This window comes from Canis lupus, chromosome 9, assembly GCF_003254725.2.
Source record: "Canis lupus dingo isolate Sandy chromosome 9, ASM325472v2, whole genome shotgun sequence".
In the NCBI taxonomy this organism is placed as follows: Eukaryota; Metazoa; Chordata; class Mammalia; order Carnivora; family Canidae; genus Canis; species Canis lupus.
Window position 1 is genome coordinate 41279183 of NC_064251.1, and position 490801 is coordinate 41769983.

The 490801-nt window shown below is 41.9% G+C and overlaps 6 protein-coding genes and 1 long non-coding RNA gene across 18 annotated transcripts; 1 reads left to right on the forward strand and 6 right to left on the reverse strand.

The window, feature by feature from the left end:
* Positions 1-11033: 11033 nt before the first annotated feature.
* SPACA3 (sperm acrosome associated 3) lies at positions 11034-18716 on the reverse strand. Of its 5 annotated transcripts, none has more exons than XM_025440542.2 (5): positions 18563-18716; positions 14980-15267; positions 14015-14173; positions 13505-13583; positions 11034-11209 (listed from the first exon to the last, which is right to left on the reverse strand). In XM_025440542.2, exons 2-5 carry the CDS (start codon positions 15164-15166, stop codon positions 11143-11145), a joined length of 492 nt encoding a protein of 163 aa, XP_025296327.1. In that variant the 5' UTR covers positions 15167-15267; positions 18563-18716; the 3' UTR covers positions 11034-11142. The 5 variants fall into 5 exon arrangements, with proteins under 5 accessions (XP_025296327.1, XP_025296326.1, XP_025296330.1 ...); XM_025440541.2 differs by having other exon boundaries at positions 18543-18699; XM_025440545.2 differs by lacking the exon at positions 18563-18716 and adding an exon at positions 18318-18492.
* Positions 18717-47330: 28614 nt separating this feature from the next.
* TMEM98 (transmembrane protein 98) lies at positions 47331-61136 on the reverse strand. Of its 2 annotated transcripts, XM_035720984.2 has the most exons (8): positions 60980-61090; positions 58662-58843; positions 57696-57762; positions 57017-57148; positions 55989-56022; positions 53798-53913; positions 50966-51025; positions 47331-49782 (listed from the first exon to the last, which is right to left on the reverse strand). In XM_035720984.2, exons 2-8 carry the CDS (start codon positions 58669-58671, stop codon positions 49575-49577), a joined length of 627 nt encoding a protein of 208 aa, XP_035576877.2. In that variant the 5' UTR covers positions 58672-58843; positions 60980-61090; the 3' UTR covers positions 47331-49574. The 2 variants fall into 2 exon arrangements, with proteins under 2 accessions (XP_035576877.2, XP_025295505.1); XM_025439720.3 differs by lacking the exon at positions 57696-57762 and having other exon boundaries at positions 60980-61136.
* Positions 61137-72231: 11095 nt separating this feature from the next.
* LOC112655152 (histone H2B) lies at positions 72232-88407 on the reverse strand. Of its 2 annotated transcripts, XR_003133560.3 has the most exons (3): positions 88268-88407; positions 85834-86015; positions 72499-72636 (listed from the first exon to the last, which is right to left on the reverse strand). XR_003133560.3 is itself a non-coding variant. In XM_049114796.1 (2 exons), the coding sequence occupies exons 1-2, from the start codon at positions 75038-75040 to the stop codon at positions 72436-72438; spliced, it is 360 nt and encodes a 119-aa protein (XP_048970753.1). In that variant the 5' UTR covers positions 75041-75055; the 3' UTR covers positions 72232-72435. The 2 variants fall into 2 exon arrangements, 1 of the variants encoding a protein (XP_048970753.1); XM_049114796.1 differs by lacking the exons at positions 85834-86015; positions 88268-88407 and adding an exon at positions 74882-75055 and having other exon boundaries at positions 72232-72636.
* On the forward strand, positions 88249-414849 carry MYO1D (myosin ID). Of its 4 annotated transcripts, none has more exons than XM_035720987.2 (22): positions 88249-88383; positions 176768-176976; positions 179140-179233; positions 181367-181532; positions 182787-182840; positions 184269-184364; positions 188208-188324; positions 189829-190032; positions 193098-193243; positions 193322-193436; positions 197842-198012; positions 202152-202222; positions 205931-206005; positions 211161-211293; positions 223628-223794; positions 234075-234282; positions 271110-271333; positions 276532-276676; positions 277212-277316; positions 286122-286235; positions 331870-332024; positions 412505-414849. In XM_035720987.2, the coding sequence occupies exons 1-22, from the start codon at positions 88289-88291 to the stop codon at positions 412659-412661; spliced, it is 3021 nt and encodes a 1006-aa protein (XP_035576880.1). In that variant the 5' UTR covers positions 88249-88288; the 3' UTR covers positions 412662-414849. The 4 variants fall into 4 exon arrangements, with proteins under 4 accessions (XP_035576880.1, XP_048970749.1, XP_048970750.1 ...); XM_049114792.1 differs by lacking the exon at positions 412505-414849 and adding an exon at positions 378285-378312; XM_049114793.1 differs by lacking the exons at positions 331870-332024; positions 412505-414849 and adding an exon at positions 288089-288265.
* LOC118355753 (uncharacterized) lies at positions 249093-261878 on the reverse strand. The gene is made up of 3 exons (XR_004818821.2): positions 261703-261878; positions 255847-255956; positions 249093-250175 (listed from the first exon to the last, which is right to left on the reverse strand). It is a non-coding gene; the product is annotated as an uncharacterized LOC118355753 (long non-coding RNA).
* Positions 402466-419965, reverse strand: CDK5R1 (cyclin dependent kinase 5 regulatory subunit 1). Of its 3 annotated transcripts, none has more exons than XM_025440097.3 (3): positions 417180-419965; positions 410409-410468; positions 402466-405443 (listed from the first exon to the last, which is right to left on the reverse strand). In XM_025440097.3, the coding sequence occupies exon 1, from the start codon at positions 419865-419867 to the stop codon at positions 418944-418946; it is 924 nt and encodes a 307-aa protein (XP_025295882.1). In that variant the 5' UTR covers positions 419868-419965; the 3' UTR covers positions 402466-405443; positions 410409-410468; positions 417180-418943. The 3 variants fall into 3 exon arrangements, with proteins under 3 accessions (XP_025295882.1, XP_048970752.1, XP_025295881.1); XM_025440096.3 differs by lacking the exon at positions 402466-405443 and adding an exon at positions 408116-408566; XM_049114795.1 differs by lacking the exon at positions 410409-410468.
* A 4556-nt stretch (positions 419966-424521) lies between these two features.
* On the reverse strand, positions 424522-455911 carry PSMD11 (proteasome 26S subunit, non-ATPase 11). Its single transcript, XM_025439954.3, has 14 exons — positions 455751-455911; positions 453385-453486; positions 446518-446642; positions 441153-441224; positions 440690-440747; positions 437294-437488; positions 432436-432580; positions 431574-431634; positions 429681-429743; positions 427341-427466; positions 426918-426953; positions 426612-426663; positions 426199-426341; positions 424522-426081 (listed from the first exon to the last, which is right to left on the reverse strand). The coding sequence occupies exons 1-13, from the start codon at positions 455839-455841 to the stop codon at positions 426199-426201; spliced, it is 1269 nt and encodes a 422-aa protein (XP_025295739.1). The 5' UTR covers positions 455842-455911; the 3' UTR covers positions 424522-426081.
* Positions 455912-490801: the final 34890 nt, after the last annotated feature.

Consider the following 490801-nt stretch of genomic DNA (forward strand, 5'->3'; position numbering starts at 1 on the left):
GAGGTGCCCCATGGGGAGAGGGCAGGCCCTTTTGAGCCCCTCTGTGGCAAAGGAGAGCTTCCCATCTGGGCAAAATCCTTGTGCTCGGGATCATACTCATTCCAGGGCACAGGTTCCTGTAGCCTAAGCTTTACTTTCCCGCCTTCCCCCACCACTCACTACCCCAGGTCTCCCCCAGAACCTCATGTGGTTTGTACCTTCCTCTTCATGCACAGATGTACAGAAGGCACTGACTGGACCAGGAGCTTGGGGCTGTGGCCCTGGCTCTGCCTCCCAATCTCTATCCTGATCTCAATCCCCCTCTGTCGTCTCCCCTTCTTTCCCCTGCCTGATCCACTCCTACACAAGGAAAAGGTTTTCCCCAGGGACCTGCTGAAAAGAACCTGGCCCCAGGAGTTAGGAAGGCTCTCCAGCACCTTCTTGCAGCAGCCGTGTGATGATGGACACCTGCACCTCTCTGGATTCAGGTCCCTCAATTTGAGGATGAAAATAATATTGTACCCGTGTCTTCACAGATGATTTCAGAGGCCTCTTCAGACTTGAGGCACATGACAGCACTACTCCCCTTGTGCGGAGGGGGATGAATCAAAGCAGCCATGCCCGGACACATACAGTGGCCAGGAGGCGGCTGGGACACAGCATCCTTGAGATGCCTCTTCCCAGTACCTTCTCAGCTGGGCTCGTCTGGTGCTGTTGGCCAAGGTGAGCTTTAATCCTTAGGAACTGAGCGCAATGCTGCTGGAAGGCACCCTGTTTTCATTTTCTACCACCACTATAACATAATTACAACAAACATAGTGGCTTAACACACAAATTTATTGTCTTCGACCTCTGGAGGTCAGAAGGCTGACAGGATCTCACCAGGCTAAAATCTAAGTGTCAGCAGGCCTGGGTTCCTTCCAGAGGCTCTAGAAGAGAAACTGTTTCCTCACCTTTTCCAGCTCCTAGAGGCCACCCACATTCTGTGGCTGGTGGCCTCTTCTCCCATTGCCAACTCTGCAATGGTGGATAGAGTCCTTACCTCACACAACCGTGACCTCCTGGGTCACACCTCCCTCTATCCCATAGATGTGACCCATCTCTCTTCTCTTGACCCCTTCTTCCACTTTAGAGGGACTCTTATGATTAGACCAGGCTCTCCTGATAACCCATGATAATGTCCCCATTTTAAGGTCATTAACTTCATCACAAACTTCAAAGTCTCTTTGGCCACAGGGAATAACATATTCACAGGTGCCAAGAATTAGGACGTGGCCATCTTTGGGGGCCACTGTTCTACCTACCAAAGGCCATTTGGAGCATATAGCCTACTGCCCTCATTATTCAAATGAGCAGACCCAATAGAGGAGGAGGGACTTACCTAACATCACACAGTGAATTCATGGCCATGCCAAAGGCACTCCCAAGCTTCCAGGCTCACAATTCCATTTGAAAATTCCATCTAGACCCACCAACATGACGCAAAGCAAGAAACATTGAAAGTGGACATTCCCAGGGCATGGAAGTCCCTCTCCTTAGACAGACACATGCCCTACTGCATCAGGCTGGAAAATGTCCTTCTGGTGCCTAGACTGTCAGATGCAGAGGAACAGTGAGCATTCTCAGACTGCTCCCATCAGGGACAGAAACAAATGAAATGTCTGTTCAGTGAGTTGGGAATCTACTAGATACTTCTGCCTTGTTCAGTTTAACAGTTTCGTAAATGTTTTTAAAATCTATAGCTAAAGTTGCAATTTGAACTTCTTCATTGGATTTCTGCCTTCCTTTCAAAAGAAAGAAAGAAAGAAAGAAAGAAAGAAAGAAAGAAAGAAAGAAAGAAAGAAAGAAAGAAAGAAAGAAACTTCAGATCAATTTGTGATGGAGCACAGAATATTCTAATGGGTTTGGATTGCCCCAAGCCTCACATATGTACCCTGCCCCTTCCAATTTGGGGATTTTAGTTTTGTTCATTTTGGAGCAAATCTACATACTTAACCTGTTAAAGGGAAAAAGATAGGAAATTCAAGAGAGCAAATTAACAGCTCCGTGTACCAATCAGCTACTGATTGGTATTAGCCAGTTGTTAACTAAAGACACAGTTTTACACCTGAATTCTTGAGAGTGGTGGTATATTCTCTTCTTATTTCCAACAAGTAGCCGTGTGTGTAATCATTTCCTCAGTGAAGACCTGGAGACATTTGGTAGACAGAAGAGACTCAGGAACGTGTCACATTTTCGAGAGAGACCCAAATGATGACCAGAGGGCCAGGAGTTTAGAGCAGTCACAAGCCCAAACCACACATCGAATTATCAGTAATCTCAAAGAACCAAATCAATCATTCGATCCATCAAATAACAGCACATAACCTCAGAAACAGAATCAGTGGGGTTTGCTGCAGTTAGGGGCAGTGGGAGGAAAAAGCATTTCTGTGAGTAGCCATGCCAAGGACTGAGCTAGCTGCTTGCACACTGTTGCTTTGTTGTTTTTGGCAGAGAGAAGCGGAGTTATTTTATTTTCCTCTTTCCAGCTTGAAGCTATTTTTGTAAGAGTCTTTATCATGAACACGCCTAGTGAGAAAGGTTCACAGAGGGTCTCTGGAGAAAGGATCTTGGTGAGCGGGGAAGGAGGAACTCAAAGGCAGACACCACCCAGGGGTGTGATCTTGGTGGGTACCATGTTTTCTCAGGGGGAGCTCAGCTCAGCCTGCCTGACCCTAGAGGCCCAAGGACCTGGGACCTCTTCCTCCACAAACTCCAAGATTTTAATTTAATTTTGAAAATTAATCTCAGAGCAAAGGCGAGGGCCTTCAGAAAGCACCAGTGAATGAGCTCCCCCATTATAGAATAGAGAAGGACGCTCTGGGGGCCAAGGATGCTGCTGGCCCTGATCCATCACACCCAGAGCAACCCTATGCTGCTTGATTAGCTTCCTGGCTTAGCTGGGAAGCGGAAACACAGAAAGAACACAGGATCACTATTTATTTCAACTCCCATTGATTGGCTGTCCATTATATGCTGGGAACTTGCCCCTAAGGAATTTATCATCTGAGCAGGGAATCCCGACAAGTAAACACACGACTATAAAGATGACCCCAGGTTCAGAAAACAAGAGAGCAGCACATGCCAAGCCTGCAGGTCAGGGAGTGCTAGAGAAGGGACACTGCCATGTAGGTCCAGGGAACCCAAGCAAAGAAGGGGAAGGGGAAAACATCCAAAATACCACTTAGAGATTAGCAGGTGCAAAGGATGAGAGATGTGTCATGGCTGAAGCCCTTCAGCTCCTTCCCTTGCCCTCCAAGTGTCTATAAAGATACTTTCCAGCCGAGGGTTGATTTATTTAGCAAATGGCTTTCTCCTCATTCATCTGAGACTCCTGGCACACGGAATCATTTTGTACTTGTATATTCCAAGGGCTAATAGGTTGGGTGCATTTGGGACCAGAAGTTCCCTGGGGACCAAGAAACAGATCAGTGGAAACCAATCCAGCCTGAGGATGGGTGAGAGGAGGAAAGTCTCTTACTGATTCCATTTAACATTTGTGGAAATCTATGCTCACTGATTTTGCAAGAGCAAAGCAACAGTGGCAAAGGCTTTAAAGAGAGAGTTAAAGGATTGGATCTCCAACCCGTTTCTGCTAAAAACTGACCATAGAACATTGGACAAGTTACCTCACTTCTCTGGACCTCAGTTTCCCCCTCTATATAAGAAGAGGGGGTGGAAAACGAAGAGACATCCTTTGGTGTGCCCCAACTTTAATGGTCTATGAGTATAAGCCAAGAATGGGAATCAGGCATCCAACCTAGTATTTAATGATGCCAGGTTTGGGGGGTGAAATTATGAGGATTAAATAAGCTAAGGCAAATACTTTCTCTCTTCTTTTCTTTTTTCTTTCTGTAACACATTGATTCTTAATCTTGTCTGAATTCAAAATAAGGTGAAAGCTAGGAACTCTCTCTCCCCAGGAAAAAAAATGCACATGGTCATGAAAATATATATGCAATTTTGCATTTTATTTCAGGAGGGTTATGGACTTCCCCTCCCCCAGAGCCCATCTGTGATCCTCTAGGGCTGCTCTGAGGTAGAAAAAGACTCCCTGGTCCAGAAGGTGCTGACCCTTCTCCCACAAAAGAGCCACAGCCCCACAAAGAGCAACCAACATTTCTTCTCCTAAATTGACATAATGGCTGTCATTTTTCAATTTGCAGGAGGGAAAAGGGAAAGATAGATAGGATTTGATCAATTTCAAGTCTTTCCTCCTGTAATTTTTTTTAAACCTTTGGCACCTGCTGCAGCTTGTATGCAAATGAGCTCCCACAGATGGCAAAATGAATGAGCGAGCAGAAAATGAATATGAACAGAGAACCTTGAGATGTGATTTCATAAAATTATTTTATGTGTGCAGTGATTTTGAGGGCTGAGGAGACCTACAGACATAGAAAGCAACCCGCAGCATCGCTTGGCAAACATCCCCGTGGCCTGGTTCTTGGAACGTAACCATTGACCCCACTATGAACATGCATGAAATGCATGCCTCATGTTCTCGGCTGCTGTTGAGCCCCAGATACACAGCACTGTTGACATCTCACTCATTCCTGAGCAGGAAGGTAATGATGCTTTTTCTTTAAAAGACAAAACAACAACAACAACAACAACAACAACAACAACAAAACAGCTTTTGATAATGACAGCAAGTGATGCTTTGGGATGGGGAATTAGGATCTCCTGTCTCCTTGAAGCTGCCCTCCATGCCTCTGCCTCTGAAGGAAGTGGCTGACATGACTGACTTATCACCATCATGGGCCCTTTGTCTTTTTCTTTTAAGATTTTATTTATTTATTCATGAGAGACACAGAGAGAGAGAGAGAGAGAGGCAGAGACACAGGCAGAGGGAGAAGCAGGCTCCATGCAGGGAGCCTGACGTGGGACTCAATCCCGGGACTCCGGGATCATGCCCTGGGCCGAAGGCAGGCACTAAACCGCTGAACCACCCAGGGATCCCCACCATCATGGGCCATTTGTCTTTAGTGGAATCCAGATTTGTGGTTACCTTTCAAAAGGAATTATAAAATGGGCCCAAGACAAAGTGACCAGTGGGCACCAGAGCATACCCAATGTAACCAGCCTTAGAGGCAAGAGGTCAAAGAACAGTTCGAAGAAGATATCCCAGCACCAGGCAAGGTCTCTGTCCAGAATACTTCACTCCATGGGCCAGGCACTGTGAGTTCATATACTAAGAAGACACAGTCCCAAGGTCTCAGAGTCTAGTTGGGTAGAGGTGGGCAACAGATGTACATGCAAGAACCTGAATAGTAATCAAGCTATGCTGAAGGTGCATGAGGCACAGTACACTAGGTCCATCTGCCAGGCTGAGGTGGAGTGGGTTTTGGCCAAAGCCTTGAGAGATGGGTGGGAATTGTCTGGCAGGCAAATACCTAAGCAAAATCTTAGAGGCACAGGAGAATTAGGAGGGTCTGGGGAAGGACAGATCCCAGCTGAATGGGACTGGGCTGTCTCTCTGCTGCCCTCTCTCCACTGTGCCTTCCCATCCCTGGGGTCCAGCCCCCTAGAGTCCATGGGCTCGTTGAGCTATGAAGACTGGGGCATGCCAAGAACAAAGAAGACTTTAGAATCCAATGGCTCCATCTGAATCCCAGCTCCACCAGCTGCACTATGTTGGTCAAACTCTAAAACTTCTCTGGACTCAGTTTCCTCCTAAAAATGATGGTGACCTACTTCCCAAGCACGCTGTGAGGTTAGTGAGATTAACTACGGAAAGTGCCAATGCTTGACACATGAATAGAGATGATGAAACCCATCCTACTAGCCAACTGCATGGACAGTGACTGCCACTGAAGCATCAAGAAGGATCCCTGGCCCGTAGTAGGATAGAAGTTTGTGCTCAGTTTGTAATGTTGGCCACAGGCAGGAAGTGGTGACACATATGCTACCCCAGAGAAGGTGTCCAGTAAATGCTGGACCCCATCTGACCAGGCCAACCTCCCACTCTGGAAGCTTCAGGCCAGTGCCATATCCAGTTGAAAGGGTGAGTCTTATAGGCAGAGCACAGGGACCCAGCCCAAGAAGAGTGCTCAGCAGAGCGTTCCTCACCTACCAAGAGTCTCTGCCTGCTTCACCTGTACCTACAGGTAGAGAAGGGGCAGTACCTAGGTAGCTAATCATCCCCAGTTAGCACAAAAGATCTAGAAAAGCCCACTTCCCATTGGTCTCCTGGAGTCAAACTAGCCAAGAATGAGGTGGCTTGGACTAAAAGAGTGACAATAATGCACTTCATTCTCCCTGTATTCTGTAGAAATCTTTGCCACCTGTCCAAACGGTCCCCCTTCTCCTTCTGCTCCTTCTTCCCCTCTCCTCTTCCTCCTTCTTAGCAAACTGTATTGAGGATGTGGCGCAGGCAACCCAAGTACACCCAGTCACCAGGACAGGTAGGACATACTCCAGGCCCCACGCTGTGCCAGGCCCCTGTACTGGGTGACTCACTGCCCTATATCATGTGATCAGTGCAATATTGCAAGGTGGCTTTTATCTGCTCCCCTCATCCCTGAGGACCACTGAGGCTCAGAGAAGTGGAGTGACTTTCCCAAGTTCAGGCAGCCAGAATAAGAGGGGAAAAAAAAAAAAAAAAAACTTTGTGCCAGCTTTTCCCAAATCGTGCTGAACTTCCTCTGTAAGACATGGTTAAGGGGGAATTAAGTGGGATTTGGATGAAAAACAGCCAGGTTGGTCCTACTGAGAGGTAGAAAGTCTCCCCAAGAGGGCTCAGGAGGGTCAATAGGTGCATCTGGAGGGAGTCTAGGGCCTGACACATAGCTGGTACTTAAGACCATTGCATAAAACTGCTGACCTATTGAAGAGGTATCAGGGCTTATTACTGATTCTGCAAACATGAGCTGACTGCTCACCATTCATTCTTTCATGCACCAGTCATGCATTCATTCATTCACTGAGAACCCACTATGTTCCAGTCACTATTCCAAATGCTGGAAATAGAAGGAACAGACACATTTCCTGCTCTCATGGTGCTTACTATCTAGCATAAGGAGACTGAAAAGGGGATTCGTGTAAATTCACATGTGCATGAAATAATCTCAGACAGTAATACACACTATGGTGCTAAGATAGTGACAAGAGGGGAGAAGAGCTTCCCCTCAGCTTTGGCAGTCAGAGAAGTTAATCTGAGGATGTGAAATTGAGACAAGAGCTGGCTGAAGACAAAGGAATAGCCACTCAAGGATCTAAGGAAATGGTATTTCAGGAAGACAAAGGGCAGGTGTGAAAGCCCTGCTGTGAAAACAAGCATGTTGATTGTCTGGAGTAAATGAATGGGGAAGAATGGCAGGGGATGGTGAAAGGTAGGAAGCAGCATACTACACTTGGGGATACCAGAGGCACAAACCAACCAGAATGAAAGTTTTTGAACAGTTGAGAAATGAATTGGTAGATGTCAGCTGAGCCTGGCTTGTGAAAGATCTTGGGTACAAGCCAAGGACCTTGCACTTTAACCTAAAGATGAGAAAAATCATTGTGGCTTGAATGTAAGGAAGTAACAAGGTGGAAAGCTCATCGGGAGGGAGGAACTAGGATGGCAAGGGACACCCTCATGAGGCCATTGCAATTGCCCTAGGAAAGAAGTGACTGGGGCTTGAGTTAAAGCAGTGGTATCTGGGACAGACAGGAGGGATAGATATTAAAAAGGTAAAAGAGGCAGGGGTGGCTCAGTCAGTTAAACAGCTTTCCTTGGCTCAGGTCACAATCCAGGGTCTTAAGCATAGAGCCCCACATTGGGCTCCCTGTTTCTTCTCCCTCTGCTCCTCCCCACTCCTGCTCATGTTCTCTCTGTCTCTCAAATAAATGAATAAAATACTTTTTTAAAAAAAGTAATAGAGGCAGGACATAATGAACAATGGAATGTGGAGTGAGAACGTGACATGGAAGCAAGGAGATGCCAGGAGCTAACCCAGTTACTCAGTCTGAGAACATCACTTAGAAACTGGGACTTCCAAGTGGACCTGTAGACCATTTAACCTCATGCACAGGTGAGGGCTGTCTCCTGGATTCTCCTCTTCCATCTCCATCTGCTCTTGGTCTACCCCCTAGCCCAGGGCTCCAGCATCCCTTGTCAAGGCCTGAGCCCTACCCAGCCCCATTTTGACAGGCCCTGAAGTCATCATGCCTGCCTAGAGCCTCCAAATCCTTTTAACTACTCTTGCTTTGATTCCAAGGGTTTCACCATCTACTTCTGAGTAAACGGGACCCACTGGAGCAATCAGCTGATTGCAGGTAATGGTAACCTAAAGTGAAGTGGAAACAGGTTATGAGTCACCCAGAGATAATGAGCCAGGGGTCTCTGGCTAGGTGAGGGAGAGAGTGGACTGCAGGTGACCCAGGACAACTACCTCTCAGCAAAGTACACCTAAGAGCACATAGAATCATATGGACCTAGGTGCAAATTTATGTTTTATAAGCCTCTGTTTCCTTATCTGTAGAATGGGGAGAATAAGGGATTTCCATCATAGTAATGTTCTAGGGTCTGGATTAGATGATGCATGGCACGTGGTAGGCACACAGTGTTGTTTTAATATTAAAAAGAGAATATGTCCCTGTGACTTCATGAAAATGAATCAATTCTTCGTTGATCCCCAGACCCCCAACTCTCAGCAACAACTTGCTTCTTCACCACTGTCCACTTGTATGAGCAGCTCTCAAGTTTTAGCATCACCTCGACTTGGAGGCAAGAGCTCCACTGGGAGGCAGAACCAAAAGCCAGGGTGGGACACAAGGCAGGGTCAGCTCTGCTCTGGCGATGTGAGTGGCCCAACACCAGACCAGCAGTGGAAAGAAACTGGCCTACCTCACCAGCTGTGGACACTTAGCCACACCTCTGCTGTTTGCTGACCAGTGGATCTGGAGATGGCAGGTCAGTGGGAAGGGGTGGTAGACATTAGAGTAATCTCTCCTCCCTGGGAAGTACTAACCATGCCTCAATCTGAGAACTGCAGGGTTCTCTGAGTCCTTTCCAGAAAAATCTACAATCTCAACTCAGGGCTCAGCCTCTCAGACATCACCTCAGTTGCTTCTCTTGCTACCACATCCACAGTGATCCTGAGATTGCCCACCATCCTCCTTCAGATATAGTCCATCCCAAGGGACCTGAGACATGCGCTAGAAGTTAATGGAAGACAGGGCTGCCTCCTTCTGAGCTTCCCACATACTGAGGGAGGCAGAGAAGTGCGGTGTGCTGCCTGAAAGCCACCCACACCCTCCCCCCAATCCTCCAGCTCCCAGCAATGGTCAGCAGTAGCCAGGAAACTTCCTTTCCCAGGCTGGGTTGGCCACGAGCACTTGAATTTCCTGACTCTAGAGGGCACTGGAGAGCAGGGTGCAAGTCTCCTGAAGCCCAGGTGGTGTCTCCACTGCAGATGCACCACCCCATGGCTCCTGCCAGGATGCTAGTGGTCTCCAGGGGAAGAGCCAAGGCCCTGTGGCCACCATCTGTGACCAGAGCCACAGAAAACAAATGTCCCAAGGACCTTCCCAAATAAGCCAGGTGTACACATCAGACCCAGGTAAGGTTGCCAGATAAAATACAGTACACATTTTTTTTTTTTTTGGCAAGAGACAGAGAGAGCACATGCATGCACAAGTTGTGGCAGGGAGAGCGGGTCAGAGAGAGAGGGAGAGAGAGAGAATCCCAAGCAGGATTGGAGCTCAGTGCAAAGCTCAATGTGGGGCTTGATCTCACAACCCTGAGCCAAAATCAACAGTCCAAGACTTGGGGCGCCGGGGTGGCTCAGTTGGTTGAGCGCCTAACTCTTGATTTTGGCTCAGATCATTAACTCAGGGTCATGCTAGCCAGCTTCCATCTCTCAGAATATTTCCCCCCACATCACCTGCACATTTTTCTTTTTTTTTTAAGATTTTATTTATTTATTCATGAGAAACACAGAGAGAGAGAGAGAGGCAGAGACACAGGCAGAGGGAGAAGCAGGCTCCACACAGGGAGCCCGATGTGGGACTCGATCCTGGGTCTCCAGGATCACATCCTGGACTGTAGGCGGCGCTAACTGTTCAGCCACCTGGGGATCCCCCACCTGCACATTTTTCATTCCTGTCTTATGCTGCCCCCAAAATTCTCCCAACTAGAGATTGAGTTAGGTTGATACAAATTCTCTCATGTTGGTATCTATTTGTCGATCCTTTCTCGTGCCTAGTTGAGATGAGTTAGAAGGAGGGACTAAGAATTTCATTTCTGAGAAATAATTTTGTAGGATATAACTGTTGAGGGCTAAGAGGATGGAGAAGTGAACTTGGTGGGGTTGAGGGAGGAATGGACAGGATACAGCGTGAGCTCAGTTCATTCTTGGGAGGCAGGGAGAGTGCCTGGGAAAAACTTGCTCAATTAAAAATATTATCTGTGGGGGTGCCTGGTGCTCAGTCCAGTAAGCAATAAACTCTTGGTTTTGGCTCAGGTCATGATCTCAGTGTTGTGGGATCAAGTTCCATATCAGGCTCTGTGCTCATCATGGAGTCTGCTTGAGATTCTCTCTCTTCCTCTCCCTCTGCCCCTCCTTGCCCTGCATATGCATGCTTTCTCTCTCTAAAATAAACAAATCTTAAAAAAAAAAAGTCAGTTGCTTAACCGACTGAGCCACTCAGGTGCCTCAAACAATACATCGTTTTTTAATATAAGTGTGTCCCATGCGGTATTGGGGACACACGTATAGTAAAACTTATTTGTTGTGTATCTAAAATTCAAATTTAACTCAGGCATCCTGTTTTGGTTATCATTGTTTGTTGTTTGTTTGTTTGGCCAAATCCAGCAAACCTAGATCCAGGTAAAAGTCTAAGAAACTCTACCAAGTGTGGACAAGGGAGGTACTGACCCTCCCCACTCCCGCCCCACCCCAGGTCTCCAGGAATGGTGGTAAGGCTTCCATGGTAGGCTTTTTGGAGCCCATCTGGAGCCCAGCCCAGGTGGACAGGTGAAGAAACTTTGACACGCCACCTGGAAACACAGGGATAGGTGAGAATCACACTTATGTTAGACTATACTTTATTGGTCGGCTTGTCTTCCCAAGCCTGGATCAGAAACCAAACCACATCTCCCAGCCTGCTGTGCGTGGCCTGGTCCATCCACAGAGGATCCTACAAGTCACAGCCATCCACCCAGTCAGTGAGGTCCTTGCCCTGGCAGTGACGCCTCCAGGCCTCCCTGAGGATGGAAGATGGGGAAGAGGAGAAACCAAATCAGCTGCAACCTTCAGTTCCTGCTCAGAGAAGAACAGGAAGGAGGCATGGGCTCTAAACCAGAAGTGAGGTGAGGAAAGCAGCTAGTAAGGGAAAGAGGGACTAGTAAACTCCATTAACTAGCAAAGAACCCCCTAGACGAAGTAAAAAAGGAAGACAATGGCCCTTCAAATGTCATCTGTCTAGACTCCTTATTTTACCAATGGAGATACAGGGTAATTTGTTGCAGTTTACCCGGAAGTCAGTAGCAAGGGCCTGGACTCCTGGGGTCCAGAGCCCCCGTCCATGCTCTTTCCTACACCATGCTTCTTCTGCTGACAGTCATGCCACCTTACCAGTGTACAGCCCTTTACAGTCTACATAGCACTGTCACATCCATCCCTCATTCATCTGCACTCCACCCCACCCCCGGAAGCCCTATAACTAGATTAGGAAGATACTGAGTTCCCTATATTCCCAATGAATCGCTGAGACTCAGATGCAAAATTACTTGCCCAAGATCCACAGCTAATAAATGACAGAACTGCAGCCACACCCACTTCTCCTTGGCTACCAATCCAGGTCTTTCAATTGTTGGTAACTATAGCTTATAGGCTCTTTCAGGACCATTACCTTGCTCCATCAACACACTAGCATCTTGAGGAAGATAAGCAAGATCCTGGGGTCCTGGGGTCCAAGTTCTCAGGGGTTCCAAACTTTGGTAATTCCATGATGTCAATGTCAAAGGGACCAATGACCAAGAGTGCCCCTAGAGGACCTCCACAGATCCATCAATGAGGTGTGGTCAGCTGGCTTGTTTGCCTCTCCCATTAGACTATGAGACCCTTGAGGGCAAGGAATCGGACCTCAGCCTATCTGAAGGCCACACAGCACAGAGCCTGGCACAGACCAGTTCCCAGTGTGTGCAGGTGGGGGGAATAAAGAGTACCCTTTCTACTTTCTGGGACCACTGCCTGTTATTAGCCTCAACCACTTCTCAGGAGTTACACCTGCCACAAATTTATACCCAGTGTACAAAAGAGAGCTGTTCTTTGATGCAACCCAACAGGACCTGTTTCCTCCAGCCTAGGGTGGCACCCCCAAGGCCTCAAGCCCTTAGACTCCTGCCAAGCCTGTACTCACTCATCCTGATCTTATAGCTACGCATTACATCCTGCTGAGCCTGCCTCACTCCAGATTCAGTTCCTAGGGCATCAACTGTTCTCAAACCAACACACCTCCAAAGCTGTGGCCATGCTCAAAGCACATCTTGGACTTTCTCTAGATTGACAGTCATTTCTGCCTCCTCCTCTCCCTCACTGCCACATAGCACCTATCCCCAGGCCTCCTGCACAGTCCCTCCTAGCCAACCCCTCTCCTATCCATCAGCCATGCAATTGTCCTAGTGCAGACCCTGGGTCTCTCACCTAGACTCCTGCAAAGGCTTCCCTATCATGCCCCTGCCTCTTGTCTCCTGCTCTTCCCTCTGCTCCTGGGCTGATATTCACTGCCTCTCAAACTCCTTTACCTGCCTTGTGATGATCACATCTGTCTGTGGTTCCAGGAGCCACCGGAGTATCTCACCCTTCCCACATCCTGGCCCTGCTGGTCTCCCATCCAGAAATATGAGGAAAGAGAGGTTAGAGACTAAGCAGTGAGATGCCCCTTCAGGGGACGCTATAGGGCCACTGGCTCAGATACCCCTCTGGTAACCAAAGATCTAGTCCAGTGGCCCATGGGATGCTCATCCAACTCCCATGCCTGTGAGCATGGCTGCTCCAAAGGCCATCTTGTAGGAAAGAGGCAGGAAAAGAGAAGGCTGACAGGGTGAGGCTCTAGAGCACCTCTCCCCATGCTTCAAGCCAGGAATCACTTCTGTTGTACATCTTGGGCTTTTCTACAAAAGTTAGTTTAGAGGAAGATGCCACAGTTAAACAAGCAGGCAAACAAGGTTGACTAGACCCAGGTCTAGCAGACCTGTAAGTGGGCATCCTAACATAGGCCTATCGCAGAAAAGCCAGGTGCAGCATAATGAGCTCCAGTCAATTGCTTACCCTCCCTGACACTTGGTGTGTTGCCTATAAATACCTCAGTGACAGTAACCCCTATGGCCTAAAGTTGTGGGAAGGTCAGACTGGGAAGCCATGGAATGGTGGCTGGGACAAAATGAGAACTCAGGAAAGATTAGTTCCCTGTTGTTTTCCACCAGTCCTGGCCACATTGGCTGGGGTCAGGTGGGGGGTGAGGGGTGCGCGATGGGGCTCTAGCCCAGGTCACTTACCAGCTGGCCAGACCTTGGGGCTGTTGAGTGATCTTCATGGCACAGATAACAGTATCCTTAAGGTTAGGATTCAACAAGTCTGGGGTGGGAGGAGAGAAACATGATGAAAGAACAGGGGACAGAGCTGGACATCCGGAGTCTATCTATTTCTCCCTGCCTCTCTCTCTCTCTCTCTCTCTCTCTCTCTCACACACACACACACACACACACACACACACACAAGTACGCACGTGCACATACACCCTGCTCCATCCTAAACTCAACCCGGTCTCTCAATCCCTCTGGAAACACAGATATCATCAGTCTATCACCCTCCTCCCCACACTCCTAAACAGCCTTCCATCCAGGACCCCAAGTCAGACGGATGGAGGACCCACACTCACCATTTGTCCCATCCCACTCTCCTTGGTAAGCCCAGAAGGTGGTGGGGGATCCCCACCCAGAGATAATAGCAAGGGTAGAAGCAAAGATTGGTCCAGGGGGGCTGCCTGGGGCTCAGGCCCAGCCTACCAGAGCAGTACATCTGGCACACATTGGGGACCTCTGTGTTGAGATTTTTGCACCACTTCCGGCTGTTGATCTGGAAAATGCCGTTGTTAGTACTTCCATCAGCCTCGTGGTCCACAGCAGCTGTGTTGAAGCCACTTGTGAAATATGCAAGACAGACCCCTGCGGAGGGTGGAGACACAGGCCCGAGGGTCAGGTGACCAAGGGTGGTGCAGACGAGGGGGCCCCACACGAGCTCCTCGGAGTCTCACTCCTGCTTCAAGGCGGTCAGGGCAGCCACCCTCCTGCCTGCTCCCCAAGTGACTCCAGCATGGCTCAGAGGTGCAAGGGACTCACTCGGGGTCACCACAGCTACTAAGCAGCAAGAGTCAAGCTTGTCCCTTGGGCTTCCTGACTCCTAGACCAGCCTTCCCACTGTCTCACAGCTCAGCGCGCAGTGAGGCCCAGGAAATCTTTGTGGGACAAATGAACAAGAGCTAGATCTTTAGAGGCAAAATGAGAGACACAGAGGTGAGAGCTGGCAAGGGGGCTACAATTAGCCAAAAATGAGTCTAGATGTGGCTGGACCTCGCAGCTTCCCGAAACTACCAGCAACTTGAAGAGTCTATTACTGGCTGATTCAGTTTACCCGAAACCTCAATGGGAATGCCTTACCCTCTTGGCTGCCATATGATTAGAGAACTAAGTGATTCTGTCTCTTTGGCCACTGGAGTATCTCACCCTTCCCTATCTCACTGTTGACTTTAGCAGCAGGGGCAGGGGAGGGACATGCTGATTGGTCTGCCTAGGACCTGCCTCTTAGGTATTTAACTTGCCCTGAACATCGTCTACCCACAGGATCCACACCCCTGATGTCCAAAGGAGGGCTGAGGCTCAGAAAACTTCCAAGACCACACCCTCTGAGTGAGAGCTGGGGAGAGGGGAGCGTGGAGAGGGGCGGCAGTGACTGCGGGGGGAGCAGTTCTCACAGTCAGCCAGGGTGTATCCCCGGTATCCCTCCATGCCGAAATCCTGGAGCACTTTGGCCAGCTCGCAGCGACTGTAGACCCTGGCTTGGCTGGAGGTGAGCAGGCAGCCGAGCAGAGAGGCAAAGGCCAGCAACATGCTGCCCGATGGGCACAGATGCCCTCTGGGAGCCCAGCTCCTGGCTTCCATGCAGGCGGCGGAGGCACAGCCCCCGCCACGCTGGCTCACAGCTGGGTTTTGAGATGGCAGGCAGCTCAACAGCCCTGGTCCACCACTCACAGAAGGTTACCCTTGGGAGAAAGAGAAAAGCAGGGCCTGAGTGTACCCTGGGGAAAGGCAAGAAGGCTCCAACATGGGAAACCAGCCCCCTCGCAGCCCTGATGAAGCATCAGCCAGGAGAGGGTTCCCTGAGGCCGACTCCCCTAAATCGCGCTTTACACCTGCCCCTGCAGCTGAGAGGAGGAGGAAGGGAAATGGGGAAGAAAACAAACAGACTTGGAGCTCCATACTACATGCCAGGCCCTATCGAATCCTGAGGCCCTATGTTTCACAACTAGGAAGGAACAAAGTTTGGAATAAGACCAAAGTTTACGTGACTCCAAAGCCCCACGAGATAGATGGCCATGAGCAGATGTTCCCGGAGGGCAAGGGCCCAGTGGTGTCATTAGAGTGTAATACAGTCCCTACCCTGGTTGTCGAGGGGGTGCTCTCCTAGCTCAGAGACCCCTGCTCCCAGCCTGAGCTGAAACAAAGTCTCCCACTACAACACTGCCACCCCGCAGCCCTCTGGAGTGTGCACACGGCCCCAGGGTGGTACTGCCCACCACCCCTTCTAAGACATCACCTGGCAAAGGCCCCTCTCCCTGGAAGCTCACGTCTGCTCCTTTGGTTCGCGTCTCGGCACTGGCTCCCTAGGCTAGTCCTCGGGATCATGAAGGCATTTGCACCTGGTTATGACCTTCACCTCCACTCTGCCTCAGCCACCCACTCCCATGGCCTTGCCATCCATGCATCTCACCACCACCTCCCCCATCACCTTCCATTCCCATCTTTCCCTGACCATCACCTCCGACACATCTTCCCAATGTGTCCCATGGGCCTACTCCGCCACACTCACTGTCTACCTTCACAGAAACAAAATAGCCACACAACCTCACAATCGGGTGTTCCCAGGAACACAAGGCCTCCAGCCCCACTGGACCCTCAAGCCACGGAGAATGACAAGGTGGGCTGAGGGTGTAGCTTTCAATGAGCCTTCGATTTGAAGTCCACCTCCACGCTACACAACATCTCTGGCTTCAGACACCTTCCGAGCCTCATCTTCTTCAGTTCTACAATGAGGAAATGAATAATACCTGCCTCGGAGGATTGTTGAAAGAACGAATGAGAAGAGAAAGGCCCGGAGAGAACCTGGTTCTTTGTACTAAAAAAATAGGTTCGTTGTTATTTCTATCATGAAATACTTCTAGCACCGGAACTAATGCTCATCTTTGGCCAGCTTTCTCTCTCCCATTTCCTTCAAAGAGTATTCGAGATGCTCATTACTGCCCTCGAGACTTCCCCGCTGCCCTGTCCACCCCCAAGCTCCCAGAAGCTCACCGAGGCATCAGTAGCCTCATCCCTCTCATCTTCACCCCTCTCGTGGGAGGATGCGGCGCCTCTATGTTTGTCCAGGCCCATGGTGCCTGCGAGCTCCAGATTTCACCCTCTCCCACCTCTCAGTCACGCTCCATGGGCCATCGCTCCTCTCTCAGGGTCCTCAGCACCTCCTCCTACCACTTCTCCTTCCTCTGAGGCGTGGCTGCTCACAGGCCTCATCATTATCTATACTGACTGGTCTCTCTCATCTGATGGAAACTTCTACAGGAAAAATTACTGTTTTTTCCCCTCCCCATTTGTTTTCAACCCAGTGGAATTTAGCTTCACCACCACCACATCCCACACCTGACACTGTTCTGCACTGTCCAGTGGGCCTTGCCAGGTCTTGTCCCAAGGGGGCACTCAGCAGCCTTTTGTACAGTTGACCAATCCACCTGTTGAATCTCTTGCCTCTCTTGGCTTCCATGATGGCCCCTCTCCTGGGTTCTCTGCTCCTTTTTGGGCTATTTCTTCTGACTGCCTATGCCTCAAACACTGGTATGTTTTCTAGACATTTCTACCCTGAGCCCTCCTCTCTTACTTCCAGATAGTTTCCGGGTGGCCCTGAAGTTAACTGCCACCCACGGAATACAGACATTGAATTTTGTCTTCCCCCGAGTAGCAGACCTAATCTGAAGCTGCCTCCTGGATGTCTCCACTTGGACACCTCACGTCACCTCAGCTTGAGCATGTCCAAACCAGAACTAATGTTCTCACTCAAATCTGCTTCCTTGTGCCTTTTATTTCTGGATTTAAAACATTCTTGATTTTAAACTCATAACCGCTTTGGTTTAAATACATTTGTCCGAACTAGAAATACAGATGGCTTTCTTCACTCCTTCTATCCCTACACCCCTCACCTATCTCCAGCCAGCAGATCCCCGAGTGCTATTGACTCTGCCCGCCCTCCAATAGCACCATCTTTCTCCCAGTTCAGAGCACCATCCTAGCATGCTGATGGGGCTTCGCATCCAGGCCTAACTCTTTTGTCCAAACCATTCTAGACACATTTACCACCATGAGTTTTTTAAACAAAAATCCTGGCCACCAACACCCTATGATGATTCCCTTCATCACTGTCCCTAGGTATGGTCCATGAGGGCCCTCATAGACCCATATGGATCCTCAGTCGTGAGGACCTCTCCCTCACTCACAGTCACTCACAATAATGCCATGTTGTCTGCTCATGAGGATCCCGCCGTCTGGAGCACTAACCCTCTCCTTCTTTACATGGCTAACTCTACTCGTACTTCAAAGGTCACCCAGAGTGAGTTCCCCAGCTCCCCAACATGCCCAAGTACCCTGTGCTTCTGCCATCCCTCTGTCACACTGGACTGTGTTATACGGCAGTCATTTCCACCATGAAGTGAACTTCCAAGGAACAATAGCCATCCTGTGTATACGCATATCCTAAGAGCCAAGTGGAGTTGCTGATATGGAGTGCCTGCTCAGTGGGTTCTGTGTACACTGAAGCATCCTGAGATCCTGACCCCAAGAGCACGAACCTTTTCCATCAAGATGGGGGATGGGGAGGTGATGGGAGGAAACTTACTGGCAGACCCTGCACTGGGCCTTTTCTGGATAGTTTTCTAACTTAATCTCATCTAATCCTCTCAACAACTCAATGGGTGTAGGAGTAATATCCCCCATTTACAGATGAAGAAACCTATTTTTTACTTTATGTAGCAAAACGACTTAAAACCTCCAGGTTCATCCAGAGCGTTTCACGGCAGGTCGAGGGGTACAAGGTGTGAGATCTGATGATTCAGAGACCAGACACCCACCAGCAGGGTCTCCCTTTTCTGTCTCTCAGTTCACTGCTCTCCCAGCCCAGGAATCCTGCCCCCATTTCTGACCATCCCCGTTCTTTTTCCACACCCCTCTCTGCCCTGGTCAACAGCTGCAGGAAGAGGGGAAGGGGGCTCACTGATCAAGTGTTGTCCCCACCAGAGCTGACACAGCAGTGACAGTGGCGGCGGCAGCAGGGACCCGACACCCTGCTTCAGCTCAAGACACCCCCATGATACTGCTAGGGTCCCAGGCACCCAGCTTTAAGAGAATGATGGAAGAGAGCAGCCTTCTGGAACTCCCCAGGTCTGTGAGCTCATCTTCTAGAACCATCTTCACCCATTGAGCTTCAACTGGTCCTCTGAGCTCCTCAATTTTAGGGCTAGGGACATATTAGAAGTATCTAGGCCCAATCCTCCTTGGCCACCACACACACACACACACACACACACACACACACGCACACTACGCTGAAGGATGACTCTTCTGCTCCCAACAGATCCTTTAGATAGTTGCCCAGCAATGATGATGGCAGGTGCCCACAGCCTCTCCAGGCAGCCTACCTCACCATCAAACTCCTCTGACTGGCAAAAAAGTTCTTCCTTAGTGCCAAGCCACAAAAGGCCTGCTTTCTGCATCTGCACAATGACAGTTCAGTGTGGACAAGCCTGGGACAAAGGTGATGCTGTTGACTCTAAAGCTTAAGGGACAAAGAAGTTAACTGGAAGGACACATGATGCCCATGTCTATGCCCCACGGGGACCCCTGCTTGGAGGTCATAAGGCACAGCAGTTAGAGCATGGGCTGTGGAATCAGGTGGATTTAGGAAAGGACAAAGGCACTGATGACTACCAGCTGGGGGACCCGGAAAAGTGACTTAACCTCAATTCTCAAGTGGCAATAACAATGCCCGGAAGGATTCAGGGTTTGGTACTCAAGGTGCTTAATACATAGAAGCATTTACTGCTAAGAACAGAGAGAATTAGGGATACCTGGGTGACTCAGGGGTTGAGCGCCTGCCTTCAGCCCAGGGAGTGATCTTGGAGTCCCAGGATCAAGTCCCACATTGGGCTCCCTACATGGAGCCCACTTCTCCCTTTGCCTGTGTTTCTGCCTCTCTCTCTGTTTCTCTCTCTCTCTCTCTCTCTCTCTCTGTCTCTCTCTCTCTGTCTTTCATAAATAAATAAATAAAATCTTAAAAAAAAAAAAAAGAACAGAGAGAATTAGAGGCTCCTGGGTGGCTCAGTTGGTTCAGCTTCTGCCTTTTGCTCAGGTCATGATCCTGGGCTGCTGAGATCAAGCCCTACATCAGGCTCCCTGCTTCTCCTTCTCTTCCCTGCTTTTACTCTCTCTCACTATCTCTGTTCGCTATCTCTATCTCTCTCAGATAAATAAACCAAATCTTTAAAAAAGAAAAAAAAAAAGAACAGAGAGGATAGCCAGAAACGTGTTAAGTGGCACCTGCTCACCCTCTCTGCCTGGGCCTTGCTCCAGACCAACCAGTTTAGAATCAAGTGTTGGCCCAGATCATCTTGGGATTTTTTTTTTTTAATTGTGGTATGAACACTTAACATGAGATCTACTGGCAACAAATCTATAAGTGCATAGCAGAGCAATGTTGACTATAGGTACCATGTTGTACAGAAGAGCTCTAGAGCTTATTCATCTTGCTTCAATGAGAACTTTATGCCTGGGCAGCCCGGGTGGCTCAGCAGTTTAGTGCCACCTTCAGCTCCGGGCATGATCCTGGAGACCCAGGATCGAGTCCCACGTCAGGCTCCCTGCATGGAGCCTGCTTCTCCCTCTGCCTATGTCTCTGCCTCTGTGTGTGTGTGTGTGTGTGTCTCTCATGAATAAATAAATAAAATCTTAAAAAAAAAAACTTTATACCTACTGATTAATAGCTCACCATTTTCCCCTCCCCAGCCCCTGGCAGCCACCATTCCACTCTCCATTTCTACGAACTTGACTATTGTAGATACCTCATGTAAGAAGAATCACAGAGTCTATCTTTCTGTGACTGGTTCACTTCACTCAGCATAATGGCCTCCAGGCTCATCTATGTTGTCACATATTACAGAATTTCCTTCTTTCCTAAGGCAGAAGAGTATACTACTGTGTGTATGTACCACATCTTCTTTAAACATTCATCTGTCCATGAACTTTTTTTTTTTAATTTTATTTAAATTCAATTTGCCGGGCAGCCCCGGTGGCGCAGCGGTTTAGCGCCGCCTGCAGCCCAGGGTGTGATCCTGGAGACCCTGGATGGAGTCCCACATCAGACTCTTTGTATGATGCCTGCTTCTCCCTCTGCCTGTGTCTCTGCCTCTCTCTCTGTGTGTCTATCATGAGTGAATAAATAAAATCTTTAAAATAAATAAATAAATAAATAAATAAATAAATTCAATTTGCCAACTTATAGTATAACACCCAGCGCTCATCTCATCACGTGCCCTCCTTAATGCCGGCCACCCAGTTACCCCATCCCCCCACCCGCCTCCCCTCTGCAACCCTTTGTTTCACAGAGTTAGGAGTCTCTCATGGTTTGTCTTCCTCTCTAATTTTTCACCGCCCAGTTTGTCCACGAAATTTTAGGTTGTTCTCACATCTCAGCTATTGTGAATAACGCTGCAGGGAACATGGGAGTGTTAATATCTCTTTGCGATCCTGACTGCAATTATTTCAGATAAATACCCAGAAGTGAGATTTCTGAATCATCTCTTAGCTTTATTTTTAGTGTCTTCCAAAGTGGCTTCACCGTCTTGCATTCCTGTCAACAGTGCTCAACGATTCTCTCCATCCTCGCCAACACTTGTTGTCTTTTGTTTTCTTGATAATACCATCCTGACGGACATGAGGTGATACCTCCTTGTAGTTTTGATTTGCATTTCTTTGATGATTAGTGACAGTCAGAATTTAAGGGATTTTTCCCCACATACCTGCTGACCATTTATACGTCCTCTTTGGAGAAATGTCTTTTTGGTATGGGTATTTCTTAAGAGCTCCCAGATGACTCCAACACGCAGCCAGGCTTGAGCCTTCAGAGCTCTGGACTTGAGTTGGTCCACCCGAATTCAATGTCTTGCGCCGCCCCTGACCAGCTATTTACCCTGCCCTGCCTGCTGCAACCACAGCACTTAATCTTCCCCAAGCCTCGTTGTGCTCCTCTGTAAAATGGAAACAATCCTCCTTTGCTTTCCCAACACATGAAGATGCCTGCTACTTAGTTCAGTACATTTTAGCTATTGTTTTTATTGTCTGGCCCCTGGTGGTGATTCTATGTGGTTGAGTTTTGGAGTTTTTATGGCATCGGCCTGCTTTTACTATTTTATCACTCTTTTTATTGAGTAATCTTTCAGCTTATTTTGTTTTATTGTATGTTTTGTTATTTCCCACTTGACTTTCACTTTTAAATGGTGAATAAGAAACAGCAGCTCAAAAGAAACAGTTATGAGGGCAGATAAGGCGCCAGTTGGGGATCGGTGGGTCTTTATTTCTCAGCTGAGCTCTGCTCGAGTCTTTCCTGTTCTCCCAAAGGCAGCTCAGATTGTTGACCACATCCTAGCAGAGACCCTCCACTGACTCCCTGTAGGTTCAAGTTCTCCAGCAGCAGCTTTTACATTCCTGCTTCTCAGCCCCTGTGCAAGTTTGAGAAAATACTGATTCCCCACCCCAGGCTAATCACATCAAAATCTCTAGGGGTGGGGCTCAGGTATCAGTATCTCTTTCAATGTTTCCGGGTGATCCCAAAGTGCTACTTGGGCTGAGAACCACCATCCTAACCAATCTTTTTATAGATCCCTCGATGTGTGACAATGCTATGTGTCCGTGTCTTACAGTTATGCTGTATGTTATTCCCTCCGTCAAACACACCCTTTCTGTACAACTCCCTGGCTGGCTCCTAGCCCTCCTGAAAGCATCACTGAATCTAGGCTTCCTCTCCTGGCCCCACTGGGCTGATTTAGGAGTTCCCCACATCCTTGCACAGCATCTAATGCTAATATGTCATCTCAGCCTCCATCAAGTGACACCAGTACATTCTTTCTCCATCGCTCCCAGCAGACTGGGAGCTGCCTGATGAGTCCCTCAAGTTTATGCTTCCATTGTCGAGAACAAGATTTTTTAAATGCTGTGTAAAAAAATGAAGAAATGAGTGAAAAGCACCCAGCCAGTTGATTCAGAAGAACTGTAGCCCAGGGCACTCCATCAGGAGAGTGCTGAAGCTGATTCCAAAGAGCGTGCCAGGAATGGCTTGGACCATAGAAAAGCAAGTCCTCCTCTGGCTGCAGGTAGGGAGAGCCTGGAACCCCCAGAGAAAGATCTGCTCACCTGGTCCACTCCAAACTTACTGCATCGAAAACAGAATTCACCTCTTGTCTGTAAGTTATGTCTCTGTTATTTGCACCATTTTTTAAAAAGATTTTATTTATTTATTCATGAAAGACACACAGAGAGAAGGGCAGACACATAGGCAGAGGGAAAAGCAGGGAGCCCAATGCGGGACTCGATCCTGGGACTCCAGGGTCATGCCCTGGGCCAAAGGCAGATGTTCAACCGCTGAGCCACCCAGGCGTCCCTATTCCCACCATTAATCACAGTACAGAGCTATATAATTGCAAGACACAGTTATCAGGAGGTCTGAGGAATGTAAAGTCACTAAGACTACACTAATCTCATAGCAGCATATTCTTTTGGTTTTGTGTCTCCTTTATTATCCTGTCTTCCTTCTTGTAATGGTTAATTTTATGTGTCTACCTGATTGGGCCCCAGGGTGCCCAGATATTTGGTCAAACATTATTTGTGTTTCTGTGAGGGTGTTTCTGGATGAGATTAACATTTTTTTCATTGAAATATATTTGACATATAATATTGTTTAAATTCAAGGTGTACAACATGTTAATTTTGTACATTTATATATTGTAATAAGTTTGCCATTGTGGTGATAATTAGCACCTCTACCGTAATAGATAACTATTTATTGCTAGTGGCTGGAATAATTGAGTTCTAGTCTCCTAGCAAGTTTGAGTATTATAATATAATATTGGTGTCTGTATTCGCTAGACTGTGCATTCGATGAAATTAGCATTTAAATCAGATAGACCAAGTAAAGCAAATTGTCCTCCCTAATGTGGGCGGACCTCATCTAATCAGTGGAAGGCCTGAGTAGAGCAAAAGGGCTGAGGTTCCCTGAATAAGAGGGAATTCCCCTGCCTGTGTTCAAACACAGGCATCAGCTTTTTTCCTGCCTGTGGAATCAAACAGAAACATCTACACTTCCTGTGCCTCAAGCCTGCTGGCCTTTGGGTAGAAGTCCATCATGGGTTCTCTTGGGTCTTTACCTTATCACCAACTCACCCCATGGATCTTGGGACTTGCCTTCCTCCACAATTGCATGAGCCTTATCATAAATTTTCTAAGATGTGTGTGCGTGTGTGTGTGTGTGTGTGTGTGGTCACTGTTGCAACCAAACTTTTTTATAGATATATAGATACAGATATACACATCCTAACTAGTTCCGCTCTTCTGGACAACCCTGACTGATCCCCTCCTCGTGTGAAGTTGGTAGAAAACCATTAAACCGTTGTCAGGTTCCTCAATCCACGTCATTCCCTCCCTTGCCATGGTGCTACTACTGGCTGACATCTTCCCCACCCCTTCCATGCTGTGTGGCTTCTATGGCACAGGGCAGCTGGCTGAGAGCAAAACTGACTGGTTTTGTGACCCTGGCAGGGTACTGTAGCTTTGCTACAGTGTCCTCACCTATAAAGTGAAAAGGGCTGCCACCCAGGAGGTCATTGAGGGGATTAAGGATACAACACGCAAAGCATCTTACACAGAACCTGGCACAAGCAGACTCCACAAAAAGGTAGCTCTTAATTACTATTTTGGGGAGAGGAAAGGCAAGCAACCATTCTTTTGAGAAGCACACTTGAATTGTCAAAAATGGCTCCGAATAAAAGGACCGAAGGATCTTTCTTGCAAAGTAAAAGCTCGAGCTTGTTTGAACTGATCAGAGGCCTTTTCCTCATCCAAGTTTGTGCTATGTTCACCCTCACTGAAGTCACAAGATCTCTGGATAAGCAGGGAATTACTCTATGAGCATTCATCTTCTTGGACTTATATCCCAGGGATTTGCTCCCAGGGAAACCAAGATAGTGCAAAGAAATAGGGAAAACATTCATCTTCAAAAATGTGCCTGTTCATTCCTGTCACATCCTCCCTCCCATCCTGCTGTGCTTCAGAGGTCAAAAATGTGTCTCCATCTCCATTCCCACCACTCGGCCTATCTGATCTGGGACTGCAGTGACTTCCTAACTGGTCTCCCTATGTGCATAAACCTCATGACTCTGGGCAGCACCCAGATGGTCCCCAGCAGTCTGACCTCTCCCCAGGCCTCCGGCTTCAGCTCCCTGTATGTCCCCCCACCCCCATCGCCCACAACACCACCTAGGCACTTCCATGGTCCCAAACCATCAATTCTTCCCCAAACTTGTCTACCTAAAAATCTCTCCCCATCAGGCACCAGATAGCTCCATTTCTTCCTTCAAAGTCAGCCCAGCATTGCAACTTTTTCAGGAAGCGTGAATGCCACACACAGTGCCTCCTGAACTCCCCAGTCTGTATCCTTGCCCCAGCACCTTTTTCTCTCTATCATAGAACTACCACATTACACTATAATTTACCACATACACGACTGGAGCCTTGCCTGGGAGCTCTTCCCGAACAAGGAGTAGGTTATATTTATCTCTGTATTTCCTTAACTCTTAATGGGTGAGGCACACCAAAGGCACTAATTGGCAGTTAGGCAAGTGCATTTAAAAACACACTGGTTAAAAAAAAACAAAAAACAAAAAAACACACTGGTTGGTGGGGCTCCTGGGTGGCTCAGTGGTTAAGCATCTGCCTTCAGCTCAGGTCGTGATCCCGGGGTCCTCTGATCAAGTCCCGCATTGGGCGCCCCTCAGGGAGCCTGCTTCTCCCTCTGCCTATGTCTCTGCCTCTCTCTGTGTCTCTCATGAATGAATAAATAAATAAATTAATAATAATAATAATAAGTAATATATAATAATAAATAATATATAAATAATAAATAATTACATCTTTAAAATACACACACACACACACACACACACACACTGGCTGGGAAGGAAGAGAGATGAATGTCTTTATAAAGAGACCACACAAGGGAGATTCTATGATGGGACCAGTTCTGTCTCTTGATCTGAGTGGTGGGTATGCAAATACACACATTGTAAAGGACATATGACTATGCACACACATTGTAGCAACGTCAATGTCCGGGTTATAAGATCTATCTATCAGGGTGGGGGGCTACTCAATGAAGGCTACCAGGGATCTCTCTACTATTTTTGCAACTTTCTCTTTTGTTCATCTGTGGAGGCTGAACGAGGTCACATGGGATAAAACCCCTGGGGAAAATCTAGAACTTCAGTTACACTATCTGACCAGACTGAAAGATGCTCTAATGAGAGGAAGACACCCACACGCCTGGCCCAGGACTTCAAGAAGCCATGGGACCTAAAAATTTGCGTCCGTGTCCTTAGCAACTTGGGATCTTTCACAAGCTGGAGATGTTGAAAAGCCAGGCTTCCAGTAAACCAACATCTTTTTTTTTCTTAATATTTTATTTATTCATGAGAGACAAAGAGAAAGAGAGGCAGAGACATAGAGGGAGAAGCAGGTTCCCTGCAGGGATCCTGATGTAGGACTCGATCCCAGGACCCCAGGATCACACCCTGAGCCAAAGACAGAGACACTCAACTGCTGAGCCACCCAGGAGTCCCTTCAAAAGCTTAAAGCTTCTACAAACCCAAGGTCTCTCCAATCCTCAGTACCCTAGTAACCAGAGTAGGCTAACAACCTGATGAATTTCAGAGCCTAGAGCCCTAGGAGCCTGGGGCCCCAAATAACCGATGACTCTAATAACTTTGGGGCCTTTGAGAACCTTGAAGCCTTTCATAAACTGCAAAATTGAATAACCTGGGGCTTTTAACAACCCAAGACCTATAATAAACTGAGACTCTTAGCAACCCAGGTCTCCTAGCAACCTGAGGACTCTAATTATCAGAGACTCCTAGCAACCAGGGATATTGCACAACCTGGAGCCCCAGCACACATGTAACCCTGCACCAGACTGCCTCCCATTCTGCAGGGACAGCACACCGAATCTTGGGAGGTAATAGGACCTAAGAAACAGAGGTAGACTTGGGAACCCATGTGTTCTGTGTTCTGATTTTACCACTCATCAACTATACAGCCTATGGCTTAACCTCCCTATCAGTTTTCCTACATAGAAGATGAGGATGATTATATCTTGCTCATGAAACTATTGTGAGAATCAGGTAGGAAGGCTTAGCATCTTATCTTAACAGCTATACATATGCATGTTGCCACTTCTGATGGCACCCTCTCCCCTCCCATCCCAGGACTCATCATATTCCATTGGTTCTGCTTCCAAAACATCTTTCCCATCTATTCCAGCTCTGTCACCACCACCAAAGTCATAGGACCTCCCGTTGTCTTTGCTGCCAATAGTTATCTCTCCAATACACAAGGGCTATCATGTCACTTTTGCCTGCAGGCTTCCACTGGCGCCCTTGCTCTTGGAGTCCAGTTCAAACTCTTTGGCGTGGTACCTAAAGTCTTCATGATCTGGCTCTCTCTTCCCAGCTTCATCTTCAATCACCCTTCCAGCACCACTTCCCTTATTCACTCTTAAAACAACCCTGAGAGGTGGGGATTGGTCATTTCTGCTTCACAGATACAGAAAATGGGAATGAAAGAAGCTTACCCAAGCACATACAGCCTTGAAGCAGTGACCTGAAAGCCAGGTCTGACTCCAAAACCCACATTTTTTTTTTCAAAACCCACATTCTTTAACTGCAAAGCCATCATCGCCTACTGGAAGCTTCCAAAAGTGTAATTTTCTGGTTACTCTCCTAATAAACCAACTTTGGTCTTGTCCCAAAGCCCCCTTCCTCCCTTTTCTGCAGGGGCAACTGGATGACTTTCAGCTTTAGTGGAATGCAAGGATTTACACCAGGGGGCGCTATCCTTGCACACGAAAGCTGTAAAAGGACATTACACACTCACTCTTGAGACCACACCCAGTGATGCCTAACCTGTGCCCTGTCTCATTTGGCCATATGGCTCGTGGTGTAATTTTAAGATAAATGGTTAGAAACCTGCCTCCGTGTTGCTGCTTCTCAAAAAGGCCCAGTTGTTAACATGCTCATGGCCTTAAAAAAAAATCATTTTTATTAACATTCTTCTTGTCAATGAAACAGGTTAATTTGAGTTTTAAGAATATACATATTCCTCCATACAACTCAATATAGCTACTCACATTTTTAATTAAAATTAATTCAACCTATAAACACCTTTATTGCCATGTTCAAGTCTCAAGACTGGGGTGGGAGGAGGTTGATAAGGGCAGCAAGGAGAATGCTCCTTATTGGAGCAGAGTGACATTCTCATTTTATCAATGTGAAGACAGCACTCTCCGAAGGGAAAGCTAATTGCTCCAGAGCCCACAGCAAGTAAGAGTTGGGTCAGAGACCAGATCTAACTTTCCATAACATAACTTCACAGTAATATACTCCTTTGTAAATGATGAAGAATACACAAGAGGAGTCTCTTGACATTATTGCTCATGAACCCAGAGCACAAACTGAAGTACAGTTAGCCTGAGTATCGTATGGGAGTGGGGGTGGGGGGCTTTTTGTGATGTGTGGAAGAGATACCATGTTTGGTTCAATGGGTGTGTTCAACCACCTGAACATCTACATCTTCATCTGGCAGATGGTGATAATAATGTGCACCTCTCAGAAGATCTGGCTTTCATGCTGTGTTCCCTCTGGCACCCGCCCTGCATCTCTCTGAGAGCTATTCTCTCTGGGCTGAGGTCAGAGACCCCAGCAGAGCTCTTCCAAGGTGCTAAAAGGTTGGGTTGGGAGGAAAGATTTTGTCCCCTTAGCTCCCAAAACAATTTCTCTCCCAAATTGCAAGGGAAGAGCTGAAGCTGAAGTTCTTGCTATTCAGTGGGTGGCCCTCAAATGGGGGTGGTTTTGTCCCCCAGGAGACACTTAGTAATGGCTGAAGACATTTTTGATAATCACAACTGTGGAGAAGAATGCTACTGACATTTACTGAGAAGTCAGGGATGCTGCTCAACATCTTACAATGCACAAGGCAGCCCCCTAAAACAAAGAATTATTCAGCCCAAAATGTCAATAGTGCTGAGGTCAAAATACCCTTATGTACAGCATAGAGTAGTCTCGGTCTGGTTCTCCCTGAGCTCTCATCTTCTGTGTGATTCTGGACAAGCCATCTCATTCCCTAGGCTGCACTTTCCTGATCTGTGAAATAAGATACTTTGGTTTGGTTTGATGATCCACATGACCCCTCATAACATTATCATCCTCCAGCTATGCTTCCTAATCACCCACCTGGTGACCGGGCCTCTAGTATTTTGAGTCTCCATAAGCAAAAAGGAGAGCATCCTCATCTCCATTTCTTCAACTATATTATAGGGATAATTATTCCAACGTCACCATTCCTACATTGGTGTGGGGAGAAAAGGGGAATAACCTTACATATAGTTGGTGCCTAACAAACATTTGTGTTTAAAAAAATAAATATCATGATGGATCAGCAGGGGGAAAAGTTCAAGGGAACTGTGATTTACTAAAACTGTCCTCATTCAGCAGCCTCCAGGCTAGAGGGACCTTTGGGACAAGAAAATAATATTTTTTTGAAACTTTCCAAGAGACAACTATGGATCTTGGTTTTGTAGGCAGCCTCATGAGATGGAAAGATCTTGGGCTTTGGAGGAACACAGGTCTGAATTTAGGGCTCTGACCCATCCTAAGAGAAACATTTCTGTCAGAAAGGAAAAAAGTTTTCAATGGAAGAATCATTTCAACTGCTCCATCTATATGGAGTGGAGGTTACAAAGCTTTGATGTCAAATCTGACCTGAATTTAAGCCCCTCCTGTGCCAGTCGCAACTGAGTGACCTAATTGCCAGTAAGGATGATAATAATGCAAATTATTAGGAGCCTTGTAAATTTCACATGAGAGAAAGCATCCAGTAAGTGCTTAATAAACGTTACTTCTTGTTATTACATGCTAAGCAGTCATGGATCCCAGTCAATGTATTCCCTGTCTGGGTTCACTTACATTCTCATTTAAGATTTTAATGAGAAATCACAAACATTGTCAAATCCTCTATGGCTCCATGAGAAAGATCTTTGGTGGCCTGTGCTATGCTCTCACACACACACACACACACACACACACACTCATACCCACTTACATCAGAAAATCTAACATTGGACATTTAATCAGGGTGAAGAACTGAAGGATGGAACATATATCCTTGTGATTTTTATACCCCATACTCCACTATTTCTCCCTCCCTCTGCCACATGCCCAAGAACCTTCAAGTCAGAGAGGTTAAGATGACTACTCTTGACTATTTAAAGTGGGGTTGGGGGATCCCTGGGTGGCTCAGCGGTTTGGCGCCTGCCTTTGCCCCAGGGCATGATCCTAGAGTCCTGGGGATTGAGTCCCACGTCGGGCTCCCTGCATGGAGCCTGCTTCTCCCTCTGCCTGTGTCTCTGTCTCTGTGTGTGTGTGTCTCTTATGAATAAATAAATAAAATCTTTAAAAAAAATAAAAATAATAAATAAATAAAGTGGGGTTGGGGGGAGGTGACTGAGTGGCCTAGTTGGGTAAGCAGTTAAGCATCTTCCTTCAGGTCGGGTCATGGTCCTAGGATGGAGCCTCATATTAGGCTCCCTTCTCAGCAGGGAGGCTGCTTCTTCCTCTCCTTCAGCTGTTCCCCCTGCTTGTGCTCTCTCTCTCTGTCAAATAAATAAAATCTTTTTTAAAAGATGAATAAATAAAGTGGGGAAGGCATCCAATGAGCACTGAGTAATGTACAGAATTGTTGAATCATTATATTGTACATTTGAAATGAATTACACTTGTATAAAAGAAGAAGGGAGGCATTGTCCTACCCCTGAGCCTTAGGAAAGAAAGCAATCCTGTAAAACAGACTCTGTCCCATGGTTAAGTCAAAACCATCTTCTACTGATTAAGGGTCAACAAGGATGTAGATAACTTAAGCTGCACAGGGACTTAATGTTGTGAAATGCCAAGTCCTGTGGCTAAACATCAAAAACCCAACATCCAGGGGTGCCTGGATGGTGACATTTATTGAACATCTGACCCTTGGTTTCAACTCAGATCATGATCTCAGGGTTGTGGGATCGAGCACCATGTCAGGCTCTGCACTCAAGGTGGAGTCTGCTTGGGATTCTCTCTCTTCCTCTGCTCCTCTTACTCGTGCTCTTGCTCTCTCTCTAAAATAAATAGGTAAAATCTTTTTTTTAATATCCAAAATACAAGGAGACACAACACCCAAGGAATGATCAGAGCCTGCACCACTCCACTGGATCTAAAATCCAGTTCACCAGCATCTTGGGAAGGCTCCCATGTGGAGGGCAGCAACTGAGCTCAGACCCCACACTGCTTAAAACAGAGCCCTGCAAAAAAGCAGAGTCCATGGGGCTGAAGGGCACATCTGTGAACTCCCAGGTACATATATCTATTACTGGGAATGTAGAGAGAGTCAGGCTTGGCCAAAGAGCCAGACAGATGGGAAGACAGGACAGAGGCAATAGACAGAAAGGGACAGTGGACACCCCAAGAAAGAGACTCAGGCAGAAGCTATCCTGTTCTGGTTCCTTAAACATTCTTTTTTTTTTTTTTTAAGTAATCTCTATACCCCACATGGGGCTTGAATTCACAACCCCAAGATCAAGAGTCATGCTCTACCAACTGAGCCACACAGGTACCCATGGTTCCTAAAACATTCTAAATAAGAAGTGCGGGCAGCCCAGGTGGCTCAGCGGTTTAGCACCACCTTCAGCCCAGGGCCTGATCCTGGGGACCCGGGATCGAGTCCTACGTCAGGCTCCCTGCATGGAGCCTGCTTCTCCCTCTGCCTGTGTCTCTGCCTCTGTGTGTGTGTGTGTGTGTGTCATGAATAAATAAAATCTTTAAAAAAAAATAAGAATGGAAGCTTGCCCCTCTCCTGATCAATCCTTTTTCCAGAGAAGGTAGCTTTAGTTATCACTCTCCTTCCTCATCAAAGGAAGCTGGTTTTTACAGAAGTAATGGTGTTATTCCAAAAGTTTTTATCGAATTATATCATCAGAAGAATTCAGCACCTGGCCTTAAGAGCACTCATTGACTTCTGGTCTAGGGCATGGGGTTGAGAACAAGCCAGGTCAGGGCTAAGGGCAGGGCTGGGTATGGGGAGAATTTCAGCTCCAGAGCTGACCTCTGAAGAAGGCAGCCCTAAGGGCTCAGTGCACTAAGGTCAAACAGTGAAGCAAGCTCAAGGGTAACAGTCGCAGATGTCAGGAGAGCTGCTCGGACTGGGGCAGTGGATCTAAGCAGCCAGCCAAAGGTAGGAGTACAAAAGTGGCCCTGAAAATCTGTCTATCTGAGCAAGACCTCACCAGCAAGCGGGTTGGGCAGACGACAAGTATCTGGCCCTATTTTCTTATTTCTCATTATCTTCTCACTGCCTCAAGTGCTGGTACATAACAGATGCTAGTTAAATGCATGCACAATAAATGAGTGTAAGACAAAGCCCCTGTAGGCGCTAGGTCCACTCACCCACCCCCTTCTTGCCTCCACCTGCCTGTAGGAATAAGAGTGGGTGCCACTGCCCTTTAAGTAACTTTCCATGGTAGTTTTTACTAAATCACTCATTCTAATTAGGTATCAAGCACAAAAATACACTGACAAGTTGCAATGGACAAGGATATTGTAGGAGAAATCTAATGGGAACATCCAATGAGAAGGTGGATCTGGTAGTTGAGCTCTGGGCCCAGTGTCTGGGAGAGGTAAAAGTGTCTGCTGCCAGAACAAGGACTGACAACAGGGACCTTTGGGGCTTGTCCTCACTGCTGCATGCCTGTGCCTCAGTTCTAGAAACAGCTGCTGTCCAGGGGGCACAGCTGAAACTGTGAGAAAATCTTAAGCAGGCTCCATGCCCAGTGTAGAGCCTGATGTGGGGCTCGTCTCACAACCCTGAGATCATGACCTGAGCCAAAATCAAGAGTTGGATGCTGAACCGACTGAGCCACCCAGGCACCCCTTGGGTGTGCTCCTTCTTAAGCATGGCTTCAGATCTCTAGCTCTTGTAGGAAGAAGTGCTCCATGAAATCTCCTAGGAGAGGAGCGGTTGTCAAATGATAGTCCATGAAGCCTGGAACACTCTACAGAGATGTCCCAGGAGGCTCTGCAGGGGAATAGGGGGCAGGGTTCTGCACATACCCACTTTTATAGGAACGGCTTCACTCCTGTCTACATAATATATTAAAATTCCACATAAGGATTTGTTTGAAGAAAAGTTCTGAAGCTAAAAAAGATTGACTTCTGTGGTAAATTAATTATTGGTCTCAGATCTTCGCTCCCCTGTGGAAACATTGTACATCCACACTCTTACCATGGCTTCATGATGGACAGAGTATACACCCTCAGCCCTTGACTCTGGGCTTACCTACACTTGGACCAATGGGTTGCTTACATGACACTAGCAAAGACTTGAAATGTGCTTGTGCCATTGGATCTACTCTCTAGAAATCCTTCCTTTTTCAATGAGAAAAATTTGCCCCAGTTAGCCACAAGCCCAAAGGAGTCATGTGGAATAGACCTGGACCCAATCTACAGCTTGGAGCCAGGTTGAGCTGAGCCCACTGTAGGTCAGCCAAACCCTAGCCAACATGCAGGCTTATAAGTCCAAAATAAATACTTCTTAGGAGCCTTTAATGTCTCAGAGTTGTTTGTAATACAGCAAATAACACACCACACAATGCCTTTTAAGAGCCCTTTCAGTGCCTCCATTTAAAGAAAGAGTCTGGTTACTTAAAGGAGGAGGAAAAGGAAAAAGGGGGAAAAAAAACACTTGACAGAAAGCTGCCCATTTCTACCACCTTGAAGAGCAGTTTCACAACATCTAGTAGAGCTGAAGGTGCAAATACATACCTTACCATTCAACTATTCCACCTCTAGCTGATTACATACCATAGAACAAGAGTCAGAAATTTTTTCCATAAAGGGCCAGCGAGTAAATATTTTAGGCTTTTTAGACTATGCAGCCTCTACCACAAATACTCCACTCTGCCATTTTTGCATGAAAGCAGTCTTAGACAATTTTTTAATGAATGCCTGTGGCTGTGTTCCAATAAAACTTTTTACAAATGCTGGAATTTGAATTTCATATAATTTTCATGTATCACAAAATAATCTTATTTTTTTAGCCATTAAAAATGTAAAAAACATCCATCCACGGTTGAATGAGTGAACAAAATATAAATACACCGGAATATTAGCCCTAAGTGGAAGCAAATTCTGACACAGGCTACAACATGGGTGAACCTTGAAAATATTATGCTAGGTAAAATAAGCCAAATACAAAACGACAAATACCGTATGATTCCCCTCACATGAGGTGCCCAGTGTAGTTGAGTTCACAGGCAGAAAGTAGATTGGTGGTGGGGGGAAAAGGAATAATTGTGTGAAGGGCACAGCTTCAGTTTGAGAAGGGGGAAATGTTCTGGAATTGGATAGCGGTGATTGTTACACAACAATGTAAATGTACCAAATGCCACTGAACTATACACCTGAAAATGGTAAAAATGGCAAATCCATGCTATGTATATTATACTACGGGTTTTTTCAATTAAAATTAAAAACCATCCTTAACGCATGGCCCCCTACAAAAACAGGTGGCAGCCAGATATGACCTATGGGGCATAATTGCCTAAGAGAACTTGCCTTAAAGAAACTCTCATGTATCCCAGGAGATAAATACAGGAGCACTGTCTGGGTTAGGAAAAAGAAAAAAAGGAAATATCCTAAATATTTATCAATAGGAAAATGGAGAAATACACTATAGTATAATTATTCAATGGAGAATCCAATGATAAGTGGAGTATGCTACTACCATTTATACATAAAATTTAAGACCCTACTGAATAATGCTATATTGTATTAATGGATACATAAATATGTAGTAACAGTGTAAAGACATACATAGGAATGATAAACAGTGGGTTCATGGTAATAGTTACCTCTAAGGAAGAGAGAGAAGAATGGAAGGGAGTGTGGGATATACAGGGAGCTTCAATTATATCAGTAATGTTTTACTTCTTTAAATGAGATCTGATACAAATATGACATAATGTTAAGATTTGATAAAGTTTAATGGTGGGTAAATAGATGATATTCATTATGCTCCTTTCTATTCTTGTCTAATCTTTGAAATATTTCACGATGAAAAAATTAATTCAGAAAAAACAAAGGAAGGAACAAATTAAAAGGAGAAAAAAAGGAAACCATTAATTTCAAAGCGTGCCAGTAGCTGCAAGAGGTAATCGGTCCACCTCACCTATCTTTCTGGGATTTCTCAGACTTCCTCAGCTCACCAGTCTAGAACTCAGCGGGGCAAACCTGCTGCCCGTGCCCATGTTCAGAACCTAAGGCTGGCTCTACCCCTCTGGTGTGTCACCCACTGATGGAGCCCAGACCACCCATACCTGAGAACCATGTTCCAGGCACAACCCATTTTCTGGAGGCAAGCCTGCCCACACCCATAAGGCACAAAAAGTCATTTTAGGGTCTCAGGACATTGTCTTGTGAAAACCCATATCTGCAGAGATGGAGAAAGATAAGCCAGCCTCCTCCTGGGGACTCACTGTCAATTCAACAAATATTTATTGACCTTAGTTCTTACCCATATTTAATGCTGTCAATTAGGATTAGGTTGGACTCTAAGTAACAGGAAACTCAACTACCAGTGACTTAAACAAGACAGAAGTTGATTGGTCTCATGTGAAATAAATCCAGAGGCAGATAACTCTGGGTAGTGTGAAGGCTCTCGCATTCCGAGGATGGGATTTCTCCTATTCCCAGGTGACAGCTTGAGCTCCAGATACCAGATCTGCCATCCAAGCAGCAAGATGGAAGAAAGGGAGAAGGACCAAATTCTTCCCTTTTAAAGGAGTCTTCCAGAAAGCATCCCATGATTTTTCCACTGCCATCTCATTAGCCAGAACATAGTCAAGTAGCCACACTTACTCCAAGGAAAGCTAGGAAATGTAGCCTTTTTTTTTTAAGATTTTATTTATTTATTCATGATAGACACCGAGAGAGAGAGAGGCAGAGACATAGGCAGAGGGATAAGCAGGCTCCATGTGGGGAGCCCGACATGGGACTCAATCCCGGGTCTCCAGGATCACACCCTGGGCCAAAGGCGACATTAAACTGCTGAGCCACCCAGGGATCCCGAAATGTAGCCTTTTTTTTTTTTTTGAGAAGCCATGAACCCAGTTCAAATCCAGGATCAAATATGCTCTCCACTGAGACAGTCTAGAGGAGGAATAGTCACTGAGCTTGAGGGTGGGAATCAGAGAGGAACCTGGCTCTTGATCCTGAGCCACAATAGACCTGCCCATCAGTCAAAAATGACCTAGCCAGTCTAGATGCTCCTCCTCCTGAGCAGGGGCAAAAATTGTTCTGGAGAAAGACACTGCACATTCTCTAACATGCCTCCAGCATGGAAAACGAAAGCTTGAGTGAAATTTCCAGAGAGGGTGAGGAGAGATGTCTCCTACTCAGCCACACAGGTCACCTCTTTGCAGTTTCAGCTGGAGCGGTAGCAAACCCCCACCCGTGAACATGCACACACGTGTATGTATACACACACACACACACACCACCACCACCACCACCACCTGATCTGGAATGCTGGAGTCTAGCCTCATGGGTGGACTGCTCAACCAAGGAAGACACAGATGCTTGACTAAAAGCATGTCCAAACCAGAAACCCAGTAGAAAGACATTGCATGCCTTGTATGCAGTATACAAGGCAAGTGTTGCTGAATCTTGTTCCCAGAGTCCCTGTGGCTGACACCCTAAAAATAAATAGGAAGTTGGTGACTCATCTGCCATTCTGAAATATTAACCCAACAGACCGGTAAGCCAGGGTCCTAGGCTCACACGGAGAGGGATTTTATCATAACTTCCTGAGGGTAGGAGTCAGCACTCACTCCTGCACTGGCATCCTGCCCCATTGTCATGTCCAAGGTAGAGCACTGAGGCAAGCAATACTCTGGGAATTCCTTAGTCTGCATCCTCTTCTCATTTCTTTCCTTACCAGCCACATGAGCTTGAGGACCTAGTGCCTTTTTAGTATGCTAGTATCCTCCTGGCTAAGTCTCGTTTTCCTTGTTTTAAAACAGGAATAGTGGTTGCTACTCATAGGGATCTCCCAGGCATGTTGTAAGGAGCCTATGGACTCCAGCGAGGTGGATGTGGGATGTGTTCCCCTTGGGAGAGGGCATGAGAGGTACACAAAGTCCCACCAGGTCAGGAGGGAATCACTAGTCCACCAATGGATCTGGGTTACCTGGAAAGACTGTATGAAACAGTCTTTCACAGAAAATCAGAACAAAGTTGTAAGGAGCCAAATAGGAAATCCCATTTGCAGGGGCACCTGGGTGGCTCAGTGGCTGATCGTCTGCCTTTGGCTCAGGTCATGATCCTGGGGTTCCACAGGAATTGCAGTTTTGAGTTCCACATCAGGCTCCCTGCAGGAAGCCTGCTTCTCCCTCTGCCTAAGCCTCTGCCTCTCTCTGTGTGTCTCTCATGAATGAATAAATAAAATCTTAAAAAAAAAAAAAAAAAAGGAAATCCCATTTGCAGAAGTAAATACAGCTGACCATCAACCAACATGGGGCTTTGGGGAGCCAATCCCCCACACAATCACAAATCCACATGTAACTTTCTGTTTCCCAAAAAGTTGACTACTAATAGCCTATCATTGACCAGAAGCCTTACCAATAATGTAAACTGCCAGTTTAGAATACACAGATGTATTCTATACTGTATTCTTACAGTAAACTAACCTAGAGAGAAGAAAATGTATTAAGAAAATCATAAGGTAGTACTGGAAGTCCTAGCCTCAGCAATCAGACAACAAAAAGACATTAAAGGCATTCAAATTGGCAAAGAAGAAGTCAAACTCTCTCTCTTCGCCGATGACATGATACTCTACATAGAAAACCCAAAAGTCTCCACCCCAAGATTGCTAGAACTCATACAGCAATTCGGTAGCGTGGCAGGATACAAAATCAATGCCCAGAAGTCAGTGGCATTTCTATACACTAACAATGAGACAGAAGAAAGAGAAATTAAGGAGTCAATCCCATTTACAATTGCACCCAAAAGCATAAGATACCTAGGAATAAACCTCACCAAAGATGTAAAGGATCTATACCCTCAAAACTATAGAACACTTCTGAAAGAAATTGAGGAAGACACAAAGAGATGGAAAAATATTCCATGCTCATGGATTGGCAGAATTAATATTGTGAAAATGTCAATGTTACCCAGGGCAATATACACGTTTAATGCAATCCCTATCAAAATACCATGGACTTTCTTCAGAGAGTTAGAACAAATTATTTTAAGATTTGTGTGGAATCAGAAAAGACCCCGAATAGCCAGGGGAATTTTAAAAAAGAAAACCATATCTGGGGGCATCACAATGCCAGATTTCAGGTTGTACTACAAAGCTGTGGTCATCAAGACAGTGTGGTACTGGCACAAAAACAGACACATAGATCAGTGGAACAGAATAGAGAATCCAGAAGTGGACTCTGAACTTTATGGGCAACTAATATTCGATAAAGGAGGAAAGACTATCCATTGGAAGAAAGACAGTCTCTTCAATAAATGGTGCTGGGAAAATTGGACATCCACATGCAGAAGAATGAAACTAGACCACTCCCTTTCACCATACACAAAGATAAACTCAAAATGGATGAAAGATCTAAATGTGAGACAAGATTCCATCAAAATCCTAGAGAAGAACACAGGCAACACCCTTTTTGAACTCGGCCATAGTAACTTCTTGCAAGATACATCCACAAAGGCAAAAGAAACAAAAGCAAAAATGAACTATTGGGACTTCATCAAGATAAGAAGCTTTTGCACAGCAAAGGATACAGTCAACAAAACTCAAAGACAACCTACAGAATGGGAGAAGATATTTACAAATGACATATCAGATAAAGGGCTAGTTTCCAAGATCTATAAAGAACTTATTAAACTCAACACCAAAGAAACAAACAATCCAATCATGAAATGGGCAAAAGACATGAACAGAAATCTCACAGAGGAAGACATAGACATGGCCAACATGCATATGAGAAAATGCTCTGCATCACTTGCCATCAGGGAAATACAAATCAAAACTACAATGAGATACCACCTCACACCAGTGAGAATGGGGAAAATTAACAAGGCAGGAAACAACAAATGTTGGAGAGGATGCGGAGAAAAGGGAACCCTCCTACACTGTTGGTGGGAATGTGAACTGGTGCAGCCACTCTGGAAAACTGTGTGGAGGTTCCTCAAACAGTTAAAAATATACCTGCCCTACGACCCAGCAATTGCACTGTTGGGGATTTACCCCAAAGATACAAATGCAATGAAACGCCGGGACACCTGCACCCCGATGTTTCTAGCAGCAATGGCCACGATAGCCAAACTGTGGAAGGAGCCTCGGTGTCCAACGAAAGATGAATGGATAAAGAAGATGTGGTTTATGTATACAATGGAATATTACTCAGCTATTAGAAATGACAAATACCCACCATTTGCTTCAACGTGGATGGAACTGGAGGGTATTATGCTGAGTGAAGTAAGTCAGTCGGAGAAGGACAAACATTATATGTTCTCATTCATTTGGGGAATATAAATAATAGTGAAAGGGAAAACAAGGGAAGGGAGAAGAAGTGTGTGGGAAATATCAGAAAGGGAGACAGAACGTAAAGACTGCTAACTCTGGGAAACGAACTAGGGGTGGTGGAAGGGGAGGAGGGCGGGTGGTGGGAGTGAATGGGTGACGGGCACTGGGTGTTATTCTGTATGTTAGTAAATTGAACACCAATAAAAAAAAAAAAAAAAAAAAAAAAAAAAAAAAAAAAAAAAAAAAAAAGAAAATCATAAGGAAGAGAAGATACAGTGCTGTACTATAAAAAATCTGCACATAGGTAGGCCTGTGCTGTTCAGACTGTATTGTTCAAAGGTCAACCATAATGAAAAGCAGAGAGAGAAATGGTAAAGGTGATGGAGTAAAACAGAAATCACTAAAAGAAAAAAAATCAAAGAAGCAAAATGAGAAGTCTGTGTTAACAGAATCTTGGTAATTAGGAGAGAAAGTCAGGGTAGCAGGTGGGGGGATAGGGCCATGTGCAGACATTCTGCAGAAACACAAGATCAGAGGGCTGCTCTAGAGCTGAATGAGGCGAGACAGATACTGGTGGTGTCCGGTGAGAAAGTATGAACATCGGAGCAGTGTTAAGTGTGGTTTCAGGAGCAAGGCAAGCCTCAGAGAGAATGGGAGGCGGGCTGTGGGGGAAGAATATGGTTTCCCAGCTAGCACCCTAATTCCAGAACTGGCCAAGCTAAAATAGCAAGAAAGTGCCCCCAGGGACGTAAGGTCTGGCTATTGTTCTCGAAACTGCCTCAAGACAGAGCAAACCTCAGCCTGCTGACCCAGGAAAAGGAGAGGGCTAGCCAAGGAAACAGCTGTATGTTTAGGAAGGACGGTAGGCAGCTGTGGCCAGCTGGAGCCCACTGCTGTGGCCAATTCCCACCCTAAGTAGCAGCATGGCCTCAGTGCTGAGGCTGGGGTGGAGGTGGTCACGGGGGTCACGAGGTGGGGGTCACCAGCAGATGGCCATTTGGCCATCACAGGAGAAATTGAAACAGGGCCAAAGAGGATGCTGTGGGGGAGCTATCATGTTGAGATCCAGAAAAGGCTCTGGAACAGACAATGGGCCAGAGGAAATATTGGTGGGAGCTTTGGAGGCAAAGAGAGTACAAGACAGCCACAGAAGTGAAAAGAAAGAACCTGGGGGAAGAAAGTGCAAATAGGGCCGAGGTTTAGACACCAGCCTTGGTAAACCTCATGGAGGTGCACCAAATGCGTACCACCCTAGGACAGGAATGGGCCAGTAGAGAAAACATAGGTCATTTGAGTACCTGCTGCCAAAGAAGAAATGCTGAGCATCCTCAATGTGCATGTGGTATTTCAAAGTGTACGGAGCTACAATTTTTTTGAGCACCTACTGGGTGTGAGGCAGTGAGCTCAGCACATTACATACATCTGTTCCCTTAATTTCCTCTTTCTCTGTCTCAATAAGAGCACTAAGATTTAAGTATAGTTAAGCAATTTGCCTAAGGCCACACAGCTAATAAGTTACAGAGTTGAGATCTGGATCCAGTTTGGCTTGACTCCAAAGCTCATGCTCATAATTGCTTTTCTTTCTATTTCTTAAGAAAAGATAATACTCTTTTAACACTTCCATTTCTCCTATCCTACAGGAAACCTGGAAGGGAGGGCTCTGCAAAGCTTCTCTAGAATGGGATGGGGCCCTGAGTCATCTGCTCTGGGTAATCATCCCTGCTTTCTCACTTCCCAGGCTGAATGAGGGGCTTCTTTTCCTTTCTCCTCTAACCCTTGTGTTTACTTCTGCCTTTGCATTGTATTAAAATCATTTGTTCATACATCTGTCTTTCCCATTAGGCCAGTGAGTGGCTGCAAGTTAGAATCTCCTTTAAAAATAACAATGCTGGGGTCCCACTCAAGACCAATTAAATCAGGATCTCTTTGGCTGGAGCTTTCAAAATCATATTTTTAAAAAAAAAAGAACATGCCTCATAGAATGATTCAAATGTGCCATCAGGTTGGAAAACTATTGTGGACTGTGAGTACTTCAAGGTCAAGGACCAAGTCATGGGAATCTGAATCCCCAGAACCCAACAGAGTCTGGTTAATAGTACGTGCTCAAGAATCCAGAAAGGAAAATCGGGGAAGTATTATGCATTAGGAGAAAAAAGGAATAAGGTGAGAGTGAGAAGCAGCAGACAATCTTTAAGACGCCAGGGGCAAAGGAGGAATCTGGATGGGACTGCATGATGGCAAGGTTGTCTTGCATAACAAATCTCTCGTTAAAGCTAATAGGAAGCTTCTATGCAGAATAAACAGCACCTGCTTCAGAGAGAAATGAGGTGAAGAGGAGTCATAACAGGAGTTTTCTGCCTGTGCAGCAACAATGGGCTCTGGGAGCCGGAGCCCTTGCTCTCCGCGAGGCAAGCGGAGGGCAAGCGCCCAAAAGGAAGAGAACAGAATCGTGATTTGGGGAATCACTGAAACATGTGAAAGATTATGACAAGGAAGATAAAACTCATGATTTAAAAATAAAATGGGAACACAAGAGAAAGCAAGCTTAAGAAAGAGAGTGGAGTGAATTTGTAAATCATCCATATGCATGTTTGCTCAAAACGCTATTGTTTTAGCAGTGGGGAAAGAATTAGAGGTAAATAAAATATGCAAATGCGTTTCATAATGAAAAATCCTATGATGAACAACTGAGATAATCATTATGAAGGCTCCCTGAAAAAATACGTGTTGTAGAAATGCGAGGTGGCATGATTCACATTCCAAGGAAGATGTGGCTGTGTGTGCTAAGAAAGTTGGCTCTCCAAGTTTTGGGCATTGGTTCACTAAGCAAAGGCCCCAGGTCCTCTAGTTCAGTTTCAGAGAGCATTAGAGACTTAGGCTTTCCAGATTTCGGTCTTGGAAAAGAACAGTGCTTGCCTGGTGTGTACACTAGGTCCCGTGGGGCCATCTCAAGTTGGAAAAATTAGGTTTAAGGCTCTAGCTATAATTCATAGAGCCATAAAGGAAGCAGAGTAGTTAGAAGGAGAGGAGGGAGATGCGCATCTAGCATCCACTAGGTTGCCTCCATGTGCCAGGCATTGGGCATATGGCATTTCATTTAACCATCAAAATAACTCTATGAGAGCCTGAGACTGGCCCAAGATCCTATGCGATGTTGGAGTTGCTCATGGCCCTCTTCTATTTTCACTCCATACTCTTTGCCTAGCATTGTATCCAGAACCATAATCTGAATAATGACAAATGAAAACACTCCAGTCTTCTCTGAGATTCAGTCATACCTAACGCCACTCAGAAATCTCAAACGGCCCTTGACCTCTTCAAGAGCAAAGCAGATGGCTTCAGCCTCCCCCTCCCTTCCCCACCACCCCATCAACCTCTTCTCCAAACTTGATCTTTTTCCGGTGTCTCCTGTACTGGTGATCCCTAGCCCCATGGAGGTGTGCAAACTTGAAACCCAGAAATCTCTCGTGACACCCTATCATCCCATATCCCTGTCCCATACCCCAGGTCCTAGTTATTTTACTTCCTAAACATCTCTTCACTGTGTCCCCTCCCCTAAATTTCCATCTCCCCGCCCTTCCCTGCCTAGACCAAATCGCCATCTTCTCTTGTCTTGTGTAATGTAATCACATTGGGTCTCTCTCCCCTTGCTACTCTGACTCCCTCCAATCAGCTCTCCACATAGAAGCCAAAAGGACTTCTTCAAAGTACAAATCTAATTGTTTCTCTGCTCCTATCCTATTCCAACCCCACCAGCTTTGAATAAACAATTGGATTAATTCACATTGCTCTTTATTTTTTTTAACATTTTATTTATTTATTCATGAGAGACAGAGAGAGAGACAGAGACAAAGGCAGAGGGAGAAGCAGGCTCCACGCAGGGAGCCCAACATGGGACTCGATCCCAGGACTCCAGGATCACGCCCTGGGCTGAAGCAGCACTAAACCGCTGAGCCCCCTGGGCTGCCCCACATTGCTCTTTAGATAAAGACCAAGATCCTTTGCATGGCCTACAAGGTCTGGCATGATTTGATCCCCTGCCTCATTGTCCCCTTTTCCTCCCTGTGTACCCTCCAGTCACACTGGCTTTGTCTCACCTCTTGTCCTTCTTCCAAAGGACCTTGAGTCTCTACTTCTCCACATCTGAACTCCTGCTTCTCCTTCAGATAGTAGATCCCTTTTTTTGGAAACTTTCCTTGACATCTTGATAGATCAGTATCCCTAATCATCTCTCATAAGATTCTATTTCTTGTCTTAAAATACTTTAAAAACTAAAAATTCTACATTTATTTAAGCAATCATTTGTTTGATATCTGTCTTTCCCCACTAGTCTATAATTCCATGAGGGCAGCAGTTGTGTGGTTTATCTCCAGCCTGTGTCCCCAGCACTTAGACAACAGTCAGACATAACAGGTGTCAGATGGAATTTGCAGAAGGAAGAGAGGCAAGCAGGTGGGAAAAGGTGATGGTTAGGGAGTGGCAATCGAGGGTCTGACTCCCTCTAGATCCCAGGATCTTTCCTGGCAACAAGGAAGAGAGGAAAGAAAAGGATGAGAGATTATAATATCTTTCCCCTATCTGGTCCAGATGAAGAGAGGCTGTTCTCTCAGAGACTGCAGATCAGTGCCTGCACTGACAATTCTATTGTCAATGGAATTTTGAAATTGGTCTTCCGGTGGTCATTTACCATTGGACTGTCAGGCTCTGCCTGCTTAAATGAAACTCTATGCTGTGACTGGATCCATGTGGAACCAAGAATTATTTGGGCTACACCTTTAATGGCTCTCCATTGTTCCCAGGATAAAGTCCTAACGTCTTAGCAAGATTTATGGGCCATTCTTGGATTTTTCTGATTCTCTTTCCAACCCTCTCTCCCATCACTGCTTCTTCTCATCTTAGATTCTAACCAAACATACCTTGTTCCTTCATATCCTGCCTTGAGACCTGTAGTTTACTTTCTGTGCTATTCCCCCCGACCTGTCTGCCTGACCATGTCCTGCTAGTGCTTTAAGACTCTGCCTGCCTCTCCTTATCTCCATCTCTTTGATCTCTTACTATTCCCACCTTTAACCTTGGGCTGGGCTTGTGATGGATAAAGGAAGGATCGATTTCACCTACTCTGTTTTTTCATTTTGTTTTGTTTTGTTTTTACCTCTACATCTGACCTGTGAATATTCTTATTAATCATCCACCCATGGCACTCTGCTGCTTCAAACATTTCAATGATATTTATTTGATCTCTGGATGAGAGAGGATTTTCTAAGCACAAAAGCAATGGAAGAAATCACTAAGGGAAAGAAAATCAATCCATTTGACTACATGAAATTTAAAACTCCTGGATGTCAGAAGCCATTCTAAACAAAACTAAAAGGCAAATGACAAGGCTGGGGAAAATAGATGCAATAAATATGACAAAGGGTTGTTATCCTCGATATATAAAGAGCTCATATAGGTCGATAAAAATATTAAAATCCCAGGAGAAAAGTGGGCAAACAACATGAATAAGTAAGTAGCTAATAAACACATGAAAAATGTTTAACTTCACCAGTAGTCAGGGAAATGCAAATTAACACAAGGCTGAGCCATGTTCGCCTATCAAATTAGGATAAAGTTAAAAGGCTGGTGAGAGTGCAGAGATCATCTGGTAGTTTTCTAAGAAAAAGTTAGAGCCTTTCAACTTTCAATAAATCCTTACCTCCCAGCGAAAGAATCCAGGATCTAGTCCTCACCTTGCTTTCCTGGTTTATCTCCCAACATCCCCCCACCACCCATCTGACGCTGGCAATAGTAATCTGAGCACAGTATGGAAGCCCTATACTGTGGGGCCTTCTCTGCCTCCACCTTTTCCCACCCACCCAATCTTCTCCCTGCTAACTACTACTTCTTGACAATTCTGACACATTTGCCACCTTTGGGAAACTTGTGAGATGGGTTAGGTTCCTCTGCACTGTGCTCTCGTTACACACATCCCCTCACATGGCACTTACTGCATTATATTGAAAATGACTCTTCATGGGTTTCTTTCCACCTTAGATTATATGCTCCTCAAGAGAGACATTATATTTTCATTCATTGCTATATCATGGAGATGCTCAACAGATGACTCTTGAACTAATCCATCATGTAATAAATTAATTATTCCATTTTGCCCCATAAATTTTTGCCACTAATCTGGTAAATGCACGCTTTACTTAAAACGGATCAAATTAAGTCATGTTGGATGGAAAGAATACCTCACCTGTGCCCCAGCCTTCATTTTAGTATCCATGTACTATCATCCCGTGGGTTGTAACCGATTAGTGAGCCATGAAATTAATTTATGGGTCACAACCATCATTTTTTAAGTGGAAAATATTAAAACTAGAAGAAAATGGGATGACACTGGTATCTGCTACTTCCTTCCCACTGCGGATTTCCCCACCTGCCACCCCCAGGCAGGCAGAGGTGGTTGGTTGAGAATCCAAGGAGGGGAGCTGAGGTTCCTGCTCTGATTCTTACTAACTCCAGGAAGTTAACTGATCTCTCTAGGCTGTGGTTTCCTAATCTGTGAAACAGGAATGATAAAAACACAGATGAGATGAAACAGCAAGGACCTAGTTATGCCACAAATTCTTAAAACTCTGTCCATTAGCTTTTCTAACATAGAGAGTGTTGAAATTGATCAGAAGCCTACCTGACCCAATCCCTCCAGCACTTTCTGTTCTGATGCCTCGCCCCTCTTCCTCCTTCCTAACCAGTTGACCATCTGGCTTTCTACCATGATTGAGTCATGAGCCCCTCAGACTCCTGGGGAAAACATGTATTCAGTGGCATCAGGCAAATTTATGGGCCCTGGAGACTAACATCACAGGGTATAAAGTAAATGACTTTCTAAATTGCAAATCTGACCTAGTCACCTCCTTGTTCAAAGCCTTCCTATGGTCCCTATTACCATCAGATACAGCTCTGGCTCCTCAGTATGACCTACAGGGTCCTCCATGATCTGACACCGTCCATTTCACACTCCAGCCTCCGCAATCACCTGCATTTCTCACATCAGCCATGCTCTCCCGGCCCTTCTCTGTGTTGTCCCGTCCACCCAGAACACCTCTCTGTCTCTTAGTCTTGACGGGGCAAGTGTTCCTCCCAGGTCTCTTCCCTTCCCTCCCACCTCCAATTTTAAGCTCTGCACTCTCCATCACCACACTGCACAGCCGAGGTTCAGTCAGCTGCTCATTTGTCTCTCTTGCTTCCTCAGGACAGGGATGGTGCCTTCTGTTCACAGCCCCAGCATCTAGGACATTTGCCCCCAGAGTGAACAGGACATGCTTGTGGGAGGGAAGGGATGAGAAGGGAGATGGAGGAGGGTAGAGAGGGGAAAGGAAGAAATAGATGGAAATTCTTCATTTGACACCTTCCCAAGATGTTCCAAGTCATAGAGCATCTCAGGGGCTTGGAGATGTAAGTCATTTTCTAAAGATCAGGCTTATGTGGGCACACAGATTCATCTCTGGAAAGAAGAAACTATGGAATGGGGCAGGTCAAGGTAAGCACCCCAGTAAGCTGGATGCCAGAACACGTGCTCCGACTGGAAGATTTCACAAGCTGGAGGAGGCTCCCTGGGCCATGTTCTGGAGAATGTGAGCTTGAGTAATCAACCCTGGGAACACCGATAAGAGGCCAAGAGTTTTGACTGTCTTCATGTGAACATACTTGGGGTAGGGCAGGGAGAGGGCTGGGCCGCTCTCCCTACTGCAGTGATTCCAGAATTTTGGCCACTCAGTTCCAGAGCTTATGAACAGAAACCACTGCTCAGACAGAGCCATGGTAACTGAGGTACTTGCCACCATTTGGGTCACCTGCCTCAGGATGGGGTCGAGGGGGGACCTGGGGGAAAGAAGCATTAATATTGGCTAATTAGTACAAGGCCCATAACTGGACATTTCACATATACCACTTCATTTGATTGACATACCCATCCAATGAGGTAGTAAGTAAGCCTTGATTTTATAAATAAGAGAGCTATGGACTAGAGGTTAAGTAACTTGTCCAAGCTTATACAGTAAATGAGTGAGCCCAAATTTGAACCTAATTCTGTTTGATTTCAAAGATTTTATTCTTTTCATACTCAATTTCTATCTCTGAGTAATTCCTTCTTCATTCAGAATTTGAGTCAAGGTAGGAGGGGGAGCATGTCATGGAAGATCTGCCACCATAAACAAAAACACCAATGATCTAGGGACCTGGATGTGTGCATCCTCTGGGAACCATGCCTGGCTGGATCCCCTGTGCTCACCAACCAGGCCCTCTTGAGGGAGAAGGTAACTTCAGCCAACTCTCAAAGGGCCAAGAGGAGTAGGGTTGCCTCCTCCTCCAGACGGTGCTTTCCCCTCAGCCAACACCTACCTTATCCAGAGACTTATTTGTCCTCTGCTGGAGACAAAAGAAAACCTACCCAGCAGCAGAATAAGAGATCCCACAGTCTAGCAGACACTTCCCTGCAGCAACCCAGGGCTTCAGGAAGGCACTGGGACTGACCAGGGCTCCCAGAAGGGAAGTGACCTTGGATGTGGCTCCAGGGATGCTGGCAAACTTCACCCCAACATGCCAACTTGCAGCTGCCTCTCAGGCTTAGAGCTCTGATCCAGGTTAAAATGAAGAGGCATTTACAACTGTGACAACCATTGCAACCCTAATAGAAAGTTGTTTCCAATCTGGCTAGGAATGCAGGTTTTGAAAGAAAGAGAAAACAAAACAAAACAAAACAAAAAAACAGGAGGACTGTGGATGTCTCCCTGCAGAGGCCACAAATGGAAAAGTCCAAGCAGCTTTGTGGACATTTCCCATTCACAGCCTACCAGTAGGATGAGAAAGTTAGCTACACTTAGCAGAGGGTCAGAGCTGATGGGAATGGACAACCCAATAAGGCACCCCGGTAATCAGGAATCCATCCATCAGTCCAATGGGAGCTAACTCCAGCTTTCCGCTCCTGACTCCACTTCTCAGGTGGGAATGATATACAACGTGCTGGTCAGAAGCATCCTGCTTTCCAGGAGAGAATGGACTGTGCCCAATGGCACATTTCAGTGACAAATGAGGCCCCAGTCTTGGACTTGAGAATATAGGTTCCTGGGTCTCTAGAATAAGACTGATACATCCGCTGCTGAGTCAGGACGGAGAAAATGAAATGGGACCGGACACAGCATCTGAACATGCTAAACAGCACAGCATATGAACCACAGCAGCCCCCAAGCCAGAGCCCTCACCTGAATGAAAGGTTGGCTCTGAGGTCCTGGGAGGAAGCAAAGTACTTCAGTCTCTCCTATACACCTATGATGGCAATCACATAATTTGGATATACGTCCTGATTATGCCATTGTGATTCTGGGTCCCACAAAGATCTCCAGTCATATAAATGGCCCTCATCTTTCAAAACTTGCAAAACAAACAGATATCAAGAGAAAGAGGAACACATCCTTCATGGATATCATTGCTCATGTGGAAACGACTTTATGGTGATACTTCTGCCTAAACTCTGAAGGGTCTTTAAATATCTCTTTTTGGGTCACACACACAAGGTATCCACAGGATTCTGAGGCTCTCTTCTTCCATCCTTGGCCCTCAAAGACGTCCCAGCACACCACATACGTTGGAACTGGACTCAAGGAGCATTCAACTAGACAGAAATCTAAGTGTATGTTTACTGTCCTCCTAGTGGTAAGGAGACAGAATTGCAGGCCCAGCGACAGAAGACAGAAGAATCCACCCTGCGGTCTGGCAAAGCCAAACCTGGGGAGAAGGTTTCAAAGGGGAAGAGGGCCTCAGATGCCTCGGGGACCAGGCAGACACCACAAATCAATGAAAAGGGACTAGGTGAAAGGGTACAAGCCCTGTCAAGAGACAACACCTACTGAGTTCCAGCTGATTGTCTTCTGAAAATGCATATCAGAGTGGCCTTATCTTCTGATTGTCTATAAGAAGCCAGAATCTCTGATTTTCATGCAAGACCTTGTGAGTTTCAGACGGTGGCTCACTTTTCTTGAAAACGCTAGGTGAGCTCAATCAAGCAGCCGCTCCACGGGTTTCCAGAGCTCTGCTGCACAGAGAGTGAGCACCAGCTCGTGTAACTGCAGTGTTAGACTGCCACTCACCAGCCATCGCTGGCAACTGCAGCAGAGGCATCAGCTCTGCCCAAACAGCAGGACTCCTGAGCCACAGAGCATAACTAATGGTGGGGCGGTGGGGGGACGGAGTGGGAGGGGTGGATGAAGGAGGGCTGGGGGCTGGGGGGAAGCAGAGTCTCCACTCGGAGCCACTCCGGGGACCACAGCAGGCACTAAATGGCCGACTGCTCCTGCAGGAAACCTTCAGGGCCCGGGAGGCCTTTATCTGTCTCAGAAGCCAGGGCTGCTTCTCGAAGGACTTCCAAGTGCTCCTCGGCAGCTGACAGCGACTGGTCGATCCAGTCCAGGCCCCCGGCCAGGTGGCAGGCATTCCGAGTCACCAGCGCGAGATGGCTGACCGACAACAACAGAGCAGTTGTCCTAGAAAAAGTAACAGGATCAGTTTCCCCGGGAAATGAGCGATTTTGCGCCAAAGCCCACGGAGACAGGCTCTAATCTTGAGTTCTCTAAACTGGAGGCCCTTCCCTAGGAGGCTGGGGAGTAATTTAAGGATGATCCCATGCTCAAATCAATCTGGGAATGGCTGGTGTAATCAGGGATAAGTGAAGCCTTCTCTGAGCCTTTAATGTGCATGACAAAGCTCTGAGGAAAGAACACAGCAGTGTGGTGGCTCACTGACATATTTAAGACTGTCGAGCCTATTTTCTGCAGCCCACCTATTAACGTCTCCCAGATGAGCATTTTGCAGGACAATTCAGATCTAGTCAATTGGATGAGCACATCCCCAACTGCTGTCCACTTATAGACCGGAAGCCTAGATATGCCCTGCCTGGGGCATCCCTTGTGGATTTTGAATCAATGAGGCCCTGGGCTGGTTTATACCGCTCTAAAAACAAAATGTAATTGAAAACCAAATTAAGGAGGAGTGGAGTTTTTTCCCAGTATGGGGAGATTCACTGTAGAGTATCATTTATATAGTGAGTGTGCATGATGCATTTGGGAACGTATTACACCAGTACTAGCCTGTGGACACAGCTGGACAGTAATAGGAGCAGGACTGTCTGACTGGAAGCACCGAAGCACTGGGAGCCCCTGTCTATCTGGCAATCATCACACAACAGCTCTATGAAATGGTCATGTAAGTCCAAGAGACAAAAGAATCTGGTTTTTTTTAATGGGTTTGCATGTGGTGGAGGAATCTAATTTCAAAAGCCTAAGTGTGCTCGGTGTACTAGGGGAGGATCACGCAAGGGGGTCTTGGGTATGTCCTGTGGAAGGTGAGCACAGCTTGAGCTGACTGGTCCCTTCCCTTCCCCTTGCCCTGCTTACCACCTGCCCCACCCACCTACTGGGCAGCACTCACAGCTAGGGTGTGTCTGCTTCCGGGATCCAAAGAGCAGGGTAGCCCGTGGGGGAAAGGGAAGGAAGGAAAGTGCATATAGGCCAGATGTTTAGTTATAAAAATTCAAAATCTTTGGTGCCCAAAGGCCAGGCAGCCCTGGGAGCCCAGCAAAACAGCCCTCTCCACGACAAATGTGGACCTCACAGATGTGATAAAACAATGAGCTTCCAGTCTAAGCCAAAAGGCCCCCACCCTGCTCACCGGGCATCCAGGAGCTTGGGATCCAACGGAGGGTACATCGATCTCACCACATCATCCACTCTGTGGGGAGGCAAAAGGTTTTCAGTACCTTGCTTTCCTTCTGTCCTCTTCTCCTTCTTCCCTTCCTATCTTTCCTTGTCCCAATTCTTCTCTCCTGATATTCAAGCCCCAACCTTTGGCGATTCTTTCTCTAACTGCTTTTACATCCTCAGACAGACTGAAACAGAAAGACTTCTGGTTCAGCTTAAAGAATATTTTGTTTTCTGGTTTTAATTCTCCATAGTTTAAAAAGTATAAGTTCACACAATCTGGAATGGTGTTCAAGATACACTACTAAATTAAATAGGCAAGCTGCCGAACACTATATAAAGTTCGAGCGATCCGTTTGCATGAAAATAAATAAGCATGCAGGAGCAGGATAGCATGCAGAAACACTCACCATTCACTAGTGTCATCTCCAGGGATTGGGATGAGGGGGAATTAGGGGTTCCTTCACTTTCCAGATAATCTATTTCTGCAATGTTTTGACTTTTATAAGTATTACTGTTGTGTTTAAAAAATAGTGCAACATACTTATATAGAATGCTTAAAAAAAAAAAAGCCCTGCAAATTTAATTTGGGTTCAAACTGCTCCATTGGATTTCCTCTTTTACATTAGGGTACAATTTGTGTTTATTTTTTTTTAAACTGAGTTCAAGATTTTAGTTATTTATTCATGAGAGACAGAGAGAGAGAGAGCAGCAGAGAGACAGGCAGAGGGAGAAGCAGGCTCCATGCAGGGAGCTTGACGTGGGACTCGATCCCGGGTCTCCAGGATCACGCCCTGGGCGGAAGGCGACGCTAAACTGCTGAGCCACCCAGGCTGCCCTAAAACCAAGTTCAGAAAGGAACTACTGTTCATTCTGATTTGCATGGTTCAAGATTTTCATCCAAATCCTTGCTCCTGGACCACTTGATAGTCAGGAAGAAAGAATAATGATGTATTGTTTGATTTGAAAAAGCACTTGAAAATAGATGCTCTCCAATGTTCTTGTCTCAGGGCTGAGGGGCTGATGAGGACATGCTGAGGAACATGGGCTGCTATTTTTGCTGGTCCCTTTCTCTGTAGTGCCCTGAAGCTGAAGCCACTCATCTCAAAACTAATATTCTATCAACACACTATGTGGAATAAATAGAGCAAGAAAAACAATGGTGACAAAAAAACAGCCAGAAGGAGAAAAAAGTGTAAAGGCAAAAAGATAAAGCAAGGACACTGACTGAATTATGGCAGGAAACATTCAGGAAGTAGTCCAAGGGGCTTGGTAGGACGGGCCAGAGGGCACCAGGTTAGGTGTGCCCTCTGAGCAGTGCTAAACCCTCCCTCTCAGAGCAGGGCTAATCCTCATCACGGAGGACTTCGTTCCTCCCCAGAAATCTCAACCTCTTTCCTCCTCCTACCCCTCCTTACAACCAGTTATGAACTTCACCAACCCCAAGGTGGCTCTTAGCAGGGCCTGGAAGTATGATGAAGGCCCAGCAGATACAAGCGGTGCAGAGTCTCTACCAACAATGGGTGGCTAGAGGAATGCCTGGTGCTTGTCTGGAGCCTGGGCAGGAGGATCCTCCAGCCAGGCTGATACAAGTCCTGTAGCTACACCCACCCGAGACAGCTCCAGAGAAAGCCAAGAACTGTTCTGGGCTGAGTTCCCTGCCTCCCTCACCCAGCCCGGATTATCTCCCTCCCACTTTCTCAACTCACTGAACTCCCTGGACAGAGTTCAAGTGCACCAACTCTTTCATATTCCTTCAGAGGGCTGGTTCCTCGTGATCTACCTGAGGCCATGCAACCAAGAGATCGAGAGCCCCTGGAACTCACAGGGATGCCAACACTCCCACCAGGGACGTGGAGGCATGGTCCTGACAGTAAGGCTGCCTGGCTAATTAAGAAGTCCATCCTGGAGGAGGGCAACTCTCGACTCAGGCACATCCACATACCGGTCACCAGATGGCAGCACAAACTCAGTACCACCCTTCTCCCTAAGAAAAGGGCTTTATATTTTTCCACAAAGTCAAGCCCAAAATGAGGGGGTGTAGTTGTTGACTGCAATCCTGCTGGTTGCCTCCTACATGGGATTTTGCAGACAGCCTGGAATTTGGGAGATCTGAATGAAGTATGGCTTTGCCTCCCTCCCCCACCCAGTCCTGGAGGACACTGGCTGGGCTATGGCTGGATAAGTGGGTGACAGGGAAGTGGCAAGGAGTATAAATAGGGCTGGGCAGGGCATAGCCAGCAGGCCACTGCAAATAGGGGTGTGGACACCAGTGGGAAATGTGCTTACTGGCCCATAGCCTGGGAAGGAGGGAAGGAAGGTGGCCCTAGATGGTATGGGGCTGAGAGGAAGCAGCCACAGTAGGATCTGCAGAATGGATTAGAAGATTCAGCACTAGTCTCATGCTAGAATTCCCCAAAAAGCAGACCAGAGGGGGCCTGTGGGAGGTGGGGGGGGGGGGGAACTGTGTGAGACCACCTTGGCTTGGTCTCTTAGTATCTAAACCCTCCCAGATGCTCTATAAATACAGGGACGCCTGGGTGGCTCAGCAGTTGAGCATCTGCCTTCGGCTCAGGGAGTGATCTCAGGTCTGGGGATCGAGTCCCGCATCGGGCTCCCTGCATGGAGCCTGTTTCTCCCTCTGCCTATGTCTCTGTCTCTCTCTGTGTCTCTCATGAATAAATAAATTAAAGCTTAAAAAAAATGTCTGGGATACAAGTAATTAAAGTTGGCTATGTAGTTTCTGCCCCCTCAGCTTCCTGTCCCTTCTGGAGTGTGGGGACCCCAAGGCCCACCAGCTCACCTCGGGCTGATCCGCTTGGCCACCACGATGATGTCACCGACACTGGCTGAAGTCTTCATCTTGGCCCCGGAGCCCATTGTCATGGCAACAAGTTTTTCTGTCAGAGTGTGACATATCTAACACCGCAGGGAGGAGAGAGGTGATAAGGGGTGCCCTGGTTCCCCAAGAGCACCTGCCACACCCACAAACAAACATGACTCCTGCCTGGGGTTCCATCCCACACCCAGGAGCCCCTAACCTAGTGAGCGAGCTGAAGTGAAAAGCACACAGAGATGAGGGGTGGAAGAGGCAAAAGCCAAGAATGTGGCTGGGTGAGGGGAGGAGGTGGGAACCTCAGATCAGGATCAGGGTTTCGGCTTAGAGAAGTCTAAGTTGAAATAATCTGTCTAAGAAAAATCATGTGCTCTAACTTCACCTTCTCGTTTGGGAGAAAAACCTACTTTTTCTTTCTATCCTTTCACCTCACAGTTTAGTCTTCCAGAAGGCAAAATCTCTCCAGTGGGGCACCCTCAGAAACAGCTGGACAAGGGGCAACTGTTCCCTTGAAGCATAACCTCCAGAACTGGCACTTAGTTCAACAATTTTCTAGAGTAATTTGGTAAGTTTGTCAACAGGATGATGGTGAAAGGGTCTTCGAAAAAAGCAGGAAAAAGGCAAGACTACAACACAAGGCCTTTGTTATCCTCCATCAACAGAGCTGATCACCCCAAAAGTTTGGTTTCTCCCCTTCCACACACCCCACCCCCCAATGTTAGAACCTGGATGTGCTTCCATCCCTGGCAAATAAGTTCTATGCCCTGCTTTAACTTGGTGCTGGAAAGGAGGCCAGAAAGAAGGCCAAGAGAGAGCTGAAGCCACAGGGACTCAAGGGCAGTGGCCAAGCAATAGGGACGTCAGATCCCAGGGTCTCTCCTTTGATGGCAGACCCTCAGGATGGGCTATTGGTTCCAATCCAGTAGGACTCCTTCCTGCTGACTTATCCTTCCCCTCATGTAATTTACCCTCTCCCTCCAATAGGCAAGGGCAGGGCCAAAACCCAGCGCTGGAACACATCCTTGTTGGGAGTTGGAAGTGGAATATGGCATTATTGCTCTGGTCATTAGACCTATCTATCTGAAACCATACCTACACCAAAAGAGCTTCTTGAAATTAAGTAATCCCGGACTCTATGGCAACAATTTCCTACTAGGCAACTCCTTTGCCTCCCAAGAGAGGCAGCTAAAGGAGAGGTGGGATGAAAGACTTCTTAGCTTTTATTTTTATTTGTGTGTTTGTTTAGTTAAGTAGGTCCCACACTCAGCCTGGAGCCCAATGTGGGGCTTGAACTCACAAACTTGAGATCAAGACCTGAGCTGAGATCAAGAGTCAGACCCTCAACTGACTGAGCTACCCAGGCACCCCGAGAGACTTTTTAATATGTTGTATTGAATGACATTGAAGAAAAGATAAAACTGTCTTTCTGGACAAAAAGATAAATTTGTAGTTTCCTAGGTTACTGAGATGAAGAACTCAATAATATCTGCAATTGACCAATATTTCACTACTATTATTATTCTATCAGGCAAGAATTGAAAAACAAATGATAAAATTATAAAAATTACCCCAAACCACAAAATCTAGCAAAAATGCAAATCGGATGCAATTTTTCCACCCAATCATGGAGGCGGCAGGATTTAGAAGAAGAAAAACAGTCTGCCTTCAAGTGTTCACAGTTTGGATTTTTCAACACCGATTGTCTCATTCGGCTAATTACTGTCCCAGCCAGAGAGGACCAGTAAAGGACTTTCTAGCAACAGGAGAAATCCAGACACGGAACTTGACTCATTGAACAAAGGGCCAAGCTCTATTAATGAAAGAAAGGGCCCAAGGAAAAGGTGCGGAGCCCCGCTCCCCCTCAGCAGCCACAGAGACCTCCCCAGTCTGTGACCACCTATGTGGTCACCATATTAGGAGGACCAGGTAAAAATAAAACCTTTGAGAGGGTCATGAGAGCACCAAAGTATAACAGGCCATGCAGGAGGGAGTAGAAACAGCAGAAATTTCAAGTGTCAGGCACGTTTTTAAAAAGGCCTCTCGCATGGGTTCAGTGCCCTTCCTAGAAAGATCGCTTTCAACAGTCTGTGTACAAGGGTGCTTTGATGACACACACCCCCACCCCCGCATTATGTCATAGGAAATCAAAAAGTATTACCTTCAAGATGGCAATGCAGTGGGACATGAGACCTCTGGGGAGACAGGAAGAATTTGTCAGTGCTTCCCTGCCAAGGTCCAGCTCGCTCCTGTTGCCAGCTCTGCCCCTGATCTAGCGCTGACCCACCTGGACACCACCGAGAGCAGGAATGCCTCCAGATTAAACTGGACAAGTCCACGAGCTATGTCAGGAGGCACCTTCTTTCCTTTACTTTCCCCCCTCCCACATCCAGCTGACTCTTCCAGGTGGTACTCACCTGTCAAGACATGCTTTCTTAGAACTCTGAGCTTCTGACACTGTTCCCTCCAGCTCATGTGTCCTTCCCCCTTACTCTCAGCCTGGTGAATACCTCATCTTCCAAGACTCAGGTGTAAAGGCACCCACTCTGTGGTAGACTTCATGAAAGCCACTCCCACCTCCCCATCCCGGGCAGCTCTAGAGATTGCCAACTCTGTGTGTCCACGGCACCGTGCAGAGACATGCTATGGCTTCGGAGATACTGTATTTAGTAGAATTCTGTCCCTCTCACTGGTTTAATATCTGCAGTAACTGGCCCAGGGTCCTACACATAATGCCCCCCCCCACATCTGCCCATGAACAATAAGAACATGGACCCATGTAGAGGCTCCTGCTGGATGGAGCCCAACATGTAGAGGGTCCTGCTGGGTGGAGAGATCCCTGAAGGACCCTGAAGACAAAGGCTTCATCTCTGGAGACTGAGTGTCAAATTTACAGGCACCCTAAGGATAATCCAAGCACATCAGGGTGACTTTGTAACAACCTTTGCCATACATCTATGGGCTTTGGTATTTAGGTCTACTAAATGGGGGAGGAGGGAGACAAACACTGTCATATCATAATCTGATCCCCTGCCTCCCATACTGCAGGCAGGGAAAAAAAGATCAGTTGGCACAGTGCTCCTAGACGCCCAGTAGTGCCGTGGCAAAGGAAGCCAGAGAAGAGCACCCAGAAGCCCCATTTGCCATCCTAGGGAGACTGCAGGAAGCAAACAGTCCCAAAGGCCTTACGAGGCATCTTCAATCCAGTCTTCATTCTCTAGAATGGCTTCGATGTGGGGATTGGTGATGACCACATCGTCCAGTTCTAACTCGGATGGCTCCGACTGGGTCTCCATGGCACCAATGAGGTCCACAATGGGCCTGGAAGGAAAAGCCCAGGAGAGTGGTTTCATGATGGGTGACTGTTGCTGAACCTCTCCTCACTGAGGCCCCACATATCCCCCAACAGAGTGTAGGAAGTTAGTAAGTTAAAGCATTGACCTCTTGTCCTGGATCCAAACCTAACCCTAGGTACGGCAGGTGCAGGCTGGACACACGGCTAGAGGTGAGTCAAGGAGGCAGGTAGCAGTGCTTAAGAAGAAAAGTGAAGCAGAACGAGATGATCTGCTAAGAGAAATAGCAGAGGCATAACCATAAATATAGATATGTATTAGACAGGGCTATTCCTTCTGCACAAAATAGCATCCTTTTCAAACTTCTTTTCCCTTTGGGGTGACTAGGTGGCTCAGCCGGTTAAGCATCTGACTCTTGATCTCAGCTCAACTCTTGATCTCAGGGTGGTGAGTTCAAGTCCCACATTGGGCCCCATGCCCACCATGGAGCCTACTTAAAACAACAACAAATAACTTATTTTCCCTTCAAGCCTACCTTATACAGAGAAGCTGAAGTTCCTATTATCCAAACCTACCTCGTCTGGAGAGTCACTCTCAGGAAGGGCCCTCGTCTGCCCACATCAACTCCATTCCCTCCTCCTTCTAGTGGAGAAGTGGGAGAAGCAACAACACCTACTTTACAATGGGGTTCTTTACAATATAAGATGCCATAACCTGCTATTTAATAGCATAGCTTTTCTGGGTCATATAAACAGCCATTTACAAATTATTCACCACTTGACAGAGACGCTGATAGGATTCAGATAGAGGGATAAGAGGAACTAAGGGTTAACTTGCCATGTCCCTTACAAGTCTATCAAGTAAAACATCCTTAAATGGAAAATAGGATCTTGTTCATAAAATCTGTTGTGCATAAAATGCATCATGAAGAAATCTGTGCAAAGAAAGAGAGAGTGCCATGCTGGGATTTCACAAAATTGAGTATCTGCTGCTTCCATGTGTGTGGTTGGAGTACAGGCCTAGGATTTCCATTCCTAGGAGTTTGGCTGGAAAGAGGTTGGGCTTATTCAAATGCCAGGTGAAGTGGCTAGTTCCGGTTAGATGGCCACACCTTTGTGCTAGGTGAACAGTTCAGGCCACTTTACCCTTAGTGCAGTCTCAGAGTCAGAGAAGGCTCAGGACATTGCTCAAGCTCCAAGATCTCTCTCTCTGAAAGCATCATTTTATTTTTTTTTTTTAAGATTTTATTTATTTACTCATGAGAGACACAGAGAGAGGCAGAGATGTAGGCAGAGGGAGAAGTAGGCTCCCTGTGGGGAGCCCCATGTGGCTCTTGATCCCAGGACCCCAGGATCACATCCTGAGCTGAAGGCAGATGCTCAACCACTGAGCCACCCAGGCACCCCGAAAGTACCATTTTAGACACAAAAAGCTGAGTGAGAGTTGCCCAGTACAGAACTTCTTGGGCTCCTCTCTTTTTCTGTTGCTGGAGCCCCCGGCAGAGCCCACTTCCCCTCCTGGCCCTCCTTGGACCCACTCACTTGGAATCATAGCGCTGCAACAGGTCTCGAGGCCGGCAGTAGCGCTGCCTGCAAACCACCACCAAGGCTGCAAACGAGGCCAGGAAGATGGTGGCCAGCACACCTATGGCGACAATCACCACAGTCTCCATGCTTCAGGGTGGCTCTCTCCGTTCCCCTCACATCCTCAGCATGGGCTAAATCTTAGAAGACAAAAGGACAGAGCAGACCTTGGTAAAGAGAGTGGGGCAGTAGGGGGGGGGTCTTACCTGCTGTGTGTGTGTGGGGGGGGGGGAGCACAGAGAGCCAGGTTCCCCCAAGTCACCTGCAGAGACCTGAAGGCCTGAACAGAATCAAGATGCATTTTATGTCCTGCCCCAAATTTGCCTTTTGTAAGTTAAGAGTTTGCCACCTGCCGAACCCGATGGCTTTTTAAATCTAGACAAAAGGAAGCAGTTTAACTAGCCCTATTGTTTCACACCTCCACCAAGTGCATGAAAGAATATTCTCCTAAGAAGGGCAGGATTGTGTTTACTCGAATCTACTCTGTGCCAGGCACTTTGTATGTTAACTCTTCTCACAATCCTGTGATAGGTATTAGTACCCCCCATTTTACAGTCGAGAAAACTGAGGTTCACAGAGGTTAAGTAATTTGTTGGGGTTTCTGTGGTCAGAAAGCAGAACCCATCTACCGAAACCGAGATGGGCATTCACCTCCCTTTGTCTTCCTACAGAGGGAAGAAGGTTCTAAAAATTCTGCAAAGGGATTTGATGGTCAGTTTCAGTTTTGGAAACTCATAACTGATGTTAAAGTGTCCTTTGGCTATTGACTGTTTTCGATGAGGATGTTCTTTCACACCTATTTTAGACTCAAGCAGAAGAACAAGGGCACCTCCGAGAAGTACGTGTTCATTGCAGTCTCCTACTTGTGTGCCTTTGAGCAAGTCTCTTCCCCAGTCTGGGCTTTAATTTCTCCACCTGCGGAAGAGGGGCTTTGATCTAGTTCCTATGACCCCAGGATGATGCAGGACTTATTTTATACTACATGTCTCCTAGGGTCCACATGTTCCTGGTTATCATTCGATAAGCATTTTTTTATAAGATTTTATTTATTTATTCATGAGAGACACAGAGAAAGAGAGGCAGAGGCACAGGCAGAGGGAGAAGCAGGCTCCACGCAGGGAGCCCGGTGTGGGACTCCATCCCGGGACCCCAGGATCATGCCCCTGGCCTAAGGCAGGCGCCAAACCGCTGTGCCACCCGGGTGTCCCATTCGATAAGTATTTATTGTTCATCTGCTAGACACCAAGCACTAGGCAGGATTCCGAAGACTGGAGATAAGTAAGGCACGGACTCCAAATCTTGAGGAGGGAGGAAGAGGTGGACAAGTGGACAAATGTTTGCCGTTTGTGGCCCTCTCCCCCAGCTCCACTCCGTGTCTATGCCGCACGACAGGGTACACAGACAAGAGGTAATTGCGCTTGCATGGCATTTTCTAGGGAAAGCCCTCCTTACAGGCAGGTGATATTTGAGCTGGTTTTGAAGGATGAGTAGGAGCCTGCCAGGTGGACTAGATGCACACTCGGCTGGCTCAAAGGGCCAAGGAGCCTTTCTCAAAGGTCTCACGGAGGAGCTCCTCTACCCCCTGGAGCTCACTTCCTCGGGAGGGCAGAAGGCTGGGTAGGTCTGTGTCTTTCATTTCCGTATCTACGGTGGGGGGGGGGGGGGGAGACGCACCGCGGGAGGCAGGAGCTAATTCTCGGGGTCTGCCTCAGTTTCTCCCGATGTGTGTCTCTCGGCACTGTGCCTCCTAAAGGGCTACTCCTCCAGCCCTTTGTCTCCATCTTCCGCCCCGACACCCTCCCCCTCGGCGGCGGCTCCCTTCCCCTCCCCCGCGCCGCGGCCTCCGAGACCACCCGCTCTGTTCCGGCTGTGCCCGGGGCACCCGCTTTCCCCGAGCTTCCTCTCTCCCTCCCTGACTTGCCGCGGGCGTGTCTGCGTGTTTCCCTCCTCCGTGCATTCATTCTCCTCCGAGGGGCTCGGGGCGAGGTTCAGTCTCTGCCTTTGCAGAGCGCGGGGAGGTCTGGGTTTCCGCGGGAGGGGTGCGTGGGGCTCCCCGCCGCCCCCCGCGCCCCCCGCGCCCCACGTCCGCCGGGATGAAGCAGCCCCAAGTCCCTCCCTCCTCGCCCGCTGCCCGCGCCCCCCCCCGGGTCGGAGGCGCGACCCCCACCGAGGGCCGACGGGCTCCCCCGCCCCGGCTGCGGCCCCGACGTCCCCCGGCCCCGCGCGCCCGCACCCCCCAGCTCCCGCGGCGCCAGGGCTCGGCGAGGCCCACCCACCTCAGGCGGCGGCCGCAGGACGCACCCGGGGCGCTCCGGCCGCCGGCGCCCCCGATGGCAGAGTCCGGGCGCGGGACGGGCGGGCGGCCCCGCAGCGGGGCATGCCGGGAAGAGGCTGGGCCGGCCCGAGGAGTCCAGATAAAGCCCCGGGGGAGGGGGATCCGCCGCGCAGCCAAATCCCCCGCTGCCAGGCGCCGCCGTCCCCGCCGGGCCCGGGGCGGGCGGGGGGCGGGGGGCTGGGGCCGCGGGAGGCCCGGCTGCAGGGAGGCCCTCACCCCGCCAGCCAGGAGGCGCTCCCCCCCAGCCCCCAGCCCCCCGGCCCCTCCCGGCCCCCCCAGCCAACCCCAGGCCTCGGGGAGGGAGGCCGCGGGGTCCCGGCCACCCCCAGCCCTGGCGCCGGCCGGCCGGGGGCGCTGCGGATCCCGCCGTGGTTTCAACCCCACTTCTGCCTCTCACGAGCTGAGGACGACTCCTTTCATGTCTCTGTGCCTCGGCTTCCTCATCGGTACCGTGGGGCCACCACTCGCAGGCATGCTGAGAGCTGATGCAAGGGTCAAGGACGCGGTGCGCGCAACGCATTGAGGAGTGCGGGGCCCGCGGTACCTGCGGAGCCGGGGCGCGGGAGCTCTCAGGACGGCCTCGTCGCGCAGGCCCACCCCAAGCCCTGGCTGTGCCAGAGACAAGCATGAAACACAGGCCCCCGGCTGGCTGTCCTGCCCCTGCGGTTTGCACTCTACTCGAGGGACCAAAGGGAACTCACGTTACCCTTCCACAGCCCTCACTTAGCAAACAGCCATCCTTTGGCCATCTGTCAGGCATAAAGATGCCCACACCCAGGGTTATGGGCTTCCTTGGAAGGATGGAGGTCCCCACAGGCTCTGGAAGGAAACAGGCTGGGGCTCTGAGGACAGACTCTTTTTTCCAGAGTCCACTGAGCCTGGTCTAGAAGGAGGCATGAGCTGGATGGTCATTCCCCCTTGGCCTTCAAGCTAAGGCCTGGGGCTTAGGGCAGAGATCCAGTCAACCAATCTAAGGTCAGTACTGGTGACCAAAGGATGCACATTATGTCCTGGGCAACCTAGTGCAGGCTCTGCAAACTGGTCACCCCTAGGCCACATGCAGCCCACAGAGGAGGGTGCTTTTTTTCTGATTTACAGTTTAAAAAAAAAAAAAAATCAAACTAGTTGCCCACATTTTTAAAAATCAAGAATTTCACTTATACCTACCTATTTCTCCAGGAAATTCATAAGATCTCTCAAAATGCAGCCCACATTATTTGGGAGTATTAGTAAGTGAGACGTGGCTGCTGTCCCCAGGCATGGTCTCTTGGCCCATCACCTTCCCCACTACATACATTGCCTGTGTATGCATTCACAGCTCCCTGTTTGGTAAGAGCCTTGCTGCATGAGCAGCTGTGGTTTCCCACAACTGACACACAGGGACAGGGAAAACTGAGGGATGATTTTGCTACCCTCTAGAGTGCTTTCGTGGAGAAGCTATGACAGGGAGCAAGGATTCCTGTCCCTTCAAGGGTCCTTCTAGCTGGACTAAGAATCAAATTGACATAAGACATTAATAGGAGAAAATCAAATTTAATAGAATACATATAGGGAATCCACATGGTCATGGAAATTCCAAAGACAGGCAAAATGAGATATATGTCATTCTGAACTAAGGAGAAGGGGATAGGGGCCCAGGATTTCAGAGGAAAGGAATATTATCCACAGAATGCTAAGAAGAAGAGATGTTTGGTAATTAGATGTTTGCCCGGCCACGCAGATGGATCATTCAAATAAAATTTATCTTTGTGTGGCACCTGGGTGGTACAGTCAGTTAGGTGTCTGACTTTGGTTTTGGCTCAGGTTGTGATGTCAGGGTTGTGGGATCAAGCCCCATGTCAAGTTCCATGCTCAGCATGGCATCTTCTTGACATTCTGTTTCTCCCTTTCCCTCTGCTCTGCCTCCCGCTTGTGCTACCTCTCTCTCTAAAATAAATATATCTTTTAAAAAATTATCTTTACTAACAATCCTTATACTGGAAAGACCCTCCAAGTTAGATTCTTCTGTGTGGTTAAGGGAGGGACAAATTTCTCTTGAGCCCACAGGGTCTCAATTTGCCTTCACCTCAAAATAATCCACATGCCAAAGTGGCACATGTGGGGAAGGGGCCTGTCCCAAATTCCTTCTGCTCAGTCTGTTTAAGCAAAATGGGCTTATAGCAAAGCAGGAACCAACAGAATGGGTGATTGGGGAAAAGTGTTTCCATTTCTTGGAAATACTCTGAGAAGAATGGAGTGCTTTTTTGTCTTGGGTGGTTTAGACATTTGGTAGCCTTGATGTAAGATAAGAAGATAAACCACATGATAAAGAAGCTGTGGTATGTGTGTGTGTGTGTGTGTGTGTATAAATATTCAGGTGATATATATCACATATATATATGAATATTACTCAGCCACTAAAAGGGATGAAATCTTGACATTTGTCACAACACAGGAGGCATAATGCTAAGTGAAATAAGTCAGAGAAAGACAAATATATGATTTCACGCAGAGATGGAATTTAAGAAACAACAAAAATGAACAAAGAAAAAAAGACACAAACTGTAAAACAGACTCTTAAATAGGGAGAATAAACTGAGGAATGTGGGGTAACCCGACCAGGTGGAGCTGGGGATCCAGGCAGAACAGAGACAGAAGTTTATTGAATACACCACAAGAGACCCCAAGCAGGACTGCGGTGGAGGCTGCAGTTAAGGGGGAAGGTGAGGAAGTATGGGAACCAAGGATATTTTCCTTTTTTTGGTACCTCTGTGTGGGTATAAATAGCCCATTGGTCAGTTAGGGCTTATGGCTATTTTTTTTAATGTATTCATTTCTTTGAGGGGGTGGGGCAGAGGGAGAGACTCTTCAAGCTGACTCCCTGCTGAGCAGGAGCACAACTCAGGTCTCCATCACATGACCCTGAGATCATGACCTGAAGCCAAAATTGAGTAGGACACTTAACCAACTGAGCCACCCAGGCGCCCTGGGCCTATGGCTATTTTGAAGTGGATCTTCATTTTTTTTTTCTTGAGATTTTCTTTACTTATCTAACACAGAGAGAGAGAGTGAACACAGGCAGGGGGAGCAGCCAAGTCAGAGGGAGAAGCAGGGTGTCCACTGAGCAGGAAGCCTGAACCCGGGCTCCATCCCAGGACTCCCGGATCAAGACCTGAGCCAAAGGCAGATGCTTAACTGACTGAGACACGCAGGTGCCTGGAGGTGGGTCTCCTAATGGGCCTGTCTGTATTCACCCCAGTGGTCACTGTGGGCCCTTCTACCTCACTCAGGTTTCCATTGCTCACGTTGGTTATCTAAAAGTAGCCTCTGAAGCATCTGTAATATAACACTGTATGTTTATTCTACTGGAATTTAAAAAAGAAGAAGAAGAAAAGAAGCTAAACTACATGATCTCTTGTGGTCTCTTTCAGATGTCAGGGAGAAAGAAATTTTCCTCTGTTCAGAATCCTTCTAGCTGGACTAAGAATTAAATTTACACAAGACAAATTAACAGGACAAAATCGAATGTGGTTTCCCGTATCTGGGGAATCCACACAAACATGAAATTCCAAAGACAGGTGGCATGGGGGGTACAGGTGTCATTCTCCTGTGCATGTCTTATGTAAGAAGGGTCGGGTCTGGGTGTACAAAGCGGGGAAGGCCATCAGCTGGAAAGTGGGAGAAGATGCTTACAACACAGAGTTTGCCCTGTTATGCAGACCAGTTTCTTAGGTAAAAAGAAATATTTGTTAATAGCTCTCTTCCTGGTACAGGCACTCCTTTCCAATGTAAATTTAGACAGTTGAGGGGGAGGTAAAGAACTTTTCCTGAATCCATTCAGTTTTGATTACCTTTTTAAATATTTTATTCATTTATTCCTGTGAGACACACAGAGAGAGGCAAAGACACAGGCAGAGGGAGAAGCAGGCTCCCTGTGGGGAGCCCAATATGGACTCAACCCCAGGACCCAAGATCATGCCCTGAGCCAAAGGCAGATACTCAAACACTGAGCCACCCAGGTGCCTCTTTAACTCAAAATAATCTTCATGCCAAAGCAGCCCATCTTGGGGTGGCCTGTTCTGTGTCCCAACACAGATCTAGGATTTTATGACTCTGTAGGAGAGATAGAAAAGAAAACTTTAACCTTGGGGAGTTTATAACACAAGTGGAAAAGACCAAAGGGAAGCAGAATTTGTCATCCCCAGAATATGCCTCTTTGGCATAAAAATTAATTTAGGCTGATTATTTTTCTTTATCTATTTATTCAGAGAGAGAGAGGGGACAGAGACACAGGCAGAGGGAGAAGCAGGCTCCATGCAGGAAGCCGGACGTGGAACTCAATCCCAGGTCTCCAGGATCACACCCCCAGCTGCAGGAGGCACTAAACCGCTGCGCCACCAGAGCTGCCCTAGGCTGATATTTTTAAGAAATAGTAGACACAGGAGAAGTTCTGAAAACCAACTAGAAATTGCCCTTTTGTAAAAGAAACATACATTTATAAGGGAAATCTCCATTAGTTTGGGGGTTTTTTTTGGTTGTTTTGTTTGTTGGCTGGGGACAATATACTTGATGGCACATGGCAAGGTCAGGCTCCCCAAACTTCTCCCCATCTTCAGGGGTTCTAGGATGGAAACTATGTAGAGGTCAGGAGATTCTCAGTATGTTGGGGAATGAGTTGGGTTACGGACTCCCCAGCAGCTGAGGGCCTCCCTCTTCCTTGAGCTCTCCCTGGGGCTGATGGTCCAGGGGGCTCTTACTCCTTAGAGGCCATGTAGACCATAAGGTCCACCAATTTCTTGCTGTAGCCAAACTCACCATCATCCTGGGAAATGAGCTTGATACAGTGGTCACTGAGGGCAGTGCCAGCCCCAGCATTGAGGGTGGAAGAGTAGATATCACTGTTAAAGTCACAGGAAACAACCTGGTCCTCACCAAACCTCAGAATACCCTTGAAGGGGCCCTCTGATGCCAGCTTCACCATCCTCTTGATGTCATTGTATTTGGCAGCTTTTTCTAGACAGTTGATCAGATCTATGGACTAACACACTGTGGGTGAGGACATAGAAGTCCATGCCAGTGAGCTTTCCCATTCAGCTCAGGGATGACTTTGCCTACAGCCCTGGAGACACCAGTAGAAGGAGGAATGATATTCTGAGAAAAAAAAGGAATGATATTCTGGGCAGCCCCTTGGCCATCATGCCACAGCTTCCCCAGAGGAGCCATCCATGGTCTTCTGGGTGGCAGTGATGGCACAGACTGTGTTCACAAGTCCCTCCATGGTGTCAAGGTTGTAATGGATGACCTTGGCCACAGTAGTCAACCAGTTGTTGCAGGAGGCATTGCTGACAATCTTGAGGGAGTTGTCATACTTCTCATGGTTCTTGCCCATCAGAAACATGGGGCATCAGCAGACGGGCAGAAATGATGACCCTCTTGCTCCTTCAAGTGAGCCCCAGCATCCTTGTGGTGGTAAAGATCCCAGTGGATTCCAAACATACTCAGTACCAGCATCACCCCATTTGATGTTGGAGGGATCTGGCTCCTGGTAGATGGACTTTTTGTTGATAAGTATATCCTATCAGCCCTGCTGATCAGGGGGCCTGATGCCCAGGACCCTGAGACTATAAGCTGAGCCAAAGTCCAATGCTTAACTGACTAAGCCACCCAGGTACTCCTCATTTCTTTTGTCTTTAGCTGGAGCTGGTATTTAAGGTGGTGGCTTGGCCCATTTCAGGGAGTTACTCAGTTTTCCCGGGTATATCCTATATGTACAGGAGGTATACTTTTTATTTAATTTCTGTTTGTTTTTCTCTTGTCAATTTTTTTTTATTATATGGGGGTCTTAAGCAAGAATCTAGAAGGGTAGAGGAAAAGTTATTTTTCCTCCCTTACAAAACCAAAACAAACAAATGATGTAAATGCCCCAATTAACCACCCACTACCCAGTTGCAGGGAGGACAGGATCGTACTAAGGCTGTGCCAAAGGCTTTACTAGCCACCTCTCTCCCACCATTCTAGCAACTACTACCATTCCAATGCCCCTTAAAGTCTCCCTGGACCTATCTGAGATAAACACTCAGTATTCTTACTTGCAAGCAATAGAAACTAATTATCCCATGTGGAAAGGGGACTTGTTGAAATGACAGGAGGTGCCCACAGAATCAGCAGGAAACAAAAGACCCAGATTAGGAAATGGGCAGGTACCCCAGGGGTTCCAGGTGCTGGTTGCAATTGCCCTAAAATGATTGTGACTCTCCCTTCAACTTTACTTTCCCTTCCAGATTCAGAGTTCTGGGTAGGACCTCACCCTGTCTGTCTCCAGTGTGGGAGGTGAGGCATAGGCAATACCCTTCCTTCCACTACACCCGCATGCAAGAGGGTTTCCCCAACGAAAGAGGGATGGTTTCTGTACTGCTCCTCAAATTTCAAGCACCCTACATATGGCCTCTCCCTATTCAGTCTGAAGGCCAAGCCGTAGCAAGGATTTCCAAATTGAAGACTAAACCCAATATTAGAAGAAGCCAGCAGGTTGGAAATGGTGCTGAGGGCAAGAAGGAGGAAAAAGGCTTGCTTCCTCTGGGTAGGTCGGTGCTAGCTTGTGCTCTGCCCAGATAAGGAGTGAACATTTGTTGAGCACCTACTATGTACAGACACTGATTAGGCATGTTACAAGCCTATTTCCTTTGATCTTTTCTCCAACCCCGAAAATTCAGTATGATTATATTTGTAGGAGAAAATAGACTCAGAGGGGTAAAGCAACCTACCTGAGCTCTTGCAACTTATAAGTGGTAGGGCAGGGAGTGGACTCAAGCCTCCCTGGCATGAAAGCCCAAACCACTCAGACCAAGAAACTGTTAACTCTTCCAGTGACCTGGGTATCAGAACAGGGCAGGTTGTCATAGGCCTGGCTATGGCTACAACAGATAGAGCCACTTTGTCCCAATATCATATCTATTCTGTTGGGGAAGGAAAATTTTCTCTCCCCTTCAAGGTCCCTCTGACTGGACTAAATAAATCAGTTGACATGAGATAGAACAACAAGAAAAAAAAAATCAAATTTCATTTCATATTTAAGGGGAATCCACACAGACATGTAAATTCTAAAGACAATCAAGCAAAATGAGGTATATATACCTTTCTGATCTGAAGAGAAGAGAATAGGAGTCTGGGACTTTAAAAGGAAGGAATGAAGGCAGCCCGGTGGCTCAGCTGTTTAGCGCTGCCTTCAGCCCAGGACGTGATCCTGGGGACCCAGGATCGGGATGGAATCCCATGTAGGGTTCCCTGCATGGAGCGTGCTTCTCCCTCTACCTGTGTCTCTGTCTCTCTCTTTCTCTCTCATGAATAAATAAAAATCTTTAAATAAATAAAATAAAAGGAAGGAATGAAATTCACAGGAAGATGAAAAAGAGCAGATGTTCAGTAAGCAAATGTGTGGGCCACTGAAATAGTAGGGCATGGAGAACTTTGATCAAACAGGTCTTCCCGGGTTCCTCCCTGTCTACCATTCCCAGTTCATACCATAATGTAGTTAACTATGTTGATAGCTCTCTTCCTATTGGGTCCTCTATCTAAATTCATTTTAGGCAGTTGAGGAGAAGTATCTGAATCTGCTGGGCCCAGAAGTCAAGCCTAGTACCTATGATGGGTGACAATATGGGGAGGAGGCCAGCTTTTTCTCTAGACTAAGCCAGATCCCAGTGCTTGGGGCAGGAGTCTAGGAAGAGCCAGACACATCAGGACTCTCTCAGATCCCTGAGCACAGTCAACTCTCAGAGGGTAGTAGAGAGAGGGGGATCCTCACTCACCTCTGAGTCAGCCAGATTGACAATTCCCCAGGATAACCATGGGCAAGAAGAGGCTTGTGTCACTAAGCCAGCATTTGTTCAAACCCTAGTTGGGTTTGGGGGGATGCCCGAACCTGCCCTAGGATGCTTGTCCTGAATCCCCAGGACAGCAGGAACCTAGCAGAGAAGCCCAGGTCTGAGCAAACAGCCACTAGATTGCCTTCAGTGCCCAGACAATCCACTTCTAGTTACACACCTGAACAGCAGCCTCTCCATCCCCGTAGAGAGCCTGGGGCTGGTGGTACAGAATCCCATAAGAAACAACAATGGAGAGAATGGTGGGGAGGACATGGGTGTCTCCCAAGTGGAGCAGATCAACCCCCAGCCTCATAGAAGGCTGCTTTATGATCTGCTGACAACCTAAATCCGAGCAGGTGGACTTTAAGGAGGGGTCACTGAGTGTCACCGCTGCTTCCTAGGCATGTGCCCTCATCTGTGAACTAATTCTGGGACATGCTGGAGAGAGAAAAATCCTTCTTTGAAACTCAGTTTACAGGCCTGACCTCTTCTGTATCTTCCATGAACCCTATAATGTCCTTCCTGGCTGGCCTGGATGGCACCACTCACCATGGAGTTGCTCTCTGGCTCCTCTCTCCCTCCTAGCTTGGAGCAGATACCAGTGGCCAGAGAAGGTCACACAGCAAGACTGGCCTTGCTGTTGGTTGGTAATTGCCCACTAAACAGGCACTCATTGCTGATGAGCCATCTGCCTACAGAGATCCAAGTCTCACTCTCCTACCCCCTTAGACAATGACCTCATATTGTCAACCCTCTCACATTCCTCTTCTACTCTCACTGGCTTCCTTTTAAAAGAAAAAGGTACTTACCTTCCTCAAACTTTCACCATGAAATCTCTACACCTATGTTTGCACACATCCTCTCTTCTACTTCTGCTCTGAATCCAACGCCCCCACCTCCTACCTCCTTAAGATCTTGGATCTTTTGCTTTTTTTCTACCTTCTTCTGACGTATTATCTCAGTCTATTCTGCAGAATTCCCATAAGCAAACAAATGAGCACATCTTAAGTATCTGCATACCAAGTGACACTGGCTACCAGCCCATGTCTCTGTTCTCTTTCAGCACTAAATTCCTCCTCTTGTCTCAACACCATCTGAAAAGCTGTCTCTACCAACTACCGCCACTCCCTCTTCTACCTGCTTAAAACTGCCTGATGCCTGCCTTGCTCCAGAGAATTGACTTCTCAAGGTCACTATGACCTCCATGTCACCAAATGCAGTAGACGTCCATGTCTCCTTGTAACACTCTCCCCAAGATGGTGCACAGGAGACCAGACCACTCTCTCTCCTCTTGGCTTCCATAGCACCACCCTCTTCTGATTTCTCAGATTTCTCTTTCTTGGTAGGTCCATTCTCCACCATCTGATTTAAAATATTAGAATTTCTTTAACCTTGGTTCTGAAAAGTCTTTTTTCCTTCCCCCCCCCACCATTTTTTCTTCCTCCCCATTTTCTTAGGTGATCCTACCCATTCCTGCTGATGATATCCACATTTGTATCTTTGGGCCAGTCCTTTCTTTTTAAATATTTTCTTTATTTATTCATGAGAAACACAGAGAGAGGCAGAGACATAGGCAGAGGGAGAAGCAGGCTTCCCACAGAGAGCCTGATGTGAGACTCGATCCCAGGACCCTGGGATCATGCCCTGAGCCGAAAGTAGACTCTCAAACACTGAGCCACCCAGGCATCCCTGCGCCAGTACTTTCTATTTGGCATCTCTATTTGCAGGGTTCACTAGTATTGAAAACATGCACAGAATGGAATTCTCAATTGTCCCCTCTCCGAAAACACCTGTCCTTCTTACTCCAGCCTTCTCCATTTCTGCAGCTGGCATCACTGTCCACCACGCTGCTCAAGCTCCAAACTGAGGAAGCATTTTTTCCTCACTGCTCACATTCATCCTGCTAATTAACCATATCAATTCTATCTTAGATTGATAATGTGTGGGAAATATCAGAAAGGGAGACAGAACGTAAAGACTGCTAACTCTGGGAAACGAACTAGGGGTGGTAGAAGGGGAGGAGGGCGGGGGGTGGGAGTGAATGGGTGACAGGCACTGGGGGTTATTCTGTATGTTAGTAAATTGAACACCAATAAAAAATAAATTAAAAAAAAAGAAAAAAAAATAGATCTCTTCACTTCTCCCGATCTTGACTACCACCCACACTCCTACAGGCCGCTGTCATCTCTCTACTAAATGCATTCAAAACATTTCTAACTAATTTTCCCATTGGCACACTCTTCAATATATTTTTGACATAGCAGCAGTGATGGAAATGGTCTGTAATTTAATATGGACATGTGTATATATACACAAAACTTTGAGGGGTGTTCAGATTTATACACTCTACTGTAGAGCTAAACCTCAACTAAAACCTCAACTAGAGTAGAGTCTACTCTACTGTAGGCTAAACCTCAACTAAAAAAAATGAAAAAAAGTGAACAAGATGTCAGTTCCCCAGTTAAAATCCTTCAGTGGCCTCACACTCTCCTTGGAATAAAATAAAATCCTGCAAGACTTGGCCTCAGCCTTTTTCTCCAACCTCCTCTCCTAGTATACTTCTCCCTTGCTTGCTAGAACCCAGCTGCCTGGGCTTTCATTTAGTTTTTTCTAACAAGCTAAAGCTTTCCTGACCGCCTCAGGACCTTTGCTCAGGCTGTTCCTCCAGCCCAGAATCCTTCTCCATGCTTAGCACCTTTCCTCTTCACATCACCTACCCAGGCTTACCAGACCACCATGTCTAAAATATATCAGCCCATTTATTCTTTCTCTTCCTACATTATTGTATTTTAAAATGCTACTATAATGGTCTTGTTTTTCCACACTTGGGATCAGCTTCTACATTTGACAGACACTCATTACACACACGTTATTATGCTAAGTGCTACATGGGTAACCAACACCATGAGTCCTCTACACAAAGAAGAAATCCCTTCTCTCTCTCTCTTTTTTTTTTTTTTTTTAAGATTTACTTTTTTGAGAACAAGAGAGCACAAGCAGGAGAAGCAGCAAAGGGAAAAGGAGAAGCAGACTCTCCCCTTGAGCAGAGAGCCTGATGTGGGACTCGATTCCAGAACCCCAGGATCAGGACCTGAGCCAAAGCCAGACACTTAACCAACAGAACCACCCAGGCACTCCTTTTTTGTTCTTTCAAATTTAAGTAGAGGTGCTTTAAAAAAAAAAAAAATCATCAGTTCATTCCAAAGCAGCATTCTCCACCCTGGGGCTGAAGATGGAAAAGATGGGGAGTACACAGTGTAATGGGTTGAATTGTGTCCTCCAAAAAGACAATAGGTAAGTTCAAATGGGAGAAGCATGCCGCAGAAAAATTTAAAGCCATAAACAAGCATAACATGACATAAGAGAAAATGCCTTTATATTTCCCCACACACAAATTAGGTCAGAGGCCAAAAACACAGGACCCAGAGACCAGGTATGTAGTACCAAGACTCCTGTTGCAACAGGTATTTATCAGATACCTTGTCTTCCAACTCAGTCCTCTGACCTATCTGATTATTTTTGACAAGTGCAATCCTTTCAACAACAGCACCATTCAGAACACTTCGTTTACACAAAAGCTCTTCAGAAAGGATCTCTGCTTAATAGCTCCAAGGATCTCTCTGCTGGTAACAGCTCTTCTGTGGTTGTAGAAGGATAGTCGAACCGCCTCCAGGCTAACCTGTTCCAGCAGCCAATCCTCCAGGGAGCCCAGTGCATCCAAGATCCAGGAGCATCCACTGAAGTCTGGGTGAGTCTGGGAGAGAAATGGCACAAGGGTAAGTAAGACAGAGAAATGAACACTTTTCAAAGTAAGCAATTTATGGTCTAACTCAGCCCCCACGGCTTCCATGGATTCATGCGCACGTGGAGCCATACAAACCACCTGGAGGTACAATGGTAGGAATGTGATGAAAGAAATTAGGCCATTGGACCTATCAATTGTCTGAGGAAGATTGGGGAGGGGAATTTGTAGCTGGAGAGAAAGATCACCCTTATCTGTAGAATACAGACACTCTAGCCATAAGTTTTGTGCCTTGATTTTTCCCCCAATAGAAGCAGAGCTAACATCCAACACCTTTGGAAGATGGAAAAAAAGTAATTTTAGAGTAGACATGCCACTGTATATTTCATATTAGTAAGCATTTTAACACTTCTTAATTTGCCTCCTTACATCCTTGCACCACATGATCTCTAGCCATGCTGGGAAAACTTGGTCTTCCTCGGATGTGTCCCTATCTTTTCTGGTCTCCACGCCACTGTTGATCTGTCATCCCTACCTACCATGGCCTCATCCAACCTCACCTTTCAAATCCTATCCACCCTTTAAGGCCCTTCCCCTGCTGCCCCTCTGGCTTATCTGTGTCCACATGACCTCTCACTGACGACCAGAACTCTTTGTGTCTCAGAACCTGTATCACATGCTGTCTTATGTCATTAACAACTTCATCTAAAGTTAGGGAGCTAGGGGGATCCCTCAGCGGTTTGGCGCCTGCCTTTGGCCCAGGGTGTGATCCTGGAGTCCCGGGATCGAGTCCCACGTCGGACTCCCAGCATGGAGCCTGCTTCTCCCTCTCTATGTCTATCATGAATAAATAAATAAAATCTTAAAAAAAAAATAAAGTTAGGCTGGAATAGTCAGAAGAACATTCCCCTGAAAATCACCTACCCAAGTCTCTAATCCTAGTTCTGTGTGGGTATGAGAGGTCATGTAAGCAAGTAATATTCTCACACTGGACCTCAATTTCTTTTTTGTAAAAGGAAAAGGCTTGAAGCAGGATTTGAAGAGTTCCTCCTGGTTCTAAAAATGTATGAGTATTTCCTCAGTGCTCCCATCCCACAGGACTATAAGCCCCTTTACAAAAGAGACCACATTGTTTTCATCTCAGCTTCCCTAGCAGATTTGTCTTGCACTGAGACACTCAATAATGTTTACCCAGCCAGCATCTTGTTTTATCCTCACAGCACCATAAGGGGCTGACCCAAAGCACAGCCCTGACCCTTGAGAGGCTTGCAAAAGCAGAGTGGCCTGCCAGACCCATGCAGTAAAGAAGAGGCCAATTACAGACTAAAGATTAGAGTACTAAGCATAGTCTAAGAACTCCCACAGAAAGTCCTTCCAGAAAACGCAAGCTCTCCAGTAGTGGTTCTCAACTGGGGACAAGGATTCTGGGCATTTTTGGTTAGGAGGGAGGATGCTACTGGCATCCAGTGGGTAGAGTCCAGGGATGCTTCCCAGTATTCCATAATGCTCAAGACAGCCCCCCAACAAAGAATTAAGCAGCCCCAAAATGTCAATAGGGCTGGGGTTGAGAAACCCTGCTCTATATCACATACCTTCTTTCCTTCTCCTTTCTTTAATCCCATTTCCCCCTTCTTCTCACAGGATAAGCAACAGATTCCAAATGATATCACTGGAATACAGGGAGTTTTGGTACAGTCACCTGTGAACACTCAGCCTTGCTTCATTGTCCTGAAGAAAATCTTATTCTCTTCCCCATAGCGTCTTTTGAAGGGGAAGACTTCTGATTTTTGTCTGCAATTGTATGCTATGGGGCAATACTGGGTGGGCAGGAAGAAAAAATGAAAACCTACTCATCTTAGGTACATTCTAAGTACAGAGCACCATTTAGTGAAAACTCAATACATGTAACTCTTCAAGGAATAAGAACAGACTAGGTGGTGAATCCTCTCTCTATAAGAGGGTATTAGGAATCAAATTATAGATTGCCTGTCAACAGATACAAGAGGGACACTAAGAGCTCAGGTGTTCAGAGTTGCTGCCAACAGAATCCAAGCCAAGTGGGAAAAGACAGCAACCATCAGCAGATCCAGTTTATAGAAGCTGCTTGCACACAACTTTTCGGGAACTCGATGTGTGAAGAAGCACTCCTGTATGAGAAAAAGCTGAAGTAAAACAACAACAACAACAACACCCAGGCCTCTAACATGATAATCTGTCTTGGCCATTCTAAGTTTCTACAAAGAGAGCACCAACTCACTTGCTTTAGGATTTTCCCCATGTAGCTAAAATAGACCTCTTTCTTCTTCCTCTTCTTCCTAAGGGCTGAGTTGGCCCACTCATACTTCTCTCTGGCTGGGATATAAAGTATAGTCCTCTTCTCCGGGAATCTCAGGCCATGTAAGCAAATGTAGTACATGTGGAAGGCTTAATGCTTACACTTCCAGACTGTAGCACTAGCTATAGGCAAGTGAATGCTCTAAAGAGGTTTTATAGGGAGAGCTGGAAGGCACTCTTTCCTAATAAAATCAGTGACTAGTGATTGCACCTGCAGGAGATGAATACTCTCAGAATACTTAAGAAATGTCAGGTGTAGCGTACAAAGCAGGCTTATGATACATTCCAGAAAGGGGTTTGAGGTGAGAAACAAAATATTAAGCTTTCCTCTGCTCCATCCCATGCGAAAGAGAGGATGACCACTTTGATGTAATGGCCATTAATTCATCAGGCAACACTGACCCCTAAAGTGATTCCTTTTATGTGTGTAGTAACTCTAGGGGTTCTTATTATAGTGGTTCCTGGCCACAAACATTTCAATTCAAAAGGACTGAGAGTAGAATCCTGGAAGCTGTATTTTTTTTGCTAAAGCATCCCAGGTGAATCTAAGGACCAGCCAGATTTAGGATTCACTGGTCTATAAAACCTTCCTGAAGCAACTGCACAAGATCAGGGGTCGGAGTGGGAGGAGCAGCTCTGTGCTGATCTGGTGTATTTGCATTTACATTAGGAGGTTGGCCTCGTCATGCAATAGCAATTAGAACTCAGGTAGGGATCCCTGGGTGGTGCAGCAGTTCGGCGCCTGCCTTTGGCTCAGGGCGCGATCCTGGAGACCCAGGATCGAATCCCACATCAGGCTCCCGGTGCATGGAGCCTGCTTCTCCCTCTGCCTGTGTCTCTGCCTCTCTCTCTCTCTCTCTCTCTGTGTGACTATCATAAATTAAAAAAAACAAAAACAAAAAACACCTCAGGTAACAGAGCATGAATAGGGAAGCCAGGAAGTCATCATACCTTCAAGACTGAAGGTTGAGAAACTGTAGATAGAGAGGCCGTGAACTCCCTGCAATTAGTATTATCAGCTCAGCTACAAGGAAGTGACCAGCCCGACATAAGCCAAGAGATAAGAGGACACCAGAGAGCCAGGGTGTCAAAAGAAGAAGAGAACCAGCAGAGAACAGACACTCCTCCCTCTCAGTGATGAGACCCACTGAACCCCTGGCGTGGAGGACTGGTGGATTCTTTTTTTTTTTTTTTTTTAAGATTTTATTTATTTATTCATGAGAAAGAGAGAGAGAGAGAGAGAGAGAGAGAGAGAGGCACAGACACAGGCAGAGGGAGAAGCAGGCTCCATGCAGGCAGCCCGATGCAGGACTCAATCCCGGGACTCCAGGATCATGCCCTGTGCCGAAGGCAAGTGCTAAACTGCGGAGCCACCCGGGGATCCTCTGGCGGATTCTAATAGTACTGTCAGCTCCCAGTTATCGAGCCCTATGTCCCTGCCCCATATGAAGTGCTAGACGTATTTTATTGCCTGTAATGCTCATGGCAACCTTATGAGATAGGATATTAGTATTACTCTCACTTTACAGAAGAGTAGACTGAGGTTCAAGGTCTTCAAGTGACTTGCCCAGGGTCACATACAGTACACAAGTGGCAGAACCAGCCTCTGAACCTCTGCTTCTAACCCCATGCTCTACCACCTTCCACACCCAAATACCAGAGCCCTCCCATCCTTGTAATTACACACGTGTGCTCTGCACTATCCGTATTTATTCCCTGATGGAGCATCCGTTTTGCAGGCTCAATTCCCCTGAATTAATTCTTTGGTAACAACAACAGAACTACGCTGAATATTTCTGTGAAAGGAAAAAGTGGTTCCCTATCACCTGGCTGTCAGAGTACATCCCACCACCACCTCAACTCCCTCTCTCTTATTACCAGCTTCATCTCTCACTACCTCTCTAGTTAAAAATGCAACATATGCACAGAGTATATATTATATAATGAAATGAACTGGGAGTTTTGCTTTTTATCTTTTTTTAAAAAGATTTTATTTTATTTATTTTTCTTTTTTAAGATTTTATTTATTTATTTATGACAGACACGGAGAGAGAGAGGCAGAGACACAGGAAGAGGGAGAAGCAGGCTCCATGAAGGGAGCCCGATGCGGGACTCGATCCCCGGTCTCCAGGATCACACTCCTGGCTGAAGGTGGCGCTAAACCGCTGGGCCACCGGAGTTTTGTTTTTTAAAATGTTATTTATTTATTTGAGAGAGAATGAGAGAGCACACGCAGCAGGGAGGAGCAAAAGGAGAAGCAGGCTCCGCGCTGTGCAGGGAGCCTGACTCAGTGCTCGGTCCTAGGACCTAGGATCATGACCTGAGCTGAAAGCAGATGCTCAACTGACTGAGCCACCCAGGTGCCCCTGAACTGGAAGTTTTAACACAACCAAGTAAATACAAACTGGCAGAAATCATTGCCACTGTGGAATGGCACTCTTCAGTGGACAGAGGCAATGGGGAACCAACCAAATGAGCACTGTAACATTCAGAAGATGCTGAAGGGCACTGGCAGAGGTAATGTTGCCATAAGAGTGTAGCGCAGAAGGCCTGGTCAGATGGCGCTCATTCATTCAAAAAATACTCAGCAAATTTTGATCCCCTACTAAGTGCAAGGCCCATGGCTATGCATAGAAATGGTGATACATTATTGAGAGAGGAATCACAAAACTGACATAGGAGAAAGTCGTAGGGTGATCAGAAGGCTGATCAGCATCTATTAGAAATCTCAGTCATCTAAAAAGGACATCAATAAATCGTCTTCTATTAAGTTCCCTATCCTGAAGATAAAAGAAGCAGTTACCCTAAAATAGCAATGCTAACTTGTATTTATTGAGGGCTCAGTACTTGCCTTGAATTACATGAAGCACTATACAGGCATCTCATTTCATGGTTTTAATACTCAGAGATGGATGTTATCATCTCTTTAAAAGAGATGAGGAGGTGTGCCTGGGTGACTCAGTGGGATAAGCAGCTGCCTTCAGCTCAGGTCATGATCTCAGGGTCCTGGAATGAAGCCCTGCCCTGGGCTCCCTGCTCCACGGGGAGTCTGCTTCTCCCTGTGCTCTCCTCCCCGTCTCCACCCCCAATTATGTTTGCACACACACTCTGTTTCTCAAATAAACAAAATCTTTTTTTTTTTTAAAGATTCATTCATTTATTCATGAGAGACAGCGAGGCAGAGACACAGGCAGAGGGAGGAAAAGCAGATTCCATGCAAGGAACCCGATGCGGGACTCGATTCCAGGATCACGCCCTGAACCAAAGGCAGACGCTCAACCACTGAGCCACCCAGGCGTCCCTCAAATAAACAAAATCTTAAAGAGAGAGAGAGAGAGAGAGAGATGAGGAAACCGGGGCTTATAAAAATAAACCAATTTGTTCAAGGTCACACAGGTAGTAAGTTGCAAAGCTAGGAACTGAAACCCAATGTGTCTGACACCAAAATTCCCATCAATATTTCTCCAAGCTCAGCCTCCTACCCACCTGCAGCAGAGTCTCCTGAGATGCTTATTAAAATGAAGATCCCTAAACCCATACCATGTCTCAGTACAGGTATCTAAAGCTTGAGTGCCACTGTACCCCCATTGCCTCCTAAGTCTGGGGAAAATGCTACTCTGATCGGAATCCTACCCCATACAGAAGAGCTAATTAGAGACTTAGAAAGGGTGGGGACACTAGGAGAAAGTGACTGTGATGTGGCTAAGCACAAACACAGGCCTTAGACATTGAGAAGGCAGACTTTACAGAGATTAGCAATAACAGTGTTAGAATTCTATGGCTTGAAACTCTAAAAGGGAGGTGGACTCGAGAAAAATAGAAAAGGCTCTTCCTTAAATGGCCATGACCTTGGCTCACTGATTATAATTCACTTCAACCTGGTCCTGTCTTGGTGGAATATCAGCTCCAAATGACAAACCAAGCTCATTAATAGGGAAAACGAGTAACAAGAGCAGAAGATGGGATAGTTGGGATTCAAGGCATGGAGTGAGTCTGGGGAATGACTTAAGGAGTAAGACTGTGCTAAAGGGTATTGGAGGGATGCCTGGGTGGCTCAGCGATTTAGCATTGCCTTCAACCCAGGGTGTGATCCTGGAGACCCGGGATCAAGTCCCATGTCGGGCTCCTTGCATGGAGCCTGTTTCTCCCTCTGCCTGTGTCTCTGCCTCTCTCTCTCTGTGTCTCTTATGGATAAATAAAATCTTTAAAAACAACAACAACAACAACAGGTACTGGAGCTTGCTTTCATGCAGAGAAGTCTACATGGCATGGGGGAGGCCTCACAAGTGGAATGGTCCAGGTAGGTCCAGGCATTGCAGCATATTGTAGAGGAGATTCAGACATTGGGTGGGATATTAGGTTAATGGACCTCTGAGGTCTCCTGGGTTTTGTGGATTCTATTTTTCCCCTGTATCATTTCTTTAGGAGTCAGGTTGTCAGAATTTGCTTGGAAGTACTGCTCATATTATTTCCACCTCTGGAGAGTCTGAAAAATTAATCCAGTTGAATGGAAAAAGTCAGAAGGTCACACTCTGCATTTTAACATCATTTTATTTTGTGATATGACTTCAAGGAGATAAATACTGCTGCAGCTTACCAGTTGAGAAACTCTGGGTAAATGGCAGGAGGAGAGGGGATCTGGGGGCGCAGATGAGAAGTTTTCACCTTGGGAATGCTGTCACACTCTTCCTGGAGTGTCAGCTCTGTAGATACTAATTTAATATTACTGGCGGATGATATTTGTACTGACTACTTGCTACTTTGTCAGGTGGAGGGAAGAAAGGAATCCAGATTTTTCCCAGCCCCAGCAAAATCTTATTTAATCTCTATGCCAAGCTTTTAGAGGAGAAAAAAGTACAGTGAGAAGAAGGACTTCATTGCCCCACTTAAAAATAGGGGTAGGGAGACTGGGGTTACCCAGAGAGGACCCAGGGTGCCGCCTTCCCTTGCTTCTCTATCTCTCCCTTTTGCCCCCCTGCCCTGCATATTGTCTCACAAATGGACGTCCACATTGGATAGTGAAGACTACCCACTATTCAAACCAGAAGCTTAAAGTTCTGGTCTTAGCTCTATCAATGCTTCACTCTTACCCAAACACAGCTGCTCTTTCTGGCTCTCAGTTTCCCCAGGGGATATGTATTTGATTATATAACCATTAAGATTTTTTAGAATCTTGCTATTCAAAGTATGGTCTGCAGGGGTGCTTAGCTGGCTCAGTCAGTAGAGAATGTAAGTCTTGATCTTGGGTTTGTGAGTTCAAGCTCCATGTTAGGCATAGAGATTGCTTAAATGAAAAAAAAAAAAAAAAAAAAAAAAAAGCATGGTCTGCAAACCAACTACAGCAGCACTTAGGGATCTTGTCAAAATGCAGATTTTGATTCAGTAGGTCGGAGATGGGACCTGAGACTCTACATTTCTAACAAAATCCCAAGTGATTCTTATATACTTTATTAAAGTTCAATACATCCTGCCTTAAGACACCATCTATCCAGGAATCGATTGTGGATGTACCTTGTTGCTCTCCCTCTCATGGGTTTCTTTTCTTTTCTTTTTTTAAATGATAGTCACAGAGAGAGAGAGAGAGAGAGAGGCAGAGAGAGAAGCAGGCTCCATGCACCGGGAGCCCGACGTGGGATTCGATCCCGGGTCTCCAGGATCGCACCCTGGGCCAAAGGCAGGCGCTAAACCGCTGCGCCACCCAGGGATCCCCCTCTCGTGGGTTTCTATCGCATCCCCAAGTTTTCTAGCTCTAGGACTACTTACAATGGCCAGAATAACTTGAGTCTTAGTGATTTTCTGGATTGGGGCTTAGAGAAATGTCACCTGCTCCTTGAAATATAGTACTACACCTACACACACCCATTTACTATTAAATAAACTCTAATTAATTCACCTACTTGATTCAAGAAATACCTAAGGGGCATCAGGCCCAGCTTGAGGGCTGGAGGTAAAAGGATGACTAGGGCATGGCCTCCATCTGGGAGACTTTAGGGAGATGCCTGGACAGCCAACTCCAATTCAGTGTGATAAGCACTTCTGTAATTAGTAAAGAGGATACATTCCAGTGAAATGTTTATAGTCAGAAACTAAGTTGTCACAGGCAGGAAAAGTTCTGGAGGCTGTCCCAGGCTATGTCCTCCTTTCCCATTGACAATATCTTTCCTGTGGCCATAGATATGTGACTCTACTGCCCACACTGGGGAATGTGCTGTTGGGACAGTCCCTGTCTGATGACTCACAGGATACTGACAACAGTGGTTTTCTTAAATTCTTCCCCCATTCCCTGATGATTAGAACCTGTGCTGTGATCCTTCCCTTAGCTCAGGGCTTCTTAACTTGGGATCCACAGAGACAGGTGATTTGGGGCAGAGGGGCAGAGAGGTCCATGTATATACTGTTTTGTGTATGTGCTTAGTACATTTGTCTTGGGAGAAGAAGTCCACATGTTTTCATCAAATTGCCCCACTTAAAAATAGGGGTAGGGAGACTGGGGTTACCCAGAGAGGATCCAGGGTGCCACCTTCCCTTGCTTCTCTATCTCTCCCTTCTGCCCCCCTGCCCCAAATGAAATCAAATGAGTGGGAACCAATGTCCTGTTACTGTCCACCTGCTGCCCCAAGACCCAGGCAAACTGCCCCCTTTCCTTCTACTCTTTCTTCCCCATCTCCTCCCTCTCTTCAGCTGATATATCCCAATTTCCTCTGTGCTTAAGCTGACTATGTTAAAAGGAGCTACCAGTCTCCTGCAGTTTCAGCCATCCCAAAGAGCTAAGGAAAGATCCTTGTCCCCAATTCAATACTGGTAAGCACAGCTGGGCTACAGGAATAGCAGGAGAAGAACTCCCTAGAACCCAGAACTGGGTCTTTGGCAACTGGCTAGCTGATCTTTTGTCTTTAATAGCTAGCTCGAGATGAGAAGATGAACTTTTAAAGTCATTTTCTGGGCTTTCGGGGCAGTGTATGGCAATGAACTCGGCTATGAAGTTTTCCTTTCCTTTATCCTGTGAGATGGCTACAGAGCACAAGGCAGGAGTGCGGGGAGTGGGAAAGGGAGGTTCATAGTTGGGCAAGTCATCAGTGACACTAGGGAGGCAACTGTTGGGTCTGCTTTTACTTTAAAACACTTAGGCTTCAGAAACCACAGAGAGCATATAATATATACTGCCTTTGATGTACCATTCACAGTTCAAATCCAGTCTTTGGCATGAAAGATGAGGATGCATGTTTTGGATAAGATCTAAGGCAAGAGATTTCCACATAATTTCTATATGGATTTGAGTGCATTATGAAGTTATTTTGCAACATAAATTTGCCTTTCTACTTCTACTCCAGAATAATTTGGGCTTATTAAATAAATGTACAAAATATCTTTTGAATAGACTATGTTTTTCCTGGCCTTCTTGCTTCTGTCTTGCAGGACTCACAGCTGAAGTGGGCTGTCTTCCTGGTTGCTGGGCACCTGATAAAGGGAGGATAGGGAGAGTAGGGCAGCCCAGAAGCGTTCTGGGAGAGAATGGGAGCAAATATTTGCTTTGGAAAATTTAGAGTTGATTTTCACAGATAACCCGGAGCAGATTCTCTGAAGCAGCTGTCAACTGTAGAGGGGTTTTTGCGACAACAGCTTTTGTTTATGTGAACATATAGTGCTCAGGCTTGGTCCCAGGAGAGAAGTGAACACAGCCCTGAGACCTGCTCCCAGGGGTAGAAGATGGGAATAAGATAAGCACCGCACAAAGACTGATTTTAATGTAGGGGGTGTGGATTTACGACCTCACATTGCACAACTTGTAAAGCCACAGTCCATTCCATATTCATCTATCAAGCAAGCATTTGTTAAGACCTTTACACATGAGGCACTGTGCTACTAGGTGCCAGAGTTACACCCAAGAACAGAACAGACACAGCCTCCAGCCCCCATGGCCCGATCTCTCATGAGAGATGGATAATAGGCTCAAGTGCATTCAATATTGCAATGGGAAGGACACTTCCAGGGTGCTGTGGGGGCACAGAGGAGGGACAGCCAACCCTGACTTAGGAAATCATGGAAGCCTTTTTGAAGGAAGTGATGTCGATCGAAGCAGAGCTAACAGATGAGCAGAAGTTAGCTAGGCCACAGGGGTGAGGGGTGGGACAACAGGGAAGGGAATTTCAGGCAGAGAATGGATTGTACCAGGGACCCCTGGGTGGCTCAGCGGTTAAGCGCATCTGCCTTTGGCTCAGGGCATGATCTTGGGGTACCTGGATCGAGGCCCATATCAGGCTCCCTGCAAGGAGACTGCTTCTCCCTCTATGTCTCTGCCTCTCTCTCTCTGTGTGTCTCTCATGAATAAATAAATAAAATCTTTTTAAAAAATGGATTGTACCCTCCCTGGGGCATATTTCACAACTAACATAAACATTAGTTAAATTTTAAAATATATTTAATAGATAAACTATTTAAATTATTTTCGCTGAGGTGGCTCAGCGGTTTAGCGCCACCTTCGGCCCAGGGCGTGATCTTGGAGACCCAGAATCGAGTCCCACGTCGGGTTCCCTGCATGGAGCCTGCTTCTCCCTCTGCCTGTGTCTCTGCCTCTCTCTCTATGTCTCTCATGAATAAATACATAAAATCTTTAAAAAAAATAAAATAAATTATTTTTTGTTTTTAGAATTGTCTGTTCAGTGTTTATAATCTCCTAACATACTCTGTACCAATTTTCAAAGTGTGTGCTGGTTTTTCAGTTGTAGAACATCAGCAAATTTCTGACGTGATTTTCATTTCTAAGTATTATTTGATTTTTTAAAAATAACCATTTTTTAAGAAGATTTTATTTATTTGTTCATGAGACACAGAGAGAGAGAGAGAGAGGCAGAGATATAGGAAGAGAGAGAAGCAGGCTCCATGCAGGGAGCCCGACGTGGGACTCCATCCCAGGACTCCAGGATCAGGCCCTGGGCTGAAGGTGGCGCTAAACCGCTGAGCCACCCGAGGTGCCCCAAAATAAACATTTTTATGTGAGGACAATTTTAGACTGTTATTTGATTTTTAACTTTATATTTGAAATCATTTTGAGCTTTACAGAAAAGTTACAAGAACAGTGCAAAAAAGCTCCCACATATTCTTTATATTCACTAATCATTAACGTTTTGCCTTGTTTGCTTTGTCCATTTTTACCTCTCTAAATATATATATATATATATATATATACCCACACATACTATTATTATTATTATTCTTTGCCAAACAGTTTGAGATATCATACTCTTTACTCCTAAATACTTTAGAACCTATCTCCTGAGAATAAAGACATCCTCTTACAGAACCACAGTACAATGATTGAATTCAGGAAAACTAATAGCAATGCTATGCTACTATTTAATTTATAGTCTATATTCAAATTACACCAATTGTCCCAGTACTGTCCTTTAAATTTTATTTTATTTAAATTCAATTAATTTCACCAACAGTGTAAGAGGGTTCCCTTTTCTCCGCATCCTCTCCAACATTTGTGGTTTCCTGCCTTGTTAATTTGCCCCATTCTCACTGGTGCAGCCACTCTGGAAAACTGTGTAGAGGTTCCTCAAAGAGTTAAAAATAGACCTGCCCTATGACCCAGCAATTGCACTGCTGGGGATTTACCCCAAAGATACAGATGCAATGAAACGCCGGGACACCTGCACCCCGATGTTTATAGCAGCAATGTCCACAATAGCCAAACTGTGGAAGGAGCCTTGGTGTCCATCGAAAGATGAATGGATAAAGAAGATGTGGTCTATGTATACAATGGAATATTACTCAGCCATTAGAAACGACAAATACCCACCATTTGCTTCGACGTGGATGGAACTGGAGGGTATTATGCTGAGTGAAATGAGTCAATCGGAGAAGGACAATCATTATATGTTCTCATTCATTTGGGGAATATAAATAATAGTGAAAGGGAATATAAGGGAAGGGAGAAGAAATGTGTGGGAAATATCAGAAAGGGAGACAGAACATAAAGACTCTTAACTCTGGGAAATGAACTAGGGGTGGTGGAAGGGGAGGAGGGCGGGGGGTGGGGGTGAATGGATGACGGGCACTGAGGGGGGCACTTGACGGATGAGCACTGGGTGTTATTCTGTATGTTGGCAAATTGAACACCAATAAAAAATAAATTTATTATTAAAAAAATAAATTCAATTAATTAACATATATCGTATAATTAGTTTTATAGGTAGAGTTCAGTGATTCACCAGTTGCATATATCACCGAATGCTCATCACATCACATGCCTTCCTTATTGCCCATCACCCAGTTACCCAATCCTCCATCCCCCTCCCCTTCAGCACCCCTCAGTTTGTTTCCTATAGTTTAGAGTCTTTTACACATTTTTGGTTAAAGATCCAGTCCAGGTCACATACTGCCTTTAGTTGTGGTGTCTCATTAGGGCCTTTTAACCTGGACCAGCCCCTCAGTCTTCTTTGTTTTGCAAGCCATTGATATTTTCCAAAAGTACAAATAAGTTTTTTTGTAGATTGTTCCTTAATGTGAGTTTATGTGAGGTTTCTTCATGATTAGATTCAGTGGGTGCATTTTTAGCAGGGAAGTGATGTTATGTCTTTCTAAGGAGATTATATCACTCATCACATCATTCATGATGTCAGGATGTCTCATTATTGGTGATTTTTAACTTTTATTTTGGTTTTAGTATATCTTAAACTGTAACACAAACATATACATCCAAATGTGTTTATACCTAAATGTTATCAAAGGAGATTAATAGTGAGCTAACCCTCTCTATATTACCTTGTTTGAATGTAGATTGTAGTGTTTTGTTTCTCCTGTCATCTCTGCATATATCGGGATTTCTTGTAAATGTGTCATTTATTAATAACATTGTAGTTATGCACTGACCTTTTAAAAGGCTGGGTGATGGGGTGCCTGGGTGGCTCAGGCTGCTGGGCATCTGACTTTGGCTCAGGTCATGATCCCAGGGTTCTGGGATTGAGCCCTGCATTGGGCTCCCTCCTCTGTGGGGAGCCTGCTTCTCCCTCTCCCTCTGCCTGCCACTCCTCCTGCTTATGCTCGCTCTCTCTCTGTCAAATAAATAAATAAAATCATAAATAAATAAATAGCTGGGTGTAAAATTCTACAAGTAACAAATTACTACTTAGCCATGTATTAGAATTTTCTTGATACTGTACCACCAAAACAGTGTCAAAATTAAATTGGAACCTTGAAGCGGATTTAAAGTGATGATGGCCCCCAACAGATAGATAATGATTCTTCAAAAGAGCCTCATTGGTCTCATGCCTGATTCTATATTAATTTGGGCTTATTAATTTATAAAATGCTCTTTGCATATGTAGTGTATATGTGCTATATGTTGTGCTCCTATACAAGATACTGATAAGACACACAGTTTCTTTGCTTTGGCCTTTTGAAAACCACAGCTACATCCCACTGTAGATCCTACCCACTGTAGCATTACTTTTGCTCTAACAACCCTGGGCTCAGAGAATATACATGCATGCATTTCCAGTGGGTCATTGAGTGGAGACCCTGGTTTCTCTGAGTTGCACAAAATGTAAGATTTCTTTCTTTTATTTTTGAAATTCAGTTCTACTTACTTTAAAACATACTAATACACGCAATTTAGTAATGTACCATATTATGCAATTACTGACGGACCCACATAATGACCCAAGCAAAAGACTGTCCTACCTTGGAAAGTGTCAACCCTACAGGTCTTATTCCACAAATGAGAACACCGAGATCCAGAGAGGTGCCTTCTGAAGAAGGAGAGCTTCTAATGATAGGCCACGACCCAGCTCTGCCTGTGCCAGGGGCTGGGGTGGCTTTCTTATGGCAGAGATGCTCCCTTGGGAGGCAATCAAGCTGCCTTCCCCCTCTCTCTGGGCTAATGTGAGTTGTTGGCAGCTGAAGCAAGCCTCCAGCAGGGTCCTTCCTTCTGGTTTACTCATCTCAAATTCAGCCATGGAGTTGGAACCCAGCCAGGTCTTTGGGAGCCTCTAGATTTCCTAGAAGATGATCTTAATGGAAACACAAGGCTGAAGAGGAGCAGCTGCCTTAGAAAGTCATTTATTAATATATTTTCATCGGGAAAATTGTAGTCTAAGTTCCAAAAGAATTTTCCGAGCTCAACCAATGTATCTATAAATTGGAGACCACTTAGAACTCATTCTGCTCCACTGACCCAGGGCAGATTTCATATCCACACATGCAAGGCAATATGATAGCTACTTAGTGCCAACGCATATAGGAAGAAATTTAGGACATGGCCCCATGCTCAAGAAGCCTCCAATAATCCTAGGGAGATGAAATATATGTATATTACAAACATCAATAATATAAGGTAATGTTTGGTGGCATGCCCAACGGAAGAAGAGAAAGGTGGACCACGCAATACTGAAGAAGGAAAGCACTGTGCCCTGCGGCTTCTAAATCGAGTGACCTAGAGGGAACTGCAGCGTCCCCACTTCCTAGCGGTGTGCAAGGTGCTCGATCGAGTTCTGCAAGGCGCTTAGAAAAGCTCTCGGCATTTTAAGTGTCCCCCCAACGTCGGCTATCGTCAGTATCTCTCAGCCCGTGAGCGAACCATCATTTCAAGGATGGAGAGGACATGAGCAGAGGGGTAGGAGCGGGCTTCGCGGCGAGGCGATGGAATCCTAGGGACTGACGCAAAAAGCCGGGGAGCGGCTGCTACTGTAACCCGCGGGCGGCCCTCAAGCCCCGCAGAGCGGGCGGTTCCGGAGACCGGGTCCACCCCCGGCCCGACGCCCGTCCTACGCCCGCCCTCCGCAGCACCGCCCCCCTGAGATCCCAGCGCCCGGACCCAGGGGGCGCTGCCGCCCCGCCGCCCTGGCCCGGCCCGGCGCACGCCCCCGCCGCCCGCCCCGCGCGTGCGCGCCGCCCAGGTGAGGAGGCGGCTGCCCGCGCGGGGGCGTGGCCGGGGGCGGGGCGGGACAGGGGGCGGGGCCAGGGAGGGCGGGGCCGGGGCGGGGCGGGGCGGGGCCGGGGCGGGGCGGGGCCGGGGCCAGACCCAGGCCAGGGGCGGGACCAGCCGCCGCCGTCTCCGTCTCGGTGTCCTGTGCCTGGGGGCTCCGGGCAGCCGCCGCGGGAGAAGCGGGAGCTGCGGGTCGGCCGCGCCGGCCCAGAGCGCGCCGAGAAGCAGCGGGGCGGCCTCCGTCCGGCCCAGAGCCTCCCTCGGGAAGGCGCCCCCTCCCCCGCCGCCCCGCGGCCCCGCCCCGGCCCCGCCCGACTCGCCCCGCGCCCCCCGCCGGCCGCCGCGGCCCGAGCGCGCCCACCTGAGCCCGCCCGCGCCCACCTGAGCCCGTGCGCCGGCGCCATGGCGGAGCAGGAGAGCCTGGAGTTCGGCAAGGCGGACTTCGTCCTGATGGACACCGTCTCCATGCCCGAGTTCATGGCCAACCTTCGGCTCAGGTGAGGGTGGAGCGTCCGTGCGCTCGGGCGGGAGCCCGCGCCTTCCCGAGAGGGGGCGCCTCTGCGGTGCCGGGGGCGGGGGCGGGGGCGGGGGCGGGGCTGGGGGTGCCCGGGGCGCGCCGCGCTCGGGGGATGCGGTGCAGCCGGGCGGGGGCGTCCGGGGGCCCCGGCGAGCCCGGGGGTCGCGCCGTGCCGAGGGGGGACGCCCCGGGGAGCCCCGCCTGGGAGGGGGAGGGGCGCGCGAGCCCGGGCGGTGCGCCCTCGGGAGACGCGGGTCCTCGGTGCTGTCCGGGCGCGGGCGGGGGGCGGGGGGCGGGGGCGGCCAGCTCGCTGCCCCAGGTAAGTGATGTGGGCGGGCCGGGTGACCTCATGGAAACAAAAGTAAAGCAAAATGCAAACTTCAGGGAGAGTTGTGGCGGCCAAGAGGGCCTTGGGAAGTTGGGAAGACGGGGGATTGTTTCGGAGGGAGACTCGGGTCGCATCCCGGATTCACACTTGGTTTTCTATTTATCCTTCCTTTTTTTTTTTTTTTTTTCCGCCTTGGCTTGCTTCCATCCTGTCATTCAGGATGCAGTGGAGTAGTGATCCCTGAGCTGTCTATTCCGGGACGCTGGCTATTTTTTAGTTACTCTCTAAACGTAATTAGACACGTTTCCAGACATCGAAGAGACTGCTCTGCTTGCCAGTGCCAAGATAAACTGTCTGAATTTGACAAGGCATTCATGGTTTCAAGTTTTTTTCAGGGAGTTATGGATGGAGCCCTTGTGTTACCGACATCCTTGAGAATGTAGTCACAACTCAACGCCCCAAAATGGGCTTCTAAGACGAATTTATTTTAGAAACTCTTCTACATGGGATTATTTCACTCCTGATAGAGTAATATGTAAACAAAACTTTAAAGTAGCTTTGATTTTTTTTTTTTTTATTAAACATTACAGTAAATGGAGTTTCAAAATAACCGAGATTGGGGGTGGGGAGTGTTTCCTGGAAGTTCTAGCCCCGTTTCTTGTAAGGTTTATAGCTAAATATTACTCCATAAGCTCATAAAATGAAAACCATGAGTGCTTAACTAACTCCGCTTCTCAGTATTAATTACCCCTGCTCATTTTAATTTAAGAATTTAAAGAAGTTTTTTAATCTTTGGAATCACAAACCCTATGGTGTCATCTTCCGCTTTTCTCCGGGCTCCACTGTGTCCCAGAGTATGGAGCAGGGGCACAGATTTGAGTTCTACACCTGCCTACTACAAGCTGACCTACTACAAGCTGAGCCAGCCTGTGTGTCTTTGTTTCCTAATTTGTAAAATAGTGAACTTAAGTGCTGAAATATCTTGAAGATCAAGTTCTCTCCTTTTACATATTACTGGTTTCAAAGTCTCTAAGTGTGAGGTTTGAATCTTAAGAAACATTATTATAGTGAACCTAATTTAACCTTGCAATTTAGTTCTACACTGAGCAAGGTACTTTGGAGGTGAGAAGGTCCGAAGAACTATAAGATGTATCCTTATCTCTCAAAGAGGTGACAGTGTCAATAAAGACAGGGAGAAACGTGGAAATTCCTACTGGTTTAAATAATACGTCGAGAAAACAATAGAAGAGTTAGGCTTTATAGAGCTTACATGATTCTTTGCCAAGAAACTGTACAAACTAATTGTTCTGGAGTTCAGAAGAGGGAGAGGTGCTTTAGGCTGGCTCAAAAACACAACACAGAGGAGGAGAGAAGTTCAGATGAGTTGCAAAGGATGGGTAGGATTTGTCTAGGTGGAGAACATTCCAAGTGGATGCAGTGGCGTGAGCAGAGGAGTGGAGGCATGAAAGCTGGTTCTGTTTGGGTGGTAGTGAATATACTAAGTTGTCTGGAGGGGAAGGAGTTGGTGTTGGGGAGTTGTGGGAGGAATCACCAGCTCATTAGCACGACCCTTGGCTAATGCCCAGGTTGCTAGGGCTGCCTTCACACTCAATCACCAAGTCAGTCAAGATCCTGGCTGTTCAGACACGTGCACGTATCTGTATATGTCTCATCTCTGTGTATACTTGACGACTCTGAGAATTGGCTGCGATTCTCAAGGTACAGGTTCAGTGATTGTTTGTGGTTTACTTATAAGTTGGGAGTAATTGGTTTCCGGTAGCCATAAACACAGTCTCAGCAGTACCCTTGACCTCTTCTTCAGTTGTAAATCCTGATTACCCAGGTAGAATGCAGTTCTTTCTCTGATAGTTTGGATTTCATATCGCTCTGATATCCCTCCAGACTATTTTAGTGTTTAGCTGTATGAGCTTCTGGGCTTATGCTGTTGGGACCCTTGAAACATTTGTTTCACTTTGCAAAAGATGACTTGAACACTGCAGGTCCAAGTGCTCTTATGTGATGTTGAAGTGTTTTCATCTCCCAGAACATGGGTGGTTGGGCCATACCCGGTGTGATTGTTGGTTATATATTGAGTGTTTCATCTTTCGTTGAATGTGTGTGGATGAGCCCGATCATCCGTGCCTTCCCCAGGCTGTGGCTCTTTCTTTCACTCCTGTCAGGAAGGTCCTGTTCTCTGCTCTCCCTCGCTCTTCTGCATCATTTGTGGTTGGTGACATAGTTAGGCACTCAAGATAGCACCCATTTCAGGGGTCTGTGTCCTCCAGACTCGATTATAAGTTTCCAGATAGCATCACCAGCATGATGCTGGGTACATAATACATTTCTTTGTGACAACATTTTTTTTTTTTTTTTTGCAGTGAGAAGAAAGACAGAGGAAAACAGTTACTTTAAAGCTTTTATGACACTGTTCATTTAGAATTATCTTTTTATTTTGCTACTATGCTGGCCTTCTTTTCCCATCTTGAAGCTAAAACTTGATATTTAGACATTTGCTACAATCAGTGTAACTTTCCACATGCTGTTATTATTTTCAAAAATTGATGTAAGTATGTGTCTGTACATGTGAGTTTGGGTAGGGCAAGATTTAAGGAATGATGTGGACTGGTGTGAGTTAGTATATCTGCGTAGAAGTTTCAATTTATATTTCTTACCCTTATATGAAAAGCTGCTAATATTTTGAAGGCTACTTTCTTTCTCTCCTAGGAGCTCCTTGCTAGGGGAGATCCATTCCGTTTATTTCTTTTTCCTTTTTTGTGGAGGTGCTGGTGGTTTTGGTGGTGGTGGTCAGCTCCTCATGGCATTTTTCAAGAATCTGTGCCCAGGAGTGAGATTCCTGCACAGTCACCTCCTGCCTTCATGGTCAGGCCTGGTTCCTGCCAGCAAACCCTAATGACCACTTGCAGCACTGGCCACAGTATCCTCACCATATTCTGCTTTCTTTGCAGCCACTTCCTTTTGGGACCTGGAACGCTTTGGTTGGTTCCTTTTCTCTTTGCTGGGTCATTCCTGTACTTGAGTTCTTCCAGGATTAGCAGCAGCTTTGCACCCTCTCCCTTCAGAGTGAACTGCATAGAACAACTGGTTCTCATTGTGCTTCTCATTCCCACTTAGCCAAGTGTGTAAAAGGGAGAAAGCAGACTGCTGTTCAGGGTGGGCTTAGGCTGAGGACAGCATCCCAGAGAGCTGTACTTCTCATTTTATAAGACAATGAAATACACTGTAGGCTTCCAGGGGTCAATTTCCTAACTTTGTTGGCAATGGTTCCTGTTTTGAGAATATAACATCTGCTCAGCCTGGTATCTTGGCTCCTTGGAAATTTAATTTTTCCTCCATTCTCTCTTTACTGGTTTTTCTCTTCCATGAAAGCAGTCATTTGAAACACTGCTTGCCAAAGTTACAGGCAACTTCTTTTAACCTAACAGCGTGTCTTTTACACCTTTGCCTAGGTCAGGGGTTCTCAGCTGCAGCACTATTGATGCTTGGGCTTAGATCTTATTTTGAGGGGGCTGTCCTGTGAATTGTAGGATGTTTAGGACTTCACTAAGCAGTCAGATGTTTCCCCTACCCTGGGCTCTACACACCAGATGCCAGTAGCACTACTTCCCTCACATTTATGACAACTGAAAATGCTTCTGGATATTGCCAAACGTCCCCTCGGGGAGGGGGGGCAGCATTGTCCCAGTAGAGAACCACTAACCTAGGTTGTTTTCACTCTCCCATTTCACTTGAAATGTCTTCCTCCTTCTTGTATCCCTGCTCATGTCCTCTGCCCGTCATCCTTACTCATCCTTTGAGACCAGTTCTGAGCAACCTTTCCCAGTCCTCCGAGTCAGGGTTCATTCTGCTCTCAGCTGTGCTCCCAGCACACATGGACCCTTGGACCTAACCATTAGAAAGAATGGTATCAGGTTACGTAGTTGTTACCTGCATGCCTGCCTTCCCACCAAATAGTGAGCTCCTCAGTCACAGCATGACCCAGAGGTGAATCTGGGTTTTGTGGGCCAGAAAACTCATGACAGTTGGAGAGGGGGGACGATGTTTAAGGTAAAGAGTATAAATTGTGAATGCCAAAATAGAAATAGGGCTTTGGAAGGGGACGGTGCAAGTGGGTAGCAGTGAAGCAAACCCATCGCTGGTCCCATTGTGTTTCCTGTCATGCTGGGCACCTGTGTGTTCAATATATTTTTACATGAGTTCATTAAGCTGTCCAATGTTGATTGATTTTTCTTCAACCAGTGGAATTCTTAACTTAAGCATAAGACTGTAGGCTCTCAAAATATTGTAGTTATTTTAATACAGCTTAACTATGTGGGGACAGGAGGAGTGAGTTGTAGAATTACATACCCATGTAGGTAGGTATACACCCACATAAACACATACACACATATCCTCACCACACAGCCTCTGTACTCTTTCTCTGTGGCTGCTTGGTCATTTGGAAAATTTGGTGAGACAAAGGGGTCCCTCTTTCTTGCTTGGGGCAAAACCTTTGGTACTCTGGGTGGTCTTAAAGCAAGTGTAAATCTGCAGTTGGTTCTGAGTTCTAGTTAGAAGTAGTGTAGTTAGAATTATAGGAGAGGTGAATGGCACGCTAAATCTTTTTGGCTTCCATGTGAAATTCTTTGGCAGCCACTTTTAGAGGCCTTCGGAAAAGGACAGTTTGCTCTTTGCCTGTTTTGCACATTGGCTTCATATTGGGACAGAAATGAGAATCTGGGTTTTGGAGCTGCCATTTGGAGTGAATCACCCTGCCGTCTTGTTTCCTTTCCTACTCTGTGACAGATTTCCAAGACTATTTTTATTCAGGGTCATTTGTCGACCCTGGAGACTCTGCTGAATTTAGCTCCCAAGTAGAGCCAGATGTGGGTGGAATTAAGCCCTCAAAAAGCTGCTACTGGTGTGATTTGTTGCAGTTTCTGAAGGGCTCTATCTACTTCTTCATGAAAGAGATAAGCTTTGACTTTTTGCTTGACGTGGAGACTAAAGATGGTGAATCTGAAGTAGATAGTAGAAATGTGTGTGATTAATGGTCCACATGCAAGTTGTCTCCACTGGGAATTATCCAAGTGTTAGTTGATAACACATAAGTCTGAGTCAGCTCAGCAAAAAGGACCCTATCTCAAGGACTGACCCCATTTTATGATAGTTCTCTGTCATCCATTGTTGGGTTGGTGTTGAGACTGGATCGATCATTGCCCAGCCACCACTGGGTCCATCTGGTGGGGAACTTTTCTGTCAACCATAGCTCTAGCCCCATTGGGTAGGTCACCTGTTGATGAACCTGACATGGCTTATAAGAATGTCAGCTGTGTTCATACCTAAGTTCAAGGGTCCCACCAATTAAAAAAATACATTCTAAGCCTCTCTTTGTTGAATTCCTTGGTCAAGATGAGAGTTTTATTTCCTGTGGGAAGCAGGCTCCTTTTGGTTCAACTGCTATATAGTTTCTGATTAGATCTCTTAATAGAACAGTGTTACAAAAACTTCAGTTTTTGACATTAGTGGGAAGAAGAACTGGGAAGGCATTGCTTGTTCAGGACACAGGGCACAGTGGAAAGAAACACATGAGACCCAACCGACCAAGTTCAAATCCTAGCTTCACTTTAACTCTTTAGCATTATGATTTAGGGTTAAATTAACACTCCTAAGTTTCAGTTTTTTTATGTGTAAGATGATTGCTTTTTAGGGTTATTAGGATGAAATCACACGATATGTTGAAAGTGTCTGATCAGTGCTGGGTGCACAGTTCCCTCTGTACTAATGTTGTCTTCCTGAATCCTTCCCACATGGCCTCACCTCTTTGTCCTGACCTCATAACCCATCCAGAGCTAGCTATTTTCACCTCTTCCATCCTAAGACAAATTCATTTGCTTTGGTTTTATTTGGGGAGCAAAGATGAAACATTCTAGATGGGATTTTGGTTACCTAGTGGAGAGGGCAAGAGCATTGAAGATAAACAATCTGGACCTTAATCCTGTCTCTGTCCACTTTCTACCAACCATGTGGCCTTGGACAAGCTACTTAGCCTCCCTGAGCGACCATTGCTTCATCTGTAAAGCTGATGTTATTGTAAAGTTTGTATTATAGCACTTGTAAAGCACTCAACATGGTACCCAACTCCAGTGTTGTGACTCCAGTCTTTTTGAAGACTGAAGCAGAGTAGATTCTCTCTGTAAGTAGTTCTCTGTCTCTCTCCTCTTGATCCCCTCTCGACCCTAGCCTGTGGACCAAGTGCCCTTACCATTCCCAGTTTCCTCCAGAACTGTCACTCTAAATGTACCCATAATTCTGCTCCCTCCAGGTGTACCACCATTTAATTTCCAAAAGTTGTTTTAGACTCTTTAGAAAAGGAAACTAGCTCTTCATATTACTCATAAATATTCAAAAATATTTTATTCTTCATGTTTACCATTCTCTGCTTTCACAAAGGTTGGCGACATTGGTGCCTGAAATCCCAGGTACTATAGATGGGTGATGAACTTTAAGTACAGTCTTTAAAAAAAAAAAAAAAGAAAGAAATCTAGGGGCTCCTGGGTGACTCAGTTAAGCATTTGCCTTCGGCTCAGGTCGTGATCTCATCAGGCTCCCTGCTCAGTGGGGAGCCTGCTTCTCCCTCTGCGTCTTCCTCTGTGATCTCTCTGGCTGTCACTCTCTCTCAAATAAATAAATACAATCTTAAAAAATAAATAAAAGCATAAAAAAATAAAATCTGTAACTCATTTCCTTAATTATAGACTCTGTGTGTATGTATATATTTTAAGTTTTTTATTGTAATTTCAGCCAGCTTAACATACAGTATGATATTAGTTTCAGGTGTACAATATGGTGATTCAACACTTCCATACAACTCCTGGTGTTCATCACAACCTGTGCCCTCCTTAATCCCCATCACCTATTTCCCCCATCGCCTCCTCCCCTCCCTTCTGGTCACCATTAGTTCTCTGTAATTAAGAGTCCATTTCTTTATTTGTCTCTCTCTTATTTTTTCCCCTTGGTTTTGTTTCTTAAATTCCACATATGAGTGAAATCATATGGTATTTGTCCTTCTCTGACTTATTTCACATAGCATTATAGACCTTATATATTTTTGATCTAACCCCCTAGCTTTAAAGCTAGCAGCTACTTTAATTCTTGCTGTGTGCTTATCACTGTAGTGGGTACTTTGGTGGGGTTTACTTTTTAAAAGTCACTCTGGGGGAGAGCTGATGCAACAGTAAAAGATACCTTAATAATTGGGTCAACATAAAGTAGGATATAATTGAGCCAAAAATGGAGAGTGCAAACAATCAGTTGTTTTAAGAGCTTCCTAGAGAGAAAGAAGCAACAGACTATATTTTTTAAAAAGAGAATACTGGTGACAGTATAATTAAGAGCTCATGTGTATGCACCAGAGTTCCGAGGGAATTGAGAAAGTGAGAAAATGGGATTGGGAGTAGGGAGGACCTGCTCTGTGGAAGGGGTAGAACTCAGGGGTAGAACTCAAGCTGGCCCTTGTTGGAAGTAGAGGAATGGCCTCTTACTTGGAAACAACCTTTGCCTGGGCCTTGATGCCTGATGGCCTACACTGTGCCAGCCACCTTTTCTTCTCTTTTGCCACTGACTCTTGGCATGAGTGGGCAGGCCCTGCTACTAGCCAGCTTCCATCGCTCAGAATATTTACCCCCGCATCACCTGCACATTTTGCATTCCTGTCTTATGCTGCCCCCAAATTCTCCCAACTGGAGATTGAGTTAGGTTGATATGAATTCTCTCACATTGGTGTCAATTTGCTTGATCCTTTCTCATGCCTAGTTGAGATGAGTTAGGAGGAACTGAAAATTTCATTTCTGAGAAATAATTTTGCAGCACATAACTGTTCAGGGCTATGGCAGACCTGAGATGGAGAAATGAATTTGGTGGGGTGGGGGAGGGAGGGATGGACAGGATACAGTGTGAGCTCAGTTCATTCTTGGGAGGCAGGCTCTGGGGCAGGGAGAGTGCCTGGGAAAAATTTTGCTCAATTAAAAAATTTATCTGTGGCTCATCTTTGGGCCTAGGGGAGGAAATGGATTTTTTTTCCCTTTATCTTATGTCTAATTACAGAACTTCCAAGACTCAGCACCGAGACTGCATGGTCAATACTATGGTCATTCCACTGTGGGTTAGAGACGTACATGAGCCAGCCTGTAAACCTAATCATGGCCATTTTGGTGAAATAGAATGGTTTACTTATGTAGAAAGTAGACCATTTTAAAGTAAAGGGCTCTGATAAGTGACTTCAGAGAAGTGATTTGAGAAGCATCATCTGGTTCCTCCTTTACCCACCTTCCAGTCTCCTCATTGTCTAGCCTCACCCCTGAAAATATCCCAGTTGCTATTCCTGGCACAGCTGTCCTTGTGGGACTGATCATTGTTATATCTGAACAAGACCTTCTTCATTTCCCCTATATTTCTGCTCCTTGGTGCAAGGTATAGAAGTGAGATTTCACCTTAATAAGGTTAACTCTAGTAAAGCTATTTTGCTTTAATAAAATGGTTATTTACTGCTTGCTGAACATAGCTTTATACAAAAAAGACACAGGCCAATTCATAATTTAAAAACAACAAAACCAAACTTCTGGAATAGATGGAAAAATATATCAAGGAACAAACACAAATTTGCCATCACTCCTCTCCTCAATATGTCTCCCACAGCAGTATTACTAAGACCTGATATTTGCAGGGGGTGGGGAATTCCACTTACATACACAAGGGTCATATAAGCGCTAGAAGCAAATGAATTAGTCAAAAAATGGCTTCATCTAAAACAATGAAGCAAACACCAAGAGAAACTCAAACAGTTTTTTTTCCCTCTGACGACAAAGTCAGCTTTGAGTAACTTGTACAATAGAAGATCATCCGTAGCGGGGTCAGGGTGATCACAAATGACTCTATCTCAAACCGCTGCTTTGTGTTCAATATAAAGTCAAGAAAAATTTTACAGTCAATTAAAAAAAAGGCAAACTATTAAATAAATACCTTACATTTATTTTGGATAACCCTAAAATTGGTCATATTTTAGTTTGGGCTTTTATGGACATCTAGGTCACTTTACATTTATTATAAGAATAGTCCTTGATAATGAGGTTGAGTTAGCCTGGTTCTGCCATCCTAGTCTATGTTCCTTACGATTAAGAAACCCGTACCAACGCCTCCCCCCCCCCAAAAAAAAACCCCACCCTCAAAATAACAGATTTGTAGAGTAAATATCATTAAGTACAATTACAAGGAGGTTCTCACTGCATTCAAACTGTCATATTTGTGCTCTGCTTCTAGTCTCCAAGTCCTGAGGGCAAGGACCTTATTATCTTAAGGAAGATAAAGTCTTGTCTCTGAAGGCTTATTGCCAGACATTAAGGATGAAGTGTTTTCCCCTCTAAAAATGAATGAATAAATGAATGCATAATATTTCTACATCTTTGATTCCTGCCTGAACTATGTATTTATTGTATTTTATATAATTACATAATCTGATTTTGTCTATTGTGACTCTAGTCTCTGGAAAGATGGGAAAATGAAACTGTCATTACTCTTGGAGAAAAAAACTAAAATATATATATATATAAGGTTTTGTGAAGTGGTAGACATCCTCTTTTCTTTTAGAAGACTTCTAGCACTCAGATATGAGTACTATATATGTATGATATCATCTTACATGATACGAGCATCATGTAAAAGGAAAACATACTTCATTGGTACTTCGATTTTGAGCTGTATTTTGTTGTTTACCTTAGCAAATTGACTACATTTTTATCAGCATTGGGATGCCTTTTTATAGCTTTGTATCTTTTTTGAATATCTCTAAGGGACATACTTTTATACAGTGGATCCAGTGACTAAGCTTATTTAGATAGGTGCTATTTTTTTTTTTTTTATCTGTGTTTTACAGTGTTCCTGACCATGGAGGTGCCTGAGAAGCAGTCTTCCATTCCAGGTGGGGATGGATTAGGACTTCAGGCCACCTGCTCACTTCTGCTTTCAACACAGTAGCTCTACTTCTTACATATTGGGATTCTAAGGAATTTTTGTTTGGGAGGAAATGGTATCATCATGTTGAAAACACAGTTTGAAGACCACTTTTCTAGGTGATTGTTTCCAGTTGACTTTAATCCTTACAAACATACCTAATTAGAAATAGTTCCAACCTGGAGCACCTGGGTGACTCAATCAGTTAAGTGTCCAACTCTTGATCTCAGCTCAGGTCTTGATCTCAGAGTCATGAGTTCAAGGCCCGAATTGGGTTCCACACTGGGCGAGTGAGTGAGTGAGTGAGTGAGTAAGTAAGTAAGTAAGTAAGTAAGTAAATAAATAAATAAATAAATAAATAAATAAATTCAACCAAAATGTTTTAAATGTGGCAGTGCAGTTTAAAATAATGAGTAAAGGGGATAATTCAGTTATCCAAATTTAAACATGGTGGTATTACTGTACAACCTCTACTTCAGTCTATTTCAGTTCTCTTGGTCACTATAGTCTTAAAATGGGACTGATACCTATTACAAGGTCATTTCATCAAATGAGATAACAGGTGGGTGGTTGTTCTTAACACATTGAGGGTGTTCAAATGTCAGTGCTTTCTCATTTTTGTCTCCTTATGTGGAATATTAAGAACATAATTTAATTTTTTTCTTCAGTGACTTAGATCATTGTGATTACAGTTATGAACAATTGTCATCATGCCCTTGGGATTTACTGAGATACATGTAATGTTTTGTCGCCACACCAAATTGATGTAAACAATTCAACTTTTTAGCATATATGAGTTAAGTTTCTATCATTTCTTTCAATGAATTCTCTCCCTATGAATTCTCTTTTCCCTTTTAATTTATATCTAATCCTCTCCAGGATGCACTTGTAGAATGGCATCTAGAGAAGGAGTTAATGTGTTCTGATGAAGACTAAGGTTTGCACTGGGTGTATCAATTGCAGGGCATGTGTTTGAAGGCCTTTGTTTTTTATCTGCTCTTCTCTGCTCAGATGTGGTTTTTTTTTTCATGTCTTTGATGTGTTTGGCTGGAAAGGCAGGTAGACCCAGGCTGAGTTCTGAGTAGATAAGGTACTACTCTGAAATGTATTGTTGCTGTTGCTATTTGAATTATTTGTGTGGTTGAACAAACCAAAATATGATGAGTGGATTTTTTTTCCATACCATGTGGTCTTCATGATTGCTTATTGATTTGTGAGAGGCAGCTGCTTTTGGCAGAATTTGTTACTCTGCATCCCTGCTTCTTAGGTTCCTATTTTACTGAAACCTTTACAGAGAAGGAACCTCTCTTTTAACTTCTTGATTTATTCTAGGCTGATGGTTCCCAAATTTAGCTTGTATGAGAATTACCCAGCTTTTAAAATATCCACTTTCTGGAGATTTTGATGTATTAAGCCTCATTAATGCACAGCTGATTCTCTTCCCTAGCCAGCCTAGGAACTGCTCTCCGAGGCAACTGGTTTTTTTTCACTCTACAGCTGTGTTCTATTGGAACTAAATGGGCCGTGACCGTAATGTGAGCTGACTGGTATAGTAACAAATATATCCAAACAATCAATGGTCTTAGATCTGTTATGATTATTAAATTAATTAATTTATTTGATAGTCCTTCTTTATTCTTCATCCTGAAAACACGTTCTGCTCTTTCAACCCTATAGTTATGGTTGTCCATTGTTAGCATACTATATATTATTTTTTCTTTCTGTCACCAGATTTTCCATACAAAAAAGTATAATCATGGCATCATTGTTAAAACCTTGATATATTTCCTTATAATATATATGTATTTTAAAGATTTTATTTATTTTTTTAAAGAATTTATTTATTTATTTATTTACTTATTTATTTATTTATTTATGAGAGACACGGGGCGGGGGAGGGCAGAGACATAGGCAGAGGGTGAAGCAGGCTCCATGCAGGGAGCCCGATGTGGGACTTGATCCTGGAACTCCAGGATCATTCCCTGGGCTGTAGGGAGGCGCTCAACCGCTAAGCCACCCATGCATCCCAAGATTTTATTTATCTATTCACAAGAGACATAGAGGGAGGCAGAGACATAGGCAGAGGGAGAAGCAGGCTCCCCATGGGCAGCCCGATGTCCTTATAATATTTTGAACATAATATAAATTTATATATTTTAAATTTTAGATTCTTCATGCTTAGGCAAGACGTAACTTTGTAAAGTTTTCTCATATAACATAGTATCTTAAGCATTTTCCCATGTTATTAAACTGTCCTTGAAAGTATAATAGCAACCATGGCTTTGTCATTCTTTTCTGGGGGTGCAGGGGAGACCCCAACCGTCATGTTTCTTCTCCCACAGAGCTGATAAACCAGCAGGGAAGACATAAAAAATTGGTAAGCAACAAAAGAATAATAGTAATAAGTGCTGTGAGGAGCAAGAGCAAGGTTCCCTCATCAGGGAAATGGCAGTGGCATCTGTGTAGGGTGTGTGGCGCCACAGACAAGGTGTTTTATGAGGAAATAGGCTTTAACGGAGATCAGAAAGATGAAGACCCTCTTGGCGGGGGGGGGGGGGGGGGGGAGGGCAGGTGTGGAGTGGTGGAATGAGATAGGGCAGTACAAGCCAGGCAGGATGAATCAGGACAGAGGGAGATATTGACAGACCAGATGGTTACTTGGTATATTTCAAACACTGAAGGGCATCCAATGTGGCTGAAGTCTCCAGACAGAGGGGGGACAGGCAATGATAAAGTATTGTCCAGGAGCACACTTTGCAAAAGGTCTTGGAAGTGAAGGATTTAGACTTTGGGTACATTTGGAAACTACTGAAGGGCTTTACACATCTTGCAATCACTTCAGGGTGATAGCATATTTTTAAGTATCTGGGCTGCTTCAGTTTAGCAGCCAGAATTCCCTGGGCCTGGTGGCCGTTCTGAATGTTTTTTGTCAAGTTGAGGAATAGAGTGCAGAGTTGGCAATTGCTTTCTATACTCTTCTTACAGCAATTGTAAACACAAATACAGTCCTGTTTTGATCTATAGTCTGACAAAGCTGTTTCTTGGAGTGGGCATCCCAAGAGCAGAGCTTTTTTTTTTTTTTTAAGATTTTATTTCTTTATTTGAGAAAGAGTCCTCATGAGTGAGCACGGGTGGCAGGGGAGGCGCAGCAGAAGGAGAGGGGGTAGATTCCTTACTCTTGGGCAGCCTAACACCGGGGTCAATCACAGGACCCTGAGATCATGACCTAAGACCAGGCAGATGCTTAACAGACTGAGCCACCCAGGTGCTCCAAGAGCAGAGCTTTTGAAATAATCTTGATAATGACTACTAGGCTAAAACTGATTTTCAGGGACTTTTTCTTCCTGCTTCAAGCAGAAGAAGAATTCTGAGCCATGAAGTCTCAGAGTCATGCAATTTTAATGCCAGAAGGGAAACCTTGAGGTTATCTCATTGATGTAAAGATACATGGAGTTAGGAACACAGAAAGTATGTGATTTATCCATGACTCTTCCTTAGTCAAGTGTTTGCTTCCACTGGAGCAAAAATCTACTGTATCCTACCTCTGTATTCTTTTCCTTTCTTCTTAACTCTATTGTTTTGGAATCAAGTAGCAGTTCTTTAACTTCCTTTATGATTGCTCACTTAAAACATACTTGCTTGAAATGATCTGAGCAGGTTGAAACAATGGAAAAGCTAACAATGTAAATAGTAAGTCTATAGTGCTACTGAAGGGCAACAATATAAATACAAAATGACATTGAAAGAGAGCCAAAGATTAGGGGTATATTTTGCTATGCATCTACATTGACCTGGAAGTATAGACTTAGCATTTTCTGGCTCAGTCCTGCCTCTTCAGGAGGGGTGAGGAGCTCCCACACCACCCTGTAGAATGCTGTTGGCCCTAACTAAAAGAAAACCTGAACAAACCTGCTTAAACAAAAAGGAAACTTACTATCTCACACAACCAGAAATGATAAGAGAGGCTCTGGCTCCACTGGTCTGATTATCTCAGCCCTGCCTTTCTTTTTGTGCTGGTTTTGTCCAAAGGCTGGCAGCTGATAGTTGCAGCAGTTCTAAGCATCCCACCCAGATGTAGTAACTTCTGGAAGGAGAGAGAACCATCTGCTTGTCTTGTGCTTCTCTCTTAGGAAGCCTCTAGAAGAATTCCTCACATTTCCTTGTTCAGCGTTTGCTCACATGCAAATTTTTAAACCCATCACTGGTTCAGTGGAATGTGGTTATCATGATTGATTTCAAATATCAAGAGCTGAGGATAGAGTTCACTTTTCCCAAAGCCCATGACTATGTGGAAGGGAGTAAGATACCTGAGCAAAACTGGATTCTTTATTCTTTCCCAGGGTGGAATGAATTTTAGGGACAGAGTAGGATATTGGAGAGGTGACCAAGAATGCCTACTATATATACTTTCACAAACTGTGTGGACAGAATGGTATTCATTCAGCAAAGAATGTTCAGTGTGATGGGGGCACTTGAAACTATCATGGGAGAACAACTGAAGGAACCATACCTAAGACTTGATAACTCTAGTGGGTTTGCCAGTAGCACCGAGCAGTTCTCCGGTGTGCAGTGGACACCAGCAGCATGTCTTACACATTTAATGTTCACAATTCTGGTATTATCTGTCCGCATGGGAATAGTGTCAGATCCCATAGGTGACAGGCGCAATCCCACAAGACTGCCTCCTATTTCAGACACCAATCCCAAGTCCACGGTGTCACCTGCATTTCTGACGCATCAACTATAAATAAGAGGTTCCTGTGACCCCTTCCTAAGGGTTCAGGGGATTTGCTCAAGTGGCTCATGGAACTCAGAGAAACATTTGCTTATGATTGCCAGTTCAGAATAAAGAGTATGATAAGGTATTCAGATGAACAGCTAGATGAAGAGATACATAGGCTAGAGTCTGGAAGCATCCCAAGCATAGGAGCTTCTGTCCATCCACACTATGGAATATCACAGATGACACAAAGAAAATGAATGTAAATGTATTGGCCAGAAAGTATGCCATGATATATTATATATTTAATGAATAAGTCATGTAGCCCCCACCCCTTTTTAAATAAAGAGGTGAGTGGCATTCCTTCTTACATTAAAACAAAAAGAAGCAAGATGGGCAGGGGGCTTCTTGCTATAGCAGAAAGCAAGGAAGCTTGATGGAAAATGTAAGAAAGATACAGAAACCAGTGTGAAGGAACTCCCCTTGTCTACATCTGGGTCGGTTTGAGCACCAAACTGAAATAGGAAACCAGGAGTCCATGCTTACATAAACCAATGTTAATAACTTGAATTTTGATGAGGAATAAGATATTTACATAGTATCTCTCTACAAAATCATCATTAATTAACATCAAAGAAAAAAAAAGAATGTTGTGTGTTGAAGCCTGGCAGACACTGCCTTAATCACTTGAGCAAAAGGAACAGCATCAGTAGTGGGACAAATCAGATCACATACCACATGAATAGATGCAAGTAAGAACACAGCATCATTTTTGTGACATGCCTGCTGAGGATGCATGACCTGAGTCTGAGCAGAGCACACATCTGGCAGATTCAAATGGAAGGAAGGGCAGTCTACAAAGAAACGAATCTCCAAAAATATCAAGTTAATGAAAATCAAGGGAAGACTGAGGAAATATTTTAGAATGAAGGAGAGTAAAGATGTAACTAAAGGCAAGGGAAAAAAGAAAAAAAAAATAAAGGCAAGCGTGAGTCTGAACTGGATTCTTCTCTTTAATGGACATTATTGAGACGTCCAGTAGAATTTGAATGGGGTTTGAGAATTTGTTGTTAGTAAATATGTCATACTTGGATTTCCTGATTTTGATGATTTTGTTGTGGCTGTGTAGGAGAATATCATCATTTGCAGGAAATCATATAAATGGATGGTAGGTATCAAGTCAGCAAATCACTATCAAGTAGTTCAGGAAGACAGAAGGTACTTGATTTTTTCTTTCTTTCTTTTTCTTTCTTTTTTTTTTGTAAATTTGAGATTGCTTTAGAAAAAAAGAAAGTAACTTCTACCTAGACATCAAATGGGTTCCCAAAGAATGTAGTGAATCTCTGGGTATGTGGATTTATTAAAACAGAAGTTGGAAGTTCACTCACCAAGGTTGTTGTTAAGGGGTTTCATGCACCTGGAAGATTGGTTTACATGGCCTCTGAAGCACTAAAGGGTAGGATTCTGGGTGTCTCTATCCATATTTTAAAATAATAGTTGAATTTATTAAATATGTTTATGCCTTCAGTTAATATAAGTCCAAGGAAATTGAAGTCTCATACCAATTAACAGATATTATTTAAAACTGTGTGCTAGGGCAGCCCTGGTGGTGCAGCGGTTTAGCGCTGCCTGCAGCCTGGGGTGTGATCCTGGAGACCCAGGATCGAGTCCCACATCAGGCTCCCTGCATGGAGCCTGCTTCTCCCTCTGCCTGTGTCTCTGCCTATCTCTTCGCTCTCTCTGAATGAATGAATGAATAAATAAATCTTAAAAACAACAACAACAACAACAACTGTGTGCTAGGGACCATACAGTAAGAACTGTATATAACTTCCTACAAGAAGATCATGGTATAATTGGGTAAAAGGGGCATTGGCATGAAAGAGTATATGACCCCCATAGTGTAGTATAGAATAGATGCCAGGTCATAGGTACCAGCATGGTGCAGTTCAGACCAGGAGGGTGTTTCTGTGAGCTTTGGGGACTAAGGAAGGCCTCTCTGAAGGTGTGCGATGTGGCTGAATGTTGGAGCTTGAGTAAGACTGGGGTGTGTGTGACATAAGGGCAACAGGGAAGAGCCTTTCTTACAGAGATCCTCTGTGAATGGGCATGATGTGTTCAGGGACAGGGAGAAGACGAGTTTGACAGGTTTGGAGGGTTCATATAGGAAAGCTCTTTCAATTTAGTATAGTTAGGGAGAGAGAACTAGCTTCCACAAAAGGGAAAATGAGGAAACTGATGATTGGCCAGCTATGAGACATATGGTAATGTATTAGATGGTTTCTATTTTTTTTTAGATGGTTTCCAATTAATTAAATTCTTTCATTTATCTCTTTTGATCTATTCAGTTCTTTTTTTTTTTTTTAAGATTTATTTATTTATTCAGAGAGAGAGAGAGAGAGAGAGCAGAGACACAGGCAGAGGGAGGAGCAGGCTCCATGCAGGGAGCCTGACTCGGGACTGGATCCCGGGTTTCCAAGATCACACCCTGGGCCGCAGGCGGCGCTAAACCGCTGCACCACAGGGGCTGCCCAGATCTATTCAATTCTACAAGATAGGTGTTATGCTCATCATATGGATTTGAACCATGTATTCAGAGAGAGAAAATGACTTTCTTAAAGTCACATTGCTAATTTAAGAGGCACTTTGAATTTGAAACTTGGGCAGGGGCATGACTTCAAAGCCTATACCCTTTCTCCTACCCCTGTTGCTGCGTGCATAGGGAAAGGAGTAGGGGCAATGATAGAGACGAGGGCACTGACTAGGTGTGTTGATATTGAAAACAGTATTGGAAATGGAAAATGCCTCTCACATTGAAATCATGGTGCCCATAAGACCCATGTGTGAAATGTAGATGATCAAAGAGAGAGCATAAAGAGTGAGTAAAAGGCCAAGGACTGAACCCCAAGGAAATCTGTATCTAAGGGAAAGTCTAAGAGGAACCTGAGGCAGAGCATCCAGGGAGGTAGGAAGAAGATAACAGAGTGTGATACCACAGAAGTCAAGAGAAGAAGCATATGGGCAGTAGAGGTGAGCATTCCAAAGGTCAAAGAAGAAGAGTCCAGTAGAGATAGCACTGCAGAGTGCCTTGGAGACTTAATGAGCATGTTTTCACTTGAGCTGTAGGGATAGAAAACAACTGTAGTGGGTTGAACAGTGAATGACAAGGGGGTAAAAAAGTAGAATTGGTGAGCAGTGAAACAGCTTTCAAGAAGTTTGCTCTAAGGGAAGGAGAGAAAGCCACAGCTACAAGAGGTTGTAGATGGATTCCTTCCTTCTTTCCTTCCTTCCTTCTTTCCTTTCTTTCTTAGATTTATTTATTTGAGGGAGGGTAAGTGAATGCAAGTGGGGAAAGGGAGAGAGAATCGCAAGCAGACTCCCTGCTGAGTGTAGAGGCCAGTGCAGGGCTTGACCTTATGACCCCGAGATAATGATCTGAGCCCCTCAAAATCAAGAGTCAGATGATGCTTAAGCAACTGTGCCACTCAGGCCACCCTTCTTTAAGTAGGCTCCATACCCAACATGAGGCTTGAACTCACAAGCCAGAGATCAAGAGTCACATGCGCCACCAACTGAGCCAGCCAGGCACCCCTGCTTTTCTGTTATTTTTAAGCCTGTAGGGTTGAGTATGAATAAATGCTGGTGGGAAGTAAGCAAGAGAGAGAGATATTTGAGGGAAGAGAGAATCTGATGCAAAGGGTGAGATCTTTGAGGGAATGTGAAGCAAAGCACTGGAATTGGGAGAAGCAGAGGTGATCAGGATGGGGAGAGGAAGGGAGGCACCCATTCTTGTTGTATAAGTTGTCTCTTACTCTCCTCCACTCCCCCCCATGCATCAGAAGTCTCTGTGTGCCCATGCATGGTGGCCTCACCGACCAAAACATAGCTGCATGGTCCACGCCATTTCCAAAGCAACATCTGCATGTGCATTTGGAGTGATGGCAACTCATATTCTGTCTAAAGCTGCTCAATTTAGTGCTGTCTGTATAACACTATTTGTTCTGAAATGTCTTCCTTAAAAATAGAGAATGAGTAAATAAGTAAGAATGAGTGAAGGAGAATGAATATGCCCTGAAGCAGTGAAAGCTAGTCCTGCAGCCTACCATAGCATGGGGCAATGAGTGTGAGCCTTGGCTTCATCCAGAGTCTGCCACACTTCTCAGAGCTGATTACGTTTTGCCACATATGTAGTTTACTCTGACACGGCCTCCTTTTTTTTTTTTTTTTGCTTATTTAGCTTTGGTTTTAGAGAATTGTTTTGATCTGTAATAGTTAACAGATTTTTTTTTTTGAATGGTTTAAAACAGGCAGAAAAAAAAGTTCTAGACCTGCAGCATAGAAATAAGAGGAAGGTGGTGTGTTTGATGCTAAAATGCTGTAAGGAGTAAGAGCCCAACTTGGGGAAGATCACAAATTTTCATCATTGTTGGGATGGAAAAATAAATTGTGGTATTCATGATAGAATAACTAGAGAACTACAAAAATGAACTGCAGCTACATGCTGGTAGTAGTCTTCTTGACCCAGGAATGTAACACAGGTATGTTTACCTTGATAATGGATTCATCAAGTTATGCACTTAAATTTGTGCACTTTCATGTGTTCACATTAGACTTCAATGAAATATGTTTAAAAATGATTGAGGAAATAGTATAAAAATCAACAAGCAATTAAGAGTTGATGAAAGTCCTTAGAAATGTGCTTTAAAAAATGATTGAGGAAACAGTATAAAAATCAGCAAGCAATTAAGAGTTGTTAGAAGTCCTTTGACCTTACAAAGGCCATCATAAACCTCTTTGCAGCCAATGAGGATCAACCAATAATTCTATTAATGTCAGCCAAAGGTATGTCATGACTCCAGAGGATTTGCAGAGCATGGAGGAGCAGTTTCTAAGTATGGAATATATATATTGTATGTGAAGTGACATTCACATGTGTACGTATACACATTTATATATATTACACATTGGTGTCCCATAGAGACCATAGTATAGATACTCAGTAGAGCCAGTGGATTCAGCCAGTGCACTCCCCAGTATTCCAACTCCCTACCTCCAGTTCCTCTGTTTTGTAGCTGTAGTTACAGCCTTTATTGGCCTATTCAGCCTTTACACTATATTTATTACTTCTCTTCAGCTTACTTTCTCATTTCACCTTGAATCTCAGATGCCTTGGAAAATTGCATATTTATGGGATGTTTTAAATCCCAGCTTCTGCTTAACTGGATTAGTTGGTTTGTCCACAGGAAGTGCAAACTAATTCTAACATTAATTTGTCAAATAAAATTAAGTCTGTCACCACTATAAACACTCCATATAATGTATCTTGAAGCAAGAATTATTTTTTATTATTTTTAGTTTGCAGTTGGCTTCATCAATGATTACCTACTTTAGGCCAGAAAAAACTGCACTTGATTTTCTTAGATGTGCAAGCTTCTTCACACTCAGGTTTATTTCAGGTGGAATTTTGTTTTTTTAGAGGAGGATGACTCACTTATGAGGAATTTTGAATAGTTAAGCAAGGGAGAGATCTGTTTTTCAGAGTTTCATAAATTTTCAATTGTCTCCACTCTGCCAGGATCCAATTTTGTGTCTTTATAACCCCTTATGCGTTAGATCTTCATGATAATTCTGATTAATAAAGTTCCGAGGGGTTACTTAGTGCATATGTTTGAAAGGAACAGAAAAGAAAGTTTCCATGAAGTAAAAGGGAGATTTTATTTTTCTTTAGTTTGGCCTGATTCCAGTATAATTCCAGTTGTTGACATTGCTAGTAAAGAGAGTTCTTGACTCTTTTTTTCTATTTTTAGGCAATTAAGCTAATTTGTGCATATATTTGAAAGCAGTATCTGTCAAAGGTGACTTTTGAACATGGGCCTCAGAATGAGAAAAAAAGTTGGAGAATTCTTAAGTTAAAGACTTGCATACTTTAAGTAACTGAAGATAGCTGTGTAAACTTACCACAACTTCATAATGTTGAACTTATTGTTTCAATAGTTTATTGGTTAAATTTACTATCTTGATATATTAATTGATAGAGCATCAGTTCAGTTGTGTAGAAAAAAAATTTTTTTTTAAAGTAAGCACCATGCTAAGTGGAGCTTGAACTCACAACCCTGAGATCAAGACCTGGGCTGAGATCAAGTGTTGGACACTTAACCAACTGAGTGAGCTACTCAAGTGCCCAGAAAAAAGGAATTCTTGATTTGTTTATACAACTTGAATTTTGTGTGTGTGTGTGTGAGCCAGATTGTTTATTCACTTAAGCATTTAATACGTTTAATTATTTGCCAACTATATGCTGTGTTTTACAGACGCGAAGATGAATAGGATCCCATCTATGCCCATATTTAATCCAGATCTAGAGGGAAAGACAGACACAAATGCTCACAGCAGCATGATCCATGCTGTCATAGAGATAAGGATGATGTGCTCTAGGAACTCTGAAGGAGACCCATGAAACTATTTCTGGGTAGGGAGAGGTTAGGGTAAAGAAAGTTTTCTAGAGGATACATTTGTACTAGAGGATGAGTAGAAAGTTGACAAGTGAGCATGGAGAGAGTAAGTTCAGGAAATCCCATGCTTGCAGGATTTTTAAATTTTATTATGTGGTGATAGGGAACCCTTGAAGGATTTTAAGTGGGGAAATCAGATACACATTTTAGAAAAATTACTATTAGTACTATGAAGTGGTTATATATCACATGACCGAGGCTGGAGGTAGGAAGATCAGTCAGGAAATTACTGAAAGGTGAGACTAATGAGAAAGAAAGAAGAGAGGAGGAGGCATGGTTTCCATATGTCCTGAGAAGGTGGACCTGAGTGGTCTTGGTTTACTCATTTGGTGATCAGTGGAGCAAGAGTGTAGTCTGATTCACTGAGGTAGGAATTTGGAGATGGTGATAAGAGATTTGGAATGTAGGATAGAGAGTAAGGCAGCAGCTGGAGGCTGGGGTTCTTGTGAGTCATCGTACTGGATTGTCTAGAAGCCACATCAAATCACAGTTCTGAACCTTACAAGAGTAACAGGTACTAGGGGCATAGGTGTCAGTGTGTCCTGAATATGATGATATTTGGTGTTTTTGGAGTACATGAGATTACCCATTGGAGAATGTGTGGAGTGGGAAGAGAAGACAAACACCACCTTTCAGAAAAAGAATTTGGTCCCTCTTAATGAATGTTACTCATGCATGGGTTTTGTTTTGTTTTGTTTTCCTTCTTAATATGTAAATGATCTCTGTGGAAAACTTAGAAAGTACAAAAGTACGTAAGGACAGTGACATTTCACCAATAATTCAGTTTCCATTTCCCAAGAAAATCATTGTGAACATTTGGATTATTTCCTTATAAATATTTTCCTATGCATGTATTTTCCACACAATTTAGATACCACTGTATAGACAATTTTGCATCATAGTTTTTCCATTTAACATTAGTTTAAGCATAGTACTATCTTATTAAAATCACAAATACCATTCCATTTAATGTTTCTGTGCAAGGATTATTTCTTCTCTTATCATTTGTGATTATAGTGTTTTCTTAGCATGGCTTCCTACAGGTAGAATAACTTGGTTGAAAGGTATGAACAAAAGTAAAGCTTTATGTTTTATTAAGTGTTTTTCAAGATGGTTGTATTAATATATACTCCCACTGACAGTTCTAACATTTAAGGGTTTTTTTTTTTTTAAGATTTTATTTATTTAGTCATGAGAGACACAGAAAGAGAGAGAGGCAAAGACACAGGCAGAGGGAGAAGCAGGCTCCATGCAGGGAGCCCGATGTGGGACTCGATCCCGGGACTCCAGGATCATGCCCTGGGCCAAAGGCGGGCGCTGAACCGCTGAGCCACCCAGGGATCCCCACATTTAAGGGTTTTAGTGGAGGAAGAGTCTGTAAAAGAAGTAGATGGAACAGAAAGTAATGGTGTATGAGAGAGACTTGCAAAGGAAAGGATTTCTAGAAGGAAGCATTGGCAGTAGTAAATGCTGTAATGAAGTTGCATAAACAAAGGATGGACAGATCCATCAAGTTTGGTGCCTGGAGGTGATGGCATAATGGTAGGGGGTCAGCCAGCTTGCAGGGAGCAGAGAAATGGATGAAGAGCAGGAAGGAGAACGGCTGCAGAACTGATGGAAGGCATGTTGCTTGTTTTAAAAGGCATTATATTTCAGCATATTTGTGGGGATTGGAGATGCTTGAGGAAATGAGAGAGGATGGGGTCCCAGGCTCCAGGGCCACCTCTTTTTCAGGGACAGAAGGAAGGATTGTCAGGATGTAGGTAGGCTGCTAGGCTGCAGTTGGAGGAGCTTCTGCCAAATTGATTCAGTTTTCTGTGGAGCAGAGGGTAAGATGCTGGCTGAGAGTAAAGGGAACGCAGAAACTTCCAGCTTGAGGTGAGGGTGAGTGGTTTTACCTTCTGAGGCGAGTGCTGGTCTGGGGAGCCATTGAAGGACAACCACAAGGATCACCAGCAGTGTCAGAGGTTCTCCTGAGGTTGAAAACCACAGATCAGTAGCTTCCCACCCATGGATCTGAGTGGTTTCTCTGGTGGTGCTCAGCAGGTGCAGCGGAGAAGCAAAGCCATCAGCTGGCCATCTGAAAAAAATTTTCCTTACGAGTATATTTAAACAGCTTTAAAGTAAGTACAAGGAGGTTTATTCTCTCATAAATGAGAAAAAAGAAACCCGTTGATTCCCACGGAAACCTGATGATCAAGCTTTGTCCAGGCCTTGATACAACTTCTGTTCCCTGTGAATTCATTGCTGCTTGTTGTTAAGTTTTACAAAAGTTGGCTAAAATAAAAAGGTTGGTACAAGAAAAGTTGGTATATTCCTTCTTGTACAGTATATCATAAACAACCGAGCACATAAGGTTGAATTAGGGGAAAGCAAAAAATAATAATTTAAAACGGCAGCATTACTATGTTATTCTTGTACAAAACTGCTGCATGTTACTGGAGGGGCAATAATTATCTCATCAGTGGAAATTTTAGAGAAGCAACGAGAGAGGAGAAAATAGAGCACTTACAAAAGTCAGTCAGTTTTCATACTGCCGAGACATTTTACATAAAGAACACTTCTTCTGAAATTAATATCCAATACAGTTTTGTTTGAAAGTAAAATGGATGTGTTGTGTCTATAGTGTTGCGTAAAAATGGGAAAAGAACAACATGATAGTTCAAGGTCAAGGCCAATTGTGTGATATGTGAGAGGTTGGACAATTGTTTAAACACCAGTGGATAATTTTTTAAATAATTTTTATTTTTATGAGAAAAGTTCACATAGTTCAGTTGTCTCCTAAAGTATTATGAAAGAAATAATTTCTTTATCCAACTTACTATTATTTCTTCTTTTACATGGTTTTGAGTGACATCAGCTTTTGATGGATGTAAACAACCATTCTTGGGAACAGTAGCCATTAAATTGGTTTGAAAGCTGCTTGACAATGATGAAAAAAATGTTATTTCCCAAAGGACTGAAGTAAGGCTGATGATTTTTATGCCAATGGAAGGCCAGTTTTTAACCACAAGAATTTCCCTGTAACCTTTCCTGATTGAAAACATATTACTTGCTATTCAAAAACACAGGCAAATTAGTGAGGAGAGTTTCTAAAATAAGCTCAAGGGTTAGACATATAATTTGTGGATGACATGTCATGATGGTGAAGTGTATTTCCTTCGGCGTTTTGTTTTAAGCTGTAGAGAGTATATGAAACTCCACAGTTTGGGCTTCAAACATGTTTTTACAACTGTAAGATGAGCACACTTGATTTTTGAAGGACTGTATCTTCTAAGTGTATATGTTTTACTGCATAATGCTTATTTCTAACCTATTTATTTTATAATACATGGTTTATCTAACTTTGCATTGGTACATAGGAATGTAGGATTAGCATTGTCTTTGAAACAGTCATGTAGGAGTGTCTTTATTATAGGCCTATTCTCTTAAAGCATACATTTTAAGGAACAAATATGAGATTTGGGGCTGATATGCTGTAGGAGCCCAGCTACATACCACGACAGTAAAGGTGTAAGAGGCCAGGTTATGTAGTAACTGCACCCATATTTCAAGCTGGAAGTAGTCACTGGTCAACACCACACTCAGCAGGAGCATGTTCTACTGTAAGGAGGGAATCAATTCTAGATGCAGCCTGACCATCAGAGAGCTAATGGCAGAATATGGTGACTCTTCAAACTATAAAGGCCTCTGCAACATCCAGAACATTCTGTTTCCTTGATCACTCTGAGACTCAGCTACCACAGAACTACTTGTTTTCTTAAGGAAATGTAAAGAGAAAGATGCATTAAGTTTCTTGGTAACTTTTTAACTTTGACATAATTAAAAATTTCTGGGAAGTTAAAATTTGCCATATACTTTTCACCCAAGTTCACCAATTGCTTGACATCCAGCAGTATTTGAGAGTGAATTGCAGATATCATGACCCTTTATTTATTTTCATCATGCCCCTTTACCCCTAATACTTCAGTGTGTACTTGTGTGTGTCTAAGGACAAGGAGAGTTTCTTATCTAATCATAGTGCAGCTATCAGAAGCCAGAAATCTTACATTGGATTGGATAATAGTCTTGTATCGAAGTCCATATTTAGATTCTTGCCAATTGCCTCCAATAATGTCTTTTATAGCAATGTTTTTTCCTGGTCCAAGATTCATATTTTATCTCTTTAATCTCATTTAATCTTAGTTAACCATTTTAAGTGAAATGGAGGGGGACACATTTTTTCGTTCTGTACTTTTGTTGCATGCATATCCATTTCAGCATCTTGTCTGAAACAGACAGAAGATTTTTTTTCTAAGATTTATTTGAGAGAGAGAACACAAGCGGGGTTGGGGAGCTGAGGGAGAGAGAGAAGCAGCCTTCCTTGCTCAATAGGGAGCCCAATGGGGAGGCTCAGTTACCAGGACCCTGAGCTCATGACCTAGGCTGAAGGCAGACTTTTAACTGACTGAGCCACTCAGGAGCCCATAACAGAAGATTTTTTAAAAGATTTATTTTAGAGAGATAGTGAGCACGTGAGCAGGAAGGAGGGCAGAGGGAGAGAATCCTCAAATGGACTTCCCACTGAGCACAGAGCCCGACACAGGGCTTGATCTCACAACCCTTAGATCATGAGCTGAGCTGTATCCAAGAGTTGATGCTTAACCAACTGAGTCACCTAGGCGCCCCATACTGACATATTTTGTATAGCAGGTATCACAATAGGAAATATCTGTACTTGATGGCTCATTGGCTAGTACCTTTTCAGTAGATGAATTACTTCTGCACAAGCAACCATTGGTTCTTTGAAGTCCTGCTATATGGGTACTGTTGTGTGCTGACTACAGTATTAAGCTTTCTTTTGTTCAAGGCTGTCACTTTAAAAAAATTTTGTTAGTAATCTCTGCATACAACAGTGGAGCTCAAACTCACAACCTCAAGATTAAGAGTTGCATGCTCTTTTGACTGAGCCAGCCAGGCACCTCACAAGCCTGTCTTTTTAACATGTATTAGCTACTATTTCATCCCATTGAGTGTTTTGTTTAAGTTCCTGATGATATGGTTCCAAAGGATGTCCTAAACCTTATCTTCAGCTGAGGAAAGATGAGAAATGGCCATTATCTTTCTGCCTAAGGCCAGCAATTCAGTTTCTTTTGACTTGGTTATAATTATTTGGAATATGTGAACAAAGCAGCATATGCTTATGATTTCAAAATCACTCATAACCTCCACCGTGTTTGTTCCATTGAAAATTGCATGACAGTTTTCTGCACTGATGTTTCATTCTATAGAAGTTTGGCAGAGTTGACATTCTGCTTCCAATTTATTCCCACAAGAGATGACAAATTTCCAAATTGAGATTTTTCTTAAAAGACTCATGGCCTAAATGGAATCACGTAACTAAGATTTTTAAAAATTTATTTATTTGAGAGAAAGAATGAATGGGGGAAGGGGCCGAGGTAGAGGCAAACTCCTGCTGAGCAGGACAGTAGGAGATATAAAATATCTCCTGATATTGATGCGGGACTCAATCCTGGGGCTCCAAGATTATGACCTGAGCCAAAGGCAGATGCTTAACTGACTGAGCCACCCAGGCACCCCCTATAGCACGGTTTTTATTTATTTATTTTTAAATTTATTTTTAAACTTATTTTTAAAGATTTATTTATTTATTCATGAGAGACACACACTGCGAGAGGCAAAGACATAGGCAGAGGGAAAAGCAGGCTCCTTGCAGGGAGCCCGATGCGGGACTCGATCCCAGATCTTGGGAAGATGACCTGAGCTGAAGGTAGGCACCCAACTGCTGAGCCACCCAGGCGTCCCAACAGCACAGTTTTTAAACAGTTATTTTATTTAATGTTATAAACATAGCATGTTACGGTTCTGCAAAAGTGAGAATTATGCTCTCATCTATTCTTTTGTATTGTCTTGATTATTTTCATTTTTATGAATGTTTGGCTGCAAAAGGATATATTATTCCTCACAAAGTTTATTTTGGAATGTGTTTTGTATTTATATTGTCAGTCTGTTTCCCTTTTTATTTAATGATATGAAAATTTTTGATGTTTTTTTGTACATAAAATTAGCAGTTTTCATAAATATCACTACTGTCATTTACTTTTTTTTTAAGCTGCAAGGGATGACCCAGTGCAAGTGCTTTTTTTTTTTTTTTAAAAGATTTTATTTTTTTATTGAGAGAGAGAGAGAGAGAGGCAGAGACACAGGCAGAGGGAGAAGCAGGCTCCATGCAGGGACGTGGGACTCGATTCAGGGTCTCCAGGATCATGCCCTGGGCTGCAGGCAGCACTAAACCGCTGCGCCACCGGGGCTGCCCTGTCATTTACTTTTACATTCTTATATTCTTTTACAAGAATATATTGTAATATAATTTCAACCCATAAAGCACAAAATTAGATTCTTCACCCCAAGAAAGATCTAGATACTTACCTACAATTGACGTATATTAGTAAGTCTCCGTGACATGCCTTGTCCACATTGCAGACTCTGTTATGCTGATCAGATAGAACTGTAATAGTAATGTGTATGATCACATGACATACATGCACTTTTGGGGTATTACCCAAGATGATGTTACAGTGGTATTCTGCTGTTTGACCTTTCAGAGGTCAAGACCAAAACCACATGAGGATATCACCCTATCAGCTAACTTGTCATTTCATCAAGCCCAAATTGCATTGCTTTCCAGTTCCTGAACTCTGAGGTACCAAGTCTGTGTGGAGCAGGAGTAGATAACGAAACAAAGTCTGAGTTCTGTTACAAAGGAAGAAGAGGGTGAATGGCTGCTAGGAACGCAACTCCCAGAATCATTACACCACACTTCAGGCTTTTCTTGTACCCCTTTCCTGCTACTCACTATTATCTGTAACTATACTAGTTCAGTTACCCTAATTTGGCACAGGTTTCATTCCTATAATTTTTCAGGGATTCATGTTTTATAGAATAAGATGATCAAATAATATTTTCCTTTCTTTCATGAGGGCAAAGCAAGGGTGTAGAAAGCCACCACTTGAGTGGAAAATGTACTTGGAGTGGTAATACCATCATTTCTGTGGTGATGGAAATATTTTATATCTCCTACTGTCCAGTTCAGCAGCCACTAACCACATGTGGTGGTTGAGCTCTTGAAATGTGACTGGTGAATCTGAGGAACTGAATTTTATATTTTATATCATTTTATCTGACTTAAATTTAAATAGTCACACATGATCAGTGGGTTACCATTTTGGATTGTTCAAGCTAGCACTATCATTCACCAATCTGAGACCCTCTCTGAACTCAGGCTACTTATCTTACAAGTGAGGATTATCTTTTACATAGACATGAGAACCAAATAACATTGTGGATATAAAAGCTCTTTAAAAATAATAAATTGAAAATATAAGATAACTTTATCAAAATTATGGTACTTCTGTCTTTTTTTTATAGCAGAGCTGGAAGCAACCACTTTTTATTGCTTATCTCAGTCCTATTCTCTCTGCTGATCCCACTGATTGCTACTTTTAGTGGAAATAAAACCTTCAGTCTGTTGCATAAATAGAGGAAGCAAAATTAAAATAATAGAATAAATTAGGGAGAGGAAATAATTCATTATTGTTGAACTATGGTTGAAACTCACTAGCTCTTAAAAAGGTTTGAAAGTGAAAATTGAAGACAGATTTTTTAAAAAGAAATTATATGCATAAAAATTATGTATGGTCCTTATTTTAAAATAAGGTGAAGATGGAAAGTTACAAAGACAAAAATAAAAATCTCTCAAAATCTCACCACCCAGAATAACTATTGTCAATGTCTTAATATATCTTTTTCTTATATATGTGTAACTTTAAAAAACACACGAATATGGAAACATGCTGCTTTAGCCTAGATTTTTCACTTAAAAATATATGATTGATATTTTTACATGCCAATAGATATACATCTACTTTAAAATATGTATAGGTTTCTAATGACAAACATAATACATAGTTCTTCAAAATTAAAAATTCAAGCATTGTATAAATAGAATGTACAAAGAGAATGAACATCCCTCATGACATTATTGTTTGGTGTATGGTTCTTCTGTCTTTATATACCTGTACATATGCTATAGGTATATATACATAATTATGTATATATGTAACATACATATATTATGTATATATACATAGGTATATATACATAATAATGTTACTTTAAATTTGTTTCTATAAAAACTAAGTCACACCGTATATACTTAAGCTTGGTTTTTTCACTTAGTATGTTGTTTTTTTTAAAAATTTTTTTTTAAGATTTTACTTATTCATAGAGACACACACACATACAGATAGAGAGAGAGAGGCAGAGACACAGGCAGAGGGAGAAGCAGGCTCCATGCAGGACTCCATGCAGAACCGATGTGGGACTCGACCCCGGGTCTCCAGGATCACATCTCGGGCTGCAGGCGGCGCTAAACCACTGTGCCACCAGGGCTGCCCCTCACTTAGTAGTATGTTTTATACATTTATTTAATACATTAGATTTTGTATAATATATTGAATCAATTTAGTGGTGAGATGATTTCAGCTTTTTGCTGATGAGGAGCTATCACTGCACTAACAAATATTTTTAGGTATATATTTGTGCTTTTTTTATTGATATAGATTTCTAGAAGTAAAATAAGTGGTCAAAGTGTATATACCTTTAAAACTTTTATATTTATTGCTAGATTGCTATATAGAAAAGTAATTTAATTCAGTAGAGCTTGAGAATGTCTTCGGAATGAGTATTGCCATATTCATTTGGGGGAAAAAAGTCTTATCATTACTAATGGATTTTCTTTCTTTCTTTTTTTTTTTTTAAGATTTTATTTATTCATGAGAGAGAGGGGGGTGGGGGCAGAGACACAGGCAGAGGGAGAAGCAGGCTCCATGCAGGGAGCCCGATGTGGGACTCAAACCTGGGTCTCCAGGATCATGCCCTGGGCTGAAGGCAGGCACTAAACTGCTGAGCCACCTGGGCTGCCCAAATGGATTTTCTTCATGTTAATGTTAGCTTGAAATTCAGCTAGATGTGTTTTTGCAGACATATCGTTAGGGAACTGCTGAACCCACATTCTGCCTGTAGTACCTTGATGAAACCCACTGCCTGCCCTTCTGTTCTGATTGCTGGATCTGTAAACTACTTCTTCCTTCTTTCCTTCCATCTCTTCTATTTCCCTAAAAGGTAGGGAAATAGAAAACTTGGTGACTGTGGATTTCCTTGGCATAGAAAACATGACTTACTTAGTGACTAAGAAACATAAGGCTAGTAGTCAGTACTAAGCATTCCATTTGATTCATTCAACATTCCGTTACTGATTTGGCAGGTTATTGTGCAGCTTTGAATACATTTTATATAAACACACTTCTCCATTTTCTCTTTAGTCACCAGAGCTTGTTCTTTATAGAAATTCAGTGCGGTGTATGAGCTTTAACAATAAGATTGAGTGTACTTCTTTGACTGGCTGCATACTTTAAATCATGGGTATTTCATAGGCTTCAACTACACACACACACAAAATTTTGGCTTAAAAATTGAATTTAAGAATAATGCTTGCCATTAAAGAGAATTAGGAATAAAACAAACAACAGTATTAACTGTGTGGAATTAAAAAAAAAACCTATGTATTAGAAGAAATAGTGATTCAGGTTAGGTAGAATTTTGGAGAGTTTTCTGGAAGAAATTGGATACTTAACCTGGGTTTTAAAGTTGGTGGAATTTTACAGTCTAGGTACGTAGAATCCAAATGAGAGTGAGGAGAAGGCATGGAACACACGCCATGGGTGGAAGGTTGAGTGCCAGCAACATCTTGGAAAGAGTATACAGCTTTCTTTGGAGCAAATCACCTGACCTGAATAAGAATGCAGGTAGTTCATGGAGCAGGGGAGGGGAAGGGGAAAGTGCCCCCCTTAAGTACGTAAAGTATGTAAAGATTTTGAAGAATAACTGACTATTTCTGACCAACAAAAATATCAGAGAAATCATCAATCCAGTGTGAATCTGAGTCTTAAAGGGCCCAGGTGATCTTGTCCACCGGGGCAGTGCTGGGCCTAACTATCTCAGAAAACTTATAGCCAGCTAAACTTCCTGTGCTTCACATGCCCTGTACATTTGATTATCTCTCCAAATGTCACCTCTCTGTCCAGTACAGTGTCTCCCTTCTCCTCCTGACTGAGGATTATCTACCATGCTCCACCGTAACCAGCATCATCATGCTGTGTTGCAGGGGCCTTCACTGTGCGAAAGCCCAGCCCTGGACTTATTTAAGTTGCTCTTTTTTTATTTGCCCCCTTTATAGACCCAGTCCTGGGGCCGCTGAGCCTTGCTGGAGAAAATTACACTACTGTACGTATAGGTGTCCGTAAATTTATAGCTGCTAACCTCACTCGTCTCAAAGCTGCTAGGCTATAATTCCTCCTGTGCTATATCCTAGGCTTCTCCAATTTCACATAGCATCTATTTCATATTTACACTACCCGCATCTCTATCCTGCCGCCTGTCACCTGCATCACCTTCCTGCTGCTCAGAGAAATACTTCTTTGGATCAGAATGCTCATTCCTTCTGGCACATCTACACTGTGTGTCTTCATCCATTCTCTCTTCCCTCCTTCCTGTCCTCTGTGAGGCCAGTCCTCCTCCCTGCCATGGGTTTGGTCTCTTCTCACCTTCACAGGGACACGGACCTCTCAATTATGGTTTTGCTCTTTTGCATATTAGTTCTTACCCTCTCTTCTGGGTCTTTTCCTTCAGCATTCAGATCTTGTGGCCACCTGGTGTTTTATCTGAGTAGCACCCCTCCCTCCAATCTAGGCAAGTGTAGTTCTGAAGTACAGTGTAAATACAGGATAGTCCTTCTTTTGGCCATTGTTGATTGGCCCAGGAGTGCACACCTGACTCAAGCTGGACCACAGTTCCTCACCAGGATTTTGTATTTGAAGTGAAATCCTGTTTCTCTCTCTTTGGGTGGGTGAAATTCAGAATGTGTATACTTTGGAGCTGTTAGGAGTGAAGTTCTGCATGAGGATTGGGGAGTAGAAAAAAAATGATAGAGAAGATTATGAATGAATTTGAATAAATTATAGTAGAGATGCAAAAACAGCATTTCTGGAGTTCTTTACAAGCAGTTATTCCTAGCCCTTTTCATGTCATGACCCACATAGAAAATGGTAATATCAATACTGCCCACTGAGGTAAATGAATAAGGCTGTGCTTATGGCTGGTAGGCACACCTGTAATCTGAGCACAGGTTAGGAAGCTGTATTCTACAGTGTTGTGGGAGAGCACACCTGTAACCCATACCCAGGTGGGGTCACCCTGTTCCAGTATCTGGTTCCAGTTCTTTGCCTGGGTCCCAGTCTGTGGGTCCTGTGAGATAACCCACATCACCTTCCTGTAGATGTCATTTCCTCCACACTGCCTTCCTGAACTCCCAGATGCTCTTCCTGTGTGCTCCAGTAACACCCTGGGCCCTGTACTCTAATTATCTCATTATTTGTATACCCTCTTGTACTGTGAGTTCCAAGAGGGTAGGAAGCACATCTGCCTTTTCATCATTATAACCTCAGTGCCTTGGAGTGTAGTAAACATCTCCTGAATGAAGGAATTATGCTCTACGCAGATAAAAAAGATTAAGAAGATTGTAATTGGAACACAGTCTTAAGTAAATGTTCTCTCTTTCTAAAGGAGACAAGTTTGAATGGGAGCCCTGGAAAGGAAAGTGCATGAGAACTATGTATTTTTGGCATTATCTATCTAGCATTTTTGTCAGACCTTGAAACCTTTCAGTTTCTCATATTTTGACTTGAATTACATATCTCAGTATTCATATTGGAAAATAAGACAGACCATTTTCAGAATAACAAATCTCTTGTGAAAAAAATGCCTTAAAAATCCTGAGACTAAATATATGGGCGTAACAACGTGGGCAATCTCTCTATGTTGTCCACTGGCAGAATTATGTGGCCATTCTTGTTTATCAGTACTGAAGAGTACAAGGAGGGTCCATGTCCTTCTTACAGAGTGAATGTTCTTATCCTGGAGTACTCCTTCATTTTCCTTCTTTCTCTGGAGGTAACCCTTTACTCCTAATTTCTTTTCTGTCACAGAATTTCCAGGTTTGCTGCTTCACTGTGCTTTGGTGTGAGAGAACCAGACTATAAGTGATTGGTAACTGTGTGTGACCTCATGTAGTTTGTCCAGTTTTTTAGAGCATTAGTCTCTTCTCAGGTCTTCTTCACTCCTCTGGTTCTTAGGCCCCATTACTATGGTTTATAGTAATTTTGGTAAGACTCCAGTATCCTTTGAATTCTGGCTGAAATTTTTTCCTTATTCATTTCATGGCTTTTGGAAAAATAAAGTTCTTCACTGGGACCCAGGCATATCTCTGTTTAATGATGGATTTAAAAACTGTCAATCTGGCTCTCTCCAGCATCTTGGTCTGCCTTCTTGGCTTAGACCTTAGTCCTTCTTGCTTTTGCTTGTCTTTGGTTTTTAACATTTCCTGTACTTTTGGTTAAAATATGACTCTTCTGTCCTGCCTTTTCCCTTCTATTTTTGTTTTACTAACAACCATACATTATCTTTGCAAAATTATATGATGAAAGGAACTATAGCTCAGCAGCAATTATTTTAAAAATCTTAGGGAAAATGATATATGAAGTCATAATCCTTCATAGGCTAATTTAAATATTTAATGTAATTTCAAATAAAGTCACAATTGGATTAGAGTGGAGTCAGATGTATAAGAGGGAACTTGGCTAAATAATTTCAAAATTAACCTGGAAAAAATTAATATGTGATAGTGGCATAGAAAAATTTGAAAGAGAAGAGTATGGTGTCAGGGCATAATTTACCACTGGTACTCTAAGTAGGCTCCTTGGCTGTCCTCTTGACTTCCAGTAAATTACTATTTTTTAAAGATTTTACATATGTATGTATGTATGTATTTGAGAGAGTGAGAGCGAGAGAGCACAAGCAGGCAGAGTGGCAGAGGGAGAAACCGGCTTCCCTGCTGAGCAGGGAGCCCAATGCAGGGCTCGATCCCAGGACCCCAGGATCATGACCTGAACCAAAGGCAGACGCTTAATTGACTGAGTCACTCAGATGCCTCTAGTAAATTTTTAAAAATATTTTATTTATTTATTCATAAGAGACAGAGAGAGAGAGAGAGAGAGGGAGGCAGAGGGAGAAACAGGCTCCATGCAGGGAGCCTAACATGAGACTCGATCCTGAGTCTCCAGGATCAGGCCCTGGGCTGAAGGTGGCACTGAACCGCTGAGCCACCTGGGCTGCCCTGCCTCTAGTAATTTTTCATCCTTTTATAGCCAGGTAGTCTTCCTAAAATGCATGTCTCCGTGACTGAACACTTCAATGGCTTGCCTTGACCTCAGGATAAAGTACAAACTCGCTAAAGGTCTTGCATGATCTCACCATGGATACTTCTCCAGCCTCAGCTCTGGCACACTCCTCTTCTCCCTCCATGCTCCAGTTGCAATGAAAAGCTCTCAGGCTTTCTAGTGCTCCCTCCTCTTTTTCACTTCCAGAGCTTTTCCACATGTCCTCTGCTTAGCCATAAGACATCACTCCTCCATGAACTATTTTCTTATACCCCATGTCCAGGTTAGGGGCCCCTTAGCTTGCCCCTTAGCATCTCCTATCATACATATCACACTGTATTGTCACTGCCTATGCACTTGTCTTCACCCTCCCACAAGCCTGTAGGTGCTATAAGGACAGAGACCAGGTGTGTCAGATTCACCATTTCAACCCTAGGATTTAACACAATGCAGGTGCTCAGTGAATGTTGGCCGAATGAAATAATTATAAGGATGTATACATTCCCCAATACAATGGTGTGATAAGAATAAGCAGACAGATTGGTAGAACTGAAAAGACAGTTCAGGAGACTTACATATATAAGAATTTAGTAAGTGATAAAGTGCGCATCATACATCCAAAGAGGAAAGGAATGTTTATTTGATAAGTGGTAGCACCACAGCTGGTTATGGTTAGAAAAAGATTAGATTTTGAGATAAGTCCCATACAATACCCCCAGAAAAGTTGCTAAGGAATTGAAGAGTTAAAATTTTTCAAAAACTGGAAGAAAATGGATGTGCCTCTCTCTCTCTCTATGTCTATCATAAATAAATAAATAAATAATACATAAAAAAATAAACATATGAGGAAATCAAGTTCTAAAAAAAAAAAATAAATAAATAAATAAATAAATAAATAAAATAAAATTTGGTCATCAAAGTTTTTAATTACAGCAAGAATTAGAAGTAGTCTAAACTTCCAGCAGAAGAATAACTAAATGGTGACTTATCTAATTGATAAAATAATACATAGCTATTAAAAATGAGTATGAGCCACAGCTAGGAAAAAAGATATACACACCTGTCCTGCATCTCAGGACTTGTACTCCTACCTATACACTGAGGGGGAAATGAGTTCACATGTCCATCAGAAGACATAAACAAGGTTATTCCATGCAGCTGTAATCAAAGTAGCCCCAAATTGGAAACAATCCAAATGTTCATAAACAGGAGACTGCAGTGGGGCGCCTGGGTGGCTCAGTTGGTTAAGCATCTGCCTTCAGCTCAGGTCATGACCTTGGCATTCTGGGACTCAGCTGGGAGTCTGCTTGGGGGCAGTCTGGGAGCCCTGCATTGGGGTCTCAGCTGGGAGTCTGCTTCTCCCTCTCCCTCTGCCCCACCCCCTACTTGTGTGCGCTCACTTTCTTGCTCTCTCTCTCTCTCAAATAAGTAAAATCTTAAAAAAAAAATAAACAGGAGAATGCATTAATAAATTGTGGTATATTCCTATATGGAATGTTGTGTAGCAATAACAAAAACCCAAATGACACACAAAACAACATGAAATGAATCTTATTGACATGATGGTGAATAAAAGAAGAGAGATCAAAGGAGCACATATGAAATTATTCTATTTATGCAATGCAAGAACAGGAAACTTAATTGATAGTGACAGACATCAGAATAGTGGTTGCCCCTGGGTGGGAGAACTGACTATGAACTGGCACAAGGGAACCCTCTGGTGTGATGAAAATTTTCTATTTGTTAATAATCTGAATGGGGTTACAGAGCTCTATATGTCCAAATTCAACAAACTTTACAGTGTATATGAATTATCCCTTTACATTTCTTATTAATAAAAAATAATTGGGAAAAAAATGACATGTGGCCTTGGACAAGTTACTTCATTTTCCTAAGCTTCAATTCTCTCATCTGTAAGTTATAATACTTCCTTGCAAGTTTGTTAGAATAGCACACGGACAGTACATAATAATGGCAGTTTATTTTCAACTAAAAGTATTTATAAATGCTTATGATATGTGAAGTATCTATCAATTGAATAATATGGTTGGAGGAATATAAAATAAAACTCTTATGTATTAAATCAATGCAGAAAATCTATTAGTGGATTATATGTCTCTAGTTGATGGGATTTGGTTTTTCTTCCTATTTTTATTTTATAAAAAGTTTTACTAAGCATGGTGTTTAGAATGAAACTAATTCGTTTTTAAACATCAAAAAAATTTCAGTCAAAGGATGGCTGGCTGGTCCAGTTGGTAGAGCATGTGAGTCTTGATCTCAGGGTCATAAATTTGAACCCCATGTTGGAGTAGAGTTTACAGTACATACAAACATACATACATATATAAAATTTCAGTCCATAGTAATCTCCATATGAACCAACAGTTATTTTCTATATTGATTTTTTTAGGTTCGATTAATTAAAGAGGAGTAAGTACAATAAGGGGGTGATCCTTATTGGGTTTTTGTGTGCCACCATATAAATAACCTATAAGATATTCAGAAAAAACACAGCAAGGGTAGTAGAGACTCTGGGTTGTGGTATATGAAAGAAGGCAGAGGGGCATATTGGTGGTTCAGTTGGTTAAGCATCTGCCTTTGTTGGCTTAAGTCATGATCTCAGGATCCTGGGATGGAGCCCTGCATTGGGCTCCCTGCTGGGCAGGGAATCTGCTGCTCCCTCTCCCTCTGCTGCTGCCCCTACTCATGCGCGCACACTCTCTCTCTCTCTCTCAAATAAATAAATAAATCCTTTTTTAAAAAGGCAGAAAGAGGGCAGCCCGGGTGGCTCAGCGGTTTAGCGACCCCTTCAGCCCAGGCATGATCCTGGAGACCTGGGATCAAGTCCCGCGTCAGGCTCCCTGCATGGAGCCTGCTCCTCCCTCTGCCCGTGTCTGTGCCTCTCTCTCTCTCTCTCTCTCTCTGTCTCTCAAGAATAAATAAAATCTTTAAAAAATAAAAATAAAAAAAATTAAAAAGGCAGAAAGAACTGGTCATAGTTCTGTCAGAGGAGAAATACTGAGAGGGATCTGATGGATGTTTTCAAATTAGAAAGGCATTCATGTGACAAAGAGTTTGTTGTGTTCTCTGTGGTCTCAAGCAGAACCTGTATCAGCAGGTAGAAGCCATTCGAGGAAACTGATTTCTGGGCTATATAGAACCCTTTGTGACAATGCTGTTCATTCATTTATTCAAGACCTTGTTGGAGTTCTTTTCTCTTGTAGATGCTCTGCTCAGCATAGAGTTTGGAGAATAAGTAAGACACAGTCCTTTCAGTGAGTGCATACAGTGATGAAGGAACCTGTGCAAACAATAACATGATGTTTTTGATGTTGTGGTAGAAGTATGAACAGAATGTTATGAGAGCACAGAGGAGGCATTAAGCTCTTCAGAGAATTGGAGGAGGTAACATTTCAGTCGAGTATTAAATACTGGATTAATCAGTGTTTACCAAGCAGCCATGCAGGGAGTGGTATCTGGGGCAAAAAACCAGAGCTGTGTTGGATGAACCTCTCAAGATATGTTTGGAACAAATTGTTTAGGACTTTGTCCTTTTGTAGGCAATAGGAAGCTATTAAAGACATTTAGCAAAGGGAATAGTGTTTGTTTGGAGGGCAGTAACTCCAGCTACCCACAGTGCTTAAGACCAGCTGGAATGGGGGGAAGCTGGTGGCAAGATGGTAGTTGAGAGAGTGTCTTGTTCTCAGGGGGCAGATGATGACAGCCAAGGAGTTGAGTATTAGTGGAGGAGCTGAGTGCTAGTTGACCGCATAATATGCATTCCTGAGGGAGACCAAGAGGTCTCGATCACAGATTGTTTCATTGGTTCAGAAGGTCAGTGAGGCAGGAACAGACAGTGAGTGAGGGGGAGGGAGGGAGTAGGTATGGGTTAGAGCTCAGGGTGAATTGGAGCCAGGAATGCTGATGGAAAGATGTGGCATGTTTCTGAGTTGGGCAGCCTTGGAGGGTTTGAGCAGAATGACATGATTGGACTTATGTGATAACAGAAGCACTTAGAGAATGAACTGAAGGGGAAAGTAGGGGCAGAGGCAGGGAAACCCCACAGGACGCTATAGAATTTGAGTAGAGAGATCACGGGGACTTGAACCATTATGGTGGCAGTGGAGGCAGGGGTAGGCAGGTTCTGGATATTGTCTGAAGGTATATATGGCTGAGAGATCAGCTGCCGGCTGGAGAGAGTGGGCTTGGGGACAACAACAGCAGGAGCTCAGTTTGAGCACGTTACATTTGAAATACTCAACAGACATCCAAGTGGAGATACTAAGGAAGCAGTTGGTTATACTATTCTGAGGTTCAGGGGAGAAGTCCAGGGTGAAGATCTAAATTTGAACACCCAAGAAGGGGGAGTGCCTTATACGATACTGCTTTAGAATCATGTAAAAGTGCCTTGGGAAGCTTGAAGATCATGTTTTGTAGGCACAGAAATGTTATATAGATCAGAGGAATTAGGCTGCTAACTTGTACCCAAGTTATAAGTTGTTTGCATTAAGTCACATGTATAGCCCCTATTATTTACATTTGCTTTTTAGCTTTACTTTAAAAATAAAACATGCCTTTCTCAAGTCAATAAAATTAATGAAATTGACATTTTTTCTTTTTTAAAGATTTTATTTATTTATTCATGAGAAAGAGAGAGAGAGTAAGAGAGAGGCAGAGACACAGGCAGAGGGAGAAGCAGGCTCCATCCAGGGAGCCTGACATGGGACCCGACCCTGGGTCTCTAGGATCATGCCCTGGGCTGAAGGTGGCGCTAAACCGCTGAGCCACCCAGGCTGCCCCGAAATTGACATTTTTATTTTATTTTATTTTTAAAATATTTATTTATTCATGAGAGACACAGAGAGAGAGAGGCAGAGACATAGGCAGAGGGAGAAGCAGGCTCCATGCAGAGAGCCTGATGCCGGACTTTATCCTGGGACTCCAGGATCACGCCCTGAGCCGAAGGCAGATGCTCAATGGCTGAGCCACCCAGGTGTTTTGAAATTGACATTTTTAAATGCCATTGCCTTGACTCTAAACTTCCTTTCTTAGCTTGTTTCTCCCTTCTCATTGGTGTTTGTTCACAGATTTCAAGTTTAACAACTGTACTATATAATTAGGAAACAGTGCAGAGTTTACCAGACTGAATCCCTAACTTATGAATAATAGCTGTCAGAAGATTGGGAGCTATAAATCATGTTTAAGCATTTTTAGAGCTAAACACTTCATAATACGTAAGTGCTGATACTGTTTACTCGAGCATTCTGAGAAGATCCTGAATAGTACTTACTTCAGTGAGAAATTAATGGAAAATAGCCATCTTGCTTGATACAGTGGTATGAAATAGAGATTTATTTATTGGTTAATGAAATCTTTTCCCTTTCTTTTAACCTTTAGGCTTCCATACATGATTAAGTAGCATTAAAGAGTATGTATTGTGGAAAGCATTTGACATGTATGGAGTTGACCAGCCAGCCAGTTGCCTCAGGCACCACCTGAAAAAGCCTTAGTCAGTGTAAAGGTAGAACTACATTCTTTCTTGTTTCCTGAGAACCTTCTCTGTTTCAGGTGTTTCCTTTAATCTAATAGATGTTAGACTTAGAGAAACTGAAAATAGCATGGAAGGTGGTGGGACACAGTACAGTGTAAGTACGCCTATAGGGGAAAATAGACTCAAGCAGCATGGGGAGGCAGCCCCCACATGTTCTAGTCCACCCCTCATCACTGATGTACTGACAGGAGCTGACACTCACGTAACACTATGCGTCCAGGACAGTTTTAGCATTTTATACATATTAACTCTGAACAACAGCCCTAAATTATCTCCATTTTGTGCTTGGGGAAACAGACGGAGAGGTGTAACTTACTCAAGTTAACACAGCTAAATGGTAGAGCCAGAATTTGACCTGTTTTGAGTACTTCCTTCCTGCCAGGTGCTGTACTAAATGCCTTATGTACATTCATCTGATGAATCCTTTTACTGCACGTGAAATATTGTAGCCCCCATTTTATACCTGAGGCTGCAGAAGCTTAGAGAGGTAGTTACCTGAAATCACACAGCTAGTAAGTGGCTGAGCCAAGACGGGCTCAAGTGTGATAGAGTCCGTGCCACCACATTGCTTCACCTAGGAAAAGTCAAGAGATGGTGTCAGACACTTTGCACTTCTGTGTAATGACTACGGCATGACTGGTTACCTGATCAGGCAATTCAAATTCCAGAAAAAGAAAGCAGCAGGACAACATGAACTTATCTAAATGTTTGTTTAAGAGTAATATGTAGGGGCGTCTCGGTGGCTCCATCAGTTAAGCATCTGACTCTTGATTTCAACTCAGATCATGATCTCAGGGTTGTGGGGTCAAGCCCTGAGTTGGGCTCCGTGCCCAGCGTGGAGCCTGCTTAGGATTCTCTCTCCCCCTAAAAAAAAAAAAAGAAAAGAAAAGAAAAGAAAGTAATATGTAAATATAATATTACCAATATAAATTATATTAAGTCTAAAAAAAGTAATCAAGTTCTCTGGGGAACAAAATGAGTTCATTGCAATACAGTATTTTTACTGCGCACAATTCCAGTTATTTGTGTTACACCAATAATTAATTACATTGGTTTTTTTTTTTACTGTGTTGATTTAGATTTGAGCATATGTTTCTTTGTAATTTATCCTAAGCCTTCCTGTTAAAAACAAATTAGTGGAAGCCTGATGATCACATTCCTCTTTAACAGATATTTTAATGGGATTACTAAGTATTTCATTATCTGAAAGCACTTAATGCTCTATCAGCATGGGTTCTCCTAAGCAATGTTCACAAAATTAGTTAGAACAAAAATGAAATAAATTCCATCTGTGAGGATTTATCTTGCTGCCATTTTTGGAGGGTACTTTTCATAGGTTTTCTGCATTAAAATTCAGTATGATCTAACACAGCAAAAATATCAAAGACTTTCTTTTTCCTCTCAGTGAATACAATGTGCTTTGAAAAAAATGTTGCTCTCTTTCTCAGCAGAATTTTGAAAAGCATTTTCTGATTAGATTAGTACTTTATCAAAATTGCTCAGAATTGTGCTGCATTCCATTTTAAAAAAAAAAATTCATGACACTATTTCTTCTACCTATTGATCACAGGTCAGTGATAAAAGAAAAAAAAAAAAAGCTCATCCTTCCCTGTGTTTTGCACTCATGTCAGTATCTTTTAAACTCTTTTCTTTTGGTAGAAAATTTAGAAAATGAGTTTTAGGGGAAAAAAACTGTAAGTCTTCTATTTAGTGATAACTCTTCTTAATATTGTGCATTTATTTGCCCAGACTTTTTTCCCCTATCTATATAACTATAGGTAAATAAATGCCTATGTGATTTTAAAAATAAAAATGGATTCATGGCATATTTAAATAAGTACAAAACTATATCTTTCATGTATTGTTGTTTAAAAACATTTTCATGTCAATAGATAACATCTTTGCAGCACTATTTTTTTTAAGTAGGCTCTAAGCCCAGTGTGGAGCCCAACATGAGGCTTGATCTCAGAACCCTGAGATCAAGACCTGAACTGAGGTCAAGTGTCAGACACTCAAAGGACTGATCCAACCAGGTGCCCCTCTGCTGCACTGTTTTTTTTTTGTTGTTGTTGTTGTTTTGTTTTTTGTTTTTTTCCAGCTCCATGCTCTGCTGTATTTCAGAGCCATGAGTCTGCCTGCCCCACTGTAATCTAGTGTCAGCAGCCCCTGGGAGTGCTGTGCTGTTACGCATTATTTTGCATTATATTCAGTGATAATTATGTTGTGGTAAGTGGCATTTTCACTGGATGGAGGAGTTTGCATTAATGATGAATATCTTGATTTAAATGTTATGACTCTGTTCACCCCATTTATTCAGAACACAGTTGAGGAGGAAAAGGTAAACCTAATTTCATGAAAGCTGAAATAAATATTGTAATCAGGTCACCTTATTTGTAGGAGACCATCTCAGCCTTTAGCTGGGACTCTTTTTCCCTCTAACTTTAATTAGGACTCTAGGGCTAAAGCTTCAGTTACTTGGAAAAACTGATGACATCTCAATTAAAATGACTAAGCCTCTCTGGTCAAATTATTCTTAGAAGAAATGTTTATTTGATTAATGGTAAAGGGGATAGAGAGAGAAAAGATCCTGTAGTAGACACTTTTTGTTCCCACTTCACAAGAAACACACAAGGCAGGTATTCTTTTGTATCAGTGTGTCTGTTTTTCTGCTTATTTCCTCATTTGCTTAAAAAACAACAGGAGGGGTCCCTGGGTGGCTCAGCGGTTTGGTGCCTGCCTTTGGCCTGGGGTGTGGTCCTGGAGACCCGGGATCGAGTCCCACATCGGGCTCCCGGCATGGAGCCTGCTTCTCCCTCTGCCTGTGTCTCTGCCCCTCTCTCTCTGTGTGTCTTTCATGAATAAATAAAATATTAAAACAACAACAACAACAACAACAACAGGAGATTCCAGTTGCTGCCCTTTGCAAGGGATAAAACTGGGCTACTGCTTTAGGAGTGACTGGAAGCCTGGGTTTCTAGGATTCATGCAACGGTACAGGTACAAGGCAGAGCGTAAAAGATAATTTTTGATTTGGGCACATGACTTCATCCATGTATTTGAAAATGGGCATGTCTGGTGTTCCAATAAATATCTGCCCCCCCCCCCCCCGCAAAAAAAGAGCAGCAGGAGGAGGGTGAAAGTGTCCTGAGAAGCCCTTGCTCAAAAATGCCCTTAATATATCTAGTTTCCTATTCCAGTGCCTTCTCAGCTCCTCCCTGTTAGCAGACTCTTTTTTGCTACTATTTCAAGATCTCATCTTAAAAGTAAATGTTTTGTAGTTTATTTTGGCATCCACTCTGGCATATTTTCTTTCTATCATTTCCATTTTTGTCTGTAACTTGTTTTCTCCTGCTTGGGTGGAACTGAGGCGGTGTAGCTCCTGGTGTCCCCAGCCTTGGCATCGGACCTGAGGTTTACATCCCGATTCTGTCATTTACTAGTGGCGTGGCTTCACACACGTGGACTCGACTCATGTGTGCCTCAGTTTCCACGGCAGTCAAGTGCACAATCCACAGAACGAGTAATATAAAATATAGCCCCAGAGGCTCATTTGTGGAGTTCAAAGGAGGAAAATGCATAGAAAGTGGCAAAACTTAACTCTAAAACCTCTTTCACTTCTCTAAATAATATGAAGTAATTGATTTTGCTCAGTGGCTTACGGTACATTACACTCTGGCTCTCCCTCCCCCTGGTCCCCACTCTCATCCCACACTTGAACACAGAATTAAAGAGAACATTGAAACAGGGCATACCACTGCCAAGAACCTTCTCATTCTCTGGTTGACTTGTACACACACACACACACACACACACACACACACACACCTGTTTCCTGGCTTCTTCTAATAACACAGAAGAAGAAAAACAGAGTCTCATCTGCTTACACAAAACAATTACCTCTTACCCAAAGCCTTTCTGGAAAATAATTCCTGCCATTCATATCCCTGGCTTCCACGTCAGCTCATCCGCTGGGGCCTTAACTTGAAGTGTTTTTCAATGTGCTTGTAACCTCTTCCATGCTCAGTGTTTCTGTTCTCTGCCCGGTATTTAGCGGTTAGTGATCGTGTGCTTTCGCCAGCGGTGTGGTTCTGACTTGCTTGCTTTTTTGACGCTTCCCAATGCTGTCCATTTTCTTTAGTGAAAATGCAGTTAATATGTGAGGATAGGCATCATATTTTACCTGCAAGTCAGATTTCTGAAAATATTTTGAAAATGTTTGTCTGCTTAAGTAAGGTGTTTTTTTGTTTGTTTTTTTGAAGCTTGCATTGTCCTCATTGCTTTGGCATAAAAGATATAATTCCTCGTGTACGTAGTCACTGAGCATCTGTTTTGTGGGCTGTAGGTTCTAGAGAGTTTGTCTTTAGACTTTTTTCTACTTTTTTTGGGTATATGTTGGTTGAAACAGACTGAAGGTTGTACAGAGAGGTAAGTAAAATCTTGTGCTTTTAAAACATACTGTAAGGCTTTCTACTAAATTTTTATTGTGGTAAAATAAACATAATGTGAAATTTACCATTTTAACTCTATGAATGTACATTTCAATAGCATTTAGCACAGCCATCACCACTGTCCATCTGTGGAAGTTTTTCACCATCCCAAGCTGAAACTTCATACCTGTTAAACACTAACTCCCCACCTCTGCCCACCCCACCCTCAGCCCCAGTATCCACTGTTCTACTGGCTGTATCTATGAATATGACAACCCTGGGTACTCCCTGTAAGTGGAAGCATGCAATATGTGTCCTTTTGTGACTGGCTTAGTTCACTCACTGTAATGTTCTCAAGGTTCATCCATGTTGTAGCAGGTGCCAGAATTTCCTTCCTTTTAAGGCTGAATAATATTCCATTGTATGTACAGCTCACCCTTGCATGAGAGAGTTTGAATCACATGGATCCACTTACATGATTTTTTTGGTAAATAACCCTACAGCACTGTAAATGTATTTTCTGTCCCGTATGATTTTCTATTTTTCTTTTTTTTTTATTTAAGATTTTATTTATTCATGAGAGACACAGGGAGAGAGGTGGAGACCTAGAGGGAGAAGCAGCCTCCATACAGAGAGCCTGATACAGAACTCAATCCCAGGACCCCAGGATCACACCCTGAGCTGAAGGCAGATGCTCAACCACTGAGCCACTCAGGCGTCTCCCCATATGATTTTCTTAATAACATCTTCTCTCTAGCTTGCTTTACTGCTAGAATACAGTATACAATACATATAACATATGAAATATGTATTAATTGACCATTATAGTTTTGGTAAGGGCTCCTGTCAACAATAGACTATTAGTAGTTTTTGAGGAGTCCAAAATTATGCATTAATTTTCAACTAACTGTGTGTGTGGGACAGGGGTTGGCACCCATTACCCCCACATTGTCCAAGGATCAACTGTATATACCGTATTTTTTTCTTCATTAATCCATTGATGGACATTTGGGTTGGTTCTCTGTTCAGTTCCTCTGCCCATTTTAAAATTGAATTAACTGAGGTTTTTTGCCATTGAGTTGTAAGATTTTTAAATATATTTTGGATATTAACCCTTTATGAAATATATGATTTGCAGGTATATTTCCCATAGGTAGCCTTTTCATTTTGCTGATTGCTTCCTTTGATGTAGTTCCACTTGTTTTTTTATTTTTGTTTTCTTTGCTTTTGGTGCTAAATCCAAAAAAAATTATTGTTGCAGCTGACATCAGGGGGCTTACCATCTGTGTTTTCTTCTAGGAGTTTTGGTTTCACATCTTACAACTAAGTCTTTAATCTGTTTTGAGTTGGTTTTTGTGTAGGGTGTAAGAGAGGGATCCATTTTCATCCTTTTTTGCATGTGGTTCTCCAGTTTTCCCAACAGCATTTATTGAAGAGATCATCCCTCCCCACTGTATGTCTCTTGGCTCCTTTGTTATAAATTAATTGACCGTATATGCATGGGTTCATTTCTGGACTCTGTATTCTGTTCCATGGATCTATTTTTATGTCAGTACCATACCATTTTGATTACTGTAACTTTGTAATATAGTAATAGTCTAGTAAGGAAGCACCAGTTAACTTCCATCATGCTCAGGCAATTAAAAACATCAAAAGCATTTCAAAACTCTGTGAATGTGAGCATGTTACCTTACTTAAAATTTATCCGGAAATAAGAAACAACCTGTGTTATAAAGTAATGTAGTATGGACATTTTTTGTTTTAATAGTACTTAATTTGGGTGTGAAAATGTTCCACACAAAGCTGAATAAGCTTAACAAATATTTCTGATATCACAGTTTTCAAAATAAGCCACAGCTGAGATAAGGATATGCCATTTTCTGGATAAAACCTTCTATTCAAATTAGGTTTTTTACATCTTAATTACTTTTAATTTGGTTTACTTTTTTTAATCCTTATTTTTTTTGTTACTAAGGAAAACATGCTAGTAACATTCACTCTGAATGAAGTAAAATGGGAAATTTCCTCCGTCTCCTCTCTTCCACCAATCCTACTCCCCAAAGTAAGCACTGGAAGTTTGGTGTATTGTTTTCCAGAGCATGCAAGTATTTGGACAGCCCATTAGTTATATATATATATGAGGAAGGAGAGAGATCGTGTGTGTTTATGTGTGTGTGTGTATGTGTGTGTGTGTGCATGTGTATACACATATGTGGTTTCAAGTAAAAAATAAAGGGAACCAAACCATAATAATGGTCTATAGTATGGTTTCTTTTCCACTTAATGTAATATGTCCTTAACCTTTTCTTCTGTCAGTATATTGAATTCTGAGTCATTTTTTTTTAAGATTTTTTATTTATTTTGGAGAGGGAGGGGGGAGATGGGGGGGAAAGGAAAGAGAGTTTTAAGCAGACTATGCAGAGCTATGGAGCCCAGTGCACAGCTTGATTTTGCAACCTTGAGATTACAACCTAGGCTGAAACCAAGAGTCGGATGCTCAACTGACTGCATCACACAGGTGCCTCCCTCATCCATTCTAGAAGCTTCATCCTATGTCACTGTTTGGGTATAATCATCCTTCCGTTTATTCACAGATATTACTGTTGTTTTGGCATTGCAAACACAGTGCAGTGAATACTCTTGTATATGTATTTTTGCACACTTGAGCTAGTATTTCTGTAGGATAGACACCTACAAATATGATTGCTGATCCATTTGCATATATATATATGTATATATATATACACTCATCATTTTACTGGCCCTTTGATACATTTTACTAAATTACTCTCTCAAATACTTGTACCTAATAACCAAAAATTTATCCCTTTAATACTAGATTTTGTGATTGTAAACAGCTTTTGCTGATCTAATGGGTGAAAAATGATCTGTTATTGTTTTATTGTACATTCCTGGATTGTTAGTGAGATTGAATGTCTTTTCTTTGATGTATTAGCCATTTATATGCTCCAAAGTACCTTTTTTTATTAGAGTGTTTGTCATATTCTTATTGATTTTAGTAACTTTATATGTATTATTCCTCTGTACTGTATAAGTGGGAAATATTGTTCATTTTGTTCTTTAACTTTATAGTAGCTTTTGCCAAAAAAAAAGTTTTAAATTTTTTTTTAAGATTTTATTTATTTATTCATGAGAGACAGAGAGAGAGAAGCAGAAACACAGGTAGAGAGAGAAGCAGGCTCCATGCAGGGAGCCCTATGTGGGACTCGATCCGGGTCTCCAGGATCACGCCCTGGGCCGAAGGTGGTGCTAAACTGCTGAGCCACCCGGCAATCCCCTTTAAATTCTTAAATAGTCAAATCTGTCAACTTTTTACAGCCTCTGAGTTTCGTATTGTGATTATAAAGACCCCTCCAAATCCAATATTATGAAAGTATTCATCTACTCTGTGTTTATTATGTTAAATTGTGAATATATTTGCAGTTTATTTTGGGGTAAGATATGAGGGTATAGATCTGTTTGTTTCAGCAGAGAGATTCACTTGCCTCAGAGCAGTTTATTGAATATCTGTCCTTTACTCGTTATTTAGAAATACCACCTTTATCACGTGACTTTTGTGTAAATGGATTCCGTTTCACTGAACTACCTGCCTTGCAGGGAGGCAGTTCTGTGTAGCTAGTTAGACCAGAGAACACCAGCTCTGGAGGAAGAGGCTCGGGGTCAGACTTGGCCATCAAGTCTGGCTTGTGACCTCAGACAGTGATGCAGTCTTCCTCTATCCCAATTTTGTCATCTGTAAACTGGGGGTGGTGTCCTGGCTACTTTGGAGGGTTGTGAGGTTTAAATGACATAATACTGTAAAGCAGGAGCTGGTATGTGCCAAGCAGTGGAAGAACAGTAAACTGTTAGTATTAACGGGACTACCATAACCATGATAGCTGACCCTTCATACTGTGCTTTGCTGTGTGAAAGAACAAAACTCTATTGTTCTTTACTTTTCTAAAGTTGAACTTTGAAACCAGCTTTTCAAGTTTCAAAATGAAAGTTCCTTAAGATTTCACATGTTATTGCATTAAGTTTATGAGGTCAGTTTTGGGAGAATTGGTATCAACTTTCAGAGTTGCTTTGTTCCAAATGAATGTCCTATATTTGGCATATATTTTGATTTTACTTTCTGATCATTCTGAGTCTTGCTTTGATTTTGCATGACAGTTTCCTGATATGACAGATACATTTGGTTTTAGTTCTGATTTTGAATATATTTTGGGGGGGTTTTGCTTTCCTAAATGATTTTTACCCTATATTCAGTGGTTGTGTTGCTTTATGTATATTTTCCTTCTGATTAATTTGGACATTTATAGTTTGTTTTAGGGTTTTTTTTTTTTTTCTTCTAGTAGTTATGTTTAGAACTACAATTTGACATTCCCCTCTCCCTTTCATCACCCAATTTTTTTACTAGCTACATTACTATTATAGTTCTTCCAAATGAGTTTCAGTTAGTATTATGTTTGGTTTTTATGGACTAGAACCCCATCACCAATGGCTTACCCAAATAGGGGGTGAGCAGTTGGGCTGGTTTCATGGCTGCACAGCATTACCAGTAACCCTGGCCCTGCTCTCCCACCTAGCTATCCTTGGCTTCTGACTTTTGTGCTCGTGATTATCTTTTGGTTATGTGATGGTTTGGACAGGAAAACTCTTCTGTATTGGAGAAGCAAAACTTCCTAGAAACCCTGCGCCTAGGTCTTATTGACCAGAGCTCTGTCACATCATCACCCTGGCTGTCACTTCTAGATGGGAAAGTGAATATTTTTAATTGGGTGTGTTGCCTCCCTGAACCAAATTGGGGTTCTGTTAGTAAAGAAGAAAGGTAAAAGGATATCAGGTAAGCAGTCAATTCTATTGGACACAAGTTTGCTTTTATACTTTTAAATGATAACGCGTATTCATCATGGCAAAGACTGAGTTATACAAACTATCTCCTGCCCCCTATTCTGGAAGATGAAGTCACACTGTTTAAGTGACCTTCTACTTTTCTCCCTCCTCTGTCTTTTGAATTTTGCTAATTATGTTATTCTTTCTAGTATATGTTGTTCTTTTGTAACATCTTAATTCTCTTCATTTAATGAATCGAGCATCTGCTTCCGGTCCTTTTGCTACAGTTCCCTCCTTCAGCCCTGGGTTGGTGTTATTCATCCTCAGTTTCTTCAGAATGGACTCGTGTGAACCATTTCCATTCTTGCACGTTCCAATCACTGCCTGATGCCTTGGTACTAAAGCGACCATTTGGGTGCTAAATTCTCCAGTCACACTTTTCTTTGTACAATCATTGCTGTGCTGTTCTCTGAAGTGGAATATTACAAAAAAGTCTGAAGCCAGCCTGATTTTTCCTTTGTAGGTGGCTATGGTCTGATTTTTTTTCCTTTTCTTTTTCTTAATGGTCATAGAATTAGGGATTTTTTTTTGGCAGCGGGGGAGGGGAGGAGTTGTTGTGTCTTTGTGGCACAGTAACCTCACTGTGTCCTGATGTTCATTCATCTCTGTTAGTTTCCTGTAGAACCTATGCACCCCTTCCAAAGGACCACTTAAGGTAACCTGTTGAGGTTTTTTTTGTTTTTTGTTTTTTAATTATGTCTTAGGATACCTTTTCATCCCTCTGTTCTTTCCTTCAGAAATCCCAATCAGGGTATGTTGGTTGTCCATTGTCTCTATATCTGTAATTTTCTCGGATTCTTTTGTTTTCCATTTTATTTTCTCACTTTTTCAGGGTCATCTTCCTGTCGTGTTTTCAACAGGGTCTTTGCTCCTTTTTGTGGCTCCCCAGGGTTACTCTATTTTTTTTAACATGATGACTTAATTTTACTCTTCTTTTCTGAGCTCTGCTAGTTCACTTTGTTTTTAAACCTTTACTTGTATTATTTCTTTTCTTTTTCGAGCTGTTTTATCTTTGTTTTCGGCTCCTAGCTCATAAAGGCTCAAAAAATTACTTGTAACAAATTATCACATTTCAGTGGTCTAAAGGAAGACACATTCATTATCTTATAGTTCTGGAGGTCAAAGGTCTGACATGGGTCTTACAGGGCTGAAAAATCATGTTGTTGGCATGCCGGGGTCCCTTTCTGGAGAATCCCTTTTTCTTATCCTTCCTGGCTTCTAGAGGCTGCCTGCATGGCTCAACCTTCAAAGCTAGCAGTGGTGGGTCAAGTCCTTCCCACAGCACAGAGCCCTGACCTCCCAGAGCCCCATCTCCTTCCAGCTTGGGTCCTTCTCTCTATTTGTAAGAACTTTGTGATTGCATTGGCCCCACCTGGGTAATCTGGGCCACTCTGCCTCGGATAGTTAGATTAGGAACCTGATTTCTGTCAGCAACCTTATTTCCTCTTTGCCATATAAGCTGACATATCCACAGGGATGAGGATGTGGAAACATTTGGGTATAGGAGTGAGGCATAATTCTGCCTACCACAGAGATTGCTTTAAAATTAATAGTTTGGGCCATGATTTTTTTTTTTCCTGTTCAGGCAAAATTATCTTGGAACATATTCTTTTTTTATTTCCTGCTTCTTCTCTCCTCTCTCTCTCTCTCTCAGTAGTAATTTTTAGAAATAAATTTGTTTGTTCGTAAGTAAGTAGTTTTTCCATGACAGGCTGCTAGTGGGCTAGGGATTGGAAGGAATAAACCAAGGTAGCTGGTAGTTTGTGTTTAGGTCTGTTCATGGATATTCAGTCCTAAGACAGGACTTGCTCTTCCTAGATCCTTGGGGAAGCCCCATGTCAATCAGGAGTGTATTCATTTGTGTGGATGCGGATGCGTGATTGAGTTTTACTGCTCTTCAGGCTCCTGGCCACCCCTTATTTCTCTTACCATAGTATTACTTTTACCCTACTTGTGTAATTCTTAAGGATAAGTTTTAATCAGTTTGTTAATCTTGAAATATTCCTATAAAATAGACAATAAAAATAATGGTTATAGTAGACATATTAAGTCTGTCTACCACCATCTATACCCTTTTAAAGAGAAAAGGCTTTGCCTGTTGTGTTTTGAACCACCTGATCCCTCTGCATGATCTTTACCATCATCTGCCACAGCTGTGGAAGGACTTGATCCAAAGATGGCCAACCTGTGGCCTTTCCAGCAACCTGTAGCCTGATTCAGAAAGTTTAACTCAACCCATTTTAAGCACTATGTACATTATCTAGGTTCAAATTCAGCCTCAGCCAGTTACTAGTTGTATAATCATAAGCAGATTCCTCAAGGTTCACTATGCCCCACTTTTATTTCTGTAAAATATTAGATTTTATATAATGCTGTTTTAAGAATTAAAAATAGTTAATCCACATAACATCCTTATAACTATCTGACTTACGCTCAGAGCTCCATAAATGATAGCCATTTTTATTACTTTATTAGAAATTTGGAATTAGAAACAAAAAACAAAAAAACAAAAAAAAAAAAAAAGAAATTTGGAATTAGGAAACCCAATGAGTAGGAGAGGTACCAGTAGCAACTAAAGCTGGAATCTCATGAGACAGAACAGTAGTTTATCCTTTATGGGGTCCTTGCCCTCTTGAGGACTCTGATGAAAGTATGGACAGTTCCCTGAAGAGAAGCGTACATACATATGTAACGTTTGCAAGATCAAGGTTGAAAGCACTTCATGCAGAGAATGAGGGGTGGGGGCTGTGGCAAGTCAAAACTGTATGCGAATCAGATTTAGGAAAGCACAGAAACTCATCAAAGCTGAGGGAGTTGTTTAGTAAACACAGAGAATGGACTGAGTGAGGAGAGAAGCAGAAGCTGTGAGACAGCCCTTTCAGTTCTGGGTCTAACAATTCCTACCCGGATTCCTCCGAGACCCCTGCTTGTCTCCTCACTTCCCTGGACACCTTCCTGGACATAACCAAGGTGGCATGGGTCTCATGTCTTGCAACCAAATTAGCCATATAAAACTAATGATAAAGCTGACTGGTACATGAGGAATTATTGCTGTGTCATTTCAGAATACTTTTAGCCAACATAATGAAGTTTTCCTGTGGGTGTGATTGTTATCAAGCCCAGTGCTCTCAGAATAAAGTGAATAACCAGCTGTAGTGGCTTTCCAACTGCTGACTTCCCTTTTTGTAGGTTGAATCCTTTCCAGGCATATCCTACTTCTTCATATTCCACTGTAAAGACAAAGCAAGGAAGAGGTAACATCAACTTCTCTAGTAGAATTCTTTTTAATTTTGGCTTATCTTTTAAGGTTTTTGAGCTGAAAATGAGGCAGAACTTTACAAGATTTTGTAGAGGGAAAGGATTTTAAAGATTTTCACATCCCCCTCCTTTCTGAAATGAGGGAGAGTCAACCCAGTATCATGTTACATCCTTGTTTTCATTGGGGCGCCTGGGTGGCTCAGTGGTTGAGCATCTGCCTTTGACTCAGGTCGTGATCCTGGGGTCCTGGGATCAAGTCCCACATCAGGCTCCCTGCATGGAGCCTGTTTCTCCTCCCCTCTTCCTGTATCTCTGCCTCCCTCTCTCTGTGTGTCTCTCATGAATAAATAAATAAAATCTTAAAAAAAAAAAAGTATTCGAGACAACCTCATGTGGTCTGATGCCCTTCCTTTTATAAATAGAAACAGGCTTAGAGAGATGAACTCCTTGCCCAAGGTCAAAGAGATCTTTGGGCAAGTGGTTGAGCTAGGATTTGGAACCTCTATCTTTCTGACTACAAAGTACAGTTATAATGCCTCCATAGTATCTAAACCTCAGGCTAGAGATGAGGCTTTTACATTTCTTTCCTTCAACATGGTCTTTCAACATCCCTTCTAGAAAAGAAGACTGGAAACATACATTCCCCACTTTTTATTCCATGAGCCAGAAGGATCTTACATGCATTCATCTAACCTTCAAAGCAGTGTAGTGTCAGCCAACTTCTCAGCTGGAACTTCTGTTGGTTATTTAGCAAGTCTTTCCATACAGAGGCCTTCCCATGGAACCACAGCTTGGTGGTGCTGGGTAGGATGGGCAGAGACTGCTGAGGCAGCAGTCATCCAGTTTGAGCATTAGCATAAATAATATTTGCTTACAGAGTATTTGCAGGATGGAGTGCTTAAGAACACTGACTCTAGAAATAGACTGCTTGGGTGTATCTGAGCTCTTCTGCTTAATACTTGAGTGACCTTAGGCAAGAACCTACTACCTCTTGTCTCAGTTTCCTTATCTGTAATATAGAGGTATGTAGTACATTGGATTGTTAGGATTAAATGTGAGCATGTATATAACCCACTTAGCACAGTGCCTGGCTTGATAATGCTCAGTGAATGTTGGCTATTATTACAATACCACTTGCAAATGATGAAGAGAAACAGTAAGAAGAGGTAACATCAGTTTCTTACTAGAATTCTCTTTTATTTCAGGTCATCTTTTTAAGTTTTGGAACTGAAAACGAGTTGTAACTTTATAGGCTTTTATAGCTGGGAAGGATTACTATCCTTGAAAATGGTAACTCCAGTGTTTAGCTGACGACCAGTTTTTAAACTGCAATCATTTTGAGTGAATATAAAATAATCGTTTTCAAAATGCAGAAAATGTATATACATTTTATGACTGTAATGAAGAGAGGTAGAAATACATTTTTGTTCCAAATTGTTTTGTTGTTAAACCACTAAATAATATGGCTGTTTTCCTGTTCCTCAGCAGAATAAAGAAGCTTCAGTCCCTATATCTTCTAGGACTATAAAAAGCTTATAGCTTTTTTATGCCTTCTTACAGAATTACAGTGAAGTAACTAGCAGATGAATACTATTTTTATTTTATTTATAACAATATACCAGTATTTAACTTTAAACAGTAACTCAGAATTCTTTTCTGGCTCACTACCCAGATGAATAATTTTCAAATATATTTGTTCTCATAGACTATACGATTTGTTCTAGGGCCATATTGATTTTTCAAGTTTCCCAGACATTTCCATGCACAACGGAAGTGTTAGTGTACTACCAAATAATGTATACATTGTATAGTGTACAATTTGTTATTGTACAATGCATATATTGTACAAACTTACAAAATGCAATATGTATAGTTTATTATCAGGGTGATTATTTGGGGGCACAGCTATGCATAAACTTGACAGACTGGCATTTGTGAGTACAAAAAATGCCACATGATGAATATAAAAATTAGTGAAAGGGAATAAAGGGGAAGGAGAGAAAATGAGTGAAAATATCAGTGAGGGTGACAAAACATGGGGGCACTTGGCGGGATGAGCACTGTGTGTTATGCTATATGTTGGCAAATTGAACTCCAATAAAAAAAAATAAAAAAAATACATGCATTTAGAATTATAATAGATTGCCCTAGAAAGGAATTTATTTATTTATTTTTTGAAAGTATTTTATTTATTTATTCATGAAAGACACAGGTAGAGAGAGAGACAGAGATACAAGCAGGCTCCGTGCAGAGAGCCAGACGTGGGACTCAATCCCGGGTCTCCAGGATCACACCCTGGGCTGAAGGCGGCACTAAATCGCTGAGCCACCCAGGCTTCCCCTAGAAAAGAATTTAAAGGTTACATTTAGACTACTTTTAATTTTTTTTAATTAAAAAAAAATTTAAGATTTTGTTTATTAGAAGGTTGGGAGAGGAACACATGGGAGGAGAGCAGAGGGAGAGGGAGAAGCAGATTCCCCTCTGAGCACGGAGCCCAATGCAGGGCTCAATCCCAGGACCCTGAGATCATGACCCTGAACCAAAGGCAGATGCCTAACCAACTGAGCCACCTAGGTACCCCACATTTAGACTACTTTTTAAATGTAATATGTAAAGCAATGAACTAATGGTTCACTAATTGCAAATAAATAGTGTGTGCATTTTCAAAGAAAAAATGTATTCAAATGTTTTTTCCTTCTCCTAGTATTTGAAGATACTGTTAAAGAATTGCAGTCTATTGCAAACCTGATTGGTTAGGATCACAATGTATTATTTAAAATTCACTTTTAGTAGTGTTACAGTAACCAAATGGGGAGAAACCAAAAGAATTATTAAAACTCTTTCAAAGCTCAAGACCAGAAATAATAATTAATACTGGACTAAGTTTCCAGTGCTTCTCTTGGTCTGGAACATTCTTTTTTTTTTTTTTTTTTTTTTTGAGATTTTATTTATTTTATTTGAGAGAGTGTGTGCAAGAGAGAAACAGAGCAAGAGAGAGTGAGAGAACGGGAGGGACAGAGGGAGAGAGAGACTCTCAAGCAGACTCTACTGAGTGTGGAACCCAACATGGGGTTCAACCTAACAATTCGAGATTATACCCTGAGCCAAAATCAAGAGTCAGATGCTCAACTGACTGAGCCACCCAGGTGCCCTGGTCTGGAACATTCTTAACCCTTTGTCTTCATCTGTCTAACCCTTACTTATCCTTTAGGGCTCTGCTCTTGTCTCAGTGAAGCCTCTCTTAAACCAGGTCTCATGTTAAATACTGTTAGCATTTTGCATTCCTCTTACATATCTCTAGTTTATCTGGATTGTAATAATATGGTTATTGGTAATTAAAAGAAAAAAAAAAACTGTTCCCCACTGAACTGTATGTTCTATCAGGGTAGAAACCAAGAACAGGTGTTATATCCTTCGTGTCAAACATCATGCTGAATACATAGACATCCTCAATAATTAGTTATTGACTGATGGATGAGTGGATTCCTTGTTTAGAATGCTAAGAGATATTGAAAGGAATAAACTGGCTACTTCACAGAGGCTTTCAGGTCATGTTACCTGCTACGAGGTCACCATGGGTGAAGACTTTGGGTTTGCAAGCCCAGAAATTTAATTTTTAACATTTTAATTATCAGATATATTGGTACTAGCAAATAAACTTACAAGAAGCTAATTTATATGTCAGAATACAACTTTTAAATTTACAATAGGAAATGTACCTAGGATTTAGAACTTGTATGGATGTGGTACAGATCGTAATCACTGAATAACCTTTTTCTTCTGTACATTTCCTTGCCTAGCCTGCCATTAGGCTGGGATTGCATGACCCATACTCTGAACAAACGTGATACATGTCATTGGGGGCCAAGGTAATTAAGAGCCGATGGGTTTTCTTCCTTTTTCTCTCCTTTGCCATGGTAAGATTGTAGGCCATGTGTTCCAGTTGGCAAATCTGCAAGAGGGTGGACTGCCTGACCAGGATGGGTTTACATAAGCAAGAAGTAAACTTTTATTGTGGTAGCCACTGGGATTTCAGGGGCTAATTATTTCCCCTAACATAACCTAGTACTATTCTGATTAATCAATCAGCAACTTTCTCTTGGTTTATACATTTCCATTCAGAGAAATGAATTAGGAATATGGAAGTTGTCTCTTGGGAAAAACCTGCATGTTTGGATCTTATTTGTTTCCTTGAGCTTGGACTAGTTAAAAGAATAACTACTCTTTACATAAAAATTATGAGAATAAGAGTTAACAAATGAAAATTTAAAACACCTAAGTTAGTAATATCCGTTTACTGGAATCTTATAGTACTTTAGAAATAGTATTTATGATTTTTAGTGAATCACAAGTTTGGAATGATTTCTTCCATCAAAACATTTTTGGTATCTTGTTTGTAAATATGGAAAATCCAGGTTGAAATGAGCAACTTCCATAAATCAAGATTTTAGAAACCTTCTATTTTTTTCCACATTCCTTCAGTTTGCATATTCTGCAGTTCTTTTACCAGGAGTTTGTGCAATAAAATGAATCTTTTGTAGGGTATTTTCTTTCTCTTTTTTTAAAGATTTATTTATTTATTTATTTATTTATTTATTTATTTATTTATTTATTTATTTTAGAAAGAGAGTGAGTTAGGTTGGGGAGGAGCAAAGGGAGAGGGAGAGAGACAATCTCCAGCAGACTTTCTGTTGAGCAGGAGTCCATGCAAGGCTTGGTCCTACAACCCTGAGATCACAACCTAAACTGAAATCAAGAGTCTGATATTTGACTGACTGAACCGCCCAGGCTCCCCTAGGGTAATTCTTTTCATAAGGTACTTTTTCAACAGAACTTTATTTGAGTACTTGAATTCTTATTTTCTTTGAGCTAGGCTTTTCACAGATGAATAAGTCTTGTATCTTGTTTCCAGAATTTTCCCCTCTATAACAGAGACTGCCAGCTATTCACCAAAATGTGTTTCCTCTCTTTTTTGGTCACATCTTCTCTTGCAGTTATGTGTGTCATGTGACTGAGCACTCACCAGTGGAATTTCTGAGGGCTAGCCACTTCCAGGGCTAGTAGCTCATAGAAGCCCTCCCACATGTGATTTTTAATTTTCTGCCCCCTTTTGCAGTCTGGTGATTAGTGCCCAAGGCAACCTGGAAGTAATGTGTTGAAAATAGAAGGGTTTCTGTCATAGGGATCACTAAATGTCTGCTTAGAGCAAAGGCCCACTCCCTCCTCCCAGAAACATTTGTATTGGACTAATGTGTGAATAACAAACTTCTTGGGTTAAGTCACTGAAAGTTTGGAGTTTGTTATTGCAAGTAGCATTACCATAAGACAACATTTAATAGCTAATATAGCAATTCCACAGTAAATATTTAAGTTGTCAAGAATGATTAACATGTCTTAATTTGTAATGTGTTCCCCACAGAAGAAACAGCAGTTTAATTTAAAATAGTCTACTGAGTCTTTGTCTTATTATCATTATTCCAGATTGCTTGGCTCTTCTGAACGAACCAACTAACCGCTACTTTGGTTATGTCGGCCCTCTGTTTATCGTCCTTCCTCCCACACTATTTTATAAGGTCACATTCTGTGTTTACACATCCAGAGAGCATTTACTCTTATTTATAAGTGCAGTAGGAAAAAGAGAAGGGATAAATTTAAAATGTCAACACGAAAGCAGTTTTTATGTGACTGACCAGGATTCTGGCAGGTTAGTTTTCTAAAACATGTTTGCTGAGAAATTTACTGATTTACCAACATGTAAAAGCTACTCTGGGTTCAACCTTCTACCCAATGCCAGAGCCAGAAATCTAGTTGTTCTTAACTCATGCCTCTCCTCACCATTCCCACCTCCAAGGGGTCAGTTCAGTCTCCAAAATATATTTTGAATCTGACTCCCACCAGGTTCTCATGTAGGTCTCTATTAAGGGTCCTTTGGACACAACTCTGTCCTCCTGGTGTCCCCAACTCCAGTCTTAACACTTTTATGATGCAGCCAGAATTGCCTTTCCAAAATGCAGAAGTCTCAGCAGCTCATTCCTGTACTTTGAAGTGCTTCAGTGACTCTCCCTTGCTGTGGGGATAAAGCCTAAAGCATCTTGAGGTGACTTGCAAGGGCCTGCATCGTCAACCATTAATTCTCCTGTCTTGTCTCGTGTTGTCTTTCTTTTACCTGCACCAGACTTTCCTGTGCTCTGTGATCCAACCTCACTGAACTTCTCCTTAAACATACCTTACCCTTTTTTCTTTTTAAGCCTCTCAGGCTTTGTTCTTGCTGTGACCTCTGTGTCGAACACTATTCTTTACCCGATTCCTCCTTCATTACCTGGATAATTCCTACCCATCCTTGAGTTCTCAGCTTAAATTTTACTTCTTCTTGGATTGCCTCTTCAGAACCTTGAGGTCTGGGTTAACTGCACGCCATTTGTGCTCTGATAATCACTCTGCATTTCCTCAGTCACATAGCTCCTGTGCTGTGTTTTCCTGTTTACTTGTCCATATCTCCTGCTGGACTGTCTGGTGAATCTCAGACTGTGATCTTTTTGGTCACCATCATTCTAAGCCCTTAACACATTTTGTTTGCATGGCCTGGTGAACATTTGCTGGACACACAAATAGTAGGATGTGCGAGAACCCAGTCTTTTTCAGATTTGTCTGTGGAGTAATATTTGAGGATGTACTATGGAAGACTAAGTCAGTGCCAGGATGGCTTTCCAAATTTTGGGAAATGTTGGGAAATACTGAAGACCATCTGCAGGAGAACTGATTGAGTTCTGGATATATCTTAAAAGTTGAACATAGGACTTGCTGATCAGTGTGAATGACTCCACACTTATAAATCATATTGGTGTGGTGAAATTGTTCATGGACAGCGAATGTCACAGTACAGCCAAGGTTATAGTGATGATTAACTGGCACACACATATAGTTCCTGTCTAGTAGCTTAGTGCTTGGCTTTTTTTAAAAAATATTTTATTTATTTATGAGAGAGAGAGATACAAAGCAGAGGGAGAGGCAGGCTCCATGCAGGGAACCCGACATGGGACTCAATCTTGGGTCTCCAGGATCACACCCTGGGCCAAAGGCAATGCTAAACCGCTGAGTGACCCAGGCTGCCCCAGTGCTTGGCATTTTATTAGTACTCAGTAAGTATTCTTTTTCTTATTCTGTGAGTGACACAGTATCTTGTTTAGATGAGAAAGCAAATGCATTGTGACATTCTGTATCTCTGCAGGGCTGCAGTGCAGGTGGAGATGGTGGCCATCCCCTGCCTGCGTTTCCAGGGTCCTGCACAGAACTTCCACAGGCTGCCTCAGGACCAGGCCTTGCCCCTGACCAGGTCCTCTGCTGGCTCTCTAGCTTCCTCACATTCAGACTTTATTACTGTTAGGTCTCATTCTTTCCCTCAGAGTGAAGCTGGTCCTTTATTTTTTGCCTTTAGAAATGTGTGTTTTGTCTCCACTTGTGTGGATACTGCAATTTATGACCAGGTTATGATTCAAATGTATGCAATATGGTGCACAGAATTAAGAGCATTTACTCTGTGGTCAGACCGCTGGGTCTGGATCGTGGCATTACTGCCCCTGACCTTTGGAAACTTTGGCAAGTTCCTAAACTCCAGTCCTCATTTCTGCCATATAGAAAATGTGATTTGTGAGATGCAAAAGGATACTTCTTCTAATACAGTGGAATGGGGCCTGCCACCTAAGAAGCACTGAATAATTTTTAGCCATCATTAGTTGTAATGGGACCTGGGGTTGCCAGGTCCTCTGAAGTAGCTCTCCGTATCACTTCTGGGCTGAAGCTGCCTCTCTCTAACCCTTACATCTTGCCTTCCCTCAGGTGTCCCACAGGAACTCAAAATCAACATTCAAAATGAAGTTTATCAGCTTTTCCCTATAGCAGGGTGCTTTGACTACAAGTAGAAAACCCAAATAAAAGTGACCTAAGCAGCAGGAGAAGTTATTTGTCTCTTGTAACAAGAAGACTAGAGGTAGGATGGATCCAGGGTTACATATGTTGTTGCTCAGCCATGTCCTTGAGGACTCGGATCCTTCCCATTCCTTCAGCATTTTGACTTGTCTTCTTAGGCTGGCTCCCCTCACTTTAAGATAAAGATTCAGGCACTGTGTGCATGTGACAGCGCTCTAAGAGGACTCCCCCCTCATCTTCACTCAGATCAAGGGAATTTACCTAGTCTGATCGCTCACAGGGGACTGAGATTCCCAGTGTCAGTTTAGACTAACCAAGAGCCATCCTCCTGGAGCTAGAGATGGGATTTCATTCTTTGAGCAAATGAATGGGAGTGAGCTGGAGAGGAGTGAACTCCTAAGAGATGAATTAGGGCAGAGAATGGAATGTCCCATGTCTGCTGCAGAGTTTAAAATATTTTGTAATTGGAAGGGAAAAGATCTAAAAATAAATTGGGGGTCATGTTGAAATGGGGGTCATGTTGAAGTGAGTAAAACTAGGTATTGGGTGTGGTAGAAAATCAACTCAGACCAAGGAGGGTGCTGGAGCATGGAGGATGGATGTGAGGGCCATAGCCTTGCTGGCTAGACATAGGGACAGGGAAGAAGGGCCTCATCTGGTTTCCAGTTACTTCTTGGCTAATCAGGTAGCCATTCATGGAGATGATAGAGACTAGAGGCCACAAAGTTTGATGGACAGGGGTTTCATTGAGTTATTGTTTTTTATTATTTATTTTTAAGCAGGCTCCACAGCCAGCATGGAGACTAACACAGGGTTTGAACTCACAACCCTGAGATCAAGAGTCAGATGCTTAACTAACTGAGCCAACCAGGTGCCCCTGATTGAGTTGAGGGTTTTTTTTGTTTTTTTATTTTTTAACTTTAAAAAACTTTAAAATAGTTTGACAGAAAAATTATTTATTTGACAAATTATTTATTTGACAGAGAAAGAGACGAGAGAGAGAGTACAAGCAGGGGAAGCATCAGGCAAAGGGAGAGGGAGAAGCAATCTCCTCACTGAGCAGGGAGCCCGACACGGGGCTCAATCCTAGGACCCCAGGATCATGACCTGAGCTGAAGGCAAGACGCTTAACTGACCAAGCCACCGAGGTGCCCCCCTGATCGAGTTGTTTTAAACATACTGAATCTGAGATGCCTGTGGACATTGTCGGGGAGATAGCCCATAGGCAGTTGGAAGAAATGTCTGAAACAGAAATGTAGATTTCAAAATGCTGCTCTTCAGCCCCCAAAAGTTCTGCCCCTTCCCCTCTCATCCATTTTCATGCAATCTCCCAGACTCCCTCCAGTGGCCTTCACCTTCACATGTCCATCTCGTTCAGGAGCTGTCTCTCTCTCTTCTTAAGGGATCCTTCTGTCTTGGTGAAGCCATTGCTTCCATCACTGTCTGTGACCCAAGGCTTCAGTGGAATGCTGAGGGTCAAGTAACCATCACTCATTAAAGTTAATTTTGTGGCAACTGGCTGACTCAGTCAGAAGAGCATGCAACTCTTTATGTTGGGGTTGCGAGCTCAAGCCCCACAGTCGGGTGTAGAGATTGCTTAAATAAATAAATAAATAAACTTTTTAAAAAATTAATTTTGAATTTACAAAACAAAGTAATTTAGTGGATCTGCTTTTTAAAAGGCTATAAAAATAATTAAGTTACAATAAACAAAAACACCTCCCAAGCCAAATATTTCCATATCCCCAAGCCCAGAAAATTGTGATGAGTGGATAGAGTTCTTTAAAGTTATATTAAAAGTACAGATTTAATCTTATAGTTCCCCAAAATTATAAACTTGAAGACTAGTAATCAGAAATATTCATTTTCAGTGTGCTCTGTAGACCTCAATTACCCGGGCAAATCCCTTCTCCCATTCTGACCCAGGATGCCCGACCGCCAACGGACCTTTACTAGACCCGAGAACTCGGAACTCCAGGGCTACTCCTGGCAATCCTTTAGATGCTTCCTTCTGCTTTCCCTGCCAACAGCTCCCCAGCCCTTCCTCCTCGGCCTCAAGTCGGCTGTCTGGGCCCTCCTCTGTCCGCTTCCTCGCCCTTCAGACACCGTGTCACGTTGGTCCCTACTGATCATGACGTTTATCATTCTGCCACTTCCCTGAAATGTTTTGCACGCACCTTCAGCCACATCTGTCTCCTGGTCTTACGTCTCCACTCACCTGCACACCACTGGCCTTGTTTTGTCCTGCCTGTCCTGCATCACCCTCAGCCTCTCCTTAGTCCATTCCCATTGCCATTAGGTCCAGAGGAAGCGTTAACTAGTTTCAGTCTGCCTTCGGGGCATCTTGACCACTGTGAATTTGTTTTGCAAATACTACTTAGATTACTAGTTTACCTGGCAATTATAGCTGGACCTCTTCTGCTAAGATAATATGAAAAGTCAGAGCGCCTGACTGGCTCAGTATGAAGAGCATGTGACTCTTGATCTCGCAGTTGACTTTGAGCTCCATGTTGGGTATATAGATTACTTTAAGTAAAAAAAAAATTAGAAAAGATAACAGGAAAGTTCTACCCAAATATTAGTGTAGTTGTTATTACTGCTGAGCACAGAAACACAGCATGAATGCCTCTTATTTTTTAAAAAACAGCCCTAGAAGGGGTACCTGGATGGCTCAGACAGTTGAACATCTAACTCTTGGTTTCAGCTCAGGTCATGATCTCAGAGTTATGAGATTGAGCTCTGCATCAGGCTCTGTCTGCACTCAGTGTGGAGCCTGTTTGGGATTCTCTCTCCCTTTCCCTTCCCCACTCCCACTCATGAGCACTCACACTCACTCTCAAATAAATAATTTTTAAAAATAAAAAATAACAGGCCTAGAAGAGAATGGGAAAGCAAGCACTCTCATTGAAGGACAATTTAGAAACATCTTTCAGAATCCACCCTAAATATACATATGTATATGTGTGTATGCATATACATGCACACATTTGCATATATACATAAGAGGTATAAAATTTACATATAATTTCTCAGGATACATAGGAAATTGATAGCATTGGTTATAGTTAGAGGAAGATGCTGGAGGTTGTGGGATAGGGTGTGAAGGAAATTTCCATTGCATTCCTTTGTATGCCTTTTGAATTGTGATGATTGATGGATTACTAATTTTAAAAATCTTTTTTCAACGTACTATTCTATGCCAGGCAATTTTACTTCAGGGAATTTCCTCTACAGAAATATCTGTATATGTGTTAGCAAACTTGTGTGTAAAATGATGTTCATGACAATGTGTTTATAGGAACAAGTAACAACAAAACTAGAAGCAACCTACAAGTTCACCAGTGGAAGTGACCTGTCAGTTATGATACATGTGTACTGTTGTTTAGAAAAACAAGGATTGCAGATATGCTAACATGGAAAGATTGCTGAATTAGGGTAAAAATGGATTATGCTTCAGTCCCAAACAGCCCCCAGGTTCCAGCAGCTAATGTAACCAGGGTTTATGTCTCACTCACATAAAATCTGTGGATCCAAGAGACTTTCCAGGCAACCAGTGAACACCCAGGCTGCTTTGATCTTGTGGCTCTGCCATCTTACACAGAGCTTCTTCGGTCCCCATGGTAGTGCTTTGGCTCAGGAGTGTGGATATCCCACAGCTATGGGCCAGAACTAATAAAGTGGCCCTGCCTAACCACAGGAAAGGGTTGAAATCTGGAAGAAGAGATGGAATGTTTGGGGTTACAACTGTGTCTTTGCCATATACAGACACAGCACAGGCACATAAGGTTTTCTGGAAGATGTAGAAGAAGTGACTGAAATCTTTGGAGAATGGGACGAAGACTTACCCTGTTTGAATGTTTTTACTATTATTTTTTATATTTTCAACTAACAATAAAATGTTCAACCTACCTTTAACACTATGGTTTATGGTAGAATTCATGTACATTAACTGTTGTGGGTTTTATTTTTTCAATCTGGTTTAGATGGACTCTGAAGTCTTTTGTGAAAAAGAATTCAGTTTGGAGGAATCTGAATTGTACAATTGTTAATTTATCTTAAGTGAAATTGTTTTATAGTTCTACAGTGCGAGTGGGTATATAACACGTATAGACTAGAGAGCATTGCAAAATCCACCTATGTTTGTCCTTCCTTGTGTTATTTTATTAGGCCTTGCATGTGGCTAGTGTTGTAAAATGGGAAATGCCATTCACCATTTACTCTGCACCGCTCCTTTCCTGAAGATGCTGGAGCTAAGGGCAGGCAAAGAAATAGGTAATTCATTCATAGTGAGCAAGGAACTGACGAGCATTACCTTGGAAAGCCAGACACCCACTGAGCTATAGAATGCCGTAAGATGACCTAATACTCTTAAGAGAAATATTTAAAAAGTGTATTAGTCTTTTTAGGCATTCAAAATGGGAAGGTTCACTTTTACAGGTTAATGCACTCTTTCTACAAAGCCAGACAGTCCCATTTGCAAACGGGGTATAAAATACACATTTCAACTCTAATTGAAAAAGTAAACAGCATATAACACCTAAGGCGTGGTAGTTTAAGGTTACTCTTTTTTTTTTTTTTAAGATTTTATTCATGACACACACACACACACACACACACACACACACACACACAGGCAGAGACATAGGCAGAGGGAGAAGCAGGCTCCATGCAGGGAGCCCTTCATGAGACTCAATCCTGGGACTCTAGGATCACACCCTGAGCTGAAGGCAGATGCTTGCTTAACCACTGAGCCACCCAGGTGTTCCGAAGGCTACTTTTTTAATCATGCTCTCCCATCTCATCAAATGCTCAGAGGACAACTTAATCCCTGAAGTTGCATATAGTCTGAAAAGAGCGATGTGGTTTGAGCTCTTGTGTCTCAGCAAGAGTCTTCGAAACCCCAACAGAGAGCATGCAGCCTCCTGAATAGCTAGCTCTTCCAGGACCAGGTACTAGGCCAGTGCTTCTTTGGACCAGCCCAACTCCAACCTTGGTGTCCTGATGGGCTGCCTTAACCAGGGTTAGACTCTGCCTTGTATGTATGTCAGCTTTTAAGTCCATACTTTTTCTTTCAAAGAATTCTTTTGGTTTTGAGATTATCTCTTTATGTTTTATGTGTAAATGTTATCTCACTTTGATGGTTTTATTGTTTTATCAGTCATCTCTGCCAATAATACACCTCATCATCAGTTTTGGCTCCAAACCCAGACTCAATATGTGAGAAATTCATACCTTGGAGCCCATAGTTTGAGCTCTTTTGGTCTTCATTTTTCTAGACCTGTCTTCACCATCGTATTCAGGTGACTATGACTGCTACATTCGGAAAAGATGTGTCTTTTCCAAGCAAACAAAAAGGCTGTGAAGGTTGTTTTGCCAAGGATTAGGGATTAGATTAAATTGGATTAAAAAGAAGTAATACAAATTTTATTTTCCTAATGTAATTAATAGTGCTAAGCTATAAATTTAAAACAGGCCTTATTAAAAATTTAAATGATTATAAACATAAGTAATGAAAATAAATGCTTACATTTTCTGAGGTTTTTTTTATGTGCTTCTCCATTAGAGTTGATAAACTCTCCTGAAGGATGCGTCATCCTGATAGCCAGCTTGTGTCACACACGACCTCACCATGAGAATTTAACAGCATCCTGAATGGTCTATGCTTGGTTGAACAAGATGAGTTCACTGATCTCACTCTTGGCTGTCACCGTAATGTCAAATTGCTATGAAAGTTTCTAAATGTTCTCTATTTCTATACTTCCCACAGACTAAGCCACAAGCAATGTGCAGATTGGAGCACTTGGAATAACAGTGCTTAGTTTTTTATAAAGAAATATAGGGATGCTTGAAATATTAAATAGCAATAAAAAATTAAATAGTCTAAAGGGTAAGAGTGGAGATGGCCCCAGTGCAGCATCCAGTTAATTGATAAATTGTAGAGATAGCAATTGTCTTCAACTTCCAGTGGAGGGAGAGAGATCCTTCAGCCTAGAGATGCCATGGAGAGCCTTACAGAGATGGTGGGACTTGAAATTCTTCCTAAAATATGTTAAGATGTTTAAAAATAAAAATTGGATCAATTTTATTTTATGAGTAATTGTAGTATCTTGATTAGTTGATGAATTGTTCTATAAGCCAAAAATAAATTCAAACAGTCAGATTAATAACATATAAATACTGATTTTACCAGATAAATCTTAAGGTTAGCCTTTAAATGCCAAAGGTAATTCCTTGCTGGTGTTCTTTTTTAAAAATTAAATTGAAGAAATTAAAAACACGAATCTTTGTTCTTTCAAATTGTAACAAATTTCTTTGCAACTACTGTGTTTGAACCAGCTTCTTTGTAAGTAGCAATACTTAGCAAGATTCCTTTAAAGAGCTCTGCTCTGCAGATGTTGTTTTGTAACATGGATTTAATCCTTGCCAGCTAGCTCAGTCTTCCTTTATTTATCCTGCGTGCAGTTGGTATTGCATCACTTCCTTTGCTAGGGAATTGACTATAGGATCCTAAGGCAGGGTCATTTTGTTTTCATTGTTTTGTACAATGTCTATTACTTATTTATAATATCAGAACTTTCTGTTAGTCATCACCAGAAATTATTATTACACCTGTCAACTTGTCATGCAGTGAGCTGTATACAAGTGACAGATGAATATGTTTATGTATTTTTCCCTCTAAATCAGCTTTATTATCTTTAAATGTTAGTCCCATTTAAAAATAGGATAATGGGCAGCCTGCGTGGCTCAGAGGTTTAGCACTGCCTTCAGTCCAGGGCCTGATCCTGGAGACCTAGGATCAAGTCCCACGTCGGGCTCCCTATAGGGAGCCTGCTTCTCCCTCTGCCTGTGTCTCTGCCTCTCTCTCTCTGTGTGTTTCTTGTGAATAAATAAAATATTTAAAAAAAATAAAAATAGGATAATATCCTTAAAAATCCACTCTCTCGAGCTTCTCTTGAAAAATGAGAAGTTCTGGCACAACTCGATTCATATTTCAAAATAGGGACCATCTACGAGAGTCATAGCTGCTGCCTTTATACAGGGCACTTGCTGGTCCAGCCCCTTTGAGGTCCTGTGGAGTCCATTTCTGCTTCATTTAACCTGTCCTGCCAGCCTGGCTCCCGTAGACAGCTTCGTTTGATTACAGGACTAGTGTATACTAGTGTATAAGAGCCAAAACCATGGCCAAAACAAAACCTTCAGCTTTACCAGCACCATCAGCTACCTTTCCTAACTGGAATTATATATCATTTGAAGAACAAGATGATATACAGTTGACCCTTGAACAACATGGGTGGAGGGTTGGGGGGGTGGGACACTGAGTCCCATGTAATTAAAAATCCAGGGATAAGTTTGACTTCCCCAAAACTTAACTACTAATAGTCTACTGTTGATCAGAAACCTTACTGATAATATAGACAGCCAACGTGTATCTTGCATGTTATATGTATTTTTTTTATAGCAAAGTAAGCTAGAGAAAAAATGTTATTAAGAAAATCATAAGAAAGAGAAACTACATATACAGTGCTGAACTGTAAAAAAATCTGTAAATGGAGCTGCATTCTTCAAGCCTGTGTTCAAGGATCAACAGTATAATTCTGTGGCTGTAATAATCTGGCCTATCTTATAAAAGTAGGTTATTATAATCTGTATAAATAAAGTATTATATGTGTATATATTCATGTATATAAATACATATTTGAGAATAAGACAAATATGAAAACATGTTAACAATCTGAGAGGAGGGGATCCCTGGGTGGCGCAGTGGTTTGGCGCCTGCCTTTGGCGCAGGGCGCGATCCTCGAGACCCGGGATCGAATCCCACGTTGGGCTCCCGGCATGGAGCCTGCTTCTCCCTCTGCCTGTGTCGCTGCCTCTCTCTCTCTCTCTCTGTCTCTGTGTGTGTGTGTGTGTGTGTGTGTGACTATCATAAATAAATAAAAATTTAAAAAAAAACAATCTGAGAGGAGTACTTAGAAGTTTTTTAATGCTCTTACACCTTTTAAGTTTGCAGTTATTTCAATATGAAAATTATTTTTAAAAGTCAGAGCTAACTCTCGACCACAGATTGTCAACAGTGAGAAAGATGTTTCTTCCCTAAGTGATTAATCTTTTAGTCAGAATTTGAGGAAAGGAAATATTTAAGGCCAACCTAATTGATACCATGTCTTACAAGTTATTTTCCAGCAAAAAAAAAAAAAAAAAATTTCTTTCCTCTTTCTTCTTTCCTCTTGATATTAAGAACAAAACTCAGAAAAAAAATTTTTGTATGCATTAAGAGCCAAAACAGTTTGTTTCTGCAGCCAATTTTAGTACTCTGACATACCCATCCAAAGCATTGCCTCTCTATTTCTAAAGAAGGATGTTGTTAGCAAAGTGTATATGTATTTGCTGATGTGCAGGCACCCACGTATTAGACATTTTAAACAAGCGATAGATCTGAGCTGTTTGTTCATTTGTGGTGATGGCTTTGTGCCAATTTAGCCCCATGCTATGGTCTAATTGATCATCTGTGTCTCCTAGAAGGCGAGTCAGGATAAAAGCTGTAGTCCACAGAGCCACAACAGGACAAAGATAGTCAATCACAAAATTCATTCTCCTTATTATCCCAAATAAAGTGAAACTATTTGTCTTAGATTTGGCCGCTGGAAGTCCCTTTCAGCTGGCTGTGGTGTCTTTTTGATATATCCCTGTCAGTCTTTAAGAACTTTAAGATTCCAGGCTCATCTTGTGTTTTTTCTGTCCCAGTGATGAAATCAGCCATTTCTAAAAAATAAATAAATAAATAAATAAATAAATAAATAAATAAATAAATCATTGGTTTAATTAGTCTTGGTGTGGCATTTAGTAATCAAGATTGGTTTGTAATAGTTGTAGTTGTCACTACTAGTGTGTCATTGCTTTTAGATTTTCTCAGGAAACAGTTTGGTGGCGGGGTGGGGCGGCAAACACAAATGTATATATGTCTTTCTGTTTCTTTGTGTTAAATACCATGAGTTCATTCTGGTATCTCCCATTTCTATCTGATACCATGGGATTTATTTTAGCCTTCTCCTTTGAAATTTGTGATTTACTTCTACAGTAGTGAGAAACCTTGCCCCCTTCATCCTCAACATTTTACTTACGTTCTCAATCCTTTTGAATGTCCATAATTTCCCCACCACGGGGTCACCTCCTCTACCCTGCTGGACAGCCCGGCTGCACCAATGGAATCCTTACCCTGGCCTCATTGTGTGCACTGACCAAGCCAGCTGAATCCTCAGCCCTGGTTCTGCCAAATACACTGGCCACGCTGGCCAAACCCTTGACTTTTTAAACTTAGACGGATTATAAGCAAAAACTTGAGACAAAGTATTTCCTGAAATTATAAAATCAGAATATTATTATTTTTTTCTTTATTCAGTCACATACTTTAATTTCAATCCTTATTCACAGAGGACATGGAACTTATTTAAGTAAAGCTTTGGAAATAATGTTATTGATAAGTAGGCTTAGCTTTTCTTTTACTTTTTGAGATATAATGTTAACAGACATTTAGGGAAACTGTTTACTGAGTAAGGTTGAGCTGGAGGACAGCTGCTTTCTAGGGGCAGCTAAAGCTTTTCTCACCAGCCTGGGAAGTTCTGAATTCAATCCTGGTTGCGGTGACACTTATTAAAAATAAATATGATAGTATTTGTCTTAAATTGGCAACCAGTCTATTTACATAAATTCCTTTCTCAGTTTGATCTAGCAATAAAAATGATTTAATTTCTGCTTTAGGAACTAAGAAAAATAGGGGAAATTATTTGTTTTTTCCATTTCCTGATGTATTTGATCTGTTTTTAGTTTTTGACTCTTTTCTTTGCCACCACATTCTTCTTCTCTTAGTTCACTTCCTCATGTCTGGTATTCCTGAGTATAGACAGCACTCCGTTATTTTCACGAGTGCAGAAGGACTGACTGGATAAAGCAGTCCTCCTTAGAATGTGTTGATTTTTTATAATTGAATATGGGTCCATTTAATACTTTGAGATTTTTATAATTCACCTCTTCATGATTCTAGGTCCCTCCTCCCTTAGTAAAAATTCCCCTGGATGCCACAGCAGTGTACTAGGAACAAGTAAAAATAAATTTGAAAGAAATCTGGCTCACAGTCTCTTATGAGACTTGAGTACAATATGAGAATAAAGCTGTAAAGCTATAAAATTCAGTATCTCCAATATCACATGGCATTGGAAACTCTTTGCACAGTGGTAACAGTTGATATCTTTTGCCTTTTATATCTTCTTTAAATCCTTCCACATTCAGCTCCCTGTCCTTACCATAACAACTCTATTCCAGAACCAACAGCCCTCATTGAGGGGCCCCAGAGAGCAGCTTTTGCTATTTCACTTGGGAATGCCCTCTGATCCTTTTGATCTTCCTTTAGGGTCTATTGGCATCAGAGCAGTGACAGTATTACCAGATTAGCACTGTGAAAATTCAGTATGCCCCCAGAAGCTCCCACATTGAAATAGTAAGTGTGCTGATTTAATTTCCTCCTACCCTTGAAGCTGCTGTCCATTGTCCTAAAGTAAGACCACCTAAATGACAAATTCTAGGATGCCGATGGGGAAAAGAAGTTCACACCCCCCACCTACATTAGACAAAAGGAAAGTTGTTTAGAAAAAACAAAACCCAAAACACCTCCCAACCTTGAACCAAAAGCAAGTGCCAAATGTAAATGTAAGGATAATGCAGATTTAAAAGCTTTACTTGAGGAAATGTGACAAAGCCAAGGAGAGCCAGCTGACAAAGTTTCTGGCCATTCATTTATTCAGTAAATATTTTTGCTGGTTTTAAAATCTTCTCAGTTCTGTGGTGGTTATTAGTTCACCCAACAGAAACAATAGCCAAACACATAACTTAGGAGCATCTGGGAAGCTTTCCAGTTGTTCTTACACAATCCATTCTGTAGTAGAAATAGATTTCCCTCCCAGGCCATTGAAAGTTGTGCTTATAATTGAGATTTCTTGGAGCAGAGGTGATATTTAGGTAATTGGTTTGAATGTGTGGTAATTTCCTTCTCACCTGTAACTGGGCATGTGATGTCAACAAAAGAAGGTTTGGAAATTTTTCTATTAATATTTAATAAACTTATAATTGGCAACATAAGTGAAAAACATCTGATGCAGTTCTTAGCACAATAAATATTAGTCTAGTGTGACTTTGTTTTCTGAGCTTAAAACAGGTGTTGTCATAGTAGCCGAAAGTCATTTGACTCCTTAACCATTTATTTCTTTTCAGTGTTTTCTGCCATAACTACTGCCCAGCTTGGCCCCCAAAACTCCCTGGCTGGTTGCCCCAAGTCTCAGTAACACCTAGGAAAACCTTGCCTTAACTGTATCAGAACCTTCACATGTTATGAAAATTGACATAAGGAATTACAGTTTTTTTAAAAAGTGATCTAGTCAACTGATTAGGTTTTTTTGTCATTTACTAAATCAGGTAGAAGGATAAGCTAAACCTATTAGGTTTCCTGTCACCCAGAGAGCCAAATATTTAATATTTAAGTACTCTGTAGGGTAAAGAGGCTTCCTGTCTGAGGTCAGGGTGGGCTAAAAATCCTGAAGGCATCTTGTTTAGTTACAGTCCTCAGACACCTGTGAAATCATTTACTTATCTTTAAAAGAGTATTCAGTACTGTAGTATAAGTGGTTTATAGTATTTAAAATGCATAATTATTATCACCTCATGTAATTGCACATTTCTACCAAAGGGTTGTCTGACTCACGCCTAGGTCTTATTTGTTTTCCTGGGCAATGATGATTTATAAACAAGCTAACCCCTTGGTTACAGCAGAATGCAGTTAACCACTTCCCTAGGCATGCCAGGGAGCCAAATTGCTAATATAATAGGAAATCATTTTTTAAAATTATACTTATTTATTTTGAGAGAGAGAAATTAAGCACACTAGTAGAGGCAGAGGGAGAAAGAATCTCAAGTGGATTCCACACTGAGCATGGAGCCCAGTGTGAGACCTGATTCCACAACCATGAGATCATGACCTGAGCTGAAATCAAGAGTCAGGTGCCTAACTAAGTCACCCAGGGACCTCTATTTCCTACTAAGGAAATAATTTTTAAGTGAAACGGATGAAAAGGAATATGTATATATGTTGGACCTTATGTTGGAGAAATTGTATTTATCACTTGTTGGTTGGAAGAGAAAATACAGTGTCATGTTATTAATAGGAAAAGTTTCATTCTTATGTTTTGGTCTAGATCTTCAGGTTGGTCATCATTAGACACTCACCATTTCATAGCTAAATAATGCTATTGTGATTTTATCCACATGCTAACGTTGTAAAATACATAACATCTTCATTGTTTGTGTGTTTTACTAATTTTAAATGCATGTGAGTATTTAAACATCCATCTGTTAGTCTGATGCTCCATATTTTCTGAGGATTCTTAGAGTCACTGAGTGATTTTACTGTGGCCCAGTTCACCAATCTCTGTATTTCCTCTATTAGGACTTTAGGTAAATCAATCAGTCAGTTAAATAATTAAAGACTATTTAAAAGTTATGAGGTAGCAAATGAAGACCAGGACACACAATTTGTCTTTCCTGGTATAGGTTTGGTAAGCTTATACAGCTTTTATGATCTTGGGAAAAGAACAGCTTTCCTTGCAAAGTCAAAACAAAGCTATTTCAGGATGCATTCTCAACAGTGTGAAGTTACAGGTACCCTAACCTAACTGTGACTCTGCCCAGTGTCGGCATGTCTTGACATCACTCCTGTCAAAGTGACTGGTTGACTGAGTGCCCTGCGAGTGACCAACATCCTTCTCACCACACTGACAGACTTGGAAGTTGAAACTTTTTCACAAACCCCCAGAAGACAAACCAACAAAAACTGAAAGCAGTCCATTTCCAGATGTCAGCCCAGCTGCTGCATTTGTGGGCATGATTTGCTGTGCCATATTTGACAGATTGTTTTTTATATCCTTGTAACTTGTTTTCATTGAGATATACCATAAAATGCTCTGTTTCCTTTTGCTGGGTAAATGAACAGTGGTATTCAGTAAAAAGTATCTTTTATGGTCAAGAATTTAGACAGTGTGCTGAGAAGGATCCATTGTATTATTATTAGTAGTAGTATATTAACCACATTGTCTGGGACCTCAGTAGATAGCCTTTAGGTGGGAAGGTGTTATGTTTGTTTCTACTATTTTCTTACACCAGGAAGGTAGAGAGTCACTGAATAACTTGACATGATCAAATTCAGGTCATAAAAAAATTAAAGTGAAACCCAGATATCTCTTGTTTCTTCCTGGGCAGCAGAGCATGTGGCTTCTCCACAGCACTTGTCCTTGGTGACAGGTAGGGCTTTCTGGTCACCCTTTCTGTGCTCTTGTTACTTTGTGTCTGCCATCCTGTGCACTGTTCCCTTTCTGTCCGAAGAACTAGCTTTAATTAGCTTCTGAGAGAAAGAAGAGTGAGCAACATCTTCAAGTGGCTCTCCCTCAGGAATCTCAGACCTAGTACAGCCTGTGTGGCTCACAATTGCCTCCTGAAATTGTGCTCTTCTTCTGCTGTTCGGCTCTGTATAATAAGCAGCATGGTGGTCAGCTAGACTGTTCACATGAACAGCCTTGACCCCTCCCTCCTTACCCCTTGTCACTTCCAATAAGTCACCATATCTAATCAGTCCTGCTTCTGCTCTGAAAGCCTATCCACTGCTCTATCTCCCTACTGCCCACCCCAACCAGAGCCCTAGTGTCCCTTCCCAGGACACAGGCAGTAGCCTCCTCATTGTTCCTTCTCTACTGCCAAGCACTCAGTCCTCTCCAGCCTGCAGTCACAGGGGTCTGCAAAAAAAAAAAAAAAAAAAATGTGATCAGTGCTTAAAAATCTGCCCTTCAGATAATGTGCAGACCCCCATGACACTGCAAGGTCAGGCATGCCACCTCTCCTCTCACAGCCCTCAGTACTCTTGCTGTACTTGGTGTGGTACCGACCCGTGTCCTGCTCTGGATCCCTCCAGCCCTGTTCCTCTACCCGTGCAGTGCATGTTCTGCTGCCCCTTCCTGGAGCCGGTGTAGTGTCTGTCCTTCTCATTACCCTGAATTAGGGAGAGACGGGCCTGCCTATTCATTCCTCCACTGCGGCTCCTAGAGCAGTGCTTGCAACATGGGCGGTAATAACGACTACATGAATGAGCAAGTGAACACACAGAAAATTAAAGACAGCAATAAGAACTTTTATTATTCCCCCCCCGCCACTCCCGGCTTAATATGAACTTTTAAAGTTAACATTTCTCTGCAAGGCATGTCTTATTATAGAATAGAAATGTGTTTTGAAAAAAGCAAGCATTCTGTAAAAATGCATGTATAAAAAACAGGACTGTTGTTTTGTTTTTGTTTTTGTTTTTTTTCATTGCAAGAAAAGAAAAAGGAAAGAAAGAAAGAAAAAGGTAAAATAATGTAAAATAATTCAGCCAAGCATCTCCTGACCAAACTTTCTGGTTAACTACCTTTTGTGCTGCTCAAGTGAAGAGGTGGTTCTGGTAAGGAACTCAGGGTGTCAGTCGTTAAACCAATGCCAGTGGCCCTCACTAGTTTCCTGTGTCCTGTTGCAAGCCTAAACATTTTTATGGAAGGTTTTCTGACTTCAGAGGGTCCCTGTGAACTACTAGGAGAACCCTTTCTGGACATGATACCAAGCCGGATCATGATTCATTACACTAACAAAAGGGTAAACATTAACACAGCACCGATGCAGTGCACCGGACAAGAGGACCCGGGTAGAGGAAAGATGTTTCCTGCCATTCAGATGGCTTGCAGTGTTGCTCATAAGAAAATAGGACTTCACATCCTTGTAATCTCACCACATATGAGTAGTGTGCGGAGTGTACATGTGTATAGTGTGCCGAGTGTTCCAGCAAGCAGAGAGTCTCATTTCTTGCAACAGTCCTGGGGATGGGGGGTGTTGGTATCAGCCTGTGGCTATGCTGGTGGGCTGTGGTGGTCTCCTCAGATGTTCTCTTTCAAGGCTTCAGTATGTTAATAAAAAGACAAAATACCAGGTGCTCTGAAGGCAGTATAAGTCAAGAAGTGCCTACAAGTACTTGTATGGAGATTGTATAATCACATAAATAATTCAGATATCAGGAAATTTAATTTTTAGATGTTTTCTTTGAACCCTCCTGCTTCTAAAACTCAGTTAGGTATCCTTTTCCTGAGCTTCCATAGCATCCTTTCTTTGTATTGCCTTAAATCTTTTCTGAAACAATGTGATAGAGTGTGTGTGTATGGGGGGGGGGGGGCGTGCCCATGTGCATGCATGTACACACATATGCGAGCAAGAGAGAATGGGAGCAAGAGGGAAGTGATCATTTTTTAAAAAGATTTATTTACTTATTTATTTATTAGAGACACAGAGAGAGAGCAAGAGAGAGAGAGACAGGCAGAGGGAGAAGCAGGCTCCATGCAGGGAGCCTGATGCGGAACTCGATCCCAGATCTCCAGGATCACGCCCTGGGCCGAAGGCAGCGCTAAACCGCTGAGCCACCGGGGCTGCCCTGGGAAATGATAATTATAAAAAATATATATGCCATTTTTAAATCCTCTGTCATTGCTTACTACTACATGGCCTAGTCTGTTTCTGTCTTTGGTACAATAATACCATGCCTTATTCTTCTTTGTAACTCAGGCTCTTGGCACAGTGCCTGGCACATGGCACTTACTAGTTGCTCAGCTGTCTATGAATGCAGACAATCAGCAACTAGCAGAACCAGGATTCAAACCTGGAGCTCCAGGGCTGTGTGACTCTGACACTCATAATCTTTCCAACAAATAGTTCCTGCCCACTTCAGGAATGTGCAGTCTTACAAAGGGGATTAAATGAATTGATTCCATCACATGGAGACCATGATTTTGCCAGAGGAAGCAGCAACAAGATGTCTTCACCCTTGGGAGAAATTCTCATCTAAGCACTGGGGAAAGTGAACTGAATGTGTTCAAAGTCAGCAATAAGCTCATGAGCATTGCATAAGTTTGGTACATAATAAAGGAAGAGGTCAAAGTTTTGTGTACTTTGAAAATAAAACTGCATTATAAGCTGTCCTTTTGAAATGGGCCCGCATTGTTGGCTTAAAAACCCACACCCAGAAGACAAGCTGTAGGTAGAAGTACACATTGCTGCAGCAGCCTCTTTGGAAAATAATTTGGCAAAAATTCACAAATTTAAATTGCATACATCCTTTGACCTGGCAAGTTCAGTTCTAGAACTGTTACAAAAATTAATTACAAATTACAAAGAAATTAATTACAAATATGTACATATATGCACAAAGAAATAGATGCCATTATATTTACAGTTGCATTGTTCATAGTAGAAAAGATTAGTAACAACCTAAAAGTCCAATAGGAACTAAATGAATATGTTATTGTATATACATACACCCATGAAATGAAATACTATGCAGGCATTAAAAATGAGGCTTTTTTCTATTTACTTACATGAAACTATTGACAAGATACATATTTTAATTAGAGGAAAAAATGTCATTTATGTAAAAAAAATATGCATATGTGTGTGTCTCCATAACCTATTTCTAGAAGAATTCACAGAAAATCAGTAGCAGTGGCTGCCTCTGGCAGGGGAGGCTGTGGGAAAGATGAGAAGCACTTTCCACCATCCAATTATTTATATCTTTTGAATCTTTTACTAAGAGTCTCTATTGCCTATTCAAAATTAATAAATAAAAATCTGGGGTGCCTGGGTGGCTTAGTAGGTGAAACGTCCAACTCTTGATTTTGGTTCAGGTCATGATCACTGGGTTCTGGGGTCAAGCTCCCGCCCCAGGCTCCCCATTCAGTGGGGAGTCTGCTGGAGATTCTCTCTTTCCCTTTCCCTCTGTCCCTCCCCACACTCACATGCTCTTGCACACACACTCCCTCCTCCCCTCAAATAAATAAATAAATATTTTAAAAAAATCTAAACCTACTAGAGACTTGGAATTTTTTATTAGCAACTTTACATTTTGATATAATTTCACATTTATAGAAAAATGCAAGAACTACAAGAACCTTCCTAGAAGGAGGCCTCACATTTAATTGTTATGTCTCTTTAATTTCTTATAGTATGGAATAATATTCAGCCTTTCTGTTTTGTCTATAAAATTTTCCAGTTATTTTGGAGAATGTCCTTCAATTTAGGTATATCTTATGTTTCCTCTTGATTAGATTCAGATTATATGTTTTTGGCAGATACTACAAGAAGTGATTGAGGTGTCCTCACTGTATCATATTAGGAGGCACTGAATTTGTCTGTGTTCTAAGCCCTGTGGCTACAGGAAATAAGGCTGTCCTATAGGGCATACATAGAGGCTTTTAGGTCGTTTTATAGCACTTGAACTAGGAATTTGAATCCCTGAGCCATTCTTTTAATTCATCACTTTGTCCAATGACATTAGGAGTTACCAGCCAACCTCATGTATTTGTTAGTTTTCCAGAAATCTTCACAAATATATGTAAAATCACCCAGCTCCTTACTTCTTATAAGTTGATTAAGAGTATCCAATGGAGTTATTTTGTGTATCTTTATTGCCAGATCATACCATGGACTATCAGTACTCTCTTTGCTACTGGAGATAGAGTCATTCGTGGCTTTTAATCAGAACAGGGGTACCTGGGTGGCGCAGTTGGTTACGTGTTGTCCGACTCTTGGTTTTAGCTTGGGTCATGATCTCAAGGTCCTGGGATTGAGCCCTGCATCAGGCTCTGTGCTCAGCCTGGAGTCTCTTTGAGATTCTTTCTCTCCCTCTGCCCTTCCTGCTCATGCTCACTCTTTATCTCTCTCTCTCTCTAAAATAAATTAATTAATTTAAAAAATCCAATCAGAGAGCCATTTCCAGAAACTTCAGAACTAAGAAAATTCATTCTTAAAATCCTGTCCCTCTACAACCACTCTTGGTACAAAATCTGTATTAGTACTAGTCTGGCTGCTCCAGAGATAAAGAACCAATAGGATATGTATGTATGTTTATATAAACACACACATAAAAAGAGATTTTTGGCCTACACAGTTATGGAGGCTGAGAAGTCCAAACTGCAGTTGGCAAGCTGGAGCCCCAGGAGAGCCAGTGGTGTAAGTTGTAGTCCGAGCCTGGGTATGAGGGCAGGAGAAGACCCCTGTCCCAGCTCAGAGACAGTTAGGCTGAGAGACAAAGCTTTGTTTCTTACTTACCCTTTTATTCTAATCAGGCCTTCTGGATTGGATGAAGCCCACCCACATTGGGGAGGGCACCGAGCTCTGCTCAGTTTACTGATTAATGTTACTCTCATCCAGAAACCTACACATCCACAATAATGTTAGACCAGATAGATGTCTGGGCACCTCATTGCCCAGTCAAGTTGATACATAAAATTAACCATCATATGCACATGTCAGTTTGTGTCCATAGTGGTGGTAATTTAGAGCACCTAGCTTAGGTGGTCACAGCATTTCTTTCCTGTAAAAGTTGTTGTCTGTCCCTTTGTAATTATTAAGTAATTTGTGGGGAGATACTTTGTGACTATGTAAATATCCTGTTCCTCATCACACTTTCAACTACTGGTTTTAGCATGCACTGATCATTTCCTGACTTGTATCATTCCTTCTGTATTTCTTCATTGTCAGTCTAAGGAAGAGCTTTTCCTTCTCCACTTCACTTCTGTTTTATATCAGTATGGGCTCATAGATTCTTATTTTGTTTGGGGGATTATAATGTCACTGACATTACTTATTTCAGTGCTCGTATAGTTCAGATTTGGTCAGTGGGAGCCAATTCACTTTGGTTCCTGTTTCTTTTGACACGAACCTGTCATCCTTCAAGTACTTCCCTACTTTCTGGCTCAACAAGATTTTCCAGACTCATCTTCTACTTCCTCTGTCCCAGCTCCAAAATCAGCTTTTCTCCAAAGGGCCCTTGGATCCTTTTAGTTAAGAATACAGCCAACTTCTGGGTGTCATTGCTTCTAAACTCCCTCAAAAGGCAGAGCTAGGAAATGTGTGTGCACATACATCTCTCTCTCCCATCCCCACCCTCCACACCCTACCACTTATCCTGAGTTCAAACTGATACCTACCATTCCAAGTCCACCTCCTAATACTTTGTAACTTCCTTCCCTAACAGTGAAAAACCTGTCTCACAAGGTGAGTCAGAGTAGATTCTATTTTAATTATATTTTCCTGGAATATAAGTTACTATTTGTATCTAGATTATGTGAAAGGAAAGGTTCAGCCCATGTGAAAGGAAAGGTTCTTTTCTTAGGTCATGGGGATATGGCCCATTAAAAACTAAGTGATATCTTGGCATATGTAATCTCCCCACCTCCCATTTTTGACTCATAAGAAAAAAAAAAGTGAAACTAAGTCCATAAATCTTTTTAAAGATTTTATTTATTTATTCATGACACACACACACACACACACACACACACAGAGGGAGAAGCAGGCTCCATGTAGGGAGCCCGACGTGGGACTCGATCCCGGGTCTCCAGGATCAGGCCCTGGGCTGAAGGCGGCGCTAAACCGCTAAGCCACCCAGGCTGCCCATAAATTTTAAATAAATGGTAGCGATGGTAGGTGATTTAAAGTTATTCACACTTGATGGCCTGAATTTTCTCCATAAATAGGATGCAAACCCTTTGCTGAGAGAATGAAGGTAGGCTAAGGGGACTCATTCCTTCATTTCTTTTATTTTTTGATTCATCAAATATTTAACCATCCCATACAGATTCCAGACACTGTAGTGCATCCTGAAAATAAAGCAGTGAACAAGGTAAATATGGTCTGTATTCCTCTGGAGACAGACAGTAAACAAACAAGAAACTACTTGTGGTAACTATCATAGAGGAAACAAGCGTGGGATAATGGTGGACAGGGTCAGTTTAGGTGGGGAAAGATCTTGTTTTCTTCTTGGCCAGAGCACAGTCATCAGGAGTAGTTGGTGTGAGTTAAGCCAATATCTTGATGTCAGATTGGCTTAACATTGAGGCTTCCCACTGAAAAGATTTTGAGTATGTGAATGAGCAATTACATTTATATTTTATGGAGAATGTGTTGAAAGGGAGTGACACCAATGAAGATGATACCTGTGACTTCATATTCTTGCTAAACACTGTTCACTATCAAAATTCTTGCTCTGTAAGTGGAGAATTGTGCCATATTGTTGGTTTGATTTGCATTTCTTTAAACATAAGTGAAATCGAGACATTTTCTTAGAATTTATTTTGGCATAACTAGTTGTATTCATTTCCTGGAGTCGCTATAGCAAAATACCACAAACCGAGTGACACTTCTTATCTCACAGTTTTGAAGGCTAGAAGTTCCAAATCAAGGTGTCAGCAGGGCCATGCTCTGTTTGAAACCAGGAGGGGGAGACATCCTTCCTTGCCTCTTCCCAGCTTCTGGAGGTGATCTTGGCTAGTAGTTGCATCTGTCTGCCTGTGTCATCCACATGGTATCCTCCCTATTTGTTGCCGTCTTCACATGACATCTTCCTCTTCTCATTAATCCAGTCATGTTGGATTAGGGCCCACTCTAATGGCCTCATCTTGATTACAGCTGCAAAAGCCCTGTTTCTAAATTAGGTCACTTTCACGGGTACCAGGGATTAGGACTTCAACATATCTTTTTTGAGGGGGCACAGTTCAAACCATCACACTAATGATCCACAGGTTTTGTTTTTCCCAGTGCCTGGTGTGTTTTCTAACACTATTGACATACAGTATTGGTGTATTGGTTTGCTGTCTTGAACTGTCACCATTATCATACCAAAGTCTTCAGGAGCACCTGTTGTGCGATCTCCATTATCTCTCACTTCTATACTTTTCTTCTTTCTACTTCAGCTTTGGTTTTCCCCCTTCGTTTTGCTCACTTTTCTCTAGCTTCTTGTGCCTGTGTTGAGCAGTATCCATTTTCATTCTGATGTTTGTTAGTGTACCCTTCATTCAATGGGGTTTTCTCCTCTGCCATTGTTTCCTGGAGCTCTTCCGGTTTCTCATCTCCTTTTCCAAAAAATAATTTCTCTATTTTTGAATCATGTTTTCTTTGACCTCTTGGTTCAGAGGGCTATATTTTCTTTACATTCTTAACTTTTGTGCAGAAATATTTTTCCATAATTTTTCTCCTTCATGACATACTTCTTTTTTTGTGAGTATTCTTTTTTTTTTTTTAATTTTTATTTATTTATGATAGTCACACAGAGAGAGAGAGAGAGAGAGGCAGAGACATAGGCAGAGGGAGAAGCAGGCTCCATGCACCGGGAGCCCGACGTGGGACTTGATCCCGGGTCTCCAGGATCACACCCTGGGCCAAAGGCAGGCGCCAAACCGCTGCGCCACCCAGGGATCCCTATTGTGGGTATTCTTAATCTGCCTTTTGTCTGTCAATTTCTTTGCCTGCTTTTTTCTTGTAACATCTTATCATGGGCCCCATTCTGGGTCACTTTTGGTTACTCCCATCTTTGAGTAAACATCGTTCATTCTGGGTTAGTTGTTAAAAGTGAGTGTGCAGAATGACCAGTAGATAACCAAGTTTGGGATCTGTTATTTCCAAACCCTTTCTTACCAACACTGTGTCTGAAATGGTAAGAAGTTTGCCTGAGTAGCAAGCAAATCCCATAAGTATGCTGTGAGACTTCTAGGAGGTAAGTTAGCACCACTTCTTTTCATCTATCAAGATCAGCTGCTGCAGAGCAATTGGACCTGCTTTTTCTCTTTTTTGCCTCACCACATTGAGAGTCTGCTTTCTGCAAAAATGTAATTTCTACTCATTTCGTTATTCAGTCTCATCTTGCCACTATTTATTAGTACCAAATTGGACTCATTTTGTTCCACAGCCACTGACACCCTCAAATTCTGCCATTCTTTTTTTTAAGATGTTAAAAAATTTATTTGAGAGAGAGAAAGAGAACAAGTGGGGAGCAGCAGGCAGAGGGAGAGGGAGAAGCAGCCTCCTCATTTGAGCAGGGAGCTTGATATGGGGCTTGATCCCAGGACCTCGAGATCATGACCTGAGCTGAACACAGACACTTAAACTGACTGAGCCACCCAGGTACCCCAAGACCCTGACATTTTTATCAAGAGATTGTTGATTTGGCCACTGGTGAACTGCAGCCTACTCCTGGAAAATTCTGCTCCAGTGCCTGGCGTTTGCAGAAGTACTCTTCTTTCTTAGTGTCCTCCCTCAACCATGTTGACTTCTTGTGGCATGTCACAACCGTTCTCCAAAGATAGTGTTTCAGGGTTGTGGCTGGGTTTTTGTTTCCTAGTAGGTAAAGTTTTCTGGCTTTGTTTCATTTTATTGTTCTTGTTGATTTTCAGAGGATGCAATAGGGCCAAGATAACCATACTTTGTCCTCCTTAAATGGGAGTCCCTTACATGGTATTTGAAGTTGATCCTAAACCCAACCCTAGAGAACCTGAGTATTTAGAGATCATGAGAAAAGGAGGGGCCAGCAAAGGAGACTGAGGAGGAAAACAAAGAAGGTGGCCCCACAGAAGCCATGAGAAGAGTTTGTTGGGGAAGTTGGAGTCAATGTCAGAGGCTGCTGGGATACCAGGTAAGGTGAAGATGGAAAGTCAGACGAGGGAGTTAGCAGTCTCATCAGGAGCTAGCTTTGGGCAGTAGGCTGGAGTTGCTTGAAAAGATAATGGAAGGTTAGAGAGATGCCATGTGCTGGTGAACATGTCTCCTGGGCAATACAAATATTGCAGCAACTCAGGATTTCATGTACATTAAAGAGGGAAGGAAAACAGGCCAAATCAATGTGATTAAGCGGCTCTGAAAGCATGCAACCTCATGAAATAAATATTTACTCATAAATGAAGATCTATAGAATACTTAGCAGATTGTTCACAGAGAATTTCCTGCCTGGTTATAATTGATTTCATGTTAAGAAGTCAATCAAGGATGACACTGATTCTGTTAGTGGGTGAACGACCTTAGAAGCCTTGAGAGTACATCTGAAATCTCATCATCTGAAGTAGATTCCCTTTTCTCCTCTGCCCAGCTCAAAGTTAAATATATTTTTGCCCTTCATATTCAGTAAGTGTTCAGATTCTGTCCAGTTTCCTTTTGAAGGAACTCTAATTTCTCTTCTTCTCATTCCTGCTGCCATCCTCACTGAGGGCCAGCCGATCTTATTGACCTCTTTAACTAGAAAAGTCTTCCCTGGCTCCTTGTGTCCAAGTTACATCAAATGTAAACCTTCCAAGCCTGCCTTTCAAAGCCTTTCACAGCAATCGAATCTGACTTCTTCCTATTTTCCAGCTGTTACTTGACCTTCCCTAACACACACTTTTTGCTCTAGGAAGGCCAGCCTTCCTCCTGTTTTTCTAGTCTCACCACATGTTTCTGCCTTCACGTCTAAGTTCTTGTCAAGTTTGTGTTACTCTGCAATTAGCACTTTATTATCTCTAGTATCACTTTATGTGAGCACCCCCCCGCACCTCCACTCCAGGGTCATACTTCTCTGTAGGGTTGTGCCCTTGACGGATGCAAAGGAGCCGCATCCATCTTGACTTTCTGTTGTAGTTTTATATAAATTTATTTAATATATAAATTTATATATTATCTTTTATATAAAGCACGGGCAAATTGATAGAACTGTGTTTTTTTAAAAATGTTTCAGGATTCCTATCCAAAACACTGTTGTCCTCCAAAGACATTACCTTCACATCTTCTCCATTGCTACTCATTAATGTAAAAACTGTTTAGGGGGTGCCTGGCTGGCTCAGTCGAAAAAGCATACAACACTTGATCTTGGGATTGTGAGTTCAAGCCCCATACTGGGTGTGTAGAGATTACTAAAAATTAATAAACTTAAAAAAAATCTTTAGAACCTTTTTGTTTTATTCAGAAGCCAGTGAAAATACCTGACCCATTCAATAAATATCTTTAAACTTCTTAAAGAAATTAAGGTTTTGTTTTTGTTTCCTTTTTTTTAAAAGAGAGAATGTGAGCGATGGGCAAGGGAAAAACAGAGGAAGAGAGAGAATCATAAGTGGGCTCCACACCCAGCATGAGCCTTGACCTCAGGACTTGATCTCACAACCCTGAGGTCATGACCTGAGGTGAAACCAAGAGTTGGATGCTCAACTGACTGAGCCACCCAGCCACCCCAAGAAATTGACTTTTAAAAATCAATCCCTTTTAAGCTACTTTAAGTATTTTGGAAGTTCTAAAGAAAAAAAATCTGAACAGAGACAAAATATCAGTGTTGGAGATGGCATATCAAGAATGGCTTCCTGGAAGAGCTGATGCTTATTATTAGGCTTTTGAAAAGCATGAGAATCTGCTGAGCAGATGGGGAAAGAGAGACTGGGTGGGGAGAGAGTATTCTAGGCAGAACAAACTCTATGGGCAAACCATGAACTGTACCAAACTTTGGGTATTCTAAGTAGCTCATTAATGTAACAGCAGGAGTGACTGAGACTGAGAGAGAGGATAGGGAGGGGTTGATGGGTCCATGTGTAGTTAGGAGAGTCAAGTGAACGGAGATGTGGAGGCCAGAGCACAAAAGGCCTCATGTGCTTTGCTCTAGACTTTGCATATATTACTGTTTAGATTCCTCATTGAAAGAGATGTGTTGTGTTCATCTTTGTCAGCACAGTACATGCCTCTATTAATCTTACCTATCATATGGTTACTATTTATTTGCACTGTTTCCCTGCTCTTTATTTAGTTTTTAATTCCCAGAGTCAGGCCCAGTGTCTGGCACATAGTAGATATTGAATAAGTATTTGAAGAATGCATTATAAAAGTTTGTCATAAAAGCTTTACATACAGAAGGCACAGAAATGCCTTCCTTGGTCTCTTGTAAGACCTCTTGTAAGAGGTGGCATCACCCTATTTGTCGTTGAGGATGATTACAGTAGTTCCCTGTGGAGGCATACCAAGCAGGTGACTATATTACCTTAGTGTTAACTTACCCTGAGCCTGTCCAAAGCAAACTGGAATCTTGGGTTGTTGTTAAAGTGTATACTAGCACCATCTAGCGGTGATTTTAAGCCTTAACCAAATTGAAAGTTTGGTCAGTGATCACCAAATTTAGTTTCAAGTAAGTTTCTAACATTTTGTAAATTACTGAAGCATTGCATCTAATACTATATTTTGTTGACCCTCTACCATTATCTTCACATTAATAGTTATGCATTCGTTGGTTTTATCACATATTTTAATTGTGTTTTATAAACATGATGCCTAGAAGTTTTGATAAGCAAAATATTCTATACAAAATAAAATGGGATTTCATAAGTAGGCAGACCTGGAGTCTTAGAGCAGCATTCTAACCTCAGAGGCTATTTTGCTATGTCTTAGTTCATAGAGTTCCTGTCTCATGAGGTGATTTCTTTTTCCTAATGTCCTTCTTTCTTTCTTTCTTTGTTTTTCCTGTTTGGACTGTGTTTCTAAAACTAAAGAATCACGTCCCTTTAATTCTTATCCTTGAAGACAGCTATTGAGCATGTCCTGCAAATATGCAGTTTATGCCAGAAAGGCTTGGGTAGTGAACCTTCACTTTTTATTATTTTTGTGGGTGTCTGGACATGAGTTATGTGGACATTTTGCTTGTGATTTGTCGTTCATTGATTAACGGCTGAGGCAGGGAATCAGATTATGATCATTGGATTTATTCCTCTTGTGTAGGGATTGCTGTGATTTAAGTAGCAATGTTGTTATAAAATAAAAGCATTCATTAAAAATATTTTTTACACAGAGCATAAAATTAATCCGCCCCCTTTTAAGTACTTAATGCCAAAGGGAGAGAGGAGGTATAATTATCTCCATTTTACAGATGAAGAATCTAAAACACATGGAGGTGAAGTAGCTTTCACAAGGTCTCACAGCTATCATATTTGCAATATGAGCATTTTGACCCAGATGTGGAGGTCTCTAGAGTCCATGATTTTAACCACCATATTAACTTTGTGTCCAACAATTAGGAATGATTCATTAGAAAACCACTGTAGAAAATGCACAGAAAACCTTAAAGTGATTGTTAATAGTTTTTATTTAAATGAACACTACTTAATAAAAATTTTGGCTTTAATTTATTATTGACATTATGGGCATCCATTTATTTCCAGCCCTATTACAGCCAACAGCCTTCATTCTGTTGTGAAGGTTTTACGTTCTTGCCTTGTACTCCCAAAGAATGAGTTCTTTCGCTGCTGCACTGGTTTTATGTAAGGGTGCTTAGAGGCACGGTCCCTGTCTGTGGATGAGCATTTTGCTCGTCTCAGCACTCCCTTCATTCTTGGATGTGAACTCTCTGTCTACTTGTGCCTCTAGGCAGGTGGAATGTGTTGGCAACACTCATGTAGAAACATCCATTTGGGTGTTAGCCTGATCCAGGGATGCTTATATGTGTGACTTAATGTATAAATAGTCTATATGGGTTTTCTAAGTTTTACATTTAAATTTTTTCTTTGTAAATATAGACACATAATTTTGTGCAGTTGCAGTCATATCATATATGCTTGGTTTTTTTTTTTTAATTCTTTTTTTCTTTGTTCCTGTGGCTTCCTTCCATCCACCCACATGGTCTTCCTCCTCATCACCCTGCTGCATGCATAAAAGGGTACATAAAACATAACAAGAAGCCTTCCATATTTTTCCGTGCTTGTCTAATCATTTATCAGATATATCTATGCACAGTTATACATACAGATCATGTATGGGGCAGCATTCTAGTGTTTTATAGTAAAAAGGTGCAATCATATTTTAAGTACTTTTAAAAATACACATACCTCTAAACCAGCTATCACACAGAAATAAAAGCACTGATCTGTAAGACTATGTGCCAGCAGTATTTTCTACAGTATTATTCATAATAGCAGGAAGGAAGGGGGATGATTGAATAAAGAATGATCATCTACACCATGAAGTTTTAAAATAATGAATTTGATGTGTAACAGAAATATCTCCTCTACCATTCTCTCTATAACAAATTTTAGTGTTGTTACTCCTTTACTGACATTTTAGTGTGGTTTCAAGAAGAAGAAAAAAAGAAATGTATTTAGACAGTCTTCCTTAAAATTATAGATCTGGCTAAGTAGATCTTTAACTTTGTTTTAACTTTGATTTCTTTCCTTACCAGGGCTCTTAGTGTAGAGCCCCTTCTTATCCTTTTGTATTTGGAGATAGGGAATATGCAGCCTCCCTCAAAATAAGTTCTTCTTTCCTGGCTTTTAACTCCCTGGTCATTTCTACCAGCAGCATCTGAAGGGGTACAGCCTTAAGCATTGTCTCTATAATTAAATTCATAATTAATGAAATGTCAGTTCAGAAACTGTTCCTGAGACACTTGGATCTTCTTGGAAATGAGACTCTTTGGAAAGACAGCATTTCTATATAACCACAGCTACTCTTCTGTTTCTTTCACTTTTATACAGATTTGAAAAAGGGCGCATCTACACATTCATTGGAGAAGTCGTTGTTTCTGTGAATCCTTATAAGGCATTGAACATCTATGGGAGAGACACAATTGAGCAATATAAAGGACGCGAGCTGTATGAGAGACCTCCTCACCTTTTTGCAATTGCTGATGCTGCTTACAAAGCTATGAAGAGGCGCTCAAAAGATACTTGTATTGTGATATCAGGTATTCAGAATGGATCCCCTGTACTTTCCAGGTCAAATGCATTTAACTAGTTATTAGGTACTCAAGATCCAAACTGTTGAATATATATTTTTTGAAGTGAGAAACATAAGCAATTTCATAGAAGAAAAAAATTGCAATAAAGACCAAATAATTTCTTGTATATATATATATTTTATTTATTTATTCATGAGAAACAGAGAGAGAGAAGCAGAAACACAGGCAGAAGGAGAAGCCGTCTCCATGCAGGGAGCCCGACACAGAACTCAATCCTGGGTCCGGGGTCAGGCCCTGGGCTGAAGGCAGTGCTAAACCGCTGAGCCACCCGGGGCTGCCCCCAACCAAATCATTTCTGATCAATGTGTCATCTCAGTTCATTGACAAATCCATGTTACTTGTGAATGGACTTCTGGTCATGAAAGATTCTTCCCATCTCAATACATAAAAGTACTGGATAAAATGTAACAGATTATTTTAAATAATTGCAGAATGAAACCAAGAAAATGAAATCCTGAGATATGAAGAATGAAAAATGAACTCAAAGTCAGATAGGTGAATGGGAGTTAGTGTCATGGGACATATAGGCACAGGGACGAAATGGGTTGTCAGAGCTGGAGGCTCGAGCTTCAAAGCCTAAAGAGCAGGGGGAGACAGGTGATATAGACCCTATGTGCCGAAGAGCTGGAATTGACCTCTCTAAGGAAAGCGGAGCTCTTCCAGGAATCTCATGTAGTGAATTGAGGATGGGGAAAATATCTGCCTGCTGACCCAGGATGGCTCTCCCAAACTGTGGGAGTTTATGTGGTGCTAATAATATCTCACTGTCAAAAAAAAAAAAAAGAAAAAAAAAAATCTCACCGTCTACATTAGGGGCTTTATATTTGTAAAACTGCTTTTATGATCTCTATTCCACTTTGGTTATCAAAACAATTCTGAGTGGTAAGACAGTTGTATTTCTCCTTTATAGATGATAATATTAACAATCAGAGGAGTTAAATAACTTCGTATTGGAGAATTATATCCTAGGACTACATTATATTAAATTATGAAAGCGATATTACCTAATTATAAAAGGGAGGGGGTAAACAATCCTTTAAGGATATAAAGTAAGAGCAAAAAAATCCCTTCCTTTGAATACCTTGTTACCCCCAAAACTCCAGCAGTAACAGCTGTGAATTTAGTGTTTATCCTTTTTATAAATTTTTTCTGGGTATAATACATATACATGCATATTAAATTATATTATAAACATGTAACTATATTACAGAATTATATTATAACTGCTATTATGTAACTTGTTTTCCCATTTAACAATATCAAGTGGACATCTCTTCATTAGCATACCTATAGAAATGGAGGATTCTCTGACAAATGTGTGGTATTCCATTAAATATTTGAATCATTTATCAGCTTGGTCTTCTACTGCCAGGCATATTATTTTCAGAGTTCCGCTGTAACACACAGTATAGTTTGTAGAAATACTCCTTAAGTTCTGTGAAAATTATGATTATTATTTGATCACATTAGTATTTTTAGTATTTCTATAGCATAAATTTCTACAAGTGGAGTTTAGGGTCAGAAAGCATACACATTTAAAAATTTGAGTAGCTCATTCTAAACTGACCTCTTCTCTCCATCTTATACCAGTTGTCATGCTTTTTCTGTGACAGCATGTCTGGAGCTTGCTGTTTTGTTTTGTTTTCACTAAAATTATTCTGACTTTAATTTTCTGAAGGAATTATTTCATCCTCCTTAAGATTAAAAGAAATTCTGCTATAGAACATAAAGGTATATGAATTTAGTAGTGGCCACTGTTTGAGTCACTAGCTGGTTTCTTTTCTGCCATGCTTAAAAGTCACTGCCAAGTACAAAGACTTTGGTCTAAGGAATTCATTTACCCCATTTTATCCCTTGATTTTTTTTTTTTTACTAAATCTTAACTTGTAATCTGTTTATTTTACTTCTATAATAGTTTTATTTTTTCCTCAACATTTTCAGATCTGTTAGAATCTATACTGTACCAAAACAGGAGGAAATAACTCAAAAAAACAATGAAATATAAAGAATTTTAAGTAAATAACATCAGAATTTGTAATTATTCTATTAAAAATTAGCTTACTATTAGTTTAAGTTACAGTGTTAAGCCTTGAACAATTTTTCCCATAGGGGAGAGTGGAGCTGGTAAAACTGAAGCCAGTAAGTACATCATGCAGTACATTGCAGCCATCACCAACCCCAGTCAGAGAGCAGAGGTGGAAAGGTAAGGGCAGTATAACCATGGGGAGACTTTATGATCAGAGCTTTGTTTTCTATACTTGACTGGGCCTTAACTCGGATATGTATTAAGCATTTGTTGATGATTAAATATTGCCTGTGTACTTTTATCTGTATCACCACATCTATTTCCCTGTTTGTTTTTTTGTAGGTAAGTTATACTGTTGTAAGCTTTACCTAAGTAGGAAACAAAGTCATGCTGAAACATGAAAGTTTTCCTGTTCCACCTTGTAACTGCTGCTTTCAGTGTTGCACATGCTTAGCTAAGATATTACAGTTGACTCGAGTAGATGTCATTGTTCAAGTTCTCACAGCATCCTTGCTCTTTGTCTGTCACACCTTTGTCTTTTTTGCGCTGTCTTCTGAGGAGTCCTGGAGGGAAAGGGGGCTCTGGGCAGAGCCCCCATGCCTTACCTGCATTGCACTGTTATAACCAGAACCCCGGATGTTAAAAGCTCTAAGAATGATTCATTTTCCTTTTTAAGTTTCACACCATGCCATGTTGCTGCTCAGTGTAAGATAAGGAAGAGGGCTACTGGGCACTGTCTGCAGGATCCAGCTTTTAGCACAGAGTGGCACATAGTATTTTCTTAATTTGTAAGGAATGAATGGATGAATTGTTCTGGGTTTTTTTTGTTTTTGTTTTTGTTTTTGTTTTTTTTGTTTTTTTTAAAGAAAGTGATAAAGTAACATGACTTAACGTTCTTACATGGTGTGTACTTTTTGAGGGAAAAAAGGTTTCCAGAGTTGCTAGTGTAAAGCTCAATATTTGTTTCCTGAAGAATCACCCTCCACACACACAGCCTTCAGTTTATGAATAGAAAAAGTATGCTGGATTTGTATGAAAGAAGACTGTGTAGGCTAGGCTTACCCTAACTCAGCTTTCCTTATTTCTGCATAATTGGGCTGGTGGTCAAAGAGACATTTTTCTTGACTGTGACACATCCCCACTTCTGATTCTGACTTTGCAATCTCACATGACAAGGAAAAGAATATGAGTAAGTTACTAGTTTCCATAGAAGCACAGGAGAATAACCAGCTGAGAACTAACTACATTTTATTTCTAAACCCAGTTGGGTATAGTAGAGTAAGTGCTGTGTACATTGACTAGTGTTTCACAAGCATATCTTACTATATATAGTCTTAAAGATAGTTGCCTTTGTTTACCATAATCATGTAATCCCCTCTCCCCACATTTTAAAAGTATACTTTCATGTGGGAGGAGATAAGGTGGTGGGGTCACTTATAGTAGTAGTGGATCTGCTACACTAGCTTATTTCAGTGGCCAAAGTTACTTCTGCAGATATGCCCATACAAGAGAAGTTTTGTCAGGGAAATAAAAACAAAGACTTAAAGACAGCATGAAGTTAAAAAGTATCCATTGGGAGAGACTGCTCTATAGAAAGTTAGTAGCATTCATTAGATAAGGAATGAATTAAATAACTGGTAGAGAGGAGACTTCCTACAGCTTCAAACAAAATGAGCAATTTCTAAACCAATAAAGACCGTCTTTGTGATGTATAACTGAGTTCAATAAATTTCAGTATTTTAGGCTTTGTAAACAAGTACTTTTAAAAATTGTATTATTCTCTGTCAGCTTTTCTTTCTCTTCAGAACATATCTTTTTAAGATTTTTCTTTATGTAAATAAAACATGTTCACTTAAAAACTAAAGATTACAGCATTTTGTCCAAGGTCAGGTTACCCAGCATCCCATTCTACAGACTTCTATCCTGTCAACCTAAATCCCTATAGTGAAATGTACTAGCTCTTCCACATTTTTAAGCATTTACTAACATATGTGCCCGCACACATACACTCACATGTACACATGCACAGACATACAAAGATCATGCAACACATATTATTTTGCAGCTTAATTTCTTATTCACTAATATATTCTGGACCTCTTTCTCTGTCAATACATCCTATACCAGGAAGTTTTTATCCAACCTTATTAGTGGACGTTTAGGGTTTTTTTGTTTGTTTTAATATTGCAACCAATGCTGCAGTCAGCATCTTTGTGTAAATATTTGGATTTGCTTTAACAAAATCTAGTTTTCCTAAAAGTCCCAGCCTCTAGAGCTTTTTATAATGACTTTCACTTCTCTGTGTTAAAGAGTGAAGAATATGTTGCTCAAGTCCAACTGTGTCTTGGAAGCTTTTGGAAATGCCAAAACTAACCGTAATGACAACTCGAGCAGATTTGGAAAATACATGGATATCAACTTTGATTTCAAGGGGGATCCTATTGGTGGACATATCAATAACTACTTATTGGAGAAGGTAAAACGTGCTTAATTTCTGAGGGTAGTGTTTTCAAGTGCTGAATTTTTTTTTAAACCTAGTCATGTTTATAGAATTTTTTAAATTACTTCAAAGTAGTTTTTATTTTTGTTTTCCCTCCCTTCCTGCTCCTCAATTAGTTTTCTAAGACAAGATATTCTACTTTTGTGTTCTTACACAAGCTCTTACAGTATCAGGTTGGAAAAAGTTTGGGCTTTGTAGATAAGGATTTAGGTGTGTACGTACATGGCAGGGGTGGGAATGGTATGTGAACATGTGCCAACCTCTGAGTAAGGTTTAACCAAAAATCAATCTAGGACTAATCCGTTCTCCTCTTTTGACACACTACCATTTCCCATGTTTTGCTGTTGTCCTTAATGCATCACAGTAGAGCTAGCACATCCATCCATTCCCTGAAATGACACTCTTTTCACAGAATCTTGCCTGTACAGCTCCTTTTAATTGAGATATAATGGACATTTAACATTGTGTACATTTAAGGCATACAACATACTGATTTAATATTTCCATGTATATTTAACTAACTTGAATCTCATTTTCTTCTAGTTTCTGTTCATGCCATCCTTTATGGCAGTGAAGCATAGCATAATGTATTTTTGTTTGTTAAATTGAAGTCAGTCTGTTAAGGAAATAAGTATTTTTACCAGTGTCAGTTACAAAAGGACTGGAAATGCCAGGTATTATCAGTCTTTTTCCAAAATGTTTTATGGCTTCACTTTATGTGCAGAGTCAGTCAAAAGGATCCCTTTGAATGAACATACATTGTGAAGCCTCTCACAGCAGGCTTTTGGGAGCCATCTAAGGCAGGCACCTCCATAGACTGATCTTGCTTAACTGATTTTAGTACAGGATATAAGGCATGGCTCTTTGAAATGCCAGCAGGCCCTGGGGAAGGGAATGTTGAGAATATTCCTCCCTAAACATTCCTTCCTGTTCTCCCACTTCCAATCCTCTTCCCCCTAAAAATTCCATCTTTAGTCTCCAGGTTTAAAAAAAAAAATAGCTTCATTTCGGAAAGTTTAGGGAATTCCATTTTAAGCAGCAAAAAGAAATTTAAAATTGTGCAGAAACCCCACAGAAAAATCCCAGTTTTAGGTGGATAATCCATGCAATCTTTAGGACATTTAAATGCACTGTTGATACACAATTTCCTGATAACTTGGCTTCCACTTTGTTTTCAGGCTGCATTCTCAGATTAATGATTTAATGTGTTTTTTGTTTTTTGTTTTTTAGTCTCGAGTGATTGTGCAACAACCAGGAGAAAGAAGCTTTCATTCTTTTTATCAGGTTAGTATCTGTTGCTGTGCAGGTAATCAATCATTTGCCCAGCAGGAATTAATATTTTATGTTAGGACTCTCCCCTGTCCTGTGCCTCCCTTACCTCCATTGGCCCAGGACACTTTACACATGGGTAAAAAAGTAGCCCATGTGCTACTTCAGAGACTTGATAAGCATGATTATTATAAAGAGCTAGCAGGTGGTTAATCCACCAGATGACTGACTACCTTAGTTGAGCATTACCTACGTTTCTTTGCAATGTAGAGAACAGTTTAATATCTATGAAACTTTTGAAATGGTAAATCTGAATATGTTAAATTAATTGTGTTTTATTTTGAATTGAAGCTGTTCAATTTGAGAGACTGGAGATAGGAATACAGCTTCAGTTTATTTTGCATGTGGAGGCTTAAAGCAATTATGAATTCAAGGGAGAATTTGTCTTCTTTATCCCATCAAAGCTATGATTGCTGAGAAAGAAACTTGATGCCTATTTTGAAAATGCTTTTAGGGTGAAGGCAAAATCTTCAAGTAGCCCTTCTGTTAACAAGTCTTTATGATCAGAGAACAAGTATGATATATAATTATAATTTTTAAAGCCCAAAGTAGCATAAACTAGTGCTAAGAAATAAAGTGGGTGATCAAATCAAACAGTCTGTTTGGAATTTTTAAAAAGTATAACTGTAAATCAGTAAGATTGATTTCCATGTGGAAACCGTCTCTGCAGGTGATAGAGCAGTGATAGCATAAGCTGAACACAGTTCAACTGAATTCATTTTTTTCCTGGGTAGTGGTTTAATAAACAGTGCTCATTTGTAAATATACATATTCTGGTATATTTAGTTTAAAAGATAACTTTTGAAAATCTGATAATTACATCTTTTAAGTAAAACAAAGCATACAGTTTAATGTAGAGAATTTAAATGTAGTACCTTCCAAAGGTATGTTCTATATACAAGGGCTACTCACATTGTATTTGTTGACAATTCACCATGTTTTCATTAAGCTATTTTTCTACCAAATATAGAAGAGTTCTTTTCATTTCCAGAACCCATAAGTTCTCCCCAGTGCTTTTCCCACTTGGATGAAAGTGTTAAAATTTGTCTTTGTTCAGCCCTGCAGTCATGGTTATCCAGTGGTGCTCCTTTCCTGAGATACAGAGATTGACAGGGAAAGGCAATTTGTTTCCAGTGTGATTCAGCATATGACCATCTGCTATTACCTCTTACTTCCTTGGCAATACTGCCTTTTTCTGAACTCTGAAACAAAACTCTATCTTGTCTGGATAATGAGGTCACTAAGCAAGTGACCACCCACAATGCAGAGGCTTCTGTTTAACAAATGACCATAGTAAAAGCAAGATTACCATTGTAAGAATATTTGACGTATTTGGCTAAGTGTGTATTTTGCCAATTTATTTCTAATTAAGTATTTTTTCAGCTACTTCAAGGAGGTTCAGAGCAGATGCTACGCTCTCTACATCTCCAGAAATCCTTGTCATCCTACAACTATATCCACATAGGCGCTCAGTTAAAGGTAAGGGCTTCCTCTCCAAGATATAGAATCAGACAGAAAAATCAGAGGGGACATTAAGGTCCAGCCTGCTGCCTTTAAGCAAATGAGTGACTTTTCCTCTATTCCAGCTTTTAAATTCTCAATTTAGAATTTAGAATTCTAAATTCTCCACTACAGAGACTCCACTACATTATTGGTCAACAACTTTATTTAATAACCATTTCTGTATTCATCACAATCTGACGGGAAAGAAGTTTCTCTCTTGTGACCTTGTGTTTTCTTCAAATTTTTAATTCTGTTCCTTTTAACACTATAAAAATATTGATGTGACTAGGAAATCCACCTCAAAAGAAGATACCATATGATTTGGCCATAGGCAAGTTGGGAAAACAGAAGGATCTTTAAAAGCACCCTGATTGGAAATGAGTATCAAAGATCTCCATTCACTGTTTTTTCAAGTATTGATTTTGACATATCCTAGAAATAGTTTTGTGACCCCTGGAGAATTTCTATTCAATTTCTATTCAGAACATTTTCCATTTTTTTCCCTTCACATGCATGTGGGCGTTTTGCACTCATATATGTAGATGCTTTCCTGCTCTTTTATTTCTAATTAGTTTTCTGCTAGTCACTTTACAGCTAATCCTAATAATATAGTAGTCTGTTCATGGTAGGCTATAAAATGGTAATTACAATATTATCCTACTTTATCAGGGGAAAGGTATATAAATACATAAAATAAGATATGGAGGGAAATAGACCAAGATTTTAATTACTGATTCTGGATGGATGAGATTACAGGTACTTGTGTTCTTGTACTTTTACATATTTTTAAATTTCTTCTGTAATAAAAAAAAATGCATTGCTTTTGTAGTCGGGGAAAAAAAGGAATTTGCAAAAGGAAAGAAAGGAAAAGATCTCAGATGTGTGAGGAATTTTCTTTTTTTTATTTCTATTATTTGTCTGAAGTGAATTATACCTGCATTACTAATTAACTGTATTTTTATTGTTGTGCATGGAAATAAGTGATATTTAGGCTTTTCAATTAATTTTCCATTGTTTGACATTCAAATTGCATGGTTTCTTTGTTTCATTTTGTTTTGTTTTGCTTTTACAATCATCTCAGAGCAGGATGTTTGGGTGAAAATTAATTTGAAAACAAGACAATAGAGAGCAACATTCAAGCTTTCTGGGAGTAGGCCAGTGGCACCCAGAGATGTGTAGAAGGGATTGTAAAACCAGCAGTTGAAAAGCTAGGACGAGAAATGTTCCTCTTTAATCAAATTGTCTTACTGCCCAAATTACTTTTGGTCCAATCATATGCCCCCACAGAAAGCAAGTATTAAATTAATATTTAGCCTTTGCTCAAAGCTAAATGTAGCTTGAGTTCTCTTTCATCCAGTTCCTATTTCTTTCTCCTTGCCTCCTTTTTTTTCCTAACAAAAATGAAGACATAATCTGTGATCATAGTCAAAACCTAAAATAAAGATGTACCAGAAGGAAACAAAAATATACTAAAGCTTACCATCCAGAGATAATTATTGATAATGGCATACATATATGTATATATGAATATGTATATATATATCGTTTTTTCTTAAGATTTTATTTTTAAGTAATCTCTATACCCAGTGTGGGGCTCAAACTCACGAACCTGAGATCAAGAGCCCTGTGCTTCTCCAGTTGAGCCAGCCAGGTGCCCCTATATATATTTATGTTTATAAGTGGAATCGTGCAATAAACTCTGATTAAATAAATTTGCTTTAAGTAAATGAGAATATAATTATTAATATCTTCCCATTAACAAATATGTTAATAGGATAGATTTTAATAACCATAAAGTATTAACTCTGTATCACAATTTTACTTAACTACCGTAAAAATATAGGAACAAGGTACAATTAGTATACTTTGGGTTGAAGGGAAGATAGAACTAAACTCTGGGACAGCTCCAAAGTTGGTAAATTTAAATTTAATGCTGTCACAATGTTGGTAGAGACCCAAATGTTGTCTGTTTCTCCAACTTAAGATGCTCCCATCCTCACTGGATTTCACTTGTGTGCTTGGGCTGATTTTCCTCATGGTCCCAAAGTGGCAGTAGCAGTTCCAGGAGTCATAGGCAGAGGGAATGTTCTTGGCTTATGTCCCTTTTCAGCTAGGGAAACCTCATGTCTTCTTGACCAGAATAGCATCCCGTGCCCATGGCTGATCAGTCACTTGGTGAGAGGAATAAGATCACCATGATAAGTCTATACCCATGAAGCTTTATGTCCCAAGACTGTGGGAGGCCAGTCCTGAAGGAGCTGGAGAGGGGTGAACAAATCAAGGTTCTAGCAGCCAACAGTACCCCACAGGAGGACGGTTAGACTTTGTCTAGTTTCTATGCAATTTCGGCACAGTTATAGCTTATTATAATAGTTCTATCCGATACTTGTCTAGTGCTTTTCATGCACTGGGAACTAGGGAAGTGCTTTACATAATTCTCATTCAATTCTCACAACAACCCTGTATTATTAATATGCCCATTTTATCCATGAGGAAACCGAGACTCCATGCGGTGTTAAGTATTTTGTCCAAGGTCAAAGAACCAGGTCGGTGGAGGATCTGGCCTTACCATGTCCTGGATACTGGAGGCATGTACTCATCTGGCACAGAGAACCCCTTCCCACGCCCCTCCTCAAAAGATAAATATCAGGCCAGATCCTCTGTGCGCCTCCCCCCCCCACCACCGAGGGAAAATTCACAGAAGTAAAGATCAGTCAGGCCCTCTGGAACTGCTGCTTTGGGAAAACTTTTTTGAGATAGGCCATTACCATTGCTTCACTGTGAATTTCTCTTGACACGTTTATATTTCCAACCTGATGACTATAGCTCCTCAAGGCTGGCAATTTATCTTTGAACCCCTGTCTTATTCCAGTTGGGCTGCTACAACAATAATACCGTAAATCGAGTGGCTTATATACAGTAAATGTTTATTTTCCACTGTTCTAGAGGCTGGGGAATCAGAGATTAAGGCATTTACAGATTTGGTAGGGACCTGCTTCCTGGTTTATAGATGGAGCCTTCTCTGTGTCCTTACAAGGCAGAAGGGATGAGGAATCTCTAGGGTCTCTTACAAGGGCACTAATCCCATTTATTGAGGCCTACACCCTAATGACCTGATAACCTCCCAAAGGCCCTGCCTCCTAATGCCATCACTTTGGGAGGAGGTGGGTTATCAGGATTTCAACATATGAATTTTGCGGGGGATACAAACTTTCAATCTATAGCAACCCTCTCAAACCAGTTAGAAGATCTGGTACACTGAATATTTGTGAATAAGTGGTTGTGGTCCCAAAATATCTAATAGCTTGCTGAAAGATTGAGGCAACCTACTTTGCTTTGGGCGGCCTGCTTTCCTCACCTGTGAAGTAAAAAGCCTGACTATCCAAGAGAGGGAGTATTATTCCCAGACTCTATTAGACTATTTGTGGAACAAAAAAGCCACAAGCAACATAGGCGTGTGTTGTGGAGTCTTCCATGATTGGTATTTCCATTTGTGATTCCACATCCCATGTTTTCTTCATTCATCACAGAGTGGTAGTTAGTGTTTGTGAGGCAGCTCAGGACTTGCTCCCTCACAGAAGGTTCCAGAAAAGTATGTCATGCCTATTTTGTGTGATGGTGGCTCTCACCCACAAGTGGACATTTTGTGTGCTGAGTGATGTTTCTATCCCTGAAATAGTTTTGATTTTCTCTGGGTACTCAGTGATTTACTACCAAAGCATCAAGACCCTGACTAAACTTGAATGTAGTCTCATAATTTTAAGGTTTTAATGCTCACATGAAATGTTCGTGACTTAAGTTTTCCATTTTCATTCCCAGTCTTCTATCAATGATGCTGCAGAATTCAAAGTAGTAGCTGATGCCATGAAAGTAATTGGCTTCAAACCTGAGGAGACTCAAACAGTGTATAAGATTCTGGCAGCTATTCTTCACTTGGTGAGTAGGGACACCTTTCAGAATATATTGCTTCCCTGTGGTGACAGGATGCTCTTTCAGAAGATTTTGCGTTTTCCCTGTAGATTTAAAAACTAATTTATATAAGGAAAATTTCTCTTACATTTTGAAGCAATTACTATACCTGTGGTTCTCTCCGTCATTTTAGAATGTTATGAGAGATTTTCGAAGCCACTATAGGTTTTGAAACTTACCTTTGGTTAATTGTCTTACTGGTGTGTCAGATTTTGAACTGTTTAAACCTGAGGGTAAAAGAATTCAGTAATGATATGACTACCAATAGTATAAGCTAAAATCTTTTGAACTGAATAAATTTCCAATAGCACTTGAAACATAGAATCATAAATTATCAGAACTAGAATTTTGATCATTTCATTTTTCAGGTTGGGAAATGATCCCTAAAGGGGTGGCACGATTGGCTTGAAGGCAGAACCAGTTCATGGTGGCCAACACAGTCGACCAAGGTTGGCGAATCATGGTCCAATCATGTTCTGCTATACCACAGCAAACTCAGACAAGTGAAGGGCCATGTGTCAGATTTCTGTTATTCCTTTTTCTATAATTATAGATGTTGAAAATATAATGAACATGTAACCTTAGAAAAAGTGAATGACAACATGAATTTAAATCTGGAATAAAAATAACCTTTCACTTTAATGTGGCAAGATTTAACTCTTAATGAAAATAAAGTACAACAATATCCTTCAGAATCCAAACAGGAATTTTATTTTTAAGTTGACATCATGACTGTAGAACTTACCTGGACCAGTAAACATGTAAGAAGATCAAATAAAATGTACTAAAGAAGAGTAGTAGGGCAGGGGGAAAAGAGAAGAGGATAGTGATGAACAAGTATATCATCAGATTCATCAACGGAGTGGTTGATGTGCTGGACAGTTGGTAGATGGTTAATAAGTATTTATTGCTTATTGAATAAGTAAAATATAGATAGACTCGGAAGCTTGGGGAAATTTAATAGATAATAAAGGTGACATTTCAAATCAGGAGGAAAAACTCAACCGTTCAGTAAATGGTGTTAGAGCGACTAACTAACCATCTGAAACAGTTAGATTCTTTGCACCACTTAGTAATATAAATCCTAAGTGAGTTAAAAGCTTTAATGTAAAGGGAAAAGCTGTGTATTAGAAGAAAATATTAAATATTTGCAAAATCTTTGGAGTGGGAATGGTCTAAGTATGACACCAAAGTAAGAAAAACCCTAAGCAAAAGATTCATAGATTTGACTACATAAAAATGTAAAACTTCTATTCATCAGAATACTGAAAATTAAGTGCAAGATGGGTGTCTGGAGAAGAGGAAAGATGGATAAAGTGCTAGGTTCTTACATATACGTAATGTATTTAGAAAAATCAGTGCTATAAACAAGGTCACTTTGAATTTTATCTGTAATTGGCAAATATATCCATGATGTAATGTTTCAGAATCTTGCTGGAAATGGCATCTTCTTTTTTTCACTTTGGTATAGGGAAATTTAAAATTCATGGTGGATGGTGACACGCCTCTCATTGAAAATGGCAAGGTTGTATCTATCATAGCAGAATTGCTCTCCACCAAAACAGACATGGTTGAGAAAGCCCTTCTCTACCGAACAGTGGCCACAGGTCGCGACATCATTGACAAGCAGCACACGGAGCAAGAAGCCAGCTATGGCAGGGATGCCTTTGCTAAGGTGAGATTTTTAACTGATGTCTCGGCCTGGTGATGCAGTTATAGTGCACTTCTGTGAGGATGTACCCAGATGTTCCAAGAAAGTGGGTTCAGGCTTTTAGAGACCATAATGATGCTTTTGGACCAGTGCAGTCTCAATAAAATGCCCTGACTGTGAACATCACTCTCAGGAAATGTTCTGAGGTAACTGAATCCTACTGACTGGGAGGCTCGTGATGCCTGCCCAGGCCCTCTCATTGCCCTCTGTGTTGCTTTGCTCACCGGTGTTTGATGAAGATCGCCTCAGGTCACCTGATGGAGTTCTCATCCCTTGGGTTTCACGTCTATGTGGTGGTGGTGCCATGATTTATTAACCATCCTCCTCTTAAATCATTCACTTTGTTTCCTTTTTCTGCCACGACAAATAATGCTGCCATATCTGTGTGCATGTGTCCCTATACACTAGCGCTTTTGTTCCCAGTGGACAGACTCCCAGGAATGAGCTTACACACTGATTTTAAACTTTACATTTACTGACTTTATGGATGTACACTAATACTTTACTTTCATTTTCATTGCTAGTATATTTGAGCATCTTTCTGGATTTTTGTAAGGTATTTAAATCCATTCTCAGAATCTCCTGGTGTGTCCTTTTTACATCTTCTTCAGGGCTACTATTGTTTTTTGCCCATTTTGAAGAGCCCGTAACTTTAACCCTTTGTCTATATTATCTGCATAGCAAATGTTTTATGTTACCAAGCTCACATTTCCTTGTTTTTCTTTTTTCCTGGTTGATTAGATTGCCACATATTCCATTCTTAACTCTTATGAGTTGCAGGCTTGGTTTCTAGTCTCGAGAGGAATTTGGGTTTACTTGGTTTCTAGTCTCGAGAGGAATTTGGGTTTATCCAAGTGCAACAGAGTGTGGAGGACTCTAAGCAGAGGCAATGACAAGCAAGCCTGCATTTGTAAAGAAATCGCTCTGGCTTCAGTATGGAGAATCTTCTGTGGGTGGGGATGGAAGCAGGGAGACCATTACAGGGATGTGTCAGTATACAGGAGAGAGATGATGGCAGGTAGCACAGATATGGGGAAAAGAGGATGATTTGAGATGGGCTGTATTCAGGATGTAAAATCCACATCCCTGTTTGGAGAACGATAAAATCAAGGCTCACTCCTAGCATGGTCTGGCTCCAGCCTACATCTCCTGCCTCATTCCACATCATGCCTCAGCCTCCTTCCTTAATTCCAGCACATTAGTGTTCTCTTGGGCCTTGCAGTGTGTCTTTATCCCTTTCTCCTTCCAGCCACAGGACCTCTGCACATGAGGTCCTATCACCTTTGCTTAGATCCTTTGCTTAGATCCTTTCTCTCCCCCGCTTGCCTCGGCAACTCTTACTCATCCTTCAGACCTCAGCCCACAAAGGCCAGTCTTCACTGGCCTCTGTGAACCCAGAACAGGTTAAATTATCCTCAGATGCTACACACCTCACCTTCAAAGAAAGAGAGAGAGAAGGTATGGGTGCGGGTGTGTGTGTGGGTGTGGTTTTCCTTCATCTTACTCCCTGTGCTCCTTGGAGACTGAGACAGTGTTTATGTTTCCTTTAGTACTGTATCTCCAATAACCCATATAGAGTAAGTACTCAGCTAATATTTGTTGAATGAATAAATTTCTACAGTTCTAGTGTCATGTTCATGGTTAGAAGTAGGGTAGGAACAGTCTTTAGAGGTGGGAAGACCAAGAGTCCTGAGAGCACACATGGTTGAGATAGCTGCCAGGCCCCTGGGATTGTCGTTAGGTCAGCTGTTAAGCACATGAGTCTGGCATTCAGAGGAGAGGTCTGTGTGGGAGCAATAGGTTCAAGAGTTGCGACAGTTTAACATTGAATGAGATGACTCGAGGTGTTAAAGAGTGAAGAGAGGAGGACCAGAGGAACTCCACCTTTTAGAGGTCAGGTAGAGGAGATCAGAGATCACTCAGAAGGAGCAGCCAGTGAAATAGGAGGAAAATTAAGGAGATGTGCTGTCACAAATCCCAGAGAGGAGAATGTTCAAGAAGAGAGTGGGAGAGCAGCCCAGGTGGCTCAGTGGTTTAGCGCCGCCTTCGGCCCAGGGCCTGATCCTGGAATCCCGGGATCGAGTCCCACGTCGGGCTCCCTGCATGGAGCCTGCTTCTCCCTCTGCCTTTGTCTCTGCCTCTCTCTCTCTCTCTCTCTCATGAATAAATAAATAAAATCTTAAAAAAAAAAAAAAAGAGAGAGAGTGGGAAACTAGGTGGAGTGACACCAAGTGTCTGAATAAGGTATCCACACAGAGGCCCAAGGAAGTGTCTACACTGAGGTGCTTGGGGTCTTTGATGAGCCATTTCAGTGGAGCAGTGGGAGGTAAGCCAAGATTGACTGGATGGAAGAGTAAAAAGGAGGCAAAGAACAGAGGCAGTGAGTGTGGATAAGTGCAGGTGGAGAGGGAGGTGGCTGGAGGGAGCTGCTAACCATGCACATGCTAAAGACGCACTATGGAGAACACTTGTATCAGGACATGAGTACATGTGAGCACGTGGTGCCTTTGTCCACATGTATCTTGCTGTAAGCATCCTTGGACATTGGATATGCATTTGATTCTCTAGGAACTTCAAACTGCAATCTTTGGCTCAGATCTTTATGTAGCACTATAAATCAATATTTGTATTTTTAGACTCCATAGAGCTTTCCTGGAAGATAGATATTAACTCATTGGTTCCCTACTTTTTAATATTTGATGAAATTCATAATAAAGTAAGCAACTTCTGTGAAGGAGTAGGCAAATTATTGATATAGCTGGGCACAGAGACATACACATATCTAGGGTATCCCTAGTATCCCAACCAATAATAAGCTTTAAAAAATCCAAACCATTTACATTAGTATTACCTACATCATGTAGTTTTCTTTAACAGATGATCTGCATTTCTAATTTTTCTGCTTAGAGTGGCAATCACTATGTTAAATGGTAAGGAGAAAGTGGATAAGAATTTAAAACTTATCACAGATCTAAACAGAAGACACAGTCTCAAATGGGGAAGAATGAACAATGTTGTTCTCCTCACAGGCAATATATGAACGCCTTTTTTGTTGGATTGTTACTCGCATCAATGATATTATCGAGGTCAAGAACTATGATACCACCATCCATGGGAAAAACACTGTTATCGGTGTCTTGGATATCTATGGCTTTGAAATCTTTGACAATAACAGGTAAACTGGATAAGAGGCTTAAAACTCTATTGTTGATTTTTTTGTTTCTTTGAACATAATTGATTCCTTTTCTTGCAGCTTTGAACAGTTCTGCATCAACTACTGCAATGAGAAACTGCAGCAGCTGTTCATTCAGCTGGTTCTGAAGCAAGAACAAGAGGAGTACCAGCGGGAGGGCATCCCCTGGAAGCACGTGAGTGGTCTCCTCGGGGAAAATAGCTTCCTGGGTTTCATATAGTATTGCAGATGTCAAATCTTAGCATTTTAGGGGCATCGTTTTAATCTCCCTGAGTACACGAAACATCTCAACGTTAGCTTTCCTTTTGGGGATATGGAATTACAAGTCATTTTCAGGGTCGGCAAGTGGGATTTCTCTCATGTGATGGACTGCCTTGTTGGTGTCCAGAAATGCTGAATTCCAACCTTCGCACTTTATGGCTGATGCTGCGTGGGATCTCTAGCTCTCATCTGTCTAGTAGTTTAGCGCCATTTAAAGGTTACTTGGAATAGCAACTTTGCCTTAAATGGACTTGGCTTTGCTTCCAAATTGAGTTTATTCTCTTCCTGTCCTTTTTTTCCTCTTATTTCTCCTTTTTTCCCCAACTCTACTTTGCAATTTAAATGGCATTGTTATTCTCTTCAGTTACTGTGGTTTATATTCTCTGAAACCCAGGCATGAACCCCCAGCATTAATGTTTACTTCTGTTTGCTGTCCCTCATGTCACACCTGCTCATGGCCCTCGTATCACCTGCTCATGGCCCTGTGTCAACACTGACAGTTGTCATAGTCAAACATCTGGCAAGGCAGGGCTGAAAGTGGTACTGCCCTGGGGCATAAGCCCCAGATACCACCGCTGAAAAGCATGACTTGGGTTGGTGCTCTTGTTCCTTACCATTGAGACCTCCTGTGTGTGACAGGATGAGACCCCGTAAAGTTTTCTGTTAAATTTATATTTTTAAGCAATTTTGAGAACGGACTTGAGAAATGTATAACTTCTGAGTTTCCATACATTTCTGAGGGTATAGAACTGTGTTTCTCCTCTTGCTGAATAGAACAGACAGTAAAGTTAGTGTCTTTTAATATGCATTGCAATAGTAAAAAGCTATTTGGTATGCTGTATGTAAATTCCTTTTATGTCTCCCCACCTTCCTACTTTCTATCTCCTCTCATTCAGAAAGGGAGACAGTGGTACAACTGTCCTGCCTCAAATTGCATTTTTGCCTTCCAGCATGTGTTAAACGTCAGAATACCTTAAAAATTTTTTGTTCAAGTATATTAGTGTAAATTTTACTGTTTTACAGATAAACCAAAAGGTGTATTATAACTTTGTAATAGAATTACCTATAATTTTGATTTTTGCCGTAAACTCTCATAGCACATTTAAGGTGTAATTCAATTAAGTGTTTTTCCTTTTTTTAAGATTTTATTTATTCATGAGAGACATAGAGAGAGAGGCAGAGACATAGGCAAAGGGAGAAGCAGGCTTCCCTGTGGGTGAGACTGATGCAGGACTCCATCCCAGGATCCTGGGGTCACGACCTGAGCCAAAGGCAGACGCTCAACTACTGAGCCAGCCAAGCATCTCTCAATTAAGTTTAGATGCAGCCTTCGTAGAATGGACCTGTTGTACAATTTAACACACAATTAAAACTGACACTTAGATTTTTATAGCAAATGTAATCATAAAACTTGTTACTCAGATGTGATTCAGAGATACTGGTCAAAAATATCCTTTAGTATTCAAGATATCAAATTCCACAGGCATAGCTGATAAAGGAGGAAAGTCAACAACCACAGTAGGCTATTCTGAAAAAGGAGCAACAGCCCTAAAATGCAAAAATCCTTAGCAAAATAAACCAAGAAATAAATGTCCTAGAGGGAACAAAAGGCTAGGTCCAAGGTAATTGTTACTATACTGACTACATTGCCAGGTTCCCCCAAATTAGAATCTCTGTTCTGGGCAATTATTTCCTCAACTTCTGAACATAGTGATTGATTTTTTTTAATGTTATTTATTATGGAAAATTTCCAGCAAACTAAGAGCATAGATCATGATACAATAAATTCAGTGTACCCATCACCCATCCACCCACCCCCAGATAATGTTGAAGCAAATCTCAGACATCATATTATTTCATCTGTAAATACTCCAGTGTGCTTCTTTAAAAGATAAAGACTTTTACAAATGCTGTGACCACAGTACCATTATCATACCTAAGAAATGTAACAGTAATATCTTCATATCATCAAATATCTAGTCAGTGTTCACATTTCCTCAATTGTTTTACAAGGAGTTTTTTTGGTTTCTCTTTATAGTTGTTTGAATTTAGACCCAAGCAAGATTCTTACATTGTGGTTGGTTGATAGGTTGCTTGCATATGTGTAGATTTTCTCCTCTCTTTTTTTTCCTCACATTTTCCTGATGAAGAGGATGAGTCATTAGTTCTGTAGAGCTTGCCATAGTCTGGATTTTGCTCATCAGATTCCCGAGGTATCATCCAATACATTTTGTGTATGTCCTTGGTTGTCAGATCTGGAGGCTTGGCTGGTTTCAGGATCAGTGTTTTAGCACCAGGCTGTTTCATAGTGGTATGTGGAATTCTATCAGGGGGTGGGGTTCCAAATGCTTGGTTATCTCCCTCCCTAATTGACTCACTTTTATAGGCTTTTGGTGCTGTAGTTTACAAGACATTTTTAGCTGCTCTGTTTGGGCTGGGAATGAGAGACCCAGACCTCTGTGCCCCTGACCTACCTCATCACATCTCCTCTTGCCCCCTTCCCTGGGAATTGAGGTTGCTGGAAGAACCTGGTTTGAAAGCCACAAATTGGGGGATCCCTGGGTGGCTCAGCGGTTTAGCGCCTGCCTTTGGCCCAGGGCGCGACCCTGGAGTCCCGGGATCGAGTCCCGCGTCGGGCTCCTGGCATGGGGCCTGCTTCTCCCTCCTCTTGTGTCTCTGCCTCTCTCTCTTTCTCTCTCTCTCTGTCTATCATGAATAACTAAATAAATCTTTAAAAAAAAAAAAGAAAGCCACAAATTTAAGTAATGTTTGAAGTAACATTAAACTTACAAACTGAAAGTTACTGAACTCTTAAAGCAAAGACCAATCACTTTTAGTTACACAATTGGAACTTTAAAGGACTTAATTCTTTTGTCCCTGGGACAAAAGACAGTCTTTAATTTTATACTAGCATAGTCTAAGACTTCAGCTAATAATTAATACAGAGTTACTGCTTTTTGAGAAGACTAGGGATGTTTTTTCCAAAGATGGAAATAACTTTTCTCTCTAATTAGCAAATGTAATATGTGCCCACCATAAAAGTACATATGTAGATGGAGGTTTCTCCAGCTCTGTACCACTGATGTTTTGGACCAGATAAGTCTTTGTTGTGAGGCTTTCCTGTTCATGATAGGATGTTTAGTGGCCTCTTCCCACTGGTCCTGTAGTCTTGACCTTCAAAAATGTCTCCAGACAATGCCAAATGCCCCTGAGGGAAAAGTCCTCCTCTTGAGACTTACTGATAGAGACAAACCAGTAAAGTATAAAAAAGAAAGTAGAAGCCACCCAGTCAGCAGACTGTCAGTCCATGGATACAGAAGAGAACTTGGAAGAGTAGGGGCGGAGCTTAAAGCCACAGATAACTGGCTTGAGTCCTTGGACTTAAATAGCACAGAGGAGGAATCCATGAGAGACTGAAAGTCCATTATGAGCACATAGATCGTACAGAAGGTATTGGAGACAGCATTCAATTTTAGATGCCTCCTAAATGAGGGGGACACATCAACACCCAGAACTAAAATGTGTGTTAATAGCCTGCCCATCTTCTGTTGATGCACAGCTAGCCTGAGTGAGGCCAGTGTGTGTGTGGTGAGATGGATGCTGTGGACTATTCGAGTAAACACATATAGAAGAGGAATTTGGGATAAACTTTGTGCATATTGAAGTTGCTAAAAAGCCAGATGTTATTTAGAACTTTATTCAGCGCATAAAAGTAAATGCAAAGTTTATTCTTATCTTTTACAGATAGTTTCATCTCAGAATTAAATTTATGTTCTTGCCCAGAGAAACATCAAAACTGCTAGACTTATATGTGCTTTTTTTTTGGCTTTGGGAAAGCTGGAGAAGACCTCTTCTGGGTTTTGGTCATCCAAGGCCATAGAACTAAAAATTCAAGTTCTATGTGATACCGTAACTTCAATTTATGAATCAAATAACACTTTAAGGTTATTTGTTGGTACTTTGTGGAGTGTGGGTTTAGTGATTAATGGCAAACAGATCGAGGGGGTGGAGAGTATGAAGGAATGGGGTGTAGGATTAAAACAAAAGTTAGTGATAGGAGAAACATTATCTACTTTGTAATTTTTGCCTTGAGCTATACTCAGTAACAAAGTGTTTCATGGTAGAAAGTCAACAAAGAAATAAAAAATAAACCTCTGATAGAACATGTGCTCATTTTAGCACTAGACCTCATTAATGCTCTTGACTTATTTGACATCGACATAACTTAACTTAAATTCCTGAAACATCTGGAAGCATCAGTGTTTTGCGTGTCTTGTTCTCTGTTCCCTCTGGAACGGCTTCCTTGTTGTGTCCTGCAGATCGATTACTTCAACAACCAGATCATCGTGGACCTTGTAGAGCAGCAGCACAAAGGGATCATTGCAATCCTGGATGATGCCTGCATGAATGTTGGCAAAGTCACCGATGAAATGTTCCTTGAAGCACTTAATAGTAAATTAGGCAAACATGGTCATTTTTCCAGCCGAAAGGTATGTGTTTTATGAGAACTTCATCTCCTTTTGATCTGTAGGATTTTCCCATTGTTTGGCAGACTTAAATGGTCTTAAATGTTGGATTAAAAGAATGTCCACTCAACTAAGCAAGAAGGCCATAAGCATCCATTAAGTGACTTACTGCTATAAATAAATTCTGCCTCTCTGGTTTATGGGATGACAAGATTGATAAAAATCATAATATCCAGGAGAGGGAGCTCCAGACTATTCAATTTGCTAGAAATAGGAAAAATGAACACGATTTTAGAAAGCATGATGTCATTTATAACCAATAGGTACAGAGGCCTTGTTCATATGCTAAAATTCTACTCCTGTATCTGATAATTCTGGCACTGAAAACAGCTTTTGTCCTTGACTTTTAACTGTAATCAGTTATAAAACATAGTGTGTGTCCTCTGCCGCAGTTCTTCAGACTCTATGACTTTCTTAAAAATAGAGAAATTCTAGCTGTAGTTCTCCCCATCATAAGGAAACTCATTCCCTTCAGTGAATGGGTATCCTTTTAACTCATTTTTCACATTCTAAAAATGTTATTAAACAAATCACATTTCTGTAATAAGTGGTGGCAGTTGTGATTGTCAGACCTTTGCATATAGTATATTTGCCATCGATATTTGTCCTAGGAGGGGTGCACTGTCATCCTCGAGTATTCCCTACAGATACAGGCTTGTCTAGCAATCATAAGCTGAAGGAGAAACAAGCCCCATGCTCTGTCACTTCCATAAAGAAAGGAGCAAACATTTCTGCTCCTCCATATTTTCATGTAAATCTATGATACATACCAATTTTTTTTTAGCACAAATAAATCTAACTTTGTCCCCTTTGAAATTATGTAATCAGAACAGTAAGAGTCTGCAACTAGATAAAGCACTAATCATCAAGAAATAGATTGTTGGCTGATATTTATTTAGGCCAGTTTATTTCTTAAAGATTCTCCTTGGGGCAGCCCCGGTGGCTCAGAGGTTTAGCACCGCCTTCAGCCTGGGGGGTGATCCTGGAGACCTGGGATCGAGTCCCGCGTTGGGCTCCCTGCATGGAGCCTGCTCCTCCCTCTGTCTGTGTCTCTGCCTCTCTCTCTCTCTGTGTCTGTCATGAATAAATAAATAAAATCTTAAAAAAAAAAAAAAAAAAAAAGATTCTCCTTCATCTGTTACTCAGGATTGATGTGGTCCCTACTACAAGTCAGTCAGCTGTCAGATGCTACTGTCTGACCTTTGACATTAGGCTTCTGGTCAGAGGTATTCCTCAGTCATTTCCCATGTATAACACAGGTGCTTATTAAGTACCTCTCATTTCCCAGGCATATTCTGGGTACTGGGGACAGTGCAGAAGCCAAGGTAGAAGCATCCTACACCATTTAGAGTGATCAGTTGAAAGATGGTATTACATGGGGAGATGTCCTGTCTTCGAGGGATAGGTTATCTACATCCTTTATAACCCCAGCCCAGGTTTTGGAGATTCACCTAACATCCTGCCTACAAAATGGTAGGTCATCAGTGTTTATAAAATTGAATTGAATTGGTCATGATTATACCAAATACATCTTATGGAATATTGAATTTTAGACTAAAACATGCAATGCTCCATTTCATTTATATTAAATAACTATGAATCTCATGATAAACCACCTCATTTTGATTCATCTTGGCCATTTATACACCTGAATTAAATTTGTCCACCAAATATCTGAACTATGTCAATCTTACAGTAGCCACTCCACATAGTACTTTTTTCTTTTTAAACATTTTATGTATTTATTCATGAGAGACACAGAGAGACACAGGCAGAGGGAGAAGCAGGCTCCATGCAGGGGGCCTGACGTGGGATTCGATGCCCTGTCTCCAGGATCATGCCCTGGGCTGAAGGCAGTGCTAAACCACTGAGCCACCCAGACTGCACTCCACATAGTACTTTTAAGCAGTTGCCATTGATTTGGTAAGAAATTGCAAAATATTAATTTATCTGGGAAGATGGGAATTCTCTCTCTTTTTTTAAGATTTTATTTATTTGAGAGAGAGAGAGAGAAAGACTGTGTGATAGAGGTAGGGGGGAAGAGCAGAGGGAGAGGGACAAGCAGACTCCCTGCTGAGTGCAGAGCCCAACTCAGGGCCCAGTCTCACACCTGAGCCCAAATGAAGAATTGGATGCCCAACCGACTGAGCCCCCAGGCACCATAGGAATTTTCTTTCTTTCTTTTTTTTTTTTTTAAATGTGGAAATCCAAGTTTCTCTGACTCTCCAACCAGGTAGCTCCTTCCTCCTGGGGGCTCCTCCCCTCTAGGCAAGGGTAAGTGATGCTGGAGGAAGTCTCCCCTGAGATGGGAACTTTTAAAGTGTGTTAATTTCTGGGTTTATAGCCCTAATGAAGGAAAGAAATGGAATAACCAAGCTGTCAGGATGTATTTCATCACTATGAATCTATCTGTTAAATAACGCTATTATACTGTACATTAAGCCATGTATTATCATCTGCTGTTGATTACATTAACTCGAGTTATTGGTATATTAAATAAGAGATTTCTGCCTCATATTATTTTGGGGCTAAGGGGTTTCTTATATGTTAAAGTTATCATGGGGATATAGGCAAATGATCCAATAAACCATGAAATTCCTATTTAAGGTATTGTGAACATAGAAAGTTAAATGATATACATAACTTATTATTTTCAAAATGTAAAGAAAAATCTAAAGCCTTCTGTGCTCAGATCAGTTGAGACTTTGCAGTAGCCAAATGTAAGAATATTCAATTAGTGTGGGCATCTCCTGGGTTCTTTTCCACGAGGAGTTTTATAAATGAAGGGCTTTTGTAAAATGGTTAACAAAAGGGAGAAGAAAAGAGGGATTCCACTTTTTGGAGACCTCTCTATGTTGGATACATGGTTCATTTAAGCTTCAGTATAACTTTCTGGGATGAGTAATTATTTAAAGACACAGAGCAAGTAGATGGTAGAACCAAGATTTGAACCTCAGAAGTCTGATTCTAATTTCCTGTAATTATTCACTTGTCTGATTAATAAACTAATTATTCTTTTACTAGTCTAGTGTTATGAGTATAGAAGCCACCATCCTGGCTGGGGGTATTTGGTAGCTACCACTGCAACGTAAGTTTTTGTGCATAACTGCACTCAGTGCTCTATGGATTCTTGGATGTCTACTTTAGAACACATAGGATCTCAAGTGGTCCTTCACAGGGCAGACAAAGAAGTCTGGGTGCTGCTGTAACAAGGAAATTTTCAGAAAACTGTGGAGACCACCACCACAGAAAAACTACCTTTCCATAAAGGATTCTTCAACTTCCTGCAGCTATTTCTCACTGAAGAAGAATACTTTTTATCTTCTCTTAAATGATAGCCCTGAACTTGAGTCCCAAGACAAGTGAATCAGGCCATTCTGTATGTACATAGGAGAGCAGACATTACCTCTGGTCCCAAGAATCCTTCCAGAACGACCGCTTTTGAGCTATGTGACTTGGGCCAATTACCTGAGCTTTTTGACCCTTAGTTTCCTTGTGATAAAATAGAGCTCATAATACTTCCTTTAAATATCAGTTGTGAGGGTTGCATGAGATATATGTGCCCAGCAGACAGCAAGCCCTCCGTGTGATGCTCCTTAAGCGGAACGTGGAACAGAAAGAGACTATATTAGTTTGGGCAGGCTGGGCCACTTGAGGCAGCAGCCAAGCTCTCAGTGTCAGAGACAATAGAAGTCCAATTTTGTCCCAGGAACCTGGACTTCTGTCTTCTGGCTCTTTCATCACCTTGCCACTATCCTTCTCTGCAATCTGCTAGTGGGAGGAGAAGAGGAAGTGCTGCAAATGATCACTTCTTACCGGTGTTGGCCTGACACAACCACACTTCCTTTCCACTCACTGTCCATTGTCCAGCACCTGGTCACTTGGCCATATCCAGCTGCCAGGGTGGCTGGGAAATGACATCTAGCTGTGTAGACTTCCGGTGAAAGCTCACAGGCTTTACCAGATAAGCCCCACATAGTGTGATTTCATTCATAATGGTATCATGATTTGTGGTACTATCATTATCTTATATGAAATTGGAGTATAATTTTAGGAGAGTGAAAATATCCATTTCCAAAGTAATCTCCTAATTGATTTCTTAGCTCTGCGCCTCAGACAAAATCCTGGAGTTTGATCGAGATTTTCGAATTCGACATTATGCCGGTGATGTAGTGTGAGTATCTTACTTCGTTACCTAACACAATGACTTGCATGCAACTTCACTTCAGAAAATAGAACCAGGGGAAATAAAAACTGTTTTCCTATTCATTTGTGTTTTTTAGTCATTTCATAGGCTAATATATTATATAATATATCTCCTCCTATTATAATATATAATATATATCTCCTCCTATATATTATAATATATTATATCTCCTATTATATATTATATATGTATCATATATATAATATATATTTCCTATATATTATAATATAATATATTTCCTCCTATTATATAGTATATCTCCTCACTTTAAAAAAATTGGCTTAGCTTCATTCATTCCTTGCTTTTCAAACTTTTCTTGAACACACACCGTGGCAGCCATGCACCATCCCTGGCATAGTTGGCACTCAGTCAGGTCACCTGATGGATAAATGAATCATGGAAGAATGTTAAAGATGGATATGGTAGGCCTTTTTCTGAAGAAGCTAAGAGTTCAGTGGTGGACACACATGGTAAGTCACTGTAACAAAGAATGGGAAGGGTCAAACTAGAGATGCACAAGGCCTTATGGAAACACTGAGGAGGAATTAATTAAATTTGGGTGAGAGTATAGAGAGGTTTTGGTGGGAGGAAGTGATATCCAAGCTGAGTCCTAAAAGTAAAAGAGGTTTTAGTCAGGGGAAAGAATTAGGAAGGGAGGAGGTGAGGAGGGTAATCCAGGCAGAGGAGCCAGTAGGTTCTCAGGCCCAGAGCCAAGAGCCACCATTGTGTGTGAAGAACTACAAGCAGTGAGATAACCACATGAGCAGAGACTTATTTTGCCATATTCTTTTTCAAATGTCAGTTGAAAAGGTAAAAATCTCACTTTTTCTGGTCACAATATAAGTAGAAATTGACAGGAAAATATAACTAAAAATAAACTACCTTAGTACTTAGTTCCCTAGGGCTGCTGTAACATTGGTGGCTTAATACAAGAGAAATGTTTGCTCTCCCAGTTCTGGAAGCCAAAAGTCCGAACCCTACGGCCACACGCCGGAGGTTCTGGAAGAGGATTGTTCCTCACCTCTGCCAGCTTCTGGTGGCTGCAGGCATCGTGGGACTTGTGGCTGCATTTCTCCATTCTCTGCTTCTATAGTCACACTGCAGCCCCATCTTTGGTGTGTCTGTGTTAAAACTCCGTCTGGGTCTATTTTTTTTTTTTTTAAGTAGGCTCCACACCCAGCACAGAGCCCAGTGCAGGGCATGAACTCACAATTCTGAGATCAAGACCTGAGCTGAGATCAAGAGTCAGACAACTTAGCAGGAACCCCTGCTTCTCTCTTAAAACTACAATTGTGATGGCATCTAGGGTCCACCTGGGTGATACGGGATCAGTTTCTCCTCTCAAGATCCATAACATAATCACACCTTTTGTCATAGAAGATCACACTAACAGGGGCTGGGGGATTTGACATGGATGTCTTTAGAGTGGTAGAGGAGCATTTTTCAGCCTGCTACACGTAGGATGTTTTGCCCACTGAACACCGCTTCTTACTGGATAATTGTTTAAAATTTCCTCTTCTTCCTCCTTACTTTTTACATTAGAAGCTCTGTTCATCATAACCCATTACAGGAAGAAATTACATAACAACAACAAAAAGGCAAATGATCATCACTACAAATGCCAAAAAGACATTTGAAGAAATTTTAATAGCTGTTCCTGATATAAATTAAAACTCTGAGTCATAAAATAATATGGCTCGAAATTATCACCCCATCTGTCAAACTAGCCATTAGAGCTGGAATGGCACCATTTTCCACTTGTTCTGGTCCTGTTCCCAGGTTCCAGAACACTGAAGAGGGAAGATGCAGCGGTGTGCACACTCTCCCACTGAAAAGGAGGGCCTCACTTATAGGATGCTTCCATATGGTTCGAGAGCATAAAAGCAGAATTGGTCAGAGGCCTTGGAGACCAGCTAGCCTGGCCTCTTTGTTTTATAGACGGAGAGACTTATGGAAAGTTTGTAATAACACTTTCGTCCAGGGTCATACAGCAAGTTTGTGGAATAGCTGAGACAATAACTGGTTTCTAGACTCCTAGTCCAGAATTCTAGCTGACCCTTCCAAGGGATATTCAATGCCTCAGACTTCCCCTTTCCTCCAGCCTTTCAGTCTTTTTCTAGGACTGCATATGTTCTGTGTGTGCACAGTGTTTTGTAAGGTGCTCCGCCCACAAAGAGCTTTCCGTGTAAGATGCATATATATCCATATGATTGTGTGTGTGTTTGTACTCATAAATATGCATACACATAATAGACACACAGCTACAGGCATACATCAGTACAGTAAAAGATGATCTAAAATAATTGCCATACAATTAATATGAGTATTGTCAGAATTTAGAATAAACACATGATGTCATACTACTATCTGTGATAAGCCCAGGAAGGTCAATGCTAGTCCTTAAATGCTAGGAATTATTTTTAAAGGGAGAAGTGGAAAGAGTGCTAGAAATATTCAGGAAATAGTAAATAGGTCCGTTAAAGTGGAATGTATCCTTTTTGTAGCATTAGAGAAGTAGAAGTACCTGAAAAAGTAGATTGAGATCAAATCGTAATGAGTCTTAAAGGCCAAAATGAGAACTTTGAAGTTTGGAGGTTATAGGTTAGACCAAAGACTAAGAGTTGGGTGGCTTCAAGGTTTCAGTCAAAAATGACTTGAAGATCTTAGGAAATGGATCTAGGAGGTGGGAGGCGAGGAAGTAATTTTGGATCTGGTGGCCTTGAAGCTCCTATGGGCACTAAAGCCTGAAGGAACCTTCTTGGTGAATTAAATGTGTAAGGCTGAAACATCAGTGAGGGGTCACGGTCAGACATCTGAAAATGATCTCCATCATTGCAATGATTGTCAAGGAAGATAGACAGGCAAGAAAGTAGAGCTCTAGGGAGCAGGTACATCTAGAGTTCCTGTTGCACAATCTCTGAGCCTCTGTCTTTGTCACCCTGGTGACTCTGTCACTTTTGCCCCCAGCACTAAACTGGCCTCTCCTGGAGTCCACGCTCATTGCTGCAGCCCAGCAGCTCCCATCCCTCCTTCATCACCAAGAGTGAATTGAGTGGGACCCTCAGGACCTCAACCTTCTCCCTCCTCCAAACCGTGAATGCCTGCCTCCTTGTTTTCTCTCAAGCATGCCATGCATGGGCCTGGTCCTCTCCTTCGTTTGATCTGTTTCACTGTGTGATCTCCCTTCCTCTTTTCTTCTGCTTATCCAAATCTTACCATCCTTTGCAGTTCTTCTTGGATTCTTTTTTCCTACCCTGAACACATTGAAAGAACCATAGGCAAGTCACTTGACCTCCTTACAGAAGAGACTATTAGCTCCTGTATGTTGCTGTTTTGCTTTTATCTTAGGAGTGCTGGATGATAAACACAGCTATCTTTTTAAGAGTCGACTTCTTGAGGTAAGCAGTAAACCATAGAAAATGACAGTCTTAATCATAGTGACGGTGCTGATGTTTGTTCTCCTTTTGAGGAAGAGAAACAACATCCTGTCTGTTTAGTAGGTAAATTTGATATTCTTTAACGCAGAACAAAGTGAACAATATTAGCTCTACAGATGATTGATTACATAATTAACAGTGGAAAAGCTTGTAGACTTATCAAAAAGCTTACATGTGGCTCTTGCTAGGTGAATAATGGATGTTTTCTATGTGTTGTTGTTTTTTTTTTTTCTCCTAGCTATTCGGTCATTGGATTTATTGACAAAAATAAAGACACTTTGTTTCAAGATTTCAAGCGCCTCCTGTATAATAGGTAGGATTGAAATTTTATTAATTATCTTCCCATTAAACTCTTTGACATATGTATTGCATAATATGTATGCACATCATTACTTTCATGTGGCAATTTTAATAGCTCCTGGCAAATTTTCTAGTTCTGTTTGATCATAATGACTGAATGAAATAATGTATTACTTTATGATTATACAGTCTAAATTTAGGACAGAGACCTGCTAATGACTTTGCTTGATTTCCCTTGGGTTGCCTCAGTCTCCCTGTTCACTACTGCTGCCCTCTTGGCACCCCTGCCAATGTCCCCAGTGTAGGCCATTGGCAGTGGGGGTGGGGTATTGGATACCCTCTGGCCCAGATAAACGTTTTGCGCGTGCAGATTCCCACTGTAGTGCCTTTGCTTCCAACTAAGAGACCATTCTTAGTAGAGTGGCATCTAGTGTCAGTGTTGACAGATCCTTAGTGGAAAGAACCTTCTCACAGTCCAAGAAAATGTGGAAAAGATGTGGTGAAATAAAGCCAGGCAGAGGATAGCAAGTTCAAACATAGTATGGATGTTTTGGAAAGAGGCCCATAAAGAAGAAGAGGTTCTCAGCCACTTTCTTCTTTTGGGTTAGAGAAATGTACTCACACATTTATTAAGTCTACTCAGTTGGTTAAGAGATCATCAAAAATGTGTTGAACACCTGTGAGCCATACATTCTGCTATGGCCTGAAATGCAGCTGTGAAAAAAATTTAGGCTAGGTCCCTGGCCTCATGGATCTGCTCTTCCAGTGGAAATGGCACATAATAAGAAAACAACTTTCTGGTAAGTGACAAGTGCTGTGAATAAAAAGTAGGTAAGAGATTGAAGCATGCACACAAGGAAGGGTAAGGGGAAATATTATAGATAAGGTGGTCAGAAAAGGCTTCTTAAAAGGGATGACTTTTTGAGCAGAGACCTGAATGAAGGAGTGAACCATGAACACATTGTGGCAAGAGCATTTCCAGCAGAGATAATAGCCAGTGACAAGGTAGGAGTGAGCACGGATGTCTTGAGAACAGTGAGAAGGCTAGTGTACCTAAAAGCAGAGTGAGGGAGAGTAATAGGGACAAAATTTAGGGAGATGAGGAGGGTATGGATCATGAAGTATCTGTGAGCCAAGGTAAGAATGAAGTATGAAGAGAAGCCATTGGAATTTATGATATGATTGATTTATATTTTAAAGAACTCACTAGGACTACTGTGTAAAACATATACTGTAAAGGACAAGAGTAGAAATGACACCAAACAGGAGACTAGTTTAGTAATCCAGGTGTTATTAACAGAGGTAATGAAAAAGTGGTCAGAGCGAGTGATATTTTGAAAATGGAGCCAACAAGATTCGCTGATGGATAGGTTGTGTGGCATGAGAGAAATATAAATCTGAGATGAAGCCTGAGCAGTGGGGAAGGAATGCTTGAGAATGGGGAAGATGATGAGAGGGGCTAATCAGGTAGAGGAGATGGAGTGTTCTGTTTTGGATATGTTGTGTTATATTGGACATTCCACTGGAAATGCCAAGTAGACGGTTGTGGGTATGCATCTGGAACTCTGGATAAAGGAGGAACTAGAAATAGAAATTCATGATCATCAGTCTGTTGACAGTATTTTAAGCCATAAGACTAGATGAGATTAACAAGGGTGAGCATAGACAAATAGAAGAGGTCAAAGACTAATCCCTGAGACTCCCCAGCATTCAGAATCAAGTAAGAAAGAAGCAACTAGCAAAGGAGACAGGGCTGCCAGTGAGGTAGGAAGAAAACTGGAAATCTGGTGTCACAGAAACCAAGCCAAGAAAAAAGTGCTTTAAGGAGAAAAAAATTATAAACTGCGTCAAACACTGTCAGAAGCAAAAAGAGGTGAGGACCAAGATTAACCATGGGATTTGCTGACATGAAGGCCACTGGGACTCTTGACAACACTGGCCTCAGTAGAGTCCTGAAGACGAATGTCTCAAGTGGGCTCCAGAGAATATGGATAATGAGAATGTGGAAACATGGTGTTTAAACAGTTCTTCAAGAAGTTTTACAATTAAATGGTTTATCTGTGTGGATGTTGAAGCCACCAAGAGTGGTGATGGAGCTTTCAGCACCAGAAAGTTACATGGGAATGCAAAAGGAGGTCCATATTAGAATTTGTCACGGGAAAAAGGGACTTTCAGAAAGGAGTTTCAATGCTTGAATTTTCAGGTGAGATGTACCCATTTTGAGGGACAAATGACAGAGTTTGGCATTGTTCTGTGAAGATAATATAAAAAACTCAAATTGGAAAAATGGCTTCAGTTGGCCAGTGGCAATGTTAGCGTGTGTTGCTAGAAGAAAGCAGCCAGACTGCATACCAAGAGCCTACAGAAGGTGGCATTCGTGAATTCACCTTGTGAATTTATAGGCTCATAGGTTCAATTCCAGTGAGAACAGCTCCACCTCCTAGTAGTGGACTCATGCACATTATCCCAAGTTCACAGGACCAATGTAGAAACAAAGCCACATATAGATTTATTTCCAGTGAAAAATCTGACCATCACACGGAATGGAATATTTGCATTGGTATGACAGGCTGTTCTCCTCTATTAGAAAACCTGCTTGGGAATTCACATAGTAGCGAGAATTCTAGTTTATTAATTGACAGTGAAAAATATTACCTATATAATCCAGAATGCTTAGTTGCTTGGTAAGCATGGAATCAGAACAAAGGGACTTGGATAAATCCAACAATTAAAGGCATTGGGCTCATGAATCTGGTTCACAATAGGGATGGTCTTGCAAAGGTGTGAAAGATTAAAGGTCTATTGACTGCAGTTTTTTGTATGTATCTGCATAACAGGAAAGGCCTTGCCAGTGGGATGGGGTAGTCTTGGATTTATTTTGGCTAAAACCATCCTCCTAGATTGTGTTGGATTGTGCTTCCTTTCCTTCTGGAGACTTTTCAATGCTTCCATGGCTAAACAACCTCCCAAAATTCCAGTCCTTTCTATGTATATGTTTAAAGAGTAATCCTTGCATCTCTAGTTCTATAGACCTTAAGAGTATTCTTGCATGCATGTGTGTATGCATGTGTGTCTACGTGTGTGTATGTAAATGGAAAGAGGAAGGGAGCAAGCCAGTGAAATGCCAGGTACACAGACTTAACTCTTCACTACCTCACTACTAAGCCAGATAGGTTCTGTCTTATTTATTAAACCTATGGGGTTTCTGGATAAATAAGCTTCCCTTTTAAGAAAAGCATTCTTTTAAATGTTTGAAAACTATTTTATTAATATTACATGCATGACTTACTGGTCCCAAAGTTTATTCTCTTTAGAATGATTATAATGTGTCTGTTTTGATTCATTATGGGTCAGTTCTATTTAATAATCATAATAAACATCTTATTTCCTTCATTTCCAACCTTCCCCTCTCCCTCCATTTATGAGGTAAAATATGGAAAGCAGTTCTAAATATGGCCAATATAGGTGGAAGGTAGAATTTGGGTTAGAAACTGCCTAGACCTAAGTCAGCAATCTTCATTCTTTGGTCTGCGTCAGAATTTTCAAAGCATACATGTTCTGCTTTCTAGAAATTCTATTCAGTAAGTGTTAGGAAGACATCCAGGCCTCCTCTGCACTAAGGGTTGAGAACCACTGCCTTGAATTCTCTCTCAGCTAAAGACTAGAATGGAAATTTTAGGGAGAAACAATATAGGTTTATGCAATCATTTTTTTTTTCCTGATAGGTGCATCATTGGAAAATCAGGAACTAGAACCAGAAAGGCATAAAACAGGGTCCCTGAGCCACACGCAGATTACTGTTACTTTACCACCCCTTTTGATGGTAGTCAGCAGTGCTTCCTAGCAGTGGTGAGGGTTGGGAGTGCTGTTCTGTCCTCATTCACACACCAGTCAGTCTTTTAGGCCACCATTTATCCTCTTTGCTCTCTTGTCATCTATTCTGGCATTTCACAGTTCTTACTTTGAGCCTCTGTGTGCAGAGGTTTACTGGGTATTTGGGGAACCACTTCAGTTTCCTCAATTTTACACCAGGGAAAGAAAAGTGGGCAAAATGACGGCAGTGGTAAACACAGTTAGCAGTGAATGTCTTTGCTGAGTCCTTTCTCTTCTCAGTCCCCAATTAAAAAAAAATTCTGAGAAACAGCGTTGTAGGTTGACATACAGCACCAACACTTGTGGTGAGCACTTCATGACCTGTGGAGATACGGACTCATAGTGTTGTACACCTGAAACTAGTGTAATGTCATGGGTCAACTGTCCGCAAATAAAAAGAGAGAAAGAAGTTTCCAGGAAGCAAGCAGCATTTTGAGTTCCAATTACTTTAAAATCAGAAGTACTCGAAAGAAACAGGAAGAAAATCAGAGATGAGACCATCAGATGTGTCTTTGAAAATATCCCCACAAAGCCAAATAATGGTTTTTATGTGATATTTAGCATTGAAACTGGCCTGAGTTACACATTATGGGACTCGCAGGACAACAGTCATAGTGTCACATCAGTAAACTCTTGTAACTGCCAATAAGGGAGTGAATAAATTCAGCTGCAGTAAGGGGTTTACTAGAAGGCGATAGTTCTTTAATATTCCTGCCTGTGTTATGAGACAGAGCTGACTTTTTGTAGTATAGCCTGTTCTGTGTGAATCCTTCTTCCGATGAGAAGGCGCTTTCACACCCGTGTTCTCTGCCATGCCACTGAGCATTGTTTTTTCACTAGTGGCTTGTCCTTCTTCCAAGTACCACCCTTTTGATTTTATGTATCTATTGTAAGAGCCGTTCCTATTTGGAGGTCCTAGATGTCACTTTAAAGAAGTTTAAAGAGTTCTTTTTTCAGTTTATTGATTTAAGTAATCTCTACCGCCAACATGGGGCTCGAACTCATGACCTCGACACCAAGAGTCACATGCTCAACTGACTGAGCCAGCCGTGGACCCAGGAATTTTTTTAAATGTAGGATAGTTTGGACACATCTTCTCCATCTGTCGTACGGTATCTGCCACAACACTTTCTCAGCATAATTTTCTGAATGAAGTCTTTTTTCCAATAAGGCCTTGTGAGTACAGTCTGTAGTCCACTTGTGACTCCCAGAGTGCAACACAGTGGGATTGGTTTGCAGTTTCTGTTCAGCTTATTTGAAGGTGATTTTCACATTTTTCTCTCTGTGCTTCTCAGTTCAAATCCTGTGCTGAAGAATATGTGGCCTGAAGGCAAACTGAGTATTACAGAGGTGACCAAGCGACCTCTAACTGCTGCCACCTTGTTTAAGAATTCTATGATCGCTTTAGTGGACAACCTTGCATCAAAGGTAATTATTTTCTTTTCCACATACCCATTTTATGGCCACTTTTGATGCTAGTTGGCACCACTTGCTGTCATAGGGTCCCTCTTGATATATGTTGTAGAGAATGTATGTGTGATTTGCCATTCAGGTAATTAAGTCAAACTGAAACATCTATTTAAAGTGAATGTTATTCTAGAATCCTTATTCCTATTTTGTTTTTGTTTTTTTTTGTTTGTTTTTTTTTTTTACTTTTTTTTTAATTTTTTTTTTATTTATTTATGATAGTCACAGAGAGAGAGAGAGAGAGAGAGAGAGAGAGAGAGAGAGAGACATAGGCAGAAGGAGAAGCAGGCTCCATGCACCGGGAGCCCGATGTGGGATTCGATCCCGGGTCTCCAGGATCACGCCCTGGGCCAAAGGCAGGCGCCAAACCGCTGCGCCACCCAGGGATCCCTATTTTGTTTTTTTTTAACATGGCTGGGTGAAGCAGTTTTGTCCCAGGTGAAATGCTTCTTAAGTTTGAGCTTTTTATGGTTGTTGACAAGGAGAAAGTCTTAGATCTTAAAAAAAAAAAAAAAAAAGTATATGTATAAAGTAGAGCATGTGCCTGACAAAATGAGCTTCAGCCCTGTACCAAAGAAAGGGTGTGGCTTAAAAAAATTCTTGAATTAAATAGCAATATGCCATCCATATATCATGTCCGGATACAGAATGACCAGATAGAGTTTCAAGAGGAAGTTTAATATTTAAGTATTGTTCTTAGGCTGTTGTAAACAGCTGCTGTAAACAGTCTTAGTTGTTGTAAACTATTACAACAGTTCTGTTGTAAACAGAAATCAAATGCTGTATTATTGATGATTGTTTCTGCTTTTGATTGTTCCCTTCAGGTGTAATTCTATTTGATAACTTTAGTCTGTGTTTCTGCCCCTCCCCGCAATAAAGAACAGATTTCTACTCTTAACTGCTGCTGTTGACAAGTTTGATAAATGAGGTGGCATTCCAGGACTCATTATTTTTAGTTCCTCCATTTTTATCTCTGTCTTCTAGTGCTTTTCCTATGTATTTTATCCTCTGTTATCTCTCTTTTTTTTAATTTTATTTTTAACCAATTTCCTCTCTATGAATTTAAATCTGTACTGTTTCTGGTTACTTCACTGTGGATAAATTAGGCAAATGCAGGATCCTTTGGCCTCATATAGCAACAAATAAGCACGGTTTGTTAGCTTGTAGAATCAAGCCTCCAGAGAGGCAGGGGTGAGGACACCAGAACCGAAGACCAGATCACCATTGTAAGTCTCTCAGCTTCTCTGTGCATGTCAGCTCCAACCTGCCTGTCCCACAAGAGGGAGGGCAAACCTAGAGGAAAGGCATGTGACATAAGAAACAGAATTGAACACAGAATTTTATAATAAAACCTGTTTATAGAATATATTACAAATAGTTTATAAAATATATTAGATTTACTTCATTAACTAGAAAAGAATCACCTTTATTTTCTAAAATTGGTAGTTAAATGTACATTTTAAAAAAATAAAAATTGTAGAACAATCTATAATTTCTGTATCAGGAATTGTATTCAGCTGCTAATGAAAGACCCCCAAACAAGTGGCTTAAACAAGAGACATTTATTTCTCTCTTCCATAGAAAAGGTACAGAAGGTATCCTAGGACTGGTATAGCAGTCTGAAGGTTGTTAGTGACCCAGGTTCCTTCTGTCTTTCTCTTCTATCATACAAGTGCTTGGTGTCCATCCTTAAATGGCCCAACATAGCAGCTAGGGCTTCTTTCCTTTCAAAGAGACTTCCTGGGACTCTCATGCAGCATATCTGCTACATCTCATTTACACCTACTTGCCAGGGAAGTTGGGAAATGCATTTTTATTCTGGTCAGCAGTGTACCTAGCTAGAAGTAAGTACTCTGTATCAAAAAAGGTGCTGGATATGAGGTTAGGCAACTAGCCTGGCAGCCTTTGCTGGCTTCTCAATCTGTGTGTCTGTGGAGGAAGGGGAGAGAGGGAGATAACCTCTTAGCCCCATAGAAGGCAGGGAGGTGGGTGGGGAAGCAGCAAAGGAGAATTTTACTTTTAGAAAATACAAAATAACATGATAGAAATAAATCTAAATAATTGGTATTCACTATACATGTAAAGAGACCAAGAGCACTAGATAGATAGAAAATCTAGGTGTATGCTTCATCCAGGAGACACCTAAATAACACTGTGAAGAAAGATGAAAAACAAAGAGGTGAGAAAAAAAATATCAAGCCCTTCCCTCCCCCCAAAATGGTTAAAAGCATTATTAATGTGAGAGAACATAGAATTTAAGAAAAAATTATTAATAAAGAGACTCCTAACAATCAAATGAAAATACCCAAGACAATAAAGCCACTTTTAACTAGATATGTAACAACATAGGTGTGATTATCCATGAACTCCATAAAGAAAAAAAAAAAAAACCTGAAAAAAAATTTAAAGGAAAAAATGACAAGTCCACAATCCTTGTGGGAGATTTTAAACCAACTGTACCAGAAAGTTATTTCAAGCAGACAAAATCCTTAGTAAAAATGCAGAAGCATTGAAAATCAAATTTAAACCTTAATAAATCAAAAGAATACTGCACCCAGGGAATAGAAGAAAATATATATCCCTTTCAAGTATGCATAGAACATTTCCAAGAATTGACCACATGCTAGATCACAAAGAAAGTCTTAACCATTTGAACCAATGTATATAGAGCACAATCTCCATTCTCACCACAAGTAAAATAAAAGCAGCATTAAAATGTTTTTAATGTGCTTGGGAACTTGAAAAAAATGCTCTCCTAGGTAACTTACAGTTGAAGAGGAAATCACAATGAAAATTATAAAATATCTGGACTTACATGACAAAGAATTTAACAAAATCTTTAGAATACTGCTAAGAAAAACAAGGTTGAAAGTAAATGAGTTGGGCAGCCCCCGTGGCTCAGTGGTTTGGCGCCACCTTCGGCCCGGGGCGTGATCCTGAGGACCTGGTATCAAGTCCCATGTGGGGCTCCCTGGATGGAGCCTGCTTCTCCCTCTGCCTGTGTCTCGGCCCCTCTCCCATGAATAAATAAATAAAATCTTAAAAAAAAAAAAAAAAAGAAAGTAAATGAGTTAAGTTCACCTCTCCACTCCAGAATCCATAAAAAAGAATTCCAAAGAAGAAAATCTAAAGAAGCAAGAAAATGGCTTTTAAATAATAATAATTGAAAGAGGTAAAAAAATAATTAGTCAAATAGATAAACCTTTACTGAAACTGATAAAAAAAAAAAAAGACAAAGCAGTATTACAAATGAAAAAGGGATATGACCTCATATATTATAGAGATTTTAGAAGGCATAAAATACTGTGAACAACTGTATGCCAAAGAATTTTAAAAACTTGTTTTCTAGAAAAATATGTTATCAAAATTAACTCAAGAAGACATTGAAAACCTGAATAAATTCATAACCTTAAAGACTCTGAATCACTAATTAGAAGGCTGCCTTATTCCAGCTCTGCCAAGAACATGAGGCCCAGATGGTTTTACAGATATATTTTATAAATCCTTCAAGAAGCCAATAATCCCTATTATATACAAACTGTTTTGGAGGATAGGACAAAGATCACTACCCAACTCTTTATGAGATTAATATTACCTTCATAGTAGGTTAATACAAAAAAATAAAATGAGATCAGTTTCACCTAGGAACATAGAAAGATCTTAAAAGTATATATGAGTAATGCATTTTCTAGGAACATGGTGAAGAAAGTGCCTACTAAAGCTAACTGAAAACAACTAAAATGTTAGGGAAAACATAAAAATCAATTTTTTGAATGCAGCCATAAACTAACAAGATAGTAAGGAATATGCAGGCCAGGGAATAAATGAAGGCAGAAGTCAAGGGAAAAATAATATGCTGTCTCTATGGGAATATGTTGAAGTAGGTAACTGTGACTAGAGGTATTCAAGCCTGGGTCCTCCACGTGAAGCCCAGGGCCTGCCCAAATTAGTGTGTCTAATAAGAGATCACACATGCACGTGCACACCAAACACAGATAGGTCTCCAAAGGGCTGCATCCTCAGAGGGATACATCCAGAATGAACTAGAAATAATCCCTCATTATTTCTGAAAGAAAAATTGCCTATATTAAACATTCCTTGAAAATTTATAATCATAAGCCAGTTTTTATGAGGTTTCAATCCAAATTCATACTATCTAGGTGGCAAAAAAAACTTAAGCCAACAATTTAGAGTGGTCCAGGCCTGGTATTATCCCCAGGTATCTGATAGAAGCAAGCAGTTTTTTTCCATGAAGAAACCACCTTCATACCGGACCTTAAAGAATTTCCACAGATAATGTTTTCAGGAATATAAGGAATTCCCATTAAGAATTACTACACACTGGGGATACCTGGGTGGCTTAGCAGTTTGGCGCCTGCCTTTGGCCCAGGGCGCGATCCTGGAGTCCCAGGATCAAGTCCCACATCAGGCTCCTGGCATGGAGCCTGCTTCTCCCTCTGCCTGTGTCTCTGCCTCTCTCTCTCTATGTCTATCATGAATAAATAAATAAATCTTAAAAAAAAGAATTACTACACACATAAAGTACCACGTGCAAGAGTCAGACTAAACAAGATTCAATCATCAAAAGTTCTTATAGTGGAATTATTAGAAACAATATGAGAATGTTTAATACATTTTAAGAAATAAAAGGCCTAAAAATATAAGGAAGAGCAAGTAAGTAGGCAATTGGTAGAAATAAAAACTAAAATTAAAAAACAGATAGATTTAGTATTAGTTTAGACAATGCTGAAGAGAGAATAGAGAAATGAAAGAAAGAATAAAGGAAATTATCCAGGACTCTTCTTAGACCAAGAAATGAAACAAAAGGAGACACTATTAACAGACATGGAAGAGAAAGTGAAAAGGTCTAATGTGTATCTAGTTAGAGTTACCCAAGGAAAGGAGAGGTTGGGCAGAGCAATATTGGAAGATATATTGCTGAGAATTTCAAGAGTGATGAAAGATAATACTATGGAGTCAGGAAGTCTGGTATATCCCACACTGGAAAAATTACAAGAAATCTACAATAAGCACATTGTAAAATCCCAGAACATCAAAGGCTAAGAAAATGCATTAAAAGCAGATTTGCTTTAAAGAGTAAGAGGCTGAGAGAAAAGAACTGTAAACCAAAGTATACCGAGAGTATATTCAAGAACAAAAACACAGTAGGGGCGCCTAGGTGGCTCAGTCAGTTAAGCATCTGGCTCTCAATCTCAGCTCAGATCTTGATCTCAGGATCATGAGTGCAAGGCCCATGTTGGGCTCTGTGCTGGGTGTGGAGTTTACTTAAGGAGCTTAAGGAGGGGGGAAGAACAAAGACACAGTAAAGAGTCTTTCTGAAAATGAAAAAGAGTTAAAAGTACACTAGAGGAAATTCTAATGGATAAATGCATGAGGCCAGAGGAAGAGTATATAAAATGAAAGACTGAAATGCAAAAAGAGGGGCAAAGAAATTGGTAAACAGATGGATTTGTATAAATAAACTGTAAAGCAATATATTATTGGTTAAAAATACAGATTAGAATTAAATAGCACAACAGTAGCATATAAATTGGAAGTGTGGGTGATTTATAATTCAAGTGTTTAAGGTTCTTGGTTGTTCAGGAAAATAATAAAAATGTTGCTTAACTTATAATCCTGATGACACACAAATGCATGTTAAATGTCCTCATGTAGTCATGAAAAAGAATAGAAATGAGGTTATCACTTCTAAACTCTTGGGGGTGGGCAGAGCCAAAATGGGAAGCAAATAATCAGTTCTAAAAAAACATAAGAAATAGGAGACAAAAGAACTTAGGAAAGCCAGGGCAAACAAATTAAGATGGTAGGAAAAAACCCAAATGTAGTAGTGATTACAATGAATGGAAAAATGGATAAAAATTGTCAAATCAAATCAAAGACAAAGAATCCACAAGAGTTGAAAGTTGAGTTTAAAAAGATATAACAGACAAATTCTGATAATCTGGGATCACCTCAATCCAATTTCAGGGCCTAGAGTGGCTTAGTGATGGGCTAGATTGTTTTCCATCCCCTTTGATTCCTAGGGTTAGCTCCTCAGGATTACAGACCAGTGTCCCTTCTCCATGGCCTTAGCTTCCAGCCTGCAGCCCCCTTGCCCCACAAGGCTGTCAGCAGCTGTGGTAGACTGATGGCTGTCTGTCCAGATGAAAGCAGCCTCTGAAGGCTGGTCTCACCATTTTATTTTATTTTATTTTATTTTATTTTATTATTTTATTTTATTTTATTTTATTTTATTTTATTTTATTTTATTTTATATTTATTTATTTATTTAATTTTATTTATGATAGTCACAGAGAGAGAGAGAGAGAGGCAGAGACATAGGCAGAGGGAGAAGCAGGCTCCATGCACTGGGAGCCCAACGTGGGATTCGATCCCGGGTCTCCAGGATCGCACCCTGGGCCAAAGGCAGGCACTAAACCTCTGCGCCACCCAGGGATCCCTCACCCCTTTAGATTGTAGTCTTCTCATCTCAGCTTATTAGCTCTTTGATGCATTTAAGATCCCCCACCACCACCACCACCCCGTATCTATCTAGCACTTTTCCTAGTGATGTTATCAGGAAGGTTGATAGCCTTGCTTAATCATTCACCACCAAAAGTGGAAGTCTTGACTCCTTTCTTGGTTTCAGAGTCTGTACAGTGTATTAATGCATACCTCGTCTCCCCACCTAGATTCTTGGTCTTTTAAATATGAGAAGTGAATTCTACTAATCTTATATACCTCTTGGTGTCTAATAAAGCACACCCTAAACAGATGGTTAGTGAATTATTAAATGAACTTGAATCTTCCTGTGACTCTATTTGGCAGTGTTCAAAGCAAGTTAAATGGTTAAATGTCTAAATACAGTGTCCTCTGGCTAATGCATATACCGATTGGTATACTTTCATAATGTTTTTCATAAAATATAGGGAGAAACAAGTTAAAACGTACAAGAGAATGAGATCAGTATTAACTTTTGCAGTTTAACCTTTCTAAGACACTTGAATTTGTCAAATTTAGGATTTCTTAAGCTGAGTCAGTCTGGATATTTATAAATGAGAGAGGAGGCGGCATTTATAAATTAAGACAAAATGCTGATTAAATATAGAGAAAGTATTTCCACTGGATTCCTTAACAGGAGATTTTATATTACTAAACAGGATGGAAGAGCATTCCCCCAGCCCTTAGTTGGTCATTAACATCTAATCCAGTGTTCACACTTCCTGTGCATATCAGTTACTATTGGTAAAATTCTATTTAACTGGTTTCTGTTCACTAGTTACTTATGCTAGTCAAATGATACCTTATACAAAGATTACTTTGCCCACATAACTGTATGAATTTGCCCACATTGAGTTCCAAATATTTCTAAATTTACACTATAATTTTCTTTTTCACCTTTGATCCGAAGGTCATTCAGAATATATTAATTTCCAAACCTATAAGATTTTCTAATTATTTTTTCCCTATTGATTTCAAGCTTAATCTCATTTGTTCAGGAGATATACTCCTTAGTAATTTGTTAAATTTTCTTTATGTATGTGTTTTGTTTATGTATATAAAAATAATTTGTGGGGGATCCCTGGGTGGCGCAGCAGTTCGGCGCCTGCCTTTGGCCCAGGGTGCGGTCCTGGAGACCCGGGATCGAGTCCCACGTTGGGCTCCCGGTGCATGGAGCCTGCTTCTCCCTCTGCCTATTTCTCTGCCTCTCTCTCTCTCTCTCTCTGTGTGACTATCATAAATAAATAAAAATTTAAAAAATTTTTTAAAAAATAATAATTTGCATTATACTCTGTGTATATTCATTAGGTCAAGTCTGTTACCTTGCTGTCCAGTTTTTCTGCATTCTTACTAATGTCTTTGTTTTGTCTGTGCCAAAAAGTGACAAAATCTGTGATTCTGAATTTGTCTACTTCTCTTTGTTGTACCTTCTGTTTTTGCTTTAGATCTATGCTATTTTTCAGTGTGTGTGTATAACCAGCAAAATGATGGCATTGTTACTCCTACTATAGTCAGTATCCATTTAGATTTACTCATTTATCACTTTTTTTTTTTCTCTTTCTGTGTCAGTGACCCTCATCTGGGACTATTTTTCTTTTTTTTTTTTCTTTTTTTTTTTTAATTTTTATTTATTTATGATAGTCACACACAGAGAGAGAAAGAGAGGCAGAAACACAGGCAGAGGGAGAAGCAGGCTCCATGCACCGGGAGCCCGACGTGGGATTCGATCCCGGGTCTCCAGGATCGCGCCCTAGGCCAAAGGCAGGCACCAAACTGCTGCGCCACCCAGGGATCCCTGGGACTATTTTTCTTATGCCTCAATTTCATCCTGTTATATCTGAAATCTGTTGTTGACAAAGTCTCTGGTTTTGTTTACCTGAAAATATTGTACATTGCTTTCATTCATGAAGAATATTTTTGCTGGGTGTAAAATTCTACATTGGCTGTTTTTTCAGTACTTCAAAGATAGTACTACTTTGTTTTGTTTTGTTTTGTTTTTTGGATAGTACTGCTTTTGTCTTCTGATTCTTGTTTCTTGTGAGAAGTCAGCCGCCAGTCTACTGGTTGCTCCTGAAGTAATGATCTTTTCTCCTCTGGCTCCTTTTCTTTGGTATTCAGAAGTTTTACTAAAATGTTCCTAGGTGTAGATTGTTTTATTTAATACTGGTCATAATTTATAGGATTTCTTTAGTTTGTCACAGTTCAATTGTTCTTCATCAGTTTTGCAAAGTTCTTGTCTATGAGCTCTTCAGATGCTGTTTCTGCCTCTTCTATCTCCTCTCCCTTAGGACTTGAGTTACTCAGATCATCTCACCATATCTGATGTGCCTCTTAACCTCTCTTTTGTATATATCTTTTTGTCTCTCCATGCTTTGTTCTTGGAAATTTCTTCCCAGAAAATGTTTCATTTAATGATGAAAATTGAGAAGTCAGTGGATCAGTCATCAGTCAGTTGATCCACTGACTTCTCAATTTCCATCATTATATTTTTCACCCTGAGTTATTCATCTGATTCTGTTCTTTTTTATAGTTTCTGGTTCTCTAAAAAATGTTCAATACTGTCTTTTGTCATCTTGAGCATGGTAAGCATAGTTATTTTATTATCTCTGATAATTCCAATATCTGGATTCCTGCAGGTCTTTTTATTTTCTATGTTGTTTTGCTGTTTCTAATTCTTGTTATCTTGGTTCCTTATGTGTCTGGTTAATTTTTATTTTGCTCCTAACATTATACTGGCAAAATCATTTATAGACGTGACTGGAGAGCCAGGTTTATGTAATCTTTCTCCAATAAAGATTTACCTTTGCTCTTTTAGGCAGCTAAGAGCACTAGTATTCCAAATCAACTATTCCAATTTCAGGTTCCTGTGAGGGACTGCCTATGTCTAACTCACCTCATTGCTAGCGGCATCCTTTTCGAATCCCAGCCCAAAGTAAGGGGGAAATACCCATGACCTCCTCCTTTTCAGGCCTTACACTCTGATCTCTTTCCTCCTAGCCCCATGAAGCTATCAAAGCCTCTACTCAGATCCCATCCACTTCCTCTGGAGTTGGCTGACTCTCCTGGGAAAAGGAAACCTCAAACCTGGAAACCTCCATAGCATTCTCCTCCTCCTAGATTCTGGCCCCGTAATTTAATTCTTCACTGTCTTTAAGCAGATGTTTTTAAAGCTGCCACAAATGTGATGAGAAAAGGCAGGTGTGTTCTATGCAGAATAATGGCCTCTGCATTTCAGCACCAGTTCTCTGACACTAACGGAGTTCAGTTCAATTCTAACACTGACTACCTGAACAGCCAGATGAAAAGATGCACACAGTGACAAGGTCTAGAAAGTCTGGACATCTGGAGAGCAAGAGCTTCTGTTCTCATGAAGTCAGGGTACATCACCCTCCCCATACATGGATATGTTCACCACAAGAGAGCTCATTGGAACCTCAGTGTCTGAGTTTTTTAAATAAGGCTTTAGATACATAAGCATGATTGGTTAAATCATTAGCCCATGTTTAGACTCAACCTCCATCCTTCCTCTCCTCCTCTGAGGTCAGACTGCTGAAAATCCCACCTCTCTAATCCTGTGGAGGGTTTTTTGATGTCTACCCCCCATTCTGAAGGGATGCTGGGAGCTGGGAATGAGTCACCTCATTAGCATAACAAAGACACTCCTACCACTGATGACATTCCAAAGGTTTTAGAAGTTCTGTGCCAGGAACCTGGGACAAAGTCCGGAAAGAGAGAGAGATTTTATTATTATACCACAGCCCCCCAAGCTTATCCATGCCCTCATCCCAGAACCTGTAAACATGTTATGTTACATGGCAAGGTAGAATGAAGGTTGCCGATGGAGTTAAGGTTCATGACTGCTGAACTTAAAATAAATGGGTTATCCTGCATTATCCAGATAGGCGCTTTGTAAATTTAAGAGTCCTTCAAAGGGAAAGAGAAATGCAGAAGAGTCAGAACCAGAGAGAGGATATCATTTGAAAGACTCAGTGGGCCATTACTGGCCTTCAAGATGGAAGGAGGCCACAAGCCAAGGAATGTGGGCAGCCTCTAGAGAGGCTGGAAAAGATAAAGTGGGTTCTAAGAGTCTCTAGAAAATAAGAGCCCTGCTGACACCTGGATTTTTAGCCCACCAAGACCCATCTCAGACTGCTGACCTCCAGAGTTCTATGAAAATAAATTTATGTTGTTTAAAACCATTAAATTTGTGGTGGTGTAGAAAACTGACCTCTGTGCTTCAGAACCAAAATATAACAGAAAGATAAATTTATTGCTTTGCTGGGCAAAGGAGGCTGCAGCAGGCTATGGCCTTCGAAAACCACAAGCCCTTGGGGAGGAAAGGACTGGGGAATTTTATAGGGAAATACAGGATCTTGCAGGTTTTGACAGGTACTACCAGCCTCCTCCATCACATCTTTAGGGTGGTACCAGGTTCCTGAAACAAAGGGATAAGAAGGGAGGAGGGGAGCTTTCTGGATGAGGGGGGGAAAGTGACTTTAAAATCGAGTTTTGGGATGCCTGGGTGGCTTAGTGGTTGAGCATCTGCCTTCGGCTCAGGGCGTTGATCCCTCAGTCCCGGGATTGAGTCCTACATCAGGCTCTGTGCAGGGAGCCTGCTTCTCCCTCTGCCTATGTCTCTGCCTGCCTCTCTCTCTGTGTCTCTCATGAATAAATAAATAAAATCTTAAAAAAAAAAATCGAGCTTTGCTGAAGCATTAGTGCAGCCATTTTAACTTTTGTTAAACTTTGTGCTTTTAAGCGGTTTCAGTGGTAATCTGTGGTGGCAGGAATAGGAAATGAACACAGCAGAGCCTAGAAAAAAGGGGAAAAGTGGCATTTTTTTTTCATCATGGAAGGCAGCATGATAAATCTGTACTTGGAGCTTCTGGTATTGATGTTGAAAATTCACTCAGAATGCAAGTGACTTCACATTTTTCAAATCTCTCTCCTTGAATTATTTACTACTTCTTTTTACCTCCAGCCCTCAGTGGAGCTCCAAATTGCCTAATTATCTACAGAGGACTCTAACTCTTAATTAAAGTACATCTGTGTATCTGATAGGTAATAGATCAGAGAAAGTTACTCTTTACTCTGGTAAGCAGGATACATTTGACCTCCTTGATTCATCCAGTGATAATTTGTTACCTTCAGCAGACCAGGATCTATGCCAGCACAGTTTTATACTTAAAAGAAGTTATGATCTAATGCATGGTACAAAACTCAATTGGCCCAGAGGGAGAAATTTCTTGCTAGGCTCTTTCTTAGAGTCACTGACACCTACAGGAGGTTTTGTAGCTCTACTTACAAATGTTAATATCTTTTTCAGAAGCACAAACTGATGTGATGATGATGGTGGTGGTGGTGGCCATGGTGGCAGCTGATGCTTATGGAGCACTTACTATGTGCCAGGGCTGTCCTTAGGCTTTATGTTCTTCGTTGCAATTCATCTTTACCATTCTCCTGCTTCTTTCTATTAAATTACTTTCTGTTACTTTATAACCATCTTTCCATAAATACACATAAACTCAGTGGTTACGTATTTCAGTTATTTACTCTTTAGTTTTATACGGTTCCTGGTGAATCCTAAAATATAATAAAACAAAATTTTAGCTAAATGCACAAGAACTCCCAATCTTGAAGGGAAAGGGAGAATAACTACTTTATTCACAAGTATGCCTGAGAAATTAGAGGCACTGAGCTTAATTTGACACAATTAACACTAATTACATGTTAGCATCCTTAGTTTGGGATTTTTCTCCAGTGAAACTTATCATTTGCTGATTTATTTCTTTAGGAGCCATATTATGTACGTTGCATCAAACCCAACGACAAGAAATCTCCACAGATATTTGATGACGAGCGCTGCCGGCACCAAGTAGAATATCTTGGGCTACTGGAAAATGTGAGGGTGCGGCGGGCAGGGTTTGCCTTCCGCCAGACGTACGAGAAGTTTCTTCACAGGTGAGAACAGACTAAAGAACTCTGACATTGACAGTTCCAGAGTCATCCTCACCCACGTATGACAGTGCATCAACACATATTAGTCTAAGTACTTGTCAAATGAATAAGGGTCAAGAGAACTGCAAATATGAAAGACTTTCTTAGCAAAAGAGTCTCCCTGAGTTTATGATTTATGGACCATGAGAAAAGATTCATTCTTTGGGGGGAAAATATGGTCATTGTAGTTTGGTAGAAAGAACTTGGACTCAAAAGTTAAATCTAGGTTGGAATACTGGGTATGTTACTCATTTGCTGTGTGATCATAGGCTAAAAATTTAATATCCTTGGCTCTGTTTCTCCATCGGTAAAATGTGTTTAATAACATTACATCATAAGGCTGTTGTTGCGGGGAGTAAATTAACCTAAATAAAAAAGCCAGGTGATGGGATCCCTGGGTGGCGCAGCGGTTTAGCGCCTGCCTTTGGCCCAGGGCGCGATCCTGGAGACCTGGGATCGAGTCCCACGTTGGGCTCCCGGTGCATGGAGCCTGCTTCTCCCTCTGCCTGTGTGTCTGCCTCTCTCTCTCTCTCTCTGTGACTATCATAAATAAAAAAAAATAATAATAAAAAATAAAAAAAATAAGCCAGGTGCCTGGCACAAAATATATGTTCAATTAATGCTACTTATCCTTACTGATATTAGTAATTACCATAATAACAAAGTATTAAGGAGTTTAATCATGGAGACCATGGAGTTAGTCTACCTGGTTTGAATCCTGGCTTTGCCATTTCTTGGCTTTTTGACCTTGGGCAAATCACACTATCTTTCCATGCCTCTGTTTCCTCCTGTGTTAAAAAGGGGTTAATAATAGTAACTACTTTTTAGGATTGCTGGAGAAATAAATGAGAATCTGTGTGTGTGTGTGTGTGTGTGTGCACGTGCGTGCACGCATGTGTGTTTGTGTGTGTGTGTGTATAAAGCAGTTAGAATGGAACCTGGCCTGTAGCAATCACTCAATATATGTAAGATATCATTGCTGCTGTTATTTATTGTTAGTAATGATAATGATAGTTGACAACTGGGACTTCCAAAGTCCCTCAAATTCCATCTGTTCATTTATCTCTAAATACTTATTGAACATTTCCTGTGTTCTAGACTACAGATTCCACAGAATAAGAATATATAGATAAAATATTGGGTGCTCAGAAGAGTCTCTAAGAAGATAATAATGGCAGGAAAGAACCAGCCATATGAACATCAGAGGGAACGGCAGATGGGCAGAAGGAACAGGGAGGGAGAGGCTCCACTGTGGTAGTAAGTGTGGTGTGTTAGGTAGCAAACTTAGCTGTGTGGTTGGAGGCTGCTCAGTGATAGGGCAGGGATATGAGATGAGATCAGAGAGGTGGACAGGGGCCAGATCATGTTGAATTTTATAATCCAGACTAAACAGTTTAGATTTTGGCTAACTGTGGCAGGAGCCCATTGGTGGATTTTAAGCAGGGAGCAACCCAATCTTATGGATATTTGAGGAGATACTGTAGCCTCTATGTGAATAGGAAGCAAGGAGACATTTAGGGATGTTACTACAGGAGCCCAGGAGAGGGGCCTTCCTAGTGACTTGAACAAGAGCTTATTATAGATCCAACGATAGCAGATCCAGGATATGTTAGGGGAAGGTTAACCAGGCTTGCTCATGGATTGGCTAGATCAGAGAGGAACAGAGAGGAGTGAGGGATTATGATTAGATTTTGGCGTGGGTGAGCTTACACCATTTGCTGAGATAAGATTGGGTAACAGAAGCTTGAGGAAGAGGTCATGGAACAGGGGCAAGGATGGAATCAGAATTTGTCTCCTGACTCTTGGGTTTGAAATGGCTACTAAAAATCTCGGTAGAGATATTAAGTGAGCTATTAAATACACATATCTGGAGTTCCAGAAAGAAGCACAGATTGGAGATATACTGGAGTCATTAGTGTGGAGATGATATATAAATTCTTAGAACTGTATAGAGAAGAGAAGGAGGCTCCTTCAAATATTTAGGTTTGTGATCTGATATGAAGGAATCACCAAAGAGAAGAAAAGAAGCAACCAATGAGGGAAGACATACTAGAAGAGGATTATGTCACGAAGCCAAGATAAGATGGCATTTCAAGAAGAAAAGTGTAGTTACCATCTCACATGTTGCTGTGCAGTCAAGTAAGATAAAGGTAGAAACTTCAGCATTATATCTGGCAACATAAAGACCAGGGGCAAAAAGTCTGGGCAGAACCCAATTTGAACAGGTTGGGAAAGTGAAGAGAGAAGCTGGATGCCTATAGACAACTTAAAAATTTGTGCTGGGAATGAGGGTAGGGAAGAATGGAAACAGGAATGGGATGTGAGGTCAGAAGACATCACATTCTAGGAATGTGTATGCAGGTGGGGCTGATTCAGAACAGAGGGAGAATCCAGTGGTGCAGGAGAAAGGGAGATCATGGTGATTATCATGATATCCCTGGGAAGGCGAGGCCCAGAATCCCACACACAGGTAGAAGGTTTGTTAGCATTTGGTAAGAGCAGGGATGCTTCCCCCATAGCAACAGGACAAAAGGCAGAGAATATGAATACAGATGCAGAAAGGCTCAAAGATTGGCTGATGGCAAAGATGATGTTCTGATTGGATTGCTTCAATTTCCTTAACCAAGCATGAGGTGAGGCTAAGAGTGGGGAGTAAAGATAAGGAGAGGTGCTGTGGGAGGTTTGAGGGGAAATGAGAACACTCATTTTGGAGAGTGGGAAAGCACAGGTTTGTATGGCATGATTGCTGTCAGGAAGATCTGAGAGTCCTTGTGAGATATGAGGCTATAAATTGAGACCACCGGCATTATTGTTTTTTCCACCAGTGTCCAGCCACTTTTGCACAGAATTGAAAGGGATTGCACTAAATTGCAATGAATGAATAAAACACAATAGCCTGGAAAATTCGAACTTCATTTTACACTGATCAAAAGGTTATGCTCAAAATTGGCCATTTTCCTTATTAAAATCATACTATTCTTTAGATTTGATTTTTCATTTGCTTATTAAGGCTGAAGAGTTGGGATGTTTTTGTGAGCAGAAATGTGTTCATCCTGAGTCTCGATTTCAAAGTGTCAAATTATGTTAGAAAGATTGCTAGTCTGTTGTTATTACCGTTAGAATTCTAGCAATTGCTCAGTAAGTTGGTTTTTGAATAATTTGGTTTTTTATTATCACCCATAAAAAATCAACAGAAGTTAAATATTGAACTGAGCAGGGTAGAATTGTGTAACTATAGGGTGGGGCTGACCCGAAAATATTTTATCATGAGACAAAGGGAAACCGTGGAGAGTAGCTGAGGTAGGAGAACGGTAAGCAAGCCTGATTTGGAGGAGACAAGGAATTTTCTAAATGCATACATATCTTTAACATTTAATTCAGGAGATTTTGGTGTGTTTGTTTCTTGGTATAGGAGACATGCTATAAGGATTGGAATATGTTTTCTAACATACACATAAAAATACAACAGAAAAGATTAAAAAGAACCTGTGAATTTTAAATATGGTGGTCTTAGTGGCATAAGCTTAAATTCATTTCTACTCCAAGAGCATAACCAAATAATGTAAATTATATAAAACCAAGAAAATGCACAGCCACATTATGGAATCAAGAAGGGCGTTTCACGGTGAACCTTGGATATGTAACTCCCTCCTAAATATGATGTGAAGCAGATGTGAGGACCCAGTTGTAAGCCAGGGTCACAGTTTTAAGGAAAGACTGCCTTTGCCATTCAGGAAACCGTCCTGAATATACTGTTTCTGAGAAGTTTGCCACAGCTACAGCACCAGGAGGTAGCTGCAATGGTCAGGACAAGTGATACCTCCATAGCTGCAAAGGGGACATTGTAGGCATGATGGCCAACACCCAGGAAGCAAAAGTAGCCATGTTTTAAAAGACCAACCAAAGCTGGGATGTACACAGAAGGACATGTAGAAGTAGACAAGATAACAGCAAAACGTCTGAGAAAGACCAGACCATGAAAAAGAGACAGTTAGCTCAATAAATATCAAACCTTACACCCAAGGAACCAGAGCAAGGAGTAAATGGCACTGGAATAAGCCTACTTAATATTTTCAGAGAGATAAAGGAGAAAATTATGATCCTAGAATAGGAATATGAAGTCAGAAACAAGAACAGGTAATTACTGGAAAGAATAATTAGAGATTTGGAAAATGAAAATCAGGTTAAACACAACTGAAGAGAGAAAGCATTGTCCATCAGTAGGAGAATGAGTCAGCAACATGTCGTATGATTACAGTGCCAGCTAAGGGGATGAATGGCTGATGTAGCAACATAAATGAATGACACGTCATGTCAAAAAAAGTAACAAAAGAATATATCCTTCATGCTGCCACTTATGTGGAGTTCAAGAACAGATAGCCATCAGAACTGTGGTTGGTTCCGGAGTGGGGGAACTGATGGGAAAGGAGAAGGAGACACTCTCTGAGATTATGCAGATGTTCTGCATCTTGATGGGGTGTCAGTTTCATGGGTGTATACATTTTTCAAAATTTGTTGAACTGTATACCTGAAGGTGTGCCTTTACTGTATGTAAATTTTACCACAATTTAAAAAAATTACAGTAAACCTTTTTTAAAAAACAAATTAGTAAACTGGAAGATCAAGTTGAAGAGTTTTTGCAGATCTCATCACAAAGTAAAAGAGATGGGAAATACTAAAATTCAGGCAGTGTGTAAGGTCGATCCAGGAGTGCCAGCACTTGTTCAACAGGAGCATCTGAAGGAAAGAGAGAGAAGAGGGGAGGAGCACTATTTGAACAAATAGTGGCCAGGAATTTTCCTGAACCAGAAAAAGACAACAATCTTCAAATTGAAAGAATATACTGAGTGTAAAGCATGTGAATCCTTAAAAAATGAAACATACATTATGGTCACTTTTAGAATGTTAGAGATAAAAGAAAATACTTAGAGCTCCCAGGAAAAGACAAAGTACTACCAGGGAGTGAGAATCATACAGACATCAGACTTCTCATTAGCAGCATTTGACGCAGACAGACAAAGCAGCAATATCTTCATAATGACAGAGGATGAACTTAATGCTTAGAATTTTATTCCATGCTGGGGATGCCCGGGTGGCTTAGTCGGTTAAGCAGCCAGCTCTTGATTTAGGCTCAGGTCATGATCCCAAGCTTTGGGCTCCATACTCAGTGGGGAGCTTGCTTGAGTACTCTCTCTTTCTCTTTCTTTCTCCCTTCTCCCTCTCTCTTCCTCTCTCCCCCCTCTCCCTCTCTCCCCCCTCTGCCCCTCCCCTACTCACACAGGCTCTCTCTCTTTCTCTCTCTCAAATAAATAAATCTTAAAAAAAAATTTCATTCTATGCCAAATTATAATTTAAGAGTGTGAGTACAATAAAAATATTTTCTGACATATATAGGCTCAAAAAGTTTACTATTCAGAGATCCTCTCTGAAAAATCTTCTAGAGCAAAAGGAAAAACAAATGCAGAAGAGAAAAATGGAATGCAAACACTAATATTAAATAAATAAATTAGTGAAACTATTTTTAAAATCTGAACGTGTCCATTGTAAGTGGGAAAAAGCCTTTGGTAAAAATTGAACAAAAATGAAAATTGAAGTGAAAAGTACAGAGAAGTAAAGACTTTTGTACTGTTTATGGAAAAGATATAGATGATAATTAACTAGACAGGAAAAAACAATCATATATTTTCATATAAAAATATACTTTTTATATATTAAAAATTTTAAGACAATGATAATAACAGTGGCTAACAATGTGAAATGCTCACTATATATACCAGGCACTGCCATTTTTTTTTTTTTTTTTTTGGATTTCAGTTTCTCAACCTTATCATCAAGACTCACTGCCTCCCATCATCAATATTTATTGAGCATTTACAGTGTACTAGGCACAATAGAACATACAGAAAACATTGTCCCTGCTCTTGTGGAGCTTACATTCTAAAAGAAAAAAAAATACACCTCTTTTAAAATGGTATTTTTGTTTGGTGTTTTCTGCAAGGTTCTGAGGAAATAGTCTGTAGGGTGAGCTTTGGGTATAACTTAGCCCCATCATTATTTAAAGAGAGGAAGAGGAAGGATTTTAAAGGCAGACAATGGCAGACCATTCAGGATAGGTAGGGCTTACAAGGAGATAAACACAATCTCATCAACGAAAGAGAGATTTGCACTGCTTTGAGAGCCCTACGAGTAGTAAGTCACTGAAGGTGACAACCAGATAAGGAAAGGATGGTACCTTCCATTTTTATGCAGATGAGGAAATGGAGGCACAGAAAGGTTGAGTAACCCCAGGTCACAGAGCCAAATAGTGGCCTTTAGGAGCCTGATTTGAACTCAGGCAGTTGCCTTCTGAGCTTACCATCAGTGTATTGGCTCCCAATTGAACAGATGGCTTTCAAATCAAAGGAGAAAATAAAATGAAATAAAGAAAACTCAATATCCAAGATAAGAACAATAAAAAGCAGCGGCAAGAAAGCATACCTAATAGAAAATATTTTAAAAGTTGAGACATCGGACACATGTTAATAATCAAAATACACGTGTTAAACCTACCTTTTAAAAGACAGAATTGGCAAGACAAGTCTGTCTAATTGATGATTATGTAAGTTGAGAATAGGTCGTCTCTATAGAGTCATCCAGAAAGGGTGCTGTGTGAGGCCGTGGAGTGTGCATCTGAGAAAAGAGCCTGTTTCTACTCTGCAGACTTTATCTTCCACTTTACATAAAATGAATTTGTTCAGATTGAGAAATTGCCATGTTATTTTATTGTCATACCAGTTAAACTAACTAGCAGTGGAAGTGGGGTGCAATAGACAGTGTGTATTGGACTCATGGTGCTAAAATGTTCAAAATTTGTTGAACTATATACCTGAAGGTATACCTTTACTGTATGTAAATTTTACCACAATTTAAAAGAAAAAGAAAGATTTTTCTACTGTCAGTTTTTGCTTTTAGATTCTACAGGTTTATTAAAGATAGATTTGAACCTAAATTTTTACTTGTCACTTTTCTTTATTTTCATTTCTTTTATTGAAAAAAGAGAGAGAAGGATTTTATTTTTTTTTTATTTTTTTTTTTTAAATTTTTATTTATTTATGATAGTCACAGAGAGAGAGAGAGAGGCAGAGACACAGGCAGAGGGAGAAGCAGGCTCCATGCACCGGGAGCCTGACGTGGGATTCGATCCCGGGTCTCCAGGATCGTGCCCTGGGCCAAAGGCAGGCGCTAAACCACTGCACCACCCAGGGATCCCGAGAAGGATTTTAAATGTTCTGATAACCTTAAAAGCTGTTCAAGTCTTTCAGGGAGATAATACTAGTTGTCAGGAAGCAGATGAATTCAGCTTTTTAATTCACAAGTTCAGGATGCTAGTTTGTGGGAGAACTGGGGTCATGTCATTTCACCATCGGGAAGAAAGGAAGAATGCCTAAGCTGAGCATTGTGGCAGGTGGTTATTTCCAGCTTCTGTCATATGCCTAAAACTTCAAACACCCCATTACTACCTGTACTATAGCCCAAATGTTGGATCTTATTCTGGCTCTACAACGAATTTGGGATGATCCTGATTTTGTTTCCTTTTTTCACGTGATATTACCTCTCCCTTCATACTTGAACTCTTTCATTTGGTTGTTTCTCTGCCTATCTGGCAACGGAGTGGTAGGCTTTCCAATGTATAGAGAGAAATAATGGGGACTGATGGTTGATGAAAAAATATCAGTAAAAGACTAAAGGATAAGAAGGAGCCAGCCTTTGAAGTAGTAGATTAAAAAGCATTCCAGGCAATGGGAACAACATAAGGCAAAAGCTCTGATGCAAGGAAGAGGCAACCACACTACAGGACCCTAAAGAAGGCCAATGTGATTAGAGTACATAGTGCTGAAGCAGGAGAGCAGTAAAAGATAAAAATGAGGTAAGGCATTCTAGGAATGTACTGTAGCAGCTGAGTTAGCAGAATGGATTGGGAAGGAACTGGAAAACAATTTGGGAGCCTATTGTAGTAAGCTTGATGGTGGCTTGGATTAGAACTGTGGCAGTAAAGACAAGAGTAGTTGAATTTTAAGTATATTTCAGAGGTAGACCCAGTAGGATTTGATGATGAATTAGAAGGACTGATAGAAAAGAGAAGGGATCAAATAACAATTCTGGCTTTAGTAACTGAGGGTGTTGAGGTGGGAAAGTGAAAGAGAAATGTAACACGCCCTCAAGAGTTATTTAGGCATTGTGTATATGCATCTGCCGCTCAGAACTGAGAGCTGGGCTATGGATAATAAATTCATGAATTGCAAAATAAAGTGGATGGAATAGATGAGGTGACATGGGGAGGTCGTACATAGAAGAGAATCTGTTATGGACCTTGGGGTACTCCAACATTTGGGGTTCCGGTAATGGAGGAGCAGTAGCCAGAAAATGAGATTGAGAAGAAATATCCAGAGAGACAGAAGGATATCAGGGAGATCACGCTGTCATGGAAGCTAAGAAATGAGAGATCCATCAAGAAGAAGGGATCAGAAGCCATTTAGGTACCTATTATCTCAGCAAGAAATGTGTGAAGCCCTATGAAGACCATTTAAAGACTCCCAAGGGGCACAAAAGTAGACTTGAACAAGTGGAAAGATATCCCTTGTTCTTAGGATGGTTCAACAACATGGACAGATTTAATGGCTTTAATGCGGGAGCCCAATAAAAATACCAGCAAGGATCTGTTTGTTTGTTTTGTGATTGTTTTCCCCTGGAACTATGTAAATTGATTCTAAAGTTCACATAGAAAAATAAGCATGCAGGAATAGCTAGAAAGACCTTTTAAAAAGAAAAAGATGAGGGACGCCTGAGTGGCTTAGCAGTTGAGCGTCTGCCTTTGGCTCAGGGCATGATCCCGGGATCGGAACCGAGTCCCACTTCGGGCTCCAGCGAGAAGCCTGCTTTTCCAAAACTCTGCCTGTGTCTCTGCCTCTCTCTGTGTGTGTCTCTCATGAATAAATAAATAAATCTTTAAAAAAATTTAAAGTAAAGAAAAGGATGAGAAGAGACCACCAGATATTAAAATATACTTAAGACATCTAATTAAAACCACATGGAACTGATGCAGAGCTGGACAGACGGCAGTGAAACAGACCAGGATGTCCAGAATTATACTGAAGTACATATGAAAGCATAGCATATGATTAAAATGCCATATTAAATCACTTTTCAGTAAATAGTGTTGGAACAACTGGGTAGCCACTTGTCAGAAGGTAAGATTGGATCCATACCTCACACTGTATACCAAAATAAAGTGGATGAAAGATTTAAATGTAAACAGTGAAAACATCTGACTACTAGAAGAATACGTAAATGAATTACTCTGTAATCTGAGTGGGAAGAGGAGCCTTTCCTATATGGATTAAAATTCAGATGCAGTATAGGAAAAGAATTACTGGACTTGGCTAGATGTGTTAAACAGCTTGGCATGGGGGGGGAAGAAGTACTGTGGTTGGCAGCCTTCTTGGATGGTCACAGTGTTCCCACCTCTTGGTACTCATCATCATGCCCTTTGCAGTACCCTTCCCTTAAATGTGGGCTAGCCCTAAATTATTTACTTCTAGAAAAATGGAATTTGGCAAAAGTAATAAAAGGTCACTTTTGAAAGAAGGCTGTGACCCTATGACTTCCATCTTACTCATTTTCACTCATGAAGAAGCTGGTGTGTAGCAAGCTGCCTTACAAGAAGCCAACTTGGCTACTTGTACCTAGAAACACAAATGGTTTTTGTATATTGATCTTACATGCTTAATTTTCTTTTAATGGTAATAGTTTTCACCCGAATATCTGCCTCATTTCCTTTGAAGTGACTTATAAATAATGTTAATTTCGTTCCTTCCCCAATCATACCAGTTTATTTATTGGTCTCTCTATGCTGGCTGGAAATCCCGTGATTGAGGCATCCTTGTCTTATTTCTGTGCATAAAGAGAATTTGTAAAGGTTACCCATTTTACAAATGATATTTGCTGTAGGTTCTTGGTAAATTAGCCTGTACTAGATTAAGGAAGTGCCCTTCTATCATTACTTTAGTAAGAGTCTTTATCATGAGGAGTGTTGTTTCTTATTAAAGTCTTTTTCTACATCTCTTATCAGCTTAATGAATAGAATTCATTATTAAGGGTTTTTTTTTCCATCTTTGAAGTGTCTTGAATTTATTAAATTGTCTTTCTGCATCTGAGACCATAAGGTTTCTCTCTCTTAATGTGTACCCTGTTCATTTTTCACACAGATACAAGATGATCTCTGAATTCACCTGGCCCAACCATGACCTCCCTTCAGACAAAGAGGCTGTCAAGAAGCTAATTGAACATTGTGGTTTTCAGGATGACGTAGCTTATGGGAAAACCAAAATTTTCATTCGAACACCCCGAACACTGTTTACCTTGGAAGAACTCCGTGCCCAGATGCTCATAAGGATTGTCCTCTTTCTACAAAAGGTAATTTTATATTTTATATATAAAGATCGGGTCTTGCTTTTATGTTCTTAAAAATTCGTTGGATGTTTTCTTTGATATTCACAATGGCATATTCTTTGTATCTATGCATATCTTAGAATGTTTTCTGTTGCCTTCACACATGGAAAATTTATTTGGCTGCTTGAACTCAAAATTATTCTATCCTCAAAACTCGAGACGTTTTATCTTCTTGTATTTAAAGTTGGAGAGATTCTGAAGCAGCCAACTTTTTGTCTCTTATAATTAACTGGGGTTTTTCCCTCAGCCTTACTGGGTAAAGAACTTGTTTTTAATCTTGTAATTCAAAAGTTTTGCCAATGCATTTAACACCCCCTGCTCACCATCATTACCCAGCACCAGAATTTGACTGAGGAGTGGGAGTGCTGACTTAAAGCTCATTAGATCATAGTAGCAATCATCATTATTCAGTGTGTGTGTGATGGTGGTGGTTGGGGGGGGGGGGGGGTACTTCTTACTTCATTCACTCACTCCTGTTTTTTTTTTATCCGCCATACCCATTTCCAAGCCTTCCATATGAACAATTTTAATATTAAAAAATTATATATGTAACTTTTTAAAAATACTGTGTCTCTGTGAGATGTATATTTTCTATGGGATATATACCAGGAGAAAAGTTGCTGGGTCAGAGGGTGTACACAGACCTGATTGGTCTAAGTAGTGCCTGTTTTTTCCCCGGAAGGACTGCCAGTTTGCACCAGCTCACTCAGGGAGTTACTGTGTGCCCACATCCTGACTAGTAGCATCCAGTCACCTCAGTTTTACAAGACTAATAGGTACAATGATATCTCACTAATAGGTACAATGTTGCTTTACATTGTATTTCTCTGGTTACCATTGAGCCTGAGCATCTCATTAAATGCGTATTTGCTTTCTTCCTATAAACTGCTGGATTGTATCCTTTTCCATTTTTCTCCTGGAGCTGGTATCATTTTCTTGTTAATAAGCAGGAATTCCTTGAGTATTTTGGACATTAATCACTTACATTGTTAGATACTTTAAATACTTTTTTTTTTTTTTTTTTTTAAGAGGGAGAGGGCAGCAGGGGAGAGAGGGAGAGAGAGACTTTAAGCAGGCTCCATTGTGGACACAGCCTGACACAGGGCTTGATCTCACAACCCTGAGATCATAACCTGAGCATAAACCAAGAGTTGAATGCCCAATGACTGAGCCACCCAGGAGCCCTGAAGAGAATCCTTAATTTTGACATCATCAAATTCTTCAATTCTTCGTCTTAAATTTTGTTGGACAGGGCTTTCCTTGTCCTCAGGTCACAAAGATACTAGCCTCTGTTTTCTCCTCTGAACTGTATACTTTCATCTTCCACATTTAAGTCTTGAATCCATTTAGAACCTACCTATATATGTGGTTTTGCACAGGAATCCAATTTTATTCTATATGGTGAACCATTTTCTCAGTACCATCTACTAAACAATATGTCCTTTTCAGTTTGATTTGTGGTGCCACATTTATCATATGTTGTCATGTGTATATATTCTGTCTCCGAATGTTTATTTATACCGTTGCCATTTTTTTTTTACAATGATGCCACATTGTTTTTATTGCAGTATGTCTTAGTGTTTAGTAGAAGTCATCTTTTTCTTACTCTTTATGAAGGTGGATTAATTTACATATATACCTTATTATGCAACATAAATGTTAATGTGTGTTTATTGGGTTCATTAAATTCAACAATAATTTTTATTAGGATTACATTGAATGTATAGATTAATTTGAAAGAATTAACATTTTTACAATATTAAATCATCTGAAGAGTATAGAATAGGCTTATTTAAATCAATTCTTTGACCTTTAGATTTAGAAAGGCCTTCAGGGTCAATTCATGGTTAATTCCTTATTGTTTTTGTTACTGCTATGAAATTTTTATTCTATATCCTGGTGTTGATACAGAGAAATAATATGGGCTTCTGTTGACTTACCTGTATCCAGAGTGAGACCTTGTTGATTGTTAGTTTTTCTGGGGAAGTGATTATATCATGTGCAAATAATGAACTTTTTTTTTTTCCTTCCCTTCCAATTGTTTCTAAGTTTTGGTCTCTTTTATTTATTTTTTTCAAGAACTTCGGAAAATCTCTCAAAATGGAGTACTAAATTCTATTTCATCCTGAGACAATTTCCTTCTCTTAACTGATTTTTTTTTTTTTTTTTTTTTGTATTGCTTTTGCTCAGTTCTGTTTTACGCAGGTTGGGTGTCTGTTTTCTGTTTGCTATGGTGAATTATTTTCACATATCTGTTCTTCCATATATTCAAATCCTTTATTTTGATCTTCAATACTTACCAATGGTATTTTTCTGTTGTTCTTTTGGCAGATCCAAAACTTTGCTTTTCTTCTTTATACCCCTTGAAGAGATTGACACAGGCTCAGGGTTTGGCCCTAACGAGAGTGACCCTCCCTCCCCGTTCATTTGGAACAGTCCAGGTTTATGACTGTTGTCTCTCATACCCCTTTTGCTCTCAAAAGTGTCACTTTTGATATGGATAATTATGGATAATACATTGTATAGTCGCCTACCTTGAACTTACTTTCTGTCCATGTGGTTGCTGGTAGAATCCTGTTCTTACATCTCCTGTCACAGTTTGTTCGCTTCCTCCACAGTTGACGCGTCCCACAGGCTTTCATCTTACAGCTCTGCTAGTCACAGATTGCACGCCCAGCCCCATGAGCCAACTCTTGCATAGTAGGTATGCACACCTACTACGGTTCTTCCTTTCTCTGTTCTCTCTACAGCACCTCTGCTTTCCTTCTGGTGAGAAATCATGATTTCTATTTAGAAAAGGGAGATGCTAAAGGAGAAAGAATGTCTACTTCAACAGCTATCACCTAAGCCAGGGGAGAAGAGCTGTCCAGTCTGCTCAGTGTTGTAGATCTTGAATTTCTGAACCATAAAGCAGTGGAGCAGGAAATAAAATAAGGATTTTCCTCTGAACTCTCAGGCAGACTATAGGTGATCTAATGATTTGTTCTTTAAACCAACTCCACGGGCCATAAAATTATTGGAAATTTCTCTCAGCTTCTGGGAATAGGTCATCAGTCACCTACCTTTTCATGTGCTGTGTATTTTTATTTTCTTCTGTAATCTTACAGAAATGGAACAGGAAGTTAGGGGAGGCAGCATCAAGAGATGCTATTTTTTTTTAAGATTTTATTTATTTATTCATGAGAGAGAGAAAGGGAGAGGCAGAGACATAGGTAGAGGGAGAAGCAGGCTCCATGCAGGGAGCCTGATGTGGGACTTGATCCTGGGATTCCGGGATCATGCCCTGAGCCAAAGGCAAGGCTCAGCCGCTGAGCCCCCCAGGCATCCCAGAAAATGCTATCTTAAACCAGAATCTCCAAAAATTGACTTTTATTTTTCCTTTTTAAATTAAAAATAGCTTTATCTTTTTTAATTGTATGATTATACAATTAAAGCATACTTATTGCAAAAACAAATTCAAATCATATAGAAAAGTGTAAGAGAAACCATGGAAAATCACCTAAAATCCCACCATCCAGAGATCACAAGCCATTAACGTTGTGGTGGTCATCCTTTCTAATATCTTTCTGCGCATATCAACATGTACTATAATATAAATGAGATAATTCGTGTGGTGACTTTTTTATGAGCACATTTCTCTTTTTTTTAAATAAGATTTTGTTATTCTTTTTCCAATATTTACCTTCTCTGCCCACATCTCGTCCTGCCACGTATGTCAAAGAATCCCTAAGACCACTTCCAATTTTGGTAATTCACCAGAAGGATTCACAGGGCTCAGCATATAGTTGTACTCATGAATTAAATTTATTACCGCAAAAAGATACAAAGCAAAATCAGCAAAGGGAAAAGGCACATGGGGCAAAATCTGGAGGAAACCAGAAACAAGCTTCCAAGAGTTCTCTCCCAGTGGAGTTGCATAGGACATGCTTAATTCCTTCAGAAATGTGACAACACGTGCTAAGTGCTGTCTACCAGGGGAGATCATTAGAGACTCAGTGCTCAAAGTTTTTACTGGGGATTGGTTATGTAGGCACCCTCTGACTAACATGTGCTGAAATCCCAGACTCGAGAAGGAAATCAGATATGCAGCATAAATCCCGTTGTTTGCACAAGCAGTATAACCAAATAGAGCCACTCTTATCATTTAGGGAAGGTTTTATATCAGCATATAAAACTACCCAGTCAAGTTTGCAGACACTGGCCAAGGGCCAACCATGGAATCAGGCTTTTCTAAGGATACAGTCTCAGGCCTGCTGTGTTAACTCCTTTCTGATACTCCCACTATCTTCCCATAACTTTAATGGACTTCCTTATACATGTAGGAATACTTCATCCTGTGTACTAGATACTTCTTTGCTACAGCCTTCATTCTATGCACTGGATTCCCATGAGAAAGATTATTGCTTGAAGGGTGTACATGTTTGTAATCATCATACATACTAACAGTTCACATTGTGTAGCCCACAACGTAAGTGAACTTCTTTTCCCTAATGTTTTTTTAACTACAGTGACTTTTACCAGGCTTTTGGACTTTTTCCACTCTTATCAGTAAGAAGTAGTAACTCATGTCTACTTTAATTTTGTATTCCCATGACTCTTCATGAGGGTATGTTTATTGTCCTTTTTGGATTGCCTCTTCAGTTATTTGCTTATTTGTATCCATGGCCCATTTTTCTCTTGGGTTGTTTGTCTTTTTCTTATGAACTTGTGGGAGCTGTTATCTTTATGTATTGCAATTATTTTTCCTAAGCTATCATTTGTCATTTGAATCCATTTAAAATATACTCTTTGACATGAAATTTTCCACTTAATATTTCTTATCTTTTTTTCTTTGATCTTTGAGTTTCTTCAAGAAAGTTATGGATCTGGGATTTAGTTTTTATAATTGGTATTATATAAGGGTCCAACTCTGTTGTTCCAAGTTAAAAGCAAGCTATTCTAATTCAGTTTATTTAAAAATTCTTCTTTTTTCCACTAAATTAAAAGTCTGCTTTTGTCTAACAATAAATTCCCATATATACTTGATTCTATTTTCAGGACTCACCATTTTATTCCATTGGCAATTCCTATGCCAATATCATACTGTGTTACAGGTTCTAACATGTGAGAACCTAGCTTTCAGGTTATTATCTCACCTTTTCTGTACCTCCAGAGAGATTTAATGGCAAGTTGGAAGTGGCAAAATCAATTATGTTAACTAAAACCAGAACCTCCAAAATTGTTGTTCTTAGAGGAACAAACTGCAAAACCAGAGATTACAGAAAAGATACAAATTGGATTACTTTCTGATTCATAAAAAAGTGTGTATTTCCACACTGTAACTATATAAACCTCAAAGTATTCAGTATCAAGAATTACAGATAATTTGTTTAGTGTATCTTGTTCATCTTTATATACTTGGTCATATGCTTGGTATTTTAGGAGATTTGTGAAATTGTTACAAATATGTTGGTTTTGGGGGGAGTTTTGATGTTGTTGTTGATTTGTTTTTTAGTTTTTTTTTTTAATTTTTTATTTATTTATGATAGTCACACACAGAGAGAGAGAGAGAGAGAGAGGCAGAGACACAGGCAAAGGGAGAAGCAGGCTCCATGCACTGGGAGCCCGATGTGGGATTCGATCCTCGGTCTCCAGGATCGCACCCTGGGCCAAAGGCAGGCGCTAAACCGCTGCGCCACCCAGGGATCCCGATTTGTTTGTTTTTTAAAGACAGACCATCCTAGGGGCGCCTAGGTGCACAGTCAGTGGAATGTCCAACTCTTAGTTTCAGTTTAGGTTGTAATCTCTGGAGTTCTGGGATTGAGCCCTGTCAGGTTCCACACTAACTACAGAGTCTGCCTAAGACTCTCCTTCTACCCCATCCCACCCCCTCTCAAATGAATAAATAAATCTTTAAACAAGAAATAACCATCTTAGGAGTGCCTAGATGGTTCAGTCCATTAAGCATCCAACTTTTGGTTTCAACTTAGGTCATGATCTCAGGGTCGTGGGATTGCACCCCATGTTGGCTCCATGCTCAGTGCAGAGTCTGCTTGAGATTCTCTCTCCCTCTCCCTTTGCCCTGTGCTTGCTTTCTTGCTCACTTGCTTTCTCTCTAAAATGAATAGATAAGTCTTTCAAAAAAAAAAAAGAATCATCTAGAGTTCAAAGACTTTTATTAGTTTTGTAGTACCTAAGTAGTTGCAATACAAATTCATGCAGAAAAATGAAAAATATACAAATAATTTTATAGTTTTAAAATACAATTTTATATTAAATATAAATGAAATCATGTCACCTAGTTATGTAATACTTTTTTGTCCAATCTTTACATGAGTAAACATTATTTGTGTATTTATAAGAGCCTTCTTTGTCCTTAATTTGATTTATTAGAGCTTCCTTAGTCAATCTGCTATTACTGGATGTTTAGGTTTTTCTTGTTTTTCATTCTGTAGGTCCCACTGCAGTGCACAGCTCTGCTTACCTAGAGCCGTGCCTGACCCAGAGTTCAATACATATTAGCTGTTGTTATTACTACTCATGCTGTTATTACTACTAGTAAGCAAATGTCATTATCCTTGATTATTTTCTTAGAATAAATTCTCAGACAGAAATTTTTGGTTTAAAAGATACACACTTTTAAGATTTTCTGTACCCATTGTCATACAGCTTCTGGAAAGATTGGACCAATTTATGCTCCCACCAGCTGATGCATGAAAGAGCTGGACTCACTGAAGCACTAGATATTTTTATTCTTATAAACATCCTTTCTGAATGACCTAAAACCTGAATGTTTTGCCTGAATATTGAAAAGAGCTTTTATACAAAACCCCAATTGTTGTGTACACATTTTTACATGTCTAAAAGAAATGAATCGGGATAGCCAGTGAGATTTTTTTTTAAGACCATACTTCTGTTCCTTTCATAATACATAATTGCTTCACTTACCCTCTACATATGAGTCTGTGTGTGTTCCTTACATCACATTTGAATGAGAAATCGGATAAGATGGTGTTTCTAGGCAGCACTGAAGAACTATTTAAAGTTTTCTCAATTATAGCTTTAAGCAAGGAGGTGCTGAGAGATCAGTAGTCAGCTCAGCAGCACGTGGGGCTGAGTTGACGTGTGTAATGAGTAAGTGTGTTGTGAGGCTAATCTGTCAAGTTGGTTTTTTAGTAGCTTTTTTCCTTTTTCAACTTGGACTTGACTGGTTTTGGCTTTTTTATCATTTGTCTTCTATGTATTATGTTCATTAATTCTCAGAAAATAAGACATTCATTTGTTGCATAGTTGGGGAAACCTTGAGGAAAACAATAATTTCTAATAATATTTTTTATGAAAATATCACACCAGATGTATTACAAAGAATCATGATTCTCTAATATTCTGTACACATTCTGTTTAAAATATGTTGCTGTCTTGGGAAAGGAATGGGTAATGGATCCTCTCAAGAAACTCTCCCTTTTTGGTATGTATATAGTTTTAAATTTATGTTTTTACTTTAAGGAGTGACACTGTCACTTTGATCAGGCCAAGATCAAAACTGTCATATAACATGATATGAAAGATGGATTCTCAAAGGGAAATAGAAAATATGAGGGAAGATTCTCTTTTGTGTGGCCATTAACAAATTTGGAATAGGTTAATGGATTTGAAGAATGGGTTTCTTGACCCATCTATAGGACAGATAGGTGCTTTTTTGAATTCATCTTCATTTGGGAAAATAGCCCTTTCTTAAAGGGTATCTATAGTTGATTGTAGATAGAGAACTTAATTAGTCACCATATGACATACTGGGACTGTTTCAGATCACACAGCTTTGATCCTAGCTCTAGGAATAGAATTATCCTTTCCAGTGTGCTATAGTGTAGTTAAGAGGTCAAGGCCCTTCTTATGTCACATCCTGAAGGCTACTAAACATAGACCTTGGGGATCCCTGGGTGGTGCAGCGGTTTGGCGCCTGCCTTTGGCCCAGGGCGCGATCCTGGAGACCCGGGATCGAATCCCACGTCGGGCTTCCGGTGCATGGAGCCTGCTTCTCTCTCTGCCTGTGTCTCTGCCTCTCTCTCTCTCTCTCTCTCTGTGACTATCTCTCTGCCTCTCTCTCTGTGTGTGACTATCGTAAATAAAAATTTAAAAAAAAATAAAAATAAAAATAAAAAATAAAAAAATAAACATAGACCTTCTCTCTTAAAGTAGTATCTTAAAGCTTTAATCATTTTCCTCCAAGCAGTTTGTGGGTACCCTGTGATTACTACTCATGCTGTTATTACTACTAGTAAGCACATGTCATTATCCTTGATTATTTTCTTTAAGCTCACAAATGCGACAGCTGCCAGTCCTTTGGAAATTTAAATCATGCTAGCCCCTGACTTGCTTCACACTACATGCTATGAGTTTTTCAGCTTTTATTCCATCCTATATGTGGCCCAGAACTTGTAGCACCCATGGCACTAGGAACTGTGGAGTCTACAGTCAAGTTTGAATCTAAAGTCAGTTGGTAAATTTCTCTTGTGAAACTATAGACATGTTTAGGTCGGAAATACTAGAAGCTTCACACTCTAAGTATTCAGATCTGTTGGCCTCGTATGATCCAGAGGCTCCCAGAGTTTTATTTTTGCTTGTCTGGTAGCTTCCTGATTCGAATATGGTAGTGGTTTGATTATTAGGCCATAGCAAACTTGGCACAATTTCATAAGCCAGATATGGGGGGACAAAGGAATGACTGGAGAAAAAGGGTGGAAAATAAGTGAGTGTGAGAAAGAGGCTATGATAAAGCTGAGGAAGGAGGAAAAGGCCCTCAAGCTAGTAAGAGAAAATATTCAAAATGTGGGCTTAATTCATGTGTGATTGTTTCCAATTTTACGTGGAGTTCAGGAGAGAATTATAGGGGAGTTGGTGATCTTTTTTAAAAATTCAAAATAAAGCATGCCTGGGTGGCTCAGTGGTTGAGTGTCTTTGGCTCAGGTCATGATCCTGAGGTCCGGGGTCAGATCTAACATTGGGCTCCTTGTGGAGAGCCTGCTTCTCCTTCTGCTTCTATCTCTGCCTTTCTGTGTGTCTCTCATGAGTAAATAAATAAAATCTTTTTTTTTAAATTTCAAAATAATAAATATTTGTCATTCTGCTGACAAGCTGATACTGTGAGAATATTATACAAAAATAAGGTTACCTATTTTTATCAATACACCAGCAGTATTTAAGCATGTTGTATATAATGTTTGGTTAAAAGTATACAGAAGCATTGAAGATTCAGCATGCTTTTGAGATGGCACATGGGAAAATTTCTTCTTGTTCTTATTTCAGTACTTCTGGGCCACTGCCCTCAAACTGGCAATCATGTTTTGGGGAGGGGACCACACTGCTGTAAAGCCTCCCTTGTGAAATTTCTTAGGGTGGTGATACTGGACATCCTTGAAATGTTCCTGAATTTACTGAGAAGGCTTCTAGTGAGTTTTATTTATGCATGCTATGAAGTAGATACATTTGAGCACATTAAGGAGGTATCCATCTATTTCCCATTGTGTTAAGAACAGTACTTTCGGGCAGTCTAGGTGGCTCAGTGGCTTAGTTCTGCCTTCAGCCCAGAGCGTAATCCTGGAGACCCGGAGTCGAGTCCACGTTGGGCTCCCTGCATGGAGCCTGCTTCTCCCTCTGCTTATGTCTCTGCGCCCCCGCCCCTCCCGTCTCTCATGAATCAATAAATAAAATCTTAAAAAAAAAAAAGAACAGTACTTTCAAAATCAAAAATAGATGTTTTTTAAAAAGAATAGATGTCAAACTAAATAGAATTACTTCTTTGTAGGGATCAAGATGCTCATGTAATTTTTTTTCTCTTTTGAGCTATCAATTCTGAGAATTGTACTAATCAATTCAGTGTCAATATTATGTTTGCCTCAGCAAGATAACCTTCTTTTCCCATATTTTGGAACAGTCTAATAGCATAGGAGTTAATCTGTTCAGGTTGAATTTCCCTGTGAAGACATGTAAGAGGGGGTATTTGTTGGATGGTAACTTTTTTTTTTTTTTTTAAGATTTTATTATTCATGAGAGACAGAGAGAGAGAGAGAGAAAGAGGCAGAGACACAGGCAGAGGGAGAAGCAGGCTCCACGCAGGGAGCCTGATGTGGGACTCGATCCCAGGTCTCCAAGATCAGGCCCTGGGCTGAAGGCGGTGCTAAACCGCTGAGCCACCTGGGCTGCCCCATGGATCGTAACTCTTAAACAACTTTCTCTAGCTCTTCATAACAATTGATGTGTTCTTATTTAGTATTATGCATGGAATCAGTTTGGGTGCTTTATATTTTCCTAGAAAATCATACAGGTTCTCAAATTTAATTGAATAGAATTGAACAAAGTAATCTTTTATGTTTCTTTTCATTTCCCCTGTGTCTTTAGTCATTCCCTCTTATTTCTTATTTTGTGTATTTGATTTGTACTCACTCTCGTTTTCTTTATCAACTTTAGTTAATGGTGCATTTTACTGTTTTTTTTTCCTTAATTAACCAGCTCCCTGACTTATTCATTCCACCATTTTTTAATTTCTAACTTATTAACTTTACTTTTTATCTTCATCAGTTCCTTCTTTTGGAATGGAAAAAGAAGAAACAAGCAGGAGATTATCTTTTCTCTGACTTCTAGCATTGGATGCTTCATGCAATTTTTTCTTTCACATTTATTAATAATGGATATGAAATGTGTTTTTAGAACTACTTTTGCTGTGTCTGTAAGACCTGATATATTATCATTTAAATATTTTTATGTTTAGATTTCCTCTTTCCCAAAAAATTGTTAAAATTTTTTTTCTGGGACACCTGGGTAGCTCAGTGGTTGAGCATCTGCCTTCAGCTAAGGGCATCATCCTGTGTCTGGGGATTGAGTCTCACATTGGGCTCCCTGAAAGGAGCCTGCTCCTCCCTCTGCCTATGTCTCTGATTCTCTCTGTCTCTCATAATAAATAAAATATCTTTTAAAAAATAAAAAAATAAAATTTTTTTCCAATTTAAATGTTTATTATTTATTTTTCTTAGTTGAGAGATAATTGTACACAATGTTACATTGGTTTTGGGGGTACAGGGTATTGATTTGACAAGTCTATATGCTGTGCTGTCCTCCCCACAAGTGTAGATACCATCTCTCACTGTAGAGCACTAGCACAATATTATTGAGTATATTCCTTATGCTGTACCTTTTATCCTTGCAATTTAGTCATTCCATACGTAGAAACATGTGTCTCTCACTCTTCTTCACCCATTCTGCCCATCTCCCTATCTCTCTCCCCTTTGGCAACCATCAGATTCATGGTTCTGTTTCTGTTTTGTTTGTTTTTTTTAAGATTCCAAATATAGATGAAATCATGCAATATTTGTCTTTCTCCAGCTTATTTCAGGTACCATAATATCCTCTAGGTCCATATATGTTGGCACAAACAGCAAGAGCTCATCCTTTTTTATGGCTGAGTAATATTCCAGTGTATATGCATTCCACATCCTCTTTATATATTCCTCTATTGATGGACACTTGGGTTACTTCCATATCTTGACTATTGTAAATAATGCTGCTATAAACATAGGCTTGCATGTATCTTTTCAAATTAGTGTTTTCATTTCCTTTGGGTAAATACCTGGTAGTGGAATTATTGGATCATATGGTATTTTTATTTTTAATTTTTTGAGGAGCCTCCATACTGTTTTCCACCGAGGCTGCTCCAGTTTGCATTCCCACCAGCAGTGCACAGGGATTTTCTTTTCTCCACATCCTCATCAACACTTATTATTTCTTGTCTTTTGATTCTGGCCATTCTGACAGGTGCAAGGCGATACCTCATTGTGATTTTGATTTGCATTTCCCCAATGATAAGTGATGTTGAGCATCTCTTCATGAATCTGTTGACTATTTAAAAATATTTTAAAAATCATTACTAGGCAATTCATGTTTTATTTCATTTTTTAGTTTGTTAGTAACTTTTAGTTTTACTGCATTATGATCATGGAATGTTAGGTGTACAAACTCTAGTTTTTGGAACTTATTAAATTTGGGGGGCCTAGTAGACAGTCCATCAATGGGGGGGGTGGTGTATAACTTGAAAGAAGGTATATTTCTCTCTCTTTTTGGACATTTTTATTATGAAACATTGCAAATACTTGCAAATGTAGAAAGAAGAGTTCCTCTGTTCCCTTATCTCAGCTTCAACAACTATGCTCTGCTTCAGTACTGCCTAGTACTCACCTCATGCTTTTATGGATGTTGATTTGGTTTGGGTTCGTGTTTTTTCAAGGGAGATCCCAGCTCTACTATCGTTTTACCCTTACATACCATTATAATCTCTATGGATAAGGACCTTGGCGTGTCACTCTCATACCACTTAAAATTAATAATAGTTCCTTAACATCACCTGATATCTAGTTTGTGTTTATTGTTCCCCATTGACCTAGAAATGTCTTTTCACAGATTGTTACGGGTAGGAGCCCTGAAGCTGAGGCATCTTTGAGAATGGAATACATTAGTCTTTAACATATTGTGATTTTCAGTGACATTTCATCCTTAAAAATGATATGTTTTAAAGGCAGCTCAAGTATCATAAGGACTGTCCTGGTCGGTCCTAACTAACTATATTATTATTTGTATATTCGTGTACTTACTTGCTAAATTTGCACTTTATATTTTTATAGGTGGGGTTATATTATAGTATATTATAATATTACATATTATGGTTGGGTAATATAGAAAGATCTTATGAAAGATTAAAAGTAATTCATTAAAACATAAGCATAGAGTAAAAAAAGTAATTTCTAAAACTGAGAATACTATCATAGCTATTAATTATAAATAGTCTCAAAGGTTAGCATAGACCTGAGTATAATAATTTTGTAAACCAGCCAAAAGAAAGTGTGAATAGAATCATTATCTGAAAATTAGATCCTATTGGCTTAGTTTTTCATTTGCCCCTATTCCCTGATGTGTCATTTTTTGTGAAACATTGTCACGGAGCAGCATGAAGCCATGGGGGCTTTCACATCATTTTCAAACAAAGCTTATTGGCTTCTTTGTAAAAGCAGTCAAGTGTTTTCTTTCTCAGACTAAAATCAAAATAATAATCTCTCATAGAAAATTGATTACTTTTGCCCTTAAAGTTTTGTGGCAAAAAAAAAAAAAGTTTTGGGATCCCTGAGTGGCGCAGCAGTTTAGCGCCTGCCTTTGGCCCAGGGCGCGATCCTGGAGACCCGGGATCGAATCCCACGTCGGGCTCCCGGTGCATGGAGCCTGCTTCTCCCTCTGCCTGTGTCTCTGCCTCTCTCTCTCTCTCTATGACTATCATAAATAAATTAAAAAAAAAAGTTTTGTGACATTTTTTTTTTTTGAGAGAGTAAGCGTGAGTTGGGGGGTGGGCAGAGAAAGGAGGAGAAGCAGACTCCCTCCTGAGCAAGGAGCCTGACATGGGGATCATAACCTGAGCCAAAGGCATTTGTTTAACCGTCTGAGCCACCCAGACACCCCTTGCCTTTAAAGTTTAAAAAAAAAAAAGAAAAAGAAAAAGAAAGAAAGTAAAGTAAAAGGATCTGCTAATGCAGTAGCTAATCTTTGCTAAGGGACAGGCAGTGTTTGGGGCACTTGCTACATATATTAAATGGATCTTTACAAGAATCCTGTGAATGAGTTTCTAGTATTTTCATTTAATAGGAAAGGGAACTAAAGCCACTGAGTGCCTGAGTATCTCCCTGGAGGTTACATGGATGGTGAATGCCAGAGCTGGGACCTGCCGCTCATAGGCCAGCCGTCTGCACACACTCTTAACCACTGTTCTCTTTCACCACAGTGGCATTTTCTAGAGTATCCTCCTTGTAGGAAAAACAGGTACGACTTCCACTGTTGAAGAAAAGTTTATAAAAATGATGGTGGCATCATGGTCAGAGAGGAAGAAGAATATGATTTGGCAAAATTCCTTTATTAAAGGACATTGGTAGACATAGAGTGATGTCTGAGTCATTTACTACTAAGTATGTGAACTAATACACATTTTGACTACAATTGGAAAGAAACACATGTTGAAAGGATGAATCAGCTCTTGACATAAGTATGTACAGTAATGAAAAAAGTAATCAGTGACTCTGTTTTCCTGAGAATACAGGCTCTAGGAGAAGAAATTTTTATTTGTTTTCGTAAAGGTGACTTTTGACCTCTGAGTAGGTTGGGAAACGTGTTAGGATGACTATAGATAAAGCATCAGCTTACTTACAGGAAGGAGGGGAGGATATTGTGGCTTCCAGAATCAATTATTCATTGCTTCATTCATGGGGAATATTTCTGGTCAAAATATGCCACTTGACCTTGACTAAACTGTTGAAAGGACTAAAGAAAAAAATATGCCTTTGATCGAATGGTGGTCATTGACTATATGTCTGTTCAGTATACTGCAAGAAGCAGGTAGCACGTGTCTTTCCCAACACTGTGAGATGTTGCTGTGTGGGAGAAGGGTGCTCATATGCATTTTTAACGAAGTTATAAATTGAGTTTGTTCATTCATTACTAAATAGGGATATAAAAATGAACAGTGTTCTACGGAGGAGAAGCTGACAACCTAGTGAGAAGGGAGATGTGCTCACACTCCAACCAGGGGAATGGTGTAATTGAGACACTCTGGGGTGTGGAATCATTGCCAGGTGGGCTCAGAGGGGAGACCCTAAACTACCTAGGCCGAGAACAGAAGGCTTTCAGGAAGAAGAGGTACTAAAAAAGTTTGAGAACCACTCTGTTAGATTTACATTTTACTGGAAAATCATACATGGCTGCAGTGCAACCTGCAATGGCAGGATTAAATTTAGATTTAGCTTGAATTTTATACCAGGTATATAAATATTTACTACCCTTTCTCTTGTTTACCTAACAAGATGTAAAGAGCTAGCTCAGGGCTTGTCTTCTCAAAGCACCAGGATCAACAAGCTCCCATTCTGTCATGGTTCCTCATTAATAACCTCTGTTCGAGGCTGACAGCCTCTGATTTGATTATACATTTTTTGTCATGGCTTGTGATACTCTGCTACCACAGTGCACTATGCAAAGTCTTCTGCAACATGATTTCTTTCAGTCAGCATGTTTTCTCAAATTTTTCTGGGTCCATAATGATAGCTCTAGTTTATTTACTTTTACTTCTTTACACCATTTCATTATTAAAGAGTCATTAATTTTCCTAATAATACTTAGTTTTTCAATTTTTTGTCATTCTAATTAATGCTACACTGAATATTTTTGTACGTTTCCTTTTTACAAGTGACTGAGTCTCTGTGGGACAGCTACTCTCAAATTTTGAGGGACCCCCCACCCCCAAAAGCTCACCTTAGAAAATTTAAAAATATACCAGCTCACACTCCATTTGCTGGTAGTGATGTCATCACATGTAATCTAGCCTCTGGAAAACTCCACTGTAGATTAATGAGAGCATGAAAATTAACAAAGGTAAATAACCTGCTGGTTTTATTATGGAATTAGTTTTTCTCTTGAAACTCCCTTGAAAGGGTCTTGGCAATGTTCAAGTTTCCCCAGGCTATATCCTAAGAACTGATTCTCTTGGGAACATACCACACACTGCAAATGCTAGGTTTTAGTCAACACATTTTCAGAGTTTACTTAAAACTGTCCAGTTGCTTTCCAAAATAACTGTCCCCACTTAAACTTATCCTGAAATGTGTAGTAGTTTTTATTGTTCCCTATCCTTATCAACAATTTGCATTCTCAGAATTTTTCATTTTGACCAATCTAATATTGACACTTGAGTCAGTCCTTTACTCTCTTGCAAGCTCAGATGCACATAGGGATCTTCCTGGCAGCAGGCATGTCAGGTTGTCTCTTCTGCCACATTCTTCCTATAGTCAGAAGTCCCACTGAAAAGTTTAAGAGAGAGAATTGATGTGGTCAGTTTTTGAGTTCTAGATAGGTCCATGTTAAAGGGAGATTAGAAGTCAAGAATGGAAGGACGCCTGGGTGGCTCAGTCCATTAAGCGTCCAACTCTTGATCTCAGCTCAGGTCTTGATCTCAAGGTTGTGAGTTCAAGCCCAGCATTGGCCTCCACACTGGGAGTGGAGTCTTAAAAAAAAAAAAAAAAAAAAAAGCCAACACTAGAGCTAGGATGGCCAGTAAGAACCTGTTGCTATAATCTAGGGGAAAGCAAATGGGGCCCTCAATCAAAGCAATGGTAATTGAGATGGAGAGAAATTTGAGAAATATTTAGAAGTTAAAATTAGCAAACCAAAGGGACATCTGACTGGCTCAGTCAGTAAAACATATGATTCTTAATCTCAGGGTCATGAGTTCAAGCCCCACCTTGAACACAGAGCTTACTTACAAAAAAAAAAAAAAAACCAGCAGACCATGATAGTTGTTGGAATGGGAGACTGATAAAAGCCAAGAATCAGTGATTCCCAGGTTTCCAACTTAGGTTCCTGCATAGCTGGTATCACTAATCACTAACAAAGAGATGGAGGGTACAGGAACATATGTGGAGGAAAGTAATAGTTTGAGCCATGATATGTTTAAGGTGTCTAGGAGATTTTCAAGTCAGAATTATACATATGAGTTAAGAAGCAAGAGAAGTAGCAAATTTCAAGTGAGAAGGAATGATGAGTATCAAACATAGAAATGTCCAGCAAAACAAGGGTTGAGAAGCGCCTCCTTAATGTCGCTATTAGGAGATCATTGGTTTATTAATAACCATCATGGTAAAGTTGACCCAGATGAAAGCAGAAGAAACACAAACCAAGTACCAGAATCCTCAGGTAAGAAAGTATATTGAATATTTATTGGTAGCTGATAAGATGGGTATAGGAAAAGAGGTATGTTCATAATGAAGAAACCAGGGAGTGTTTATCATGTGTAAGACATTTCATAAATGAGTACTGAACACTGAAGTCTTACCTCGTGTATGTTACTAAGCAGCACTGTCACAGTAACATTACTGTGTATAAGTCATTTATTTTACTCTTGTGAAGAAAATTTATGTTGGTTTATAATATAAGTCAATAACTGATGCCGCTTAGTATTTACATAGAGGCAAATGCAAAGGCCTCTTAGAACAATAAAAATGCTTCAGAAATTTAGCAGAACAAGAGAGCATTCTTTTCCCTTCCTCCCTCTCTCCCTCCCTCCTTCCCTCTCCCCTTCCCTCCCCCTTTCCTTTCCCTTTCCCTTCCTCCCTCTTTCTGTACCACCTTCCTTTTAGCTTCCCTTTTCTCTCCCCCCACCTAACTGATGAATAAAAAAGATAAAAAGCATATTTGGAAAATAATGGTGACATGTCAAAAATAATTTGTTTCTTATTTATCTCCTCTCAGATACTGCCAGTAAGAAACCCTTGCCACCCCTTCCCCAGCCTGCTCCCCCATAAGTTGGAAGCAGATGATTTGCTCTCCTGAAAGAGCAGCAAATCCGTTGCCCGGGTGATATCTCATTACTAAGGCAACCAATTTGGTGCATCAGTGTGAATCCCAATTTTAAAATGTAATTATGCCAAGATATGTACATATGCTTGAGACTTGCTTAAAAGGAATCTGTTCCCCTTTGGAAGGAAAACATTTCCTATGTTAGGTGAAAGAAAGGGTGAAATGTTGCTTTTATTCTTTGCTAGCTTAAATACACCTTTCAACTGAGCTCCCCTGCTATGCTTAGTAAAAGAGCTTGCATTGGTTTTCTTCTCACTTTTTTTTTAACTTGAGATGTTCCCTTTCCAAGACACTTCTCTCTTGAGACCTGTCACTCATAACCCAGCAGCTGTTGTCTCCATGACAACACTTTCTGGCCCCTATAGGTGGTGGTAGAAAAAAAAAAAAAAGGAAGGGGAAAAAAACCCTTGGCTCCATTTTTCATTGCACTTTTTCTTTTTTAATTGCTGGAAGCTCAAGAGATTGATTCTTTGTAAGGAATTAATTAGTGAAGGGGAAGTTAACTGTGAATAGATGTTTACATTAAATTACAAAACTTCTGAACAATTCAGTGAGGATTGCTGCCCCAGACCCAAATGAAAGATCTTACAGATAGGATGTGTTCAACCCAGAGAAAAACTGTATCACCCAGGTAGCCAGAGACTTGCACAGCCAAGCCAAACAAAACCATTAAATCATGGCTGAGCAATTAATTTTTCTTCCTCCTCAACAAAAATTATTTAGAAATAAAACCTATTTAAGTGCTGGAAGTATTTACTTTAATTTCTAACCTTATTAAATAATGAAATCCCTGCAGCTCACGCAGTTTCTTGTTCACTGCTGCTGCCAGGAATCTCCCAGCTCAGATTTGAGTTGGGGGTTTCAAGTGTGACTGTGTCCCTTCCCACCCACACCCCTGCCCCGTTGCCTTGCTGTCCTTTTATCCTTACTTGGGTGACTCCATTGTCTGTGTAATTTTTACTGTAAACACCCCCCGATTCTTTTGGAAATAATTGGGTAACAAATATTAGAGACAGCAATGAAAATATTTTATTGTAATGGGCATTTACTGCTTAGTGACAGCATTGATATTCTTCTCCCCCCAAGACAATTTTTAAAACTGACTTTTAAAGACTTTTCTAAATTACATAATTTTGCTACATACTTCATTAAGCTGAGATACTTAATGGATGATAAAATATATCTTATATAGCAAGTTAAGTATATAATGAAATACATGTGGGTTAAGTGTGAGGGCTGCAGAGTCAAGGTTTATTTTACTCCTTTCCTTACTAGCGCAAAGGTATATAACTGCTACCAAGAAATCCAAGTGTATCAGTAATTATTCATATTCTTTATCATGGCACATTTTAACACAGCCCTCTTGGACAATTAAGTTTTGCTAACCAAAAAACAGTTTATGAAATATTCAACATGTTCTGGGAAATGTGTCATTACTTATTGTCTATATTTAGAACATTAATTTTTCTCATTATGGGGAAACTTTAAACTCTATTTTTTAAAAATTTCAGCAGGTGCAGTATTTATATTCTGCATTTATTAATTTATATATTATAGACAAAAGGCCCTTCCAAAAAATTTAAATACATACACCATTAAGAAATTGAGCTGAAAATAGGGGTGATCAGTTCCCTGAAAAAAAAAAAAAAAAAGAAGAAGAAGAAGAAAGAAAGAAAGAAAAATGGCCATCATTGTTTAACCTGTCATCTGATTCAAGATTTTTTTAAAAAATCATACTCATTGTTGCTAAGGATATGTGTACTATTGGCAGAAGAGTAAATTGGTGATAACTTTCTGGAGGGTAGTTTAGCGATGTGTTTCCAAAAAGTATTTAAAATCAGTTTGCTTCTAGTCTAGCAGTTACACTTCTAGAAATTTTGACTAGGGAAATTCTCTTTTTTAAAAAATATTTTTATTTTATTTATTTTATTTATTTTTTTTTATTTTTTTTTTATTTTTATTTTATTTATTTTAGAGAGCGTGCTCGGGGGTGGGGGCAGAGGGAGAGAGAGAAGGAAAGAAGCAGACTGCGCTGAGCGTGGAGCCTCAAGACCCTGAGATCATGACCTGAACCAAAATCCAGAGTCGGACACTTCACTGAACCACCTGGGTGCCCCTTAACTAAGGAGATTCTTAAGAATTTATGTAAAAACTTAGTTGGAAGAATTTTCAACATGTCTTATGAAAGTGGAAAATAATGGGAAAAAAGGTCAGGAAATTAGTTATATGATTGATGGTACGTCCATGCAATAGAAAACTAAGCAGCCATAACAATGAAAATGTAAAAAAATTAATAACATCAAAAGTGTTTACAATAAATGTTAAGGGAAAATAGATGTCTCAGAAGACGCTCAGTATGATTCCTGTTTAGCCACATTGTTAATTCTAGAAATATCAACACCCCCCCCCCAACCATACACACACCCATTATATACTCTGAGGAGGAACTAATGAGGCATTCCATTTTGGGGCTTTATTCATTACTAAGGAAAATTTAGGGCCATTTATATTCAGTGGTTTTTGTCAGAAAAAATGTTGCCAAACATCGCTATCTGTTCAGACTCAGCACTACAATGAGAGTCTGTATTTTGAAGAAAATTTAATTTCAGACTAAGATCTTTAGTTGTCAGCTGTCCTGAGTTGGTTTTATTGTATTTGTGCAGATACAAACACTCACAGAAACCAAGTACTCAGAAAATATGTTGGTTCGGAGAACCAAAGACCCAAAGATTTGTAATTCAAGCCCAGGTTATAAAATACTTTATTCACAAGTTTGCTGTACTTTAAATGAACTATAAATAGAAACAGCATACAGCTATAATCACATTGATTTCTACTCCAAATTTTAATTAACAGTTTTTATTTTAAAGTAATACAAGTTAATTGCGAAAGGTAGAAAATTATTTAAAAAGAAGGACTTCTGTGTGATCTTCCAGGCATCTCTCCTTGACCCTCGTCTGTACAACGTATCTGTTTTAGTGATGTTCTTCTGTTCAAAAACCCTTCCATCACCTACAGAATCAAGATCAGACTCTATTCTAGAGTCTAGCTCCAACCACCTCCACCTTCCATGATACTACACCACTGCACAACTCCCATGCTGTCTTCGCGGACCTCCCCAACAGACCTTACTTTCCTCCTGTCTGCTTTCACATGTACTGTGGGCCGTGCCTTCAGTGCCCTTCTCCACTCCATCCTCATTAAAGCCCTCTTGGCTCTACCAGTCTAAATAAAGTCGTCTTCACTTCTTGCTCCAGAACCCATTTGTCACTTGGCCACGGCTCTGAGGCAATCACAGCAACTGGGAGGCAGGAACTGGGGGCCTGCTGTTAGTTGTAGGTTTGTGGAAGCTTTAAGTCATCTCTTCCTTTTTCTGTACAGCAGTAGGGTTGGAGATGGGCACATCTATCACAGTCAGGTATGAAGTGTATTATGAGTAATTTGCTACTAATAATAAGTTATTGAAGATAATTATTTTATGAATAGGAGCTGATTCGAGGTTATTTCTATAAGATTTATACTTGCTTCTGTGAGTGAGTGAGAAAATCACATGAGGGATTGTACAACCCCCGGGGTGTGTGTTGCACATGTGAACATCCTGCCTAAGATATACCATGGCAAGCCAGGGCAGAGAACTTCTCAGCTAGATGATTTATAAGAAAGCTCAAAAATTCCCATTGAATACTGTAATTTTGATAGGCTGTAGATCATCTGTTAATTTTGCGCGTTTGTCTTATCTCCTCGAGTAGATTGTCCTTTGTCCTTACATTTGTTCAAATTTTACCCAGGGCCCCCAACATAATGTCCTGTACACCGTAGCACTGGGTGGTGTTTGTCACTAGCATAATTACATTATCATCACTCAATTCTAGGTGCTTCAGGATTTATAAAGTTTCCTAGTAGTTAGGTTCTATATGAAAACAGAGATATTTATTAATACCTAAGATCTAGTCATGTGCACTTAAATGAGATAACTGCATAATACCGAGCAGAGTAATTAATTAGTAGTCATAAGAGGTACTCCTGACCGGGAAAGACTACTTTACATTTTAACTCTGCTGCCAGAGCTGAAGAATATCGCTTCTGTGTAATTCCTAGGCTCCACTATTGCCTCACCAGCAGATACTTGTTGGCTTCAGTCAACCATAAGGCACTCAGGTTCCATCCCCAGCTTCAGCACTTACAGGAGGATGCTCTTGGGCCTTTCTGAGCTTCAGTCTCATCATCTACAAAAGGAAAATAACATGGTACCCACATTAGAGTGTGCTTATGAGTACTGAGTTAATATATTCAGCATACTTTCAACAGTGCCTAGCACATCATAGATACTATGTGTTCACTATTCTTATTAACATGGATGTTATTAATACTAATGTTAGTAGTAGTATTGGTTTGGGTATGTATCAATTAACTATTACCACACACCACTGTATTAACATCCTAGCACTGCTATAAAAAATTATCACAGACTCTTGGTGGCTTAAAAACACATTTATTCTCTTACAGTTCCAGAAGCCAGAAATCTGAGATTAGTATCACTGGGTCCAAATCAAGGTGTTGCCACGGCTGTGCCCTCTCTGGTGGTCATGGGGGACAATATTCTATTATTTGCCTCTTCCAGCACCTGATAGCTGCCAGCATTCCATGGCTTGTGGCTCCAACCTCTGCATCCACTATCACAATACCTCCTCCTCTTCTATCTTTAGCTCTCCTACTGACTTCTTATAAAGATATATGTGATCACATTTAGGATCCAATAGATAATCTAGGAAATCTATGTATTTCGAGATCCTTAATCAAATCATTGAAGTTCTTTTTTTGCCATATGAGGTGATATTTACAGGTTCCAGGATTTAGGAGGTAGAAATCTTTTCAGGGTCCATTTTTCAGCCTGCCACATCATCCTAAAACTCAGTGAATGTAGGAGTCAGAATTTGTTTCTTCCTCATGCATTTGGGGCTTGGCTGGCCATTCTTGGCTTATCCCATTTCAGGCTGTGGGTTTAGTGTAGATTGGCTCCAACTGTCACTCATTTTTCTGAAGTTGGTAGATCTCTGAGGCCTGTTCTTCTCATGGCAATGGCCTGACCACAAAGCTGACCACACAAGGACATTTCAAGCTGTTCAGGGGATCCCTGGGTGGCGCAGCGGTTTGGCGCCTGCCTTTGGCCCAGGGCGCGATCCTGGAGACCCGGGATCGAATCCCACGTCGGGCTCCCGGTGCGTGGAGCCTGCTTCTCCCTCTGCCTGTGTCTGCCTCTCTCTCTCTCTCTGTGACTATCATAAGTAAATAAATAAAAATTAAAAAAAAAAAAAAAGATTCAAGCTGTTCAGGTCACAGGGATTTATATCCCATTAACCAAAGCATGCGATATCAATGGGATGACCCATGTATGTCAAGGGGGAAGGAATCAATATTTGCTGTAATAACAACCTAGCACGCTGTTCTTTGTAGGTGACAGTAATTTACAACTAATTAGTAATATACTTATTTGGGGAGAGAGAATAAAATCCAGGATTAAAAGCAAAGTTATTTAGTAATAAGACCGTTTTCTATAGTTCTTTGATAGTTAAGGAGCTATATTTGTTGTGGCCTTACTCTGGTCAAATAAATACATTCCTGTATATGATGATCCTAAAGAACTTGTCCTTAGGGATTTTTTATTTAGGTGGTAAACTCCTAGACATGGAAACCCTAAGACTCTGCTGGAGTCTCTTTGCTATAGTGTAGTGATTCAGTAGGTTCCATGGAGATAATGAAAATGAAGCAAAGATTTTCTGCCCCTTTGGAAGAATAGAATATTTGCTGGATAGCCTCTCAAAAAGAAGTGAACTAGAGCATACCCATCAGCTACTGAGTTAAAGCCAAAGCTATAGTAATTATAGTATCTTCTCACGTCATCTTTGTCCAGTGGGCTTGAATCTTCTAAGTAATCCAACCATGAGTTGGTTCTTTATGCATTAATTGGAATCTGATATTTGTTAATTTGAAAACCAGTATATGATATTTGCATATTTGAATTTAATAGAATTTCCAAGTCTAGGGTTTTTTTTTTTTTTTTTTTTGGTCTTTCCTCTCATTCCAGTAATAAAGGAATCATTATTCTCACAGGTCTAGTGAGAAAAGAAATAATACAAGATAGAGTTTATGGACTCTTAGTCTTGCTGACCTCGAGAGAGAATAAGGATGTACCGCATCATATTTTCCTTAGTCACTTGATAAAATGCAATAACACTGAGGTGTTGACTTCTGTCAGAAAGAGAAAAATAAGACAAAGGGGGAATTTTTCATGAAAAATCTTGTAACTGGAATGAACAGGGAAATAGGAACTTAATTTAGAACACCCGCATTTTCATAGCTATAACGGAGCCAACTGATTGAAGATATAGATCTTATATTTTCAGTGAAATTCTTTTAATGTGAAAAGAATATGGAATATTCACTGAGAACCATACTTTTCCATGCATTGGGTTACTCACTGGCAAATTGGCAAGTTTCTTAGGTTGATGCTTATTCACACTAGACTGCTAGACTGCTCTAGAACCATTGCTTCGCCCATCAACAGGGATTTTGAAATTCCACATGGACTCAAGAACTGCCCAGCAACTGCTGTGTATCTCTTCCTTGAACATTTCATAATTTGCCTGGCACGTCTTCACAGTTATGCACCAGAATAAGCTCTTTCCTTTAAGTGAGCCTGTTTAACCCTAAGGTAACTAAGCTTTTCTTGGATATAAAACACCTCTGGGGCCTTTATGACAAAGAAGCAAGTCTTTTTTTAAACTTACAAAAAAAGATATTTAGTTTATTCGCCAGATTGCTAGGTACTCACTAGAAAAGCTGCGATGAATATAATAGAAATAGTCCATGTCCTCACAGAGCATACATTCTAATTGAAGAAGAGTAGCTTAAAAAAAAAAAAAGGTAAGTCAGCAAATAATTACTGATTGGGTACAGCTGTGAAGGAAAGGGAGGCAGTAATGCAGAGTGCAAGAGAAACACGTTTCCAATAGGCTGGTCAGAGAAGACCTTGCTGTAGCTGTGACATAAAGCTGAGAGCAGGGATCCCTGGTGGCGCAGCGGTTTGGTGCCTGCCTTTGGCCCAGGGCGCGATCCTGGAGACCCGGGATCGAATCCCACGTCGGGCTCCCGGTGCATGGAGCCTGCTTCTCCCTCTGCCTGTGTCTCTGCCTCTCTCTCTCTCTCTCTCTCTCTCTCTCTGTGACTATCATAAATAAATAAATAAATAAGTAAATAAATAAATAAATAAATAAATAAATAAATAAATAAATAAATAAATAGCTGAGAGCAAACGGTTGAGAAGAATGTGCTCCTAGGAAGAGTGTGGGGAGGGAAGGTTCAAGCAGAGGGAGATACATATGTAGGGAGGCTGCAGCAAGAGAAGGCTTAAACATCTGGAGAGCACTTGAAACAGCATCCCTATGGTACCTGTGCTGCTCTCACTTTTTGTCGCTGGCACACATCCATTTCTTCAACGTTTAGTGCAGCAGGGTTTATGTCTGTGCAAGTTTTCAGCCTGAATTTAGGTTTGGGTTCTCTGGAAGGATGCCTACAGGGCAACTATAGAAGAGTCCATGAAATATTGATCACAAGCCAGTGGAGATGAATGGGATGGGGAGGAGGAGGAGGTAGATTTTGATGATCCTAAAATATTTCCAAGGTTCACATACAGAAAGAGCCATTAGGCAGTCTCAATGCTGGTGCTCATCTGAAAAGCAGCCTGATTTGTTCTCTGCATTCAAGATATGTGTGCTCTGACTTTGCATGAAACTACTGATTTCTCATCCTTGATCCAGTATATACCTTTTTCACTACACTTGATGCCTTTTGCTGTTAAGTAATATGTGTGTGCAAGCGCGTGTGTGTGCGCGCCTGATTACTTCTCATTGACTTTTTATACCACTGTTCCAGAGGAAACATCGTCATACAGATTTCCAGTATTAACTATTCTTAGTACTTGCCCAGGTAGGAACTAACTTAGTTTCAATCCACTCCTACCAATTTGATCCCAATAAAACATTTCTCCTGTGTCATCCTTGGCTGTAGCTGGTAATTCATTTGTATTGCAAAGAATCCAAAGCTTCAGTGAACATTCCACACAGTCTTTAATTATGGATAATCTACTGGAATAGACACAACGTCCTGACATTCGTGAAGTGACTGTGAGATAAAGTCTCTCTTCCACTTGTGATTGAGTCCCCTCCCCTACCCCCCCCCCAAAGAGCTTACATTTTAACAAAACAAAATCATTTTATGGACATATACTTGATTTTGAAGTAGAGAAGGCCTTTCTAAGTACCCTAGCAGCATAAAGACAGCAATTGATAAGGATCCCTACATAAACATGCAAAACTGCTGTTTCTAAAAAAAAAAAAAAAAAAAGCAAAGAAAAAGACCACATTGTTTCACAATGTGTTCCATTGTATAAAAGAGAAAGAAAGAGGGAGAGGAAAATAAAACAGAAGAAAGTGCAGTTCAAACCAGCAGGTAATGTGTCACAGGGATTTAAGGACAAGCCTCTTCTCTGCCTTCTCTTGGCATATCTTCCATCTCAGTGTGGCTCCCCCTTGTGGCTGCAGAATGACCACTAACAATCTCAGCCACCACACTCTTCTCTGTGATCAAGGGGAGTCACTCTCAAGAGTCCTTGAATGTTTTCTCAGAAAAGTGAGAACTTTCCTTCCTCAGAACCACATGCCAAAATTCTTCTCATGTTTTATTGGCCTGAACCAATAACCGTGGCCAGGAGATGATAAAAAGTAAAATGCTAAGAAATCTTTGGAAATGTAATAAAAGGTTGACTTATTTCACATATAAAAAGCCCTTACAAATTGTTATGTAAAATCATAAATACATGATGAGTAAAAAAGGAATGAAGAGATATTTCACAAAAAAATTCAAATAGCTGGTGAATTTGTAAAAAGTTCAATATAGTCATAAAGTACTTTCATCATAGCAACAACATATTATCTATTTTCTTGATTCTTTTTAACTATTCACATGGTAGAGTTTGGAAATGGGAACTTTAATGTGTGGCAGCTGAAAACAACAGCAATTCTGCTTTTAGAACTTTGTCATAAATCATTTATGTGAGTGAATTTAGGTACCAACTTCTGGATAGCAGTATACCATGAAGAGTATCAGAAGATCACTGGCATGTTGGGATGAAAAACACCAATGACAAAAGGACGATCCTTTTAATTATAAATAGCTCATTTAAGTCAATGAAAATAGAAAATGAATAGAAATGCACAGTTCACAAAAAAGAATTACAAATGACTGATAAAAATATAAACTTATTTTTATAATAGATTCTAGAGAAGTTAGTTGAAAAATTATGTCAACATTCCGATTGACATCCACTTTAAATCTGTTGTGACTTGCTTGGTATATAGCTAAGAAACCTCACTTTTCAAATATTGTATTACAAAACATTTCTTGGGAAAGAAAGAGGAGATTTTAGATTTACAAGTATGAGATTATGTTTCTAGAGGATTTTTAGTAATAAAGACAGTTACAACTATATGTGCAAATGTAAAACCTCAACATCACTGAGCCAATCTAGCATTTTACTTAACTAGATCTTTCTCTAAACAGTAACATTTCTTTCTGTATCACCACAACGTTATTCTAGTTTGAGCTACTTATTAATTTGATCACATGCATTTCCCACTATTATGATAAATCATGAACTCAATGCCATTTTTTTTGTAACTGAGTTATGACCAGTAATGGCCTTAGTTCTTTAATCCTCTTAGGTTCAACTTGTGTAAACCTGAACTGTCAAAAAAGTGTCCTTACTAAGTATACATTTTCTTATCTTGCCATTCCCCTTACACTAACTATAATCTAAGACAGGATAATGAAAAGAGGAAGCATATTTGATGTTTACTCAATGTAATCCAAGGGACCTTGTCCAGAGTATTCCCTTCCCCCAAGAAATGTCCTCACCTGGTATCACTGTCCCAGGATCGTGGTAACTGTTGACATGCTGGGACACGGGGGTACATTGAGCAGCACTGGTCTAACAGATCCCTATTAGCACCATCTTCCGTTGCCTACAACCAAAGCTAGGCTCCTAGCAGAGCTATGAACATTGATTGCATTCCTCGGAGAAGCAGAGATCATAGGTCTGGAAAATCATTGTTCTTTTAAGATACCTATTTTTAATGGATGTCAAGTGTCTAACACAAAGCCTGGCACATGATAGTGAAATAATGTTTTCTCTCCCTTCCCTTAAGAGTAGTCATCAGAGGAAAATCAAAGATTGTGGCTGTTAGTTGCATGTGTACTTTGGATTGGAAAGAACCTTTAAAATAACATCTTTAAATTTTTGCTCATTATCAGAAACTGTTTAATAGAATCCTAGGGCTTGCTTTTTTTAAAAATATTTATTTATTTATTTATTTATTTATTTATTCATTCATTCATTCATTCATTCAGAGAGAGCGAAGAGAGAGAGACAGAGACACAGGCAGAGGGAGAAGCAGGCTCCATGCAGGAAGCCCGACATGGGGCTCGATCCTGGGTCTCCAGGATGACACCCCGGGCTGCAGGCGGCGCTAAACCGCTGCGCCACCAGGACTGCCCCTAGGGCTTGCTTTTTATAAGTTATCTAATGCAACATCCTGCTTTTTAGGTGAAGAACCTGAAGCCTGCAAAATTCGATGGCATAATTCCCCCAATAGTGCAAGGGGAATGCTGGTCTCTCCCTCTAGGGCAGGATTCTTTCTACTCCACCCCGATTGTGCTAGCCAAGGAGCTGTCCCTCTGGGCAGTGCTGGACTTGAAGCAGCCTCACTGTGGCTGCGGATTTCAGCTTTGTTACATGAGTGGATCTTACTTTTTAAGGGATTAGTTGTAGTTGTTTTCCAGATATCTCAGAGGCATTTTGGTTTTTCTAGGATATCATGGGTATTCCTCTTTTTCCTCCATATTCCCTACAAACACTACACGTGTAGTAGCAATTTCGGAAATTCTTGTAGAATGAGCCAACGCTCAAAATAATGTTTATGCCAAAGTGGCATATTTTGGGATGGCAAATCTTGACCCCCTTCCAAATGAGTGACTAAACTGCATACAAAGGATTCTGTATTCAAATATGTTTTTTAACTTCTGTTGAACAAAGTTAAAATAGGTTTATTTACATGAAACTTTTCAGAGCTTTTAATATGGTAAATATGCATCATGAATCTCCCAAAAGGAATTGCAATATGCAGCTTTCCCAAACTTAACTGAAATGGAGCCTCTTTTTCAGAGAGCATTTCAAAGGCCTTGTGTCCCCGAATTCGCTTTTGGAACTCAATAGAAAAGAATTTTAGGATGCACCTTTGGCAGATTCTTTCAAATATCAAATGTTATTATTTGAACTTATGCATGATCCAGAGAACCATTCAAAATTGAGATCATTTGCAAGCATCTGAAAGCAAAAGTGTACTGGGTTATTTTTTTAAGGAGTTCTGCATGTTTCAGATGCTAGACATAAAGGAAGAAAAGTCAGGACATTTGTTATATAAGGTAAAAGCCCAACTTGTACCCCGACCAGGTGGCAAGCCACCTCAGTATTAGACGGAGGTAGACATGGGGGTGGAAAAGGCAGTACATGTTTTCAGACAAAGCTGAAACATCCTTAAGATGCCTCTTTGGGTCTGCTCACATGCCTACATACTTGACCCAAACCCTACAGTTCTATGTCAAAAAGTAGTTTTGAGATAGTCTTGACCTCAGAGATTTTGAAGGTGAGTTACCAATTTTGTACATTCTCTTTCAAGGAAACAAAACTAAACCAAAGAGAGCAGTCTCTTCAGTACAGTGCCACTCAGTGTTTACCTTTGAACAAGGTTAAATCCTGAAAGGCTTATCAGAATTATTTAACCTGTTAGCTGGAGTAATTTTATTTTTAATTATCTTCAAAATAATCCCATTTTGGGTTTTGATCAAGTTAATATTTTAGTTGAAGAGGAATTACCGGGAATATTTTACATCTTTGAGTCTTTCTTTAACCCCTAAAAGAGGCCAAATCTTCACTAATTAATTATAAAATATCCCAAATAGGATGGAACCATCATATTCTACAGTACTCCCCCCTTATGCACAGGGGATGGATCTCACGACCCCCAACAGATGCCTAAAACCACAGATGGTCCTGAACCCTATAGGTACTTGTTTTTTCTCACATGTACATACCTATGATAAAGTTTAACTTATAAAAGGTCAGTAAGAGAGTAACAGCTGTAATTAATAATAGAAAAATTATGGGGCAGCCTGGGTGGCTCAGTGGTTTAGCGCCACCTTCAGCCCAGGGCATGATCCTGGGGACCCAGGATCAAGTCCCACATCGGGCTCTACGCATGGAGCCTGCTTCTCCCTCTGCCTCTCTCTCTCTCTCTCTCTCTCTCTCTCTCTCTCTCATGAATAAATAAATAAAATTAAAAAAAAATAATAGAAAAATTACAACAATTTACTATAAAAGTTTTGTGACTATTGGACTCTCTCTTTTTCAAAATAACAAATTGTGCTGTACTCACCCCTTTCCTTGCAATGATGTGAGATGGTAAGATGCGCACATGAGGGGAATGATGTAGGCATTGTGACATAATGTTACTTACTTACGACCTTCTGATGAAATCTGGGGAGGATCATCTGCTTTCAGACCATGGTTGACTGTGGGTAACTGAAAACACAGAAAACAAACAATGGGTAAGGAGGGGACTACTGTAATTCAATGAGGGTATGTGGCTAGATTTTATGGATTTTACAGTTCAGAGTTCAGCCTGTTACCTAAATAAATTCTTGTCTACCGCAACTCTTAAAACAACCAGAAACTGTCAGAACTCTGCCAGAGTAACTATCTGGGGAATTTAAATTTAGAAACAGGAAAGATGCTTCTCCCAGAAGCTGTCCCTCGCCTTAGAGGGCCTGGGAAGCTGAATTGCTGCAGGGTTCTGGTTGTGGAAACCAAGAGAATCTCCATTCAGAGCACCAGGAGCTGTTTGAGCATGAGACAGAAGGGGTCCAACACCCATGATAACTAAAAAACAAAAACAGAAAAAACACAGAGAACTAGAAAAAAAAAGAAGGAAAGCTGACCCGTGTTTCTTTCTGAAACTAAACTGAAGATTCACGTAATTGACCTACTTCTTATTAGAGCATAACCTAGAATCCTACATCTTTTGCAAAATGAATCTTGTACTTTAATGACAGCCAGATGTTGCTTTGAAATGCCTGACCACTGAGGAAGTATGCACCAGAGGAAAACATGGTAGAATTAAGATGGCATTATAAAAACATCTGGTTAAACATGACAGATTGTGTTTATATCCACTCCCTCTCAAAACCCCTAAATGAGCAGTAAGGGATAAAAATGGGAGAAACCCACAAGGACAAATAGAACCATAGGAACAACAACAGCAGACAAGAAGCATCAACAGAATTTTGGAAATTAAGTGGATGTGTGGTTAGTCCCCCAAGCAGGTGGAGAAAGCTGACATCTGAGTGCCTGCAGAGAAGGCAGACAGGCAAGCCAGTTTGCCCGACTGCTGGGCTATAGAAAACTCAGGAGTGGGAAGGACCAGGTCCCTCTGGAGGTAGGAGCGAGGGAGAGAACTGAAGGAGGTTGGTTAACAGTCTGTATAAGGAGCAAAACAAAGGTCTCCTCCCAGACCTCACAAAGGCACTTCACTACCTCAGCCTTGTTCTGGTAGAAGACAAGAAACTTACTCTGAAGAAATACAACCAGAGAAACTCTGGGCTTTGGAGGACACCAAGCACAGTGGTGGAGAGGGGTTAGGCGCCATACTGAAATCTAGGAAAGGAAGTGAAAATCTGGATACTAAAGATAACCCTCAATGCCCCTTTACTCAGAATTTTGCTAGCAAAGAGGGAAAACACTGATGTTCTGGGGTTTTCCACAGATGGGGAACTCACCTAATTACCCTATGAAATGAAGTCCCCCCATTCCTAAAGCACATACACAGAGCTTTCGAGTGGCATTCAGTAATAGATGGCCAAGGATCCCAGAATATTCAAGGAAGGCCTCTAGCACAAAAGGTCAAGACCAAGACAAATGGAAGTAGAGGAGATTTAGAAGGAACATACAACCCAGGGAGAATTGTAAAAAGTAAAATCATTATTCATAACCTCAGAGAGGAAAGATGAGACGTTGCTTCTCTTAAACAAGAGTAATGTGCTCTTAAAAAGAAATATTTGGGGGCACCTGGGTGGCTCGGTCAGTTAAGCATCTGACTTCGACTCAGGTCATGATCTCAGGATCCTGGGATGGAGTCCCACGTCGGGCTACCATTCAGCAAGGAGTCTGTTTCTCCCTCTTCTTCTCCCTCTGCCCCTCCCCTGAGTCATACACTCACTCTCTCTCAAATAAAAATCTTTTAAATAAAGAAAAGAAAAATTTAGAGAACAAGGATGAGTCTTGAAAATGGAAAACACGACAGCCACAATGAAAGACTTAGTATCAGGCTTGAAAGATGAAGGTGAAAACATTCATTCTATTCAGCAGATACTCTGGAGTGGCCACTATGTTCTGAGCATTGTTCTAGTCAGTGGAGTTTCATCAGTGAGTAAAAGAGACAAAGAGCCCTTGGCCTGGTGGAGCTGAAATGCCAGTGGGAGGAGAGGGTAACCAACACAGTAACATGTGAGTTACATGCTGTATTGTAGTGTCAAATGCTAGAGGCAAGAGAAAAGACAGAGCCTGGTAAGGAGAACAGACAGTGCCAGGTAGGGAGACAAGTTGAATTTTAAATGGGATGGTCCGGGCCAGTCTCATTGGGAAGATGACCACTGAGCAGGGACACAGAGAGAAAGTGAAGAAGTTGGCCATGCGATATCTGGAGGGAGATCATTCTAGGAAAAGGGAGTAGGGGAGGGAGGTAACTGCCCCAGAGAACTTGGGCCCATGTAGGTTAGTGCGAGGGGTCTGGGGGTCACTCAGGGAAATGGAGAGTGGTGGCAAAGTTTCAGGAAGAAAAGTGTCATGATCTGATTTTGGCCTTCAAAGGATCACTCTGACTGCTGTGTTAGCAGAATTGACTACAGGGGGTAAAGGTACACAAGAGAGGAATTGGACTGTCTCAACAGCAAGGGTGTATACACTATTCTTGAATGGTCTTTCTCTGTACCTTGGCTGGTCCCTCTGAGCTGGCCTCTCTGTTTGCCTCTGTTCTCTCTTCTATCTGAGAAAAGACTTACAGGCCCTCTCTGTCAGTCTGACACCTGCTTTATAGCTTCTGCTTAACTTTCCCTCCCAGATCCCATTGTGTCACCTTCAGCCTTCAACTTCCACTCTCTTGCATCATATCCTAAAACACATAGGTTGGTTCCTCTTTTAAAGTTAATATTGTGTTAACAAGGACCTTTGGCTTCTTTATTTTTGTTGAGCCTCTCTGACATATGCATATAAGTATTAAACATTTGCTGTTGAATATAACATTTAATTTTCTGTTGTCTGACATCCTATCATCAGGCAGATTCCTCTGCAGACACTTTATATGATTCTTGAAAACCCCAACTAAGCCAGTTTAAACAAAGAGGGAAGTGGAAAAATCTGTCTTATACCTTAAATTTCAACCTGCAGATCTTTCGTGGGAAAATCAACAACCCTCCCCTACACAGACTCACCAACTTGTGGGAGCATATCTGTTTAAACCAAATATGCTTAGATTCTAAGGAAAAATACATGAATAATTTTTTGCATGCAGTCATTTTTCTCTGTAATTCTTCAGTGCTACTTTTTGTTAAAGTAAAGCCTAAGGGACTTCTGACAAAGCTGACAATGTAACCGCAGGCTCACAAAAATTCCTTTCCCCCAAATTTGCTGAAATTAACAAAAATGTAAATATGACCGAGAACATGCCACAAAGCCTGAAACGAGAAAAAAAAAATCCCAGCTTCATACTGTAAACTAAGAAGTGTCACCCAGAAAAAGAAAAATTGGACCAAATTGAATGAAGGAGCTAAAAAAATCAATATATTCTTCAAGGAGAAGAATGGAACATGGAGAAGTTACAAGGAGGGAATTCTGAAAAGTCTCATTGCTTTTGATGGAGTTGGCATTAACTATAAATGTATGCCAGAAGGAAGGCCTAGAATACCCCATTCCTCCCCTTCCATTAAGAAGACATTTTCCTTCAGGCAAGAAGAGTCAAAAAGGTTTAGCATGTCTCCTGCCTCTGATATACCAATAAGTGGGCAAGGAGTAGGGGATGCATCTGCAAGGAATAATATTAAAGCCGAACCAAGAAAAAGCTCCACAAGGTATGGAAAAAAGAATATCTGTCCTCAACCAAGCCCAAAGAATACAAGGCACCCCAGACTCAGTGAAGCAAACTTCTGGTGCATTTCTTTACTATTAAGAAGGGAGCATGGTGGTAGCTACCTAAGGCCCCAGCTTAGTTGGTTAAGTGTCTGACCCATGATTTCAGCTCAGGTTATGATCTCAGGGTCATGAGATCAAGCCCCACATCAGGCTCTGTGCTCAGCACAGGGTCTGCTTGAGAGTCTCTCTCTCTCTCTCTGCCCCTTCCCTATTCCCTATCAAATAGATAAATAAGTCTTTTTAAAAAAAGAGTCCAGGACACATGGACACGTGACTGAGAAAAAAAAAATCTGCCTATTCAGAGGCACCTGGGTGGCTCAGTCAGTTAAGCATCCAACTCTTGATTTTGGCTCAGGTCATGATTTCAGGGTCATGACATCAAACCCCAATTCGAGCTCCCTGCTCAATGGGGAGTCTTTGTCTCCCTCTCCCTCTGTCTCTCTCTCTCTCTCTCTCTCTCTCTCTTTTCTTTCTTTCTTTCTCTCTCCCCCTCCAAAATAAACAAAGTTTTTTTTTTTTTTTAATCTACACATAAGGGCATCTGGGTGGCTCAGTCGGTTGAGCATTGGACTCTTCATTTGGCTCAGGTCATGATCTCAGGGTTGTGAAATCAAGCCCACATTGGGCTCTGTGGTTCAACAGGGAGTCTGCTTGAGATTCTCTTCCTCTCCCTCTGCCCTTCTCTACCCCCGCCCACGTGCATGTGCACTCTCTCTCGCTCTCTCTCAAATAAATACACATTTTAAAAAAATGTTAACCCTAAAAACCTGCCCCTTACTTATGCTTTTTCCCCAAAATTACTGAAAAATTAAACCAACACCATTTTAATAAGAAATTCTGTGAACACTCCTTTAAAATTAAGGATTGATTTTCTATACAGGTGTGGCTCCAGGGAGTCTTAATTTCCTTCCTCTTAAAAAAGTAGAAAAGCAACAAACAGTATGAAACTTGAAAAATGTGTTCTGTTTAAGAAATTGAATCACAGACTTCCACCCTGTAATTGTATTCTTTTGGTTTTTCAAGATGCTAAAGAAGGGACCTTTATTTTAGCACTTGGGTGGAGGCGTAACAAAGCCATCTGCATGATGGATTTGGCGACAGGGAAGAGAGCCATTTTGGCTAAAAAGGGTTTCTGTACTGACGCCACATGCAGAAACAAGTTTTCATTGCCTCATGGTCTTTATATATTCTGTTTGTACGTGAGCTCTAGGTTCCCATCACAAATTGCTCATATGTCACGTTTCCCTCACATATCATAGTTTTCCTTGACTCATTAGTTCCTCTTTGGGGTCCCTAGGTGATGACCTCATGTATCCCATACAAACAAATCTATCCTCATTGTGCAGCAGGTAGAAAAAAGCATGTGATGCCGATTTAGGAGTCTGCATCAAGAAACATCTAAAATGAGTAAATTAATTAATTGATTAAATAAAATGAGCGTATAAAAGAGGCATTGCACCAGTTTTTCTGAGAAATTGGTGGGCACAGGTGGGGATTTAAGAGAAAGTACAAGAACCCTGAGGGACTCTGGAGGACCCATACTGTGGGCTTTGAACTAGAGGTGGAAAATCTTGGTCCTTGGGAGGCCAGAGACAGGGAGGGAAGTTAATACCGACAACCTAAGAATTGGGCTGGTTATCTAAGTGACAGCAGTAAATATCAACTGGAACCATGGCGCTGTGTACAAGGGGTCTGTTGGAGAAAGCAGTGCAAGTAGTTTGGGATCTTGGAGATTTTATTTCTTTTTTTAATTTTTTTTAAGATTTTATTTATTCATTCATGAGAGAGAGAGAGGGAGGCAGAGACAGATGGAGAAGCAGGCTCCATGCAAGGAGCCCGATGGCGGGACTCGATCCTGGGTCTCCAGGATCATGCCCTGGGCGGAAGGCAGGCGCTAAACCGCTGAGCCACCCAGGGATCCCAAGGATCTTGGAGATTTTAGTAGCAATAAGGAACAGAAAGGGGTTTATGCTGGAAATATTGTTGAAGAAAGATTAAGTTTTGGTGGTGGAGGACACATATAGGGGAAGAGCCAATAATGAAGTGAAGATTATGCCAAATCTCTTTTTACTTGAGAGATTGAAAAGTACAGGAATCTGGGCAAAGGATCCTGAAGGAAGAGTATAAGTATCTCTGACTTCACCATGCTTGGGTAAAGCTGGCGCAGAGACATTTATATATTGTCTGATTGATTTCTGAGCACTGAAAAAAATTTAAAGATTCATACACTATTAGTCATCTGTTTTACCCTTTCCCCAAGATTACATCTAATTTTGGGGGGAATTTACATAGCACCTGGAGAGCAGGGCTGCACAGACTGTGTATAATCAGTTTGTAAATCCAACATGATGGTACACTAACAGCCAGTGATATAATTGTATAAAGCCAGGTTTCATTAGAGAACTGTAGATATCGATGGCTTTTGGTTCTGACTCATCTTGCTTCCTTTCAACATACTTAAAATATTTCTCCAGGGACATTTGCATTTTGGCTTTCTTCTCCTCATGACCATAAAGTTAAAACATGACTCTGCTTCCGAGTCAGCACACACCCCAGTGTGCATCAGGAGCAGCTAGACAGGGATCCCTGGGTGGCGCAGCGGTTTGGCGCCTGCCTTTGGCCCAGGGCGCGATCCTGGAGACCCGGGATCGAATCCCACATCGGGCTCCTGGTGCATGGAGCCTGCTTCTCCCTCTGCCTGTGTCTCTGCCTCTCTCTCTCTCTCTCTCTGTGACTATCATGAATAAATAAATAAAATCTTTAAAAAAAAAAAAAAAAAAAAGGAGCAGCTAGACAGCTGAAGTGAAATGACCAGCGTGACTCCTGGCGCCATCTGTTGGTGGCATGCAAAATCCACCTGATTTTGTTGACCATAGACAAGATCCCAAACTACCCCTACACCCCCTCACCCCGTCACCCCGCTCATAGTTTATAAGTGGAGGATCTTATACAATTAACTTAAAAGTCCCATACCATTGACTCAGCCAACAAGCAACACTTGTCTTTTTCCTTCTCTATTGTGAAGGTGTGGCGAGGCACCCTGGCCCGCATGCGGTACAAGAGAACCAAAGCAGCTCTGACAATTATCAGATACTACCGGCATTACAAGGTGAAATCCTACATTCAGGAGGTTGCCAGACGCTTCCATGGTGTCAAGACCATGAAGGACCACGGGAAGCACGTGAAGTGGCCAACCCCACCTAAAGTTCTTCGCCGTTTCGAGGAGGCCTTGCAGGCAATTTTTAATAGGTAAGAAAGAGCCAGTTGGGATGTGCTGCATCTGTTTCTGGTAGCACACTTAATGTATAAAGTCACAAGTCTGAGGCCATGATACTGGCTTAGCTGTTTGCCACTACGCCTTTACCTCGTGGCTCCAGGTCTATAAATTTCACTCTCAAAACACATCTGTTTACTTCTCAAAACAATAGAACTATGCTAAAGGAAGTGCATTCCTTTGGCACTTGACAGCAGTGTGCCACAAACCCTGGATCATGACATAGTTAAGATAAGCTATTAGCATGCCGTCTCTTTCTTTTATTAGCAAAAAATAACTATTAAAATCCCCACATGTAACTCAAACTGGAAAGTCTGTGAGTCTTTCTCACAATGCTTTTCTATCCTGGTTATGAAATATACCAAGGAGTTTATTAAACATACCGAAGCCCAAGTCTCCAGAAAGTCCTATTTAACAGAACTGGGGAGTGGAGCCCAAACAAAGGTCCTTCCTAAAGTTTCCCGCATGATTTTTTTTTAAGGATTTATTTATTTTAGAGAGAAGGAGAGAGAAATAGAGAGCATGAGCAGGAGGGGGAAAGGGAAAGGGGGAGAGAATCTCAAGCAGACTCCACAGTGTAGCGCTCCATCTCATGACCCCAAGATCACAACCTGAAACCAAAACCAAGAGTCGGATGCTTAACTGACTTAACTGCCATCCAGGCGCCCCCTAGATGATTCTAAAGTGTGAGGGGGGAAATAGTTTTAGAGCAACCATTTATTTTTACATAAATAAATACCCATTTAAAATCTGGTATGTTTCCAGCTACTCTTCGTTTTTTATTAACTGCCCCGATGAGTCTGAGTTTGTAGTTATTCACGGCCTCTTAGCTCTCATTATTCACACTTGTTTGATACTAGTGTGCACCAGATTAATTCAGCTGTGTCTTAGATACAGCCATCTAGTCACATAAAGTAAGCTAATGGTTCTCAGATGTGGTCATTTGGCATTGTGGTATTCCACAAAGAACACTATGAAATAATTGGCATACTGAATGTAAAAGAACTAATTTATAATTCTGTGCTAAATCAGATTTTATCTTCCTTTAGAGTTAGCTCTGTATAGTTGGTGGCAAATATCAAAAGGTAAAGAAAAATGCATAGGAAGAAAATTCTTTACTATGTATCCCATTTGCTTTTTGTAAAAAAAAAAAAAAGAAAAGAAATGGTATCTCATAAAAAGAAAAACTCAAACAATAAAGAATTATTGAAAGCAAAATTACCTCAGTTTTCAGATCTAATACTATAAATGTTTGTTGTAAATCCTGGCAGGCTTTTAATGCACAAGTAAGTGTTTTTCATGAATGGTGTCTGTAACCTGAATTTTAACTTAACTTAAAAAGTAATTAAGCTATGCATAAATACATGTGTACTGTTTTTTTTAAAGAGAATTAATGTAGAAATACATAGGATATAAAACTGAAATCCTCCACACCTCCTCCTCTCCCCCATTTTATACCCTTCCCCTAAGATAATCACTCTTAACAATTAGTTTGTATCCTTCTATGTCTGTGTCTGTGCATTTACAAGCACACACCCACATATAAGAGACAGCATGATATAGTGGTTAAGAACACAAATCCTGGAGCTGGGGCTTATATTCTAATCTCTGCTGCTGCCTAGTTGTATAATCTTGGGCAAATTAGATAATCCGTGCCTCAGTTACCATATCTACAAAAGTGCCATAATAGTAGTACCTGCTCATAGGGTTCTTGAAAAGATTATGAGTAAAATAATACACACACACACAGCATTTCAGATAGTGCCTGACACATAATAAACACTGTAGAAATGTTTGCTCATAATAAGAGTATGTATGCATACACAGTCACATATCTGGACTTTTTTCCCTTTTTTTTTTTTTTTTTACACAAGCATGGTTATAGGATTACTTAAAAATCCATGTCTATAAAGAAAGATCTATGTGGTATTTTTAATGGCCACAAAGAACTATTGATTTTGTGTTGCACTGTGGCTTATACAGTCTTCTTTTTAGATTGCGATGGTTTTATATATAGCCTAGAATTCATTAATTTTTGCAAAATTTAATTTATTCATTCAGCAAATATTTACTCAAGGCCAACTATGTCATGGGCACTGTCCTAGATTCCAGGGATATGGTGACAAACAAGAAAGATATAAGACAGTCCCAAACAGCCTTCTCGGGGCTTTGAGTTAATGAGCATTTTGAAAAGCATGCATTGGCTCTGTTTGCTGACTTTGCAGACACATGTGGGTGCCCACACGCGCAACAAGCACACGCAGGATTCTGAATGAATCCTGCCAGTTGTGTTAATCTCATCCAAAGGCAACTTTTTCCGTTATGAGCCAGGTGATAAGTATCATAGGCTTTATGGGCTACATATGGTCTTTGTCACATACTTTGTTTTGCTCTGGTTTTGTCAAACATGTAAAAAAAAAACTATTCTTAGCTTGTGAGCAGCACAAAACCAGGCCATGGGCTGAATTTGGCACAGACTGTGGTTTACCAACCCCTGATTTGTCACTGTATCCTACTTAATTTATTCTTCACTTTTTTGATCTGTGGACTGGACTACTGAGAGAAATGTGTTAAAAGACCCTGCTGTGGTTGTTGGCTTTTGTTTTTTGGGGGGTTTGTTTGTTTGTTTCTAAAATCTCAACGTGTGACTAATCATGGTTAAGCTCACTCCTGTTCCTCACAGTAATTCTTTTTCATTCTGAGGAGCCTGGGAGCCTTACTCATGCTCAGCTTTGTCCTCCTTATCATATTGTTGAGGCTGGTGAACATAAAAATGTTGGGGGCTATGGACCTTTGTAGATGGCAGTTTCCTTGATCAGAGTGAGAAGCCTGTGTGGTGCTGTCCATGGTTATATAGGTCAAGTCCCAGATGTCCTGTGTGCCTCTGTGCCCTGGAGTCAGTCAGATATGGACCTCATCCTGGGCCACAGTGGGTGTAAAGAAGGAGCAGATGGACTGGGCACTCAGGCTGAAAACAGACCAGCAGACAGAGAAAAGACTGCTCCCTCCCACCCCAGGAATAAAATTTGCGACCCAAGGGCTAATTTGGGGCAGCTGCTCAGCAAGCCACGTAGTGTTGTAGGATGTGCCTGTCACCTGTGACCACCAACTGCTCCTATCCTGTCATTCTTTCAGCGTCTTCTGGAATGACCTTAATATAATATAATCTGTATAATATAATTATAATTATATACTTATATATAATCTGTATAATATTAATGACCTTAATATAATCTGTCCCATTGGGTTGTCTGTTGGCCATAGAAAGCAGAGAGGAGGGTTCCACCATTAATCTGAGCCTTTACTTTTTACACGCTATTGTGTTTTTGAATCCTACCTCCTATGCTGTCTGCTACAACAGGGGTCCCCATCTCACCATGGGCAACCATTCTTTGTGCAGAGAGCTGGCACTTCTTCCTCTGTGAGATCCTTCACCACCTGCCCTGGCCACCAGCCCCAGCTGCTCAGGCCCAACGATTCTCCAGGCCATTTCTGCCGAAGGGGCTCCTCTCCTTCCACCAGGTGGACTGCTTGGCACTGAGCCACTTCACCAGTGGCTCGGTCCAGTCTACTTCAGGTCTCCAACAAGGTCTTCCTGTCTCTCAGTTCACCAACATCATTCCTATTCTTCAGGGCTGCTTACAGAGCTTTTCCTTATTTGTATATTTATTTGGTTATTTCAGTCGGAATGTAAGAGAGAAAAACAAACCTTTGAGCTCCAGTCACTGTCTTGAAGCCAGAATACATCTCAGGAAAATATAAGATGGAAGTGGTCTGACGTTCTGTGTACATACATCGGGGAAAGAGCACCACCTCTCAGTGTCAGGGGCATCTCTTCCTTGCGTCCTGGGGAAGATAGCTAGAGGACCACCAGCCTCGATTATTTCATCTGACATAGAGAAATTGTGGGTTTGTTTCCAACCCCTGCTGCAAGCTCCTGCAGCAGAAAGGAGGACATAAGTCCATGTGAGGCTGGGATAGCCCTGACAGAATAAAAGCCTCGTGCTTGTTTTGCTCAATCAGGAATAGACTGCTTCCAGTTTATGCTTTCAGTTACTTGGACCGAGCAGTCTTGGGGTCGTCTTTAAATCTCCCCTATTCTCTTGCTCCCGTGTCTTATCCATCAGCAGATCTACTGGCGTGTCCTTCAAAATACATCCAGGACCAACAGCTGTCTCTGCCTCCACCACTTCCTCCCTGATCCCAGCCACCGACCTCTCCCATGTGCCGTATGGAAAGAGCCACGGTAGCCTTCTTCCAACAGAGCAATGATTCTGTAAAGCAGGAGTCAGGATGTGTCCCTTCCTTGTTCAGAACCTCCCAGTGGCATCGAGTCTCATCCAGAGTGAAGGCCAGAGACCTGACAGTGGCCTCTGTGCTCTGTAGATCTGTCCCTGGGTTGCCCTCTGGCCTCCCCTCCTGTGCCCACACCCACCCCCTGTGCCTGCCCTCCTGCACTCCTCAGGGCTCCTTATTGGTCCTCCAATCTGCCTAGCAAGTGTATGCTTTAGAGCCTTTGCCCTGCTGTGCTCTCCCCCTGGAGAGGATGCTGTTGCCCAAATATCCATGTACCCCCCTCACTTCTGAAGGTCTTTGCTCATCTATCCTGATCAGTGGTGCCCCACAGACTTCCCTGTATAAATAAGACCCGCCCCCTGTTCCTGCCTGCCACTGGGCTCCTGTCCTTTCCTTGCCTGAATTTCTTCATAGCACTTAGCACATCACTCACACTTGGTTTGTTGTCTGTCCCCGCTTCTGGAATGTAAGCACCTAGCAGAAGGGACCTTTATCCATTTGTTTACTGCTGGGCTTCCACCACCTAGAACAGCACCTGGAGTTTAGTAAGTGCCTCGAGAGTGCTCAGTGAATGCCTTAGTGTTGGATGAAGGAAGGATTAATCTAAACTTTCTGTGCCCTGACTGTAAATGTTATAAGAACCCATGTACCACAGAGTTCTAGTCACTTCAAAACACAAATGACAAAGCAAGTTACACAAAAGTCTTTGTATATTTTAACAAGTTCTGTGTATATCTTGGAGACCTTTGGGGTGGGGGAGTTGGGGTAGCATGTAAATAGTTTGGTTTAAATTCTGCTTAATGACAGCTCAGTTATTTGGGGACATGAATGGGATTGGGTTTCTAAATCTTAATACATTTCGTTTATTCTCTTGCAGATGGAGAGCATCCCAGCTCATCAAGAGCTTGCCCGCTTCTGACCTGCCCCAGGTCAGGGCAAAGGTTGCAGCCATGGAAATGTTGAAAGGTCAAAGGGCTGACCTTGGGCTCCAGAGAGCCTGGGAAGGCAACTATCTTGCTTCGGTAGGTGGAGGAGAACAAAGTGGAATCTACTCCTGCTCCCTTTACAAAGAAAGAAAAGACTTTTTCCCCAGAAATTTGTGGAAAGAATGAGACAACTACAGAAACAAAACTTTCATGAGTGATACTAAACTAAAAGATTTTTTTGGCTTCTAGCTGTGCAATGTTTGATGTTTCCCCTGCTTTAAAAAAGGCTTGTCTGTCGCTCTGTGCCATATGTATTAGGTACACACTCCAAAACCTAATTTTTGCACATTTGAACCTTCCCTTGCATAATTCAACAGCTATTTTTAATCACCACCTTTATATTAATTATTCCCAAAGCTGCATTTCATCCTCTCTCCCATTCCTTATTTTAAAAATTTGATAGGCCCTTTGGTGGTATAACACCCCTGCAGCAGCCCACCATCTGGGATAGGAGATAAAAGTATGTGTGTGAAACCGTCTGAGTGTGGTTGTAAAGCAGGCTACTAAAAGATTGCCTTTTCATCTAAAATGCTAAGCAGAATCATTTTATCATGTTTCCTTTTTCTTTCAGAAGCCAGATACACCTCAGACTTCAGGCACTTTCGTCCCCGTTGCAAATGAACTGAAACGGAAGGACAAATACATGAATGTCCTCTTTTCCTGTCATGTCCGTAAGGTGAGACAGCCTGGAAATAGGCCTCCCTGGGGAAGAAAAGATGGATTCAGAGGACCTTAACTTAGCTGTGGCTGCAGTCAAACCTCCTACTAGCTCCAGCCCCAGCTCCACCATCAGTGAGCACCACCTGCCTGTGCTGAGGCCAGGCTGCAGTGGCTGAGGTGACTACAGCTTCAGGGTTAGGAAGTGAAGATTTGGGGTTACTGTTTCGGGGGGGGTGGGGAGAACCTCCCTGAGATCCGGAATTTGTACTTCACTGCATGGGTGTCTTTCATAGAATAACATTTCATGATCTTATAGTACTACTTGTACATGTTTTATTGCTATTTTAAAGGTAGGGAAGGAGGGAAGAAGAACATAGTCTCAAGGACAGAGAATTCAGGTGGTGGGGGAGGGGGAGTCATGTGCTGTGAATTTAGTTGTTTCTCTGAGGCAAGATGTGTATGTGGACTATTACCTGCAGATGATGGCAGCCAGGCAAATGAATTGTGGAAGGCAGGCGACATAACTGGCACTTAAAAACTTTAAAATACTTGTTTTCACAAAATAGAGAGGAAATTGCAGTAATTAATAAAAAAGCATTTTGTAAAAAGTATGCAAATAAACTTCAAAATATTAATGAAATCGATGAATTTAAGAAAACTATTTCTGGGACATCTGGGTGGCTCCATCAGTTAGGCATCTGACTCTTGATTTTGGCTCAGGTTGTGATCTCAGGGTCCTGGGATCGGGCTCCATGTCAGGCTCCACATTCAGCAGGGAGTCTGCTTGAGGATTCTCTCTCCCCCAATCCCTCTGCCCCTACCATTCTTATGTTTCTAAACTCAATGAAAAATAATATTTCTTCACACTATATCTTAAATGATATAAATTTTTTTATTTAAGTATAGTTGACACACAATGTTATATTAATTTTAGGTAAAACTAGTGATTTAACAACTCTATACGTTATGCTGTGCTCACCAACTATAGCTACCACCTGTCACCATACCACACTATCACAGTATCATTGACTATATTTCCTACGTTGTCCTTTTATTCCCGTGACTTCTTCATTCCATAACTGGAAGCCTGTTTCTCCCACACCCCTTTATGCATTTTGCCTGCCCCCCTACCCCCTTCCCTCTGGCAACCATCAGTTGGGTTTGTTCTCTGTATTTATAGGTCTGATTCTGCTTTTTATTTATTCACTTGTTCTTTTTTAGATTGCATGTATGAGTGAAATCATATGGTATTTTTCTTTCTCAGTTTGACTTCACATAATATCCTCTAGGTTCACCCATGTTGTTGCAAATGGCAAGATCTCATTGTTTTTATGGTTGCGTGATAATCTATTAAATATATCATATGTATATATTATATATATATATATGTAACATATATACATATATATACACTATCTTCCTTATCAGTTTATGTTTTGATGGACACGTAGCTTGCTTCCATATCTTGACTCTTAAAAATAATACTACAGTAAATACAGGAGTGCAGATATCTTTTTGAATTAGTATTCTCCTTTCCTTTGGGTAAATACCCAGTAGTGGAATTACTGGATCCATTTAGTAGTTCTATTTTTAATGTTTTAAGGAACCTCCATACTGTTTTCCACAGTGGCTGCACCAAATTATATTCCCACCAGCAGCGCACGAGGGTTCCTTTTTCTCCACGTCCTCACCAACACTTGTTATTTCTTGTCTTTGACTCTAACCATCCTGACTTGTGTGAGATCATATCTCATTGTGGCTTTGAGTTGCATTTATCTGATGCTGAGTGATGTTGAGCATCTTTTCATGTGCTTCTTGATCATCTAGATGTCTTCCTTGGAAAAATGTCTATTCAGTTCCTCTCCCCATTTTTTAATCAGATTGTTTGGGGTTTTTTGGTGTTGAGTTTAGCTAATGTCTTTTTTAGAAATTTTTCAGTTCCAAGGACATGCCAAGGTAAACTTGGTATGATTTCAGTTAAGCCCTCTTTATGCTTTGATTCTTTTTGAAACAACCACTTTCCATTATCTACAGTTATAAAATGCTCTTTAAGGTGGGAGACTTCTGCAGGTAGCTACTCTTACCCGTAGTGTGTTTTCTGTTGTTCTAATTCCCCAAGGGAACTTTATCTCTAGCCCCTGTACTGTTGACTAAAACTATAAATAGATTACCAGAAGGGTTAGGGCAAAAGCAAGGTGATAAGGAGTTTTCTTTGGTTGAGTATTTTAGCATGGGTGATAGAAGAAATAAGATGAGATTTCATCTAATACTGAATCTGTGATCCAACTTTTCTATTACTGCATGAATTTATGAGAAAGGAAAACAGTGCTCCTATGCCATAATTATTTTAATTAAGTTTGAATTTACAAATTTATTTATATATGTTAAAATTTTCTCCTTGCCATCTTGATTTTGCTAAGTTACGCAACTTAAAGCTCTCTCTTTGGTACATCATGTCCTTCCCACTCACTTGATCTGTTTTAAGGATGATTTGAGTTGCTAAAACACAAGGTAAAGATTTATGACCTGTTCTCATTACAAACTACGTTTTTATATAAAAAGGAATGCAATATGTCTTAACAGCACTTCAATAAAATTGCTGCTTTAAGGTTTTTGTCTTTTGGTTTCCAAGTTAACTCATGGACAGGGCACCTGGGTGGCTCAGATGGTTAAGCATTTGCCTTCAGCTCAGGTCATGATCCCAGAGTCCTGGAATCAAGCCCCATATCAGGCTCCCTGCTCAGCTGGCAGTCTGCATCTCCCTTTGCCCCTCACCCCATTTGTGCTCGCTCTCTCTTTCTCTCTCTCTCTCTGTCTCTCAAATAAATAAATAAAATCTTTAAAAACAAAATAGAAAACTCACGGACATAATCACAAAAAGGAAAGTACTCTCCACTTTACCACTGTGGCTGGCCTGTTGTTTTTGACTCTTGTGTGACCTCGTGAAATTATGCAACAAGCTTTTCTTTTTTCATACTCTTGTGCAACACACATATATTTTTCAATATGATTTTGCCAAAGATGAGGAACACTGCTTTTACTTATTATTCATGTTCCACTTTAGATACTGTCTAGTCTCCATACTCTAAGATGGGCACAAATGGTTAGTGTCCTCCAACATGGGTTTCATAAACCAGTGTTCTGTTGAATGTATTAATTTGTTTTTAAAAAGGATTCCTTGTATCATATGTGGGAAATACTGGGTTAAGCAGTTTAAATATGCTCTTTAAGTGCAAAATTCTCAGAGCCTTTAATATATTCACGGGTTATGAATATCCTAGGGGAGGCTGTGATCTGCAATGTTCCTCCAACCAACCTGACTTGGAACCCTTTTTTTCACAAAGCATCACATGAGGCTGGTGTTGTGCAGAACGACTTAGAAAAATGCTAATATAGGAGCTCTGCAGGCACCTTGTTTCAGGTCTTCCAACAAGGGCTAAATCCCTCTTATGGCAAAAATCATTGCTATGGGAGGTAAATAATTACTACCAACAGTAATTATTCTTTTTACCACATAGAAACTACTTTACTCTTAATTACAGATACCATTTTGTCATGTTGAAAACTGAAAAATATGTTTTGGTTATTAAAAAAAATGTTTGGTAAATTGATGGATTTCTAAAACTATAAGGGAGAAGACAGTTCAAAATCTAAATTTTAGTTGGCTCTCCTACCTATAGCAGTATACCCTCCTGTGTCCTATCTTCCCTATCCTAATTTAGTTAGCTGTATATCCTACCAAAGGTAATAGTGTGTTCAAATTAATCTCTAACTTCTTTATTTACATCTTGAAAGTAGGATCTGGGGAGCAGGGATAAGGGATATATTATCACAGGTGTGCCTTCTGTTTTACTTAGGGGAGAGGTTTTAGTGTTCTTTATTGTTTTACTTTGCTTTGCTTTTCCTTCTAGTCACTGAGAAACATGACATTATAGTTGCTCAGGAATTTTTTGTGCTCAGTTTTGATTTCAGTATTACCCAAACTGAAACATCCCAATTAGCATGTAATTAATTCCTTATGTATAAAATGTCCTGTGGTTAATTCTGCCTGTTAGGGAAAGATTGACCTACAAATTGGGCATTCTCTGACTCATAAAGTAGCACTTTACAGAATCACAAGTACATTTTCTCCCGACCCCATTTATTTTATGTTTATCTTTATATGAAATTATTTTCACATTAGTTTCTTACTTATCTCAACCCCATCTGCTAGTCTCAGGTTCTTATTACAACCAAGGGCTTCATATCATTCCTTTGTATATCATCAGCAGCATATAAAGTGCTTAAAAGTGCACACTGTAATTTTCAAAAAAAAATTAACAAATTATTTAATTTTTTTTAAATGCAGGAAATGTGATTTTTTTTTAATATTTTATTTATTCACGAGAGACACAGAAAGAGAGAGAGTGAGAAAGGCAGAGACACAGGCAGAGGGAGAAGCAGGCTCCATGCAGAGAGCCCCATGTGGGACTTGATCCTGGGACTCCAGGATTATGCCCTGGGCTGAAGGCAGGCACCAAACTGCTGAGCCACCCAGGGATCCCCTCAAATCATTTAATTTAAGGAAATGCTTATCAGTAAACTTTTTCTAATTAATAGGAGTTATGTGCTGGATTTTAAAATGTAGGAAAAAATAATTCAATAACATTTTTAGATAACTAATTATGGAAAGCCCCTTTTCTCAGTGAAAGTGTGAGTCCAAAGATTTTACAAGGGTAGCTCCAACCAAGAATTACAGTGTTGCAAGTACAGACACAAATATTTCTCGTAGATCCACTTAGGATGGTTCATCTGTCCTGTAAGCATTCTGTGTACAGAGTATTGTAGTTATGGCTGCTGGTAAAGGTCTTGCCCTCCAGGAATATAGACTCTGAAGGGATAAATTAACTCTTGGAAAAGAGTCTTTATGAGATATAATAAAATATACAAATAAATCTCAACTGTTCCAACCAAAAGAATAAATAATTCCAGATGAGCAATCCATGTGCTTTTATAGAGCATGCTATGTTAGGGAGCTTTTTATTAAAGAGCTAGCTTGCTGATAGTTTTCCAGCTTCAAAAACAGCAAAGCAAGAGTCCTCAGTTCCTCTTTCTTCAGTGCAGAAATGAAGGTTTTCCAAGACCCACTGGGCAATGGGACTTAAGCTATTGAGCAAAAGTGCTTTAATTTGCTGCTTGGGAAATTTTTTTGCACATTATGTAACCTCCCCAATGTGCCACTCTGTTTTCCAGCCTGACACCTCCTATCATCAACACTGATTGGCTCATGTGGGGAAGAACACTTCTTGAAATTATCCTGCCAGATTAAAAGTGCTCTAAAAACCAGCTGATCAGCAGGATATAGTAAATGCTATTTGCCCAATTCTGTACTGGCTGCTGTGAGGTATAAGAGGAAAGCCACCATATGATAATGACCCTCAAGGAACTTCCAGTCTGGCTGGAAGACAGAATTATTGTCTGTGAAATAATAAGGCAGTAAATATGAATCTGCCCTGGATATTTGAGATGTTACAGTGTTTTGCTTATGTACTTGTATTGATATATAAGTAGATACACAGATTTGAAGTATACAGTTCAGTGAGTTTTGACTAGTGTGAACAGTCATGTAAATCACAACCCTATCCAGATAGAACATTTCCATCACTCTGTAAAGCTCCCTCACACCCCTTCCCAGCCAAGCCCTACCACCCCAAAGGCAACCACTCTTCTGATTGCCTTTACTGTAAAATAGTTTTGCTATTTCTTGACCTTCATTTAAAAAAAAATCATATAGTTATGTTTTTACTTTGTTTTCAAGTAAATGTCTAAATTTTGTTTGTCACTATTTTGGTAACATATTTGTGGCCATTTTACAAGGAAAGCAGCTTTTTCATATACTTCCAATCTTCAGATAATCTGTGTAATCTTTTATAGTGGCTGAGTTACTTAGATCTATGTTTGTGAGGTTATAGTAGACTACACAAGATTCACAAGTAGAACGTCCTATGCCGAACAGAGCTTCAACTACAAGTTTAAAAACACATTGTTCTACGTAGCTGTTTTATCAAGTATGTTCTAACAAGCATCCACAGTCTAAAACTTACAAGTGTCCTTGAAATTATTAAAACTTTACAACTACTAAATGAAAATTTTTGCCCTTTTTTGTAGAGAAGTAAGATAATAACTAAATTTCACAATGAGAAGGTACAGACTAAGGATAGATTTAACTTTATTGTCTTAGAATTTATAAACATCAGCAAACCTGCCTTGTCTGTCTTTCATTTTTAAAAAAAGCCTTTGGGAGAGGAATCTAGTCTTTTATGTTAGCAAAAGCACTTAAGCCAATAGCTCATCATATTCTCAACTATCCTGCTTTGAAAGAAAAACTCTGTGCCCTTTGGTTGTGATATTAATTTTTTTATTTCATTCTTAACTCTATATGGATCCTATATATTCCCTCTACAACTGTGTAATAGAAGGTTAGAGGAGAGAGTGTTCATATTTTTACTTTAGAAATTGTAGCAGTTTTATAATGGAATGAGAATTTAAGCAATATCTTAAAATATATAGAGATAAAAAGAAGAGAGTAGAAACCATGACATTTAAAAGAGAGAATAACATGAAGAAACCTGTCAGAAGGAACAGAGCCCTTAAAGAAATAAAGTTTAAAAAGGAGAATAGTGGGGCACCTAGCTGGCTCAGTGAGTACAGCGTATGACTCTTAATCTTGGGGTCATGAGTTCAAGCCTCACATTGGATATAAAGATTACTTTAAAAAAATCTTAAAAATAAAAAAATAAAATAAATGAAAAGGAGAATAGTGGCGGATAGAAAAACTCTTGAAAGTTAGAAAAAGGAATCCTGGATTCTGAGTGGCAGTGGACCTTGGAAACCTCTTTGTACTCAAAGCAGGAACCCCCCTCTACCACACCCACATTAGGCATCTACCTGCGTTTCTTCGGGGTGCATTTGCTGCCTTTCCATGTAACCCACTCTTGTTTTGAATAGTAGTAATTATGGGGCATTTGTTCCATAGGCACTAGGAAGGCACTGTCCATTTTTGACCATGTAGATTTAATGACATACTCATTATTCTCTAGGGAATTTGGTCTGAAATATGCCTACCCATTGAAATAGGAAGGGGCAGAATGAGTTATCTTCAAATAGGTCTTATTTTTTTTACAGCTTTGTTGAGGTATAATCTCATACCATACTATTCACCATTTTAAAGTATACAATTCATTGGCTTTTAGTGTATTCACAGAATTGTATATCCATTACCATAATCAGCTTTCAAAAAGAAGCCCCCTACCCCTTAGCTGTCATCCTTCCAAACCCTCCACCTCCCCCACCGCCATAGGCAACCAATAATATATTTTCTGTTTCTACAGATTTGCTTATTCTGGACATTCCATGTAAATGAAGTCATGCAATATGTGGTCCTCTGGGACTGGTTTCTTTTACATAGCATCATGTTTTTAAGGTTCATCCATGTTATGACATGTATCAATACTTATTTCTTTTGATAGACAAATTATATTCCATATTGTGAATATATCCTATTTTATTTTAAGATTTTATTTATTTATTTATTCATTCATTCATTCATTCATTCGTTCATTCATGAGAGACACGGAGAGAGAGAGAAGCAGGCTCCATGCAGGGAGCCTGATGTGGGACTCAATCCTGGGACTCCAGGATCATGCCCTGAGCCAAAGGCAGACGCTTAACCACTGAGCCACCCAGGGGTCCCTATATCCTATTTTATTTATCCATTTGTTATTTGATGAACATTTAGGTTGTTTCTTCTTTTTCTTTTCTTTTTTTAAGATTTTATTTATTCATGAGAGACACACACACAGAGAGGCAGAGACATAGGCAGAGGGAGAAGTAGGCTCCTTGCAGGGAGCCCAATGTGGGACTTGATCCCAGGACCCCGGGATCACGCCCTGAGCTAAAGGCAGATGCTCAACCACTGAGCCACCCACATGCCCCGGGTTGTTTCTTCTTTTTAGCTATCATGATTAATGCTGCTGTGCACATTCATGCACAAGTTTTTGTGTGAATATGTTTTCAGTTTCCTTGTGTATATACCTATGGGTGGGATTTCTGGGTCATATGGTAATTCTGTATTTAACCATTTGAGGAGCTGCCAGACCATTTTCCAAAGCAACTGCATCATTTTACATTCCCACCATTAGGGATGAGGGTTCCAATTTCTCCACATCCTGGCCAACATTTGTTATTGTCTGTCTTTTTTATTATTGTCATGCTAGTGGGGGTGAACTTGTATCTCCCTGTGGTTCTGGACATTTTCTTGATGGCTAATGATGTCAAGCATCTTTTCATGTGCTTATTGGCCATTTGTATATCTTCTCTGAAGAAATGTCTGTTCAAATTCTTTACCCATTTTTTGTCTTTTTATTATTGAGTTATATATTCTAGATACAATATATGTTCTATCCTTTTAGAGATACAAGTTCCTTATCAGAAATGTGATTTGCAAAACATTTTCTCCTTATTCCCTGGATTGTCTTTGCATTTTCTTTATAGTGTCTGGGTCACATGTTTTTAGTCCTTTAATTCTTACATGTTTTTCACGTTTTCTCTGCTAAATTATAAAATTGTGAAATTTAAATTATAAAATTCTACAAATCTGGAAACTGCTAGGCCTTTAAGATCTTTGTTCATCCTGTAGAATGGGCCTTGCATGATGCATATCTGTTAAAGAATGTGTCTCCACAACCAGCCATCTCTCCCCCTAGATAGATAATTTCCTGGTAGATCATTTGATTTCATTCTTGTTGCAATATGAGTGGCTTATTAGTTTGTTTTCTTATAGGTGAATCGATTTAGTAAGGTGGAAGACCGAGCAATTTTTGTCACTGATCGTCACCTGTATAAGATGGATCCCACTAAACAGTACAAGGTGATGAAGACTATTCCTCTATACAATGTAAGTGTTCTCTGCCTTTTTCTGAATAAAGAATTCTTAACCTGGTGTTCCTGGACCACTAATGGGTCAATAGACTGATCACTTTGGGGCTTTAAGGAGACCATGAATTCCTGAAATTTTATGCCAGTTTTATGTTTTGTACAAATGTACGATTTTCTATGAGCAGGATCCAGGGGCACCTGGCTGGCTCAGTCTGTAAAGCATGCAACCCTTGATTCAAACCACATGTTGGGTATGGAGAATACTTAAAAAAAAGAAGAAGAAGAAGAAGAAGGAGAGGGAGAGGGAGGGGGATCCAAAGTTTCCAATAGATTAATGAAGGCAGTTTAAAAAACAAGCATAAGGACTCTGTATTAGACATGACTCTCTCTATTCTTCATCTTCTTACTGCTTAAATAGTGTGGCACATAATGTATTTTCTTATTTGTTTTCAAGAGGTTTGTTTTTATAGGGAAATGGAATTAGGTAGAAAAACAGTAGAGAATTACTTTATGAAAACATTACCTTTCTTTCAGATGTAAAATGTATGCTGTTTCCAGAAGTTCTTTTCACCAGTATGTTTTGCCTCTGATCTAAACCCACTCAGTTGTTCTCCATGGGGTTTTCAAGTTCTGTAATCATTTCTCATTTGAAATATGAAATTTGGTGGATACATCCTTGAATCTCAATATGAGATTTTTTTTTAAATTTTTCTCCTGCTGTATGTGGTCTGCTTTACAAGTGACTGTTCTAATTCTTCAGAAAGATCCTGCTGATGACTAGATCTTTTTGAGTGTGGGGTGATTTTTCTGTCTGTTAGATCCTAAGGAGAGAGATCTGTTTGTCCAATAATAGAATCTATGAGGAGTATTATTTAAAGATTATTTTAAGTCCTTTTGGTCTCTGCAAAAGGGAATAGGAAACATATTGTTTTGTAGTTTTATGTTGTTAAATCAAGAGTCCTATTGGTTGGGGGGTACAAAGAAGACAGACTATTCCTGGCTTTGCTAAATGATTTAGAGCATCACTGCAGGGTTGATTATGAGGTTGAAATTTGTCTCCATTACACTCCCCCTCCCCACCATGTACACACACGCATCTTTCTCCCTTTCAATAGAAAGGCTAATGGATTGCAGCAAAGAAAATTATATTCTAAGACATTCCTGATTGTATATAGTCTTCTTAGCAAACACTTGTAATCTCATATATCAATCATAGTTTAAGCCTAATAACTGCAACCTTAAAATAGGAGATGAAGAAAGATACGGGAGAAAATTAGATTTTGTCAAAGTCAAATGAAGTGTAGAACCAAACAAAAAATAAATTGTGGCCCATGTTTTATCTCTTTACTTTCTATTAAAGGAAGATCAATCAAAGCACTTGATACAAATTCAATAAATAGCTAAACAACTCTTTGAACCAAAGTTATTTCCCCAAACTACTATCCTTTTTCGTGTTGAGTGTTGTGTATTTATAGTCACCATTCCCCTTCAACATCAGCATTGTTGTTTGTGTTATTAATTATATCATATAATATAAAGATTAACAATGTTTAACAGTTGCAGTAAAGCTAAGCAATGTCAATAGAGTGGGTACACACTATCACAGCTGCTACCAGTACTCTGCCCATGTTCCCGTATATTCCCTTATCATTTCTGTGTACATCAGCCTAATTTCTGTCAGCCAGCATCCCTGACAAAAGACTGCGCTTACGCTGCCAGAACCCACTTTGCCTGTAGCTGCCCACTGTGGTAGCTGGTTTAACACTGGGCCCTGTTCTCTGTCTTCCCATCCCCAAAGCACCTCCCCACACCCTTGCCAGTGTCCCTGAACCTCCCAAATCACTCTGTATGTTTATCATTCTTTATCTCCAGGTCTGCTTTTGCGGGGGACGAACTTTGGAGGAGTGGCTGCCTCTTAGGAGAGACCAGATTGAATGGGATAGGAGACTTCCAACCATATCTATAAAAATGTTTTTGAGTCTGAAACAAATATAGCATAATATTAAGTGTCCATAGTAAAAACATGAGTCTTTGTTATTTTATTCTTTATATCTTTTTTTAAAGATTTTATTTATTTGAGAGAAAGAGAAAGTAAGACCGAGCACGAGTGGTGGGGAGGGGCAGAGGGAGAAGCAGCTTCCCAGGTGAGCAGGGAGCCTGACACGGGGCTCAGCTCCATCCAGAACCCCAGGATCATCACCTGAACCAAAGATACCAGGAACTTTTTTTAAAAGAATGATAATGCTAATGACAATAATGCAGAAAGTGGGAGGGGGAAAAGGACATGATCTCTGTTTTAACCATATTGAGTTTCAGGCAGTGGTGAAACTTGGAGATAAACATTCCACAAGTAATTGAGAGTCTAATATTGGGGGGCGGGGAATTTAGCGCTTGAGATAAAAATTTCAGAGCAGATCTGTGTATAATTGAAGGCTGAAATTATGAGTCTAGAGAGAGAAAAGAGGCAGATGATTTGAGAACATTCTCAGTTAAATGGTAGGGAAAGAATCGCTGAAGGAAATGGAGTAAGAAGGCAATCTCTCAATGGGCCTCCATTTGCTCCTCTTGTTCATGTGCTGAATGAGCTCTAGTTTCCCTTCAGCTCCATAGGTCATGAATTATTCTAGGAAAGAAAAGAACTATAAGAACACTGTGTTTCAGAACTAAGTTGGAAAATTTTCAGAAGAGTAATCGGTAAGAACAGACAGCTGAGGGTCCCACCCTTCTCCTTCTGCACAGGCTCCTTTCCTGTCTCAGTGAAGCTTTTCTGGCTCCAACAAACAGATTGTGACCATGCACTATCTTGAGTAATGTTTTGTTTTTAATGAGGATACACATGGTAGTAAGGAAGAAGAATCTCACAAAGACCCAGGAAATACCACTTTTCAGCATTTAAGGCAGTTCTACAGGACTGTGTTATCCTGTAGTGCCCTCAGCAACATGAGTGCTTAGAGAGTCTGAGTTCCTGCCATTTTCTTAGGCTCTCCTTCTCCCTGTGTGCCTTCTTACTAACAGCCACCATCCTTGCCAGACAGCACAGGCTAGTGCTAGGCTGAGGTCTAAATCAGCCAATCCAACAAACCACTGGAGTGTCATCCTGCAGTAACATATTGAACAGTCTCCAGATGAGTCCTTACCATAGCAACCAATTCTGCATGATCCACATTGGTACCGCAGTCCCTTGTCAAGCACATGTTAGTCTGTGTATCATGCTTCCTGACTCTTCCTAGTATAGCATGGATAATTACTACAGTTCATTTAGGGTATAATTGATCTCTTCCCTCTATAATCTTTGACTACTGTCCTTAGGCCCAAGTCATCTTTGGACCTTGGTCACAGATTATCCTGGGGTGGGAGAGAAGTGCTTCAAATAGGCCAGTATCCTTGGGTCCTTGGACTCTTCCCACCTACTCCTATTCCAATCTCCAGGATTCCACTCTTTATCAAACAGGACCTAAATTGTGTTCATGGATGCCCATCCTGAGTGAGAGTTTAGGTGATGCTATAGTTTGACTGTATGTCTAATCAGTTTCTAAACCTGTGTTTCACCAGTGCTTTTTGGTAGAATGTGTTTCCTTAACTGCTTCCAGCCAGCAACATGAGACCAATATTTGTTGCTTTCCTGATGCACCGTAAAAAGTACTTGACCAATTTACTATCTTTACATCCTCCAACCCATTGAACTTGTATAAAGCAGTAGCACCTAAGTTCCCCAGGCATTTAATACTAATGGGCACATCAACCACCTCCTGGAGCTCAGCTGTGATAGGGTAAGTGACTGCTTACACCCTACAAACCATGACTCTACTACATGCTGGGTGGAGAGATTCTCTTGCTTGTTGACGTGCTGCAGCCAGGGCACTGCCCATCTGAGAGCTGTTCTTACAGCATCCTCGTGCTCATTTCTTTCTGCTAGATCTTGAGGTGCAATGAACAGAGACTTCAGGAGACCTAAGTAATGGGGAGTTATACCTGAGTTAGAAGAGCAGTGCAGGAATGACCTTCATTTGGGGTTTTAGACAGCTGTAGACCAGATTGTCTCATTACAACCTTTATAGCCTCAATAACTAAAGTCTTCATTCAACAAGGGATTACTGAGGACTTATTATGGACCAGACATGTAAGTATTATGGCATGGAAGTGTCAGAATAGTCAAAATTGCTATGCTTATGGAACTTACATTGCAGTGGGAAGCTGCGGGCTATACGTATGTACATATGTGTATGTATGCATGTGTGTATATACACACAAACATACATCATGTAACCCATTAGGAAGGGATAAGGGAAAAAAAAGAATAGGGAAGGAAGATAGAGGATGTGAAGGGTACTGTCATTTCAAATAGGGTGATCAGGCCCCATTGAGAAGTTGACATTTGAGACTCGAAGGAGCTGAGAAATGAGCCATATGTTTACTTGGAGGAAAAGTATTAGGGCACAAGAAACAGCAAAGACACAGAGACATGAGCAGGGAGGAAAGAAAGAGCCTTCTGGCAGCTGAAAATGTTCTGCAGCTTGAGCTGGTAGTGGTTTCACTTACATATACATATGTTCAAATTCATCAGGCAGTTTCCTTGAGATTTGTGTACTCTGCTGAATGCATGTTATATACTTCAGTAAAGGGGAGGAAAAAGAAGAAAAAGAAAGAAAGCTATCTGTGAAGGAGGTTAGAGGAAGGAGGTTAAGCCAAAGAGAAAACTGAAGTAAATGAGACCCAGGGGAGATTTTGACACACGATGGTACGTGAACCACTCTCTTACAGCGTGTGAAACACATACAGTCACGTTTGCTTTCTCCTCCATCTAAAGAAGAGTACACCCCATTTCCTGGTGCTCAGAGAGGCAGCCCTCCGCTGTTCCTCAAGAGGAGAGGAAGCCACTAACTAAAGCAGGGTGGCCACCTGATTTCAGAGAAGCCAGTGACCTCGGGGATGACCCGAGGTGGAAAGATCTAATCTGTACCTCTATTATATACTTTGTTCCTAATATTGATCAGATGCGCTTTTTCTCATTTTTTCCAAGATCAGTTTCACTAGAGACCTATTTTATTGATTTCATTACCTTTTCATTGACCTCTGCTCTTGTTTTTCCTTCTCCATTCTCTAGATTTATTTTGTTGGTTCTTTTTCTAGCTTTTTGAGTTGAGGGATTATCTGCTTTCGTTTTTAAATTTTAGTTTTTAAAAATGCATTGAAGACTATAAATCTGTGCTCAGAAATGGTTTGAGCTGAATTTCTCATGTTGTAATATATGGTACTGTCATTGTTCAATTTTAATTATTTTGTCATTTCCATCATGAATTCCTCTTTGAGCATGGATGATTTAGTGGTATATTTTCAAATTATCCTGTATATGGTAATGTATGGTACATATGTGTATGTGTTTTCTGTGGGGGGAAAGGAAGTCCACAAACTTTTAAGTTCATTTACTTCTGGTGAGACCATCTGTTTCATATATATTTTAATGTATACAACACTACATGAAGGTGTTACCCTGCAGTCAACATTCTACTGCACTGTCCCTAAATTATTTTTTAAAGATAAAAGAATTCATCAGATCATTATCTGTTGTATTGTTTGTTTGTTTTTAAGATTTTATTTATTCATTCGTGATAGACATAGAGAGAGAGAGGCAGAGACACAGGCAGAGGGAGAAGCAGGCTCCATGCCGGGACCCCGATGGGGGACTCGATCCCGGGTCTCCAGGATCACGCCCTGGGCCAAAGGCAGGCACTGAACCACTGAGCCACCCGGGTTGTATTGTTCTGATCAGTTTCTGTTAACTTAAAAGCAAAACAGTTTGCAGAATTTAAAACAACATTGAGGGGATCCCTGGGTAGCTCAGTGGTTTATTGCCTGCCTTCGGCCCAGGGCGTGATCCTGGAGTCCCCGGATCGAGTCCCATTTTGGGCTCCATGCGTGGAGCCTGCTTCTCCCTCTGCCTGTGTCTCTGCCTCTCTCTCTCACTCTGTGTCTCTCATTAATAAATAAATAATTTTTTTTAAAAAAATGAAAAATAAATAAAAATAAAAACAACATTTAGGGGCACCCAGGCGGCTCAGTTTGTTGAGCATCCAGATCTTGATTCTGGCTCAGGTCATGACCTCAGAGTTGTGGGATCAAGCCCTTGCATAGGGATCCTTGCTCAGTGTGGAGTCTGCTTGTCCCTCGCCCTCCGCCCTGCACCTCCCCCACTTCACTCTCTTGTGTGTGCACATGAGCTCTCTCTCTCTTTAAAATAAATAAAAATATTTTTTTAAAAAAAGAATTAAGGGCGCCTGGGTGGCTTGGTCGGTTAAGTGTCTGCCTTTGGCTCAGGTCATGATCTCAGGGTTCTGGGATCAAGCCCCACATTGGGCTCCCTGCTCTACAGGGAACTTGGTGCTCCTTCTCCCTCTTCCTGCCATTCCCCCTGCTTGTGCTCTCTCTCTGTGTCAACTAAATAAATAAAATCTTTAAAAAAAAAAGAATTAAAAACATTTGAAGAGAACTAAAATTAAAATCAAAAAGAAAAAAACTCAAGCTAACCATTTTTCATTTTATGACTTAGAAATCTTCTTCTCTGCCATTGCCCCATATTCACTCTTAAACCATCTTTCTAACAGGCCAGAACAATATTGTTAATACCTTGTGTCATCACACAAAAGTTTCGGTCCTATTTCTCTTTGTAAATGAGTGTCTGAACTAGAACTTAATATATCTTTGCTGTTGTATTCCATTTTTGGTGACAGTATCCCATGAGAAAAGACTTTCAAACTTTTTCATGAAGCTTAGGGTAATTTCAGTAAAACTGAGATGACTGGATTAGCAGACCCTTGGAATATTTTATTAGCATGTGGTCCCCCCACCACCTGTTCACATCTGGGCACATATTTTAACTTTTTCATTAAAGTGTACCCTACACACAGAAAAGTGCACAAATCTTAAGGGTAGAACTTGATGAATGGTCACAAAGTGAACTTACCCGTGTAACCATCACCAAAGTCAAGATACCAGCCATTGATAGGACTCCCAAAAGCCCCCTGCATGCTCACTTAACAACTTTCAGGTATATAATACAGTTTTATTAGTGATCATCACCACTGCTGTATAATTGTTTCCTAGAACTTACTCATCTTATAACTGAAGTTTGTGCCCTTTATCTAACATCTCTCATTTCCCCTACTCTCCAGCCACTGGTAACCACCATTCCACTCTCTGTTTCTAGGAGTTCAGCTTTTTTAGATTCCACATGTAAGTGAGATCGTATAGTATCTCTTTGTCTGGTTTATTTCATTGGGCATAATGCCCTCAAGGTCCATCCTAGTTGTTGCAAATGGCAGCATTTCCTTCTTTTTCGTGGCTGAATAATATTCCATTATGTATACATGTCATATCTTTATCCATTCATTTGTGGATAGATACAGATTATTTTTTATTTGCATTCCCTTATTTATGGGTCATTTGGATGCTCTTTGTGAAATGCCTGTTCAAATCTCTTGCCCATTTTTCTATTCAGTTGTCTTTTAAAAATTGATTTCTAGTTCTTTCTATATTCTGCATAAGTGCTCATGGCAGTTAAAGGTGTTGCAGATCTTTTCTCTGACTCTGACTTGACTTTTCATCCTCTGAATGATGTCTTGGAACAAAATGCTTTATGTTAAAGTAGCTCAACTTAGCTCTTTTTTTCTCTTGAGGTTGATGCTGTTTTGTTTTTGTTGTTTTGTTCCCTATCCCAAACATCATGAAGATATTCTCTTCTGGTATATTCTGTGCACTTTATTGCTTTACCTTTCACATTGACATCCACAATTCACCTAGAATTGACTTTTGAATATATGTGAGACTATAGCCCTGCATTCATGTTACCTCATGTGGATAAACAGTTGGCCTTAGCACTACTCATTCATATCCAGATTCTTTCCCTTCAATTTCACCTTCCTCCCAACATAATGTTCTCCCTAGCCACATCCATAGGAATGGAAAGAGAGCCAGGAACAGTGGTAAAGCAGATCTCATCAGAAGCAACAGCTTAATGTTTACTCATTTCCTTTGTCAAAATGTCAGATTCCTTTGGAAGTCTGACAAGTTCAAAAGTGAATGAAGCCCATACCCTGCCATGGGGCAGTCACTCCTTTACTGGGATCGGTGTGGCCATACCTGAGTCCAGTATGCCACATCTTTGGATTCACCTAGAAAAAGCTGAAGTCTGTATTTTATGTAAGTCCCAGATTATTGAATGCTGTGCAAGCCAAATAAAACACCTCTGTAGACCCTAGTCAGCCTGCAGGTCACCTATTTGTTACTCCTATTAAGAAAAAAAAAAAAGTCTTTTCTTGTCATGTGTTATTTTAAATGAGCCAAACCCACGTGTCTTGGCCTCTTCCATGTCAAATTTTAAAATTCTAAAATCTACATTATATTTTATTCTAGATTTTATGTAGCAGAAACAGTAGAAACACTAACCATTTCTCACTTATAAAAAACTGTAATTGGATGTGAGTTTTAGAGGGATACGTTTTCTACTTCAATTAGCAAGGAAGGAGAGAAAGAAAGGAAATCTTTAGTAGAGGTGTCTTTCTTGTCTTGAGAACTTCCTGCCTCCTCAGTGCTCAATTGTAATCCCATCCCTCTGACTTTGTAATATAAAATTTTTCAAATGTATAGAGAGGTTGAAAGAATAGTACAGGGAATCCCCTAAGGCCTTCCACCTAGATTCAATGAGTATTTATTTTTTGCTGTATTTCTTTTATCTCTCTTTCATGACACTTTGCCACTAAAATAACCCTGTATGCATTCTCCTAAGAACAAGGAGTTTCTTTTCTTTTTTTTTTTAAGATTTTTTTAAGATTTTTAAGATTTTAAGATTTTATTCATAATAGAGAGAGAGAGAGAGAGAGAGAGAGAGAGATTGAGGCAGAGACACAGGCAGAGGGAGAAGCAGGCTCCATGCCGGGAGCCCGACATGGGACTTGATCCCGGGACTCCAGGATCGCGCCCTGGGCCAAAGGCAGGCGCTAAACTGCTGAGCCACCCAGGGATCCCCAAGGAGTTTCTTCTTCATGACCACAAAACCGTTTTCATATCAAAGAAAATAGCATTTCCATAATATCATTTGATATCCAGCACATATTCACATTTCTTTAGTTATTCAAAGAATGTCTTATAGTTATTTAAAAAATACTATATAGGTTCATGTTTTAGAGTTACATCTGTTTTAGTCCAGAACTGTACCTCCATGGACATACTCTTTTATTCATGATGTTGACTTTTTAAAACAGCATTATTAAATTATAATTTGCTATAATGGCTGAATTCTTGCTTCTCCAGAATTCATTTGTTGAAATCCTAATCCCAGGTCCTCAGAATGTGGCTGTGTTTGGAGATAGGTTAAAGAAGTAATCAGGTTAAAATGAGGTCATTAGGGTGGGCCCTAATCCAATATGACGGTGTCTGTATAAGAAGAGGCAGTTGGAAGAGACAAATACAGGGGGGAAGACGACCATGTGAAGATGACGAGAGAAGACAACCATACACAAGTCAAGGAGAGAGGCCTCAGAAGAGCTGCACCCTTCCACACATTGATCTTGGACTTCTCGCCTCCAGAACTTGTTCAAGACATCTATTCTGTGGGGCTCTGTCTGGCTGTCCTAGCAAACTAATACTTACCATAAAATTCATCCATTGTAAGGTATAGTTCAGTTACTTTTAGTAAATTTATGCAGTTGTGCAAACATCACACAGTCCACTTTTTAGAGCATTTCCATCCCCTCAGAGAGCTCACTTGTGCCCATTTGCAGATAATCCCCACTTCCAACTTCAGCCTATCCTTTTACCTTTTCTAGGAACTTCATATGCATGGAATCATACAGCATGTATTGTTTTGTGTCTGGTTTCCTTCACTCAGTATGTTTTTGAGATTCATCTAGGTTGTGCCATATGTCACTGGTTTGTTCATCTCACTGCTGAGTAATACTTCAATGCATGAATCTACCATATTTCATTTCTCCATGCACCAGTTGATGGACGTTTGGCTGCTGGGTGCATTTGCATATAAGTCTTTATATGGGCATATGCTTTTATTTCTCTTGGTGGATATCTAGGAGTAGAATTATTCCATCATATGGCATTTGTTTAACTTTATAAGAAACTACCAAACTTTTCCAAAGTATCTGCTACATTTTACTTTCTCTCCAGCACATGAGAGTTCTGGTTTCTCCGTATCTCCACCAACATATGGTATGCATGACATTGACTTTTTAGAGTCCAGAACTGGGTGCCTGGATTTGTCTGTTTCCTCATGGCTCATTTAACTTATTCTCCCAGTCCCTGTATTTCCTATTAACCAGAAGTTAAATCAGGAAGTGTTAATTTTATTTGCACAGTACGCTTCCACATTCTTGAGATTATACCTTGTGTCTCAACAAATGTGGCACAGCCAATTCTGCCTTGTGGATCATCTTTGGATGTTTCATTGTAGCCAAGCTACTATTATGTTTCCCCCACTATGGTCTAAATTTCTGACTTCTTGTAGAATAAATACCCTGTGTTTTTCTGCGAACAACTAGAATTTAGCATAAAAATAAAGATAAATATCACCATCAAATAATTACATATTGATAAGTTACCCATCACTGTACCAATACCTGTCATTTTCAGTTCCTTTTCCCAGTCTATTTTCATAACCAAATTCTTCCAATACTTTCTTCTTGACTTTTTTTTTTTTTAATTTTTACAGTTTTTGATGCTCTCCCAAAAAAGTCTGCACATCCCTGCGGGTCCCCATAGTCACCACAGAATCTTTACAACTTGTGCCAGTACCAGCATTGGCCTTTGCAGTCCCCTTCACCTCCTTCATTCTGTTCTTATGCTCCCCTTGCTGTTTTCTTGAGGTCTTTTTCTTCTTGTGTAGGCGATGTCTTGCAAGTCTATGTTTGGGTTCATTTTCCTCCTATAATCCAAGGAATCATAAATTGTGCCAAAGCCAGTTGGCTTGCCACCACCAAAATGCATTCTGAATCCAAATATGGAGATGACATCTGGTGTGGTCTTGTATGTTTTAGCCAGTTTTCCCAAATTTTCTGTCTTAAGGTTCTGTTGCCTTTCTGGGGTGAAGGACATCGATGACCATTTGTTTCTGCAAAAGTAGTCAGCTGCTCATGAACTTCCTGGTTCAGGTAGTTACTGTGTTGTTCATAATGGCAGCCAGGGAGGGAAGGCTTGATCTTTCTTATTTTCTTCTACAACTGTTAGTTTTCTCCCCCAAACCCTGGCAACCACTGATCATTTTATTGTCTCTATAGTTATGCCTTTTGTCGAATATCATATAATTGGAATTATATACTTTGTGAACTTTTCAGATTGGCTTCTTTTACTTAGCAATGCGTATCTGAGGTTTTTCAAGGCTTTCCATGGCTTAATAGTACATTTCATTGTATCACTGAATAATATTCCAATGTGTGGATGTGCCATAGTTTATCCATCTGCCTATTGAAGGACATCTTGGCTTCTTCCAATGTGAGGCCATTATGAATAAAGCTGCTAACATTCACATGCAGGTTTTTATATGGACACCAGTTTTCAAATCATCTGGGTAAATACCAATGCAATTGCTACATCATGTGGCAAGACTAAGTTTGGCTTTATAAGAATTGCCAAATTGTCTCCCAAAGTAGCTGTACCATTTTCTGTTCCTACCAGCAGTGAATGAGAGTTTATCCTCACCAATTTTTGCTACTATCAATTTGTTTACATTGTAGCCATAATAGATGTGTAGTAGTATTGGGTATTTTTCCATTACTCTAAACTATGTAACTCAGCGCACCCTGGGGTCCCAGCTAATTTCTACAAGAATCACCTCTCCACTCTCTGTTATTAATTGGTTTGTGTTCAACAGAGAAAGACCAATCTTCATGTAAGCCTAAACAAAATATAATTAACATATAAATTTGGCACCTTCTTTCTCTTCTATTAGCAAAACTTATTCAGCCAGTTTATCATTTAGCAATGATTCCAGTCACTCTTTGCAGGAAATATGAAAATAGAAAATCATGACAGGTTTTTGAGATGATTTTCAGTAAACACAGTTTTCACAAATGCCATGGTCAAGTAATTATAAACAGCAGTCTGAGATTGAAACATTCAAGTTACTAGTGACCTTTTTCTTAGCCACAGAGTGACTTTCTTAGTACAACAAGAGTAGAGTTGGGATAGGGTTTCAGCCAGCTGGATTCTGTGTTACTATCAGATCAGCATCTTACCCCTCCAGTCACTGTCCACACTGTGTTTGTAAGTTGTAATATCAAATTAAAGCATTATTTCCGATGTCAAGAAAGATTAACTTTTTTATAGGGGATAAGAGGGTCAGAATTTGAAGGTTTTACAAAGCTGGGAGAGTCAGGGTTGCTCAGCTTGATAAGGAGAACAGTCAGGAAGTAACCTACATAATTAGTAATTTTGTGTACAATAGCAACCTCTTTAACTCTTGAGAATCATCCTAGAGATCACTCTACATGGCTGGAAAAGATTGAACCCCATGGATGAGACAAGTCACCTCCATCAATGAGCTTGTGCCTTGTGACTTCACAGGGACACGGGCTCACCCTAGCCAGCTCTCAGGGAGCTGGTTGCCAAGATCGAGTTTAATTTGCGTAAACATAAAATCTGTTCACTGGTTTCCAGTGAGACCACATAAACTGAAACATTTAACCCGACCTCGGCTGGAACTCCTCTTAACCTTTTGTTGGTGAGCTGTGTTAGTTTTGCCTGGTGGGTTGGTTTGAAGAATGTTTGAATCTGTCCACAAATGCTGTTTGATAAGAGTTCCTTTTTATCACTGTGGGCTTGATGGCCAAGGAAGTAGTCAATTAATTACACAAATACTTCCTTTAGTTCTGTGGAGAATACAAGCAAGCAGGGGAGAGAAGAGAAAATTATCTGAACTGATGAGAATGTTTTGTAGAGGTAAATGGGTTGTAATTATGCCAGGCTTCATGCTTTATTACTCTATCTGATGGTGACTCGCTAGAAAGCTATCATTTCATTTGGAAGATGGATTGTCCTTGTAATGTGTACAGGGGTGAGCCCTGCTGAAAGCCATTGCTGTGAGCTCTGCTCCCCATCACCGTTTCTAAAGCACCCTACCCTCATGGCAGTGTCCCAGGAGAAGGTGTTTCCATGGTAATCTCAATGAAGGCCGTCAGCTGACGTCTGGCACCGCCTGCGCTGGTGTGCGCCAGTCTTCTCCCTTCTGTCCTCCATCGAGCCTCTAAACTGTATTTATTAGTCTTCTTTAATGGAAAGTACATAACCCCTTAATGTCAGACACAGAGTAGCACTTAGGTTTGTTTATTCATTTATGTAGGTAATAAATTTACCTTCCTAATTAATTCTCAGCAGATCCCAGAATCTGTATTATTTTGAACATCTTGGGTAAACCTTTATGGTTTTGCCTGTTACAACAAAGAGAGTTGCTTAGTAATATTAAATATTTGGGAACTTCTATCTTTAGAAAACAGTGATGTCTCTATTAAAGAAGAATTTTTAAAGATACAGATATTAAAGTTTCTGTTTAATTTTTCAGTATTTTTTTATTGCTTTGCTGGTTTTGGCAATCAGTCTTTCCACTCTCCTTATAATTTTTTTTAGCACTCAACGATTTTACTATTGGATTCGAATGAGCCATGTGGTTTGAAAATACTTCTAAGAAATGTGACATTTAGCCATGTCCTCTAATTTTCTTTTTTAATAAGAGAGGAAGAAGTCAGGATTTCAGAGCTACCCAGCTAATTGTTTTCCTAACATGCATTTAGAAGTAAAAGCCTTTGTCATACCAGTTAGAGACTACCACTTATGTTAAACTACTAAGCAAACTGATTTATAATGTCAAAAGTCAGTGCTCTGGGGCACAAGGTAGAGTCCATTTTCATCAGTACTATACTTGTAAATTCAATTATAAATGTAAAAGATGCACTAAATCAGTATCTGAAAGCAACAATCATTAGGACCAATGTATGACTCCTTTAAAAAGCTATCTCATTAAAGAAACACAAAGCCTTTAAACTACTAAAGTATAAGAAAATTAGTACAGCACCTCCATATTTATCCAGAGGTCAGACTGCCAAGAATAAGAAGATCCTTTTAAAGCAAAGCCCTAAGTGGAGGGATATACATAAAAAGATCTCTGCATTTGCAGAAATAGATGTCACTAAGCTGAAGCAGTAATAGGCTTCCTTTTACATAAGTGTCTTATCAGAGCTCTGTTAGGCAGTAAACATTTTTGAGCACCTACTACATGCTGTACATTTGCCAGGCACTAGCAGTGTGTTAGCACATCTCACAGTTTGCCCACAAAGCCTCCTGGGCCTGTCTGTGAGAAAGGCAGAGAAGTGAACCAGCCCATCCAGCACCAGCCAGTGGCAACCATAAGGTCCAGATAACCATGGTACCTTTCTCTCAGGAGGGAACCACCCCTGAAAAAGGGGAAACCCACCCAAGGTCACAAAACTCACGGGGAATGGAGCCAGCTTCACACCCTAGTACGTTACCCCATACCCTTGGAGACCTTGGACTCCCAACCCCGATGGTGAACTGCTACCACCACCTCCTTTTTGTGACAAACAAGACACACAACCAAAATCCTATTTTAAGGGACACCTGGGTGCCTCAGCAGTTGAGCGTCTGCCTTTGACTCAGGGTGTGATCCCGGGATCGAGTCCCACATCGGGCTCCCTGCAAGGAGCCTGCTTCTCCGTCTGCCTATGTCTCTGCCTCTCTCTCTCTCTCTCTCTCTCTCTCTCTCTCATGAATAAATAAATAAAATCTTTTTAAAAATCCTATTTTAAGAGGAAAAAAATAACACTGCTAGCATTTGTCATGTACCCGATGCCAGGCATTTATTAGGTGATTCAAATCTGTTCTATCTCCATCCTTTAAAAAAAAAAAAAAAGAAAAAAGATTTTGTTTATTTGAGAGAGAGAGAATGAGGAAGAAGCAGAAGGAGAAGCAGACTGCTGCCAGGCAAGCAGGGAGCCTGATGTGGGGCTCTATCCCAGAACCCTGGAATCATGACCTCAGCCAAAGGCAGCTGCTTAACTGACTGAGCCACCCAGGCACTTCTCTGTCTCCATCTTCATAAGAATCCTGTGCAAGAAATTAAGTATAATTTTATAAATGAGAAACCAATTCCCATATTTTGCAGGGTTTTACTACAGATTTTTAGACACCAAAGCCGAGATGAGCCACCTAATGAGGCATCTTCTGGATTAGTTGCCTAGAATGCTCTCTTGCTTTCTCTCATCTCCCTTGTTTACTTATGTCTTTCTCACAATTATATTGCTTTCTAAAATATTTCATCTTAACCTTTTAAGGATAAGTGACTTGCAGGCCCTGGGGACCCCACAGGAAACTACATAATCTTGCCTATTGGCTATGTTCTGTGTGTCAGAGGCTCTCAAGGTATGGTCCATAGAGATACAAAAAGAAAACCTTTTGTTTCATTTCTGTCAGAAAGAAAAACCCAAACCAGCACCTTTGAAGGGAGCTGACACATTGTACTTCTATTTGCATAACTGCTTCTCCCTTAATTGCAATCCTGCCTGTTCCAAAAAGAAACAAATAGGAAAAGGTACTGGGGGGGGGGGGGGGGGCAGAGCATGTTTCCATTGCTAACCTTTAAAGCCAAATTGAAAATGTCAGTAGCTTTTTAACTCAGGGGTTCTCAGTCTTGGCTGCATGTTAGAATAGCCTGGGGAGTTGTGTAAAAGTTCTGATTCCCAGGCCACAGCCCAGACTAATGCAATGGAATCTGTGTGGGTAGACCTGGGCGTTGGTGTGTGTTTAAGCTCCCCAAATGAGTGTAGTGTGTTGTCAGGTCTGAAAACCACCGATCTAATTATTCTGTTCCCCAAATATACTCACTTTTGTTGTTCTGGCTCTTTCTCAGAAACATCGGTCCAAAGTTAAAATTCAGTTCTCCCAGGGATCCCTGGGTGGCGCAGTGGTTTGGCGCCTGCCTTTGGCCCAGGGCGCGATCCTGGAGACCCAGGATCGAATCCCACATCGGGCTCCCGGTGCATGGAGCCTGCTTCTCCCTCTGCCTGTGTCTCTGCCTCTCTCTCTCTGTGTGTGACTATCGTAGATTTAAAAAAAAAAAAAAAATCAGTTCTCCCATTATATTTTTGTGTGTGCACACACAACAGGAGACAAGGAGGGAGGGAGAGGAAGGAAACAGAGTGTGTATGTGTATGCTGACACACACTGTGACATCTTGTCACCTGCATCAAAAATTAAATCTTTGTTAAGGCACTGACTGTGGTCTTACTGTTGAGGACTGTCTTATTGGATGATTCTCCTTAAACAAGGGTAGTATAATAAAATCATTTCATATTTGATGGCTTTCATCCCTTATAATGGAGATCTCCATACACTATCTCATTGGACTCTCCTCACATCACTGGGAGGCAGCCTATACTGGTCCTGAACTCATAAGTATTAAATGAGCTGGTTTCTCTGTTATGGATTGAGTCCAGAGCAAATTCCTTTCACTGCATTATTATAATGAAGTTGCAAGGTGCTCCAGGGAGGATTTGATTCTCTAATATAACAGGCATAAAAAAAGATTTCATTTCACCAGAATTATATGTAAATAAAAACATCTTTACAATTTGCTGGGGTTGGGGATACCTCTAGTGGGGAAGTTAAGTTGACAAGTTCAGGATCCTCTCTCCTGACTTTACTAAATTATCTCTTTGACTCCTGTGGATGGATCAGTCCTTTGCTCCTTAGGAAGCCACATCTAGTGACTGCCCTTATGTCTTGGCTCCACTGTGCCATCACCCTTTCACAAAGCTTGTTGAGTTGTGAACATATCTCACCTTGCATTTGAAGAGTATTACACTATACATGGTAAAGGATGAAAGAGAAATCACATACTTGGGGGGTATGGCAAACACAGGTGGTAGGACGCATGGAGGCATTTGGGGGTTTGTTGAATTCATGCCCCATTTTAACGAAAACGCCCACCTCAGAAGAGTGTTGAAACCTGAAATAAAATACATGTATATAAGCCTGAAATAATGCCTGTAAAGTCCTTAGTGTAGTTCTTGTCACACAATAAAATACTCAATAATTTTAAGCTGCTCTTAGCCCCCTTGCAAAAGGACAATCCCATGCCTGTGGAATTCAAAGGAATAGGATAAAGCTGTCCTCACTGTTCATTCTTTCTTCTTACTTTTCATTCTGCCTGGAATGTTCTTCCTTCTATATATGTTCTTCTCCCTCATGCCTGCATAAGATCCCTGCCCCAAATAACCTCAAAGTAGTTTTCTGGAATGATATCCCACCTCCCACCCCGAGTCTTTCTATGCCTTTACACTGCTACTTTATTCTTCATAGATGGTGTCACCACCTGTCACATTGCACAGTTGTTTACAGTCTGGTTCCACCCAGGCACTAGCAATGCAATAGCACAGGGTCATGAGAGAAGGGTCATGGACTCTTGTTACTAGTATACAGTAGGTGCTCAATAAACGGGTGTTGATAGATGAGTTGGAAGAGTCAAGACTGGAAACAGAGGAGCTGCTGTAAGCCTGTTAAGAAATGAGGGAGCCGGGATCCCTGGGTGGCGCAGCGGTTTAGCGCCTGCCTTTGGCCCAGGGCGCGATCCTGGAGACCCAGGATCGAATCCCACGTCGGGCTCCCAGTGCATGGAGCCTGCTTCTCCCTCTGCCTGTGTCTCTACCTCTCTCTCTCTCTCTCACTGTGTGCCTATCATAAATAAAAAATAAAATTAAAATTAAAAAAAAGAAATGAGGGAGCCTGGGGGCATCCCGGGTGGCTCAGCAGTTTAGCACCGCCTTCAGCCCATGGCCCAATCCTGGAGACCCAGGATCAAGTCCCACTTCAGGCTTCCTGCATGGAGCCTGCTTCTCTCTTTGCCTGTGTCTCTGCCTCTCTCTCTGTGTGTCTCATGAATAAATAAATAAAATCTTAAAAAAAAAAAAAAGAAGTGAAGGAGACTGGACTGAAGAGCTATTTAAGTTGTGGAAATGACAGGCCCTAGGCATTGAGGTAATGAAAGGGTCTAGATACATAGGTTTCTTTCCTGGGCAGATGGCAGTGCTGGTTACTCACCAAGGTGAGAAGGGTGGACAAAAGCAGAGCTTCGGTAAGAGAGTGTGGAAAGGAAAATAAGTTCAGTCCTAAATGGATTTCATTTCAGGTGTTTGAGGAACTTGTAATAGAGAGGCCCAATGACAGTGGGCTGTCTGGAGGACAATCCAGAATGGGGACATAGATATAATTAATATGTGGGAGCTGAAATCAGAGAGTGGATGAGAGCATCCAGAGACGGTAAGGTGAGAGGGAAAATACCTGTAAAGTAACCAATAAAGACTTGAGGCTATGAATAAGGGCTGTGGCTTTGACAGAGGAACACATGGGAACCATCAGAATTTCCTCAGCAAAGAGAATGCTTTGACCTCATGTCTACCTTTTACTCTCATTGTCTTCCACACATTCTAGAAATGTTGACCATCTACTACCTGCTGTGGTTCTGTGGCATTGTGCTATATACTAGGAAAAGAAAGATGAGAAAGACAACAACATCTGTTTATTCTTTAGTGGATGAAGCAAATATACGGAAATTGTCACAGTGAGGCACCTGGCTGGCTCAGTGGTGGAGTGTGTGACTCTTGATTGTTATTCGATATAGGGGTTTCTTGAAAATAAAATCTTTTAAAGAAAAAAAAACATCATGCTGCAACTTATTAAATGTTAAGACAGATAAACATGAATTGCTTGCATGGTGTGGAAGGGATAGAAATGGTTTCTCAGACAAATAGGAATTTCAGGGGTTCATATGTATATGTGTACGCTTGTGCATTTTTCTGCACTGGGCACATGTAGCTTTTTTCAAAATTCTTTTTTTTTTTTTTAATGTGACATCATCTGGCTTTTTTTTTTTTTTTTTTAAGTAATCTCTACACCTAATATGGGGTTCGAACTCACAACCCCGAGATCAGGAGCCACCTGCTCATACAACTGAGCCAGCAAGATGCCCCAGATTTTTTCATATTCTTAAAGGGATTTATGAACTACTGCTTTTGGCAATGCAGACCAACAGATTTTAAATGGCATGATGAGGTTTATTTTTTAGGAAGCTTCTGACAGCATTACAAAGTATGGACTGAACAGGGGAGAAGCTGTTAAAATATAGACCATTTCAGAGGCTCTTGGAATAATGTCATTGGATACAGCAGCCCAGACATAGGAGAGATAATCCTTGGAAGTTTCTGAGATATTCTTAAAGTTAACATTTTTCAGAAAATATTTTCTCTGTGCCAGGCACTAGTTTCATTTCCTACATGTGTTAATTTAGATAATTTTTTCATTCTACTCCACCCTCTCTTTTGGGTTTGCAACATGGTGTGACTGGTGGCACTTAATTGAAACAGGGCCCTGAAAAGGAGGTTGGTTAGGGCAAGGTGATGAGTTTCCATTTGGCCATGTCCAATGGATGGGCCCTCCAAGGGGACCCCTGCCTGTGCTTTCTCCAGACAGGCAGAAATACCTATCCAGAGCTCCAGAGAAAGGTGTAAGCTAGACGTTCACATCTGAGAATGATCAGTATTTTAATGAGAGGGAAACTTGCAGCCTCTTCTCCCTTAACAAGGCTCATGTTGTCCACTCATAGGATACGTGTCTTCTAACTCCTCAACTGCATTATAAACTCCCTAAGGAGAAAACCACATTTTCTAATTTGTTTGCAAGTATAACCTGGAATAGAGAGTTAGAACTTCCAGTTCTGGAGCAAATGGAATAAATGCATTTCACCTTGTCTTGCTTACTAAATAAAAATCTGAACACTATATTATAAAACAAACGTAAGACTCTGAAAGGTGGAGAGAAAGACTAGCTCGACTAGTCTTGAAGACTTGAGAAGCTTCAAGGCAGCAGGTTTTCTGAATTTTCTTTTGCTTCCTATATATCTCAAGACTGGGTGCTGGAGCAGCCCCAAACCCAGAAATGCTAGTGGGAATGAGCAAGAAAGCTTGCTGTCTCTTGCCAAAGGACCAGGAAATGGACAGCCTAGTGAAACAGAAACCTTTTTTTTTTTTTTTTTGAAACAGAAACCTTTTTGACAACACTTGTCCAGAAAAACATCAGCAGTCAGAAGATTACAGCCCCCCCCGCCGCCCCACCCATGCTTCTATCAGTAAAGGCCTAGTGGAAAGCCTAGACCTCTACCGTTGCCTGGCATCCCTCCCCATCCACTAGGTGATATCAAGGAGGCCCAAAAGGGAGCCTATACTTCCACCCTCACCCAGGGGAAGATGGGTGTCTAGTTCCCTTTCCATAGTATCATGGGAGGCTGGTGAAGACCCTAACTTTCCACCCCCTCCTGGGGGGTATAAGGTACCTCTCTTATTCCCCACCCCAACCTGGGAGGTCTGGACTCCCGCTCCTATCCAGCAGTGAGGCATTGGTGCCTTATCCCCCTACTGATCCATTTTTAGCAGAAGCTTGCTAAAATAGAAGGTTTAAATTAGATCCAGCATCTTATAACACGATACCCAAAATGACCAGGATACAACGGAAAGTCAGTCAACATTCCTAAAAGAAAGAGGTACCAGTGCATACCAATTTGTTGTTGATGAACACAGGATAAGGAAAAGTAAGCCTAAAATTATGAGCAAACAATATTTTTGCATTGAGAAGATCATTCATTTGTAAGGTTAAAAAATTCAATTAAAATACCAATAAGGAAAGTAACTTAATTAAATTGATATTTTAAGAGAGAGAAAAAAATGAATTTAATATGGATAATATAAAATGTGATTCAATTAGTAAAACAATGAGCTTTTTAAAATAGTAATTTGACTGTGTGAGACCCAGTTATTTAATAGTTTTACCTAAGTCAATGATTGTGTGGTTAGAATCACTTGGGGACCTTTATAAAGCTATAGCTGTCCAGCCTAATCCCAGACCAAGTAAGTCAGAGTATCCACAATGATTCTTTTTTTTTTTTTTTTAATCTTTTGAGAGAGCACGCCCCCTAAGAATGGGAGATGGTGGGAGCAAAGGGGGAGAGAAAGGGAGGAGGAAAGAATTGCAAGCAGACTCCATGCTGGGCACAGAGCCTGACACAAGGCTTGGTCCCAAGACCCTGAGATCATGACCTGAGCCAAAATCAAAAGTTAGAGAGGCTCAGTGGACTGAGCCACCCAGGCGGCCCATCCGTAGTGATTCTAACATGCATCCAAAGTTGATAGCCACTGGCCTCATAGCCAAAGGAGAGAAATAGAATGTAAGTGGATTTTTACATTCTGAATTTTGTCCATTCATTTTAACCTTCTGAATAATCACAACAGACATGACAGTTTGTGCACCCTTTCTCAAGGAGTGCCCTCTTGGGCCATTTGTCTCGTTTCATGCATCCTTGTGATGAATCTGACGATCTCTTCCCAAACCCACAACAATAACTCTGAAGCAGTAATTAAAAGGCAGGCAGTTTCTTGTAGGCAGGCATATTGACAGTTGCAATATATGAAAATTAAAGAATGGGAAGACTCAGGGGAGACTGAGTTCTGTTCCGCTAGATGGCTTGGTATTAAAACTCTGTTGAAGTGATTTCTGAAGCTATTTCCTGAGAGCCATCTTTTTGGACTTAAAATTAAATTTCTCAAGAAACTACTGAATTCTGAGTTGCAGGACAAATCTAGGAACTTAAACTGCCAGATATTCTAGGAGAGAGACCTCTAAGAGGCCTGAGATTTTTAGCAAACGGAAAAAAATTAGCCACTGGGCTGATACCCAGGAATTGGCAGGTTCTAACCATGTTTCTAGTAAGGAATTTGACAAATTTAATCTAAATATGAAATAGCCAAGTTTGTGTGCCACAAATCAGGTACTCACAACAAAAGGGAAAAATGACTCAACCTTCTAAATTGATAGAGGAGACTTTGGCAGGCCTAGCTTCCTGTGTGACAGTTTCTAAAGGAATTCACGTTTAATTTTGTAAGTATGAAATTGATTCCCAGTGAGAACATTATCCAGGTTGTGAATTTTCTTCTTGATAGTGCCCTCAATCCCTGTCAAGATGTGGAACATCTGAGAGAAGTAGAAGTTCAGTGTGCCTACATTATTCATTCAGTGCAGTTAGAGGAATTGGTGTTAGAAACTTACTGAAGAGTTTTACTGAGCTGCTTTCATCAAGTTGTTAAAATCAAGAGTTGAAAGCTCTTGTCAATCAATGATATAAACCTAGCCTTATTGCCAGTTGCTTACAATTATTTTCATTGATCGGAATAATAATAATCAGTAGTACTAGGCTTATAACTAGGTGCTTGTGTATAAAGTCAATTATGTTGGCTTAAAAACAGTTTTTTATTACTGCTCATGACCCATATTTTGTATGATAGGTTTTATTTCACCATTAGAATGTCACTTGGCTTACACATGTTGGTACGATTTTTGGAGGTCTTGATCCAGAGGTGCAGTCTATGGACTCCGGTAGCCCTGAAGACACGTGTATTTCAAAACACATTTACTAATTGATGTTCACCATAACAACTGAGTCCTTAAGAAAGTAAACAAGTAATTTTATTATGTTTAATGAAACTGGAAAATGTTTCTAAAATACAGTATTTTCAGGACATCTGGGTGGCTCAGCGGTTGAGCTCCTGCCTTCGGCCCAGGGTGTGATCCTGGAGACCCGGAATCAAGTCCCACATCGGGCTCCCTGCATGGAGCCTGCTTCTCCCTCTGCCTGTGTCTCTGCCTCTCTCTCTCTCTGTCTCTCATGAGTAAACAAGTGAAAAATCTTTAAATATATACATATAATATTTTCTTAAATGTTCTTGGAACATGGTAAATTTTTTTTTAATTGTTGAAAGAGATACTTGTTTATAAAGGGCTAAACTCTTAGTTTTCCTAAACAATGCATTCTTTCCATGATGCATTTACAAAATGAAGATTTCTCTATTTTTAGGTCATTACTGCCATGTAACAACCTACTCCAAACAGAAAACCACCACCATTTTATTATGGTCTGTAGGGCAGGAATTGAGAAATGGCAAAGCAGACCACTCTTTCTGCTCTACCATGCCTGAGGCTTCTGCCGGGAAGCCTAGAAGGCTGGGGTGACTGAAGGGCTAGGGGTTGGAGTCACTGAAGGTTCATTCACTCATCTGACCCAGGAAGACCTACAGGCCAGGGCTGCTCACTGGAGAGCCTTAGGAGGCCTTTTAGAAATGGTTGACTTCCTAAAAACAGGGGGTTCAGGGTAGTCAGGCTTCCTACAAGGTGACTCAGGGCTAAGAGCATGAGCTTGCCAGTGAGTAAAGCAGAAGCTACATTCCTTGTATACCTTACCTCAGAAGGCACCAGTGACTGAATTTTAGTGGTTAAAAGCAAGTCTGTGGTCAAGGGGAAGGGACATAGACCCCCTCTCTCAGTGGAAGGAATGTCAAAGAATTTGTGAATATGTTTTAAATCCTCTGCAGGCTGCCCCTTGGTAAAAATTATTTACATTGTTCTGACATTCAAAATGCACTCACTCCCTCCTGAGATACCCCAAAGTCTCCTCCCCTATGGCTCCCATAATCTGAGCCAGGTGCAGATCTCAGCAAAGCTGTTCCAATCTGAAGACTTGAGAACTGCAGGTTTTAAAAAGACAAGTTATCTGCCCCATGCACCCGACATGCAGTGGTGATCCAGAGATAGGACCCCCGGGAGACACTCTCCATTCTGGGAGTGGGGAATGGAGGGCACAGTGTTTGCATCTGAGTAGCCATCTTAGCCTTGTCACCTTTTGTAGTGTCTCTGTCTCTCTCCATCCAACCTGATACAATTCCTTTGGCTTATTTGTGGACCTGCTGTACATCAATGTATAATCCACCATATCAGAAAAAAACAACACCCACAGATCACTGCAAGATAATGTCTCCTGTACCTTGGGATCCTTGTGAGCTACTATGGGACCTGGCCCTTAAGACTCACAGGAGCCCCACTGTTTAATAGAGAAACCTTGTAAGGCATGGCCTGAAGATATTTAGAGAGGCTTTAGTCTGTCTGGAAGTTTCTGTGAAGCACTGCCTTAGATCTTTCTGAGGTTTTGACAAAGGATTTTACAGTCCCACTCTGGATTTGATTATTGCCCTGAAACCACTTCTTAATTTGAGACTCATTTGCCATCTGGAGAAGCTGGGAATAAGAAACAGTTGTATTTTGAAACCCAGCAAGTGCCGGCTTCTTTATATTTCCTCTAAATTTTGTATGAAAGCTGAACAGTTCTTTATTAAGATCAACTCTCCCCGCTCACATTTTTTTCATAGACAACGAGAAGCAGCCAGATGGCACTTTCAATATTCTATCTAGAAATCCTTATCTAAATCATTGAATTTGGTACATTTTCCAGTCTCGGCCTTCACATAGGCAGCAGTGTTGTCAAATTTTCTGCCACTTCATAACAAGGGTCTCCTGTCTTCCAGCTTGAAATATCATTTTCCTTGCTTTCCTGCTGGCCCTCAGTAGCTGCCTGCTTAAAGCCCATTGTGATTCCACCAGGAGGCTTCCACACGCTTCCCAAAGCCCACACCAACTGTTCAGGGCTGGGGTATAGCACCTCGCTCCTCCTTCCATGTTTTTATTATAGTTACTATGTAACAAACTACCCTGGACTTAGTGGAATACAACCACCACCATTTTATTCTGTTCATAGATTCCATGAGGTTGGAGTCTGGAAATGGCACAGTGGGACAGTTTGTCTTTGCTCCACAATATCTAGCTTCAGTTGGGAAGACTCAGAGCCTGGGGGTGATTCAACAACTGAGGGTGAGAACCATGGGACAACTCAGACACTCACTTGTGTCACACTGGGGCTGGGGGACATAAGCCAGCACTGCTGCCCAGAGCACCAACACCTGACCTTGCCAAGCAGTTTCAGCTCCTCACACACAGCAACCCCAGGGTGGTTGACCCCCTTATATAGTGGCCTGGAGTACAAGTACTTTGTTGCTTTCAAGTGATGATAGTTTGTAACAGGGTAAAAAAAACTCTCAATCTTCCCAAACTATGCGCCATTATGACAAACCTGCACAGTTAGGACTTCTGATCTATAGCTAGTTGGGCCACAGAAGGAGAGGAAGAGGAGAAAGAAGGAGGGAAGGGGAGGGAAGAAAGGAGACTGAGAGAGACACATGAAAAGAAAGCAGAGACAAAATGAGAAATAAAGTCACCAGGCATCCTGCAGAAAGTTAGTGTCTGTCTTCCAAGTTTTTGAATGGAAAACAAAATGAACAGAATGTTCTCTCCATCATCGAGCAGCCAAATCAGTTTGTTTGTTTTTAAGATTTTCTTTATGTATTTATTTGCCAGAGAGAGCACACACAAGTAGGTAGAGTGGCAGGCAGAGGAAGAGGGAGAAGCCGATTCCCCACTAAGCAGAGAGCCCAGCGTGGGGCTTGATCCCAGGACCCTGAGATCATGACCTGAGCCAAAAGCAGATGCTGCTTAACTGAGCCATCCCCTAGCCATCCCCTAGGTATCCCCAAATCAGTTTGTTAATTGAGAGCAAAAGAGCATAAATATTATAATTCTGCAATCAAAAAAGAACAAGAGAATAGCAAATCCAGAAGGCCAAGTGTATATATCAAAATACAAGCAGATACATGAAGAAATTAAGTGACCACTACCATTGTATGAAAGCTCTTCGTGTGTCAGACACATCTTCGGTCAGAGGGAAAAAATCAAGATAATGAAGTCTCTTAGAAGTGTATGTAGAGGGGATCCCTGGGTGGCTCAATGGTTTAGTGCCTGTCTTCGGCCCAAGGCATGATCCTGGAGTCCCGGGATCGAGTCCCGCATCGCATTCCCTGCATGGAGCCTGCTTCTCCTTCTGCCTATGTCTCTGCCTCTCTCTCTGTGTGTCTCTCATGAATGAATAAATAAAATCTTAAAAAAAAAAAAAAAAAGGAAGCACTAACCACACAAGAGACGAGATCCTCCTACTTTAGGAGAAGATGTCTGGGAAAAAGAGGCTCCAGAGAAAAAAGCAGACAGGAAGCACCATAAAAAGGGCATATGTTCTCCTCCCTAATTAGTCCTTGATGGTTTTCAAGGGCTTGATCATCATTTTAAAAGATTAATTCTTTTTAAAGTATATTACATTATTAGAGTTTTTTGTCATAAATTGTCAGAGCCTTTTCTTTGGATTCACACATCTCTGGAAATCTTCAGCTTCTTAAAATTATTGCTGGGATTCTGGAATTTGCAGCTAGCATCTTGAGGCCTCACAATGTCACTGACAAGCATGTGCATGCACACAGAAAGGCAGAGACATAAAGGTGCAAAAAGGGAAATAAAGAGCAATATGGAGAAAAAAGACAGTAAGCAAAATGACCTGTAGTTACAGAGGACTTTGGGGGAGTGTTAGCTCTGTCCCCTGACCTTTTATGCTATTATATCTCAAGGCACAGTTTTGCAGCTATAGACATATTATTTTGTATTGGTTCTTGTCCTATACATTGAGGTTGAATCTAACCCAACAACTATGAGTTCATAGCCTCAACAGAATTTTTTGATTATTGAAAACTGGAAGTTGGAAGCCAACGATTGTCTGTCCATTAAGCGAAATCAAATGAAGTTCAATTCTATCACAAGAAATAATTTTAAATTCCAAACCACCTATTTCAAGCAATTTTGAATAACTCTATATTATATTATTATAAGAATTTAAATGGTTCCTCAAAGACCATAATAGCATTTGGGTGGTTTGTCACCTTCAAAGAGTAACTATTTTCTTTGTAAAATTCTCATAATCTTTGTGGTACAACCCATGAAAACAGAGAAGGGATAAAGAGAAAATTTAGTATTTTGTGAGTTTGTTCATGCTACAGTAGATTGTTGGATTTCTAGGTCTAAAGTAATGAGCTCATCTTTTTAGCTCTCAAGAGCTAAAAGCCAATTTGACTTATAAATATAGAACTGACTTAAAAAGAACAGAGGGAACTCTCTGGCATAATGGGAAAGTTCTGTATCTTGGGTGTCAAAAATCACCCACCAGTATACTCCAAAATCTGTGAATTTTACTTTATTTTAATTATACCTCAATTTTAAAGATCTTATTTGACTGATGGGTCAAATTGGATGGAGTATTTTGGTGGGCGTGGAGTTAAATGCTTTAATTTCCACTTAACTTTTTTACCTGCTATCTGTAAAAATAATAAAAGGTAAAAAGGTATCTATGAACATAGTCTCTCTCATTTAAAAATTCTATTAAAGGGCACCTGGGTGGCTCAGCGGTTGAGTGTCTGCCTTGGGTTCAGGACTCTGGGATCAAGTCCCATATTGGGCTCCCCACAGGGAGCCTGCTTCTCCCTCTGCCTGTGTCTCTGCCTCTCTCTCTCTCTCTCTCTCTCTCTCTGTGTGTGTCTCTCATGAATAAATAAATAAAAACTTTAAGAAATAAATAAATACATACATACATACATACTTGCCTGAAAAAAGTGAAAGCCATCAAGCCCTGCTACAAGGAAATAATTCTACTTGGACAAACATAGAGACACCACGTAAATGTGACTTATTGATAAGCCAAATGATACTGATGCATTTTTTATTACCGAACCATCTTCACCCTTATGAGATGTAGCCTCTTGGTTATGATGTATTAGCCTGCTGAATTCACTTTCTTAATTATTTTGGATTTTTTATTTGTCTTTATCAGAGTACCATGTGTGTAAGAGATCTTCAAACTTTGCTACCAAGATTAAATGAGTCAGAATGGTTTCTGTCTTTTTCCGTTCTTTTTTATTATTATTTTTTCCCCTTTTTTTCTCTCTTTTTTTTTTTTTTCTTTTTCCATTCTAAAGCATTTTCGGTGGCATAGAAATTACGTGGGCCTGGAAAGATTGCCTATAATATCATGTGTGCCCAGTAACGTTTAGGAAAGTATCTTTCTGACAACATAAAAGAAAAAAAAAGTTTTCCTAGTTAGGATAGATTTTGATTCTTTTGTCTTTCTTTGAGTCAATTTCAGTAATTTGTATTTTTATTTAAACCTTACATTTTGGGGATCCTTGGGTGGCTCAGCGGTTTGGCGCCTGCCTTTGGCCCAGGGCGTGACCCTGGAGTCCCACATCAGGCTCTCTGCATGGAGCATGCTTCTCCCTCTGCCTGTGTCTCTGCCTCTGTGTGTGTGTGTGTGTGTGTGTGTGTGTCATGAATAAATAAATAAAATCTTTTAAAAAAATACAAAAGTAAACCATACATTTAACAAACTTGTTCATTTATTAATATGAAATTACAAATGTAATTTGTAATTTCTAAGTCAACATACCTTTTCTTAACTCCCATTCTCATTTGTAATGTTAGGTATTTGTGGGTTTCTTTTTTTTTTTTTTTTTTTTTAATTTTTATTTATTTATGATAGTCACAGAGAGAGAGAGAAAGGCAGAGACACAGGCAGAGGGAGAAGCAGGCTCCATGCACCGGGAGCCTGATGTGGGATTCGATCCTGGGTCTCCAGGATCACGCCCTGGGCCAAAGGCAGGCACCAAACCGCTGCGCCAACCAGGGATCCCTGTGGGTTTCTTAATTAGACTCTGCCAAGGATTTGATTCCTTTATTGGTCTCTTCAAAGAGCCACCTCTAGGATTTATCATAGATGCTTTTCTCATTTATCTGCTTCTGCTTTTATCTTAACTAATATTTTATTTTAATATATTTTATTCTTTCTTTAGGTTTTTGATATTTGATTTACTTCCTACTTTAATCATAAAAATATTTAAGACAATGTGTTTTCTTTTGATTATAGGTTTAGCTGCATCTGTGAATGCTGATGTGTAGAATTCTCTTTCTCCTTATATTCTGTAATTGCTAGCACAATCTCTTCAGTCCAGGGATTGTTTAAAGAGGTGTCTCTTTTTCATTCTCACTAATGAAGTTGTGTTATTAACCTTTTTGTAGTTTGCTAGCTTTATTGCACTGTGATTAGAGAATGCAACCAACGCCTATCCTGCTTTTTGTATTTGGGGAGGGGGTACTGCTCTGTTGCCTAACACATAATAAATAGGGGTAAGTATTTCAGGGACCATATTAAATGTGTGTGGAAGTTCCATTTAATTGCTAATCACATCTTTGGCTATTCAGTCTCTACACTCTCATTTACGTTTTGTTTGCTTGAACTGCCAAAAAGACGGTCACCCTCCAAAGTCACAATTCAGTCCATTCTTTTTGTATTAGAATAGTTTTGCTTTATACGTTGTAGTATTTTATTATTCAATGCGTGAAGACTGATGTTTCCTTTTCTTTTCTTTTCTTTTCTTTTTAAGGAATTTATTTATTTGTTTGAGAGAGAATGTGTGTGGGGAGGGGCAGAGGAAGAGGGAGAAAATCTCAAACATTCTGAGTGTGGAGCCCAGTGCAGGGCTTGATCCCAGAACCCTGAGATCATGACCTGAGCCAAAACCAAGAGTCTGACATTTAACCGACCCAGCCAGCAGGTGCCCCTGATGGTTTTCATTTCTTTAGAGTTATATTTTTTGTCCATATAAAATAACAACAAAGAACAGTTTTGTGGCTTTTGCCTTAGAGTTTTGTCTGTCCTTATTGTTCCCATCCAAACTTCCTTTCTGCTGTATCCTTGCCATTCATTTTTTATCTTGCTGTGTCTTTGTTTTAGATGTATCTTTTATAAACAGAGTATAGTTAAATTTTGGTTTTGGCCTAATCTGTGACTCTTCTTTACCCAATAAGGAAATTGTATCCTATACACATTTTTTATAGAAACTGATAAGATTTTCTTTTCTTAAATGTAATTGTGTTATTTATTTTTTATATAAGCATTTATTCTCAGTTCTAGTCCATCTTGATTTATAAGTCTGTCCTTATACCAGTACCACACTGTCTTTTATTTATTTTTATAATCTCTGCACCCAACATGGGGCTCAAACAACCCCAAGATCAAGAGTTATATGCTCTTCTGACTGAGCCAGCCAGGTGCCCCTAAATTTTATCATGTTATTTAGGTGCTTTCTATTTTTAATGCTTCTGTACCATTTTCTTTTTTTGTCACTGTTGTTGCTATGTTGCTCAATTTTTAGGTATTCTCTTTTTACTAATAAGTAGAGGTTATACATTCTTTTTAACTCTAATAATGGTTACCGTTAAATGTTTAAACTGAAAAAAAAAAATGTTTAAACTGATGTCTTAATAGCAAGAATAAAATGGATTTACTTATCTCCTCCTGTGAATGATGACAAAATTACTATATCTTCTAAGTTGGGCTGGTATCTGTGACTCTTTTCTATCCAAAGATTGAAATCTTTTGACATTGAGAAACTTTTTTTCTTATTATTTGACTTTCTTATTATCTCTTTGTTATTTACTACTTTCATTATGTTTTTTTACCTTTATTGACAAATAACGATATTGTATATATATTTAAGGTGTGCAACTTAATGTTTTGAATCATTGCAATTTTAATTTATCATGTTTATCTTTTAGAATTATTTCTTTTTCTAATATTGGTCTGTTTTGTACTTATAAGTGCAAATACATATTAGAGGGGTTTTTTTTCCTAGTTTCCTTTCTTGCACTTACTCAGTTGCAAAGGAAGACACCTGCTGCTCTCCTTCCTAAGCCTTCTCCTTCTGAACTGCGTTCTTATACTTGTCTAGCTGTGTCCACTCTTGGATCCTCCTTGCTGAGGAGGGCCTGGGAGAATTGAGATAGGTGACAAAGACTGTATCTGCCCTGTTCAGAATCTTGAATATCAAAGAAGAGGAAGGTTTAGACTTATCATAGGCTAGAGATCCCACAGATTATGAGAAATAAGAAGGCAACTAACAGAGAAAATCCTTGATAAGGAGTTTCACTTTTGTTCAGAGAAACTTATTTATGTGTTGTGGCTGAGGCAGTGACCCCTTCCCTAACAGATATACCTCACTACGACGCCTTCCATGTTTATGGAACTAATGTAAAGATTTTCAGGTATTGCTGTCATATCTTCTTTTAGATTAGAGGGTAAAAGCCCTTGAAGGCAGATGAGGTGTGCTTATTTATCTTTGTATACCTCTGAGCTGCTGTTGTTTGATCCTTACCATAACCTTATAAGGTAGATGAGGCATCTGGCATGACCCTTATTTTGTAGAAGACAGATGCCCCAAGAAGCTAAATGACTCACTCAGTCACATGATTGAATAATCACATGGCTGAATTGGGATTAGCACCCAAGCCATCCTTTTCTCCACTGCTTTTCCCCACTTACCACCCTGTCTCCCAGAACATAAGGAGACATTCTGTGTGCTGTTTATCCTGCATGGGCAACAACAGGGCTTAATCTTTCATTATTTGTGTAGCAGAGGAAATTGGGTGCTATTTTCTGGGGCTCTGGCCCTTAGGTCTGAGCATACATGTGAGGAATTCCTATGCACAGCAGCACCAAGCTGCCACACAGTGTGGAGTGGGGGATAGACAGGAAGAGGAGCCCACAGTCTGAAGTGGGAAGGGGACTGAGCAAACAGCCCTAGGCTCCTTCCCTCCAGCACAGGCAGTATCTAGGAAGGGGTCCTCTGGCTGGATGGCTTCAGCATGCACGGCTGAATCTGTTCCCTGAACCCCTGTGGCTAAGGCTCCTCGGATGTGTTGGCAGAGTTACTGCTGTTGAAATTCTCATTTTATTAGGCTTTAATCAAGCTCTGCTGTGAAGTGCTACATAAATTCAATTTTGAATTTTGCATATAAAATAATCAAGTGAGAACAAAACATCACAGATATAAAATGTTTTTAGAAATGAAAAAATGATATTTTTAATGTAATCATAGATCATCTGGATAGATACATATCTAAGTGGCAGAAAGATTGATATACTCTTTTACCACTGGCCTCAGAAAGCCCATGATCTGCGTAGGTTTGTGAAATGATTTCCAGCACCTTGAATATTTTTCCTTTTCTCCTTTAAGCACTGACCCTGGCATCTTTTCAATCAATATAAGAACTTGCCTCTTGGGATCCCTGGATGGCGCAGCGGTTTAGCGCCTGCCTTTGGTCCAGGGCGCGATCCTGGAGACCCGGGATCGAATCCCACGTTGGGCTCCTGGTGCATGGAGCCTGCTTCTCCCTCTGCCTATGTCTCTGCCTCTCTCTTTCTCTGTGTGTGACTATCATAAATAAATAAAAATAAAAAAAAGAGAACTTGCCTCTTATGAAAACTTATTTACTTGATGTTTAGGAATACTTATTTCTGCAGCTTATGTTCACTTGTACATGATATTTGAAAAAGCTAATCGCAAAGAATATGGTTCTGGCTCAGTCTGTGGGCCTGAATTCTAATTCCAAGGTCTGCAAATCAGCTAACCTCTTTGAGCCTCAATTTCCGTATCTGTAAAGAGGACATGGAGCTAAGTGGTCTTCCTAAATGTTGGAACTGTTAAAATGTTCTTCAGTTATTTATATGTCTCTTCCACTGATCCAACTGGAAGTGAATCCTCCTATAACAGGAATTACACCTTCAGCATCTTTGGTACTTCTGTCCCCACATCCTGGCACTCTGCATTCCCTGCAGTGGATCCCCTGTCCGTGTTGATTGCCAGGCTGACAGCACCTGTGGCGGCCAGGAGGTGGCACTTTGGTATTTTCTGCAGTAGGAGAACAAACCAGAGTGAGGAATCACTCAGGCTTCTGCTTTACTGACCAAAGTAGATTATCTGGGGATCAAAATAAGCAAGGAGCTATATTTTTAATATTAACATGTAAGGAAGTTGGCTTTTGGTGGTGGTTGGTATACAAGTCTGTAGATCTTAACACATAGATTTGTGTAACCACCACCACTATCAGGATACACAGGTGTCCATCATCTCAAAAAACTCCCTCGAGTCAGACTATCCCTGACCCTGAACTCTGACAACCACCAATCCATTGTCCATCCTTATATATAGTTCCCTCTTCTAGAGAATATCACATCAACAGAATTATACAGTATGTAACCTTTTGAGGCTGAGCATAATGCCTTTGAAATTTATCCACATTGTTGCATATTGAGTATTTGTATCATTAGTTTATTCCTTTTATTGCTGAGTAGCATTACATTGTATAGCTGTATCATAGTTTGTCTCTCCATTCACCTGTTGATGGATATTCCAGTTGTTTCCAGTTTGGGACCATTGTGAATAGACCCGCTATAAACATTCCTGTGTAAGTTTTTGAGTGAACATAGGTTTTTATTTCTCTAGGATACATGCCTACATGTGAGATTGCTGGGTCATGTGATAATTCTGTGTTTAACTTTTTTAGTAACGGCCATCTGCTTTCCCCATGATGATATCATTTCACATTCCCACAGCAGTGTATGAGAGTTCCAGCTGTTCTGTATCTTCACCAGCATTTGGGGTGGTCACTTTGTTGTTGGTGTTGATTTACTTTTGTTTTTATTTTGGTCATTCTGATAGATTGGTGGTGGTATCTCATTGTACCACCATCTCATCGCATTTCCCTAATAACTAGTGATAGCACACTTTATGTACTTATTTGCCACTTATATGTCTCCTTTGGTGAAATGACTTCACATCTTTTGTTCCTTTTTAAATTAAATTGAATTGTTTGTACTCTTATTATTGAATTTAAAGAGCTCTTTACATACTCATCTTCCTACCAGTGTCTTTCTCAAAGAAAAGTTTTAAGTTTGATGAAATTCAGTCTAACAATGTTTTTCTTTTATGAGTTACGCTTTCGGTGTAATTTCTAAGAAATATTTCCCCAGTCCAAGGACACAGATATTTTCTCCTAAAAGTTTTATGTTTTACATTTATATCTGTGATCCATTTTGAATACATTTTACAGAAAATGTGAGATTTATGTTGACATTTATTTCTTTTGACTGTAAATGTCCAAATGGTCCAAGTTATCCAAATGTATAATTTTTTTTTCTCCATTGAATTGCCTTTGTCTATTTGTAAAAAAATAATTGGCTATATTTGTGTCTATTTCTAATTCTTTATTCTGGTCCACTGATCTCTATTTTAATCTCTTTGATAATCCCTTTAACAATTACATTATCTTCATCACTATAGCTTTCTAGAAAGAAAATCAGCTATAGTGGGTCTTTCAACTTAGTTCTTTTCCAAATTATTTTGGATATTCTAGTTCCTTTGCCTTTCCATACACACTTTAGAATCAGCTTGTTGATACCTACAAAAAGTTCTACTGGGATTTTGGTTGGCATTGCTTTAAATCTGTAGATCAACTTGGGGAAAATTGGCATCATGACAATATTGTGTTTCCTAATCCACGAACATATTATTTCTCTGTTTATTTTGACTTTTATGGCTTTCATCAACATTTTAATTTGATTTCTTTCATCAACACCTGTATTTTTTAGCATATAGATCCTATACACATTTTTTAGATTTATATATAAGTATTTTTGGTTTTGGAGTTGCCGCAGATGGTTTTGTTTTTAAATTTCTGTTTCCAAAATCATATGTCAACTATATTTAAAATTTTTTGTAATTTAAAAAAAAATTTTTTAGATTTTTAAAAAATTTATTTGAGAGGGGATCCCTGGGTGGCGCAGCGGTTTGGCGCCTGCCTTTGGCTCAGGGCGCGATCCTGGAGTCCCGGGATCGAGTCCCACGTCGGGCTCCCGGTACATGGAGCCTGCTTCTCCCTCTGCCTATGTCTCTGCCTCTCTCTCTCTCTCTCTCTCTCTCTCTCTCTGCGTGTGTGTGACTATCATAAATAAATTTAAAAAATTTTTAAAAATGTATTTGAGAGAGACAGAGATAGCGAGAGAGAGCACAAGCAAGTGAGGAAGAGGGAGAAGCAGGCTTCTCTCCATGATCCCAGGACTCTGGGATCATGACCTGAGCTGAAGGCAGATGCTTAACCAACTGAGCCAAATTTTGGTACCCCAAAATTTTTAAAATTCTATTTCCAATTGTTCATTACTATTGTATAGAAATATTTTTGTGTTGGCCTTGTGACCAACAAGATCTGGTGACCTTGCTAAACCTATTAGTTCCAAGAGCTATTTTGTAGATTTTCTGGGATTTTCTTTTATGTAGATAATCATGTAATTAAAATAATACAGAGATATTTAATTCTTCCTTTTCAATATAAATTTCTTTTAAATTTCTTTAAACCTGCCTTATTGCAATGGCTCAGGGCTTCTTGTATGATTTGCACAGCAGCACTGACAATGGCAATCCTTACTTTTGCTTCTAATCTCCGCAGAAGACCTTCAGTCCTTCACCACTGAGTGTGTTGTTAGCTATGGCATTTATGTAGAGTGATTTACCAAATTGAGTTCTTTTCTAATTCTGGTTTCTTGAGAGCTTTTTATCATGAATGGATGAGTATTGTCAAGTGCTTTTGTTGCATGGTTTTGGAGTGCAATGGCCAAGAAAGAATTCTTGACACATTGTACGATGCAACTTACTAAATTTATTTAAGTAGCATGGGAACAGGACCTGTGGGCAGAAAGAGCTGCAATTTGCTGTATGAAGCTAGGTGGCTGTATGCTTAGAGCTCAAGGAGGGGGACATACAGGGAGAATTAGGTCATAAATGTTCCTTTAAATTTCTACTTATAAAACTACATTCACTAAAAAAAAAATTTAATAGAAAAAAGAAGCTTCACAAGATTCCTCTGGTGTTTATCATTCAGCTTGTTATTAACTATCAGTGAGATGTATCGGCAGTCATGAGACCCTTTACGAATGTAGCAGCCAGCATGTATTTGATCCTTATCGAAACTATGCAGACTATAGGTCAGCCTTCTGGGCTAAAGGTGAATATTTTTCTGCTTCCATCCTTCATCATTTCCTCCTGACCAATATTTGGTCCTTAAATCTATAAGGTCATTGAAGGGTGAAGGGCTCATCTTCAATCTAACAGGGGTTGTAGAGATGTCCTTACCTATGGACTGAAATTGGTCACTACTGTCCCTACACCTGATTATAATGGAACACCATTACTGTAAAGTCCAGAGTGGACATCAGGGTGAATTTGTTTCGAGTAGTAAAGATCGTCTGTCAGCTGAGCAAGGGAGTCAGTACCTGCTTGCATGTATCTCAACAATAGGAGAGAACAAAGTAAGAGGAACAACACATTAGGGTTTTATTTTTTAAGACTAATTTATTTATTTTGAGAGAGGGTGTGAGCAGGGGGAAGGGCAGAGGGAGGAGGAGAGAGAGAATCTCAAGCAGACTCCCTGCTAAGCATGGAGCACAATGCTGAACTCAATCCCAGGACCCTGAAATCATGACCTGAGCCAAAATCAAGAGCCTGCTCTTCAACTGACTGAGCCATAGAATTATTATTTTAATGAAAATAAGAAGAGCAATGAGAAGACCCTCAGCAATGAGAAGACCATAGTCCACCTCCCGACCAGAAATGTAACCAATCATTAGGTGACAATGTAGGGCATTTAAGAGCACCAATTTGATTATCCGTATCAGTAAGTAATCCTGTTATATTTTTGTCATAATCTGGAATGCAGATGCAACATTCTGCTTTAATAATGGCACATGTTCCTCTTGATGCTGCCGTTAAAATATCTAATGCCATTCTGCTCTATAGAACTGCTTTATGCATTTGAGTTGTTTCAGTGTTTAATAATGTAATGCTTTTTTGAGAGGCATTTAAGGCCTCAATTGTGTATTTATCAAGGGCCTCTATGTGCCATATGACGTATTCTAAACCTGATGGAAGACAAATAGATGTCAGATGGCCATACCAATGAAACACAGAACTTGTCCATTGTTGTTTTAGATATGGAAGATTAGCTGGACTTGTCTTAGTGCTCTGGCCACGTATCCCAGCATAACCTATAGAATATTTTCCAGTTCAGCCCGGTAGAGAATCCATGGGCATACATTTGGCCCACATAACCATTGTGTTCCATTAGGCGCTCGCCATCATCTATCTGGTCACCTTGTCCAGTCAGTAGCAAACCAACCAGGTGCCTGTAAACTAATGGTAATCAACAGGCTCATGGAGAGAGCTATCCCATTTGGCAAGTACCATTAAGCCATGAATCAAGGATATGGTTTTTCTGTTCTCAATATAAAAGGGCCTTTTGGCTTAGTTGTCCTATTGTGGGAGTAAGCCACATATCCACCCTGAGTATATCAATAAGGACTACATAGTCTGGGAATTTGTCATCATCAGCCTATCTGTGGATTGGCATATTCATTTAAAATTTTACGGTTTGGGCAGCCCGGGTGGCTCAGCGGTTTAGCGCCGCCTTCAGTTCAGGGCGTGATTCCGGAGACTGGATTGAGTCCCACATCGGGCTCCCTGCATGGAGCCTGCTTCTCCCTCTGCCTGTGTCTCTGCCTCTCTTTCTCTCTCTGTGTGTCTCTCATGAATAAATAAATAAAATATTTTTAATTTTTTTTTAATTTTATAGTTTGAGGATAAGAGAAAGGCCTATAATGACCTGGAGAGTCCCATGTAGTATTTACCATAGGCCAGCAAGAAACATTCTTTTTAGTAATAGAAATATCCCTATGTGTGCCAGTATTTGGGTGATGTATCATATCAGTTATGTATTGATATAAAAAATATCAATCTGTACCTCATAATGGAGAAACCCACCAAAGGAGGCCTTAAGTGCTTGAAATGGGCAGTAGGCTACAAATCCAGCACAAAGATTGGTTTTGTAGTTCAGCATAATGGATCCATCATAGAAAAGAGTTACCATTTAGGTATGTTGTATAAAAGATAAATAGAAGAAAAAAGACCTTCATTTGCTCTTATCTCATTGTTTAAAGAAGAATTTGAGATCTTCCACCAGTTTACAGAAATATTGAAGGCATATCATCCAGTTCCTTGTCATCTTCCTACATCCAGGGTAACCCGGGGTTTGGCCATCCATTATTTCCATAAGTCTGTAGTTAACCCCAGGGAGTGGGGTATGGTCTGGTTTTAGGAGCATTTTTCTTATCCCAGCCACAAAGAATTAATCAAGGCAACAGCTGAGTTACACAGTTGTTGGGGAGTCCATTCCATTGTCCAGCTGTTTAAATAATCATATGCCCATGGGGTCCTTTTATTATCCCCACAGAGTAACAAGCAGGAAGATTGTCTGTGCATAGCTATTATGGCAATATCTCTAAAGTTTACCTCAAGTTGTCTAGCTTAGGCAAACAACAAACATTTAAAGACAAAAGTAGAATTTAACATCTGTGAGGATGCATTATTGGAATGTAATCATTCTCTCTAAATTCACCCTTATTTCCAGAGATAGCTAAATCAAGTCTAATTCATTTGTAAAACAAGTCCAGTTTTAATAAACTTGACCTAATTATTTACATAAGCTCAGCAAGAATGGTGATTGATCATATAGATCCTTTAAAATCTGCTTTGCTAGAACTTTGTGTAAGAAATTGCTGCTCAAGGGTATGGAGCCATGCCAAATAATTATCATCAGTCTTGCCTGTAACACCGTAGATTTGGGTGCATTCCTCTTCCTAAGGTCCCCAAAATATCCTGAGGTTTCCTGCACCTGCCAGAAAGTGATATTCTTTACTCACCTGGTAAGGCTGCTGGGAACTATGTAAGCAAGGTATCAGGCCAACATTTCCAAGGGGCTTTATTGACTCCATAAAGTCAACCTTAATTCCTTAAAGCTGTCTGGTCATATCTGAGTCTGTGATCTCTCTCACATATGACATACCAAAGCCTTGGTAATATAACTAAAGTTTCCAGTGGTATCCTATTACAAGGAAAACAGATGCCTTTTGGTTTTTAAGTACTACTTAAATTTCAGTTAGTTAACATACAGTGTAATATTAGTTTTAGGTGTACAGTACAGTGATTCAACACTTCCATATATCACCCCATGCTCATTACCAGTGCCCTAGATTCCCATCACCTGTTTAACCCATCCCCACATCCCCTCTGGTAACCATCAGTTTGTTCTCTACATTTAAGAGTCTGTTTTTTGGGTTTTCTCTCTTTTTTTTTTCCTTTGCTCCTTTGTTTTGTTTTTTATTTTTGTTTTTTTTAGAGGGAGAAAGTGCAGAGACAGGCAGAGGGAGATGGAGACAGAAACTTCAGTAGACTTTATGCTGAGCGCAGAGCCCAACATGGGGCTCAGTCTCACAACCCTGAGGTCATGACCCGAGCCGAAACCAAGAGCTGGACACTTAACCACCTACACCACCCAGGGGCCCTATCATCTGTTTTTCTTAAACACCACATATGAGTAAAATCATGTGGTACTTATCTTTCTCTGATTTATTTCTCTTAGCATAATACTCTCTAGCTCTATCCATGTCATTGCAAATGCCAAGATTTCATTCTTCTTTATGGCTGAGTAATATTCCATTGTGTTTATACCATTTTATCCATTCATCAGTTGATGGATACTTGGGCTGTTTTCTATTATTGACAATGCTTCCCATGTAACTTTTCTTTTCTTCCCATGTAACTTAACACAGCAAATAAACAAGTCTAATTAGTCAAAAAGACTTTATTTACAATTCAGATCTCTGGGAAGTTGATTAAAACCCTCAAAAAGTTTTAAGATCATGCCTAAATAGGATTACAGATCATATAAATTTGGGTTTTTTTTTTAAGATTTTATTTATTTATTCATGAGAGACACAGAGAAAGACAGGCAGAAACACAGGCAGAGGGAGAAGCAGGCTCCCTGCAAGGAGCCCGATGTGGGACTTGATCCCAGATCCTGGGATCACGCCCTGAGCTGAAGGCAGACGCTCAATTGCTGAGCCACCCAGGCATCACAGATCATATAAATTTAATATTTACATCTAACCAAGCTAGCAGTAAAAGATTCTATAGGAAGCTATATAGTTATTAGCAAAACTTAGCTCCTTTAAAATTAAGAAGTTTTAACTTTCTTTAAGTAATCAAAGGCCTTATATAAAGACAAAATTGAAGCTTTGGTTTTCTGGGCAGATAAAGAAAAGATTTTTTTAAAAAAAAACTTTATTTTCTTATCAAGAGCAGACCAACAATCCAAGAAAACTTTGTCTTTTTAACAAAGAGAAAAGTGGATTTTTTTTTTAAGATTTCTTTATTTATTTGAAAGAGAGCAAGAGAAAGAGAGTGCACGTACATGGGCGCACAAGCCAGGGGAGGGACAAAGGGAGAAGAGAGAAAGAGAATCTCCAGCAGACTCTCTACTGCTCACAGAGCCTACCAAGGGGCTCAGTCCCAGGACCCTGAGATCATGACCTGAGCCAAAATCAAGAGTTGGATGCTCAACTGACTGAGCCACCCAGGTGCCCCCTCTACTGGCATTTTTTTTTTTAAGATTTTATTTATTTATTCATGAGAGACACAGAGGGAGGCAGAGACACAGGCAGAGGGAGAAGCAAAGCAGGCTCCATGCAAGGAGCCCAATGTGGGACCAGATCCCAGGACTCCAGGATCATTCCCTGAGCTGAAGGCAGGCACTTTAACCACTGAACCACTCAGGAATCCCTACTGGCATACTTTTAAAATCCATTCACTTCAGTCTTAGTCCTGACCCTTCATAAAATTCTTTTCCAAAGATTTCCTTCTCAAACCTTCTACAAGTTTTGTTTCCATTCTGATTTTGTCCTTAAACCTTTCCTCTCCACACAGCCAGTCTCATTTTAAGATGAAATTTCTTTTTCCCTCAAAAAACGGTATTTCCATTCCTTATATCTTCCTCATATATCTCCTACTTTCCTACAGAGTTGCTTCCCTTATTTCTTCAGCCTCAATTACATTAGCAGAACTTTAACTCTTAGAAACCTTAGTTTCCAAAGAAAATTAAGTAATTTTCTTAAAAATTGTGAGCAATGTGAGCAATCTGTTACGCCAGAATTCTTTAGACCTGAGATTCGTGAATATATTTCATAACTTCTAAAAACATGTTTACCAATAGACCTTAGTATCCTCAGTTTTTCTATGGTAAGAAGCCAAAAGCACAAACCTATGTTTAGTAAACAATGCTTTAGTATTTTTGTGAAAAAGACTTAGATATCCAATGAATTCAGCCCAATTTATCATTTAACTTAGCAAAACTTGAAAGTTGCAGGTTACCAAAAATTTTGAAAGCTACTAGAAGTTTTACTTACAAGCCTTTTATTTATTCATCCTCTTGATCTTAACAATTACCCATGAAAACTTTGAGGTAAAATCAACCATCATTTAAGTCATCTTTTTGCTGACAAATTGCAATAGAGTTAACAAGAGCTTATTTGACCTTTGGTAAACCTTGGTAGAATAAAACTTGTATATTTAATACTGATAATTCTAAAGATGTGTTCTACCTTAATTAAACTAACAAATTTAAATTAGTTTAAATACCAAATACATTATACTTGGGTCTACTAAATCAATCAGTCAATCAATTAATCAATTTGTTCCCCACTGTCAGTTTTTATCTGGAACACCGGTGGAGAAATCTGAAGTGGGTGGTTTAAGTCCAGGAAGGGATACTCTTCACTCCTTGATAGCAAAGGAAGGAGGAGCAGAAGCCAGTGGCCCCAGAAGCACAGAGGATGGTACAGGGGCTGGTTATGCAATCCATGCCCAAGGTGGTACAGAAACAGGAAAAGGGGGAAGTAGAGACAGAAGAGGCAAGGTGCCACCAGCAAGGCTAAAATTAGACAAAAGCCCAGAGAACAGAGAGAAAGGATTCCCGGTCCTAAAGGTTGTCATCTTGGACAGATGAAGAGACACATATTTTCTTTTGACTGACAGAAAGTGGAAATAGGCAGTCCCTTTTGGGCCAAAGAAGACAAGAACCTCCCTGAAGCAAAAAGAGTTTCGGTAGCTGCTTGGGAATGTTCCTTAAGGTCCCCATCCCAAGACAGACTTACCAGACAATTGGCTCGCATTATCATAGCCAGGAAATTAATGATGGAGAAAATCCCCCATACAATAAGAGTCAGACAACATTCATCCAATACTCTCAAGATAGATTCCAGATCTGACACACAAAAGAAGAAGCAAACAAAAAAGAGCCAAGTAACTCAGGAAAAAGAGGGAGACATATACAGGATCTTGGCAGCAACCTGTTTACAAGAGAGACAAGGGAGGGGATCACATAAAGAACATGACGGAACACAGGGAAGGTGATGGATTAACAGAGGGGCCTGAGGCAGTAAGCTGATGGTGGATTAAGAAGTAGTGGTGAGGAGAGGGGTGTCCTGGAGTTCCCTAAAGGAGTATGAACAAATCAGGCCTGACCCTATGGAATTTCAGTCCATTTTCCCTGCCACCTACAAAAAAGGTCCAATGGATAAATAGTATTGAACCTTAAAGACCCATTAATGAGCTATTTTTTATCATCCTTCAGAGAATATTGAGGGTAAGCATTATTACAGAAGAGGAGGAGGCACTTCTTCTTTAAATCCTGTTGTCCAAATTGACTCCAGTATGTTAGGAGACAGCCCAAAGAAGAATCCTTTGGGATCCATGAAGCTGATCTCATAGTTAATTCCTACAAAACAAGAAGAGTACATTAAGTAACTAGAAGTACATTACCAAAATCCTTCTCAGCTTCCAAATGGCATCCTATCAGGAATATTGCCGAAGGTTCCTAGGGTTGAATGGCAGGATGTATCCCTATTCTGGACTGCTCTGACACCTTTGTAATACCTGAGAAGGGATGTTGACCTCCCTTCATTTCTCTCCTGCATTCTATGCTACAGTAGGAGCTGGTAACTAGACTGAATTGCCAAACATTGGAGCTGCCTCTTTTCATTTAGGGGGAGTTGATATATTTGGCAACCAATAATAATAATACCCTTTGTAAGTCTCTAGATCTAATATTAATGGATAGGGTAGAGGCCATGACCTTTGTTAAGAAGGGGCAACTATTTTATATCATATTAAGCATCATATATCTAAGCTAGAAGTACTTTCAATCTGAGAGCAGGACTGAAAACACCAACTAGCCCATGGGGAAGGACAAATAAGAGATGTGAAAAACTGAAAGTATGGCACTCCTGTCTAATCTGAGCACCTTTCTCATGAGCATTATCCATGATCTAGCCCCAAGGCAGCGGTCCCCCATTGGGTGGGTGCCTCAACTGGGTAGTCGCTCCCACTGGTCCATTTTGGGAAGCACATGGTAAGATGAATCTTAGATTTGATGTTCATTGAGGGATCACGTTGGGTTATTTAGGAGGAAACCTTACATGGAAGTCTTGAGATCAGTGGCCATCCTAATGACGTGTATATTTGTCCTGTGCCTGAGAATAATACAATTATTAAAAGAATAGGGAAAACAGGAGAGCCTGATTTCTGAGCCCAATGCCATTATAGCCAAGATACTGGTATCCAGCCAGGCAGCAGGAGTTTGTCTTCCCCATAGGGTAGCCACAGGCAAGAGATTTTCTCCTGAGCACCTGGACAAAACACATTCAGAAGGGTTGTACTACTCAGGACATCTCTGGAAAAGAACAAGTAAGAAACAGAGACTGAGAGAATAAAAAGGATTTAGCAACCGACACCAAAGCTCTTAGATTAACTCCACAATCCAGGTGTGAGACTACCAGAAATGTGGCAGGTCATAAGTACAACGGCCAAAAAAGAATTCTTAAGACATTTTACAGTGCAACCTTAGTAAGCTTTTCTTCCCCGCTTTTTAAAAAAATATATCCATTTACTTGAGAGGGAGGGAGTGTGTGAGCAAACAATAGGGTAGAGGGGCAGTGGGAGAGGGAAAGAGAGAATCCCAAGCAGACTCTCCACTGAGGGCAGAGCCCAACTTGGGGCTCGATCTCACAACACTAAGATCATGACCTGAGCCAAAAATCAAGGGTCAGACTCTCAACCGACTGAACCACTCAGGTGCCCCATAGTAAGCTTATTTAAATAACACAAGGACAGAACTCTTGGGAAGAGCTGCACTTTTGCTGTATGAAGCTGGTGTAGTTATATGCTTAGGGGACATTCAGGGAGTATTAGATCATAAAAGTTTCTTCAAGAGACATCTGGCTGGTTTAGTCAGTAGAGCACGTGACTCTTGTTCTCAGGGTTGTGAGTTCAAGCCCCACATTGGATGTAGAGATTACTTAAAAATAAAATATTCTATATATATATATATATATATTATAATATATTATATATAATATATATAAATTTCTTTGAATTTCTGCTCATGAAACAACTTATACAAGATTTCTCCAGTGCTTATGATCCAGCTTTATATTAACTGTCAGTGAAATGTATAGGCAATCATGAAACCCCTTAAGAATTTAACAACCAGGGCAGCCCCCGTGGCTCAGCGGTTTAGCGCCTGCCTTCGGGCCAGGGCGTGATCCCGCAGTCCCGGGATCAAGTCCCACATCGGGCTTCCTGCATGGAGCCTGCTCCTCCCTCTGCCTGTGTCTCTGTGCCTCTCTCTCTCTCTCTCAAGAATAAATAAATAAAATCTTTAAAAAAAAAAAAAGAATGTAACAACCAGCACGTTACTTGATCCTTATCAAAACTATGCAGGCTATAGGTCAGCCTTCTGGGCTAAAGGTAAATGTTTTTCTGCTTCTGTCCCTCATCACTTTTTCCACATCAAGTGATATGATCACGTGGCTTATTTATTCTGTTGCAACAGTGGATTACATTGATTAATTACTGAATACTAAACTAGATTTGCATTTCTTAGATAAACTCACCTGGTCATGGTATATTATTATTCTTACATACTGTTGGATTCGATTTGTTAATATTTTGTTGGCCATTCTTTTTTTTTTGGCCATTCTTATATCCATGTTGATGAAGCTATTGGATATTGATTTACAATTTTCTTGTACTGCCTTTATCTTTTTCTGCTATCAGGATAATGCTGGCCTTGTAAGATGAGTTACAAAGCATTCCCTTTTAGAGATTTGGTGTTATTTCTTCTTTAAACATTTAGTAGAATTTACCAGTGAAATCATGTGAACCTGGAGTTTTCTTTTTTGAAAGGTTTTTTTGTTTTTTGTTTTTTGTTTTTTAAGATTTTATGTATTTATTTGAGAAAGAGGGAGAGCATGAGCCAGGGGAAGGGCAGAGGAAGAGGAAGAAGCAGACTCCCCACTGAGCAGGGAGCCCAGACACGGGGCTCAATCCCAGGACCCCAAGATCATGACCTGAGCCAAAGTTAGATGCTTAAATGACTGAGCCACCTAGGTACCCCCTTTTTCAAAAAGTTTTTAACCACAAATTTAATTTCTTTAATAGATAAAGCAGTACTTGGGTTATCAATTTTTTCTTGACTGAGTTTTGGTAGTTTGTGGCTTTCAAGGAATTATTTGGTTTCATTCAAGTTCTTCCATTAGGTACACAGAATTGTTGAAAATATTTCCTTGTTATCCTTTTAATGTCTGTGTGGTTTGTAGTGCTATCCCCTCTTCCATTCCATATTGGTAATTAGGTCATCTCACTTTTATTCTCAGACTAGAGGCTTGGCAACCTTATTGGTCCTTTGAAAGAACCAGCTTGTTGTTTTGTTGATTTTTCTCTATTTTTTTTCCTGTTTTCAATTTTCCTAATGTTTAGTCTTCATTATTTCCTTCCATAAGGAAAGGAATAAAACTTGCTAAAAATTGCAGTGAGACTTGTGTAAGACTTGGTAAAAATTGAAGGCCTAGGGTCACTGGTCAAAAATAATTATTGAATTACAAAATATATTTTTAAATTTATTCTTTTGAGAACCATCCTAATAGTTTTCCATGTTTTGTTCCTTTGCAGTTGACTGGTCTGAGTGTCTCCAATGGAAAGGACCAACTTGTTGTGTTCCATACAAAAGACAACAAAGACCTCATTGTCTGCCTCTTCAGCAAACAGCCAACTCATGAGAGTCGAATTGGAGAACTTGTTGGTGTCCTGGTGAATCATTTCAAGAGGTAAAGCTTGACTTTTTTAACTGAGGCAAGTTTTGAACATATGAAATCTTACATCCGAATTCTGCTGAACATGTTTTGTGCCAATGTCAGTGTGTTGGGTTATTTTCCTTTATAAGAACAACTTAAATCATCCTTTTCACAGAAAACAAAATTAGTCTCCAGGTTTAGTTTCAAGATTAGGAATGATCCTCTACTTTTCCAGCCTCCAGCTGAACCAGCAATGAGAGATTTCCCCACTGGTGACCTCTTCATTGCCAATCCAAATGTAGTTAAATCCAAAAGACAGAAAAATGACTTTATATTCCTATTGTCACAGCTTTTCCTTTATCCCAAATATAATCAGTGAGTGTGTCTAACGTAAATATAAATTAGAAGACAGGTTTAAAATGACATACTGGTTCATGAAGACTAAAGGAATTTCTGAGAGAGGCAACAGTCTTTTCAGAAGCATGGAGTTTGGGTGGCACGTGGCATATTCACAGTAAACCTAGAGGATATCTGGGGTGTTTGTGTGTGTGTGTGTGTGTGTGTGTGTGTGTGTGTGTGTATTTGTGGGCGCACGTGTGTGTATGTGAACAATTACATGAGCAATATACATAGTGGTGATCCTGAGGGTAGCGTAGACCTGTGAATGGCTGTTTTAAGCAGAAGAGTAATTTTGTCTGGTTACCTATTGGAAGTGTTTTAGAGATAGGGTTTTTCTTCCTGTAGGACATCATGGAGTATTTGGGGTAGGTTGTTTCTGATTCCAAAGTCAAATATTCTTCCCATTGTGGCAGACTATCTCTGCCTCCCCACCACCCTGATGCCAAGGAAAGACCACTTTTCAAAACTCAGTGACTAAGAAATGAGCACACTGTCCAGTTCCTTTTCTTCCTACATGACACTTCCTAAGTTGCCAGAAGTAATCAAGTTTTCTTTATTAGTATTTATTAGTATTGGTTTTTTTTCTTAGTTTAGGCATAGCTCTTCTTTTTCTAATATTTTTTTAAGATTTTATTTATTTATTCATGAGAGACACAGAGAGAGAGAGGCAGAGACACAGACAGAGAGAAAGCAGGCTCCATGCAGGAAGCCTGATGTGAGACTCGATCCCGGGACTGCGGGATCACGCCCTCAGCCAAAGGCAGACGCTCAACCACTGAGCCACCCAGGCGTCCCAGCTCTTCTTTTTCTAACAAAGACATATTTAGAATCAGATGTCCTCTGTCTGATTCAACTGTGTTCATTTTTGCTGATCAATGTGTGCAATATAACTTTAGAAGTGCACTGCACAGACCATTTATTTTTTGTTCTTAAACTTTGTATTCTAGATCAAAGTAGATCTTTATGTAGTTAAATGCTTTTCCAATGGTATAAATAAAAAAATTTGTGATGGTCATCTGGCGGAAGAAAATAAGAATCTAACTCAGGAATTACCCAGAAGTAATGATAAATAGATAGGCCTTTGAAAAATTCCCTTCCAACTGCCAAAGAGGTAAAAGAAATACCTGAGAAATTTAGAATGGAAGAGAAAGATCTGGTGAAGGCATCTTTACAGTAATGTCTGTCACTCAAATTAGCGGGCTTATTTTCCTCCTAATATTTAGTTATGGCAAAGTAAGGACAATTCAAGGGATTTTAATTGGGATGCCTGGGAAATTAAACTGTTTTTTCTAAACCTGGGTCCTTGTTTAGCAAATTCCAACTCCTGTTAAAATGCTTCTGTAAGTGGTAGAAAATGCAAACCTGGTTCTAGAACTATCTATTGCTTTCTCTCCTTAGCATATGCATTTTGAGATAACAGTTCTAGTTGCAGTCCCTTCTGTCTTTAATAGATGGAAGAATTTTAAATGTCTTTAAAAATTATAAATGGAAGGAAGAGAAGGCTGTCAAAATGCTAGATTTTTTTATAACTTATTCTTAATCTTCCTCCCAGATAATTTTCCCTAAAGTACATTCTGAGAGGTTCTCTGGTTAGAAGTCAGAAGGGAAAGGGGTATCTGCGCGGCTCAGTGGTTGAGTGTCTGCTTTTGGCTTAGGGTGTGATCCAGGTCCTGGGATAGAGTCCTGCATCAGGCTCCCTGCGGGGAGCCTGCTTCTCCCTTTGCCTGTGTCTCTGCCTCTCTCTATGTGTCTCTCATGAATAAATAAATAAAATCTTAAAAAACAAAAAGTCAGAAGCAAAGGGCTCAAAATAACAAAGGACACCATTGATAGACTAGATCTGGGTTGTCTTTAAAAATTTATAAGGAGAGACGATTTAGGACTTAAAAATCCATGAGCAAAATTCTAACCAAGTTTCAGAGATGAGGAGGAAGTAAACAATTTTGAGAAAAGGGCATCATATTTTGTTAGGCCAACACAGTGCTATATCCAAAACAAATAAAGATAGCACAAGAAAAGAAAATTATAATCTGATCCCACTTTCATGTGGAGATTTTTTTTTTTAATTCTAAATGCCCCCACATTTGTCCAAGAATGTCTGAGGCTTGATGAAACTTCTAAGTCATGCTGACCCCAGTATATGGAGGAGAGTAAAGAAAAAAAGACATACCCAGCTGAGGGAAGGGGTGGCCTCATGCAGAGGACACTGCAGTTTGGAGAGAGGATGATGTGATGTGAGGTCACACCCTGAACTGAAACTTATATAGGAAAGCCCTACCTGGTACCCTCACGTCTTCAAGAACTGTGCTTCAGCAAATAGCAAATAATACCTGGGGGAAAAAAGAGCAAGAGAATTGTGCAGAAGCAATATGAAAAGAAGCAAGGGAAATAAGGAAAGGCAAATGAAGAAAAAAATTTTGGGGATGATCTTACATTTAAAAAAAAAAAAAACAGACAGCTCAAGCACAGACCAATCTGTACAGGCACCATCCAGAAACACCTGGTACAGCCATACCAATGAGTACTGGCTCTATTCCACAGATCAGAAATTACACCAGAAGGGAGGGGAGGAGACCAAAGTCAAATATAAGTAGGACATACTAATGAAGTTAAATAGGCTAGTTCAGTAGGTAGAGCATGTGACTCTTGATCTTAGAGTTGTGAGTTTGAGCCCCACGCTGGGCATGGAGCCTACTTAAAAGTAAAATCTTAAAAAAAAAAAAAAAAAGAAGAAGAAGAAGAAAGAAAGAAAGAAAGAAAGAAAGAAAGAAAGAAAGAAGAAAGAAAGAAAGAAAGAAGAAAGAAAGAAGAAAGAAAGAAAGAAAGAAAGAAAGAAAGAAAGAAAGAAAGAAAGAAAGAAAGAAAGAAAGAAAGAAAGAAATTTGTGTATGTGTCTATAGGTATATATACATACATTCATATATGAGTATATATTACAGATCATTTCTGATTATAGGAAATGGGTAACACTGTTTATCTCTGGAGGGGATAAAGGCAGAAAGGTAGGAAGGAGATTTCTTTTTCACTGTAAACCTTTTGCAATAAATGTTACTTCTTTAAAAACTTTATTCATTTTAATAATAAATGGCAGCTGGTTTTTAGGCCTATTATAGGTGACTCTGAATTCATGATTATTTTATTTTCCTGTTTAGAAAAGCAGAAAAGAACAAAAGAGCTTTCTGAGTGAATGATCTATTTCATAGCATTTGAGTACTTTGAAATAAACCCAAATAAAACCTCTTGGATACATATGAAACTAAATATAACATTGTGTGTCAAGTATAATGACATAAAAAATTTTTTTAAGTAAAAAAAAATTTTTTTTAAATAGGGGCTCCTAGTGGCTCACTCTGTTAAGCATCTGCCTTTGGCTCAGGTCATGATCCCAGTGTCCTGGGATCCAGCCCCGCATCGGGCTCCCTACTCAGCTGGGAGCCTGCTTCTTCCTCTGCCTCTGCCCCTATCCCAACTCGTGCACTCACTCTCTCAAATAAATAAAACGTTAAAAAAAACAAAAGATAAAAATAACGACCAAACAAAAAGCCTTTCAGAATATTGTTGTTCCGTGTGGTCCTGTTGTAGAGGGCATATAGGCCTGAGATGAGGTCTCCTCCTCTTGGCAGTTGTGCCAGCGGTTTGTCAGGCCCGTCGGCTTTGCAGAGATTATGAAGATGGCTGCCTTGGTTTTTGGTTTGTGTCTCACCCTCAGCAGGGGCTACCTGCTGGTAGGGAGGTTTGCCCACTAGCAAACAGATGGTCTCATGTTGGCTGCCCCGACTACAGAGTCACCAGAAACTCTGCAATATTAAGCTGTCAAAGGACCCATCTGCCCTAAGCAGCTGTCCAGGCATTTGCCTGTCTGGATGCTGGAAACCTCAGTGTAACCCCAATCTCAGGCATCAAAACTTCTCATTTTTCCTGTTCTATTTCTGTGGGTGAAAGCCAGAAGTCAGTGCCATCTGCTTCTTGTTTTTCCATAAGCAGTATCTTTACTATCTGTTTCATTAAAAAAGCAGGGTTGCTTCTGTTCTTTTAACTTGGGTAGACTCAGACCAAAAAGCAGGCCATCGGTTTGGCCAAGGGAGTACAGGCAAGGGGCCAGGGAAATGCAGCCTCCTGACCAGAGGTATAGGAAGCAGAAGCTCAAAGGCCTCTGCCCCTGGGCCTTCTCATCCAACAGCCACTGCTCACCACCATCCCACTGCTCCCATGTGTGTGTCTCGGGCTCCTCGGTCCCTGACCCTGACCCTGACTACACTTTTTCATGTATTCCCTTGATCTGTATTCCCAAACTGCTTTCCTTGAATGCCTGGTACTAATATATTCTAATCAGAGTAGTTAATTTTTAATCCATATTAAAAAGGGACGCCTGGGTGGCTCAGTGGTTGAATGCCTGCCTTTAACTCAGGGCATGATCCTGGGGTCCTGGGATGGAGTCCTGCATCAGGCTTCCCACAGGAGCCTGCTTCTCTCTCTGCCTCTCTCTGTGTCTCTCATGAATAAATAAATAAAATCTTTAAAATATATATATTGGGCAGCCCGGGTGGTTCAGCGGTTTAGCGCCGCCTTCAGTCCAGGGCGTGATCCTGGAGACCCAGGATCGAGTCCCACATCAGGCTCCCTGCATGGAGCCGGCTTCTTCCTCTGCCTGTGTCTCTGCCTCTCTCTCTTTCTCTCTCTCTCTCTCTCTTTCTCTCTCTCATGAATAATAATTTAAAAAATATCAAAAAAATAAAATATATATATTAAATAAATTAAGATAAAATAAAGATAGGTAAAAGTAATGTAGGTAGCCAACTGTAGAGAATTCATTAATCAAATTATAGTCCATCTCCTTAATGGAGTATTTGGGCCATTTAAAATTATAATTATCAAAGGCATCTCATTTATGGTGAGAGAAAAGTGAGTGACCACGATTTACCATCCTCTGCCTCCCAGTAGAGATACACATGAAAACACAAAAAGCCATGCCAGCTTTACATAGTACTAGAAACTGGAAGTGTTATTCAGGCCCAGGACCCACTGAAAGGGCTGTCCTCCACCTCTGCTCACATGGCACTTCATATAGCCATCCCTGGCCATCTTGGTAGAGAATAGCAGTTTGCCCACCCCAACACTCCCTTCGGCCTGCCACGCTACACTTTTCCCCACAGCTCTACTCTCCACCTGACACTACATCTTTGCTTATTTCTTTATCACCTGTGTTCCAACTAGAATACAAGCCCCACATTAGCAGGGACTATACTTTGTTGTTCACTGCACTTGCTCTAGTGTTCAGAATAGTGCCAGGCACTCAGAGGACTCCCAGTAGGTAACCGTTGAATGCCAAGGCCAGCCACTGGGGCCCTCTCGCTGTTGGATACTTCTGCCGCTTCCCTACTGATATGTGCTCTTGTCAACCAGAAGATGATAACGTAGCCCTCCTTGTAAATAACAGAAAGGAAGAACCCTGTTACGGTTTCCTTCCCTTTAGGATACCTCTTCTCTTGCACTGGTTACAAGATTACAAGATGTAGTACATCTGGGGACAGAAGGAAATAGGTATTTCAAGATATTAAATCAGCAACTAAAAGAGCTACCAGAAGAGCCATGGGTGCGTTGTATGCTGGGGGTTGCAGCTCTTCGTTTACTTATTTTTAACAACTAAAGAATTGGAAGTAATTTCAGACTCTCCTTGTCAGTAAGCTGACAGAGAAGTAGGGGTTCCTGCTCAGCTCGGCAGCAGCTGCAGAGTAAGTAAAAGACTTCAAAACCACAACTAGAGGCTGTGTGCATAAGCTGACTCCTCAACTGAAAGGCTGAGAAATAGATTCTAAAACGAATAAGTAGAGTGGGAAAAGTAACCCAGAAGAATCCATATGCATCTTTTGTGTAAGAGCTTCTGGACTAAATAGAAGTCTCCCTCGTTATGAGGTCTGTAAAGAAGCACAATAGCAGTAAGAAAGACTCAGACTTCTTTTCAGCTTGTCTCAAAAATTATGGAATGGCAGATTTTCTATAATTGTCATTTTAAATGTGAAAACCAAAAATATATATTTTAAAGTTATGAGATTATTTTTAGAATATCTTTTCTTCCAGAAACAAAGCAACTAGTAACATGTACTTTCATATAAAATGTTCAAAGTGGAAAAAAATCATCTTGATCCACCCACCATCTTTGATAAGATAGAATCATTACCAAATGAAGCAAGGAGTTATATCCTGATCTAAGGAGGAGAGATATCAGGCCTAGAGATATCATAGAAAAATGAAAAGAATCTGCCTGAAGCTATAAAGAGAAAAGAAATTTTGGTATGAAATGGAAAAGAAATCAGCTATATTACTAGATGACTCGGAGAACTCCTTGTCAGGAAAGAAAAAAAAAAAAAAACAACAGGGAATAATTTGTTAAAAGATATTATATTGCTTGCTGACCAAAAGAAATGAAGGGGGAAAAAAAAAAACCAAGCCCAGCCTAGCTAAGTTATGCTATTCAGAATTAGTAACTTCTGGCTTTCCACATCTGAGCTTTCTTTGATGCATAGCAGTTCTTGGTCTTCGCTGTTTAGCATATGCATTGAATTAACCTAGTAGAAATGAGTATTTGACAGGAAACAGAGTGTGGCTTCTGGCCTAACTCTGCCACCAGCTAGCTATAAGGTCTTGAGCAGATCAACGTTTTTTGTTCTATGGTTTATATGTAAGATTAAAGGTCTGCACCAAATTTGTTCATTCAGTTAATAAATATATATATTTGTTTGCATAATGATGGAAAAGTTCTGGCAGGGTTTCACAACACTGTAAATAAACTTCACACTACTGAATTGTACACTTACCACTGAGTAAGATGGTAAAAATGAAATGAAAGTCAGGCTTGGTTAGCCAGCACCACAGAAACAAGGGGAAAAGAATATTTCTTGAGATTATGTCACACATCAGACATCATTTTATGGCACAGGAATACAAAGATCAACCTCCTGCCATCAAGAAGTTGGTGGTCTATCAAGGGAAACAAATGTATAATTCATAATAAGTTTACAGAAGCGTAAAGAAAGTGGCTTAAATCACAGAGGTCAGAGTGTATCTTTTGATGGGAATAAGAGATGGGGAAAATGTTCTAGAGAAACTTCATCAAAGAGAAGTGGCATTTGTACTAGGCTTATCAGGAGATCTCTAAGTTAAAAATGGCAGACTTCCATTTCTAGCCAACATGGAGTAACAAAAATGAGATTTACTCTCCTTTCTGATACAGTCATAAACAGATGAAATACATGGAACAGTAGTTTCCAAGACACCAGATACCAGACAGTAAAGGTTGATGATTTCTGAGAGACAACAAGGAAATGAGATGAGCCCTACAGTTGCCCCAGGTTACTGCCTTGAGGGAATATGCAGGTCTTGGCACAGGAGGGAGAACCATTGTGGAACCTGGGGGTTGGGAGACCAAGGCCACTGAAGTTTGCAGGACAGGGTAACAGAAGAGAGAACTACACAGAGAATTCTGGAGACCTGCAGGGATCCCTGCTGAGTATTCATCGGAGTGTTGATCAGTGCATGTGTGTTAGAACACTACCTGAAAATAAAAGAACAATGCAAAAAAGTTAGCAGTAATAACGCCTGGCACTCACAGAGAGTGAAGAGTAGTGCCTGTTCCCAGTAGCCAGACTGGGAAACCTCATCATTAACAGTCATTGAGTATAGTACACACAAAGGTCTTGCTTCAGTCCTGGGGAATAATTAGCCCTAGACTTCGCACTGCTCTGGTTTCCTCTGATAAATCTTAAAAGCAAGACCAGAAAAGATCAAACTGGGAAGCCTTCTCTGGCTCAGTCAGTAGAGCATGTGACTCTTTATTTTGGGGTCATGAATTTGAGCCCCACGTTGGGCATAGTGATTACTAAAAATAAATAAAAGTTTTTTAAAAAAGATTAAATTACTTACAAATAACTACCACCTAGAAAAAGCTCAAGAATATGTAGAGGGGATCCCTGGGTGGCTCAGTGGTTTAGCCCTTCGGCCCTTCGGCCCAGGGCATGATCCTGGAGTCCTGGAATCGAGTCCCACATCAGGCTCCCTGCATGGAGCCTGCTTCTCCCTCTGCCTGTGTCTCTGCCTCTTTCTCTCTGTGTCTCTCATGAATAAAAAAATAAAATATTAAAAAAAAGAATATGTAAAGGAATACAAAATTATCTAGCATTTAAGTTAAGTTCACAATGGCATTCAGTCAAAAATCAGCAGGCCTGCAGGAAAGCAGAAAAATACAACCCATTATGAGAAGAAAAATCAGTCAAAACCAACCCAGAATTGCCATAGATGTTAGAAATAGCCAACAAGGCTATTAAGTTAGTTATTATCACTGCATTGTAACAGTTGAAGACACAGAAGCTATCCAGAAAGACCCAAATCAATCTTCTGGAAGTCAAAACTACAATGTTGGACATGAAAATGCACTGGATGGGATTAACAGCATATTAGATACTATAGAAATAAAGATCAGTGAACTTGAAGACAAAACAATAGAAACCATCCAGAATGAAGCACAGACAGGAAAGAGAAATTTTTGGGAAAAGGAAGAGATCAGTAAACTGTAAAACAACTTCAAGCAGTCTAATAAATGTGTAAATGAAGTCCTGACCAAAGGGAGGAAACCAAAAAAAAATTGAAGAATAATGCTGAAAATTTTCCAAATTTGATCTAAAAAACTTTAATAAACCCACAGATCCTAGAAGTTACATGCAAAAAATCTTGAAGAAACTACACCAAGGCCTATCACAGATTGCTCAAAACCAGTGATAAAAATTAAACCTTAAAAGCAGGGATGCATGGGTGGCATAGTGGTTGAGCCATCTGCCTTTGGCTCAGGGCATGATCCCAGAATTCAAGGATCAAGTCCCATATCAGGCTCCCCACAGGGAAGCCTCCTTCTCCCTCTGCCTATGTCTCTGCCTCTCTCTTTGTGTCTCTCATGAAAAAGTAAATAAAATCTTTGAAAAAAAATAAACCTTAAAAGAAGCCAGAAGAAAAAGACACATTATTTACAAAAGAATAAAGATAAAGGTGGCATAGATTTCTCATCAGTAACAATGAAAGCAAGAAAACAGTGAAACAATATTTTTGTTTATTTTTTTAGTAATCTCTACACTCAACATAGGGCTTGAACCCATGACCCTGAGATCAAGAGTCTCATGTTCCTCCAACTGAGCCAGCCAGACACCCTGGAACAACATCCCTGAAGTACTTAAGGAAAAATCTGCCAACCTATAATTCTATACCAAGCAGTAATAGCTTTCAAAAATGATAAGGGGCACCTGGGTGGCTCAGTCAGTTAAGTGTCCAACTCTTGGTTTCAGCTCCACACTGAGGATGGAAACTGCTTAAGATTCTCTCTCCCTTTCTCTCTGCCCCTTCCCCTCAGCCCCCCCAACTTATACACTCTTTCTTAAAAAAATAAAATGAAGATGAATTCAGGACTTTTCAGAGACACAAAAGCGGAATCAGTTCTTTACCAATAGTCACAATATGAGAAATGTTAAAGGAAATCCTTTAGACAGAATAAAAATATACCTCATGAAAATATAGATCTCCACAAATGAATAAAGAACATTAGAAATAAAAGCTACATGAGTAAATATATAAGATTCTCTCCTTGTTATTTCATTCTTTTTAAAAGATAATTATCTGTTTGAAAATAGCAGTAACAAAGTAATATGGGTCAGTTCATTAAGAGAATATAACAAACTTAAGTGTTTATGCTACTAATAAAAGAGTTGCAAAACATAGTTCATTAAGAGAATATAACAAACTTAAGGGACCCCTGGGTGGCACAGCGGTTTAGCACCTGCCTTTGGCCCAGGGCGCGATCCTGGAGACCCGGGATCGAATCCCACATCAGGCTCCCGGTGCATGGAGCCTGCTTCTCCCTCTGCCTGTGTCTCTGCCTCTCTCTCTCTCTCTGTGACTATCATAAATAAATAAATAAATAAATTAAATTAAATTAAATTAAATTAATTAATTAAAAAAAAAACAAACTTCAGTGTTTATGCTACTAATAAAAGAGTTGCAAAACTGATAGAACTGCAAGGGAAAATGGACAAATCCACAATTCTTGTTGGCCAGTTCAATACCCCTCTCTCAACAACTGATAGAACCAATTAACAGAAAATAAGTAAGCATTTAGAAAACCTGAACACCACTATCAACCAAATTGACTTAATTAAACATCTATAAAAACCTAATAGCATCAGAACTCATATTCTTTTCAAGTACACATTTGCCAAGATAGACTATGTTCTGTCTGGGCCATGACACAAGTCACAATTAATATAACAGATTCATAGATCCCTGCCATAATGAAATAATAACAAAAAGATCTCTGATAAATGCCTAAAAATAACTGGAATCTAAGTGACACACTTCAAAGTAACCCATGTGTCAAAGAGGTAATAAAAGGAAGGATAGAAAGTATTTTGAACTGCATTAAGATGAAAACACAACATATCAAAATTTGTCATGCTGCTAAAAGCATACTTAGGTGGAAATTTATAGCACTAAATGCTGAGAATAGAAAAGAAGAAAGGTCTCAAATTAGTAACCTCAGCTTCCGTTTCAAGTAACTGGAAAAATAAAAGCAAATTAGACTAAAGAAAATGGAAGAAAATAGTAAAGATCTGAGCTGAAATCAATGAAATAGAAAAATGAAAGGAAGTATCAATGAGACCAAAGCGAAATTAATAAGCATCTAGTCAGATGATGGGGAAAAACAAAAGACACAAATCACCAGTGTCAAGATGAAACATGCATGCAGATTCTGTGGCTATTAGATAACCAGGAAATATCTTTATTAATATTTTATGCCCATAAATCTGAGAGCTTAGATGAAATAGACAAATTCCTTAAAAGGCACAGACTACTAAAGATCACAAAGAAGAAATAAATAACCAGAATAGTTCTGTGTCTATTAAGGAAATTGAATTAGCAGTTAAAACTTTCCCACAAAGAAAACTCCTGACTCCAGCTGGCTTCACTGGTGAATTCTATACTCTTAAGGCAGAAGTAATATGAGTTCTGTACAAACTTTTCCAGAAAAATGAGGAGATACTTCTCAGCTCATCCCATGAGGCCAGCCTTACCCTGATACCAAAACCAGACAAAAATATCACAAGAAAAGACAACTACAATACTCACTGGGAACAGAGATGTAAAGAAGAAAAATCTAAGTGAAACTTAGTGTCTCCACTCTCACAATGTATAAAAGGAAAAATCAAATTCAACAATATAAAAACTGAATAATACATTATGACCAAGTGAGATTCATCTTAGGCATCCAAGGATGATTTAACATTCAAAAATCAATAGATGTAATTCACCATATACATAAACTAAAAGGAAAAACTATATGACATTTCGATGGATGCAGAAAAAACATTTGACAAAATTGAATGTCCATTTCTGATAAAACTCCCAGCAGACTAACAATAGAAGAAACTTACTTAATTTGACAAAGGGCATTTATGAAAAATCTAAAGCTAATATCATGTTTAATAATGAAAGACTGAGTGCTTTCTCCCTAAGATAGGATTCAGCACGATTGGATAATTTTTGGGTAACTGTATTGTCCATTTGGGGTGATTGTATTAATTGAATAATTTGTATCATTACTTTTATGGTATCATTTTGGAAAACAGTTTGGCAGGTTTTTTTAAAGTTAAACACATGCTTGTCATATATTTCAGTCCTGCCACGGCTCAGTATTTAACCAAGGGAAATGAAAGCAACCAGCCACAGACAGACTTACACACAGATATTCAGAGCAGCCTTATTTGTAACAGCCAAATACCAGGAACAATCCAAAGGTCCATCAACAAGTGAACGGATAAGCAAACTGTGCTCTGCCCAGACCATGGACTCTACTTAGCAGTAAGAATGAACTGTGTATATACAACCACTGCATCGATGAACTTCAAAATTCATTGCAAAATGAATGCTTGGGGAAAGAAGCCCACCTGAAAAGTGTACATGCCATATGATTTCATTTATATAAAATTCCAGGAAATACAAATTAATCTGTAGTAACAGGAAGCAGATTAGTGGTTGTCTGAGAAAGAAGAATGAGTGGGGAGGGGCAGGAAGACAGGATTGCAAACAAGTACCAGGAAATTTTGGGAGGTGATGGGTGTTTTGAGTGTGGTGATACTTTCACAGGTACTTCCACGCCTCAAAACTTGTCGGGTTACATACTTTGAATATGTGAAGTTTATCATATGTCAGTGGATACCTCAGTACCGTTGTTAATAAGCATGGGACTGGGATCTGGGGTCTCACGAGGGATGTGCAGGTGAGATGATGGGGCAGTATTATTTGGGGTGAAAGAAAGCATGAACAAGGTCATAAAAGAAATACTTGAAAATGCACAGGCCCTGTCTGAGAACAGTGAGAAGTAGTCCAGTGCAGGAGAGGCTACATGGAAGGAAGTGGCAAGAAAAGTGACCAGAAAGGTAAGTAGGAGTGACCAGACTGCCAAGGACTTAAAGGCAGTTGAATGAGTTTGAATTGATGCCAAAGCAGGAGGAAGTCACCAAGGAGAACTTACAGAGTGAAAAGAGAGGTCAGGCTGGAAACTTAGGCAGTTGCTGGATTTCATGGACAGGAGGCCAAAAAGATAGAAGCACGCCTGGGCAAAGTCCTCTCTTGAAAAGAGGGTAGGACATCTGGGTGGCTCAGTGGTTGAGCATCTGCCTTCAGCTCCAGTCATGGTCCTGGGGTCTTGGGATCAAGTCCCGCATTGGGCTCCCCACAATAAGCCTACTTCTCCCTCTGCCTGTGTCTCTGCCTCTGTGTGTGTGTGTGTATCTCTCAAAAAATAATTAGTTTTTAATTTTTTTAAAAAGCAAAGAAGAGGGCACTGTGGTCAAATGCCACAGAGGGAAAGGGGATTCAGCCCCAGAGAAGTCCATTTGACCTGGTGGCCTTTGGAAGTACTTTTAATAAAGTGTTGGTGGCAAAAGCCAAATTGTTTAAAAAAAAAAAAAAAAAATATATATATATATATATATATACATACACACACATATATATATGAAAGAGTAAATGAAAGTATAGTTTGATCTTTAAAATATTAGCTTCTCTTTCTATTCTAAATTCTATGATTTTTTTTAAGATTTTATTTATTTACTCATGAGAGACACAGAGAGACAGAGACACAGGCAGAAGGAGAGGGAGAAGCAGGATCCATGCAGGGAGCCCGATGTGGGACTCGATCCCGGGACTCCAGGATCACACCCTGGGCTGAAGGCAAGCGCCAAACTGCTGAGCCACCCGGACCCCCAAATTCTATTATTTTAAACCCAAAAGTTTATTATTATTTTTTTTTTACTCTACAATTTTAAGACCAATTCTGGACACCAGTTGTGTAGGTGAGAACCTGTTAAAGCCAGTTGTAGATTTGTCCCAAACTCAACCAGCTCATCATGATTCTCAGGTGAGCAGGGTCCTGTGGTTGTTATTCTACCAGCTGTCAAAGCAGTAATTTTGCAATTGGGAAGTAGCTGGGGGTCCTAAGAAGAAGGGGATATAGCTAAGTTTCATGTACATAGGGATTCCGATGCCCTTGAGACTCACTGCCCCTAGGAGACTCCTGTCATTTGATGGCAGTTTATTAGACCTCTCATATGGTTGAAAAAAAGAACTTAAAAAAAAAAAAAAAAAAAGAACTTAGGACCACTCACAAAGGGAAATATTTTTACCAAGTAACTTATTTTATGTATATGAGATTTCAAAGCCATATTGTTACCTTCTTATGTACAGTTTCTGCCAACCATTTCATCTGTTTTATAAACCTGAGCATTCTAACAGCTAACTCTGAGGTCTCTTTGAAACTTGTTTCTGAATGTTAAAAGTTCCATCTGTTGGATTCTCATTTAGGCTGTTTTCAACTGTCATAAGTGAAAGCTAGATCATATTCACTATTTTGTGACTAAACTATGAGTCCTTGGTAAATAAACTTACCATTGTTGTTAGTTAAATGATAACCATCTGTTCAGAAGAGCAGAATTCAAACCTGAAAGTATACCTTTGGCAAAATGAAAGATATAAAATAAGCATCTGAGCACCTGACAAGGCTTAATTGTTAGATATTACATATTATCTCTGCTCTGTATCACTTACTCTTTTTAATGAATTTTTTCCAAATATTTATTTATTTAAGTAGTCTCTATACTAAACATAGGGCTCAAATTCATGACCCCAAGATCAAGAGTTGCATGTTTTTCCAACTGAGCAAGCCAGGCAACACCTTACTTACTCTTTTTTTTAAAGAGTAGCAGTAATAAACCAAAGCTGATGTTTATCAGATTGAGAAAATATAGATATTAACTCACAGAAGCAGGTTTCTTAGGCACATGGACTACCATCATATTTATTTAGTCCAGTTTAAGTGGTTTTGATATCCTGAACAGTGTGTGAGGTGTTTTTGATATGTATTACAGAATTTTCTTTAGAGTTTTGTACTGTTTAGAAAACTTTTTCACCTTCATTTTATAAAAGATAAGGGTTAAAACCTCACCTTGTCCTAAGAAAACCTTGGCAGGTGACTCATGCAGGCTCCTAAATGGGCTGCCCTTGTTGTGTCCTTCCTGGACAGAAGAGTGAGAGGGTCAGGATACCTAGGTTCCTTTAAATGCAAAGCTTTTTTAAAGTTTTTAACTTGCCATCAGTCCCAGTACTTGGAACCTAAATAGCAAATAGGGCAGAGGAGCAAGCTTGCTGGTTCTGCAGTGTTCTTTGTCCTACACACTTGAGAAAATAGACATTTTGACATGCTTCCACTTCATTCTCCCTGACTCACCCCTGATCTACCTAGCAGTGAGCTAAATTTATTGCAATTTAGTCCTCAGATTCTATTAACATATTCCCTTTAGTAGGTAAAAAGGCATCAAATATAAGGCTTTTTGTGGCTTTGAGGTTCCTGTCTGCCTTGTTTCTGTACTTCCACTGTTGCCACATCTCTCAGATGAGGGTATTGATTGACCACAAACCCAAATAAAAAGATGCTTCCTCGATGTGAAGCATAATAGGAACCTACCTTTTTAAAAGTCCCATTTTCTTTTTCATTGCTATGTGTTTGTGAACACTCTGGGCTGATTGCCACTAGGGGTAGTTGGCCAGAGTCATCCTGGGAATTCTCCAGTCTATGTGATGAATCCTTCCTGACCCTTTGGTCCAGCTGTCATTTCTCTGAGGGCCAGCAATCTGGGCAAACTGCAAAGAAAAGGAACAGGAACCCTTAAAAGGTAACAGAGGGAAAATAAAGTTGGGAAAAAAACCACTCCAGAGGGAATGGTGAGTAAAAGCCATGATAGGAGATGGAAAGAGGAAGCCCTCCTGAGCAGACTGAGCGCGCATCACATCTAATAAGGCTAATACGATAAGATCAGTATCCATAAATCACCGTAAAAATCACTTTCCACATTGTGCACAATCACACCACATATATATTTCATATATCTAAGTGTAAAACTTAAAACCTTATTAATTTCTACTTCACACATTCAGAATTTTCATCAGCAAGTAAGAAGATGCAAAAGAAATAAAATGTAAGACTTTGTAGCTTGAGGCTCCTGCTTAACGATTTTTTAATGGATTAAGCTATATAGACCAGATCAATCGATGGTAGGGGGTGGAACTGCAGGATGTGGAGAGGACATTTGGGCTGACCCAAAAGAAACCTCAGATCATTTAGACACTTGTTAATTATTTCAGCTTTACTCTAGAATATTTTCATCATACTTAGTCTTATGTGACAATATAAACTGGATTAACAACTATTTCTTAAGATTTTACTACTGTGCCAGTTTATTTACATAAATTATCTGATTTAATCTTCAAAATCACTCTACGACAAAGTTGACATACTTATCCACTTTACAGGAAGAAAGTAGAGTGCAGAACATGTAAATGAATTGAAATTTAAAAAAATATAAATAAAAACAGCATATAAATGATTTATCCAAGATGACACAGCTAGTAAGTAGCAAAATAGAGTCAGATTCCAGTTCTCTGACTCCAAAGCTCGTGATTTCTGAGAGCTACTATCTTTATGTTAGGACCAGGACCCTCCTAAAAAGCTCCATGGGGATAAGCTTCTTGACTTTCTAAGGGCCTCAGCCATAGCTCACACTGTATGCCTTTGCTTTCATTTCCTCAACCAATGATAATGAGCCCCAGTTCAAAAGTGCCAGGCCTTCAAGGGTAAGTTAGATGCCAGAGATACAGCAGTAAGCAAGACCCTGTTCCTCACCATACCAAGTTGGCACTCGGATAATGGAAACCAGTCATAGTTGTGCCAAGGGTAATGAAGGTGACGTGGGAGTGCTGGAAATAGGAGGTTTGCTAAGAAAAGTATTATGAAAGGCATACAGGAGGCATGTATGTAGCCTGGTCAAGAGAACGTTCTGTAGAGGCACTGCCTATATTTGGAAGAAGTAAAATTGAATTTATTTGCTTAACATACTATAATTTAAACTAATTCAGTTAAATTTGCTAGCCTTACCCAATTTCATATTGTACACGGTAGTCTGAGTGATCATTCCTTGCCAGTACTGATAAACAGTCCTACTGTTTATAGTAGACAGAGGGAGACAGAAGACAGTAAAACTTCTTGGGACCGAGATTATACCTGGCACTGTATAAGTGTGAAATCTCATCACTTATACTGGGTGCTAAAAGACAATGGAATATTGTCTTTAAAGCCCTGAGGAGAAAGTCTTGTCAACCTATCTAATTCTTTACCCAGCCAAAGTTTCAGTTCAGTGTGAAATTAAAAAGAGAAAATAAAGCAAAAAGCCAAAATGAACAAGGGAAAAAAACATGATCAGAGGAGTGGTGGCATACATCATTTCTTAGGAAATGTTCTGAGGATATATTCCAACAAACTACAGTAATAAAAGAAGAAAGGAAGATGTGAAAGCCAAGAGACAGTAGATCCACATCAGGAGAGAGACAAAGCCTAAGGGCCAACTGTGATGTGTAGACTTTTCCAGCCATCAGTTTAGCTCAGAGCAGGGGATTCAGCAACTGGTACCTAGGGAAGGGGGATTCAGAGGACTTTGTTCTATCCTTAAAAAACAAGACCATAAAAGAGAAAAAGCAATTGTAAATTCCAAGGGGGAGAAAACACTCAAGAGAGAACATATTTAGGGACATATACTTCAGTATTTCATTAAGTAGTGAATAATAATTACATGGTACTGCTTAATAATAAAGTACTGCTTAATTTCCAGCTTTTGGACTTGGACTTGGACAAAGTATAGAAGCCTTAATTATGTTACAGAACATGAGTTGGTAGTGGTTAATATTTTTTTAATGCCTTCTGTGTTACAGACACCATTCTAGGTGATGGGGATAGAGGCAGTAAGCAAAAGAGCCCTCAGCACTCACATTCTAGAAAGGGGGGTAAACAATGAACACATGTAAATAAGTAAGATAGTGTCTAGAGTCTATGAAGAAGATAAAATAGGATAACATGATGATACAGCATAACTGGGCATAGGAGATCACTTTGCTCACATGGAAGACCTCTCAGAGAGAGTGGCACTTCCATTAGGATTTGAACGATGAGAAGGAAAAGATCCAGGATGTTACCAAGCAGAAGAGCAAAGCCCTAAAACAGTAATTCTCTGTGATGGTCAAAAGATAAGGGTCAGTCCTATTGGAGCAGTGTGAATGATGGGGAGGGGAAAGCAGGGAATGAGAGTTAGAGCTCAGGGCAGGTCATTTAAGGCCTTATGGGCAACTGTAAGGGGGTTGTAGTGAGAGACTATTTCTTTGCAAGGGGGGTGATATGAGCTGATGTAATGTTCCAGAAAAAAGTCACTTTGGCCATTTTGCAGAGGATGGATTGTAGTGGGACAAGGGCATGGTGTGGCCGGTCCAGGAAAGAGAAGATGGTCACCTGGGCTGGCACTTTAGCAGTGGAGATGGTAAGAATACATTTGGGGGAGTCACGATGACAGGGCTCACACAGAGTGGAAGGGAAAAAGAGGATTGGTATCTGATCGGAGCACCTGGTTGCCGGGGTGGCACTGCCTGAGAAAAGGATATTTGGGAGAGAAGCACCTTTTGGAGGTAAAATCAACAGCTCATCATCAGAGATGTTACAAAAGAAGCATTCTCAACCCCCAAAGATATAGAAGTATGGCTGACAGGAGGCAGGGGCTAGAGGAAAGCCAGAAGTGCTAAAAGGAAGAGTGAGATGCTGGTATTCTCACTTCATATGGTGAGCAAGAAAGATAATGTGTTCTCAATGAAACAAAGCAAAGTATGTATCTGTCATTTAAAGTAATAAAGATAATAAAAAGTGATATAGCTATGTTGATTAAGGTATAGATGAGGAGGCACTAGGTATTAGTGATACAAATGCAGATCTGTCACAAAAGGAAGACAGTGGACAATATCTAAACTTGATAAAGTAAGAACAGCATAAGCATATTATTCAGTGATTGTAGTTAGCCATCAAAAGATCTAGAAATAGAAGCAATTTGAAACAAGCATGAAAGAAAGGAGCAGTGGGTCAAGGAACTATTGCTTTTAGTTTTGTGGGGTTTTTTTTCCCCCAGTCCTCTGTGTGGGTTACTTTGTTAAAGAATAAAAGGGTAATGTTTTTAATCGCCTCAACAAAATCAGATTTTCTGCATGTGAAACGGAAGCGCTTTTTGATTTCCCCAAATTAATTGAACAGTCATAGGTGGGCAGGGTAGGGGGGTGTTAAAAGTCTTAATTTGTCAAAATAATACCAAGAATTTTCCATGTTAAAATATGCTAGAAGGTGGTGGTGGGGATGCTACCAAGTGTCAAAAAAGAAAGGTTAGTTGTCAGTTCCCTTCCTGACCTGTAGAAGTTTGAACATTTCTAACATAATTTAATTCTAATTTAAGCCCCATTCTGTGTCCTCTGTCACCTTCTAGAGAACTACCCTTAACCCCTACCAGCATTTGCAGTTTCTGGGTCATTTGGCAACCTTGATAAAATTGAGAGCGCCAGGAAGAGAAGAAAGGGCCTGATATAGGAACCAGTCTGAAGGAGCAGAAGGATGGCAGCCACATGAATAGAGGGTGAAAAAGTGACAGCTGAGGGAGGGCCAGGTGGAGGGCTGCAAGTATATATTTTAGCTAGAAACTTGGCCAATTCACTGAGAGCGACCTGCCTTCACAGCAGGTACCCTACCCCCACCCACCCCTCTTGCTAGCTGCCCTTGCATTCATTCTCCAGCTCAGCCAGTACACATCCCCTTGACATACCTACTCAAGCAGAAATGGGAGAAAGACCCTTCCAGGGCCTCCTCTGAGTGATGTTTTGAGTTACTTTCAGGAGAAATTCTCTTCTGTGTGTTTTTTTTCCTTTCCCCTCCATGCTCTTAAGCCTATTTGTTCCTATGACTTCTGATTCTCCTTCTGCCCCACATTCCCCCTCCCAGACTCTATGTCCCTGGACCCAGCCCCTTTCTATAGCCTGGGGTAAAAATTAGTCTGTTCTTTCCCTTACCTCCTCCTCCCCAGCAGCAACCCTGTGCCCAGGGTGGCTTTTGTTCCTGGAAGCTTACTTAGGGCATTGTAGACACTTTAAGGGTATGTGTGTGTTGGGAGCAGGAACGTGTTAAAATTCCATCCAAGTTCCATCCCTAACTCCTCATTATTCAATTTAAGACCTCTCTTGGCATTATAGAATCCACCTGGGCACAGAGCAATCATATCAAAGCAGGATTTCACCCAGTCTTAGATTTTCTTGAGCTTTAGAACAATGGCTTTGGAAGTGTGAAGAACATCAGGGAGCCTTGGAAAGTGTGATGACTTTAGCTTACTGTGGACGATGAATGGTGACATGAGCACACCATCCCTGTCCCCATCACGCAACCAAGAAAATTGGACTTCACAGTAGGACAAGTTTTTGACTATCAGAGACGGTGAAGTGATGGGAATATGCCAAGCACTACTGCTTTTCATCTTTAATGATACCTGAAAATAGAAGCCATGTGGTTGGTAGGGCCCCTCTGGTTCTGTGTTCTACTCATCTTTTGCTGGCAGTTGATGGAGTATCATGTGACAATGGGGTTGGGAAGAACGTAAAAATTCCAGCAAGTTCAAGGCCTGGTCAGGTTTAAACCGAACTCATCCCTGGCTGCTTAATAACTGCTCTGTTTTTAAGGTCCTCCAGCTCCCTTCATGATTTATTTAATGATCTTAAACATCCCGCTCAGGAAATTTGATCCTATTCCAAATTTCCCTGTGCTGTGGTTTCTTCTGGTTCTTAGGGGCTGTGGGAAGAGCTGTCACCACCTAGTGACTCACCTATGACACCTCCATAGACTCACCTCTCACCTTCCAACTCACCTTTATTCATGGATCTTACTCTCTGTCTCTCTAATATATTCAGTTATGTGTGAAGATCAATACTCGTCAAAAAGCTCTCATGGTGGGAAGACCACTGAGTTGCATTCACTTCCTCACTCTATAAAGTAACCGGAAATACAGATTTTTCTAGCTATAAATATTTACCAATCATTACTCATCCCTTCAAAATGAAGGCTCTGGGAGAGGGAAAACATTACCGAGGCAGGGAATTCACGCTGCTGGGTGTGTACTCACTCCATTGCTCACGCAGTGGGAGGTGACATGTTTCAGCCTTGGTCTGGAGAACTTCCTTTCACTTATCTCGGGTGTTCACCATTGTAAGAAACAGGTTAGATGGAGAAGGGCCCCACAAGAATTTCACATAGTGTCTTCTCTGTAGCAAACTCTGATACACAATTTATCGAGAGTCTGAGAGCACCACACGTGAGTTAAAGACTAGGAGGCCTGTGTGCCCTTGGGCCCAACACAACTTAGAACGTTTCAGATATTAGTCACCACTTAGCAGGCTCAGCATTTTGGCCTAGAGCAATACGATCTCCATGAACAATGGAAATGAAATATGCCTGTTACCATCTTCACCGCTGAGAAAACAAATTACTCATATAATATTATTTTTCCGTACATTCACTTACATGGAAATTGTCTAAAGTTTCTATGATACCAACACAGTCAGTGGTTCTTAATAAAACATGATAGTCATAAACATTTATTTATGACACAGAATTCAGTGTATTTATTGAAATGGTAGCATTCTCTACTCACGGAATTTATCCATTATCAACAAACATTTGCTGGGCATCTAAGACAGATGAAATACCCTTTTCTATATGTTGAAGGTAGCCACAAGGGTGATTTCAGTTCCCTGGCCTTGAGGTGTTCACAATCTAGAGAGGGCAATATACATAAACACAAATGCTGATAATCCAGGAAAGGCTTGTATGAAAGCTGCATAGGAGCCTAGAAGCCGGACCCCCCTCTTCTGCCTTGAAGAGTGTGTGGATGAGTCTCTTCTCATCCAGCAGAGAAGGTGAACCAGGCCAAGGTATGTAGCTGGAAAGTGCAGGAAGGGCAGTTACCTCTCAGAAGCTGGTCAGGGTGGGGAAGGGTCAGGGAAGGCCGACAGGCAGCTTCTCTGTGGCATGACCATAAGCCCTAGCTTGCCAGGGACCATCCTGGGTAGGCCTGTTGCCCCAACATAATAACTATGGAGCTGTGTCCTTTAACTCTCAGGAGTGCCTCAGACAGGTGACAAATCCTATGGCCACCTGACTTCCACACTATGCAGAGGACGTTGGTAGGTCACATGAACTAATGAGATTTTTGTTCTGAAACAAGAACTCTGGCAGCCATGAGGACAGTTAGTAGAGGGAAGGGACTAGAGGCGGACAGAATCTCTCCACAGAGTGAGTAGTAGTAGATTTAGCAACCACTTGCCTTGAAAGCCACCTATAATTCTAACCATATTCTAAACACAAACTTGCCTAAGTGCAGGTTATAGGAATATCTCCGTCTCCAATTATAATTTTCTGAACAGCATCAAAGTTGCACAGATGTTCTGAATCTGGTCCTAGTCTTTTAAAGTCTTAGTAATTTTCAGAAATAATACTAGCTATGTATCTACCAACCTGTCTTAAAAAAAAATCACAGAGGTAGAAAGAAGATTCTGAGAAATACTTGAGGGGAAATTTTTAATAGTTTTTTGTTTTGTTTTGTTTTGTTTTGTTTTGTTTTGTTTTGTTTAGAGAAAAGGTCTTATTGAGAGAGAGGAGCGCTGATCACCCAAGTTTGGGTGAGAAGGTGGCACGATCTTGTCACACAAAGCTGTGACTGGCCATTATTGTGACATGCCTTTTGAATTGCTTTCCTAGTCTTACAAACAGGTTTTACCGAGCCACCCACAGTCCACAGGCATCTTTTCTGAAACTAGTAAATGCATCTCTGAGATGGCTGACTTGCCGGGGTGTGTCTCTAAGCCAGGAAGCTGAGTTAATTGGACATGGAGACAGAACCTGGAACAGTGGCCCCATTCCCATCCCTGAACCAACCAGGCACAGCCCCTTACACAAGACGCTCTGAGTCAGCGCACCTCAGTTGTGCTTCTGTGCTCGCCCGCTTGTGGCGCACCTGCATTTCCTTCCCAGGACCTGCCTGGGCTCAATGACTAAGCAGAGTGACAGCATGCGACCCTGCAGTTGCCAAAGCATCTGGAAGAGCCTGGAGCCTGAGTTACTAACATGTTCATGCCTGAGAAGCAGCAGAACACAGCAGGCAGAGCACAGGCTTCAGACCGAGACCTTTTGTGTTTTCCTGAACCTCAGTATACTTCATAATTCCTCAATTCCCCATCAGTGAAGTGAAGATAATAATGCCTGCTTCACGTGTTGTCGGATCCAGGCTAGTCCGGCCAAGCACCTTGCACAGGTGTGGCACAGAATAGTAGGTGCTCGGTTGATGGTGCCTGACTCCTTACTGTTGTCATTGTGATTATTGCAGAATCCTTTCTGTCCCAGTATGGTCATTCATTCAAAATGTATTTTTTGAGCACGTGGTAGCCCAGCAAAAATCATAGTAAACCAAAATAAGTACCATACTTAATCAGGAAAACATTTATAAAACTAAATGCATTAAGTCAAATATTAAGTAGCTCACCTTAAATTGATGCATAGCAGTGTAAGATGAGATTGAATGCATGCCATGGAGGGGCAGGCAAGAGAAAGACCTGAGTGGCTTTTTGGCTTCTCCTCTGTAAAGCAGACCTTCACTGTACTGCTTATTACTCAGTTTGAAGTAGTTCCCACTGGTTCTCAAATGCACAGACTGGGGCACACACTTACGGGCTTTAGATTAACTTCATCCTTTACCATTTCATTATTTATGTATTTAGAAACAGCTATTATAGCAAAGAAAATGGACAGTTCAGCAAAGAAAGAAAGAAAGAAAGAAAGAAAGAAAGAAAGAAAGAAAGAAAGAAATGGATCATAAACTTTTGAAGACATTTCAACTTTGTTAATGATCAAAGGCATGTTAACAAAACAGTAACACACTGTTTTTCCCTTTAAGTCAGTGTAGTTGTTTTTTAAGAGTTATTTATTTATTTTTGAGAGAGAGAGAGCAAGTGAGGAGGGGCAGAAAGAAAGAGAATCCTGAAGCAGACTCCCTGAGGAGTGCAGAGCCCAACTCAGGGCTGGATCCCAGGACCCTGAGACCATCATGACCAGAACCAAAACCAAGAGTTGGCCACCCAACTGACTGAACCACCCAGGTACCCCAGTGTAGTTTATTTTATGGTAATATTCTACATTAGTGAGAATGCAATAAGATTCTTCATTGATAAATTGATGCTAAGAGAAATAATTGATACAAATGTGGAAAACCATTTGAAAGCATGAATTTAAAGTCTTCCTGTCTTTAGAAGGATGGAAAGAAAATATAATAAAATGTTAATAGTGTTTATTTCAAAGAATATGTTATACACTTAGAGTTAGAGGGAAAAAATTACTAATTTTTAAAGATTTTTTTAGATTTATTTATTTTACAGAGTGAGAGTGAGCAGAGGAGGGGCAGAGGGAGAGAGAGAATCTCAAGCAGACTCCCTGCTGAGCCTAAAGCCCAACATGGAGCTCAATATCATGACCCTGAGATCATGACCTGAGCCAAAACCAAGAGTCAGATGCTTAACCAATGTCACCACGTAGGTGCCCCAAGATTTCCTTTACTTTTTTTTTTTTTTTCTTTTACTTTTTGAGTAATCTCTACACCCAGCATGTGGGTCGAACTCACAACCTCAAGATCAAGAGTTGCACACTCTACCGAGTAAGTCAGCCAGGCACCTCAACATTACTAATTTTTTAATGCATATATCCTTTGCCCTAACAATCTCCCCTCAAGAAATATGTCCTAAGAAAATGATCAGAAATGTGAACAAAAAGCTGTATGTAAAGTTGCGTATAGCAGTTATTTATTATAAATCATGAAAAATTAGAATATAAATGTTAGAAGAACATGTAAACAAATACTGCTATAGCCATATGATGAAATTTTTTACAGCCATTAAAACTTATGTTTACAGTAGTACCTGAGTAGTTCAGTTGGTTAAGCATCTGACTTGATCTCAGGTCATGATCTCAGGGTCCTGGAATTGAGCCCAGAGGTAGGCTCCCTGTTCAGCGGGGAATCTGTGTCTCCCTCTGCCCCTCCCCACTGCTCATGCTTGTGCACTCTTTCTCTCTCAAATTAAAAAAAAAAATGAAATCTTTAAAAAAAAAAAAAAAAACCCAAAACTTATCTTTACAAACTTCTTGGTGTAAAAAGAAAGTGCTTATGATACACGCTTTCTTTAGTCTGAAATTTTACATCCAACTTGTGATCAAAACTTCAGAAAAGAAAACAGGCATACAAAGAAGGGGTAGAAGAAAATATACCAAAGTGGCTAATGCTAGGCGCTTTAGTTTGTACTTCTGTCAACTTTCTGGCTTTATTTCAATGAGCATATATTGCTTGATAATCAAGGGGAAATCGAAAGAAAAAATAATTTTAACCTTTTATGCCAAAAGTTAATTTTAGAAGGATATGTGAGATATGAATATTGCTATGTTACTCTGTCAAAATATGAACCGTGGTTCTCTCTCTAGATGGTGAGATAGTCTTATGAGTAAATTTTATTTCTACTTTGGCATGCCTTCTCCCATTCTCCAAAAATTTTACAATGAACATGAATTTGAGAAAGAAAGAAAAACATTGGCAAAATGAAAGGTACAGAACTTGTACTAGGACTGAGTTAGCAACAGTAGTTCTAAATGTTGCTAGTTTGTCTGTATCTTTAAAAATGTAGTTTTTTCCTTGAATGAGCTACCAGCTCATTCAAACTACTCTTCAGCTTTATCTCAGTAGTGCTTACAAACTAGAAAATGTTATTTCTGGTGACCTGCCATAGGAATCAATCACCATACTTATGCATAAAGAAGGGATGAGGTTTTTCCCAAAATAGCTTAGCGTAGTAACAATGGGCACATTCAGTTTGTTGCAGACACTCTTGCAGCCGACTGAGGGTCACTACAGGGTAACTGCTCTGTCACTGCATTGCAATGGCACAACAGTGATAAATACAAGAGGTGACAAAAGAAATACTTCATTTAAAGTTCTGCAGCTAGCAATGGACATAATTTGTTTACGTTCCCAGAAATTGATGACAGGTAATCAGTAAAAAAGAGAAGGAAGTTTAAGATAGTTGAAAGAGGGGACACCTGGGTGGCTCAGCAGTTGAGCATCTTCCTTTGGCTCAAGATGTGATCCCGGGGTCCTGGGATTGAGTTCCACATTGGGCTCCCCGCAGGGAGCCTGCTTCTCCCTGTGCCTGTGTCTCTGCCTCTCTCTATGTGTGTCTCATGAATAAATAAATAAAATACTTTTTAAAAAAAAGATAGTAGAAAGGGTATTAAGGGTGGAAATAATGAGGTGTAATAAAAAAAGTAATGGTAATAAAACACAGGAAAAACAAACTTCAAATAACTGAGATCGCGACTGCATATGGATTACAAGTATGTGAGTTTTTTTAAGAACATTTTTTTAATACAATCTTTTCTTTAAGGAACTTCCCCAACAGATAAAGGACAGGAAATCCAAGATCCCATTCAGTGATTTAGAAGCCCTTGAAGGACAGTTAGATTCAGAGTCAAAAGAAGATTCATAGCTGGTTGGCTTTGGGCCACTGAATCTGTTTGTTATTCTCTATAAAAAGGGAAGGATTTAAAAAAAAAAAGGGGGGGGGGGAAGGATACCTGACTAGCTGAGGATAATTTTGTGAGTGTGTGTGTATGCATGTGTGCACGTGCACACACATGCTTACACATGCATGAGGTACTTGAAGCACATGAAGATAGTAATAAAAAGACTTAACACTCACCTGGTCCTTATTCCATGCTAGGCTCCATTCGGAGCTCTGTGCATATGCTCACGCATGTAAACCCACACCAGCTCTGAAGGTGGGTGCTGTCACAATCCTCCATTTTATAGCTGAAGAATCTGAGGCGCAGAGAGGTGAAGTAGCTTGCTCAAGATCACAACTAATTGGTCATGGGTGGGCGGTCCGGCTGCAGCGTCCTGGGCTCTAGACCCTACTCCTCCACCATGTAAGGGAACAGCATTGCCCCACGCAGGAGGGGTGAACTATCTGGTATGGAAGCACACTTTAAAATAGAAAATAAGGTACGCTTGGGTGGTTCAGTGGTTGAGCATCTGCCTTTGGCTCAGGCCGTGATCCCAGGGTTCTGGGATCAAGTCCTGCATCGGGGTCCCAGCAGGGATCCTGCTTCTCCCTCTGCCTATGTCTCTGTCTCTCTCTGTGTCTCTCATGAATAAATAAAATCTTTAAAAAAATAAAATAGAAAATGAGAGGAGCAGAGGAGACGGACCTTGTAAATGACCTCTATGACTTCTCATCTCCCTGGGAATTCATTCTATAGAAACCAGTAAGAAATGTGGAGGAAGCCAATTTCTCTGGAAAAGAATAGACATTTCTGGGCTGTCTTACGGTCAGCGGTGGTTCTCTGACCCTGAGCCCTTGAATGGATAGTGTTGGCTGTTTGGAACTACAGATGCGAGTACATGAGGATCACAGCACATTACTCGTGTTCTGTTTATCCTGCAGTGAAAAAGTACCACTAGAACATGCCCCCATAAAGGGTGTATAAGTCACTTTTAATCAAACTTAAAAGAACACTTCACTTCCAAAGGTGAAGTCTTTTTCTCCATCAAATTAAATGTTAACTGTCTAGAGCCTGACATTATTCTCCAATCTGGTTGCGCTCAGAGGTAAATTGTTTCTGCCAGGCCTAGGCACTCGACTGTTGGAACTTTCTCTACTGAGATCAGGGCCCTGTCTCTCAAGTGTCCTGCCATCACCCACACAGATAAGCTGTCAAAAATTAACCCAGAAGTCAGCCAGCTGTGGCCCACAGGTCAAATCTGCTCACCACCAAGATGATTATGCATTTTTAAATGGTTAGGGTGGGAAATGAAAACAAGGAAAATATTTTGTGACACTTTATATAAAGGTAAAATTATATATAATTCAGATCCATTGCCCACAAATACAATTTTATGGGAACACCGTCATGCCCATTCATTACGTCCACATTGCAGTGGCAGGCCATATGGTCTGCCAAGCTGAAATATTTCCTGTCTGGCCCTTTATGGGAAAGCTTGGCTGAGCTGTGACTTACTGCAGCAGAGTACCTCAGTTTGGCCGACTTCTACAAAGATAGGCTAAAGCCAGCAAGGGACAGACTCATGTGATCTCACTGAATGACACCTGCGCTGCTCAGACCTCAGACTTGACATTTTGTCCTGTGGGTCACAAACCATCTCTACATTTATCATAGTGAAATTGGACTCTTATTCTCTAGCTGCCTTAATTGGGGTGATTTCCTGCATTATTTGTCTGTAAAATACTTAGGGTCTCAGGGAGCACATTTTGAAAGAAACAATCATCAATTCATAGGCTCCACAAGGAACCTATAAATTCATTAGATAAAGGAATTTAGCACAATTCACTTTCTGACAGACTCAAAAACACTATAGTGTCCCTATTTTCCCTACTTTTTTTTTTAAAGATTATTTATTAGAGAGAGAGCAGGGGGAGGGGCAGAGGAAGAGAGGATCTTGAGCAGACTCCCTGCTGAGCCCACAGCCTGATGCAGGGCTCCATCTCATCACCCTGAGATCATGACCTAAGCCGAAATCAAAAGCCAGGCCCTTAACTAGCTGAGCCAGGTGCCCTCAACCTGCTTTTTCTTTTTTCTTTTTCTTTTTTTTTTTTTTTTTTAAGCTCAACAAGTAGTTGCTAACTAATTGCTAAAAATCTGTTTTAAAATGTAGTGAAGGGGATCCCTCGGTGGCTCAGCAGTTTGGCGCCTGCCTTTGGCCCAGGGCGTGATCCTGGAGTCCTGGAATTGAGTCCCACATCGGGCTCCCAGCATGGAGCCTGCTTCTCCCTCTGCCTGTGTCTCTGCCTCTCTCTCTCTCTCTATGTCTATCATGAATGAATGAATGAATGAATAAATGAACGAACAAACAAACAAACAAAATAAAATGTAGTGAAAACTTTTCATAGACACAAACCCCGTGTCTGCCGAGTTTGTAGTGGACTTCTGTGAGCTGTGGTTGACCTCTAGGCAGCATTTTGTCATCTGTGTGGGTTGTAGCAATTGCTCAGTCCCAGATGGTTTCCTCTACCTAGAACCCCACAGGAGCTCCCTTCATGCCTTCACTCAGAACACACAGTGCAGCAGCCCCTGTGATGCGCTGGGCCTTCCAACCATACCCAGTCTCCCTCTCAGAGCACCTCCAGCCCATTCCAGGGAGCAGCTATAAAGAAAGCACAGCACCATTGTTAGAAACATACAGGAAGACAGGACTGGGCAGAAAGGAGCATCCAGGGTCCCATGGGAACACAAAGGCAGTCCTCACAGAATGGTTGCTCTTTCCATTGTCTGTTCCATAAATACCTATGTGTGGCGAACATGAGAGGCCCTGGGTCACAGCTGCTGACCTCCCAGAGCTTCCACCCAGAGGTGCAAACACACAAAGACCAAGTGAACAAATAAAAATAGTTTTCTTTGTAATAAGTGCTAAAGAGGGGGCAGCCCGGATGGCTCGGTGGTTTAGTGCTGCTTTCAGCCCAGGGCCTGATCCTGGAGACCCAGGATCGAGTCCCATGTCAGGCTCCCTGCATGGAGCTTGCTTCTCCCTCTGCCTGTGTCTCTGCCTCTCTCTCTCTCTCTGTCTCTCATGAATAAATAAATAAAATCTTAAAAAAAAAAAAATAAGTGCTAAAGAGGGATAAGCAGGGCTCTAGGCAGAGAATTTTTTTTTTAAGATTTTATTTATTTATTCATGAGAGGGCAGCCCAGGTGGCTCAGCGGTTTAGCACCGCCTTCAGCCCAGGGTGTGATCCTGGAGACAGGGGATCGAGTCCCACATCAGGCTCCTTGCACGGAGCCTGCTTCTCCCTCTGCCTCTCTCTCTCTCTCTCTCTCTCTCTCTCTCTCTCTCTCCCTCTCTGTGTGTGTGTGTGTGTGTGTGTCTCATGAATAAATAAATAAAATCTTTATTTATTCATGAGAGAGATAGAGACATAAGCAGAGGGAGAAGCAGGCTCCCTATGGGGAGCCTGATGTGGGACCTGATTCCAGGACCCCGGGATCATGACCTGAGCCACAGACACTCAACCACTGAACCACCCAAGTGTCCCTGAGACAGAGAATTAAAAGGAGATGACACTTTGGACAGAGTGGTCACAGAAAGCCAGATGAAGAGGTGACATTTAAGGTCTGAAAGATGAAAAGGAAGTGGTCATGTGAAGACCTGTACAGGCAGAAAAATAGCTGACATAAAGGCCCTGAGGCAGAAAAGAATTTGGTGTGCTTGAGGAATTGAACAAGCAGGCCTTGGACACCTGGAGCATTTAGAAGCATGAGGAGTACACCAGTCCTGCCCATGTGGTGGAGAGGAAGGAAGGGCAGAGCTGTGCAGGCAGAGGTTGGGAGCAAGAGCTTGCTGGTGGACTCACACATGACTCAGTAGGCCCCAGATACGGGGCTCTGGGCAGGAAGAGCAGGCTGGAAAGCCGAAGAGGAGCCAGATTGGGACAGGCCTTGCGTATCAGGGATTGGGTTTCGTCCAGTAGACAATAGGCAGCCAAAACACAGGGAAATTTTGTGTTTCTAACTAAAAACATTTTTTTTCTGATAACAAAAGTAATTTTATATGTGGAAATTTTGGAAAATGTATGCAAAAACCTTGAAAAACAATCTGTAAGCATACATTCAAACCATTGTTAACATTTTTATATCCTCTTTGCATACACATAGTTTTCCAGAAATGAGATTTTTTTAAAATACATTCTATCTTATAATTGTGATTTCACATAACAGTATAGAGCAGACATTCTGAAATGTCTTCCTGTGTCATTAAGTATTCTTTTCCAGCACAACTTTTATGCCTGTCATGGTATTTCATGCTAAAAATCAACTAGAATTTTTTATTGTTTAATTGTCAACCCTTATTGTTAAGCATCTAGAATGTCTTCAGTTTTCAGTATTAAAAACAATGCAGTGATTATTGTCCTTTGAGGGATATATTTATTCACATCCATGATTGTTTTCTTAGGAATTCCTACAGATGGAATCGTGGGGTTAAAAGGTATTTTTTTTTCTTGAGATTTTATTTTTAAGTTATCTCTACTCCCTGCTTGGGGCTCGAACTCACAGCCCCAACATTAAGAGTCTCATGCTCCGCCAGCTGAGCCAGCCAGGTGCCCCAAAGGAGATATAGATATATATAGATATATATTTTGTTGTTGTTGTTGTTGTTGGGTCTTAAGATTTTATTTATTTATTTGACAGAGCACAAGCAGGGAACAGCAGGCAGAGGGGGAAGCAGACTCTCTGCTGAGCAGGGTGCCTGATGCAGAGCTCAATCCCAAGACCCTGGGATCATGACTTGAGCCAAAGGCAGATACTTAATCAACTGAGCCACCCAGGTGCCCCATGGACGTATATATATATTTTTTTAAGATTTATTTCTTTATTTGAGAGACCACTCAAGCAAGCCTTTGGGGGGTGAGGAAGGAGGCCAGCCAGAATCTAGAGCAGACTCCGTGCTAAGCGGGGAGCCCGAGATGGGGCTCCATCCCATGACCCTGAGGATCATGACCTGAGCCAAAATCAAGAGTCAGATACCAAGACAACTGAGCCATCCAGGTGCCCTGAGGATGTGTATTTTGAAAGCATTTTATGCATATGTCAAGATTAGCTTTCTAAAGCTTATACCATTTTATGGTCCCATCAGCCAAGAGCCTTGCATACCAGATTACTCACTCAGCATTGGACTTAATTTGCCAGTTTGGTGGAGAAAAAAATTTGTATAGCCATTGTTCTCATCTACATTTCTTAAATGAAATTGAACACTTTCTCTCATGAGTCTAACTTGTCATCTGTACAAGCATTGTGAATTATTCATATCCTTTGCGTGTCTTTATCTTTTGGTGCCTTCGTCATCTGGTTACTAATTTGTAAGCACTCTTTAGATATTAGAACCAGTATCCCTCATATATGTTGCAAATGTTTTCCTAGCCCATCTATTTAAATTGCGTTATTTTTTCTAGAGAAATTTTGCATTTGTGGATAGTCAAACCTGCCTTTTCCCTTAGTCTTCACAAGAATGCTCTAAAAAGTCTTACCCATCCAAAGACCAGATCAGTATTGACTTATGTTTCCTTATTTTGTATTGGTTTTGTGTTGTCCATTTCAATAAATCCTCATCTTTACTGAGACTTCTGTGGTAAAAAGATAACTGTAGAATGGTGAAGGAGGCTTCAGAGGGGAAGGAATGGGTATCAGGGAGACCAAGTAACTAGCTGTTGCAATTGTGGCCGAGAGGGATATGGTCAGGCCCCAACATGGTCCAGTTGCACAGCCTGTGCCCATCAATAATCTCTCTTACCATGCACTGTGATTCTCAGCTGGGGTGAAGGGAGTGGGAAAACTCCTGGCTCAGTTGAGAATCCCTGGTGGACACTAAAAGGGAAGGACATATGTAGCAGAGACCCAAGTAGCAGCAGCTGATGGGTTCTAAAGGATGAGCAAGGTAACCAGTGACTCCCAAGCAACTAGGTAGATCATGGTTCTACTAGTCTAGACTGTAGAGACTGGCAGAAGCAGGGCCTTAGAAAGGAGAAGAGAAGCTTGGAAGATAATGTAGACAGCTAAGGACGCACCCATTTTGAAAGGCTGTATGTCAGTTCAGGTGGAACTATCCGTGCAATTTCTGCACTGGGAAAGTAGACTGGGAAGCCAGCTGCTCAAAGGAAGTTGAAGCAGGGAGAGCGAGTGAAATAGTCCATGTGTGGAGAATCAGAAGAAAAACATGGCCAAACAGGAACTCTGGGGAGCACTAAAATTCCAGGGGTGAGAGAGGGGGCATTGAAGAGGGAAAATAAGCAAAAAGAACTAAGAAGAAATTGCCAAGGAAGTAAGAGAACCAGAACACAGTGGTGCTGAGAGTAAGAGTTTCAAGGACAGAGAATGGTCTCCAGCATTGGAATTTTCTAGCACCATATTGGAGTCCTGCCCTCTCAGTCAATACCTACACCCTTTTTTAAGCTACCGTTAGACTCCTTGTTTGTTTGTTGTTTGTTTGTTTGTTTGTTTGTTTGTTAGACTCCTTGTTCTTATACATCAGATCCATTCACAACTCCTTGTAGTGGTACATACTGCTTCGTCCGCTCACCCACCCACACCCACCACCTCTCCACCTGGCAAGCCACTCATCTTTCAAGAGCTACTTCAAATATCATCTCCTCTGTAAAGATAGTCCTGTCTATCCCTCTCCAGAATTGTACTATTCGTTCTCAGAGATCCCTCAGCACCTACACTTCTTACCTCTGGTTTAATGTATCCCCTGGTGTGCTGGTTATCTACTTATCAGTGCTTCCCAGACTTTTCTAAGGATTTCCCCTAGCAACCAAAGAGTAAACTCAGCATTCACTGGGATCATATCCTGAAATGGCCTCTGGCATGTTTCTTTTAAAGATTTTATATATTGATTTGAGAGAGAGAGTGAGTCAGTGAGCAGGGGGGAGGGGCAAAGAGAGAAGGAGAGGGAGAAGGAATCTCAAAGCAGACTCTGCACTGAGCATGGAGCCCAGTGTTGGGCTCAATCCCATGATTCTGAGATCATGACCTGAGCCAAAACCAAGAGTTGGATGCTTAACCAACTGCACCACCGAGGTGCCCATGGCATGTTTCTTTTAAAGTCTTATTTTTGGGGCACCCAGGTGGCTCAGTGGTTGAGCATCTGCCTTCGGCTCAGGTCATGATCCCAGAATCCAAGATCAAGTCCTGCATCGGGCTCCCCACAGGGAGCCTGCCTCTCCCTCTGTCTATGTCTTTGCCCCTCTCTGTGTCTCTCATGAATAAAAAAGATAAAATCTTTTAAAAATAAAGTCTTATTTTATTTAAACAATACTACTTTTTCATTCTGTCATTCTCAATGTTGGCTTTAATTTAATTGAGTGTTAGATGTTTGCAGTTACTTCAGATCTTTCTCGAAGATTCTCCATGTTTGTTCTATGGCATCTTTTATCATAGTCACTGCTGAGTATCCAAGGGAATTGCAGCTCAGTTTAATAAGCTTAAGTGTAGGGTGCCTGGGTAGCTTAGCCAGTTGGGCATCTGCCTTCGGTCGGTCATGATCCCGAGGTCCTGGGTTTGAGTCCTGCATCAGGCTCCCTGCGCAGCAAGGAGTCTACTTCTCCCTCTACATCTGCCCCTCCCCCCCACTCATGTGCTTCCTTGCTTTCCCTCCCTCCCAAATAAATGAATAAAATCTTTTTAAAAAAGTAGAAGCTTAAGTGCACACACACAGATCTCCCAACAGATCAAGAGCACTTCCACTACAGAGATTGTGTCTACTTTACCACTGTATTTCCAGTGCCTAGCACAGTCCATGGTACATAGGAGGCACTGATATATATTTGCAGAAGCAAAGGCAGGAGGGGGGAAGAAAGGGATGAAGAACAGATGATTAGGAGGGAGGAGAAGGATAGGTGGACAGAACAGATGAATGGGATGATGGCAGGGAGGAGATGGATAGATAGACAGATTGCAAAGGTTAAAGAACAGGTAGTACAGAAGTAAAGACAATGTATGTAAACTACTCTCTTAAGAAGCTTAACTGTAGGGTGTGATGAGAGAAATTAGTAGCTAGAAGGCCCTGGCATTATAGTTAATTTATCTTAATTTGGGGGCATTTCATGGCTGGTGGGGAAAAAATGAATGGGTAGGCTTTTTGTTCTTTTATTTAATGGAAGAGACCTGAACATGCTTATAAGCTGAGGAGAAATGTAGGTAGCCAGTAGAAGAGAGACTGAAAATATTTCTTCAGGGAGCTGAGTACCAACAATGTGCTAGGCAATGTACCAGCATGTGGGCAAAACCAAGTTCCTGTGCCAGGATTTTCATCCCAGTAGGACTGCAAGAAAGAGGGAAAGGATAATGGGCTATTATCCAAAAGAGGGTACCTCATGCTGAGTGCTGCCCTTTCAGGGAGAACAAAATATTTTAATGTTGGTCTAGGTCAAACATAATTATGGAGGTAAGACTGCTGAATTTCTTAAAAACCACATGCATTCCAAAGCCTCTTGGATATGGGGTGTGTATGTCATGAAGAAAGAGCAAGAGAAAGTCTGCATATGTCCAATGTGTATTTGCCCAAAACAGTTCTCTCTCGTGATTCAGACAAGGTGATGCTCTCAGGATATGGAAGTAGAACAGAGGCAGAAAAAGACATGGTTGAGTCTCTGTCTAGCCGGTTAGCCTAAGCTTTTCTGGGGTTTAGTGAGTGACTCATTTCCCCTTTGTGTGGTTTTCTTAACATACTCTGCCTAAGACTAGATGTTACATCCAAACAGAAATAAACCATGGGATCTGGGCATGGCCTGCACATTGATTTAATCCACTTTATAATTTCATTAATCCTCACTCTCTTTCTTCAAGTCCTATGGTTTAGACCATTGCCTAGACCCTCACCACCCAGGAGTCATTTATCACCAGACACCAACTGCTCCATGCTTAGTTATAGTACATAAAATATTTCTAGTGTCAAAAACTATAGGAGATCTCATTTATAACTCTACATTACTGTTTCACAGATATTGAGAAGAAATGGCTGTGAATTGGATGAAAAGATTATTTTTAAATTACTTCACTTTTATTATTTCTGTTCCTTTCATTAGAGGTTGTCCCCAGATGCTTTTTAGAAGTAAGGCAGTGTGTATTTATAAGTACCTTTTAAAATTACCTAGAAAACAAATCCATAAAGACTGAAAATGTTGGGCTCTGTGACCTGCTTGTTTTTAATGATGCAGTATCACAGAGACCTTACTAATCCTTTGTGATTAAGTGTAGGAATTTTGCTTTAATCTTTGCAACAGGTTAGTTCATGAGAAAAAAAAAATCACTGCTATTTTTTGATATTGAATATTGCTTTCAATCATTGCTGGAAGCTTTGAAAATCATTTTGTTTCATGGGTAATCATAAGGAGTTTTGACCTAACATGTTACAGATATTGGGCTCTAAATTGTCTGTAAAATATTCACTATCAAGTTAAAAACATTTTCATAGATTTTTTGCACTTTATGTTTTAACCTCACAATACTCCTGTAAGGTGGGTAACGGAATTCATGGTATCCTTCGTGTGACAGGTGAAGGAGATGAGAGAGACCTGCCCCAGGTCACAGATAATAAACATCTGCATACATCACAGACCTTGCCACCAAAGAGTTTATAGTCTAAGGCAGAGGTAAATGGGCATTTATAAGAGTAGAAAGCTCCCATGAGCAGAAAGCAGTACCCTTAACACCACTCACCATAGGGCTTCATGAGGTTGGAAGGTCAATGTCGCACTCCTCCTATGACTTTGCTTATGTTTTCAGAAGGTGACCCAGTGATCGCTGCTCACTGCCTGTCTTTAAATGTTGGTGTTCATATTTGTAACAAAGTCATGTGTTCTGGGGAGAGTGTGTGTGTATATATATAGAAATAGAAAGTGGGGCAGCCCGGGTGGCTCAGTGGTTTAGTGCCACCTTCCGCCCAGGGTGTGATCCTGGAGGCCCGGGATCAAGTCCCACGTCAGGCTCCCTGCATGGAGCCTGCTTCTTCCTCTGCCTGTGTCTCTGCCTCCTCTGTGTGTATCTCATGAATAAATAAATAAAATCTTTAAAAAAAAAAAAAGAAATAAAAAGTGATACTGAATGAAAAGCCAGACATACACTCACGGAGTCTCATCCAAAACAGCAGCCTCCCTCCAGCGTTGGAGAGCAGATCTCTTTACCATGGGGTGAATGTCCTCAGAGTCCATGATCTGCCCAGACCTGTTCAGCTCAAACAAGGCCTAAGTGCCCTCTAGCCAGCACCCTGCCCCCTTCCTCATTTCCCTCTTCTCCCATCCACCCCTGGATACTCCAGAGGACAAACTTACGGCCAGAGCCAGATGTCCTCAGTTTAAGGCTCTGTAGAGGCCAGTGATTGCTCTTTCTTCATATCAGGAGCAAAGAGGGGCTTTCAAACAAAGCTCTCCAAATGCAGCCATTCTTGGTAAATTCTCCATCACTAGAAATACACAAGCTTAAACCAGACAATCACTTAGGATGTCCTAGAAGGTGTGTGTTGGTTGGAAAGGGAATCACAAAAGATTTCTCCTAAAGCAAGCATCTGTGATTCTAAGGCAGTGGAAGTCACCTGTATTCCTGAGGACACAGGAGCACAGGAGGCATAATGTGTTAACAGCTGTACAGAATGGAAAAGCGTGACATTTATTTAATGCACCTAATTGCTTTATGCTGCACATTCCTTAGCTGTAAAATTGTAATAAAAATACCTGCCTCATGGGATTTTCATGCAAATTAATTTAAATCATGAAACAGAATATAAAATACTTTGCCCAGTGTCTCAGGTGCTAAGTAAGTGATGGTTTTGTTTAAAAGATTTGCTGTAAAAAAAAAAAAAAAAAAAAAAAAAGATTTGCTGTACACCGGATGCCATAACACCTACAAGAAAGATTTGAGGGCAGCCCCGGTGGCCCAGCGATTTAGTGCCGCCTTTGGCCCAGGGCCTGATCCTGGAGACCCGGGGTCGAGTCCCGCGTCGGGCTCCCTGCGTGGAGCCTGCTTCTCCCTCTGCCTGTGTCTCTGCCTCTGTCTCTGTGTCTGTCATGAATAAATAAATAAAATCTTTAAAAAATAAAAATAAAAAAGATTTGATTGCTGCTTGGGATAAGTAAGAGGGATCCTCCTTTTCTGTGATTTGGTCAGCCGTTAGCAATGGAGCTCAACAATAATCTCCCTAATGCAAACAAAATAAAGGCAGCCCCACTTTGTACTTTGCGTTGCATCTCTGAACTTGCATTTGGCTGTCACTGATCTATCCATAAACAAAAACCTTTAGGTTTTATAAATTATGAGTGATAATGGAATTTGGGTTTCCTTTCTTGGGGTTCCTCCTAAAAGGCAGGAAAATTCATTTTTCCATATTTGGAAGCACAGAGATTTGGGGGGAAGTAGTAGGTTCTCTTTAAACAGTATTCCTGACAGCTCTCCTCCCCGCCTCCCCCCACCCAAATCCTTTGTCTACTTCTCTGGGAAAGGTGCTGGAAAGCAGCCAGTATGTAGGAATTAAAAAGACAACTGGTACAGAGCAGAAATGTGTTCTAAAAATACTAAAACCAGCAAGGATTCATCTGAAAGCAGAATAGCGTCTCTGTATACCCCTGCTTCTGGACTTGCTCAGAGCTGTGATGGCTCTGTGTTATTTGGGGATGACAGTAATCATGGAGCCTGAGAGCTCCTCAGCAGAGACAGAGTTCCTAGTGGAGGGATGGTTTCCATGGCAATAGCATCAGCATCTGAATGACTTCCTGTCACAACAAGTTGGTGATTTAATGAGTTCATTACTGAATTCCAAAGGAAAACTGGAGAGTGGATGAGCTACCATTCAGCCCTCAAAGTGCCTAAATCTATAGTGGGAGAGCCATTTCTCTCTGCACAGCCAGGGTGACACACAAGCAACCTGCGGGCTTACTGCCTGGTGTCTGGGGCTGGGGATAGTCCTTGACCGGATCTGCCGCACGTGCTCTGTGGGGGCCTGAATGCCCGTTATCCTAGGAGTGTGAGAGAATCCCAAGAGTCTTCATTATAAGCTCGCCCTGATCCAAACTAATGAAATTAATGATCACAGGAATCTAGTCCAGGGCTTCGGAAGCATACCCCCAAGTATTCCAAGTCCTTTAGAAAAAAGCCAAGAAAAGAGAAACAGACCTTAAATTCTAATAGGTTACCAACAGAAGCAAAAGGGAGGAAGCACGTGACCCTACTTCTGTTCTTCAGTATAGTACAGAGACAATTTGGAACAGGAACAAGAAAACCACGTGGATACCTTCAGAAATCAGGGATGTCATTCATTTGGTCAATTGCATATAAAATTTGAGCTGAGAGGTAATGTATCATAATAAGAATGTATCATAATTAACCTTTCATACCTTGCTGTCTTTGCTAATGAAAATCTACCATCTGGCTGCCAGAGTAACACAGCCTCAGTCTGGTCAATTAACTAGGGGCCAGACAGGGACAGAAGTTCAGGAGTGGCCATAATTCCTCGGGAGCATCTTGTTGGCGGAAAGTGGAATGGTATTCCATTCCTCTCACATCCATTTCCCCATTAGTTCAGTAAATATTTGATTCCTGAAAGTGTTCACAGTATAACAACAGGGACAGAATAAATTCAAAAGGAAGCACAGTAGAAGAAAATGATGTGCTACCATTTCTTGATGGCAAAAAGCTACGGCCAAGCCACAGCCTCTCATACGTTTTCTCCTTTAACCCTCTAAGGACCTGAAGAGATGGGTATTGCTCCCACTTTTCCAACAATGACACTGAGAGCTGGAGAGGCTGTGTCCCCTGCCAGAGGTGCCCATGGCTAGTTAGTGGCAGAGTCAGGATTTCCACTCCGTCCTCTCCAACTCCTTGGCCCATGTTCTTATCCATTTTGTGTGGAGAGGTGCAGACTCCAGGCTGGGGCCTTTGGGAGGGCAGAAAGGAGGTGCTGCTTAATGGGACCTCACGAAGTGGACAAATTCTTCCTCCTACATTAAGCAGTGACCCCAGGTCAATACCCTAAGGCAGGTGGGCCAGGTCTACGTTCTGTTTCAAGGACAAGAGGAACTTTTGAGAAAGAAAAATCACAGCAAACTAAAAATACTCCTAGAATAGCATAGAAGGTAAAAGGGGGGGGTGATGTGCACGTGCCAGTATTGATCCTTTTCTGCTTTAATAGAAATGAGGAGAAGCAGTTGCCTGACTGCTTGCTGCCTTGAAAGGATGTCCCCTTGAGTTTCAATTGTCCGTATGTGAATGGAGTGACTTTCAGAACTGACATGTAGCATATTTTCCTTGGGTGCCTGAGAGCTTAATTGGCCTTTCACTATTTTTCTAACCCTAACCAACAAAATACACTGGGACAGGAGAAGGTTGCTTGCATTTGCTAAAAGTACTGCCCTGAGATGTGGCTAATAACAAAAAATTTTGCCAGCTAAACCTTCCTCATATTTGGAGGTTCCTTTAAAACATATCACTATTTCATTAAATCATGTGTACATGATGTACATATACATCATTTGGACAGTGTTATTTAAAAAAAAAAAAAAGCCAGTGCCACATAAAAAGCAAGCCCTTTTTGCTTGACTACACATAGGATTATCTAATCACAATTTAGCAAGGCCACCTCTGGCAGCTACACAAACTAGGTCTAGGTGTTGTCTAGGTGTTGTCACCTAGACAACAATAGAAAGGGCACCCCTCGAGCTGTGAGTATGGCAGCCGTCATATTTAAAGTAACTCTCACAAGATAAATAAAGATCTAATGGATTATAAGCACTAGAGTGGAGGTAAAGATCACTGCCCCCGGTTTCCTCTGCACAGTGCAAGTCATCCCACCCTGGCTGGGATATGTATGGGTTAAGGCACTCACTAAGAAAGTGTTACGGGGCATTTCACACAGACCTCCCTGGGTGTATTCCTAACTGTGCTTATGATGTGGGGAATATTTAGAAAGTAGTCATTCCTTCTTGTCCCCAAACTGTTGGTTCTTTTTGAGCATTACCTCCTACGGGGTTTGCAAATGTATTTTCCATATGCTGCAAAGTGTAAACATCATGCTGTTTCTGCTCTTTAGATGTCCCTTCGCATTAAGTACACATGTCTGAACACGTGCATCAGTAAAGTGTTAATAAACTGACTGGGGCACAGCTGGAAAGGGCTTGACCGGAGTCACAGGAGAGGCAGGATGCCTCACTTCCCTGTCACTCTGTGGGAGGCTGGCAATGAGGCACGTCTGCACATTGTACACGTGTAAGCTAGGACACCAGAGCCAGGCTTCCAAGCTCCAGAGGAAAGGTAATTGCTCTTCAGTGTGGAGAGCAAGGGGGAAAGTCTTTTCCTTCCCGGGAGAGGTTTTGCTAGACTGCTGGGCACTACACTGATCCTGTGTAGGCCTGTGGCTATTTAGCACTGCCATTTTTTATTCTGTCACTGTCACTGTGCCAGGCCTGAGCATATAGAGATGAATGAGACATGAGGCAGATAGATGCCATCAAGAATGATGGGTGCTGGGACGTCAAGGTGGCTCAGTGGTTGAGCATCTGCCTTTAGCTCAGGGCGTGATCCTGGGGTCCAGGGATCGAGTCCCACATCGGGCTCCCTGTGGGGAGTCTGCTTCTGCCTATGTCTCTGCCTCTCTCTGTGTCTCTCATGAATAAATAGATAAAATCTTTTTTTAAAAAAAGAATGGTAAGTGCTGTCGTTAAGTGTATGTGCCAGCAGCCGGGGGAGCTCAGCGAAGGAGCTGACCTGGAGAGAAGGGCAAGGCTGGCTTCAGAGCCTTTTGGGAAGCTTCCTGGGAAAGGTAAAGCTGAGGAGACTCAGGGAGAGGAAAGGAGGAAACTAGCCAGCTGAAAGCAGGGGAAAAAGAATGTTCTAGTGAAAGCAGGATGTGCTGACACTGTTCCAGGGGGCGCTAAGTATAGTTGCATGTGGTGTCAGAGGGGGAGGGAGGGGAGATTGCCTAGAGGAGGGTTGAAGAGATGGGAGGGCCAGAAATGGGTTGGGGCAGAGTCCCATGAAAGCTTCAAATGCCGGGTGGAGAAGAACTGCACATGGAGGGTCTCTGCCGCATGCCAGGGATCATGCAAAAGCTTTGCATGCACACCCTGTCTCGTCCACATGCACATTCTCTTGGACCTGATACTTTTCTTGGAAGCGTAGACTCTGATCCTACAGACTATCCATCTGTACATAAAGAGCTTTGTTGAGCTGTAACTCACATACCATACAACTTGCCCACTCAAAGCATACAGTTCAGTGGTGTTTAGTACAGTCAGAACTGTGCGACCATCACCACAACCAACCTAGAAGATTTTCCTACCCCAAATAGAAACTTCATTCCCTTGACAGTCACTCCCTGATTCCCTCTACCTCACCTCAGGCCACTACCAATCTATTCTCTGTCTATAGATTTGCCTGCTCTAGACATTCACACAATGGAGTCATATTTGTGGTCCTTGGTGACTGGCTTCTTTTACATAGCATCACATTTTCAGGGTTCATTCATATCATAGTAATGTGTCATATCATACATCCTTTTATTGCCAATATAATATTCCATTATGTGAATATACTACATTTTGTTTATCCCTGTGTCAGTTGCTGAACATCTGAGTTGTTTCCACTTTGGGACTATTATGAATAGTGCTGCTATGAACATTCCTTTTTAAAAAAAAAAAAAGATTTTATTTATTTATTCATGAGAGACACAGAAAGAGAGAGGCAGAGACATAGGCAGAGGGAGAAGCAGGCTCCCTACAGGGAGCCCGATGTGGGGCTCGATCCCAGAACTCCAGGATCACACTGTGAGCCAAAGGCAGACGCTCAATTGCTGAGCCACCCAGGTATCCCCGCTATGAACATTCCTGTAGAGGTTTCTATGTGGACTTATTTTTATTTTTCTTAGGTAATATGCCTAAGGGTGAAATACTAGGTCATCTGGTAACTGCATGTTTAACTTTTTGAGGAACTGCCACATTATTTTTCAAATAATGCACCATTTTTATATTTCCACCAACAGTGTATGAGGATTTCAATGTTACTAACTTTCTTATCATCACCATCCTGGTCAGTATGAAGTGGTATCTCATTGTGATTTTGATTTGTATTTTCCTGATGACTCAAGATATAGAGCATCTTTTCATGAGTTTATTGGCCTTTTTTGTTGTTTTTTAATTTATTTATTTAAGGAAGGGGGAAGAGGGAGAGGAAGAGAGTCTCAAGCAGACTCCAAAGATTTTATTATTTATTTATTTATTCATGAGAGACACAGAGAGAGAGCGAGAGAGAGGCAGAGACACAGGCAGAGGGAGAAGCAGGCTCCACACCGGGAGCCCAATGTGGGACTCGATCCCAGGTCTCCAGGATCACACCCTGGGCTGAAGGCCTCAAGCAGACTCCATACTGAGCACAGAGCCCAACTCAGGACTCAAGTCTCATGATCCTGATATCATGACATGACCCGAAACCAAGAGCTTAACCAACTATACCACCCAGGCACCCCAGCCATTTCTATATCATCTTTAAAGAAACATCTATTTAGATCTTTTGCCCATTTTTTCATTGTTATGTCTTTTTATTATTTAGTTCTAAGAGTTTTTTGTATATTCTGTATATAAGTTCCTCATCAGATATATGACTTGCAAGTATTCACTCCTGTTCAGTAAGTTATTTCTTCATTTTCTCAATGGTATCCTTCAAAGCTCAGAAGGTTTTAACTTTAAAGTCCAGTTGATCTGTTTTTCTTCTGTGTTTTGTGCTTTGGGTTTAGAGACTAATTTTTAACCAATACATCATTTGAACTTGATCCCAGAAGTTATAGGCAGCCATCAAAGGACTTCAAATTGCAGAATGACTTAAGATTTATATTTTTTTTTAAAAATCAAACTAATGCGTGGGTAGGCTAGTAATGGCTCCCAAAGGTATATCCATGTCCCAATCCCCAGAACCAGTGAATGTTACTTTTTTGGAAGAAAGGTCTTTGCAAATACAAAATAAAGGATCTTGAAATCGGGAGTTTACCCTGGGTTATCCAAGTGGGTCCTAAGTGCTACCACAAATGTGCTTATAAGAGAAAGGCAGAGGGAAGTTTGACACCCCCAGAAAAGGTGATGTGAGGACAGAGGCAGAAGTTGTAGTGATAGAGCCCCCAGAAACTGGCAGAGGCAGGGAACCCCTCGGGAAATACATAGCGTTGGGAAGAACGTGGCCTTGGCAATATCTTGCTTTCAGATTTCTGGCCTCCAGAACATTGTGAGAAAATACATTAACGACACCAAGTCTGTATTAATTTGTCACAACAGATACAAGAAACTAATATGATGTGGTTTTTTAAAAATCAAGTATTGGAAAGGTTTAAAATGAAAAAGGGACACCTGGCTGGCTCAGTCAGAGGAGCATGTAACTCTTAATCTTGGGGTTGTGACTTTAAGCCCCATGTTGGATGTAGAGATTACTTAAAAATAAAATCTTAAAAAATAATAAATGAAAAGAAATATAAATAACATGCTGTGCTGCCATTTTTAAAAATTTATATTTAGACAAGATTTACTTTTGTCTATAAAAGATCGTTTATTTAGCTTCCTTTGGCCACTTCTTTCTGATTATTGTTAGTTTTTTCATGATCTTTAGCTTACTATTGGTTACTTTTATAGTTGAAAATACTACATTATCAAATTTAAGATGCCATCTATTATAAGATGCACCATTATTTTATATTCCCCTGAGGAAAAATAATACTGGCAGTTAGGTTTTTAAAGTATCAAGAGTAAGGAGCATTCCAGTTTCAAAGATATTAAAGGTTGAACTTCAACTTCAGACCTGCTTTCTTCACTAACCATGATGTCAAATGAAGATGTAAGTGCCCCTGCTTGAACTTTGACACCTATATTTTTACTTTTATATTGTTAATATTTACATTGTTTTATACTGTGATGGTTGACTCTAAAGCTGAAACCCATAACTAGCATTTATATTTCTATAATTTTATAAACATTGTTTCCGGGCAGCCCAGCTGGCTCAGCAGTTTAGTGCCACCTTCAGCCCAGGGTGTGATCCTGGAGACCCGGGATCGAGTCCCATATTGGGCTCCCTGCATGGAGTCTGCTTCTTCTTCTGCCTGTATCTCTCTATCTATCTATCTATCTATCTATCTATCTATCTATGTCTCTCATGAATGAATAAGTAAAATCTTAAAAAAAAAAATTGTTTCCACCAGAGCCAAGTAGCACACTAGGATTATTATTTTTTTAATCTTTTTTTTATAAAGATTTTATTTATTTATTCATGAGAGAGAGAGAGAGGCAGAGACATACACAGGCAGAGGGAGAAGCAGACTCCATGCAGGGAGCCTGACGTGGGACTTGATCCCCCATCTCCAGGATCCGCCCCTGGGCCAAAGGTGGCGCTAAACCACTGAGCTACCGGGGCTGCCCACACACTAGGATTATGTATCCTTCCCTATGGATTCATTTCTTTCTCTACCAAAATCCATACTATATAGTGGCCAACCCTCAGTTTAAACCCTCAGTTCCTTTCATAACTAGAATCTTAATATGTTTTTTGTCATAGATACATCTCATACAGATTATACAAATCATATAGGCCCTAAAAACCAACCATTTATGATACTGGCAACTATACCTCCTCCTCTTTAGCATCACTATTTCTATAGACTTTCTCTTTAATTCCTCAGTTTATCATCAGGACCTGGAGTAGACAAACTTTTTCAGTAAAGAGCCAGGTAGTAAATATTTTAGACCATGTGATCTTTATTACAAGTACTCAACTCTTCCATCATGGCACAGAAGCATCCATAGACAATATGGAAATGAACAGATATCTATATTCTAATAAAACTTTATTTAAAATCAAGCAGTAAGCCCATGGGCCTTTGTTTCCCATCCCCTGATTTTTGAAGAATAAATTGTGACTTTTATATCTTGGCAGACAGTTAAAAATTTCAATTTGGAAGGTTTTAAATAATCTAAATGACAGTTACACAGGTCACACAAGACCAAAATAAACACTTGAAAATCTAAAATTCTTGAGATGTGGTTGATACAAGGGTTTCTCAAGGACCTGGGAGGAAATAAGTCTGCTGAAGTTGTACTCTTGTATGTTTCTCCATTCCTTGGGTAAATCAAGTAAGACAGAACAGAGAAACAGCTTCCATCCACCCGCACATTTCTGGGTCAAAGGTGGCCTTATAACTCCAAAAATAGAATTCTTCCCAACCTCCACTTCCTGCTGACAAGAAGTGTGAACCCTTCGATTTCTAACTGTGAAAGGATGCAATTCATCATTTTTCAAACCACCAAAATGAAATCCTGAGTAATGAAGCTTAAAAGGAGTCAGTAACAATTATTGGAATATTGCCAATGTTTAAGGGTGTCAAGTGGAAAATTCTGCAGATCAGATCCAGATCAGATTTCAAGAAATAATTCAAAATTTAAAATGAAATATATATGGCATAATAATATTTTCTTTATTCATACTATCATTTCTTTTTCAACTCAAATCTAATTCTGAGAAACTAATAAATTGGCATTGCCTTTAGAATTCTACATTTGAAAATCCAGGAAATTAAGCTAGACATAAGATTCATCACTCACTTAACCCAAACATCCATATTTATAGTTCATTTTAATACCTAAACCAATAAGATTTATCTACTCACTTTATCCAGCTGGTAATAATAAAAGTCAGTTTGGAGTTTTAAATGACCTGATACATTAGGATCATCTTTTGTTTTCCTTCATCAAGTTATGACTTGCGATTTCATGCTGTTTCATTTGTTCCAGACCCAAAAAATAGCAGAATCCGAGTCTGTAGCCTGGGAGACCTATAACTCTGCTCCCCTGCCTCTCACTGGACTCTGCCTCTCAGGACTGAGTACAGACTCTCTGCAGGAAGAGAACTAAGTGTGATAAAGAAATTTTCCCCTCTCTCTCGAGTTGCTATGGTCTTGTTTCTGGAGGGAGGACACTCTGAGATCCCCAAAGATATTATCTAAATGTTAGAGGGTTTTATATAAATGCTATATAAGTACAATGTATTTTTCTCTTCCTTCAAAGAGAATAAAGTCTTTGTTGGCAAAATGTTTTTAAATTATTTACTTGATTGCCTACTTACTATAAAGTTTTTACTTTAATCATTTGGTCCTCATCACAAGTATACTTCTTAATCCCCATCACCTGTTTCCCCCAGGCCCCCATCTCCCCTCTGGTAACCATCAATTTGTTCTCTAGAGTTACAAGTCTGTTTCTTGGTTTGCCTTCTCTCTCTTTTTCTTCCTTCTGTTCATTTGTTTAGTTTCTTAATTTTCACATACGGTATTTGCCTTTCTCTGACTTACTTCACTTAGCATTATGCTCTCTGACTCCATCCATGTTGTTGCAAATGGCAAGATTTCATTCTTTTTTATGGCTGAATCATATTCCTTTGTACACATACAGCATTTCTTTATCTATTCATCTATCAGCGGACACTTGGGTTGCTTCCATATCTTGGCTACTATAGATAATACTTCTATAAACATAGGGGTCCATGTATCCCTTTGAATTAATATTTTTGTGTTCTTTGAGTAAATATCCAGGGGTATAATTGCTGGATCATAGGGTAGTTCTATTTTTAACTTTGTAAGGAACCTCCATACTGTATCCTACAGTGCCTAAGGTGAAAGTTTAATCAGCAGTTAAACCTAAGCAAAAGATGCTATATTTTCGATTTTATTCTTTAAAATGACATCTTTGTGTAAGCTTAAAGTTTTGTCTCATTTCCCCAAAAGTATGCCATTCTCCTCTCATACTGCTTGTGGATTAAACTCTAGATTTCATTAAGACAGAACAGAGCCTTTAATGGAAGTAGCGTACATGCCTAATTCAGTGGGAAACTCTTGTCGTATGTAATATTTTCAGGCCTGTACTGAATGTCTCCTGTTACTCTGCAAAGACTAACATATCACAAATGGCCACTGGATACAGCTGTATGGATTCAGCTGAATGATTTTCATTTTTCTGGAGAACAAAACGTCTGTGTGTTGACTCTCCATTCTCTGTAGTTGGACAAACAGATTGGTGAGAATGACACCTGTTGTTCCCTGCTGATCGAAGTGTAGCAGCTGTGGATTTTGAGAGTTAACCGTATTTTGCTCCCTCAATTCATTTCTTCTCAGGGTCCTCCAGCTGGTTCAACAACACCAAAATATATGCCCATATCAACAAGGGGTAAAAGGGGTGGGGGGCCTTTTTCAGTAATGGTAACACACATCCAAAAATGAGGAGTTAATATTAGCCCTAGCATTTGTCAGCGGAGCATCAGCAGAAACTTCCACCCTACTCTTCAGCTGTCTTTCTGCTTCACCATTTGCAACAGATTATTACAGGACTCCCTGAAAGCTTCTAGGTATTATACTAGTTAAGGATCAAAACTTTCCATATAAAGCACTCCTCCCTTAGAAAAGTAGAATCTTCACTTTGTTCATGTCTACCTTCATTTAACCTTGTTCACAGATGTTCTCTTAGAAATGATCTAAAACCATAAAAACTATATATGTATGTGTGTGTTCCAAATTTTGAAAGTAATTGTTGCATATTCATGGGTAAATTTTGGAAAACAAAAATCTCAAGAAAAAAATTTTAATCACCATTAACATTGCTGCGCAGAAATAACTACCACTTCAATTTTAGTATCTATGAAATTTTGATGGAAAGCAAGTTGTATGCCTTGGTTTATCACTAATTCTACTCGAGTAATTTCCTGTTAACATAAAACTTCATGCAAATGTTTAAAAACTGTGTTTGGGATGCCTGGGTGGCTCAGTCGGTTAAGTGTCTGCCTTCAGCTCAGGTCATGATCCTGGGGCCCTGTGATCCAGCCCTGCATCGGGCTCCTTGCCCGTTGGGGAGCCTGCTTCTCCCTCTGCCTCTACCTGCTGTTCCCCCTTCTTGTGCTGTCTCTCCATGTCAAATAAGTAAATAAAATATTTTTTTTAAAAGAAAAAAAAAAAACCCCACTGTTTGTTGGATGTTTTAGAAGTTTGCAATTTTTTTTATTGTAATTTGTGCTGAGGTGAGTATCTTATAATAAATGCTTTTTGGCATTTCAGATTATTTCCTTAAGATAAACTTCAAATAGGGAAAGAGTGTGCTAGCAGACAGCAAAGCAGATGTGACATCCAGCAGGGAACAGAGAGCAGGCTGCACAGAGGAACTGGAAATAGCTGGGTGGGGCTGGAGCTGAGGGAGCTCCGCAGGGAGGCAGAAGCTCAGTAACTGGAGAGGGAAGCAGATCCCAGCGACACAGGAAGGAGTTCAGACTTCTTCCTGAGGTCAGTGAGGAACAAAAAGGAGGGTTTCAGGCAAGATCAGATTTGTAACTCACATATCTGTATTTTAGGAAGATCACTCTGGCTGCAACTTGTAGAAGGGATGGGGGCAAGGAGAGCAGAGAGGAAGCTCTTAACAGTGATTTTGGTGAGATATGATAAAAGTCTGGATAGTGAGGATTAAGGGAGAAAAGATGGATTTGGAAGAGATTTAGAAGGTGAAAATCTAAGGACACCTGGGTGGCTCAGTGGGTTAACTGTCCAGCTCTTGATTTCAGCTCAGGTCATACATGATCTCAGGGCTGTGAGACAGCCCCACATTCAGCTCCACGCTGGGCATGGAGCCTGCTTAAGAATCTCTCTCCTTCTGCCCCTCACCCCCTCTAAAAAAGAATAATAATAAATAAAAATAAATTTAAAATCATTTATTTTGAAAAGTAAAAATCTCTTGGATTGCTGCAGAATGGAAGAAAGAAAGAGTCAAGGAGCATCTGGAGGCTTCTGGCTTGAGCAGCTGGGTGGGAATCCAAGTGGAGGTGTCCAGGAGTCAGCTGAATCTAAGGTTTGGGATCCGAATGAACTACAGATTTGGGAATTAGCATATAGAAACTATCTGAAGACATGGAAAGGAGAAGGAGGAGAGAGAAGACAAGAGGAATGGTTAAAGAGTAGAAGGCAAGAACGTGGAAACCACATGAGAAAGTGTTCTAAAGCCACCATGCCAGGTGCTTCAAGGAGGTCAAGGAATAACAACAAAGGTAGAAAACCCAACTATTGACTGAATTCGTTGACTTAGAAAACCCAGGGAAGCAAAGTGCGATCTATGAAGGCTGGCTTCTTGAAGAGCATCTCTCTCATTTATTTTGTAGCCAGCCAGCACACAACATAATCTTAGTGTAGACAGTGGTAAATATATATGGTTTACACTTAATAATGGAGGTGGAGGGCCTCAGCTCTGCTGTGGCAAAATGGGCATATCAGTCTCTATATACTCTTAAGACCTACAGAGAATTTTGGTGACACTAGCTACCTAATAATGGTTCTCTTCAACTTTTAATATTTCCCCATTTATGCTTCTTAGAGTAACCCAAATACCCTACTATGGGCACCTTTTCTAAGGCCATGGGTCATCATAAGATGTTGGCACTACATTGTTTGATTTGCTATAAACAGTTTCTTAACTTCTAAGTTCCTGTAACCATGTAGCCATCATTAGTAGCAGACAGAAACTTGTGTAGAAATTCAAAAGAAGGCAGAACATTCCTGGTTGAAAGATAAAAGAGAGATGGAGATCAGAAAGGGATTCACATTTTTATCATTCCTTTGTTTCTGATAGTTGTTTTAGACAACTGCCTTCTCCCCACTTAAATTGGAAGTTATCAGTGGAATTCCCAGTAGCCATAGTGGAGGCAGGGGAGTTGCAGTGCAGGACCTCAAGAGCATTCTTCTAGAGGAGCACAGTGGATTAGATACACTCCACAACTGACGGGCTCTTCGGTGATGGCAGTTTGCAGCTAGATAATGAGGTAACCATTGAGAGCATTAAAATGCAGTGACCTCTAAGACAGTACTATGTTGTGGTTCCTGATTCTGCTGTTGAGACACCAATGTTTCCTGTTCAGTAAGCAAACAATAAGAAATATAAGATCTGGTGCTTAATACTCTAGAAGCTTAAATGTTGTCCCAGTCACTCTCCTGCATGTTTCAGCATTATGGTCTGTAGAGATTTTGAATTCACTTCCCTGTGCTGATCATGCTTGTCAGGTATTAAAATAATCTAGTCAAACCTTCACTGAATGCTTCTGCTACTGTGCATCATTATGCATGCGCATGGCCTTTTTGTTTGATTAATACAGAAGGATGTTAGTGCTGAGCCAGGTTTAGAAAATTGGGGATTAATATCTCTAAATGCTGAGCTGATCCCTTTTTTTTTTTTTTTCTGGAAAAACAATGACCTTTGTAGAATCTTTTTCCAACAACATTCTTATTTGCCCTTCATCAGGGTTTATTTAGTATTGCAGAGTAAGCCCACTATATAAACCAGAACTCTTTCAGATGACGTGACCAGCTTAAACCCAAAATTGAATATCCTAGAAGAAACTCGGAGTTGAAGGGCCCTGGGGGTTTAAGCGCTACTAGACTTGCTGTCAAAACCCTTTGTCTTCCCCTAACCTGACTCTCCTACTCCACCACCGTCCCCCCCGCCCCCCCCCCCCCCCCGCCAGACTCTCTGTGTTGGCCTCATTCTGTCTTCTACATGCTGCCTCTACACAGGGGAGCTGTTGGCCACATGCAGCTCCAGGCTTGCATTATGCCAACATAGCAACCTAAAGGAAAGAGAAGACCTTGCCTAACTCAAATATATGAATCTTCCAAGGGAAGTCTGTGATTGGCCCACTCTGGGTCACATGCCCTCTGCCAGGCTACAAGCCTGAGGCCAGAGAACAGGGTCTAGATCCCATGCCCTGAGGCTGGGGAGCAAGGTGCTGTGATGGGTACCAGCACCCATGGCCCAAGTAGGGGTGCATCAGCTCTCCAACAGGAGCGAAGGCAGAGTGCCAGAAGAAGGGAACAGACCAAAACCCATGTGGACTCTACCCAATATCAAGATGTTCTTTTCTCTTGAATGATATCTCTAATTCTTGTCCCAGACTATTTTGATGGGTCACAAGGAAATGATGATATTCTCGAACTACACTAACAGTCTAATTTTTCTACCCTCATCAGTATAATTTTTTAATACTTCCTCATGCTGTCCATTATAGCATATGTCAAGACCACAATTACTGTTTAAAAGTGCTTCCAGGGGCACCTGGCTGGCTCAGTCAGTGGAGCATTTGACTGTTAAGAGTTTGAGCCCCATGTTGGGTGTAGAGGTTACTTAGAAGTAAAATGTGTATATAAAACTAGCTTTATTAGATACTATCTCACTTAGTTCTTTTAGCAATGTGAGCCATTTGTTATTATGGTAAACCCATTTTACAGATGGCCAGGAAGACTTAAAGCAGCTCTGTGGCTTCCCCAAGACCACAGATACAGTGTATTTGGGTGCTTGGTGAATACAGATCCTCTGGCTCCTTCACTAGATCCCCCAGGCATCAGCTCCTGAGACCCCTGTCACCTGTGTTTTCATCCTGGCTCTGGTTTAACTGTATTTATTACTCCTGGGACTGAGCCCCGTGCTGAGTACTTCTGCAAACCCTCACAGACCCACCCCCAGTGCTGTGGACACCACAGTGAATGTTCAGGAAGTGAGGCTGACTGGTAAGGAATGGAGGGTTTAAGACATTATCATTGAAGTGGACGTCCAGCAGGGACCCCTTGGTGTGGAGGAGCCGGCGCCCAGGGAGAAGGCCACCTGGGTCCCCATTGGCAGCTGGTATGTGGGAAGGTGGCAAGGGATCTCCTCCATAGTCAGGAGCCTGGTCTTTGAGAGCCTCTTGGAGTGGCCCATGACTGTGGAGAGAGCATTCTCTCCCATGGGGGATTGCCCACCTCCCATGTCCCCTCTCCATCTCTCCCTCACAAAGACCACAGAAACACTTCTGGCTCCTAAACGCAAGGCCATTCCTTAAGCTAAAGGCACCTACTCTCCCTCAAAATGCCGCAAGAGCCCAGAGGCCCCCCCCCAAACAAAACACAGCACCCCACCGCCCCCACCACACTGTCCTGGCCACCTTCCCACAGCACACCCAGCAGTTCAGTGCCCCATATTCCTCTCTTTGAAAACAAATCCCACACCCAAGATTTTAACGGTTTTCACTTCAAAAGGGTTTCAAGATAGAAAAAGTACCAAGCATTCCTTTACCCTTTTATTCTTGAGGGAGCAAGTTCTTGGAACTGTAAAAGAGGTCCTTACCTTTTCTTTTTTTGGGGGACGAAGGAGGTGTGCTCTCCTCTGTCCAGGCTACTTGCTTTTCTAAAGTGATTCCTTATCTTCTTCTGCTTCCCACTCTTGTCCCCACAGTGCATCCAGGATGCCTTCCAGAAGCCCCCCTGACTAAGCTGGGGGAGCTTTTTTTTTAAGATTTTATTTATTTATTCATGAGAGACACAGAGAGAGAGAGAGAGAGAGAGAGAGAGAGAGAGAGGCAGAGACACAGGCAGAGGGAGAAGCAGGCTCCATGCAGGGAGCCTGACGTTGTGACTCAATCCCTGGTCTCCAGGATCAGGCCTTGGGTGAAGGCGGCACTAAACTGCTGAGCCACCCGGGCTGCCCCTGGGGGAGCTTTTTTTGGGGATTCTTTCTCTACATTCACAGCTGCCTGTTCTGATTTCCTATGAATTCCTCCCAGAAACGACCCAATGCCACAAAGCTAGAGAATAGTTGTTGATTCAAATCCAGGAAGGTGTGTGTGTGTGTGTGTGTGTGTGTGTGTGTGTGTTCAGAATTTTGCTCCTGGCTGCAAAATTTAGTGAATATAAAAATATGAAATGCTTGCCCTTCTCTCTCATGCATGTCTCTCTTATCGCACCATGAGATGCCTGTTGGAACTGGATCAGAAATCTCCTCAAATGACAGCTAACTCTCTTAGTTTCTCACTGTTGCTCTAACACGTGACCACAGACTTCATGGCTTAAACAGAAATTTGTTTTCTCACAGTTTGGCCCCATAATAGAGGGTCGGCAGGACTGTGCTCCCTCCAGAGGCTCTGGGGGTGGGGGTGGGGGATCGCTCTGAGCTTCCTCTAGCTTCTGGGGGCCACAGGCATCCCTTGGCTTGTGGCCGCATTGTTCCCATTTCTGCCTCTATGGTCAAATGGCCTTCTGTTCATTGTCAAATCTCCCTATGCCTCTCTTAACAGGGACACTTGTGACTGTGTTTAGGGCACACCAGGGTCATCCTGGATAATCTCACCATCTCAAGAGCCTTCATAGTCCCATCTGCAGAGTCTGTTTTTTGCATTGTGAGGGAACATTCACAGGCTCCAGGCATTAGGACATAGCTATCTCTTGTGGGGCCATTATCCAGCCTGCCATACCACCCATCACCGTCACCCCCACACACATACCCCTAAGTTCTACATGACGGCAGCTTTTCTCCCTTTCCACTTCCTGAATCTCAGGGGACCAGCTCCTTAGCATTCTCTGCCTTATCACTTTCTACCACCGCCACAGCAACAGGGCCCCAGGTCCCTTGCTTCTCCTCCAGTCAGGCTACCTTCTTCCCCACACACATTGCCCAGGTGGGGCAGGAGAGGTACAAGCCTTACGTGGGGTAGATCCCAACTAGGCCAATTTTGTGGCCATAAGAATCAAGTTGTTTTGCTTTTGCTTAGCCTTGACTAGTGCAGATAATGTCTTGGCTCTGCCCTTCTGTCAATATTTATAGACTGTAAAGTCAGTGAGGATAGAAGGCAAACCCTTGGGTTATAGTCCATGGTGCTCGGCAGTGTCCCAGTAGGCCAGACACTCCAGTCCAGTCGGCCACCTGTCTCCTTGCACACGGCCCTTGGACAGCCATGTGGACCCTCCCTTCCGTGGTTAGCCACCACCAGCCCATCCTCTTGCCAGCATCCAGGGTGGGTTTGGCAGTGCCAGACACAGCTCCAGATGCCATTGATGCCACTCTGAAGCCCTGTGCCTGCATGGGGTCCTTTTTCCTGTGGCCTTTGTCATGGCCCAGAGTCGAATCCCGTGCCCTCTACTGTGCTACATACAGCTAGAAGAGGGCATGTGCTGTTGGGCTACACACCACGTATACTACTACCTGGAGTTGCCACTTGATGGCGAGGACTGAAGAAAAGTCGTTGTGGAGAAGCCAGCTGTGCTGCCGATAACCACTGCTCCTGCGCCAGTTCCTATCTGCTTAAGGCAGAAGCTTGGGTTGGGAACTTCAGTGGAGACTATGTAACTGAAAACTTCCTCTCTGCTGTAAGAATTCTCTAGAAAAGAAATAAAAAACAGTTCCAGATGGTCAATGGAAGGTTTTTCCTGGTTGGAAACGGATGCTGTCTCCTTGTTGAGAGTAATTGGGCCTTGAAAATAGGGGTCAGTGGCACCTGGGTGGCTCAGTCGGTTGAGCATCTGCCTTCAGCTGAGGTCATGATCTCAGCATCCTGGGATTGAGGCCCTCAGCGGGCAGCCTGCTCAGAGGGAAGCCTGCTTCTCCTTCTCCCTCTGTCCCTCCCTCTGCTTATGTGCGTACACCCTCTCTCCCTCTCTCTCAATAAATAAAATCTTTTTTTAAAAAAGAAAAGGAAAAGGAAATAGGGTCAGAACTTATCAGCTTCTGATAAGGAGGCCTCACAAAGGAAGATGACCCAGGATATAGAAGAACAGTCTCTAGCTCTTTTCAATTATGCAGCCACAACTTTCACTGTTTATTTATTGCTCTTAGACACAGACACTGTCTAGGAGTCTATAGTGTCACATTTTTGTACATATATGCACAATTGAAGATTTCTTTTCAAACTCAGAACTGACAAAAGATTTGGAGACTGTGATAAAATAGAACATTTATGGAGGTGATTTGAAGAACAAAGAGTTTGATATAGTCTGAAAATACATAGGGGACAAAAAAAAATTAAAAAAGAGGGAGTTCTTGGTGAGTCTGGAACATTATTCAGCAAATATTTGCCAAGCACCTGCTATATGCCAGGCCAGACACTGGGTTAGGCAGTGAGGATACGTCCGTGAACAAGACCTGATCCAGCTCAGGAGTTTATAGTCTCATGGAGAGACTGGATAAATAAAGATGGAATTAAAGTCCAAAGTGTTAAGTGCATCAAAGAGACAGTTAACCTTGTCTTAGAGGATCAGGAAATGCTCCCCTAAGTGATGCTCATATTGAAAGTCAAATGAGAAAGAAAAAAAGAAAAGAAAATCAAATCAAATGAGAAATAGCAGTTGGTCCAGAAAAGGGACCAAGAGTTTTCCAGGCAGGAACAGATTGTGTAAAAGGCCTGAGGTAAAAGCATCATGGCGGATGGGTGTATGGGGTGAGCCAAGAGGCTGATGGCTGAATGAGCCAGAGAAAGGCAGGTAAGGTTAGTGAAGAAGAAATGGTGAGGGGAATGAGAGGAAGCATGAGGAAGCATGCAATCATTTGGGTCCAGATTCTCCCAGCCTAGTGACCCAGCCCCTGGGACATGGTAGCTGTTGTCACTGAAGGTAGGCTCCTTCCTGTTAGGCCAGGAAGCTGCCTCACCCTTCTGCTTTCTTCCTGAGACTCCAGGAGACCACAGCTACCTGGGGGAGGGCCTTCAGGAAGCTGTCATTACCAGAGCCCATCATACAGTCTCCTGTCCCAGACCTCATTGTTCTGGGGCTGAGAAGTTTGGGTCCTGAAAGTGGAAAGACATCTTCCTATCCAGTGGGATTCTGGATCTATTCTCATCCCTGAGATATGTTATCAGATGCACAGCTCTAATGTCATATCTTGTAAACCCGGGAAGAAAAGTTCCTGAGATCACCCAAAAAAAACACACAAGAAATTTTAGAAATCACCTGACAAGAAATGTCAAGTAATACTGACTGGAAATCAAACCATAGCAGCTGCTTCCCACAGCTGCATCCCATGTGGTGACCGTGTCTGAACAAACTAAATGAGTCTAAAAATAATCAGGAATCTAAAACTCTTTAGGAGCCGGGTCTACAAATGAGATAGCCACAGAAATGAGGAGGGGGTGGGGATTTGTCTCTGGGCATTTGGATCAGTGGTCAGACGTACATCACCCAAGGGACCGAAGAAATAACCCCAGGAGTCTGCAGTTCCCCACTCATCCTGATTGATTAAACCTCATGGTACCCATTTTACAGATGGAGAAAAAAGCATGTTGACATCTGTACTCTTCAGACTAAGAATTCCTAACCTCAGCTATCATCCAAGTCCAGGTGACTTCCTAAGGAAAACAAAAGCAATGAAATACAGAAATCAGTAACTTTTTCATTGTTTCTATCATATGTCTGAGCCCGTTAGTGTGGAGGGAGTTTATGACACTTTCCTAAGAAGCAACCCTTCTTTTAGTTGTGAAACCGAGACTTGGGACTTTCTCCCCAGTAGAGGAAAAAGTTGACGTCAGAAGAAAGTATGCTTCACCAAGACAAAAGCAAAAGGATGCTTTTTTTTAATTGTGGGAAATTTTATTTTATTTTTTTTAATTGTGGGAAATTTTAAAAGATATACCCATTTAGGCCCCCCTCCCACCAAAAATAGATATGTATTCCTGTGCATAGAAGAGCACCAGCAAAAAAAAAAAAAAAAATTTACTGCATTTTTATAGTAAGAAAACAGATTTATCCCTGGTTGTAGTAGCTCTATAGTAATCATAATAATAGTAGCAGCAAATGCTGGTTAAGCACTTATGCTGCTGGCATGTGCTGAGAAAGCTCTCTGCCATGGCTCATGACTCTTTGATCTTCACAAAATCTGGATGAGGGTGATACTGCTGTTAACCCCATTTCATGACCGAGGAAACAGGCATTGGGAGAGGTGTGGAAATCCACCCAGGGCCCACCGCCTGTCCACGGAGAGGGCCGGGTCTGCCCCCGCCAGGCTCACCCCAGACTGGAGGTCTGGGTGCAAAACTGCCCCAGTTCTAGTGTTGGTCAAAGAAGCTAAACAGACTGATTTTTTTAAGAGTCTTCTGTTTCCTGTGGGGAGTTTTCTCTGATTTGCATTTCACCCTTTCGTTATTGGTGATATTGACGCTTCCTTTTCCTCCCCACAACGGGATGAATGGCTGTTGGTTTAGGAAATGGTGTCTCATCTCCGAATATGTTCTCAAGTGTTCCCTCCAAACACTGTAATGCTTTATCTTAACATCAAAGACTTTAAAGGCCTTCAGCAAACAAGGATAGTTTGGGACAGAACTCTTTCATTCAGACCACCCGTGGGAAACCTACTTTTGAAAGGCTTTCTAATCCCGAATTGGGTAGTTTCTGCCCACGATTAGGAGACCAGGAGACCGTATCAGGCCTTCAGTGGCGGGATGGGAGTTGAGACAGGAAGTGGATGATACCCCACAAAGAATTTTTTTTCTATACCATTTTTAGCTACCTTTTCCTTTAAGCACAGAATATAAAATTATTCTTGGAAGATGTGTACATCGTATTAGACACGAGTATTTGGAATGTTTCAGGGAAACTGGGATTTATGTAATCCAGGTTGACTGGTTAGGGTTCTGTGGACAAAGAAGTAATCATGACCCATACCTCAGCAAATTAATGTTTTCCCAAATCATTTTACGTTTTTGGTCATGTGTTTCACTAGTATGTCTATTTAAGTATTCCTTAACGCTCTGGCTCACAAACACGGAAGCAACTTCTGTGAGGTGTTGAAATTTCCTCTTTAACTTCCTCAGACTTCTTTTCAGTTTGTTCTTGATTGTGTGGGAATTTGTGGGCCTCGATCGCAGAAAGTCAGCCTCTAAAAGAGGAAGACTGCTTTAATGTCACTCTCATAACACTCAGTTTAGACTGCAGAAATGATGTACATCACTTGGGCCTTCTCGTCCCTATTTTAGGTGTGTTTCCAAGGAGTAGGTTGGTTGTCATGGTTTAGAAGAACTTCACTGTCAGGATGCAGTCATGCTAGAGGGAGGCACAGGCCATCTGTCCCTCAGGGAGAGGTCTTTAGGAAATAAATAGCCTTCTGGCCGGAATGCTTTAGATGTTTCTGTGCTTAATGCAGAACTCAAGGTCAGATCATTTCTCAAAGCCCAGTTCTAGAATTCTGATCTTTTAGGTAAATGTATGGAAAGGTAGTGTGCAGGCTTTAGCTTTCCCCAGTTGTACTGGTCAGGAAGTAGCTGGACCAAGGGGCTAATTCCCTCCCCCGATCTTTTCTGCATCTTTGTCCTTCTGTTCCCTGTTCATTCTCCACCCCCACTATCCCACCTGCGGGGAAGATGAACTTTGCCAGTCATCTTTGAACAGGGTAAGGTTAGAATTCTGGAATGCAGGAATAAGAGCAGTTTGCGTTTATTACTTTTGTTCAGAGTTTTTCTGAAACTCTGTGGCTTGTGGCTGTGGCAAGACAGACCTGGTTGAGAATCCTTCCCTACCCTGGGGTTCCAAGAGTGGCTTCCAAGATTAGCCCAGAGCACAGAGGACTCTTGGAATGGGCACCTAGCACGTGTCTAGCTAGACAGACCCAGTTCTGTCGGTCAGGAAATGGCACTCCAGTCAGATTCAGTGTCCTCTTATTCCTGGGCATGCCACGGCAGCTGAGAGCAGAGCCCTTGGGAGCCAGCTCCTGCCAACCCACACCTCCCTGTCACATGCCTATTATTCATCAACATACCTCTTTAATATCTTACAAAGTGTGATGCTCCAGACCCAGGCAAGATGTGTCATAAAGGGGAGACTTCACCTGGTGGATAAAAAGGCATGTGTTCCTGCCCACGTTTTGCTATTCGCTGAGTTTTCAGAAACTTCCCAACCACACCCCTTGGTCTTTGTCTGAGTTCAAAGGGAGGCATCTGTGCTAACAGGATGTTTCTGGGCTCAGTCCCTATGGCATTCAGGAGGCTGACCTTGGGAAGTCCACTCCAGAGACTTCATCTGAGCCCAGGGCCTGGGCCACCCCCCTCAGCTAGCATCCCATCACCGGCTCAGCAGTTACAGAGACAATTAAGACCAGTTTCTGCCCTCAGACAGTAGTTTCACGAGTCTTTCCCTGTTCATGGGAAAATACAGTTTGAATGATAATAGCAAGAGGTTGGGCTTCAAGTACCCCTAAAAAATAAAATTAAAATAAAACCCACAGATTTTCTTTTTCTGGAGCAGGGATCTGAGTGGGAACACTGTCACGTGCGGCAAACTGCTGCACGATGGTCCTTGCCCCCCTTGGTCTTCAGGGGTCCCACTAATGCGATTTCACATCTCCTCAGGAGTAGTAGCCCTTTCTCCTCTCTGGCCGACAGAAATCCCCGGTTTAAGGGAGAAAAACGAAAGAAAGCCCGCTATTCGCCCACATACCCCATTTCCTAACGTTTTTGTCTGAGCCCAGCCTATCCCCTTAGCTGACCGGAATCCGTGTCCCCGGTCCCTTGCAGCCCCCCAGCGAGCTCAGTGCGCCCGCAGATGAGCTGAGCCCCAAATCACCTTCTCCAGAAAGACCAACAAGACCAGCCGGGAGGAGGGAGGGCGGTGTGGGGTGGGGGCGCCACAAGATGCGTCCAGCTGCAGTCTGGAAGGGGGCCTGAGCTCGGGCCTCTCGGGGCGCCCCGGTGCAGGGCTCACGGGCCGGGCCGCAGCCCCGCGGAGTCGCTGGGGCGCCGTCGCCATGGCAACCGGAGCCGCGCAGCCTCCGCGCAGCCTCCGCGCAGCCTCCCCGCCGCGGCCCACCCGGGCCCACCCCGGGCGGCGGGACCGTCTTTGTCTCGCTCGGCGCCCGCGCCCCCACCCCCACCTCGGGCCTCCCCTCCCCTCCCCTCCCCCGCCTCTGCCCCTCCCCCTCCTCCCCGTCCTCCCTCCTCCTCTCGCCCCTTCTCCCTGCCTTTGTCGCCGCAGATGCCTGGAGCCCCGGGCTGCGCCCGCCGCTCCCGTTTGTTATTCTTGGGGACCTCAGTGCCTCACTTGAAACCAGTCTTTTAAAGAGAGGATTAAGAGAACCGGAGCTGCTCTTCCTCACCCGGCCCGTGGCCCCCCTGCCCCCCTGCCCTCCACCCCCCGCCCCGCGCCCCTAGGGCGGCGGAGCTGGAAGTCCTGCACGCTCACCTCCTCCGGGCACGGAGAACTGACCGCTGGAGTTCCTCATCCAGATGGGATTGCCGTCCCGAGTCAGAATGCCCAGGGCTTCCAGGGCTTGAGCTCTTTGGGTCCGGGGTGTGTGGAATTGTTGTGTAAGCAAAATGTGCCGTGCTGCTTTTAGCATTCAGGGTACCCTGGTGATGAAAAATGCTGGGGCCACAGTAATGACCCGCAGCCCATAAACCCTTCCGTTATCCATCTTTGTCCTGGGGCAACATAGCAGCTCTGATGGGTGGCACCGCTTAAATGTCAGATTGTCTTATATTCTAGCAGGTGCCCTCTTCTTTATAGTAACAGCGGAGGAAGGAAGGAAGGAAGGAAGGAAGGAAGGAAGGAAGGAAGGAAGGAAGGAAGGAAGGAAGGAAGGAAGGAAGGAGCGAGCATTTGTGACACACCGTGATCTAATTAGATTTTAAAAATAAATATATTCTAGATGTTAGCTATATCTGTCCAGCACACCGGCATCTGGTTTACCTGTATGTTTTGGAATAATCTCTTCCATGTTCTGAAAGACACACTCAGTATTTAAACGATGAAACAGTAATTAACAGGAATCTCAGACCACTCTTGTCATGGTCATGAATCAGTGGCTCTCCAGTATCATCTCGTTTCCATAACATTCCATGGCCCCATTGCCATCATTTCTACATCAGAAACCTCAGCATGGCTGAGGTTTCAGTTTAAAGTCACCCCCTGATAAATAAATGAATTTATCCTAGATATTCACACAGAACAATGTCTAGACAGCCACACAGCAGTGGAACAGTGGGTGCTTGTAGGGAGAGGAGCTGAAAGAGCTAAAGGAGAGGATGGAAGGAAAAGGTACTTTCCCTATATTAACTCTAGTATCTGTGGATGTTATATTATGTGCCATTTACTACTGACTTTTTAAAATAAAATCTGATATTAAAATTTAATATCACTTCCTCAAGAATGCATTCCCAAATTCCCCCTAAAGTAGGTCTATGTGATTCCATAGATCACTTTTTACGTTCAGAGCTCTGCCCAGAATTCTGGCTAAACCATGGTGAGTGTATAAGTCATATTTATGTAAGTCTCCATGCCAGACTCCAAGCTCCATGAGGGCAGGAGCAAGATCTGTCTTATACGCCACCATATCTTCAAGGGCTGACACACAGTCAGCATTTAGTATGTATCTGTTGATAACAGAGATGAGGAGAAGTGGACATGAAGGCCAGGAAATCGGGAGGGGTGCCCATCTCTGTGGCCCTCTGAGCTTAGTGACCTTCCAGAGGCTTGACCACTCCCTCCTATAGTGGTTTGCAGATGCTTCTCTAGTAATCCTGGTGTACAATCAAGGTTAAGAATCCTTGCTCTAGGGCTTCCCAGAGCAAGTGGGGACACTTATGTTTACCAAACCCAAGGATTTTATTTCAGCCATAAAGCTGATGCTAATACACTTTAGCCTGGACAAAGAGATTATTTGCTTTAGCCCACTTCAGATTGTTTCAGTACTGCTCATAGAACCTCTCCCTCACTTTGCCTTAAAAAGCCTACGGGTCCCGTTCTGTGACAGTTGTTTAAAACAAATGTAACTATCTAATCAGGGCACGAACCATTTTTCAGACTTGCCAGGGCAGCAGTGACCTAAATATTACTCAGGTGTCTGACTTCCCGCCCCAGAGGAAGAGTGTATTTGGTTTGATTGTTTTCATGCTAAGGAAGTTGAGCCAGTAATTCAAGGTCCCCATTGGGATGGCTGAATCATTTGATGCTATGAAAGAGTTATTTAGACAGAAAGCAGTGGTATAGAGTTATAATGGAATTAATTTTTAGCAGAATCAGTTATGCACTCAATCTAATTCATTGTGCCATTTTTTTTAGTTGTTAGTAGATAAAAACTGGAGGGGTTGGTGGAAATATCTCAGCCCTTTTATACCATCCAGAGTAAATCTTTGGAAAGGGTGACTAACCCATTTATGAGCCAACAGGTGTAGTGGTAGACTGTTCTGCCCTCTTGATCCCAAGTAACCCTGCAGGCAGTAAATAAGGCCTGTGTTAGAAGCCACTAAAGCTGTATACACGCAGCAGGGAAATCTGCCTAAACTGCCCACCAAGGTACTAGATACAACTGACTTTCTACTAGAAATGTCCCTGCAACTCAAGGTCAAGGCAAATTTGGCTAGCAGTCACCTGGGATACTTCCCACTGAACTGTCTCAGGAGACTCGGGAACAGGGAAATAAAGGTTACTCTTGGGCTCTTAAGTTAGTGATCATGGAGAAAATTGGAACTCTTTGTGGCTGGCAGGAAAAGCACAGATGTGGCCTGAGAGAGCCTCTCGTTTCCAGCCATCATGCTCCAGCCTGGATCCAAACGACCCATTTCTGGGAACTTAAAATAAAAAGTAAGAAAGCAGTCAAATAGACTGGAAACCCCATGGGGCCTTTGATGTGTCTACCAGCAGCAGCATGGTGAGTGGTTTCTGTGATGTGGGATTCCTGAGCAAGAAGGACTGGACCACCGCCACTGGTTCCTCTCTCATTATAGGGCCAGAAATAGATGCCCCATCCTGGGAAAAGGGAAATAAGGCTGCATGGAATGTTTCATCTGTTGGAATATTGTTCTGCGCTGCCTGACAAGATTACTGAGTTCTCAGTTCTATAGCAGTGGCATTGAGTAAGAGTCTGAAAATTGATGCATTATGTACTCGCTTAAAATAGCAAATGCAGAATAGAAAAACCAGAGCTGCTAAGAAGTGTGCAGAACATATTGATAGAAAGGCCTGCTTTGCCTCTGTTATTAGCAGCATGAAAGGGTATATCGGAGCAGGGGGCAGATTTTCCATCAAAAGCAGTCATGTGGTAAAGGCTTCTGTACCACAGTGAGGCAGGGGTACATTTTTTAGCTAACATAACTGAGTGCAAATCCTTCTGTTCTCAAACAGGTGGTAGAAAGTGGGCAGTTGGTTTCTTTTCACGTCAGTGTTCTGGAGTTGGTTTATGAGATGGTTGCTTCTGTTTTAAACTCTTTGAATTCCCCTCAGAACAAAAATCCCCAGTTACTTGCTACCTAATCAAATATTCTCTGCCGTGGGTTACGGGCGCCTGGATGGGCAACAAAACTGAGTAAGACTGAGGGGGAAAATGTATAAAAATAACCTTGTCATCATCCTTTGTCAGCTTAAATGGGATTTTTTTAAGTACCCAAGAACCAATTGAAGGGGCCTTCTAGAATCGACAAGCCTCCTGCCAGCATGGACCTGGATGGTGGCAGAGTGGTCTCCTAAGGGGCTGGCCATGGCCAGGCAAGGAGGCCTGGAGGAGCAAGGGCTCTTGCAGCCTCGTCGTAGTCGTTTGATCAGCACCCTAAGTGTAAGACCCTCCTTCACTGAAGCACTTCACTCCATTGACAAATGTTCATGGAGCACAGACGTAGCACCGACCACTGCACTGTAGCCACTTTGCCTACATTTTCTCCAGCCTTCCCCAAAGTCCCATGGAAGAGAGAGCATTACCCCTCTTATTTATCCTTGTTTAGGAAACTGAACCTCAAAGGATCAAGTCGTTGGCCAGAGCCAGGCAGCTGGGTTCAAACCCCGGACCAGCTGATTCCAAACTGCAGGTTTTCCTCCACCATGTCCCATTGTGTCCTCTCTCAATTAAGCAACATTCCTAGAAATACAAAGAACCTGAAGTCCCCAGGCCATCTCTTCCCTGCTGCTGCTGCCGCTGCCGCTGCCACTGCCAGCTAAAATGTCCCGCTCTCATGTGTGTTATAGTCAGTTCCACAAGACTGGTTGGTGTCCGAGACAAATCACTTTTTCCAGGCTCAACAAGCAGTTGAATGCGCTAACAGCCCCTAAATGGGGACTTGAGCTAACCATTCAGTAAAACATACTTTGCCGATTGCTGTGGGACACTGACCAGTTTCAAAATTCCTATAGGTACCACAGTTTTAGAGAATGTGGCCCTCTATTTCCAAAGCCAAGATTTCTGTTAATTCTTGTTTTTGTTTTTCCCTTGTAATTTGTACTATCACTCCTAGGAATCCTGCTTTAAAAGTTTGGATGTCTTCAGATAAAGATTGCTGGAAAGAATGTTGGGGAAAGTCTTTTAAAAAAAATGTAATAAAGGGTTTGAAATAGGGACTAAGGGACTCAGAGCAGGAGAGGGTGGCAGCCAGGTCGGGAAAGGCACGGTTGCTCAGGTGGGGTGACTTACTTGCCATGCTGACACTGCATTCTCAGATTCTAGGTTTATTTGCCTAGTAGAGCACAACACCACAATGATATCATAAGTAATGATTTTATAATAGAATCCACATACACAGTAGATTTTGTGAAACAGTTGTCATGTGTGACCTACCTTACTGGATGTGTTTCCCTTAAGAAAAGGAGAGTAATGAGCTGTGTATCCCTGAGTCTGCCTCATGTGTAGTACAACCCTTTGGATTTCCTTCCCAGAGGAAGTCAAGCTCTACAGTGTCCAAAACCAAACTGATTGTCCCAGTCTCTTCCATCCCCCAAGCTGAAGAGCTAGGAACACGGTAAATCCCCTTTTACCACCCACATTAGTCAGTTACCAGATTTCTTACTCCCATGCATCTCTCAGACTTGATCTATCTTTGTCCCTCTTACCAACCCCAACCCTCGCTCTCTGATGGGCAAGTTTGCTAACTGGTCCTCCAGCCAGTAAATGCCCACATCAGTGTCTCTTCCACGTCACCTGTTTTCTCTCCATTGATTTAATGTATTCGCTCTTGATTAAGCTTCTGCTATATGCCAGACAACCTTTTAAGCATGGGGGATATGGACAAGATTCCTTCCCATGGAGCTTACCTTTGGGAAAGGGGTGGGAGCCTACAGGCAGATAGATGGTGAACAAGCCAAGGATCAAACAAGTCAGTTTCAGATAGTGGTGCAGGCATTGAAGAAAACAAAGTATTATCCATCTTCCCTACTTAAGAATCACTGAGGGGGTGCCTGGGTGGCTCAGTGAGTTAAACGTCCGATTCTTGATTTTGGCTCAGGTCGTGATCTGAGGGTCATAAGATAGAGTCCCCAGTCAGGCTCTGCACTGGGTGTGGAGCCTGCTTCTCCCTTCCCTCTGCTCCCAACTCACAGCTTGTGTGGGCTCGCTCTCCCCCTTCCCCCCCAAAAAAAGAATCCTTAAGAGTATCCCCATTGCCTACAAATCTGAGCCTATACTCCCAGCCTATCTGGCTGGCCTCAGCTCCCAAACACTCTTCAGTCCTGACCTCTGGTCCCGTGCTTGACATTCTCTCGACATTCTCTAAATTTCACTTTTAGGTCAAGCTTCAAGGTCATCTCCGTCTGGCCAAGTCCTCCTCACCCTCTGAGGGGCAGCTCATTGCCTCCTGTCTGTAGGGTTCCGGAGATCTCTGTGTGCTAGGGAAGCCCAGGTAGGCTTCAGGGAGGAAGCACAATTAGAGCTTGGGGCACGTTGTCAAAGGGGGAGACCCAGTGGCTTTGCCGCGTGAGCCCACTGGGCTCACTGTGAGCCTCTTCTCACAAGGACTCAGCACCGTCTCAGAGCTGCCTTCCTCTGCAGGGAATAGTGTGAGGAAGAGAAACCAGTTCTAGAGCAGGGTACTGCGAGCCCAGTTTGTTCAGACAGTGTGTCTGCCTCGCAGATCCACCAGCCACACGGCACAAGAGGCTGCACCCTCTCCACAAAGCGGTCCATGTCTGCTTGGCACTGGGCACTCCCCTCCACTCTGCTTCCTGCACGACTCTACAGACCTTTAGTGGGGCCAGCTCTAGTGCCTTAGATAGTAGCCATTTGTTCGGTCGGCCTCCCTCCCAGGGCTGTAAGCTTCTTGAGAACGGAGCTGTTTTATTATTTATCTTGCAGCCCCAAGCCTTAGACACAGATGTTTGATGTGGAATGCGTTTCGAGACAATGCTGAGGAATTCCTGACCTTGAGAATAGACTTCTTTTTCTTGGTTCCCAACGCTGTTCAAAAATGCCATCCTAAAAAAAAGAAAAAGAAAAAAGAAAGCCATCTTCTAAGCCCAAGCCCAGTGAAAATGATTAATTTTACGGAGACGTCCTTCCCATGAGCCTCGTTTTAGTATGCACGCCCCCAGTGTGTTCGCATGTAGTTGAAGGCCCTTCGGTACTCCGTCCTCAGATGGGGCACTGCCGTCCTGCTCGCTCCTCCACCGAGTGACCCACAGCCACTGCAGATGGAGGCTAAGATGCTCCCTGACTGCGGGGGACTGAGCAGGGAGCTACAGGAGGGTGTCCCTGACAAACCACTAGAAGCCATCTGTTCAGAGGAAGATGTGGGTCCTGGGGCATGTTCAGTCCGGTCTCACTTTGCACGTTCATTAATGATGTGAGTAGAAAATAAACACCAGCATTCACAGATGGTGCTAACTTTGGAGGTGCTGTTAACAGAAGCGTCAAGATAGGAGAAGTAGAAATGTAAGCAGGAAACAGCAAAGATGTTAAAACAACAACTCTCAAACAGCTATTTTTTGGTAAAATCAAGCCCCTCAGAACACAAGCACCAAGACGAGAAGCTGAAGGAGAAGGCAGAGAACAGGAGCTTTCGGACAGATGTCTCCCCAAGGCCCCGGCCTCTTGTGACAGACGCAACATGGCCCGGGCATCCCCCTGACCCAGCCTGCAAGGCCACTCTGGTCACGGCCGCTGCCCCATTTGTTTTGTGGTAGGCCTTCTGTTTGGTTTGGTAGGGTTTTGTCTCGTTGCTGCTGTTTTTTGTTCTTTCTTCATATTTGAGGAAGTTGTGGGTTTTGTTCTTACAGTTTGGCTTTGAAAGATTTTATTACCCCTCGCATAAAGCATTAATTTGGGCATTTGGGGAGGGACCGCGGAATACACCCTTTAAATGAAGAGTCCAGATTCCAAATATATAAAGCAGAAGGAATCACTTCTCACCACCTCCATCTCTGATGGCAGGAGGGAGAGACAAACCAGAGAGGCAAGCAGCAGCCCTTGGCCTTGCAGAGGGTCGGGGCAGGGGTGGAGGGGCACCAAGCTGCCTCCATCCATCTGGCCAGGGGATAGCTGCCAATGCACAGAGCATAGGAACCTTCTGGATCTGGATGACAAAAACATAAACCAGGAGTGTCCAGGGAGCAGCAGTTCTCCTCAGGGACTCCTGGTGGAAAGGCTAGACACCAGTAGGCACCAGGGAATAGTCAGGACAGTGCAGCAACTCTCCAGGCACCACGACATGCCCCCTTCTTTGACTGCCTGGAAGCAACTGTGCCTGGCAACATCAGCCGTCTTCTGGCCAAGGAGTGGAAGAAGTAAATGCCCAGGAAGTGAAAGTGCACATAAAGTGGGGGTCATGGTCACAGCAAGACCGTCCAAACCTTAGTCGCATTCTGAATGCTTTTGACTCTGACTCGTGAGCACCAGGGATGAAAGAATCGCATCCCTGCTGCAGCCAGGCTGCCCCACACGAGCACTAAGAGAGCATCTCAGCGTGAGGACTGAACAGATGGGAGTCAGTGGACGGGGGCATCATTCCAGAGACAGATCCCCCGGGCCTGGGTCTAGCCTCACCACTTAGCGGCTAGGAGGAGCTCCTTGACCCGTCCAAGCCTCTCTGTCCTCATCCACAGCACGGCTGCAGTCACAGCGCCTCATAAAGTTTGGTGAGGATTAAAGGGGGTGATGGGAGCAGTGAAAGGCTCCATCCAGTGCCAGAACATGGCAGGTTCTTGATGAACGCACGATGATTCTCAGCCTCCCCTGCCCCAGTCAAAGATGCCTTTGCGTCTACACAAGGTACGCTACTAAGCAGTATCAGCCTTGGCCGGCACATATCTGTTTATATATGTATATATGTTTCTAAACTCCATCGGTCCAAGCGTTTGTCAGCCTACCACATGTGTTTATTTCCCCGAGAACTTCATTAGCAGTGGGGCAGGAACACCTAACAGGGGAAAGCTTGGATTTACCAAGCAAGGTAGTGAGTCACTGTGCAAAGCAATTCTTCTGTGCCCAAAAGCATCCCCTGAATGGTGAGCATCCCTAATGCTCTATGCTTGAACAGACCCTCACTCAGAACCAGGTGCCAGGGGCATGCATGCCCAAGAGCCTAACCAGCTCACTTCTCAGCGATCCTGCTTTGATGATGCTCCGGGCTGGCCCCAGGTCTTCTGGTTGGTGTCTTATGTCAGAGTGAGTCCCAGCTACTTTCTCAGCCTCGTCTTTTAAGAAATACTATTCTTTCTTTAGACATTTATGGAACTCCTGTTTTGTCTTAGACACTGCAGTAGGAGCTCTCGGCAGGGGAATGAAAACTCCTCCGCTCTGCTGTGCTCAGAAACACATAGTAAATAACAGGAGCAGCTCACTAGTATATTCTAGGGACTATTTTAGCAGCGGCATGTATAGAGGCTTAGGCTTAGACTCAAGCCTCGATGCCTGGGTCCAAATTCTGGCGGTGCTGTGTGACCTTGGCTGATACTTAGCCTATGTGGGCCATGTTTCTTCTTCTGAAAATGGAACTTACCTCATGCAGTCATGAGGATGTTGCAAGTTGATATTTATAAAGCACCAAGTACATACTATATGCTTTCTTGCTATTCTATTATTATTATAACACTGGCATACCTCATTTTACTGGGCTTTGCTTTACTGTACTTCATAGAAAGTGCTTTTACAGATTGAGGGTTTGTGGCAACCTGGCGTCAAGCAAGTCTCATGGCACCACTTTTCCTACAGCACTGGCTTCCTGTCTCTCACGTTTTGGTGATTTTCCCAATATTTCCAACTTTTTCATTGTTATTATATTTATTATGGTGACCTGTGACCAGTGATCTTTGATGTTACTATTGCAATTGCTTTAGGGGCCCTAGAAACTGAGTCCATGGGCGAACTTAAGTGATAAATGTTATGTATTCTGACCCCTCCACCGACCAGCTGTCCCCCCACCTTCCACTGCATGTCTCTCCTCCTCCCCTGCAGGCTCCCCACTCCCTGAGACACAACATTATTGAAATTAGGGCAGTTAATGACCTTACAATGGCTTCTAAGTGTTTACGTGAGAGGAAGAGTCACACACCTCTCGCTGTAAATCAAAACCAAGCAATGATTCAGCTTCCTGAGGAAGGCCTATCAAAAGCTGAGACAGACCAGAAGCTAGGCCTCTTGCACCAAACAGCCAAGTTGTAAACGTAGAGGAAAAGTGCTTAAAGGAAATTAGGGGCAGCCCTGGTGGCTCAGCGGTTTAGCACTGCCTTCAGCCCAGGGTGTGATCCTGGGGATCCGGGATCGAGTCCCACGTCAGTCTCCCTGCATGGAGCCTGCTTCTCCCTCTGCCTCTCTCTCTCTCCCTCTCCCTCTCCCTCTCTGCCTCTCTCTTTTTTTCTCTCTCTCGGTTTCTCAGGAATAAATAAATAAAATCTTAAAAAAAAAAAAAAAAGGAAATTAGAAGTCCTCCTCTAGTGAACACACATATGATGAGAGCAAAACGGCCTTATTGCTGTTTAGGGGTCGGACCAGAAGACCAAATGAGCCACAACATTCCCTTAAGCTGAAGCCTAATCTAGAGCAAGGCCCCAACTCTCTTCAGTTCTGTGAAGGTTGAGAGAGGTAAGGAAGCTGCAGAAGAAAAGTGTGAAGCTGGCAGAGGTTACTTCATGAGGCTTAGGAAAAGAAGCCATTTTCTTAACAGAAAAGTACAAGGCAAAGCAGGAAGTGCTGGGGCAGGAGCTGCAGCAAGGTCTCCAGGAGATCTAGCTAAGATCATTCATGAAGGTGGCTACACCCAATAGCCTCCTATTGGAAGATGCCGCCATCTAGGACTTTCAGAACTAGAGAGAAGTCAGTGATTGGCTTCAAAGGACAGGCTGACTCTCTTGTTAGGGGCTAATGCAGCTGGTGACTTTAAGTTGAACCTCATTGACCATTCTGAAAATCCTAGGGCCCTTAAGAATTAAATGTACTCTGCTTGTGCTCTATAAATGAAACAACAAAGCCTCAATGACAGCCATCTGTCTACAGCATCGTTTATTGAATAGTTCAAGCCCACTGTTGAGATTTACTGTTCAGAAAAAGAGTCCTTTCAAAATATGACTGCTCTCTAATGATGTACCTGGTCACCCAAGAGGCCTGATGGAGATGGATCAAGGAGTAATATCAACTTTCAAGTATTACTGCAGAAATACATTTCAGAAGGCTCTGGTTGCCACAAATAGTGATTCCTCTAGTGGATCTGTGCAAAGTAAATAGAAAATATTCTAGAAGGGATTCACCATTCTTAATGCCATTAAGAACATCTGTGATTGGGGCCCCTGGGTGGCTCAGTCGGTTGAGTGTCTGCATTCAGCTCGGGTCATGGTCCCAGAGTCCTGGGATTAAGTCTCACATCAAGCTCCCTACTCAGGGAGTCTGCTTCTCCCTCTCCTTCCGCTGTTCCCTCTCTCTCTCCCTCTCTCTCTCTCTCTTTCAAATAAATAAAATCTTTTTTAAAAATTGTGATTTGTGGGAAGGGGTCAAAACAACAATGTTGGGCAGCCTGGGTGGCTCAGTGGTTTAGCGCCGCCTTCAGCCCAGGGCCTGATCCGGGATCGAGTCCCACATCAGGCTTCCTGCATGGAGCCTGCTTCTTCCTCTGCCTGTGTCTCTGCCTCTCTCTCTCTCTCTGTTCTCTGTCTCTCTGTCTCTCATGAATAAATAAAATCTAAAAAAAAAAAAATGTTAACAGGAATTTGGGACAAGTTGATTCCTACCCTCACAGAGGACTTTGAGGGATTCAAGACTTGAGTGGAGATGTGGTGGCCACAGCATGAAAACTAGAATTAGAAATGGAACCTGGGCGTGGGACCGAGTTGCCTCCATCTCATGATGACCCCTGAGCAGAAGAGGAGTTACTTCTTACGAATGAGTGAAGAAAGTAGTTTCTTTTTTTTTTTTTTTAATTTTCATTTATTTATGATAGTCACAGAGAGAGGGGGGCGGGCAGAGACATAGGCAGAGGGAGAAGCAGGCTCCATGCACCGGGAGCCCGACGTGGGATTCGATCCCGGGTCTCCAGGATCCCACCCTGGGCCAAAGGCAGGCGCTAAACCACTGCGCCACCCAGGGATCCCAGTGGTTTCTTTTTTTAAAAAAAAAGATTTTATTTATTTATTCATGAAAAACACAGAGAGAGAAAGGCAGAGACACAGGCAGAGGGAGAAGCAGGTTCCATGCAAGAGCCTGATGTGGAACTCAATTCCAGAACTCCAGGATCATGTCCTGAGCCAAAGGCAGACGTTCAACCACTGAGCCACCCAGGCATCCCAAGAAAGTGGTTTCTTGAGATGGAAACTGCTCCTGTGAAGAGGCTGTGAAAACTGTTGAAAGGACAACACAGGATTTAGAATAGGACATCCACCTAGGTGATAGAGGAGCAGCAGGGTTTTAGAGCGCTGACTCCCAATTTTGAGACAAGTTCTACTGTGGGTAACATGGTATCAAACAGCATCACCTGCTACAGAGAACTCATTCCTGAAAGGAAGAGACAAGCTTCACATTGCCTTATTTTAAGGAACTGCCCCAGCCACCCCAACTTTCAGCAACCAGCACCCCGATCATCAATCCAGCCATCAACATCAAGGCAGGACCCTCTACCAGCAAAGATTCCACTCACTGAAAACTCAGATGATGGTTATTATCTTTTAGCAATAAAGCATTCTTTAAGGTGTGTATATTGGGTTTTTTAAGACATAATGCTATTTATTACACACTTTAACAGACCACAGCATAGGATCAACTTAACTGTTACATGCGCTGAAAAAAACAGAATAAGTCATTTGACTCGTTTTACTGTGAGGTCTAGAACCAAAACTGCAGTGTCTCCGAGGTATGCCTGTATTCACCTTTTTTTTTTTTTTTTTTTTAAATTGTATTATAGTCAGAAGCTGGTGTCTGTGTGATGGTGATTCTTAGGTACTTTGTGAACTTCCTTTTATGGTCTTGTGCCTGCTCTGTGTGTACAGTGTCACTTCTCTGGTGGGTGCTCTGTTGTTGAGCACAGTGAATACACATACACACAAGTTTATGAATTGGGTTCAAATCTGTGTTCTCTTCATGTCGTCTGCTGGTCTACATGTGTTTTAGGAAAGCGTATTAAGATCATTTTCTGTAACGGTAGACGTGTCATGGGTACCTTCCAGCTGAACTACTCCCCGATAAAGAAAACAATTATTCAGTGAGTGCTTTCCCCAGCAGCACTTTTTGCCAGCCTTCTTGTGATTCATATTTGCCTTGTGCAGCCTGTTTTGTTTTAACTTTTCCTTGTCGCACTGATTTAGATGGATCTCAGGCAAACAGCATGGCGCTGCATTTCTAAATTAAATCTGAGAAGTCCCTTTTAACAGGGGTTCACACATCCACGTTGGTGTTTTCTTGTTCCCACATTTCTTCCTAGCTGTTCTTTTGTGCCTCTGCCTTGCAGTAGATGAAGCAGAGTTTCTTTCCCACTTGCTTCCACTTTTTCCAGAGTTGTATATTTCAGTAGAGCATTCTTGTTTACCATAAGTTCATTTTCTTCACGTTTGTGCAGGTCTTAGGGAGTCAAAAGTCCATCAGTGTCCCTATACACCTCTCCGATGCAAGAACCCAAGTGCCTCCCTGAGGATCACCACTCCATCTGTCATGTTGTTTTCCAGGACTGTATTTAGATCAGTGTTCGACTAAACCCCCAGAGTTAGTCATTTTCATTTGTTACTACTTTTTACAGTGAATATACATTTAGATTTAGCTTGGTGTCTGAGAAAGTCTTCATTTCATCCTCATGCTCAGATGATTGGCTGGGTATGGAATTCTAGGCTGATGGTTATTTTCCTTAAATGTTCAGAAGAGTCTGTTTTCATTATTTTCTCACTTTTGATGAGAAGGCCTACTATTCCTTTGCAAGTAATGTGTCTTTTCCCTCTGGGTGTTCTTAAGGTTTCTTCTTTGCCTTTGGTGATCGGCAGGGGGTTGCTGTTCAAGAGATTAAGAGAAGAGAGCTTGAGGTTTCAGGTCTTTACTGGAAAACCATGTGTTTCCCCACGTAGGGATTCCTTTGCCACTTTGTCAGGCTGGAAGGCAGACTCATATGACATTTTTCTAGATCCAGCAGCCTGGCGGGGCTCAGCCTCAGACCTCAGACCCAGTGCCCTCCAGTGTGGCCCAGGCATGAGCCCTGCTCAAGCCAGCATGTCCCCAGGCTTGCCATCTGCTAGACCCTCCCTCTCACAATGGCCTCATGTCCCCCTCCCTCCTTCTAACTCCCAGAGATTATCCTTTCTTTACTTCAGCCTCCACTTTGATTTTAAATATTCTTTCTGTGGAATTTTATTCACATTTCTAGACACTGATAAGCCGTCAGGGAAGCTTGTCAGCTCCGATCATGTCATTGGAACCTGCAGAGCACGGTTGCACACTCTGAGCTGTGAGAGAGCCGTGGACACAGATGAACAGCCAGCTTAGTCTAGGGGGCAGGCGGTTCTCAAAAGCTTTGGGGACTGAAGGGATTTTAGCAGAGGAGTGACAGGATCCTTCTGTGCCTTGAGAAGATCTCTCTGATGACAATGTGGAAGACGTGTTTGAAGTGGGGTATGGGGCAAATTGAAGACAGAGGAATCCGTTGGGAGGCTCCATCAGGGCTGAGCTCTGAGCTGCGGTTGTGGCAGTGGACAGAGACTGCAAAGGCCCAGTGAACAGAGCTTGGTGACTTGTTGTGGGCCATGGGGGGAGAGGAGAGATCCAGGCTGACTCCTGGCTTTCAGGCCTCTGTGACCAAGCAGATGATGACCACTCTGGCTACCATAGGCTTGACAAGAGGAGAGAGCCAGTTTTGAGGAAGGGGCCAAGAGGATGAGCTCAGCATTGGACCCCATGAAGACCCAAGTCAGGGGATTTGTCTAGTAGGTGGCAGCAGATATGTGCTGGACCTCAGGCTAGGATGGGGATACTGATTGGATAATGGTCACTGAAACTGCAGGCATGGCTGACACTGCTGTAGGATAATGTCTGAGATGAAAAGGACAACAGATAAAACAATACTTAAGGAGTAAGAATGCAAATACTCCTCTGGGAGTCCTCCTCCTTCTTGATGTGCCAATCGCAGACATCACCACCTCTGGAATCACACCCCAGCTGAGGTAGCTCCCTCCAGGTGTCCCATGCACCTCACAGGGTGTTTATGTTTGCCCATCACCCTGGCAAGAATGGGAGTGTTGGGGCAGCTGGGTGGCTCAGTCGGTTGAGCATCTGCTTTCAGCTCAGGTCATGATCCTGGGATCCTGGGATCTAGCCTCGCACCAGGCTCCCTGCTCAGCAGGAAGTTTGCTTCTCCCTCTCCCCCCTGCTCATGCTCTGTCTCTCTGTCTCTCTCTCTCTGTCTCTGTCTCTCTCTCTCTCCTCTGTTTCTCTCTCAAATAAGAAAATAAAATTAAAAAAAAAAAAAAAAGAAGAAGAATGAGAGTATCTTGAGCTCGGGCCTGGGGCCCAGCCAGGGTAGGTGGTCAGTAAATAGTTGCCAAGAGAAGAGTAGGCCAGGGAGAAATGGAGAAATGGGTGATGGTGGTTGGCAAGGAGAGAGCAGAGGCAGGGTCACAAGTAGGGTACATGGGGTTTCTGCCCACAGGACCTCCTGGATGCTGGCTCAGTTCAGGGATGTAGAGGCAGGTGCCAGGCTGGGCCAGGGCCTCAGGACAAGCTGCCTGTCAAGAGCCGTGTAGTGACAAGGGAAGTTTTATCTTCTAAAAAAAATGGTGACCCCATCCCTTACCAGCAGCAAGCCCAAACAGGATTCAGTAGGCCAGGAGATGGGACACTCCTCCCTGATTTCAGCACCGTGGGGCACTGAACTCTCAGACTCGCTTTAGAAGTGACCTTGCCCCAAGTACCCATTCGACTCCAACAGAAACAGAAGTAGCATTTCCTAAAGCCGGATTTTGAAAGACTAGCCTCCTGTGGTTTGACACAAGTAGAGGGGCTTGCTTCCTGAAGCAAAACGCACTGAGACAGCTGCACACATGAGCTCTAGATGTCCCATCTATAGCATGTCCTTGGCAAGCACCCAAGCCTACTCGTTTGTGTCCTAGGGGTGCCTAGAAAGAGAATGGCCTGACTCTCTGGTCCATCACGAAATGCTTACTACACGTCTCATCACTTGGAGAGGTATCTATTTACAACCTGCCTGTGCTCGGTGCAAGGCGAGCTTCCTCCCACCACATCCTGTGTGCAAACATGAGAGCGCATGTTGCACTAGCCTCACATTCTCGGGAGCACCTCGCCGGCCCCCAGAGAACATGCTCACCGAGGCACTGCACTGCACTCCACCCCCTCCATTCCCCTGTAGAGTCCATTTATCAGAACAGGTCACCACTGCTCCAGCAGGGAATCAGCAACGCCACTGAGATAGTGTCCCACTCATTTCTGCACGTCCTAGTCTGCATGGAGCAGGCCAGTGGGTGGGAGTCTCCTAATCCCAGCTGAGCAGAGCTGGACAGGAGGGAACATTTTCTGGGCCAGTTCAGCTCCCACGGAGACTTTTCTTGCCCCATTCTGTGCAGAACTGACAAAAAACACAGGGCTTACATGGGGATGCCCGTTGATCAGGTCTTGCATTTACCCACAGATTTCTCTAATGAGGACAGGACTCTAAATGCAAAATGAAGGAACGTAATTTGATAAAGGCCATTTGCCTGCAATGATGGCTCGGAACAGATGAAACAAGATGAAAGTCCCCGAATTCCAGAGTTTGCTGAGCCATTAAATCCTGTAACAGAAGATGGGGAGGAAAACACCCCTCCCCTTGCAGCCAGCCTCCAACGGCAGCTGTCATTTGGCTTGGCATGCCATCAGAAGAAGACACGCTGCCTCCATCTATAAAATCTGCCTTCTTTTCTTTAAAATATGAGGAAGGTAGAAAGATTTCTGGGGTGGTGAAGCTCCAGCAAGAGAGGCCAGTTGATCCTCCTGGAGTGTCCACTTCCTGTCTGCCACTCGTACCCAGCTACTGGTGTGTCTCCAAAACAGGCACAAGAAACCCCTTCCTAACAACAACAACAACAACAAAGAAACCGCTTGCTGGTCTTAAAACCATTTTGGTTGAGCCTGAAATGAGAAAAAACATGGTTTGAGGGCAAAGCTCTTATTTATTAAGATTTTATTGTATTAGAGGGGATCCCTGGGTGGCTCAGCGGTTTAGCACCTGTCTTTGGCCCAGGGCGCGGTCCTGGAGTCCCGGGAACAAGTTCCGCATCGGGCTCCCAGCATGGAGCCTGCTTCTCCCTCTGCCTGTGTCTCTGCTTCTCTCTCTATCATGAATAAATAGAATCTTAAAATATATTTTTTTATTGTATTAGAGAGTGCACACACGTGCACATGAGTGTGGGGGGAGCTGAGGGAGAGGAATAGCAAGCTGACTCCGCACCGAGTACAGAGCCCCATGCAGTCACAATCCCACCACCCTGTGATCACGACCTGAGCCAAAACCAAAATCAGATGCTCAGTCGACTAAGCCACCCAGGCATCTTTAGATTAACCCATTTTTTTGTATTATTGTGGTAAAATGCACAAAAATTTACCATTAGTCACATTTAGTACAAGTCACAATGCTGTGCAATCACCACCACTGTCTAGTTCCAGAATATTCTCATCATCCCAGAAGGAAACCCCATACCCTTTAAGCAATACCCCCACACCCCACTCCTCTGTTTTTGTCTCTAAGGATTTGGGTATTTATAGTACATTTCATATAAGTGGGATTATGCCATATGTGGCTTTTCATATCTGGCTTCTTTCACTTAGCGTGTTCCCAAGGTCCATCCATGTTGTAGCCTGTGTCAGCACTTCCTTTTTATGGATGAATAATATTTCATTGAATTGATAGACCACTTTGTCCCTTCATCAGTTAATAGATATTTGGCTTATTTCTATTTCTTGTTTCTTTTTTTTTAATTTTTTATTTATTTATTTATTTATTTATTTATTTATTTATTTATTCATTCATGAGACACAGAGACAGAGAGAGGCAGAGACACAGGCAGAGGGAGAAGCAGGCTCCATGCAGGGAGCCCAACGTGAGACTCGATCCCAGAACTCTGGGATTACGCCCTGGGTTGAAGGCAGATGCTCAACCGCTGAGCCATCCAGGCGTCCCAACTAAGCCACCCAGGCGTCCCCTATCTCTTGTTTATTGTAAATAATGCTGCTGTAAACATTCTGGGACACGTGTGAACATCTGCTTTCAGGTATACCAGGAGTGGAAGGAATTGCTGGGTCATGTGGTATATAATTTTATGTGTGACTTACGGAGCAGCCACCAGACTCAATCCACATCATCCTCTGTCACCTATCGGTGGCTGTGTGCAGACGGCACCAGCAGAGGTTGCTTAGCCCAGATCTTGAGACCAGAAGACTGGTTCTCCTTCCAGCCCCACACTGTTCTGTTCTAAAGTCATCCCATGTAGCCCCTCACCCCCCAACTTCTGCCCAAACCCCACAGCACCCCATGAAGACGGGCTGGGAATCAGGGAAGGAGCAGGAGCACAGGCAAGGACTGTCACTTAAGCTGACAGTACAGAATATTCCTTTGCTATTCCTTGCTAAGGGGCAAGTCTCCCTTGTAGAACCCTCCCATTTTACAGGCTGTCTGGCCACTTTCCCTTTGGAATGAACTTCATGGGTTGGGTGTGCTTCAGCCCTACAAGGATCCCAACCAACTGTGCCCAGCATTTACACATATTTGAAGCTGGCAGAGCTGTGTTGAAAGGAGGGAACAGTTTGCAGAGCAGATGACATGAGGCTGCACACCACGCTTGCGCCGCCAGCCCAGAGCAGCCCAGCTCAAAGTGTGTGTGTTGTCCATCAGCACCAAGGGGGCATCCCCACATGCATGCCGCAGTGCATGAGCCAGCCCTCCAGGGACTTAGATTCTAGAAGCAGAGACTGTACCTGTGCTGAGGCTGCCTAGAAAGGCTAGCAGAGATGCGTCCAGAATATTCTCATCGTCCCCTGCAAAATGAAGGAATGTGATTTGATAAAGGCCATTTGTCTGCAATGATGGCCAGCCCAGTGTGGGGAGGAGCAAACTGGAGCACTGGTTCTCTGTGGCTTTTCTATCCTGCAACCCCCACCCTGGCAGCTCCATGTTCAAGGTGAAGTTGGGCCACTGTTACCTCGTTATCTGTTCTAGCCCCTCATCCCTCTTTGGTTTCCCACCAGCCTCAACCCTGCACCAAGAGTGTTGAGCAGATGCTAGAGATGCCCAGAGCCTGAAAGAAGGAGGCAAAATGCAGTCAGGGGCCCTCTCTGTGGACACTGAACTCAGGGCTAAGGAGGGTCTGGAGTCAGAAGGACCCGACTGAAAGTAGTGTGTCTCAAAGGGTACAAATGCAAGAAGGTGGGGGTGGCTGGGGAGTCCCATCCCCACCCCTGTGTTTAGAATATGGCCCCTTTAGAGCCTTTTCCCGAGGACTTTGAGGCCCACAGGTGACTCTAGAACCCACTGTGTGCACAATGGGGTACCATGGAGAGGGGCCGCAGATATGGACTGGGAGGCTGGGCCTGTCCCCAGCAGGGCACTGAGGGAAGGACACATGCCCACCAGGAGGCCAGGACAAAAGGGAGGCCTCTGCCAGGGTCAGAATGGGGGCATCTCCAAGGGATAGGATTCCAGCTCAGGGGGGCCCGGAGGTGGTGCCAGGGTGACAAGGAGGAGAAAGAGGTGACAAACTCAGGAAGGTGCAGGTACCGAGTCCCGGAAGCATCACCAGGTACAGGCAGGGCCACGGTGCAGAGGCTTTGCTGGCCCTGGGCCAGCAGGACGGTGGAGACCATGGTCGCAGGTCCCCACACCGAGACCCTGCACAGCAGCCCTGGCTCCCCCGGGAACAGAGACTGCCTGAGTCATTGCCTTTGGTGGACTCTATTTTTATGTCCAAGTCTGGTTAAAAATAGCTGTCTAAGCCAAGGTTTTAGCTGCAGCTGACAAGACATTAAGTATTAGGTACCTGATGCCCACAAGTGATAACCACGGGTCTCTTCCCGCTCCAGCATCCGTCTCCGGGACATACCCAGGGAGAAGGCAGGCAGGAGAGGGGCATGGGGATGCCCCCTGGCAGCATGGAGCCCGGGAGAGCCCACGCTGGGCCCCATGTCCGTCCAAGGGGCCGCAACTCCTGCCAGGCCAGCGTGTGCCCAGAAGGCACCTCGCACATACCTGGGCACAGCAGGGTCAAGTGCACCGCCGGACTGGCCACCAGTGACACCGCAGGCCCTCTTCCTTGCACCTCTGGCTCCGAGAAAGCCGAGGGGTACCAGCCAGAGTGTGGCATGGGGGTGTGCCAGCGTGTGTGAGCGCACAGGAGGTGCCTGCCACTTTGCACACATTTCTCTGCTCAGCAAGAAGGTGGCATCTGGAATATGTGCGGTGTGGCAGCCCTCGGCAGGTGCTCCCACACTGGGAGGTGACAGGGAGCCACCACCACGCTGGCCTTGAGCATCCCTGGAGTCGGAGAGGGCCTGCCCGCGGTGCTGGGAAAGCGGGGGTCAGCCCCAGTTCCCACGGCTGGGCCCTTTGGCCGGCAGGACACCCAGAAGACCTTTCACCCAGGAGAGCCCACGGGCAAGAATCTCCAGTCACGCCTAGACGTGCCTTCCCAGGCTCCCTGTTGCTCCACGGACTGCTCGGTAGCCCTGAATCAGAAGCCTGTGCCCCTCCTGACCACGAGCCCCCTGCTGCCTCTAACGCCCAGGTGACTGGGGACCCGGCCTCAGGCCAGAGCCTCGGTGGCTCTGACCCAGCGCGGCAGGCCTGGTGCAGGCCCAGCGACCCAGCGTCAGCCCCAATCCCTGTGGATCGAGGCTGCAGCCAGCGCCGGCCCTTGCTGCCCTCGCCCTCTCCGGGGTCACCGCCTGGGCCACCGCAAGGCCCGGAGGAGCTCGGCACAGCTCGGCACACGGCGGGCCCCAAGCGCTGCCAGGGCAGTTCACCCCACTCTGGCTGCCTGCTAACCGCCTGTCTGGTCTTTCTCTTTTTGGTTTTCCAGTGAGAAGCGCCACCTCCAAGTCAACGTCACCAACCCCGTGCAGTGCAGCCTGCATGGGAAGAAGTGCACGGTCTCCGTGGAGACGCGGCTCAACCAGCCGGAGCCCGACTTCACCAAGAACCGCTCGGGCTTCATCCTCAGCGTGCCGGGGAACTGACAGCCCGAGGGGAGGCCTCGCCAGCGCTCGGGGCCGCCCCACCTCCAGGGCCCGGTCTAAATTGCCGACTCCCCGCTACTGCCCGCTAGAAATCAGCTCGCCAGGGTCCGTGCTTGGGGCCGAGCCCCCCTTCTGCCTCCTCCAAGGCTCCTCCCCTGAGGTTGTCCTGCTGGCTTTCTGCCTCTGGTCTCCGTCCTCCCCCCCCCCCCCCCCCAGTTTTCCAGTCCTCACTCAACAAACCAAAGATCCCGATGCCCTGCCACAGACCCTGAGCTCACGCCCAGACCATAGCTCATCACAGAGGCGACGTGATGGTGCCTCCAGTCAGCGAAGGCCCCTGCTGCCACCGCCTCCCCTCCCCAAGGCGCACCATTTGCAAGGTCAGGTCAGTGAGCCTTGACCCAGGGACCAGCAACTGACCCTGCAAGGCGTGGATGCAGTTTCCCCAACCAAAAACATGCTCCCCTGGGGGGTGGGGAGGAGATTGGCAGAGATGAGCTGGGGATGTAGCCCTGCTCTCTCTGCGAGGGCAGCCTGCCACCCCTTCCCTGAAGGTGACCTGGCTCAGAGCTCCTCAGTGGAGCCCCTCACCCCCAGCAGTTAACCAAGGCCATCAGGTGAGCAGGGTCACTAGCAGGGCTGGCCCCTCAGCCCAGAAGCCGGCAGAGCATCTATGCCCAGGGCCTGCCTCATACCAGGCCTGCAGGCCTCCTCTCTGGGAGAAAGCAGAGCATGTGCTCCAAGGGCCATCTTCCTTACTACATAGCCTGGGCCCGCGGGTGTAGCACACTCGTGTGCACAGTCGCAGAGCTGCTCAGTGGTTACCGTGTCTCCTGTGCCCACACTGCTGTCTAAGCGCCGATAAGAAACCACAGTGGTAGGGCCAGGGAGTATTCGGGGGTCTGGAAGTTTCCCTTCTGACACCTCTGTTTCATACACACTTGGAGAATGGGGACCAGGGCCAGAGGGGCAGAGTGACAGACACAGAGTGGGGGTCCCGGCACTGCAGGCCAGGCCAGGATGCCCACCTGCCCCCACGTATACACACACACACACACACACACACACCCCTCGCCGCTGCAGCTGGGGCCCAATGCAGGCCTCATGCCAGGAGAGTGCCACCACCCTGCCAGTCTGTGCCCAACGGAAAGCATGGAGCCTCAGATGTCATCCTGAGATCGCTGTGCTCCTGAGCCTCAGCTGAGGACGCTGCCCCAAGCCCCTGAGCAGCCCAGGCCTCCCAGCCAGGAGCCATAATGGGAGAGACTTGGGATACCGCATGTGGGGAGGGGGCTAAGGTTGAGCCCACGACTCAGGGGGAGACTGGCAGGATGCAAAAGAGGGACGTGCTCTCCCCCCGCCACCCCACCCACTCTTGACCTGCCACCCCAACTCTGCAAAACACACCAAGTGCCTGAGCACAGCTCCTCTGTGCCTGGCCCAGTGCCTGACACGGCCAGCTGGCTGACACCCGTGCGGTCCCAACAGCAGGGTCTCATCCGCACCCCAACTTCCCAGGGCCCAGGAAACATTTGCACCATGTGCAATTTGCAACAAAGAATCCTCTCTCGGCATCCTGTCCTTAGAAACCCCACCTCATTCTCCAAGCCTGGTTGGCTGCCTGCACAGCCCAGAGGCGCCGTTGGCCTGGTCTAGCAACAGAATTTTGCCAATCACCTTGACACTAGTTGAACCATCCTAACTGGAACGGCGCCTCCTTTCCACTCATTTCCCCAAACTTGTCGCTTTACACTAGAGACATGTACATGTATGTTTTAGATGCTCCAAAATGGAACATGCCAAATGAGTGCCTTTGCCTTTCTGAGGCTGGGGAGGCGGTGGGCCTTGGAGTCCTCCCTCCAGCCGTCCGGGGTTGCCTGTGGCTCCTCAGGCCAGCAGAGGGGCTTCCAGCCGAGGGCCAGTCCACAAGCACTTTTTCATGATGTCCTCAAGTCCCATTACGTGGCACCTGAAGGAGTAAGAATTGAGGGTGTGATCTCAGTGGTGCTTCCAGGGGGCCGGGGGTGAGCAGGAGGACGCAGTGATTGTAGGCAACGAAGTGTTTCTCTTGATCTAATTAAATGCAGTGGTATGGTTTGCTGCGTTTATTCCTATTTTCCATTAAATTAACTTTATTTCTAGAGCATATTTTGATTTACCATCAAGAGCAATAAAGCATTAAATCTCATTTTTAAAGGTATCCTGCTCATCTGTAATTGAGAACTATACACAGAGTCAGCTGTTGTCCCAGAGGATGGGAGGGAGCATGAAGCGCAAATAAGGTAAAGTGGAGGCTAATTTACTGGGGGCTTTTGAACAGGAATATGAAACAGCCAGTGAGGCACAAGCAGTAGGGAGGCAGGGAGGCGGCGTTATATCAAGCACTTTGTTCCATCACTTTGAGGTCTGTCCGCTAGATTCGTGAAGTTCACTGCGTTCCGGTGGCCTGAAGTCACCGATGCCTACAGAGACCGGGTGGCCTTGCCCCAGGCTGGCTGGCTGGGGACAAGGGGGTGGCAAGAGAAGGAGCCAGAGGAATCTGGACCTCTCGGGGAGGGGTGGAGCTGCAGGTAAGCAAGGCCCCGCCGAGACGAAAGAGCCTCCCAGCACTCAAGGGCTACCGGGTCACCGTCATTGGTGGCAAAGAATGTGCAGTGCACCTACTCTGACCCAGACCAAAGGACATGCCCTGAAAGCGAGTGGCCCTGATCACAAAGCTGACCGCTCCCAAGGGCCAACTGGGTGGAGTGGCCTTCTTAGCGATCACGGTGCGGGGCCAGGAGGCTCAAGGCCACACTACCCGAGACCCAGGAGCTTAGGCTGGTGGCAGGAGCAGGCACAGACCACCGGCAGCACAGCCGGTGGGGGGACCCCACCCTTGCCACACTATGGGCTGGGGTGGCTGCTTATTCGGGAGCCCCGGGGCTGGATTTCTCGCTCTTGGAAACCCGCACAGAGCTAAGCTGTCAAGGCTGAGCCACATGGACACCCTTCCACACCCGCCGGCCAGAGAGGAAGCGTCTGGGCGCTGGGCGCTGGGCAGGAGAGCCAGGCCTAGGCTACGCGGGGGCAGCGGCCTCAGAGCCAAGCTCCACTGTGGGGCCTGAGGCCTGGCGCCCCTGCAGGAGCCACTGCGCCAGGCCTCACGGGGCCGTGCCCTGGCCTGCTTGTCCCCCTGGCTACAGGTCCCAGTCACCCAGCCCTGCCCGGCCAGGCCAGGCCCAGCCAACGAAGCCTCTGCGGAGCAACTCCCACCCCCGCCCAGCTAAGCCCGAGTTGACTTAACCTGCTGACATAACCTGCGCTTCTCTCTTAATCACCTTAACGTGAACGCACCGGTTAAGCCCTCTCCCAGAGCCCAGCCCTCCCCTCCGCCCCCACCGCCCCGCCCCTCCCCCACGATACAAATCCAATTATGTTCCCAGCACAGGAATCATTTATAAAAGGGGCCCCCAGCCTGCTCATGAATGACGTGCCCACAAAAAGAGGCCTATGTAATGGATGGTCAGTGCATTTTATTTAATCAGCACAGTACAAAAATAAATAAAAATAAGGGAAAGGGAATTAAATTACAGCCAAACTGAGCTTCATGACCTTGTCAGATTATAAACCACACATACTTACAAACACACTACACATACATACAAAATGAGACAAATATAAATTAATATTAACAATACCCACGGTTTGGTCAAAGGATAACTACAGAACGAATTGCACTAAGAACCAACATACACCGCACGTGTAATTAGCAGTTTCAAATATACAGCCTATGAATAATTCCGAGTGGGAAAAATGGCATGTTTTCTTTTCATTGCAAGTTTAACAACTGTTGGAACAGAACTAAATTCTAATAAATAACTGCATGGAAAGAATAGATCAACCCTTCAGGTTTACAAGAAAAAGAGAAAAACCAAATCCTGAACTATTCCTGTGACTTGTTCTGTGCACGGGTGTAATGTTCACAGCCATCTGTTCTAAGATTATTTTTCTTAAGACACAAAATGCTCCTGGTTCGCATGCACAATATCACTGTAAACGCAACAATTAAAGAATAAAGGGGTTGAGTTTTTTTTTTTTTCCGTAGGTTAGTTTTTCTTTTTTTTTTTTTCTTTTTTCTTTTAATCATTGTTCTAAAAGTAGTCTTCATAGCAGCATGTCAGATGGGCTCAGGGCCCGCACGCTGGAGTCCATCAGCTCCCGCACCCGGTACTGACCAGCACAAGGGCAGGGAGGAGGCCATGGCCGGCTTCTCACCGGGGGAGCCAGAGACTGACCTCCTCAGCCCCGAGCCGCTCCTGAAATGGGCCCCTCCCCCAAGAAATAAAAAAATAAAATACGGAGAAAGAGCAGGAAAACACACAACCGGAATACTGGGGATGCGGCCGGAGCGTGGGGTTTCAGGCCAAGCTCAGCCGCCGGGTGAGTGACTACAGACACGCACCCCTCCTCTTGAGACTTTGCGCCCCAACGTCCCTCCCCACTTCTGGGCCCCGCTGCCCCCCAAGGGCCTCCTACCTCAGGTCACACGTGGCAGCGGGATCTGAACAGACGGGCTGGGTGACAGCTCCCACCGAGATAGAGGCGTGGCGGCCAAGTCTGTGGCAGCAGCCGAGGTTCCTTCCAGCTCCGCCTCAGCTTATTTGGCAGCCCAGGGAGGGCTCAGCGCAGCTGGGGCGAGGGATCGCCATCCCAGCCCCCCGCGGGCCCTCCTCCCCTTCCCCAGGGAAGCGGCAGCTCCGCTCCAGGCCTCTTAAAGTAAGACCCCGGTTTCACAGCTTTCTCTCGTGTGAATTTCAGTAGTGCTTCTGCTGAAACCAGCAGCCACCTAGAACCTATCCTGTGTCAGAGGACCCTCTGCCTGCCCCCCGCCACCCCCCCTCCCTGGGACTGGAAGGGAGACTTCCCCAGGGCATCTTCACATTGACCTTTATTCCCCAAAGCTGGAGTGATGGGCCACAGAGGAAGACTCGCTCCCTTCTCCTGGTCCTCTCCCAAGTCCCAAGCCACCAATCTGGGAGAATCAAAAAGGAAATTGATTAAGTACATGTCGTGTGTTTTTCACAGCCACTAAGATAAGGTGGAAACCCAAATCGGCAGCTGCAAATGATCAGGTGCAGAATGGCAGGCTTCCGAAGCCATGAGGAGCGCTACTCCGGCCTTGGAATTGTCTCCAAGATCCAGTGGTCTCACTGGGCCTCGCAGGGCAAGGCTTCGTCTTCAGAAGAAACTGAACTGTTTGGAAACAGCTTTAAATGAACAGGGATGGGGACGGCGGGGGCGGGGGGTGTACATCATTACCCCATCATTCTGGTCCCCGACATCACCTCGGCTCTGCAGGAACAAATGTCATGCACCAGCAAGAGGCCTTAGCCCTCAGGTGAGCACTGGCTGGTTTCAGGCACGACGACCCCACCTGCCCAGAAGGCAGGCTGTCGGTGAGGGGCACCTGCAGCCGCCCTGGCCTTCGCCACAGGGTGAGTAAGCTGCATTAGTCAAAGGAAAGATTCGCCCAGGAAAGGAGCTGTCCCTAGCTTCACCCCACCCCTTTAGCTGGGACCCCAAATCAAAGAACTTAATGAGTCAAACCAGCTCATTAACCGACACTACCAACACGGCTGGGAGCAGGGGGTAAGGAGGCCAGGGAGCAAGTTCCATGTCTTCACTAAAGGAAAACTCTTCTCCCTAATAAAAGAAAAAAGAGCAAACCAGGGTGGTGCATGGTCAAACGACAGGACACAATCTTTGTACCAGGCCAGCTTCTCCTCGACGAGTTGTCCCAGGGTGGTGGGCACCTCGCCTCACAACCCCATTCGTGGCTCGGTCAGGGTGGCCAGCTCCACAGGCCTCTGGGAGAACGGATGACCCAAAACAAAAGCCAAGAAAGGCCCTCCAACCGGCAACAGCAATGGCTCCCCAGGGCCAACTGGCCAGAGGCCCCTCTCTGGCTACCATGCCAGGAGCGGCGGGCAGCCTCACCTGCCCTGGTCCAGCAAGGGCACAGGTGGCAGAGACAGGTCAGTCCTTCAAATTCCCCAAAGTTGAGAAGTCAGTGGCCTGGGTGGCTCTGAACACATCTTCTGGGTTTTTGCACAAGGTTCGGGAGTTCAAAAGCGCCCAGAGTTCTTGGCAGGGCTGAAGAAAACCCCAAGGAGAGAAGGTGGGAAGGAAGAGGCCCTCGGTGGCTCTGCTAGACACATACTGTACACAAAATCTGATTTGCTTAATAATAAATTTTTAAAAATGAATTGAATCCTTGAGCCATGATGCGGGCTACAGGGCTCACCGATCGAGCCCCAGGAGGAGCCGCTTCTTGTCCTCCTGACCACTCTCGTTCTTCAGGTCGGAGAACACCTGTGTGAAGTAGTGCGGGTCGGCATTGATCTGCAGCATCTTGGAGCTCATGAGGTTGATGACGGAGAGGCAGCGGTCCCAAAAGGCCTCCTTGCAGCTCTCCACCAGGAAGGGCTTGAGCGGGTAGGAGATCTCGTTGCCCATGTAGGAGTAGGAGAGGTACAGGCAGGTCAGCAGGATGGCCTGGAGCTCGTGGTCCGAGCCCACCTCGGAGGAGATGACATCCCTGCAGAGCATGTAGAGGAAGACCACGTTGGCCGGCGTGATGAAGCCCTGGTCCTGCCAGCCCTGCAGAAGCAGCGAGCGGTCCACGCTGCGCAGCCAGAGCACAGGGTCCGTGGGGGACAGGTGCTTCAGGCGGTAGCACCGGCGGCAGAGAAACTCGCCCAGGCAGCGCAGCAGCTCGCTGGTGGACGCCTGGACGATGACACGTTTGGGCGTCCCCGCGGAGGTGAGAGCCGGGTGCGGGGCCTTCTTGACAGAAGAGGAGACCCCGGTCTGGGAGCCCGAGAGCTGGCTGGCGGGGGGCGCGGGCGGCTGGGCCGGCGGGGGCTGGGCGAACGTGGACAGGTTGGCGCACGACAGCGACTTCTTCAGGTTCTCATTGTTGAGGTGCGTGATGTTGTTCTGGTAGCTGCTGTTGGGCTGCACCTTCTTGGAGTTCTTCTTCTTGGCCGACACGGCCACGATCCTCTTCCACGGCAGCACGGAGATGATGGAGTGCCGCTTCAGGTTCTTGTCCTTGGCGTTCTTGCTGTTCTGCACGGCCGTGTAGTGGCCCACCGTGGCCGCGCCATCCTCAAACAGCGTGGCCTTGCGGTAGCTGGGGGACAGGGACAGCACCGTGCCCATGGTGCCGCTGCGCGCCGGGCGGGGGCCCGCGCCCCTGCGCGCCCAGCCTGCCGGCCGGAGGCGATGCGCTCAGCGGGCCCGCGGCGGTCCGGGGCGGGAGGCGGGAGGCGGGAGGCGGGAGGCGGGGGCGCTCCGGGGGCGCCTGCGGCCCCCTCGGATCTGCGTGGAAAACAAGATGGTTCTCAGCACCAGGCGGGGCTCGGCGCCGCGCTCCGCCACCCGGGCCGAGGCGGCCCCCGCGGCCCTGGCCCCGGCCTCGCGCCCCCGCGCCGCAGCCCGGCCGCCTCCACTGCGGCACCCCCGCCCGCCTCCGCGGCCGCTGCGTCCCGACCGCAGCGGGAGGGGCCCGGCGCCCGCGGAGGTGGAGGCGGCGGCGGAGGCGGCGGCAGCGGCGGAGGCGGCAGCGGCCGGGGACCCCCGCCTCGACACACCGCGCGCGGCCCCGGCCCCGGCCCCGGCCCCGGCCCCGGCCCCGGCTCCTCGGGGGGCAGCGGGCGGCCGCGAGGCTCAGGCTTACCGGGCAGGCGGCGGCGGCTCCGGCGCTCCGCGCCCTCCCTCCGCAATGCGCGCCGCGGCTCGGGCCCGCGGTCCCGGCGCTCGGCGGGGCTCGGCGGGGCTCGCGCTCGGCGGCGGCGGCGGCGGCGGCTCCGGAGCTTCTGTCCAAGGTTCTGCAGGCGCTGCGGCCCCGCCCCCCGCCGGCCGCCCGCCGCCTGCGCCGCCGCCGCGCTCCCGCGCCCGCTCCCGCTCCCGCCCGGGCGCGCACCTCGGCGGCCTCGCTGTCGGGGGCGCGCGCGCGGCCCACGTACGGCCGGGGCTGGCCTGCTCCGGCGGCGGGGCGGGGGCCGGGGGCCGGGGGCCGGGGCCGCCGCGGTCCTCAGCGCCAGCCGTGCGCGGTGCGGGCAGGGACGCGGCCAGGGCCCGAGCGCCTCTAGTCGCCGCGCCCCATCTAGGACCCGGACTCGGACGCCGGCGGCGGGTACTCCCGGCCCCGCCCCGCTCTGCGCCGCCGCGCCAGCAGCAGCCCGGCCGCGTGAGTCCCCGGCGCGCCGCGCTGCCGAGCTCCGGCGGGGCCGGGGAAGGGGGGGCGCCGGGGGCGGGACCGAGGCCCGAACCCGCCCGCCGCCCCGCCCAGACACGTGCTGCCTTTGTTCCCGCCGCGGCGCCCGCAGCCGCTGGCCGCGGGGGCGCTCTCGGCCGCGTCCCCGCCCAGGCGACGCGCGGCCCGCCGGGCTGGGGCTGGGGCTGGGGCCGGGGCCGGGGCCGGGGCCGGGGCCGGGGCCGGGGCCGCAGCTGCGGCGCGAGAAGCCATCCACGGAGGCTGGGTTTCCCGAGACCCCTTTTCCCATTAACACCCTCGTCCCCCGGGGAAGGAGCTATGGAGGTCGAGGGGGAAGGCCCCGAGCCGGGGCCGCGGAGGCGAAGCCTTGCTGAAGCCACTCGCATCCCGCTGGACTGTGCCATCGGCTTTCACGCCCACCCCGGCCGGCCGAGGCCTCGGTCCCCGCACCCCGGGGAAATGGCCGGAGCCTGGGTCAAGAGGAGTCGTCGGCAGACTGGCTCTCCCGCCCCCGCCAGGGCCAGGGCCAGGGCCAGGGCCAGGGCCGTGAGCCGCCCCCCCCCCGAGATGGGCCAGCCCTTCACAACTGTGACCTGCGCATTTCCCCTGGCCCTCTTATCGGTTACAGTAAAACTGAAGCAACCGCTTTTCCAACCATCCTCTGATCTTCTGATTTGTTTTTCATGCTAACCACGTATCATTTGAAGACCTGATGCTGGCCAAATTGTAAAATTGACTTCTAGTAAGAACTGCCCTCAAGGACAAGAATTCATATCCTTCACAAGAGCTATTCTTCACTTGTTTTTCTTTTAGTTTGGTCTGGAAATTGATCTAGAGTTGCCCACAAACCAGAGAAACAGAAGATTCAAACAGTATCTTAATCCGGATTATCACCTCTGGACCAAAAGATAAGGAAGTGGTAATCCAGATTAACTACCCAACTCCCGGACTCCGGGCCACACCAGCCCACGAGGCTGTCAACCTGTGGCAGCTCTGACAGTTCTGCCTGCTGCCCCACGCAGAACAATGCTGCTATCAGGTCAGAAAGTGCCAGAATTTGTATATGTACTACCCAGCGATTTCTCTGTCAATAGGAGCAATTGAAAGCTTTGGGGACTTTGGTAACCATATAATGGGGAAAAAAAATGCATTGTTCTACACCGAGGGCTACTTCTGAAACATCCACAGCAGCTGTCATCTTAACTTAGATAAAAGCTGGCCCTTAGCTCACTGTGCCCCTCCCTCCAGATACAACCTCTGCTTGCTCTTGACATGCTGCAGTCCTCAACCCTCCTTCCTATAGTAAGCTTGAAGAAGTCATCTCCGAGGTCCCCTGGCCCAATGGCTGTCTTCCTCTCCAAGGCAAAGCCTTTTCCGCGCCAGCCCCTGGTGGAAAGGCCCAGCTCCCAAGCAAGCCTTTGTCCATAGTCTCTCCAGGTCCCCTGCAGATTATTGTGTTGAGCAAAGGCTAAATGCTTTCCATTTCCAAAATATGCCTAAATTTCGAAGCCTGTAATCCTCCCCTTAAAACTATTTGGATCCACCCCGTTCCCTGTACCTACAAATTTCAGTTCTAACTATTCCAATTCATGGCAGACAGTACCAAGGCCCGCTTCACCCCACTTCATTTCCTAAACCAAAGAAGCAGACTTGCCTGGGCCTCTTCCGGTCTGGCCACACTCCGGGAGCCTCTCTTGCCTTTGTCCAGCCAGCCTTCCCTAGCACCTACGAAGAGGTCTTTGCATTACTGCCTGCACTGCCTCACACTTCAAAGGCAAAGCCACATTTGCAGCACAGCATGAAATGTGCACTGCCAGCACACTTGCTATTGTGACTAAGGAAAGAGGCTGTCTGGAAGTCCTGTTCACCCCTCTGCCCTGCCATGCCCACGGTCTCAGGGGACCCACCGCCACCATCACCACCACCACCACCCTCAAGCTCCCATCACAGCTCCAATTGCAAGGCAAGGAAGAAAGGGTAATTACTGTGCCAGAAATGGCAGAATCAAGGCCCAGACTGCAGACCCAGCTGAGCGAATCAGAGCTGTATTCTTCCCATTCTTCAGAGAACGACAGGAAAGAGCTCCAAACCCCACCATCAACCAGGCTTTTATCCTATAGCCTACCTCTCACTGCCAGAAGGGCCAGCCTGCTTGTTATGTGCGCTCTTGGGCTGGTGTTCCCATGTGTCACCAGAGAATCCCTGACCCCTGCATGGCCCCATTCCCATACCACCCCAAGAAAGAGAGGGCAAGGCCCCAGCCAGCTACCCTCCAGAAAGGGCTCCAAATAAAGCTAGGCTAAGCCCTGGCTTCTGAGGAAGCCGTGCTTTGTTCCTTCAGGGATCACAGAGCAGCATCTAGTGGCCCTTCTGGGCAGCACAGATTATATAACTAGTACGCAGCAGTGCTCCAGAGCCAAGCACCTCAGCCTCTCCTCCCAACACCACGGCTGTCTCATTAGCACACCAGAAAGTCTTAGCACCCTTAAGACTGGTGCCAGGAGGGTCCCCAGGTGAAGAAACGGGGCCCAGGCCAGCCTATGGGCCACCCAACCCTCTCAACTGTGCCCAGATCCAGAGTACTTGAGGCCAGGGAGGAAAAGCAGCCCTGGAGGTCTAGAGCAGCACTGTCCAAAAAAATATAATGTGAGCCACAAATGCAAGCCACATAGGTAATTGAATATTTTCAAGTAGCCACATTAAAAAAATTAAAAGAAACAGATGGATTTTAATAATATATTTTATTTAACCCATTATGCTCAAAATATTTCAACATATATATTTAAAAAGTTGAGCTATTTTACATTTTTTCATACTGTCATCAAAATCTGGTTTGTATTTACATTTGCAATGCATCACACTTCCAACTAGCCACATATCAAAGACTGAAGAGGCCTGTGTGGCTAGTGGCTACACCATGGACAGCACGGGTCTAGAGGAGGTCATCAGACCCACAAAGGGAGCCACAGGCTGCTGCCACCTCAGCTCCTTGGGGCTGCCCTAGTAGGCTTGGGAAACCCTCCCTCCTCTCCAACTCCAGGGCTGGATCCCTTTGGAATAGTTCTTACAGTCCTTTAGGCAAGCAAGTCTTCAAGTGAAACTACACAGAGACTATACAAAACTGAAAGAGTAACAAGTAGTTCTGACTCAAGTGGAGCTGGCGCTGAGAGCCCACCCCGTCTTCCCAGTGGCCGCAGAGCCCCTCAGAAGAATGCAGCCAGGGTCCAAGGGGTAGTATGAAAATTCACTGCTTTTGAAGATTTCAACTAAAAACCAAACCACAACTGCAGGCCTCTCCGGGCACTTGCATGACTTCATATAACCTTCCCATCACAATTACCTACCAGCAGAGGATCTTCCAGCCCAAACCCGTGCCCTCACTGGACCATGTTGCCTTGGAAAAACAGGAGGATGCCTGCATACCACTTCCCATTTCAGACCTGACCGATCAAATTTCTTCCTCAAAGCCCTCCACTTTATCCCAGATCAAAAGGTCTCCCATGAAGCAAACATGGTACCAGAGCTTTGGCCAGTCTAGAAGGCTACTGAGCTGTGTGGACTTGTTCAGAAGCCCTCCAGCACTCAAGAAAAGGACACTTTTTGAAAAAAAAAATTGTTTTTATTGGAACTCATCTGAACATCAGATATACCTGGTGTTGGTTAGCAAGAACCGTTTGTACATTTGATATTGATGGTGCCAAAACCAAAACAGTGACTGGACATGATGGGAAGAGATGTTGAGAACAAAAACCTGATTCTGGAGAGGAAAGTAAAAGCCAGTCAGATTCAGTGAGGATGCAAAACCTGGTACAACAAAATCCTTTTACAAAATATAAATTTATTACGAAAACCTGGAAGGATAATCTGAGAAAGGAAAAGAAAGAGAAAAGGAGGCCAGCAGGAAGGAGGCATGAGGGGAGGAGGAAAAGAGAAGACAAAAAAAATGAGGAGGAAGAAATATCGCTGGGCACGGCAGAGGTGCAGAAGCTCACCTGCCCAAATGGCACGAAAGCCTCACTACGTGATCTCATCATAACACAAAGCATGCTGAAATACAACGCTCTACCTCCCAGCCGTTCAGTTTCTAAGAGGTAAATAAAGCAGCTCCCTGGGAGGGGGACATGAGGTTGCTCAAAAACCCAACAACAAAGGTTTAAAAAACAAAAACGAAAGAAAAAAAAGAAAACCCACACCCCACAGTCTCATTTTCAATGTTCACTTGGTTAAAAAAAGACTAAATCCATCTGACAGCAGGAGGAGGAGTGGGACAGGGAGAGAAGCTGATGGATTTCAGACAGCCTGACTCCCCTGAAGGGGAAGGAGGGAGGAAAAGAGACATGTGATGGTCTCCTGGTGGAGAGGGGAAAGAGAAGGGACAGAGAGAAGAGCAGAGAGGGCAATTAAAACACTGACGTCTAATCTAGTTTACTGTGTTAAAAAGAGCCACATGCACAGCAGGCCCCCTGAGGGCCCACACTGCTCCCGTGTGGCCCTTGTGGACACTAGCTCCTGGCCTCGTCCCCATTCCTCCACAGGTCAGCTCGGAGCTGTGCAGGTGCTGCTGCGGTGGCGGCGGCGGCGGCAGGCCCTCGGGCCAGTCTGCTGGAGCCATTGTTGGGGGGGAAGGGCAGGTGACAGGCCATGTGGCAGGGGAAAGAACACCAAAACGCCTCATTTCAAATAAAAAAGAAAATAGCAGTCTATACACAGTTGTTTGTTTTGGTTCAGTACAAACAATAAAAAGTCGTTGCTTTGATGGTCAGGCAAACACCCAATTCTGAAGAGGAGGAGAGGTGACGCCCAGCAGGTGGATTAGGAGCCCCAGTGGTTGACGAGGCTCCTGGCTTTGCGGCCCTCTCCCAGGAGGCAGAGAGCACAGCTTTAGGTAGTGTAAGCCTTTTTCCTTTTATTCAGAATAACCTTTTTTTTTTCTTTTTCTTTTTTTTTAAGCAATTTCCCCACTCCCAAGTTGGGCCAGTAAAGATTACATGAAAACTGGCACACCTATTGGCTGGAATACAGATGCACCAAATGAGGATTTAAAAACTTTCCGAGCGAAAAGTAGAACAAAAAGAAAAAAGAATCTCCTAGCATTTTCCCCAAAGGTTTCACTCTCCCGCCACACACACTCTCCAAAGGACCGCTACAGATCCAACTCTGCAAGAGAAGACAGAGCAGTGTCAATCGGGGAAGCTGCGAGGCCACCCAGAGGCTTTCAGTCTCAACAGGCAGAAGACGGCGCTGCCCGGGCTGGGTCCCAGAGCCGGCACTCACCTATGTCAGTTTCTTGGCTTTGTTGTAGAGGGAATCCACTACTTTACTCATGTTCTGAATGGTTTCCAGAGCAGCTTCGTAAGTTTTATCTACTGGGGGTTCATCGAAAATAATCAAGACACCCTCCCCCTGGTCCAAGATCCCTGTAGGAAACAAAAGGGCAACCCAGGTAAATGAAGGGATGAGATACAAAGGCACCTGAGAAGCAGCCCGCTCCCTAGCTGCCTCCCTTTCTCCAGGAAGGAGAATCAGAAATCATCTCCGTGTTCCATTTGTGCATATTTATTATGCATACTCTCATCACAGGGATAAGTATGGTGAGGATCCCAGGGAGCTACCAGGTGAAATAAATGGAACATCTTTCAAGATAAACAAGAGCATGATGCCTCAACTGCTTCACCACTGTTACTCACCATGAAATTTCTTGTCAAGAATCATCTGTGATAATTTCCTTTCCACGTCGGCCTAAAATCAAAGCATATGATTAAAGGGATCGGTATCCACTAGTCAGAGATCACACTGACACAAGTTTTGTACAAAAGGGCAAACAGATTGTCAATAAAACAGCAACAGTGAAACTCGAGCTCTGAGCTCACAGTCCCCACGCCACACCATGAAGTTTGAGGACTTTCCAACAAGGCCCATTGAGTACAAATGCTAACCACTTCCCCAGCCCCTTTCCCTGTCCCTGCCCCCAAGACAAGCTCAGGACTCCTTACCTTAGAGAGTTTGATGAGGCTAGATATGTGTTCAATCTACAAGAAAAGGCAGAGAGACAGTGACACTGAGAGTCCTACTTCTGCCTCTAACGTGGGGCCAAACTCTCTTTGGTCATGCTTAGGCCTCTCACCATTAGACAACACACATTCCCGTCCCACATACCCACTGTAGACAGACATCTACCACATGCACGGTGACTACAGAAGCAAGGAGGGGACTGTACTCAGGATGAGCAGGGCAATCTCACTGGCCTCCATCCCATAGAATTTCCTTAACACTTATTCCTATGGCAAGAAAAGCCCAAGCCTTCTTGCCCACCAGACACAGCCTTGGATGCAAGTTCCTATTCTGGACACGTGGGAACGGAGGGGACTAGACAGAATGGCTAGCCAAAGAATCAGAGTCCCCAAGAGGGTCCTTACCTGAACTCGGGAAAAAGGCTCAATGACTCGGATCAGATTCTGTTCCAGTAAGTTATCATACAACTTGGCCAAGTGTGTACTGATGATTGGGTCATCCCGGAGCTCTGCCCGATAATCTGTCAGGGCCTGCCAAGAAAGCCAGTCACAGAGATTGGCACAGAGAAGCACCTAAAGTCACGCTACTCCTAGCTTCCTAAGTAGTTTGCTGGGCCTTGTAAACACATAACTGACTGAAGCTCTAGAGGATCTGAGATGAAAGAAAAGTTATGCCAGAAGGCAAAGGAAAGGAAACATCAGGAACTAAAAGATGGAGACCCTTCTAGGCACCACCTTTCTGTCAGAAGGCCTCATGTTGACAGCCCAAACCACGTAAGCCCGATACTACACAAGCAGTTCTCCGCATGTATCCCAAAGAGTAAACAGGGTCTCCATGAAAAAAAAAAATTTTTTTTCTGCGATTAAATAATGAGAAATGCTTGGACACCCGGGTGGTTCAGTTAGTTAAACGTCTGACTCTTGATTTCAGCTCAGGTCATGATGTTAGGGGCGTGAGATTGAGCCCCATGTCCGGATGGGCATGGAGTCTGCTTAAGATTCTCTCTGTCTGCCTTTCCCCCTCCGTGTGTGTTAGTTTGTGTTCTCTCTTTAAAAATAAATAAAAAATAATGGGAAATGCTTAATCCCACAACTGGCTCATGGAGTTGTTTTTTTTTATTTATTTATTTTTTTTATGATAGTCACAGAGAGAGAGAGAGAGGCAGAGACACAGGCAGAGGGAGAAGCAGGCTCCATGCACTGGGAGCCCGATGTGGGATTCGATCCCAGGTCTCCAGGATCGCGCCCTGGGCCAAAGGCAGGCGCCAAACCGCTGCGCCACCCAGGGATCCCCTGGCTCATGGAGTTTTATGAGCACATCAGCATATAGTTCTGCAGTTAACAGGAAACAAAACACCTAATTTTGTTCAGCCCTCATGTATCCCAGACCCTTATCCCCATCAAACATCCCAAACTTTAGGATAAAATGATCTAGTCTACTTTGTTTATTCATGTATGTAATTTATTTACTTTGAGGAATGGTCTAAATATCCAGCCTCATGTCAGCTGTGCTACAAGGTGTTAAGAGAAGAAGCAAATCATGCCAAGTAAGGAAGTGAAATTGGCAAGAAAGCTCAACAAAGATGTGGAATCTTGGAGACAGCCAGAGCCAAATGGTTTAGCCTCTATCCACAATTAAGTTTTTCTTTCTAGATCTACATTTGTTTTTAAGTTGGTCATTATACTGAGACTAGGAGAAGAGAGGCTCAGAAGAGAATATACAAAGTCTCACTCTACTGCTTAGGCATGTTTTTTCCCCTTTTCAAACCTTGGCTAACAATGAGTAAAAGGCACAGGAGGCAAAGCCAGCCTGGAACATCAACCTCGGGAAGTGTCTTCTGGTCCATGTGCACATAGCAAGACTCTTTCTCACGCCCACAAGAGAAGCAGAGCTGGCACTGCTGGAGTTGAAGGAAACTCTATGACCATGGCGTGCAAAATAAGTGCCAGGCCTGGCATTGAGGCCTGACACGTGAGCTGTGGGGCTTCAAGCACTCTCCCTGAACCATAGGCTCAGCTCCCTCAACCATAAAATGCAGAGAAGAGGTTTGTTGTGAAAAATCTAAGTGACAGGGAGCTTGGGTGGCTCAGTCATTAAGTATCTGCCTTTGGCTCAGGTCATGATCCCGGGGTCCTGGGAATGAGCCCCTGCACCAGACTCCCTGCTCAGTAGGGGAGGTCTGCTTCTTCCTCTCCCTCTTCCACCCGACTCATGTTTTCTCTCACTCACCCTGCTCTCAAATAAATAAAAAATCTTTAAAAAGAGAGAGAGAGAGAGAGAGAGAAGAAAAAAATCCAAGTGAAAAAGGATGAAAGAACATTTTTTTAAAGATTTTATTTATTTGAGAGAGTAGAGCAAGAGTGAGCACGAAGCAGCGAAAGAGGGAGCAGCAGAATTCCTGATGAGCAGGAGCCCAACATGGGGCTCGACCCCAGGACCCAAGGATCATGTCAGACACTTAACCAGGCGCCCAGATAAAAGAACTTTTTGAAACTGAAAGGTACTATATATAAATGAGGTACTACAACTCAACAAGTTTTGTTGTATAAAATTTCCAGGTTTTGATACTGTACTATAATTAAAATGCAACCACTGGGGAAAATTGGATGAGTAATACATGGGATCATTGGGTACAGTCTTTGAAAATTCTTATGAAACTATAATTATTTACAAATAAAGAGATTTTTTTTAAGTAAATGCCCCTCTCCTCCACCCATTCCCTACCAACCCAATACCCTGCTTACCTTTTCAAAATCTGCCAGTGATCTATTCTTGCTAGCCTGAGCCACACATTTTAATGCTTCTGTCTAAGAGTAAAGAGAAAAACAGTGACAGTGATCTATTCTGTACATTCACATCCCATCCAATATATGCCTTAAGCAGTATGCTATGTCCACACAACTTCTGGCTACAAGGAAGAACCCACCCCACAAATGTTCTTCAGAGGCCTGGAAGAAAAGCTAGACCACCACCAGTGTGCCACCAGTCTCCCTTTGAAATCTGAAATGACTTAAAAATACTAGGAAATAGAAAAATTAAAAAGGAAAAAAAGGAAAAAAAGAAAGAAAAGAAAGAAAAGAAAAAAGAAAAGAAAAGAAAAGAAAAAGAAAAGAAAAGAAAAGAAAAAGAAAAAGAAAAAGAAAAAGAAAAAGAAAAAAGAAAAAAGGCCCTTATATGGCATTCACCAAAGAGGACAAGCTAAAAGAAAAAATGACCAGAGAACTGTGATCTCTTTCCCCCTCCTCCAAGGCTCCTTATTCCCAAAGCCCACTGACTTTCTTGCCCTTAGACCTGGTCATACCTGTGCTTCCAAGTCTCATTCTGCTAGGTTTGGTACAGAGCAAGATCCAAGATCTACTTTCATTAGGGTTGAGACACCAAAATTCTACATATTATATACTCAATGTTAAAATGCCATAGAGAGATGAAGGTACAATCAGTGGTTGAGGTAAACTTCTAGCCTCATTATAAAAGGCACATTCACTCAGCAAGAAATCTACAATCTTTCTGGGAGTCTGTCCTAACTCCTACTTGAAAGCTGTCATCAAGGTCCAAATGACCAGAAGTAGCTTCTCTGGTACAGCCCATGCATTTACATAAAGATGGTATGTCGTAAGGCAGAGTTTGAAATAGTGCAAAACTAACCATTAGTGTAGTGTGTCACAGTATTTGTCCCAGAGAGAGAAAATGTCATAATGAGAAAAGCCTAGAACTAAGAGCCAGATAACCCAAGTTCAAAGTCTGGCTCCATCATTTAATAGTTACCTGATCCTGTCCTAGACACTTGGTCTCTCTTAGCCCATGTCTTCAATTCTGATTCTAGATAGGGCAGTGAGTCCTTCACTTTTGTAATAATGACTATACCTGTGGCCAAAGTAGGAGCCCCAAACCAGGGCCACTTGTAGAGAAAGAAGAAACCATCTATTGTGGCCATTCCTCCAAAGAGTTCATGAGTCTATTGTTCAGAGACAACTGCATTTGAAATCTAGAAAGATTACTTTTACTTTACTAGTGATAATCCAACAAAGTACAGAGAAGGCATGGTCCAAGTGTCTGAGTCCTCCTTTACACAGGTCATACTCATACCTACTCAGGCACAAAAGGGAGCTACCTACTTTCAAATGCCTCTTGCACCACACTCAAAACTCAAGACATGAGTGGGAAGGTACTCAAAAGCCCTTGGGTGAGCCATCAAAGCCTAGTTTCTGCACCAAGCACTTTGACCTTCTTAAAGCACCTCCCTAAAGTACACCAGACTTTACCAGGTTCCAGACTCTTGGAGAATCCAAGCTTTCATATTCTGCACATGTTAAGTTTACAAGTCAGGCTCATGACAGATAAATTTTTTGGTCAAAGCTAACAGTAGCCTAACTCATACAAATGCCTCAGTTCAGTTCTATAACTCCCTCAAACCACCTGATGTCTATAAAAGCACCAAACACTAACTCTCCAGGCCAAGAATTGACCAGTATAGAAAATACACGGAATGAACTTAAGGGTGGAGGGAGGAGTGGGAGGCCACATGGAGAATATAGAATGGAGACTGAAAAGCACTGGTCTCACCAGGCATCATGACTGACAACATGCTGGCCTCAACAGTGGGCAGAGATCATAACTGCAGTCAAGGTATTCCCTACCTGCCTCCCCGCATACCGCAGTGCAAGCTTCCCGCTCACCAAAGCCTGGACATCTTCTGGGCTAGAAAGAAAAAAGACATACTTGGTCACTGCTCCAGGATGTTATGCTTCTAAGTATAAGTTTAGGCAAATTTCTTTTTCTCAGAATTCCACTGAGATGACTGCTCATGGAGGTAAGAGTCCCCACCCCTAAACCTGTATGTCCCTCACCTCACAGAAGCCAGGCTTTCGCCACTCTAGGCCCAAGCTCAGCATTGAAGAGTAGAAAAACTCCAGCATTAAAAAGAAAGCCACACTGAATGTACCAAAAGTTAACAGACCCAACAGGCAGAATGATAAATTTAAGTCAAATCCCAGTACAACAGGTCTTGTTAAAACACAACCCCTGTGTAATCCAAAGATCCAAAAAGTCCTAGTCAATATCATACTTATTCCCACAGAATATAGATAAGTTCTGCAGAATTCCTTATAAAAACATTTATCCTACTTGCTGTTGTTCCCTAGCCTCACTCATACTTTAACCCACCCCATTCTGGGTGGCCCAGTTGGCCAGTGCTACACTAAGCTGTTTCTAGGCCCTCTGGTGCTCAGCAACTGCCTGGTCAGAATAATTAACAGGATGATATGAACACTCCAAGAGTCTGGAAAGGAGATTTATCTAATCTGTCTCCACGATTCTCAAAGACTAGGAAGCAAAAGTGCTCTGGAACACCTTCAATCCTCCCACTCTACATCAGCCAGCACCAGAGGCAGCAGCTGCTACTTCGAACCAGCCCAACTCCCTGTGCAAGCCAGGTCTGCATGGCAGGAAACAGAGGTGAAGAACTTGAGTTCTCATAGCCACAAGTTAACGTGCACCTACGTGTTGAGCATGATTTTGCAGAGCAACATGTACTTCAGAGATGTGATGGCCTTGGGGCTATCAATGGAGTCATAACCCTCAAACGCCTCATAGAAATAGGAGTATGCAGTTTTCCAATCCTTCTCCTCTGCTGCATGGATAATACCTGGGCATTGAAAGAAAGAAGTAAAAACCATTATGAAATAATAGACCCATCAAAGATCAGAGCAAGGGGGATACCTGGGTGGCTCAGTGGCTAAGCGTCTGCCTTCAGCTCAGAGCATGATCCCGGGGTCCTGGGATCTAGTCCCATATCAGGGTTCCCGCAGGGAGCCTGCTTCTCTCTCTCTCTGCCTGTGTCTCTACTTCTCTCTCTGTGTCTCTCATGAATAAATAAAAATAAATAAAAAATAAAAAGATCACAGCAAGGGCCTCCAAAATCCAACACAACCCTCTCTACTTAGTGATGAGGTCAGGAAAGGATAAAAGGACCTGTTCCAAAGTCACTGCCAGCTAGTGGTGAAAGCTGGGATTAGAACCCAGGTCTTTAGTCTCCCAGTTCAATGTCATCTTGACAACATAAATCCCAAAGGGGTCAGAGACCCTTTTAAAGGGGATCCTAAAAACCATGCACCAACATCTTTCCCCATGCTTCTTTACACTACTGTGGTTCTGCTATCTTCTAAGGCCACTAGAAAAGGCCATAGTTACCCTCTAGGACATCACCCTCATAGATTAGGAAGCTGAATCAAACATCCCTGGACTGCCTGAAAAACCTGTTTTAACAATATTTCTTTAAGAGACCATTTTTAAGCTTGACATTTTTGTATGTAAGCAGCTCTCATAAGAGAAAAAAAAATCCAACTTCTTTTGCTCTCGTTGTATTTGTCATTTATGGATGTGCTTTTGCTTAGATGCAATCGATATAGATTTCATATAATGCCAGATCCATGAAATTAATTTAACTGGACACTTCCTTAGGCTAAGATATCATAGTTTATATAAACAATTCTCTACTGTTTAGAAGTTGGGTTGCAAAAAAAAAAAAGAAAAGAAAAGAAGTTGGGTTGTGCCCAACAAGGCTAACTTTGATTAAACTTGCTAGTACTTCCAACTGTGCTATCACTTGGGATAATATGAAATTTAGTTCCTTCTAGCATGGGAGGCATCTAAGTCCTCAAAGCGTATATCAATTCTAATTCTGCTTTAGCCCCTTATGAGGTTACAGACCTCAGCCCCACTCATTTACCACAGTTTTCCCCGACATTTTTCACATTGAGATACACTGAGAAAGTATTCAGCACCTTGAAGTAAAAGGATGAGATTGTTTACACATGACCCAGGGGAACATTTCAGCACATTTTTAACCCACCTATCGAATAGCTGCGTGCCTACACACCATCTGGGAACTTCTGACTTAATACCATTTACTGAGTGATATGTGCCATACCCCAATACTTTTACTCTACCCAAGAAGCCTCTCATTTTGAAGCTAAAGGAATCAGACCCTTCTTCACTACTGTTCTAAAGAGAAAAATTCCCATTCCCCATACCTCCTGGTCTAGAGCTAGAAGAAAACACACCACACAATAAGACAGGCCAAAAAAAAAAAAAAAAAAAAAAAGTAAAATAAGGCCCACGAACCAGTATACTGCTTTCCCAAATACATTAATAGGGCCCACATTAGAACTCCAAGCATCATGGCTAGTATATGAGGTTTATTATTTTAAAACAAAACAAAGTAACAACAACAAAACTAGATTGTCGCTCATTCAACACCAGTATTAACAAATGTCTATTATTTGCCAGGCAGTGATGTAATTACTACAGAAAAAATAAGTATAAAAAAAGGACCTCATGAAGCTCATAGTCTCACAGTGGGGAAAGATGGTCACCAAAATGAGATTAGTGCCGTAATATATACAAAAGAATATAGCTTTGAGAGAAGTCCAAAAGAAAAAAAAAAGCACTAAAGAGGATTACAGATTAGATTAGACATATGAACTGGACCTGGAAGGGTGCATGCGAGTTTACCAAGGGGATAGATGCAAAGGGGAATTTCCATGCAAAGAAGACAAAATACAGAAAAGGCACAAAAACAAGAGCACATGAAGTCATTTGGTAACTGATGAAAATGAAAAGATGCCTTCCTTTTCCATACCATGTTAGAATAAAATGTAGCCTGGGGATATGGGGAGCCACTGGAGAATTTCAAACAAAGGAGTTAAATGATCTGATTTGTGCTTGAGAAAAATGACTTTGGGGCCAATAAAAAAACAGTGGACTGGAAAAAGGGCTCAGAGACAGATCAGCAGAAGACTGCTCCAATTAGAGTAGTGACTGTAGAGATGGAATAGAAAAGGTAGGTTTGGAGACAGACTCAACCTGATCTAGCAACTGACTGGATATGAGGGGTTAAGAGAAAAAAGAGTCAAAATTACTCCAAAGACAATAGCTTGAGCAACAATAAAAAATATATATATATTACCATTAACTTGAATAGAAAAAAAGATTGAGGGAAGAGTTAGATAATAATTTTGCTTTTTGACATGTTGAGGCTAAGACTCTTCTAAGGCATTTAAGTATATATGTCCATTATGCAGCTGGAAATCTGGATCTAAAATTTAGGAGAGAGGAAAGCTACTGAGGATGAAGGTGAGGAAACTACTAGTGGCATGTAGCAGCTAAAGTCATGGGTGAGTACGGCATTTTAGAAAGGAAACAGAACAGGAAAAGAAAACAACTAAGAAAACAACACTGAGGACACACTTAAAATTTAAAAGTCAGTCAGAAGGAAGAGGAAAGGAAACGGCAAAGTGTGACCATGGATAGTTAATCAACGGAGGAGAACCAAGAAGACAGTGATGTCAAAGAAGCCTAAAGTGTTCTAAAGGATTAACTTCTCCCCAAAAGTCAAGAGGTTCTAAGGGACTTATTAATTCTTTCAAGGAGTCAATAGAGACCTCAAAGTAAGGATACTCTTTCAACTTTTCCAAGAAACTTGACAGAAAGAAGACAGCAATTTACAAAAGAGAAAAAAGCCTGTGTTTTTGAGCCGATGCAATTAAAGGACTAAGAGGAAGATTCAAATAAAGAAGACTGAAGACAGAATAGAACAAAGACAGGTAAAAGAATCATTCCTAATAAGGAGTAGACTGAGCTGTGATACAAATTCTAGAGAAGAAAAAGGAAAGAGCTCATGTAAACATGGCCTCTATTTTCCTCTGTGAAATCCAATGCAAATTCATGTCTTGTCCCTGAAGGAAGGGCATAATGAAAGGACAGCAGCTTTAAAAAAGTGCCAGGGGCACCGGGTGGCTCAGTAGGTTAAGAGCCTACCTTCTGCTCAGATAATGATCTCTTCTCACTCTGCCCCTCTGCCCACTCGTGCGCTCACTCTCTCCCTCTCTCTCAAAATCTTAAAGTGCCAATATTGGTCAAAGGGAGGACAGCTATAAGAGCTTCACATTTATCATCTCACTGAATCTTCACCACAATCCTATGAGGAGATATTATTATTATCACCATTTTAGAGATGACCTAAAGACAAATTAAGTAACCTGTCCAAAGTCACAAAGAACCAAAATTTGACAGAATCAAATTGACAGAACCAAAATTTCAACCAAGGAAAGGTGGTTTATAGAGCTTCTGCTCCTCCTCTCGGAATGACAATACAAGCTATTTGATATTCACAATACCTGATAAGCAAGTAGTACAGGCATTGTGTTATGCAAACACGGAGAAAACATCCCAGGGAGGTAACACCAGGATTTACACTAGTCTTCTGCCTCCAATTCCAGTGTTCCATCCATAATGATGATAAATTATGACTAATAAAAGCTGCTGACTACAAAAAACAGGCATGACCTCTGAGCCCCAATATTCACACTCCATCAGAAAGGTATACACTGGGGATCCCTGAGTGGCTCAGTGGTTTGGCGCCTGCCTTTGGCCCAGGGTGCGATCCGGGAGTCCCAGGATTGAGTCCCACGTCGGGCTTCCGGCATGGAGCCTGCTTCTCCCTCCTCCTGTGTCTCTGCCTCCCTCTCTCTATGTCTATCATGAATAAATAAATAAATAAATCTTTAAAAAAAAAAAAAAAAAGAAAGGTATCCACTACATTCAACTGAAATGGGGGATAGTGGAGGAGACTTTCCTTAGCCTTGATCTGACACCCTTTGGAAAAGTCCAACATCCTTTACCAAGGCTTCCAAGCTGTGACAAGAGACTTAGGTTAGTCCAACCATGGAGAGAAGTGGTACCCTTTAAGTGAGTGACTAAGATAGAGGTTAAGGGAGATTTTTAAACCTGTAAAGGTCGGGATGCCTGGGTGGCGGGTTGAGCACCTTGCCCCTGGCTCAGAGCGTGATCTGAGGTCTCAGGATCAAGTCCCACATCAGGTTCCCTACCTGGAGCCTGTTTCTCCCTCTGCCTATGTCTCTGCCTTTCTCTCTCTGTGTGTCTTTCATGAATAAATAAATAAAATCTTAAAAAAAAAAACCTGTAAGGGTCTTGGCTCTAACAATTAGGCTGCCTTGCTCATCACAGTATTTTTTTTTAAAATATTTTTATTTATTTATTCAGGAGAGACATACAGAGAGAGAGAGAGAGGCAGAGACACAGGCAGAGCAAGAAGCAGGCTCCATGCAGGGAGCCTGACATGGGACTCGATCCCAGGACTCCTGGATCACGCCCTGGGCTGCAGGCGGCGCTAAACCGCTGCACCACCAGGGCTGCCCGGAAGGTACTCTTCTAATTGGGTTTCTCTGAGCTTGAGCAGAATCAGCTAATTACATTCTCTATCCTGACATCCCCCCATTCCCCACTGTGATATAAAAAGAGCTTTAAGAAAACATCACATGAGCAGCTAGGGTGTTACCTGATTGCATATCCAAGGTGGCCTGCAATTTAGGAGGGCAGTAGATAGCATTTGCTGTAGTTCGAGCAGAGGTTAAGGCAGCTCGGGCTTTCGGCAAGTTGCTCAGGGCATGGTATGTTTTGCTTTCTAAAAGCTGTACTTCCACCAAAAGGGCTTTGTCATCCATCTTTTTCAACTCCCGCAATAGCTGAGAACCTGGAGCAGGAAAAAATATATACCCCTTTGTTATCCATAATCTTAATACCTTAATACTATAACATCTTACTCTCCCACCCTCATAAGAACACTCAGGATAAAGAAACCTGCCTGAACTCAAAGAGAGGTAGTCTACTTGCGAGAATTGTATTTTTTTTTTTTTTTTTTTTTTTTTTTACTAATGTTCTATCTTCCCAAAGAGAAACATAGATCTCTTTGAAGTTTTTGGCATACTAATGACATTAGACCCAAAAGTCCTATAAGCTTCTTCAGATTTGAATACAGTGACAATCTCCACCCAGAACATGCAGAAACTAGTTATTTGGTTCAGACAGCCACTAGATATCATTCTTTTCCTGTCTAGCAATTATACGATTGCATAAAAAATTGCAGGCACTAAGGCTGGTGGGTTGGGCAAGGCAAGAGTTCGGGACATGCCAATGCTCTCCAAATACACCTTCTTCCCACCTCAGATGAGAAAATCCAATCCAAACAGATTTGCACCATATATAGAAATAAATAAATTATGACTGATAAATCATAAGACCCAGGGTGCCCCAGTGGCTCAGTCATTAAGGCATCTGCCTTCAGCTCAGGTCATGATCCCAGGATCTCTGCTCAGCGAGGAGCCTCCTTCTTCTTCTCCCTCTGCCTGTCACTCTGCCTACTTGTGCTCTCTCACTGACAAATAAATAAATAAAATCTTAAAAAAAAAAAAAAAAAAGAAATCAACAACCTGAATGTAAGAGCTAAACCCATAAAACACAGGATCTGGGATTAGGCAACGATTTCTTAAGATGATACCAAAAGCATAAGCACAAAAAAATAAACAGGACTTATGGGCACCTGGGTGGCTCAATCACTTAAACATTCAACTCTCAATTTTGGCTCAGGTCATGATCTCAGGGCTTTGAGATCAAGGCCTGCATCAGGCTCCATGCATGGAGCCTGCTTAGGATTTTCTCTCTCCCTCTCCCTCTAACCCCCCTGCACCCCTACGCCTATATGCATTCTCTTTCTCTCCCTAAAATATAATAAATAAATAAATAAATAAATAAATAAATAAATAAATAAATAAATAAATAAATAAATAAATAAAGGTTTTAAATTAGAATATGCCTCAAAGGACACTATTCAAGAAAGTAAAAAAAGCAATTCATAAGGGGGGTGGTTTGCAAATCACATATCTGGTAAAGGACTTGTATCCAGAATAAACAATAAGAACACAAACAACCCAATTAAAAAATAAGCAAAAGATTGAATAAACATTTCTCCAAAGACATATAAATGTCCAATAAGTACATGAAAAGATTCTCAACATTACTAGTCATTAGGGAAATGCAAATCAAAACCTCGAGATACCACTTTTACCCCTACACAAAGATGGCTAAAATAAAATGTGGCATAACCACACAATGGGTATTCAGCAATACAAACAAATAAAGCAGTGATACATGCTATAACATGTACAAACCTTGAAAACATGCTAAGTGAAAGATGCCAGTCACAAACACCACATATTACAGGACTGTATTTAAATGAAATGTCCAAAGAGGTATATCCAATAGAGGCAGAAAGTAGATTAGTGGTTGCCTAGCAGGGGATAGGGAATAATGGGAATGATAACGAACAGGTACATGGGTACAAGGTTTCTCTCCGGGGGATGAAAATGTTCTAAAATCTGATTGTGGTGATGACTGTACAACTATGAATATAGTTAAAATCACTGGCTCATACACTTCGAAAAGGGTGAAATTTTATTGGTCTATGAATTACAACTCGATAAAACTGTTACTTTTGGGGGAGGAGGGTGCCTGCCTGGCCTTTTTTTTTTTTTTTTTTTAAGATAACAGAAATTTATTCTCTTATAGATCTGGAGGCTGGAAGTCTGAAACCAAGGTGCCAGCATGGCCACATTTCCTTCTAAGGCTCCGAGGAAAATCTGTGCTATACTGCTTTCCTAGCTCCTGGGGGTGGCTGGCTCTTCTTGGTATTCCCTGGCTTGCAGGAAATCCCCTAGAATCACCAGTCTCAGCCTGTGTCACCCCATGGTTGCCTCTCCTCTGTGTGTTTCCAAATCCCTCTGTCCTTATAAAAATGCCAATCATTGGATGGAGGGCCCACCTGAAGCAGGTATGAACTTGATCATGGAAGAGCATGCAACTCTTGATTTCAGGGTCATCAGTTCAAGCCCCACATTGGGTGTAGAGATTGCTTAAATACATTAAACTTTAAAAAAAATTATTTGATTAATGCTACTATTTGAACCATATGCAATATCATTTTGCAGGATAAAAACTGAATATTGGCATTTTTTTTTTCAGCTTAATAGATCATGAGAAGCCATGTTCTTCCATCTGGGAAAAATAGTCCAAATCTACCATTAAAAAAAAAAAAAAAATGCAGCAGGCAAAGTCTTTTAGGGTGTTTAAAAGGCCACACAGCAGAAAAGCTTTAGTCAGCTCACTCTAGCTACCATATATATTTGCATCAATTAATTTCTTGAATTTTATCTTTTTTTTTTAAAGATTTTTATTCATGAGAAACAGAGAGAGAGACAGAGACAGAGACGGAGAGGCAGAGACACAAGCAGAGGGAGAAGCCATCTCCTTGTGGGAAGCTCAATGTAGGACTTAATCCCAGGACCTCGGGATCATGCCCTGAGCTGAAGGCAGACGCTCAACCACTAAGCCACTTGGCTTCCCAATTTGTTGAGTTTTAAAATAGATGTTAAGTGTAATTATAAACAAGTATAATAAATGTAATAGTAAAATACTTGCAGTTTGACCCTTTTGCTTTCTAAATTTGACAGATAAACTTTGGTTACTTACTTAGAACTTCCAAATGGCATTTCTCCACGACAGATTCAGTAAATGTAAGCCACTATAAATCCTTCTTAGAAGTAGACAGAACAGGTGCACCTGAGTGGTGCAATGGTTGAACATCTGCCTTTTGGCTCAGGTCGTGATCCCAGGGTCCTGGGATCAAGTTCCACATCAGGCTCCCCACAGGGAGCCTGCTTCTCACTCTGCCTATGTCTCTGCCTCTCTGTCTCTCTCATGAGTAAATAAAAAAATTAAAAAAAAAAAAAAAAGAAGTAGGCAGAACATAAATTATTAATACATAACTAGTTAAGAGTGGCCAGGTTCAGAATACATTTGCCAGCTAGGATGCCTTATTACTTTCTACCAGCTTACTTACCCAAATGCAATGCTTCCTGGTACCTCTTGGTATCAAAGTACAAAGACACCAGTCTTGCCTAGGAAAGAGAAAAGGCATTGACTGATAGAAAGAAAGAAAAAAGCCAAAGAAAGAAATCAAAGATTGACAGTCACAGAACTGTTACTGCTGAATATACATGTCCTGGAGAGAGCATCAAATCCAGCCTAAGAAATGATCTAGCCCATGGTATTATCTGCTACTATGACCAGTGACTGACTGACTTAACTTTACTGTGGTGCTGTTTACTTCTCTGAGTCACACAGCAAGTCTGTCTCAAAACTTCAACCAGAGTATTTTCATGAGTGGGATTATTATCAATGATCTTTGGGTGCCTGGATAATACAAAATTACTGAAAATACTTTTGATCCGAATGATGTCACTTACATTCACAGTCTGTCTAATGCCTAGAGACCTGAAAGTAGCATTAACGCAGGCACATACCTCCAAAGCTTGGCGTAAGAAAGTTCGTTTCTCTGACTTGGCCCATTCGATGCACTCTAAACACAATTCAACCTACAACAGAGAAACAGTACATACAATATTATGTTTTCACATTCTTCCCACAAACCTTGCTTTGGAGAACAGCTTCAATTCCCTCCTTATCTATTACCCATGTTGCTCTATTTAATGTCTCAGGGGACATGCCTTGATCTACAGTATCTCACTGTGTAATGGTTATATAATGGAGAATTAACTTGGCTTTTTAGACATAAAGTATCTTTGTGCTTAGGTTGTGATCTTTTGAAAAAGAGCTTCACCTTCAAGATTCCTCTTCTACCTTCCCAGGAGGGACCCAGAACTTCCAATATATATAGCCTGGAATACAGATTTCTACAATGGCTGAGAAATCTTTAAAGCAGAAATTTCTCCCTAAATACTTGCAAATAATAATGGTAATGTGTTAATCTGAACCCACTAGTAATGAAGGGGAGAAAGCCTCAGACTGAGCACAAATGTCTTATTCCTAACAGTTGCCTGTAAGACTGAAAAGGCTCAGCTGGCTCTTTCCTTTCCGATACTAAGAAGTGCAACTAACCAATTCATCATCACAATACAATACATTTAGCACATATTAGATGAAGTAAAAAGAAAGCAGAATTAGCCTAACACTTAAAAAGACTTTAAAGCTTTATTTAAAGGTGCTTTGGGGGCACCTGACTGGCTCAGTTGGTAGAACATGTGACTCTTAATCTAGGGTCCTGAGGTCGAGCCCCACATTAGGTGTAGGGCCTACTTAAAACAAAAAAGAAAAAAAAATGAATGAATGAATAAAAATAATAATAAAGGTGCTTTGCACCCTCAGTTCTATCTGCCACCCAAGCAGTGAGAGAACATGCAAAGTAACTGATTTAAAGCAGTGTTCTATGCTAGAGAGTCTACATGCCATCAGGTATCTGTGACATATCAGCTTTGAGAAAGTGCATATAAGTACTGCAGATCTTACATCACTCTCTTACTGCAAGTTTTGTGTTAAGATTCCTAATCAGGGCAGCCCGGGTGGCTCAGCGGTTTAGCGCCGCCCTCGGCCCGGGGCCTGATTCTGGAGACCCCGGATCGGGTCCTGCGCCGGGCTCCCTGCATGGAGCCTGCTTCTCTCTCTGCCTGTGTCTCTGCCTCTCTCTCTCTCTCTCTGTGTCTCTCATGAATAAATAAATAAAATCTTAAAAAAAAAAAAAAAGATTCCTAATCAAAGCATAGGATAAAAAGAAACTGAACTTTCTGGAGAACTCATTGCTAAAACAACATGCCTTTATGTACTTCCAGAGCTATCTTAATAAGTATTATAAGGAAGGAAAAGGAACAGAATATAATTCAAATAGACAGATCTTCTGCCTTTAGATCCTAAGTCCAAATTCAGTAAATAAACAGATGACATTATATGGTAATTTGGAGGATTCACCAATGAGATACTCAACGGAACCTTTGTAACTCACTGAAGCCCTCTGGTGGCTACTTAATCTCCAGTGCTAAACTCAACCAACCTCATTAAAAATTCTATGAAAACTAAAATAAAAGCAAGCCAAACACCATTTCAGAGTTTTGAGAGTTATGTTCTGAAAAGCCAAACTCGGGATCCCTGGGTGGCGCAGCGGTTTGGCGCCTGCCTTTGGCCCAGGGCGCGATCCTGGAGACCCGGGATCAAATCCCACGTCGGGCTCCCGGTGCATGGAGCCTGCTTCTCCCTCTGCCTGTCTCTGCCTCTCTCTCTCTCTCTCTGTGACTATCATAAATTAAAAAAAAAAAAAAAAAATTTTTGAAAAGCCAAACTCATAAGATCTCTGTTCATGACATGAATGGAACTGAAAATATCTGCTGAATGGGTTTAATAACAAAAATACAAGAGTCCTTGATAGTCCTACATGTCTTGGGAGGGCTTAGAAATGCTTACCATCCCAATTTTATCCAGGGAGCTTTTTCAAAGAATACAAAAATGGATGCCAAGGCTCCTGACTCAAGTTGTCTGGAATACAGCCTGGCCACCCAGATGTAGGTCTCTAGTTAAGAAACACTGAATTCTAATCCATCATCTCACCTGTCCCCATTTCCCTGACAGTCCAGATGTGAAGTGGCTCCCTCAAGGTCGCATATCAGCTGCTGGAATCAGAACTTGACCCTATCTCCATGCTTTTGTTCAAGTCAGTACTGACATTTCTCCTAGAGCAGGGATTTTTCACAAACTGAACGGAGAATCTGTTATCCTTTACAGGGTGCGTAATTTTGCACTATCTAGTACTATAATTGGTGAAGCCAGCACCTCAATTCTAAGGAAAAATTTTAAAGGCCACTAGCCTTGCTATACAACTATTTTGTTTGAGGTTCTGCGCTTGGTTAATGCTAACAATGACTGATAAAGGGGTAAGAATATTTGAGAAGTCCCTGCTTCTGGAGAAAGCCTTTATTTGAGTACAAAAGCTTAATGTGATAGAAATCAGACATTTAAGTTTGAAATCAATACACTTAACCATTTTTTAAAATGCCTTATTAACTAAATCCTAATAGGAGAATAGTAACTACTATTCCAAGTCTGAAATTCTCTAACACAAACTCCTTTTTTCCACAGAAATAACTGTTTCAATAACAGGACTCAATGTCAGGTTTCTTAAAACATGCTACTGTTACTGCAGTTAGACTATACCAAAAATGGCTTCTCTTGGGCAACTACCTGGAGATCCCTGAAAGGTAAGGTTAATTTTGAGATTTCAGTTCACTATTTGGAAAGGGTCTGGCTCAGTTCCCTCCTCAACCCAATTCTCTACTACCCTCCCCTTGCCATCACCCCATCCTCACTCTCCCACTCCACCCCTTTTCTTTCTAGGCTCTAAAGCTTAGTGCTGCAATTGATTCAATCCTAATCTGATTTCTTATCACCTTTTGGAATACAACAAACTGAAAACTGTTTTGTAGACCTATCCAACTAACGGTTAGTTCCCAAGCAGAAAAAGGCAAGGAAAATCCCCTCCTCCATCCTCTTGGGTACCAAACTCCCCAATACAACTCCTAGCTTTTTTCAACAACGTTCGCAAACTTCTTTTGCCTCAGGCCACAATACTACTTATGACAGTGACCTATAACTTTGCTCCTCTATCCTTTCCCATCACTCAATGAAAGAATTTTAAAAGAACCTAGGATGTTCCAAGATGAACACATAACTCCAATATCTCCAAGTCAGAGACCTTGACTCACCTAGAGAAATGCAGTAACCACACTTAACACTTGTATCTCAAGTCACTAAATTTTTGTCTTATTTCAACAAAGTACCTCCTAAGCGTCAACCACTACCACAGGGAAGGCATTATACACACATTCCTTCAACAAATATTATTCTGTAACTCCTCTGGGCCAAACTATTCTAAGTGCCGAGGACACAGCACTGGACAGGGCAAAGTAGCTATCCTCAGGGAACTTCTATTCTAAGGAGGAAACAGATGTTAAAAAGGAAAATAAATATGAAGAAAAGTAAAGCAGACAGGATATTTTAGACAGGAAGGCCTAACCAGACACAGAGACACATGATAAAGGCTAGTAAACCCCACTAACAAAGACAGGAGAGGAGGGCTAAATTATGATTTAATAGACCTCCACAAAGGAGTAGAACTGCTTGTTACACAAATGCAGTTCCATCCACTGAGTCTACTCTATGTTATGGTAAGGGACAAATTCTGGAGACTTCAGTGTGCAAAAAAGCAGCTTTGTTAACTAATTTTTTTCTGCCTAAAAAGTTGCATGTACCATGTATCAATCTATTTCAAACTAAGGTTTCTTGGCCCACTCATTATAAGGCACCCCATTTCAAACAAAAGATGGTGTCACTTTTTCATGAGAACAAGTACAATAAAAGAAAAGTTAAGGTTAGATAAGACTAACATCCCTTTAAAATCACTTTTTCTTTTAAATTATTCATAAAAAATATTTCTAATGCTTTGGTTAAAAAAAAAAAAAAACAGCCATCTACAGCAGCCCGGGTGGCTCAGTGGTTTAGCACTGCCTTCAGCCCAGGGAGTGATCCTGGAGACCCAGGATCAAGTCCCACATCGGGCTCCCTGCATGGGGTCTGCTTCTCCCTCTGCCTGTGTCTCTGCCTCTCTCTCTCTCTCTCTCTCTCTATGTGTCTCTCATGAATAAAATCTTTAAAAAACAACAACAAAAAAAGCCATCTAAATATTAACTATTTTTTATTTACTATCACGAAACAGAGTGCTGCCACAAATTTGAAGACTTCTCTACAAATGAATTTTCTACAAATAAAGTTAGTTTATGGTGTTTAAACTAGGCCTCAAAGAATCATTAAGGCAAGAAAGCAGATTTTACCAAAGACCTGATTTCAAAGTGGGATCCCTATGTCCTAGATTTCTAAAATTCCTCACTATTTACTCAGAATGCTACTGTGCCCTTTCATACCTTTTATTTATACACCCACAGGGGCCAGAGCAAACAATTAGACATATAACCAACCAGCAATTCCTACCCTTGTCCTTATATTACCTGACATATTATATATTTGTTTATTGCCTGCCTTCCTCATTAAAATATAATCCCCATGAGAGCAGTCACTATGTTTTTATAAATGTAATCCCATGTAACTATGTTTAACACATAGCCCACACTCAGTGAATACTGAGCAATGTACCTATAGAAAAGACAACTATGTTCTTTCTACAAACAGATTCAACCATAATCTATCCTACTTGGATCTGCTGCTTTTTACTGAGTAAGTTTTAACTTTGGTAGTGTCTCCTCCTGAACTGCAGAAAATATATCTTTGAAAAGTTCAGAAGAGGCTGATTCCAAAGAGGCACTCTTCAGTACGGTTCAGGGTCTGGTCTAAACTTGTAGAGGACATGTACAGGTACACCAGAGTCACTTCCGCACAGATGAGACACAAACAGATGGATGCTCACCCCTCCATAAAGGCATATACGCAGTACAAAACACGCCAAGAAGGGATGCCACAAGACTTATTTAGTGCTCACAGGGAGCTTTGTGACACAGAATGAAAGGTACCACAGACACAAAAAACATTACAAAGGTGTGGCAATACAATACCTCAAAGACAAGAATCAGTTTGTGACCCTGATGTAATGAGGATTCCAGGGACCACTGACAATCTCCACTTACAAAGCAAAGCATGGAACAGACCCAAAGTATCAAATGCCCTGTAACAAAGAGAAACTGACATGATAAGTCCTGAGCTGTCCTCCCAGCTATCCCTTCCACATTAGTACCACAGTGCAGGCAGGCATTTCTTTCACTGAAACAGACTTTTTTTTTTTCCTATTGTCTACCTTCTGCCATTAAAGTAGCTTACCTCCTGCCCTGTTGCTGCTTCCATATCAAGAAAGAGATCAAGAAGAGATCGGACCAGACGAGCTGCCTTAGCCTTGCTGATGGAATTCAAGAAGGGTCGCACATACTTCAGGAGTCCTCCAAGCTCTGTGTGGAAGGCAATTCAGAAAAGAAAAAGGAAACATCAATATTAGAAACTAGAAAATATCCATTAAAATAGTGACCCAAGATCATAAAATCCATCCTATGTCACTGTAAATCAGTCTAAATTAAGCATAATAAGAATTTAAAGCATTCTTAGAAGGTAACAGAGTAGCAAAAATGAGTGAACAACATATACCAAATTTGTATTCTATTCCGCACTCACCTACTTGATTACTATGAGGGCCCTGGGAAAAGCTCACCTCTCTTGGCCTCATTTACCTGTTTTAATGACAGATAAACAGCAAAGTGCTCATAGTCTCAGAGCACAGTTTTCTACAACATGAAATATGCTGTGTCTCTGACACCTGAGGTAAAATCAACTTCCTCACAAACCTGATGAGGTTATGGGAGGGGTGTTTTGTTGTTGCTGAATTTCCAAGTCCATCATGGCAGCTGTCCTTTAAACAGAAGGTATTCAATTCCAGGTTCCCTTCTCCTCCTCTCCCAAAGTTCTCCCCAGTTTAACCTTTTAGCAATATCACTTCCCTGGCACTCTGGCACTGAATAAACTTTTCACAGAAAACTTATGGTATTTTCCCTTTAAAGATATTCTAATCCCAAAAAAAAAAAAAAAAAAAAAGGTATTCTATCCCTTAAAGATATACCTAAAATTCTTCATCTATCTGAAAAGCCTAAGTCTTTTTTTTTAAGATCTTATTTATTTATTTGAGAAAGAGAGAGAGAAAACACAAGTAGGGGCAAGAGGCAGAGGGAGAGGGAGAAGCAGACTCCACGCTGAGCAGGGAAAGCCCCACGCGGGGCCACCCAGATGCCCCTGCAAAACCTAAGTTTTAAACTATGAACAAAAAAAGTGTTCAGCACAGAAGTTTCTCTCCCCTCTGATAGGAAAAAAAAGGTGGTACAGTCATTTTAAGGGAGCGGCTTTAGAAACAAGAGAAAAAATTACAGAATATTTCAACTCAATAACTACAGAAGTACTCTTGGAATGTAGGTTAAAATTACTTTAGTGCCACGGCTTCATTAATATTCTCCAATTGTGGACTCACCCTCCTGAGGATTCTAATTCAGGGCAAGCAAACCTCACCCTCCTGAGAATGCTAATTCAGGGTCCTGAAATCCTCATCTGCCTGAATAGTCACAGGATACATGGGACTGTGTCAGGTACAAAAGGAACTTTATACAGTGGAAAAGCTCATCTTTACCTTCACTTCCCAGTATTGACCTGAGATTCCACCAAGATTTTCCCCATTATGCTATTTCATTCACCCCTGCATAGACTACACATGCTTCTGCTTTCATGCCGCACTCCCACTGCATTCCCATGGAGAATTTCTCACCCATCTTCTTGACTTATATAAACCTTAGATATCCTTTTAGGTCCAGCTAAAGTCCTATTGAGTATTCCATGCTAACTACAGGCTACAATGATTTCTCCCTCTCAAATTCCTTTTACACTTGTACAAAGCTTTTTAAAAGTAGTCTACTACAGGGCAGCCCCGGTGGTGCAGCGGTTTGGCGCCACCTGCAGCCCGGGGCTTGATCCTGGAGACCCTGGATCTAGTCTCCTGTCAGGCACTCTGCATGGTGCCTGCTTATCTCTCTCTCTCTCTCTCTCTCTCTCTCTCTCTGTGTGTGTGTGTGTCTCTCTCAATAAATAAATAAAGTCTTAAAAAAAAAAAAGTAGTCTACTACAATGTCCCTTCCCCCACAGTATTTCCTACTATGCTGGAACAATTTTTTTTTTTTAAGATTTTATTTATTTATTAATGAGAGACCCAGAGAGAGAGAGAGAGAGAGAGAGAGGCAGAGACACAGGCAGAAGGAGAAGCAGGCTCCATGCAAGGAGCCCAACGTGGGACTCGATCCCGGGACTCCAGGATCACGCCCTGGGCCGAAGGCAGGTGCTAAACCGCTGAGCCACCCAGGGATCCCAATGCTGGAACAATTATGAACAATCTCTAATGATAGGAATGTTCAGAAAGCAGACTATTTGAATGTTAGTCAAATTTATTTGTTCTTTTTTAAAACACAAGTCTTTAGCCTCCCTCCACATGGCCTCAAATTTCTGAAGATAACTACCATTTATATCTCCTAACTTTCCCTTTCTTCAAGCAAAACATCTTTAGCTATTTCAACTGTTCCTCCAATGTTCTGGTTTCTAGATTCCTTGTCACCAAATAGACTCTAATTTGCAAACGTAACACTTGTAGTACCCAGAATGGAAAACAATTCTCCAGGTAGGGTCTGACCAGAAGAGTCATGGCCTAATTCTCTTGATCTGGCCACCACATGTAACACAAGATAGCCTACTTCCTTTCTTCTAATAGGACTTTTGTTTAGGCTGAATCCATTAAGGTCTTTTTTGCATAGACCAGTAATTCCTCACCTTCCTCTGTTTTGATAAATACTTTTAAGAAAAAAAAAAAAAAAAAAAAAACCTTTTAAGTATATAGCTTTATAATTGCCACACTGAATTTAATCTTGCTGGCTTTGGCAATAACTCTGAATCTTAATTCTGTCCTCTACTATACTGAGTCATCTACAAAAATAAGCAGGCCTTCTGAAATGGCTTTAGCCATAATGCCAGATGCTGACCAGAAGAACAAGGACAGATCCCTATGACATGATGCTAGAGACTTCCCTCTAGGTTGACAAATGATCTTTACCTGTACCTATCATTAAAATTATGGTAAATGTTCAAATACCTTGTTTACCTATCAATATTATGGCAAATGTTCAAATGCCTTCTTTACATCAGATATGTACTCTAACCCAGAGGTTGGCAAACTTTTTCTATGACAGGCCAGATAATTAAGTATTTTCAGCTTTTTGGGCTCTGTGGTCTCAACTCAGTCACTGTAGTGCAAAAGCAATCATAAACATCATGTAAACAAATGGGTGTGGCTGGGTTCCAAGAAAACTTTATTTACAAAAAGCAAGTAGCAAGCCACTGTCTGTGGAGCCCTGCAAACCAAAGAGAATGAAGATGAGTTTGAAATCATCTTTTCTTGGGACACCTGGGTGGCTCAGTTGTTAAGCATCTGCCTTTGGCTCAGGGCATGATCCCAGAGTCCCGGGACTGAGTCCCACATGGGGCCTCCTGCATGGAGTCTGCTTCTCCCTCTATGTCTCTGCCTCTCTATCTCTCTGTCTCTCATGAATAAATAAATAAACAAAATCTTAAAAAAAAAAAAAGAAAGAAAAGAAATAATCTCTTTTTAATAAACCCATGGTCTTAAGTGATTAAAACCTACTTATCAAATAATCTGTCCCAGATATTAGTGATTACTGGTTTAAAGAGTCTAGAAGTTATCCTTTTCATTATCTTCAGGCAAAGTGAAATAATGTTTGCCCATCCTCAGTTTCCTTAATACTTCTCCATCCTCCAAGACTTTTCTCAGAATAATAGTGGCTCTATAAATATATCTGCTAGAACTATGCTTTTGAAATTAAAAGACAGAAACTGTCAGAGCCTAGAGACTTGAACTTATTTAAAGAGCGTATCTGCTCTCTCTCCTCTCACCTACCTTGTCTTTAATTCTCTCATTCTGATGTTTTTTCTTTTTGAAAGTCATTTTTCTTCCTGGAAAAGGCTAAAGTGAAACATGAACTAAGCAGCCTGCCCTTTGCTCTAGCACCTGCTAGATTCTATTATCTGCTCCAAGCACTGATAGTGTGTTATTCTTCTTACCCTAACAGAGAAACAAATGACCTCTTAGTTGCAAAAGATTCAGCTCACTTTTCATTTCAGTCTATTGCTACTATTCATTCTTGGTTATATTCCCTGTTTCTTTCCATTTTCATATATACTAATTTTTTTTAATTCCCAAAGAATCATACTGATTTCTTCTTCCTACTGAGATTATTTACAATTACATGACCAGAACTTCCTTTTGAGAATCTCACAGAACTCAAAATAATCCTTTTAGAATCTCAGGCTATGAAATCTGCAGATCCTGAACCTAGCCATCATGTATGATGATGCTCATCACCACTTTCAACCACTATTATGAACAACCTTGCCTTATTCACTAATTCCCAAATTACTGTCTAGGTCAGGGACCTTACCTTAAATTTTTTGAATGGAATACTTACACAGTCCTAACTGTATATTAAGTGCATAATATAACAAAATTGAAGATTAATAGACTAGACAGATTTTCTGTTCTCAGGAAACCGAAAATCAAAGGAAACATAAACCTATCAATTATGAACAGCAAAGTTAGGTACATATGGAGGCCCCAAGACTTCCTTAGGGTTTCTATTGTATATACCTATACTCATCAAACTCTTTCTTAGAAAACAATGGTAGGGCAGCCCCCGGTGACGCAGTGGTTTAGAGCCGCCTGCAGCCCAGGGCGTGATCCTGGAGACCCAGGATCAAGTCCCACGTCAGGCTCCTGCATGGAGCCTACTTCTCCCTCTACCTGTGTCTCTGCCTCTCTCTCTCTGTGTCTCTCATGAATAAATAAATAAAATAAAAATCTTAAAAGAAAAAGAAAACAATGGTAAATAACCTGGAAAAGTTTCTGAAGTCCTTATGATTCACCTGTTAAATTTCAATAGGTTTAGCTATACACTTCTCAACTTCTCAGGTTCTGAGTCACACAAAGGGGAGAGGCAAGGAATAAGGAGAGAACAAAGCATAAAACAGGAATTTCAAGCAAAACAGTTAACATTTTTGGATAAAATTTTTAAATGCTGACTATACTACATGCTATTTGTAATTATCCATGCTACTGGAGGAAAATAGATATTTGGAAATTTCAACAGCAGAAAAATCTTAAACTTTCCCCTTCTAATTCTTTCTGGAAAATTACCTTATTAATCATATTTTGTATGGACTAATTACCAAAACTATTATGCAGCCTCAAGCTCACATTGACTGACAGGCAAAAGGAATCCATAAATATGTTAAATAGGAGAGAAGTCAGTATAAAATGAACAAAACAGGGATGGCTGGCTGGCTCAGCTGGAAGAGCATGTGACTCTTGATCTGAGGGTCGAGCTGGAGCCCTGTGTTGGCTGTAGAGATTACTAAGAAAATAAACTTTAAAAAATAAATAAAATGAAAAAAACAGCAGCAACCACTAATAACCCATAAGTGAGTATGGAAAGCAAGAATCATTACACCACAAGGCCATGAGCTCTGAAGTGGGACAAACTGGCTCAAATCCTGGCTCTCCCACATACTATGAGTGATCTTTGATAAGTTATTTACCTCTTCTTTGCTCAATTTCTTCAGGTATAAAATGGACAACGGTGTCTATCTTACTGAGTTGCTTTGAGGATGCAATAAACTAAATCAAATTTGTGCTTAAAATAGTAACTAGTTGACAGCATTTAAGAACTGTTTTATTGGGATCCCTGGGTGGCGCAGTGGTTTGGCACCTGCCTTTGGCCCAGGGCGCGATCCTGGAGACCCGGGATCGAATCCCACATCAGGCTCCCGGTGCATGGAGTCTGCTTCTCCCTCTGCCTGTGTCTCTGCCTCTCTCTCTCTCTGTGACTATCATAAATAAATAAATAAATAAATAAATAAATAAATAAGATTAAAAAAAACTGTTTTATTATAACTTCAAATGATATTTTAAATAAGATACAAAACCCATATAAACACACCCTCCCAAATGCATACATCTTTACTCAATTTTCTATTAACTAAGCCTAATTAATCAATGTTAGTCATCCTTAATTGTGAAAAATCTTAGTTCTCAAGTTCAAGAAGTTTTGCTAACTTACACAAAGTAATTCACAAGGTCACTTGACCAGAACTTAATCCATTCTACATTAGATAAGATCTATATTCACTTTAAAACTGACTTTTAAAAAATCATCCATTTTGGGATCCCTGGGTGGCGCAGCGGTTTAGCGCCCGCCTTTGGCCCAGGGCGCGATCCTGGAGACCCGGGATCGAATCCCACGTCGGGCTCCTGGTGCATGGAGCCTGCTTCTCCCTCTGCCTATGTCTCCGCCTCTCTCTCTCTCTCTCTCTCTCTCTCTCTCTGTGTGTGACTATCATAAATAAATAAAAATTTTTTTAAAAAATCATCCATTTTAAGCTTAAGCTACCTTCTAAATACTATTACCACTTTACTGGTCAAAGGCCCTTCCTGGTCTCTTATTCCAATGACTCTTATTCTAAGGACACACCCATCATCAGAAAGTCATTTCAAACCTAGAAACTCAATTGTTCAATTACAGCTAGAACATCTGGGCAATGATATGCACAAAGTCCCAGGTAATAATGGAGAAATCTCAAGGCTTTTCCATCATATGTCTCACTGTCTATCAGGAAAAAGCGACAGCTAGTCACTTACTTGAATGCAAAATCCCTCGTCATTTTCAAGTCAGGGGCCCAAGTCCCTATCCACCTTAAATAAATCAGTGCTGAAATCACTAAGATAGCTGCTACTCGCGCTGCTGCCTTTATGTAAAGGAACACAGTAAAAATTCAAACCAGAAACAAATCACAGATCACTATATCCCAAGAAGAACAGGACTTTCCCTCACCTGCAGAACAAAACTGTTCCAGGAAAGAAGTGAGTTTAAAGGTCCACCTAACTTCCTGCTAAAAAAACTGAAGCTCAATAAGTTGATGATAGCATGGATTTATACCACCAATACACTGTGTGGATGCATCCCTATGTTCCTCTACTCCAACAGAAACTTGAAACTTCAACATTTCAGGTAAAAGAGAAAGCAACCCATTTGCAGCACTCACCTGCAGCTTGTCCAGTCTTCGCCAAGAGAGACCCCAGTTCCAGGATACTCTGCTCTTTGACCTGCACTGCCTCCTCATCATTCTCCTGAATGTCACGCTTCACTGGGAGAGGAAAATGCAAACCTTCTTAGAATCCTGACAAAAAATGAAGACTGAGGGAAATTTCACCCTCACAAGAACAACACAAACTCAGTTACGAAAAGACAAAATCTAGAGAACTTAAAAAAAAAAAAAAAACCTCCTAAAAAAGTGAAACCATCATGTAAGATATGTCCCATGTAAATTATAGATTACTGATTTTAAATGTGCCTTTTCAAAAAAAAAAAAAGGTGCCTTTTCATTCTATGAATCAGAATTCCCCTTACCCATATACATTGAGATTTGTTGCTGTCACTTGGTTAAAGCAAAATTCAAACAAGTTCTTCATACTTGTGGTGGTAAGCCCTACACTAGGCACTTTGTTACTGAATATATTAAACATGCCTAAATGTTTACATGCCACAAAGTAAAATCAAAAAACCATCATTTACAGAGGACTAAAAAAGTAGTCTTTCAATAAACTTTAACCTGCAGAAAGCCTCACTAATGGGTGTGCTAGGGATAAGCAGTTGTACGAAGCCATTCAGGAAAAACAACCCAATCAAAGCTCCAGTGAGGTCCCTAGGAGGGATCACTGCTTTATAATGGATTCAGGACCTGTTAAAATAACTTTGTGCTATCCGTCCCACTTTCAACTGTTAATAACTATTTTACCACTCAAACACTGAATAACCTCTTGGAGTCTGTGGTGATAATTTTAGTGACCATCATTAGTTATCACTTCTCTTACAAAGAAAGCATCATGACTTGACAAAAACCACGACTTAGATACTCCATGATGGAGTCTGGAAAAAGTAAGACTGTAACCATCATGACTCAAGCTTGCTCTAACAGGGAAGCTTTCAGGGAACCTCCCCCCCACCACCACCACCACCACCGTAGAGCGGACAATCACAGAGTGTTCCGACTATAATGACAGTTTACCATAATTTTACCACTTTATGAAAGACAAAATACTAGGCACTAAACAAAAAATAAAATAAAACCCATGCTTTTCAGATGCGTGTGTACTCACAGAATAAAAATGTGTACGTGGTTTTAAAGAGGACGCTGGTTCTGTAATTCTAACTGACTTAATTCAAGATGAGAACTTCTAAACGAAAACCTCTCATTTACCACAGATGCATCTTAACCCCCCTAAGATAAAGCCACCCAGATCCTGTCACGGTCTTTGCTCCACGCACGCCAGTCAGGAATACCACACTTCAACAGACCAGCAAGTCCACCTCCGAGCCAGCATCCCGAAGGTCTCGCGTACACGTGCGTTCTTACGCTACTTGTTGATCCGGTCTGAATCTTCTCAAGCTACGTGAGAGAGATCGCACCGCCACAGGTGCAGCGAGGGGCCAGCCCTTCACCACGGAACGTGCAAAGCCTCCTCTGTCATCACCAATCCATTTCTCTTCGCACCTGAACCCCGGAAGAGACTTGTCGGAGGCGACTGGCTGGAGCTCCCGTCTCAGTTACCCGGGGGCGTGAAGGTGTAAGGCAACCTACTACAAATCGACTTCGATGTTCTCCGGCGACCCGACAACTAACTCCCCGAACTCCCTTCCCACGCCTGCAGGAGAGACCTGCCAGGGCGATTAGTCACCTCGTGTGCCCGGGCGGTCCCCGGTCGCTCCCGCACCCGACACGGCGGCAAAGCACCGTCTCGGGCACCTCTTCAAACCAAATGCCAGGCTGCAGTGTGTGTCCCCTCCGTGTTTCCCACACTCCCTTTAGCGCAGCCTTTCGCCGCGGGGCTGGGGGTAGGTGGTGGCAGCTCCACGCGTCCCGAGGAACACAACTCCGAGAGAAAGGCGAGCGCTCGCGCGGCCACCCGGAGCGGGCTGCGCTGATAACAACGGCGGGAAGCGCTGCGTACGGCGGGTTTCGCCGGGCCCCTCCACTCGAGGCTCAGTCCTGTCGGCGACAAGCCCGCGGGGCGGCACCGCTCGCGGTCCCGGGCCAGCCCGCACGGGCCGGAGCAGCGGCAAGGCTGGAAGTGGCGGCGGCCCCGGCGCGGCCCACCCTCGCTCCACGCCGAGCCCACCGTGAGTCAGCAGCCGGCGAGCGGACCCCCGGGCTGCCTCGCGGCTTCCCACCCGGTGGGACCCCGCTGGCTCCAGGGAGCTGCTAGCGGCCTGTGCCCCCGGCCCGGCCCCCCTCACACACAGTGAGTCAGCAGCCCCGGAGCCGGCTAGCCCGGCCCCGCGCCGCCGCCGCCGCCCCACACACGGCGAGCTGAGCCGGCAGGGCCAGAGAGGGGGCAGGGCGACCTTTACCGATGGAGTGGAGAATGTCGATGGAGGCCTCCCGGTCAGTGCTGAGTAGAGACTGGGCTCTCTGGAACTCCACCACCGCCGCCGCCGCCATCTTACCGCTTTCACACCGTCCCTGGCCGCGGCCGCCGACGCCGGAAACACACTCCCGGAAAGCCCGCCCTCGCACCCCTCTTAGCCCATGGTTCCCCCCCCCGCCCTCTCCCGCTCCCAGAGCACCACGGGAGTTGTAGTCTTGCCGCGCGGGTCGGGGATTGAGGGGCGAGGGAGGAGAGCTGGGGCGCCCCAGCTAGTGGGCGGCAAGCTCCCCAGCACCGCCTAGCGGCCGACCGCCGGGAGAAAGAGGCGGTGCCTAAGAATTAAAGCCGAAGGCTAGTCCCCACCCACCCCAAAAGAAGCAACTCTCCTACCTCGCCCTTGACGGGACGTTTTGAGCACCTGCCTAGGTATTCATTGAAAAACGTTTGGCTTCCTTTGTAGCTTCCACGTTTAAGCATTCATTCAGGGCAATAAACGATCTTATTAGTGCTCACTGCGGCACACAAAGAATAGCACCATTCAAAGCATTCAAGTGTCGAACAACATCTCTCTCTGTGTCACACACACACACACACACACACACACACACATGCGCACACTTCCCAGGCTAGAATCCTAAAGAATCAAACAGGATCATAGCCAGCCTGTGATTAAGCCCATCAGCGTCGGGAGAACTGATGTTAGAAAGTGAAATACCATCTCTGCCCCATTCACTCAATAAATCCCTCTTGGGGGGTTCACATGGGACTCTAATGGCTACCTGAACTCTCTGCTCAGAAAAGAAAAAAAAAAGGATTTTTCTAATATCTCTAGTTTCTTCAACTAGAATCACAGATATCTGAAAGGCTGCCAAGTGAAAAGAGAAAAGACATACTGTGTGACCACTGAGGGGTGAGCTTAAGGGAAGCACTAAAAATACACAGAGGCAATGCAATATGAGGATTATGAAGACAATCCAAAACCAGAATATGTTGTCCCCTAAAGGGACCTGTAAAGGGAATCAACATTGCACTCCTCTTTGACTGGGTTAGGCAATTTATACATTTTTCTTTTATCCTCCCAACAATGTCCTGTGAAGAAGGCATTATTTACACTCCTTTCACAGGTGAGGAATGGGGTTTAAAGTGATTTGGTGATACTTATATGAGCAGAAACTTATATTATCTGTAACTTAGGGAATGCATTCCTAGTTCCCGGATGTGTCCAAAAGAAAACTGGATCACATCTCAACAAGTTGTAAACAAGATTCATGGCACTGGTGGGGAAATTGATTAAATAGCTTCTAGATTTCTCCTAATTCTGAGATACCATGAATCTCAGTATAAAACTAAACCTTTCTTTGCTTTAAAAAGTCATCCCTCCCTCCTCAATTTGGTGAGCAATCAATATATTGTACCATAATATTAGTGAGCTATAAAATTCTAAAGCTGAGAACAACAGGAAATAAATATCTTTAGCTTCTAAAGACCTACCAGTTCATCCTCACTACTTTAGTAAGTAAAAGATTTACTAAAAAATGACCAGACCAATCCTAAAACCTTCAGCTACTTCCAGGCTCCATCAGGAAGCGATAAAAAAAAAAAATCAAAAGGAACTCGTTAGAAGAAATCATGAAAGAGGATGAAATGCTCACCTCACTACCAAGAGGAAGCACTACAAAAGACTGGGGGTGTTTGTGAGATCTTTTTCCCAAGTTGGTGAGTCTTACTGACTACAGCAACCTAGCCATCTCTGTGCAGCCACCTTGGTAAGAGTTTTTTTAAGATTTTATTTATTTATTCATGAGAGACATAGAGAGGCAGAGACACAGGCCGAGGGAGAACAGAGTCCCCTTGGGGAGCCCAATGCAGGACTCAACCCTATGACCCCAGCATCATACCCTGAGCTGAAAGCAGACCAGGTGCCCTTAGTAAGAGTTTTGAGGTGAGCCAGCCCTTTCTCACCAGGAGATTGGGGCTTTATGTATATTCATGAAGATGGTGCCCCTATCTTAGCCTTTTTTTTTTTTTTAAGATTTTATTTATTTATTCATGAGAGACAGAGAGACAGAGAGAGAGAGAGGCAGAGACACAGGTAGAGGGAGAAGCAGGCTCCATGCAGGGAGCCTGACATGGAACTCGATCCCGGGTCTCCAGGATCACACCCTGGGCTGAGGGAGGCATTAAACCACGGAGCCACCTGGGCTGCCCCCTCTCTAACATTTTTAAAGATTATATACATATAGTAATCTCCTACTGGTCCTACTCTTTGGAGCTACCCAGTGATCCCATAGGAGATGCAAGAGGCATACAGGACTAGTTTATTACACTACTTGCCCTTGATCATCCCTTTCTTTCCCATCAAGTCCAAGAGAGTGATCTCTATACCTCCATTGTATCTTTATCTTTCAAACAGTATCATCAGGGAGAAAACACAATAAAAGGACCACAGGTTTTGGAGTAATCCACCTGCTTTCAAAGCCCAGGCCAGCCACTTTGCTGATGATTTTAACATGTTTCTTAATTTCTGTGATCTTTGGTTTTCTCATCTGGAAAAAAAAGGGATAATAAAACCTAACTCTCAAGGTTTCTGTAAGGATAGTAGATAAGATAATATGAGGTCATACAGAATAAATGTTATTTTCTTTCCATGTAGCATCTTCATTACAGAAGAGTGAGAAGTAACTTACGTTATAGGGATCACTAGCTACTGCTTACTAGTCATCTTTCACTGACTGCACTGATGGGCAACCAATGCTCTTACACTTAAGTAATACAAAACTATAAGTCATTCTCAGGAATGTAACATTCTCAATGTCACCAAAAGCTCCCACCCATCTTCTGGCAGTTGTTCTGCCATTCATCTCCATGCTGAGCATCTTCAAAATTTCTCTGCATGTATCTGACAGTCTGGGAATTGGGGAGGGTCTGGTTACCATCCCTTTCACTGGGGGCCACAAAGTGTTGCATAATCTGGCCCCTGACTACTTCTCCAACTTCACCCCTTACTCACTCTGCTCAGTTGGCCCTTTTGTGTTTTTTTTCTTTCTTTTTTTTTTGTCCTCAAACATGCCAAGTTCTTTCCCACCTCAAAGCCTTTATGTTCCCTCCCCAGCTTTCAGCTCAAAGATCATTTCTACAAAGAGGCCTTCTGTGTCATCCCATTAAAAGTAATCTCCTCCACCTTCAGTCCAGGAACCAACATATCACTCTGTTTATCTCCGTCTCAGGACCTAACATAGTCTTTGATTTCCTATGTCACTAGTCTAAAGCTCGCTTCCCTCCACAAGGTTTCAGGGACCTTGTCAATCTTGTCCACTGTTGGGGATCTCTGGGTGACTCGGCAGTTTGGTGCCTGCCTTTGGCCCAGGGCCTGATCCTGGAGTTCTGGGATCGAGTCCCACATCAGGCTCCCTGCATGGAGCCTGCTTCTCCCTCTGCCTGTGTCTCTTCCTCTCTCTCTATCTTTCTGTGTCTCTAATGAATAAATAAAATCTTAAAAAAAAAAAATCTTGTCCACTGTTAAAGACCCCAGCTCCCATGGTAGTGGCTTGCACACATGGCAAACACTCAATACATATTTGTTGGATAAGTACTAATATCTGCCCTGCCACAAAATTCTGCTGCCCTAAGTGTCCATGCCCTACACTATGTGACTGTTTTGCCATTGCTGTTTAGATGAGGTACGCGTGAAGGGGCTGTCTCAGATTCGTCATGACCTAGAGTTTATAGGGATTGACCTAAAAAGATCAGCAGGACCAATCCAATTCCTCTCTCAGGAACTGGGGAACTGAGAGACTCAGCCACTTAACCAAGGGAACTAAAATCAAAATCTGTCACTTGGAACCAATGAGATCCAAGTTGGTAGAAGGAAAACTCAGCAGATGAGTGAAGAAATGCAGGGATGTCATGGAAGAGAATCCAAACACATCCACAAAAGGCCACCTCAGTTCCTAACAATTTTATAATTTTCACCTCCACCTCCATGAGGCCCACCCATGCCATATTCCCCATTCTTGAAATACTGGGACATGTTTCCAAGTATCTTCCAGTCCCTCTCACGATGTTAAGAAGAAAGGTTCGGTGTGATGTCACTATGTTTTTAATGGCTCTTTAATATTCTTTCATCTCTCTTCTTAACAAAGTGAGAGGAAGCAACAGTACCTATGTGGAGTTACGCTTCCTTGTTTTTGTTTTTAAGGTTACATCCTACCTAGAGCCAATAATACTACTGATTTTCCGTTGAAGGTAGAGATGCGTAATTATACTGAAAAGCAAAGTGGGTCGGGATGCCTGGGAGGCTCAGCGGTTTAGCACCTGCCTTTGGCCCAGGGTGAGATCCCAGAGTCCCGGCATCAAGTCCTGCATGGAATAGAGCCTGCTTCTCCCTCTGCCTGTGTCTCTGCTTCTCTCTCTGTGTCTCTCATGAATAAATAAATAAAATCTTTAAAAAAAAAAAGTGGGTCAATTTAGATAGCAATAGATATAGTATATGGACATGGAAAAAAATCAGGAATATGTATGGTGAGCAAATGATTATTTGGTCCAAAAAATCAAATTCCAGTATTGCCACTATGTAGTCAACCATCTACCTCCCACTATCTTTATTTTTATTCCAAAATCACATCTCTAATTGGAAGACCAGGAAGTCCTTTGGGTTCTTGCCCTAGACATACAATTTTTTTTTATGATAGTCACACACACACACAGAGAGAGAAAGAGGCAGAGACACAGGCAGAGGGAGAAGCAGGCTCCCGACGTGGGATTCGATTCCAGGTCTCCAGGATCGCGCCCTGGGCCAAAGGCAGGCGCTAAACCAATGCGCCACCCAGGGATTCCTAGACATACAATCTTTAAAGATGCTTTCGGTTTAGCGCCGCCTGCAGCCCGGGGTGTGATCCTGGGGACCCTGGATCGAGTCCCACATCAGGCTCTCTGTATGATGCCTGCTTGTGTCTCTGCCTCTCTCTCTCTGTCTCTATGAATAAATAAATAAAATCTCTAAAAAAATAAAGATGGGGATCCCTGGGTGGCGCAGCGGTTTGGCGCCTGCCTTTGGCCCAGGGCGCGATCCTGGAGACCCAGGATCGAATCCCACGTCGGGCTCCCGGTGCATGGAGCCTGCTTCTCCCTCTGCCTATGTCTCTGCCTCTCTCTCTCTCTCTCTCTCTGTGTGTGTGTGACTATCATAAATAAATAAAAATTAAAAAATAAATAAATAAATAAATAAAAAATAAAAAATAAAAAAATAAAGATGGCTTTCAAGTTGCTTCTGGCAAAGGTATTCTATACTGTAGAAAAAAGAATACAGAATTTGAAGTCAGGCAAACAAGGAGCTCAAGTCTTTACTGCCATCTAATAGTCAAATTACTTAAACTCTCTGAGATTGATTTCAGTCATCAGTAAAACCATTTTTAAAACCTACTCCATTTGAGGAGTGCCTAGGTGGCTCAATCAGTTGAGTGTCCACCTCTTGGTTTTGGCTCAGATAGAAATCTTGGGTTGTGAGATCCAGCCCTCTTCCTCTGCCCCTCCCCCGACTCTAGCCCTTGCTCTAAAAAAATAAATAAATAAAATCTTTAAAATAAATATACTCCATTTGATGGTTGCACAACCATGTGAAATATGCTTAATACCACAGAACTGCAAGCTGAAAAATGGTTAAAATTTTAAATTTCATTCTGTGTACTTTACCAACATAAAAAAAAATATTTCACACAAGTGTTTGAAGATTAAAGTTTTAAAGACACTATAACACTTCAGTACTATGACTGACACATATAAGTGCTCAATAAATGGTAGCTCTTAAAAGATACTTAAGTTGCAGTGCTGACTGGGTGGCTTAGTGGTTAAGTGTCTGCCTTTGACTCAGGGCATGATCCTGGGGTCCTGAGATGGAATTCCACTTCAGGCTCCCTGTGGGGAGCCTGCTTCTCCCTCTGCCTGTGTCTTTGCCTCTCTCTCTGTGTCTCTCATAAATTAATTAATTAATTAGTTTAAAAAAATAGTTAAGTCGCTGGCTAAATTAGCTGATTAGCACCCACCACTCCCCTTCCTCAGGGAGCCCTCATAGAGGGCTAAATGAACATTTAATCAGTGATTTTTATAGCAAAAGGCTCTATCAATCAATCGTCAACTTTGTTTCTAATCTTAGGCTTCCTCACCCTCAACTTGCCTCCCTTCCCTCTCTGCTAAGCTCTTTTTGTCCCTCCACCATTCCAAGACAAACCACAAAGCCCTAACCCCCCCCCCATGCTACCCCATATTCCAAAACTATTTCTTTCTCCTGTACAACTATTAATTTTTTTAAAAGATTTTGAGAGAGCACAATGGGAGAGGGGGAAGGAGAAGCAAACTCCACACTGAGCAGAGAGCTGGATGTAGGGCTCAATCCCAGGACCTGGAGATCGTGACCAGAGTGGAAGGCAGATGCTTAACCGACTGAGTCACCCAGGTGCCCCTGTTAATTTTTTTTTATTTTTAAGTAATCTCTACACCAATGTGGAACTCAGGACCCTGAGAGTCATGAGTCATGCTCTACAGACCAAGTAAGACAGGCACCCCTATAATTGTTAATTTTTCATTGAGCTTTTAAAATGTTTTATATCCCATAAATGACCAAAAGGGGAATGCTATAATGTGCTCTCCAGCTAATACAAGAGTATACACTTCTACTTCTCTCCCCCATACTCTGTGTAACTAAGGGAGCTAAGGTTAGCAGTTCTAAGTTAGTGGTGATTCACCAGCTCTGCAAGTCCACTGCCACTGAAGCTCTAGAGGGGAAAAGAAAGTAAAAACTAGACAAAGAATGTCATTATTATCTTTTCATCTCTTTGGAAATCCTCTCTCACACTGCCACCTTTCCCTAGACCTCCAGATACCTTATTGCATTTATGTTTTATTATGGTTATCCTTTGGTGAAAACCTGTTAGTGATACACTCTGCCTTTAACTAAAAAGGTCTTTATTTTGACTCTCATTCTTAAGTGGCAGTTCAGGTGGGTATAAAATTCTTATACTGACATTTACTTTTATTCAGCATTAAAGATGACCATTTTCAGTCTAATTGAAATTCCTTTGTAGGTAATCTGTCTTTTCTCTCCAATTAATTTTAATGTTTTTTCCATTCTAGGCTCTCTACAGTTTCACTACAAAATATTTACATTCTAATGAACATTCACTGTGCTTCCTGAATCTGAGGATTCATGCCTTACATTAACCCTGGAAGCTTCTCAACATAATGTCTTTAATTATTGCCTCCTCTGTTTCTCTTCCCTTCTGGAAATCCTTTTAGATGTAAGTTAGATCTGCATTGTCCAATACAGTAGTCACTAGTACATGTGGCTACTAAGCACTTAAAATGTGGCCAGTCCAAACTCAGCAGTAGTATAAGTGCAAAATATACACTGGATTTTTTTTTAAAGATTTAAAAAAATTTTTTAAAGATTTATTTATTTATTTATTCATTCATTTATTCATAAGAGACATAGAGAGAGGCAGAGACACAGGCAGATGGAGAAGCAGGCTCCCTGCAGGTAGCCTGGTGCAGGACTCCATCCTAGGACCCTGGGATCATGACCTGAGCCCAAGGAAGACACTCAACCACTGAACCACCCAGGAATCCCAATAACACACTGGATTTTAAAGACAGAATGAAAGGGGAGCCTGAGTGGCTCAGTCAGTTAAACATCGGACTCTTGGTTTCTGGCACAGTTCATGATCTCCAGCCCCTATATCAGATGCCACACTCAGCAGGGAGTCTGCTTCTGTCTCCTCTCTCCCTCTGGCACTCCCCAACACTCGTGCTCATTCTCTCTCTAAAATAAATTTAAAATTTTTTAAAAATAAAGACAATTCTTTTTTTGAAAAAAGAATTGAAAATTCATAATTTTATATTGATTATATGTTAAATAATATTTTTGATTAATTTCATCAGTTTCTTTTTACTTTCCTTAATATGAGTACTAGAAAATTTTAAATTATGTATGTACCTCACTTATTTCTTTTTTCTTTTTTAAAAATATTTATTTATTTATGAGAGAGAGAGTGTGTGTGTGTGCGTGTGCGCTCACGAGTTGGGGGAGGAGCAGAGGAAGAGAATCTTCAAGCAGAATCCCCGCTGAGCCTGGAGCCCAACTCAGGATTCAATCTCATGATCCATGAGATCAGAACCTGAGCCAAAACCCAGAGCTGGATGCTCAACTGACTGAGCTACCTAGGCACCCCTCTCACATTATAGTTCTATCAGACAGCACTATTTGCTTTTTCTCACCATATTTCTTATCTTTTCCATTGCCTTATCTCTCTGTGTTATATTCCAGGTGAATTTTTTAATGTATTAATAGTTCACTGATTATATCAGCTTCTTCTGATGTGCTATTTAATCCATCTGCTACTAAGCTTTAACCAAATTGAAATATGTGTTTTAATTTCCACAAGATTTATTTGATCCTTTTCCAAAACTGTCCCTTTTCCAAAGTATGGTATTATTTTCTAATGCATTAGGTTCCTCCTTTTATGTTTTTAAGTATTTAAACCAAAGTCTATAATCTGTATCTGGTAGTATTTGATGTTCTTGGGGACCCAATTCTACAGTTAGTAGTGTATGATGAATTTTCCTCCTGGAGGATTTTTTTCTCATATGTTTGTAATTTTGAAATGTGAGCTTATCTTCAAAAGGGTTTTATCTTTGTTATTCCTAGGAGACCTGGATTGAATTTGCTTCTGCCAACCCATCCCAATAATCACCACTCCATGATTGTAATTTACATTAGTTTACAGACTTTGGGGAATTCCTAGATTATAGAGAAAATAAAGAAGAAAGACAGCTACCATAAAGCTAATTGAGGACCCTGAAGTAAAGAACCTAACAAGTAAAATAGAAAGATTATTCAAAGAAATAATTTTTGAAAATGTCTTTTTTGTAAATGAAAAAATTAGTTACAGGTGGAAATAACACATAATATTTCTACAGAATGGTAGACACAAATCACTATCCCAGTTAAGTAGCCATACACTGAAGTTAAAGAAAGCATTTTTGGACAACCAGACAGACAAAACAAGTTGACTAAAAGAGATAAAGTGGAGCTGGGCATCAAGCTTGTCTCAGACCTAAGGCAAGATCCAATGCCAGAAGACAATGAAATACTACCCCAAGTTTGAAAAGAAAGAAAATGTGGCCCAAGAATATTATTCCCAATCAGGATATTGTTCAAATACAAGAGAAACACACACATATGATATTTTCAACATTAAAAAAATCAGGGAATATGAAACAAAGGCTTTTTATAGAAAAAAAGTTGATAAACTCTATTTTAGTGATGGATCAAAACAATGAACTCAATAATAGGAAAGCATTTCTGGTGGTAGGCTATGATTCTATTTAAATATAGAACTGAGACTAAATGGGATATAAAGTAAATGTTGTGAACTTTGACTAATAACAATATAACTGCCAAAAACAATGGGATGGGGAGAGAAGATGAAAAGTTTTTCAGTGCTAACTTTAATTTCCTCATCTTCCTTTTTAATTTTTTTTTCAGATTTTATTTATTTATTCATGAGAGACACAGAAAGAGGCAGAGACACAGTCAGAGGGAGGAGAAGCAGGCTCCATGCAAGGAGCTCAATCACAGGAATCCAGGATCACACCTGGAAGCAAAGACAGATGCCCAATCGCTGAGCCACCCAGGCGTCCCCATCTTCCTTAAAAAAAAAAAAAAAAAAGATTTTATTTATTTATTTGAGAGAGAGAATAAGAACATGAATCAGGGGAGAGGCAGAGGGACAGAGATAGGGACAAGCACACTCCTCGCCAAGTGCAGGGCCGGATCCCAGGACCCTCAGATCATGACCTGAGCTGAAATCAGGTGCTTAACTGACTGAGCCACCCAGGTGCCCAATTTCCTCATCTTTTTTTTTTTTTCCCCATCTTTCAATAGTAAGATGTTAAGCAAAAGTGTCCCAAAAAGTAGCTAAAATATATAGTTATTTCAATTATTTAATGCTTTTAATCATCCCTTTTCTCAACTTTGAAGAGATAGTCTGGGATATAGCTCTTCCAATGAAGAAATATTTACTGAAGTTCAACCATTTCTTCAGTTTTATTTTTTAAATAAACTGTACTCACAATGTGGGGACTCAAATTCACAACCCCAAGATCAAGAGTTTCATGCTCTACAGACTGAGCTAGCCAGATTCTCCTCTTCAATTTTACTTTAATTTCCTTTTTGGTTGTTGTTAATTTCTGAGAAAATAAATAAGTGAAGAAAAATACTAAGAATTATAAAACAAACACCAACATTCCTATCATTCAGAATTAATAATTATAAATGTGTCAACTTTTATTCATCTTCTTAGGAAATAAAACATTAAAAAGAGAAACTAACATCCCTTTCAGCCACCATTGCCAGTCCCATCCTTCCCACGTAGAGAAAAAACTTTTCATTCAGTTTAGAGACAAATCAGTATTGCTTTGTGTGAACAATCATTTTTTATTTATATAATGGAAGCATATCAAACAGTGTTCTGCATCTTGCTTTTATCATTCTACATTGTCCAGTGAACTGCATATAGAGTTATTTTATTCCTCTTAAGTCTATAAATTGCACTATATGACTATCCCACATTTATCCATTATTTTATTTTATTTTATTTTATTTTATTTTATTTTATTTTACTTTATTTATTTGAGAGAAAGAACACGAGTTGGGGGAAGGGGCAGAGGGAGGCGGAGAAGCAGACTCTCTGTGTTGGAATGAGCCCAACATGCAGTTCCGTCCCAGGACCCCAGGATCATGACCTGAGCAGAAGGCAGATGCTCAACCCACTGAGCCACCCAGGCGCCCCTATTCATTCCACTATTAATGAACACTTAGATTGTTACTCTTTGTTTTTGCTGTTACAAACAATGCTTGCATGAATAGCCTCACACATGTGTGAAAGTTTCTTAGTATACCCAGAAGTATAATGGTTGGATTATATAAACAGATTCATTTTCAGTTTCATTAGGTACTGTCAAATTACTCTTCCAAATGACCATGCAGCAACACACCCAACCCTCTCTCAAGTGATGTGACAAAATACCATTTTCTCCATATTCATGCCAATTCTTGGCATTTTTGTCAATCTAAGTGAAATATTATCTTGTTTTGTATTCACCTAATACTAACAGTGTTGGGACTACTTATATGATGGCTCAATCTTTTAGATAGATTCTTTCCTTTATAAAAATCAAATTTCCTCTTAAAATTTTTTTCAGGGCACCTGGGTGGGTAAGTCGGTTAAGCATCTGCCTTCTTCCCAGGATTCTGGGATCAAGCCCCATGTCAGGCTCCCTGCCTGTATGTCTCTGTTCTCTCTTTCTAATAAATAAAATCTTTAAAAAATTTTTTTTCCTCACATCACATTTTGACTGGAGCTAAATTGCTACTTTAGATGAACTTTTGGTTACTATTTGCCTGGAATATCTTTTTCTATTTAATATTTAGGTTTTCTATGTTGTTTTACACCTGTCTTTTATAAACATCATATTGCTGGATGTCAGTATATGAGTGTGATTTTATTTTTTTTTAAGATTTTATTTATTTATTCATCAGAGACACACACACAGTGAGGGGGAGAGAGGGAGAGAGAGAGAGAGAGGTAGAGACAGGCAGAGGGAGAAGCAGGCTCCATGCAGGGAGCCCGATGTGGGATTTGATCCCTTGTCTCCAGGATCATGCCCTGGGCTGAAGGCGGTGTTAAACTGCTGAGCCAGGAGGGCTGCCCAAGTTATCTTTTTTTTAAGACTTATTTATTTATTCATGAGAGACACAGAGATAGAGAGAGACAGAGACACAGGCAGAGGGAGAAGGAGGCTCCATGCAGGGAGCCTGACGTGGGACTCGATCCTGGGTCTCCAGGATCAGGCCCTGACCTGAGCTGAAGGCGGCACTAAACTGCTGAGCCACCCGGGGCTGCCCTGAGTGTGATTTTAATACAAGATGAGCTTTTTAAAAAATAGTGTATTTAAGCCATTTTCTTTTAAGTAACTTATAAAATATTTTAATTTTTATGATTTATTTAGAGTTTTCTATTTAATGCATCTTTTTCTTATCTCCCCATTGTCACTTTCCTGCCTTCCACTGGATTGATCAAGTTTCGTTACTCAATTTTTTCTACCCAACTTTTAATCTTCAAGTGGCTACCTTTAAATTATTATACATATACTTGAACTTTTTCTCTAATAATATCTAGAGTTGGGACACCTGGGTGGCTCAGCAGATGCGTGTCTGTCTTTGGCCCAGGGCGTGACCCCGGAGTCCCGGGATCAGGTCCCACATCCGGCTCCCTGCATGGAGTCTGCTTCTCTCTGCCCGTGTCTCTGCCTCTCTGTGTGTGTCTCTCATGAATAAATAAAATCTTTAAAAAAAATAATATCTAGGGGGCGCCTGGGTGGCTCCGTTGGTTGAGCATCTGCCTTTGGCTCGGGTGGTGATCTTGGGGTCCTGGGATCGAGCCCCATGTCAGGCTCCCTGCTCAGCTGGGAGCCTGCTTCTCCCTCTCCCTCTCTCTCTCTGCCCTTCACACCCCCAGCACTTGTGCTCTATCAAATAAATAAAATATTTAAAAAATAATAATAATATCTAGAGTTAATATCTATACCTCCCCCCTTGAACAAACAAGATCCTTAAAATATTTTTACTACCCTTTATTCAGTACTCACCTGCCTCAATATAACATACCTGCCATGTTGATATGAGTGGAATTTTAGTTCATGACTACTTCAAAATGCTTTAATCTAATTAATACTTAGACAATTAATTTCCCTAATATATTTGCTTACTATTTCTTCTTGTCCTCATTGTTCCCTCCTACGTTCATTTTTCTTACAGAACACATCTTATAACAGAAACTGACTCCAAAATGATGCACTCCACACTCCACAGGTATATCCTTTGCATGCACCTAGGTTGGAGTGCTCCTAGGTTGAGGCAGATGTTTCATTTCTGGATAAAACTGAACCTTTCGAGTCCCCAGAAATCTAACTAAAATGACTAAAAGTAGTTATTTCAGAGTGAGTCTATGGGTGCCAAATTTTCCAAGCTTCCTGTGTACCTCTATTTACATTTTCTCACCAAATTTGAGTGGTAATTTGGCTGGAATAGAATTCCTAGGTGCAACATTTATTTTCCTTTCAGCACTTTGAAGAAATTGTGAAATTGGAAAGTATAATTCTGTCTTAAAGAAGAGAAATGTGGGGATCCCTGGGTGGCGCAGCGGTTTGGCGCCTGCCTTTGGCCCAGGGCGCAATCCTGGATACCCGGGATCGAATCCCACATCAGGCTCCCTGCATGGAGCCTGCTTTTCCCTCTGCCTGTGTGTGTGTGTCTCTCTCTCTCTATCATAAATAAAAAAATTAAAAAAAAAAACTTAAAGAGAAGCATAAATTAATGCCAACCAAACCCCATAGTAAAGATTCTTATTAGCTGGTAGAAAATTGGGGAGGAGTTCAGGAGGAAATGGCAACTGAAAGAGGCCTTTAAGAATATAATGTTAGGGATCCCTGGGTGGCTCAGCGGGTTGGCGCCTGCCTTTGGCCCAGGGCGCGATCCTGGAGTCCTGGGACCGAGTCCCACGTCGGGCTCCCAGCATGAAGCCTGCTTCTCCCTCTGCCTGTGTCTCTGCCTTTCTCTCTCTCTGTTTATCATGAATGAATAAATAAATATTTTTTTAAAAAAGAATATAATGTTGGGGCGCCTGGGTGGCTCAGTTGGTTAAGCATCTGATTTTGGATTTTGGCTCTGATTATGGATGGTCTCAGGACAGTCGGCTTGTCTCCCTCTTTCACTTCCCCTCACCCTGCTCATGTGCTCGCTCTGAAATAAATAAATCTTAACAGAAACAAGTGAATAAAATACCATCTGGTCCTGAAAATATAGCCATCAGGTAAATTACCCATGCATATTTATGGGGACTACCCTTCATATTCATACTTCTCCTGAAAATTCCTCAGTATTTCAGAGTCCTGCTCATCTTTTTTTAAGTTTTTTATTTAAATTCCAGTTAGTTTACATATAGTGTGATATTAGTTTTGGGGTAGAATATGGTGATTCAGGGACGCCTGGGTGGCTCAGGGCATGATCCTGGAGTCCTGGGATCAAGTCCCACATCAGGCTTCCTGCATGGAGCCTGCTCCTCCCTCTGCCTATGTCTCTGACTCTCTCTGTGTCTCCCATGAATAAATAAAATCTTTTTAAAAAAGAAGTAAAATCTTATACAAAAAAATATGGTGATTCAACACTTCATCACCCAGTGCTCATCATGACAAGTGCACTCCTTAATTCCCCTATCCAGCTCCCCTCTGATAATCAATTCTTTATAGTTAAGAGTCTGTTTCTTACTTTTTTTCCTTTGCTCATTTGTTTCTTAAATTCCACATATGTGTGAACTCATGGCATTTGTCTTTCTCTGACTTATTTTGCTGAGCATCATAACCTCTAGTCCTGTCATGCAAATGGTAAACATTCATTCTTTTTTATAACTAATATTCCATTGTGTGTGTGTGTGTGTGTGTGTACATCTTCTTTATCCATTCATCAGTTGATGGACACATGGACTCTTTCCATAATTTGGTCATTTTAGATAATGCTATAATAAACATCAGAATGCATGTACCCCTTTGAATTAGTATTTTCTTATTCTTTGAATAAATACCAAGTAGTGCAATTGTTGGATTGTAGGGTAGTTCTATTTTTAACTTTTTGAAGGAATCTCCATATTGTTTTCCACAGTGCCTGCACCAGGTTGCATTCCTACCAACAGTGCAAGAGGGCTCCGTTTTCTCCTTGTCCTAACACCTGCTGTTTCTTGTGTTGTTGATTTTAGCCATCCTGACAGATATGAGATATATCATTGTAGTTTTGATTTGCATTTCCTTGATGATGAGGGATACTGAGCATCTTTTCCTGTGTCTGTTGGCCATCTGTATGTCGTCTTTGGAGAAATGCCTATTCATGTCTTCTGCCCATTTTTAATTTGATTATTCATTTTTGGGGCTTTGAGTTTTTTAAGTTATGTATTTTGGATTCTAACCCTTTATCAGATATGCCATTTGCAAATATTGTCTACCATTCCATAGGTTGCCTTTTAGTTTTGTTGTTTCCTTTGCTGTGAAGTTTATTTTGATGTAGGTTTTTTGTTTGTTTTAAGAGGGAGAGAGCATGTGCAAGTGGGGTGGGAAGAGGCAGCGGGAGGGAGAGAGAGAACCCCCCCCTTTTTTTTGAGAGAGAGAACCTTAAACAGGCTCCATGCTAAGTTCCTCAGTACTTCAGAGTCCTGCTCATCTTTTTTTTTTTAAGTTTTTTATTTAAAAAAAAAAAAAAAAAAAGCATGGAGCTAAGCTAAGCTTTAAATAAAAGCTAAGCATGGAGCCTAATACAGGGCTCAATCTCATGACCCTGAGATCATGATCTGAACCAAAACCGAGAGTCGGATGCTTAATCTGCTGAGCCACCCAGGGACCCCTTGATGTAGTCTTTTTTTTTTTTTTTTTTTTTTTTTTTTTTTTTTTTTTTTCCTTGATGTAGTCTTAATAGTTTATTTTGCTTTAGTTTGTCTTTCCTCAGGGAACATACATAGAAAGAACATACATTGCTACAGCTGATGTCAAAGAAGTTACTGCCTATGTTTTCTAGGATTTTTATGGGTTCAGGTTTCACGTTTAGGTCTTTAATCCATTTTTAAATTTATTTTTGTGAGCGATGTTAAGTGGTCCAGTTTTCACAACATTATTTGTTGAAAAGACTGTCTTTTTCCCACTGGATATTCTTCCTGCTTTGTCAAAGATGAATTGACCATATAATTGTGGACTCATTTCTGGGTTTTCTATTCTGTTCTATTGATCTATGTGTCCATTTTTGTACCAGCATCATACTATATTGATTACTATAGTTTTGTAATAGAACTTGAAATCTGGAATTGTGATACCTCTCACTTTTTCTTCCTTTCTTTTTTTAAAGATTTTATTTATTCATTTGACAGAGAGAGAGAGAGAGCACAAGCAGGGGGAGCAGCAGGCAGAGGGAGAAGCAGGCTCCCCACAGAGCAGGAAGAACAATGTGGGGCTCAATCCTAGGACCCTGGGATCATGACCTGAGCCTTTAATGGTTCCTTACACATTTTAGGATTGTTTTTCCTAGCTCTGTGAAAAATGCAGGCAGTATTTTGATAGGGATTGCATTAAAAGTATAGATTGCTTTGGGTAGTATAGACATTTTATCAATATTTATTCTTCGAATCCGTAAGTATGGAACGACTTTCCAGTTCTTTGTGTTATCTTCAATTTCTTTCATCAGTGTTTTATAATTTTCAGGGTATAGTTCTTTCATCTCTTTGGCTATGTTTATTCCTAGGTATCTTGTTTTTTTGGGTGCCGTTGTAAATAGGATAGATTCCTTAATTTCTCTTTCTGTTGCTTCATTACTGGCATATAGAAATGCCACAGATTTCTGTATGTTGATTTTGTATCCTGCCACTTTATTGAATTCATTTATCAGTTCTAGCAGTTTTTTGATAGGGTCTTTCAGGTTTTTTATAGAGAGTATCATGTCATCTGCAAATACTGACAGGTTTACTTTTTCCTTATCTATTTGGATGCTTTTTATTTCTCTTTCTTGTCTGATTGCTGTGGCTAGAACTTCTAGTACTATGTTAAACAACAGTGGGGAGAGTGGATATCCCTGTTTTGTTCCTGGGCATAGAGGAAAAGCTCTTAGCTTTTCCCCATTGAGGATATTAGCTGTGAGTCTTTCATATATGGCTTTTATTATGCTGAGGTATGTTCCTTCTGAACCTATTTTGAGATTTTTGTCATAAATGGATGTTGTACTTTGTCAAATGTTTTTTCTTCATCTATTGAAATAATCGTATGTTTCTTATCCTTTTATTTATGTGGTATATCATGTGGATTGATTTACATATATTGAACCACCCTTGTAACTCAAGAATAAATACCATTTGATCATGGTGAATGACTTTTTTAATGTATTGCTGGATTCAGCTTGATAGCATTTTGAGAATTTTTAAAAATATTTTATTTATTTATTCATGAGACAGGGAGAGAGAGAGGCAGAGACATATGCAGAGGGAGAAGCAGTCTCCCTGAGGGAGCCTGATGTGGGACTTAATCCCAGGACTTTGGGATCACAACCTGAGCCAAAGGTAAATGCTCAACCACTGAGCCACCCAGGTGCCCCATTTTGAGAATTTTTGCATCCATGTTCATCAGGGATATTGGCCTGTAGTTCTCTTTTTTAGTGGAGTCTTTATCTGGTTTTGGTATCAAGGTAATGCTGGCCTCATCGAATGAGTTTGGAAGTTTTCCTTTCTTTTCTATTTTTTGGAATAGCTTGAGAGTAAGTATTAATTCTTCTTTAAATGTTTGGTAGAATTAACCTGTGAAGCCATTTGGCTCTGGACTTTTGTTTGTTGGGAGTTTTTTGATTAGTGATTCAATTTCTTGGCTGTTATCAGTCTGTTCAAGTTTTCTAGTTCTTCCTGTGTCAGTTTTGGTAGTAATGTATTTCTAGGAATTTATCCATTTCTTCCAGGTTTTCCAATTTGTTGCTATTAGTTTTTCATAACATTCTTGTATAATTGCCTCTCTGGCTAGAGGTTTACATATTAATTTTTTCAAAGAACCAGTTCCTGGTTTCATTGATCTATCGTTTTTTAGTTTCTGTATCATTTATTTCTGCCTTAATCTTATTTCCTTCCTTTTCCTGGATTTAGGCTTCCTTTGTTCTTTTCCCTTGTTTCTTTGTAAGGTTAGGTTGTTTGAGATTTTTCTTGCTTCTTAAGTTAGGCTTGCATTGCTATACACTTCTCTCTTTGGACCAATTTTGGTGCAACCCAAAGGTTTTGAACTGATGTGTTTTCATTTTCATTTGTTTCCATGCATGTCTTTTTTTTTTTTTAAGATATTTGACAGAGAGAGAGAGAGAGAGAGAGAGAGAGAGAGAAAGAGCACAAGCAAGGGGAGTAGCAGGCAAGAGGAGAGGGAGAAGCAGGTTCCCCACCAAGCAGGGAGCCCAACATGGAACTCAATCCCAGGACCTTGAGATTATGAACTGAGCCAAAGGCAGATGCTTAAGTAAGCCACCCAAGTGCCCCATTAGTTTCTTCTTTAATTTCCTGGCTGACCAATTAATGTTTAATAGCATGTTGCTCAAACTCCATGTATTTGTGGCCTTTCCCAATATTTTCTTATGGCTGACTTCTAGTTTTGTAGTATTGTGGTCAGAAAAGGTGCTTGGGAAAAAAAAAAAGGTGCTTAGGATGACTTCAATCTTCTTGAATTTGTTGAGGCCTGTTTTGTGGCCTCCTATGTGATCGATTCCGGAGAATGTTCCATGTGCACTTGAAAAGAATGTGTACCTAAAAAAAAAAAAAAAAGAATGTGTATTCTGTTATCGTAGGATAGAATGTTCTGAATGTATGTGTTAAGTCCACTGGTCTAGTGTGTCATTCAAAGTCATTGTTTCCTTGCTTATTCTCTGTTCACATAATCTGTCTATTGATATAAGTGTGGTGTTAAATTCCATTATTGTATTATTATTGATTAGTTCCTTTATGTTTGTATCGTTTTATGTATTTTGGTTGCTTCCATGTTGGGGGCATAAATATTTACAATTGTTTTATCATCTTGTTGGATTGTCCCCTTTATTATTATATAGTACCCTTCTTTGTCTCATTACAGTCTTTGTGTCAGTCTGGTTTGTCTGAAAAATTAAAAATAAAAAATTATAATAAAGTCTAGTTTGTCCAACATTAAGTACTGCTACTCTGACTTTCGACGTCCATTTGCATGGCAGATGTTTCTCCATTCTGTGACTTTCAACTTGCAGGTATCTTTAGGTCTAAAATGAATCTCTTGTAGTAACAGAGATGCGTCTTGTTTTTTATCTGTTCTGACACCATGTCTTTTGATTGGAACATTTGGTTCATTTACATTCAAAGATATGCATTTTTTAAAGATTTTATTCATTTATTCATGAGACAAACACACAGGACTGAGAGATACAGGCAGAGAGAGAAGCAGGCTCCTCATGGGGAGCCTGATGCAGGACTTGATCCCAGGACCCCAGAATCAGAACTTGAGCCAAAGGCAGATGCTCAACCATGGAGCCATCCAGGTGCCCCGATAGATATGTATTTACTGCCATTTTATTACTTGTTCTGTAGTTGTTCCTGGAGATTTTCTGATTCTTTCTTACCTTTCTCTCATGTTTTCCTGATTTTCTTTAGTGATATATTTGGATTTCTTTCTTTTTATTCTTTGCATGTTTATTAGTGGTTTTTGATATATGGTTACCATTAAGTTTGTGTGTAACCTCTTTTGCATATAGCAGTCCATACTTTTAAAAAATATTTATTTATTTATGAGAGACACAGAGAGAGAGGCAGAGACCTAGGAAGAGGGAGAAGCAGGCTCCCTGAAGGGAGCCTGATGCGGGACTTGATCTCAGGACCCTGGGATCACAACCTGAGCCAAAGGTAGACATTTAACCACTGAGCCACCCAGACCGCCCAGCAGTCCATATTAACTTGGTGGTGGTTTAAGTTTGAACCCATTCTTTTCTCTCTTCCCTATGTTTTAGGTATATATATTTCATATCATCTTGTATGTAAGTTCCTTGCTGAAATATTTTTTACAGAAATATTTTTACTGCTTTTGTGTTTCCTACCTTTATAGTGTCACTTTCGGTATCTCCTAGAGTACTGCTCATCTTCAGAATTCTCTGCACTTCATCTGCAAATGCTTCCCTGAGCCCTACCTCAAACTAAATAACCCTTATAATTTTTTTCAGGATACCTCGGGTTATCCTTGTTTAAAAAATAGACAATTAAAAAAATAGACAATGAGCTCTGAAGCATAGGCTTTTAAGACTTTTCATTCTACTCATCCCCTGCATTCTGATTCATTTGTATCCACTTAATATTGCCTAACCTTAGTTATACTTTGCAAGATTTGTTTCACAACCCTTATAAATATGGCCTGGTCTTTATTCCTCTTCAGTAACAATGTCTAGTCTAAAAGTTAAATGCAATAGAAATAAGCATGTGTTTATTTAACTTTAATATCAACTGAATAAAAAAGTCTAACAACAAAACTAAAAACCTGCAATAATGTTTACATTTTCTTGGATGATTAAATGTTAACAACACACAAGTTTAATACCTTGTATGGTAATATTTTCACTAAGATTTCTCTGAATTAACAGTAGGATGTTAACATTACAAGGGAACTCATCTTTATTGAGTTTACATGCCTTTGAGGTGCAAACAGAATATGTCAAATATTGCTCTAGATGTTTGTATTATTGATAACAGAATAACTACTTACTATATGCTAGGCCTTGTGCTAAGATGTTATTTAATTTCCATTAAGAACCTATAAGGTAATACTAGTGCCTTTTTTACAAGTGAAGAAATTGAGATTCAAAGAAGGTATTTGTCCAGAGTTACACTGTTAGAGTCAGAATTTGAACCCAAATCACCCAAATACGATGCCACTTTCATCTCCAAATCCTGCACAAAAATGGAGGTCAAATTGTCAAATCAATATGAGATAGCCCCCAAATTATCAATTATCTCACAATATCTCCACATGTGGGATCATGGTCTATCACTGATCATGCATCTGAATTCCACAAAAGCAATCAGATTATTAGGCAACATTAACACATGCCTCCTACCTGGTATTACAAATCTGTCATCCAAAGACCAGTTCTGGTGGAAAAGCTTGATTTGGCCTTGATAAGAAGGCAGCAGAGCCTCAGGATCACCCTAAAGACCAGCTTTCCCTGATATAGTAACATCGCTCAAAATAATTCCATTACTGCATTGTGTAGAGGTATTCTGTTAGAAGAAATTATCAGAATAAAGGGATTGCGTTCTAAAAGAAAGTGAAGTTTTTTTTTTTAAGGATTTTATTTATTTATTTGACAGAATGAATATACAAGCAGTGGAGAGAGAGAAACAGACTCTCCACTTAGCAGGGGGCCGATGTAGGGCTTGACTCCAGGACTCTGAGACCATGACCCAAGCCAAAGGCAGACACTTAACTGACTGAACCACCCAGGCACCCCAAAAGAAAGCAAAATTAAACAGATCTTTTATTATGGAGTTTACAGGCTCACTTTGATATGAAGCAAGGAATTCAACACCATGTACAAAAGAACGTGCAATAAAATGCACACTTTTCTTTTATATATACATTTGTATCAGTGTAACTAATATGTGTATGTGCTGCCACAGGAGCACACAGTGAATGCCATCATTTATGTAATGTCATATGAATGCCATCATAATGTGAAATTAATATGAAAGGACTATTCATCATTGATGTTTAACTGAGAGAAAAAAGCAAGGTTTTCTGAGTATAAATAAGAGACACAGGGACACCTGGGTGGCTCAATGGTTGAGTGTCTGCCTTTGGCCTAGGGCGTGATCCCAGAATCCTGGGATTAAGTCCTGCATCGGGCTCCCTGCATTGAGCCTGCTTCTCCCTCTGCCTGTGTCTCTGCCTCTTTCTCTGTCTCTCATGAGTAAATTTTTAAAAATCTAAAAAAATAAATAAATAAATAAATAAATAAATAAGAGACATACTTTAAAGCAACTATTTCCCTATTTCTCAAATTTTAAAAATCCTTTTCCACTTAATTATATTATTGATACCCTGATCATGTCAACACTCCTGTGGAGTTAATAAGGATAATAATCACAGATTTTATGTTCCTCACCTCAAGAGCTTTTATTTTTGTTGATATTTGATTTGTTTCATGTACTTCAACTGCTAGACTTGTCAAGTTTTATTTCTCACCTTTTTCAGATCTAAAAATAACACCACAAACCTACAAAGCATTAATTATGTAAAATACTTTTAACAAGCAAAATTGCATTTTAGATGCAAGGGGCCAAATTATGCACATAGATTAATCGCTCCTTCCACAAATACAATATCAAGGAGGGCAACCCAGGCTGAATGCTTTAACATACCACTCAGATTGTTCACAGGAAAAAAATTCTAACTGTGGAAAAGATAATTTTCAAAAACAAATCAAATCAATTATCAACTGTGAAATATAATTTCAAAATGGTGTTTAAAAAAACACCAATTCTTTCTTGCAATACAAATGGTACACATCAATACATTATACACGTTAAACTTACACAATATTACATGTGAATTATATCTCAATAAAGCTGGGGAGAAATAGGGGAAAAATATAAGAAACACTATGAATGCTATCACTAGCTGTCATTACCATATGCCAAGAATCTGTGTCTTTCCCTTCATCACTGTCTTCATAGTCACACTTTCAGTGGCATATCCCAATGTTATCTGTTAATGTTACTTGAGGTCGCGGTCTTTGTCTTATCTTTGGTTCTCCAAGATCTAATATAAAACCTGGCACAAAACTTGCTCTACTAAAACAACAAAAAAACAAAAAACTCCTGCTCTACAAATGATTACTGAATTGAAACAAACTTCCTTTACTTCATCTTTGAGGCACAAATGAAACAATGTATGCAGTAGTGCTTTGGATACAACACTGGATTTGTCAATGATTTTTTTAATATGACCAAAAGGCACCGGCAACAAAAGAAAAAATAGACAAATTGGGCTTCGTGAAAATTTTAAAATCTTGTGCAATAAAAGATACTATTATCAAACTGATGGTTACTGGAGGAGAATGTGGGGGGGTGTTAAATAGGTGATGGGGATTAAGGAGGACACTGGTTGTGATGAATCACTAAATTCTACACTGGAAACTAATATTACACTGTATGGTAACTACCTGGATTGATTGATTGATTGATTGGTTGGTTGGTTGGTTGATTGATTTGAGAGAGAGTGTGTGTATGAGAGTGGTGGGAGGGGGAGAGGGAGAGAGTCCCAGGCAGGCTCCATGCTGAGCACAGAGGCTGACCCAACGCTTGAAATCAAGATCCTGAGATTATGACCTGAGGTGAAATGAAGAGTCATTTAACTGACTGAGCCACCCTGCTGCCCCAATAGCCAAAATTTAAATAAAAATTTGGGGAAAAAACCCAAAAAACAAAAAGCAAAAGCTACTATTATCAGAGTAAAAAGGCAACTGATGGAATAGGAGGAAATATTTACAAATCAAATACATGAGAGTAATACCTGAAATGTATAGAGAACTCCTAAAACTCAACAAAAACACAACTTGATTAAAAAATGGGCACAGGGCATTTTCCAAAGAATATATACACATAGTCAACAAGCACATGAAAATATGTTAAACATTACTAATCATTAGGGAAATGCACATGAAAACAATGAGATACCACTTTCCTAGTGGACATTAGGAGGTCCACTCTGACAAAAACAGAAATAACAATAGTTGGCAAACATGTGGAGAAATGAGAACCCTGGTGCACTGTTGGTGGGAATGTAATATAGAACAGCCACTATATCATACAGTATGGTGATCCATCAAAAAATTAAAAATAGAATTACCATTTAATGCAACAATTCCACTTCTAAGTATGTATCCCAAAGAATTGAAAGCAGTGTCTCAAACAGATATTTGTATTCATGTTTAGGCAGCATTAGTCACAATAGCCATAACATAGAAGCAATCTAAGCATCCATCGATGGATGATTAGGTAGATAAGCAAAATATAGTATATATTTGCAATGGAATATTATTCAGCTTTATAAAGGAAAGAAATTCTAACATATAACATGGATGAATCTTGAGGACATTATGCTAAGTAAATAAGCCAGCCACAAAAAGACAAATATTGCATGATTCTACTTATATGAGGTGTTTGGTCAAAAAATCACACAAAGTAGAACTGTGGTTGCCAGGGGTTGGGGGAGAGGTGTGGAAATGGGAAGGTTGATAATTAATGCGTATAATGTTTCAGTTTTACAAGATGAAAAAAGCTCTGTGAATGGATGGTGGTGGTGGTTGCACATCATGAATGTATTGAATACTGAACTGTATAGTTAAAAATGGCTAAGATAGGGACACCTGGGTGGCTCAGCGGTTGAGTGTCTGCCTTTGGCTCAGAGCGTGATCCTGGAGACCCAGGATCAAGTTCCACATCGGGCTCCCTGCATGAAGCCTGCTTCTCCCTCTGCCTGTGTCTCTGCCCCTCTCTCTCTCTGTCTGTGTCTCTCATGAATAAATAAATAAAATCTTTAAAAAAAAAAAAAAGGCTAAGATAGGGGCACCTGGGTGGCTCAGTGGTGGAGCATCTGCCTTCAGTTCAAGGTGTGATCCTGGGGTCCTGGGATGGAGTTCCACATGAGGCTCCCTGCAGGGAGCCTGCTTCTCCCTCTGCCTCTCTCTGTCTTTCATGAATAAATAAAATCTTAAAAAAAAAAAAAGGCTAAAGTGGAAAATTTTATGTCATATGCATTTTACCTCAATGAAAAATGTTTCAAGAGTTAAAAAAAAAAAAAAAAAAAAAAGAGGGCAGCCCTGGTGGCTCAGCGGTTTAGCGCCTATAAATTTCTACATTCAGATTATTTTTTAAGCTACCACTTCGTCTATCATAGAAATTACTTTTGCCTCTTGACTCTCGCATCTTGGCTCTTAATTCACTTTTCTTCTTGGAGAGGTGAATCTTTTCATAATTTTTAAATGAGGATCTGTATTAAAGTCATGTCTAATAAAAATGGTTATAATTTGGGGGCACTAAGAGTCCAACTCTTGGTTTTGGCTCAGGTTATGATCTCATGGGTTGTGGAAATGAGCCCCAAGGTGGGGTCTGCACTCAGCAGACTCAGCTTGAAAGATTCTCTCTGCCCCTCCCCTCAGTCATACTCTGGGGCACTCTCTCAAATCTTTTTAAAAAACAGTTATAATTTGCATTCATTCTTGAATGTTAGTTTCATTGTTGATGGAGTTCTAGGTTGACATATTTTCCCTTAGCATTTGAGACACTACTTCCTTGTTTTCCAGCCTTTATTACAGAAAAGTCAGCTGACAGGCGATCCTTCATAGATAATGTCTTTCTCTTATCTTTAACCAGAGATCCCAGTTTTCTTTATATTTTCTTTTTGTTTTTTCTTTTCTTTTCTTTTTTCTTTTTTTTTTTTTTTTTACCACAGTTTCCGCAATGATATATGATTTATCTTTCATCCAGCCTGGTCTGCAGGATGCACATCTAACCTAAAAATTCTTTTTGAATTCTAGAAAATGTTCTGTGGTTGTCTTCTCAAATACTACTCATCTGCTGTTCTCTCCAGCCTAGTCCTCTGGAACACTGGTTCTCAATCAAGAATGATTTGGCAGTGTCTGAAGACACTTTTGGCAGTCACAAGTTGGAGAGAGTGTGTCCTAGCAACATCTAGAAGGAAGCAGCCAGGGATGCTGCTCCCTACAAGAATTATTTGCCCCAAAATGCCAATAGTGTTGAGGCTCAGGGATCCTGCTCTAGAACTCCCATTAGATACATGTTGGAATCTTTCAATTAATTCTTTTCACCCACTCTGCTCCAGTCAAGGACAATTCTTTAGTAATCTCCCAATTCACTGATTTTCTTTTCAACATGTCCATGTTAGAGGTTCTGTGTTTTATTTCAATAATCACATTTTTCACGTCCAAAATTCCTGTTAAAATCTTTTTAAATAAGCATTTATATAAAATGCTCTGTTTTGTTTCATAACTTTTGTTCTTTTATTCAAAGTCAACCATTTTATCAGTCTGCCTTCACAAGCTTACAAAACAAACATCCTATTAAGGAGGCCAAAAAAGAGGTTCTCAGAGCTAGAGTATGGCAGAGAAGGTAGAAATAGGACATGGGCTCACATACTAAAACTACACTAATGTCAGAATGAGCTCAGCAGTTGAGGGCAGGGAGGACGTTGGTCCTGAGCCTGAGATTCAGCTGGCTCTGGAGTTGAGAAAGAGTGGCAATCTCCCAGCAGTGGAGATTAGAGACACCGGTTAGAGAGGGAACCATACCCGTAAGTCCATACATTCAGTGTTAGTCACCAACATGTATGAAGAGCCATGAAACTAGATATTTGAGTGTTATGATCTAGTTCTATTTTTTAGTATGAGAAGTGGACATTAATTCACAAAAAGCAAACTACAGAAACCCGCTTAGCTTCTCAAGAAGAAGCAATTTGCCTATGAAAGAGATATGAATATAAATTCAAGGTATTTTAAAGACAAGTTCAGTCCTTCTTGTCAATTTCCTTAAAATATTAAACCTTTTAAACAACATGCTCAACACTAATTTTTCAGTAACATAGCAATAGAAATCTACTTCAGATCCCAATTTCTTGGCCAAGTAAAATTAAGAGATTAGTCACTAAATTACATAAACAAATCCATGTATAACAATCTCAACTTCTAAATAAAAGTTTCTTCCCACTAATTCCAAAAAATAAAAATTTTTATGAGTTGGCTTCACAAAGGTTGTGTCTGGACCAGAAATGCCCAATCAGGGACACCTGGGTTGTTCAGTGATGAGCATCTGCCTTCGGCTCAGGGCATGATCCCTCCGGGATCAAGTCCCACATTGTGCTCCTTGCAGGGAGTCTGCTTCTCCTGTCTCTGCCTCTCTCTGTCTCTCATGAATAAAAAATAAAAATCTTAAAAAAAAAAAAAAAGAAAGAAATGCCCAATCAGAATATACATAACACCAAGGTGCTAGGTTTTGAGTGGTTAAGCCCTGTAGGCAAAGTACTAGAGCTACTTAGGCTGGCTGCTAGCAAAGTGAGTTTCAATTTTTGCTTAGAAGGGTACCAGCAACATCATATTCAATACTTACCCATGTCTCTTACAAACCAATCATCCTTTTAAGTGTTTGAGGAAATTACATAGCTCAATATTAATTTTATGGTTATCAAATACTTATTGAGCCCATACTATGGACCTACACTGTATCAAGCAGTAGATCTGGCTCTCAAGAAGCTTGCCATCAATATCATATATATACATTTTTGCCATGAATTGTTATTAATGAGAACATTAACAAAAAATTAAAATAAATTTCATGCTGTGTATTAGATACTGTGCTGTTTAACCCTTGATCTCTCACTAAATCCCACTTTCAGGGTGAGGAAGCTCAGGTTTAGAAGTGAGTAGCTTGCCCATGTTCACACAGCTAAAAAGAGGTGCTGAGATTACAACTCCAAACCGTTCCGGGGCCCTAAACCCTAGCCACTGCACATACTGCCTCTAGCAACAGTGCTATGACATAACAGTATCATTATCATAGAAGGTCAAAAGTGAAAAAGGAAAAAAAAGAGTTGCAGATAATTAAGGACATTCAAGACGACTAACTTCTTCCAAGTAGATGAGTGTGGACTGACTTTGTAAAGCAGGTGATATTTATACAAACATTTGTGGGATGACTAGGATCTGGTTGTAGTCACATTCTCCTCAGGAGTCAGATGATCAGGCTCATGCCCTTACTCCGCCCTTTCTCAGCTGTGTGACAAGAAGCAAATCACTTCCTTTCTAGGCCTTAGCTTACTCTTTCTTTTTTTTTTTTTTCCTTAGCTTACTCTTACATCAAATGTACACTTTGGTTTATTTTTTAAAAAATCTATGTTATATGTAGGAAGATATTCATAGCATAATCATTTATAAAAGTAAAATCTAGGAAACTTAAGTTATCAATAATCAAGAAATAAGTAAATAAGTCAAATTATTATTCACTTTTCCTGACAATAATTGTGGAGACTGTAGCAATACAGAAAAATGTAACAAACTACAAATTACAAAATTATGTGCATTATCATAAATATGCATATGAGCACAAAGAGTAAAGGATAATGTACAGAAATAAAATTTGCAAAATAAAAATGTAAATACCAAATCTGTTCTCCAAACCTCTTAAAGCAAAAAACTCTAGGGATGAGACCTGAAAATAGGTATTTTTAAAAGTTTTCCCAGTGACTCTAGTGTATACCCAGGATTGAGAGCCACTGACAGGATATCTAAGAATTCTTCCAACATTGACATCTGAATTCTTTTTTAAAAAAAAATTTTAGGGATCCCTGGGTGGCGCAGTGGTTTGGCACCTGCCTTTGGCCCGGGGCGCGATCCTGGAGACCCGGGATCGAATCCCACATCGGGCTCCCAGCATGGAGCCTGCTTCTCCCTCTGCCTGTGTCTCTGCCTCTCTGCCTCTTTGTGACTATCATGAATAAATAAATAAAATCTTAAAAAAATAAAAAAAATAAAAAAATAAAATAAATAAATAAATAAATAAAAATTTTATTGGGATCCCTGGGTGGCGCAGCGGTTTGGCGCCTGCCTTTGGCCCAGGGCGTGATCCTGAAGACCCAGGATCGAATCCCACGTTGGACTCCCGGTGCATGGAGCCTGCTTCTTCCTCTGCCTGTGTCTCTGCTCTTCTCTCTCTCTCTCTGTGTGTGTGTGACTATCATAAATAAATAAATAATTTATTAAAAAAAATAAAATAAAATAAATTTTATTTATTCATGAGACACACACAGAGAGAGAGAGAGAGGGAGAGACACAGGCAGAAGGAGAAGCAGGCTCCATGCAGGGAGCCTGACGTGGGACTTGATCCTGGGTCTCCAGGCTCAGGCCCTGGGCTGAAGGCGGCGCTAAACTGCTGAGCCACCCAGGCTGCCCCACATCCGAATTCTTTAAGAACATTCCATATACAATGGCAAAGTAGACAAATGCTAAGAAAAGATTATAGAAACGTATAGGAAATAGTGATTACTTTGGGGCAACTATACCATAGGATATATCAAAGAGGGCATAAAAGGCTAAGGAGGCTTTGGACACTATGCGGTAGGTCATAGGGGGTTTTCTACAGCTTTTGAGCTAGTAAGTAACACAGAAAGAGCAGAACCAGCTCTCTGGGTTTGTGGTCTTAGGAGGCTTGGGGCCTCTGCTGCTTTTGGTTGTCATCATTAGATTTAAAGGGTCCTCACTAGTCTCCAACCATGTCCCCAATCTTCTCATGAGGACAATCTAAGCTCTTAGGGATGGCAGGGTCCTGGCATATCAATCATAGTACTCTTTCCCAAAAAGCCCAATCTGCCTCAAAATATTTCTCAAAATAGCCCTCCAGGAAGCCAGTAGACACTACTAATTGCAAAGATTTGCCATGTCCCTTTTCTGAGCCTTACGACCAGAACCTACCTCTTCGATATAGCTTAGAAATCTCCAAAAGGGTTGCAAGGAACACTGAGAGTTCTAACTTAATTTTGTGTTTAGTAGATCACAGGCTCAACTGACACCAAGAAAAAAACCCCAACAAACAGGAAGGTAGTTCCTGGTTAAGGTAACTTCAAGGACTAAAAAGTCATATATGGGGCTCCTGGCTTGCTCAGTAAGCAAAGCACGCAACCCTTAATCTCAGGGTCTTGAGTTCAAGCCCCACATTGGAAGTAGAGACTGCATAAAAAATAAATAAAATCTTGGGCAGCCCTGGTGGCTCAGCGGTTTAGTGCTGCCTTCAGCCCAGGGTGTGATCCTGGAGACCCAGGATCGAGTCCCATGTCAGGCTCCCTGCATGGAGCCTGCTTCTCCCTCTGCCTGTGTCTCTGCCTCTCTGTGTCTCTCATGAATAAATAAAAAAAAATTTTTTTTAAAAGATAAAATCTTTAAAAAGTTGGAGTGGACCTGGGTGACTCAGTCCGTTATGCATCCAACTCCTGGTCAGCTCAGGTCATGATCTCAGGATTGTGGGATGGAGCCCCGCACTTGGCTCCATGCTCGGCGCAGTATGCCTGGAGATTCTCTATCCCTCTCTCCCTGTCCCTCCCCCAGCTTGTGCACACTCTAAAATAAAACTTCAAAAAGAGTCATATACCCTAGACTTATACGATATTATATACCAATTTTACCTCATTAAAAAAAATCATATAAAAATACAGACAAAAATTAGTTTTTCTTTTTTTTTTTTTTTAAATTAGTTTTTCTATAAAGGAGATGGGGTGCTTTGGTCTCCTTCTTGGCAACATTAGAGACCAGTAGGTACACAACTTAAAGAATACTGATGAGAAATCTTTATCCAGCCTAATTGTTGATCGTATTTGAAGGCAATAGAAAAATGTTCTCAAATTCACAGAGTCAAAAAATATACCAGCTATATATACCTTTCTCGAAAATGTACCTAAATATATATCCACCTAACCAACTAATGAAAAAAGAAAACACGTATGTGATTTGGAATTTGTGATTTTTTTAAGTAGGCTCCATGCCCAACATGGGCTAGGACTCATAACTCTGAGAGTCATGAAGTCAACCAACTGAGCCAGCCAGGTGTCCCAAAGAATCTGATATTAAAGGACTAAGAATTAATACTTAAACTTTTAAAGTAAAATAAGTATAGTAATCATGGCTATGAAGCTCAATTTAAATATGCCACAATTCATGAATAAGCCCACAATAATATTAACTAAGATGCAAACACACACACAAACCAAAAGGTAAGTAGGAGGATGGGAAGAAATAAAATTATGATAATTTTCTCACATTTAATAGAGTGAATCCATTTCATACTTGATGAATTGACATATATATCAATATATTATATCATATATATGAGCATTAAAGACACACAAAAAAGTAACCACTAATAATAGTAGATAATCTACTACTTAATGTACCAGTATGTGAACATACTATGTCCAGGTGATTGGATTGAGGGGAAGTTCCAGTTTCTTCTTTAAGTTTCACTAGAGTTTGTTCCTCACTTCACGGCCTTAGGATTTGCTGCTCCCATTGTCTGCAACACACTCTCTATCTTCACTCTTCACATGGCAAACTCTTTCTCTGCTTGGCTGTCTCCTTCTCACTACTTAGATTCAGCTCACGTATAACTGATTCATTTCCTCAGAGAGACCTTCCTAGATTATCCAGTCTGGAGTAGTCCCATCCCCACTAACCACTATTATTTTACCCTGTCTTATTATCTTACTACCCTCTGAAGTGCCTTCAAAAATGATCTTTTGGGGATGCCTGGGAGGCTCAATGGTTGAGTGTCTGCTCAGGGCGTATCCTGGGGTCCTGGGATAGAGCCCTGCATTGGGGTCCCCAGAGGGAGCCTTCTTCTCCCTCTGCCTATGTCTCTGCCTCTTTCTCTGTCTCTCTCAGGAATAAATAAATTAAAAATTAAAAAAAAATTTTTGGCATCTTGTTATCTCCCACATTAGCATGGAAGCTCCATGAGGGAAGGGGTTTTCCTGTTTTCTTTCACTGCTATATTTCTCTCTCCCCCAGGATCTTTTTTTTTTTTTTTTTTTTTTTTTTTTATGATAGGCACACAGTGAGAGAGAGAGAGAGGCAGAGACACAGGCAGAGGGAGAAGCAGGCTCCATGCACCGGAAGCCTGACGTGGGATTCGATCCCGGGTCTCCAGGATCGCACCCTGGGCCAAAGGCAGGCGCCAAACCGCTGCGCCACCCAGGGATCCCTCCCCCAGGATCTTGAAACACACCTTGGCACATAATATTCATTGAAAAATGAATATGCATGAGTTAATCTGTAATCAGAGCAAAGGAAAAAAAGCTATTTTCATTTGAGAAAACAAGAGAAAGAGAATAAGTTGGTTGAAAAAGTGAAAGATGAGACCAGAAGACATTTTATGCACACTTAATTGGCAAAAAGATTTTTAAATGTGAAAACCAGAGAGTAGGAGGGAGGGAAAAAAATTAAAAATAAAAAGGTAATAAAATAAAGATGTAAGAATGCTAAATGCTGAAGAGGACATTAATCATTGGGAACCCTTATACATTGCTCGTGGGGTATAAACTGATTCAACTACTTTAGGAAACAATTTGACATTCTCTTATAAAGTTTATCATTTGCATATCGTATTACCCATCAGTTCCACTCAATCCTAGAGAAACCCTTTCATATGCGCACCAGGAGAAACAGGTTATAATATCTATAGTAACACTGTTTATAAAGACAAAAGACTGGAATCCCTAATGTCCATCAAAAGGAAAATTGATAAATAAATCTGGTACAGCACACAATGAAATACTATACAACAGTGAAGATGAATGCACTGCAACTACACAAAACAATATAGATGAATCAGTATGATTTATCATCCCACAACTCCAATCTTACAAAGCTTAGAGATGAACGGAACCATATATTATACTGTTCAGATATACACAGATGTATAATAAAACTCTATAAGAAAACTAAAAGCAAATTATACTTCAACTTAAAGAAAAGGTATAATAAACATGTTCACATATTCTTTTGTGTAAATTTTATGTTTAGAAAAATAAAAATAAAAACTTGGACCTCGTATTGGAGATGATCCTATCTATTTTTCAAATATAAATTCTGTGCTATTAGGAACTTTGGTTAGAAATAATAAATTTTTTTCAAGGGATCCCTGGGTGGCGCAGTGGTTTGGCACCTGCCTTTGGTCCGGGGCGCGATCCTGGAGACCCGGGATCAAATCCCACGTTGGGCTCCCGGTGCATGGAGCCTGCATCTCAATCTCGGGTCTCCAGGATCACGCCCTGGGCTGAAGGCAGGCGCCAAACCACTGAGCCACCCAGGGATCCCCAAATAAAAGGTTTTAAAAGTTACATTAGGCTTCTGACTTTAAAGCTAACCATATTTTACTCACAACTAAATTCCCTATATCAGGCATAGTAGATCTTCAATTAATATTAAAGAGGGATCCCTAGGTGGTGCAGCGGTTTGGCGCCTGCCTTTGGCCTAGGGCGCGATCCTGGAGACCCAGGATCGAATCCCACATCGGGTTCCCGGTGCATGGAGCCTGCTTCTCCCTCTGCCTGTCTCTCTGCCTCTCTCTCTCTCTCTCTGTGACTATCATAAATAAATAAATAAATAAATAAATAAATAAATAAATAAATAAATAAATAAGAATGACAGGTGATATTTGAAGCACAATTAAGAAAAACAGCTATTTTTCTTATTTTAGGAACTGTTTTAAACACTTTACAGGAAGTATCTTGTTTAATTGTCCCAGTAATCTTTTTTTTTTAAGATTTATTTACTTATTCATGATAGACATAGACAGAGAGAGAGGCAGAGACACAGGAGGAGGGAGAAGCAGGCTCCATGCCAGGAGCCCGACGCAGGACTCGATCCCGGGACTCCAGGATCGCGCCCTGGGCCAAAGGCAGGCGCCAAACCGCTGAGCACTCAGGGATCCCTCTGTCTCAGTAATCTTATGAGGTAAGTTCCATTATTATCCTGAGTTCTCTGAGAATACAAAGAGAGCACCTACCTTGGCCCTGGAGAGTCCAAGATTAGAAATCATCCTATATAGGAGCAAACTGAAAAAATTAAACTTCTAGAAACATAATTTTCAATACCAGTTAAATTTCTTTAAGTTAGATGCATAAACTTTTTTCTTTCACATGTAGATGCACTCTGTCAGCAATAAAATGAAGGCAAATGTATTGATTAAGCTCATGTAAATTTAAAACATTGTACCTGGTACTCTTTACAAATCTTCAAGAAAATATGTATAAAGTACAGCACTAATTGAATTAGAGAGAAGAAATCACTAGATGCCATTTGGTTGCACATAAAGCTTATTAGTGAAAGAGTTGAAGATTATACAAAGTCTAATACATTTGCAAAGTAAGAGTTCATTTTCAGGAAAAAAGGAAATTCTTGATAAAACTAATGTATAAAAATTTAAGGAAAACTCTTAAGATAAAATGGGGATTTATTATGTCTCTGATGATTATTTTAGAAATTTACATTGTAAATTCCCAGTATAAAGATGAAAAATGTCATAATACCATAGGGCCCCTATTTACCTTCATTTCCAAAAAGTATTTCAAGTAAACAAAACCAAAAAGTGAGAAACAGGGGCACCTGGGTGGCTCAGTTACTTAAGTGTCTTTGGCTCAGGTCATGATCCTGGGGTCCTGGGATCAAGCCCCACATTGTGCTCCCTGCTCAGCAGGGACTCTGCCTCTCTCTATGAATCTCCCTCTCCCCAGGTCATTTTCTTTCTCTCAAATAAACAAAATCTTAAAAAAAAAAAGTGAGAAACATATATCTATGTTTACAAATCAGGAAAAGAAAGTATCTTTATTTTTTCCTTAAGTAAGCTCTGGCCCAATGTGGGGCTTGAACTAAGGACCCGGAGATCAAGAAGAGTCCCACGCTGCAGGAACTGAGCCAGCCAGGTGCCCCCTGATATTAAAGAAACAGTAGCCTAAAATGTTAGAATTTAAGGAAATAAGCCTTCACTCCTAATTTGGGTTACAGGTTCTAATTCACCCTATCATAATCTGGTAAAGCAGTTCATCTCCCTGCATCTCTGTAAAATAAGCTTACACTGAATATTTAAAGTTCCATCAAGCTGTCCTTCCACTGGACTCTCTGCTTCATGGGAACATGTGGTATTCTTTTAATAATAAAATGTTGCAAAGATATTTAGTATATCTACATACCCATCACCCAGCTTTAGCATTTTGCTGTCATTTGCTATACATCTTTAAGAATACGTGAGGGGGGGGCAGGGGGCAGCCCAGGTGGCTCAACGGTTTGGCACCACCTTCTGTCCCCCGCCTGATCCTGGAGTCCTGATATCGAGTCCCACGTCAGACTTCCTGCATGGAGCCTACTTCTCCCTCTGCCTGTGTCACTGCCTTTCTGTCTCTCATGAATAAATAAAATCTTTAAAAAAAAAAGTCATAATATTGTACATACATTTACCTAACCTTTTACTGCATGTTATTTGATGTTTATCCATACTGGTATACATATAGCACCTGATTCATTTTAACTGCTGTATTTTTTTGCATTTTTAATATATATTTAAATTATCCAGTTCTCTATTGATGAACATTTCGATTATTTCCAACTTTTCAATTGCAAATAATAGTTTCGTGTATCTCCTTGTTCAGGTCTAGGAATATGTAAACTTCACTGAATTTTGCCAAATTGTTCTCCAAAGTGATTGAATTAGTTTACTGTGTGTGGCACCAGCTGCTAACAGGTCCAAAATATTAATTTTCCTGTTTGTCCTTTAATTTTCCTCCCAATTTTAGCTGGGTGTG

Excerpts from the sequence above, each read along its gene's own strand:
- SPACA3 (XM_025440542.2), bottom strand. The coding sequence starts at position 15,166 with ATGGAAGCCAGGAGCTGGGCTCCCAGAGGGCATCTGTGCCCATCGGGC. Across the intron at positions 13,584-14,014 it reads GTGCCAGATGTACTGCTCTG|ACTTGTTGAATCCTAACCTT; the intron begins GTAGGCTGGGCC and ends CTCCCACCCCAG. Across the intron at positions 11,210-13,504 it reads CCCCAAGGTCTGGCCAGCTG|GGAGGCCTGGAGGCGTCACT; the intron begins GTAAGTGACCTG and ends TTCCATCCTCAG.
- TMEM98 (XM_025439720.3), bottom strand. The coding sequence starts at position 58,792 with ATGGAGACTGTGGTGATTGTCGCCATAGGTGTGCTGGCCACCATCTTC. Across the intron at positions 53,914-55,988 it reads ACTGCATTGCCATCTTGAAG|ATATGTCACACTCTGACAGA; the intron begins GTAATACTTTTT and ends CTGCGGTGTTAG. Across the intron at positions 51,026-53,797 it reads GCCAAGCGGATCAGCCCGAG|AGTGGATGATGTGGTGAGAT; the intron begins GTGAGCTGGTGG and ends GCCTCCCCACAG.
- LOC112655152 (XM_049114796.1), bottom strand. The coding sequence starts at position 75,040 with ATGTACTACATTTGCTTACATGGCCTGAGATTCCCGGAGAAGAGGACT. Across the intron at positions 72,637-74,881 it reads TGGGGAAAATCCTAAAGCAA|ACTCACCCAGACTTCAGTGG; the intron begins GTGAGTTGGTGC and ends TTTCTCTCCCAG.
- MYO1D (XM_035720987.2), top strand. The coding sequence starts at position 88,289 with ATGGCGGAGCAGGAGAGCCTGGAGTTCGGCAAGGCGGACTTCGTCCTG. Across the intron at positions 206,006-211,160 it reads AAGCGCCTCCTGTATAATAG|TTCAAATCCTGTGCTGAAGA; the intron begins GTAGGATTGAAA and ends TGTGCTTCTCAG. Across the intron at positions 332,025-412,504 it reads CTGGTGAATCATTTCAAGAG|TGAGAAGCGCCACCTCCAAG; the intron begins GTAAAGCTTGAC and ends TTGGTTTTCCAG.
- CDK5R1 (XM_049114795.1), bottom strand. The coding sequence starts at position 419,867 with ATGGGCACGGTGCTGTCCCTGTCCCCCAGCTACCGCAAGGCCACGCTG.
- PSMD11 (XM_025439954.3), bottom strand. The coding sequence starts at position 455,841 with ATGGCGGCGGCGGCGGTGGTGGAGTTCCAGAGAGCCCAGTCTCTACTC. Across the intron at positions 453,487-455,750 it reads CGACATTCTCCACTCCATCG|TGAAGCGTGACATTCAGGAG; the intron begins GTAAAGGTCGCC and ends TTCCTCTCCCAG. Across the intron at positions 440,748-441,152 it reads TCTTACGCCAAGCTTTGGAG|GCAAGACTGGTGTCTTTGTA; the intron begins GTATGTGCCTGC and ends TCTCTTTCCTAG.